Source organism: Thalassophryne amazonica, chromosome 18 (genome assembly GCF_902500255.1).
Source record: "Thalassophryne amazonica chromosome 18, fThaAma1.1, whole genome shotgun sequence".
Classification (NCBI taxonomy): domain Eukaryota; kingdom Metazoa; phylum Chordata; class Actinopteri; order Batrachoidiformes; family Batrachoididae; genus Thalassophryne; species Thalassophryne amazonica.
This window is the reverse complement of record NC_047120.1, coordinates 24569609-25146324: the sequence shown is the minus strand read 5'-3', so window position 1 is coordinate 25146324 and position 576716 is coordinate 24569609. Positions and strand designations below refer to the sequence as shown.

Here is a 576716-nt window from a genome sequence, read left to right as displayed (position 1 = left end):
GTGGCGTGCCGCCCGTTCTGCTTTGCTGAGGGCCCGGATGAGGACGAAGGCCCATGCAGACCGTCGGCGGACCCCGGCCCCTATGTATCGGCCAGGGCAGGAAGTGTGGTTGTCTACTAAGGACATTCCCCTCCAAGTGGACTCCCCTAAATTGCAGGAACGGTATATCGGTCCGTTTAAGATCCTCAAGGTCATCAGTCCATCCCGTTTTCCATGTGTCCCGGATTAAGCCACATCACACCTCACCCCTCTGTACTCCGGGTCCGGCACCACCTCCTGCCCGGATCATCGATGGCGAGCCGGCTTGGACTGTGCGCCGGCTTTTGGATGTCCGAAGGATGGGCCGGGGCTTCCAGTATTTGGTGGACTGGGAGGGGTACGGCCCCGAAGAACGCTCCTGGGTGAAGAGGAGCTTCATCCTGGACCCGGCCCTCCTGGCCGATTTCTGCCGCCGCCACCCGGACAAGCCTGGTCGGGCGCCAGGAGGCGCCCGTTGAGGGATTAAACCTAGTTACAGCGCTTTCTGAAAGACTTCTAGTGTAATGAAACTTATTCCCCACTGCTGGGTAGTCCATCAGAGTAAATGTAAATGTTATTAAGAAATGATCAGACAGAAGGGAGTTTTCAGGGAATACTGTTAAGTCTTCTATTTCCATACCATAAGTCAGAACAAGATCTAAGATATGATTAAAGTGGTGGGTGGACTCATTTACTTTTTGAGCAAAGCCAATAGAGTCTAATAATAGATTAAATGCAGTGTTGAGGCTGTCACTCTCAGCATCTGTGTGGATGTTAAAATCGCCCACTATAATTATCTTATCTGAGCTAAGCACTAAGTCAGACAAAAGGTCTGAAAATTCACAGAGAAACTCACAGTAACGACCAGGTGGACGATAGATAATAACAAATAAACACTGGTTTTGGGACTTCCAATTTGGATGGACAAGACTAAGAGTCAAGCTTTCAAATGAATTAAAGCTCTGTCTGGGTTTTTGATTAATTAATAAGCTGGAATGGAAGATTGCTGCTAATCCTCCGCCTCGGCCCGTGCTACGAGCATTCCGACAGTTAGTGTGACTCGGGGGTGTTGACTCATTTAAACTAACATATTCATCCTGCTGTAACCAGGTTTCTGTAAGGCAGAATAAATCAATATGTTGATCAATTATTATATCATTTACCAACAGGGACTTAGAAGAGAGAGACCTAATGTTTAATAGATCACATTTAACTGTTTTAGTCTGTGGTGCAGTTGAAGGTGCTATATTATTTTTTCTTTTTGAATTTTATGCTTAAATAGATTTTTGCTGGTTATTGGTAGTCTGGGAGCAGGCACCGTCTCTACGGGGATGGGGTAATGAGGGGATGGCAGGGGGAGAGAAGCTGCAGAGAGGTGTGTAAGACTACAACTCTGCTTCCTGGTCCCAACCCTGGATAGTCACGGTTTGGAGGATTTAAGAAAATTGGCCAGATTTCTAGAAATGAGAGCTGCTCCATCCAAAGTGGGATGGATGCCGTCTCTCCTAACAAGACCAGGTTTTCCCCAGAAGCTTTGCCAATTATCTATGAAGCCCACCTCATTTTTTGGACACCACTCAGACAGCCAGCAATTCAAGGACAACATGCGGCTAAACATGTCACTCCCGGTCCGATTGGGGAGGGGCCCAGAGAAAATATATACCTTACTGAATTTTCATGCACCTAAGATGAAAATTTCAGACCTCTCCATGATTTCTAAGTGGGAGAACTTGCAAAATCACAGGGTGTTCAAATACTTATTTTCCTCACTGTATGTGATTTTTGACACACATTTCTTGTAAGTTACTTATAAGTCGAAATATGTCCATTGAATGGCTCAAAAACTGAAAGCTGCGGACAGCTGCAAACAGTTCAGGCTGTTAGAAATATTAAAAGCATTCACACACAGAGTAAATATAAAGTCTTAATCTTACCTGTTTGTTTCAGTCAGATTCATCATCACAGCCTGATGAAATGTATTCACATAAAGCGTCCTGATTTTGGAAAACAACGTCTGAAAATACTTTAGTTCCTTGTCATGACTGAAGAAATGTTCCATTTTAAAAGACGTCCCTCTGTGTTTTGTCTCTCAGCCTGAACCATGTTTATTGCTGCTGCAAAGTTGAACATTTTAACATGGGCTTCTACAGGGTTGCTTTTGGACCCAGCCTCAAATGCCCATTCAAGGAACTGCAGGTTTTTTTCATTTTTGCATTGGTTTTTGTTCATCATCAAAGGTTGGCACATAACCGTTTGAATCCCATACAATAGGTGTTATGATCTGAACGCATCGAAATACAATATCCAAGAAATAAAACTTGACATTCTAAACGTCTTCTCATATTTCTGTGTTGATCTCAAATCTAAATACCACAGTATGTCAGTAATCATAACAAGATGCTGCTTTACACATCCAGAAAATCCTTTTTTTTTTTTAAAAAAACAACAACAAACAAAAACATTTTTACTCTCATCTCCAGCATTTGCTGCGTGTTAATATCACAAAACTGTGGTGAAAGCTGTGGTTAACACTGAGCAAATATTTAAAGTCATTGCTAAAGACATCACCACTGCAAATAAGGGAAGTGAATTATGCTTATAGCTCCCCCTGCTCTCTCTCACACACACACACACACACACACACACACACACACACACACACACACACACACACACACACACACACACACACACACACACACACACACACACACACACACACACACACACACACACACACACAGAGAGAGAGAGCTATACCTAAATGGATATGTGATCCGTGGGGAAGGCCTGGTGATGCTTCCCCATCTCTGTGAAACAAACGCAGACTTTGAAGTGTGCGACGCTGATGATAAATATGTTAATATGTCTGGGGGGGGGGACTTTGCACAGCAGATAGTGCTGATGGTAAAGTGATACCACAGTGTCACATACAGTGCCTATAAAAACAAATCTGATATTGGACATGTTTCTAGCTGAATCACAATGTTTGACTTTTTTGAAAAAAATGACGTTAATGTCAAAATAAAAACATATGTCTACAAAATTCTGTACACAAGTATTACTTGCTGATAAGCAGCTCATGTGCTACGACACATACAGACGTGACACTGGCAGTTGCCTTGAATATTTTGAAACACTTGGCACTAGTATCCATGGGCATGAAAACATTAACGGCTACAGGAATCTGACATTTGACCTCAATGACCTTGACCTTCAGCCAAATGACTGTTCTCTGGTTGGCCTTGCCAGGGCATTTCTAGTTAAGGTTGTCATGTTATGTTGTTAAGTCATGTCATGTTAAGTCATGTTAAGGTTGGTAGAAATCAGCAAAAGGCCCTGGGAGGAGTTGGCCAACAGTGACCTGGTAGGTACAGACAGCAACACAACGTTGGCCCCAATGATTGACCTAAGTCCCCACAATGATATTTTGTGAAGGAAGCTCCAGGTTTGTTGGGGTCCATAGTATTCAGTTGATATAGACATTTGCATTAATCCATGTGTGCCACCCCACGTCCACACATGTTGTGCTGTCTACAGATCAGGACTGCAGGATGGCCAGGCCAGCAGAATGTGGTTAAACATTGTCTTCTTGAAAAATGCATGGACACCCCTGAAAAGGACGCCATTTTGAAGGTAGTATATGTTGCTGTAAACCTCAGTGTACCTTTCTGCATTAATGCTGCCATCAGAGACGTATAAATTACCTGTTCCAAGGGCAGTGACACATCCCCATATGATGAGAGACCCTGGCTTTTGGACCTGTTGCTGATAACAGTCTGGATGCAGTCCGGCGGCTAAGGGACAAATTTTAGGGGAATCATGCACTTTTTTACAAAAGCGCCAAAACTCTATCAGAGGTACCTTATAGTGTCCTGAAGTATATAAGATCGGGAGACATTGAATTCATAAATATCTACTCTCTAAAAACTTGGGTTTAAGAGAATAACCATTTTCAGCCTTCTACAGCATATAATTCATGACAAAATCTTATCCAAATGTCTATTTAAATTTATAATATAAACTTGAAGGTTATGAAAAATGTGTTAAGGCTAAGTAGGGATGCTTCAAATGTACTTCAGTGTGCTTACACTCTTAGAAAAAGCATTAATCTAGGGAAAGTGACTAAATATTGTCTAACTCATTGTGAATATCAATATACCTATGCAGTATAGCTGTTTGCGAGCATAGGGCAAAGCAAAGATGCTACTCATGCACTCTAACATATTTACACTCTAATATAACAACAGTGTTTGAACGGAAAGAAATGCATTTTTATTAATTACAAGAAATCAATTTTATTTTTATGGCCATAACCATTTAGTTTACAATTTAAAACACTCAGCTTACCTTATGCTATATCTTCCATAACATAAAATCATGACTCTATATTTCATTTACTTAAAGTGACTGAAAGCTGTTTTCATGCATAGAAAAAGAAAGTATGCTACAAATGCACTTAAACATAGTTTACACTCTTAAAAAATAATGGTAAATTAATGTTACAATTTAAACCTCTTTCCATTGTGAAACATACCACCCCTGCTAATTGTATAAGGATGTACGACGACGTATGACGCCGCACGACGGACGATACATGATCACATAAGCTCAGTATAGCTTTGCACTAGTTGCAGTAGCCATTCTCTACAGCTTAACAATGTCCAATCTTGATCACTGGCCCCTACATAATAACCATATGATCGTATTGTCATATGAATAGCAAAATATACACTGTATTATAACCATGCAAACACCCTTTTAAAAAAAGCAGGATACAGGGCTAAAATCAAATGTCTCCCGCTTTGACATGACTTAATATAACCTAAAGAGTCCCTGGACAAAGTTTGGCACTTTTGTAAAAAAGTGCACGATTCTATCCCTTAACTGCTGGACTAATGGTCCTTTTTGTCTTTGGTTCAGAGCACACGGCATCAGTTTCTTCCCAGACAGACCTGGAATAGTGATTAATCTGACCACAATACACATTTTGACTATGTGATGGTCCAGCCTAGATGCCTTGGAGCCCAGAGAAGTCAATGCTGCTTCTGGACAACATTAACATAGAGCTTCTTTTTTACAAGTTTTTAGTGGGATTTGTTAATAATGTCAGGTTCTGCCTCAGTCCGGGCTCATGCCATGGTTTGTTCCCTGTCTGTGTCCGTGTCTCCTCTCTTTGTTCTGCTGTCTTGCCCTGACCTTGTTTTCTGTTTGTTATACATGTGGTGAGTTCTGTCCTAGTTTTTGTTTCATCCTTTAGTTTCTTGATTATCTCTTTTCAGTTTGTACCTTTTGTTTCCTGATTTAATTCTTTGTTCTTTTTGTGTAGGTGTTTTATTTGGCCTTTGGGTTTGCTTATCCATGTTTTGGGGATGTTATTTTGATCACTATTTGGTTCTGTCACTGTCACGGATTTTTCTTACCTCTGCTCCTAACTGTCACGCCCCCTTTGTCACTGAACTCTCGTCTCCTGCACCACTCTTTCCTCATCTTCATCTTGTCCGTCCACACCCCCTTCCTGACGTTCCCCACACCTGTGTGTCATTATGCCATGATTACCCCTGTGTATTTAAGCCTTATGTGTTTGTCTTTCACTGCCAGTTTGTTGTTCCTTGTGTCTTCGTTCCAGCCTTTGTCATAGCCCTGTTTTATTGCCTTACCGTGTTTTGACCTTGCTCTGTTTGTTGGATTCGACTTTTGTCTCTGCCCCATTGTACTTTGTCTCCTAGTGCCTTGCTTGTTTTTTGGACCACGCCTCTGCCTCACACCTGTCTGTAACCGCTGCATCGCTGACTGTCTTACTGTGTACCGAACTCCTGCCTGATTACAATATAAAGCCTTTTCTGATTACTCCAACTCCTCAGCCTAAGAGTCTGCATTTGTGCCCACCTGTTTGTGCCTCACTACCTGTAACTCCATATTGTAGTGATTGACACAGGTTTTCCAAGTTAATGCAATCCTGGTTATATCAGCTATTGATGAATGACAATTCTTGATGCAGTGGCATTTTGAGGAATCACTGATCACTCATGTTCAGCTTAGGCTTGTGCCCTTGCTTTTTAAACATTTCTCTCTTGCACACCCTCTGAAGATTGTAAGGTTCAAAAAGATATGATTGCAGCAAAAAACACGTAAAACAGAGGAAAACATGATGCAGTGTCAAAGTCAAAAACTAGAATTTGTGGCTGGGCTTAACAAAGGTTGTTCACATACAATCCTTACACTGTCTGACAAAAGGCATCACACCATGAAAAAGATTTTACCAGGACAAACAATGGGAGAAAGCAGCCCTGAAAATTATGGTTAGTCTGATTTGTGGCATGACTTTGTGGATATATAATTAGTTTGATGCCATAACATGGAATTTTAATTTGTGTTGTAATGTATGAGGACAATTTGCTTGTGCATAAGTCATAGTTCATGAATAGTTATAGTATCAGGATTCCAAATGGAGTTTGGTATTTTTAGACAACCTATCAGCCACTGTATGAAAAGTGACATCCAGTTTTAAACTTTCTTGAATTATTTAGGAGCACGACTGAGAGACCTGCTTATTTGGAAACAGTAAAGTTTCACATCAACCCGAGGCTCCTGCAATTCATACACTTTATGCCTCTGAGCATTTCCCTACCTTCATTCTAAGGGTTTTCTACCACTGTTTACTTCTCTGAGTGAGACCTTATTCTTGGCAAACATGCAAACTGTCTCCTTATGTCTGAAATGCAAAGCGCGCCAAGCTGCCGTCTCTCGGTCTGAACACAGATTTGATACCCTCAAGGTGACAGGAGGAGATCTGTTGCAGGTGTCGGAGGCATCATCAGGGTTGTCAGAAAGGATCTCACCGCGTTGCTCAGATCTGCGCACAGCTTAGACATATTTAGGATACAGACAAACAGAGAAACACTCAAACTTCTCGGCACATTCATGAATAAAATGTTTGGCGGAGATAAGTTGCTGAGGTTTTTAGATAGATCTTAGCCACCTGCATATTTAAAGGCGCATTAGATATTAATGCGCCAGGAGTGGCTTTAGCCAACAAAGAGCGCGGACAGGCTATAGGTGTCACTGCAGACGCGGCTATGAGCGCCACCCATCGTAGCTGTCGCGAGTTCTGAGCGCCACCCAGCCCCCTTTGTAGGACACATCGTAAGTCAGATGTTCAGAATGCACGGGGCATTGTCTGCCTGGATGTACGATGGGCTGGCAGCAAAAGGTGACATCTGGTGACTAATGTGCTCAGATGTGAATGTTGCTCCCTCAGTTCTCCAGGCAGCAGCTGCTCCGTAAAGGCACAAATGAGACAAGCAGAGCGACAGAGACACACAGCCAGGTTAGAGATAGCGGAGAGGGGGGTGGTCGCTGGCCTGTGATGGGGGGTAGGGCACCGGGTTTGATACGTCATGCATGGCAGTGTGTTTTCTTCCAAGCCAACCCCTCTGACTGTGAAGGGGTGTGTATTTTGGCGGGGTGGGGGTTGTCAGGGGAAATCAATGACTTTCTGTCTGATTTTGGAGGAGGTATACCAGAAATCCCCTTGCTCCTGACCGCCTCTCCGTGCACACACAGTTCCACAAAGAGACCACACAAAGCTGAACAAGCACTTGTTTTGATCTGCTTTGTCTTTTCTGCAACCAAATGCGTTTACATCTCAGACGACCGACTGCAGGATTGACTTTTAATTCCGCATGAACGGGCTCATGAGTGGCCTCAACCCCAAGTACAAAATGGTGTCCTCTGCTGAAGTGTAGTGGTAAGTTACACTGGTGTTGTGTGACAGTCTGAGGCTTTCTTTTGTAAGTATATGTGCGGTATTGTTTCCAGTCCTGTGTGTCCGTCTGGCCAAAATAAATCAGACTTTTGCTTCAATTTATACCAAATTTGTTATAAATTTTCAGGGTTAATCAAGGACAAAGTGATTTGACGTACAGAAAACGTGATTAAAAGTCAAAATATTCATCCCAGTATAGCATAGATACTGAGGATATTTACTATGAAACACTGCAACGAAGTCACACATCACCTTTGTATTATGACTGTATGACATTGAGTAAAGACAGGTCCAACTCATTTAGCAGGGCTAGTTTGAGAAACTGGTGTCTTCCCTCACTAGTATCCTTCTTGGCCAGCTAACAGCTATTTATCATAGCTTCTGTTTCTATAATAACCCTATTTATATCTTAGCCTACTAGCTATAATTTAGTTTTACAAGTCTACAGACTAGGTAGACGTATACTACAGTCTTCTCCAGTATGAATATTTAGGTTTTAGCAGCTTACTCCTATAATATTATATACTAACTACGAGGTCTGTCAATAAAGTAACGGACCTTTTTATTTTTTATTTTAACTATATGGATTTGATTCATATGTTTTTACGTCAGACAAGCTTGAACCCTTGTGCGCATGCATAGGTTTTTCCACGCCTGTCAGTGACGTCATTCGCCTGTGAGCACGCCTTGTGGAAGGAGTGGTCCTGCCCCCTCGTCGGATTTTCATTGTCTGGAAATGGCGGAATGATTTGGACTTTTTTCCATCAGAATTTTTTCAGAAGCTGTTAGAGACTGGCACCTGGAAACCATTTGAAAAATTTATCTGGCTTTCGGTGAAAATTTTATGGGCTTCACAGAGAATAAGGACTGTTACTACAGCTTTAAGGATGGCTTTAAGGACGCTCTGCGTGCCGCGCTCTGAGCTGCGACGACGAGGCAGAAAACGCCAGATCATTTCTAAGCTGATGGCTCTGTGGATACGAGACCGTCGTGTGCACTTTCTCTGGTTATCACAAGAGCTGGACATCAGCTATTTTCCGGCAGATTTCACTTTTAACAAGAGATTTTGTCATGGAAAGCCGCGCGGAAGCTTCGTGCGTAACGACCGATTCGCTGTTTGAGCGAGACAAAGGAACACATCCGTTTCGGCGTGTCAGAGGACAAGTTAGGACAAGCCCAACTCTCCACAATTTCTCTGATACTTACTGGACTGGTAAGCATTGAAAGCCGAGATAGGCATGTCCCAACTTGTCCCATGACACGCCTAAACGGAGGTGTTCTTTGTCTCGCTCAAACAGTGAATCGGTCATTACGCACGAAGCCTCCACGCGGTTTTCCATGACAAAATCTCTTGTTGTGTGAAATCTGCCGGAAAATGGCTGATGTCCAGCTCTTGTGATAACCAGAGAAAGTGCACACGACAGTCTCGTATCCACAGAGCCATCAGCTTAGAAATGATCTGGCGTTTTCTGCCTCATCGTCGCAGCTTGGAGCACGGCACGCTGAGCGTCCTTAAAGCCGTCCTTAAAGCTGTAGTAACAGTTCTTATTCTCTGTGAAGCCCGTAAAAATTTTCACCGAAAGCCAGATAAATTTTTCAAATGGTTTCCAGGTGCCAGTCTCTAACAGCTTCTGAAAAAATTCTGATGGAAAAAAGTCCAAATCATTGCGCTATTTCCAGACAATGAAAATCCGATGAGGGGGTGGGACCACTCCTTCCACAAGGCGTGCTCACAGGCGAATGACGTCACGGACAGGCATGGAAAAACTCACGCATGCGCACGAGGGTTCAAGCTTGTCTGATGTAAAAACATATGAATGAAATCCATATAGTTTTTGAAAAAAATAAAAAGGACCGTTGCTTTATTGACAGACCTCGTATATTTCTTGTATAGGTTGTTTACTACCCTGATTGTGTAAATATCACTTATATACATGCTGTCCATATTCTTGAGCCGCTTAGGTGGGTAGGGAGAGTTCCCATGGAATAAAAAGCTTTTAAACCTACCATCCCTGGTTCTCAAGACCAGGCACCAAAGTGGCTCGACTCTTCTTTTTTAGATATTTAGATATACTTTAGTATAAACTAGTAGAGTTCTACCTTACAACTGGTATGTATAATAGAAGATATACCTTACTGAATTTTCATGTAGGCTTTGAAAACAGCCTACTCCAGATAGTTTTACCATACAGTTTATACGAGGGGCGACTGAGGAGTTTTGTGTTGGGAAAGTGTAGTGACACGGACCCACAACAGGGGGCGCAAATGAACGGTCAATAGATGAGCCAAAATATAACAATTTAATGTTGTGAATGTGCACAACGAACATACAGACAATCTCAGAATATCATAACAGTCAATACACAAAGGTGACGTGTGGGCAGGCTCGAGGATAGAAGACGTCTGTCCTAAGAAGAGCCGGAACCACACGATTTCCGCCGCCCCAGAACCTGGTGAATACTGGAGCCGCCAAGTCCCGAATTCCCAGGTGATCACCGTCCCCGACTGTCGGATCTGGTACTGCTGGCGAAGAACAAAGACAGTCAAGTGTGGGTGTGTGTACACCCAGTAACAACAACGGTGGGAATGCCACCTCCACCTCTCACTCAGAATGCTGAGGTATTTACAGTGATCCCTCAGAGGAAAAGAGTGCCGTCCTGCACTCACTCAGCCTCCACAAGAAGAGGGACCAGTACTCCTGCAAACACTCACAATATACAGCTTATTAGAAACACAAATGGCTGAGGATATTACCTCCAATGAAGTATGATATCTCGGCAACGAGGTGGAGATGACGTCTGGTCTTTATGGAGTGAGATGATGTTGAGTAGATGGGTGACAGCTGTCACCCCCGGCTGTGTCCATGGCGGCAGCGCCCTCTCGTGCCTGAAGCCCGCACTTCAGGCAGGGCACCCTCTGGTGGTGGGCCAGCAGTACCTCCTCTTCTGGCGGCCCACACAACAGGACCCCCCCCTCAACGGGCGCCTCCTGGCGCCCGACCAGGTTTGTCGGGGTGTCGGCGGTAGAAGTCGGCCAGGAGGGCCGGATCCAGGATGAAGCTCCTCTTCACCCAGGAGCGTTCTTCGGGTCCATACCCCTCCCAGTCCACCAAGTACTGGAACCCCCGACCCATCCGACGGACGTCCAGGAGCCGGCGCACTGTCCAAGCCGGCCCCCCGTCGATGATCCGAGCAGGAGGGGGCGCCGGTCCGGGAGCACAGAGGGGTGAGGTGTGATGAGGTTTGAGACGTGACACGTGGAAAACCGGATGGATCCGCAGTGAAGCCGGGAGTTGGAGCTTCACTGCGGCAGGACTGAGGACTTTGAGGATCTTGAAGGGGCCAATGTACCTGTCCTGGAGTTTCGGGGAGTCCACCTGGAGGGGGATGTCCTTCATGGAAAGCCACACCTCCTGCCCGGGCTGGTAAGCAGGGGCCGGGGATCGCCGGCGGTCTGCATGGGTCTTCGCCTTCGTCCGGGCCTTCAACAAGGCAGAGCGGGCGGAGCGCCACACCCGACGGCACTTCCGCAGGTGGGCCTGGACCGAGGGCACACCGACCTCTCCCTCCACCACGGGAAACAACGGGGGCTGATACCCCAAACACACCTCAAATGGGGAGAGGCCGGTGGCCGAAGACACCTGGCTGTTATGCGCATACTCGATCCAGGCCAGATGGTTACTCCAGGCCGTCGGGTGCGCGGATGTGACGCAGCGGAGGGTCTGTTCCAGTTCCTGCTTGACCCGCTCTGCCTGTCCGTTCGCCTGTGGATGGTACCCGGACGAGAGGCTCACGGTGGCCCCCAGTTCCCTGCAGAAGCTCCTCCTGACGTGTGAGGAGAACTGGGGACCACGATCTGAGACGATGTCGGAGGGTATCCCATGCAGACGGACAACGTGGTGGACCAGGAGGTCTGCTGTCTCCTGGGCTGTTGGGAGCTTCGGGAGGGCCACGAAGTGGGCCGCCTTGGAGAAACGGTCCACTATCGTGAAGATGGTGGTGTTGCCCTGGGACGGCGGGAGGCCCGTGACGAAATCCAGGCCGATGTGGGACCAGGGGCGATGAGGCACCGGCAGCGGCTGGAGGAGTCCTTGGGCCTTTGTGTGTACTGCCTTGCCCCTGGCACAGGTGGTGCAGGCCTGGATATATTCCCGGACGTCTGCCTCCATAGACGCCCACCAGAAGCGCTGCCGGACAACTGCCACGGTCCTTCGCACCCCTGGATGACAGGAGAGCTTGGAACCGTGACAGAAGTCCAAGACTGCAGCTCTGGCCTCTGGTGGGACGTACAGACGGTTCTTCGGACCTGTTCCTGGGTCCGGGCTCCGTGCCAGGGCCTCCCGGACGGTCTTCTCCACGTCCCAGGTGAGGGTGGCCACGATAGTGGACTCAGGCAGGATGGGCTCTGGTGGATCCGACAGTGCAGTTTTGACCTCCTCTTCATGTACCCGGGACAAGGCATCTGACCTCTGGTTCTTGGTCCCGGGGCGATAGGTGATCCGGAAATCAAAACGCCCGAAGAACAGTGACCAGCGGGCTTGCCTGGGGTTCAGCCGCTTGGCGGTCCTGATATACTCCAGGTTCCGATGGTCAGTGAAAACCGTGAATGGCACAGACGCTCCCTCCAACAGGTGTCTCCACTCCTCAAGAGCCTCTTTCACTGCAAGGAGTTCTCGATTGCCGACGTCATAGTTCCGTTCAGCCGGGGTCAACCTGCGTGAAAAGTAGGCACACGGGTGAAGTACCTTATCGGTCTCTCCGCTCTGGGACAGCACGGCTCCTATCCCTGAGTCAGAGGCGTCCACTTCAACCATGAACTGGCGGCTAGGGTCGGGCTGCACCAAAACTGGCGCAGTAGAGAACCGTCGTTTCAACTCCTTGAATGCGGCTTCGCACCAATCCGACCAGGTGAAGGGGACTTTTGGAGAGGTCAGGGCTGTCAGGGGGCTAACTACCTGACTGTAGCCCTTAATGAACCTCCTATAGAAATTAGCGAAGCCGAGGAACTGTTGCAGCTTCCTACGGCTTGTTGGTTGGGGCCACCGCCGCAACCTTGGCCGGATCAGGGGCGACGGAGTTAGAGGAGATGATAAACCCCAGGAAGGACAAAGACGTGCGGTGAAACTCGCACTTCTCGCCCTTCACAAACAGTCGGTTCTCTAACAACCGCTGCAGGACCTGACGTACATGCTGGACATGGGTCTCAGGATCCGGAGAAAAGATGAGAATATCGTCCAGATATACGAAGACGAATCGGTGCAGGAAGTCCCGCAAGACGTCGTTAACCAAGGCTTGGAACGTCGCGGGGGCGTTGGTGAGGCCGAACGGCATGACCAGGTACTCAAAGTGACCTAATGGGTTGTTAAATGCCGTCTTCCATTCCTCTCCCTTCCGGATCCGAACCAGGTGATACGCATTTCTAAGATCCAGCTTAGTAAAGATTTTGGCTCCATGCAGGGGGGTGAACACGGAATCTAACAATGGCAACGGGTATCGGTTGCGAACCGTAATCTCATTCAGCCCCCTGTAATCAATACATGGACGAAGTCCGCCATCTTTCTTGCCCACAAAAAAGAAACCTGCCCCCATCGGGGAGGTGGAGTTCCGGATCAGCCCGGCAGCTAATGAGTCCCGGATGTAGGTCTCCATTGATTCGCGCTCAGGTCGTGAGAGGTTGTACAGCCTGCTGGACGGGAACTCAGCGCCTGGAACCAAATCAATGGCACAATCATACGGACGGTGCGGGGGAAGGGTGAGTGCCAGATCCTTACTGAAGACGTCAGCAAGATTGTGGTACTCAACCAACACTGCCGTCAGATTGGGAGGGACTTTGACCTCCTCCTTAGCCTGTGAACCGGGAGGAACCGAGGATCCTAAACACCCCCGATGGCAGGTTTCGCTCCACTGAACCACCACCCCAGACGGCCAATCAATCCGGGGATTGTGCTTCAACATCCATGGGATGCCCAAAATCACGCGGGAGGTAGAAGGAGTTACAAAAAACTCAATCTCCTCCCGATGGTTTCCAGACACCACCAGAGTTACTGGTTGTGTCTTGTGTGTGAGTAAAGGGAGGAGGGTGCCATCTAGTGCCCGCACCTGCAACGGCGAAGGAAGCGCCACCAGAGGGAGCCCTACCTCCCTTGCCCATCTGCTGTCTAGCAGATTCCCTTCTGACCCCGTGTCCACCAGTGCTCGGGCTTGAAGGGTTAAATCCCCGCTCAGGATTGTGACTGGGAGTCGTGTGGCAATTTGTGTGTGTCTCACTTGAATGTTTTGACCCCCCCTTAGCCCAGTCTCTAAGGGCGAGTGTTGTCGTTTTGGCCGTTTGGGGCAGTTTCTCTGTGTGTGCTCAGTTGAGCTGCAGAGAAAACACTCTCCACGGATCAGCCTCCCCATTTTGGCCCTGTGCGTTTCCCTAACAACGTCAGCAGGGGGAGCTGTTGCCCCACAAAGCGCTGCAGCTGTGGAGCGTGGGGAGGGCGGCCCCTTTTCGAACCCGGAAGGGAGAGGGGCGGCGCGTATCTGGTCACGTCCTTCGCCTCGCTCCCGACGGCGTTCCTCCAACCGATTGTCTAACCGTATAACGAGATCGATAAGCCCATCTAAATCCCGTGGTTCCTCCTTAGCTACCAGCTGCTCCTTCAGAACCAACGACAGTCCGTTTATGAAGGCGTCGCGGAGCACAACGTTATTCCAGCCGGACCTCGCAGCCGCGATGCGGAAGTTGACTGCATAAGCGGCTGTGCTCTCGCGTCCCTGTCTCATTGACAGCAGCACGGTTGAAGCGGTCTCTCCTCTGTTAGGGTGATCAAACACTGTTCTGAACTCCCCCACAAACCCAGTGTATGCTGATAACAACCGTGAGTTCTGTTCCCAGAGCGCTGTAGCCCAGGCGCGTGCTTTACCCCGAAGCAGAGCAATCACATAAGCTATTTTACTAGCATCTGACACGTACATGACGGGACGTTGTGCGAAGACGAGCGAACACTGCATAAGAAAATCCGCGCACGTCTCCACACAACCTCCGTACGGCTCAGGAGGGCTTATGTATGCTTCAGGGCATGGTGGGAGGGGTTGTTGAACCACCACTGGAACGTTTATATCCTGCACAGGGTCGGCAGGAGGAGGAGCTGCAGCAGCGCCCTGAGCGCTCGCCGCCATCTGTGCGGAGAGAGCCTCCACCCTGCGGTTCAGGAGGATGTTTTGCTCAGTCATTTGATCCAACCGAGCCGTAAAGGCGGTGAGAATGTGCTGCAGCTCACCAATCACGTCTCCTGCAGACGCCTGCGCTCCCTGCTCTCCCATTGGTCGTTCAACAGCCGGGTGACGCCCCTCGGAGTCCATGACGCTGGCCGAGATATCCTGTTGGGAAAGTGTAGTGACACGGACCCACAACAGAGGGTTCAAGCTTGTCTGATGTAAAAACATATGAATGAAATCCATATAGTTTTTGAAAAAAATAAAAAGGACCGTTGCTTTATTGACAGACCTCGTATATTTCTTGTATAGGTTGTTTACTACCCTGATTGTGTAAATATCACTTATATACATGCTGTCCATATTCTTGAGCCGCTTAGGTGGGTAGGGAGAGTTCCCATGGAATAAAAAGCTTTTAAACCTACCATCCCTGGTTCTCAAGACCAGGCACCAAAGTGGCTCGACTCTTCTTTTTTAGATATTTAGATATACTTTAGTATAAACTAGTAGAGTTCTACCTTACAACTGGTATGTATAATAGAAGATATACCTTACTGAATTTTCATGTAGGCTTTGAAAACAGCCTACTCCAGATAGTTTTACCATACAGTTTATACGAGGGGCGACTGAGGAGTTTTGTGTTGGGAAAGTGTAGTGACACGGACCCACAACAGGGGGCGCAAATGAACGGTCAATAGATGAGCCAAAATATAACAATTTAATGTTGTGAATGTGCACAACGAACATACAGACAATCTCAGAATATCATAACAGTCAATACACAAAGGTGACGTGTGGGCAAGCTCGAGGATAGAAGACGTCTGTCCTAAGAAGAGCCGGAACCACACGATTTCCGCCGCCCCAGAACCTGGTGAATACTGGAGCCGCCAAGTCCCGAATTCCCAGGTGATCACCGTCCCCGACTGTCGGATCTGGTACTGCTGGCGAAGAACAAAGACAGTCAAGTGTGGGTGTGTGTACACCCAGTAACAACAACGGTGGGAATGCCACCTCCACCTCTCACTCAGAATGCTGAGGTATTTACAGTGATCCCTCAGAGGAAAAGAGTGCCGTCCTGCACTCACTCAGCCTCCACAAGAAGAGGGACCAGTACTCCTGCAAACACTCACAATATACAGCTTATTAGAAACACAAATGGCTGAGGATATTACCTCCAATGAAGTATGATATCTCGGCAATGAGGTGGAGATGACGTCTGGTCTTTATGGAGTGAGATGATGTTGAGTAGATGGGTGACAGCTGTCAAGAGGTAATGAGCGACAGCTGTCACCCCAGGCTGTGTCCATGGCGGCAGCGCCCTCTCGTGCCTGAAGCCCGCACTTCAGGCAGGGCGCCCTCTGGTGGTGGGCCAGCAGTGCCTCCTCTTCTGGCGGCCCACACAACAGTTTTGAGCCTGAACCAGAAAAAGTAGGGTGTGGTTCTCCATCTCTTGCATTCTGAGAAACCAACATTCTAAACACTGCACCCAGGTGGTCAAAATTTAACACATTCTCGAGAAATGTTGGTTTCTCAGTATGCTAAACATGGACAACCATGCCCTATTTTTTTCCGGGTCATTTTATTTTTAGCCCATTTATTCCAGTTAAGGTTCATATATAGTTGGGGCGAGAGCCTATTGACGGTGAGCAGGTAAGAGACAGCATACACTCTGGACAGGCCACCCATCATAGGGTTGACACATGTATAAAGACAAACTCATTCACCCCTACGGTTTATTTAGAGTCACCAGTTCATCGAACCTGCATGTCTTTGGACGTGGGAGGAAGCCAGAACACCCGGAGAGAAACCACACAAATAAGGGGAGAACATACAAACTCCACACAGAAAGGACATGGTGGGAAGTGACCCTGGGACCTTCTCACTATGAGGCAACAGTGTTACCTACTAAGACATCGTGCATTTCTTTATGATTTCCAGCGAACCAGTGAAGCCCAGGATATTGTCAGTGACTTGAAAATGTTCATGTATCCATCCTATTGTTGTGTGTTGGGGGGTTTGGCAGGATGTTTTTGTGTTGTTTTCTTTTCTTTGCTCTCCAGGTGGTATGCAAACTGGTTTTTGTCTGTGGAGACGGTGCTGGCAGAAGAATCCTTCACCCTCATCAACATTATTGGCTGCACTTGTGGAGGATGTCCACGTGCAGGCCTAATGACTCGCAGCACCTGTGGATGATGCTCACGTGCAGACTTAAGGACTTTCAGCTGAAACAGATAATTAGATGGCGTTCTGCATTTAAGCCATGAGTGGTTCAAGCAGAACTGCCGGGAACTCGACCTTGTGACGTTCGTTTGTGAGACGCTGTGGACCGCGCCTGGGTTTGACACATCGTGCCTGTGAAGGAGGACGGGTGAGGGACACATGCTGTCAGCACACATCAGAGGTGATTGATTGTCTGAATAAGTGTTAATAGTAATTTGGTATTTTGTTACGCAGTATATTTGAACATTGATGAGAATTGTGCAGCTCGCTTCTCACGGCCGTGGTGTGCGGACTGATGATCCTCCACCTGTTGTGAGAAGCTGCTCATTTACATAAAGCTTAAAGTCAGACCTGAATGTGTTGCTGATAGCGTGTGCCTTTGAAGGATATTAGTTGTAGCTGTTGACTTACCTCACCTCTTCTATCCTTCACAGAGTCAGTTTGTCGTGTCCACCTGGGGAGTGTTTGGCGGTGAATTTGAGTCCAGAAGAGCCGGGCTTCGATCCCTTTGGGTGCTGGAGAGCGCGCCGTCCTTCACTCCGCCAGACAAGCCATTTATTATGTTGTACACAATTATTGCACAGAAAGGGAAATAAATGTTTTGTTTTTGGAACCGCTTTCTGGTTATTTAGCGCTGGGTTCAGTCAGGCCTTGAGTGAGATGTGGTCCCGCCCTCTCGGCTGAATTCCTTTGTTTCACACGCTGCTCGAGACAGCACGTGTTGCTTTATCAAACTTTTTTCTGGACCTGTGAGGAATATCCGAGTGGACACCATTCGAGAAATTAAGCTGGTTTTCGGTGAAAAGTTTGACGGCTGATGAGAGATTATGGGGTGTTTCTGTCGCTGTAAGGACTTCCCACGGAGCAGGACGTCCTGCAGCGCTTCCAGGTGCCATCGTCGGCCTGTTTCAAGCTGAAATCATCCTAATTTAAGGCTCTGTTGACCCAGGACATCGTGAGAGAACAGAGAAGATTCAGAAGAGGCCGGTATGAGGACTTTATGCGGACATTCCACTGTTTAAGGACATTTTGTAATGAAAGACGTGCGTGCAAATTCGCCGAGTCGTTTCCGTGACGACTCGGTGAATCTGTGTGCGCCGCGACAGGAAAAACACCTCCGTGTTGAAAACCATTTGTAAAATTCAGGCGGCTTTTGATGGCTTTCAACAAGTGAGTAACTGAGAAATTGTTTAACAGCTTGGGCATGTTCCAACTTGTCCGTTAAGGTTTCCAACGGAGGTGTTTTTCCTGTCGCGACCCCCCGCGGTCAGGTCCGGCCCGACATGCGACTCATCCCGCACGTTCTTTCATTACAAAATGTCCGTTAACAATGGAATGTCCGAATAAACTCCTCATGCCGACTTCTTGTGAAAGTTCTCTGTTCTCTGATGACTTACTGGGTCAACAGAGCCTGAAATGTGGAAGTTTTCAACTTGAAACGGTGAGACGGTGCCGCCTCGAAGCGCAGATCACCGTCAGGCGTCGTGGGCTGTCCTTAAAGCGACAGTTACAGACCAAAATCTCTCATCAGCCGTTAAAATTTTTACCGAAAACCAGCTGAATTTATCGAATGGTGTCCACTCAGTTGTGCCTCACAGTTTTGAAAAAATTTTGATCAAGCAAAGCAGCAGTCTCTGAGCCATTCCTAAACAATGAAAAAATCGACGAGAGGGTGGGCGACTCCTCACTCAAAGACTGCCCACAGGCGAATGACGTAACCGACAGGCGTGAAAAAATTTTCGCATGCCCACGAGGGTTCAAGCATGTCTGATGTAATCACACGTGATTTAAATCCATATGGTTTTTAAAAAAAATAATAAGGTCGGATACTTTTCTAATAGACCTCGTATGTGTTAGTCAAGAATTAAATGGTACAATTTGGACAGTTATTTAATGTCAAAGCCTCATGGAACCATAAGTTAGGATCTTGCTGAATTGTGTGGAATTAATTTTCATGATCCCAAGGTTCCATTGGACCTTTAGAACCAAAGTTAATTCATTCCTAGGTGTTTATGTAGGGCTCCTTTTTCAATAATGTAAGTCGTACTCCATCAAACTTGTTATATTTTGGTCCAATAGACTGTACAATTGCTCTTAGTACCATGAATCTGACTTGTGGAATCCAAAATTGTACTCCTCAAAAATACTATACATCTTTAAAAAGCTCTGAGACCCGCTGGTGCTTATCTTAGGATTCCATAATGGATCAAAATCTTTCACTCCTGCCTGAGCACAACATCACTCCGGCGTAGGTTACTCGCAGCCAACACCAGTACCCATTTACAGCTGAGTGGACTAAACTGTGCAGACCTAATGTCTTGTCCAAGGATACAGACCTGTAGTGTGACAAAGGCCAGCGCGAGTTGCTGGCATGTGCTAGCACGGTAAATTTTGCAGAGTATAATATACTCCGCCAGGATAACATTTGGGTCCCGGTCCAAATAAGTTAACCCCTTAAGCCCTAGAGCCTATTTCACCAAAATCACATACTCAATGACATTATGATTTATTTCTCAGCTTGTACAAGGTCAAAAATGCAAAAGTTTGGATCAGCTAAAAGACCGGTCCTAGGGGCTGTTGTGGATGGCAAAAAAAATGGAAAGCGAATAATACTTGGTAGGAATAAATGAGATTTTTTTCCCAAAAAATGAATTCTGATTTATTTCTTATTTGCTTGGCATTTCAGCTGTAGTTGAGTTGATATGTGATTGAAGTGGATACTTTGTAAAGGAGGACTTCACTTGACATTTTGATGTATAATAAGTGTATGTTGGTGTCAGCATTGGGTAGTTATGAGTGTTCAAATGTTCCAAAACAGGGCAAGTCCCCAAATTTGGGGACTCTAGGGTTTAAGAGGTTAAATACACTCTACTCTGTCATGCTGTGAATGACTCTTATTGGAGTTGAAAAACGTGGTTTGACAAGATAGTTGAGCTGATTTCATTCTATAATAGAGTGGATTTAACTCTATTTGGACTCCCCAAAATTTACTGTATAGGCCTCATTCTCCTGACAGCCAAAGGATACTCCACCCTATGGAACATGGCAACCACCAACACAGAAAACCAGTCCATTCACAAAATTGTGACTGAAAATCTGACACTGAAGAACAAGTGAAATAAAATATATTTTAACTACTATTTGCATCTCACATTTTATGTAAATAAATTGACTTAATATGTTTGATCAAATGGAATATGGGCAGTAGACGAAAACTAAAGTGTATGTAAACTTGTGTCCGTACCTGTATGTATTTTCTTCACATACAGTATGCTCGCTGGTTGCTGAGATGCCTTAACAACAATACACAAAACAATAACTACAGTCCAACCTGACCACAGTGGACAGGAAGCTGTACAAAGCCTAGTCAGAAGATGAAAACATTAGCTTTTTTAGAGGTTGATCTTGATAACTGAAAAAGTACTTCCCTAAAATGTTTCATGAAATGAATTTATTTATTTGGCACACAGATCAACAATAACAAAAACTCATTAAAAGAACAACTTAACAGCGTACCAGTGTGGCCTGAAGGGTGTAGGTAGAAGAAAAGCTTATAAATACCCACACCTTATACTGTAAAAAAATAAAGAATGAATACATATGTACACTCAACAAAAATATAAACGCAACACTTTTGGTTTTGCTCCCATTTTGTATAAGATGAACTCAAAGATCTCAAACTTTTCCACATACACAATATCACCATTTCCCTCAAATATTGTTCACAAACCAGTCTAAATCTGTGATAGTGAGCACTTCTCCTTTGCTGAGATAATCCATCCCACCTCACAGGTGTGCCATATCAAGATGTTGATTAGACACCATGATTAGTGCACAGGTGTGCCTTAGACTGCCCACAATAAAAGGCCACTCTGAAAGGTGCAGTTTTATCACACAACACAATGCCACAGATGTCGCAAGATTTGATGGAGCGTGCAATTGGCATGCTGACAGCAGGAATGTCAACCAGGGCAAATGCTCACATTCGCTGGCGTTTGGCACGTTGGAGAGGTGTTCTCTTCACGGATGAATCCCGGTTCACACTGTTCAGGGCAGATGGCAGACAGCGTGTGTGGCGTCGTGTGGGTGAGCGGTTTTCTGATGTCAATGTTGTGGATCGAGTGGCCCATGGTGGCGGTGGGGTTATGGTATGGGCAGGCGTCTGTTATGGACGAAGAACACAGGTGCATTTTATTGATGGCATTTTGAATGCACAGAGATACCGTGACGAGATCCTGAGGCCCATTGTTGTGCCATACAGCCAAGAACATCACCTCATGTTGCAGCAGGATAATGCACGGCCCCATGTTGCAAGGATCTGTACACAATTCTTGGAAGCTGAAAATGTCCCAGTTCTTGCATGGCCGGCATACTCACCGGACATGTCACCCATTGAGCATGTTTGGGATGCTCTGGACCGGCGTATACAACAGCGTGTACCAGTTCCTGCCAATATCCAGCAACTTTGCACAGCCATTGAAGAGGAGTGGACCAACATTCCACAGGCCACAATTGACAACCTGATCAACTCTAATCATATAATGTCTAATCAGCATCTTGGTATGGCACACCTGTGAGGTGGGATGGATTATCTCAGCAAAGGAGAAGTGCTCACTATCACAGATTTAGACTGGTTTGTGAACAATATTTGAGGGAAATGGTGATATTGTGTATGTGGAAAAAGTTTTACATCTTTGAGTTCATCTCATACAAAATGGGAGCAAAACCAAAAGTGTTGCGTTTATATTTTTGTTGAGTGTAAATATATATACTCAACATGTTTCATGGACATTTATTGTTTGATAGAGTGGGCCACAACATTGGTAGAGGACAAGTTCTCCTTTAGGCCACGTGTCTCAATTATAGGTCAAGAAACAGTCAGGAAAAAAAAAAACACATTTAGGTATTTTAAGCATCAAATTAAAGGCAAGATTACAGGTAAAATGTATATTTTCTTTCCCTGAACCCAACTTACTGTATGTTTTTAGTCTAGCGTCAATGTCTTTCACACTTTGAGATATCATGATTAGTCAATGCTTCCCTCAAACTGGACTTTAACCTAAGAGAAAGTTGCAGAGTTTTTTTGTTGGTGCTCAGACATAATTAGGCCCAGCTTTATGGACAAAGAAAACTGTGGTTCCTTAAGTCACAGGGAAGATCAAAGTCAGATCTCAAATATGTTTTTTCCTGCCATGGGCCCAAGTTACCATATGCTTTTGATTTAATGTTAATACTGCTCACGATTTTTGAGATATCTTTGCAGAACGATGGACAAAAAAGGGCAAGCACTCACACACAGTTGTAAACATTTTTGAAAGTCCCTTTATCAATGTCATCTGCACAAAAGACAAAGCATAATGGACAAGCTTTTTAGAGGACAGACAGGGTCAAGAGATTGGCAGATAGGCTTTTGGAGGGTTGGTCAAGCAAGGTCAAAATCAGATTTAGGTCAAATAATTACCAAGGTGGCTTGGTGGGGCAAACATCAAGACAGCTTTATTAAAGGAATCGTTAACATTAGTAGGTCAAGGCATGAAATAGGGCAAGACTTGAAGGGAAGGCCAGACTGGTAAGAGGGAGGGAGGAGGACTTTTAAGAATCCTAAGAGTATCTTAAACCAGAGAAGATGGCAGAAAAGACAGAGAGGAAGCAGGATATTCTCCATATGTAGGATGACAGTGCGTCAGTAACACGCGACCTGCTTGATCTATGTAATTATTTTATGTTAATTTACTGTCTTAATGTATTTATAAATTGTTTAGGTTCTTGTTATCATATACACACTGTTAATATTACCATTATTATTATTAATATTATTATTATCGATATTATTAATATTGTTATTTTCTTTATTATTACTTCTATTTTGTCATTTTATTTTAAATGTACCACAATGGAAATAAGAGTTTTCACTTTCTTGTGTCAATTCATATATTTGTAAGGTATTTACAATTATATCATGTGCTCACAATGAACATACTAACTAAATAAACTCACGCATGCACGCTTTTAATATATATAGATATTCGGCATGTGAATGATGTTCGTTCAAACATTTTCAAGTTGTGTAAAAATTCATTTAATTTTGCTGGGTTCATCATCATAAAGTTATCCTCATGATTACACATTTCTTAATGCAGTTCAGTGATCGGTTGATTTCACTCTCCATTCATGACTAGGAGGGTGGAGCACATTTGTTTTTTTTATTTCTCCTCTGCTTTCTGTGACAACCAATAACAGCTCTTAGAGGAGTGTGTCATACCTAGCAACAGAGTCAACCCCGCCTCCTCATAAAGATATGAGTTTCTGTCCACTCCTTGCTCAGACTTGCTCTCAGACACCTGCTGGGTCACTCTTAGGCTACGATTCTTTGGCAGGAAATTTTAGGCTAAGTTAGGAGCTCTTTGAGTTGCTTCATGGATACTGGCCCAGAAGTGTATCTGTATGTAGTGAGAGTGTTGAAGTTGGAGAGATGTCCACTTATCTCAGCAGTGACATACATGTCTCTGGGACCTTGGCCTTTGAGATCGAGAGGCACTTGGGAAGGCCTTTTGGAACATGTTAGGTTTCTAATGTTGCTGTCAGGACAATGATGAGTCAGAAAATATTAAAGAAGCTCGATGCATTTATTCACCACTATGTGTGCAAAGCATTACCTAGCTTGTTAACTGCAACAGTAACAATGGACTATCGAGTAAATTATGACAGAAATCTCTACATTTTATAACGTCCAAAAGATACATATTGTTCAAACTTGTTTGGGAACGATAATTCTAATCCAATTACATTTTTTTTCCACAAATATGATTGGTTAATTATGTGAGATTGCAGACCATAAAATACCATGTACACGGTGGCAAAATATTAAAACCGTTTTACATTTAATGTATTAGTCTGTACCCTGACCATGCATGCTGATACGCAGATGTAAATAATTGTGCTGTCACCTGAGGGCGACAGAAACTAGTGCAGCGAGGATGATGACAAACTGCGTGGATTTAATGGATTTAACTGGATTAACTGATGGATTTACCGTGGATTTAACGGAATTCAGCTGACGAGATGGAGAAATCTGAGGGTCTGCTCACAGAATTTCCAGTTTGGCATGAAGACGCTGCTGCAACACCGGTAATCTTTGACAAGCCGACCACACCCTTGCACAATGATTCGCCGACCGAATTATAATACAGAAAATAAATCGTGTAAACTGTTGTGTGGGCCGCTGAAGAGGAGGTACTGCTGGCCCACCACCACCAGAGGGCGCCCTGCTTGGAGTGCGGGCTCCAAGCACGAGAGGGCGCCAGACCTAGAAGAAGTGACAGCTGTCACTCGTTCATCATCATCACCACCATAAAAGCCGGACTGCAACTCCACCTCCTCGCCGAGAAATCGACTACCAGTACCAAGGTAATTTCTCTGCTGACTAACACTGTGTGTGTAATAACTTGAACTTCTATTGCAGCCGTTTTCCTGGAGTGTTGCCTTATCTGGAGGATTGGCGTTTGGTGTGACAGCGACGGCTTCGCCTCACACCCCATCTCAGATAAGTGGTTGACCAGGAGCTGCACGAGTGTGTGTGATTTGGAGGTGGAGGTGCTCCCTCCTAACTGTGTTTGGACTGTGAATTACTGAGTGTGCGGACTCACACTCACACATCATATCTCTGCTTTCTGCCAGCAGTACCAGGGTCGACAGCCGAAGACAGAGGCCACCTGGGGACTCGGGACTTGGCGGCTCCGGTGATCTTCAGACTGTTGGTGGTGGAAGCCGTGTGGGACGCGGCTTCTCTCTCGTCAGGGGTCTTCTATCTTCGAGCCTGCCCACACGTCACCTGGTGTTTATTGACTGTGAAGATTACTGCACGTTTCGTTGTGTATTATCACAACATTAAATTGTTACCTTTTGGCTTACTCATTGTCCGTTCATTTGCGCCCCCTGTTGTGGGTCCGTGCTACGACACCTTCCCAACAGGATTTCTCGGCCATCGTCATGGATCCCGAGGGGCGTCAACCCGAGCTTGAATGGCCAATGGAAGAGCCAGGCATCAGCGGGAGGCGTGTTGAGTGAGCTGCAGCAGATCTTAACCGCCTTCACGGCTCGGTTAGATTTAGCGACCGAGCAGAATGTCCTCCTTAATCGGAGGGTGGAGGCTCTCACCACCAGGGTGGAAGCGCGCGATCAGGGCGCTGCTGCAGCCACTCCTCTGGCTGGTCCTGGGCCTGTATCAGACGTTCCACTGGTCGTTCAACGAACCCCCCCACCGTCCCCTGAAGCATACATAAACCCTCCGGAACCGTACGGGGGCTGTGTTGAGACGTGCACAGACTTCCTCATGCAGTGTTCGCTCGTCTTTTCACAGCGCCCTGTCATGTACACATCAGACGCTAGCCGGGTAGCTTATGTTATTAATCTGCTTCGAGGAGAGGCACGCGCCTGGGCTACGGCGCTTTGGGAGCAGAATTTGTCTTATACTGGGTTTGTACGGGAGTTCAAACAAGTGTTTGATCATCCCAACAGAGGCGAGACCGCTTCGAACGTGCTGCTGTCTATGAGACAGGGGCGCCATAGCGCAGCCGAGTATGCAGTCGACTTCCGCATCGCGGCAGCGAGGTCCGGCTGGAATAATGTTGCGCTCCGCGCCGCCTTTGTAAATGGACTGTCCCCGGTCCTTAAGGAGCACCTACTGGCTAAGGAGGAACCGCGGGATTTTGACGGGCTTGTCGATTTAGTTATACGCTTAGACAACCGTTTAAACGAGCATCGTCGGGAGCAGGCCGGGGGGCGTGACCGGGCACGAGCCGTCCCTCCCCCTTCCGGTTCCGACAAGGTGACGTCGTCCCCACGCTTCACTGCCAGAGAGCCCCGTGTGGCTACAGCTCCCCCTGCTGAGGAGGCTATGGACACGAGCAGGGCCAAAGTGAAAGCAAATGTCAGACAAAGGAGGCTGGCCCGCGGGGAGTGTTTTGTCTGCGGCTCTTGTGAGCACATGCAGAAGGACTGCCCTAAACGGTCAAACTACAACGCCCGTCCTTAGAAACTGGGCTAAGGGTGGGCCATAACACACACGTGGGAAAACCCCGCAAATCTGCACGAATCCCAGTAACAATCCTTTGTGGGGATTTAACCCTTCACGCCCCAGCACTGGTAGACACGGGGTCGGAAGGGAATTTGCTGGACAGCAGATGGGCAAAGGAAGTAGGGCTCCCCCTGGTGGCTCTGCCGGCACCATTGCAGGTGCGAGCACTAGATGGCACCCTGCTTCCATTAATCACACATCAGACACAACCAGTGACCTTGGTTGTGTCTGGGAATCACAGGGAGGAGATAGTGTTCCATGTAACACCATCTACCTCCCGAGTGATTTTGGGCTTTCCATGGATGGTGAAGCACAATCCCCGGATAGACTGGCCGTCCGGGGTTGTCACGCAGTGGAGCGAAACCTGCCACCGGGAGTGTTTAGGATCCTCGGTTCCTCCCGGCACTACGGCTAAGGAGGAGGTCAAAGTTCCCCCCAATCTATCGGCGGTGCCAAAGGAGTACCTTGATCTTGCTGACGTTTTCAGCAAAGATCTGGCGCTCACTCTTCCCCCGCACCGACCGTATGATTGCGCCATCGATTTGGTCCCGGGCGCTGAGTACCCGTCCAGTAGGTTGTACAACCTCTCACGTCCGGAACGCGAATCAATGGAGACCTACATCCGGGACTCCTTAGCTGCCGGGCTGATCCAGAACTCCACCTCCCCGATGGGTGCTGGTTTCTTTTTTGTGGGTAAAAAAGACGGCGGACTCCGTCCATGCATTGATTACAGAGGGCTGAACTAGATCACGGTTCGCAACCGATACCCGTTACCTCTGTTGGATTCAGTGTTCACGCCCCTGCATGGAGCCCAAATCTTTACGAAATTGGATCTTAGAAACGCGTACCACCTGGTTCGGATCCGGAAGGGAGACGAATGGAAGACGGCATTCAACACACCGTTAGGTCATTTTGAGTACCTGGTCATGCCGTTCGGCCTCACTAACGCCCCCGCGATGTTCCAAGCTTTGGTAAATGACGTCTTGCGGGACTTCCTGCATCGGTTCGTCTTCGTATATCTGGACGATATTCTCATCTTTTCCCCGGACCCTGAGACCCATGTCCAGCATGTACGTCAGGTCCTACAGCAGTTGTTGGAGAACCGGCTGTTTGTGAAGGGCGAGAAGTGCGAGTTCCACCGCACTTCTTTGTCCTTCCTGGGGTTCATCATCTCCTCCAACTCCGTCGCCCCTGATCCGGCTAAGGTTGCGGCCGTGAGAGATTGGCCCCAACCAACAAGCCGCAGGAAACTACAGCAGTTCCTCGGCTTTGCAAATTTCTACAGGAGGTTCATTAAAGGTTATAGTCAGGTAGTTAGCCCCCTGACTGCCCTGACCTCCACCAAGGTCCCCTTCGCCTGGTCGGATCGGTGCGAAGCCGCATTCCAGGAGTTGAAACGCCGGTTCTCGACTGCACCAGTTCTGGTGCAGCCTGATCCTGATCGCCAGTACATAGTAGAAGTGGACGCCTCTGACTCAGGGATAGGAGCCGTGCTGTCCCAGAGCGTGGAGGCTGATAAAGTTCTCCATCCTTGTGCCTTTTATTCCCGCAGGTTGACCCCAGCTGAACGGAACTATGACGTCGGCAATCGGGAACTTCTTGCGGTGAAGGAGGCTCTTGAAGAGTGGAGACACCTGCTGGAGGGGGCATCGTTGCCCTTCACGGTTTTCACGGACCATCGGAACCTGGAGTACATCTGGACCGCCAAGGGGCTGAACCCCAGGCAAGCCCGCTGGTCTCTGTTCTTCGGAGCTTTGACTTCCAGATCACGTATCGCCCCGGGACCAAGAACCAAAAATCAGATGCATTGTCCCGGGTGCACGAAGAAGAAGCCAAAGCGGGGCTGTCGAACCCCACCGAGACCATCATACCCGAGTCCACTGTCGTGGCCACCCTCACCTGGGACGTGGAGAAGACCGTCTGGGAGGCCCTGACAAGGAGCCCGGACCCGGGGACTGGCCCCAAGAACAGACTGTACGTCCCACCAGAGGCAAGAGCTGCCGTATTGGACTTTTGTCACGGGTCCAAGCTCTCCTGTCATCCCGGAGTGCGTAGGACTGTGGCAGTAGTCCAGCAGCGCTTCTGGTGGGCGTCCCTGGAAACCAACGTCCGGGACTACGTCCAGGCCTGTACCATCTGCGCCAGGGGCAAGGCAGACCATCGGAGGACGACGGGACTCCTCCAACCCCTGCCAGTGCCTCATCGCCCCTGGTCTCACATCGGCCTGGATTTCATCACGGGCCTCCCGCCGTCCCAGGGCAACACCGTGATTCTCACGATAGTGGACCGGTTCTCCAAGGCGGCCCACTTCGTGGCCCTCCCGAAGCTCCCGACGGTCCAGGAGACGGCAGACCTCCTGGTCCACCACGTCATGCGGCTGCATGGGATACCATCGGACATTGTTTCAGATCTTGGTCCCCAGTTCTCTTCACAGGTGTGGAAGAGTTTCTGCAAGGAGCTGGGGGCCACCGTGAGTCTCTCGTCCGGGTACCACCCTCAGACAAACGGCCAGGCAGAGCGGGCCAACCAGGAGTTGGAGCAGGCCCTTCGATGTGTCACCTCCGCGCATCCGGCGGCCTGGAGTCACCATCTGGCCTGGATCGAGTATGCCCACAACAGCCAAGTTTCGTCTGCTACCGGCCTCTCCCCTTTTGAGGCATGTCTGGGGTACCAGCCCCCATTGTTCCCGCTGGTGGAGGGAGAGGTCGGTGTGCCCTCGGTCCAGGCCCACCTCAGGAGGTGCCGCCGGGTGTGGTGGGCCGCCCGCTCTGCCCTGTTAAAGGCCCGGATGAGGGCCAAGGCCCATGCAGACCGCCGGCGTTCCCCGGCCCCCACATACCAGCCCGGGCAGGAGGTGTGGCTCTCGACCAAGGACATCCCTTTGTGTGTCTATTCCCCAAAGTTGAAAGACAGATTCATTGGACCCTTTAAGATCCTCAAGATCATCAACCTGGCCGCAGTGAAGCTTCAACTCCCGGCTTCACTGCGGATTCACCCTGTCTTTCATGTTTCCCGTCTCAAGCCACACCACACCTTGCCCCTCTGTACTCTGGGACCTACGCTGCCTCCTGCCCGGCTCATTGACGGGGAGCCTGCCTGGACAGTCCGCAGGCTCCTGGACGTCCGTCATAAGGGCTGGGGTTTCCAATATCTGGTGGACTGGGAGGGGTATGGACCTGAAGAACGCTCCTGGGTGAAGAGGAGCTTCATCCTGGACCCGGCCCTCCTGGCCGATTTCTACGCAAGACATCCGGACAAGCCTGGTCGGACGCCAGGAGGCGCCCGTTGAGGGGGGGGTCCTGTTGTGTGGGCCGCTGAAGAGGAGGTACTGCTGGCCCACCACCACCAGAGGGCGCCCTGCTTGGAGTGCGGGCTTCAAGCACGAGAGGGCGCCAGACCTAGAAGAAGTGACAGCTGTCACTTGTTCATCATCATCACCACCATAAAAGCCGGACTGCAACTCCACCTCTTTGCCGAGAAATCGACTACCAGTACCAAGGTAATTTCTCTGCTGACTAACACTGTGTGTGTATTAACTTGAACTTCTATTGCAGCCGTTTTCCTGGAGTGTTGCCTTATCTGGAGGATTGGCGTTTGGTGTGACAGCGACGGCTTCGCCTCACACCCCATCTCAGATAAGTGGTTGACCAGGAGCTGCACGAGTGTGTGTGATTTGGAGGTGGAGGTGCTCCCTCCTAACTGTGTTTGGACTGTGAATTACTGAGTGTGCGGACTCACACTCACACATCATATCTCTGCTTTCTGCCAGCAGTACCAGGGTCGACAGCCGAAGACAGAGGCCACCTGGGGACTCGGGACTTGGCGGCTCCGGTGTTCTTCAGACCGTTGGTGGTGGAAGCCGTGTGGGACGCGGCTTCTCTCTCGTCACGGGTCTTCTATCTTCGAGCCTGCCCACACGTCACCTGGTGTTTATTGACTGTGAAGATTACTGCACGTTTCGTTGTGTATTATCACAACATTAAATTGTTACCTTTTGGCTTACTCATTGTCCGTTCATTTGCGCCCCCTGTTGTGGGTCCGTGCTACGACACCTTCCCAACATAAACATTGGAATTGAATTAGAAAGGAAATAACCCCCTTGTGTCTGATGATTTGCAAACGTTAATGCTGAATTACGTTCGCAAATAGCTGTTTTAACTCCTTTTTAATCACTTTTAAAGCTCAATTTGTAACTGTAAAATCCAGCATTAACATCTGCAAATCTGCAAAAAAGGTTATTCCCTAATTATAAGGTGGAACCATGAACTGGAAACTTTTAAATGCAGATGCTATTTAGAACAAAACAATTAGAAAAAAAAAAAAAAATTTCTGGTGGTCTGAAGAAATATAGACAGCTCATGTAGAATAAGGTGACTTGTGTTGTGATTTGTTGCCACACAATCAAAGTGAACTGAGTTGAGGATCGAATTTTAGCCATGAATCATTGATGGCTTCTGAAGCTTTGTTGAGGAGGCTGTGTTTCGGCTCCATAATATTGTCACTTTGATTTGTGTCCTTTTGTCTTGCCGATGGACTCTCGTCCATCACATTTTGGATTAACGTCCTCAAACGTGTGGACATTTGTGGCATTCAAAAGGACTCGCTGCTTCTTAGAGGACACTTGAGCCCAACTTAAAAAGGCGGGGGCTGTTTTCGATTAGGAGGCGGTAGACTGCTTTACATTTGATGAACAAAATGTGCGCATGCATTCCACAAAGAATGTTAATGAAACACATTCCTCCTTGTGTCTCATGGAAACCGGCTTGGATTTAGGCATAAGGAGGTGGAAAGGCACCGGGCTTCCCCTTATATGTCTTTTATGGATAAAGTGGCTCATACAAGATGCAGGACTGAAAGACTGATGATCAAGGAAAGAAACATTTTTGTGAAATGACGGTGTTGAGTAGAGGTGGGTGGATCGATCCTAATATCGATAATTTCGATACCAACGCTGGTATTAATATTGAACGATCCTCGTGTAAAAGATCAATACTCAAGCTTTTTTTCTCTCCCGCATGCACTGACTGCTACACACGCAGATTCATCAAAGTCTACTCTCTGTCTGTAAGAGCAGTGCTGCGCTGTGTCACACAACACGGAGCAGCGCACCCTTGTATTGTGGTTTGTCAGCCCTCTACCTCAGGAGATTTTAAGTTGTGTTGAGTGATTTTTTTTAAACAAAAATGTTGATTGTGATAATAAAGTATTTTGTTGTCACGTACAATGTTTGGTGAAATTCTATTAGATCCTTTGGATCGATGAAGCTTAAATACACTCATCAAAAATATAAACACAACACTTTTGGTTTTGCTCCCATTTTGTATGAGATGAACTCAAAGATCTAAAACTTTTTCCACATACACAATATCACCATTTCCCTCAAATATTGTTCACAAACCAGTCTAAATCTGTGATAGTGAGCACTTCTCCTTTGCTGAGATAATCCATCCCACCTCACAGGTGTGCCATAACAAGATGCTGATTAGACACCATGATTAGTGCACAGGTGTGCCTTAGACTGCCCACAATAAAAGGCCACTCTGAAAGGTGCAGTTTTGTTTTATTGGGGGGGGATACCAGTCAGTATCTGGTGTGACCACCATTTGCCTCATGCAGTGCAACACATCTTCTTCTCATAGAGTTGATCAGGTTGTCAATTGTGGCCTGTGGAATGTTGGTCCACTCCTCTTCAATGGCTGTGCGAAGTTGCTGGATATTGGCAGGAACTGGTACACGCTGTCGGATACGCCGGTCCAGAGCATCCCAAACATGCTCAGTGGGTGACATGTCCGGTGAGTTTGCCGGCCATGCAAGAACTGGGACATTTTCAGCTTCCAAGAATTGTGTACAGATCCTTGCAACATGGGGCCGTGCATTATCCTGCTGCAACATGAGGTGATGTTCTTGGATGTATGGCACAACAATGGGCCTCAGGATCTCGTCACGGTATCTCTGTGCATTCAAAATGCCATCAATAAAATGCACCTGTGTTCTTCGTCCATAACAGACGCCTGCCCATACCATAACCCCACCGCCACCATGGGCCACTCGATCCACAACATTGACATCAGAAAACCGCTCACCCACACGACGCCACACACGCTGTCTGCCATCTGCCCTGGACAGTGTGAACCGGGATTCATCCGTGAAGAGAACACCTCTCCAACGTGCCAAACGCCAGCGAATGTGAGCATTTGGCCACTAAAGTCGGTTACGACGACGAACTGGAGTCAGGTCGAGACCCCGATGAGGACGACGAGCATGCAGATGAGCTTCCCTGAGACGGTTTCTGACAGTTTGTGCAGAAATTCTTTGGTTATGCAAACCGATTGTTTCAGCAGCTGTCCGAGTGGCTGGTCTCAGACGATCTTGGTGGTGAACATGCTGGATGTGGAGGTCCTGGGCTGGTGTGGTTACACGTGGTCTGCGGTTGTGAGGCTGGTTGGATGTACTGTCAAATTCTCTGAAACGCCTTTGGAGACGGCTTATGGTAGAGAAATGAACGTTCAATACACGAGCAACAGCTCTGGTTGACATTCCTGCTGTCAGCATGCCAATTGCACGCTCCCTCAAATCTTGCAACATCTGTGGCATTGTGCTGTGTGATAAAACTGCACCTTTCAGAGTGGCCTTTTATTGTGGGCAGTCTAAGGCACACCTGTGCACTAATCATGGTGTCTAATCAGCATCTTGGTATGGCACACCTGTGAGGTGGGATGGATTATCTCAGCAAAGGAGAAGTGCTCACTATCACAGATTTAGACTGGTTTGTGAACAATATTTGAGGGAAATGGTGATATTGTGTATGTGGAAAAGGTTTTAGATCTTTGAGTTCATCTCATACAAAATGGGAGCAAAACCAAAAGTGTTACGTTTATATTTTTGTTGAGTGTATGAAAACGTATCGGTATCGATATTGGCGATACTGGGCCTGTATTTATTTGGTATCGGATCATTATTATCACTTTACCGAGGTGTTGCTAGGCCGGTTGCGTAGATTTACATCAACACTACCTGGCTATACCCGCCCGCTGTGCATAAACAAATGACGTCATAGCGCGCAGCCCAAGAACTGTCCACAGAGGGGAAAAAAAAAACTGTCCACAGAGGAAAAGATAAAACAGGCGAGAACTGTTGGTTCCAATATGGATATTCTGGATGATTTTCTCATGGATAGTACGACAATGAATTTGGAGAGCAACGTGCCAGCCGACACAGCAAAAGTTAAGGTGAGACAACTTTTTATGTACACGTTACATGTTATGTATCTCAGTAAGTGATAATAATGCAAATAACATTCTGTTGTCATGCGGTATGCATTTTCTGAGTCCGAGGGTGAATATCTGTCATTTTGGGCGACTGGGCATGGACGGAGGGCCACTGAAAATGCATACCGCCCCCCAAAAGCATGTTATTGTATTAATACCTAAATTCCCGGTATCGCCCACCTCTAGTGTTGAGCGTGTGACAAAGAAGGGCATCATTTGCCAAATAATAGATATTTTTGAAAAAAAAACAAAAAAAAAACACACAAGAGCCAGAAAACTGCTGATACAAAATTTACTGCAAAGGGATGGCAAATGTTTCATATCATTTTTTATACTGAGAGAATACTAATTAAATATTCATACTTGCTGAACATAAAGGATAGTTTGGATATGACATATTTGCTGCCTGTAAGTTCTACTCACCCCTCAGGCTCGAGGTGGTCATTCAGAGAAGCTCCTCAGCCTTTCAAATATTGCCATCGGGTATTGCGAAGGCTTTGCATCTGCCTCAGCAAAACTCCAGTTCTATTATGGCCAGTCTTCAAATTCACAGGGAACATTCTTGGGACACAGACCTTGGACAAGTTCAAAAATGGCTAACCATGATGTTTTATAAGAGGCATTTTAAGAAGTTAAAAAGTCACATTCTGTTCCTATTATTATGGTATGAGCTTGCGGACGTTAGCGTGGTGACGTCACTTCCTGGTAACGGTAGCTGCTGACTTTGCTTCGTTTTTGGCTAAATATAACACTTTTATCATATATTATGTAATGGTTACTGAGAAATAAACCCTTCTAAAACAGAAAACACTGTTTTTGGAACCTAATAACACCTTTGAAGTGTTTTAGAAGACACATCGCTGATGTTCGTATGCACGCTAACGTCTGCTAACTCAAAGCTAACTTCTGCTCTTGTCAAAAGCTCATGTAGACATACATGCACGCCCTCCTGCAGATGCCATTAAAATGTAAATATTGTGTACGATTGATTGATAGAGGGGCTTTATTGAACATGTACAAATTGTAAGTAAGACAATAGGATCTTAATATTTGAAAAACTGGAAATTATACAGAGGGCCGTGCTCATAAGGCCGAGGGTATTTTAGCATTGCATTATATTATTATTGTATATTTACAGTGCTTTTCCCATGCCCACACTCTGGGGTATTTCCACAGCCTCTTTTCACATAATAACAGCATATTATAGCAGTATATTAGCAGCACACAGCCATCCTGAACACTTTGTTCACAAATGTATCATTTCAGTGAGATACCAACTGACAGTTTGTCACTCATTCACCTGTTTTGTTGTAGATTCACATCTCCAGCTACTCTCCAACACTCACAGCCCAGTGAGATGGTACACTTAGACACATAGTCTAAGTCACTCTGTGAGCGAATGACTTTGACCTTCAACCAAGTGATGGGCCTCTGGCTGACCATACTAGGATCATTCTAGAATGCACCTACATGCCACATTTGTCCCACACTGGTTTGAAAATCTATTTATTTGATCTTGACTTTTGCCAAAATTAATTATTTAAGGGCAATTTTATGGTCAACCTTCACTGACATACCAGGTTTGGTAGAGAGCACCTGGAACAAGTAGGTCAACAGACACATAGACATGACCTTGATCACATTGTTTGTATTGTAGCAAATTTGATCTTTCTGAGCAATTCTGAAAGCAACCTACACATCTGTGCCAAGTTTGATGCAAATTTGTACTTTGATATCAATGACCTTGATCCCAATGACTGACCAGTCCAGAACCCACCTCCACATGTGTGCCAGGTTTGGTCGACAATAGAGTCAAATATATAATATTGACCTTGGCCTTTGCACAATTTGGTGAGAATCAGTCCAAAGGACCTGGGAGAAGTAGTGGCTGATAATGTTATTTAGGTACAAATTGCTAAAAAAAAAACCTCACTCATGTTTCAAAAAGGGTTAAATTAAACAGTGAGACAAAAAAAAATAGATCACACAAATGATCTGAATTCAGATCAATTGAGTTAGAGGCTGGTGATTGTTGCCTTGAGTAGGCAGAAAATGTGAGAAGGCAAATCCATATGCAGCTTTCAGGCTTTGTGCTTGCGTGTTAGACGGGCAGTGCCATATCCATCTGTATAGTGAGCGTGCAGTGTTTCATATCCACTTGACCCCAAAGATAAAACGCTGACTACATATTGATCAAAACATAGTCTGAGTGATCGCCTTCTTCCTGTGATGGAAACCATCTCCATTCACAGATCAACATGACATCAATTGCACAATCGAGCTTTCAAAGTCACTGAGGTGAATATGTTTTCTACTGTAAGTATGTGTAGTATTCATCATCGTTATGGTATAGTTCTTTCTATGTATTCAAATATTTTTGTGTATCTATATTTAGTCATTATTTTGTTTTAAGAGCCATCTTTTTGTATTATTATTATTTTTATTAGTGCTAGTGGTAGTAGTATTCATTTTTAGTTTCAGCAATCAGTATCAAAAGAGTTGCAATGGTCCTCACCCACCTCAGATTCAGGATCAGAAGAGGAATGCAGGTGGTCATAAGGTAGCTCAAGGTCGTACTTGGTCGCCTTAGGGTCAGAATTATCATTGCGGATCCTTTAGTGTCTCAGAGTCACAAGACCTGCGCTGGTCCTTGCCCACCTCAGGCTGAACTCATCATCAATCCTCAGGTACCTCTGGATCAAAATAGACACAGTTGTCTTTGGACACACTTATCAGAAGAAGCATGCTGTTCCTTGAGTGCCTCAGGGTCACATTTGGCGCACTGATTCTTGGCCACATCAGGGCTAGAAAAGATGCACCAATCCCTAAGCACCTTAGGGTTAGAAGGGGCATGCCACTTGCTGGCCACCTTGAGATCTGAAAAGGCGTGCCTGTCCTTAGCCACCTCAGGGTCAGAAGACCATAGTTGATCCTCAAATGCCTCAAGATCAGAAGAGGCACGCTGGTCCTCAACTACCTTAAGGGTAAGAAGATCATCGCCAGTCCTCAAGCATCTCTGGGTGGGAATAGATACACCAGTCCTCAGATGCCTCTGAGTCAGAAGAGGTGTGCCAGTCCTAAGGCGTCTCATGGTCAGATCAGGTGCACAGGTCTCTGGCCATGAAAGTTCAGTAGGTATATATTATATATTACATTCTAATTCTAAGGTGAAACTATGCTAGTATACAAAGGTATATCTAAATATCTAAAAAAGAAGGGTAAAATAGAAGAGTAGAAAAGAGTAGAGTAGAGCCACTTAGGTGCCTGGTCTTGAGAATCAGGGATGGTAGGTTGAAAAGCTTTTTTATCCCATGGGAACTCTCCCTACCCACCCAAGCAGCTCAAGAAAAAGGATATATAATAATAAATAATAAGACATAAGAAAGATAAGACATCATATATATAACTGATAACATATACAAAAAATATGGTATTATATAATATACAAGAGTAGGTTTTAAAACCTAAATATTAATACAGGAGAAGATTGTAGTACAGGTATTTTAGTATGTAGACTAGTAGTAAAATTAAATTATAGTTAGTAGGCTAAGATATAAATCTGGTATTTTATTATAGAAACAGAAGCTATGATGTAATGTGTATTGGTATCTATCTAAAATAACTCTGCTAGCATACTACAGGCAAATTAAAAAGCATAATCTATATGCTATCAAATGGAAACCTAAGAACGTAGGTACTATATGTTGATATCTTATAAAGAATTCATAAACTGATGAATAATAAAAAATCTACACCATGTAAAATAAAATTGTAAATAACAAAAATAAGCTAAACAATAAGATAAACAAAAATGGTAATAAGTATATAAAGTATAATAGCGTAGTTAAACCTATAATAACAGTATTAACAAATACATATAAAAATAAATGTGGACAAAAGTATGAATAAACGTGGGTTACCAAACAGAAAAGAACTAACTATATTGTAAACTACGCTAAACAGTGCTACAGCCAGCTAGATAAGCTAATGTTAGCCTGTTAGATATTACTATACTAATAGTACCCCACTCCAATTATTCCATAAATATAATAATGTTAAAAGTGGGGGGGAGACAAGAAAAAATAAAGCGTGTAGAAATGTATATGGAGACATGATATAAGTACCTAGTGAAAGGATGTAAAGGTGGAATATTCCCGGCTAAAGAGAGCTCAAGGCTCGTGGCTGCTGCAACATGTAGGCCAGGTTAGCCTATAACTAACATGACGGAGAGGGATAAATTGTCAGAGTCAGAAGAGATGCACCAATGCTCGGGCACCTCAGGGTCAGAATAGACCTGAAGCAGTTTATGAGAACACCCTACTCCACACAGGTTTACCATACAGCACCATAATGAATGATGTCCAAGATGTATTCAGTGACTTAGAAATGTTCATTTTATTAATGTCCCGACTTTGCCAAATAAAACTGGCTGTAAAAGTGATGATTTGGATTAAAAATAATCCTGATTTTTAGATTGTGCACTTACACTTCAACCACATCTTGATTGTTTTATTACAACTCCATTATGGCTGTGTTTGTACAGAGGTAAAATTAAAAAAAGTTGTGTTGTTGCCCAAACAGTTATGGACCTGACTGTATACAGGACAACAGATGAAAATCCTCAGTGGTATATTCATGTCAATTACAGTAGAATCTGTGCTATGAAACGTCTTTTTACTATCAGTTTTTGTTCTTGAAATTTTGCCTCTCTGCTGATTCAGTCTGCTAACTGAGCAGCGGCAGTGGATCTAGTTTGGATTTACTGTAAATGTTGCCAGTTGGAGATGTAGAGCTTGAGAGTAACAAGTCAAACATCTGGACAGCACAGGATATGAAGTGCAGAAAGCCTCTTCAGACTGCAGGCCAAATCAATGCATCACTTCACAACTCTGGAGTGTATGACATAATGGCATGCAAAACTAAACCCAGACCTCTGGAGAAGGTTCAGTCTCCTGGAATACTGGATTTTATAACATTATTCCAATGCTATAAAAAATGATGTCAATAAATCATAATTAATGATTATGGTACTATATAAAAATGTAACAAAAAATAGCTTTTAAAGAGTGATTCAAATAAGGCCCTTGGGTTAATGAGGGGTTCAGTGAATTCTTGTGGTAATCCATATCTCCGCCTTCAAAATTTTTCCTTTTATCTCTTTCTTTAAAATTTGGTGCTCATTGTTGGTAAATCTTTGTGGAGCAGATAACTGTAACAATTGTTCATTTCTGGAAACAAACACCAAAACTGGCACAAATACTCCTCAGATGTTAGTCTTTTGAAAAATCTGAGTATCAACTTGAATTTTCAATAGGCAGCCAGGTAGGGGTCAGTTGAAGAATCACACGGGGGTCAAAATTTAAAAATGTTCCAGTCATATTGAAAACTATACCACATTATGTGTCTGATCACAAAGATTCCAAAAAGATATAGTTTGGACTATCTATGACTGAATGTTATGGAGTTATAGGGTAAAAACATTAAGAATGGTGACAAAGGTTACTTTCAGTTTGTACAGGGGTCAGAAGTTAAAGTTGCTCCAATTTTGGTAAAACTTGGTGCAAATTATTGGTTGAACTAATAGGATTAATAAATGGAATAGTTTTGACTGTGTTAAATGTTTGGTCTGCAAGATAAATGTCAAACAATGTCAACATCCATTGGATTCTATGACATGTGACACATGTTACCCTGTAACGTGATAACTAAGCATGACACATGGTGCAAACTATTTATTTTTTTAAAGCCCTATTAACTCAACCAATAATTTGCATCACATTTTACAGTATTTGGAGCAACTTTAACTTCTGACCCCTGTACAAACTAAAGCTGACCTTTGTTACAATTCTTGCTGTTTTTAATTCCATAACTCTATAGCATTGGGTCATAGGTAGTCCAAAATATAGCTTTTTGGAATATTTACATTCAGACAAATAATGTGGTATAGTTTTCAATATGATTGGAACATTTTTAAATTTTGACCCCTGTGTAATTCTTCGATTGACCCTACCTAGCTGCCTATTGAAAATTCAAATGGATACTCAGTTTTTTTTTCAAAAGAGTAATGTTTAAGGAGTATTTATGCTGACTTTGGTGCTTGTATCACCATTTGAAGGATTCCTCTGTAAATATTCTGTTATCTGCTGCGCTTATCTGTACAACGTTTTTTCTTTCCTTGGGCAGCCACTGTACTCTGAGTTAGTCTGATCCTGTCAGATCTCAGAAGCTAAACAATGTGGGGCCTGGTTACTGTGTGGATGGGAGGCCTCTTTGGAGCACCCATCTAGGTGTGTTACCTCAGGCAGGTCATCTGGCGTAAATTTGTACCCAATACCAATGTGGACCTGGTTGTATCCACTGTGGCAACCCCGATGCTGCACCAGTCCGTCTGTCTATCTCATGCTACATCCATCCCTCACTCGTGAACAAGACCCCGAGATATTAAACTCCTCCTCTTGAGGCAAGGACACTCCACCGACCTGAAGAGGGCAAGGCATCTTTTTCTGGTCTAGAACCATGGCATCGGATTTGGAGGTGCTAATTTTCATTCCAGACGCTTCATACTCGGCTGCAAACCGCCCCAGTGCACGTTGAAGGTCCTGATTTGACAAAGCCAACAGAACCACATCGTCTGCAAACAGCAGAGATGAGATTGTGTGGTTCCCAAACCGGACCCCCTCTACACCCTGGCTGCGCCTAGAAATTCTGTCCATAAAGGTAATGAACAGAACCAGTGACAAAGGGCAGCCCTGGCGGAGGCCAATGTGCACTGGAAACAGGTATGACTTACTACCGGTAATGCGGACCAAGCTCCTGCTGCGGTCATACAGGGACTGGATAGCCCTTAGCAAAGGATCCCGGACCCCGTACTCCCAGAGCACCCCACACAGGGTGTCTCGAGGGACACGGTTGAACGCCTTCTCCAGATCCACAAAGCACATGTGGACTGGTTGGGCGAACTCCCATGAACCTTCAAGCACCCGATGGAGGGTGTAGATCTGGTCCAGTGTGCCGCGACCAGGACAAAAACCACACTGCTCCTCCTGAATCCGAGGATCGGCTATTGGTCAAATTCTCCTCTCCAATATTCTGGAATAGACCTTACTGGGGAGGCTGAGGAGTGTGATCCCCCTATAGTTGGAACACACCCTCCAGTCCCCCTTTTTAAACAGAGGGACCACCACCCCAGTCTGCCAATCCAGAGGCACTGTCCCTGACCGCCACGCGATGTTGCAGAGGTGTGTCAACCAAGACAGTCCCACAACATCCAGAGACTTAAGGTACTCAGGACGGATTTCATCCACCCCGGGAGCCTTGCCACGGAGGAGCTTTCTGACTTTGGCCTGAGTGATGGATGAGTCTGCCTCTGAGTCCCCAGTCTCTGCTTCCTCTTCGGAAGACTTGACGATGGGATTGAGGAGATCCTAGAAGTATTCCTTCCACCACCCGACAACATCCCTAGTCCGGGTTAACAGCTCCCCACCCACACCGTAGACAGGAGAGGTGGAGAGCTGCTTCTGCACCCTGAGGCGTCAGACGGTTTGTCAGAATTTCTTCGAGGCTGACCGATAGTTCTCCTCCATGGCCTCCCCGAACTCCTCCCAGACCCGAGTTTTTGCCTCTGCGACCACACCGGGCTGCTGCATGCTTGGTCTGCTGGCACTATCTAGTACCCCTCCCAGGGACTCCAAGAAGGTTGGGTACTCAGCACTGCCACTTGGCCTGTATGCAGAGACAACAGTGAGAGACCTGTCCCTGATCCGAAGGCATAGGGACGCGACCCTCTCATTCACAGGGGTGAACTCCAACACATGGTGACTGAGCTGGGGAGCAATAAGCAATGCTACCCCAGCTTTCTGCCTCTCCCCGTGGGCAATGCCAGAAAAGTGCAGGGTCCAGCCCCTCTCCAGGAGTTGGGTACCAGAGCCCAAGCTGTGCGTGGAGGTGAGCCCAACTATCTCTAATCGGTATCTCTCAACCTCTCGCACAAGCTCAGGCTCCTTCCCCCCAAGTGAGGTGGCGTTCCACGTCCCAACAGCCAGGGGCTGTGAGCGCGGACCAGGCTGCCGGGCCACCGGCCCTCGACTGCCACCCAATCCTCTCTGCACCCGACACCCATGGCCCCCTCTGCAGGTGGTGAACCCATAGGAGGGTGGGCCCACATCATTTTTTCGAGCTGAGCCTGGCCAAGCCCCGTGGGCTAAGGCCTGATCACCAGGCACTTGCACGCAAGCCCCAACCCCTGGCCTGGCTCCAGGGTGGGTCCCCAGCTCCACCATACCGGGCAATGTCTCGGTCCTTGATTTTGTACTGGTCATGGGAGCTTCTGAACTGCCCTTAGTCTGACCCATCACCTAGGACCTGTTTGCCTTAAGAGACCCTACCAGGGGCACAAAGCCCCCGAAAACATAGCTCCTAGGGTCATCCAGGTACGCAAACTCCCCCGCCACGATAAGGTGGCAGTTCGAGGGGGAGATCAAATATAGTATTTAGAGTAATTATACATACACATTATACATATATACGTACATGCTAAATAGAATTAATAAATGTCATTATAATTACACTAAATCAAATATAATATTTAGTGTAATTATAATGACATTTATTAATTCTATTTAGCATGTATATGTGTTTAAATGCAAAAATGGTATTTCATAAACAAGAATTTGGTCAACAGGAGGCCAGTTTGAAAGGCTATTAATTCAACAAGCTGATTGCTATCATGCTCAGATGAACTCTAATGATATACAACTTTCAGAAACAAACATAGTTAGCATTTGCTCCCACAAGTTTTTCTTTTGACCCCTGCTGACCTATTCACTATGCGGTGAACTCTGTGGTGGAATGGTACTGAGATACGATATTTTTGTGTTGAAACCTGTCAAAAACTGTTTTAAAACCCAGGTGGCCTTTTGAACTTGGAATTTTCCAAAACAGCTATTCCACCTGGATAAAGTACATATCACTATTAAAATGACACAAAAGGGAGATAAATATTTAAAAATGAAGAGAAGAGTGGCTTATGGTGGGTTTGCCTTAATTATAAAACAGTGAATTATTCCAAGTTTGCAGAGGCAATCTTTTTTCAGTCATTAAACATTATTAGTCATGTGATTCAAACTGTGCCTCAAGCCAAAGTGCGATTTTTATGAACTCTCTCTCTCTCTCTCTCTCTCTCTCTCTCTCTCTCTCTCTCTCTCTCTCTCTGTCTCTCTCTCTCTCTTTCTTTCTTGCTTACATCTGCTCTTTTTATCACTTTTCATTTAATCTGGGTATTAAATTACCTCCTTGTCTCGCTTACTTAATAGACATCAAGCCAATGTTTATTTATATCTCGTACACCCTCAAAACCATAGACTCTGCTCCCTTTTCTGCCCCAACCATGGCATCATCTCTACATCTGGAGTTGGTCCACAGGCACCGGACTGTGGCTGTCCACGGCTCCTTGCAGTTGGATTGTGTTGAACTGTAATTAGGATTGGTTAAATACAGAGTACAGTTTTATTGTATGTATTCATGGATGGACGATGACAATAAAGGCCCAAGCGCAAGTGTCGTCATTGTTATTGTTAATTTCCACCCAACACAGGTGCCACTTTCATGCCCAGCACCCTGTCCTGTAAATCACAATACCACTTGCACTCCTGTGAGCATGTTGGTCCAAAGTGACAAACTTCAACCGTCTGTGACTTTAGCTGCATCATAATAAAATGAGATAAATAACAGATCAGGAGACCAACAAGGTGGAGTTAATTAACCCTCTGGGGTCTGAGGGCATTTTTTGGACAGTTCACTCGTCTGGCATAAATGTTTTATTATTGCTGTTAACAGCTCTCCCTGCATCCCACAATCAAGTTTTATGTCTCTTTTTTTCAGGACAACCTGTTCTTTCATAATATATATGTTTTTGTTGTGTTTTATAAGTGTAATAAAGGTTTACAATCAAAAATAAAGTAAAAACTAAGCAAAAAATAATTTTCCACACACATTTATTCAAAACACACAGCAAACTATAATAAACAACTGTTTAGACACTTTATAAAAGTAGTTTGAGGTCTTGTGTGAAAGACTGTACAACAAAAAAGTTCAAACAATAAACACAAATGCAAATATACAAAATGGTCTATGCGTTTATGCTCCAGTCTGAGGAGCGGCCCCTCTCCCTCACCTCACTGATATGGTAAACAGTCCTTTACGCCAGAGGGAGAGAGCCACAGAGTAATCCAGTAACATTCAAATGCAAACTAGTGGAGCAATCCTGATACTTACACACTCTTTGTTTGAGCACGTGAGACTGTCATGCGAGGCTCTCCGTCTCTTTCACTTTCGCTGTGCGTAATGGCGCAGGGCGCATTGGAGGAGTTAGGGGCCGATTGAAATAGGCCAACTAGTAAGATATCACTCCTGAAAACGATCTTTGGTTTATCACGTGAGGTAAATCTGCCCTACGATTGGATTTTGGAAAACCATGTGACGGTGAACCAATTCTGATTGGACACTCACATTGCGCACGTCATTACACAGCTTCTATGAGGAGTACAAAGATGGCCAACGGTGGATCGAAAGTCTGCGGAGTTAACTTCTCAGCAAAAAAAGTAAGTTTCTATCTCATATCATTAAAAAGTTATTTATTATTTAGTAAAACTTGGTCCCAGCCGTCGTTTACGACGGCGTCGGCCCCAGAGGGTTAATCCTTTAACATGTCAGTAATCCTTCCACTTGGGCCAGCCGACTAAAACCCATATAAGACCTACAAGACCATGACATGTTGTCAACGCTGACTAAGTCTTGGCTGGTCTCCAGTTTGATCTGTTATTTGCGTTTACACCAAGTGTGCACTGCGATTGAATTGTACGAGTGAAATATATGTTAATATCCACGATCAGTGATGCAACCCCATACAGAGTCAACTGAGAGACTTACGACCTGTAGGATCAGGGTGGGAGTGGGTTGGGACCTGTGAGATTTAACAAGGCCGATTATGAGACCCGTTTATCTTTTAACCAGTCACACAACTGCTGCGAGTTTTTTAACTGAGTTCAGTACACTTGTGCACCTGTTGGAGACAAATGGAGAGTGATGGAGACCAAGAGGGATCTTTGTTCCCACCATGGAGACCCCACTGTGACCAGCCTGCAACCCCAGTGAGAGCGACAGCGATCAGAGGCCATTTTTCGTTGTGGACTGATGTGTAAACGAGGTGTTTCTTGAAACCACAGCCTCTGTGTGCAGTGCACTCTAAAGGAAGAATAGGTGCGCCAATATTTCCTATAACTTAGCCAGCAAAGTGCACTGGGACACACCCCAAATGGCCTTGTGCCCTCTGCACAAGCACATTTTACATCTGTGCTTAAAATAGAGGCCTGGATCTGATGTCTCCTTGTATTCTTTGTCTCTGTACTGACTCTGTTGAAAGCACTTTTAAATATCGACTTGAATGTGCTCCACACGGGAGTGGAAGTTTCTAAAAAAATGTGGAAGAACAACACAGAGGAGAAGTGGAGAAAGGGGAAGGAGAGAGAGCAAGATCCTCACCTTCACAACCTTCCTGCTGCAATTGGGCACAGCGTCTGTCAGAAACAGTGCACGTCAAGACTGGGCATGTTCACTCATCTCCACATCTGGGAATCAACCAAGAGACCAATCTTCCTCGCCACTGAGGGATTGCCATGATGAAAAAGCTGCAAATACTGTTATTATTGTTGTTGTTGTTGCTTTGATTTTGAATCCTTTGCTCATGCGCTTGCCTTTAATCTTGAACTTTTGATAACACATTCCTTTTATCCTGTTCCTTCCTTTGATGTTTGAACATTTATCCTGATTCATTTGAGGTTGATTGCTGACATGTGATTCTGATCACTTTGATCAGAACCACATGTCAGCAGAATCAGGTGTCCTCTTACTCTGTGATCCTGAGCATTCATCTCTGATCCTAAACATGATCTTGATAACTGGCCTTTGATCCATATTTCTGGACATAGATTCCATTTTGGCTTTATCTTTTGAGGTTTGATCTTTTATTCTGATGCCTTTCACTCTGATCTTGATAACTGATTTGGTTCCTTTTATATGAATTCTGCCTTTGAGGGCTGATTGCTGGCCTTTGATCCTGATCATTCATCTTTGATTTTGATCTACAGTCCTGATCACTCATCTTTGATTCTGAGTTTTAATCTTTATTACTAATCTTTGATCTTGAGGATTGATCAAAGATCAAATGTCAAAAAGCAGCAATCAAAGGAATGATTCACCACTTGATCAGTAAGTCCAGTACAGGGCCTGAGGCCCAAAGGTGCCAGTGCTTATCCCAGGATATGCCGCACGAACCAGATGAAAGTCAGTACTCCCCTTAGATGAAATACCAGTCCATCTGAGGTTACTTCCCAGCCAAGGCCAGTACCCACTTACAGCTGGGTGGACTGAAACAATACAAATTAAGTGTCTTGTCCAAGGATGCAGACAAGTAGCGTGAGCTGGAATCAAACTCAGGTTTACATATTTGAAGTCCAACTCCTTATCGCACTGAGCTGCCTGTTCTGATGCTTACTTACAATTGTGCTCAAAACTTTACATACCCTGGTACAAACAGATTTTTTTTTGGGGGGGGGGGGGGGGGGGGGGGCATTTTATGGCCAATTTTATGCCCAATGATAACACAAAACTTTTTTTTACTCATGGTCAGTGGTTGTGTGAAGCCATTTATTGTCAAACAACTGTGTTTGCACTTTAAATCATAATGACAACAGAAACTAACAAAATCACCCTGATCAAAAGTTTACATACCCTGGTGATTTTTGCCTGATAACATGCACACAAGTTGACACAAACAGGTTTAAATGGCTCCTAAAGGTAACCATCCTCACCTGTGAGCAGTTTGCTTGTAATCAGTGTGTGTGTGTGTGTGTGTGCGTGTGTGTGTGTGTGTGTGTGTGTGTGTGTGTGTGTGTGTGTGTGTGTGTGTGTGTGTGTGTGTGTGTGTGTGTGTGTGTGTGTGTGTGTGTGTGTGTGTGTATAAAAGGTCAGTCAGTGACTTTCTGGGCTCCTGACAGACCCTTGCATCTTTCATCCAGTGCTGCACTGACATTTCTGGTTTCTGAGTCATAGAGAAAGCCAAAGAATTGTCAAAGTAAAGGTAAGTAAACTGTATTAAACAGGAAAGGGAGATAAAAAGATATCCAAGTGACTGAGAATGCCAATCAGCAGTGTTCAAATTCTAATTAAGAAAAATGGAAAATGAAGGCTTCTGTTGGAACCAAACCATGGTCAGGTAGACCAACAGAAATTTCAGCAACAGCTGCCAGAAAAATTGTTCAGGGTTAAAAAAAAAAACCCACAAAGAATTTCAGTTGAAATATAGGACTCTCTGAAAAAAGTGGTGTGGCTGTTTCAAGATGCACAATAAGGAGGCACTAGAAGAAAAATGGGCTGCATGGTCGAGTCACTAGAACAAGCCATTACTACGCAAATACCACAAAGTATCCCACTTTACAATACGCCAAACAGCACAGAGAACAAAGTCATTTGGAGTGATGAGACCAAAATTTCACTTTTTGGCCACAATCATAAACCTTACATTTGGAGAGGAGTCAACAAGGCCTATGATGAAAGGTACACCCTTCCTACTGTGAAGCACAGAGGTGGATTGCTGATGTTTTGGGGATGTGTGAGCTACAAAGGCACAGGAAACTTGATGGCAGAATGAATGTAGCATGTTATCAGAAAATACTGCAGGAAAATTTGCACTCATCAGCTTGGAAGCTGCGCATGTGACGTACTTGGACATTCCAGCATGACAATGATTCAAAACACAAGGCCAAGTTGACCTGTCATTGGCTACAGCACAATAAAATTAATGTACTGGAGTGGCCGTCAGTCTCCTGGCCTCAAAATCATTGAGCCATTCTGGGGAGATCTCAAACGTGCAGTTCATGCAAGACACCTCAGGAATTTACAGGAACTAGAGGCTTTTTTTTTTGCCAAGAAGAATGAGCAGCTCTACCATCAAAAAGGAGAAAAGAGTTTCGTCCACAACTACCAGAGGTGGGACAAAGTCATTGTCAAGTCACTCTCAAGTCATCAATCTGCAAGTCCCAAGTCAAGTCTCAAGTAAGCTTGCAAACAGTTGGTGGTCATCATGACTTGAGAGTGACTTTATGGTGACTTTGTCCCACCTCTGACAACTACCACGAAAGATTCCAAGCTGTCATTGATGTTAAAGGGGGTAATATACGGTATTAAAAACTGGGGTATGTAAACTTTTGATCAGGGTAATTTGGAGTAGTTTCTATTATCATTATGATTTAAAAAGAGTAAACACAGTTGTTTGACAATAAATGGCTTCACACAACCACTAACCATGAGTGAAAAACAGGGTTTTTGTGTTCTCATTCATATTCTTTGAAAAATGGCCAAAAAAAATCAAAAATTCGGCCAGAGTTTGAAAACTTTTTTTTACCACAACTGTCCTTCTCCACCAAATTTTATTTAAATCCACTCACATTCTTTTGAGATCCTCTGCTGACAAACGTCCACCAAATATCCACCAAAAACACAACGCTTAATACAATTTGCATTGCTATTGCTAATCAGAGAAGCATTTTCATTATGATCACAGAGGTTTTTATGTCATGCAAATAAACTATTATGCTAAGTAATGATTTATATTCATGGTTAAAATAGGCTTGACATCAACACTGAAACATGTAATGTTCCAGCAAAATCACTGAGCGTGTCTGATTATTTTCATCCTGTTTCTCTGACTCCCTTCTTTGTGTTAAATTTACAGACAAAGCATTGTACGCTGCTTCAGTACTTGAACCCATCAATCATGTTTTCATTTACTGTGTCCAGATCATAATTCTATTTACCAGGAGCACAGTAATGCTTTATTGATTGCAAAACCATTAGCATTTATACAACCATCAATAGTGAAAAGTAGTTCTCCTCTGTGCTTTAGTCTGCTGTGTGCCAGCAGGCTATAAATGGCATGTTATTGAAAATTCCTTTTTCCTTCTCTTGCAGGGGGGGACGAGGGCGGCCAGATCTCTATTAGCAGACTGGGATTTTCTCCCATGTGTCACGCCGACTGTAATTGCAATGTCACACTTCAAGGACTTCATGTGGGTGGACGGGCGGTCTACCACAAGAGAGAAGACTGTAGTCAAAATACCAATTAATGAAGGCCATAGAAATATGACCCAAACTGCTTCAGGTCTGTACCTACCAATGGCTGAGCCTGTCGATTGAAAATGTATCCTATCAGCCCTTGGTCGTGGGTCAGTGCTCAGTGTCAGTCCTGGCAGATTACACTTTCCTCTCGCTGGATTCTTGCTCATGCCCTTGAGCGCACAAGCAGGAGTTCATCCCGTACTTACTTCATGATGACGAACTTTAAAAGGAAAATGAACTACAGCTCTTCAGAAATTCTTTGTAATAAGATCATGTAACCACTAAGTCAATCTGCACATCAATGTTTTTTACTTATACCAGCTTCTTCTTCTTTGTCTTTCGGCTGTTCCCGTTAGGGGTCGCCACAGCAGATCAATCGTTTCCATCTCACCCTGTCCTCTGTATCTTCCTCTGTCACACCAACCACCTGCATGTCCTCTCTCAGCACATCCATGAACCTCCTCTTTGGTCTCCCTCTTCTCCTCCTGCCTGGTGGCTCCATCCTCAGCATCCTTCTCCCTATATACCCTGGGTCCCTCCTCTGCACATGTCCAAACCATCTCAATCTCGCCTCTCTGACTTTGTCTCCAAACCGTCCCACCTGAGCTGTCCCTCTGATATGTTCATTCCTAATCTTGTCCATTCTTGTCACTCCCAAAGAGAATCTCAACATCTTCAGTTCTGCCACCTCCAGCTCTGCCTCCTGTCTTTTTGTTAGTGCCACTGTCTCTAAACCATACAACATAGCTGGTCTCACTACTGTTTTGTAAACTTTCCCCTTCACTCTTGCTGATATTCTTCAGTCACAAATCACTCCTGCCACCTTTCTCCACCCACTCCACCCTGCCTGCACTCTCTTCTTCACCTCTCTACCACACTCTCCATTACTTTGAACAGTTGACCCCAAATATTTAAACTCATCTACTTTCACCACTTCTACTCCTTGTAACTGCACTATTCCACTGGGCTTCCTCTCGTTCACACACATGTACTCAGTCTTGCTTCTACTGACTTTCATTCCCCTTCTCTCCAAAGCATATCTCCACTTCTCCAGACTAGACTCAACTTGCTCTCTACTCTCACTACAGATCACAATGTCATCTGCAAACATCATAGTCCATGGGGACTCCTGTCTGATCTCATCTGTCAACCTGTCCATCACCACTGCAAACAAGAAAGGACTCAGAGCTGATCCTTGGTGTAATCCCACCTCCACCTTGAATGAGTCTGTCATTCCGACTGCGCATCTCACCACTGTCACACTATTCTTGTACATGTCCTGCACTACCCTAACATACTTCCTCTGTAGATGACCCATGGTCACACACGTACAGTCATGAAATGACATGAATGAAGCAGTGCGCTCTTATCATGTCCAGATCTGCTGGCCCAGCGTGTCCAGTCAGCCCCGCACCCGTGTCCGTCCCAACACACGTGTCCTGTGGGCAGTGCGCCGTAGGACAGACATCGTGTCATGTGGAACAGAGCTCACGTTAAATAAAAAATAAATGCCACTCACGGGATTCGAACCTGCAATTTACAAAAGCTCTGACTAACAGACAGAAACTTTACCATCGCTGTTTTATAACAGGAGCATAAAATGCCTAAAATCAACAAGGGGATAAATGTACGGAAAGGAAATTTTTGTCGTCTTTAATTACAGCGAAAAAAGCGCCGTAATAACTGACAAAACAGCATTTGTTATGGTGTATTTTTGGTGATATGTGACTGAAAGTGCAGTATTTGTGGTACTGTTGGCTGGCATAGTAGTCCTGTAGTGCACTGCTCACAGATCACCCGCTGCGTATTCACATGATCTGACGGTCCTTTCCACCTGGGACAGCCTTTCAATGCGCGCTGTGCACTCACTCGCTGCAGCCTTTCGTAACAGTGATATATGTTTTTATATACAACCCCAATTCCAGTGAAGTTGGGACGTTGTGTAAAATGTAAATAAAAACAGAATACAATGATTTGCAAATCCACTTCAACCTATATTCAACTGAACACACCACAAAGACAAGATATTTAATGTTCAAACTGATAAACTTCATTGTTTTTGTGCAAATATTTGCTATTTTGAAATGGATGCTTGCAACACATTTCAAAAAAGCTGGGACAGTGGTATGTTTAGCACTCAATAAGTGTTTGGGAACTGAGGACACTAATTGTTGAAGCTTTGGAGATGGAATTCTTTCCCATTCTTGCTTGATGTATGACTTCAGTTGTTCAACAAGTTGTTCCAGGGTCTCCATTGTCATATTTTGTGCTTCATAATGTGCCACACATTTTCAATGGGCGACAGGTCTGGACTGCAGACAGTCTAGTACCTGCACTCTTTTACTACAAAGCCACGCTGTTGTAACACATGCAGAATGTGGCTTGGCATTGTCTTGCTGAGATAAGCAGGGACGTCCCTGAAAATGATGTTGCTTGGATGGCAGCACATGTTGCTCCAAATCCTGGATGTACCTTTCAGCATTGATGATGCCATCACAGATGTGTAAGTTGCCCATGCCATGGACACTAAGACACCCCCATACCATCACAGATGCTGGCTTTTGAACTTTGCACTGGTAACAATCTGGATGGTCTTTAACCTCTTTTGTCCAGAGGACACAACATCCATGATTTCCAAAAACAATTGGAAACATGGACTCATCAGACCACAGCACACTTTTCCACCTTGTGTCTGTCCATTTCAAATGACCTTGGGCCGAGAGAAGGTGGCAGCGTTTCTGGATGTTGTTGATGTATAGCTTTCGCTTTGCGTTGTTGAGTTTTCACTTTCCCTTGTAGATGTAGCGATGGGCTCTCTTAACTGACAATGGTTTGAGGGATCAAAAGTCATGGGCATTCAATGTTGGTTTTCGGCCTTCCAGCTTACATGTAGAAAGTTCTCCAGATTCTCTGAATCTTTTGATTATATTATGAACTGTAGATGATGGAATCCCTAAATTCCTTGCAACTGAAAGTTAAGAAACATTGTTCTTGAAGTGTTGGACTATTTTTTCATGCAGTTGTTCACGAAGTGGTGATCCTCACCCCATCTTTGCTTGTGAACGGCTGAGCCTTTAGGGGATGCTCCTTTTACAACCAATCATGACACTCACAATTAGTGTTCTCGGTTCCCAAGTGCTTACTGAGTGTTGTTAGAAGGAAAGGTGATGTAACACAGTGGTAAACATACCACTGTCCCAACGTTTTTGAAACGTGTTGCAGGGTTCCATTTCAAAATGAAAAATATTTGCACCAAGACAGTAAAGTTTATCAGTTGAACATTAAATATCTTGTCTTTGTGGTGTATTTAATTGAATATAGGTTGAAGAGGATTTACAAATCATTGTATTCTGTTTTTCTTTACTTACACAATGTCCCAACTTCAGTGGAATTGGGGTTGAATTTCCATGTGAGGACAGCAAGCAGACACACGCATGTCACAGTGGACAGCTGTAAGGCCATATCTGTCAAAACAGAGTACGTCTTCCCCAGTTGGGACGTCCAGAACCAGAGGTCTCAACAGCTGCTGCTGTCAGTGGCCACACCCCCTGTCAGTTCAGCTCACACACCAACGTGTCACTGTCTGTGTCTGTTATGTGATCATTTTTTTTAGTTATGTGTTATGCAACACATGCATGATACACACGCATGCACGGCACATGTGTTGAGGGGGGAGCCGACACTCTGGCATGCCATGTGTGCTGCTTTGCAACGCCACAGTGGTGGGGGCACTTAGACAAATTTCACATCCAGCTCGAAGGTGGTTATCTGCCCACTGTTTTTGTGCTGACATCGCGATATGGCCACACATTTCCTAAGTGCTCTGCGAGTGATGTTGGATGTTCATGTGTGGCACCTGGAATTTGGCCGACACCTGCCGCGACAGGGATCGAATTGGCTCTCACAGGGCACACTCTGTCTTTCGGCCGCTGACGTGGGCGAATAGTCATAACGGTATATGAGGCATTATTAAGTCTTGAGCCTGAAGTGCAAAAGTCCACTGGTTCAAACAGCAGGATCATAGTTTAACCATTTCTATGACACTTATTCATGTGAAAATTACTTTATAGCCAGTTACATCTCCATCAAACATATTCAACAGGTACAGTATTTTGCCTCACATTTTTTCATCACATCCTCAATACTGCAGCTTCTCCTATGCTGAGCCAAGCTGGGTTGAAATGATCATTGATTTCGCAATTAAGGGATATTTGGAATATTTTTTCTTTATTTTGTTGTTAGGTCTGGGCGGCTTTGCTTGAGCTGCTGCCCCCGCGACCCGACTCCGGATAAAGCGGAAGAAAACGGATGGATGGATGGATGGATATTTTGTTGTTAGTTTTTTGTTGGTATCATAAATTGTTGGAATGATTTTTTACAGTTTTGACAGTACTGCAAGTCCATATCATGTCGCACTGCCACACCAGTGATGATGACTATAGCTGGGTTTTCATTGCATATTTGCACAACAGTTTAGCAATATTTTCAGAACATCAATAAAGCAGAATAGTAAAATGACAGAATTTCCATTAACTGATGGAATGTGACTGCTGGGTTCTGTGTTAAATGGTGAATGGACTGCATTTATATAGTGCTTTTCCATCTGCATCAGACTCACAAAGCGCTTTACAATAATGCCTCACATTTACCTCGATGTTAGGCTGCTGCCATGCAAGGCGCCCACTACATACTGGAAGCAATTAGGGGATTAAGGACCTTGCCCAAGGGCCCTAATAGTGATTTTCCGGTCAGGCTGGGATTTGAACCGAGGATCCTCTGGTCTCAAGCCCAACGCTTAACCACGAGACCATCACCTCCCCACAAACGTGTCCCTCAGGCCATCAGACTGTACAACTCCTCAATTGGGGAGGAGTAACAGGAAGACAGAGGTCGGGATTGAGAGGAACAGCAGTAGCCAGTAAACCAGTATAAGTATGTCTGGTATTTATATTGTGTATTTGTATTTATACTAATATTTGCATGTGTTCTCACATGAACTGTCACTCTAGCATTCCAGACAGTGGCAGCAGACCAAGCAGGTCACCCCACACTTCCCTGTCCTCTGCCACATCCTGTAACACTTCCAGGGGTATCCAGAGGCATTCCCAAGAAAGCTGGGAAATATAATCCCTCCAACGTGTCCTGGGACTTCCCTCTCAGATGGATATGCTTGAAAGATCTCCCTTAAGGAGATGACCAGGGGGCATCCTCACTAGATGCCTGAGCTACCTCAGCTTCAATGGGAAAAAGCAGCAGCTCTACTTTGAGTCACCCATGGATAGTGGAGCTTCTGACCCTGTCTAGGAATGTAAGCTCCAATACCCGACGGAGGTGACCGCAATGGTATTCCTTTGGTCATTACCTAAAGGTCATGACCATAGCTGAGGATAAGAGCGTAAATCGACTGGTAAATTGAGAGACAGCTCCAATCCGTCTGTCAGTCTCATGCTCCAACATACCGCCACTTGTGAACAGGATCCCGAGATACTTAAACTCCTCAACCTGGGGCAATATCGCTCCCCTGACCCAGAAGGGACAATCTACCCTTTTCTGACAAAAGACCACCCAACAGAGGCTCTTGTGAGAACTGTAATTCCAATACCAATGTTGTTAAAATGGTACATTCTGCTCAATATTGCCCTTTTATTGTATTTTTTATCCAATATTGCCATATCTCTTATAACATTTAACAATCTCTGCCTCTTACATCCATTTCTGAATGTCATGTGATGCCTCCTGCACAGTACGAGACCCTGAAATAGTGAAAAAAGTGTTTTCATTCAACTTATTCAAAATAGGTCTTGCAAGTACAAAAACTAATGCGAGTATAAAAACTTTTTTTGTGATATTGGGGAGAAGTGAGGGTTAAATACACATTTAAATTCAGCATATTAATTCGTTACTTCAATTTGTGCAATTTGTAGGGTAATGGAAACTTGCCTTGTGACACCTGTGTATCGCCCACTCCTAATATGCAAATTAAACCTATACATGCATTTAATTAATGCAATGAGTCAGTGAGTGGGTCTGCACTATTTCTGGATCTCTGGAAGAACCTATTGCCTTCAGCTCTGAAATTTTTAAATTCTTATAGACAAGTGAGGGCCAGTTGAACCCCCTATTTTAGGCCATGTTGGGGATTGTTGACATTAAAAAAATGTTGCCTGACCGTACGTCACCTGCTGCCACTGTAACCTGGCAAATTATTGGCACTGAAAGATGGATGAGATAAATGGCGAAAGATGACTGAATGATTTAATATAGAAGATAGCACTGAAAATTAGCAAAATCATGACACGTGGTTCAGTAGATGTTGGACAGACGTGCAAATAAATAACATTATATTCAAACAGGATCTTGTATATCTCTCTGGATGCCTTGTGAAGGTTCCTGGGATTTCTCAGAACTGACTGAAGCACCCTGTCTCGTGCTGCCGCCCAGTCTTGTCTACTTTTCAGGCAAGACAGAATTAATCTCAAACAGGCCTACAGTGTTGACCACACATGTGAGCCCTGAGGGACGCCACATCCAAACCCTAGTAAGCCCACAGCCCACCGCTGCCAGAATTAATTACCACAGCAGGCTATGACCTTGCCTCACCAGCTCTGGCCCTTGTACCATTTGGAGATAAGTCGCCATTTGCATGTGGCGCCAAGTGAAGCTCAGATATGGAGTCTGATTTATGTAAATGGCCTGATGGGGCAGTGAGGGGGCAAGGAGGCCTGCTGTGGAGTTTTATTGCCATCCAGCAGATTCCTCTAAATAAAAGCACAGGTCCAAAAATGCATCCTGAAATAAGCCTTTCACATTGGTATTTGTGTTTAACACCAAAAGGAAATTAAGATTCTGTTTTTCTTTTCTTTTCTTTTCAGGGGATATTTTTTGCTTTCTTTAAACATAAAACTGCTGTTGCTTTTGTTGGGACAAATCCCAAATCACATCACTTTCTGTGCAGAAGAAGACTGTAAATATAAAAATTTGCATAACCTCCATATTAGTGTAGACTTCAGTTGTACCACTTGGAGTCAAGTCACAAATATCCTACCAACCAGCAAGAATTCTGGCTGTCACAGACCTGTTAGTTATTCTTTAAGAAGCTCTCCTATTCTACACTCTTTACCTGTATTAATTGCACCTGTTTGAACTTGTTACCTGTATAAAAGACACCTGTTCACACACTCAATCAATCACACTCCAACCTGTCCACCATGGCCAAGACCAAAGAGCTGTCTAAGGACACCGGGGACAAAACTGTAGACCTGCAAAAGGCTGGTATGAACTAGAGGAAAACAGGCAAGCAGCTTGGTGAGAAGACAACAACTGTTATGATTATTTATTAGAAAGTGGAAGAAACACAAGATGACTGTCAATCTCCCTCAGTCTGAGGCTCCATGCAAGATCTCACCTCATGGGCTGAGGAGGTATGGGTAGGGTATGACTTCATGGTTTAAAATCCTGCAGGGTAGCAAGGTCCCCCTGCTCACTCCAGCAGATGTCCAAGCCCATTTGAAGTTCACCAGTGACCATTTGGATGATCCGGAGGAGGCACGGGAGAAGGTCATGTGGTCAGATAGGACTAAAATAGAGCTTTTTGGCATCACCTCCACTCGCCGTGTTTGGAGGACGAGAACAACCCCAAGAACACCGTCCCAACTGTGAAGCATAGGGGTGGAACATCATACTTGGTGGTGCTTTTCTGCATCGTATTGTAGGGAGGATGGCTGGGGTCATGTATTGTGAAATTTTGGCAAACAACCTCCTTCCCTCAGTAAGAGCATTGAAAAAGGGTCATGGCTGGGTCTTCCAGCAGGACAGTCACCTGAAACACACAGCCAGGGCAACTAAGGAGTGGCTCCGTAAGAAGCATTTCAAGGTCCCGGAGGGAGCTGAAACTCCAAACCTGAAAGATCTGGAGGAGTGGACCAAAATCCCTGCTGCAGTGTGCAAACCCGTGTTGGGAAAGTGTAGTGACACGGACCCACAACAGGGGGAGCAAATGAACGGTCAATAGATGAGCCAAAATATAACAATTTAATGTTGTGAATCTGCACAACGAACATACAGACAATCTCAGAATATCACAACAGTCAATACACAAAGGTGACGTGTGGGCAGGCTCGAGGATAGAAGACGTCTGTCCTGAGGAGAGCCGGAACCACACGATTTCCGCCGCCCCAGAACCTGGTGAATACTGGAGCCGCCAAGTCCCGAATTCCCAGGTGATCACTGTCCCCGACTGTCGGATCTGGTACTGCTGGCGAAGAACAAAGACAGTCAAGTGTGGGTGTGTGTACACCCAGTAACAATAACGGTGGGAATGCCACCTCCACCTCACACTCAGCGCGTTGCAGCGGTCTCAGCTGAAAAGGAGCGCCGTCTTGCACAGCCTCCTCAAAAACGACCGGTTCTCCTGCAAACACTCACAATAAACAGATTTACAAAAGGCTGAGGATATTACCTCCAATGAAGTATGATATCTCGGCAACGAGGTGGAGATGACGTCTGGTCTTTATGGAGTGAGATGATGTTGAGTAGATGGGTGACAGCTGTCAAGAGGTAATGAGCGACAGCTGTCACCCCCGGCTGTGTCCATGGCGGCAGTGCCCTCTCGTGCCTGAAGCCCGCACTTCAGGCAGAGTGCCCACTGTTGGTGGGCCAGCAGTACCTCCTCTTCTGGCGGCCCACACACAACAGGACCCCCCCTCAACGGGCGCCTCCTGGCCGGCTTGTTGGGGTGTCGACGGTAGAAGTCGGCCAGGAGGGCCAGATCCAGGATGAAGCTCCTCTTCACCCAGGAGCGTTCTTCGGGTCCATACCCCTCCCAGTCCACTAAGTACTGGAACCCCCGACCCATCCGACGGACGTCCAGGAGCCGGCGCACCGTCCAAGCCGGCCCCCCGTCGATGATCCGAGCAGGAGGGGGCGCCGGTCCGGGAGCACAGAGGGGTGAGGGGTGATGAGGTTTGATACGTGACACGTGGAAAACCGGATGGATCCGCAGTGAAGCCGGTAGTTGGAGCTTCACTCCGGCAGGACTGAGGACTTTGAGGATCTTGAAGGGGCCAATGTACCTGTCCTGAAGTTTCGGGGAGTCCACCTGGAGGGGGATGTCCTTCGTGGAAAGCCACACCTCCTGCCCGGGCTGGTAAGCAGGGGCCGGGGATCGCCGGCGGTCTGCATGGGTCTTCGCCCTCGTCCGGGCCTTCAACAAGGCAGAGCGGGCGGAGCGCCACACCCGACGGCACTTCTGCAGGTGGGCCTGGACCGAGGGCACACCGACCTCTCCCTCCACCACGGGAAACAACGGGGGCTGATACCCCAAACACACCTCAAATGGGGAGAGGCCGGTGGCCGAAGACACCTGGCTGTTATGCGCATACTCGATCCAGGCCAGATGGTTACTCCAGGCCGTCGGGTGCACGGATGTGACGCAGCGGAGGGTCTGTTCCAGTTCCTGGTTGACCCGCTCTGCCTGTCTGTTCGTCTGTGGATGGTACCCGGACGAGAGGCTCACGGTGGCCCCCAGTTCCCTGCAGAAGCTCCTCCAGACGTGTGAGGAGAACTGGGGACCACGATCTGAGACAATGTCGGAGGGTATCCCATGCAGACGGACAACGTGGTGGACCAGGAGGTCTGCTGTCTCCTGGGCTGTTGGGAGCTTCGGGAGGGCCACGAAGTGGGCCGCCTTGGAGAAACGGTCCACTATCGTGAAGATGGTGGTGTTGCCCTGGGACGGCGGGAGGCCCGTGACGAAATCCAGGCCGATGTGGGACCAGGGGCGATGAGGCACCGGCAGCGGCTGGAGGAGTCCTTGGGCCTTCGTGTGTACTGCCTTGACCCTGGCACAGGTGATGCAGGCCTGGATATATTCCCGGACGTCTGCCTCCATAGACGCCCACCAGAAGCACTGCCGGACAACTGCCACGGTCCTTCGCACCCCTGGATGACAGGAGAGCTTGGAACCGTGACAGAAGTCCAAGACTGCAGCCCTGGCCTCTGGTGGGACGTACAGACGGTTCTTCGGACCTGTTCTTGGGTCCGGGCTCCATGCCAGGGCCTCCCGGACGGTCTTCTCCACGTCCCAGGTGAGGGTGGAGATGACGTCTGGTCTTTATGGAGTGAGATGATGTTGAGTAGATGGGTGACAGCTGTCAAGAGGTAATGAGCGACAGCTGTCACCCCCGGCTGTGTCCATGGCGGCAGTGCCCTCTCGTGCCTGAAGCCCGCACTTCAGGCAGAGCGCCCACTGGTGGTGGGCCAGCAGTACCTCCTCTTCTGGCAGCCCACACACAACAACCTGGTCAAGAACTACAGGAAACGTCTGACCACTGTAACTGCAAACAAAGGTTTGTGTACCAAATATTAAGGTTTGATTTTCTATCGTATCAAATACATAATTCATGCAAATTAATTATTTAAAAATCATAGTGTGATTTTCTGAATTGTTTTTTTTTTTTTTTTTTTTTTTTTTAGATTCTGTCTCTCACAGTTGAAGTGTACCTACAACAAAAATTACAGACCTCTCCATTCTCACATGTATATATATCACTCACTCACTCATCTTCAACCACTTTTTAGGGTTCGGGTCGTGGGGTCAACAGCTCCAGCAGAGGACCCCAGACTTCTCTTTCCCATGCCACATTGACCAATTCTGACTGTGGGATCCCGAGGCGTTCCCAGGCCATATATTTTCTCCACCTAGTCCTGGGTCTTCCCAGGGGTCTCCTCCCAGATGGACGCGCCTGGAACACCTCCCTAGGGAGGCGCCTAGGAGGCATCCTTACCAGATACCCGAACCACCTCAGCTTGCTCCTTTCAACGTGAAGGAGCAGTAACTCTACTCTGAGCTCCCCACAGATGACCGAACTTCTCACCCTATCTCTAAGGGAGACACCAGCCACCCTCCTTAGGAAGCCCACTTCGGCCACTTGTACCCACAGTCTAGTTCTTTCGGTCATGACCCAACCCTCATGACCATAGGTGAGAGTAAGAATGAAGATTGACCAGTAGATCGAGAGCTTCGCCTTTTGGGTCAGCTCCCTTTTCGTCACAACAGTACGGTAGAGCGAATGCAACACCGCCCCTGCTGCGCCAATTCTCCGGCCAATCTCATGTTCCATCGTCCCTTTACTCGTGAACAAGACACCAAGGTACTTGAAATCCTTCACTTGGGGCAAGGCCATATTCCCCGAGAGTAGGCAGTCCATCGGTTTCCTGCTGAGAACCATGGCCTCAGATTTAAAGGTGCTGATCCTCATCCCAGCCGCTTCACACTTGGCTATGTATCGATCCAGTGAGTGTTGGAGGTCACAGACCGAAGAAGCCAATAGGACCACATCATCTGCAAAAAGCAGTGATGAGACCCTGAGCCCACCAAACCAGAAACCCTCCTCCCCCTGACTACGCCTCAATATCCTGTCCATGAATATCACAAAAAGGATTGTTGACAAGGTGCAGCCTTGGCAGAGGCCAATCTCCACCGGAAAAGAGTCTGACTTACTGCCAAGCACCCGAACACAGCTATCGTTTGCGAGTACAGAGATTGCATGGCCCTGAGAAGGGACCTCCTCACTCCATACTCCTGTAGCACCTCCTACAGTATCTACCGGGATACCCGAACATACACCCCTCTCCAAGTCCACAAAATACATGTAGACTGGGTGGGCATACTCCCAAGCACCCTCCAGGATCCTTGTGAGAGTAAAGAGCTTCTCGGTTGTTCCACAACCAGGATGGAATCCGCATTGTTCCTCTTCAATCAGAGGTCCGACTATCGGCCGAACCCTCCTTTTCAGCACCCTGGAGTAGACTTTACCAGGGAGGCTGATTAGCATGATGCCCCTGTAGTTGACATACACTTGCTGGTCCCCCTTTTTAAATATGGGGACCACCACCCCAGTTTGCCACTTCTTAGGCACTGTCCCAGACCTCAACGCAATGTTGAAGAGACATCTCATCCAAGACAATCCCTCCACACCCAGAGCCTTCAGTATTTCTGGATGGATCTCATCAACCCCCAGATCCTTGCCACTGCGGAGTTGTTTGACTACCTCAGTGACTTTCACCAGGGATATTGATGAAAATCCTCCATCAGCTTCCAGCTCTGCCGCTACTATAGAGGGCGTTCTGGTCTTATGCAGGAGTTCCTCAAAGTGTTCCTTCCAGTGCCGGATTACATCCTCAGTTGAGGTCAACAGAGTCCCATCCTTACTGTAGACAGCTTGGATGGTTCCCCGTTTTCTCCTCCTGAGGTGCCTCACAGTCCGCCAGAAGCACCTTGATGCTGACCGAAAGTCCTTCTTTATGGTTGCTCCAAACTCCTCCCCCACAGCAGAGGCTGCTGCCCTTTGGGCCTGTCAGTACCTTGCAACTGCCTCTGGAGTCCTCCGACATAACATATCCGGGAAGGACTCCTTCTTCAGTCGGATGGCTTCCCTGACTATCGGTGTCCACCACGGTGTTCGAGGGTTGCCGCCCCTTGAGGCACCTAAGACAGACAGATAGATAGATAGATAGATAGATAGATAGATAGATAGATAGATAGATAGATAGATAGATAGATAGATAGATAGATAGATAGATAGATAGATAGATAGATAGATAGATAGATAGATAGATAGATAGATAGATAGAAAGAAAGAAAGAAAGAAAGAAAGAAAGAAAAAAAGAAAGAAAGAAAGAAAGAAAGAAAGAAAGAAAGAAAGAAAGAATGGTGTGTGAGTCCAGAATGGAGTTAGCAATGTCCATTGTTCAGTGCTGTTAGCCAATATCCATTTCTCCAAAAATATTAGACCTATCAACTTTCAGTTTTGGTGGTGTTCATTCGTGGCCCAAAATACATCAGCATACCAAAAGGCAAATGTTGCCTCTCTCCAGTTTGTCTGTGATCAAAGTTATATGCATGCATAGCTTTTTGTCTTTTCTGCATTCTGCTGCAAGCAGGTGCTTTTAATTTTACACACCCACGAATACAGACAGTGGCGGAAAACATCAAAAGCAATATTCTTTTCACTCAAGGTAACGACAACATGACACAACTAAACTGAGTAACGCAATCAGTAACACAAATAACACTGTTAAACTAACATGAAAATTTCCATTTTCACAGTATTAATCCTTAACCCCAAATATATAAGCATATCAAACAGCAAATGTCAGCTCTCCCCAGTTCCTCCGTGATCAAAACTATACATATATATATATACACACACACCTCCCAGAATGTTTGGCCTAACGTTCTCAAATGTTTGTACGAACGTTGCTATTGAACATTCTGGGAACCAAAATGTTTCTAAGAATGTAGGCCAATCCTCCCAGAATGTTTGGCCTAATGTTCTTAATATGTTTGTGCTAACGTTACTATCAAACATTGTGGGAACCAAAATGTGTCTAAGAATGTTAGGCCAACCCTCCCAGAATGTTTGGCCTAATGTTCTTAAAACGTTTGTGCTAAGGTTACTATCAAATATTGTGGGAACAAAAATGTGTCTAAGAATGTTAGGCCAAACCTCCCAGAATGTTTGGCTTAACGTTCTCAAAACATTTGTGCTAATGTTACTATCAAACATTGTGGGAACCAAAAAGAAACTTTCCTGAAAACGTTCAGAGAACTTTACAGTTAACATTCTCTTAACATTTGACAAATGCTCTTTTCACATTTTGGGAACTTTATATTGTTAGTTGGGATGCTGGACTTTAGCCCAGCTTCTTGCTGGATGCACAAATGGGCTGAACTCTACTTAGTACTTAGATGAAGTGAGCACCAGACATGAAAACAACAACAGTGGAAACTATCAATAACCTTTGCATTGCACACTACACCTTTGTGTCATGTGGGAACTAAAACATCTATTTTTTTTGTTTGTTTGTTTGTTTTCCACTATGTGTAATAGATTTAAAAAATAACTGTAAACAAAAATGCATTTTAATGAACTGCTGAAGTCTTCCCATCATTATAACTGTTAAATCATCAGGTCAGGTCAACAAGGTAGGGGAGCGTGTGCTGATGATGCGTGACCACGTTCCCCAGCCGACTCAACCAACTTGGGGCTTGGATGGAAACTACATGGGTAGACAAATAGTCCAGCCAACCTCTAGAAAGCAAGAATTTAAGCAGTATGCCTAATTTCAGTCTTGATAATGCATGGCTATAGAGGCTATATGATGTCATAGGTTTTAATACCCACATTCAAGCCACCATTTTTAAGAACCACCAAACAGTCCACAGTATACAATAATCAATCGCCCAGGTTACCTAGCCTCTTAACCTTAACAAGTTTGGTAACTTACGATAGGTGGGCGTGTTGAGCTTCATTCAGCCTACCCACATCACGCCAGTCTCGCTTACACTCCATCCATTTGCCCATTTATGGGGTGGCCAGGTGTTTTGTGGAGTCTCTACTGCCAAGACACCAACATTCAAAAGCCAACCAAGTTGAGCTTCAACCCCACTCTTCAGAATACCAATGGATGACATCACAGCAGGTTTGTCCATTGTGTACAATGTACAGATTATGTGTAATCTGTCCTGTCTACATAAATTTATAAAGGCTAGATCATTCATCGAATCTAGGTGTCAGCAACACTGGATTTTTTAAATTAGGATTACAATAGGTAATTAATCATCTTCATTACTCTCCACCAAGACTCAATGCCTACATTCTTACATTTTGGAACTACAGCTCACAGATCACTGTACTGACATCTTCACAGTGCTGTATTTGACTGCTGTGCAAAAATGTCACATTCCGCTCATAATATGATTAATCTGGAGCCTTAAACAGGACAATAAATTGTGAAAAAGCTGGTTGGACTTCTGTTTGAAGGCTGACAGGGATAATCCCTGAGATAGACTTCTCTTTATCCTTCTTCCACCTCATCATCTTGTCATCTTCTACTATGACCTATAGTCTACATTGCAGCTCACTGCTGGAATCTGGCAAATGTGGGACCTTCAATCTGTCCAACCTGCAACTCAGCAACCTCTTCTGTAGTCAGACAGCACAAAACTGTTGCTTCTTTCAGACCACATAGGAGGCAAATGACAACAAGTAATCAACCCGCAAGTACAACATGCATTCAGATGTCTCTTCAATATGTCGCACAACACCCTGCGTCTTTGTTTTCTTCCCCTGCCAGAAAGCCGTGCAACCCTGAGACAAATTGCTGCATGGCATTAGCACTACAGTGAAGGATGAAAGTGCACTGAGCAAGGCAAACAGGCATCCCATTACAACCGCCACTTAGCAACAAACACATCTATTACAGCTGCTGAGCAAGGCTGGAGGTGAGCCTGCACACACCTCCAACAAGCTGCTATCCAGGGCAATGAGATTCAGGATGCAATACGCCGGGAATTCCAATGAGGAACAATAAAATATAACAAACGGTCTCCCAATTTCTTCTCTTTCTGAGGAATCACAGGCCATAGAGTTGTTTACATTATTCAAGAAAGAGTCTTTTCATCAGTCGGTTGTTTCTGAACTTTTGTCGTGCTGCCCGAAACATAGAACAATCCCGCATCCACTATCATAACATCCATCAACAAAATTGATTATAATTATTATTATTATTATTATTATTATTATTATTATTACATTTGTTTGCAGAATTATACAACACATTTTACCCAAAACCGGATGAAAATAATGGGTACAGCCTGTCTGGAATTGAAAATATAAGTCCTGTCTACGCCCGGATGCCCATTCATGCCAATGCTTATCCATGGATTCCGTAGCAGAAAGTTGATGAGGGTCAAAGAATTCCCCTGGAGGTGATGCCAGTCCAGTGCAGGTTACTTCCCCAGTGAAGACTCTTACCCATTTATAGCTGGGTAGACTGGGGCAATAGAGATGAAGTGTTTTCTCCAAGGGCACAGAAAGGGACCCTGACAGGGAATCAATCCCAGGTGTGCATACTGCATCGGCAGTCCAACTCCTTATCCCACTGAGTTACCTACTCTACAGGTCATTTTAGAGTTTATTTGATTTTAAGGTAGATGTGGATCTGCCTTTAAATTTTTATCTTTGATCTAGGCCACCAAAGACAAATCTTTGGTGGCCTAGATCAGTGGTTCGCAACCTTGGTCCATAGGGACCCCCTATGGACCAAGGTTGGACCTATGGACTATGGTCACACTTCTGTTAACTAATGATTGGCTGAGCACAACTGAATGAACTAATCAGCTTTTAGCAGAACAGAAAGAGCTGAAAACTGTACAGGTTCAGAGGTTCTTGAGGACAAGGGTTGGGGACCACTATCTTAGATCAGATTTCATAAACACATTGAGATAGAGACCATTTGCTTTCTTAATCCAAGATTGACACTTGGAATATGGTTTGGTAATGAATTGCAGACTTTTGTCTTGCTTTTCAATGCACATTTTAGACTAATCATTTTTGTCCATTGCAGACAGCCTGTCAGATCATGGCGATGCAGCCCTTTCATAAAGATAGATGATGCCACATTTCTCTCTGATACATCTAACTCCATCGGTTCCTTAGCTGTAATCCTGGGGGTCTGTTGGACTCTTGGAACAGAAGTTTGGTTTGGGTCTTCACCCTCAATTACTTAAAATCTAAACTGTATGGCCCAACCTTTTATTTTTGTACCCATAGGCTGTTGCTTGTGGTACCATGAATGTTTTTAGAGATTGGTCCGAATGGTGAACCGGACTTGTGGAGTTCCAAAATTGTGGTCTAGAAATGATGCTTTAATTCGGTGGTTCTCTTGCTATTCACTGCAATAGTTCAATGGATCTTCACTTAGACCTTCTTCAGGTACTTTATTTTTGTATGATGCCCAAGTGTTGCACATCAAAAGGTTCAGAACAAACTCAGCTTTCTGAATGAGAAATATATTTGTCTAGAACACTGCGTAAAAGATATAATTTGACTCTAATACTGAAAATATGAATGTGAAAATGTGTTTTCAGAAGTTCTTGAGTGAATATACATTTTTATTCATTTGGATGAACTGGGCACCATTTCTTGGGGGATACAACAACAACCATGATAGTGCATTTTGAGCACACCTATACCAGGAAATATAGGGTTCCTCACCTGGGAAAATCTTCTTTAATGTGCATTGTAATTAGTTAAACATTAAGAATAATCGACTTTTCAAGAGAGAGACCAATTATTATTCCAAGTTGTGCTACCCAATTTGGTAACCATTGGAAAGGAAAGCCCCTAGGTGAGACTAAGCCTGTCATACCACCATTAGGCATGGACTATGACTGGGCTTGGTTAATTTTATTTTCATCAATCAGTCTGCCAGTTTCCATGTTTTAAAATTTACTTATTACCTGTATACCCAAAAGGAGAAGTTTGTGATCAAGGCCCCTGGCCCTAAATGTTTGTCCCGCCTGTTAAAGTGGAATTTGAAATGCTTCAGGGATTTGGATTATAGGTTGCCACTAGTTTTCTCTAAATTAGTAAATACACTGATCTGCTCATAAAAATTGTCTGATCAAGCTTACTACAATTAAAATTTACTTCCTGAACCAAAGCTTTGCTTGTAAAAGCTTTGCTTGGGTATGCCCCAAGTCACAAAGTTGTGAAGTTGCGCCTGTTCATGTTCATTTTGCTTCAAAGCAAGGCACTGAATCAGTTCAAGGAATGAAAATAAAACCAAAAACATTATATTTTATATTGTTCCAGAACAGAAACAAACATTTATTTAAAATAATTGTGTATTTATTAGTGGGTTTGTTTCATTGTTGTATTGCAATTTTAAATATTTTCTGCTTCCAATAATTTGGTGGTGAGTTCACTTCCTGTCTTTCTCCGAACATCATCCACGTCTTTGAATGCCAGAGAGAAACTTACCAGCAGCAGGTGATTAAAGTGCAGTTTGGTGCGGCCTCCCTGTTCCCAACCAGAGGAGGTCCATATTGTGCTGTGCACCTTATAAATGTTGATCTGAGACATCAACTCATCAAAGTTTGATGGACTAATATGTAAAAAAAAAAAAACATATTGGAAATAGTTAGGTAGCTCTAGTTAGGCGACTGCATCCTTTGAAGGCTGCATTCTTTGATCACTGATCTTTGATCAATGCAGCCTTCTTTCCCCAAAAATCACAGGATGCATCACATGTCCTTTAATCCCATGAGTCATTATGAGATTTCTTGGTTTTATATTTATATTTTTTAATTTTATTTGTTTGTTTGTTTTTTCCCAAGACAAAATAGTTGGTAAATAACACAACAAAAACAAAAGGTGAATTTTGGTCACCGTGACTCGGACCTAGATGAGCGGGAAAAATGAGTGAATGAATGAATGAATTTCTGGCACCATATGTAAATAATATTTAAAAGTAAGGTAGAAATAAGTATTGAAAAGTGACTGCTAAACTACAGGTTACACCCACTATGCTAGCTTGTTGTATGCAGCTTTTTATTTTTTTTGTTTTGTCATACCATCATGAAATACGCTACAATTTTGCGATGCAGTCAAGTTTAGTTCACTATTTATAACACTACTCCTACCCCTAACCCTAACCGTAACCCCCACAACCCTCCCGTGTCACTCCGTATTTTGTGATACCTTCACAAAAGTGTGGCACATTTCTTGACAGTATCACAAACTAATAGATGAATTCACTCTTTGTGATGCCTTCACAAACTAGTGTCAGATTGGGTTGACCAACTATCAAGGTTGCGAGGTGACAAGGGGTTGGGGTGGCATAAGCTAATGTTACGCTAATGTTAAGCTAATGCAATCTCAGAAGACCAGGTCTTGTAGAAAACAGCCTGAAATGGGACACAGCCTATCACAGCGGCTTTAGCAAAAGATTAACATAATGTCCATAAGATATGTTATTAGGTCTTTATTACTATGTTTTAAATTTATTAGTATTTCTTACTAAGTCAGTCCCTTTGGCTGCTCCCTTGTTTGCACTTGGGGTCGCCACAGCAAATCCAAGGTGGATCTGCATGTTGAATTGGCACAGGTTTTACGCCAGATGCCCTTCCTGACGCAACTCCACATTACATGGAGAAATGAGACAGGGGTGGGATTTGAACCTGGAACCTTCTGCACTGACCACCACCCCCATTAGTATTTCTTACTACCATTACTACCAAATATGGACTGTTGTTAACCAATATTTCCTTTGGTTCTAACTGTTCAGGTGCAACAATTTTAATGTGGAACCCAAAACTAGAAACAATAGATGCCGATTCTACAACCCCTGGCAAAAATTATGGAATCACCGGCCTCAGAGGATGTTCATTCAGTTGTTTAATTTTGTAGAAAAAAAGCAGATCACAGACATGACACAAAACTAAAGTCATTTCAAATGGCAACTTTCTGGCTTTAAGAAACACTATAAGAAATCAAGAAAAAAATATTGTGGCAGTCAGTAACGGTTACTTTTTTAGACCAAGCAGAGGAAAAAAAATATGGAATCACTCAATTCTGAGGAAAGAATTATGGAATCACCCTGTAAATTTTCATCCCCCAAATTAACACCTGCATCAAATCAGATCTGCTCATTGACATTGACCCTATGGGTCTTTTTGCAAGGAATGTTTTTGCAGTTTTTGCTCTATGGCAAGATGCATTATCATCTTGAAAAATGATTTCATCATCCCCAAACATCCTTTCAATTGTCCAAAATATCAACATAAACATGTGCATTTATTGATGATGCAATGACAGCCATCTCCCCAGTGCCTTTACCTGACATGCAGCCCCATATCATCAATGACTGTGGAAATTTACATGTTCTCTTCAGGCAGTCATCTTTATAAATCTCATTGGAAAGGCACCAAACAAAAGTTCCAGCATCATCACCTTGCCCAGTGCAGATTCGAGATTCATCACTGAATATGACTTTCATCCAGTCATCCACAGTCCACAATTGCTTTTCCTTAGCCCATTGTAACCTTGTTTTTTTCTGTTTAGGTGTTAATGATGCCTTTCGTTTAGCTTTTCTGTATGTAAATCCCATTTCCTTTAGGCGGTTTCTTACAGTTCGGTCACAGATGTTGACTCCAGTTTCCTCCCATTCGTTCCTCATTTGTTTTGTTGTACATTTTTCGATTTTTGAGACATATTGCTTTAAGTTTTCTGTCTTGACGCTTTGATGTCTTCCTTGGTCTACCAGTATGTTTGCCTTTAACAACCTTCCCATGTTGTTTGTATTTGGTCCAGAGTTTAGACACAGCTGACTGTGAACAACCAACATCTTTTGCAACACTGCGTGATGATTTACTCTCTTTTAAGAGTTTGATAATCCTCTCCTTTGTTTCAACTGACATCTCTCGTGTTGGAGCCATGATTCATGTCAGTCCACTTGGTGCAACAGCTCTCCAAGGTGTGATCACTCCTTTTTAGATGCAGACTAACGAGCAGATCTGATATGATGCAGGTGTTAGTTTTGGGGATGAAAATTTACAGGGTGATTCCATAATTTTTTCCCCAGAATTGAGTGATTCCATATTTTTTTCCTCTGCTTGGTCTAAAAAAGTAACCTTTACTGACTGCCACAATCTTTTTTTCTTGATTTCTTATAGTGTTTCTTAAAGCCAGAAAGTTGCCATTTGAAATGACTTTAGTTTTGTGTCATGTCTGTGATCTGCTTTTTTTCTACAAAATTAAACAACTGAATGAACATCCTCCGAGGCCGGTGATTCCATAATTTTTGCCAGGGGTTGTATTTGGAATAAACGAATTGAGAAACAAATTCTGGTTTGAAGTTTACAAACAAAATGACTCTTTTATCCTACGTGAAACAGTAATACGTGTCTTCATCTGTATGTTATTTAGGAGGAATTTAAAGGTTTAATGAAGATCCTAACAACCAAACACACCTAAAACTGCTTTTTTTTTTTTTTTTGGTCTCATTTTAATCCACAAATTCATCACAAAAATTTGCACCTCGCACTCTGACTCCACTGACACAAACGCATAAGAATTCCCTCTTTTTCAACCACACTAATTACTGTGGTGTAATTCCTGACTGCTGTTGTCATGGTAATTGCTTTTTGGGGTGATGGCGCCACTTTAGCTCTGAGTGACTGAGAGGAAGTTTGAAGGAGACTGAGGAGGAGACACACACACTCAGTGTGTGCCAACATATTTCATGTTTCATCTTGTTTCATGGCGTGTACTATTGGCAGTTTACCTTGACTGGAAATGATCTGACCACTGTACGGCTCCGCGTCACTGCCAGAAAATGAATTTGATGTGGGTGAATGGGGATAAGTGCTCTTTCAGCAGTGAACGGAGTGCCAAGAGGTCTCAGCGCCGAGGCCTGCTCGCAGCCGTTTATCCGCCGCATTAAACGAATGTGTTGGGTTCAAGGAGGGGTCAGAGAAATATACGGGACAACATATGTCAAACAATACATACAGCAAGAGAAAGGTGGGATCATAAAAACCTTTTATTATTTGGCAAACAGGGTTAGTGGCGGAGGAAAAAAAGACAGGAGCCTCGAGGAGGAAGGTGCTTGATCATCATTATGGAGCTACACGCGGCACCTCTGACAGTTGGTACAGAAATAATGCTGAAATGAGAACTGCTGAGCTTCTCCGAGGTCTCAAGGTTCACTGTGTTTTTGTGTATTGGTGTAGTTTGGCTGCCGCAGTGCCCTCAGCGCGTCCTTGTTTAGTGTCAAATGTCCTGCTGTACACATGGACCCGACTGAGTGTGTGTGGTTCAGTCGTGCACAGTGGTGGTGGTGGTGGTGGTACTAAATGGGAGGGGCTCCTTGGTAGATCATGTTTGTGCTAAATTCACTTTAATCTGGTTTCACCATCAATGAAGGCAGTGATTCCTAAAGTGTGTGTGTGTGTGTGTGGGGGGGGGGGGGGGTATTGCAGGTTGGTGCAGTAAGGCAAATGAAATTGGTTTATTGCAAACAAGCAGTTTGCTGCTGCAGGGTTTTTATGTATCCCTTGGTTGCATTACTTTTTATGATATGCTAATGTTGCATTCACATGTCGCCATCAGAAAAACCATCACAGCGGCCGTTATTCCTGTCATCTGCAGCAGCAGACAGTGTGTGATGATGTGAGGCGCCGTCATTTTTCAGTGATAATGACACGGATAATAATTTACTTAATTGAATGGTACAACAGAGTTTTAGTGTTTTGCACAGTATTACATTAAATCAGGGAACTCTGGATCTGGTAGCAACTTACCCCGCCTCACGCTCTATGACTGCTGGGATATATATATATATATATATATGTTGGGAAAGTGTAGTGACACGGACCCACAACAGGGGGTGTAAATGAACGGACAATAGAGGGAGTTAAATTAGAACACTTTACTGTTGTGAATGTCACAACCACACACAGCAGATTACAGAATAAATACAAGTCAATTAATGAAGGTGTCGTGTGGGCAGGCTCGACGATAGGAGACGCCCATCTGGAGATGAACCGGAACCACACGATTTCCACCGCCACCGAACCCGAAGGATACTGGAGCCGCCAAGTCCCGAAGTCCCCAGGTGGCCACCGTCTCAGCGTGTCGGATCTGGTACTGCTGGCGGAGAACAAAGACAGTCAAGTGTGGGTGTGTGTACACCCCGTAACAGTAACGGTGGGAATTCCACCTCCACCTTTAACACACACTCGTGCAGCGCCTGTTTAACCACTTATCTGACGGGAAGTAGGACGAAACAGTCGCGACCCTCTGGTTGACAGCTGCAACACAATAGCTCTTGGAATCACTTAATGCTGGCAGAGAAAGTTACCTCTCACAGAAGTCGATATCTCGGCGATGTGGTGGAGGTGTCATCATGCTTTTATCCAGGGTGAGATGCAGATGATCGGTGACAGCTCTCATAGTTGATGAGTGACAGCTGTCACCTCGGCTGTTCCTGTAGGCGGCAGCGCCCTCTCGTGCCTGAAGCCCGCACTTCAGGCAGGGCGCCCTCTGGTGGTGGGCCAGCAGTACCTCCTCTTCTGGCGGCCCACACAACAGGACCCCCCTCAACAGGCGCCTCCTGGCACCCGACCAGGCTTGTCCGGGTGGCGTCGGTAAAAATCAACCAGGAGGGCCGGGTCCAGGATGAAGCTCCTCTTCACCCAGGAGCGTTCTTCGGGTCCATACCCTTCCCAGTCCACCAAATATTGAAAGCCCCGGCCCATTCGACGGACATCCAAGAGCCGGCGTACTGTCCAAGCCGGCTCCCCGTCGATGATACGGGCAGGAGGCGGCGCCGGACCGGGTGCACAGAGGGGTGAGGTGTGATGTGGTTTCAACCTGGAGACATGAAAGACTGGATGGATCCGCAGTGAGGCCAGGAGTTGGAGCCTCACTGCGGTGGGACTGAGGACCTTGAGGATACGGAACGGCCCTATATAGCGGTCTTTCAATTTCGGGGAAGCCACCTGGAGAGGTATGTCCCTCGTAGATAGCCATACCTCCTGCCCGGGCTGGTATGCGGGGGCCGGGGACCGCCGACGGTCTGCATGGGCCTTTGCCCTCGTCCGGGCCCTCAACAAGGCCGAACGGGCGGTGCGCCACACCCGACGACATCTCCGCAGGTGGGCCTGGACTGAGGGCACACCGACCTCTCCCTCCACCACAGGAAACAAAGGGGGTTGGTACCCCAGACACACCTCAAACGGGGAGAGGCCGGTGGCAGAGGACACTTGGCTGTTATGCGCGTACTCGATCCAGGCCAGGTGTTCACTCCAAGCCATCGGGTGTGCGGATGTTGTACACCGCAGGGCCTGCTCCAACTCTTGATTGGCCCGTTCAGCCTGTCCGTTAGTCTGCGGGTGATACCCAGATGAGAGGCTCATGGTGGCCCCCAGTTCCTGGCAGAAACTTCTCCACACCTGCGAGGAGAACTGGGGACCGCAAGCCCAAACGTCTGTTGGTATCCCATGCAGACGGACGACATGGTGGACCAGGAGATCCGCTGTCTCCTGGGCCGATGGGAGCTTCGGGAGGGCCACGAAGTGGGCCGCCTTGGAGAACCGGTCCACTATCGTGAGGATGGTGGTGTGCCCCCCGGGACAGCGGGAGGCCCGTGACGAAATCCAGACCGATGTGGGACCAGGGGCGATGAGGCACAGGAAGTGGCTGAAGGAGTCCCTGTGCCTTCTGGTGGTCCGCCTTGCCCCTGGCGCAGGTGGTGCAGGCCTGGATATAAGCCCGGACGTCAGCCTCCAGAGACGCCCACCAGAAGCACTGCCGGACCACTGCCACGGTCCTACGCACCCCTGGGTGGCAGGAGAGCTTGGACCCGTGACAGAAGTCCAGGACGGCAGCCCTGGCTTCTGGTGGAACATATAGTCTATTTCTCGGCCCTGTTCCAGGATCCGGGCTCCGTGCCAGGGCCTCCCGGACGGTCTTCTCCACGTCCCAGGTAAGGGTAGCCACGATAGTGGACTCCGGTACGATGGGTTCCGGTGGATCCGACAGCTCGGTCTTGACTTCATGTTCGTGCACCCGGGACAGGGCATCCGACCTCTGGTTTTTGGTCCCGGGGCGGTAAGTGATCCGGAAGTCAAAACGGCCGAAAAACAGTGACCAGCGGGCTTGCCTGGGGTTCAGTCGCTTGGCGGTCCTGATATACTCCAGGTTCCGGTGGTCAGTAAAAACCGTGAAAGGCACTGACGCTCCCTCCAGCAGGTGTCTCCACTCCTCAAGAGCCTCTTTCACCGCAAGGAGCTCTCGATTGCCCACGTCATAGTTCCGCTCTGCTGGGGTCAACCTGCGGGAGAAATAGGCACACGGGTGAAGAACCTTATTGGTCTCTCCGCTCTGGGATAGCACGGCTCCTATCCCTGAGTCAGAGGCATCCACTTCAACCACAAACTGGCGACTAGGATCGGGCTGCACCAAGACGGGTGCAGTCGAGAAGCGCTGTTTCAACTCCCTGAACGCGGCTTCGCACCGATCCGACCAGGTGAAGGGAACTTTTGGTGAGGTCAGGGCTGTCAGGGGGCTAACTACCTGACTATACCCCTTGATGAACCTCCTGTAAAAATTTGCGAAGCCGAGGAACTGTTGCAGCTTCCTACGGCTCGTAGGTTGGGGCCAGTCTCTCACCGCTGCGACCTTGGCCGGATCCGGGGCGACGGAGTTGGAGGAGATGATAAAGAAAGGACAAAGAGGTGCTGTGAAACTCACACTTCTCACCCTTCACAAACAGCCGGTTCTCCAACAACCGCTGCAGGACCTGACGTACATGCCGTACATGGGTCTCAGGGTCCGGAGAAAAAATTAGTATATCGTCCAGATATACGAAGACGAATCGGTGCAGGAAGTCCCGCAAGACGTCATTAACCAAAGCTTGGAACGTCGCGGGGGCGTTAGTGAGGCCGAACGGCATGACCGGGTACTCAAAATGACCTAACGGGGTGTTGAATGCCGTCTTCCATTCGTCTCCCTTCCGGACCGAACTAGGTGATATGCGTTCCTAAGATCCAGCTTTGTGAATATTTTGGCTCCATGCAGGGGGGTGAACACCGAATCCAACAAAGGCAACGGGTATCGGTTGCGAACTGTGATCTCGTTCAGCCCCCAGTAATCAATGCATGGACGAAGACCGCCATCTTTCTTGCCCACAAAAAAGAAACTTGCTCCCATCGGGGAGGTGGAGTTACGGATCAGCCCGGCAGCTAAGGAGTCCCGGATGTAGGTCTCCATCGATTCGCGCTCAGGTCGGGAGAGGTTGTACAGCCTGCTGGACGGGAACTCCACGCCTGGCATCAAATCGATGGCACAATCGTACGGACGGTGCGGGGGAAGGGTGAGTGCCCGATCCTTGCTAAAAACGTCAGCAAGATCGTGGTACTCAACCGGCACCGCCGACAGATTGGGGGGAACTTTGACCTGCTCCTTATCCTGGGAACCGGGAGGAACCAAGGATCCCAAACACACCCGATGGCAGGTCTCGCTCCACTGTACCACCACCCCAGACGGCCAATCAATCCGGGGATTGTGTTTTAGCATCCAGGGGAACCCCAGAATCACACGGGAGGTAGAGGGAGTCACAAAAAACTCAATCTCCTCCCAATGATTCCCTGACACCACCAAAGTTACTGGTAGCGTCCTGTGTGTGATTAAAGGGAGTAGGGTGCCATCTAGTGCTCGCACCTGCAATGGTGAAGGAAGCGCCACCAGAGGGAGCCCTACCTCTCTGGCCCATCTGCTGTCTAGCAGATTCCCTTCTGACCCTGTGTCTACCAGTGCTGGGGCCTGAAGGGTTAAATCCCCGCTAAGGATTGTAACTGGGAGTCGTGTGGAAATGTGTGTGTGTCCCACGTGAATTTCTTGGCCCACCCTAAGCCCAGTTTCTAGGGGCGGGCGTTGGTGTTTAACCATTCGGGGCAATTACTCAATTGGTGCTCAATTGAGCCGCAAACAAAACACGCCCCGCGGGGAAGCCTCCTCTGTCTATTCGGTGGTCTGAATGTGGCCCTGCTCGTGTCCATAGCTTCGTCAGCAGGGGGAGCTGTCGCCACACGGGGCGTAGAGGCCAGGGAGCGTGGGAAGGGCAGACCTTTTTCGGACCCGGAAGGAAGAGGGACGGCGCGTGCCCGGCCACGCCCTTCATCTCGTTCCCGATGGCGTTCTTCCAACCGATTGTCTAACCGTATAACAAGATCGATAAGCCCATCTAATTCCCGTGGTTCATCCTTGGCCACCAGGTGCTCCTTCAGGACCGATGACAGTCCGTTTACGAAGGCGGCGCGGAGCGCAGCGTTATTCCAGCCGGACCACGCAGCCGCGATGCGGAAGTCGACTGCATAAGCGGCTGCGCTCCGGAATCCCTGTCTCATTGACAGCAGCACAGTCGAAGCGGTCTCTCCCGTGTTAGGGTGATCAAACACAGTCTTGAACTCCCTCACAAACCCAGTGTACGTGTGAAGGAGCCGTGAATTTTGCTCCCAAAGTGCCGTAGCCCAAGCGCGTGCCTCTCCCCAAAGCAGATTAATCACATAAGCTACTTTACTAGCATCTGACGCGTACATGACGGGACGTTGTGCAAAGACGAGCGAACACTGCATGAGAAAGTCCGCGCACATCTCCACACAACCTCCGTACGGCTCAGGAGGGCTTATGTATGCTTCAGGGGATGGTGGGAGGGGTTGTTGAACAACCACTGGAACATTCATATCCTGCACAGGGTCGGCAGGAGGAGGAGCTGCAGCAGCGCCCTGAGCGCTCGCCGCCACCTACGCGGAGAAAGCCTCCACCCTGCGGTTCAGGAGGATGTTTTGCTCGGTTATCTGATCCAATCGAGCCGTAAAGGCGGTGAGGATGTGCTGCAGCTCACCAATCATGCCTCCTGCAGACGCCTGCGCTCCCTGCTCTCCCATTGGTCGTTCAACAGCTGGGTGACGCCCCTCGGAGTCCATGACGCTGGCCGAGATATCCTGTTGGGAAAGTGTAGTGACACGGACCCACAACAGGGGGTGTAAATGAACGGACAATAGAGGGAGTTAAATTAGAACACTTTACTGTTGTGAATGTCACAACCACACACAGCAGATTACAGAATAAATACAAGTCAATTAATTAAGGTGTCGTGTGGGCAGGCTCGACGATAGGAGACGCCCATCTGGAGATGAACCGGAACCACACGATTTCCACCGCCACCGAACCCGAAGGATACTGGAGCCGCCAAGTCCCGAAGTCCCCAGGTGGCCACCGTCTCAGCGTGTCGGATCTGGTACTGCTGGCGGAGAACAAAGACAGTCAAGTGTGGGTGTGTGTAGGCGGCAGCGCCCTCCCGTGCCTGAAGCCCGCACTTCAGGCAGGGCGCCCTCTGGTGGTGGGCCAGCAGTACCTCCTCTTCTGGCGGCCCACACAACATATATATATATATATATATATATATATATATATATATATATATATATATATATAGTGCATGATGATCATGTCATTTCAAAAACTGCCAAAGTGTGCGTGTTATATACGAGGTCTCCATATATTATGCAAAAAATATATGGATTTGATTCATATGTTTTTACGTCAGCCAAGCTTGAACCTTCGTGCGCTTGCATGAGTTTTTCCATGCCTGTTGGTTGCGTCATTCGCCTGTGGGCAGGCTTTGAGTGAGCACTGGTCCACCCCTCTCTTTGTTGTTTCATTGTGAGGAAATGGCGGAATGATTTTTTGCTTTTTTTCCATCAGAATTTTTTCAGAAACTGTTAGAGACAGGCAGCTGGAAACCATTTTAAAAATTTATCTGGCTTTCAGTGAAAATTTTACGGGCTTCACAAAGAATAAGGAGTGTTACTACAGCTTTAAGGACGGCCCACAATGGCGTACGGCGTGCCACGCTCCGAGCCGCCATCGAGAGGCAGAAAACACCACATCATTTCTAAATGGATGGCTGTGTGGAGCCGGGACCTTCGTGCACATTTTCTGTGGTTATCACAACAGCTGGACATCAGCCATTTTCCGGCAGATTTCACTTTTAACAAAAGATTTTGTCATGGAAAGCCGCGCGGAGGCTTTGCGCATCACGACCGATTCGCTGATGAAGCGAGACAAAGGAACACCTCCATTTCGGAGTGTTAGAGGACAAGTTGGGACATGCCCAGCTCTCCACAATTTCTCTTATACTCACTCGACTGGTAAGCACTGAAAGCCGAGATAGGCATGTCCCAACTTGTCCTCTAACACTCCAAAACGGAGGTGTGGGCAGTCCTTAAAATTTTCACCGAAAGCCAGATAAATTTTTCGAATGGTTTCCAGCTGCCAGTCTCTAACAGTTTCTGAAAAAATTCTGATGGAAAAAAAGCCCAAATCATTCCGCCATTTCCTCGCAATGAAACAACGACGAGAGGGGTGGACCAGTGCTCACTCAAAGCCTGCCCACAGGCGAATGATGCAACCGACAGGCGTGGAAAAACTCACGCATGCGCACGAAGGTTCAAGCTTGGCTGACGTAAAAACATATGAATCAAATCCATATATTTTTTTGCATAAAATAAAAAGGTCGGATACTTTTCTCACAGACCTCGTATATATATATACGTGTGTGTATATATATATACGAGGTCTATCCAAAAAGTAACGGACCTTTTTATTTTTTTCAAAAACTATATGGATTTTGAATCACGTGCGCTTGTATCAGCCAAGCTTGAACTTTCGTGCGCATGCGTGAGTTTTTCCACGCCTGTTGGTTGCGTCATTCGCCTGAGTGAGCACTGGTCCACCCCTCCCGTCAGATTTCTTTTGTCTGAGAACTTACTGAGAGACTGCCGCTTTGCTCCATGAAATTTTTTTCAGAAACTGTTAGAGACAGCCAGTTGGTAACCATTCGATAGATTCAGTTGGATATCGGTGAAGATTCTGTCGGCGTCACGCGGATTATGGACTGTTAAAACCTTTTTAAAGACGGCTCACAGCGGCATTCGACAGGCTGGATCGACCAGATCATTTCTAAACTGAACGCTGTGTTGATCCAGGACATCATGTGACTACCACAGAAATGGCAACAGAGCTGGACATAGCACTTTTGCGGCACATTCCACTGTTACAGGAGATTTTGTAATGAAAGACGTGCGGAGGATTTTGTGCGTCGGCACGAAGCAGCTCAGGACGCGCAGCAAAAAAAAAAAACACCTCCGAAGATTCAGACGGCTTTCAATGGCTTTCAGTCGAGTGAGTATCCGAGAAATTGTGTAACAGCTGGACATGCCCCAACATGTCCTGTGAGACTTCCAACACAGAGGTGTTTTTTTTTTTTTTTTTTTTTGCTTTAGTACAGTTGAATGCTGTATCATCAGCACTTAAAATGTTGCCATAGAACCTTTCTGGCTAATTTCTGTACTTTTTTGCAGATTGCAATTATTGCTGATGAGGTGCGGGAGGGGGGGGGGGCGCATCTTGTGGCATAGCTTCTATATCTCTCTGTCAGGGTCTGGGTTTTTTTTTTTTTTTTTTTTTTTTACTGTGATGCATGCACCCATGCCCTATGGAGGTTGTTGTTGTTGTCACTGACTCTTGTTTTGAGTGTTTTTACATCCGCCAAGGATGTAATAAAATCATCTGCATTTATTTATTTGTCTGTCTGTCTGTTAGCAGGATTACGTCAAAACTACTCCACATATTTGACAAAATTTTCACAACAGATACATATTAGGCCATGAAAGAACCCATTAAATTTTGGAGGTGATCCGACTTCAGATCTGGATTCTGGATCAAGATTTCCCTTTATAAATATGCTTTGAAAAATTACTTCAAAACTACTTCACAGATTCTCACCAAATTTGCACTACAGGTATTAGACCATGGAAGACTGTTACATTTTGGAGGTGATCTGGATTGGTGGACATCAGAAATCTCTGATTGCTCTAATCGTCACAATGTTTCAGTCATCAGTTGCTGTTTTACTTGGTGTACCATTCAATGTCTTTTGCCCTATACAAGACTGGTTCCATTCTTTTTCAGGACATCCCATACTGTTGCACTGGCTGTTCCCACTGTTTCTCCAAGGAGCTATGTTTTGTTGTTGAACATATCCAAATGTCAATACCAAGAATTAAAGAGATGAAAGATTAATTTTCCTCTGAAATAAAAGTTTTGCCCTTAAAACCAAATGGCTTTGGTGGATTCAGACTCAGCGGTCATCCCGCTGAGTCTGGTCTGCTTGAGGTTTCTTCCTATAATTTCCTATAACTTCCTATAAATCCTATAATCCTTTTTTTTTTTTTTTGTCACTCCACCAAACAACACACACGTGGAGGTGGATTCTGGAATTGCTCAGGCATGGTCAAATTTGTCTGTCATTAAGGACAAGCTCACGTCTGCCTGTCTGTTTGTTGGCCACTTCTCCCAATCTTGATATGTCAAGGAAGGTTTGCCCTAACACTTCCCCAAAACAATTAATTTTAACAAAGGTCATGTATAAGGAAGTTAATTTTTCAACCCAATTTGGACTCCATCTGGGACACACTTTGTTTCCAGATTGCCCTGTCATGGCCAACCAGAGTTCAATCATTTGGGTGAAGGTCAAAGTCAGTGAGGTCAAATGTCAGTTTGCCGTAGTCCTTATTGTCTTGACACACACAGGTACTATTGTCCAGTTTAAACAAATCAAATAAAAAGAAGCAACAAGTTTGAAGGTAAAATGTTAAAGGAAGAGGTGAAACACAAATGATGACACCATTCCGCTGTTTTATGGCTTCCTTCATCCTCTAATCTGTTTGCTGGGCAACAGGATTCATAAACATTCCTCCGGACGTGGAAAGACAGAGAGCAGCCAGGATGTCGGGTTCCTCTCTTCTTACTTCTGTTGACTTCACTGACAAAAATGATCTTATCATTACAACAACACTCCCACTGTGTTTTTCACAGATTTTAATAGTTAGAATCATATTTCTGCATGTTTGTACTTGTGCACAATCATTTCTGGGTTCATTTTGTTGGACTATTTCTTAGAGTTTTGTGAGATGAAAGTACACTGTAAACACATAAATCAAGGTAGTCAAGACACTTCCAAAATCAGATCTTGATAAAGATCCAGTTTGTGGAAAGAACATGGCATTAGGTATGAAATGAAATATGCTAAGTGGTAGTGCTTACAGGTACAAGACATTTCCACACACGCGTGCCCCGCGGAAGTATAGAGTGCACGGTGGTCCGACAGTCTGAGCAGCTACAGTGCTATTAACAATGTATTGTTGTACTCAGTGGTGGACAGTGTTGCCACAGTTACTTTGAAAAAGTAATCCAATTACTGATTACTGATTACTCCTTGAAAAAGTAACTTAGTTACTTTACTGATTACTCAATTGTAAAAGTAACTAAGTTAGATTACTAGTTACTACTACTACATTAAACCCCTAACTGAAAAGTTAACTTTTATAACGTTAAAACAATAAACCGCTAAAAAGTTTTGAGAAAGTTACCGCTAACCGCTAACTTTTAGCACTGACTCAGTCGTGGACACATCGGATTACACTGCTACACTTACTATATTGTAACAACAGCAGCACTTGTGTGTTTTGACCTGTGAACCGGACGTGTTAACTAGCTCTCTGCGTTCATAAAATCATGTATGATTTTAGGGTTTACAAATGTTTTTGACCATGAAATTTACTCACCAGCAAAAAAAAAAAAAAATTGTTAGTGGACTGAAAGTTAGCGGAACCGGACGTGTTAGCTAGCTCTCTGCGTTCATAAAATCATGTATGATTTTAGGGTTTACAAATGTTTTTGACCATGAAATTTACTCACCAGCAAAAAAAAAAAAAAAAAAAAAAATTGTTAGTGGACTGAAAGTTAGCGGAACTAAATTTAGCAGAGGCTAATTGGTCCACTGATGGTTTTCCAAGTTATCTGAAAAGCTAATCTGTTAACAAAAATGTTAGCTTCGCTAATTAGCGGTTAGCAGATTAACAAAATTGTGCCCACCACTGTTTCTACTTAATTCAATGCCAGAGATGCATCAACAAGGGTGGGAATAAATATTGGTGGCCATGTTCAGACTATTGCTACATATGGTCTGCGTAGTAGAGAAGCTTGAATCTTCGACTGGACTGGGTTGCTTGACGCAAGGACGTTTCGCTTCAAATCGCAGAAGCTTCCTCAGCTAAAATTCTTGCTCTGGTGGTCTGACTTCTGTCTTGACTCTTGTAGAGAAGAATAAACAGAAATCACAAAAGCTGGAGTTTTAAACCTAACCAGACCCCTCCTACCGAGAGGCAGACTGCTATAGGCTAGTGACTAAACAATAGCTCTAATTAGCACCTATTGTGCTCTAGTTAGCACCCTCCTAATGACAGGGCAGCTGTCCCTCCTAACGATGGGACGGACCCTCTCCTGATGGCTCCCTTGACGACTCTGCTGATGACGTGAATGACTCATTACCATGAACAAAAGACTGAAACTGCTTTGACCTGAGTACCCCATTGTAAACAGGGGATAAAGCGTGTCTCAGACCCCCTCCCCGATTGAGGCTGAGACACGCTTTATCCCCTGTTTACACAGGAACTGTCTGCAGGAGACGGGTAAACTCAGTAGCTGTCTCGAGGAGACTGGTAAACACAGCAGTTGTCTGCAGGAGAGGGGTAAACACAGCAGTTGTCTGCAGGAGACGGGTAAATACAGCAGCTGTCTGCAGGAGATGGGTAAACACAGCAGCTGTCTGCAGGAGATGGGTAAACACAGCAGCTGTCTGCAGGAGATGGGTAACCACAGGAGCTGTCTGCAGGAGACAGGTAAACACAGCAGCTGTCTACAGGTGACGGGTAAACACAGCAGTTTGTGTGCAGGAGACAGGTAACCACAGGAGCTGTCTGCAGAAGATGGGTAAACTCAGCAGCTGTCTGCAGGAGATGGGTAAACACAGCAGTTTGTGTGCAGGAGACAGGTAACCAAAGGAGCTCTCTGCAGGAGATGGGAAAAACACAGGAGCTGTTTGCAGGAGATGGGTAAACACAGCAGCTGTCTACAGGAGATGGGTAAACACAGCAGTTTGTGTGCAGGAGACAGGTAACCACAGGAGCTGTCTGCAGGAGATGGAAAAAACACAGGAGCTGTCCGCAGGATATGGGTGAACTCAGCAGCTGTCTCCAGGAGACGGGTAAACACAGCAGTTTGTGTGCAGGAGACAGGTAAACACAGGAGCTGTCTGCAGGAGACGGGAAAACACAGGAGCTCTCTGCAGGAGACGGGTAAACACAGCAGTTTGTGTGCAGGAGACGGGTAAACACAGCAGCTGTCTGCAGGAGACGGGTAAACTAAGCAGCTGTCTGCAGGAGACGGGTAAACTCAGCAGCTGTCTCCAGGACATGGGTAAACTCATCAGCCTTCTCGAGGAGACTGGTAAACACAGCAGCTGTCTGCAGGAGATGGGTAAACACAGCAGCTGTCTGCAGGAGATGGGTAACCACAGGAGCTGTCTGCAGGAGACAGGTAAACACAGCAGCTGTCTACAGGTGACGGGTAAACACAGCAGTTTGTGTGCAGGAGACAGGTAACCACAGGAGCTGTCTGCAGAAGATGGGTAAACTCAGCAGCTGTCTGCAGGAGATGGGTAAACACAGCAGTTTGTGTGCAGGAGACAGGTAAACAAAGGAGCTCTCTGCAGGAGATGGGAAAAACACAGGAGCTGTTTGCAGGAGATGGGTAAACACAGCAGTTTGTGTGCAGGAGACAGGTAACCACAGGAGCTGTCTGCAGGAGATGGGAAAAACACAGGAGCTGTCCGCAGGAGACGGGTAAACACAGCAGTTGTCTGCAGGAGACGGGTAAACACAGCAGCTGTCTGCAGGAGATGGGTAAACACAGCAGTTGTCTGCAGGAGGCGGGTAAACACAGCAGCTGTCTGCAGGAGATGGGTAAACACAGCAGTTGTCTGCAGGAGGCGGGTAAACACAGCAGCTGTCTGCAGGAGATGGGTAAACACAGCAGCTGTCTGCAGGAGACGGGTAAACACAGCAGTTTGTTTCTGTGTAGGCTCTCAGTTGTCCAGGTGGTATCCATAGTAGAGAAGCTTGAATCTTCGACTGGACTGGGTTGCTTGACGCGAGGACGTTTCACTTCAAATCGCAGAAGCTTCCTCAGCTAAAATTCTTGCTCTGGAAGTCTGACTTCTGTCTGACTCTTGTAGAGAAGAATAAAACAGAAGCCAACAAAAGCTGGAGTTTAAAACCTAACCAGACCCCTCCTACTGAGAGGCAGACTGCTATAGGCTAGTGACTAAACAATACCTCTAATTAGCAACTATTGTGCTGTAGTTTGCACACCTAATGGCAGGACAGCTGTCCCTCTAATGATGGGATGGATGCCTTTCTGATGGCTCCCTTGATGACGTGAATGACTCATTACCATGAACAAAAGACTGAAACTCCTTTGACCTGAGTACCCCATTGTAAACAGGGGATAAAGTGTGTCTCAGACCCCCTCCCCAGTTAAGGCTGGGTTTCAAACGTTTCACAAAGAATGCCCCCTTGACCCCTCTCTCAAACCATTTCTTCTCTCTGACTAATATTTTAACTTCCTTGTCCTCAAACATGTGGTTAGTGTCTTTGAGGTGGAGGTGAACTGCAGACTGAGGTCCACTGCTGCCCTCTCTGCGGTGCTGGTATAGCCTTTTGTGTAAAGGTTGCTTCGTTTCACCTATGTAGTGTTCGTTACAGTTTTCCTGACATCTGATAGAATACACTACATTGCTCTGTTTGTAACTAGGGATCATGTCCTTAGGGTGAACTAATTTCTGTCTCAAGGTGTTAACCAGTTTAAAGTAAACTGGGATTTTGTGCTGTCTGAAGATCCTCTGTAGTTTTTCCCCTACTCCTGCTAAATAAGGGAGAGACACTCCTCTTCTTCTTGTCTCTGTCTCCTGTCTATCTGGTCTCTTTGTTCTCTGGGACTTCTGCACTTTGTCCAGGGACCATCGTGGGTACCCACATACTATGAGGGCTTTCCGGACACGTTGTTGTTCTTTAGCCCTTCCCTCTGCAGTTGTGGGCACCTGTAGGGCTCTGTGTTGAAGCGTCCTGATCACCCCGAGCTTGTGTTCAAGGGGGTGGTTTGAGCCGAAGAGCAGATATTGGTCAGTGTGAGTTGGTTTTCCATAAATCCCTGTCTGGAGCTGCCTGTTCTCTCCAATCGTAACATCACAGTCCAGGAAAGCTAAATGGTTGTTTCTGGCATCCTCACGTGTGAACTTGATATTGGTGTCCACTGAGTTGATGTGTTCTGTAAAGTCCTCAACTTGCTGTTGCTTGATTTTGACCCATGTGTCATCAACATATCTGAACCAGTGACTGGGAGAGATGCCAGTGAAAGACGTCAAGGCTGTCTTCTCCACTCGCTCCATGTACAGATTGGCCACAATGGGGGATACCGGTGGTCATGGTTGTGCGATGGGGTCTCCGGTTGAGATCAGTTGAGATCAACAGTCAAATTAGTCACAGCGATGTGTGGGCAGGCTCGAGGATAGAAGACGCCCGTCCAGAAAAGAGCCAGATCCCACACACCTTCCACTCCACTGGATCTGAAGCAACCCTGGAGCCACCAAGTGCTGGGTCCCCAGGTGGCCACTGCCTCCGGCTGTCAGATCGAGTACTGCTGGCAGGAAGAACAGACAGGTGATGCTGGGTGTGTGAACACCCAGCAAACAGTTCAGTATAAAGGTGGAAAGCACCTCCACCTCTCAATCACAATGTTTACGTGCAGATCCTGTTGGCAAAGTACGTAGCCTCCAACCAAGGAGCGGAGTACGCCAACTCCCCACACACGACTACTCAGTACAAAACAGGAACGTCTGCAAAAAATACTTGTACACACAGAAGTAAGGACGTCACTAATGTGATACTTTAGGCTGAGCGGTTTACCTGTTCGGTAGACGATTTGTCGGCAGTGAGGTGAAGATGCTGCCCGGCTCTTATGGAGGTGTGGATGATGATGATGATGAGTGACAGCTGGCGTTGTTGATGAGTGACAGCTGCCACTCCCAGTTGCTCCGGCGCCCTCTCGTGCCTGAAGCCCGCACTTCAGGCAGGACGCCCTCTGGTGGTGGGCCAGCAGTACCTCCTCTTCAGCGGCCAACACAACACAACCTGTAAATTTCACAGTATGATGTTGTTGTATAATGTTGTTGTAAATGACAAAAATTATGTTTTACATCAATAAATCTACTGGCTTTTCCCCCTTAATTGTCATGCTCTTGTAAATTGAATTATTTCCCTGTTCAATTTTGTTGTGCTGCTTCCATTTTGCTGAGGGCTACCACATGAGGTTGGACATGTATGTGGACATCTTCGCCGCACATCCATACGAAATACGACTGATATACAGATGACGTGTCATTTGTACCACTTCAGTGAGATTCCAACTGCAAATTTGTTGCTCATTCATGTGTTTGGTCACTAATTCGCGTTGGTATGTGGACGGTCAGACCCAGAATATCTCTTAAAGGGTTCATTTTGAGAACAATCTTGTTTATTGGGGACAAAGTCCAGGAATTTGTTTTTTCAGCCTGATTTGACCTAAACATGGCACACATATGGCTGGAATCTGGAACTGCACTGGCAAGGTCAGCCAAAGGTCAGTCATTTGGATGAAGATAAATGTACGAGTATGTGCGGTCAAGTTCACTGATGCCTAAGATCAGATTCCAAACAGGTAATGAATTGCATTGTTTACCAGGAAATTCTGTTCTGTACCATAGAACCACAGTCTTTTTGACACTATACTTTGGGGGAAGAAGGGCCTTAGTCAGGGAGGAGACCAATAGTCACTCTGACAGAGCTCCAGCATTCCTTTGTGGAGAGAGGACAACCTTCCAGAAGAACAACCATCTCTGCAGCAATCCACCAATCAGGCCTGTAAGGTAGAGTGGCCAGACGGAAGTCACTCCTTAGTAAAAGGCACATGGCAGCCCACCTGGAGTTTGCCAAAAGACACCTGAGTACTCTCAGACCATGAAAAACAACATTCTCTGGTCTGATAAGACAAAGATTGAACTCTTTGGTGTGAATGCCAGGTGTCATGTTTGGAGGCAACGAGGCACCATCCCTACAGTGAAGCATGGTGGTGGCAGCATCATGCTGTGGCGATGTTTTTCAGCAGCTGGAACTGAGAGACTAGTCAGGATTGAGGGAAAGATGAATGCAGCAATGTACAGAGACATCCTGGATGGAAACCTGCTCCAGAGTGCTCTTGACCAGGCAATGATTCATCTTTCAGCAGGACAATGACCCTAAGTACACAGCCAAAATATCAAAGGAGTGGCTTCAGGACAACTCTGTGAATGTCCTTGAGTGGCCCAGCCAGAGCCCAGACCTGAATCTGATTGAACATCTCTGGAGAGATCTGAAAATGTCTGTGCACCGACGCTCCCCATCCAACCTGATGGAGCTTGAGAGGTGCTGCAAAGAGGACTGGACAAAACTGCCCAAAGATAGGTGCACCACGCTTGTGGCATCATATTCAAGAAGACTTGAGGATGTAATTGCTGCCAAAGGTGCATCAACAAAGTATTGAGCAAAGGCTTGAATACTTATGGACATGTGATTTATTAGTTTTCTTATTTTTCATAAATTTGAAAAAATTTCAAACGTTTTTCATGTTGTCATTATGGGGTGTTGTGAGTAGAATTTTGAGGGACACATTGTTCCTCAAAATTCTACTCCGTGTGGAATAAGGCAGTAACATCACAAAATGTAGAAGAAGAGGAGCGCTGTGAATACTTTCCAGACGCACTTTATTGCTTGAAATTTCCTTTGTGGGCCTGCATGTTCACTGGGCTGAAGTTTCACGCTAAATGTTCTAAGTGACCCAACTCCATATTACATGTAGAGAGGCTGGAACATTCCACACAGAAAACAAGCACACTTAACTGCTTGACCACCTCCCCTACAACCAATCAACCAACCAATCAATCCATCAGTGTTTTTTTTTTTTGTTTTTTTTTGTGACCATGGTTAAACTGACCTTGAGCTCTGATCTTTGTCTACTACTCCAGAATCTAATCACCTCTAAATATCTATCCAAGTCATATTCCCAAGTCATTTTTTTGTTGTTGTTTGCTTGTTTTTTGGTTGGTTGTTTTGTTTTTTATGTTGTCCACAGAAACACCCATGCACTGTAAAAAAAAATAAAATAAAAAAAATACTAATTTAATGGACATTATCCAACTGTTCACCAAATTTCATTAACAAATATATAACGGACACGATGCCCCCGCGCCCCGACTCCGGATAAAGCGGAAGAAAATGGATGGATGGATGGATAACGCCTGCACAGATCCTTGTCATTTGATTGGTGGTTTGTATGTCATGTGATATTGATCATTTGTCCCCTCTGTCATCCCATAGTGTGCAATTTTGGCTCCATTTAGTGTGGTTCCATATGATTTGTACCATTGCACGCCCGACCACCATACACGCATACGAGCGGCAACTGCTCTTATGATGTAACCCATCTGGAGGCATTTACAAAATTTTCTGGGATGTATCTAGTTAAAGTAGAATCACTGTCAGAAGAAGAGCACAAATTTCTGTCGCAAATTTTCGCTGGACTGAGAAAAGCAAAAGAAGTACATGAAGAAGTCAGTGCACGGCATCAGCTATGGACTAAATTGTCAGGATTGTTTGAATTATGTATCTTATCTGTTTTTGCAAGTTGAGGACAAATTTGGACTGGATTGGGCTGCTATTTAAAATTCATGTTGGAGTGTTTGGAACCTCTTGAACTCAAAGGCCCAGTGATGCACACCAAAGTGTAAATCCCTTTTCGCTTGTTTATAAATGAATAAAATGTCAAATTTTTAGGTGTTATATACAACAAATAATGAATGTTTTTTCATTTGTTCATAAGGTGAAAGATGGAATGTTCCATTCAACTCGGTGAATTATCCTGCTAACAGACAAGCAAACACATTCAAATGCTGTTTGAAAACATTATCTTGTTGGCGGAGGTAACAAACATGATTTCACAGTCATTTTTATTTGACATTAACAGATAGATGGAGTTTTTCTAACCCATTCATCACGATAGCTGTCCATACGTGATGATCTTACATTGTTACTCAGGTGAGTGATTTTATATGATGATATTTTACTTGTGTCACAAGTAAAATATCATCATATAAAACCAATCAGTTGAGTTCCTTTGATGAAAAAATAATGGAAGAAGTTTAACCTGACCTTAAAAAATGTGACATTTCCCAGTTAAGGAGCTGGAACACATCCTCTAAGATAAGGAGCGCATCCTGCTTAAATGTCACGGCTCAGGACAGACCATGATATTGCTGAGAAACCGCTATCATGGCAGCATGAATTTTGTCTTTTTTAAATACAATACAATTTGTTGCGGTGCGTCATTAAGCCCTATAATGCGTTGCTAATAATTAAACACTCACATTTAGCTGAAAGTCATTCTGCAGAGTATATGGCAGGCTCGGGTTTGTGACAAACACAGTATGCTGTGACGATAATTGACTTTTCACTTTGCCCCGGAGTTACAGGAGAATAATGGGGCTGGAAATAGGTAGTTAACCTCCTGTCAGGTAATACATACAAGGAAAACAAAAAGGTTTTGCGGCACAGCAACACACCTAAACCTTTTTTTCTCTGAGAGGAACAGAGGGACGTCACGGTGGGGACTGATATATTAAGTGATTTCATTAAGTGGAACACCCACTGTGAGCCGTGTTTGCCACGCGGGGACTGTTTGACGCAAATTATACATAATTCTTGGTGCATGACAAAACATCTATAACCCACACATACAGCAGTGTGGCACTGTTCCAGAAGGAAAACATACAGAGAACCTGCAAATTAATAGTAAGACCCGTCGGCTGCTCCCGTGTTTTCACTTGGGGTCACTGCAGCAGGTCCAAGGCGGGTGGGTCTGACTCTACTGTTGATTTTGCACAGATGCCCTTCTTGACGCAACTCCACGTTACACGGAGAAATGTGGCTGGGCGTGGGGTTTGAACGGAGAACCTTCCGCACTGAAACCAAGCAGTAATTAGGCAGTCAGTTAGTTTGTGTGGTTCAAGCCAATTATCAAGAAAAATGTTGAAGTTTGATGAGACACCCTACAAAGTCTCTGCTTTTGCCACTTAGTGTTTGTTCACTGAATTAGAATGAGCCTAACCGATGTGGATTTTTTTTGGGGGGGGGGGGGGGGGGGGGAGCAGATACAATACTGATATTAGGGAATTAGGATATGTAGCATAGGGCAGGGGTGGTGGCCAAGTGGTTAATGCGCTTGGTTTCAGTGCAGAAAGTTCCGGGTTCAAATCCCACCCTTGCCACATTTCTCCATGTAATGTGGAGTTGCGTCAGGAAGGGCATCCGGCGTAAAACCTGTGCCAATTCAACATGCAGATCCACCTTGGATTTGCTGTGGCGACCCCAAGTGCAAACAAGGGAGCAGCCGAAGGGACTTACTATAGGTTGGCAAATATATATATATATATATATATATATATATATATATATATGTCTGTGTGTGTGTGTGTTGCCCGTGGGGATCCACGGGCTATGGATTGGGTATAAATAGGTAGCTGAAATTTTTCAAGAGCGGTAATAAATTATGCAAAGTTTCTATAAGTTGGAATGGTGTGTGACTCCAGAATGTTTTTAGAACCTTAGACCTCAACATTTTTTAGAAGAACTCAACTATTATTTCCTGTTACTTACTTAATTTTTTAATTTTTATTTACTGTCTTAATATATTTGTAAATTGTTTAGTTTGTGGTTATCATATATGCACTATTACTATTATTATTATTATTATTATTATTATTATTATTATTATTATTATTATTATTATTATTATTATTATTATCATCATCATCATTTTATTTTATTATTACTTCTCTTTTGTCATTTGATTGTTAAATGGAGCATAATGGAAATAAGTGTTTTTACTTTCATGTGTCATCCATGTATTTTTAACATATTTACAATTATATTATGTACTTATACTGAACAAAAATATAAATGCAACACTTTTGGTTTTGCTCCCATTTTGTATGAGATGAACTCAAAGATCTAAAACTTTTTCCACATATACAATATCACCATTTCTCTCAAATATTGTTCACAAACCAGTCTAAATCTGTGATAGTGAGCACTTCTCCTTTGCTGAGATAATCCATCCCACCTCACAGGGGTGCCATATCAAGATGCTGATTAGAAACCATGATTAGTGCACAGGTGTGCCTTAGACTGCCCACAATAAAAGGCCACTCTGAAAGGTGCAGTTTTATCACACAGCACAATGCCACAGACGTCGCAAGATTTGAGGGAGCGTGCAATTGGCATGCTGACAGCAGGAATGTTAACCAGAGCTGTTGCTCGTGTATTGAATGTTCATTTCTCTACCATAAGCCGTCTCCAAAGGCATTTCAGAGAATTTGGCAGTACATCCAACCAGCCTCACAACTGCAGACCACGTGTAACCACACCAGCCCAGGACCTCCACATCCAGCATGTTCACCTCCAAGATTGTCTGAGACCAGCCACTCGGACAGCTGCTGAAACAATCGGTTTGCATAACCAAAGAATTTCTGCACAAACTGTCAGAAACCGTCTCAGGGAAGCTCATCTGCATGCTCGTCGTCCTCATCGGGGTCTCGACCTGACTCCAGTTCGTCATCGTAACCGAGTTGAGTGGGCAAATGCTCACATTCGCTGGCGTTTGGCACGTTGGAGAGGTGTTCTCTTCACGGATGATGCGAAGGAGATGTGTTGCACCGCATGAGGCAAATGGTGGTCACACCAGATACTGACTGGTATCCCCCCCCAATAAAACAAAACTGCACCTTTCAGAGTGGCCTTTTATTGTGGGCAGTCTAAGGCACACCTGTGCACTAATCATGGTGTCTAATCAGCATCTTGGTATGGCACACCTGTGAGGTGGGATGGATTATCTCAGCAAAGGAGAAGTGCTCACTATCACAGATTTAGACTGGTTTGTGAACAATATTTGAGGGAAATGGTGATATTGTGTATGTGGAAAAAGTTTTAGATCTTTGAGTTCATCTCATACAAAATGGGAGCAAAACCAAAAGTGTTGCATTTATATTTTTGTTGAGTATACATTGAACTTACTAAATAAAATCACACACGTACACTTTTAATATATAGATGATTTACCGCACCCTCCTGGAATGGCATGTGAGTCCAGAATGTAATTATCACCGTCCAGTGTTCAGTGCTGTTTAGCTAATAGCAGCTTGAATCACCCCTCACTATTATATGTGAGGACTGCAGTGAATTGTCGGTGTATTTTCTGCATGATAGTGTGTCAGTGATCATATAAGTCCTCTCAGTGTGTCGCAGAAAAGGTACACGCTGTCATCCCCCTCGCTTCTGTGCTGCCTCCTTCTGTCTCTTCCACTTCTTCATTGCCCATGACCTGAGGGAACAGTTGGCTTTCTGAATGCTCTCCTTCCTTTGTGAGCACGCATTGATTGGCTCGGTGCTCCTCCAAAGAGTTGCGGCATGATGTGTCGGCAGTCACTTTTTCTGCTGGTGCTGCTCAGCCTCGCTGTAATGATTAAAAAAAAAAAAAACGAGGGAAAAACGAAGCTGGGAAACTGTCAGGAGGCTTCAGCACAACCTGTCGAGATACGGCTCTTCTCTTCCTGTCTGTTTCTGCTGTTCTAATGAGAATCAATGGGGCTTTAATACATTTCCCTCATGTCTATTTGTCAAATGGTTTGCAGTAGTGCTGTCCTCTATTTGCAGATCCCCATCCTCCTCCTCCTCCTCCTCATTGCCCTGCTGATTCCTCCATGCTCTGCAATGCTATTCGTTGACTGTATTTGATTGCTGGGTCTAAAATACACACAAACACATTAAGACATAGGAGGACCTGACTTCACCCGACTGTTTGCAGGTATCCGGGAAATGTGTTTTTTGGAGTATAGTGATGATTTTTACCTGAGGCCATCTAATGTGGCCATCGGGTATTGCAAAGGCTTTGCGTCCGTCCATCCATCCGTTTGTCTGTGCTCAGCGTAACTCCAGTCCCATTACTGCCAGAGTCGTCAAATTTTCAGGGAACATTCTTGGGACACAGACCTTGTACAAGTTTAAAGATGGCTAACCTTGGGCTATTTTAAGAGGTATTTTAAGGGGGTAAATTTCACATTCTGTTCATTTTTTAAATTTTTTTATTTTTTGAGTGGCAGGGGTGACAGCCAATCAAAGCTGAGCTGCACAACAGTGGCTGGTCTTTCCAAAACTGCTTCGTGTTGTGTGTTTATATGCATGTTTCTCACATATTATGTAAAATATAGCAAGAAATAAGCACTTCTAACACTGAAAACACTGTTTTTGGAACATAATAACACCTCTGAAGTGATTTAGAAGACATTTCCCTGACGGTAGCATGCACGCTAAAGCTTATGTAGAAATACATGCACACCTACATGTGATATCACAGGATTTGACCACTTACAGGGACCTCCGATCTGTTGCGCAATATATTCATAGGGTTCAAACGAGACTGCGGTGCCCTATACTATTATCATGAATGTAGAAACTGGTTGTAAAGACCAAAAATGTTTTTATTTATTTATTTTTGTTTCAGATATCGCAGGATTTGACCACTTACGGGGACTTCTGCTCTGTTGCGCAATATATACACAGGGTTCAAACGAGACTGCGGTGCCCTATACTATTATCATGAATGTAGAAACTGGTTGTAAAGACCAAAACTGTTTTTATTTATTTATTTATTTATTTATTTTTGTCTCAGATATCGCAGGATTTTAGTTCTCATGTTCATGCCTGCTTCCAGTTGTATTATGTTCTGCCATAGTTCCCTGGTTTCTCCTCACGCCCCTCTGAGTTCTGTTTCATTCCACACCCTGCACCTGCCTTCATGTCTTCATCCCTCACTTACATCTGATTATGTTCTCTCTGCACCTGTCATGTGTCCCTGTCTCTCACTTTAATTCTGTCTGCTTTGTATTTCCTTTCTCTCACACTCTGTGCACCTGTTCACACATCTTTGTCTTTTCTTCTCTCCACCATGTACTCTCTTCCCTCGCTGTCTTGCACACATAGTATCTTTGTTCATTAGCCACGCCCCCTTTCTGGATCCTTCCTCTCAGGTGCATCTTGTTAACACCACCTGTCCCTAATTTGTCCACATGCATATAAACCCTCACAGTCTCACAGTACCTCGCCAGATTGTTGTCGCTTCCAGCACACTCTCCAGCCTTCCTGTTCTTTGCCCTGTTTGGTCTCGCCGTGTACCAGTCTTTTGCTCTGAGTTTCTTGACCACGCCTTTTGCCTCAGCCTACATGCCTGTGTTTGCTCGTGCCTTAGACCCCTGCCTGGAAATGACTAAGTTTATGCCTCGCCCTGCTTGTACCTCTGCTCCGTTATCTGATCACCTGTGTGCCGAACCTCAGCCTGTAATAAACATGATGACCTCTTATACCACAAAGCCTGGTTTGGGAGTTTGTACCATGGGTCCACCTGCTCCTGGTGTCGAGCAGCCACCCGTCATGACAACGGGGACCTCCACTCTGTTGTGCAATATATACACAGGGTTCAAACGAGACTGCGGTGCCCTATACTATTATCATGAATGTAGAAACTGGTTGTAAAGACCAAAACTGTTTTTATTTATTTATTTATTTATTTTTGTCTCAGATATCGCAGGATTTGACCACTTACGGGGACCTCCGCTCCGTCGTGCTCTGCTCCATTGCACAATACTATATACACGGCATAAGTTTACACTGATAAATGGTGTACTGTTTTGTTTTTGGCTGCAATCACTGAAGCTGTTGCGAAAAGTAGTTTTTTTTTTGGTTCCCAGTGGAGAAGAAAAGACGAGACAGATGGAAGCGGTCATGTCAGTAAGTGCTAGGCTACACAGCTAACCAGAGTAACTCCTTTCTCTCTCCTGTAAAACCCCCTTGACACGTTTGTACTTTGGGTCATAAACAAACTGCAACACATGTCCACTTTCCCACTGCATCATCACTTTTTCTTTGCTTTTTAACTTTGATTGCATAAAATTTGCTCAAAAACCCATTGAAAATGCTGTGGGTTTCCACCCAGAAGTAGAAAAATTACATCATATACATCATATTTTACCCCTCAAATGAGACTATGGTGCCCAATTCAGTTTTGTCTTCCTGTCAACCTAAAGAAGAAATGGGTCCTGTATCGGCCTCCACCCAACAAGGTCAATCCAAAGCTTCCTGCTGTGAGACTGCACAGACATGACAAACTTTTCATACATGAGCAGCCATGTGTCATCAAAGGCTAACGTCAATGACAAAATCCAACACCGACTCAAGTGTGCAGGGAATGCCTTCGGCCAGCTTCGCACCTGTATTTTCAACAACAAAGACCTTCGACACGAGACGAAAATCCTTGTCTGCAATACTGTTGTAATGCCAACTCTATTGTTCAGATCTGGACCACCTGCCACTGGCACTTGAAGATCCTTGAGCAAGTATCCTCAGCATCAGGTGGGAAGACTACTGTACCAACATCGGTGTCCTGTGCGCTAAAGGCAAGCTCGAGAGCACAGAGTGTGTTATCATCAAGACCCAGCATCAGTGGGCGTGACACGTTATAAGAATAGATGACAGCCAATTTCCAAAACAGTTCCTCTACTCCCCACTGAGCAAAGGAAAACAGTCAAGAGGAGGGCAGAAGAAATGCTACAAGGATCTCCTGAAGCACAACCTCAAGAACTGCTCCTTCAACTGGAAGACCTGGGAAGAACAAGCGAGAGACTGAGCTAGATGGTGAGCAGTGATCCACACGGGAGTGGAAGCCTTAAAAAAAAATGCAGATGAACAACACAGATGAGAAGAGGAGAAACCAGAAGGAGAGAGATCCTGACCGGCAGAAGCTCCCTGCAGCAACCACGTGCAGCGTCAGAAACGGTGTGGATCTAGACTGGGCCTGTTCAGTCATCTCCGCGTACGTTATCTGTTCACCTTCTGTTCGCATCCACTGGTAACGTCACTAATATTAGGCGGTTGTCCACTCATTCCATCAGAGCCCCAGATCCACTGGAGACGTGATTTTTATCACATGGACAAATTATTTCAATCCGTTGACTCACTTCGTAACAGTGTGAGTACAGCATTCGGCAGTGAAACACAACACATTGATTAGGGTAAAGATATGAAAAAGGAAGCTCATATTGATGACAAAAAAACTAAACAAAACCAATGGTTACTGGTAGGTAATAAAATCCAATTATCAATGGGCGCCACTCCTTCCTGTTTAATCCTGAATTGCAAATTGAGGCGCATTTTGAAGCATCATAGTTGTTTTTTGATCCATCTTGAACAAACTCAGTATATGTAGTAGTAACATCCCTATTCCACAGAACACTGTTTAATTATGATCGCCCACGATTCAGAAAAAGTGCAAAAATGGACTGAATCGGTTCTGACACGCCTCCTATCAGGCTGGCTTATAAAACACCTAAATACCTGGCAACTCACTCGAAAAACAAAAGTAAAGCTGTGCCCTGTTGTGTTCTCAGCCAGAACTGCAACAAACGCTGCTTTTGCTTCAGATTTTCACTCCGATGGAGTACAATCAAACAAATGTCAATTTGTACTCACAAAGACTACCATGTTTAAAGATGTTTGAACAAGATTGAAGCTGTTAAGACTACAAACACCAGGAAGTGACCACGTAATCATGCTGAATTGGCGAATTGGGATGAAATTTTTTGACAACTCAAATATTTCAAAACTGGCACCCATTATGGCTGTAACTACTAGTCTATATATACCGTTCGTTCTAGATTGATAAATGATGGCCCAAGAAGTTACTGTGATACTTCAAAACGTACCCAGATATACTATTCAGAGCTCTGTGGAATAGGGGTATTACGACCATCATCTGCACCAGATTTGAAATTGGGGTCAAATTTTCAAACTGTTTAAAAATTTCATCTTGATTCGCAAAATTGTCGCTACTGCTTGGTAACTTCCAGGTGTTTGTAATCTTAACAGCTTCAGTCACGTTTGAACGTCTTTAAACAGGGTATTCCTTGGGGGTACAGCTTAAAACTTGTTTGATCGTGCTCCATCAGGGTAAAAATTTCAAGCCAAAGCAGCAACTGGTGCAGTCTTGGCCGAGGGTGCAGCTCCTTACATTCGTTTACAGATGGGTTGCCAGGTTTGCACTTTACGAGTCCAGAGTCTCTTTATTCAGAGAGCAGCATCGACTGAGAACATGGCGCCATTTTGGGGCCAATTGTGCTGAACTACTGAACAAACCTTTTATGTTTTCAAAATGTTTTTTATCAGTTAACCACATACAGCAACACATCCACTTACAAGTACTATCAAAATAAACATAAAAAATAGTTAAGCTATCAAGTCTACATATATTTACAATTTATGATGATTTATTTAATTAATTTAAAGCCTGATTTATGCTTCTGCAAGTCTGTAACTCCATGTCATGACGCTGATGTGCGTGACAGTTTTAAAGTTCTCCATCGCTGGATTATGCTTTATTATAGACTAATTTGACCCTCAACAAGCTTTTCTTTCAACAATCATCATCTCCAATTTAAAGGTAAAGTGTACAATTTCCTCTTTTTCCAACTCCATGTTGTAAATTTGCGGACTTCTCTGATCCATCAGCGTGCGCACTGCAAAAATGATGAGAGGAAAGAGTGAAAGCAGAAAAGTGTCAAATCACAGGCTTTTGCTCTGTCTGATTTAACAGGTGCACGTCAGGCTGTGGGTTCGAATCTGAGCACAGTTTGAAAAAATAAATGGGCGGGCTTTTAATCAGGGAAATGACTCCGGTCCCACTTTACTCGAATCTGCGAGTGTCAGAGTGCTGAACTTTAATTTTGTTCGTCTGTTACTGTGCACATCCAGACCGATCTGTCCGGTATGTGCGAAGGGTTTTTAATGGATCGGACAGGACATTTTATCTGATATGAATGAACATCCCTTATATATACAGTGTTGAATACATGGAAAACCATACAAAAACATCTGGTTTATACGATAACGGTTTAGGTGAGTTTTACTGTACATGGTAAATCTACCTCTCTAAATTTTGAAGATGAAGTCACTTTCATTCCACACGGCTGACTTTATTTTGCCAAATTTTTCTTCTGTTGGGATCTGAAGAGAATCTGTACATCTTGAAGCCCTTGTTGTGTCTATTTCTGCCACCAAATGCACAATCAGGCAATTTTCCGTGATTAAATAAATAAAATTGCTGGATTTACATGCAGATAGATCAACAGTGAACTATTTTGAACCCAAGATGGCACCAAAAGTCACATGACCGTATTTTTTCCACTCATCATGTCACTACTCTCTGAATAAAGGGACTCTATATGAGGCAAGCCAAATAAAGCTGTTTCATCCCGTTGTTGCACTTTTTTGGATCATGTGCGGCCGTAAGCAGCGCCCTGTGGAATACGAGTGTAAGATGCTAAAGCGGGTCTGTTGATGGTATTGGTGAAACCCAATTGTGTGTAAATTTGAAATTATTTGAAATTTAAATAGTTGGATTTACATGCAGATAGATTAACAGTGAATGCTATTTTGAACCCAAGATGGCACCACGAATCCTGTGAATTTATTTATTTATTTATTTATTTATGTATTTGTGGTTCATCATGTTGCTACTCTCTGATGAAAGGGACTCTATATGAGGCAAGCTGAATAAAGCGGTTTCATCCCGTTTTTGCAATTTTGGATCGTGTGTGGTCGTAACAGAGCAGCGCCCTGTGGAATACGGGTGTAAGATACTAAAGCAGGTCCTTCGGTGGTACTGGTGAAACCCAATCATGTGTAAATTTGAAATTATCTGAGATATACTCATTTAGAATGTTCAGTTCAAATTAGGTGAAAATCAGATAAGGTTTTGTTTAAGTTTGTGAAGTACTGCTGAGTGTAATTCTACATCCCCCTTTTTGGACCTTTGGGCCGGCAGGGGATAATAAGACAGTCACCTGGGGAACTTGCTAAAACAAAAGCAATGATACTCTCAGCAACAGCTTTAATTTAATTCAGATTTTCTTGTTTCAGCTAAACTGAGGCAAAATATGCCAACGCTGCTCTGGAACATTAGTTAGTGGACCCTCGGGATTTATGACTCCTGCACCAACTCTGTTTCTCGCTCCTGTTTGAGATCGGGTAGGCAGGTAGTGCGTGTTCTGTGTCCGCAGCACAGCAACGCGTGCACTGTGTGTACACATTTGGACTGGAAGACAGCCAGCTGTTGGTTGCGGAGGATATGGGCTGGTCTCTGGAGCCTGGCGGTTGTTCATTCATAAACCAGGTGGGAATGGTAAATGAAATCGCAGGCATCTCCCGGCCTGCATTTTCAAAGATCACATTGTGCTCGTTCTTACGTAAGGCGCAGCACGACTCATTTGGCTGAGTGTAGTAGACGGTCTGCAAAAAAACAAAAAAACCACAACCTTGACAGAAAAATGTTGAAATGCAAGCATATGTTATTGAAACTTGGGCTTTAAACATCTTTTTCTGATTCACTTCACAACATGTTTCCACTCAGCTGGACTACTGTTGCAGATTTCATTTTATTTTTTCATAAACCATTCAATGAAACATGGAGCCTACAGCTGGTGAAAACTAACATTTCCATGTTCAGTCCATTCATCTTCCTGGCAGCCATCTGGCCAAAGCTTTTGATAAAGCAGTTTCAGGAACGCTGCAATTAATTTGCTGTATAGGGACAGAAGGTGTGCACATTTTAGTCAGACCACGTGTATGATAAACACTAAATTCAAATGAGCTATGCCAGTTCGTTAAAGCCACAGCATGTAGGATTTGGTGTCATGTAGCAGTGCAGTAAAACATACAGGAAAATGATGCACAAAAATGCAGTGGCGCCAAGCTCAATCATGGTACAGTGTCTCAAACAGGAAGCGCCAAATTTTGAGTCCACAGTGAAACGGGAAATATCAAATGAAGAACACTTCCTGGACTGACAATAGATGAGATCTTGTGGGCTCTTGTGAGAATTCAGTGTCAAGTTGACACTGAAACAGGAAGTGACAAATTTTGAGTCAGTGAAACAGGAAATGTCAAATGTTGAACACTTCCTGGAGCTACAGCAGAGGATATGTACCTGTTTTTCATCATGCTGTTTTAGCGCTGCTATGTTTATCCTCTGGAAGGTTTTTGTGTAACTTTTTGTTGGCCTCAATTTAAAAAAAAAAGACAAGAAAAGAAAGTTTAAAAAGGGAAATAGGAGATCTTATGTGAAGAGAGAAAATCTTTCCTTTTTAGACATGCTAATGCTACCCAGAAGCATTTACTGAAAATAAAGTCTGAAGGATGTAAATGAGATGGTCTGGACTTTTTGTGTATGTGAGATGCAAATAAAGAAAAATGCTTAAAATGGCGATGGGTTGAGACAGCCATAGTTGGGGGGGCAAAGCTCTCCAGAAGCTGAATGTTTTAAGCCATGCTAATGCTCCCCAGAAACATTTACTGAAAATAAAGTCTGAAGGATGTAAATGAGATGGTCTGGACGTTTTATGTATGTGAGATGCAAATAAAGAAAAATGCTTAAAATGGCGATGGGTTGAGAGGACCATAGTTTAATCTGAGAGCCTCGCCTTCTGGTTCAGCTACTTCTTCACTACGACAGTCCAGTGCAGCATCCATAAAACATTAGACGCAGACCCCAATCCATCTATTGATCTCACACTCCGACTTACACCCACTCGTGAACAAAACCGTGAGATACTTAAACTCCTCTACTTGGGGCAGTAACTCTCCCCTGACCCTCAAGGGACAATCCACACTTTTCCGACCATCTTCTCAGATTTAGAGGTCCCGGTCCCTGGATGTACCTTGATATCCTGTCAGTAAACGCCACAAACAGGATTGGTGAGAAGGGGCAGCCCTAGTGGAGTCTAACAAGCACCGTGTTGGACTCCACCTGATAAGATGGGCTGACACACATTATTTTCGCCAACACTTACAGTAACTTCACAAATGAATAAACGGTGGAGACCTTGCTGCACATTTGAGCAGCTTTTGTCACCATCTAGCCAGAGTTTCTGGTACATTTCCCATTCAAAGCCCAACATTCAGTAAAAAGGTATTTATAAATCTCACAAATGAATGATTTTTTTGGCACGCAAAACTTTGACCTCCAAGTGCTTGATTTTGAGAGGAGGTAATAATACAGGTAAAGAGTGCAGAATAGGAGGGCTTCTTAAAGAAAAACTAACAGTTCTGGAAGAGTCAGAATTCGTGCTGGTTGGTAGGTGATCAAATACTTTTTTCATGCAACAAAATTCAAATTAATTATTTGAAAAATCATACCATGTGATATTCAGATTTTTTTTTTTTTTGATTTTGTCTCTCACAGTTGAAGTGTACCTATTATAAAAATTACAGACCTCTCCATTCTTTGTAGGTGGGAAAATGTGCAGGATCGACACTGGATCAAATACTTATTTGCCTCACTCTATATGTACATTTCTAAAGGGTTGCTAGATATAATTCATACTGAGTCCAACAACACCAAGAAATAGGTTTCAGACATTACTAGTGGCCAAAAGTATCGTATCAAACAACATCTCTTGTCAGGTACGATATCAAGGTTTCTTTGGCAATGCAGAGGAGGAGGCTTGGTCAGCAGGTCATCAAACATGGTAAATAACCCTAAATTAATGTTACATAATGTAATACACATTTTCCACTCACTTCAACATTTTATATTTTATGTTTTGCAGATACATGATGCAACACAACGTGTAAACTAGAGGTGGGCGGATCGATCCTAATATCGATAATATCGATACCAACGCTGGTATTGATATTGAACGATCCTCGTGTAAAAACATCCCCCACACGCACTGACTGCTGCACACGCAGATTCATCAAAGTCTACTCTCTGTAAGAGCAGCGCTGCTCTGTGTCACACAACATGGAGCAGCGCACCCTTGTATAGTGGTTTGTCAGCCCTCTACCTCAGGAGATTTTAAGTTGTGTTCAGTGATTTTTTTTTAAAGTAAAATGTTGATTGTGATAATAAAGTATTTTTATTGTCATGTACAATGTTTGGCGAAATTCTATCCTTGGTTTTTTTTAATCCTTTGGATCGATGAAGCTTAAATATGAAAAAGTATCAGTATCGGTATTGATATCGGCAATACTGGGCCTGTATTTACTTGGTATCGGATCAATACCAAAATTCCCGGTATTGCCCACATCTAGTGTAAACAGGAATATTTGTAAAAACTTAAACTTAACTATATATCTGTCCAGCAATTTTATGTTTTGTGGTAGTTAGAGTGACCCTCAAAAATCACCCCGTTTATGTTTTGCAAGATATTCTTTGACAACATTTTGCATTCTGGGGCAGCCCAGTCTCACGTTTTTTTTTTTCGTCGTCCCATCACAAAATGATTCAAATTTTTGCGGCGAGTTTTTTTTTAACTCACTATTACTAACCCTACTCTTACCCCCAACCCTAACCATAACCATAACCTAACCCTACTCCTTCCCCTAACCCTAACCACCCCCCCACCGCTAAACTTTTAATTATGTGCACCCGTCACGGACTGAATTAGAATGAATTTATGCTTCCATGACGAAAATTTTTCACTTTTGACAACATGACGAACCAATAGATTAATGTATATTTCGTGCTGCTGAATCACAACATGCCGCTAGACTGGGTTGGGCACTTTACATTTGGCAATCATGTGAATGCGTTGAGTGCTGAGATTGCAGATCGCATTTGCCGTCACCACTCATGATTTTGTTTCATATATTGTTTTGCTTCTTTGTGACTAGGATTCATGCTCCCTTGCCTTCTCTTGTGATAAACAGTATGTATGATCCTCCATTCAAAAAAATGAGTGTCTTCATATTGTCAGTCTGCACTAGCAAATCCATCTGCTGATTCCTCTTTATTCTTTAGTCTTCCAGCCACTTGACAAAATGCAAAAGCGACATAAGTGTGACCCTTTTGGGCTACCGTATCAACATGGCACTGCAACATGGGGGCTTCTATGAGGGGTCCCCTGTCAGGTAGATACAAAGGGCTCATTCTAAGATCATGTAGACAAACTGATTCATCATTACAGGTAATTATGCAGTAGTGAGTAGGTATTTTCAATGCTATATTCCATTTCTGCAAATAAGCAACCGTAAATCCTGCACACTGCACACGCTACAGTTGTGTTCAAAATAATAGCAGTGTGTTTAAAAAAGTGAGTACAGCTCAAAATCCTGATAATCGCTTTTATTTTCATACACGCAACGCAAATGCATTGGAAAGACTGCAGATTTTACTCCAGTTCAAAACATGAACAAAAATTGATCAAATTTGTTACAGAAAGTGAAGAAAAAGGAATATTAGACTGTTCAAAAAAATAGCCGTGTCTGTATTTTTCTTTACAAACTCAAAACTTTTACCATATAAACTGAAACATGCTTGACGATTTAACTTTCTTGGGAATCCCTGAACTAATATTTAGTTGTATATAACCACTATTTCTGAGAACTTCTTCACATCTGTGTTGCATGGATTCGACCACCTTCTGGCACCTGTGAACAGGTCTTCCAGTCCAGGACCATTGGTCTACATTCCACAATTCCTCTGCATTTCTTGGTTTTGCCTCAGAAACAAAAAGCTTTCTATTGGATTTGGTCTGGGGATTGGGTTGGCCAACCCATAAAGTTACTCTTGTTGGTCTGGTATGGTTGCTCAGCAGTTTGCACTAATGCCTCACAGCAACAAGGTCGTGGGATCACTTCCCGCCTCTCCATGTGGAGTTTGCATGTTCTCCCCATGTCTGTGTGGATTTCCTCTCACAAACAAAAACATGCTTATTTAGGGTCTGGTCTTGGCCATGAAGGGCCAAGATGGTGCAAGATTTCCTTGCAACTGATCACCTGAGCAGATGGTTTTACTGTTGAGTTCCTCCTCTAAATCTAAAGTCCTGGGGCCTCATTTATAAAGGAAACACACAAAAATAAGTAGTCATCAAGCAAGTTTGGATGAATTCTGCTCTTGAAATGAAGCCTGATGTAATTTTGGACACTTTACAGACAGTGGTCTGTGACACTCAAATTAAATCTACAGGGAAACTACAACAAATTACTGTGTTCAGTATTTGCCAATAAAAGCGTGTGTAATATTAATGTCACACACTGTCAACCGTCGTGCACCTAATATCTTTTTACTTCAGTGTGTGCGTGTTGCTCTGAGCTCAGCATTTACACACACAGATGCACTTATTTAATTTTCTGTTCTGTTCCATTGTTTTTGCATGTTGTCTCTAAAAGTTCTTCCATTTTTACACACAACAACACAGAGACGATGGCGGACGTCATCAAACACACAACATTTCGCACTTATGGTTCCGTTAGCACGACACAACCAAACTATTTGAATAAATTTGCATATTCAGATGGAGGCATGGCCAGTGAGGAGTTTGGTGCATGTGCACATGTGCTCGATTACACATTCAGTGGGATGTACGGATGAACGTGCATAGATCCATGACTATGTGCACTTTGATGCATCTGAATAGTTTTGTGCTTGCGCTAATTTCTGTGTTTTGGAGTACGCAAAGTTTCAGTAGGAAATCCACGAAAGTCTTTGTACATGAGGGATCCGTGACTAATGAGGCGGGCCTCCTGGACAACCTTGCCCATGAACGGTGGAGTGTCACTTCTGGGGCAGCCATCAATCACCAAGTGAAGCTACGAGGAAAAAGTCTTCTTCACAGGGACATTGCTCACCATGATCAGAGCGTCAACTGAGACATCAGACAAAACACCCAGAGATGCTTATGCCTGAGCCTCATAACATGCTCATTAGCAGGAGTGATAAATGACATCATGGGAAGGAACCGCTCCAAAACAGCAAGTGCCAGTCCCTCAGTATCTCGACATTTGAGGTGACAAGATGAGAAGTAGGAAAAACCACCTGCTGAGGTCTGACCTGAGATCTGACCACTTCCAGGTGCCCAAACCTCAGAGAGTCTAGCCTCTGCAGGGCAGAGCTTTCATCGATGCCCATGGGTATAACGACCTCAGAAGCGTCTGTGACAGAGGGATAATACTGTAGTTTACACTAAATAAACACCAAAGACAGAAGAATTTTAATAGCTTGTGCTTGATTAGAATAAATCATCTTTAGAAGTAAGTTTTTCAATTTCATTTTCATTTATATTGCGCCAAATCACAACAAGGTTGCCTCAAGGCGCTTCACACAAGTAAGGTCTAACCTTACCAACCCCCAGAGCAACAGTGGTAAGGAAAAACTCCCTCTGAGGAAGAAACCTCAAGCAGACCAGACTCAAAGGGGTGACCCTCTGCTTGGGCCATGCTACAGACATAAATTACAAAACAATTCACAAAACGAACATACAAGAAATGTTGCCGGTGCACAGGAAGGTTTCCCGAACAGACACCACACCCCTCTCTGGATGGAGTCGCACCTCAAACAGAGAGAAAAGAAAAAAGCAGAATCAGGCATCAGAAAGACAACAAATACAATGTCATTTGTCAGCATTAAGCAACAGGAAAAACAGAAGAGAATCTAGCCCCACGCTTCACTAAAAGACACAGAATTTAGATAAAGTTGAGGCTGCGGCCCCCTTCGTTCTCTAATTAAAATGAATTAAAAGAGTAAAAAGTATAGTAACACACTATGCCAGTATGCTAGCCATACGGAAGGGAAAATAAGTGCGTCTTACATGTAAGTCAGGACTTGAATGTATCCATAGAATCTGACTGTTTTATTGACGCAGGGATATCATTCCACAGAACAGGAGCATGATAAGAGAAAGCTCTATGACCCACAGTCCCCCCCCCCCCCCCCCCCCCCCCCCCCCCCCGGGGATACAAAGTAGTCCTGCACCTTGAGAACGCAAAGCCCGGGCCGGTACGTAGGGTTTAATTAGATCAGCTAGGTAGGGAGGTGCCAGTCTGTGAACAATTTTATAGACTAGCAGCAGAACCATGAGAGGACTACTTTGAGACATGCTGGTAGACGTTTGGCTCATATTAGATGGTACAATGCACAACTGTGGTCTTTATTATAATAAACTAGTGAGTGAGAGAGACTTCAACTGTAATATGGGCTACTTTGGGGGGAAAAAAACAGTTTTGTAAAACTCTACCAAAAACCTGTCAAGCAATTTGAACAACAGCCATGCTGCTCTGACCTTACGTGAGCCTGTCAGATCTCAGAAGTGAACCACAGTTGGCTTTGATCAGTATCTGGCTGGGGGACTGTGCTTGTTTCTCCAAGTAGAACTGGAGTTGCATCAGGATGGGCTTCTGGTGTAAAACTAGTGCCAATTCCTGGACTGTTGTGGAAACCTTGAGAAACTAGAGACAGCCAAAGGCAGTAATTGTCTCAAATCACAGCATCAGTGGAGTGGCAGAGATAATCTGATTCTTGATTTTCAAGGCAGAAAGCATTTTGTTACCCTCAGGTTCTGTTGGTTTGTGTGCGTGGTGGTTGAAGTGTGGAAGATCAATTAACAACACACTATGATTGAACCTTGCATTCACTATGATTGAACCTTCCGATGTGAGGCTGCTGCCATGCAAGGCGGCCACTACACACCGGGAGCAACTAGGGGATTAAGGACCTTAGTGATTTTCCAGTCAGGCTGGGATTTGAACCGAGGATCCTCTGGTCCAAAGCACAACACTTTAACCACTAGACCATCACCTCCCCCTTATTACAGACTTCAAGAAATACCCATGGCATTGTCTGGAAAAGCATTTTTCAAGCTACAAGAACTTCACTTACACGATGTGACTCCATGACTTGGGGGTACTGAACCTGTACAAAACTCTGCTGTGGAACTCTAATGTCCTGATATCAAGTAGACTTGTATTATAATGGCTGACATCACAACTAAATTTGGAAATATTAGCAACATAAAGGACACCAGTGAACATATTAGCCTTTTGTCCAATAGTTCGTTGCTTAAAATGGCGTTACAGCTGAATTTTTCACCCTTGTTAATTGATTTTTTGCTTTGCTACCTCCGCCAAGGCGGTTATGTTTTCGGCCGTGTCCGTTTGTTTGTTGGTTGGTTGGTTTGTTAGCAGGATTACTCAAAAAATCCTCAATGGATTTCAATGAAATTTTTACCAGGGGTGTATCTTGGCCTAACTTAGAAGTCATTAAATTTTGGTAATGATCCGGAACACGATCCAGATCCAGCAATTTTTAAGGATTCTTTACATTGCAGGATAGGGTCAATTTAAACATTTTTGCATCTAACTTCATGAAGACGGGTCACAAAGGCTCAAAAAAAAAAATTAAGTTACGACACAACAATAATTTAGCATTTGTTTCTCCTCTTTGAATAAACTTGTTATTAGAAAATAAAAAAAAACGTGTAGTTAATGCAGTTTCTCTTTATAAATACATTTGGTGAAGATCTAAGGGAACAGAATATAAAGTGTGGAATAAAACTCATTCACAAAACATTTTTTTTTAAATATTCTGCTCTATATTCACTCCTTCTCTGCTCTGCTCACATGGCCCATGGACACTGTCATTACTGTAGCAACTGATGTGGATAAGATAGAAAATGAAGATTGCCACACGGACAATCAGATCACATCTAGTCAATTGCTATATATACTTTAAATAAACTGGCAGCCTGAACAAAGCCTTAGCTGTCTTTCAGCCATGTGTCATGAAAGCTGGACTTCATGTATGTGGATGCTTAGCTGCAACACCTCTGTCACAGCATGTATGACAGTTCCATACAGTACTTTTGTTTTTTTCATTATTTTGTTTTTGTTAATATGGCCAAAGCAGCTCATCACTCCGCTAAGTCTGGTCTGCTTGAGTTTTTTTCCTATCATCAAAAAGGCAATTGGTAGGTTTTACATTAAATTTTAAATTTAAATTAAAATTTAAATTGGTAAGGTTTAAACTCGTGTGTAGCCACAGTCTGAGGTCAAGAGGGATGTCTCTGTACATTGCTGCATTCATCTTTCCCTCAATCCTGACTAGTCTCCCAGTTCCTGCCGCTGAAAAACATCCCCACAGCATGATGCTGCCACCACCATGCTTCACTGTAGGGATGGTGCCTGGTTTCCTCCAAACATGACACCTGGCATTCACACCAAAGAGTTCAATCTTTGTCTCATCAGACCAGAGAATTTAGTTTCTCAGATCTGAGAGTCCTGCAGGTGCATTTTGGCAAACTCCAGGTGGGCTGCCATGTGCCTTTTACTAACGAGTGGCTTCCGTCTGGCCACTCTACCATATGGGCTTGATTGGTGGATTGCTGCAGAGATGGTTGTCCTTCTGGAAGGTTCTCCTCTCTCCACAGAGGAATGCTGGAGGTCTGACAGCGTGACCATCGGGTTCTTGGTCACTTCCCTGACTAAGGCCCTTCTCACCCGACTGCTCAGTTGTGATGGGCGGCCAGCTCTAGCAAGAGTTCTGGTGGATCCAAACTTCTTCCATTTATGGATGATGGAGGCCACTGTGCTCACTGGGACCTTCAAAGCAGCAGAAATGTTTCAGCAGAAATGTTTCAGACAATTCCTTCAGACTTCATGCTTGGTTTGTGCTCTGACATATACTGTCAACTGCAGAACCTTACATGTAGACAGGTGTATGCCTTTCCAAATCCTGTCCAGTCAACTGAATTTACCCCAGGTGGACTCCAATTAAGCTGTAGAAATATCTTGAGGTTGATCAGTGGAAAGAGGATGCAACTTAGCTCAATTTTGATATGTCATTTCTTAGTTTTTTACCTCCGCCAAGGAGGTTATGTTTTCGGTCGTGTTTGTTTGTTTGTCTGTCTGTCAGCAGGATAACTCAAAAAGTTTTGAACGGATTTGATGAAATTTTGTAGAGTGGTTGGAAATGACAAGAGGAACAAGTGATGTGTGGTGTGGTGATCTGGTTCATGATCCAGATCAGGGAATTTTTTAAAGGATTCTTCACCATTGTGGGATAGGGGGAATTTTGACATTCTAGTTTCTAACTCCATAAAAACAACTCAGAAAGGCTTGAAAAAAAATTAAGGTGTAACATAGTCAAATGTTCAATCAAACAACAAAGTTTGGTGATGATCAGATCCGGATTCCGGATCTGGTGATCCAGAATATGGAAAAATATAGGGAAAATAGAAAATGTGTCAGTGTGAGGTGACAAATGAAGCTAGAGATGCACAACTAACAGCAAATTGTAGCTGAATCTGTACTGATTCAGTAAGGTGTCATCAGATTTGATGTAGCTTCAAATGTTATAGAGCTAGATCCAGAAGAAAACCGCCATTACCGAAAAATCATTTTTATACAATAACTTTTCAACTAATAAAGACATAAAAGTGATTCCAAGTTCTAGTGGTATGTTTTCATGGTCAAGGATGTCAAATATACAGGAAAGAAAAGTGTATGTGTCATAGTTTTGGTTGTAACACTGAATTGTTGAATAGATCACTGCGCCAAGGAGGGAATCTCTTTAGGGTCAGTGACCCTATGGCCTTGGCGGACGGTTGCACTCTCTGGGTGCTTCTAGTTTTTTCTAATAAATTTGCAAAAATCTCAAAAAAAATTCACGTCATTATGGGTTATTGTGTGTAGAATTTTGTGGGGAAAAAAAGAATTTCATACATTTTGGAATAAGGCTGTAACAGGGGTGGTGTCCAAGTGGTTAGTGCGCTTGGTTTCACTAATGATGGTTATCGTTTCAAGTCCCACCCCTGCCACATTTCTCCATGTAATGTGGAGTTGCATCAGGAAGGGCATCCAGTGTCAAAATTGTGCCAAATCAACATGCTGATACACCTTGGATCTTCTGTGGCGACCCCGAGTGAAAACAAGGGAGCAGCTGATGGGAATTTTTTGGAATAGCGCTGTAATGTAACAAAATATGGAAAAAGTGAAGCACTGTGAATACTTACCGGATGCACTGTATTTCAGTAGCTGTGGAGTTTAAAGTACACACAATGATTAGTTTTTTATTTTGAGAATTGGATTTGTGTCCTCTGATCAGACCATATATGAGCTATCAATGATAACTTGTTTTGTTGATTTCATTTACTGACATGATCAATTAAACATGAGGGGCTTTATTATAATTAGCAGCTCAATAGAACTGATGACGCTTTGGTACGTTTGCCTCCAAAGATCATCCTGATGCAATTACTATGAATGACAATTACTTCAAATTTTTCAAACCTTTGTTAGTGGGACGTGGTCAAATTAGCCAATTAAGGGCCGGCTGACAAGCCCAGGACAGGCTGAAATCAATGTTAGCTGTCACCTTTTAGCAGGACAAATGGCGTCTGTTGTCCGGGGCCCCGTCCCCCCACTTGGACAGCTGAAGACAGAAAGCAGGACTGCAGTCAGACCAGCAGTGGGTCCACTTCTTTGCAGAAGCTGATCCCGTGTGCACTGTGAAGACACAATCGAAGCAGCAGGCTGTTGTGGTTTTTTTGGGGAGGGGGGGACTGGTCCAGATAACTTCTGACAGGCGGAGTGCTTCCATCCAGCAGGTCCCCTAGCGGGTTTGTCGGTGGGCACCCTACAGAGCGTGGATGCTACTCGTTGGCATCATCATGGCTCTGTGACGTCATCGCTCAGCCCATGCTGCTGCTGCTGCTCTCAAACATGTCTTTGTTATTCAGAGCTTTCCATCACACACTGGTGGCCTACAAAACGCGGAGGGTGGCAAGTCAGCCATGGAGGAGCATGTGCCTATACTTTATAATAATCATCATGAATGCATTTTAATTGTATCAGTATTTTAAAATGAATTATTTGATAATGTTTTAAATATTAGTACAGATAAATACAATTTTACATGCCTTTACTTTTGTTCTTATTAAAAACCAAAATTAAATTATTATTATTATTGTTGTTATATGTATTACATATAATAATAACAATAATAATACTGGTGATGGTGACGATCATGATTATTATTCATTCATTTTTAGAACCTGCTTAGCAAGTCAGAGTCCTATCCCAGCGGTCACTGGGGAAAAGGTGAGGTATACCCTGAAGTGGTAAGAAATAAGTTCATATTACACTAGTATTTTAAAATGAATTACTTAATCAATATTTTGAATGCTTGTGATGTAAATAATGGCCAATAAATTATATAATATACATGCAATTACTGCCTTCATCACAAGTGTAACCACTGCTTAATGTACCAGAAGTAGCAGTGGGAATAATAATAAGAAGAATAAGAAGAAGAATAAGAATTCTATGTTGTAGTTGTTGTTTTAGTTATTTGTTATTGTTGTTATTACATACTAGCGTGTTGCCTGTGGAGATCCATGGGCTCTACATTAGATAGTGTTCATAAAATAGGTAGCTGACATTTTTTTCAAGGGTGGTAATAAATTACACAAAGTTTCTATAATGAGTCAGAATGATGTGTGAGTCCAGAATGTTTTTAGAACCTTAGACCTCAACAATTGTTAGAAGAGAAACTCACTGCTTTTATTTCCTGTTAATTATGTATTTTTTAGTGTTAATTTACATTCTTAATGTATTTATAAACTGTTTCAGTTCTTGTTATTACATACACACTATTATTATTATTATCAGTATCATTATTGTAAGTATTATTATTATGATTATTTTACTTCTATTTTATCATTTCAATTTCTTGTGTCATCAATGTATTTTTAGAGTATTTACAATTATGATATGTAATTACATTAAAATTATGAAATAAAATCATGTACGCATGCACTCATGCTTTAAATATAAAGATGATTTATGGCTCCCTGCTGGTGTGTTAATCCAGAATATAATTAGCAACATTGGCTAATATCTGTAGTTTCTCCAAAAGTATTAGCCCTATCAATGCTCCATTTAGGCGCAGTTCATCCTTGACCCAAAATACATAAGCATGCTAAACGACAAATGTCAGTTGTCCCTAGTCACACGCACGCACGCACGCACAGCTTTTTGTTTTTTCTGCATTCTACTATAAGCAGGTTCCTTTTATTGTTACACACCCACAAATAGAGATGGTGGCAGAAGACATCAAAACCAATATTGTTTTCAGTCATGGTAACGACAACATGACTTAACTAAACTGACTAAATAAAATGAACAACAAAAACACAATAAATCAATAACACGAACAATACTGTTAAACTTACATAAACCACAATAACAACATTTCAAACCCCCAAGCCACAAATTCCCATGGTGCAGTGCAACACAATGTCCATTGTTTACTGGTTAGCTGAAATGACTAATTTCTCCAAAAATATTTGTCCTATCAGTTTTCTGTTTTCACAGCATTCATACTTGACCCAAAATACATGAGTATACTAAATGGCAAATGTCAGCTCTCACTTGTTTTTGTGTGATCAAAGACATACACATGCATGCATGCACACATGCACACAGAGGCCACTTGGCTATTATAATATAGGCTAGCGTGTTGCCCATGGGGATCCATGGGCTCTAAATTGGGTGTGTTTATAACATAGGTAGCTGACATTTTTCAAGGGTGTTAATAAATTAAGCAATGAGTTTGCAATGGCGTCTGAATCCAGAATGTTTTTAAAACCTTAGACCTCAACAATTTTTAGAAGATGAACTCAACCCTTTAATTTCCTGTTGATTATGTAATTTTTCAAGTTAATTTGCTGTCTTAATGTATTTATAAATTGTTTAGGTTGATATCTTATACACGCTATTATTATTATCATCATTATTTTTATTTTTATTTCATTATTACTTCTGTTTTGTCATTTGATTTTTAAATAGACCACAATGGAAATAATTGTTTTCGCTTTCTTGTGTCATCCATGTATTTTAACATATTTACAATTTTATGATGAAACTTAAGTCACTCATGGTAAGAGCAACATGAGACTTTACTAAACTGACAAAACCAATTAAGCTACAAAAACACAATTAATCAATAACACTAACAACACTGTAAAACTAACATAAGCCACAATAACAACATTTAAAACCTCAAAACCCCAAACTCCCATGGTGCATTGCAGAACAGCAGCCATTGTTTATTGGTTAGTTAAAATTTTCTCCAAAAGTTAGTTAGTTAGGTTAGTTAAATTTTTTCTCTAAAAATATTTGTCATATCAGCTTTCTGTTTTCACAGCGTTCATCCTTGAACCAAAATACATAGGCATGCCCAACGGCAAATGTCAGCTCTCCCGGGTTTTTGCTTGATCAAAGCCATACACACGCACGCGTGTATGGCTTTGATCACAAACACACACACACACACACACACACACACACACACACACACACACACACACACACACACACACACACACACAGAGGCCACTTTGCTATGATAATATAGATGCTCTAACAAGGGGGCTAAAACTCAAGGGCTCTAGCATCTGATGCTTGAACACCTTATGGTGTTGGGGAGTGACACCCGCAAGTGATCGTTTCGCTCACCTGCCGAAAATTCACTCTCATCAGAGACACGGCAACAACAGAATTTACATTGCGTCTGTCTCACAATGGCTTCAAACTGACAACCCCCAGCATTGATGGGGTGGTTGAGAACAACAGGGCTAAGGACCTGTGGGACTTAAAATTCCAGGCAGACAAACAGCGGCTGGACAACCAACAGACATAGTGGTGGTTGACAAGGGAAAGAAAAATGAAGTTGTGATCGATGTGACAATCCCAGCTGACAGCAACATGAGAAAGAAGGAGCACGAGAAAATAGAGAAGTACCAAGGGCTGAAGGAGCAACTGGAGCAGATGTGGAAGGTAAAGTCCAAAGTGGTCCTAGTGGTAATAGGAGCACTAGGGGCTCTAACCCCCAAATTGGAGGAATGACTCCAGCAGATTGCAAGCACAGCATCAGAGGTCTCTGTCCAAAATCAGCAGTCATAGGAACAGTTAATCCTTCAGGTGCCTTTTGGCAAACTCCAGGTGGTGCTGCCACATGCCTTTTACTAAGGAGTGGCTAATGTCTGCCCACTCTACCATACAGGCCTGATTGATGGTTTGCTGCAGAAATGGTTGTCCTTCTGGAAGGTTCTCTCCACAGAAGAATGCTGGAGCTGTGACAGAGTGACCATTGGGTTCTTGATCACCTCCCTAACTAAGGCCCTTCTCCCCCAGTCGCTCAGTTTAGACGTGTGGCCAGCTCTAGGAAGAGTCCTGGTGGATCCCAACTTCTTCCACTTACAGATGATGGAGGCCACTGTGCTCATTGGGACCTTCAAAGCAACAGAAATGTTTCTGTACCCTTCCCCAGATTTGTGCCTCAGAACAATCTTGTCTTGGAGGGAAGGGCAAAGCTAGAAGGGAGGCCAAAGTGGCACTGGACTCCACCCTGAAATCTGATTGGACACCCCAGGTGCCCTCCCATATGATTGACGTGTCACAGCACCACACGTCTGGCCAAAAGGAGCCAGCTGCAGTTTGAAATTGGTGACACAATTGGCTGCTAGGTCCTTCCTGTACAGTAGTTGGCGCCGTGTACCACAGAGTTCTAATCCATCTTACTAGGAGAAGAAAAATATTTGCCTTGAGCCAGATTTGAATCTGAACACATCACTCAAACCACAGACTCCTAATGACACCAAAGTTGTTTCGGTGAGTAAACGACCGTTTTATGCCACAAATGAGGTCCAGGTTGTTAAAAGTGGCGTTTTTCCTTTATTTTGGGTTGCCTTATATATACGTGTTTCTCCTGTGTTTTTAGATGAATGAAACTAACAGACAACTAGCTGATTCATGCTCTGTTGGCCAATATGAAATGTAACATGAAGATGCATCTTGAAGATGTTCAGGCTGAAAGAAATTACATCTCCTTTTTTCACAGAAAGCTGGTGAATTACATCAGTAACACCTTATTTAATGATTATTTTGCAATGGTTACTTTCAACAGTACAAGACATCTAGAAATCTAGTCTTTTATTGATAAGTAAAGACAATTCATTTACTTATTTGAAGAAATAATATATGTTTAGTTTAATAAGTCCAATAAGGACTGGAAGGACTTTTTAATAACCTTTTAATTTTGCTCTCTGAGTGATACCAGAATGATGCATTTCACTTAAAAATACCCAATTGTGTTGGGTATTTCCCAATTGGCAATATGGTGCCTTCCAACAGTATTGGAACACTTGGTATATTTAATCTGTTTATACCATTTTAAATACAAAAAAAAAAAAAAAAAAAAAAAAAAATCTAAAATGATCTTCCTTAAACTCAAACTGAAAGCAAATTTCTACAACTTTATATAAATGAATTAAAGATCAACACCAAGATGATGGGTTGCACAAGTAATGGAATGCTTTGGTATAATGCCTGTAAATTATCAGTTTTATTGCCAGTTTTCTTCAGACACGTCAGGGGATGGATACATGAACATTTCCAAGTCTCTGAATATGTATTGGACTTTATTTACATTAATTATGAAGAAATAGTAAGGTAAGGTAAGGTTAGACCTTACTTGTGTGACACGCCTTGAGGCAGCTTTGTTGTGATTTGGCACTATATGAACTGAATAAATTGAATTGAATTGAAATAGAAAATTTTCTATCATCAAAACATCAAATCTAGGCTTGCATCTCAAATGTACTTTCTGGAAAATTGTACTGAACTTTCAGGTCTTCTTTTTAAGAAAACCCTACTCTATACCACTTCATCCTGAATCTGGGGATGCAAAATGCAAAACATGCACTGTGCACAATTTCTCCAATCATAGCCAGAGAAGCCTATAACTTCTTCTGGGTTGTCTGGGTGGCTTGGTGGCTTTCCTCACTTCTCCTTCTTCTGCAGTCACTCAGTTTTTGAGAACTGTCTACTCCACACAGATTTATCATCAAGTGCCATACTATTTGTATTTCCTCCAAGACATATTCAGTGACTTGGTTCATGTATCCATCCCATGGCTTGTCTGAAGAAAACTGGCAATAAAACTGATTATTTACAGGTATGATACCAAAGGGGCCCATTACTTATGCAACCCATCAACTTGGCTTTTACACTTTTAATTAATTTATATCAAGTTGTAGAGATTTGCTTTGAGTTTGAGTTTAAGGAAGATCATTATTAGATTAGAAAGTTTTATTTCGAGAAGCCTGATTTACTTTTTGCATTTGAAATGGCATGAATAAATTCAAATGTGTGAAATACCAAGGGGCCAAATACTTTTGCAAGGCACTGGGGTGTGTGCCCTTCCAAATCATGTCCATTCAACTGAATTTACCCAAGGTGGACTCCAATTAAGCTGTAGAAAAATCTCAAGGATGATCAATGGAATGTGCAAAAATCTAAAAAAAAACAAAAAACAAAACAAAACTTTTTTCACATTGTCATTATGGGGTATTGTGTGTAGAAGCTTGTGGGAAAAAATTTATTTCATCCATTTTGGAATAAGGCTGTAAACATAAAAATGTTGAGAAAGTGTAATGTTGTGAGTACTTTCTGGGTGCACTGTATATATAATGGCAGACTGTGTTTATAGTCCTCTGTCTGTAATGTGTTACTAATTTTGTTTATTGTGTCAAGATGACAGTAATTTGTTAACAGAGGAGCTAGTTAGCCTCAGTGAGGAGGTCACTCCTCCAGCAGAGGGACACTCCCGCTCCTCCTCCTCTGCCCCGCCTTCTCCTCGGCTCCTCCTCCGCTCCGCCTCCCTCTGCTCGGCTCCTCCTCCTCCGCCCCTCCTCCCCTTCACCTTCTCGGGGAAGAATCCGCCCCGTGTTTTGCGGCCAGCCGGCGCGCGAGGGTCCCTTCGGTCATAAAATAGCCGCTGTAATTTGACACTTCAACTTACTGCGCTCCCTCCGAGTGCGCTCACTTTACTCCTCACTGACGTCGAGCCCGTTCCACGAAAACAACCAGAGGCCAGCGCTTTAACGAGGACGTCCTCCGCTTTGTCAGCAGGTGAGTGTGGAAGGTTTTGTTTCCACTTTGGGCTTCGCTTGTTTCTCAACAATGGAGTAAAACCCGGTGGAAGTGCGGCGGGCTGCCCGCAGTCACAGCACGCGCGCGCGCGCCCCCCTCAGTGCGCCCACGCGCTCGCGCTGCCAGCCCGTGTGCGCGATTTATTTATTATTATTATTTTATTATTATTAATATTACCCCTTTTCCACGCGTGGTGGGTTTTCCGGTGTGCACCCTGCAGTGTGTGGTGACTGCAGTGCGCAGCACGTGTGTGTGTGTGCGCGCGCGCGCGTGTAACACTCATCATCTTGTAGGTCAGTGCTGCTGCTCAGGGCTTTAACAAGTTGACTGGTCTGAACGTGGAACCAGCGTGGATTCTCTCTCTCTCTCTCTGTGTGTGTGTGTGTGTGTGTGTGTGTGTGTGTGTGTGTGTGTGTGTGTGTGTGTGTGTGTGTGTGTGTGTGTGTGAGGCGGGTTTACATCTGTCCAGGAATGACCAAGTGGAGAAAGTCATCCACCATCAATTCCACAGAGGTCCATCAATATCCACTAACCTTTTTACCTCTAACTCTGCACATGTTTCTCATCACCCTTTTTTTTTGTGGCATGTCCAGGAGGAGTGTGCTTCCAGTTTTTTTTTCTCCTTCTTGGCTTTGTCTTGTACTGTTTTGGTCTGGCTTCTGTTTGGAATCTGCAGCAACAGTGTCCACTTGATGTCATCATCCTTTTTAAAAGATCTTATGAAACCTTTACATAAAAGTTGCACTGGCAATGAATGTCTGCTGGATAAAACTGAGCAACATTTCATCCTTTATAAATAATCCTTTATAAATGATAAATGATCATCCTTTATAAATAAAGTCTGCTAGAATTCAATAAAAATAATGGTACAGACAGGTGATGGTTGAAGACCCCTCCAGGCATAGGTTCCTGTGATTGCCTTGATTTCCATGTAACTGTCATACACTATATATAATTGGTGGAGTCTGCGTGACATCACTTATTGGTTTTCTACTGAGAAACTCATTAATGCATAAACTGGTGGAGCATGCGTGGCTCTGTGTGTGACGGAAGTTGCCGGGAATTTTGGTATTAATCCGATACCAAGTAAATACAGGCCCAGTATCGCCGATACCGATACTTTTTCATATTTAAGCTTCATAGATCCAAAGGATCCAAAAGACCTAGGATAGAATTTCACCAAACATTGTACATGACAACAAAATACTTTATCACAATCAACATTTTTGTTTAAAAAAAATATGACTCAACACAACTTAAAACAAAATCTCCTTACATCTTACACTAAGATGTTTGCAAAATTTCACTGCCAGTACAGTTGCACTGGAGGAGGAAACTGTTAAAATACAGCAAAACTGTTTTTGCACCAGGCTGCAAACTTGTTTATTTCTGCTCTAAAGTTGAACATTTTAACATGGAGTCCTATGGAAAAGTGCTCCGTTTTGAAGCCAGCCTCAAGTGGCCAGTGAAGGTACCGCACGTCCACATTGATCTTATTTATAGCAGGTCTTGCCTTTTTCCTTCATTCTTCTGTTTTTAAGACACAACTTTTATTTAAAACACCGGAAATGTTGTAATTCTGCATGCAGCAGCGTTCATCAGTCGGCTTTTGTTCATAAAAGACATTTGTCAAATCTTACCACAGCTTTGGTTAGCAGGTTTCAACCTGCCAACATGTATTTATGTTGCATAGATATCTTAAGAGCACGTGCATTGATTTCAGCAAACTTTAGTAGGTACATTGGACTTAAGGTTGGAACGAGGTAATTTGATTTTAGTTAAGACAGAAGAGGTCAAGATCAATTTTACAGCCCCCTGCTGTTATATTGGAAATATAGGATTTAAGTATTATAATGTTTTTTTCTCATTTGCATGCCTGATATTTTGAAAAGTGGTCGTGGTGTTGCCATACTCTCTGAGCACTTTTGTTCATTCTGTGTGAGTGTGTATGTGTGTATACTGAATGGAAATCAATCACACAGAACTGGGAAGTTGCAATTTTAAGGTCTTGTTAAACTTCTTTAGCCTGTAATTGAACTGTCAGAGCCAAAAAAAAACAACACTTTAGTGTCCAAAATGAAATAGCAGTGGTGCAATTTTTATTTTTTTATTTATATATTTTTTGGAAGTGTCACAGGATCTCATTCAGAGTATTGATTGGCCAGATGTGCAATGGGCATTGTTGTTTTTTGTTTTCTTTCTTTTTTTTTATTTTCTTGGTCTCCATTGAACATTGCTTACAGTGTGTCTTTAGTAGATTGGCATCCCAACACTGTTAAAAAAAACTGTCCACTGTCACTCTGACTGGTTTATGAGTAATTAGAATGGTGTTAATTTACATCCACAATGTGTAGGATTCAGAGGTGTTTATGAGCAGAAATGGAATGTAGCATTATAACCATTTGTTCATTAGTGTATAATTGCAACAAGGAATCAAAGTGTTCATTCAAATGGAATGAGCCCTTCATATACGGCCTACACGGGAGTGCGCCCCCTCATGGAGACTGCCATATTGCACCACCATGTTGACACACTTGTTCAAAATGGACAAAAAGAAAAGAGAAGAGGAATCAGCGGTTGCTCCCTTGTACACTGATTGCTGGTTGCTGGTTTAACAAACCTTGATTTTTCTGAAATGGAGAACCATACCTGTTGTTTATCACAAAAACAACTAAAGGAAAGCATGAATCACCACCACCAAAGAAGCAAAAACTACAAAACAAAACAAAATCACGACAGGTGTCTGAATAATGCAATCTGCAACCTCACCACTAGATGACCTTCTGTCTGACATAATGTAGCTTTAATTCTCTGTCCTTAAAGGTCGTATTGTGTTCGCACAAATTTGCTGTTAAAATATTTACCGGCTTGAAAGTCAAAAATGTTCTCCTGAAAAGGACTACTTTGACCCGCCTCAGTCGCTTGCTTGTTTTTCTCTCATGAATTCCAGCAGCCTTGTTGGGTTTTCGTCTTCGGTAATTTCCGAAGGCTTGAAAACTTTGCATTCTCGCTCTCTTTGCACTGCGGGACGGGAACTGATGTCAGAGTAGGAGGCTTCTATCTTGATGCACCTGGTCCTTTGATTGCTCTTTGCTCAAATCCCTGCATGGGTCGGCGTTCAATCTGCATGCTTCACAGACACTTGATGGCAAGTGTGATTAGACGCTGATTGAGCTTGGTGCGAACAAACTTCCAGACTTCCCCATTGCTGCCTTAGAGCACAAGCCTGTGTCAGGCGCACCAGGAGGTTTTGTTTCCCGTCCCTGCCCCAGTCACCCCGCCTCCGTGGGGCCCCAGGTTGAGCTCCTGAATAACCAGAGGGCAGACCCCACCAGGCCGACCTTCTGCTATTCAAGCTGAGGATGTTGAAACACCAGCCGTCAAACAAAAGGCGCACTGAAACAGAGCTCTGCAGGCCAGCACGTGCGTCTGGGCGTACAAGCAGACCGGTTATTAACCGGCGTTTTCCAGACTGACCAGTGAAAAGCGTGAGCACGCACGTCTCAAAGAGAGAGATGCAGGCTTTAAACTTTAACCACAGCAATGCGGCGAGCTACTAAAGCAAAGCTTTTTAAATTTTATTTTGGCTGATTCGAGGTCTGTGTGTGGTGCTGTGGATTGACAACGCATTTTTTTTTTTTCCCTGCGCACGCTGGGAGAGCCGTTCTCAGCACTCTCGCTGCTCCCGCGTCTCCACCCGCCCGATGAGGTGAGAGTAAAAGGCGGAAGCTGGAAATGGCTGTGCCACATGGGAAATTATTCATCTCTCAGATCAGAGAGGACACACAAGAGGCCTCATTACCTCCAGTAGCACCGCCTGCATGGAGACCGGGCGTCTCAACCGGCCACGCTTGCCTGCTAAGGTGTCACCTGCGCTCGCTCCTTTTGTCTGAAAATATTCACCGTCACACAACAAAGATGTGCTTTGCAGATAAATACAGTTTTTGCAGAAGGTGGCAGTTTGATCTGAAATACAACAGCGATATACGTCAATCCTCTCTGAGGTTTCCAGCTTGAATCCCCGTTTTCTAGCGATGAGCTCCTCCGTCGCTGGTAAACACAGCGGGCGTGTGATGTTATTGATTCGGTTTTGGAATTCAGCTCGCGGTGGGCAGATTTCACGCACAAAAGCCTTCTGAAGTCCTCTAACAGGAAAAAAGACAAATGGTAGAGCAGCCAGCTGCTCTTCGTCCCCGTTTGGAGCCGGTGGGACGTGTATGTATGTGTGTGTGTGTGTGTGTTTCGGTCAAGGTCCTTGGTTGTGTTGTCTTTGCTCGGTGGAATGACTTCACTGGTGTGATTATTTTCAGTAAGTGAGGACGCTGCAGAACAAGCCCGGTGATCCGTTCAGGCAGCTGGAATCTTGATCTTTGTTTTGGTTTTACACAACATTTCCTAATCAGCTATGCTCTCACTTTACACTCCAGCAAACACACCACTGCAAAAATAGTTTTTTTTTATTTTACAGTGTCTCCGTTAGTGAGGTGTTTCCAGATTAAACAGTGGTACTTTGAATCAGCTGCAAGATCTGCATCCTAAATTTTGTTTGGTCAAAATACCCACTTTCACTTGCATTTAGTGTCAATTAGGGGTGTCGGAAAAAATCGATTCACGTACGAATCGCGATTCTTATTCATTACAATTCTGAATCGATCCAAAATGTCCAAGAATCGATTTTTAAAAAGCATTTTTTTAAACATTTTCTTGCTTACTCGCTGCGTGTACTGTTTGTCAGGCAACGGCTTCCGTACTACAGCGTCCCCGCAAGGCGGGGGGGCGTGGTCCGGCGTGCTTCAAACATTCGTGAGCTGCAGAGTTCAGTGGCTGTAGCTTAGCATGGCAGACGAAGAGCTAATTCACCCAGCACCATCTTTGCTGAAGGCAAATGTTTGGGCGCATTTTGGATTTTATTATTTGCTGCATAAGAAGGAGCTTGACATGACTTATGCAGTGTGCAAAATCTACAGAATGAAAGTCAAGTACTTCGGAAACCCGTCAAATCTGCAAGTCCACATGCTACGCCATCACCCGGAGCTAAAAGAGGGGAGCAGCGGTCTCTGCCGACTACTGACCAGCGCTTCGCTAAACTGCCAGCCAACTCTGAACGAGCAAAGCAGATAAGTAAAGTTACATCTAGAATCACTTGATTAACCTTGTAAAGCTGCATTTTCTTAAACATAAACATTTTTTAAGTAATATAACTATTTCTCAGAACTCTTTGAATCGAAAATTGATTCTGAATCGAATCGTCACCCCAAGAATTGGAATCGAATTGAATCGTGAGTTGTTGTACGATTCACATCCCTAGTGTCAATCATCAAGCATTGTTTCCTAAGAATTTATGTATATGCTCATAAAATTTAATTGAGATCCATTCATAACTTTTGAGTTCCTTGTTCCCATATGTCTTGACATTCGGCTGGATCCTGGATCCAGAATATGTTCTGGATCAACTAAAAAAAAAGTTTGTTATCAATAGAGCCCAACTGATATGGATTTTCTTGGGGGGCTGATACGATACGATATTGATACAATATTAAGGAGTCAAAACATTTTACAATACCGATATATCTGCTGATATACACATAAAAAAAGCCGTGATTCCTAATATTTTATTATTAAACCCTTATGACAAAGAAATATGATTGAGGCTTGATGTTTAACAGTTTAAACATAAATGTTATTATAAATAACAATAATTGTAACCAACAACCGACTACTGTACATCACACTGCCTTAATTTGCTTTGGCAGTCGTAGCACGTCGTGCAGCATTTGCATAAAATAGACTTCTAATGTATTTTGTAACCCTAACCCTGCCTAGATGGCAGCATTGCCATCAATTGTCTCTTGTCATTGTAGAATGCCTAGTCTGATTGAAAAATGAATGGCAGCTGGTTGCCTTGCCTCTTTTCTCGTAGCTAAAATGACCAAGGGGTAGCAGGGTCCCAGCCATGCATGAGAGCATAGCTTTCAATGTCGTCAAAGTGCCCTCTTATGCACAAACTGCGTAAAAACACTATGTCCAACGGAAAAAGTATTGAACTGTGTATACTTACCTTTCTAAACATTTTCAAATTCAAATTTTCTCCACTTACTGGTCTAAAGTTTAAACATATTCACTTTAAACTTAAAATGCAGTTTAAATAAAGCTGTGTCCAAATTTTTGCTTTTTTTATTATTTAAATGACAACTTCATGATCAAAACTTTTCTGTTGGATAGTATTTGAAGTGTAATTTGATTAAAGGATGAATCTTCCAGAATGATTTTAGCAATGCGTAATTATGACGAGTAGTGCTGCAATGATTAATCAATTATTAACTGATTATTAAATTAATCCACAATTATTTTGATTATTGATTAAGTGTTTTATGTTTTTTTTTAATATCCAAATTCTCTGATTTCAGCTTGTTAAATGTGATTTGTTTTGGTTTATTTTACTTGATTTTTGTGTATTAATTTATTTACTCCTTGCTGGCAATATATTGAATATTTTTTGCCTGTGAACAAAACAAAAAATTTGAAGGCAGCATCTTGGGCTCTGGAAAATATTGACTGACATTTTTCTCTATTTTTGACATTTCCTGGACTTTAACAGGTAATTGATTATTTGCGAAAATAAATAATAGGTTTACCTATTATGAAAATAATCATTATTTCTGGCTGTAATACTGAAACAAAACATGCCTCTGTGTTGTGAATCACAACATTAAAATTACCTCTTTTTTTGTTTGTTTTAACACATTTTATGCACGGGGTTGGTGGTGGTGGTGGTGGGGGTGGGGGGGGGGGGGGGTGCAATATACTTTTTATGTTTATTTCCACACCCTAAACTCATATTGCTGAGGTTTGATTTTAAAATTGCATATCGGAAGACAAAGAACAGTCACTGTTTAATTTTTAGGTGAAATGAAATGAGACTGCAGACAGTGTGTGGTGTGTAAGTTTTAGAAAAGCCTCTTCATGTACCCCGTATAATGCAGCAAGTAAATACATAGATAAATGAGTGAGTTCCCCCTCCAGGATGTTTACATAGTAACTTAAAAAAACAATAAGTGATATAATTTTATATGTAAACCTCTTTACATTTGATGCACCAGATCAAATACAAAAGCAACTTTTCTTTTTCTTATCTTATATCCCATAGTCTTGTGGGCCACCTGCTGAACACTGCCACCTGCTGCATGGTTGGTTGATTCTGGCTAGATGATGGAAATTTAGAGCAAGTGGGGCTATCCAGCCCTGTCTCAAGCTTTTTTCCTGATGCCATCAAGAAATGCGTTACATTTTCATGATGCGGTCAAGTTTAGTTCACTTTTGTAATCCTATACCATAGTAATAGCCATTTAACAGTGGTTACATTCTACAACTCAAATAACATGGTCACAAATCCATACAACCGCACAGAAACGATTATGTGTGAATGTAGCTGAAGCTGACGTTCATTCCTTCTCTTTCTATCTATCTCTCACGAGTTTTTGAAGGTACCTGGTTGTCCGTTTCTTACATTTTTACCTGAGGCCAAAATATGGCCATCGGGTATAGCAAAGGCTTGCGTCCATCCGTCTGTGCTCAGCATATTCTAGTCTGATTACTACTATGGAATTCAAATTCACAGGGAACATTCTTGGGACCTTAGACAAGTTCAAAGGTGGCTAACCTTGACCTATTTTAAGAGGTCAAACGGTCACATTCTGCTATTATTATGCTCATACGGCTGAGGTTATTTTAGCATTGCGTTATATTTAAAACCTTTGTCTTTGAGCGGTATATTATGTAAAAATTACAAGACTTTTACCAGAATAAATGTAATTTCAGTGTGTTTGATGTGTGGTAGTGTTGTAGTATTGAAGCTGAGTTCTTTGCACACCACTCTGTATTACAGAATGTGCTCTTCTTCTGTCCTCTTGTGTGCTTGTGGTGATTTGTAATGCTCCACCTCAGCGGCGTGGAGCCACAGTGACATGTGCAGGGCCACGCCGTACCTGTCAGTCTGACTGTTGACTGTTAATATCAGGCGTCTGTTTTCAAAACATGGCTCAGAGAAACAGGAATCTGTGCAATTGCGTTTGCACAGAAGGGTGGTACGTGGAAAAGTGAGGGATGGGAGAGGTGCCGGGAGTGATGCCAGACCACACATCATTAATCATTTCGGAGTGTGCATATTTGTGAGTGCACAGGGCGATAGGGGTTGTTATTGCAAAAGCGGTGACAGCTCTATGTTTCAGAAGTGTCAAATTATATATGAATTGTCAGGTTTACAGATTGCGAAATCAGAGTCCTAAAACGTGCAGATCTCTGTGCCTGTTGCTGCAAAACAATAAGAATGAAAACAGTTGAGACAACCTAAAAGTTAAGCTTGTGAAAGATGAGAGTATCCTTTTGGCTTAATCCCGCTGTTGACTCGCCTGCTAAGTACTGAGTGTGTTATTTTTGCTCTTTTTAGGAAGCTCCTCTCTGCATAATCTTACTTAATCTAATCCATCCCCCTTTATAATAGACTGGGGTTGATGCGAGTCCATAGAAAAAGCTTTAGTGTAGATCCATACCAAACAAACTAGCGTGCCGCTTACTTCCCCAACCCCTTTGGCAAAGCTCGTGAAAATGCGAGTGACCTCTACGTCCCTTGTTAGTCTGAACAATAGGCCTGCCTCCACTTACAGCTGCAGCCTCGCTGGAGGGGAAGTTAACAGCAACAGAAAACACATCTGTGATTAATAGGTCCAAGCACTGTACTTGTGGCCTGATCCCAGTCTCACTTAGTGTATCAGGAACCATCTTTTTCTTTTTAGTCTCAATTACTGGACTCGAATGTTTGTTTTTCAGCAGGATAACTTGAAAACAGATATTTGCATGGAACATGATGTGAATACTGATTGTTGTAAGAGTGTAAAAGCATAGAATTGTGATGATCTGAATTCAGGCTTTAAGAGCAGTTATTGTTGACCTGGGTGGTTGCCATCCAGGACTCAAAGCCTTATGGGTTGCGTAGTACAACAGCGCCATAGTCATCATGAGTGTGACACTGTGCCACTATATGGATTGGACAGTTCCATCCACATCAGGAGAAATACTTTTTTCTCATGTACAGAACCCCCGCCAAGATATTATTTTCTTAATAATGGCAAGAAAAAAAAATGCACATGAAATAATGCAAAATATCCATTAATTTGGAAATTACACACCACACCAACACAGTCTCATGCTAGTTTGTGATGGCATCACGAAAAGTAATTTAATCTATTAGTTTGTGATACCGTCATGAAATGCAGTAGATTTTTGTGACGGTAACATGATATGAGTTTGTGACGGTAACACAAAATAACCGATCACAAATGGGACCTGGGGTGTTTGTGTTATAGTTAGGGTTAGACAACCCCATCACGAAATTCTACATTTTCTGATGGTATCATGATCTAATAATGCGAGACTGAGCTCAGTTCTGATCAGCACTGGGGCTTTGATGTTGGAGGTGGTCCATTAGTAATTTCTTTCCTGCTCTGATGAGGGCCACATGTGAGTCAAAACACCTGTTACACACTTTTCTTATGTCGCTGGCATTAACATCATTTTCACATTAAGACATAACTTAAAAGTCGTGGAAATGGTTAAACTGTGATTCTGTTGCGTGAACCAGTGGACTTTTGCACTGCATGCACGCTTGTTTAAATCTCAGCAAGCATTAATTAAGCACAACCACGAATTGTTAAATGTAAAGTTGCAAAAACAAAACAAAACACCCCCCCCCCCCCCCCCCCTTTGAGTCGTGAAGTTTTTCATCCAGATTTTAATTTGGAGGAGTAAATATAAAGATTAAAATACTCCATGTTAAACTCTTGCTCAAATAAGATAATTGCTCATGGGGTCAAACTAGTAACATGGAATACTGTGATAGAATACTGCCCTGTCAAAAATGCGAATAAAACATTGAGCTTGAGTTGAAGTGCTATTGCCCATCCCTATAAGTCTGGTTTTTGGTTTGGAGGATGTAGCGATGTGTGGCATCTGCGCATACTCCTGGATGACCTGACGGCCACCTTGTCAGTTCTCCGAACCAGAATTATTTTTCAGTTGTTTCCTTCCAAGCATAATCAGAATTTTAACCTTTCTGATTTTGGGTTTCACGTTAAAATTGTTGTTCCTGAATGGGTTAGAAACAAATGTAATACCTGTAAAAAAGATATTCTATGTAAGGCTGTTTGACATAATGACCTATATCTTTCAGACTTTATAAAAATATCTCTTGATATGGGCTATATTTTACTCTTAACCGGGGAGGGGATCTGAGACATGCTTTGTCCCCCTGTTTACAATGGGGTACTCAGTCTAAGTCTTTTGTTCATGGTAATGGGTCATTCACGTCATCAAGGAGAGTCGTCAGGAGAGGCGTCAGTCCCATCGTTAGGAGGGACAGCTACCCTGTCATTAGGAGGGTGCTAACTAGAGCGCAATAGGTGCTAATTAGAGCAATTGTTTAGTCACTAGCCAATAGCAGGCTGCCTCTCGGTAGGAGGGGTCTGGTTAGGTTTAATACTCCAGCTTTTGTGGCTTCTCTTATTCTTCTCTACAAGAGTCAGACTACCAGAGTAAGAATTTTAGCTGAGGAAGCTTCTGCGATTTGAAGCGAAATGTCCTCGCATCAAGCAACCCAGTCCAGTCGAAGATTCAAGCTTCTCTACTTTACTCTACAATCTGTCATTAATTGTCTGCTGCTAGTAATTTGTTCTGCTACATTTAAACATCAGGATGATATTCAGAAGAAGACAGTTGAGAACTCAGCACTAAGTTATTGCAAGCAAAAAATATTTTGCAAGGCAGTGGACTCTGTAAATTTATGCCATTCTTCATGTTCCAGGTGTTGCATTGCAGGCACATCAATTTCCAGTTTACACTGTTCTACCTCGAGAGAAGCTAAGATACACTAACAATGGGCTTCAAATAATTCCACCAGAAGAGCAAATATAATGTTAGCAGTTATTGTTTTGGTACCAGAGGAGGGAAAGTGGTGCCCATGACCATTATTTTGTATGGCTTTATTTGAACGGCTACAAGTCTGAATTCAGATTCCATCTCTTTCTGAAATAACTGTGCCATCATGATACAATAAGCGATTGTAACAATTTGATAGCAAATTGTGTCACCGTCACAGCTCATACAAAGAAGAAAAGCATATGTGGGAGGAGTTCGTTGTTCGTTTCAGTACAACAACTGGGGGGAAAAAACCCCAAAGGGTGACAGAAAATCTGCAGCAAAGAGATTTAACTTGTATTACCACTGTGTGTATATTCCCTTTGCTGGTACTAGCATCAGGTTTTGACTGTTGTGAAAGTGTAGTGACACGGACCCACAACAGGGGCGTAAATGAATGGACAATGAATGAGCCAAAATACAACACTTTACTGTTGTGAATCAATCAATCAATCAATCAATTTTTTTTTATATAGCGCCAAATCACAACAAACAGTTGCCCCAAGGCGCTTTATATTGTAAGGCAAGGCCATACAATAATTATGTAAAACCCCAACGGTCAAAACGACCCCCTGTGAGCAAGCACTTGGCTACAGCGGGAAGGAAAAAACTCCCTTTTAACAGGAAGAAACCTCCAGCAGAACCAGGCTCAGGGAGGGGCAGTCTTCTGCTGGGACTGGTTGGGGCTGAGGGAGAGAACCAGGAAAAAGACATGCTGTGGAGGGGAGCAGAGATCGATCACTAATGATTAAATGCAGAGTGGTGCATACAGAGCAAAAGAGAAAGAAACAGTGCATCATGGGAACCCTCCAGCAGTCTAAGTCTATAGCAGCATAACTAAGGGATGGTTCAGGGTCACCTGATCCAGCCCTAACTATAAGCTTTAGCAAAAAGGAAAGTTTTAAGCCTAATCTTAAAGTAGAGAGGGTGTCTGTCTCCCTGATCTGAATTGGGAGCTGGTTCCACAGGAGAGGAGCCTGAAAGCTGAAGGCTCTGCCTCCCATTGTACTCTTACAAACCCTAGGAACTACAAGTAAGCCTGCAGTCTGAGAGCGAAGCGTAGAGCGAATGTGCACAACGAAATACAGACGATTACAGAATTAATATGCAGTCAATCCACAGAGGTGACGTGTGGGCAGGCTCGAGGATAGAAGAAGTCTGTCCAGACAACAAGAACGGATCCCACACGATTCCACTGCCACCGAACCCGGAAGATACTGGAGCCGCCAAGTCCCGAGTCCCCAGGTGGCCACCGTCTCCGGCTGTCGGATCTGGTACTGCTGGCAGGAAGCAGAAACAGTTAGGTGTGGGTGTGTGCACACCCAGTAACCAGCTCAGCTTCCAGCTGACGCAAGTAACCAGGTACTCCTGTAAACAGACAGACAAAAACGTTGGAGTGCGATACGGCACAGATATGGCTGAGGATTATTACCTCCAATTCACATTCAGTCAAGCACAAAAAAGGATGAATTGAGCAGTTTGTGTTGAACTTTGGTGAACTAGGTCAATCCCTAAAGCAACTTTGTTTTGCCAACGTAATATCCCATAGATGTGTCTGTGCCGTCTCTCATTTCAGCGTTATGCTTGTTACGTTGGAAATATGAGATGATACACAGCAGAAGGGGAAAGTACAACTGGAATTAAAGAATAGGTGAAATATGTGGCTGGGGATGGAGCCAAAAATTTGTCAGCACTGCAGATTAGTGATGGTTAACTCAAAACACTGCTTTGAAACACTTCCAGTCCTTTGAAGCACTCTTGTTTTGAAAATTGTTCCGGAGTTCGTATCAAAAGGAATAAATCACGTGTTCTCCTGCCATCTGAGCATTTGCACCTGCTTCATAGTTCAGGAATGTGCATTATATTTCCTACTTAAAGGCTACAGTCAGTGCATGGTCTGTGCTTGCATATGTTGTATTGTTGCATACCAAGTAAGAGTAGGAAGTCATTTAGATAAAAAATACATTTCTTAATTTTTCTAGGGAGTCTGTAAAGATGTTATAGTTGACATTAAGTGGTTACCGAGCCTAATAGTTGATACATAAATTGTAAAACTTTTCCATCCTTTACTATTGTCAGCAGGAGATAATGATTCAACAATTTTATGGACATCATTGGTGTTTATATATGAAGAGTTCAGATGCAAAACCCAGTAAGTGTTTTTTTTTTAATGGAGAAAAATGAAGTTGAAAATGGAGATTTAAAGGAAACCATATTCGGAAATGCACAGACTTTCATCAATAAAATGAAAACAGTTTGTTCAAATTCTTTCATATTTTGCACACTGATGGTCCCCTTGACAGCCAAGTGCATGTTGGCCTCAATTAAAAATGTATGGTTTTGCGTCTGAACTCTTCATATGTATATTTCATTGTATGTTACATACATTATACAAGTCTAAAATGAGCCTTTTTGCAGTTTCTGCATGTATATTTGTAGAACTCTGTGTATTTTGAGACCCCACAGCTTTATAAAGTGAAAAATGTAATTACAACCTTAATATGACTCCTTTAAAACATCCAGTGATGGCCACTAATGCTAAGGTAATTGTGCATGTTAAAAGATGCCAACATGGTGCAGAAAAAGGAGGTCCGTTGGTCCTCACTGGTGTCTATCAGAATATAACATTTCAAGCTAAATATGCAGTAGTTTTTATGGAGTTACTTATGGAGATTTTGCATTCCCACTCAGTTATTAACTCACACTAATGAGTTAGTGTGCTCAGAGGAGGTGATGGTCTAGTGGTTTAGCAGTGGGCTTCAGACCAGAGGATCCAAGGTTCAAACCCCTGTCTGGCCAGAAAATCACTAAGGGCAAGATGCTTAATCCCCAAGCTGCTCCCGGTGTGTTGTGAGCGACTTGCATGCCAGCAGTCTGACATTGAGTGTGAATGTGAGACATTACTGTAAAGATCTTTGAGCTTCTCATATACAACCCCTGGAAAAGATTATGGAATCACCGGCCTCAGAGGATGTTCATTCAGTTGTTTAATTTTGTAGAAAAAAAGCAGATCACAGACATGACACAAACCTAAAGTCATTTCAAATGGCAACTTTCTGGCTTTAAGAAACACTATAAGAAATCAAGAAAAAAAGATTGTGGCAGTCAGTAACGGTTACTTTTTTAGACCAAGCAGAGGAAAAAAATATGGAATCACTCAATTCTGAGGAATAAATTATGGAATCACCCTGTAAATTTTCATCCCCAAAACACACCTGCATCAAATCAGATCTGCTCGTTAGTCTGCATCTAAAAAGGAGTGATCACACCTTGGAGAGCTGTTGCACCAAGTGGACTGACATGAATCATGGCTCCAACACGAGAGATGTCAATTGAAACAAAGGAGAGGATTATCAAACTCTTAAAAGAGGGTAAATCATCACGCAATGTTGCAAAAGATGTTGGTTGTTCAGTCAGCTGTGTCTAAACTCTGGACCAAATACAAACAACGTGGGAAGGTTGTTAAAGGCAAACATACTGGTAGACCAAGGAAGACATCAAAGCGTCAAGACAGAAAACTTAAAGCAATATATCTCAAATCGAAAAATGCACAACAAAACAAATGAGGAACGAATGGGAGGAAACTGGAGTCAACGTCTGTCACCGAACTGTAAGAAACCGCCTAAAGGAAATGGGATTTACATACAGAAAAGCTAAACGAAAGCCATCATTAACACCTAAACAGAAAAAAACAAGGTTACAATGGGCTAAGGAAAAGCAATCGTGGACTGTGGATGACTGGATGAAAGTCATATTCAGTGATGAATCTCGAATCTGCATTGGGGAAGGTGATGATGCTGGAACTTTTGTTTGGTGCCGTTCCAATGGGATTTATAAAGATGACTGCCTGAAGAGAACATGTAAATTTCCACAGTCATTGATGATATGGGGCTGCATGTCAGGTAAAGGCACTGGGGAGATGGCTGTCATTACATCATCAATAAATGCACAAGTTTACATTGATATTTTGGACATTTGAAAGGATGTTTGGGGATGATGAAATCATTTTTCAAGATGATAATGCATCTTGCCATAGAGCAAAAACTGTGAAAACATTCCTTGCAAAAAGACACATAGGGTCAATGTCATGGCATAGGGTCAATATCAACGAGCAGATGTGATTTGATGCAGGTGTTAGTTTTGGGGATGAAAATTTACAGGGTGATTCCATAATTTTTTCCTCAGAATTGAGTGATTCCATATTTTTTTCCTCTGCTTGGTCTAAAAAAGTAACAGTTACTGACTGCCACAATCTTTTTTCTTGATTTCTTATAGTGTTTCTTAAAGCCAGAAAGTTGCCATTTGAAATGACTTTAGTTTTGTGTCATGTCTGTGATCTGCTTTTTTTCTACAAAATTAAACAACTGAATGAACATCCTCTGAGGCCGGTGATTCCATAATTTTTGCCAGGGGTTGTAGATGGAAAGGTGCTGTATAAATGCAGTCCGTTTGCCTTTTACCACACATTCACACCACGAATCCTATCATTATTGTTATCAGAGGCAATAATTACAGGGAATAATCACAAGGAGCAATCATAGGGAATAATGACAAGAAGTAATCTGAGGGAATAATATTAAGAAATAATCAAATAGAACAATTGCAGGAAATAATCTTAGGGAGTAATCACAGGGAATATTAGTAGGTAAAAATCACAGGGCGTAATTGCAGGGTATAATCACAACAAATAATCTGAGAGAATAATCACAAGGAATAATCTGAGGGAATGGTAGTAGGGGAAAATTGCAGAGAATGGTAGTAGGAAATAATCACAGGGAATAATTTCAGGAAATAATCTCAGGTAATAATGACAGGGAGTAATCACTGGAAATAATTGTGTGGAGTAATTGCAGGAAATAATCACAGGGAATATTGACAGGAAATAATCTCAGAAAATGGCAGGTAGTAATGTCAGGTTATCATCACTGGGAATCATTGCAGGAAATAATAATAGTGAGTAATCACAGGGAATATCTTCAAGAAATAATCTTAGGGAATAACAGGAAGTAGTAATGGCAGAGAATAATCACAGGGAATAATCCTCGGGAATAATCACAGAGAATACCGTTATTACTGCACTGTTTAGATGTTTTTGGGAAAGAAGACACTGGTGGATTGTGTCTCTTGGTGGCCTAGTGAGTGCTGAGTTATTTCAGATGTAAACAAAACATTAAAAAAGCCCATGCGCTAGAATCTGTTAACATTTGTGTGATTTTGGCAGGTCTCGGAGTAAAAACAGCTCTGAAAGAGCTTCAATCTGCGACTCTTAAACAGTGATGGATGTAATTGGAGCTTTTGAGGCCTCCAGCATTCGAAGCCTCATGCATGTTGAATGTGACATACTGTGAAAAACACACGCAGATGATGTCACAGCGCAGCGCCGCAGCGTTAAGTGCAAATGAAAGACTTTGAATCATGAATAACATCCGGCTTCTCCAAAGTCTGGGCTTCTCTAAATGAAACACAGTCCAACACAGGATTGCTGAGGGGAAAGGATCATTGTTGACTTTTGCAGTATGTGATAGGGCATTAAAAACAAAAAAACCCAGTAAGAAACAGATGTTGTCAAAATTTGGTGCGACGGCTATTGAATCTGAGGTTTTTTTTTGTTAAGAGAGAGAGATCCACACCTCTGGTAAGTAATGATGGTAATTCTGAGCAAGTGGTGGAATTATATTTAACACCGCCTGCAGGGGTCCATATCTCATTGTTCTCTGACAGGGAAAATTAACTGGGATTTACTAACACAGAGGGAAGGTCCTTCCCCCCTTCCCGCGCACTCCATTCTCTCTCTCGCTCTCTCTCTTTGAAAGAAATAGTCTGAGGGTAATTTCCTCCCTCACCCACCGCCCCACTCACTCCACCCAAAAGCACACATGCCAAACACTTTTAAGTTGCTATCTTGATATAACACAAGTGGATAAAATTCCTGGCGCGTTGCATTGTTGCGACCTCGATTGTCACCGTGCGCAGACACACAAGAGCGCATGTTCCATTTCCATATTGTTTTACATTTCACCTGCTTTCCTTTGCATATTCACTGCATGACCCAAGTGGAAAAGTCTTCATAGCTTTCAGATGCGAAGTAACAGAGGCATAAAGAGTTCCACACAAACGTGCACATGGGATTATTGTTGTAGATGTTGGTTCTCAATTATGGTTCTCATTTGAATTTGATTTGGCGTGACGCACACAGATGGTATTCAGCAAGTTTGTAGAAAGTGTGTTAAAATTTGGTAACTTTGCTTCAGACTTTTCTGTCCTTGTACTGACCTTGAAGAATGTATCAAAGTATTGCTGGCATCCTCAAAGGGGTACTGTCCATTTTGCGCATTTCCCCACTGCAGGGATCAAGTTACTCCTCCAGGGTTTGTAATTCTCTGTCGCCCTGAAATCCCAATGGTGATTGGATGAACTCACACGAGAGAAGATGACAACAAACACCGAGTGCTATTGCTCAAAAGTGAGCAGAACAACATGAAACAGAACGGACAGCAGTGCTGACTGGTGAGGAGGTCCAGCGAGGATTTAAATTCTTGAGGAGGAATTTACGTCAGCGCACATGGATACCCACGGAATTAAACACACTGCACAACAGTACAAAGAAGAGTTGAAACAGGACTACATGCATCTGAAGGACCACAAAAACAGAACTGGCTTAGACCACAAGACCAACAGAGCACTGGACCACAGATGTTTCTGCACCGGCAGCACGGCGACAAAAGACTCTTTACTATTTTGTTTTTGATGATGGACATTGCATTGGAAAGGATATTGCACTTGAGAAGTCCAGAGTCATGTAATCAATGTAATTCAGATATTTTAAGAGGTTGCATTGCCTAGCATAATATTATCTTCGCAATCTTGCGGGAACCCAATTTAAACAAAGCATAAATTACTCCTTATTTTGCCTTCTGACTGACACGTTACATTGGATGCAAGTGACAGCTAGCAAACAAACCTTTTTTTATGTTGTCTTGCTTTGAACATGAAAAGTTTGATTGCTAGCTGCCGCTAGCAATAGGTGCTTGTTGTCACTGCGAGCCTGGTAGATTTTCACTGCAGTGGAGACCCAACGGCTGACAAGGCCAATTACAGGGCGACTCCTTGAGTTCCTGCCGTGGAAACGGGGCTGATGATTGTAAGTACGTTGCCCAATTGCAGCATGAAAGCATTTCAAATCTCTGCTCATGAAACTGGCAAATTGATCATGTGTAACTTTAGAATATAAATCTGTCTTTGTCATCATGGTAATCCCTCAGTGGTGAGGAAGATTGTCTCTTGATCGATTCCTGGATGGGATATCTACACCCAGAGTCGATCTAGAGATGCCTGTGCGTGGGTTTGTTTAATGTAGGAATGTCGTCGTACACGGACAAACAAACAATTGTTGACAGATGCTGACCTTCGTCCGATGGCTTGGAAATCTCAGAAGATCAGGGTCTGAGGACCTGCTGGAGCCTTCATACACCTTCACAGTCGTTGGGATACAAGCCGCTGCCTTCTCCACCTTCTCCGTCTTCTCCGCCTGTTCCGCCGTTGAGGAATTATGGTTTCACCAGAGTCCTGTTCGCCTTCTTGTGTTCAGGGTTGTTGTTGGGCCGTAACAGGCAATCCCCTACTTGAGCCGTTATCCAGGTGTTACGGCGTGGACGAGGGGTTGGATTTTGACACCCAAATCTGTCTTAATCCTGCCATTACAATAAAAAAAGCAAAGCAAAGCAAATGTCACCAGGTGCTGCTCTGACACGTAAACACTTCCTGTCTGTTTCCCAATCTTCTCTCCTTCCACTTTCTGGCAGCTTTCCTGTCCTTGTCTACAGGATACCCCCTTGCGGAATTACTTGCATACTAATTGCCACCAGATATGACTAATAAAAGCAGTTTTATTGGCATTGTCACCTGGAAACAGACATATTCAGGTGCACATTGTGTAAGCTTTTTATTAACAACTGTGTTCTTACTTTCTAAGTATCAAATAGAGAAAAGGTGCAACAGACTATCATTTGTGAAACATAACTCGCACTTATCATGTCTGCTCCCTGGCAACCAGCGTGTGGCCCAACGGGTCCCACTGCTTACAAAAAATGTTGATGGCGGACGCTATTTTTGACCTTCTGCTCTAAAAGGAGGGCACGTTTGAGTCACCACGCTCTGCTGTGCCGAGGCTGCGCCTTGATGTGCACAGCGTGTACTGTAGAGAGAGCGACTTGACACCCGAGGGCGCAGCATCCTCCACGGCAGTACGGCGCGCGCAGTCGGCTGCACTCCTCTACGTGTGTGTTACTTTTGCATGAAGATAGAGTGGAGCGGTGAGCCGCCCCACCTTGGACCAAGAACAAGGGAGGAGATACCATTCGGGATGACTCATGGCGTAAACACCGTTAGCGAGATGAAATAGTTTGAGGTCAGAAATGTCTCAACAAAAGTGTCTGTGTCTCATTTCACCTCCCCATCTCTGTGTGTTATTTTTGAGGTAGGAATGTGAAACCTAATCTGTGCTGGCCAGGGGGGTTGAGCACAGTGGATTTCTTTCGGAGAGTTACTCCTCACACTGTTTATGGCTCATTCTTGAGGGGCAGCATCGTCTGGCTGCGGCACAACGTTATAAATAGCCACGTCTGTATTTATATTAATGATTCAACCTGTGCAAGGCACGAGTGCTCTGTAATTAGATGAGGTATTGACCATGACATAAAGTTGACATATGACAGCCTACAAAGGCTTCAAGGCACAGTTATAATAATAATAGTAAAAAACACTTATCTACTGATTAAATACTATTATGACACTTGTGCACTGATTCGATACATATTGCGATTCTTAAGAATGGCGCTTCTAGAAGTATTGCACTTCAATATTATGGTTTATTGAAATTCTTATTTGCGTTTTCCAACACTAATCCATGGAGAAAAGGTGTATACCATATTTTCCAGAGAATAAGTCACAGTTTCTGTCACTAGTTTAGGAGGTCCTGCGACTTATATACCGAAAAATCACACATTCATTGTCGGTAATAATAATTATAGTGACTATATATGACTTTCCCAGGATTCAAAGCACTAAACCAAATAATAAAATAAAATAAAAGAATAAACGGTGTTACTTATACAGTTGTACTCTGGTGTTACTTATATATGGGTTTTCCTCTGCAAGAGTTATTTTTTACACGTGAAAAATACGGTAATACACCTCTAGGGACGATACACTGACCGGCCACTTTATTAGGTACACCAGCTCAATTGCTTGTTAACACAAATGGCTAATCCACCAGTCACATGGCAGCAACTCAATGCATGTAGGCATCTTGACGTAGTGAAGACGAATTGCTGAAGTTCAAACCGAGCATGTTGAAAAAGGGGATTTAAGTAACATTGAATGTGGCATGGTTGTTGGTGCCAGACGGGCGTCTCTGAGTATTTCAGAAACTGCTGATCTACTGGGATTGTCATGCACAATAATCTCTAGGGTTTACAGAGAATGATCCAAAAAAGAGAAGATATCCAGAGAGTGGTAGTTGTGTGGACTAAAATGCCTTGTTGATGTCAGAGGTTAGAGGAGAAATGGACAGACTGGTTGAATGGACCAACATCTCTGAGGAATGTTCCCAACACCTTGTTGAATCTATGCCATGAAGAATTAAGGCAGTTCTGAAGGCAAAATGGGGTCAAACCCGATACTAACAAGGTGTACCTAACAAAGTGTACATCAAAACAGTGTACATCACTGTATTTGAGTCTTATTTCAGGAGAATAATACTCAATATGTGGTGAGTAAATAAATAAAATGCTTTTTAAAGTAAAGTGTTTCAAAACTGTCCTTTCAAAGCCTGGACTTGACTGTATATAATTAAATCCCTTCAGCTTCTTTCACTCAGGGTCACCACAGCAGATCTGAGGTGCATCTGCATGCTGATTTGGCATAAGTTTTACACCGAAAGCCCTGCCTGATGCAACTCCACATTAAATGGAGAATGGGAAGGGGTGACTTTGAACCAGGAACCTTCCAAACAACAACAGACACACTTAACGGCTTGGCCACCACCCCGCCTTGGACATGACTGTATATAAAAGTGGGAAATACATAAATTTGAAACTAGAATGAATTTTAAAAACAACACATTTTTTATATTATAATAAAATGTGGCATTTATCCATTTCTGCTCATCAGCTAGTGCCATATAAAAATAAGAAGTAAAATTTTATTCCAAAATTCCCCTGAAAACATCACATCACAGATGTGAGCCGTGCTTTGTGGACATAGGTCTTTGCAGAAAAAAATGAGAAATGAACTTTTCAACATGTAAAAGTCTCCTGTAGGATCTCTTGCTCGTGCAAAGATATGGTTGCATAATTCCGCATTTAGTTCAAGATGGATATAAGGTGATATTACCACAATATGATACCTCTAAATGACAAAGGTTGTATATGGATTTAGTCATGACTAACTTTATTCCCCGCAAAATACATAATGTTTCCATTAAGTGTATTTTCCGTTTGCTTCTTCAATTTGTGCAGTTCAGAGGCTAATTTAAATCCACCTACTAAGTCACATTTATTTACTAGTTTGGTAAATCCGGTGACATATTTCAAAGTGACTTGTATGTTATAAAATAGGGGTGTAACATACAGAAAAATCAGAGTTTGATCATTCTTGGTACAGTGAAAGCAAAAAAACACAACATTAAGAACCTTTTTTTAATTATTATTATGAAATGAGAGAGAAGGGAACCTTGTAACAGGGTGCCCGTCCTCTCCAGGTTGTTAACATGATAACTCAAAAACACAGAGTGTTATTACCTTGTAAGTCTCCAAATTAAAACACCACATATAGAAGAAAAACAAATAAAACTTGGGTTAACTTTGATCTATTTACTAGCTGCTGGACATGCCTGGGCATGTTGCAGGGACTAATCCAATCATTACACGTGTCACATCATTAGGTGCAGTCTGGTATAAAGTACCTGAAAGTGATATTTGAGTGAAAGTACAAGTGTATTACTTGAGTAAAGGTCTTGTAGTGTCTTGTAGTAAAAGTAAAATCCAAAATGAGTGAAGAGTGAAACGGCGATAGAAAAGAAAACCAGTGTGGTGTCTGGAGAAACCAGGACGGTGCCTCAGCCCCTACAGAAGGCTGGATCCGCCTCTGGCAGAGCAGTGTTGGTGACGGGATGAGTGAAGCAATAGGTGGATGTACATCGCTGTAAAAAAAGCTGCCGTTCTTTTTCTGAAGACACAGTCGTTTTCATGGAGGACCCACAAACACTTTTCTGTTAAACACAACAGCCAGGATCTTGTGAAACAGAACAGTCATTTATAGCTAAACAGTCATGCTAAATTTAAGAAAAAGTAAAAAAAAAAAAAAAAAAAAAAAAAAAAACCTTTTCAAGCATCACCACCAACCAACCACTCCAAGGCAACTCAACGCCTTGCGCTGTCGAATCCAAAACACGGCGCTGCTTTTACGCAATGCTTCTTCACAAAAATTTCAAATAAAATAAAACGAAACAGACATGTCAGCCAGTTTTGTTGGTACTGAAGTTTTCCCTTTAAGTGTGTTAACTCCGATATGTGAGCTGGACCCCAGCGGGAGCCGATCCATGTGCATGTGTGTGCGCATTTGGAGTCCAAAGTGCAGATGGTTTTCACCCTCCACAGTCTTCTCTTCCTCAGCGGGGGAGCAGATTCAACCTGCCATCTTTTATTTTTTTGTGTTTTAAATGTGTTTTATGTCAAACATGACACCTGATGCTGCAGGGGTGGAAGGCCATGCGCTCCGGCTTACTTTCACCTCTACAAACAGGCATTGCCCAATCAAATTTCTTCTACTTCTATATTGTAATAACAAGTAACAAAGATGGTTAAGGGAAACGTATCTGAGTAAGAGGATACATTTTATGGAGGAAATGTAGTGGAGTAAAAGTGAAAGTCGCCAGAAATGTAAATAATGAAGTAAAGTACAGATACGTCAAAATTCTACTTAAGTACAGTAACGAAGTATTTCTACTTTGTTACATTACAACACTGATTAGGTGCAGGTCTGAATATACATGTCGCTTGAAATGAGTTTGTCAGGTTCTTCATTTCCAGTGCCAAGGTCTCCAGGCCACAAATGCCACAGCTGTTTTTGCTCAATATGATTCTTTTAAGAAGTTAATTATAGTTGCAACATCATGTTATTTTACACTTGGAGGAATAACTCACCCTAATCAGTTTCACACAGTGAAGCATATACGAGGTCTATTAGAAAAGTATCCGACCTTATTATTTTTTTCAAAACCATATGGATTTGAATCACGTGTGATTGCGTCAGACAAGCTTGAACCCTCGTGCGCATGCGTGAGTTTTTCCACGCCTGTCGGTTGCGTCATTCGCCTGTGAGCAGGCTTTGAGTGAGGAGTGGTCCAACCCCCTCGTCGTTGTTTCATTGCCAGGAAATGGCGGAATGATTTGGGCTTTTTTTCCATCAGAATTTTTTCAGAAACTGTTAGAGACTGGCAGCTGGAAACCATTAGAAAAATTTATCTGGCTTTTGGTGAAAATTTTACGGGCTTGGTAGAGAATAAGGAGTGTTACTGTCGCTTTAAGGACTGCCCCCAGCGGCTGTGGGGTGCGCCGCGCTCCGAAGCCGCCATCGACAGGCTGAACGACCATTTCATTTCTAAACAGATGGCTGTCTGGATCCGTGACCATCGTGTGCCATTTCTCTGGTTATCACAATAGCTGGACATCAACCATTTTCCGGCAGATTTCACTTTTAACAAGAGATTTTGTCATGGAAAGCCGAGCGGAGGCTTTGCGAGTCACAATGGATTCGCAACTGGAGTGAGACAAAACCACCTCCGTTTTGGTCTCACAGGACAGCTTTGAGATGGCGTTCAGACAGCTGTCGGTGGTTTTTCCATTGAGTGATTATCCGAGAAACTGTGGATGTGCCTGGACATGCCAGAACATGTCCTGTGAGGCTTCATCACGGTGTTGCTTTGTGCCATGTGGCACCGCCGCGACGTGCGAAGCCTCCTCTCCGCTTTCCATGACAGAAACTCCTGTAACAGTGGAATGTGCCATTAATTTCCAAACTGGACGCTGTGTTTTATCCGGGATGTCATCTGGCTAGCACAGGAATTGTGAAAAGACGTGGACATCAGCACTTTTTCGGCACATTGAGACAGGCGTGCGGAGGAATTCTCGGTGCTTCCATCCGAGTTGCAGACAGCAAGGTGAAGCAAAATATTCTTGCTGCCTGGATTTTTTCCATTCTTTTCTTAAAAAAAAAAAAAAGCATTTTTGTTGCTTTTAAGGAATGCACTTACAATACTAATCATAAAATGACATGTGTGACCAGAGATTAGGAACCATATCAGGTTGTAGGGGAGTCTCAGATCACAAAACCCACACTTTAGATCAGATACGGCTTTTAAAAGCCACAGATAGGAATATTTTTGGCTCAGCCAAAACAAACAGACACACACACACAAATAATACTACTTTGCTTTTCCATTTTAAAAAGGAAACTAATTAGCAATGAAAAGGTGAAAGTTTTGCCTGTGGTCCTCAAAGAAAGTTGCAAACATGGCCTAAATTCTTAAAGCTGTACGGCCTTTTTAAATTTCACAATCTGGACAAAAATTTAGTTTCTACTGAAATCCAAGCAGTATAATGTAGGTTTATTTTCTTAATGTGTTGTAAAATTATAGCTCATTTTAATGAAGAGAACATATTTACCTGGAGGGAATTCCATAATGAATATTTTATGTTCGTGTTCACGCTGTCTGCAGGAGGAAGCACGTGTGCGCATGCATGAGATTTTTAAATTATCGTAAGTTACTTTTGACCTCATGTAATGTGTGTTCATGGGGCGTGCATGCCAACATCTGTGAGATGTCTTATAAATGACTTCAGAGGTGTTACCTGGTTTCAAATACAGCATTTTTAGATTTAGAAGTGTTTATTTCTCACTGACCTTTGCAAAATATATGAGAAACTGTTTAACAGCGTTATCTGCCATCTTGGTTTATTGTGTTCGAGTGAGCAGCCAGCTGATGTCACCATGTACTTCCCAGCAACCCTTGCACAAGTTGGGAGAAGCCCCCACGTGGTCTGTGATGTCACTATGGTCGCCATCGTAGATTGTAAGGATTGTTACTTTAAGGAATTCAAGGCTGTCTGTTTGTTTGAATTTTTTCCCTTAAGGCAAAATGACTTAATTTTTTCCAGACAGATTGAAGTTTGATCATATTGGGACATTGTCATATTAACAATCCCCTATTTAAATGCTAAGGAATAAAATTATACTGGTGCCAAAGAAAATTGTTTTTATGACTTAAATGTTAAAAAGCCCAAATGCTGTACAGTTTTAATTGTTGTATTAAATTGTGATATGAACCATGTCAGTGAATAAAAAAATCAACCTTTGTCAAAATAATGAAAAGTAAAAAATAAGAAATGGTGCAAAGCTGATCCAATTTTATAACTTTAAATTCATTCTTGTCAGTTGTCCCACAGAGCAGACCCTCAGAAAAAGTACAGAATGCTCATTGTTTCCCAAAGCTCAGGACTTTCTGCCCAGTTCGAGCACGACACTCGGTAACGGACACGGTACAGTAGGTACATCACTGTACAGGGAAGAGATATTGCCAACAACTCAAACATCTCTTGTTTTTTCCAGATACATTCTTTGTCCTCAAGTCCTTTTAATTCTTGAGAGTTTCTTTTTTTTTTTTTGATCCAGAAGTACGCTGAGCCTGAGCTGTTTTTAACTGGTTGCATTCATGACTGCACAACGTGTGCGCACAGCTACTTTAACCTCCACTCGGACTGTGATTTTACCATGACTGAAGAAATTAAAGCAGGTCTCACGTTAACAACAAGTCACCAAGAGAGGAATCACACTCATGTAAACTATGCAATTAATTTGTGGTACACATGTATTCCGAACCAGTGGGTGGCGGTCCGTATGGGTCACGGATCTGTTGAAATACTAACTTCTATTCTGGTGGGTGGCGGTCCGTATGGGTCACGGATCAGTTGAAATACTAACTTCTATTCTGTGACAAAAGACTCTCTCCAGTATTTTGTGCCTAATTGCAGTACCCATTTTAAACACTTGGTGTCAATCCTACATATAGTTCCTTTAATAGAAATATTTGACTTGATTTTGCTTCCGTGTATAAATGCACCAACAGCTCACACTTAGCTTACCTGTTCTGAAAAATACATGTCCACTCGTCACACGTTGTTGCTGTGTGGTTTCAGTTGACCTGTGAGGTTAAATGGCACAATCAGGTTTTGGTACCATAGTCATCCACGAGGTCAAGAATGGCTCAGCCAACCTTCTCACTAATGAGTATTACCGTCTGATACTTTCATGTTGTTAACGGCGCTACTGTATCGCAATCAGCTAATCAATGGGAGCCAGAAAAAAGACCTGTGTATCGTCTTTGTGTGGCGTTCACACACACACACACACACACACACACACACACACACACACACACACACACACACACACACACACTTACTTTCTGATTGAGCTGTAATTATGTTCATGTTGGGCTCCATTCAATGTGTCACAGTAAATTCTGCCTGACTTGTATTGTAAATTATTACAGCAGATTAAATGGCGTCTATGAACTCAAAAAGGACAGAAGATGATTCCTTTTTGTCGGCGTGATCACTGTATTTGTTTGTTTTTGACAGACTCGTTGTGATGATATTAGCTACGCGGCGCGTTCGGGATGTTTTTTAATACATTTTAATTGGGGGAAGATTGGTGTAGTGTCGCCGGCGTTTACTTGAAGGACTGGCTTTCAGAAAGAGCGGGCAGGCTTCCAGGAGCGCCACAGAAAGCCTCACCATCCGTCCTCCCACTTTTTGTTTTCTTATTTGTCTGGGATCAAAGACAGCGATGGCAAGTTTGACTCCGGTTCTGGCGGCGGCTCTTTTCAAACGAGTTCAGGAGGATGAACAATTCTGTTGATTCCCACTCGTTTCAGTCAGCGGTTCCACGCCAAAGCAGGCCGAGACTTGTGGTGACTGATGAAAGGAACTCGCTCCTGCACGTTTCTCCTCGCTTGTGTCCAAACTCACACAATGATCAACTGTATGTACGCTCTTGCTTTTTTTTTTTTTTTTAACAGTTTAAAGTTATGAACAGGGTTTTCTTCGGCACCTCTATAATTGTGTTCCTAAGTATTCATATTTATTATTTTTATTCATATTCATTACACTTTGTCACTGGCTAAACAGGAATATAATGAAATATACACAATACAAATGATGATAATAAAAAGCAATAATTGAAATAACATATATTTGACACACTGCTTAAAAAAATCACAATTTAAATAGTGACATATATTTGCATTAAGATATTAAACATAAAAATATCTCACGGAGCCAGTGACAGGTAGGGCTAAAACAGGTGCCAAGCGCATCCAAAAAAATCTTCCCACTTATACCTGAGAAGACAGAACAAAAGGTTAATATAATAATTAATTCATGAATAGGAGAATTTACCAACAGAAGGAGACAGTTACAAGTACAATTGGAGTTAAAGTTAGCACTATAGGATTTTGTGCACTGTAAAAAAAAAACTGTTGTATTTACAGGAAAACGCCTGCAGCTGTGGTTACCAGGGAATTCCTGTAAAAAATACAGCAGCACGGTAGATAACTTTACATACATAATATGTAAATGGATTTACAGTGAATGAACCACGGCTGACTCACATTAAAAAAAACTGTTAAATCTACAAAAAAAGAGAGTCTAGTTTGAGTATCATATCGTATTAAAATTAAAAGAAACAAAGCATGCATGGATTATGACTGAACAGAAGTACTTAGACTAGTGATAATAATTTCTTATAGTCCTACTCCCTAGCCTACTCTACAAGCTGCAAATAGCCTACCTGTAGCCTATAGGCCTACCCGAATTTGCATCGTTTCATTAATCATGTTAAAGTTAGGCTACAGCATAAACTTGTAAATTGACTTACATATAATTCTTGTATTTTTAAAAACAACTGACGAAAACTATAGGTTTTACAATGTTTGCATGTCAGTTTACCACAAGTGTTTTGTAATGAGTATTACAGTATTTCTCAGTTTTTGTTACAAATAGTTGTAGTTTCAACAAATACATTTAATTAGAATCACATATTGTTGTTGTACATCTAAGAAAAACATTCTGTTTAATAGTTTAGAAAAGTCCACAGTGTTTTTGGGTTTACAATACTTTTCTGTAGTGATTTTACATTGTTTTTATGTAAATTTCACAGCATCTTTTTACAGTGTGACCTGAGCCTTGGAGAAATCGAAAGCCTCAGCGGATGGCTTAATTTAACAGTGGGTTAAATTGTTTTGAAAATAACATGATTTGTGTAATTCAGGATGGCAGAATTGATGGCCTAAATTTAGATCATAGTGTCTGGTTTTTCACTGGTTAAAAAATGTGAGATCATTAATCTCTCTCCTGACAGAGGCAGTAGACTAAGAGAAATGAATCTGGCATTGTAGTGCATGTCTACAAATCTAGCATGCATGCAGGGGTGTTGGGTTTGCTTGTACTGTACACCCCAGAGTGGGTGACCATATTCCATATAAAAGATTCGCAATTATATATCGCCAATATGATCAAAATTGGTGGTGTTTAGAAACATTTTAGGATTGTGACCCACATGGGTTAAAATCTCATTCAGAAGCTCAGTGTAATTTTTTTTTCGTGCTCAAACGAGTCACATTTTTGTGACGTTTTATTAAATTTTATTTGACTATTTCTAACTGTACCCTAACCATAACCCCCACAGCTCCTCCCTGCATTTACCCCATATTTCATGATACTGTTACAAAATGAATTTGAGCTCCCGTCATGAAAATGTGGCGCTTTTCATGACAGTATCACAAACCTATAGATTAATTTACTTTTTGTGATGTGATCACAAAATAGCATGAGATTGGATTGGCTGAAATTGGCTAAAACATGCTTCATGGTTGTCTACGGTTGGTCCGGGCTGTGTTGGTTTCACATTCCAATGTTGCTATCACTCTAAAGAAGTTTTCATGAAATGCTTACATCCTGACAGAATGGCGCACGAAGGAGGAGTCAAATGGCACTCGTGGGAAATCGGATCCGCACTCGAACACTTCGTACAGCAGTCGCTACATTCCTTCAGGCACAGCACATGCACTCTATATTCGCATGCCGCTCGTGCTGGAAACCGATTCGAACGGCTGGCATGATGAGGTCGCAGTGCCATCTGATCATGTTCAGAGCATTTGAACGGCATGTCGTACGCAGGTTGGACATATTGTGTCGTGGCCAAGCAGCTGCACGAAATCATCATCCATGTCGAACCGTGGCTGAATGACACAATCGAGCCAGCCTTCACACCAGCGGCTGAATGTCATCGAATACCAAACAAATGACCATTAAAGGATCATGGTAATGTGAGCATGTGACATGCACTTTCTCCCTCACTGTGTGTCACGCATCAATCACATTCTCAGTGAAAAAAAAGCAGGCCGCTTCCTCATAACTTGTCTAGTTTTCAGTGGCCAAAAATGATACTTTTAGAAAATGGGTTCCACAGTGGATAAATCTGAAAATGCTGGATTTGCATCTCTGCATGATTCTGAAATGATGATGTCATAGCCCTACCTCTGTAACCTCAGCCACTCATAATTAATGACAAGTTGTTGTTGTCATTAACAGTGTAGCTTAACATAATTTATTTTTGTCTTGGTGGATCATTAATGGGATTTATTTTCGTTGTGAGCAGAACGCTGAAGAGACAACAGGTGGCTGTTGTGAACTCTGATCTTAAATAAATAACAGACGCTAATAAAATAATTGCAAAAAGGACTTTCAGCTATTTAAAATAAGACTTTTTTTGTTGGTGGCTTCCCTCAGCTCAGATTGAGAAATACCGTATTATAACACGGACTTCTTTAAAAACACAACATTTATTCATAATCAATTTCCACGATAAAGAATTAAAGTTTTTCTAAACCGCATCTTTCACAAGAAGGGCGTCTTCTGTTGATAACCGTTTTCTGTGGGTTGTGATGATGATGAGATTAAAAAGACTTTATTTACTCAGTTTGCCGCTATGAAATGTTCTAACCTTCTGCTACAACATGGATTATCTCCTTATACCGGTTATGTGCATGCTCCCATCTTCGTCTCCATATTTTGTGAAAGTGTTACAGTGCCACATACAGGCTTGGCATATGTACTACATTGTTTTTGGATACAGAAAAGATTATCACAATATATATATATCATTACTGTGGGAAAAAAATCTTGTCAATTTCCAGTATCGTACAGCCCTAACCCAAACCATGGCTAAGTGTGATCCAGACCAAGACCACCTCTTATGTTTGGACCAAATTTTGATCTTTTAGTCCAAACCATGGTCATGGTCTTTAACGCTTGTTATTTTAGTTCAGGCCAAACTGAAAAGTCTGAAGGTTTTTGAGAACCGCCTACTCCAGACAGATTTACCATGCAGAATCATACAGTAGGTCCCTTCAAATCCGAGGTGGATCTGCATGTTGAATTGGCAGACGTTTTACGCCGGATGCCCTTCCTGATGAAACTCTACATCACACGGAGAAATGTGGCAGTATCTCTTAATGATTAATGTAAATTAAATCCAAGACATGTTCAGTGACTTGTAAATGTCCCCTAATGGATACATGATGTATTAGTCTAAAGAAAACTCTGTAAAAGTGATGGAGTTGTGTCAACAATATTCCTTATATTGAATTTCTGCAGTTATTAATGACCTTTGAAAAAGGAGGGATTATGGATAAAAATGGCTGTAATTCCTGAGTGGTTAAACAATTAAAGTTGAAAGTCGACACGACAAACGCATCTTGATTGCATCATTTGAACTCTGCTGTGGCGGTGCGCAAAGCCAAGATTACAAAATAAATTGTGTGACCGTCCGCGTGCTTATGTACGTACGTGACTGCACAGCAGCGAGTTGTCACATGTGCTTCCTGCCACCTTGAGCAGACAGACGGTTGAAAGCCTGGCCTGTCTGAGCAGTGGCTTGATTTGTCTACAGCATCTCTTGTTTTTAGAAGCCCTGAATGTTGCATCCCTTGATTTGTATGCGAATCAGATCTAACCAAATAAAGCCTGGAAAATTTCCCTAATGTGCATTGCAGCAAAATTACATTTCAGCCTTGTTTATGCTGCTTCTTTAAATACCTGAAGACATAATTTCATTTTTAATCTTTCACAGACACTCTAACTTGTGGATTTTAACGAGCAGACTTCCAAGAGGAAAAGCATGAATTATTTGTCATTACTTTTTGCAGCTGATAGGAAATATTTTGCATAATAAACAGTGAAGACAAGTGAAAAATTAATGAGCAGTATTTTTCAAAGATACTGCTCGTGATGCATTCAGTGCAGTGTTTGCTGATGGGGAAAAAAATGTCACGTTCCCCTTTAGAATGATTGTCAACCATCACTTTTCCTAATGTTATTGTTCAGCTGCTGAGTGTTTTTTTTCTACATTAATCTCCCCAGTGTGTATTGTCATGTTAATTTTTCAGGCATAAAGCTACACGACAAGACTCTGCATTCTGAAAATTTCATGAACAATGTGTATGAAAGGCTTGAAGGCCAGGCTCAGGATATTGGAGAGGGGTAGTCTACATTTAACGGAACTCCTGAAGCTTCAGCTTTTTTTTTCTTTTTTTTAATATTTAGCTCCTGACAGTTAAAATAAAAAAAGTTTCTCACTTTCTCTAAAGCTCAGAGCGAGGGAAAACTGCTTCACGGGTGAAAGCCCTTGCACATGAATATTTAATGGTTGCATTTTAACCAGAGTCATAAAATCCAAGAGGATGTGGCTGAAAGGAGAACACTGAGGAGTTTTGTTTCTTTATAGACTGAGCCGGATGCCTAAAAGTCAGTCATGTAATTCTTTTAGCGGCTGCACGGCGAATCAAAAATGTGGATTGTGTTGTGTTAATATAATGGCCTGGCCTGGTTGGCAGCATGTTGCAACCTTTGTTTAAAAAAAAAAATTGCGGTATAAGTGGCGCGTTCTGAAGTAGAGGGTAAAAATCACAGACTTTAAAGGTTTCATTAAACCTGCTTCCACTGGGCCATTTTAGGGGTCCGACACCTATGTGCGTCTCTCCGCTGCAGGAACCACCCCTGAAAAGTGATTTATTTTTTTTTTTTAACTATTTTTGGGGTGAGCCAAGTCCTTGCTGTGGGTATGTACTTCTGAGCAGCCCTGCAATACCTCTGGGCGGGTTTGATGCTGATTGGTTGAACTCACGCTCAAGAATATGACAAGACACAACAACTGGCATTTCTAAAATCAAGCAGAAGAAAATGAAACAGAATGAGTTGCAGAGCTGGGCTCGGTTTCATAAAGCAGTCTGATCTTTTAGTCGACTAAGCTTACTTAGTCAGCTAAGGTTAGTCGCCCAACATTATCTGTCTAATCTCTGTTTCATGCCGATGGCTAAACTTGTAGATTTGCCGTTTTAGTCGACGATTTTCTTGGTCATAGTGGCCTCGCGAGTGCTGTTGCCAAGAAATGCCCCATCACAGTTTTGTTTACTTCTGGGTTGGTCCATCTGCTACAAACATGGCCAAGCCCACCCCAGCAGAGGAGATGCGCCCCCGACCTCAGCTCTCGTAAACATCTCCGATGGATTATTCCGGTCCTGGAACACCTCCTTCCGCCGCAAGTCTCTCCTCCGTTCCTCCTCCGAAGAAAATGTTTGTCAGCGCACCTGGAAACCTGTAGAATTAAATACACCAAGAAACAGTGCAGATAGAAAAAAGAAAAGTTGAGGTAGGACTACAAGCATCTGAATGACAACAACAAAAGTGGCTCACACTACGAATCCAACGGAATACTCATAAAGCTGCAGACCAACATGTACTGGCACCATGGCAATAAAAGAGTCGTTGCTTTTTTGTCTGATGATGGACATTGCATTAGAAAAGACACTGCAATCAAGACATCCAGAATCAGGTCGACAGTGAATGAAATACTGATATTTTGTAATTTTGTATTACCTAGCCTAATACAAAATTAGTAGTTAGTAATTATTAGTAAGTAATAATTATAAGTATTACCTAGCCTCACCCCCTCTAGCTGCCACCTTATTGTGTTGGGGGAGTTTGTGTACCCGGATGATCCTAGGAGCTATGTTGTCAGGGGCTTTGTGCCCCTTGTAGGGTCTCCCAAGGCAAACAGGTCCGAGGTGACGGGTCAGACTAAGGGCAGTTCAGAACCTCCATGACCAGTAAAAAATCAAGGACCGAGACATCGCCCAGTATGGCGGAGCCGGGGCCCCACCCTGGAGCCAGGCTTGGGGTTGGGGCTTTCGCGCGAGTGCCTGGTGGTCGGGCCTTAGCCCATGGGGCCCGGCCGGGCTTAGTCCGAAAGAGCGACGTGGGCCCGCCCTCCTGTGGGTTCACCACCTGCAGAGGGGGCCATGGGGGTCGGGTGCAGAGAGGATTGGGTGGCAGTCGAGGGCGGGTGGCCCGGTGGCATGGTCCATGCTCACAGCCCCTGGTTGTTGGGACGTGGAATGTCTCCTCGCTGGGGGGGAAGGAGCCTGAGCTTGTGCGGGAGGTTGAGAGATACCGACTAGAGATAGTCGGGCTCACCTCCACTCACAGCTTGGGCTCTGGTACCCAACTCCTGGAGAGGGGCTGGACGCTTCATTTTTCTGGCGTTGCCCATGGGGAGAGGCGGAGAGCTGGGGTCACATTGCTTATTGCTCCCCAACTCAGTCGCCATGTGTTGGAGTTTACTCCAGTGAACGAGAGGGTTGCGTCCCTACGCCTTCGGGTCGGGGATAGGTCTCTCACCGTTGTCTCGGCCTACTGGCTGAGCGGCAGTGCAGAGTACCCGACCTTTTTGGAGTCCCTGGGAGGGGTACTAGATAGCGCTCCGACTGGGGACTCCATTGTTCTCCTGGGGGATTTCAATGCCCACGTGGGCGGCGACAGTGAGACCTGGAGGGGGGTGATCGGGAAGCACGGCCTCCCCGATCTGAACCCGAGTGGTGTTCAGTTGTTGGACTTCTGTGCTAGTCACAGTTTGTCCATCACGAACACCATGTTCAAGCAAAAGGGTGTCCATAAGTGCACGTGGCACCAGGACACCCTGAGCTGGAGGTCGATGACCGACTTTGTAGTCGTATCATCTGATCTTCGGCCACGTGTCTCGGACACTCGAGTGAAGAGAGGGGCAGAGCTGTCGACTGATCACCACCTGGTGGTGAGTTGGATCCGCTGGGAGGGGAGGAAGCCGGTCAGACCTGGCAGGCCCAAACGTATCGTGAGGGTCTGCTGGGAACGACTGGCGGAACCATCTGTCAGCGAGGTCTTCAACTCCCACCTCCAGGATAGCTTCTCCCAGATCCCGGGGGACGTTCGAGACATGGAGTCCGAGTGGACCATGTTCTCCACCTCCATTGTTGATGCGGCTGCTCGTAGCTGTGGTCACAAGGTCTCTGGTGCCTGTCGCGGCGGCAATCCCTGAACCCAGTGGTGGACGCCGGAAGTAAGGGATGCCGTCAAGCTGAAGAAGGAGTCCTACTTATCTTTGTTGGTAGGTGGGACCCTGGAGGCAGCTGACAGGTACCAGCAGGCCAAGCGTGCCGCAGCCCGTGCGGTCGCAGAGGCAAAAACTCAGGTCTGGCAGGAGTTTGGGGAGGCCATGGAGGAGGACTATCGGTCGGCCTCGAAGAGATTCTGGCAAACCGTCCGGTGCCTCAGGAGGTGGAAGCAGTTCTCCACCAGCACTGTTTACGGTGTGGGTGGGGAGCTGTTGACCCTGACTGGGGATGCTGTCGGGCAGTGGAAGGAATACTTCGAGGATCTCCTCAATCCCATCATCATGTCTGGGGACATGATGATGACATGATGATGATGGGAGACTGGGGACTCAGAGGCGGACTCATCCATTACCCAGGCCGAAGTCACTGAGGTGGTTAGAAAGCTCCTCGGTGGCAAGGCTCCTGGGGTGGATGAAATCCGTCCTGAGTACATTAAGTCTCTGGATGTTGTGGGACTGTCTTGGCTGACACACCTCTGCAACATCGCGTGGCGATCGGGGACAGTGCCTCTGGATTGGCAGACCGGGGTGGTGGTCCCTCTGTTTAAGAAGGGGGACCGGAGGGTGTGTTCCAACTATAAGGGGATCACACTCCTCAGCCTCCCCAGTAAGGTCTATTCCAAAGTACTGGAGAGGAGAATTCGACCGATGGTCAAACCTCGGATTCAGGAGGAGCAGTGTGGTTTTCGTCCTGGTTGCGGCACACTGGACCAGCTCTACACGCTCCATCGGGTGCTCGAGGGTTCATGGGAGTTCGCCCAACCAGTCCACATGTGTTTTGTGGATCTGGAGAAGGCGTTTGACCATGTCGCTCGGGGCACCCTGTGGGGGGTGCTCCGGGAGTACGGGGTCTGGGGTCCTTTGCTAAGGGCTATCCGGTCCCTGTACGACCGCAGCAGGAGCTTGGTCCGCATTGCCGGTAGTAAGTCAAACCTGTTTCCAGTGCACGTTGGCCTCCGCCAGGGCTGCCCTTTGTCACCGGTTCTGTTCATTATTTTTTATGGACAGAATTTCTAGGTGCAGCCAGGGTGTAGAGGGGATCTGGTTTGGGAACCACAGAATCTCGTCTCTGCTGTTTGCGGACGATGTGGTTCTGTTGGCTTCGTCAAATCAGGGCCTTCAGCGTGCACTGGGGCGTTTTGCAGCCGAGTGTGAAGCGTCTGGGATGAGAATCAGCACCTCCAAATCTGAGACCATGGTTCTCGACCGGAAAAAGGTGCATATTGGCGGTCACATGACTTTTTTTGTTATGAAGACTCTCCAGCCAAGTCGTGCATCTCCTCATAAGTACGTAGGTTCTTGGCAGCACGTGTGTGTAATTCTATATACCAGAATAATGGTGAACTCTTTGAAAGTCCAGAAAAATGTCAGGTTTCTTTCTAAAAGAGAGAGGGAAAGAATCAAGAAAGTTATCATTGCAAATATCAGTCAGGCCTTGAATAACTTTGCTGAGAACCAGGACGGTGTATTATCTCCCCTCAGGGGAGTGTTTACACAGTGTTGGCAGAGGTGGTGTTGCCAGATGGGCAGTGTTACCAGACTGGGTGGTTTTGAATTTTATTTTGCAGGTAGAAATGGCTTTGTGCTGGTTTGGGATCCATTTGGTGGGTTTGAAAAAATACACTAGCGTGTTGCCCGTGGAGATCTTGATTGGGTAAAAAATAGGTGGGGGAGGGGTGGTCTGTGGATATTAAGACACGCTCCTCCTTTACACAGCATTTGCAGCACATTTGTTTCATCCGCTCATGCATTTTTAAAATTCTGCTCAGCGGTCCTCTGTGCTGGACTTGAAGCAGACAGACACCAAGCTGATTGTTGCGTTTGATAAAGCTCAGTGTTTGTAGTTATTCTAGAGTATATAAGCTTTACCTCACAGAGATAACATTTGTCATCCAATATTGAATCGAGTTAAATGGACTCATAAATTACAATCACTTAGTTGAGCTTACTATTATGTTTAATATTGCTTGGAAGAAAAGGTCAATTGGCAGTGGATCATGTCCCAGCAGTGCAGATAAACCACACACTGATAATTCAGCAGCCTTTTTATGAGTGTTTTAAGCTCTGTGAACAGAAAAAAATCAACTGCACTTAAAGGCGTTGCAAGATATGCATCAGCTCCTGTTTATGTTTTCGCCCCTTTGATATCCTTAATGCAGTGTTTAAAGTGCATGGTAGCCAGGTTGCAGATAAACCACTAAATGCCCTAAAGGGAAACATAATAAAAGGCTTTTCCCACCAAAAAAGTCCAAAGTGCATTTGCCCACTCTGCACAGCAACAGTGGAGCACTTGTGCAAACTGAACCATCAGCGAGGGTGGCAAGCCTGGCAAAGTAGCTCATCAAAAGGTACGGAGCGGTGGGTGGGGAGGTGATGGTGAAATTGACGGTGTGGTAGAAAGCGGATAATGGATGTCTTGCATGATTTTTTCATGCAGTATACATATGCCGTTTGCAAGTTGGGCACTTGCTGAAATTGCAGAAAATGTCACCCGAGGATTCAGAAATGCAGCAGGGTCGTGTCCGCGGCCCCTTTATGTTCACATTGTGTAATGACTGGTCCGATTTGATATATGTGTTTTTGTACACACCTGTGTGCCAGAATCCAGTCCAACCCTTCAAAGGAATACTCTTGTGAAAATCTAAGCATTTTATCATCAACTTTACAACAGTTGGCTTTGCATTTGAGTAGAAATCCAGAATCGGGGAAACCCAAAACGCCATAGTTGTCCAGTGAGTGAGTGAATGCAACATGGCATCTTGACAGGTTATCCTCATGAATAATTTGTAAAAGTAATGCACAAAAATTTCTACATATCCAATATATTCGTCAGCTTGCAGGCGATGATGACACTGTCAAAAACAAGATGGTAGATTTTCCATCTTAAAAAAGGCAGAAATTGGTATTATTATTATTGTTATTCTAATCCAAATTCCAACCTGAACCCTAATGTGCTTTTCTGAACATGAAATGTGAAATGCATGTTGCATTGTCCAAATTCGCAAGGATGTGCACGAAGTATCATGCACACCTGTGGCCTTGAAAAGGCATGTTTTGATGTTGGAAAAAACCTGCAGCTGTATGGAGAATGGATCTCCGTACAGTCTGGTCCATAAGTATTTGGACATCGCGGTTCATTTTGTTTCTGTACACTGCCTCGATAGAGTTGAAATTCAACAATTGTGATGTGCTTGTAGAGTCTGTGCACAGTTCATTTTTTGCCTGTTGCATCACCAGTTATACAGCTTCATGGCAGGGTGGCACAGAGGATTATTTGATTAAAAATAAGGTATGAAATTTCATCTACAGTTTGCTGGAAGGCACATGGGAGAGCCAATCCTAGATTAGATCTGTTTTCTTGTATGAAAGTCCTTTTCTGTTAAAGTACTTATGGACGTGACTGTATCTGTCAGTCTACTTGTTCCTCCCGACACCTTTGGGAGGCACTCTGACTTTCAGCAGGGGTGCCTGGAGTTAAATTTTCAAGGAAAAAAGTAGGTGTGCACACCCCATGAGATATGCCTGTGGTGATGGCAGATGAACAACATGCAAAAAAGTGTTGGGCTACCAAAATGTAGATCTGGGTTTTATTACACAATACCTGCTTGTGTCCTTGGACAAGAAACTTTATCTGCATTGTCTCAGTCCATCCAGCTGTAAAAGGGTATCCACCTTGGTTTGGGGAAGTAATTTGCATTAGACTCTTGTTATGTCCATGAGGAGTCATAAACGCTAAGCCTCTTCGTGCTATGGAATCCAGGGATAAACACGGACACCGATGACTCTTCGTTGGACTTTCTTTTTTTTCATTCATCAAGGTGAAATTTTGTTATAATCATGACATTGATGTGGAGTCATATCCCCAGCCCAAATACGAGGTCTGTTAGAAAAGTATCTGACCTTTTTATTTTTTTCAAAAACTATATGGATTTGAATCATGTGCGCTTGCATCAGACAAGGTTGAACCTTCATGTGCATGCGTGAGTTTTTTCACGCCTGTTGGTTGCGTCATTCGCCTGTGGGCAGGCTTTGAGTGAGCACTGGTCCACCCCCCTCGTCGGATTTTTATTGTTTAGGAATGGCGGAGCAACTGCCGCTTTGTTCCATGAAAACTTTTTCAGAAACTCTGCCAAACAGCCAGATGGAAACCATTTGGAAGATTCAGATGGCTTTCGGTGAAGATTCTGTCGGTATCACACGGATTAAGGACCATTAAAACTGGATTAAAAACGGCCCACGGCGGCGGAGGGCGCACCGCGCCCCGAGCGGCCATCGACAGGCTGGAACGAGCAGATCACTTCCAAATTTAAGGCTCTGTTGATGCAGGATGTCGTGTGACTAGCAGAGAAGTTTCAGAAGAGGTTGGGATCAGCACTTTATCGGCACATTCCACTGTTAAAGGAGATTTTGTAATGAAAGACGTGCGGACGGATTCGCGCATCGCGACGCAGCCGCTCATGGTGCGGGACAAACAACACCTCCGTGTTGGAAGTCTCACAGGACAAGTTGGAACATGCCCAGCTGTTAAACAATTTCTCGGATACTCACTCGACTGAAAAGCCACCGAGGTGTTGTTTGTCCCGCGCCATGAGCGGCTGCATCGCGACGCGCAAATCCGTCTGCATGTCTTTCATTACAAAATCTCCTTTAACAGTGGAATGTGCCGATAAACTGCTGATCCCGACCTCTTCTGAAACTTCTCTGCTAGTCACACGACGTCCTGCATCAACAGAGCCTTAAATTTGGAAGTGATCTGCTCGTTCCAGCCTGTCGATGGCCGCTTGGGGCACGGTGCGCCCTCCGCCGCCGTGGGCCGTTTTTAATCCAGTTTTAATGGTCCTTAATCCGTGTGGATACCGATAGAATCTTCACCGAAAGCCATCTGAATCTTCCAAATGGCTTCCATCTGGCTGTTTGGCAGGGTTTCTGAAAAAATTTTCATGTAACAAAGCGGCAGTCGCTCCGCCATTCCTAAACAATAAAATCCGACGAGGGGGGTGGACCAGTGCTCACTCAAAGCCTGTCCACAGGCGAATGACGCAACCGACAGGCGTAAAAAAACTCACGCATGCGCACGAAGGTGCAAGCGCACGTGATTCAAATCCATATAGTTTTTGAAAAAAATTAAAAGATCAGATACTTTTCTCACAGACCTCGTAAGTGTACGTCAGCACCGTTTGCCCAATTTGGATGCAATTACTGTCAAATTATTTGACTGGGTGGTTGCTGTCCAGGTCCCAAGACAATCCTGCCGTGGGATGGATCCAGACCTGGCTTAAATGTTAACTGCAAGCCAGCATTGTGCATCAGCTCATATTTATTGTTTGCTTTTAACTCTAATAAGGTGTAACAGACACCTAAGAAAACAAAACCATTGTTGACATGTATCAAAAATAACTACTTATATAAAATGTTGTGTTTTTGTTGTCTTAATGCCTGCAAATGTTGTAAATAACAAGAAAATGGTTTGTAATGTTAAATGTGAACAACTCCCCCCACCCTCCGTTGTGATCGTGTGGAACCGCCAATGAATGAGCAGCCTTTTTTGATGGGTTACCAGCTGATAGGCCGCTAACCCTATGTCATGGTGTGGTGTCCGTCATAGGCGTTGGCATTGTCTGTTTATTGCGATATCTCAAAAACTTTCTGATAACTTTTTTCTAATTTCGCAAGGGCGTAATATGGGTCCCGTCTAAAAATCATATTTGTAGATTCGTTTGTTTGCAAATGGCGACCATTTTTATGCCAAAGATAGCAATTTTGAGCACTTAAAGCCAATTTTCTCAAAAACTGATCTTTTTTTCCTAATTTGTCAAGGGCGTAATATTGACATCATATTTCACATCAAAAAATTATAGTCATAGATTTGTGTGTTTGGAAATGGCAACCATTTTTATGCCGAAAATGGCCATTTTGTCTTGGGCTTTAATTGAACTGGTAACCCACAGGCCCCATGGCACTCAAGTTTAGGTTCTGGGTTTTATTTTTTATTTTCAGAACTGTTGTGCAGATGTTAAATACTTAGATGGACCTGAACTCAGACTGTGTATGAGGTCGCACATTTTTGCCTTTTGCACTGACTGTCGTTTTGTTTAGAAACTGATACTGTATGCAAAACCAAGTGTGAGTATTCATTTGTCTCAGGCGAGACAGGGATTTTAAACACCGTGGTTTGTTGGTGGCAGTTTTTTTTTTGTTGTTTTTTGTTCTCTGAGCTGTTTGAGGCGCCGGTGGAGTTTACTCACTCGCTTTTCCTGCATTTCCTTTGGGATACAACAGTTGGGGAAAAAAGTCTCAAGGTGCCTGTGTGAGGCTTTAGATGTGACTCTGGGATGGTAAATATTTAGAGAGCAAACATTTTGATACCAGCAGCAGGATTACAGTTGAGGGGAACGCATTTTTCTAAGAATGAAAATGTCAGTGTATCACACCACGTAATGCTCCACGTTTGATTTTTTTATTTTTACGCCAGTTCAGGAGCTGAAATCCCAAAGAGCAAATCAGTTTGTGTTCTCCATTCCGTCTCGTTTCCACGCGGTTGGCTCACGGAGGCTTGTCGCTTTTGTTTGGAAAGCATCCCATTTATCAGCGGCGTTTGGTTGCCGCTCACAAACAAGCAGAAGATTTGTTCTGCTTCTTCACCTTGTTGCCTTTGCAGAGGGAAGGTGCCAGAGGTGGATGTTACACGTGTCAGCTGCTATCTGCCTCATTTACTTAGTTGCTGAATATTCATGGCGCCGGGTCGCGGTGTCAGGTTTCAACCAACCATGCAGAGAGACCCTGGAGCACTAACGTTCATTGAGCTCAGTCCTCGCACACGCCGCCATTGTTTCAGCTCAGATATTCAACATAAAGTCCAGATATGTTTCATATTTTCTCACAGTTGTTTCACTGTCCTCAGGCGTCCTATAATGTCGTGCTGATGTGACAGATGATGGTGGAATGGACTTTGTTGCAAAACTAATCACAAATATTCACTCTCCTGCTTGATCGCCCACCTCCCACTCCCACTTCCCTTACCAAAAAATAGTACTGATAAGTATATAAAAAGTAAATTGGAAGTATACTTGAAACATACTTGCATGTACTACTTTTTGGTAAGGGTTATCCAAACAGCTTCCACACATAAGACAACTATTTTTTAGCTTATCTAAACCAAAGGTCTGATGAGCTGTTGTCATGGTGAAGCGTCTGTCAGTCCACAATTCATAGAAATTGTTTTTTTGTCTTTCAGTTCTTGATTGGTTTTGATTCCGATTGCTTTGTTTGCTTCTTCTAACCACTGATCACAGGCCTTCCTTGAAGAATTTTGAGACTTTTGGTAGTTCATTCATTCATTTTTTGCTGCTTATCTGGGTCCAAGTCGCGGTGGGAGTAGACCAAGCCAGGTCATCCCACACTTCCTTATCGTCGACCAGCTCCTTTAACTGTTAATCCAGGGAATCTCCAACATGTCCTGGGTCTTCTCTGCGGCCTCCTCCCAGTTGGATGTGCCTGAGGGCATCCTCACCAGATGCCCGAATCACTTCAGTGCGAAGAAGCGGCCACTCTACTCAGAGTTCCTCCCGGACAGTCAAACTTTTCAATCTGTCCTGGAGTGTAATGCCACGTTCACACCGGGCGCGGCGCGAGTGACTGCAGCCACAGGTTGCCATGTAATCCCTACGTAAAGACGCGTTTTGGTGCTAAACCGCGCAGCGCGACGCGATGGACGCGAGTGCAGCGATGCGAGTGAAGCGATTTTGAGCGTTTTGCGTGTTTGTGGCGCAGTATTGCGTCACGTCACGTTGCCCTCCTCCCCAAGTTCAAAAATCTGAACTTTTTCGTCTCGTCGTGCTGCGATGACCAATCAGGGACTGAATATGTAGTGACGTGGAGATGTCTGGAGTTTGACTGAAGATGTGAACATGTCCTGTCTCTGGTAGCAGCCTGTGAGCAGGTCTTATGTGTCTTTTGTCCTTTATTTCACAATCATGACAGAGTTTTTGGAGGGAACAGCAGCACCACAGCAGCGGGGAGCGGAGTTTCTTTTTCTTTTTCTTTTACGTGCACGCGCGTGCATGAATCGTCCTGGAGATTATTTTACTTATTAACTACAAAGCTGTATAATAACACAAATGGTGACTGGTTTCTAAACACAATTATGACAGTTTTTGGAGCGAGCAGCAGCCCTACGTGCAGCAGCGGGAGCGGAGCTTTTTCCTTTTCTTTTTCTTTTATGTGCGCGCACGCGCGAATTGTCCTGGAGATTATTTTACTTATTAACTACACAGCTGTATAATAAAGCAAATGGTGACTGGTTTCTAAACACAACTATGACAGAGTTTTTTGGGGGGAAGAGCCAGCTGCTGGAGCAAGCAGTGGAGTTTCTTTATTATTTTTTTTTTATTATTATTTACATGTGCACACGCGAACGGGACAGTTGATCCTCAAACTGGCTCCCGCAGAGGTGGAACGACCGCTGAAAGCGGCCGTCACCCAGACACAGCTCCTGGAGCAAATAATGATACTCTCTGTATTGGGAGCTTTCCACAGCAACTCGCTCCGTGTGATCAAGGTCCGTCATGTTAGCTTGACTGACAACCGGAGCCGGCGAGCGGAATGGAAGCTCCTCCTATTTGATGACGCACCGGGGTGAATTTTCGCAGCGAAAGTCCACCCAAGCAGAGCGACACACCGGGCGAAGGAGGCGTGTCCGTCGCCTGGCGACCCACGCTAATTTGTAGCGTCTGATCGCGCCCGGTGTGAACGCGGCATAAACCCAGATACCCGATGGAAGAATCTCATTTCAGTACCCAACATTTATGATCAAAGGTGAAGATCGACTGATAAATTAAGATTCTCATCTTCTGGCTTGTCTTTCTTCACCATGATGGCCCAGTGCAATGTCCGTAAAATATCAAATCACCAGCATAAGATACCATTCAAGAAAATGTACTCATTGTAAAGATTTTGGAAGAAAACTCCAATTACCAGCAAAAACATTTACAACAGTGTATAAGTTGTGATTCCCTCAAGACAGTTTGCACATTGCTGCAAATGTTCCTCCTGGTTCTTTTTCTATTCAGAAGTGTATTTACACAATAGTGTAAACATGCTCCGTGACCTGATCCCGGATAAGCGGTTGAAGATGAGTGAGTGAGTGTATACATGCTTAAATGACTCTAAATGCTAAAACTTTATTTACAGCGTGCTGTCATTTTCTTCAGCTGTGTAGTGTGGAGAATTAGTTCAGAGAATAAAAATGGATGAGCACCACATCATTGACGCTCTGCTTCCAAAATATTATGACATTATTACATCAGAGCCAAGGACATAATAAAATAACCAGCGTTTATTTATTTGTCTGTCTGTCTGTTAGCAGAATTACATCAAAATTTGTACCATGGATAGATATTAGGGCATGGAAGACCACTAAATTTTGGAGGTGATCAGAATTCTTGACTTATAAATGATGCCAGAGACCCCATTTACCCTTCCTTCCCCCCACTCCCACAAAGTACAGACTGATCATCCCTGTACTGTTCATCTGCATGCCTGCACAGCCCCATTCCACTATTACTACTGTTTGACAGTAAAATTTGTAAGCTTTGCCCATTTGTCTATTTGACCCCGTTACTTCTTACATAAGTATTTTTCCCTTTTCTTATTAGTGTTTTTTATGCTGCTATTACTTCTTACAGAATTTATTTATTTTATTGATGTTTATGCACCAATGACACCAGATCAAATTCCTTGTATGTGAGAACTTACTTTGCAATAAATTCGATTCTGATTCTGACTCTGGATTAAGATTTTTACTTTATGTAGACTTGAAGGATTACGTCAAAACTACCTCATGGATTCTCACCAAATTTGCGCCACAGATAGACATTAGGACATGGAATTTTTTGGAGGTGATCCAGATCTGGATTGGCAGATGACAGAAATCTCGGATTGCTCTTGTTTACCTGATATTTTGGGCTGTAACCTCGTGATCTGTCGTGCAGGGTTGAAAGGATACAGTGCAAGTCCATTTGGGGCATGTCCAAGTCCACTTGGCTACAGTATTATCAGATTGTCATCTTCCCTTTAAGATCTAGGTGAACCTGGTGCATTGTTATTTAGATGGTAAACGCAATTTAGTGTCTCGTTCTTGTTTCAAACTAAAGTTACTAAAATTTTTGTATTTTATCCTCAATAGGTTTGAGTTTTATTTCATGTTGAATTTTTGAAGTCCTGCTCATGTGGATGCACGTTGTTTTCAGCCGTTGCTGCAGGGCATCAGATTGAGCTGTGTTAACGTGGACATGGTCTGAGGCTATCTGGGACAAGAAGAAGAAGACACGAAGCAGCAGAGCGGCTATCACCTCATATTCTGCAGACATACCTACTTACTCCTTCTGACACCTCTGGGATGCGCTCCAACTCCCTCTGGGGATCTCACTGCCTCTTTACCGTTTCTCGTACATACCCTCTTCTTCGAGGAAACCACACCAAATTCCTTGTGCATTACAAGAGGTTTTGCGAAGCCCCTGCCATTGCATGGGCCTTGTCTAGTCTAGACTCGGGTGGCAGTTGTAGAGCTGTGGTGCAGGGTCAGACTCCCTGTGCATGGCAGTGAGTGTCTCATTAAATATGCGTTTCCTGTGTTAGCATAAAACCCAGCTGCTCTTTGTTCCCCGCGTATCTGAAACACAACCTCCGCAGGTTGGACCCGTTTACTTTGACACTGTCAATACGGGTAGTGCTGCAGATTAATAATTTGCAGGGTGTTACAATGAGATCCTTGGTGGAGGAGAGGGATGAGAGTGTGGCTGCAGCAGAGGAATTTAATCCTCTGTCATCTACCCTTTGATTAGTATTGATTGGTTTGGCTGAATTGGCCTTTTGAATGGAGGTTGCATCAAATAATCTCTCATTCTTGTCTCTTGATTCCATTGGCGCCGGAGAACGATTGCATCAGCGGCTTTGTGAGCACAATGCCGCATGCTGAAACGTTTCCTGTGAGGGCCAGAAACACAGAAAGGTTTTCTTGCCGCTTGAAGAAGCAGAGGGGAAAGTTGACCTCCCAGGTAATTGTGACAAACATAGCCGAGGGGGAGATCCGGGTGCCCTGCTCCCCTTCTCACTGTGATGGCAAAAACAAAAGGAAAACTCACTGCATTTGTAATTTATATGGACGTGACTCTTTTCCCAGACAAATCCAATAATTCACTGCAGCTCAGAAGCCCCCCATCACCCCGTGCACGGATGACACGGTCTGCTGTGTCGCTACTACTTTGCTTCAGAAGCAGGCAGCAGCTAGAGTGTAATGACGAAATGGAAAAGTTCCAGAGCACTGAACATTCACACGCACAAAGTATTTAGAGATCGCCACCAAAGAACTCCCCGCGATACGCTCTCAGCTCCTTCCAATGAGAGACTGAACACTTTGATTATGTTTGCCAATATCCAAACGTCTCCCAAATGGACTTCTGCTTCGGCACAGTGCAAAGCGTGCACGTTTGTCCTGCCAAAGCGGCAATGGTGGTATTATTTAAGACTATTTTTTTTGTGCCCATGCAGGATTTAGTGCAGACCTTTTGTGGCATCCTCGTTTCAGTTCACGGGGGCTGAGTCTTGTCTATGAAGTGATTAGGGGTCGTTTTGAGTATTTGCAAAGCATTGTCAATCATGTTAAGAGCAGGTGTTTTAGGCACGTTAGCTCGTTAAATTAAGAAAAACTTCAGCTGTTTTTGCTTCTTGAGCTTTGATTTGACGCTGGAGAATGGGAGTGTTTTCAGTGGAAAGCAGATTAATGATTGATTAGAGAAGCAAAGCTGCTTCAAGTCTTGCTCTGAGGACATTAATAATGAAGAGCACTTTCAGCACTTCGGTGGCATATGGAAGACAAGAGTCACTGTCACCTGAATTTACTCACATTTAGCAAACTGTATTGTCCCCTGCCCTGTGGAAGGGGGCATTACAATGTCTTGCATCTATTTATGTGTCCATTACACTCCCTTGTTGCCACAATGACGTATCAAAGCTCTAGGCATTGTTTTTAGAGCCCATCTGATACAGATGTTTTTGGAGTGGTTGCTACCGATACCGGTACGATGGCTTAATAAATTTATAACACCAATATATCTGCTGATATAAAAATTGGCAGTGATTCATCACATTTCAATGTGAAACCCTTATGACAAAGGAAAGCAATTGACACTTGATGTTATACAGTTTAAACATGAACTTTATCATAAATAACTAAAATAACCTACAACCAACCAGCATACACATTGCCTTCACAAAGATTGGTAGTCACCATCTCATCTATTTTTCGAATGCTTAGCTAGTGTCATTGCAACCACTTATTACTGCAAAATGCCCACTCTGAAACTGAATGGCAGCTGGTCGCTTTGCCTCTGTCTCTTGTTGCTAATGTGACTAAGGGGTGATAGGGTCCCAGCCATGCTTGACAACATTGTAAACAGTGCAGTTGCAAAATGACATTTATTTTGAAAAAATAATGCTGATACTGATATGTTTATGTAATGCTCATATCGGCCGATCCCGATATATCGGTTTGGCTCTGACGGGTTCTATATGGGATACACTTGTTTTCTGGCTCAAAATGTTGATCAAGTTTGCACATGAGCATGCTGACCCTTGCAATAGTTAAAAGTAGTTCATGGGTTCAGAGTGACAGTAACTGCAATAACACTTTCTTATTGGCTATAGATGCTATCCAGACCAAAGTCTTGGGTGAGTACTCTGTCATTCTTGTGACCAATCTAAAACAAGCCACAGTCAAAACCTTGTCGTAGTGATAATCCATCAATGCTTCCAGGCATTTCTTTCATATGGATATGCAGGCTGTCTAACACAAGTTCACATTTGAGCACACTGTGACCCTTGTGATCTACATAAAAGTTCATTAACATCAGTGCCATAAAGCCTGCACATAACATTGCAGTGCTTTGAGATTAAAATTATTTTATCGTGAAACATTCAGGGAAGTATTTTATAACTAGTAGCTTTACACATTTCACTTATTGCTGGCAGCAGCAAAGACAAAGCAGTTTGGAGTTTTTCTCATGTATACCAGTTACACAAAATGCATAGTGGTTGTCAGTGCTGCAAAAGAAAAATGTATAATATTGGACCAAGAAAGCCCCGTGCATGAGCATTTTAAACCGTAAATGTATTGCTTGCAGACAACTGGTAACTAGGTTGCTTGCTTACTTCTGTCTACAACTCGAGGTGCCTATTGTAATGTTTTGCTGATGCCAGTAGTATCCACGCAATAAGTTGTTTCCATGTGGAAGCACTAAATAAGATCAGAGTGAAGTTGTGACCTATGTGCCAGCCTCCGTTTGTGATAATTTAGCGATGTCCCAAGCCGATCCACAGGATCAGTGTGTGGGCTGGTCCTTGCATTTTGTGCAGTACGAGTCCCCGCTTCCTGAAGCTGGATATTTTCATGAATATGTTTGTTTATCCTGGATTTACCTGCAGTCATGCAAAGCGTGCCTGTGTTAAATGCTGCTCTCACACACAGATGCAGCCAGTAACCAGTGAGTCTCTGCAGCTGCTTCAGTTAACAGAGCAAAATCACAGCAACTGGAGCAGAGCCACTTTTAATATTTATTTCAGCTTCATTTTCAATTATACTGTGTCTGTAAGGTGCCACGCTGGTTTAAAATGACATTTAAACATCATTGTTTTGTTGTTGATGGTCTGGAAGCGGGTGTGAAGGGGTGAGGAGAGAGCATGGCGTGGAGTAAGTTGATGTTGGCAGTCAGAGCAGAGCCAGGTTAGTTTAAAAACCCAGAACGCTGACAGGAAACCAGAAAATACTGTGTGAGGTTCGGTTTTTCCCCTAATTTAAAGGCTGTGGCTGTAATGTCACAAAGGAGTTCTTTGAGGTGACAGTTGCTCTGATCAATGACATCCAGCTGTAAAATAATGGGCCCTATCTTTGATCTGGTGCAAAGCAGCACACAGTGCAGTGCAGGTGTAAGTTTTGCACACGTTTCCCTTTTCATGTAGGGAGCAAGTATATTAAATTAGTAAATTACAAAGTTTTCTGTGATATACACAGATTTAGATATTACCGATATATACCGGTATATCTAAATACTGTACGTCTGTATTTAGATATACCATACGCCAGCAGGGGTTCCCAGGGATGCACATAAGACATCAATACTACAACTAGGCGTGTCACTATAAATGTTTCTGCTGGATGATATATTGTCCCGGAAATACGTTTGGTGAATTATATTTATATTATCTTAACTTTAAACTGTTTTATGCAACTGAATGTGCAGCTTTGAAGAAATAAGAACTTTTAATTCTAAAGAGTATTCAGCCACTGGAACATGGAAAAAATATTGAAATGTCCACAGTAAATAACATTTATAAACAACAACAAATAAGAGACTTTCAGGTTGTGTTATCATAGCTCTTACTTATATAAACAAAGGGGGTTCTAAAAAGTAAGCATTGATTTGGCTCACCTCTCTCATTCTACTTAAATCCACCATGTTCCAACAGCCATGCAGTTATGTGTGGCTTTCATGTTCACTCTAACTTTCTGAACATTCTGATTGGAATTACATTTTCTAGAAAAATACCTGTTAGCATCAATTATCACGTCATCTTCACGTCACCTGCTTCATTGTTGCTTTGTGTGTGGCTGAGTAGCCTGAGCCATACCCTTAGTGAGTCTTTGACAGAGGCGGTAGCAGCAGCAGTCAGCAAGAGAGAGAAAAATGTGTCTCCATACATATTTTCTGTTTATTCTTCTTAACCCTCTGTCATGTTTCCACTACCAATTCCCACCACCCCCACCCAAAAATCTCCCCCACCTCCATGTACAAAAATTTGCCTATTCGAGGACATGCTCACGTATGCACAGCGTATATTTGAGTGTGTGTTGAAATAGAAATGGGCATGTGTGGCTTTGTTTCTGACTGTAGTGTATTGCGGAACCTACATGTATGTTCTTCCCCAGCTGTGGCCAGTACCCATTTGTCGCTGGGTGGACTGAGACAATGTAGATAGTGTCTTCTCCATGGACACAAACAGGTAGTGTGAGCGGGATTCAAACCCAGGTGTACATATTGGCAGGCCCGTTCCTTATCCACTCAGCCACCTACTATACAACCTACATGTAGACACAAGAAAACTTGCAGAATTAATGAAAAAGCACAGCATGTGGCACATTGTTTATACAGACAGGACAAATGCAGTGAGAATGTGGTAGTCAAAACCATACTGTTTATTCTGGCATCATGTTGTTGTTGTTCCGGATATGGCCAGATTCAGATTGTATTTTGGCACAAGTTTTATGCTAGATGCCCTTTTTGATGCAACACCTGTTTTACCTGGAGAAACACACACAGTCCCAGGGGTTTCGAAGACGTCGCTCATCCAAGTACTAACTATGCCCCGCAATGTTTAGCTTCTGAGATCTGACAGGATCAGGCTTACACAGAGCAGACTGGCTGCATTCTGGCATCATGTTGTAAGCAAACAAAATAAAAATCAGAAAAATGATTCAGCTCATGCTTGTATATGTTGTACGATAAATCAATCCGGGTACCGCTACCTGGACCTGGATAAGCAGTACAAAATGGGTGAATGAACTCTGGTTATCTTCCCTCCCTGGGTTGGCAGGCAGGGAGCACGAAGACAAGGCCTGATGCGAGATGGTGTTGATCAGGTGTTTGGGGAAGGTGGAGGTTTTGCAGGAATGAGGTGTTCAGTTGCTTCACCTCAGGGAATTAGGGTTGATGACTGCTGCTCCTGCTCATGCACTGACACTGACAGTGCACAGAATCGCTATGCACCGTGCACTTTAGATCTTGCAACATAGATCGCCAAAATAAGGAGAAAGCACTGCATGATCTAAAACAATGGAACCATTCTTCAAGAGACAAGAGATATTTGGTTTTAATCTGAGGAGGAACAGATTGGCTTTATTTCAAACATTTCACACTTACTGATTTGAGTCTATGCTCCAAGTATGAGCAGTTTAATCTACCCATTAAGAATTCACAGTTTTTGGTGCCATATTTTATTGCACATGGTTGTGCTTAGTGTTTGAGTGCTGACTTTGGAGTCAGAGGAGTCAGTGGTGCCAAAACACATCAAAGATGGAGGATGAGGAGAGGGGGAAAGGAAGAAGATGAGATGTTTTTGGCAGCGTTGCAGGCTGCATTCTGTGTGTCTGTCAGGCTCCATGTCATCCTGCCATTGTTCGGGCCAAGACTCAGCTCAGGCTTTCATTGTTCTGCACACAGATCTGCAGCTCCAGCTTGTTCCGCCCAGTATCTGCACACTTTGTCAGCTTTGTAAAATTGAGTGTCACGCTTGTGTCAGTGCTCAGTAGGTGCCAGCAGCGATAAGGTCTGCCACTTCTACTGTTGCATGTATGCATTCACACAAACTCTCCCCCTCATCATGGTGGCTTGGAGAAGTGATCTCCTGAACTGACCTGCAGTGTCAGTGTTGGCATTTTATGGTGGACAGCACACTGATGTCTCTTTCTTCAGTTTTTCCAGCTGTCATTAAGGGTTTGTTTCTCACTGATTAAGCTGTGCTACTCTGAAAGGAATCATGATGCTGTGAGTGAGTCACTCCAGTTTTAAGTAGCAAAGTGACACTTTTTGAAAACGCCCTCCAGAGCGCATGAATCCAATATCACTGGAGGCCATTCTGTGTGGAGTTTGCATGTTCCCCCTGTGTTTGTGTGGGCTTCCTCTGGGTGTTCCAGCTTCCCCCCACCTCTAAATACATGCAGATTAGGTGGATTGGAAACTTGCAGTGTGTTAGTATGTTTGTCTGTCTATATGTGGGCCTGTAATAGACTGGCAGATTGTCCAGGGTGTATCCTGCCCCTCGCCCAGGAGCCGCTGAAATAGTCTCCAGCCCCCAGTCACCCTTAAGTGGAATAAGCGGGAATAGAAAAGGAATGAATGAATGAACGAATTGGTGTGTAACTGGAGAAAAAACACACACGTTCATGAGAATGGAGCATATTAAAAGCAGACAGCCTCTGCTGTTCACACACTGTATACGTGGTCTGTCCATAAAGTAACGGTCCTTTTTATTTTTTTAAAAACTATATGGATTTCATTCATATGTTTTTACGTCAGACATGCTTGAACCCTCGTGCGCATGCGTGAGTTTTTCCACACCTGTTGGTGACGTCATTCGCCTGTGAGCACGCCTTGTGGAAGGAGTGGTCCCGCCCCCTCGTCGGATTTTCATTGTCTGGAAATGGCGGAATGAAAAGGACTTTTTTCCATCAGAATTTTTTCAGAAGCTGTTAGAGACTGGCACCTGGAAACCATTTGAAAAAGTTATCTGGCTTTTGGTGAAAATTTTACGGGCTTCACAGAGAATAAGGACTTTAACTACAGCTTTAAGGACCCCTTTAAGGACGGTTGGTGCGCCGTGCTCCGAGCTGCGACGTCGCCGCACAAACCACTGGATCATTTCTAAGCTGATGGCTCTGTGGATACGAGACCGTCGTGTGCTCTTTCTCTGGTTATCACAAGAGCTGGACATCAGCCATTTTCCGGCAGATTTCACTTTTAACAAGATTTTGTCATGGAAAGCCACGCAGAGGCTTCGCGCGTCACGACCGATTCGCTGATGAAGCAAGACAAAGGAACACCTCCGTTTCGGAGTGTTAGAGGACAAGTTGGGACATGTCCAGCTCTCCACAAGTTCTCTTATACTCACTCAACTGGTAAGCACTGAAAGCCGAGGTAGGCATGTCCAAACTTGTCCTCTAACACTCCGAAACGGAGGTGTTCCTTTGTCTCGCTTCATCAGCGAATCGGTCATGACGCGCGAAGCCTCCGCGCGGCTTTCCATGACAAAATCTCTTGTTAAAAGTGAAATCTGATGGAAAATGGCTGATGTCCAGCTCTTGTGATAACCAGAGAAAGTGCACACGACGGTCTCGTATCCACAGAGCCATCAGCTTAGAAATGATCCAGTGGTTTGTGCTGTGACGTCGCAGCTCGGAGCGCGGCGCACCAACCGTCCTTAAAGGGGCCCTTAAAGCTGTAGTTAACGTCCTTATTCTCTGTGAAGCCCGTAAAATTTTCACCAAAAGCCAGATAACTTTTTCGAATGGTTTCCCGGTGCCAGTCTCTTACAGCTTCTGAAAAAATTCTGATGGAAAAAAAGTCCTTTTCATTCCGCCATTTCCAGACAATGAAAATCCGACGAGGGGGCAGGACCACTCCTTCCACAAGGCGTGCTCACAGGCGAATGACGTCACCAACAGGTGTGGAAAAACTCACGCATGCGCACGAGGGTTCAAGCATGTCTGACGTAAAAACATATGAATGAAATCCATATAGTTTTTTAAAAAAATAAAAAGGACCGTTACTTTATGGACACACCACATATATGCAGAGTGCCAGTTTGTGCACTGCTCCCTGGTGCAGCTCGATGCACGTCTGGTTACAAGCACAGAAATAATTACTTCACAATATCAGACAGATGAGGACAGAATATACACACTGATCTGTCTCGCTGAGATAATTCAGTAGATGTGAGTGTGTGCCTGGTCTTCTCTGTACCCTGTAAGCCTCAGATCAGTGTCTGAGAGTCTGTTGATCTCAATGGGGGAAAAAACACTTTTCACTACTTTTTCCCAGTGGTCGTGGTGTTCAGGATGTCCTGTTCCTGAAAATGCAACATAAATAAAGTTATTATTATCCTCTCACCAGGGGATCCTGATAATTTTGGAGAAGAATTTGAAGATGAAAATTTAAGTCTGTTTTCTTTTATTTGTTTCTTTTTATGATTTTTTAATGATGTTGACAAGTGCTGTTTTGTATTTACCAAATGTAACAAAGGAGAGTGAAATTTGTGTGAATAAATTTGATGGTGTTAATGTACTTTTAAACATTCAGCAAAACTTTGTAGTGAATGTAGCAGCAGTGTTGCTCCACCAGCATATGAAAGAGAGCAATGTGCCAGTGCACTGAATCGGGTTTAATTTTTCCAATATCATCAACCAAAAAAACAAAACTCCCGCCTTGATCAGACCTAATTCCAGTCCTTTTGATCAGATCTTTTAAGATTCTTTGATAAAAAATATCAGCTCTTAGATGGTATTAGCAGATACTCAATATTATTATATGGCTGCAACCCTACGCGCGCTCTGATTGGCTGATATGGGAACATATCAGACCAGTTACCATGACAATCAGTCTGGAACACGTATCACATTCGTTACAAACCAGAAAGCTTAAAAACACGATTAGAAAACCCAAGTCGGATATGAACATACTCCATAAATACCTAAACATCATCAGAAAAATCACACAGATTGAAAGCTTATCAGCTAACAACCGGACCATCTGTTAGCAGTTCTTCATGGAGGTGAAGTGAGCAGGTCTGGTTATGAGCCATCAGGTGCTTTCATATTCAGGCAGTAACATACGTTTGTGTGTTTACATATACAGTGAGGAAAATAAGTATTTGAACACCCTGCAATTTTGCAAGTTCTCACTTAGAAATCATGGAGGGGTCTGAAATTTTCATCTTAGGTGCATGTCCACTGTGAGAGACATAATCCAAAAAAAAAAACAAAATCCGGAAATCACAATGTATGATTTTTTTAATAATTTATTTGCATGTTACTGCTGCAAATAAGTATTTCAACGACTACACTGTATTAAGGAGAGGATGACCGGGGCCATGTATTGCGAGATTTTGGGGAACAACCTCCTTCCCTCAGTTAGAGCATTGAAGATGGGTTGTGGATGGGTCTTCCAACAAGACAATGACCCGAAGCACACAGCCAGGATAACCAAGGAGTGGCTCTGTAAGAAGCATATCAAGGGTCTGGAGTGGCCTAGCCAGTCTCCAGACCTAAACCCAATAGAAAATCTTTGGAGGGAGCTTAAACTCCGTGTTTCTCAGTGACAGCCCAGTAACCTGGCTGATCTAGAGAAGATCTGTGTGGAGGAATGGGCCAGAATCCCTGCTGCAGTGTGTGCAAACCTGGTGAAAAACTACAGGAAACGTTTGAACTCTGTTGCCTTGGGGCAACTGTTTGTTGTGATTTGGCGCTATATAAAAAAAAAAAAAAAAAAAAAAAAAAAAAAAAAAAATTGATTGATTGATTGATTGATTTTCACAGGTGTTCAAATACTTATTTACAGCAGTAACATCCAAATAAATTATTAAAAATCATACATTGTGATTTCCGGATATTTTTTTTTTAGATGTCTCTCACAGTGGACATGCACCTAAGATGAAAATTTCAGACCTCTCCATGATTTCTAAGTGGGAGAAGTTGCAAAATCGCAGGGTGTTCAAATACTTATTTTCCTCACTGTATATTAGCCTCATAATAAACAAATTATTAACCTCGCTTGCTCAGTCTATACAAGAATATCAGACCCAGCTGTAAGTACAGACTGAGCGTTAGCAAGGTCCGTGCGAAAAAGATGGACCTCGCATACAGACCTCGTGTTCAGTTAATAATCCTTTATTAATGTACTGTAGTCTGATTAGGAAGGTGCTAGACTATTCCACAGGGCGCCATTCGATTATAATTGCCCACGAACCAAAAAACTGCAAAAACGGGAGAAAATGGCTTAATTCGGCTTTTCTCCACACAGGCTGGCTTATATAGTGCCTACTTATAAAGTGCAGACCTGGCAACCTGTCTGAAAACAAAAGAAAGGAGGCCGAGCTGTTCAACTTTGAGCAAATCTGCAACAAACACTGTGTTGGCTTCAAATTTTCACTCCAATGGGACACGATCAAACAGGTTTCAAGCCGTAGTCACTACAAATACCCCATTTAAAGAAGTTCAAACATGATTTAAGACTACAAATACCCAAAATTGCCATGTACTATCAATGATTTCAAGAATCGGAATGACATTTTGAAACCGTTCAAAAATCGTATCCTGATTTAAAATCTGGTGCTCATGAGTGCCATACCAACTTTGTTCAAGATTGGCAAAGATGGATCAAGAAGTTACTGTGATGCTTCAAAACGCCCTGATTTGGTATTCAGGATTAAACAGGAAGGAACGGCGCTCTGTGGAATAGCCCCAACTTCTGAAAACTGAGGGGGCGGAGCTTATGTGGTGACCCCTATTCTGCCTTTTCATCTCTTTGTCGGTGTGTTTGCAGATGCTAGGATTCAAAAACTGATTTGCGGGACTGTTGTCATGACTAACAAACCTCTGACTTGGCACGATAGTTTCTTCTGAATGTGGAATCGAGACACTATTGTGACAAAATAGCCTGAGCCTCGCCTGTCCTCTCCCTCGGCAGTAAAGGAAGACGTGCCTCAAAGTGGATCAAAGTAATTGCGCCCTCCCCCTGTCTGAACGGAGCAACATGTTGACATGGTCGCAGTCACAAGCGCAGACATTTGTGGAGAAGGAGAGCTGCAATGGATTCCTGTGGCTCGTGGGAAAGCACTCACTGAAAGGACGGCCTGACATTTGTTTTCCAAACATTGTTTGTCTTGTTTCATGTTAAGGGCCAGTCAGGACCATGGACTGAAGGGGGAGTTCGCTCAGTCGTCTGTTCAATGGCTTTTCTGTTGTGTGGGAGTGAAGCAGAGCTGTTGATGAAGGCTCTTATGTCAGCTTCTTTCATGTGGTTTCACTTCGTGGGAGCTAACTTAACACTTTCACTGTTCCGCTGCGTCTCCTCAGCCTCTGTAGGCTGCGTGTCGCTTTCAATGGCTATGCAACATGCAACAACAACAAGTAACCTTTAGCTCGGAACAAAACACACAGGCTTGCTTTTATGCCCCAAGCTCCATGGTCTTGAAAATACTGCAGTCATGAAATGGTAGCACTGAGCAATATCAGATTTTATATGGTACTTCAAAGTCATAGTTGATGTCACGAATAGAAATTAAAGAAATGTTCAAACAGGGCTCCATTAGCGTATTTTAGCGCAGTACCACAGCAATATCCTTTTGATCAGGATAATTAGGAAACTAAAGCTTCCTCATATGTCATGGTAAGTTACAAATTTTGTTTTCTGTTTTGCTGTTTACAGAGCTGACCTTGTTGAAGGTCACAGGAGCTGACGCCTTCTCTTTGAGCTCCGATCTCCTTGGATCCTCTGGTTGTCCATGATATAGAAAATCGACCAGTGCAGTGTGAGTTTCACATTGTGGATACGAGGTCTATTAGAAAAGTATCCGACCTTATATTTGTTTTCAAAAACCATATGGATTTTGGTCTGGTAGTGTCGCCGTAAGGACGGCCCACGGCATCTGACAGCGATCTGCGCTTCGAGGCGGCAGCGTCTCGCCGTTTCAAGTTGAAAACTTCCACATTTCAGGCTCTGTTGACCCAGTAAGTCGTCAGAGAACAGAGAACTTTCAGAAGAAGTCGGCATGAGGAGTTTATTCGGACATTCCATTGTTAACTGACATTTTGTAATGAAAGAACATGCGGGCAGAGTCGCATGTCGGGCTGGACCTGACCGCGGGGGGTCGCGACAGGAAAAACACCTCCGTTGGAAACCTTAACGGGCAGGTTGGAACATGCCCAAGCTGTTAAACAATTTCTCAGTTACTCACTTGTTGAAAGCCATCAAAAGCCGCCTGAATTTTACAAATGGTTTTCAACACGGAGGTGTTTTTCCTGTCGCGGCGCACACAGATTCGCCGAGTCGTCACGGAAACGACTCGGCGAATTTGCGCGCACGTCTTTCATTAAAAAATGTCCTTAAACAGTGGAATGTCCACATAAAGTCCTCATGCCGGCCTCTTCTGAATCTTCTCTGTTCTCTCACGACGTCCTGGGTGAATTAAGCCTTAAATTAGGATGTTTTCAGGTCAAAACAGGCCGACGACGGCGCCTGGAAGTGCTGCACGACGTCCCGCTCTGTGGGAAGTCCTTACACCGACAGAAACACCCCATAATCTCTCATCAGCCGTTAAACTTTTCACTGAAAACCAGCTTAATTTCTCGAATAGTGTCCACTCGGATATTCCTCACAGGTCCAGAAAAAATTTTGATAAAGCAACGTGCGCCGTCTCGAGCAGCGTGTGAAACAAAGGAATTCAGCCGAGAGGGCGGGACCACATCTCACTCAAGGCCTGCCCACAGGGAAATGACGTCACCGACACGCGTGAAAAAACTCACGCATGCTCACGAGGGTTCAAGCATGATTGGTGTAATCGCACGTCATTCAAATCCATATAGTTAAAAAAAATAATAAAAGGGTCGGTTTATTATCTAATAGACTTCGTATATCACAAGAAGTAGATAGGTCACAAGATTTCACCAAATAATTGCACCGGGGAAGCTTGAAGCCAGCGGATTTTGATGAAGTTAAGTAAAATCAATGGGAAAAACAGGAAAGAAACACCCTAATGTTGAAAATGATGGCACACTACCATTGTTGCATAGTTTGGGGCAACTGTATTGGGGACTGGTCTTGCATACCTTCTTTGGAACAGGTTTTTGTTTTTAAAATCACACTTGGTTGTTTTATTTTTAGGAGAAGAACCTGTAAAATATTCTAAATGTTGCAGATACATAGCATGTATTGTTAGATTGGGCTTTTCCCATTTTTATTTTTCTCATGAAATCCCCTCAAATGAGGACAAATCTTTGGAGGATTGCAAATAAAATTGCAGTACATATGTATCAGCTCTAGTTACCTTCAGCGATAAACAGAAGTAGAGGTTCTACAGTCAAGCCTACAGTCAGACCATAGGACATATGGGTAAGAACTTTATTATGACCTGACCTGTAGTTATTTTCATTTTAAAGTTGGCAAATATCAACCTTTTTTTAAAGCTTTGTCCTCACCATTTCTCTCATCACTGCATTTTGCTCATGTTCTCTTTTTACTCGTAACCTCATCATTTGCCTGAATGACTTACAGCTTTGAACCACATAGTTTGATGTCACATCACAGTTGCATTTATTGTAACAATGTTGTGTTATTGATGCATTGACAAAAAAAGACAAAAATGCATGCAACTTAAGCAGTATTGTGTTGAGGTAATGAAATTTAATCTTCCTTTGCGCGGTGGTGTGGTGGCAGGTAAGAGAGAGTTTGAATCTACCCATGCACCCTTTTCTTATTTCTGAAACATGTTTCCGGAACGCGCCTGTTGATTGTATTTGATTGTATGAATAAACAACGTATATGGTTATATGGATAGTAGTAACGTTTGTGCAAAGATGGTCCTGGTTCATGGAAAATTTTTTGTTTAATTAAGGAAAAAGCAACATCTCCATGTGGCTCCAGGAGCCTTTTATCTCTTTCTTGAACAGTATAAGTATTTCAAACAATACAGTACCCCTTGTCCTTCCCAGAAGGTGTGACACACTCTTCACCATTTTTTATTCATTAATTATTATTATTTTTTGTCTAGATTCAAGATATCTTTAATAAAATGGGTGGATGTCTAGACTTTGTGTTTTGTGTTGAGATGGTCCATAGGTCAGGAAACAACTGGTTAAATTTTGGTGGTGATATAGAATTTGGATTTAAATATGTCCTTTCATGTTTTGTTTTTTTTTTTTGTTAACATTATTACATACGGTTTTTCCTTTAAACCTTCTATTAGGCATCCTTTCCTTGTGATGTCACAAAGACCAAATGGGGAAAACATCAAAGCCTCACTAGTTGTCTTTGTTTGTCAGCAGACTAGTCATACGAGGTCTATTAGAAGTCAGACGACGTCCCGGATAAAACACAGCATCCAGTTTGGAAATGAACGGCACATTCCACTGTTACAGGAGTTTTTGTCATGGAAAGAGGAGCGGAGGCTTTGCGCGTTGCGGCGGTGCCGCATGGCACACAGCAACGCCGTGATGAAGCCTCACGGGACATGTTCTGGCATGTCCAGGCACATCCATAATTTCTCAGATAATCACTTGATGGAAAAACCACCGACAGCTGTCTGAACACCATCTCAAAGCCGTCCTGGGAGACCAAAACGGAGGTGTTCCTTTGTCTCGCTCCATCAGCAAATCGGTCGTGATGCGCGAAGCCTCCGCTCGGCTTTCCATGACAAAATCTCTTGTTAAAAGTGAAATCTGCCGGAAAATGGTTGATGTCCAGCTCTTGTGATAACCAGAGAAAGTGCACAGAGCCATCCGATTAGAAATGATCCGGTGGTTTGTGGCTCTCGATGGCGGCACGGAGCGTGGCGCGCCGAGCGTCCTTAAAGCCGTCCTTAAACCCGTCCTTAAACCCGTCCTTAAAGCTGTAGTAACAGTCCTTATTCTCTGTGAAGCCCGTAAAATTTTCACCGAAAGCCAGATACATTTTTCGAATGGTTTCCAGCTGCCTGTCTCTAACAGTTTCTGAAAAAATTCTGATGGATAAAAAGCCCAAATCATTCCGCCATTTCCTGACAATGAAAATCCTCCGAGGGGGCTGGACCACTCCTCACTCAAAGCCTGCTCACAGGCGAATGATGCAACAGACAGGCGTGGAAAAACTCAAGCATGCGCACGAGGGTTCAAGCTTGTCTGACGCAGTCACACGGGATTCAAATCCATATGGTTTTTGAAAAAAATAGTAAGGTCGGATACTTTTCTAATAGACCTCGTATTTCTGAACTGGTGATGTACACTTTTGAGTGTATGTTCCATTTCTATATGCATTTTGGTTATGTAGTGTGATCTTGTGGAGTTAGAAATTCTCAAATAACTGCAGTTTTGGTCAAAGTGACATCACAAAGCGCTGTAGATTGCAGTGATCAGACCTGCTTTAAACTGTGCAGCTTTCTGATTTGAATTGGGAAGTTACACCTTCATGCACAATAACAGCCAAATATCAGCGTGACTCTTAATTGTCTATATTTGATTGAGGTCCCACCTCGTCTCCGCCCCCATATTTGCAGAGTGTAGAACCACAGTCACAGAAATGAACCACTTAATCCAGGTTTTACTCCCATAAGCCATCAGACATTTCTCAGCCTTTCCTGTGAAACACAAGGCGACAACTGCTGGGAATCACCTGTCTGTGGTGAGTCCGGGGAAGCGGAGCCGTCTCAAGATGGGATGTCACCGCATCTATTAAGACTAATAGCATCAGCCTGTGATAAGCACAGTTAGCTGAATTCATGACCCGAGCAGCAAAGATCATTTCCACTTGTGTGTTTTTCTGCTGATGCGTTTAATTTTTATCCTGTCCGGTAGTGTGACAAAAGAGGGACAGCAGAGTGTGTCAGAAAGCGAGAAAAATACAGAGCAGGAGTGACGAAATATTGATCTCTACCCTCTGGAGTGAAAGAACGACAGTAACAAAGGTACATGACATTTTATCATACAACCCCTGGCAAAAATTATGGAATCACCAGCCTTGGAGGATGTTCATTCAGTTGTTTAATTTTGTAGAAAAAAAGTAGATCACAGACATGACACAAAACTAAAGTCATTTCAAATGGCAACTTTCTGGCTTTAAGAAACACTATAAGAAATCAAGAAAAAAAATTGTGGCAGTCAGTAACGGTTACTTTTTTAGACCAAGCAGAGGAAAAAAATATGGACTCACTCAATTCTGAGGAATAAATTATGGAATCACCCTGTAAATTTTCATCCCCAAAACTAACACCTGCATCAAATAAGATCTGCTCGTTAGTCTGCATCTAAAAAGGAGTGATCACACCTTGGAGAGCTGTTGCACCAAGTGGACTGACATGAAACATGGCTCCAACACAAGAGATGTCAATTGAAACAAAGGAGAGGATTATCAAACTCTTAAAAGAGGGTAAATCATCACACAATGTTGCAAAAGATGTTGGTTGTTCACAGTCAGGTGTGTCTAAACTCTGAACCAAATACAAACAACATGGGAAGGTTGTTAAAGGCAAACATACTGGTAGACCAAGGAAGACATCAAAGCGTCAAGACAGAAAACTTAAAGCATTATGTCTCAAAAATCGAAAATGCACAACAAAACAAATGAGGAACGAGTGGGAGGAAACTGGAGTCAACGTCTGTGACCGAACTGTAAGAAACCGCCTAAAGGAAATGGGATTTACATACAGAAAAGCTGAACGAAAGCCATCATTAACACCTAAACAGAAAAAAAACAAGGTTACAATGGGCTAAGGAAAAGCAATCGTGGACTGTGGATGACTGGATGAAAGTCATATTCAGTGATGAATCTCGAATCTGCATTGGGCAAGGTGATGATGCTGGAACTTTTGTTTGGTGCCATTCGAATGAGATTTATAAAGATGACTGCCTGAAGAGAACATGTAAATTTCCACAGTCATTGATGATATGGGGCTGCATGTCAGGTAAAGGCACTGGGGAGATGGCTGTCATTACATCATCAATAAATGCACAAGTTTACTTTGATATTTTGGACACTTTTCTTATCCCATCAATTGAAAGGATGTTTGGGGATGATGAAATCATTTTTCAAGACGATAATGCATCTTGCCATAGAGCAAAAACTGTGAAAACATTCCTTGCAAAAAGACACATAGGGTCAATGTCATGGCCTGCAAATAGTCCGGATCTTAATCCAATTGAAAATCTTTGGTGGAAGTTGAAGAAAATGGTCCATGACAAGGCTCCAACCTGCAAAGCTGATCTGGCAACAGCAATCAGAGAAAGTTGGAGCCAGATTGATGAAGAGTACTGTTTGTCACTCATTGCAGTCTCTGAGGCATGGACTTAAGCTGTTATAAAAGCCAGAGGTGGTGCAACAAAATACTAGTGATGTGTTGGAGCATTCTTTTGTTTTTAATGATTCCATAATTTATTCCTCAGAATTGAGTGATTCCATATTTTTTCCCTCTGCTTGGTCTAAAAAAGTAACCGTTACTGACTGCCACAACTTTTTCCTGATTTCTTATAGTGTTTCTTAAAGCCAGAAAGTTGCCATTTGAAATGACTTTAGTTTTGTGTCATGTCTGTGATCTGCTTTTTTTCTACAAAATTAAACAACTGAATGAACATCCTCCGAGGCCGGTGATTCCATCATTTTTGCCAGGGGTTGTATGACACAAATAATGTCTATCTGAGGACTTCATAACATGCAGGTCCATCACTAATCTTGTCTCTGTTCACAAAATATGTACACAAATAAACAAGAACAATTAGAGATTTCGGACATCCAAGGGTTGATGAGGACTCAAAATAAAAGATATGTGATTCACATCGTGCCCTGGACTTTACCTGGATCCAGATTCCACAACCCAGTGCAATAATTGCATACTGATCCAGAATGGTCCGACTGATTGAGATGTTGCAATCTGATATTTAATTCACAAGCTGAAACAAAATAGTGTCTTACTAATCGTGGTTTTACATTGTGATGTCATATCCGTGAAGTAGTTTTGATGTAATCCTTAAAAGTCTACAAAGTGAAATCCCGATCCAGAATCCCGTTCCAGATCACCTCCAAAATTTTATGGAGTCTTCCATGGCCTAATATCTATCTGTGGTGAAAATTCCATCAAAACCTGTACAGTAGTTTTGACATAATCCTGCTAACAGACAGACAATTAAATAGATGCCAATGACTTTATTACGTTCTTGGCAGGTGTAATGACTGTTCAAGCATTTCAGCTGACACTCTTTTGTACTTTTACCTTTGTCGCAATATATCATATTTGAAAGCAAACTAATGAAAGCCATGAGAGGGGTGATACGTACTGTACCCTCCGTACCGACATAATTTATCACTTCATAATATTTTGGGGCACATTATCATAATGTTGGCCACACCATCTGATTACACTTGATTGGCTGGTTGATTTTAACCTACACATTGTCTCTCTCGTCCTATTGGCTGTGGCGAGATAGTGTAAAATCTAAAAGCTGATCATTTTAAAGAATATTCCTTCCCAGTTTTATGAAATGAAAATCTGTGTACCCTTTTACGAGTTATTTTGTGCTCAGACAGACATGACTGATGATAATATCCTGCAATGTTGCCGGAACAGAGGACAGATATCAGCTCATAGTGCTGACTGCAGGCTTTTCCTGACCATTATGTCACTCTGGTGGTTCCCTGGACCACAGCTGGGGGCATCTTTTGGAGACTAAAATGAAAAATACTGATAAGTGGGTCTGTTATCTCTGTTGCTGCAGGTATTAAGTGAAATGCATAAAGCTATGGCTGATATGTTGAACGAATAGTAAGGCATTTTAATGTCAGACCAGTGGCAGTAAAAACATTTACTGTGTGATTATGGCATCTCAACATGGTACACTGTCTACCTATCAGATAGTCCCTATGTAAAAACCTCTGTGATGTTGTTGAAATAACTTACTAAGGACATGCTTTTGTTTTTAAGTGATGTTGATTTATTTTGTAACTGATTGTTTGAGGGAAAAAAAAACACAATGAATTGAATATTCATTAGTTTCTAAAATATATAAAACTCCAGCAAAAACACAGAACCCACTGGAAACAGGTTCATATCACTGACAGTCCAAAATCCCAAGATGTCTTAGCAAGGAGTCAAAAACCACTTTATTTCAAATTTAGCCATGTTAAACCAATTTGCAACTTTGTTTAGGCTTCTTGGAGGCGTTACACAGGGGTAGAGAAATCCATTGGTCCGAGGTCACGGACCATTTATTTTTGGTCTATGTCCAATAGATATTTTCCCCTGCTAGACCGATGTCTAGTTAAAAATCTTGTCGGTCTTGTGATTAAAAGTGTTCCCAAGTCCGACGATTTTTTTTCAAAATTGCACTTTAAATAGCTGAGCCATTCGGAGAGACAAAGTTTTGGATAGGGAGCCGTCCAGCGTTGATTTGGGCAGTCAGTTTTTGAAAAACATGGTCGAAAAAGCCATGGACCACTTGCTGAAAACTGTCTAAAATGCGAAGTTTTCGAACGAGCTGTCTGTGTGTGCAGACCTGCTCAGTCAGCTGGTGCTCACACAGGCACGGAGAGTGCGAGGTTTGGGGGGAGCTGAAGGGAGCAGTGTCTCACTGCGCAGGTTCTCACATTAAGCAGGTGAGAACTCTGAACTTTAATAAGCTTTTATTTTTTTAAAAGCATTTATTTTGGATGGTGAGTTAATGTTTAAGTTAAGGTTTATGTTCAAGCACAAAACGTGATAGAGGAGAAAAAAACAGGATGAATTCCATCATCACACTAAAATGTGCTCCAGTCAGAATAAAAATACAAGCTGCTAATTTAGAGTTATTGGGCTGCAGCTATTTGTTTTATTTATTTCAGAGTAAGTTACCTCTTACTTTATTCTTATTTTTAAAAAAAACAAACACAAAACAACAACAACAAAAAAACATGGGGAACAAATCAGCCTGCATTGTTCTGTTCAGTTTATATCAAAGTTTTCCTGCACATGTCCGTTTATTTTTTTCCTTCTTTATAAGAGTTTGGTGTTTACATTTGTTCTACAAAGTTTTAAAAAACAATAAAAATGTTAACACTTTTCTTTATAACAGTTCTGTAATTTCAGAAATGCAAGAAATATTCAGTGATTTGGAAATGTTGTTTTCATCCCCTGACATTTCTCAAGAAAACTGGTTGTAGAAATGATTAATTCTTACATTTAGAATAAACTGCCTGTCCCAACCTTTTTTTTTTCTTTTTTTTTTTGGAAAATGATGCAGGCCTTAAATGTAGGAATGGATTTATATTAACAAATAAAATAAAGCTGACCACACAAAACATGAGATATGTAGGTTTCGTACAGTCTGCAGTAAATAGACGTCAAAGAAAATGTCAGGATCATTATGCTACCACGACCACCACCACATATTTCATATCATCCAAACTTTTCTGATTTGGAGTTATAAAAAAACAAAACAAAAACATTTAAAAACATATAGTTGAACTGTATATAGAAAAACACTATAAGCCGTGTTATCTTTATTTATTCATTTTAAAGGTCAAATATGTTTTGTGGCTCTAGAAGAATTTTATTTGTGGAAGACGGACAAAAATGGCTCTTTTTGCAAAGGTTGCAGTCCCCTGACCCATTCATAAAATTTTCATCATACTTGTCTGAGAAGCAATAGGTATAATTGTTGACCAGAAAAATCACAGATATTATAGAGCTCACGTAGCAAGAATAGAAAAGTGGATTAAGTAACAAGAGTAAAGGCTGTTTGAGCTGCATAAGACAAGCACAAGGCCAGAATTACAGAAAGCGAAGTATAAGGTGAACAGTACATTCACATAAAAGCAGAGGATCATGTAAAAAAAAGTTTATTGCTTTACATGCATTCAACACAAAACGAAAACGTTCTATCATGCTATAGATTTACATATAGAATATTGATTGAATACATGCGCATGATGTGATGATTAATGCTACGCTGAGGCTTGCTGTCTCAGGCTCTGAGCTTCCAAATACCCGGGACCACTACCTTGGACCAGGAGGACCAGTAACAAAATTAATGCTACTGGTCCTGACCAGTAGACTCAAAACATATTTCTCTAACCCTGCTACATTGTGCAAAGTGAGTTTTCAATCTGCATTTTATAATTTATGGCTTTATTAATGTTAATTATCAACATTATGTTAAATAGGTAAGTCTGTTTTAATGAAAGAGTATTATTATAATTATATTATTATTACTAGTAGTATTATTATTTGTAGGATTTTGTGGATGCAAACTTTAATCTAATCCCAGATAAACCTTTAAACCCCCAACCTGCCAGCATGTTTTGATTGGGGGGAAAAACAAAAAAACGAAGTGCTTGCCAATGAGACCATTTATCATAGACAAAAACTGTTGAGTTTTCAAATTTCCAAACATCCAATGTGACCCCCCCCCCCCCCCCAAAAAAAGAAATTATATTAAATAAAAATGGTGTTTATTCCACATGTCTCATTTAAATATTTGCCCAAGATAAACAGTTTGTTTGATCCAGATCCTGAAACAATTATTCTGTGCTCCACAGCACAACTGGGAAGCTTTGAATGACTTGGCTCCAACCAACAGTTACGACACAACACTCAGCAAATCTGAGCAGAGAGGAGAGGACAGAGAGATATCAAGCACAATGATCACTCATGAAAAGAAACATAATACATATACTATCACTTGTGGCACTCCCCCAATTAGTAATATTCATGGACACTTGGAAAAATACGTGTGTTGAACTTGTATAGACGCCATCCTATTTTTCCAAATTTTTGTACTATAAATTTTCTTCTTGTATGATTTATGGCATTATGAGTCCATTATACTGCACGAAGGACATTTTTGAGTTTGTTCTACTTCTAGCCATGACTGTGCTGTTTTGATGGAGATGCCGGACTTGCATGTGCAGTGAAAAATGAGACTTCAGAGAATCAGTGGCTTAAAGTCAAATTAAACCTGATCTTTGTGCATAACGTTAAAATCGTTTAGTGTCGAATTTAACCAGGTTAATGCCAGTTTATGAAGTACTTAAATCATCTGAAGCCTTGTTAAGCCTCCTTGATGTAGAAGAGTTTGAAGACAGCCAAGAACAAATAGTTTGGATTCATGTTAACAAACTCCTCACATTGTGGAAGCTGGAATGAATCAGTTTTTTGAAAGATGACTAAACAGTGGATTAATTATCAAAATGGTAGATTATTTGGTGAGTGGGGTGACTAATCAATTAATCACTTGAGGAATGTTTGAGTGCTGGTTGAAGTAACCCTTTGAGGCTTCCTGAACATCGCAATGGCCTGTCGTCCTGATGAGATCTTCTACCCTCGTTGAAAAGCAGCCAGATGTTTGGGCCACTTCAGCTGCTCACCCAAGCTCCCCCACGTGCCCCTCTCACTGCCACCACATGGCCGGTATTAGGCGATTTCCTGGAGATCACTGGAGGATGCCGGCGGGGCACTTGTGGTCCTTTCTGGCTCTGGCTGGCTGTCCGTCGAGTGGCTCGTTTAATGCATTCTAATGGTTGACCATTATTTACGCAGGGGATAAACAAAGAGAAGCGAGGAATTGATGGAGTAATCCACTCTCGCGGTCATTAGGCATTGAGATGGAGGAGCTTGCGGGAGCAGCCTCCTCCTTATGCTTCTCGAGTTGAGCATCTAATGGAAATGAGACTCATTAAGACACCTTATACTCCGACACACCCAAGATCATGAGCAATTGCTAATTGATTGTCGTTAGCGCGCTTGTAATGAGATGCTCGGCCTGTTTTCTCATTTGTTATGAACGGCTTTGTTTTCTTCCCCCGATCTCCTTCACTTCATTATTGATGTCACTGGCTTTTCTTTCTCTTCTCCCTTTCCCCCGGAGAGTCGTCACGAGTCGTCTCGCGCCATTTTACCTGGTTAGCCATGGCAACAGTCGCTTCCTGGTGGATCCAAAACGGAGGATGTGTTAGTGATTCTGGAGTACCACAGTAATGACTGATGAGCGTATCCACGCGGCGCACATGCCACAGGCTGGTATAAAAGGGCAGATGTAGAAAATGAGGAAATGCACGTCGGCTTGCGGTTGCAGTTGAACAGCAGGGAGAGGCTTCACTTTCTGGCACTGGAAATTCCTTCTTCTTTCCTCTGGAAGCAGCAGATTGTGTTTATCTCAGCCTTTCATCATTTCCTCCTCTCCTAATAGTAATGCACGCGCTTGCTTTCCTCCCTTGATTCCTCTGTGTATTTATACACACACGCACACACGCGCACGCACACACATGCATGCTCCTTTTTCCTTATTATGAGGGGGAAGAAAAGATAAGAGCTTGGAAATGCAAATCCAGGTCCATAGTTCTTTCTGGTGACATATCAGGCCTCATTACGCCCACCTCTCCGTTTTAATTTGCTAAAGACGATCTCTTTGTCGCTCTCGCTTGTCTCCGTTATATTATGAGGCCTCTCACCTTTACTCAACCCCTCTCGGCTCCTGTGCTGGTGAAATGGTGAACAAACAGGTGACCAGGGAGGACTGTGTGGCCACAACGCGCACGATTTGCGTTGCCGATGGAGCAGAACAGAGAGATGGGACCGGCATTTTATTTATTTATTTTTATACGTGTGGCGCGGCGTGTCTTTGCTTTAGCGCTCTTACCAGCAGCCTACACCTCTATCTCCCGTTTCCCTCGGGGGAGTTGCTACCACCTTCTTGCACTGATAGGGAATGACTGGAAACAGAGGATGAAAAACAAGGGCGCCCTCTTGGGCTGCCCCTCGTGTTTGAAACAAGACGCACTGTAGAGGGAGGAGGAGGAGCAATAATACTGAAGCCATCAATTCATGTAAGACCCACATCAGCACCAGTTCACCCTGTTGAACGCGCTACTTTTACCAACAACAGTGGGCGCCTCAGACTTTATTTGAAGCAGTTGTATGCTGGAAATCTTTTGTATGTTTTATATTGAAACAGAAAACATCAGTGTTTTCTGATCTGCTCTTGTAGTATTGTGCTGTTAACACAAACTCAGCATTTTCTCCACGCCTTTATATTGTTTTCATTAATTCACGTAGTATGAGCACGCCAAGTTGAGACGAGCCAGAATGTGTTTCGATGCATTTCCATTGTTCCTTCACAGTAACATAAATAAATTGGCCCAGACTTGTTCCCCAGCCTCCACCACACTGAAATAAAAAAGCTCATGATAGAAGCAACAAGACATTGAGATTGTTCATATCAGTTCATTTCAGTTTATTTAACACCGTGCCAAATCACAAGTCGAGACTCCAAAGGGTCCTTGTCCACCCCTGAACAAACACATTGGCAAGACTGATAAGGGAAAAACTTGGTCAGTGTTTCTTGATTATAGGAGGAAACCTCAAGCAAACCAGACTCTGTGGGGTGACCATCTGTCTTGGCCTTTACAAAAAGACCATATATATATATATATATATATATATATATAAACCAGGTCTGTTAGAAAAGCTTTCTCAGAGATTTCAGCTGTCAGTTTCCACTGTGAGGAACATAGTGAGGAAATGGAAGACTGCAGGCACAGTACAAGTTAAGGCCGAAGTGGCAGGCCAACAAAAATCTCAGATAAGCTGAAGCAAAGGATGGTGATAACAGTCATGGTCAACCCACACACCTGCTCCAAAGACCTACAATACGATTTTGCTGCAGATAGTGTCTCTGTGCATCGTTCAACTATACAGCGCACTTTGCACAAAGAGATGCTGTATGATGCTGTAATGCAGAGGAAGCTTTTTCTGTGTACACATCACAAACAGAATTGCTTCAGGTATGCTAAAGCACATTTGGACAAGCCAGCTTCATTTTGGAATAAGGTGCTGTGGACTGATGAAACTAAAATTTAGTTATTTGGACATAACAAGGGGCGGGATGCATGGCTGAAAAAGAACACAGCATTCCAAGAAAAACACTTGCTACCTACAGTAAAATTTGGAGGTGATTCCATCATGCTGTGTGGCTGTGTAGCCAGTGCAGGTACTGGGAATCTTGTTAAAGTTGAGGGTCACATGGATTCCAGTCAATATCAGCAGATTCTTGAGAACAATGTCCATGAATCAGTGACAAAGTTGAAGTTGCACCGGGGCTGGATTTTTCAACAAGACAACAACCCTAAACACTGCTCAAAATCGACTAAGGCATTCATGCAGAGTAACAAGTACAATGTTCTGGAATGGTCATCTCAGTCCCCAGACCTGAATATTATTGAAAATCTGTGGTGTGATTTTAAGCAGGCTGTCCATGCTCGGAAACCAACAAACCTGAGATGTTTTGTAAAGAAGAATGGTCAAAAATACCTTCAACCAGAATCCAGACTCTCAGTGGAAGCTATAGGAAGCGTTTATAGGCCGTTATTTCTGCAAAGGGAGGATCTACTAAATACTGATGTATTTTTCTGTTGGGGTGCCCAGATTTATGCACCTGCCTAATTTTGTTTAAAGAATTATTGCACACTTTCTGTAAATCCTATAAACTTCATTTCACTTCTCAAATATCAGTGTGTTCGTCTGCTATATGATATCTTTAACTGAAATTTCTGATCCAGACAACCAATGATTTATAAAGGAAAATCAAGAAAATTATCAGGGGTGTCCAAACTTTTACAAACAACTGTATTTATTTAATTTAACCTTTATTTAACCAGGTTAGTCCCACTGAGATCACGACCTCTTTTGCACCCGGAGGAAATCCACGCAAACACGGGGAGAACATGCAAACTCTCACAAACACTATTACCACTCTCTGACTGTAATGCCCTGAAAACCAAGAGCTGGAACCGTTGCCACTTCTACCACATCACAGATCGGCTCTGGATCCTAGATAACAACTACCAAAGCATACAATCGGTCCATCCCCACCTCTAGAAAATAACTATCTCCTGTATCTGCTGCAGCCAAGTGAAATGTGCCTTTCCCAGCCACTGGGGTCATCAACACTGAGGTGACTGCTTGCCTCAATCATGCCCAGAGAACTCCACTACATTCACAAAGCAAATGATACTACTCATCTAGTGTCCCTGAGACATCTAGGCTCATTGGTGTCTGTCCTCATCTCCAGATTCTGTAGCATGAAGCGGACGAGAGTCTATAATTTGGCAAACACAGGCTACTTTGACAGTCAAGATGGACTGAGATAATGTTAAGTGTCTTGTCTGGCATGAGCAGGATTCAAACCCAGGTCTACATTTTGCCATGCCAGCTCCTTATCCACTGAGCTACCTGTTCTACAGCCGCACAGAGAGGCTTTGATTAATGAGTTTGCATTTTAGAAATTAAGACTCATCACCAGAGTGGCATGACATGATTACATGTTTATTATATCAATGAATTAATGCTTTGCAAATGGACATTATGCTGAATGTGACAACCGAGGTGTGCGAGTAAGTGAAATACAAACATGAAGTTCTACCTGCATTTGCATTAGTAAGACATGGTCGTAGGCTGCTGGGTTGTTGATGTTGCTGAGCAGTATTTTCACTATGCATGTTTATGAGGTGCAGCATAATTTGAACAGCGATGGGTAAATAGGCACTGACACTTATGGTGATCAGAAGAGAGCAAAGATTAGAAAGTTAACTGTGCTGCTGCCTCACATTCTGGAAATGTAAACCATCATTTCTAATCCTGTGATCATCACTGCAGCAATACGCATCATGTTTATGGATCTGCCCACCCAGCAGCATGATATTTAATATATTCATCAAACATGGATCTCCACAGAGAAAGTGCTTATTGCTTTTCTGTGCGCATTGACAGGAATTACAGCCTGACTGCTGTGAATCATTGGATTAGGATAATTATTTAATAAAAAGGGTTTTCAGGTTGCTTCACAGGAGACCACCTTTTCAAAAACCAAACTTTACAGTGCTTGAAAATCCTGTTAATGAAACTAAAAGACATTAAACGAAGCTTTATATTCATGTTATTGGTTCATATGCCACCAGTTACTGAGAACATGGCATTCTTACTTGAGAACCTGTCCTGTGCGCCAACAGCATTTCTTGTATATTCGTCCGTGAATTGTTCTGTCAGTTGTTCTGTAATTTATGTTTGTAGCATGGCCCAAGCAGAGTGTCACCCCTTTGATTCTGTTCTGCTTGAGGTTTCTTCCTCAGAGGGAGTTTTTCCTTACCACTGTTGCCTTGGGGGTTGGTAAGGTTAGACCTTACTTTGTGAAGCGCTTTGAGGCAACTCTGTTGTGATTTGGCGCTATATAAATGAAAATAAATTGAATTGAAATTGAGAACTGAAGCGCTGATTGCATCAGTTGACATTTGTGGTTCTTGTACCAAATCAAAACACTGAAAGAAACCTGACAAAGGATTCACTGACCAATGAGTCAAGTAATGAATTAGTTAGGACATACCTTTGCCACGGTGCAACAGGCTCTTCAGTCAGATTAAACAAAACCCATATAACAGCCCTTCGACAAAAACACTCTATCTTACAATGTTGACAATAGAAAATCAACCACCTGCATTTATTCCCCATTCTCGATTCTCAGCTAAATTGAATAGATTCATCTGGTTGACACCCCACCACTCCACCAAAAAGTGGGATGTAAACCCAACCCAACCAGCTAACAAACAGCTACTGGTTGTAGCTTCTAATTACTGCTTTCTCTTTGTCCCACAATTAATTGACAAAGTAATTTGTTGAGTAAAGAGCAATTAGGGGATGCTCTCAGCACTGCCTTCTTTTGTTTGGACCTTCAGACTTTTCACTTTGATCCAGACAGGTGTGAAAGCTGCCAAGTAAGTGGTCCAACCAAAAGAGGTGGACTTGGTTCAGATCCAACTGAATCATTGTTTGGTTTGTTTGCAGTGTGAAAACTCTTATTTGGTGGTTTAGTCTTTTGGACCAATTACAGAAAAAACTTTTCTGCCGCTTTGAAGGTCACACAATGGCTTCAATCATTCGTAAATGGAAGAGGTTTGGGTCCACCAGGACGCTTCCTAGAGCTGGCCGCCTGTCTAAACTGAGCAATCGGGAGAGAAGGGCCTTAGTCATGGAGGTGACCAAGAACCCGATGGTGACTTTATCTGACTGTCAGAGCTCCAACATTCCTCTGTGGAGAGAGGAGAACAATCCAGAAGGACAACCATCTCTGCAGCAATCCACCAATCAGGCCTGTATTGGTAGAGTGGTCAGACAGAAGTCATTCCGAATGAAGTAAAAGGCACATGGCAGCCCACCTGGAGTTTGCCAAAAGGCACCTGATGGACTCTCAGACCACGAGAAACAAAATTCTCTGGTCTGATGACACAAAGATTGAACTCTTTGGCGTGAATGACAGGCATCATGTTTGGAGGAAACCAGGCACCATCCCTACAATGAAACATGGTGGTCGCAGCATCATGCTGTGGGGATGTTTTTAAGCGGCAGGAACTGGAACACTATTCAGGATTGTGGGAAAGATGAATGCAGCAATGTACAGAGGCATCCTGGATGAAAACCTGCTCCAGAGCGCTCTTGACCTCAGACTGGGGTGATGGTTCATCTTTCAGCAGGATAATGACCCAAACACACAGCCAGGAGTGGCTTCAGGACAACTCTGTGAATGTCCTTGAGTGGCCCAGCCAGAGACCAGACCTGAATCTGATTGAACATCTCTGGAGAGATGTGAAAAAAAAAAATCAGATCTAGGAAGACTCCTGGTTGATCCGATCTTCCATTTACGGATGATGGTGGTAGACACTGTGCTCATTGGAACCTTCAAAGCAGCAGAAATGTTTCTGTACCCTTCTCCACATGTGTACCTCGAGAGAGTCCCATCTCTGAGGTCTACAGACAATTCCTTTGACTTCATTCTTGGTTTGTCTTCTGACATACACTGTCAACTGTACATACACTGTGTCAACTGTGTAAACAGGTGTGTGCCTTTCCAAATCATGTCCAATGAACTGAATTTAACCCAGGTGGACTCCAATTAAGCTGTAGAAACATCTTAAGGATGATTAGTGAAAAGAGCTCAGTTTTGAGCTTCATGGCAAAGGCTGAATACTTATGTACAGGGGTGGCAACTTGTTCCAGATAAGGCCAAGAGGGTGCAGGTTTTCTTTGCAGCCACTGATTCTATCAGGTGATTTCACCTATTAACTGATTCCATCTGCTCAAAGTGATATTAATCAGTGAAATCACCTGGTGGAGTCAGTGGCTGCAAAGAAAACCTGCACATTGTCATTATGGGGTATTGTGTAGAATTTTCAGGGGAAAAATGAATTTCATCAATTTTGGAATAAGGCTGTGACAACAAAATATGGAAAAAGTGAAGAACTTTGAATACTTTCTGGATGCACTGTAACTAACTCAATTGTGCCTAATGATGGTTCACACTAATCAGAGTATTGCCTAATTAATATGCCTATAATGAATTTATTTGCATGCTTGTAGACTTGCTGAGTGTGAGGCTATGCGCCTGTTTATAATCTCTCCAAAATGAAAACCTCCTGAAAACCATTCGATTGTCACTCCAACACTTACAGCTCCCAGCGTTCCTGTTTGGACTTGGAGTGCCTTTTATTGGGCGCGCTTTGAAATGCACACATGCGTGTCGCAGTTGATCTGGCATGTCTGGAGTGTGTCGACAACAGGAGGCGCTCCTAAAAGAGTGGTTGTGATTTCTGTGCTGAGTGGAAGTGGAGCGCTGCAGAGGGAGGTGAACGAGAGGTCAGAATTTCAGACTTGTTATTTGTTGAGAACATGAAGGTTTTCTGGTCTGCTTTTTAAACATTTAATCATTGCATCTTTCAGAAGATCTGTGCTTTCTCCAGATTTTGACAGGACTTGTATCTCCGTTCAATAAGAAGCGACATTTTAAAAGTGATCATGTTTTCACTCGGCAAACACGTCTATTACTTATGCAGAGTAGCTCTCCATGTTTTCTTTTTGGGTTTTCTTGTGTTATCTTCTCCATCTTTTTGAATTCAGACCACGATCCTGCTGGATTTAGAAGTTCAAATGCCAGTGTGCACCACTGTTATTAATAACCACTCAGACCTGGCTTCTGGGAACAGACAGGCTGTGCGTCGACACAGTTTTCTACACTGCTGATTGAGAAGCTAGGTGAACGTTTCTCCTCAGGTGAGCCTTGTTTGCCGATGCGGTACCCGGCTCACCAGCCAGCAAAACCCCAGTGCTGACCTCCAAGTAGCCAGCTGAGCCACCGGCAGCCGGAATTTTGACTCCATGAGGTCCCATTTAAATCTGAGAGGGCCTTCATGAAGCAGTAATATCATTGCTAACTGCATCATGGCAGACAGCTCAAAAGAGAGCACTTTTTTGTTCTGCACCTTTTTTTTTTTAATTTCACCTTGTCATTTTACCCTACGGTCAAATTAGCTACAAATGAGGGTGACAAGCAGTTGGCATTTGTCACTTGATGGGTGTTCCCAGGGTGTGGCCAGTTCGTGGTGACTTGGTGTTAATGTGCACAGTGTTTAATGATAGATTATAAAGGACTGAAAAAGCCGACACTGTCACTATGGAACCAAAGTTTGCTTGATTTGTTTCAGTCCAACATCTTTCACAGTGACACTCCTGTATCACCATTTAGCATGCTAACATCACCGTAACATGCCTTGTAAGTGTTTATTTATCGCTAACTTGTGCAAAATATATGAGAGAAAATGCCAGTCAGATTTAAACGGAAATAAGCAGTTTCAGGTTTTTTTTCTGCCATCTTGGTTTATTTTGTTTGAGCAGCTGACGTTGTGCGGCCTTTTTACTCAGATTGGCATTCGGCATGTCGCATCGCTCAACATTTGCGTAAAATAGATTTCTGGTCTATTTTGGCAGAGGTATAGCAATTGTTTCTTGTCACTGCAAAACACCCGCTCTGATAACGTGAGCTAATGTTCACTCTAATGTGAACGTAGAGTTACAGCATAAAGGGACTTTCAAACTGAGTGTGCAAAAGTGGAGCGCATGGATGATGATGGATTAGGAGCAGGTGTGATTGTCAGTGAAAGAGACAAACTAGTTCCACACAGAACTGTAAGAAGTAAATTGTCTCAGAATGGTTACATTCTAAAACAATTTAATTTCCTTTCTTCCTGTAAAATTGGTATATTAACAATGACATTACAAGCAGCATGGTGGATTAGTGGTTAGCACTGTTGTGGGATCGATTCCCACCTGTGGCCTTTCTGTGTGGAGTTTACATGTTCTCCCCATGTTTGCGTGGAAATTTTAAATTGGCCGTAGGTGTGCATGCGGGTGTGAATGTGTTGGTTTGTCTATATGTGGCCCTGTGACAGACTGGCATCCTGCCCAGGGTGTAGCACGCCTCACGCCCTATGACTGCTGAGACATGCTCCAGCCCTCTGTGACCCTTAATAGGAGTAGCCTAAGTGGTTGAAGATGAGTGAGTGAGTTATTTAATTTTAAAAAACAGCCATGTTTGTTTTGGTGTCACCATATGAAAAAAGAATAGAAAGCCGTTCACGTCAAGACAGCGAGTGCTCTGCAAGTGCCCATTCGACCCCCTCTTGGCAGGTGTCGGCCAAATTCCAGGGGCACACATGAACATCCAACACCTTTTGCTGGGCACTTAGAAAAGGCGGGGCTATTCACGCTCCTGGCAGAATTTCCCGACATTGTAATAATTAAAACACATATCACATTTGCAACGCGGTCACCAGCGGATCACTGCGCGGTGGATACGCCATGCCGCAGTTCCACATTTCGTGTTTTGTTCGCAGATTTTCGGCTGGTTTCTGCTTCTTTCGCCAAATTCATGTTGTGTGTGAAGGGGTCCTTAGTTTATTGACAGAAGTGTGAAAAAATGTGAAGTATTTCCCAGCTGATCAGCTTTTCTTTTTTATAATTGAACTTTTTGGTGGGTTTTGACTGTTGGTTGGAGAAACAAGTTAGTTTATCTTTTTTCTTTGTTTTTGGACAATTTGCATTTGATTGAAAACGTTGTTGGGAAATAATATTAATTGCCTCCTCCAACTGTTGAGGGAAGACAGAGGAAGATCCCTTTTTGTCTCTTTGTCAGTCTGTTTATACTATAAGGCTTTGATGACATGTTCTAGAGAGATGTGTCTAGAGCTCCGTCAGCAGAGATTGTTAGCAGTGGTTGCCCTTTCTGAGATAATATGCTTTGCTGTGTGGATAATTGTCTGAATGGACAATCTAAGAAATCTGTGGTCCAGTATTTCTGCCAAGTGAAATTTTTGTGTTACTAATTTGTATGGTAGTACGATTAACACGGTTTGTGGGTATCTCACTCCACGGTTACTGAGGTGATAATTTAATACTTACACCCAAGCCACCCATCATGAAAACCATCACCCACCCCACAAAAATGTTACTTGTCATTTAAATTAAATGTTAAATTTAATTAATTTAAATTAATAAAACGGCCAAACTAAGGGCAGTCTGTTAGCTTTAGCATGTTTTGCATCTGGGATGTAGAGTGTGTTCGGACTTGATTTGTCCACCCACCGTCATCAGCAACCAGAGGAGCTTCTTCAGCCACAGACTGCGCCTTCCCAAGTGCAGGTCCAACAGACTGAAAAACTCCTTTGTCCCTCAGGCCATCAGACTGTACAACTCTTCACTCAGCGGGAGGAGAAGTAATAGGAAGACGGGGGACGGGAATGAGAATGAGAGAAGCACTATATATATTTGTATTTATATTTATACCTGCTAACTGTTTTTCTTTTTTTTGTTTTGATGCTCTGTGTGCTTCTTACCCTGTGTGCTGCTATACAATGCTGCTGGAACCTCAGTTTCCCTGAGGGAGTCTTTCCAAGGGATGAATAAAGTTCTATCTAATCTAATCTAATGTATGGGATGGGAGTTTATCGTTGTTCAGCCCTGTCAAGATGGTGAAGTCCAGATGCTCCATTTCAGCTTCAAAACTGCTCTGTCAGAAAACCTATGGGTGATGTCATGGTGGGTTTGTCCAGTATATATATGCAGTCTATGGTCCGTATAGTCGAAATCTGTAGTGTGAAGCAGATGAGCCTCTACGGGACTCTTTGGGACACAAGTCCATCACAGTTCACTTCCAGCCAAGGTGATTTTACAGCTGGGTGGATAATAGAGATGAAGCATCCAGGGCACAGACGGGTAGCAGAACTGAGATTTGAACCCCGGTGTAGTCCAACAACTTATCCCGCTGAGTTACCTGTTCTACCATCAAGTCAGGGCTTAAGGTCAGATTTCTGGTCCCATGTTAATATGTCAAACAGTGACTACATTTCTGGGAATGAATTATGGTCTTTTATTGTTGGCGAACGTGGTTTACCTGAGCCATAATAATTTGTGACGTCTCAGGCTAGCTTGCGTCCTCCGACACCTGCAGCGTAAAAGCATTCCCAAAATCTTTTTTTGTGCTCCACTGATTTCTGAATCAGCGTCATGCGGTCATTTTGGTGTGAGAGCTTTTTTCTCTTCTAGTCAGGCAGTAATTGAGAGAAAATCTCCTTTAATTAGATACTAGTCCTCTGTATTTCAGATTTGCAGTTTGCCAGCAGTTTATCAATTACTGCTTGTGGTTTCATACTGCCAGTCAGTCTTTGTCTGGGCACCCAAGCCTCCTTCTCGCTGTGCTGCAGAGCCGTGTTATTGTACTTAAACAAATCAATTCTGTTGCAGTTGAGCTTCTTTTTTTCCCCCCTCCATCCCCCGTCATTATGAACTGTTTGCAGTGCAGAGCACATTGATTTTTCACAGCCCTGGCAAAGCTGTTGATGAATAGCACAGAGGTATCTGGGGAGAATCTGGCTTTAAAAAGGAGGCGCCCAGCGTCAACCCCTCCTCCTCATCCTCCTCTTTCTCGACTCATTGAGCCCCCAGCACTCCTCCACTTTCTCTTTTCATAGCGCAGCACTTCCAACAGGGGAGAAATGCTGCCTGGAAAATATTCTACCGATAAAAAAGACCTTTTAAAAAAGTGCAAAGCACAAGGGGCTACCTCTTTCTCACCCAGTGTGAAAATATACCTTCATATTTGGAGTGTTGTCCTTGTCCTGTCAACCAAAACATGATCCATGAAGAAGTCAGAGGTCTTCTGGTTGGGGATAGAAATGATTCACTGCATGTCTCTTAAGTGGACTCATGATGAAACTCATTCCTAACAAGATACGGTAATAGTTTCAGGTTCTGGGATATAGCAGTGGAGGTTTAGGGAAAGCAGTCTTTCTTAAAACTGATCAGACTTCACACCAAAAGAACTCATTCAGCTTCTGTAAGTTCCATGTTTAGAGAATCCAGTAGTGTTAAATTGTGAGGGCTGGAATTTTGATAATGTAATGAATGACTTGCTGTAATTAATGTTTTAACCCAAAGGTCCAAGGGTATTTTCTTGATTTTACCTTACTTTCGGTAATTCTAATTTTAAGGTACTTTCTTTTTGTGTAATGCCAGTGTGGTGCAAATAAAAATGTTCAGAAGAATCTCAGCTTTCAGAAATGTGATACATATTCATAAATTAGAACACTGTATAGAGGCTTTGCATGCAACATCACAGGTCACGTGCAGGGGGTGCCACGCACATCCGAAGGTCAAGTTTAGCTGGTCACAATGGCTGTGTAAGCAAACCCTCTCAACTCGTCTTTCCTTTGTTTTTTACCATTTTCTCTGCTATCAGACTGTGCCAGAGACCTGTTGTGCCCCACAAATGCACAGCAGCACACACAAAATTCAGTAAAGTTAATTACAAACATTATCAATAAGGGTAGGTTAGAAATAGTAAGGGAATCAGCACAGTGAGAATTCTCTTCCTGGACTTCTCGAGTGCCTTCAACACCATCCAGCCCCTTGTGCTTTAGGAAAAACTGAACAGGATGCGAGTGGACCCCTGCCTGGTCACTTGGATCTCCAGCTACCTCATCGACAGGCCGCAGTGTATCAGGCTGAGGAATGCCACATCTAATGCTGTGATCAGCAGCACAGGAGCACCCCAGGGCACGGTGCTGGCCCTTCTTCTCTTCACCCTATACACCTCTGACTTCTGCTACAACTCTGAGTTGTGTCACATCCAGAAGTTCACAGATAACACAGCCATCATTCGATGCATTGGGCATGACAGAGAGGAGGAGTACAGGAATGTAGTGAGGGGCTTTGCTGTCTGGTGCCACACAAACCATCTACAGCTCAACACCTCAAAGACAAAGGAGCTGGTCGTTGACTTTGGGAAGTCCAGATGAAGACCTCAACCATTTCTGATTGAGGGAGTCGAGGTGGAGGCTGTGGATTCCTACAGGTACCTCGGGCTGTGGCTGGACAGCAAACTGGACTGGAAAACCCACACCAATCACCTGCACAGGAAGGGACAGAGCAGGCTGTACTTCCTGAAGAGGCCGCAGTCGTTTAACATCTGCAGGAAACTCCTGTGGATGTTCTACCAGTATGTGGTAGCCAGCATCCTTTTCTACACTGTGGTGTGCTGGGGGAGCAGCACATTCAAGGAGGACACATCCAGGCTGGACAAACTGATCAGGCGGGCTGGCTCCGTGGTTGGCATGAAGCTGGACTCTCTGGTGACGGTGGCAGAGAAGAGAACACTGGACAAACTGCTGGACATTATGGACAATGCCAGTCATCCTCTGCACACCATCATCATAACCAGAGGAGCCTCTTCAGCCACAGACTGCTCCTTCCCAAGTGCAGGACCAACAGACTGAAAAACTCCTTTGTCCCTCAGGCCATCAGACTGTACAACTCCTCACTCAGCAGGAGGAGGAGGAACAGGAAGACAGAGGACGGGAATGAGAGGAACAGTAGTAGCCAATAGCCCTAGTTTTGGTATTTATATTTGTATTTACATTTTGCAAATTGTTTTTTACTTTTACTCTTGATACTTTATGTTCTTCTTACCCTGTGTGCTGCTATCCAATGCTGCTGGAACTTCAGTTTCTCTGACAGTCTTCCCAATGGATTAATAAAATTCTGTCTAATCTAATCTAATAACAATAAATGCACACTACAGGGAACTGAGCAGGAACTAGATGGATCCTTGTTTTAACTTATGTGCTACTGCATGCCGACTGTTCTGTGGCTGTTTGCCTTTCCAGTTCTACATCGCCACTGGGAGCTGGATTGAAATGAGTTTTTGCACATTCTGCCAAGCATAGCACAGCATGCTGTCTCTCATAAGAGGATGGCACAGTACATTGTAAATTAAAGCTAAATACCCGGGCTTCCTTTATGCTGAAATTTGTCCATGTTTTTCAGTATTTAATGCAAACATTGAGCTTTTCTACCTCTTCATTGTTTTTTTTGTTTTTTTTTGGCTTTTGTTTGTTTGTTTGTTTTGTGGTTCAGCCTCTTTCTACACTCAAAAAATGCCTCAGTGGATGAACTCAATTCAGTTATGTGCCGGATTTCTATTTAATAAATATATAATAAAATATATGTAGCCCCAACTCAAATAAAGCACATCCATGCAAGATCATTACAATGAATTTGAGTTGGGACTACATGTATTTATTACATGAAAATGCAATCCAATGAATAATTTTTTGAGTGTACATGCAGCTGAGACAACACCCAGTCAAAAGGAGACGAGATGAATATCAACAAATCAAAAAGCGTTGGCGTCATTTCATTACCTGTGATTTCTTCCTCTCATTGAAATGGAAAAGGACTTTAATAAAAGAAAACTGATCAAATCAAGGTTTAAGTCTTCCAGGTACTTTCTGGCAACTTGGAACTAAAACCTCACATATTTTAAGAAAGTTCTTCACTGTGCCCACTCCACCAGGATGCTTTGGTGAAACCCTGTAACTCCTCTTGGGTCTCTTGATGGCTTCTCTCACTCGTCTTCTAATGGTACGATTGCTCAGTTTATGAGAACCGCAGACAGTTTTAACATATAATAAAAATGCTGCTTCTGTTTCATAACAGTTGGTGTAAGGACAAGCACCCCATTGCTGATTTTTGGCTCCAATTTATGTCTAGATTTCAAAATTGAGATAATCTGGTCCAATTTTCTAAAGAAATATTTGTTTAAATTTTTTTCCTACTACTTTACAGTATGGCTGCTTACATGGGAATGTAACTGAATATTCTGTAAAATAACCAAACTGTGGCAATACAAAATAACTATGTTTCGTTGAGGTTGCCATTTTATTGGATATTATATGCTACGTATTAGCTATTCTTCTTGAAATGATATTATACAAAATGCATTCATGAGCATTTATTTCTGCACATATTTAAACTTTTATATCTAAAATTTATGGGTGCCAAACGTTCTGACCAGGACTGTGTCAATTTTCTCGAAGAATGAGGTTGCACAGTTAATACCAGCATGCGTATTAACATATCAAGTAATATATTCAAAGCTTTATTTATCAAGTCTTTTTTTTGTCAGTTTCAGTTGCCAGCAGAGGCTAGTGTGATTTATGGAAAGATAACACATGCTTATTAAAGCGTTTCCCGTTACGCTAGTAATTATAGCAACTTGCAATGATTAATTCATTAAGGAAAATTAAGTCTCTGTACTTATTTGCTTTGGTGAACAACGATAAGACAGGATTATTCACTGTGTGGTCTCTACAAGATAAACCTCATTTTAAGTTTATTTTAAATTAGGTCTGAAATGATTCCTTGAGCAACATCAGTCATAAAAATCACTGAGGCATTTTTTTTTTTTTTTGCCTGAAGGCATCATTTTATCCGAGGAATGGTCATAAATCAGAGCAGTGAATGCAGGGGTGGTGTTCAGCGACACACCAAGACATGTGCCGTGTTTATTATTGCCAGAAATGTGGTACTTATCTAATTTGAATGATAATAATTTAACCCTTTGTCTGATGAGTTATCAGTGATTTCGAAAGTCTTTAAAACTTAGATAAATTTTGCATGGCTGAATTTCTTTTTTCCAGAATAGTAAAAGCACAAAATGGATTTGGAACAACGAATGTGTCAGTAAGCCTGTAAGTTGCGCTTGTCAAGAGAAACTGCTGTCTTTCCAGCTGTCCATATTATCAAGCTCAAGAACTGTAAAAGTCTCAAAATCTGTATATTTATACATTAATTCTGGGAGGTCAAAGATCTTCCTGCCAAAAAAAAACATGCATTTCTGACATTTATAAATGCCTTTTTTAATGTATTTTGAGTTTCAAGTAGGAAATGTACAGAAGCCCTGAAATGCTCACATTGCCCGCTAGATGGAGACAAAAACTGCTGAAATGTCCAGTAAGGGCTCAACTGTGTATTCATTTGTGAAGTTAAATTTTGGCAAAAATAATCAGGGCAGACAGCCAAAAATCAACTTACAGTTGTGTCCTTTGCCCTTATGAGTGATTTAGTTGTTAAACTTTGTATTCAAATCAAATTGTTACACATGCATACCTGTACTGTTAGGGCGGGGCAATTAATGATTTCATTTGCAATTATGGCTTCCAACGATTACAAAAGTAAAGTAATTGAGATCAAACAATTATGTTATTGCTTTCTGTTTTGCTATGATGTTCTCCTTTGGCCATGGGTGATAAAAACAGCAAACTCTGCTAGGCTACCAAGTGGCTGCTAGCTACGCTGGACTGGCCTGTGTTTGTCCTTTGTGAGCATTTTAAAAGAAATATCTGGCTTGCTGTATGGTTAATTGTACTTGCACCCATCGAAGAATTCTGTCCTCCACTATTTCAGAGAGTGAAATTTTAGTGTTTTTTTTTTCATTTGTACGTTAGCACCATACAAATGTTATCTGTAATTAGCAAGCACCAATAGCTTGGTGGTGTTAGCTACACAAATGGCGCCACTAATGATGCAATATTAATTTTAATACTATTTCCCAATCCACCACCTGGTCCACAAAAATATGTGCTCTTCAAACACTCACACCAAAGTTAGCCTGTTAGCTTTAGCTTGCTTGGCAATTACGAGATGAGGGAGCATGTTTGGGATTAATTAATCCCGCCCATGTCATGCCAGTCTGTCCTGGGGTCCACTCTTTACCCATTTATGGTTTGTCTTGGAGTTATGTTTTTACTTTTAATGTAAATATCATTTCAATAATCTTTAAAATTGAAGTTATGTTTAAAGTAAATCCACTGTAATACTGCATGTTTGTTAACCAATCATGATTTTAATTTTGGCCAAAATAAAAATATAATGATATGACTTTTGCTCTAATCCAGGAGCCCTATATTTGTACTATATTTGGGTTTTCATCTAAAGCTGTATTCCTTATCAGCCAGTAACACGTGGTCGTTTATGTTCTGGTGTCTGAGTGCCACCGTGCACATGCACCAGCCCTGCCGGCCCAGCTAAGTGCTCATAAGGCTTCACTTAACAGGCTTATCTGTCAATCTGGAGTGAATTGTGAGCCTGGATGTCAGTGAACTTCACTTTATGGTGGATATTTATGATATACTGATCGTGTGGGGTCTCTCGCGATTTGTCCTTCATAAGCAAGCGAGCATGATGGAACCCGTGAGCAGTGAAGAAGTGTCACATCGTGGGTGAAGTATGATTGAATTGAAAAAAAAATGCAATTGATACATTTCAGCCATTGAAAACTGATGGATGACTCAGGAATGTTTTTTTTTAATTCTGATTCCTAGGCTCAGAAGAACTGAGGTGCTGGAGTGTTTCTCTCCCTGGTGTGTGACGGGGTGGGGGGGTCTGTTGTGGTGAAGAATCCAGACCTGAAGTCAACACAGGTGCGTATCCTCTATTTTCTTACGTATGCGAAGCTTTTCTGTTGCCGTCTGCGAAGACCATTTTGATCTGCCTCTCTTCAAGGGGTCAGGGGTCTCAAAAGCTGATATAGCCTGCACTCATAACAGCATCGGGCTTGTGGGGTGAAAATGCATGTGAGTGAATGAGTGAAGGCGTGGCTTGGTCCATCCCAGCCAGCTTCTGTGTGTACTTACTCAAAAAGTATAAATGCTATTATCTTGTGACTCACCAAAATAAAAGCGCACATGAAGAGGATGACGTGATTAAACGGCGGTTAACTTTGATGAACCACATCAGTCGAAAATGCATCTTTGGTGTTGCTTTGGTTTGTCTTCTGGTTCAAGTCATTTCACATTCAGAACAATACAGTACAATACAATACTGAATGAAGGTCAAAGAAACACAGGCCTATTTTGACGACCTGCAGTGTGCAAAGGGGTTGTGTTTAATCTTTCTATATGTCATAAGTGTGTTTTGTCATAGCATGAATTAATCCAATCAGATTGTCATCTGTGATTACCTCGTACAAGTGAGGGGTTATTTGGCAAGGAAACCTTGGTGTTCTGTTTTGTGTGCTGACCCTACAGAACAAAAATAAACTGCAGAGTATTATTAAAGTACGAGGTCTATTAGGAAAGTATCCGACCTTATTATTTTTTTCAAAAACCATATGGATTTGAATCACGTGTGATTACATCAGACATGCTTGAACCCTTGTGGGCATGCAAGAGTTTTTTCACGCCTGTCGTTTATGTCATTCGCCTGTGGGCAGTCTTTGAGTGAGGAGTCGCCCACCCTCTCGTCGATTTTTTCATTGTTTAGGAATGGCTCAGAGACTGCTGCTTTGTTTGATCAAAATTTTTTCAAAACTGTAAGGCACAACTGAGTGGACACCATTCGATAAATTCAGCTGGTTTTCGGTAAAAATTTTAACGGCTGATGAGAGATTTTGGTCTGTAAGTGTCGCTTTAAGGACGGCCCACGGGGCCTGACGGCGATCTGCGCTTCGAGGCGGCAGCGTCTCACCGTTTCAAGTTGAAAACTTCCACATTTCAGGCTCTGTTGATCCAGGAAGTCGTCAGAGAACAGAGAACTTTCAGAAGAAGTCGGCATGAGGAGTTTATTCAGACATTCCATTGTTAACGGACATTTTGTAATGAAAGAACGTGCGGGCAGAGTCGCATGTCGGGCTGGATCCAACCGCGGGGGGTCGCGACAGGAAAAACACCTCCGTTGGAAACCTTAACGGGCAAGTTGGAACATGCCCAAGCTGTTAAACAATTTCTCAGTTACTCACTTGTTGAAAGCCATCAAAAGTCGCCTGAATTTTACAAATGGTTTTCAACACGGAGGTGTTTCTCCTGTCGCGGCGCACACAGATTCAGTGAGTCGTCACGAAACGACTCTGCGAATTTGCGCGCACGTCTTTCATTAAAAAATGTCCTTAAACAGTGGAATGTCCGCATAAAGTCCTCATGCCGGCCTCTTCTGAATCTTCTCTGTTCTCTCACGACGTCCTGGATGAATTAAGCCTTAAATTAGGATGTTTTCAGGTCGAAACAGGCCGACGACGGCACCTGGAAGCGCTGCAGGACGTCCTGCTCTGTGGGAAGTCCTTACAGCGACAGAAACACCCCATAATCTCTCATCAGCCGTTAAACTTTTCACAGAAAACCAGCTTAATGTCTCGAATAGTGTCCACTCGGATATTCCTCACAGGTCCAGAAAAAATGTTGATAAAGTAACCCGCGCCGTCTCGAGCAGCGTGTGAAACAAAGGAATTCAGCCAAGAGGGCTGGACCACATCTCACTCAAGGTCTGCCCACAGGGAAATGACGTCACCGACACGCATGAAAAAACTCACGCATGCGCACGAGGGTTCAAGCATGACTGGTGTAATCGCACGTCATTCAAATCCATATAGTTAAAAAAAAATAAAAGGCTCGGTTTATTATCTAATAGACCTCGTATGCAGCAATAAACAGATGGATTTATGATGTCAGGTCTTTAAAGATGGAGAGAAAAACTGTGACGATTCAAGGCATCCACTGTTTAATGAGTTTTAGGTGCTTCCTCCTGGCAGAAGACAGAATTCCAAGATGTAGAACAAATAAATGTAGGAATTCCCTTATTCCAGCTCGAATGGGCTTTTTAAATAAGATTAGATAATAATGATGTGCTTTTAAATTGTATGCTCTTTATAATCAATAGGTTTATTATAAGTTTTATCTTGTTTTAAGTTGTTTTTAATAATAATATAACAATAATATAGTCCTTTTATCATTGTACATATACAGTGAGGAAAATAAGTATTTGAACACCCTGCGATTTTGCAAGTTCTCCCACTTAGAAATCATGGAGGGGTCTGAAATTTTCATCTTAGGCACACGTCCACTGTGAGAGAAATAATCTAAAAAAAAAATCCGGAAATCACAATGTATGATTTTTTAATAATTTATTTGTATGTTACTGCTGCAAATTAGTATTTGAACACCTGTGAAAATCAATGTTAATATTTGGTACAGTAGCCTTTGTTTGCAATTACAGAGTTCAAACGTTTCCTGTAGTTTTTCACCAGGTTTTCACACACTGCAACAGGGATTTTGGTCCACTCCTCCATACAGATCTTCTCTAGATCTTTCAGGTTTGGAGTTTCAGCTCCCTCCAAAGATTTTCTATTGAGTTCAGGTCTGGAGACTGGCCAGGCCACTGCAGGACCTTGAAATGCTTCTTACGGAGCCCCTCCTTAGTTGCCCTGGCTGTGTGTTTGGGGCCATTGTCATGCTGGAAGACCCAGCCATGACCCATCTTCAATATTCTTACTGAGGGAAGGAGGTTGTTTGACAAAATCTCGCAATACATGACCCCATCCATCCTCCTTTCAATACGGTGCAGTCGTCCTGTCCTCTTTGCAGAAGAGCACCCCCAGAGTATGATGTTTCCACCCCCATGCTTCACGGTTGGGATGGTTTTCTTGGGGTTGTTCTCATCATCTAAACATGGTAAGTGGAGTTGATTCCAAAAAGCTCTATTCTGGTCTCATCTGACCACATGACCTTCTCCCATGCTGCCTCTGGATGATCCAGATGGTTACTGGTGAACTTCAAACGGGCCTGGACATGTGCTGGCTTGAGCAGGGGGACCTTGCTGCCCTGCAGGATTTTAAACCATGACAGCATCATGTTTTACTAATGTAATCTTTGTGACTGTGGTCCCAGCTCTCTTCAGGTCATTGACCAGGTCCTCCTGTGTAGTTCTGAGCTTTCTCAGAATCATCCTTACCCCACAAAGTGAGATCTTGCATGGAATCCCAGACCGAGGGAGACTGACAGTCATCTTGTGTTTCTTCCACTTTCTAATAAATAATCATAACAGTTGTTGTCTTCTACCAAGCTGCTTGCCTGTTGTCCTGTAGTCCATCCCAGCCTTGTGCAGGTGTACAGTTTTGTCCCTGGTGTCCTTAGACAGCTCTTTGGTCTTGGCTATGGTGGACAGGTTGGAGTGTGATTGATTGAGTGTGTGAACAGGTGTCTTTTATACAGGTAACAAGTTCAAACAGGTGCAATTAATACAGGTAAAGAGTGCAGAATAAGAGGGCTTCTTAAAGAAAAATTAACAGTTCTGTGTGAGCCAGAATTCTTGCTGGTTGGTAGGGGTTCAAATACTTATTTGCAGCAGTAACATACAAATAAATTATTAAAAAATCATACATTGTGATTTACGGATTTTTTTTTTTTTAGATTATGTCTCTCACAGTGGACATGCACCTAAGATGAAAATTTCAGACCCCTCCATGATTTCTAAGTGGGAGAACTTGCAAAACTGCAGGGTGTTCAAAAACTTATTTTCCTCACTGTACATACATACAAACAATGAATTTTGTTCTCTACATTTAACCCGTCCTAATTACATTTAGACAGTATCCAGCCACTAGGAGCAGTGGGCAGCCACAGTCTGGCACCTGAGGGCCGCAACATGTGTAGAGAGACTCCCTTGGTCAGGGGCAGAAAAAGGAGCAGACCCTAAATAAGCATGGTTTTGATTGTGGGAGGAGACTGGAGGAGGTGATGGTCTAGTGGTTAAGGTTAAGGTTAAGCTTGAGACCAGAAGATCCTGGGTTCAAATCCCTGCCTAACTGGAAAATCACTAAGGGCCCTTGGGCAAGGTCTTTAATCCCCTATTGCTCCCGGTGTGTAGTGAGCGCCTTGTATGGCAGCACCCTGACATCGGGGTGAATGTGAGGCATAATTGTAAAGCCCTTTGAGCGTCTGATGCAGATGCTATATAAATGCACTCCATTTACTGGAGTGCCCAGAGGAAACCCACACAGACATGGGGAGAACATGCATATGCCACACAGAAAGGTTGGGAAGCAATCCCACAACCTTCTTGTGGTGAGGCATCAGTGTTAACCACTAAGGCACCGTTCCGTAGCTGGTTGGGTGTAACTGTGTCTGTATTTAAGCTGTTGGCTGCACAGTATTTGCCCTATAATAAAGCACTGAAGTTGAAGCCGAAACAGTAGCTTGTACAAAGTGTTAATTTACGGGAGGTGATCATTTACATGAGCAGCCACCAAAGCTCCCTGAGGTGAAGCAGTAGAGTTTCTCGTTCCTGCCACGCATTCTTCTCCTCCTCCACCTCCACCTGCTCATCCACCTCATCAACTTCATATCCCATCAGGGACAGACAGCCCCAAGAAAAACGGGCTGAAAATTTTGCCATCAGCCCTTCCAGACAGAATTTCCCAGATCTTGTCATCTATACAGTTAAAAGAATTTTGTTGGCCATTTGTATTTTCACAGCAATTCACACTCTTACTGTGAATCCACCTAATAACGACCTGCCCTATTCACATGGGAGGCTCAATCAGACATTCCATGTGTGTACCAGGGAGGTGGCAGGGTAAAGTCTGTTTAATGTCGGGTCCAGCTGATTCGGGCAATTGACAAATTGATCATTAGCCAATACACTACAGATACCTTACAAAGCAGTGTATGAGTAGTGACAAAAGATCACAATGGCCCTCCAAGCATTTATTCTCTGCATATATCCCACTAAAAGTGAAAATTAAGTTGGGAAATTGAATTGGTTATACCACTATATTATACACTTCAAAATGTGACATCACATATCCATAAAATCACTCGAACTGATTCTGCATTATCTTTTAAAAATGGCCATTTTATGTTTTGAAGACCAATCTGAGGGTCCTTGTGTACAGTGGTGATAGAATACACAAATAAGGTGAGTTATTTACATTGACACAATTTTGTATGTCACATGGCAAATTATTTGTCCCATTATATTTGTCCATTGTATGATTTACGCCATTTTCATGTTGAGACTGTTCGTTTTAGTTGCATATGTTTCACTCCATCGAACAATTCTATTGCCTTTTTGTGAAAATGCATCCATGATAACGAGGAAGCTATCTGTATCAAGATATCAAGATATGTACATATCATGATACTATTAATTATCTAATAGGCTGCCTCACCGTCATTCACTTTATATATATATATATATATATATATATATATATATATATATATATATATATATATATATATATATATATATATGTATGGTAGTTTAATGTTTAACGCTTTAAGGGGTTATTGGGATGATCAGCTGTAATTACATGTGTTCCCACACAAGGGCGAAGCTACTGAATACTGTGTTAAAAATATAGCAGAAGAAGAAGAAACAAGAAGATGTGTAGCGCTAGCAGTTGCAGGTTTGAATAAAACGCCCGCCGTTTTGCTCTTTTCTGCAAATATATGTAATTATGTCTCCATATACATTTCTACACGCTTTACTTTTTGTTGTTTCCCCCTTTTAATATTATATTTAAGTATATATTGGAGGAGTGGGGTACAATTAGTTATACCTAACAGCTAACGTTAGCTTATCTAGCCAGCCTTAGCAACGTTCATCGTAGCTTACAAAATAGTTGGTTCCTTTGTGTTTGATATAATCTTCTCCTGTGATGTCTTATCCTCTTTATGTCTTATTACTTATTATATTATATATACCTTTTTCTTGAGCTGCTTGGGTGGGTAGGGAGAGTTCCCATGGGATAAAAAAGCTTTTTAACCTACCATGCCTGGTTCTCAAGACCAGGCACCTAAGTGGCTCTACTCTACTCTTTTCTACTCTCCTATTTTACTCTTCCTTTTTAGATATACCTTTGTATCCTGGCATAGTTCCACCTTAGAATTGGAATATAATATATAAGATATACCTTACTGAATTTTCATGAAATGTAAGCACTAATACATCTGTCTCATTTAAGTAAAATATCAAATAACAAGGTTCTATTTAGGTGTTATAGAAAACAAATAATTATTTTTTTAAATTTGTGCAGTGGAAAGAATATTTCATGAGTTGAAAGATGAAATGTTCCATTCAGCGAAGCAAATAGTCTTACCATCGCAATCATAAGCATTCCTTATTTGTATAATATTTAATTTATCAATCATCACATTGGCGACAGACTGTTAACTTAGTTTGGGCACGGAGCACTTCCAGATGCCACCAAAATTCACAAAACGTCTGACAGAGGGGTTAGGTACTACAAGGACACCAGTTTGATACTATAACGGCCGCTTTTATCACCTGATTGGTCTACTCACCCATTACAGATGTATAGATAAGTGTGGAAAAATTATACGATGTGCCGTAGCTAGAAGCAGTCCAATAACATTAAGGCAATTCTAGTCGTGGCTGTCTCACCAGTTAGCTTTTAGCATTTAGCATGAAAATTAGAGCAGCACAGACGTAACCAAAGGACTCCAGAATGTTGAACAACAATAACAATTACCACTACTTTCATTCATAGACCACCTGGACAGTTGTACAACTTTCCACATGAGAAGACATGTAGTGATTTTGTCATGGTTGTGGCTCCTCAGAATATTAGACAACTGTCGCTTTTATTGTGAAGGCATTTATTTTTCCCCAAGCAACCAGTTGTGTAGAACTAGTCGAGTGGTTGTCAAGAGGCTGTGACTTCATAATTTTGGACCTCTGTGGCTTTATGGGGAGGAATCGGGGATTCCTCCATTGTACACACATGCACACACATGTGCCCCCCCCTCCACACACACACACACACACACTAGATAAGAATGGTTAATCTTGATTAAAGAAGTGTGAATGCTGAGAAAATCTATACCCTGATAAACATCTGCCCACTGCCTAAAAGTGATTATTGTAGAAATGTCAGGTGAGGGAGACGGCGAGAGCAGCCACAATGAGGGGATATGACACGAACAGGGATATGTCACAGCCTGTTCTTTCTCTATGCCTGGGTGTCTCTCTCTCTGGGTGACAGACTCTTTCCGGTTGTCAATGGTGCGTTCCCTTTGTGTGGAGGACGTTTTGCCTGGTTTGATGGAAAGACAGCACTGAAACCACAACAGTCTCGATACGGAAGTGCGATTTTTGAGGTTAAAATTCAAATGCACCTCTAAAAATGGAGCGTGTATGCAAGGATCACTGTGTCCATGGATGCAAAAAGTCTAAAAAAGTACTAAATGCGATGATTTAAATGGGATTAAAGTGTCATAACTCTCCCTTTTCAAGATTCTAAAACCATTGACGCCAAGAATGGATATATTTTATAATTATATAATTAGAATATGTAACATAGATTTTAAGGGTATAAACAATTAACCCTGTCCATCTCATCCTTCTTCTTCACCGGTTGGTGTAGAAAAGGATGTACATAATATGTAGAAAATAATAGCAGTCTGACAAATATATATATATATATATATATATATATATATATATTTGGTGAGTCATTCTCATATGTAAAATTTAAAATTTAAATTTAAAATTTAAAGTTTCAAGTTGAAAACTTCCACATTTCAGGCTCTGTTGACGCAGTAAGTCGTCAGAGAACAGAGAACTTTCAGAAGAAGTCGGCATGAGGAGTTTATTCGGACATTCCATTGTTAACGGTCATTTTGTAATGAAAGAACGTGCGGGCAGAGTCGCATGTCGGGCTGGACCCGACCGCGGGGGGTCGCGGCAGGAAAAACACCTCCGTTGGAAATCTTAACGGGCAAGTTGGAACATGCCCAAGCTGTTAAACAATTTCTCAGTTACTCACTTGTTGAAAGCCATTAAAAGCCGCCTGAATTCTACAAATGGTTTTCAACACGGAGGTGTTTTTCCTGTCGCGGCACACACAGATTTGCCGAGTCGTCACGGAAATGACATTAAAAAAATGTCCTTAAACAGTGGAATGTCCGCATAAATTCCTCATGCCGGCCTCTTCTGAATCTTCTCTGTTCTCTCACGATGTCCTGGGTGAATTAAGCCTTAAATTAGGATGTTTTCAGCTCGAAACAGGCCGACGACAGCGCCTGGAAGCGCTGCAGGACGTCCCGCTCCGTGGGAAGTCCTTACACCGACAGAAACACCCCATAATCTCTCATCAGCCGTTAAACTTTTCACAGAAAACCAGCTTAATTTCTCGAATAGTGGCCACTCGGATATTCCTCACAGGTCCAGAAAAAATTTTGATAAAGCAACGCGCGCCGTCTCGAGCAGCGTGTGAAACAAAGGAATTCAGCCGACAGGGCGGGACCACATCTCACTCAAGGCCTGCCCACAGGGAAATGACGTCACTGACACGCGTGAAAAAACTCACGCATGCGCACGAGGGTTCAAGCATGATTGGTGTAATCGCATGTCATTCAAATCCATATAGTTAAAAAAATAAAATAAAAGGGTCGGTTTATTATCTAAGAGACCTCGTAAATGGAGTTAGACAATTCTTTTACAAATGATTTTGAAATTTAAAACTCTACAGAAGACTTAAATTTTACTTGCCTTATGTTACAGATACTTTTTAAGCAGAAATATTTAGTCTCCAAAACGCCAGCCGTGCCATTCATGTCTCTGGGTCCTCAGACTTTGAGATCAAGAAACACCTGGCAAAGTTTGTTTGTGAGACTTGATAAGCACCCAGCTAAGGGCCCTGTCCCACTGGCGTTTAGGAGGATTTGTGCATGAAAAGAGGAGACAAAAGCTGAGCGTCCGCAACAAAGGTGGGCGGAAATGACAAATGTCCCGGGGTGGATCAGCGAATACATGAGGAAGAAAAGCGGATATAACAGGGAACAGAAGCGAATGCGACCGTGGAGGCGCCCCCATGATGGGCACAGCGGCCGTGATGCACTCGCTCCATCCGTGCCCACTCTGTCTGCATGCGTGACATACCATTTGCGACCGTGATGTGGCCATGCTGGGCACGCGTCATATCTGTTTTGCACGCTGTCCTGGTCTGCCACCAAGCCGCTCCAACCCGTCGGTTGCGGATATCAGCGGATGACACGGGATATGCGGCGCGTTGGTTGTGTATGTCCTGCGTATGTCTTCAGTATGTGTTCAGGTAGTGATGCGGATCTCATCCGCAGCAGGATTTTTGAGCCGCTCAAAAATCCTGGCTGCGCACATGCGTGCCTCTGCGGATGATCACAGACGTGTTCGGATGGCGACCGACTCATACAGGAATGTTACACGGTTATTGCGGTTGTTTGGCGGATGTGGGCCACTTTTGTGCGCATTCCATCCGCAAATCCTCCTAAACGCCAGTGGGACAGGGCCCTAAGGTAAGGACTAGGTGTCTTTGGTCCTACCTCGCTGGCCTCCCTTCGGAGGATCTGTGGGTACCGCCGGAATGTTTTTCTGTCAGATGAGGATGCCCTCAAATATCTTTGGCCCAGGAAAGGAAAACAGTACATCCGCTTGTTGCTCATTTTCTGAGGAAAGTACTTGACCAATTATGTGCTGATGAAGTAACTGGATAATTATTTCAGCATTATTTCAGCATTAAGTGTGTGCAGTTTGAGTGCACTCTGTTAGTAATGTGCCAGTTGTGTGAGCTGATTTCTGAAGGTATCCAGCTTGGTCTTTTTCTGAGTGAACTGTAATGAGAAATTGTTTTGCTGTGTGAATTGTGAGGGTTGCAGACGTTCTGTTAACCTTGCTCAAGGCAAACGGGGGGTGGATTGTGTATGTGTGGGGGGGACCCCTTCCTGTCAGTGTTCTCTTTTTCTCTCTGTTCTTGTGAGATCTGGAACTGATAATGTGAGGCCTCTAGTAACTGAACAGGAAGGATGGAGGGCCCGGTCTCTGCAGACCTGCCTCTGTCCACCTCCCCTCCACAGCCAAAACGTAGAGAGCACAACTTTCCACTGAACGACAAGGTTTCAGTACAGTACATTCAAAAACTTTACAGCGGTTGTTTCTATGTTTCCTTATGTGTCAAAAAAACAAAAAAGGATGCCTGACGATAAAATCCTTTTGCCTTAGTGATGTATGGTAACAGTAAACACAACCTGTTGTTGCATTGAGCCAAGTAAAAAAAAATGCTTTATTGTTCAAACACATGGCACAGCCTGATTGATGCACCTTAAGATTTTCTGGTGTTCCATTTTAAAACTAGAAGCACTCGGAGAGCGCAAACCTCCGCCAAGGCCATAGGGCCACTGACGTCACATGGAATACCCTTTGGCAAAGAGACTTATTCCACGTAGTTTCATGAATGCATCTACCGTCATGTTTCAGATTCAGTGGTTAACACTCTGGGGTCCGAGGGCATTTTGTGGACAGTTCACTCGCCTGGCATAAATGTTTTATTGTTGCTGTTAACAGCTTCCCCTGCATCCCAGTTTTATGTCTCTTTTTTTCAGGACAATCTGTACTTTCAAAATATATGCTATGGTTGTGTTTTATAAGTGTAATAAAGGTTTACAATCAGAAATAAGAAAGGAAAAAGTAAAGCGGAAATAAATTTCCACACACATTTATTCAAAACACACATCAAACTATAATAAACAACTGTTTTGACACTTTATAAAGGTAATTTGGGCTCTTGTGTGAAAGAATGTACAACAAAAAGGTTCAAACAATAAACACAAATGCACATTTTGAACAATATATACAAAATGGTCTATGCGTTTTGTCTTTATCTCAAAGCAATTTCTTTCTGCTATTACACAAAGGTCACATCACAAGCTTCTACTATGAAGTTGACTGTCTGTTCTCTCCTGCTCTGAAAGCAACATTCGCACTTAGAGGCTCATTCAGTTTGACGAGCGGCCCCTCCCCCCTCGCTCCATTGATATGGTAAACAGTGCTTTACGCCGGAGCAAGAGAGCTTGCCACAGGCTTTTCCAGTAACATTCACAGGAAAACTAGTCGAGCGATCCTGATACTCACACACTATGTTTGAGCAGGTGAGATTGTATGAGAGGCTCTCCATCTGCTCCGTCTGCTTACTTTCACTTTCGCTGTGCGTAATGGCGCAGGGCGCATTGGAGCAGCCAGGGTGCTATTCAAATGGGCCAACTAGTAACACATCACTCTTAAAAACAATCTTTGGTGTGTCACATGAGGTGAATCTGCCCTATGATAGGATTTTGGAAAACCATGTGACGCTGAACCAATTCCGATTGGACACTCACATTGCTCACGTCATCACACAGCTTCTATGAGGAGTACAAAGATGGTGGATGGTGGCTCGAAAGTCCACGGAGTTAAGTTTTCAGCAAAAAAAAAGTAAGTTTCTGTCTCATATCATTAAAAAGTTATTTCTAATTTAGTAACGCTTGGTCTCAGCCGCCTTATACGACGGCGTCGGCCCCAGAGGGTTAAACCCTTAGATCGTCAGCAAATGTATTTATAAAGAGAACCTGCATGAACTACACAAGTTTTTTTTAATTTTCTAATAAGTTTATTCAATGAGGAGAAACAAATGCTAAATTATTGTTGTGTCATAACTTAATTTTTGTTCAGTCTTTGTGACCCATCTTCATGACGTTAGATGCAAAAATGTTGAAATTGGCCCTATCTTGCAATGATAAAGAATCCTTAAAAAATTACTGGATCTGGATCATTACCAAAATTTAAATGACTTCTAAGTTAGGCCAAGATACACCCCTGGTAAAAATTTCATTGAAATCCGTTGAGGATTTTTTGAGTAATCCTGCTAACAAACCAACCAACCAGCCAACAAACAAATGGACGCGACTGAAAACATAACCTCCTTGGTGGAGATAGTAACTTTCATTCAGAGTGTTTTGAACTTGGCTGAGTAACAGTTTTCTCATAGCTTTGTCTTGATGGATGCCATAGAGCAGGCAGGTAGCTCGGTGGAAATGGTCTTGGCTGGAGAAGTAACCTGCATGGGATAAGCGCCCCAACCAGGGGGGAGTCGTAGACTCTCATCTACATCACACTACGGAATTCAGAGATAAGCACTGGCACCATCATATCAGCGTATTTGGATTGACACCATTACTACTCAACATTCTCTTGTTGTTTAGTCAATTTATAATCCAGTGTGACTCGAGGCGGAAGTTTGACTTTGGAAGCACGTGCTCCACATCTTCTCTGTTTTTGTGGGGGCGTTACGGCTCCACACACAGGCCTGGCATATACATTCAGCCGTTTTTAGTTGTTTTCAGTGGTTTCGTGTATACCCAGATATTTCTTGAAACTGTGCTGCGTTTACGGAGCACTTTGTGAAAATGACAAAGAAGACCGTACAAGGAAACGTCTGTTTCCATGTGGACACGACATTAAAATCAGATCAGCCATTGGCCAAGTTCTGTTGTTAATGTAAGGCAATTCCTTAGTAAAAGACACTACCAGCTTGACACACTTTCCCATTCAGCGTATTTTCTCACGACTAATGTAAAATTTTCAATTTTGCTCATGTGAGTAGAAGTGAATTCAAATTAATAATGCAGCAGATTAGCAGAAGCAGTAATTCCTTCCAGTGTTTATCCATGTTTAATGGATACCACCAGTGGCCACTAAAAGCTCTTTATCCATACTAGATCACATGCTGTCTCACTGATTTTGCATCACATAGCTGGGCCATGTACAGGGGTCAACATTAGTTTTTACCTGAGGCCAACATATGGCCATCAGGTATTACAAAGACCTGGCATCTGTCTGTCTGTCTGATTGTCTGTCTGTGTTCAGCATAAGTCCAGTTCTATTACTGCCACAGTCTTCAAATTCACAGGGAACATTCTTTGGACACAGACCTTGGACATGCTCAAATATGGCTAACCTTGACATATTTTATGAGGTAGTTTAAGAGTTTAAAAAGTCACATTCTGTTTGAATCTGTTCTGCTTTGTTTTTGAGTGGCGGGGGATGACAGCCAATCAGAGTAGCCATGATGTGAGTGGCTGGTCTCTTCAAAACCACTTTGCTTTGTGTTTATATGCATGTCTCTCATATATTATGTAAAAGCTAGCGAGAAATAAACACTTCTAAAACCGAAAACGCCATTTTTGGAACCTAATAACACCTCTGAACTTATTTTGTGGATGTTAGCATGATGACGTCACAGGCTGGTAGCTAGCTGCAAAACTCTGTTTTGTTTGTGTGTAAACATAACCTCTTTGTCATATATTATGCAAAAGATAGCGAGAAATAAACACTTCTAAAACTGAAAATGCTCTTTTTGTAACCTGATAACACATTTTGTGGTGTTAGTGTGCACGCTAACTCAAAGCTAATTTCCTATGCAGTTAAATTTGTCTCATTAATACCAGCAAATGCACAGAGGGTGATCTACAAATATTCCTTGATTTGCATAACTTTCGCTTTTGTCAAAAGTTCATGTACATACAAAAACGTAAATATTGTTTTTGACTGATTAATAGAGGGGCTTCATTGAATATGTACAAATTGTATGTAAGACAACAGGATCTTAATAATGAATGAAACAACTACAAATTATAAAGAACACAAGGCTCATACGGCCGAGGGTATTTTAGCATTGTGTTAAATTTTTTTTACTTTCCCCAGGAGGTACTTGCTCAAATTAATTTTACTACAAAGGCTAATGTTAAACTGTTCTTCTGCTTAATTGCACAGGAGTTTTTGTTAAACATGATCACTCTCAGGCTCCACCTCCCCCATGACCCTTAACTGGAATAAACGGGAGAAGGAAATGAATGAATGATACACTGTGGTAATCAGTTTTGTGAATACCTGCCTCAGCAATTCAGATGTCATAGAAGCACCACTGGCTTTTGTCTCGGTACTCCAAGGCTGTTTTTTGCTAACTTGACATGCCTTTGAAAAATGACCCTGTTTTATCAAGCCTGGTCATAACCAAACTGAGCAGAACATAATCTGCATTTTACTCACAGCCTCGACCCACTGAACTTGTTGTTCCAGGATCATTTAAATTCCAAATTGTGCTTCAGCTCTTGAACCAGTTTTGGGCATCATCATTTTCCCAGGACTGCCCAGCACTTATCCGTGACTTTGCCCCCCTCATCAAAGATCAGAAGGAAGTGCAATGTTTCATCCTTGTTTCTGTCATTAGCTGTGTCATGGTTGTAGCAGCTCCATAAACAGTAAAATTTCTCATTCTATCCACTTGCCCGTTTTGGCAATGGGGTTGTTCAGCTTTCTTGCCTGACATGGCACTTTATTTGCCCCGGGCAATCACACAAGCCTTAATGTTGAACATTGATCTACATCATGGTTATTCTACACGTCAACCATGAACTAAGTAACTCATCAGTAGGTGTGAGTTGATTATTTTGACTACTTCAGAAAAATTTAACAAGTTGTACAGTTTTATTATTATCAGTACCATCATCATTAGGTAACAAAACATTTACTTTTCAGATTACACTGAAAATAAATGACATTTGAAAACCTCTTAACTCTGTAAAACTTGCTGAGGTTCATTAAACCAACTAGTATGTGTCTGTTGTATGAATTTTTGGCCCTATACATAAATATATATAGGGTGTCTCAAAAAATGTACCCAAAAGTACTCTGAAATATGAATACCTGGAAATGGTTTTACTGGGAAATAATGACTCTAATTCAGAGAACAAAAATCATGGAGTTCTGTGCAACACGTCCTAAGGACTGACTTGCATCTCTGTCCATGCAAAATTCTGTGTCAGAGTGAACTAACTCCCCAGCATATGGCAAGGAGACTTGAATTTGCTAGGCGGTTTTCCATAAAACTGGAGATGGATGATTTATTTCTAAGGAAACATCAGATGACGAGGTTACATTGATCATGTGGTGTAAAAGATAAAGGGTTAAAACATCAAAAAGGAAAGACTGAACTAAAAACTGCATTGGGGAGAAAAATTACAGGCTTCAGCCACATGGTCATGCAGAAAATGCCTGATATTACTGATTGGTTTTTTCTGTGCTGTCAAAATACTTCTGGGTACATTATTTTTGAGACACCCTATATATATCCCTGTTTTGATATCTCAACACCCAAAATAAATTAAAACGTACACAGATTTGAAGATGTATTTTGTGCAATCATTCTGCCCCAAAATAAATCAATGATTGCCCAATATTGCTGTGTCATTCATGTCCATGATGAGTACTGTATATGTAAACCTCTAACCACAACTGTACAGAAAAGCACTTTGTCTGGACATGATATAAAAAGTCAATTAAAGCTTTTGAATCTGTGCCTGTTGTGGGCCTTGATGGTCGATCTCATTGCATAGCAGCGTGACGGAATTGCAACTTTCACATAGGCCAGTATGTGATTGATGTTTGCAATGATCATCACATTCTGCGGGGTAACGACGGATGCTGCAGTCTGTCATTAGAGGTTGGAGGTTTAAAAAATTCAGATTTCACAACATCAGCACTGGTTGTTTGATGAGACTGCTCTTATCTCCATGAACATGTGGTTGTAACCGTATTTGAATGTGTTCAATGACATTATAAGAAATTTAGGGTTTACTCACACTCGGCCCAGTTGCCTTGTATTGAGTACTCAAGCCCGACTGTCCCCGCTTCCCACTCCCAGGCTGGCCTGTGGTCATATTGCACTACAGGTTTCTTGCTCGAGCATGTTTACATCAACATAACATGACTTTTGTTTTGAAAACCGCACGCTCCCACATGGGGTTGTTAGGTCTCAGTAAAAAAAACAACCAAAATCCAAAAATTTGAAGGTCCATGGGGGTGGGAGAGGGGGGGTGGTCTGGAGACTGTCCCACCAGTCACTTGGTGACATGCAAGTGCTTATAGGCAGCGGTATAATTACACAATAAATTTTGCAGAGTAAAATTTACTTTGCTGGGATAACATTTGGTCCTAGTCCAAATAGAGTTAAATATACTCTATCACAGTGCTAAATCAACTCTATCACAATATAAAATAAACTTATATTGGAGTAGACCCACTTGATTTGATAAAACGATAGAGCTGATTTCACTCTATAATAGAGTGTATTTTACTCTGTTTAGACTGGGACCAAATACTATCCCAGCAGATTTTACTTAGCAAAATTTACTTTGTAACTGTACTTCAAAAGTAGCTAAATTTTGTGGAAAAACGTGGGCCCGGCAACATGGCTCCCACAAACATTTGAAACATTACTGACTCTGTGGCTTATATCAGGACATTTATCAGCCTTGATGGGCTCTTGCATAAAGAGCATGATAAATTATTAAATCTGCGATTTATCTATCACTTGTACTGCTTGTCAAGATTTTTACAAAGGCAGCAAATGGGGAAGAAATATTTTGCAGCTTTGGTCACAGACAATTGACGTTCATCAATAAGCTCTCAGATTAACTGAATACTGTACTATCCAAGTAGTAATAATAATATTAGTCATAATTGTTAAATGGAGCAGTTGCATCGCTGATGAAATGTCCGAGATCTGTCCAACTGAACTGTCCCCTCAACCACCTTTGCAAGTGGGCCCAAGCATGGTTTAGCGTACTATGCCCAGACATGGGACAGAGCACTCACACGTATCAAAAAAATTGTATTTTGGTGGTGAAATGTGCTCGAGTATGTTAAGGATCAACCAGTGAGAGTATCACCCTCAGACACAAGCAGTAATGCGGCTACAACAAATCCTAGACAGAGGGACTTGGACAGTCCATTCCTTCATCAAGGCAGAGTTAATCTGTTTAGCCAAATGTATATATTACTGTAACATATCTAGATTCTGACCTGGATCTACAAAGAGTTTCATTTGATCACTATTTCCTGACTGTATATAAAGATGGACAGCATGACAGCCAATCTTGAGTGAACCAAAAGTACCTACATTACCCATTATTTCTTGTTCATACAGTAGGATTGATGCATGCCAAATGAACATGAATTGGACAGTGGTGGGCACTGCTCAGATAGTCCGATAACCGATAATTATCAAAGCTAATGTTTTTGCTAGCGGATTCGCTTTTCAGATAACTTTTAAAACCATCATCAGACCAATTATCTTCCGATAAATTTAGTTCCGATAACTATAAGTCTGATAACATTTTTTTTTCTGGTAAAGTGAGCAAAGTTTAACAGTCAAAAATGTTTGTAAACCCTAAAATCAAAAATGTTAATTCCTGTTGTGTGTAGATCAGTGCTTTTTGGCAGACTGGCTGTTGCTTGCTGATGACATTATCATTAAGTGCAAAATGTGATTGACCGGTTGAAGAAGGGAGCATTGTGGGTAGTGTAGTTTAGGTTCACTTTGGACATTACAGTGTTATCGCCTGCTCAACACAAAAACAAAACAGACTAATTTTAACATTATTTTATTTTATTTATTTGCGGCACGGGATAATTTAATCGCCAAGACTCTTTGGGAGAGAGGATCCCTCACGGTGCAGCTGCAAGGACTTCTCTTCACTGTTTACACACTGTTTGGATAATCAGGGCGCTTTATATGGATTATTTCTTCAGATGAGTCCCACTGAAACTAACAGGTAAGAATTTATATTTACTACGTGTATTTTATTCTGCCAATCAATGCATTAATGGACGTATTTCGGTTGTTTAAGCCACAGGGTTCAAAGTGTGTGAAAAAAGCGTCAGCTTTTAGCTCGTAAATGACGGTGTATCTAATACAAGATAAAATGTGACTTCTAATACTGTGTTTTATTGCTTTTGAAAGATAATGAGAGTGTTTGGGGTTTTATTTTTTTTATTTATTAGTCTTTCATGCGTTCTTTGTGTTTGTGATCCTTGAATTTACCCAGAAGCCCCTGCGGCACTTAAAGTGAAACTGGTTTATCAGAAGCCGACAGTGTAATCTGATGTGGCCGCGTCTGAATTGATACTAATAGTTATCAGTTATCTGTAATAAAGATACTTTTTTTTTTTTAGCAGTTTATCAGTTTACTGCCATAAAAGATAACTTTTCAGTTATCTGATTAATGGTTATTGAAGCTAACTTTTTGGCTAGCTGTGCCCACCACTGGAATTGGACCAATCAGATTTGCTTGGTGAACACAGGTCCAACCCATATTGACATCACTGGCATAAGACCCATGTCTGGCTTTGATCCTCAGAATTCATTTCTCATCATCAGTGCTATTTTGGCAGAGTTTGTTTGTGTATTGATCCTGATAATTGCAAATACATGCAGTGTGCATAATGTAATAATGCAAGCATAAGCTTTAAAAGAATAAATCTAGGATTATTAACGAGAAACCGTAACTACGTGTAAATCCCTTGTAGAGTACTTAATATTCTCTGCAGGGCATTGCACTTTCAGCACTGTAGGATCACTAGTGCACAGTGCAACAGGCATTTTTTTGGCGACCAAGGATCGGAATCCACCATATGGCAAAGTGGCACAGAATGTGTGAACAAGTAATTTTTCTTTCTTGAATTATGACGCTGTAAAGGCTGAGAGAGTCTGTGCACAATGTGATATCAACAGTTCTGTGTTCACACATCCAAAATCTCCACTCCTCTGGAACAATTTGTGCAGCATGCGCACAATAATCCACAGCCTATTACCATTCAGTAACGATAATACAGCTTAATGGGTGTTTGTGGGGATGAGTTAAAAAATGGAGGTGGTCCTAACGATCGTTTTGTTTTACAAGGAGCAAATGTTTGTGTGCCCGTAACGTGTGCTGAGTGAAAGCCAGCTTTTACGTCTGCACTGCTGCACTTTTGCTGTGCCTCTGGCAGATGCAGAGAAAAGAATTATGGGTAATCAGATGAGGCAGAGGCCTTTTGATGCACTGATGTGCATCCCTCCAAACAGCGTGTTATCTCAGCTGCATGTTGCAAGAAGCTGATTGGTTGAATTTATCACAGTGGTCAGGTAATGGGATTGAACCACAACAATAGAAGCGATGGTTGAGTTTGATGTTTATATTAACCATTGGGTAACCCTGACAACACCCAGATAATTGCTTTCTTTGGCTTCCCGGGAGAGTTAACATGCCGTACTATGCTAAGTTAGCCAACAAGGTGAAAACCATTTCCATTCTGGCCTTCTTTTACAAGTTTTTCGGGCACTGGCTTGTACTGCAGCATCCAGAGGTGATATAGAACTGTAAAGGCAAACAGTCACACAACCATCTACCACCTTGGTCAAGATGAAGAAATGTGCACGGAATTAAAAACAGGCCTTGACTTTTACACACAGTCCCACAGTGCTCATAGTGACAAACACACCTCTTTGAGTAACCATTTGTGTTGGTCTGCTTTTTGATGTTCATACCACCCAGCCATTTCCCCGGACACGACAGAAATCACCTGAGACCGACAGAGCATCACACTCAGAACACCCAAGACCAGCCTGACGAGAATATTTAACACACTACAAACCAGCAAAAACAACCCTGTTGGTTGGATGTTGGTGCATTAACCAGCCTGTGGAGCTACCCTGTGTCCCCTTGGCACCAACCTAGGCAGCCCAGCAGTCCAAAAATTCAGAATTAAAAAAATAAAATACTAAACATTTGCTATTCTAAATGCAGAATTTTGAAAATACCCTTGCATTGTTTCCAGAGACATTAATTTGAGGCACATGCAGTTATTCCTCAGAATTTATTCAGCTCTTCCATGATCCCAGGTTACTTAGCGGGTAGCTCAGTGGATAAGGAGCTGGGCTGCCCATACGAGGTCTGTTAGAAAAGTATCTGAACTTTTAATTTTTTTCAAAAACCTGATGGATTTGAATCACGTGTGCTTGCATGAGCAAACCTTGAACCTTCGTGCGCATGCGTGAGTTTTTTCACGCCTGTCGATTGCGTCGTTTGCTTGTAAGCAGCCTTTGTGTGAGGATGGGTGCAGTCTCTCGTCGTTTTTTCTTTGCAAGGAAAATGGCAAAATGACTGGAGCAGCGCGACTGCATCAAATTTTGCCAGAAACTGGGCGACAGCCAGGTGGAAACCATTCGGATTATTCAGATGGCTTTCGGTGATGATCCTATGGGCATCACACAGATTAAGGAGCGGTACAACCGGTTTAAAGATGTCCGCACAACGGTGGAGAGCGAGCCACGCTCCGGTCGGCCATCAACATGCTGAAATGACCAGATCATTTCCAAAGTGAACGCTGTGGTGATGTGGGACCGTCATGTGACTATCCGAGAAATTGCGGAAGAGGTGAACATCAGCACTTTTTCGGCACATTCCACTGTGACAGAAGATTTGGCCATGAAAAGAGTGGCAGCGAAATTCATGCCGATGGCTTCGGCACAAAGCTGATCGTGGAGCAAAAGCGCTACCGTGTTGAAGCCTCACAGGACATGTTGTGACATGCCCACCTCTTCCACAATTTCTCAGATAGTCACATGACTGAAAAGCCACCGAAAGCTGTCTGAATCTTCCGAATGGTGGAAGAGGTGGGCATCATTTTTCGGAGTCCAGCATGTCCTGTGAGAATGTCCTGTGTGTAAACTAGGCTTAATCTGAATGGTTTACACCTGGCTGTCGCCCAGCTTCTGGCAAAATTTGATGCAGTCGTGCTGCTCCAGTTGTTCCGCCATTTTCCTTGCAAAGAAAAAACAACGAGAGACTACACCCATCCTCACACAAAGGCTGCTTACCAGCAAATGACGCAATCGACAGGCGTGAAAAAACTCACGCATGCGCACGAAGGTTCAAGGTTGGCTCATGCAAGCACACGTTATTCAAATCCATCAGGTTTTTGAAAAAAATAAAAAGGTCGGATACTTTTCTAACAGATCTCGTATGTAGACCTGGGTATGAATCTTACTCGTGCTACCTGTCTCTGTCCTCGGACAAGGAATTTAACATATATTGTCTTATAAGAACCTCCAAATCTGAGACCATGGTGCTCTGTTGGAAAAAGGGCGGATTGTTCAGGGGAGAGTTAGGGTTGGGTTTGGGTTGTTGTCTTGTTCACAAGTGGGGGAAATTGAAACGTGAGATTGATAGATGGATTGGGGCAGTGTCTGATGTTTTACAGATGCTGTACCGGACAGTCGTGGTGAAGAAGGTGCTGAGCCAGAAGGCAACACTCTCAATTTTCCAGGTGATTTACGGCCCTAAGCTCACCTATGGTCATGAACTTTGCATAATGACCAAAAGACTAAGGTCGCAAATTCAAGCGGTAGAAATGAGATTCCTCCATCGGGCACCTAGGCTTACTTGCCTGATCAGGGTGAGAAGCTTGGCCATCAGGTAAGGATGCCCTCTGGTTGTCTCCCTAGGGCGGTCTTCCAGGCACATCCAACTGGGAGGATGCCCTGGGGAAATCCTAGGACACGCTGGAAGGATTATATTTCTGAACTGGTTTGGGAACACCTCAGGATCCCATGGGTAGAGGACTTGGCCAAAGATAGGGAAATGTGGGTGAGGCTGCTGCCTCCACAACTCAGACCCGAATAAGCAGCAGAAAATGAATTAATGTCAGCCACACAGCTGTAAAGTAGGTACTGGCCTTGGCTGGAAAGTCACCTCCCGTCCAGGAGGTGTTGTAGATTCTTGTCTGCTTCACACCAAAAAAACAGAGAATAACACCCACCTGATGGGCCTCAGGGATTATAAGGACTTACTTTTTTTCCATGACCCAAGGACTGACAGGAGTAATCCACATAACCTTTGACTCCCTCCATTGGTGATGAACCCTCAAAGCTCATAAAGTTCATAAATTGAACCAGTATATCATCGCAATAAATACCCACAGGATGAGGTGAGTGATGGTGTCTAGCTTTGAACCGTATGGGACGTGATAGCAGTCAAACATTCTTTCAAAAAGAATTCCAGACTTGTTTTATTGGGTTTCCTCAGTATTTAATGCTGTAGTAAAGATACACTGGGAGTCTCAGGCATATCTGTTTCAATGGCGGAGATGTTCCAGGGTGGTATCCATCCTAAACGAAAGCATGAGATAACATGCCGGGGTGACAGCTGAGTTATTAGCCCATTAGTCACTCGAGAGAGAGAGTGAGGTGGATGAACATGGTATTTGTCAAGAAAGTGGGTCTGTTTTTCACACAATCTACCCTATCTGAAATCTTGTAAGTCTCCCCCACTGATGTAGGAGCTGGAGGGGTCAGAGAGCACAGCCCGAGTGTTCTCTAGCGCCTGTCCTAGGAACAACGCAGCAAAGCACAGAGGCAGAACTTGGTGTACCAGACTAAAAATAGCCGCGCCATCATCCCCACTTTCTTGGCCATTGCACGTGCAGTGGATACACACGCACTTCCCTGCACGCACGCCCCAGTCCAGCGCTGGCACATGTTGTCGGAGGAGAGTGCAACCCCCGGTGATAATCAGTGACATGCCAGCTCTCGTTTTATTGACAGGCTACACAGAGTGCAGTGTATTTAGGACAGATGTCCTCCAGAACACCAGTGTAACGGTCAGGCTGACTTACAGCGGGAGGAAGCTGTTAAACCACACTTGGCTCTAAGATGAACTTCACCGCTGCTTTGTGACCCCGTGGAATCTCCAAACCCTTTTCTATCTTATGTGTCTTTGTAGAAGCTAAGGTCACATTTCATAAACTGGTGTATCAAAAAGCAAAAAGGGTGGACTTGTAACGCTCTGGTTAATTTTTATGAACATCAGATGTAATTTCTTGGAGAAGAGAAGACCTATGAAGACACTCTTGGTGTCATTTTAAAACTTAGGGTGTTCTCTTTCTCGTGATATGTATTTCATAACATTTGGACATAAATCAAGGAACTTCTGGTCTGTTGAAATAGTTTTGTCAGGGACTCGGTGGTGGTGGCGGTGGTGATTCAACAAACGTACACTCATTTTTTTGCCCAGATGTCTTTAAATATGGTATATTATGAAAGAACAGGTTCTTCAGAACATTTTGATGCCAGTTCCATAGCTTTTGCATGAAAATTGACTGAATAATGCTTTTTGTTTTTTTGTTTTTTTTGCAAAAAAGGTCAATTCTGAGAAAATTGAGAAATATGTTTTGAATTCCAAAACATTTTCCATTTATGTGTGTCACACAAATTGGCTTTGTCTCTACAACTAAATGGAATAATTAAATCCAGAAGGTTGCATTTGAAAGTTATACATGTGTATACTTTACATAATGAATTTTGAACAAAATGACCATTTTGACCCTGTTACACTTTTTAGGCCCAGTTTGGTCTCAGTTCTAACAAGGACTTCACAACAAAGAAAACCAGAGTCGCGAACAAATGAAATGGTGCTCCCTTGTATTTGATGAAAAATTAAAGCTGATATCCCTTTGACATGCCATCCATGGATAACCTGTCAATTCCCTGCTCATGATAAATCGCTTGAATGTGCCGTGCCTCATAAGCCAATAAATGAATTAATAGTTTGTGCAATGTGTTTTAAGAACACTTGGCATTGAGTTGCTGTTGGCTTGTGAATGGTCTACCTTGATACTGATGTACGACCGCATTAACAAGCTTTTCTTCTGCTTCATGCTGCCACATTATTGCTCTTTTCTTTGTCAGTTACTGTGGTCTAATTAGGTCTGTACATTTTGCTTCACAGACTGTAGCCAAGACCAGAAACACTTCATCTTCACACAGCTTTTGCAAAATGGGGAAGGACCAGTGTGTTTGAAAAAGGGCAACAAAGGGATTGTAGCAGCGTCACTGGTTGGCCTTGATTTAGGTCATTATCTGCTCTGCATGCCAGTTAAAAGGACTAGTGTGGAAAAATATTGGCAAATATAATATGAAGGCAAATATAAATCTCAGCTCGCCTTAGATGCATAAAAGCCATCAATAGTTATTGTACTGTGCAAATGTTTTTGACAGGCTACAATTAACCAATTTAGTGTTTGTTTTTGCCTTGATTCCTACAAGACACCACAAAAGCAGTTGCAGATGCTTATTTAGTAATCAAATCCTATCTGTAATTTGTGTTTTGTTTTGTTTTTTCCTACGGCTGTTATTCCGCCAACAGCTCAGCTGACGGGTCAGATCTCTGCCAGACTCTGCCAAGGAATGGATTATGACCATTCCCTTCTGGATTGGGTATTTTCAAATTTAAATTTTGTGCCACTGGCAAGTACGGCACAATTTCATTCTATTATGTATCTCCCAGGCTTCATCTTTGCTGCCATGATTGTTTTGGTCTCTCTCACATCAGCGAGAGTTCAGTATGGTTGCCTGCCAGATGATCTTTTCCTGTTTTCCTGGGTTTCATGTGATGCATGTAACTGATACTGTCATATACTGTATATATTTTTTGGTTTAATTGACTATGCAGGTTTCTTGCTGACTTGTTTGAGCTTTCATTTGTCATAAAATACTCACACAGGAGCCATTCATTTGTGCTAACGTTAGCCGTTAGCATTGCACTGTGTAACAGATGACGTCACTTACCGCACACGTCATCGATGAAATCCATCATGGGTCACTGTTTTAAGGCCCTCACCTCAGTCACATCTTCAGCCACAGTCTGAAAATAAACTTAACACATCAATTAATAACAAAAATAAAATTACTACTTCTTCTTTGTGTATATCGGTGGATTGCAAGCCAGCATTAGAGGTGCATATCACCACCTACTGTATCATTAATTATTCTAAGTTAATACAATACAGCACGTGAAACAATAAAATATTCAAGACTGAGCAAGAGCAGTTTGTGAGTGCTGTAGTTTATTTATAGCCTAAAACCACTGTGTTGATGCGCTAATTCCAACTATGTGCTTAATTTTTTTAAATGAAAAACGTGCAGACAGATTGCCTGAAACAAATTATAGAGGTTTTAACAGAGATATGTACTTTTAATGATGAAAGATGAAAACACATTTGATGCATTTGTCTTTTTCAATGCAAATATTAGATATTTTGACCCCATGGTGCATTTCTGTGGGCATGATGCAACACACAGTTGCTTCAAAGTTGAGGATCCCAGTAACTGAAAAAGGGAACACCATGGTTTGTTTGATTTAGTTGTGGCAGATTGATGGTGATTTTTGAGAGGTGGGGATGAACTGGTTACCTTCATGGTTCCCATGCAGTGTTGTGAATGTGGTGTTGCGCAGCAAATGCCCATGCTGTCAGACCTGGCTTGGCTTAAGATGACGACTTACGATGGCTTTTTACCTGTATGTAGCACTGTCCACACTGATCAAGTAGAACTGCAACAGTGAAGATCCAGGTGACTGTGCATTGGTCAAGATAATGGTGATATACAACATTGCTGAAGTAAAACCAGCCTTTGAGCGCTACGTGTCTTAGCGTTAGCATCACAGAGTTGCCTGGTAGCGGTCTTAATAAAGGAAACATTACAGGATGTCTAGCTATGAGTGATTATGGAGAAAGTAGTAGGCGCACAACAACCCTGTGCGCCCGCATGCAAGCTTTTGACCAAATTCCCTCATAGTTCCATCTTCTCGAGATACACGTTCACTATGTTCTTTCTCCAAGACTGATTGCATATTAGTCTCTATAGTAAGAATGTGTGTCCTACAGTGAAGTGCCTTCAGTGTTTCTTCAAAGCTTAAGACTCTGTGACAGACCGGCTGATAGACTTGTTTGGCAATTTTTAGGATCAAAGACATTGATGAGGACGATGATACTGATTCTAATCCCACTGAAGGGGATGATTGAATCATCAAGGCAAAACAGCTGTCGCGTGTGCCGCCTCTCCTCTGCTAATGGTTGATGATGACAGTCGCGGAGTATAAGTGAGCGCAATTGACAGCAGAGTTTTAGTTTCCTCAGGGAGGAGAGAAAGACTGTATTTGAGCGGAAGCAGGCGGCAGGGTGGCCATAAAACATTCATGCACCTGGGGACTCTTTGCATAAGGAGAGCAAGCTGAGCCAGGAAAGAAGTAAGAAGGAGACACTTTTAATGGCTCTGTTTGTCCTTATATGAGATCAGCTGTCTTCTTATATGAATAAAGCAAAGTGTCAAATACATGACCACAATTTGCGGTGCCAAGAAGCAATAAAATGCCCTATAACTCAGTATGGAAAACTGACAAATGTTATGGGGCAGATTGAGCATTCACAAAACACTTTAAAAATGTTAAAATTTACAAAAATTTAAAGTCGGCATGAGGTAGTGTTAATTTTGTCAGATTCGTGGCTAAGACGAGACGATGACAAGACTTCGCCACACTGACGAAGACCATCTTAACATGCATTATTGTTGACAAAAAAGATGACTAAAATGTTTTTCATGAAATAAAAACTAAAATAAAATGTCTTCATTTTTGTTTACAAGCGCTTATGCCTTTACTGTGGCTGCAACACGAAACTACATTAAACTAACACAACAGTCCTATTTTAAATATGAGACTGACAAGAAAACCATATGCCTAATTTTATCTGAGGGAAGACTTGTGGATTTTAAATAATGGGGAAAAACACCACAAACCGTCAATCATTCAACAAGTGTATTTTGGTAGGTAATGATAACATTCAGTATTAACTGAAATGGTAATCAGAAATAATCTAAGTGTTTTTACAAATGGCTAATATGTCTCAACTGAAGTGAACTAAATATATTTAGTTCTCTTTTGACAAAAATGACTAAAATGAACAGATTTTTAGTCAAGTAAAACCTAAAAATATGTATGTGAGTGACTAAATATGGCTGAAACTAGTAAGGACATTTGACACAAGACTAAGGTTAAATTAAAAAACAGGTGACAAAATGAACACTAGCATGAGGGCAAAAGTTCATGGTGATTATAATTGTAGGATTATGGTTATCAGCCTTTGGTGTCTTCCAGTGAATATACAAGGTAATAAAGTGACATCATTTTGTGTGTGTGTCTGTGTGTTTGCATATATAAACCAAGTGGCCTGTGTGTACGCGTGTATCACTTTGGTCACGGAGAAACTGGGGAGAGCTGACGTTTGCTGTTTAGTATGCTTATGTATTTTGGATCAAGGATGAACGCTGTGAAAACGGAAAGTTGATAGGACTAATATTTTTGGAGAAATTCGGGTTATTCGGTAACAACAGTGGACGTTGATATCACCATTAATTTGTCCCTGGTAACCAAACAAGCTCTGAACAATGAACATATCTCAACCTTGTCAGTTGTAAAATGTGACATCACCTAAATGTGCCAAATAATACATTATACATAATACATAATAAATACATTTATTCACAAAACCTTCTCATTTTAATTGCCTGCACTTATAAAATCATTATAGAAATGTTGCGTAATTTATTACCACCCTTGAATGTCAGCTACCTATTTTGTAAACACTACCCAATCTAGAGCCTGTGGATCCCCACGGCCAACGTGCTAGTATATATATGTGTGTGTCTGTGTGTGTGTGTGTGTGTGTGTGTGTGTGTGTGTGTGTGTGTGTGTGTGTGTGTGTGTGCTGTATTAGATTCAGATTTTTTATTCATCATTAATTGCGTAATTAAATGGTTGTCCTAAGTTAATTCTTGATGGATTATGATAAAACACATTTATTTTATCTTCAATCTGAGCTGCTTCTTAGTGTTTCTTTTTTTTTTAAATTAAACAGATTTGTGTGTCTCATCAGTTCACTTAATGAAGAACTGTAGTGTTATAACTAGACACACAGAGTAAGAGAGTAATAGTAACTGATTGATGTTTTAGTTGTTAAAAATATATATTCACTCGGTGCAATTTGTTGTGGGCTGGGGTGTTTGGCTGGCTTGGTTTTTGTTTTCTGTTTCTCCCACCAGGTGGTATGCATTCAGGACTGAGTGGCCGAGCATTAGGACCTCACCCTGAACACCTGAGGCTTGTTTTCACATGCAGGTCATCAGGACTCACAGCTGTGGTGTATTTTGTCTTGATCAGAGATTGCTGCATTTAAACCTTGAATGCACAGTGTGTGATTGCCAGAGACTCGACCTTGTGAGCAGACGTGTGAGATCGACGTCAGGAGAACAATCTCACCATCACGGACTCAGAGACCGCTCCAGGTTTGACGCCACAGTCTGTGAAGGAGGATTGGGTGAGGTCTCACGCTCTTCAGCACACTTCCTGAGGTAATTTGGTTTTGGTGACTTTTATGAAGTAATGACAGTGGATTTGGTGTCCCTCACACCTTGTGTTATTGAGCTGTCACGTTATGCTAATTGTCTAATCAGCTTCTGCTGCAGTGGAGATTTGAACTGAGTTGTTCCGTGCCTGCAGGGTAAGAAGCTGATGTATAGATTTAAGCCAGGAAGTGTTTGCTGATTGCGTGCACCTTTGAGTTGTGTCTCTCTGTGTGGAGTTGGACTCACCTCCATGTTTTCTTTCTTCACAGACTTGGTTTGTCGCGGCCACCTGGGGGGTGTCGGCGGGGTCCCTGGGTCCGAACTGCTGTGGCTCCGGACCGTTTGCGCTGTTGAGAGGGCGCCGTGTTTCCACCTCACCAGACCGCGGACATTTTAGTTGTTTAGCACGTCACTCACTGTTATGTTTATTAAATTCTGTTGTCCTTTGAACCGTGCTCTGCTTATTTTATGCTGGGTCCTTTCAAACGCTGGGTCGGTGCTCCGACCACGTCCGAAACATAACACGATTATTAATATTCTACCTATTGTTGTTGTTTGTACAAGGATGTCTTTAAAATGTCTTTGAAAGTGGACCTTTAATGGGGGGGCTTTCGACACCTTTCTGTGGCTCCGCCCCTGTGTGTAAACAGGAGTTATACAGATGTCGGTGAGGAAAAACGCTTTTATTTTTTTGTGGAAATTGCTACCTGATTGGTCAGGAGTAAAGTTATACCACAAGAAACAGAATTGGTGTGTATTCAAAGCCATGTGTGTGTGTGTGGGGGGGGGGGGGGGGGGGGGGGGGTGTTTAAACCTTCAAAAACACGGCAGGTTTCAGTCTGTTGCAGCCTCCGTGCTTCTAAAGCAGAGCGAGATGCACGTATTTGGTGACTCAAGTTTAATTCATCTGATACAGATCAATCAAAAACATCTTGTTTGGCTGTTTTGGCTCAAGGACGTTTGTTCTTCCTGATGTTGCAAAGTGGAGTGAAGGCCGAGGATCAGACAGAAGGTGTGTTCATTAATTGCATGTAAAGGAGAATTAGTGGAGTATAATATATATGTGTATATATATATATATATATATATATATATATATATATTTATATATATATATATATATAAGGTCTATTAGAAAAGAAAAACTATATGGATTTGATTCATATGTTTTTACGTCAGCCAAGCTTGAACCTTCGTGCGCATGCGTGAGTTTTTCCACGCCTGTCGGTGACGTCATTCGCCTGTGAGCACGCCTTGTGGGAGGAGTGGTCCAGCGCCCTCGTCGGATTTTCATTGTCTGAGAAGTTGCTGAGAGACTGGCGCTGTGCTTCATCAAAATGTTTTCAAAAACTGTGAGGGACATCCGAGTGGACACCATTCGAGAAATTAAGCTGGTTTTCGGTGAAAATTTTAACGGCTGATGAGAGATTTTGGATTGTTTCTATTGCTGTAAGGACTTCCCACTGAGCGGGACATCGCGCAGCGCTCCGAGGCGACGTCGTCATCCTGTTTCAAGCTGAAAACCTCCAAATTTAAGCCTCTGTTGACCCAGGACGTCGTGAGAGAACAGAGAACTTTCAGAAGAGGTCGGAATCAGCAGTTTATCCGGACAGTCCACTGTTAAAGGAGATTTTTTTAATGAAAGACGTGCGGATGGATTGGCGCGTCGGCTCGCAGCCGGTGCGGCACGCTCACCACAGGAAAAACACCTCCGTTGGAAGCCTTAAGGACAAGTTGGAACATGCCCTGCTGTTAAACAATTTCTCAGATACTCACTCAACTGAAAGCCACCAAAAGCCGCCTGGATTTTACAAATGGTTATCAACACGGAGGTGTTTTTCCTGTGGCAGGCGCGCCGCGCCGGCTGCGAGCCGACGCACCAATCCGTCCGCACATCTTTCATTAAAAAAATCTCCTTTAACAGTGGAATGTCCAGATAAACTGCTGATTCCGACCTCTTCTGAAAGTTCTCTGTTCTCTCACAACGTCCTGGGTCAACAGAGGCTTAAATTTGGAGGTTTTCAGCTTGAAACAGGATGACGACGTCGCCTCAGAGCGCTGCGCGACGTCCCACTCCGTGGGAAGTCCTTACAGCGATAGAAACAATCCAAAATCTCTCATCAGTTGTTAAAATTTACACCGAAAACCAGCTTAATTTGTCGAATGGTGTCCACTCGGATGTGCCTCACAGTTTTTGAAAAAATTTTGATGAAGCACAGCGCCAGTCTCTCAGCAACTTCTCAGACAAAGGAATTTCGACGAGGGGGCTGGACCACTCCTCCCACAAGGCGTGCTCACAGGCGAATGATGTCACCGACAGGCATGAAAAAACTCTCGCATGCCCACGAGGGTTCAAGCTTGGCTGATGTAATCACACGTGATTCAAATCCATATGTTTTTTTTTTAAATAATAAGGTCGGATACTTTTCTAATAGACCTCGTATATATATATAAATTCATAAAAACAAATGACATGAAGTCAAACATCAGTGGTGATCAGCTGATTCAGAAGCTGCAGCTGCTGTTTACTTGTCTCCTGATTACACTGATCCAGTGTGAAAATGTGGGTTTCCCAGTTGTACTTCTGCAGAAAACTGGACAGTACCAACCTTTCATAACTTTCACATCATGTTTCTCCATCTAATCTGACAAATTTTGATCCATTTTCTACACGTTCTTGACAAGAAAAAGTTGCCGTCGTGAGTGAATTTAGTGCAGTTTAATGTTTAGTTACTGGTGAAGTTAGTTCAGGTGTGCAGCTTGTTGCACTTCCTGTCTGCAAGACAGAAGGTGAGTTATTCCCAGTTATTCCCAGCTGTGATGGTTGAACAGTTGTCACACGTAAACCCACTATGCAAGACAAAAAAGGTGCATGTGTTCACAGGCCGAGAGATGTGTTAGAGACGAAGAAGGGTGAAATGCTCTTTAGACAGCTGCTAGTGTAGTGTCACGTATCGCTGGCAGGGGAAGCGGGTGGCGGGACACTTTGGTTTCCTCAGACACCCCGCTGCGGGAGCGATGCCACTTTGCGAGGGAGCTTTAAATTACATCTCTGTCATCTGTGGTTGTACAAACACCTGCTTCTTTGCCGTCTGGATTCCGATATCATGTCTCCTCATCCTGAGTTGACTAAGCGATCCTTGTCCTCACCGCTGACCGTAGATCCAGAGACTCCAGGTCTGGCGGTTGTTGTGTGAGACAGGTCACATGTCGGTGGCCGGGTATGAGCCTGGCCTCGTGCCTTGAGGTGGTGGATGGCAGCTGACTGCTCTGATTCACTCGGTGCTCGGCTTGAGCGTTGTGCGCTGCACAATGGATTGACTCATCTGGAGTCAGCGCCTAGCTTGCTCAGTGTCTATCCGTCAGCCCTTTCAGTGGAAAATTCTGTTTGAGCTCTTTGTTGCCTCTGTGTTTTGCTGCAGACAGTGGTCTGTTTTGTTTAAGGATTTTTTTTCTTTTTGTCAATTGTTTTTTGCTTCCAATGTGGAGTACACATTTCTCTTCCCTCCTCACACTGCCGCCATTGTTGCTACTTTCTCAGAATAAGGAAGAGAAGGCACGCGGGTTTAGACAGGCAACAGTGTGCTTTTAAAAGCCATCTCTACTCACTTCACATGATGTCCATTAACACCACTTGAAACCCACCTGTTCACGTGGAATTGTGACCAGTCATAGCTGTTAGAGATTAAAACAAATCAATCAATCATCAAATCAGTCAGTGGAAATTCAGATCAGGAGGAAACTTTGCTCAGGTCTTTCTTAACTCAAACATGATCTGCACAAAATTTAATCATAATCCATAAACCACTTTTTGAGTTTTTTGAGTCCGCAGCAGGTCAGGCCAGATCTGAGAGCATGTGCTTGTAGTGCACCAACCACACCGTGGAACTGCCTTGGGAACTTGATGGCAACCATCAAGGCAGACAACTGGGCCAGTCCCAGCTCTTGAAAGTTGCCTCTGACTGTGGCAGCCAGGAGAGACGTGTCCGCTTTGGCTGTGAGACTGGTTGCAAACTGGAGAGAAGGTGACAAGTAGACTTTAGTACCAAGTCTCTTCAGAGGATCTTTGGGTACCACTGGAATTACTTTGTGCCAAACAATCTTTTGGAGCATCACTTGCATTGTGAAGCATCATCAGCTATGACATTTTAGCCATGCGGCACATTTCTGTGTGCATGATCCAGCACATAGGTACCTCACTGGTGAAGACCCCATGAGCTGGAGAAGCCCAAGGAGATGCCAACCATCTTCCTTCAGACAGATGGCTACTTTCAGGGGGTGGAGATGGACTGGTTGCCTGTCTTGGTGGTTGCCATCCAGGACCCAGCATGATTCTATCATATTGTGGATGTGGCGCCGCATGGCACTATGCGCATGCTCCCAGGCTTAGCTTGATTCTCCTTATCTTTAGGTGTAGCCACAGTGTGATCCTAGTATTTTAAAAAGGAATTTTAATGTTGTAAAAAAACAAATTCTGTAATACTTGAGAGAATTGAATTTATTTTCAACCACCACCATGATGCAAGCTGAATTAGCAGTGAAGACTTTGCAGTGTTGAGACCCCTTTTTTTGGGTTACCTGCTGATAGGCCGCTAACCCTATGGCACCCGTGGTGCGGTGTCTGTCGTAGTCGTTGGCGTCTGTTTATTGCGATATCTCAAAAACTATCTGATAACTTTTTTCTAATTTAGCAAGGGTGTAATATGGGTCATTGACATTGTTCCCATCTAAAAATCATATGTGTGGATTTGTTCGTTTGGAAATGGCAGCCATTTTTATGCTGAAAATAGCCATTTTGAGCACTTATAGGCAATTTTCTCAAAAACTGTCTAATAACATCGCTATTTCTAAATTAAGGGCGTATTATGGGTCATTGACATATTTCACTTCAAAAGGTTATAGTCATAGATTTGTTCATTTGGAAATGGCAGCCATTTTTATGCCAAAAACAGCCAATTTGGATATTTGGACCCAATTTTGTCAAAAACTGTCCAACTTTTTTTTATGTAATAAGGGCACAATATTTGGTCATTCACATTATTCTCATCCCAAAATTATTTGCGTACATTTGTTCCTTTGGAAATGGTGGCCATTTTTCTGCTGTAGCCGCCATTTTGTCTTGGACTTTAATTGAGCCGGTAACCCACAGGGCCCTTGGCACTCGAGTTATGTGAGGAGGTAGTGTTTTGTGGTGTAATGTTTGATTAACAAATAAGAATTTTGAATATTTATTCATGAGAAGCGTGTTTTCGACTCAGACGTGGTCATTGCTGGCAGACCAGTCGCCTGTTTTCACCGGCACACAGTGAGTAAGAAATGCGACGTTAAGCCCCTACCTGCAGTCACTCTCGCCCGGTGATCACATAAAAACGCTCTCGACACCTGCACAGCAGCCGCTAATTGCTGCCGGATATTAGAGGAAGGTCTCCAAAGACACTGACCTTGCTTGAGCCAATCATAACAGAGCATGTTACCAGGATGAGCGGCGATCAGAAGAAGAGTGCCTGCAGCAGCAGTGGGAGGAATTAATTATTCAGATTGGCTGCTCACGTTTTGCTGGACACCGCAGTTAATGACATCTGTAATGGCATCTTTTCAAAAATATTAACAGTGATGTTAGACAGTCAGAGAAGCCAACAGTTCTTCATTTGCAGTGTAGAAACACATTTTTTTTTCTTTTGAAATTATTCAGCTAAGACCTTTACATTTATTTTTTGCATTCTGGAAGATCTTTCAAGTATGTGTGAGCACATGGTTATAGGCATGTAGAGTCTGCTATTATGAAGACTTGGGTTTGATTCCCACTCATGCTATTTGTCTGTGCTCTTAATCTGCATTGTTTCAGTCCAGCCAAGTGCAGAAATGTATACTGGGTTAGGCTGAGGGAGATAATGTGAGGCATCATTGTAAATCGGCCTGTTGCAATTACTATAGTGACTTTTGATATATAAAGGTGAACACAGTCATTGTGTTTGCATTGAGATACTGTATTTGCCTGTCGGATGAGCTTCCAGCCACCCCCGTTTTTGAAGAAAGTTGGTTAAATGCCCACCCTAAACTAAAATTAATTTTGTGACCCCCAACACCTTGTAAAAAGCAAAAAATAATGAGTTTTCATGATGTTTTTCTAGTCTCCTTTTGTGTCTTACCTGTGATGTCATCATTAGTGTGTGCTGGTAGTGGAATTGAAGATTATGTGGAAATGTGCTCTTATTTTGAAAGAATCTTGTGCAAGAAAACAGGAAGTGTTCTGTCTTAACCTTGAATTAGACTGTGAGGGTTTTTATGCTGCTGACATGAGACGTCCACTGGCCAGCTGAACCATCTCGAAAGTCCTCTGATGTCCGTTCAAAATTTTGAGGATACTGGTACACAACTTTCCGATGGACTCATCAGGACAAAAAGTAACACAAATGAGCGTGTTATTTGTGATTTATTTTTTTATTTGTGATGAAATCAGACATTTTATGGAACTGGGTGTTCTGATGGGCAGCACGATGGATTAGTGGTTAGTACTGTTACCTCACAGCGAGAAGGTTATGGGATCTGTGTGGTGTTTGCATGTTCTCCCCGTGTTTGCGTGGATACTCTCTGGGTGCTCTGGCTAGGGAACTTTAACTTGTCCGTAGGTGTGCATGCGGTTGTGACTATGTTTGTCTGTATGTGACCCTGCGACAGACTGGCATCCTGTCCAGGGTGTACCCCGCCTCATGCCCTATGACTGCTGGGATAAGCTCCAACCACCCCGCAACCCAATCTTGGATAAGCTGCTGAAGATGAGTGAGTGTGAGCGGGTCTTCTCTCAAGCTCATGCATCGGCCCACCCCATCTTCAGGCAGAATTTTGCGAATTTCAGTCCTCCTCTCATTATGGGCGGCGCTCATGCAGCAGCGAGGCGGCCACTTGAAGAGAAGCGACTCCAATGTTCCATCCAGAAAGCTCAGAAAAATAAATGGAAATGGTTAACTTTCCTTTTTCTCCCGAAATATGAACCTAAAAGGAAAATGTACTGCTCCATCTTTCTGTTGACTCACTGTCCCCATCTGAGATCAGTCAGCTGCACGCGAGTTTAGGCAGATGCCACCAATTTATTACAAAAATTGACATCTATCTATCTATAAAGCAGCAGCCGATCTGCTCTGTGTAAGCCTGATCTTGTGACCCATCAGATCTCAGAAGCTAAGCAGTGCAGGACCTGGTTAGTACTTGGATGGGAGACCTCTTTGGAACACCAGCGGCTGTGTGTGTTTCTCCAGGTAACACTGGAGTTGCGTCAGGAAGGGCATCTGGCATAAAACCTGTGCCAAATATCAATGCGGAGCTGGTTGTATCCGCTGTGGCGACCCCGAACACAAAAACGGGAGCAGCCGAATGTTCAACCATCTATCTATAAAGCAAGAAGCGTCTGTATGACTGCAAGTATGTGGCTCGCACAGCTCTCTATTTGTCAGATTAGCCTCAGCTTTTGGATATGGCTTGTGTATGACACCATGATATGCATCCTTTATTATGACAATTTTGGGAATTAATTTTCAAAACCTTTATTTTGAAACCTGTTTGATTAACATTGTAACATTTGTACTTCCAAGATGGCGTGGCTCGCTGATGTTACTGGTAGCAAAATTAAACAGCATCAGATCGTTCATATTGCTTGCACCATTTCACAATAAAATGAAGAAAACTCCTTTAACTCAGTGAGAAGGAGCAATGTGAGGAAAAAAAAACGATCACAGTCTTTCTGATCAGGACTTTCCGAACCATATCTGAGCGCAGACACAGATAAGCAGCTAAATTCTCTCATACCTCCAGGAACAGGACGAATTCTAATAATGAGTTTTGCCCTGACATTTTACTCTAACCAAATGTTCTTATCATGGCCCCTGAGCAAACATGCAAACAATCTGTCCTGTGAGTTTCCAGTCACATGGGCCATGAGAGTCAGCATGTCTGACCTGGTATTTCCTGAGGCTTTGTAAACATGCAGACACCCTCATTGTGTCATACAGATACATGCAAACGCGCTCAAGATTCCATTTAACCACACTGCCAATACTGACGACATCATAATTGTAATACTTATTCATGAGCTCCGTTTCGAGGCCGGCCACAGACTGCCTCACATGTCAGAAATGAGGTCTAAAACAAGAGCAATTAACAGATTAAATGGCTCAAACACGGTGACAGATGTGGAACCGTCCACTGGGGAAAGATCACCATTTCACAACCGGAGTCATGGTACAGGATAAAAGCAGTCAAATATCTGAATGATCACCTTTAAAGCTAAATTGTGCATAATTTAGGGCATTTATTTTCAGAAATGGAATATAGCATTCAAAATCATGCATTTTTAGCATTATTACCTGCTGTGTTTTCTTAATCATAAAGCTATACGACCTTTGGGTTTTTTTAAGATTTAAGTCAGAAAAATAATTTTCTTTTGCATCGCTGTAATTTTAATCCTAAACATTTAAATAAGGGATTCATGATAGAATATTGCCAATATGATCAAAATTAACTCTGTGTGGAAACAATTTTGGATTTCAAACCCCTGAAGGGAAGAAATTCAAGCAATCAGATGTCATGACATTTGGTAGCAGCGTCATAGATCATGTGAAGGCTTCCCATGATCTGTGCAAAGGTTGCTGGGAAGGATATGGCATGATTGCCAATCGGACAAAAGAAAGTCAGTGACATCAGCTAGCTGGCTGCTTAGTTGAAAACATAAACCAAGATGGCAGAGAATGGACAGAAAACGGCTTATTTCTATTTAAATCTAATATGTTTCTCATATATTGTATAAAATTTAGCGAGAAATAAAAATGCTGTTTTTGTAATCAGATAACACCTCGGAAGGGATTTACAAGAAATCTTACAGATGTCTCAAAACCACACACGTGCACACACGCTTCCTCTTGTTTTGCTTTGTTTTTAAAACGAACAGCAAAAGGCAGATGTTGAATCTTCAGTGGAAGTTTGTAGTTTGGAGAACACCTGTTCATTTTCATCAATTTGTGGAAAAAGGGGTTTCAGTCATTCGATACAGTCATCAAAAGCGAGTAATGCGAACAATGAATGCTAGCAACATGACTCAGCTTGTAAAAAAGTGGTTTCCTTTTAGTTATCCCAAACTGCGCAAAATGCTATCTGTTCTTTGAAAACAATCATACACAATCTTTAGTTACACTTGCAAGTATTCTTAGTGTAACTTTTCAAAACTAGAACAGAACTTGGAGAGATCAGACATTCTCCAATGCTAAAGGCCGTTCTTCTGTCTTGTGGGTTTGTTTCTGTGATTGAATTAAAATCACTGCAGTTGGAAAATATATTTGGTTCTACTGGATAAAAACCTTTGCCAAATTGACTACACAGTGGATATGGATGTGGATATTACCATTATAATTTACTTAAGTTTAAAACCAAAAATCAGTGCAATAATTCCTGAGAAACTGTCAGTGTCAACTGCAATGCAAAATTTTGTCAAGATCCATCCATTATAGTAGCAAATGGGGAGGAAACCTTTGATGTATGTCCATCTATCCATCTAAAATAACTTTAGTGTTTAGAATGAATTTGTATTAATTTGGTATAATTTAACCGAGTGTTTCCCAGTCCTAGTTCCCGCGACCCAAAGTACATTTTGCACATTGCACATTTTCCAGTCCTCCATGCTTGACTTAGACATGTCAGGGACAAATGGAAAAGGGGGTGATTGCTTGTAACCCAGTGGCTGTGAATGCAGATTACGGTTGCAGCAAGTCCTTACGCTGATCGTCTTGGATTTTCCAGCCATCGGACCAGGTTAAGGATCTGTCAAGTACCATGTATTTGCTTGTATAGAACAGCATTCTCAGGTTAAACAAACCAAAGCAAAAGCGTGCCTAGATCGACCCTGGATGGAGATTTTCTCTACGTCCACCGTAATCGTAATCGGGAATTGATTAAGAGAGGATCTTCCTCACCACCAAGGGACTGCCATGGAAACTAAGGGTTAATAATATAACCCTTTTGCTGATTTTTAAAGTGTTACAACAACAGGTGTAATATTATAATATAAAGAATCAAAGTAACTCAAAAACACCTGGGTTTATTATTTATCGTGAAAACTTTACTATCAACGCAGTATAATTATGCAGGCATCAAATGTAAAAATTTAATTATTTTGGAAAAAGCAGCCAATCAGCCAATTTTATTGTCATATTTTAATACAGCATGCCACATTCCGTAATAAACAGCACATTAAAAATTTGTAGACCAGTGTATGCAGTGGTATTGCCACGACAATGGGTCTTGAGGACCAGGATTGAGAAACACTGATTTAGATCAAACTTGGGGGAATGACTGAGATCCAGCTACAGACAAAGTCATTTGATTTAGAGAAAAATCGGTTAAAAGTCAAGCTGCGAAGGTCAAGGTCAGTATTTGGGCCCAATACTAAAATACAGGGGATCTTTAGGTTGACTTTTTCCAGGAATTGGTTAAAGATTCACCTGTGTTCATTAGTAAACATAAATAGGACATCATACATAACTTTTCTGTTGAGCATATGACCTTTAACCTTGGCTGACCTTGAAATGCTGACCTCGGTGTCATAACATTTAACAATTTGGAGGCAACATGTATAAATCAGTGACAAAGTAGTTCAGTTTGGTACAGAATAGACATTTGTATTAATCTTTGTCAAACATTAAAGAGTGTCTATTTTTGTTTGTTGTCTTTTTTTGTACATTGTCAAAACAGACGGAGGTGGGCGATCACTTGACCTCCTCCTCGGTTTATCGTTGGAGGTAATTAGATGTGAATTTGAGTGAATGAGGATTTTGACCTAGATGCTCCTAACTGGGAAACAAACCTGAAGGAAGTGTGACATCCTTTATTTCTGTTCCAATAAATGAGTTTCCACATTGTGCAGCTGCTCCACATCTTCAGACCTCTTCTTACACTTTACAAATAGCTGATTTTATTAACTACGTCTCCCTCGTGAAAGACACCAGGGATGTTGTTTGTGTGCGACTTTGCCCGAGGATGTCCATTCATTTTCATAATAATTGCATTTATGCAGCTGTAGTGCAAGTGTGCACGTTTGTCTGACTGATTTGGAATGTTAAAGCGCAGAACTCAAGGTTTGTTTGTTTTTTTTTTTCTATTCAGAGCCTTTGAAAATGATTTAATGCTCCATCTCCTTTTCACACACAGATTTAAGTGGACTTTGTTTTGTTTTGTAGTTTAGACCCCGGTGTTAAAATACTACATGCAGCAAATATAAACGTTACCCATCAAAAGCTGTCAAATTTGAATGAAAATCTACTGGAATCATGAGCCTGCCAGCCCTCATTTTCAGTTCAGCCTCCTGATGCGTTAAGTGCTGTCAGCACATCTTGCCAGTAATCTCTCTCTCTCTCTTTATTCCGACCCATTTAGTTGCCATCTAACACAATTTCATGCTGTTGATACAGAATCTAAAATTCAATAGCTGAATATGTATATTGGGATTAGAATTTGGAGACACTGTGGGGGAAGTAGGTCAACTGAAAGAGTCTATTTCCTCAAATATTGTAATCCCCATTTGTTCTGCATTTACTTACACACACACACACACACACACACACACACACACACACACACACACACACACACACACACACACACACACACACACACACACACGGCTTTGAGGTCTTTGTCAGATGACAATGCTCTGGGCAGCTCACTGACTCCTAATGCTGTTGTTTCTGTTTGATTTCTTTTCTCACATGGCAGGTTCATTTTGTCTGATAAGTAATATTATTACAGTGCTTGAGTGACCAAAGGTTTCTTGATTGCTTCGATATGAAGCATTTTGCCATTTTTTTTTTACTTTCCCGATAGATAGAAGGGCATGTCCAACAACACCTGATAAAACAAAGATGCCAGGCCAAGGTAAACGAAGACCAATAAATTGATCAGGGGTGAAAAAATTTCCACGTTTTGGCAAATTTCCGCTATTTTGCAAGTTGCCTGGGTCATTGTCTTATGTGTTGAGAATCGGATGTACGACGTATACTCAGTTCTGTATTATAGACTGATGTCTGTGTTACTTTTGGGTCATTACTAGATTGATGTCGCAAAATCAGGGTCCATCACACGCTTGGTTTTTGTACTACGGATTAACGATGTTGTTGTAAGCGCCCTTGCGCCGCAGGCTGTTAACGACCAGCCATAAATAGGTTCACCCTGCTCAGCGTGTCACAATCGTTGGAGCAACATCTCTGCTATTTTGTCATTGTGGGATAGCTCGCGCCCACAGATTGAGCTCGCTGGACTACTTTCGCCGCACTGCTCAGCGTGTCGCTCTCGTTGGAGCGACAACACACAGAATGTGTCTCTTCCCAGATAGATCGCTTTCAGTGCAGCTTCTTGTTCTGACTTTAACACGCAGTTAACACCCAAGTCTTTCATGCCAACTGTATATTGTAATCAAACCATTAATACAAACACATGCTCATCTACACTCAAAAAAATGACTCACTGGATGAACTCCTCCGTTCCATTCTCACAGCTCCAAACACTGCGCCGCTCTCTGCCGAGTCGAGCTACAGCTGGGTCGGAATTAATAACTTCAAAGCAAATCACTGCTTTAAATAAAATGACACCTCTTTCCAAACGTTGTAATACAGACAATAAACTACAATCAACTAAAATGTTTTTTCCTCCCAACATGAGACATCCTGCATTCTTTATGAAGTACATCCTGACGTGCAGCACAGCCAGCTGCAAGAGCTCGGCTCAGATGTATGGAGAGACTTTCATGCCAATAATGTCTGAAAGGAAATGCTTTTGACAAAAACTACAGATTTTGTTTATTTCGATTTATGTCCAGAGATCAAGGATCCACCATGTAGAGTTTATTTATGTCCAGAGTTTAAGGATCCAGTGACCAGTTTCATATTTATTTACTTTAAGACTCAATAAAATGTTGTTGACATAGAAAACCTGTCAAGCCTACTTATAGTACATGGAAAATTCACAAGAGGTATCGATAAGGGAATTGATAAGGAATTGGATCGATAAGCAGAATCGATAATGATATCGATAAAATCTTATCAATACCCATCCCTAGAAAGGACCAAGAGGGAAGTGATCTCAGGATCTTTTTTGCTGTGAAGCAACAGTGCTAACCACTAAACCACCATACTGCCACTGTTTCACTAATTTAAAATAAAATACATAATTATGTTAAGTTGCAAAATGACCACTACTAACAAATAAAAATAGCCTTTGTCAGCATCATAAGAAAAGTAAATAATAAAAGAAAGAAACACCAACAAAGAAAACTTGAGTTTATAACTTTAAATTCTTTTCAAAAAGATCAGGATGTTTACATTGTCCAGTGAGAGGATAGTAATAATAATAACTTTGTTTATAGACCATTTTAAGGATAATTGCATTAGTCACCCCCCCCCCACTCATAACTGCTTTGAATTCACTGCAACTCGGAATCAAGATTTATGCAATTATGACTTTCTGTATTTCACACTATAATGCCAATTTAGCAACTAATCTGTGGTTTATATTTGTACTGAACTGTGGGAGGTCGACTATTGTCCATTACTATTTTATCTATCTCATCTCATCATGATCAACTAGAAGCACTCAGAGAATGCAAACCTCCGCCAAGGCCATAGGGTCACTGACCATAAAGAGATTCCCTCCTTGGCACAGTGATCTATTCAACAATTCAGTGTTACAACCAAAACTATGATACATACACTTTTCTTTCCTGTATATTTGATATCCTTGACCATGAAAACATACCACTAGAACTTGGAATCACTTTTATGTCTTTATTAGTTGAAAAGTTATTGTATAAAAACGATTTTTCAGTAATGACGGTTTTCTTCTGGATCTAGCTCCATAACTTTTGAAGCTACATCATATCTGATGACACCTTACTGAATCAGTACAGATTCAGCTACAGTTTGGTGTTAGTTGTGCATCTCTAGCTTCATTTGTCACCTCACACTGACACATTTTCTGTTTTCCCTATATTTTTGCATATTCTGGATCACCAGATCCGGAATCCGGATCCGATCATCACCAAACTTTGTTGTTTGATAGAACATTTGACTATGTTACACCTTAATTTATTTCAAGGCTTTCTGCCTTGTTTTTGTGGAGTTAGAAACTAGAATGTCAAAATTCCCCCTATCCCGCAATGGTGAAGAATCTTTAAAAAATTCCTGGATCCGGATCGTGATCCAGATCACCACTAAAATTGAATCACTTGTTCCTCTTGTCATTTCCAACCACTCCACAAAATTTCATCAAAATCTGTTCAAAACATTTTGAGTTATCCTGCTGACAGACAGACAAACAAACAAACGCGACTGAAAACATAACCTCCTTGGCGGAGGTAATAATGACAACAGTATGGCTTGCTGTTACACAGGAACTGTATTATGTGGCCCCCAGTGATGCTGATAACGCGTTACTCTAATCTGTCCACTTTTTTCAGTAATGAGTAATCTAACGTGTTAATCTTTTCAAATCAGTAATCAGATTAAAGTTACTTCTGAGTCACTGTGTGGGTGTTGTTAGCAGAGCTGAAAGTAACTAATAAAGTAACTAATAATCTAACTTAGTTACTTTTAAAACTGAGTAATCAGTAAAGTAATTAAGTTACTTTTTCAAGGAGTAATCAGTAATTGGATTACTTTTTCAAAGTAACTGGTAACACTGCTTGTAACATCATAGCAAGTGTGCTGTTCATTAATTGACTAGTAGAGGTCAGTATGTTGTGTGGGCCGCTGAAGAGGAGGTACTGCTGGCCCATAACCACAAGATGGCGCCCTGCTTGAAGTGCGGGCTTCAAGCACGAGAGGGCGTCGGAGCGACCGGGAGTGACAGCTGTCACTCATCATCCGTACCAGCTGTCACTCATCCACTACTCAAGACCATCACCATAAAGGCCGGACTGCAACTCCACCTCCCCGCCGAGAAATCAGCTACCAATCAGGTAATTTCTCTGCTGACTTACAACATTAAGTAATAATCTGAACTTCTTTGCAGCCGTTTTCCTGTGGTCTGTACTTATCTGCGGTATTGGCATTTGGTGTGGACTGCGACAGCTTCGCCTCACACCCCAAACCAGATAAGTGGTTAAACAGGAGCTGCACGAGTGTGTGATTGGAGGTGGAGGTGCTCCCTCCTTAAGGAACACAGACTGTGGGATTACTGAGTGTGCGAACTCACACTCATCAATACTGTTTCTGTTCTCTGCCAGCAGTACCGGGTCTGACTGCTGAAGACAGTGGCCACCTGGGGCGCAGGGCTTGGCGGCTCCGGTGTTCTTCAGATCCGTTGGCGGTGGAAGCTGTGTGGGATCCGGCTCTTCTCTCGCCAGACGTCTTCTATCTTCGAGCCTGCCCACACGTCACCTTGTGTATAATTGACATTCCACCATATTGTTATTGTCTGTACTTCGTTGTGCGATTCACAACATTAAATTGTTACTTTTTGGCTTATCCATTGTCCGTTAATTAACGCCCCCTGTTGTGGGTCCGTGTCACGACACTTTCCCAACAGGATTTCTCGGCCAGTGTCATGGATCCCGAGGGGCGTCAACCATCGCTTGAACAGCCAATGGAAGAGCGAGGTGCACAGGCGCCAGCAGGAGGCGTGTTAGGTGAGCTGCAACACATCTTAACTGCTTTTACTGCTCGGTTGGACTTAGTTACCGAGCAGAGCATTGTTCTCAATCGAAGGATGGAGGCTCTCACCGCCCAGGTGGAAGCGCATGCTCAGGGCGCTGCTGCAGCACCTCCTCCTGCTGACCGAATGCCAGAGACAGACATTCCACTGGTCGTTCAACGAACCCCCCCACCTTCCCCTGAAGCATACATAAGCCCTCCGGAGCCGTACGGAGGCTGTGTGGAGACGTGCGCGGACTTCTTGATGCAGTGCTTGCTCGTCTTTTCACAGCGTCCCGTCATGTACGCGTCAGACGCTAGCCGGGTGGCTTACATTATAAATTTGCTTCGAGGAGAGGCACGCGCCTGGGCTACGGCGCTCTGGGAGCAGAATTCACGGCTCCTAACAATTTACACTGAGTTTGTGAGGGAGTTCCGACAGGTGTTCGACCACCCTCATAGAGGCGAGACCGCTTCAAGCGTGCTGCTGTCGATACGACAGGGGTGTCGAAGCGCAGCGAAGTATGCAGTCGACTTCCGCATCGCGGCAGCGCGAGCTGGCTGGAATGCTGTTGTGCTCCGCGCCGCCTTTGTAAACGGACTGTCTCTGGTCCTTAAGGAGCACCTGGTGGCGAAGGACGAGCCGCGGGATTTAGACGGGCTTATCGACCTGGTTATACGGTTAGACAGCAGATTAACAGAACACCGACATGAGCGAGACGAAGGGCGTGGTCAGGCACAAGCCGTCCCTCTTCCTCCCGGGTCCGAAAGGGAGCCGACTTCCCCACGCTCCACAGCCAGGGCTCTCCACGTGACGACAGCTCCCCCTGCTGACGTTGCTATGGAGACGAGCAGGGCCAAAAAGCGATCAGATCAGAGACAAAGGAGGCTGATCCGTGGAGAGTGTTTTCTCTGCAGCTCAACCGAGCACACACAGAGAGAATGCCCCAAACGGTCAAAACAGCAGCACTCGTCCTTAGAGACTGGGCTAAGGGTGGGTCACAATACCCACGCGGGGAAACCCCGAAAATCCGCACGTATCCCAGTCACAATCCTGAGTGGGGATCTAACCCTTCACGCCCCAGCACTGGTGGACACGGGGTCGGAGGGGAATCTGCTGGATAGCAGATGGGCAAAGGAGGTTGGGCTCCCTCTAGTGGCCTTACCGTCACCATTGTCGGTGCGGGCACTAGATGGCACCCTTCTTCCACTAATCACACACCAGACACAGCCAGTGACATTGGTGGTGTCTGGGAATCACAGGGAGGAGATTGTGTTTTATGTAACACCTTCTACCTCCCGAGTGATTTTGGGTTTTCCATGGGTGTTAAAACACAATCCCCGGATTGATTGGCCGTCTGGGGTTGTAGTTCAGTGGAGCGAAACCTGCCACCGGGACTGTTTAGGATCCTCGGTTACACCCGGTGTGACAGCTAAGGAGGAGGTTTCAGTCCCCCCCAATCTGGCGGTGGTGCCTGCCGAGTACCATGACCTTGCTGACGTCTTCAGCAAGGATCTGGCACTCACGCTGCCCCCACACCGTCCGTACGATTGTGCCATTGATTTGATACCGGGCTCTGAGTACCCGTCCAGCAGGCTGTACAACCTCTCACGTCCGGAACGCGAAACAATGGAGACCTACATCCGGGACTCGTTAGCTGCCGGGTTGATCCGGAACTCCACCTCCCCGATGGGTGCTGGTTTCTTTTTTGTGGGCAAGAAGGACGGCGGACTCCGTCCATGCATTGATTACAGAGGGCTGAACGAGATCACGGTTCGCAACCGATACCCGCTACCTCTGTTGGATTCAGTGTTCACGCCCTTGCATGGAGCCCAAATTTTCACAAAATTGGATCTTAGGAATACTTATCACCTGGTTCGGATCTGTGAGGGAGACGAGTGGAAGACGGCATTTAACACCCCGTTAGGTCACTTTGAGTACCTGGTCATGCCGTTCGGCCTCACCAATGCGCTCGCGACGTTCCAAGCGTTGGTTAATGACGTCTTGCGGGACTTCCTGCATTGGTTTGTCTTCGTATATCTAGACGATATACTCATCTTTTCTCTGGATTCTGAGACCCATGTCAAGCATGTACGTCAGGTCCTACAGCGGTTGTTGGAGAACCGGCTGTTTGTGAAGGGCGAGAAGTGCGAGTTCCACCGCACTTCTTTGTCCATCCTGGGGTTCATAATCTCCTCCAACTCCGTCGCCCCTGATCCGGCCAAGGTTGCGGCGGTGAGAGATTGGCCCCAACCAACAAACCGTAGGAAACTGCAACAGTTCCTCGGTTTTGCAAATTTCTACTGGAGGTTCATCAAGGGCTACAGTCAGGTAGTTAGCCCCCTGACAGCCCTGACCTCCACAAAAGTCCCCTTCACCTGGTCGGATCGGTGCGAAGCCGCGTTTAGGGAGTTGAAACGCCGGTTCTCGACTGCACCGGTTCTGGTGCAGCCCGATCCCAATCGCCAGTTTGTAGTTGAAGTGGACGCCTCTGACTCAGGGATAGGAGCCGTGCTATCCCAGAGCGGGGAGTCCGACAAGGTTCTCCATCCATGTGCCTACTTTTCCCGCAGGTTGACCCCGGCTGAAAGGAACTGTGACGTCGGCAATAGGGAACTTCTTGCGGTGAAGGAGGCTCTTGAGGAGTGGAGACACCTGTTGGAGGGAGCATCGGTACCATTTACGGTTTTCACGGACCATCGGAACCTGGAGTACATTCGGGCCGCCAGGCGTCTGAACCCCAGGGAAGCCCGCTGGTCGCTGTTCTTCGGGCGTTTTGACTTTCGGATCACCTACCGCCCCGGGACGAAAAACCAACGATCTGACGCCCTGTCCCGGGTGCATGAAGAGGAGGTCAAGACCGAGCTGTCAGACCCCCCTGAAACCATCATCCCCGAGTCCACTGTCGTGGCCACCCTTACCTGGGATGTGGAGAAGACCGTCCGGGAGGCCCTGACATGGAGCCCGGACCCGGGGACAGGTCCGAAGGACAAATTATACGTCCCACCAGAGGCCAGGGCTGCGGTCCTTGACTTCTATCACGGTTCCAAGCTCTCCTGTCATCCAGGGGTGCGAAGGACCATGGCAGTGGTCCGGCAGCGCTTCTGGCAGGCATCTATGGAAGCCGACGTCTGGGAGTATGTCCAGGCCTGCACCACCTGTGCCAGGGGCAAAGCCAACCACCACAAGGCCCAAGGCCTCCTCCAGCCTCTGCTCGTGCCTCATCGCCCCTGGTCTCACATCGGCCTGGACTTTGTCACGGGCCTCCCGCCGTCCTAGGGCATGACTACCATCCTCACGATAGTGGACCGGTTCTCCAAGGCGGCCCACTTCGTGGCCCTCCCGAAGCTCCCGACGGCCCAGGAGACTGCAGACCTCCTGGTCCACCATGTCGTGCGTCTGCATGGGATTCCATCAGACAATGTCTCGGATCGTGGTCCTCAGTTCTCCTCCCAGGTCTGGAGGAGTTTCTGCGGGGAACTGGGGGCCACCGTCAGTCTCTCGTCTGGGTACCACCCCCAGACGAACGGGCAGGCAGAGCGGACGAACCAGGAACTGGAGCAGGCCCTCCGCTGCTTGACCTCCGCGCACCCGACGACCTGGAGTGACCATCTGGCCTGGATCGAGTACGCTCATAATAGCCAAGTTACATCTGCCACCGGCCTCTCCCCGTTTGAGGTGTGTTTGGGGTACCAGCCCCCATTGTTTCCGCTAGTGGAGGGAGAGGTCGGGGTGCCCTCGGTCCAGGCTCATCTGAGGAAGTGCCGTTGGGTGTGACGTACCGCCCGCTCTGCCCTGCTCAGATCCCGGACGAGGGCTAAGGCCCATGCAGACCGCCGGCGTTCCCCGGCCCCTGCATACCAGCCCGGGCAGGAGGTTTGGCTATCCACAAAGGACATCCCCCTGCAGGTGGAATCCCAGAAGCTAAAGGACAGGTTCATAGGACCTTTTACTTTACTCAAAGTCCTCAGTCCGGATACACCCCGTTTTTCATGTGTCAAGACTCAAGCCCTGCCATACCTCACCACTGTGTGCCCCTGGACCAGCGCCGCCTCCTGCCCGGATCATCGACAGGGAGCCCGCATGGACAGTACGCCGGCTCCTGGACGTTCGTCGAAAGGGCCGGGGGTTCCAGTATCTGGTGGACTGGGAGGGTTATGGCCCCGAAGAGCGCTCCTGGGTGAAGAGGAGCTTCATCCTGGACCCGGCCCTCCTGGCCGACTTCTACACCCATCACCCGGACAAGCCTGGTCGGGCGCCAGGAGGCACCCGTTGAGGGGGGGGTCCTGTTGTGTGGGCCGCTGAAGAGGAGGTACTGCTGGCCCACCACCACAAGATGGCGCCCTGCTTGAAGTGCGGGCTTCAAGCACGAGAGGGCGTCGGAGCGACCGGGAGTGACAGCTGTCACTCATCATCCGTACCAGCTGTCACTTATCCACTACTCAACACCATCACTATAAAGGCCGGACTGCAACTCCATCTCCCCGCCGAGAAATCAGCTACCATTCAGGTAATTTCTCTGCTGACTTACAACATTAAGTAATAATCTGAACTTCTTTGCAGCCGTTTTCCTGTGGTGTGTACTTATCTGCGGTATTGGCATTTGGTGTGGACTGCGACGGCTTCGCCTCACACCCCAAACCAGATAAGTGGTTAAACAGGAGCTGCACGAGTGTGTGATTGGAGGTGGAGGTGCTCCCTCCTTAAGGAACACAGACTGTGGGATTACTGAGTGTGCGAACTCACACTCATCAATACTGTTTCTGTTCTCTGCCAGCAGTACTGGGTCTGACTGCTGAAGACAGTGGCCACCTGGGGCGCAGGGCTTGGCGGCTCCGGTGTTCTTCAGATCCGTTGGCGGTGGAAGCTGTGTGGGAGCCGGCTCTTCTCTCGCCAGACTTCTTCTATCTTCGAGCCTGCCCACACGTCACCTTGTGTATAATTGACATTCCACCATATTGTTATTGTCTGTACTTCGTTGTGCGATTCACAACATTAAATTGTTACTTTTTGGCTTATCCATTGTCCGTTCATTAACACCCCCTGTTGTGGGTCCGTGTCACGACACGTTCCCAACACAGTAGGCTTTAATGAGCTGTTCAATGAGGATGGACGTAATAAAGGTTCTGGTAAAGTAGTTGGCTGCGAGGCTTGAAATGTCAAGACTTCGGCACTTCAACAAGCTGTCAGTCTTATTCTTTGTGGTTTGTTCCTTAATGTGAAATATTCACATCAGATTCCATCTTCCAAGAGATGCTATGAATGCATAGCCCCTCAGCCGTCTGATAAGTACTTGTGTCATGATGGATGGCTGCCCGACACCAGGAGTGGGTGGACCCATGGTACAAACTCCCAAACCAGGCTTTGTAGTATAAGAAGTCGTCATGTTTATTACAGGCTGAGGTTCGGCACACAGGTGATCAGATAGCGGAGCAGAGGTACAAGCAGGGTGAGGCATAAATGTAGTCATTTCCAGGCAGGGGTCTGAGGCACGAGCAAACACAGGCATGTAGGCTGAGGCAAAAGGCGCGGTCAAGAAACTCAGAGCAAAGAACTGGTACACGGCAAGACTAAACAAGGCAAAGAACAAGAAGGCTGGAGAGTGTGCTGGAAGCGACAACAATCTGGCGAGGGACTGTGAGACTGTGAGGGTTTATATGCATGTGGACTAATTAGGAACAGGTGGTGTTAACAAGGTGCATGTGAGAGGAAGGATCCAGAAAGGGGGCGTGGCTAATGAACAAAGATACTATGTTGTGCAAGACAGTGAGGGAAGAGAACACAAGGTGGAGAGAAGAAAAGACAAAGATGTGTGAACAGGTGTCAAGAATGTGACTAAATGAAAACACAAAGCAGACTGGGACAAAGTGTGAGAGGAAGGAACAGAACTAGTGGAGTGACATGACAACACAGATGGAGTTGGAAGAAGGGTGAAAACATAGAGCAAGTGCAGAGCGTGGAGTAAAACAGAACTCAGAGGGATGTGTGAAAAACCAGGGAACTATGGCAGAACATAATACAACTGGAAGCAGGCATGAACATGAGAACTAAACAAAACATGAACTGGCAACACGGACTAGAACGAGAGACATGGAGCAAAATACTAAAATGACATTAAACACAAACTGACTTAAGAAAACAAGGCAGTAAGACAAAACATAAGAAAAAGCAGTGACCAAACAACAACCAGAACAAATCCTGACACAACAATACAACAAATATAATAACCAAGAGGAACAAGTGATAACTTAATAAACAATGACTGAAAACAACTAGAATAGAATGGACGGCCAAAGTATAAAGTAACAAAGAAAACAAAGTGACAAATCAAAACAGAAAATAACCATATGAAGAAAACAAAATAACTAGTGAATCATAACCAGAACAAAGTGACAAGAAAAATATGACAGAATAACTCCTGATGAAAATTAGTAAATCAAACCTGAAAAGAACAACAGAAAGGGGAAAAACCAGAGTAAACCCCCAGACCTGGCCGAAACTGTGACAACTTGACTATGAACAGCTTTTCTACTTTGTCCCAGACAAGCACTAATATCAAACCCAGTCCTGGTGTAACAATGTCACTTCATTATCTGATGAGTTCTGCACTTCTGAAACTTTACTCCTTAACTCAAAGGTGCAGGACCAATATGGGCCATGTTTATGGCTGAACTGGGGAATGGGGTCAGCAGGATATACCCATTTAACCTCCACCACACAGAGAGAAAGGAAGTCATTCATTTGGTGTGCAGTGAGAAAAGCCGGGGTGAAACATCGCCTGGAATAAAAATTGTTTCACCATCACATTCAGCATATTAACAGTTACATTCAGCCAAACCAATTTTGTGTCTGTCTTTTCATGTGGGAGAAATAGTTTTGTGAAACCATGTGTGAACATGAAAAGGTATATTGTTTTTGTTGTTTATCTTTTCGTATAATGGATTTTCTTTGTAATTCCTGATGAAACGTGTTATGCACAGGAGGCCAAAGGAGAAGAATTCGTCAACAGGCATATTCAGATCATGTTGTGACTAAAATGGATGACAAATATGTGAAAAGACCTCTTTCTACCAGTGCTTATTATATTCTGTCCATGGGTTTGGAGTTTGACATCTTGGTCTGACAGTTCCAGTCTCAGCCTAGGCCTGTCAAGCCTAGGCTTCTTTTCACCTGTCATACAGATGGCTGGGCTGTTACCGTTGGTGTTGTGCCGGGACGTGCCGCCAGGCCTGACATGATGTTTAGGCTTGGAAGTAGGGGCATAACTCAGTGCTGCAGGTTTCATTTTAAAACCTTTGATGCACACTTTAAACCCCCCCCCCCCCCCCCCCCCCCAGTCTACTACAGAACATGCAATAATAATAAAATCACAACTACATTGCGACTGCAAACGTTGGCTCCCTCCTCACATCTTTGAATTTTCTCTATTTCAAATTCCTGGAAAATAAAATGAAAATAATAATAATAATAATAATAATAACCTCTGTCCACCAAATCTGGATCATTATTTGGCTTTGGGTCAAATGTTTGACGTTTGGGTTAACGTTTGATCTTGATCATGACTTTGATTCTGATTACTGTCTTTTATTTGTTCTTGTTCATGTGATTCTGATTCTCCTCTTTGTTCCTCATTACTTGATCTTTGATCGTGTGTGACCTTTGATTGTGATCGTTGAATGTAGATTCTAATTGCTGACCTTTGATCCTGTAATCAAAAGAATTTGGATCAAAGACAATCCGCTCTATCATTTAGATCCACATCAAACTTGAATGCATTCTTCTTTGACCACATGAGATTGCTGAACAGAAGTGTTTTGGGATGCCGATGTCTCTGCAGGAGACCAAACATCCACATCTTTGAGGTCCTGGTTCTTCTTGTCTTACTTTATGGTCGTGAAAGTTTGACAGTAACCAGCGATGCGATGTGAAGACTGGATGTCTTTGGTGCTCTGTCTCTTTGGAAGATGGCCCACGTTTCATTTGGCTGTGAGTGATAGATGGGTAGTCCTGTGGTGTGGTGATGACGCGCAGCACCAGCACATGGTCCCAGACTTTTCTTGACTCTTCTTTAGCCCCTCTGCCAAGTTCCCTGAAAATCGGTTCATTAGTTTTGTGTAATGCTGCTGACAAATAAACGTACACAGTTGGATCACATGACCTCACTGACCGTCATAATAATGGTGGAGATGCACGTACCATCTATTTTAGTGGGATAATGTGCACATGGGTGTGTGACAGCTTTAGCAAGTTCCTCCTCTTGCTCATCCCAGACGACCTTTATAGAACCTTAACCTGTACGAATTACAATACTTAATACTTAGTAGCTTCATTTTATACATCATGATGCTTTGTTATCTCAAGATTTATTGTGTTGCTTGATTCAGCATCAAAAATGATTTGCAGAACAGCCGATCATGAAAATCCTCTGTAGTTGCATGTGAACGTCTCACCCTGTCAGGACAGGCTGTGTGTCTGACTCTCATTTGGAAATTGCTGTCAGCAGTGCTGTAAATCATCTGGACCCATATTTACCGTTATTTATGTTTTAATGTGTCAACACTGTAAGTCCATTTACATTTCTGGGGTTTTTTTCTGTCAACATATGGCTCAACTTTAATGATCAGATGACCTCTCACCAGTCAGTGTGTGTGACAGCGGAAAATAATTTATGCTTTGAATAACGGTTGACTCTTTCTTTTTGTTTGACATAAGGACATGCAGTAAGTGAACTGTGCTTGGGGTCTGCATGAGATGACCCTTTGAAAGTGAGCAGCAGTGAGTTGGGAAGTGTAGCTGCATTGTGCATGTGTAATGTCTTCTGTTTGATTAAATGGTGCATGTGGTGGTTTGTCTTTGTCATCAGCCTGCACTTTTCACATAACAGCAGCATGTATAGACAAGTAGCAGTAACCTTGGTGGCCAGCAGGTCGGCTTTGGAAATGAAAGAAACTGACAAGCTCATTTCAGCGTGCATTCTGATAACATTTGGATCGTGCTTTCATACGCGCCGTCTCTTCTTCCTCCACTTACGTGTTTGTTCCCAAAGTACTTGTACAAAACCTCAAAGTCAAAATTGCATTGGGGTAACGTAGGTAGCAGAATAATCTTTACCGCACAAATGTGTGTGCTTGTGTTTGTTGGGAAGCATTTGGTGGTAACACAGTGTTTTGGGGGGGTTCTGTAAATAGAAGCTCCGATGCCTTTGACTTGTCTGTCTGCAGTCCTGACCTCATCAGCCTCGACACTTGCGCTCACATTTACTCACTGCTTGGACTGTTTTCCCACTTTATCCAGGTCACATCTGAGCTGCTCCCTCTAGTGAAGCACTGACACTCGTGACCTTGCGCTCGTCTCGCTGCCAGCCAGAGTCAAAATAGCACAGTTCTTCCATTATGTTCGACATTATGAAATCACACTGATGCCGCCTTTGTTTGGATTCCTAAATATCAACGCTGGGATAAGTTTCCAGATCTAAACGATGTCCGTCATCTTTCGCTGTAATGTGTTCAAAGAGAGTTGCCTTGGAGCCTATGCGCAGTGGGTACACGAGTGCGTGGAAGTAGGTCATTGCTTTGGAACTTGGACCCTGATTATGTGCTGGCCTAGAAATGGGCTATAATCGGTATCTCGCACCAAAACTGCTTTTTTTCTTCTATAAGTGCTCGTTGTTTCGCTCTCTCGCTGCTGTTATGCTGTTATATAAGATTCCTTACCTTAAAGGAACTTCTCTTTACCAGTACCTACCCATTCTGCAGACATGCCCTGGTCTGTTATCTGAGTAGATTCCATGATGGCCGTTTGATGTGCTCATTCAGATGCCATTTGAGTCAATAATGTAAATATTCATGGTCTCTGAACAAGCTGAGACGTGAGCTCATCTTTCTCTGACAGTCTTCAGCAAACTCCTGGAACATGGGTAGAAAGGAAGTTTTTTTTTTATGACCACATTGAGAGAATCTGCTGCTCCAAAGCTGGGAATTAGCTGTCAGTTAGAATCTTCACAACTCCCTCTCTAGTTTTTCATCGCTTGAAGCCAGGGCCATATTAGTGTCTGCAGTAGATTTTACTTAAAAGCCCGGAGGATGAAGCCTGATGTTGTTTTGTAAATGCAGCTTGGTATAGATTTATTCTGCCTACAACCAGCGCTGGTATTTAGCCTGAACCGGCAGTTGTACTTTGAGAGTAGTTGTTGTAGAGGGTCAAAAGGGCATGTTTGTGTACTTTCTGTTCCCTTCCTCAGGCTTGGCTAGTGTGTGTCAAGAATAAACATTGGGAGCGTGCTTGTATGAAAGGAGAGCTCTCATTTTGAAAGTGCCTCGTTTGTTTGCACAGAAATACAGGAACACATCTTGTGACATTGCGTGCAGTGGAAGTTCTTATGAATGAGTTTTTCTTATGCCACTTCATGCTTGTAGAGGCCACCAAATGGCAGTGAATCACATCATTTTAGGCCTGTTGGGCTCCTCCTACACCTGTCCGCGGTTGGTACAGAGTCATCCCGAACAGGTACAACACTCGGCAAAAGTCGGGAAAAGTCTTTTATTTTCCCCATACTTACCATGATACACAATTTTATTGCTGTTTACACTAATTATATAGAAAGTAATCTGTGGTGAATGTTTAAATTGAAGTAAACTAATTTTTCAGAGATATATATTGTAATCAGTGGTATCCTGTTTCTTATTTGTATATTTCAATTAAATTTCAATTTATTTAGTTTATATAGCACCAAATCACAACACAACTGCCTCAAGGCATTTCACAGAGGTAAGGTCTAACTTTACCAACCCCTAGAGCAAGCACACAGGAGACAGTGATAACAAAAAACTCCATCTGATGCTCCTGAGGAAGAAACCTCAAGCAGACCAAACTGAAAGGGGTGACCCACTGCGTAGGCCATTCTACCAAAAACGTTTACAATAGAGAACACAACACAACAACAGCTGAGAGTCCATGCATGCGTCCAGTCCACCGTCAGGAGGGGGTTGGAGAGACCCTTAGTCTGGTCCGATGGTTGGCAAATTCCAGACGATAGGAGTTCCAATCCGCTGTTGAGGACTTCTTTTTTTCACCAGAAACCCCTTTAACCATCTCATATTCAGGGTTCCTGTTGGACCTTTGTGGTTACCATCGTGGCCATGGGACACAAAAGGTCCCTACTGTATTTCACCGTATTCAAACTTCAAACTTCTTCCCTTGTAATGCGTTTATTCAGGTGATATTGTGACGAGTCGCTGACATCGATGGAACAGATACTGAAAACACAAAACTGAGCTTCTGCACATAGAACACAAACAAGTGTTATCTGTGAAGTTGGTTTTCTTTGGTTTTTACAGGAGCTTTCATATTGATCGTGGGATGAAGCAAAGAACTATCTGAATTTGTATTTCTAGCATTCGCACGATGCCAGCCTCTCAACATCTGCTTGTATCTTGATTGTCGCCATGTGCTCCATGTCAAAGATGCTCGTATTCCCAGCCTACGGTTATTTTAGTGAGCCTGCTCAACTCTGATTAAAAAAAGGTTGTTGGCATAATGGTTTGCATGTTGGACAGGGATGCCAGCGATCTGGGTTCACGTCCCGACTGCAACCAACCTTAGAACAGGTGTGCTGGGAAAGAGTGAGGGACATGTGCCGTGGACCCTTCTGGAAATAAGCTAAGGGCTTTTGTTGGCTACCCAGATTAAATAAGAACCTCTTCTTCTTCTTCTTCTTCAACTGCTGGAGGCTGTGGCATCAGGGCGGGAATAAGAGAGAGCAAGAGAGAACAATTGACCAGAAGCGACACACAGAAAAGAGAGGTGACCTGATTGCTCAGCTGGCCAAGAGCACGGGAAGGAAGCAGCAGGAAAGGCTGGTCCGCTCAGTCTGGCCTGACTCTCCTGCTTCTGGTGGGTCCCTCGGTGGCCTTCCTCTCCATTTCCCCTCCTCCCTCTTTGACGCCCCTCCTTCCCACACTGCTGGCTGTCACGGCTCACCGCATCGGAACAAAATGATCAGCTCCCACCTCCTCGTGAACACGGGTCATCGTAGTCGCCGCACAGGGGCTGGGCCCTTTGTATTAGATCGGGATCACTGATATCTGGAAGGAGGAGCAATTGCTGCAGAAGGCTGGAGAAGTCAATATTGTTTCAGTTTTTATGGCGCACATATGTAAGGGTGTTTAATTTTTATTATTTTATTTATTAGCAATGCCCTTGAGGTTACCAGTTTTGCAGCTCTATTAATTTCATCTCTGCGCTTTCGAGGAATTATTGGGCATGTGTGCATTTATGATTCTTCCTCTCCACGAGGAAGCACGTCAAGTACCTCTTTCGCTGCTTTTGTAGCTCATAATGTAATTAATTCTAATTGCAATCATCGTCATAGCATTTTAGATTAAATATCCAGGAGCGATCCACACAAAATAATCCATTCCTCCAAAAAATAAACACCCAAACTCTCTATCAGGCTCTCTCTCTTTCTTTCATGCCCCCCCCCCCCCCCCCCCAAAAAAAAAAAAAAATGCTGACTGGGGGGAAGGGGGGTCAGCTTTGGCTTCAGAGCAGTCAATTGGATGGGGAGGGGTTCAGAAAACACAGGGACCTGTGCATTTGCATACCTTTTTAGCATGTGGCTGAGAGAGTCTTTATTAAATTCAACCCCCCTCCCAATGTCATGGGCCCTAGCATGGGGGGAGGGGCACAAGGGCAGAGGGGAAAAGAGGGGTGGTCTCGTCTTGGAGACAAGAGGCACCATCTGAGCCAGCAGACACTGTTTCCAGACATGTGAACAAGGAGGCGGCAACGGTAAAGAGTTTTCCAGCAGACCACTGGGGTGTGGAGGGTGTCCTGGACAAAATGAATAGCCAATTAATCAATTTGCTGATTGACAGAAAATCCATCAAGTGCAGCTCATAACTGACAAATCATGTAAGTTATTTGTAAAGTTAAGAAGTTGATGTAATTCTTAACCCCCACTCAGCACTGCAAACAACCAGTAAGGGCCGCCACAGTTAGCTTATGACCATTAGGGGCATTAAGTGCCCACATCAATATTTACTGTATCACACTTGACCGCTTTGTGTCATTGAAATTTCGGTGCAGTCCCTTATAAAATATTATTACATCATGACAGGGACGTACTGTCTAATTTTGCATAGCAATAGGGGACTTGTTCTTCTACTATCAACAAGAACAAGCCCCTTATCGACAATCACTTCATGCAGACCAGTGTCGCCAAAACCCAAGAAGGCTAAGGTAAGGCACAAATGGTGCATTCCAGTTGCAGTCAGATGTCATAATTCCACAGTTATGGGTATTAATTTAAATTAGAATGCCCCTCGATACTGTAATTCCAAGTCACTAACTTGGTCAAACACGACATACCCCGATCTCTGACTTTTTGTGTCCAGGTTAATAAGTCATGCACACAATACTGCACTACTGCTGTCTGTGGTCTTTATGTGTGAACTACAGCGTAATGTTAATCAGTTGGTGCCGTTAATGTTGGCTAACCTGGTAGATGTTGATAACAACAACACCACAGTATAATCCGAGGACTAAATTGAAACACTAACATCTGCCCTCTTCCATGGGGTGTCTTTGATGGACAGCGTATTTGTTTTGCTGCTCTCTACACACCGAAAAGAGCAAACACAACAGAATTTCTCAGAGGTGCCTATCATGTTTTCTTGCAGTGTTGTGTTGAAACTGGAACACATTTAACTCTGTGTGACAACACTCCCAGTCACAACTTTGGCTGCCAAGACAACTGCAGTGCAGTATATCTGTACATTCAGTTGTTTGAAAAAGTTTCTTTAGATTTACTGAGTGAAACATGCACACGTGCACCTCTGTCCAGAGGCAGCTTATGGCAATTTGTGTTTGGGCCTTCAGCTTGTCCCACACTCTTAAATTGTACAGCTGTTTAGCCTGTGATGGTGTTTGTGTTCTAAGTCAATACTGGACCAGTTAAAACCATGTTTTCTCACTAGTGAACAGGTTAACCGCGAACCATGTAAATATTGGATCCAGGTTGAAAATCCCCAGGGTTCACCTTTAATGATGTACATGCATCAGTAATAATAACTGAATAACACAATCCTGCAAATTCTAGAGTGTCCATTATACACAACGTTTGTAACTAAAATTTGCAATTCATAAAATTGCAGTGAAGGATTTTCACATGGTGACATTGTTATTTAAAAGGCTCAAAGACCTTCAGATCTCTGTTTTGTTAATAGAAAATAATCACCCCAGGTATTCAGTTTCTACACAACAAATCATCTGCATTTGTTTTGATTTTAACCTTGATTAAATTTGAGGATTTTGTTTGTTAATTTTGGTTTTTAAAAGGAAATTAATTTTCTGAGTGTCTCTTGATGTAGACTCACTGCTTGCACCCTTTTAGTGGATTCTAAATATAATACCCCACTTGTTTGATATGATCTCTTTGTAAGTGAACAATTGGATTACACTAATGCTTTTTGGTTGTATTCACGCTGTACGTCCATGATGACGCAGGCTGAGTCAGTTTGCAGTTGCACATGGGATGAAAATATTAAGCTTTGCTGTTTTGTTTTGTTTTTTCCACAAGTGAAGGATCAAGTGTTAATGTGTTACACTAGTTTGCCTGTTAGTGAGTCATATACAAATTGACAGTGTGGCTGTAAAATTACAGGTTATTAACCAACACCTGACTGATGCTTTTGTTGTTCAATTCTTTTATTGGCCAAACATATCTGATTGAGGCAGTCAGCTATGGGTGGAGAAGAGAGTAATGGGAAAAATTAAAATATTCAATTCAAAGAAATTACAGTTTTGGTGACCATTTTCCACATGATATAACTATTATGGTCACATTTACAAAACATGTGCATTGCAGAGGTTTTCACATATACTTTGAATCAACAAGAGTTTCCAAGCAAAAGTAGGAAAAGTTGTTTTAACCATTTCATTTCAGCTATGTTTTGGCTGCAGTTACAGTAATATAACATTTATGTGAATTCCATATAATAGGAAAAATGTCAAAATGGCAACTATGTTCCATTAACATGCTTAAAATATACTATATCAGTAGCCTTCAAAGACAATGTTAAGACAAAGACTTTTCCCATTATTTATGTTTTAATATTTTTTCTTATCGTGTGAAAACATTAAAATTTACACTGTGCTTTCTAAAAAACATTTTGTTGTGATATGGATTTCCACATAACAAACCTACACACCCCCTAACACACCATTAACATTTTTAATCAACTGTTAAAAATATTTAAACATTTGCACCAGTTGTTGTTTGACATAGTATACAAAATACAAATAGTTTTACAAATTATACTTAATAGCAGTAGTGGTAGTAGTAGGAACAATAGCAATAATGTAATAACCATAATGGTTTCATAATAATAACTGGTGAACCAAGTACATGATCATGATTTGCCTTTTTCTGTGATTTTGACTTAGGTTTTTGTTTCAAGACATTGCCTGGTTATCTTCCATGATCCGTGTTGCCTTTTATCAGTCTTCATGAGAATTGGGCTGGGTGATATGACCTAAAATTCGTATTGCGGTATAAATTGAATCCCTTCATGGTAACGGTATATATTGCGATATAACCTTAAGTGTACAAATTATAATGGAAGTGTTTCTGAATGGGTTATATAGCCCCTTAGCAAAGCTAAATTGATTAAAATAAATAAATAAATAAATAAACAACAAAAAACAAAAACACAATATATTTTTGAGAACACTTATTGTGCAGATCTCAAAACTACAGCTACAATTTGCCAGAAGGTACATCTAAGATGCAAGCCTAGATTTGATGTTTTGATGAAGAATTAAATATATTTATTGTTGGGTCAGTGGCTGAAGTTTCATTTGTTGAACACTAGATGGCACAGAGCTGTTCTCATATACAGCTCAGTGGCACAGTCAAAGCATTTCCTCATTTACAAAACTCAATACGACCACCAAATAAATAAATAAATAAACTTACTAAATTTACTCATATTTGCAGTCAGTCTGGATAATTCTTTGTTCCCTAGTTTGTCTTTCTGCTCCGGTTAAAAAAAAATCCTTGCATTATTCACTGTGGCGCTTTCTCAGATATTTGATTTAGGTAGCAACAGAGCCGCCTGCCTCTGCCAGGAGTCTCCACTGAATAAACAACAGCTTTGCAAACACTGCACGTTGCTGTCTTGGCTTGCTGTCTTGTTCAACAACAGAAATTGCTGTTAGCTGGCTGCTCAATGCGAAAGACATTCACTGGCTGAAGGGAAGTGGCTCATTTTAATATATATATATATATATATATATATATTAAATTAGCCAAAAATATATGTCGTAAAAAACTTGGCATTATTTACGATTTTTGTAGGCTCCACCTTAGCCTTTGCGACTGAGTGTGAAGAAATATCACAGATGTTAGACTGCTGCCTTCCTGCTCAGTCTGGTGTCTTCAGCGTCTGTTTTTTTTTTTTTCCACTTGCTTTTGCCATATCTTTTCCCAAAAGAAAAATTACTTTTGTCTTAAACCAATTCACTTCCAGCATGTAAAGATCTGTCTCGACAACTATGGGTCCTCAGAGTTTCATGATATACACGGATGCAACATTCTGTCAACACCTTTACATGGGTGTACTTGAACTTTTTTGTGCCTCATCTGGTGATGACTCTTGTGATTATCAATACAGCCTTTGTCTGCGCCTTCAAATGAAATGGGTTGGAGATGGTTTGGTGAAAAAATTTCTCGTGGGAGCTTTTTGGCGTTTTGTTGTTCCCACTAATACAGTGTGACATGGCACTACATGCTAGGCATGTAAAATCTTTGGAAGAGTTCCAGTTTTTCTATTGAAGTGGATTCACATTTTCAATGCTAATATTATGAGATCTTTCATAAATGTGGCTATTATTAGCTCAGCAAATCTTATGGGACTGTCATTAAGGTAACTTTCACTGATCAGTAACCATTGATCAGTGAATAATACTCAAAAAGGAACACATAACCCAGAGTAAAAGCAGTGATGCCAAACCACAACTCTTCCAGCATTGTCAAGCACATGCGTCATTGCATTATGGATTGTAGCAAAACACCTAATTGTGTTTTTAGCTTCGACTAATTCACTTCAACATATATGTACTGTCATAACTACAAGGTTAAATTATCACTAATGCCACTAACTTTACTGATGAATACATGTTACAAGAATAGACAATTTTCTTGAAAATGAACACTCATTTTTGCGCAGTCTATATGAAAATAAGATAAGATAGCATGACAAGGCCTCATAGTAATTTGGCTGGGTTAGCTAGCTAGTTTATTTTATAGCTAGTTTATTTAATTTTATTTATTATATTTTTTTAATTAGTAGACTTTTTAATATGAATAATCTGAAAAGTGTTTTTATCATGGCTCCAACAGTATATATGTTATATATATTTGGATAATAACTGTGTCAAATATTTACTTAAATACAGGCAGGCTTAATGCTAACTAAGCGCTAATCATCTGATGAGTCATGCTACATATTTTGTTCCATAGCGATTACTAATAAGTGATTTTAACAGATTTTTTAATGACTATATCCAAACATTTGCATGGAGAGAAATTGTTGTGACTCTCGTAAGCTAGCTAGCTAGAATGGTGGCTACCCAGTAGTAAATGAGCCAGTCAAGGGATTTGTGCTTTATGCCATAGAATGTTTGGAATTATTCACATATGAAAGAAAATTTTATGACAATGTGAAACAGTATGGTGAAATTTAGCCCAACCTTGACAAAAATTTCAAGTATTTTAAATAGCACTAAACAAAAGTGATACATGTGCCTAAAAATGAAACCCTGTGACATACTTTTTAATTTGGTTGTCTTTCTGATCATGATACTTCACAATTTTTGCTACCAAGTGATAAATAGGTCATGAGATTTGCAATGTTGTTGATGTACAAAATGTGCTTATGTGAGATATTTTGGATACATTTGTTCAGGTGTGTGGTATATTCTTAATAATTTTCTACTTATCTGTGTAAATCATACTGACCTGTTCTGTAAAATATTCAACTATAACAGGTATGCAAATAATACCAGATTACATGTAATCCAGAAATACCCCAAAGTCAAAAGTGCTCAGTTTTATAATATATGGCATACATGATGAACATGTCATTTGTATTATCTGGTAGTCTTACAATTGAATGTACACTTGGTTGACGAGGTACGCTGGCGCAGGGCTGCTCTTTGGTTTGAAGAGTGCAGTGGAAACATCAGGGTTTGGGTTTCAGTCTGTGCTGTGACTTGTGTTTGGGTTGTGATTTCGACAAGAGGTCAGCGTCGTGTGACATTCCAAACCCGGTTTGAGGTGGCGATGGTGTTGTCATTCATTAGGTCAGTCAGTCAACCCGCGCTGTTATCTGCAGCTCGTATTTAACTTGGTTAAAGAGAGGACAGAAGTCTTAACCTTATCACATTCCGCATTCAGGCCGGTTCCTGATGTTCACGATCGATAACGGGCAGGACGTGGTAGAGTGTCTTTGATTATTTGGCCTTTCTCTGTTTCCCTGGGGTTGTGTAGCTGCTGTGAAGCTGGCAGAATCTTTGCCATAACCAGACAGGAACTGTGATTGGTTCCTGATGTGTGGACAGCAGTCTCTCCCCCTCCTCCCCCCAGAGGTCTACAGCAGTTTATCCAGAGGATATTAAATGACCTAATGGCTGGATTATTTACGCAGACCTAACCTGGTTGAATGTCCACGTGCCTGGATGGTGCTGACGTACCTGTAGGCGTTGACAGTCTGCCTCGTCTGAGATGAAATTTGCTGTGCTGTCATCGTGCACCTTTCATGTATCCAAGCAGACAGCTGGGTAATGTCTTTTTTAATTTAAATAAGCACTGCCAGAAGCTGGAAATTTCTCTTTTCACCCCAGATTTATGTTTAAAATGAAACTCTGTCTGTTTGTCAGGCGATCACTTAAGAATCTGTCTGACAGACGGGTTCCATGTGACTCCGGCTACAAAGCCTCCAAACCCTTCTGAATTGATGCAGGCCTCTCTGCGGCTCTTTTTCTCTTCCCCTGACAGGAATTGGCTAATTTCCTGAACTTGATGCACCATTTGGTTGACACAGAGGCAAACATCTGAGAGAAGGGGATCTCAGAGAATTCTGCACGTTTGAAACTTTAACGAGTGTTCAAATCTTTGGGTCAACGCTTTTTAACATGTTACAGGTGGCGCGGGGGTTTTCTCTCTGCCTTTGGAGGCTCCTTAAAAGGAAAAGAGAGTCCTCAGGAAATTAAACTTCTTTTTACTGGGAACTTTTTCTTCTGATTCCTCAGATTCCTCACATGCTCTGGCACTGCCTCATTAGCAAAGTCTTTAATAAATTTCCTCACTGTATAATGTTCACATAACAGGTTCGCCCTCAGGACTATCTCAGGAGGCTGAGGATCATCTTGAATCACTCTTGCTGCATGAGGGTCAAACCTTTGGCGCACTCCATATGACTGCCATCCTGAGCCATATCTTAACGCCTACAAATGTCACCATAACCAGTGATTAGAGCACAGCTCCAAAGCGCAGTGAGTGAGTGAGTCTCACCCTGATTAGTTATGTAGGGTCAAGCTGGCAGTCATGTTATATGTCGGACGCGGTCGGAGCACCGACCCAGCGTTTGACAGGACCCAGCATAAAATAAGCAGAGCACGGTTCAAAAGATAACAGAATTTAATAATCATAGTGAGTTTAGTGATAAACAACCAAAAATGTCCGCGGTCTGGTGAGGTGAAAACACGGCGCGCTCTCAGCAGCGCAAACGGTCCGGAGCTACAGCAGTTCGGACCCAGGGACCCCGCTGACACCCCCCAGGTGGCCGCGACAAACCGAGTCTGTGAAGAAAGAAAACATGAAGTGAGTCCAACACTCTCCACCCAGAGAGACACAGCTCAAAGGTGCACACAATCAGCAAACACTTCCTGGCTTAAATATATATCAGCTTCTCACCCTGCAGGCATGGAACAACTCAGTTCAAATCTCCACTGCAGCAGAAGCTGATTAGACAATTAGCATAACGTGACAGCTCAATACAGCAAGGTGTGAGGGACACCAAATCCACTGTCATTATTTCATAAAAGTCACCAAAACCAAATTACCTCAGGAAGTGTGCTGAAGAGCGTGAGACCTCACCCAATCCTCCTTCACAGACTGTGGCGTCAAACCTGGAGCGGTCTCTGCGTCCGTAATGGTGAGATTGTTCTCCCGACGCCAATCTCACACGTCTGCTCACAAGGTCGAGTCTCTGGCCATCACACACTGTGCATTCAAGGTTTAAATGCAGCAATCTCTGATCAAGACAGAATACACCACAGCTGTGAGTCCTGATGACCTGCACGTGAAAACAAGCCTCAGGTGTTCAGGGTGAGGTCCTAATGCTCAGCCACTCAGTCCTGAATGCATACCACCTGGTGGGAGAAACAGAAAACAAAAACAAAGCCAACCAAACACCCCAGCCCACAACAAGTCAGACTGACGCATTTTACTAACTACCCGGAGTAAAGTGTGTTATTTTAATGGAAATGTATCCAGGAAGATCTCAGTCTGTAACCGGTATCTGGGGTATGAACATCACAGATGCCTGTGAATGTGATGACATAATGTGCCATGGTAAAACACCTTTCTAATGTGTGGCTTAATGGCGTAACGCGGTGGCTCTCGCCAGAACTGGAATTCCAATAGACCAAGTGATGGAAAGACAAGACCTGAAAAATATTACCATTTTTTAAAAAACAACATTGCCGTAATTTCATCAACTCTCTTACTTGTCCACACGTACCGTGTTGTGCATTTTAGAATGTGATGTGATGTTTTCTGTATGACATGTGATGTGTCATGTCAATTGACAACATGTGTGATTCAAGTTTCATGTGTGTTTCCACTCCACTTTTTCAAATCCAGTGGAAAACCTCCTCATGTGAACAAAAAACCTTTTCCAATATTGCAGTTTTTTGAATTCTGCATGTTTCCGTTAAACATATTTTCAACTTGCACTTTGCACATTTTAAAAATAAGAATACTCGTAAGAAGAACTTTATTAACCCTGAAGGAAATTGTTTTGCCAGAGTGCCGAAACAGTTAAACTGTAAACATTGCTTTTGCTTTTTTTTTACAGTGAGATCAATGACTGAAGACACTTGCACAAGATGTTGACAGTGCTGCACATAGTTCTGAGTAACTGAAAAACTCTGATTGTTATGTATTCATCCTGCAGAAGTGGGAGGGGTTATACAGTTTGATTGCCATAGGTAGGAATGACCTCCTGTGGCGTTCTGTGGTGCACCTCAGTGGCCTTAGTTTTTTTGCTGAAGGTGCTCTGACAGGACATCAGTATGACATGCAGGGGGTAGTGAGGTGTTGTCACGGATGGTGAGCAATTTTCTCAACATCCTCCTCTCTGACACCTCCACCACAGACTCCAGCTCCACCCACAGGACAGAGCCAGCTCTCCTGATGAGCTTGTTGAGTTTGTTCATATTAGCTGCCTTCAGCCTTCTGCCCCAGCACACTACAGCGTAGAAGATGACGCTGGAGACCACTGAGTGATAAAACATAGGCAACATATTTCTGCAGACATTCAAAGATGTGAGCATCCTGAGGAAGTACAGTTGGGAAATAGAAATGTGCCTACTTACTAAAGGACAAGGAATTAATGGAGATGTGTTATTTTGCATATGACTAGAATTACTTGTTCAGTGACACTGGCACAAGTTCACTCTTTCATTTTCTGTACCCCACATACTCCAGTCAAGGGTCATGGGGGGATTGGAGCCTATCCCAGCAATCTTAGGGTGTAACGCAGGGTAGACCCCAGACAAAACATCAGTCTTTCACAGAGCCACATGTAGACAGACAAACATACTCACACCTACGGTCAACTCCAATTCACCTAACCTGCATGTTTTTGGATGTGGGGGAAGCCATAGTACCTGGAAGGAAACCATGTGAACACGGGGCGAACATGCAAACTCCACACAGAAAGACCCCAGTTGAGAATCCCACAACCTTCTTGCTATGAGGCAACAGTGCCAACCATAAATCCACCGTGCCGCCCCCAAAACAAGTTATATGATGTTATTCATGACACTTTTTTTTTAATCAGCATGCCGTTTTGTAAGATGTTCTAACAGGTCTATGACTTGTTTTGATTAACCTTCTGGGGCTAAGACCAAGCTTTACTAAATTATAAATAACTTTTTAATGATATGAGATAGAAACTTACTTTTTTTTGCTGAAAAGTTAACTCCGCAGACTTTCAAGCCAGCCATCGGCCATCTTTGTACTCCTCATAGAAGCTGTGCAATGACGTGCACAATGTGAGTGTCCAATCAGAATTGGTTCACCGTCACATGGTTTTCCAAAATCCAATCGTAGGGCAGATTCACCTCATGTGAAAAGCCAAATATCGTTTTCAGGAGTGATATTTTACTAGTTGGCCTGTTTGAATAGCCCCCTGGGTGCTCCAATGAGTATATACTATTGGGCTCCAAATGCGCCCTGCGCCATTACGCACAGCGATCACTGAAAGCAGACCGAGCAGAGAGAGAGAGTCTCTGATGACAATCTCATGTGCTCAAACAAAGAGTGTATAACTATCAGGATTGCTCCACTAGTTTGCATGTGAATGTTACTGGATAACTCTTTTGCTTTTACCACGAAGACAAAAAAAAAAAAAAAAACGCATAGACCATTTTGTATATATTGTTCAAAATGTGCATTTGTGTTTATTGTTTGAACCATTTTTCTTGTACAGTCTTTCACACAAGACCTCAAATTACCTTTATAAAGTGTCAAAACAGTTGTTTATTATAGTTTGTTGTGTGTTTTGAATAAATGTGTGTGGAAAATTATTTTCTGCTTTACTTTTTCCTTCCTTATCTTTGATTGTAAACCTTTATTACACTTATAAAACACAACAGAAGCATATATATTATGAAAGCACAGGTTGTCCTGAAAAAAGAGACATAAAACTTGATTGTGGGATGCAGGGAGAGCTGTTAACAGCAATAATAAACTACGGCAGGCGAGTGAACTGTCCAAAAAATGCCCTTGGACCCCAGAGGGTTAAAGTGCAAGTTATATGAAATATACACTAAAACACAAATGGCTATGAGACAAAAAAAAAACAAAAAAAACTGCTACCCAATTTGTCACACTTGGTATATATTTTAATTAGGAAAAATGAAATCTGCCTAATAATGTATAATATGTCAAAAATTTCCTGAAAAAATTATCCCTCTTAGAGAAGTACATACTTTACCTCCCCAGTGCTCTGTTATTTTACTGCCAAACTGTTGTGAGTGTGTCCTGTTGGTGATGTCTGTGCATGTATTTGTCGCTGTGTGTTTTATTTGTGTTGCATGTTCAAATTTCTTTCTGTTTCCCCATTTATCTGTCTTCTGCTGGTGGATTGCACGTTGCTTGTGTTTTTGCCATCAAAGAGCGGCCCTAATGTAATAAAAAGGACTAATTTTGAGACAAAGCACTTGTCTGCCTCTGTACAGCTTAAGCATTAAACTTGGGCAGAGTATTACTTCAGTCTATTGATCTGCATCCTCTGCCGTGGAGAGAAGCATTGTGCAAAATCAATGCTTTATTTTCTCCTGGACTATCGTCGTTCGTGCTTGTTTTTAGCCAGCAAGAGGAAAGAACAGGAGAAACCCTTTACTTCCACCGCATTTTATCTTCGGTATTGACTTTGGTGACTCATTTCGTCAAATTCGCCCTTGTTCCTTGTAATCTCTTGGCCTCACATATTATTTCATGTCTTATCTCCATCACACTGACGAGCATGAATCTACCTCTTTATGGCGCACAGAGGTGGGCGGGTGAAGTCATTGTTGTTGTTTTGCAGAGGTAGTCGTGTGACGTTATGTGTTGTCGGAGAAGGACGTGCTTTATGTCAACTTTGCTGCGCACACACGCTCCGCGCTGCCCGTCTGTGCACGCTTGTTTTTCTGGCTGTCAGCACACGTGTTCATCAGAAGTCGGACATGGAGTTGGAGAGACGACAGACAAAGACAAAAAGGGGTCAGCAAACAGGAACATGGCTGGTGACAGTCTGCCTGCATGTGGGCTGCTTTTGCTAACGAGAAGCCATTGTGGCCCCGGTGAAGGTTAACTCTCTGATTCAGGGCAGCAGGAAGCGTTCACCACCTCCCCTGCACTTTTCCCATCCGCGTCTTCTGCCAAGCTTCAATAGAACAATCCAGCCCCTGTGACTGAGGGGGAAGGATAGAGCGAGTTAAAGAAAGAAAGAGGTGGGATGAAAAAGTGAGAGAAGTCCATTTGTGCAGGGTAACATCAGGCTCTTAACGTTATGCAAGCGTTCCCTTTTTGTTTGCCTCACTGAGGTTTTGATAAAGTTTGCGTAAAGCACGATGGCAATGCAGAACATCCCGTCTGTCCCCTCTCTACCAAAAACAGGCTCCATTTAAGGCAAGTCAGACATATTTTCCTCTGGAATTGGAGCTGAAAAGCAGCCAGCTGCAGCCTCATTCTAGCAGGTTTAAGATCTGTGCGTGCACACCACCAAATGAGCATCACAGAATCCACTCACAAACACAAACTCCCTGCAAAAAAGCACAATAGATATTTCAAAATGTTCGCACACAAGTACACACTCATAAGTCACACCAGCTCATACCAAATCTGCGATCACATCTTTGTTAAATTATCCAGGAAATTGTTTGAGGTGCTTTGATAACACAGGTGTTTATATGGTAATAGCTTCTGGAGGCTGGATAAGAATGAAACAATAAAGTCATTAGGGTGTTACAAGAAGAAATGAAACTGGGCTCCTTCGCACGCTGCAACTCATCACCCTGCCCACCCTCCTCCACAACAAGAGGCTATGCGCTTTTTCGCAGTTTCATTAAAAAAAGGTTTTGTCTGCTACTTTAATGATTCTTAATGTGTGTGAACCTCTGCCAAGTCCTACTACGAAGGGTATTTTGTCCACAATAGGGTTGTGTATGAGATAATAGTAAGTATACAGTACACAATGTACACAAAATGGAATGCGTCAAGACAGTTAGTCATTTGGGTGAATAGTAATGAGCTACTGATGCATTATAGAAGCTTATTGAATAAAAATGTCAGTAAACATTTTGGTTTTCTGAGAAAATAAGCCTTTGGTACACATCAGAAATGTACAAATATAATAATGTGTGTTTGTGTGTGTGTATATATATATATATATATATATATATATATATATATATATATATATATATATATATATATATATATATATATATTAGAGCTGGGCAACGATTCAAAATTTTAATCGCAATTAATCGCATGATTATAATGATTAATGATTAATCGCATTGTTATACGCAAAATCCAAAAATTAATTCAAAAGTAGTGCATAGCACAATTTTATTTTAAATGTTCTGCCATATGAACGAAAGTGTCATAACTTTTGTTCTGCAAACACTTAACAACAGCATTTTGTTTATGCAGTTGCAGTTAAATAAAAATAATTATGGTTACCCATTGATGTCCAGTAGTCCCCAGTGAGAACAACAGCAGGTGCACGTAGTTAAGTTTTGGCTTTTGCAGTCCTCTCCTTTATGGTGCGTCATGAGGGAATCTCATACATGCCATCATTTGTTGCGATTCTCAGAATGTCTGTCAGACCGACGTCCTCCACAACAATAATCAGCCTGCAGTCTGTAGCAAGATGCAGATCCACCTTGGATTTGCTGTGGCGACCCCGAATGCAAACAAGGGAGCAGCCGAAGGGACTTACTAGTCTGTAGCAGTCCATTTCGCCGTTGCATTTGCGAGCTTCTCTTGCCTTTGTTTATCAATAGTTCTCCCACACGCTGCATCTAACATAGTCTGCTGAAGCCTCACGCGGCAGTTTGTTTTGTTCAATGATTTGCTCGCATCGGCTGTATGTGCTGCATTTAGGTGAAATTTAAGACTCAACCTGCTCCGCTGATAATAAAATGCAGCTTTGCAGTGGCTACAAATTGGTTCTTGGTACTTTGGTTCTGTTGGCTGCACTGTCTGGAAGCACTTTAAAATGAAAATAGTCATGTAAAGGTACCATGCCCTTCTCCATGTTGATTGGTTTATCTGCCAATTATCTCCTTTTCTGGTGTCAGGGACTCATCACACTTCCTGTGAGCGCGGCAGCAGTCAGCGACAGACTTGCAAAACAATAGCATGTGAGCAACAGCCTCTTAAAATAAAAAAAATAACTGCATTAATGTGCGATAAAAAATTGTTGGCATTAATTAATTAATGAGTTAACGCGATAATAACGCGTTAACTTGCCCAGCCCTATCTATATATATCTGTATCTATCTATCTATCTATCTAGCTATCTATCTATCTATCTATCTATCTATCTATCTATATATATATATATATATATGTGTGTGTGTGTGTGTGTGTACGAGGTCTGTTAGAAAACTATCCGACCTTTTTATTTTTTGCAAAACCTATATGGATTTGAATCATGTGCTCTTGCATCAGCCAAGCTTGAACCTTCGTGCGCATGTGTGAGTTTTTTCACGCCTGTCGGTCGCGTCATTCGCCTGTGAGCATGCTTTGAGTGAGCAGTGGTCCACCCCTCTTGTCGGATTTTCATTGTGAGGAAAATGTCTGAACGATTTGGAGCTTTGCTGCATCAAATTTTTCCAGAAACTGTGAGAGACAGCCAGGTGGAAACCATCCGGAAGATTCAGAGGGCTTTCAGGGACGATTCTATGGGGATCACACAGATTAAGGAGTGTTACAACTGGTTTAAAGAAGGCACACAATGGCGGAGGGCGCGCCGCGCTCCGAGCGGCGATCGACAGGCTGAAATGACCAGATCATTTCCAAAGTGAACACTGTGTTGATCCGGGACATCGTCGACTACCAGAGAAATGGCAGAAGATGTGGAAATAGTACTTTTTCGGCACATTCCACTGTTACAGGAGTTTTTGTCATGAAAAGACGTGCGGAGGAATTTGCGCGTCGGGACTGAGCTGCTAATGGCGGAGAACAAAAAGCAACGACATGATGAAGCCTCACAGGACATGTTGTGGCATGTCTAGCTTGTCCACAATTTCTTGGAGAGTCACACGACTGAAAAGCCACCGAGCATTCACTTTGGAAATGATCTGGTCATTTCAGCCTGTCGATCGCCGCTCAGAGCGCGGCGCACCCTCCGCCATTGTGCGCCGTGTTTAAACCGGTTGTAACACTCCTTAATCTGTGTGATCCCCATAGAATCGTCCCTGAAAGCTGTCTGAATCTTCCGAATGGTTTCCACCTGGCTGTCTCTCACAGTTTCTTGAAAAATTTAATGCAGTAAAGATCCAAATCGTTCAGACATTTTCCTCGCAATGAAAATCTGACGAGGGGGGTGGACCACTGCTCACTCAAAGCGTGCCCACAGGTGAATGACGCAACCAACAGGCATGAAAAAACTCACGCATGCAAACGAAGGTTCAAGCTTGGCTGATGCAAGCGCACATGATTCAAATCCATATAGTTTTTGCAAAAAATAAAAAGGTCGGATAGTTTTCTGACAGACCTTGTATACACACACAAACACACACTCCATATTTTGCAGATTATAAATTGCATATACCTCACACCTGTCAAAAAGTGCAAACAAACAAAAAAACAAACAAAACACATGTCACACCGGAGTCGCACCTTTTTCTGTGGCATAAGCTCTTTAATTTGGGATTTTTGTTCATTCTCGTGTATTTTTATTATTGCCATTTATTATTTTGTTATTGAAGTTTATTTTTGTTTAGTGCCTTGATTCCTGGGAAGTCCTATGTAAATAATTATTATAATTACTATTATTAACAACAAACACATGGTGTGTTTGTTTGTTTGTTTTGTATACAAATCATACTGGAGGGTAATTGCAGGAGCTCCAAAACTAGTAAACGTATACTCCAAAAAGTGCAATGTATATATAATTAAAAAAAAAAAAAAAAGAAATAGCTTAATAATTAAATTATTTATTTATTTATTTTATTTTAAGAATTAAAAAAATTCCCAAGCCCTCCTCCTAACAAGGTGTCTATGTTTTTGGTGGGCAATTTTTATTTTTATTTTTGTTACGCAACATGTTTTTACTGGTGGACGTTTTCTTGAAACTGATGCAGTCAGCAACTACTCTCGTCTCCTACATTTTGATTTTTAAGGTGTCAGCATACTTCATCTGACAGGGTAACATCGTGGCAGTTTGCAGGTTTTGTCTCCCAAACAGAAGGTCCGGCACCGAATGCCACCTGTGCCACATTCTCCATGTACATTCTGTCATGTACAGTTGTGTCAGTAAGGGCATCCAGCGTGAAACTTGTGCCAAATCAACATTCTGATCTACTGTGGGAACTGAGCAAAAGCAGGGGCAGCCAAGCGAAAGGTGAATGTATTTCATCCGACAACTGGATGTTTTTTGGATGATTGTTGGGTTGAGTTGGCTTGCACATTCAGGTACACATGACACATTTGTAATATCTGGAATGTCTACACCAGTCTGTTGTGTACTCAGTAAGCGTACCCATTCTTTCAAGCCAGCATTGAACTTTACTTATATTGGTACATATAGTTTCACCAACAGTGAGAAAATGACTGATCTATTCCACAGGTATCCTCATGATATGATTCTTTGTTTGGACAGTGCTCTAATGAATGAATTCAGCCTTCCATCATCGTACACATCTGGTGAACTTGTGTTGTCTAGGTTGCAAATATGTTGATGCATTTCAAGTGTTGGTGTGAACGAGGAGCAGTGAAAGGCAACAGATAAACTGTGAACAAAGACGTCTAGACACAAAGATGCTCTTTTGCTCATCAGTTCTCAACACGTCTCTCCTCCCCAGGATGAGCTGTGTGCAGCGTGCAGACATTGTGAGCCTGCTTCTTTTGGTAAATATTGTGTGGGTCACCCCCATGTGGTCTGTTGGATGCTTGCTGCTGCCTCTATCCCTGTCCGGCGGTGGTTTGAGAATGCATACTATCTGTGTTTAAGTTAGCGGTGGAGGTCCAGCATTAAACCAAATTCTCCTACAGTCTTCACTTTTGTTGTGTTTTCTTTAACTTTTAGCTACAGTGTCTTCCAAAAGTGCTTTGTGTTTGTGCTCGTAGTGTGTACATGTGTGTATATGTGCACTACGCTGACATTGGCAGCTACCAAGAGGCATTAGCGGAATCTCAGTATTGGATGTGACCCCATAAGTACATTTTCAGTGACACAATAAGGTGATGCATAACTAAATTAGAGTTTTGCAGGGAGTTAAGAAGCACTTAGAAGTATCCAACAACTTATTGCTGAAGAGAATTCTGTAATGCTCCCCCCACCCCCCACCCCAGTCACAAATGGCTAAAAGCTGATTTAATATCATTCACTGTGATTGCGACGAAAGAACAAATAATGTGCATTATAGGTTTCTCAAATATCCAGTTGAGCTTTAATGTATCATCAGGCATGCTGCTATTCCCCCCCCCCCCCCCCCCCCCCCCATCAAGAGGGTATGTCACATTAAAAATACGTGTGATGCATTGAGCCGAGGTGTACCAGTCATTCATACATACATACATACATACATACATACATACTGTGTTACTGCGTTATAGTCACCAAGTAATGAGCTAATAAAGACTGGAGATCATTTTGCATTTGTTTTTGTACTAATGAATCAGTAATTGATTGTATATTTGTGGGACATTCTTGTTTTGTTGTTATTTGTCTTTTAAATTATGTAAATGATTAGTTTCAATTCTGATTTGCAATCCTACTGCCTAGAAATCCTCCCACAAATGTTGTTTGCAATGTAAAATGGTCCTGCATGAACTAATCTTATTTATTGTTCTCAGTATTCTCAGTAACGAACCAGCATGTTCAATCAGTTGAATTGTCAACGCAGTTGAAATCAGCAGTTCCCACGGTCGCATGGATCTATCAGCATTACAAAAATTCACAAAAGGTTCCATGAGAATAACTTCAAGCATATGTGTTATTGCACTTTGAATTTCTTTGTGTTTTTGTAAGGCTCCTTCTTGCACAGTACCTGAAACAGTGCATGTAACTGATGAGGTAAATGAGGCATCACAATTCATCTCATTTATTGCTGATTGACAACTGATGATTGGAATTGTTCTTCACCACCAGTAGATCAGAAATATTTCATTAAATGTCATACAACCCCAATTCCAGTGAAGTTAAAATGTTGTGTAAAATGTAAATAAAAACAGAATACAATGATTTGCAAATCCTCTTCAGCCTATATTCAGTTGAATACACCACAAAGACAAGATATTTAATGTTCAAACTGATAAACTTCATTGTTTTTGTGCAAATATTTGCTCATTTTGAAATGGATGCCTGCAACACATTTCAAAAAAGCTGGGACAGTGATATGTGCCGCCTGAGCAATCGAAGGTCACGGGCATTCGATGTTGGTTTTCGGCCTTGCCGCTTACAGATAGAAAGTTCTCCAGATTCTCTGAATCTTCTGATTATATTATGGACTGTAGATGATGGAATCCCTAAATTCCTTGCAATTGAATGTTGAGAAACATTGTTCTTAAACTGTTACATTATTTTTTCACGCAGTTGTTCACAAAGTGGTGATCTTAGCCCCATCTTTGTGAACGGCTGAGACTTTTGGGGAATGCTGCTTTTATACCCAATCATGACACTCACCTGTTTCTAATTAACCTGTTTACCTGTGGAATGTTCCAAACAGGTGTTCTTTGAGCATTGTTGCCCCTGTTCCAGCTTTTTTGAAATGTGTTGCAGGCATCCATTTCAAAATGAGCCAATATTTGCACAAAAACAACAAAGTTTATCAGTTTGAACATTAAATATCTTGTCTTTGTTGTGTATTCAATTGAATATAGGTTGAAGAAACCGCCTAAAGGAAATGGGATTTACATACAGAAAAGCTCAACAAAAGCCATCATTAACACCTAAACAGAAAAAAACAAGGTTACAATGGGCTAAGGAAAAGCAATCGTGGACTGTGGATGACTGGATGAAAGTTATATTCAGTGATGAATCTCGAATCTGCATTGGGCAAGGTGATGATGCTGGAACTTTTGTTTGGTGCTGTTCCAATGAGATTTATAAAGATGACTGCCTGAAGAGAACATGTAAATTTCCACAGTCATTGATGATATGGGGCTGCATGTCAGGTAAAGGCACTGGGGAGATGGCTGTCATTGCATCATCAATAAATGCACAAGTTTACATTGATATTTTGGACACTTTTCTTATCCCATCAATTGAAAGGAAGTTTGGGGATGATGAAATAATTTTTCAAGATGATAATGCATCTTGCCATAGAGCAAAAACTGTGAAAACATTCCTTGCAAAAAGACACATAGGGTCAATGTCATGGCCTGCAAATAGTCCGGATCTTAATCCAATTGAAAATCTTTGGTGGAAGTTGAAGAAAATGGTCCATGACAAGGCTCCAACCTGCAAAGCTGATCTGGCAACAGCAGTCAGAGAAAGTTGGAGCCAGATTGATGAAGAGTACTGTTTGTCACTCATTAAGTCCATGCCTCAGAGACTGCAAGCTGTTATAAAAGCCAGAGGTGGTGCAACAAAATACTAGTGATGTGTTGGAGCGTTCTTTTGTTTTTCATGATTCCATAATTTATTCCTCAGAATTGAGTGATTCCATATTTTTTTCCCTCTGCTTGGTCTAAAAAAGTAACCGTTACTGACTGCCACAATTATTTTTCCTGATTTCTTATAGTGTTTCTTAAAGCCAGAAAGTTGCCATTTCAAATTACTTTAGTTTTGTGTCATGTCTGTGATCTGCTTTTTTCTACAAAATTAAACAACTGAATGAACATCCTCTGAGGCTGGTGATTCCATCATTTTTTGCCAGGGGTTGTATATGTAAGACCAGTATTGGTGCCTATAATGAAGTTGTTTTTCACATTAGTGCAGTAGTTACTCTTTCAGTAGTAAAACATGCATTGCAACTTAGATTTTGCCATAATCCTCACTGGTGTCTGTGTCAGTCGAAGAATTTTGAGAGTTAGAAATGCAGTTTGTTTATGCAAGATTAAGCTCTTCTAACAGTAGGACATATGACTGGTTAAGCCGACCTTATCAACACTGCAGCCTGTGTGTGACAGAGATAACGTGGTGAGTGCGTCACAGAGGAGTGTGATTTCAGGAGTCAAATAGAGTTTTATCTCATTATATCAATCACAGACTACTGTGGGCCCTGTTAATACAAGTTTCAGACTACGCCACATTTATTTGTTGTAGCAACAAACTCACTCAGTAGTAGCATTGTGGTGCGCTTTACACGTGTACAGTGGTCCCTTGTTAATTGCAGAGTTACGTTCTAAAAATAACCCGCGATAGGCGAAATCCGCGAAGTAGTCAGCGTTATTTTTTTTACAATTATTATAGATGCTTTAAGGCTGTAAAACCCCTCACTACACACTTTATACACTTTTCTCAAACAGGCATTAACATTTTCTCACTTTTCTCTCGTGTAAACACTCTCAAAGTTCAAACCTTAGTAGGAAAATAAGTCCAGTATTATAGAATGAAACCAAAGATCAAAACCTGTTTTCAGGCTCAAACATTTGTTTGAGAAATAAAAATAGAACATTTTCCTATAAATAATTATGATGGCTTTTAGAACTAATGAATTTAATTTTAACAATCAACCTATGAGGTTGGACACATAAGAAATTATTAATAGTGACTCACCAGTATTTCACAGTTCCTCTGATCGTGCCTCTGTGTCCTGGCGCTGCTCCGCTGTAGCGTCTTTTTCCACTGAGTGACACCTCGGTGCAGGTGTCTTTTTCCGAGTGAAGAACACAGTTATGGGTAGTTGTTGCCGCTCTTTTTTCTTCTGGGTGAGAAGATTGTAAACAGGCACACGCAGAACACAATGCGCGTGCTCTTTCTTCGCTCACTGCCTCCGGTGTTACCGTTGCGGGACGGATGCGGAACCCGCAAAGAATCCAAGTCATTAAAAAGATACAAACGTCTCTCAGTGGCCACGGAGCTCTGCGGCTGTGGTTACCGAGACCATGCAGCGCTGCAGATTTTTCTGCAAGAATTCTCTCCTTGCAGGCTGCTGGAGTGCTCTGCATCAAAACATTGAGAGTAGTCTCTGGACCTGTTGCCAGATTTTGGCCGCAACTCCACACAGCAGACACTGGGCCGTTGTGAGTGGCCCGCTGCAGCGTTTACCGAGCCCGCAGACTCTGTAAGCGCATCGGAGCCAGTAAGATGAATCGCGGTGATGCCGACCGGCCCGCCTGATGAGGACACAGAACACAATGCGCTGTAAAAAAAAAAAAAGAAGAAGAAGCATGCAAAATTACACTAAAAAAATCCACGAAACTGCGAGGCCACGAAAGGTGAACCGCGTTATATGTGTGTGTGTATGTCAGATCCATTCGTACTTGTGTGGAACTCTCATACTGCCGTGCTGGTTGATCAAATTCACATTGTTGTCATGTGACTACAACCAGTTAACCAAAAATATAAAAATGTGTAAAATAATGAATGAATTAAAAATGAACAATTCCCTAGGAAAAACAAAAGTTATACTGCTGGGATAGGCTGCAGCCCCTTTAGACCTTTAATTGGAGTAAGTGGGTCGAGAAAATGGATGGTTGGACAACAGAAGTTATCATGGGTTACCAGGTACATTAACAGAACTTGGAAAAGACCAGTGCACACTGATGACACCATTACAGGTAAGACGTGGAAGCAACGAGACAAACTGTCAAATCTCAAATTTTCATTATTATCAATATTTTTAAAAATGTATTTATTAATTTTTTTTATAAGTTGGGATTATGAAATTAATTTAAATTAGGACGGGTATTTAATCAATTTGTGATAGGCTTCGGCATTTAAATCACTATTATTAAAAGAGTGTGAGAAGATGCTCAGGTGCGGGGGGGCTGACTCGCGGATATTGTATACATAAATAACCCCATTCCATCACCGCTGGGCACAACAATAAAAAAAAAAAATCAGCTTATTTCACTCAGATTGGTCATCAAAACACAAAAGAACAATTTTACATAATGCAGACCTGAGTGTTGTCATGGATATCGCACTTCAGAGCTCTTGGAGGCTGTAAAAACATCATGATGATGTGACACTATATTATGGCAGACATTTAGAGTGTGATAGTAGTCAGGTTTGTTTTGGAATTTTGATGAATTTTGTGAAGATTAGTAAAACTACATTTTTGGAAAGGTCTTTCAGAAATCCATTTTCTGATCGAGAGATTGTTAAATCTCCACAAAATTTTAACGAAGCTTGTGCCTGAACATAGTGAACCTGATTTTGGTGCTGTACCTCAAGGAAGGGTTCTACCATATGGGGGAGCTTGGCCCCCCCTCCGGTAACACTGGGGCAGTGTGGCATCAAATTAAATCAATATTCCATTCAAGGGATCCTGTCATATGGACAAACCAATTCGGTTAATAACTATAGTCAGTAACTAGAGCACTGCACTTTTAGAGAGCAAACACGAGTTTCCAATTCCACAAATTTTTACCTTGAAAAAAATTTCAAGGTCAAAGTCCTGTTAGAAGTGGTTTTTCATCAGCCAAATTAGATGTGATCAAATGTTAGCAGTATGTATTTAGTTCGTGCACTTGAATCAAAGTTTATTTGTGGTGTTGTCAGGTTTTTTTTTTTTGCTGTTGTTGGTTTCTGAATTCTTTTTCAGATAATTTTCACAGAACGTTGGTTATCTCTGCTATGCACAATTTGTCATTGTGTTTTGGCACTTGGTTTCTGACTGATAACTGGAAGATAGACAAACAGGCATAAAATGTTAAACCTCCATCCAATTTTGGTGGTGTAGGTAAATCCATAATACAAAAATTGAGAGTGATTGAGGCACTTTTGATTGAGATATAATGAAAAATGTACACCAGATGTGCTTTTCAATATTAAATTCAAATGTCCACAAAATCCACAGTCCGTATCAGATCTGGATCAAAATTTGCCAGATGATAGTGAGTGCCAGTCTGCACCTCACTTTCAAATATGAGAGTGATCGGGGCATGTTTAATTAAGATATAGTGTAAAATATACTTTAAATGAGGTTTTCAAAGTTCAACTTCAACTTATTTGCATTTATATAGCGCGAAATCAGAACAGAGTTGCCTCAAAGCGCTTCACACAGGTAAGGTCTAACCTTACCAACCCCCAGAGCAACAGTGGTAAGGAAAAACTCCCTCTGAGGAAGAAACCTCAAGCAGACCAGACTCAAAGGGGTGACACTCTGCTTGGGCCATGCTACAAAACATAAATTACAGAACAATTCACAGAACAATTCACGGACGAATATACAAGAAATGCAATTGGCGCACAGGACAGGAGGATCACCAACACGAACACAACTCCCATCTCTGGATGAAGCTGCACCTTAAACAGAGAGAAAAAACAGAATCAGGCATCAGAAAGACAAGAAATACTGTATAATTTGTCAGCATTAAACAACAAGAAAAACAGAGAAATACTAAGGTGATCGCCGGCCACTAGTCCTTAACTTCACTAAAAGACCCAGAATTTAGGTAAAGTTGAGGCCGCGGCCCACTCCAATTACTAATAAAATGAATTAAAAGAGTAAAAAGCGTAAAATAAAACTGTACCAGTATGCTAGCCATATGAAAGGGAAAAATAAGTGTGTCTTAAGTCTGGACTTGAAAGTCTCCACAGAATCTGAACAGGAGCACGATAAGAGAAAGCTCTGTGACCCGCAGACTTCTTATTCACCTTAGGGACACAAAGTAGTCCTGCACCCTGAGAACGTAAAGCCCGGGCCGGTATGTAAGGTTTAATTAGGTCAGCTAGGTAGGAGGGTGCCAGTCCATGAATAATTTTATAGGTTAGTAGCAGAACCTTAAAATCTGATCTCACTGGGACAGGAAGTCAGTGAAGGGATGCCAAAATGGGTGTAATGTGGTCGAACTTCCTGCTTCGTGTCAAAGGTCTGCCTGCAGCATTTTGAACCAATTGGAGACCCCTAATGCTAGACTGCGGTAAACCAGAAAATAGAACATTGCAGTAGTCTAATCTAGAAGAGATGGATCAGGGTCTCAGCATCAGCCATAGACAGGATGGGACGAATCTTCGCTATATTTCGCAGGTGGAAGAAAGCAGTCCTAGTAATATTTCTGATGTGGAGGCCAAAGGACAACGAAGGATCAAAATTACCCCAAGGTTCCTCACTTTCTCAGTGTGATGTATGACACACAAGCCGAGGCTGAGCGTTAACTGGTCAACTTGATGCCCATGTCTCACTGGACCAAGAACCATCATTTTAGTCTTATCAGAGTTTAAAAGTAGGAAATTTCTAGACATCCAACTTCTCACTGCTGCAAAGCAATCTTCTAAGGATTTTATGTGAATGAAATTACCAGCAGTTATTGGCATGTATAAGTGAGTATCATCTGCATAGCAGTGAAAGGTAATCCCAAAACGCTGCAATATGCGCCCAAGGGGTGCTATATAAAGGGAGAAAAGCAGGGGGCCTAAGACAGACCCCCGTGGAACCCCAAATTTCATGTCACTAAGGTTAGAGGTAGTGTTACTGTACAAAACACAGTGAGAACGACTGGTCAAGTATGACGTCAGTCATGCAAGGGCACTCCCAGTAAACCCAAAATGATTTTCCAGCCTATCAAGTAGAATATGATGATCCACTGTATCAAATGCAGCACTGAGATCTAACAGCAGCAGAACCGTAGTGGTGTCCGAATCCATTGTAAGCAGAAGATCATTCACCACTTTAGTGAGAGCCGTCTCTGTGGAATGATATTTTCTAAAAGCAGACTGCAGTGGCTCAAAGAGATTATTCTCAGTAAGATAGTCTACGAGCTGCCGTGACACCACTTTTTCCAGAATTTTAGAGAAAAATTATAGATTTGATATTGGCCGATAGTTTGTCAATACACTAGGGTCAAGATTAGGTTTCTTAAGTAATGGTTTAATCACTGCAGATTTGAAACATTTAGGAACAGATCCAAAAGTTAAAGAAAGATTAATAATTTCCAGCACAGTCGCCCCAAGAGTGGGCCACAGGTCCTTAAACAGTTTTGTTGGTATAGGATCAAATAAACAGGTTGTGCTTTTTGTTGACATTACGAGTTTTGTCAGCATGCCTAGTGAGATACTGTCAAATTCTGTAAATCTAGGTAATACCTCAGTAGTGGCGCCCACATCAATAGCAGGGTGTAGTGGCTGTTTTAAGGCATGCCGGGATATGTTTAACCTGATGTCTTCTATTTTCTTCCCAAAGTAATCCAGGAAATCTTGTGCTGTAAAAGGAGAGCGAACTACAGGTGGTTGTCCATGCAAAAGTGTTGCCACCATGTCGAACAAGAACTTTGAGTTATGCTTGTTTTTGTTGATCAAATCAGAGTAGTAAGTCTGCTTTGTAGCCAATAATGCATACTTATAGCCTAAGATAGCATCACGCCACGCAAGGTGAAATACTTCTAATTTTGAACGACGCCATTTCCGTTCTAGACTTCTTGCTTTATGCTTGAGGTCACGCAGATAGTCATTGAACCAAGGTGACTGTGATTTGGTTGAGCATGGTTTTAACACAGGTGGTGCAATCATGTCGAGTGTCGTTTTGAGCACTGAGTTTAAACTATCCACAAGTCTGTCTACTGACTGGATGTTTGTCAAATGTGAAGCTAAGACATCAGGCAGTCTAGCTTCGAGTTCAGTCTTAGTTGAGGAGTTGATGCATCGCTGTAAAGATATATAAGGCTGTTGTTCCACTAAACACGGCAGCGAAACTGTAAACTTAATAAGTGAGTGATCAGACACCACTGATGTAAGAGGCATGATGTCAATATTTGTGACAGCAATACCACGTGCGAGAACCAGATCCAGGGTATTTCCACTAATGTGCGTCGAATCCCGAATGCATTGCCGAAATCCTAATGCATCCACAATTTCCATAAATGATTTGCAGAGGGGATCAGAAGGCTTATTTATATGAATGTTAAAGTCACCAATGATCAGAATGTTATCTACACTAGTTGGCAAGTTAGAGATGAACGCACCAAATTCATCTAAGAATTCAGAATATGGGCCAGGAGGCCTATATACAGTGACAAAGTAATACGACTGATTTTTATTCTTCTGACCTTGGCAATGTGTAATATCCTGAGCAGAGCGGAGAATCAGATGCTCAAATGAGTGATATTTGTAACCCCCAACAGCTAATAAGCTAAACCTAGATTTATAAATAAGAGCAACACCCCCGCCTTGCTTCGCATCATGAGGGGCGTGACTAAATGTATATGCTGGTGGGCAGGCCTCATTTAAGGGGAGGACAGCTGTAGGTTTAAGCCAGGTTTCACATAGCCCAATCATATCTAAGTGATGATCAATAATTAGATCATTGATCAACAATGATTTTGAGGACAGTGATCTTATGTTAATGAGGACCTCAGTGGGGTTGACAGTTGAACTGCTTGGGTTTAGGGGTGGTTCCAGAGTAGCATATATAAGATGCCTGGAAGTAGGTTTAGGTTTGAGACATTCCACGAGGGTTGTAGGTAGCAGACACGAAATCTTTGCTATTGCTGGAACAACCACTGGGCCATCCTCAATTTCAGCATCATCCAATATAATAATGGGTATTAAGTTTGGAAAGCATATGATTTTTATGGACACGACTACGGAAGCAGGCCAACTTGTTGAAATTCCCTCCCTGGCAAATAAACTGCACTATCACTATAGTGGATTTTCTGCACTAATTTTCCCGCTAAGCTAATGGATTCCACACTCACATTTGTCATAAGCCTTGCAAATTTAAAGTTAAATTTAAATGGCCACAAAATCTGTCATCTAGATCTGGATCAAACTTTGTCAGTCAGTAAAGGATGCCATCCTGTATAACACTCTCAAATATGAACTAAAGTCTATCTTTTTTGACAGAGTTGTGAATTTTTAGAAATTCGTTCAGTGTTACAGGATAGGGATTTTTCCAGTTTTCCAAGATTTTTCCTGACTTTGATGTTTGATGTATGACCTTGAAAATTGAATCAGTTCTTGCCAATCAGGATATGAATCCTCTGTAAAAATGTCATGACGATATATGAAAAATTGTAGGTTCCAGGCTGTTCCAGACAAACAAACAAACAAACAGGGGCGAAAATATACCCTCCTCCAACTTTGTTGGCAGAGGTTATAACAGACCATCCAGGATCTGTATCAGTGTGACTTGTGACGGATCCAGTCACAAGTCACCAGTCACCAGTTATAAACCAGTCACCATTTGTTTTATTATACATCTGTGTAGTTAATAAATAAAATAATCTTCATGGACGATTCATTCACGCGGGCGTGAAAACAAAAAAAACTACTTGCTACCGCTGCTACGGTGCTGCTGCTCGCTCTCCCCTCCAACTCTGTCATAATTGTGTTATAAACCAGTCACCATTAGTTTCATTATACATCTGTGTAGTTAATAAATAAAATAATATCTTTACGGACGATCCGTTCGCGCGAGCACGTAAAAAAAAAAAAACTGGCTGCTGCCGCTGCTGCGGTGCTGCTGCTCGCTCTCCCCTCAAACTCTGTCATAATTGTGTTATAAACCAGTCACCATTTGTTTTATTATACATCTGTGTAGTTAATAAATAAAATAATCTTCACGGATGATTTGTTCACGCACACACGTGAAAAAAAAACGGCTGCTGTTGCTGCTGCTCTCTCCCCCTCAAACGCTGTCATAATTGTGAAATAAAAGACAAAAGGGACATAGGTCCTGCTCACAGGCTGGCTGCCAGAGACAGAACATGTCCACATCAAGTATAAACTCCAGACATCGCCACGTCACTACATATCCAGTCCCTGATTGGTCATCGCGACGCGACAAGATGAAAAAGTTCAGATTTTTCAACTTGGGGAGGAGGGCAACGCGATGCGATATCATGCCACAAATGTGGCAATCGCTCAAAATCACTTAATTCGCGTTGTTTCATTTGCGTCCATCGCGTCGCATTGCGTCGCTTGAACTTTGGTGCCGACACCACGCGTCCTTCCGTAGGGATTACATGGCAACCTGTCGCCGCTGTAGCTCGTGTGTCGTCCAGTGTGAACACGGCATTAGTATGTGCATGTAGCCTGTAAATGCAGTGACTGAGTCCATTACCTCCAGTTTGTAACACAATAACTCAAAAGCAGGAAATTGTATCACTTTGTGAGTCTGCACATTAAAGGTGCATATCATGAGGATAAACAGATTAAAATTGGGTTGACGTTAATGCAGTTGAAAACGCAACAGGTATTGTTTTGTTTTGTTCTTCAGTTTTTTTTTTAATTTGTTTTTGTTTGTTTTTTTTTTTGTTTTTTTTAGAATAGCTGACATCCACCTGGTGGACATGTCTTGAATTGTCGTAGGGAATAATCTATCATCACATACACGATAGAAATTAGGAGCAGGTACGGATGAAGTTACCATATGCAAGGCCACATGTGCTTGTTTTATGGGACCAAAAGCAATTATAAATTGTCTTATAAATTGTTTCACTGCTACGTGTGTGCTAACTTGTCATTACTTAATTGACAAGTGAACCGTAAAAATAATAATAAAAAAACCCCATTAGATCCATGTTTAAGTGTACAAGAAGGCATCTAGGAGATCACAGTTTTGATTTTTGTTTTTAACAACGTCTTGCCACTTGCTGCTGTGAAGCTGTAACTGGTGAAGCGTGACATAAACATTATACGAGTACGTACTGTCTCTCCACTCACAGCCACTGAAGGCATGGTCAGAGTTGTCCTAGATGTTGAAAATGGCCTGTTCCAGACCAGTTTACCATCCAGGGTTTTCATGTATCTCATAATCCCTTGCGCGCCAGAGAGTCGCTGCAGTCAAAACAACATAGAGAATCCACATGATGACAACTGTAAATGAATATTATACTACAAAAATGTATTTTTTTTTATGCTTTTCATCACGTTAATAAGAGACTGCTGCATGATACCCTGAAAACTTGCTAAAATAATTATAATGAATAATCTGTGTCTGCTGCGTTTAATCTGCGTGGAATTTAATAAACGCAAACCGAATTTCAGACATATATATTTGTCTGGAACAAAGACGACAAACAGTGTTGTAAAGAACAACAGTCATGACGTTAAAGAGCAAACTTCACTTTCTCCCAGAACGACATGATCAGGAAGCGATTGTAGCTCACAGCAGCTCCCACTGAAAATAACAGAGAGACAGCCTGTGATTCTCCCATGTTTACATAAAACAAACGCAATAACATCTATAAACCCACAGAATATATTCATGAGAGTTTTAGGCACAATATAAAAATAGTTTTATGTTGCGATGTTAATGCTGTTGTCCGTGTGCAGCGGTTAAAGTGCAGCGTGATCAGAGCGTCTCAATGCAGTTCTCAATGTTACTGAGATCTCGCAGCGTGGTGACCTCTCAGAGGTTTTGTGGGATTTAAAACCTGAAAAGGGCGGATACTGAGGCACAGTCTTTACATTTCTAAATGACTGATTTAACTCTGAGAGATGGAACACATAAATTCATTAAGACCTTCCATTTGCTGACTTGCCAGGAATAAGTGGATCCTCCACACCCACCTGTCAAGCAGCTCAGCTGTCAATTGTCCAGTTATTTTTGCATCGTTATAAACGCAGTAAATTCTCACACAAAGTGCTGTCGTTTTGACACCATTCACCCAATTTAGATGTAATTACTCTCTAATTAAATCCTACAGTCTCAGCTTTCAACTCTGACATGTTGTTAAAGGAAGTGAAAACACCTAAAGCCCCTTTCACACCGGGCCCACTTCAAGTTGCGTCATGACGACGCCATGTGAAGCAACCCAGTGCTGAGACAATGTAGCTCAACGCCACAACAGCGCGAGGGATGCAAAGGACAAAGCAAATCGGACGCCAAAAATTAAGTGTTTAATTTTTTTTGTGTCCTGTGCTCGATGCAGAAATTAAGTGGTTTCAACACTAGGCAGAGCAACGCGACAGTACTCAACGTGACTGGAAGCCACACATCACAATACAACGTTGTGTGTGTGTGTGTGTGTGTGTGTGTGTGTGTGTGTGTGTGTGTGTGTGTGTGTGTGTGTGTGTGTGTGTGTGTGTGTGTGTGTGTGTGTGTGTGTGTGTGTGCATAAACTAAAGGAGCACTAGAGTGTGTGCACATAGACTGAAGGAGAGCTAGAATGGCAGTCTGCATCCCTTTGTCTGGAACATATAGAAAATTGGAATTTGTTTACTTACTTTTTTTTCCAAACTCGGAACATAAAAGCCAAAGTGCCCAGATATTTGTTTTAAATCACTGCGTCTGTGTCTGATCAGACCTCGCTGCACGCACATTTAGACTGACAACATGACCAACGGATTAAAAAAGTTGATGTTTTATATGAATTAGTGTAAGATGTCACAGATGGGATGTCCGCCGAATAGAAACGCTGCCTATGATGATTTGAATCTGTGCAAAAATATCATTTATAACATACTGCAATTTGTGCAAAAATTAAACTAACATAATATTGACAAAATATTGAAGGTGGGCTGGTGGGACTCGTTGCGCGACAAGTTAAAAAAAAAAAACAAAAACAAACAAGTGCCGCGGAGTAAAGTAAATAAATGCTAACGACAAGAGCTGCAATTCTGTTACAAAAATATTTAATGAAATAAGAAAGTTTGCATTTACTCTGTCAGTGTTAAAGTGTCTGTCACAGCTTTCTGCAGCTCACACATTAAAGCTACCGTCTGTAAGTTTTTGAACAGGGCAGCAAACTCTATATCCATCCAATTTGAATGTGTTCTTAACATTATTTATGACTTACATATCACATCAAATGACATGAAATATAACTAAATAATGAAAGTTGAAGTTTGCATCATATTAAACTTTAAATCAAATTGTGGCTGTTACATTATATAAAAACATTACAAATCACAAATCAAATCTCCAGCTAATTCTGAACATGCAAAAGAAGTAATCTGGTCCAACACCTGTTTCAATTCAAAAGAGTTGCACCAACACAACTTCGTGGAAAACATACTTTTTTCATAGATACACGTTGCTTTTTTCAAATATAAAACTACATGATCTTACTGTAGACACACTTTGCTTTCACATCATTTGTCACACCACCTTTCTTTGCACACTGAAGCACACTTGAGTCGCTCCTGAAATTAGCAGCTCTGTGTACTGAATTAATTTAATCGTTTTTGAATCGAATCGTGATCCCGTGAATGGAATCTTGAAATACTGAAAGATTCACGCCCCATGAATTATGATAATGTTGACCGTAACACATCTCTCTGCTTTGAACACATTACGCTCACTGTAAAAAAAATCTTGTCAAATTTACGGTGAAAAACTGGCAGCTGTGGTTGCCATTTTTTCACCGTAAAAAATACAGTGATATTGTATATGGCTTCACGGTAAGGTATATTAACACTTGTAAAAACAACAATTTAAAAATGTTCCAATAAAGATGAGTTACTGTTAAAATAACGGTGAAATTGTATAGGCTCATGGTATAGCTGTACAATTCACAATGTAACCCTGTTGCTTTTTAAGTGAAATACTATCCATTCCACAGCATTTATTGTCCTGTTGTATGGTCAATTTCTGTTAAAACAACAGCACAATTATTTATGCCTTGATGGTATGACTGTTCAATTCACAGTATAAACCCTTTGCTTTTAAGGTGAATTTCTATCCATTCCACATAATTTATTACCCTATTTTATGGTTTATTCCTGCTAAAAACAACAGCACAATTGTGTGGCTCATCACTATGACTGTTTAATTCACAGTTTATAACTGTTGTTTTTAAGGGGAATTTCCATCCATTTCACATCATTTATTACCTGATTTTAGGGTCCTGTTAAAATCTGAAATAAGATTTGCAATGAATTACCAGCACCTGTGGATGCCAGAATATCACTAGAATGCAGGCAAAAACATTACACTCATTACCAGTGGTGGGCACAGATAACCAAAAAATTAACTACGATAACAGATAATCAGATAACTGAAAGGTTGTCTTTGATAAAGATAAACCACCCAAAAATGTATCAGAAGTTACAGATAATCAATAACCGATAAATTCCAGTGTTTTTTCTGGTACATTTGCAATTACTAAGAAGCTGAAATTGACTTTTAACACAGTCTTTTTTGAAAGCATCAAAAGCGACAAAAGACCCAAAGAATGAGCCAGTATTTCCATGTTTGACCATGCTGCCCCCTGTAGGAAGCTACACAGACAAATCCTGAGAACACCAACAAAATCAGCTCTCTACTAATCCTAATGCTCCGGTCAGGCGGAGGTCTTGAAAAATAAAGTCATACTAACTTATGGTTTTGTGAAAATACTGATAGAATTTCTCCATTAATGTCAATTCTGTCATTTGTACAAAGTTAAAATATAACATATATCTTTTAATGTTGAATAATGCACTAATTCTGAGGTTTTGTAACAAACACAGACCGCAAAGCATTCTGGGTAAAAGTGCCTCTGCTAAACACTGATTGGTTCTTTAAAATTAGCACATTACTTTAAAACGAAAACATATATCTGATATTTTCACTTTATAAATCTCAGACATGACTAATTTTAAATAACTTGTCCGAAATGAGTAGGTTAAAATTTGAACCATAAGTTTAAAATGTATGCCTCTGGATGACTTGGGTAATATTGCGATTATATCAGTATGGTGTTAAAGGAAATTTTTTTTTTGGGGGGGTCACCAGTTCTCCTTTGCCTACAGAGAATAGAGTGGTTTCTTCTGAAAACAGCTCTCTTCTGTTTGCAAAGGGTAGAACAATATACCTATACCTTAACAGGTAGGTCTCAACTGCTTTTAAGTTTTAAAAAATATTTTTCACTGTTCAGCTTGGTTTACTACGTTATCGGTCTAAAAGTTATCGGACGGCAATTCATTGGAAGATAATTAGTCCGATGATGGTTTTTAAAGTTATCTAAGAAGATAATCCGATAATGAAAACATTATCTTCGATAATTATCTGTTATCGGATTATCGGAAGTGTGCCCACTACTGCTCATTACCAATATTAAACAGTAGCCAGTGATTCAATCAGGTTTTTTTATTGTCTCCAAAACTTGAGTAATCAAACAAACAAACAGTTTGCATGGGCATGCCCGGGCAAATGCTCGGGCTAATGCCCAGGCCTTACTCCAAAGTGTTTGGTCACCAACAAAATCGAAATCCCTATTAACATGAACAGACAAATAGACCAAGTGTTGTGAAAACGATACCTCATTCAAACAAATATTCACATGTATGCAATATGGCGATTGTTTGAAAACAATATCAAGAAGCAAGCAGCTCGATATTACCCAAATGATAAAGCTATCTCAACAGGAAGGATGGTGCAGAGAAATTCTACCTAACACTAGCAGTTTGATGAAAAAAACGAAGTCTGCACAATGTACACACCACCTTAGTTAACGGTATTGCATTTCATCATCAACAACAAGATTAAAATCTTTAGCAAAACAAAAGAAAGGCATACAGATGTACTAACAGTTTGTGGATTCCTCTCCTTTGAAAAACTTCTCCTTCAACACAAATATATTCTCCTTCAAAGCGAATATTCACCGCGCAGACGAGGGACTAGCTGCTTCTCTCTCTCATAAGTGATGTCCGATTTAGCTGGACCGCAGAAAAGTCCTTCTTCGTCATCGTCTTCTTTTTTGGGGGGGGGGGGGGGGGTTGCGGGTTGGTCGCCACCTGCTGGGCTGGAGTATGATTCAGGAGTATTAGGCCTAGACTTTATATGATTAAATACCATAGGCCTGACTATGGTAATAATACAGAAAATAGATAAAAGAATAAGGGAAATTATAAAAGATAGAATGAAAACAAATTCTATGAATTGGGCTAGTATTTCTCAGGAATCTAAAACAAAGCTAAATCTAAGGTCACTTGAATTTGTAATCACTGCACTATTGCACCAAGTCATAGCCAAATACGACCCCTTTTTCTCCATACTGGACTATTATAGGACTATTGGAATTGTGGGCTATTTATTTCTCTTAGCACTTGTTCACTGTAACACTGGACAATATTTTTGGTCAGTAGAATCCACACAGACTACCGCAAGGCACCTTATCAGAACACTTTGCACCTTGGGTGTTAAACGTACATTGTCTATTGCTGCTTTTTTTTTTTTTTTTTGATCTGTCGAATGTCTGAAGCCTAAAGTAATTATACAGTAATATGCTGTTTTTAATATTACAATCTATTACCATTGCCATTTCAGTTTTCACTCTATATTTCACATCTTAAAATAGTAAAAAAATATCGTTGACAGCATGTTTTTTATTTAAGGTATTTACACCGTGAATAATACAGTAATGTGCTATTTTTAATATGACTGTCCAATGCTGTCACCATTTCAGCTTTTCACCATATATTTCACATGTTAAAACAATTAAAAATAACATTTTTGACAGTTTTTAAATTTATGGTAATTCAATGTTTATTCTACAACAATAAGCTTCTTCTTGCTTTACGGTTTATTCCTGTTGCCATTTCACAGTTTTTCACTGTAATTTTCTCGGACATTTTTTACAGTGCTGCTCTCTTCTTTCAAGTTTAGTTCACTATTTCTGTCCTCACTACCTCACTATTTTTAACACTACCCCTAACCATAACCCACATTGTCGCCACCCCTACGTCACCCCAAATTTTGTGATACCATCATAAATTAATTTTGTGATACTATCACAAAATGTGTTACATTTTGTGACGGTATCACAAACTAATAGATTAAGTCATGTGAGATCAAGTTGGTATAGACACTATATGTAGCAGCTACAGCAGAGGATTTGGGAGATGGTGCCTCCTGAATATCCATAGCCCAGGGGCCTCAGGTGGCGTTAATGTACCCTTGCTTGTACTTAGAATGGACTGCATGTACTTGGAAAACCCTCCATGATGTCACCCATAGGTTTTCTGAAGACACGAGTCGAAGCTCAGTGTGGTGGCTAGCGATGTCACCATGATGGCATTAACTGACTGTCTAAATCCCAGCCAAGTCATAAATGGGTAAAGATGTGTACTGTATATAAAACTGCCATGTCTGGGTAGAAAATATGAAATCAAAACACACTAATTCTGTTTTTACCAGGTAGACGAGACTAGCAGGTTATGTATTTTTAGCCACTGGGTGGTGGTTTTTATAGTGGGTGGTTTGGGATTGGTATTATCAGCTACGATCAACATATTGCCTCTGTAACAATGGCAACACCTGTGTAGCTAATGTAGCAAAGCTACTGATACCTGCTGACTAACATACAACTTAAACAATACTATAATTTCACCCAACGGAAATACAGTAGCACAGCCTTGTTGGATGGTCTGCAGTAAATCATATTAACTCAGAGAGATTTGTAATAAAATGCCCAGAAAAGACAAACACAGCCGCATCTGCAGCAGGAAGTGGCCACTGCTAGTCATGAATGGGGAAAACTACCTGTAGAGACCAAAATGTAAAATGGACTGCATTTTATATAGCACTTTTCCATCTGCATCAGACACTAAAAATGCTTTACAGTTATGCCTCACATTCACCCCGATGTCAGGGTGCTGCCATACAAGGCGCTCACTACACACCAGGAGCAATAGAGGATTATAGGCCTTGCCCAAGGGCCCTTAGTGATTTTCCAGTCAGGCAGGGATGTACACGATGTACACACACGACAAATGTATGTTTGTCTTTTTGTTTACCAGGTTGCAAATGTGTTTATTTCTGTTGTAAAATTGGGTAATTTAACATTGGGGTCTGTGAGGCTCTGGCCAATTTTGGAGGCCTTCCAAAGTGGTCAGGCAAGGCAAGAATTGCAAATTTTTGCACTTTCACATTGGCTTCGTTTTTCAGTGCTGGAGGTTGAGGCTTGGTTTCAATATTCGCATGCAGATTCACCCACCTACACTCTGTTGACTTGTCAAGCTTTTTTTTTTCTTTTACACCTTGGAATTTAACGCCTATCATGGATTACAACAATCTATTCTCATTGAAGGATCTCACATCTTATCATCTGGGTGTAAAATAAAAATCTTTAAAAATCAGCATGACTAGTTTTTATTTGTCTGCCTTCTGTGCACTTTTGTTTTCTTTGTGTGATCCAGACACTGAATTCTTTGCCTCGGGCAGATCTCCTTGTTTTGATGTTTCTCCCGACAACACTCCAACTCCATGGAGTCTTACAAGAACAAACAACTTTTCCAAGTTTAGTTGCAGAACATAATACAAAGTCGTGAACATTGATATTGACTTGTATCCCGCCAGACCAATTTAATTTGTGATTTAGCGCGTACAGTGCATCCAGCAAAAGGAGTCACGTTATTAAAGCCCCTTAATGAAACAGTCAGGATGGACTATCCAGATATCCCCGCACAAAAAAAAAGCTCATCTAAATGGAAAACACATTGTCTTCATTATTTGCAAGTGTTGAGTGAAGGCAGTTACCATGGTTACAGGCGTCGGAGGCTGAAGCCTGGTTTGAGGCCAGAGGGGCTACGAGAACAAAGTGGCTCCTAATGGCGAGATTGTGCAAATGGCTCTCAGTGATGGTTACATATTGCTGGCATTTCCGTGTTTGCCAACACGGCCTCAAACCCGACAAATGATCAGTGTCACATCATATCACGGTGTCACTGCCGGCTCTGGCTAGCCAAATGCGATTAATAAGTGCAACTTGCCCGCTGATCATTCCGTGTCGTTTGCCACCACATCATCTTTGGAGAACCGGCGCGGAAGCTTCCAACACGCACCAATCAAAATGCAGATTGTTGACACAGCATGACGTCCACCCGGGAGAATTACAGATGAATTCTAAGCAGGAGGCGCCTCCACGTTTGTTTATTTACCCGTGTTTGTGCTTTTCAGGGGAAGAAAAAGGCAAAATGGCAGCACTTAATTCATTTTCATGTGTGAATGTCGGTTCAATTAGCTTTAATTCCCACACAGAACTGCAAGCTGCAGGTAAACGAGTCAGCTGGCAGCTGGATACGCAGCGACAAAAGCACGCTGGGAATCAGACGGAAGGCACCTTTTCACGGCTATAAGGAGACGCTTTCCTGCTCCGAGAGGAAGGTTCAGGTCAGGTTTGGCCTCCTGAGAAAGCAGCACTGAGGGGGTGGTTGTGAAGTGAATTGGCGAGGGGTTGATCAGTCAGTGAGTTTGCAGTCTTGGGAGGTGCAAAGAATGCTGGGAGTGGCACAGATTAATTCAAGGTAAAATTTCACACACTCAGTGCTTTTACGGAGGAGCAAGTACAGAGATCCACTTTGTGGGGGTTTGGTTCTTTCTTTTTTGGTGAAATTCTGGTATGTCAGAAGAAATGATGCTGAAGTGATGCTGGGTGATTTTAGAAGATGGACAGTGAGGAATATGAAGAATTTTATGAAGAAACGGGGACTGAAGGTCAGTGGCATAAAGGAGGATCTGCTCACCTGATCACCTGAGCTTTCATGGTGACAGGGAGGGAGACATACATATGTGTGTGTGTGTATATATATATATATATATATATATATATATATATATATATATATATATATATATATATATATATATATATATATATATATATATATATATATATATATAAGAGAGAGAGAGAGAGATGAAATCTGTACAAAAAAATGCAAACAATTTTTTTGTGTACCACTTATTCGTACATTTTTACAACTAATTTTTAATTAGATTATGCTGAACTAGTGACAGTGTGAGAAAGAGGGCACTTACCAAAAAAAGGCAAGTGAATTTTTGCTTTGATCACACTGACATTAGCTTCGTTAGAATGAAGCTAACAGTCATCAGAAAGTAAAACTGAACTTGTCAGTTATATGTGATTGGCACATTTTGTTTATGTTGATCTTGTCAAAACGTTTGTGTTGATTGGTCCGCCACAATTTTTATCGACAAACCCACAACCAGTGGTTAATGAAATATTTGCCACAGTAAATTCACAGTGTTTTAAGAAAAGCAGGCCGATGTCAAGAATAATAGTTCAAATGTACATTTGGATAAAGCATTTCAGGGCAGGAACTTTAGAGTTCCTACAGTGTGTTGGCTGAAATCACACTCCTTTGGAATTGTGTGAAGATTATGCTTATTTAGGGCAGGTGCTGTCTTCATGGGTTTGCTTTGATCATTGTTACCTGATTATAATTTTGAAGGCTGCACGCCGCCACCCCCACCCCACCACCACCACCAATATCCTTTACTCATTTCAACCACTGAGAGCTTTTTGATTTCAGCTCAGTGGCTCATCAGTATTAAGTTCATTTCTTTTTCTATGACAGTTTTTTTATTTTAAGCACGGAGACTTGTTTTGCTTCATAATGTTTTGTGGCTGGTGATTACGAATGACTGGATTGTGCATAACTTGTTTCCTCAGTCAGCAATTACTCACTTTTGTCAATCACATCAAGTCGCAGCAAGAACATGTAATAGTACTTCGTATCGTACGCCCCCACGTCAAGTAATTGATTTAGCAAATGGCTTTGCTGTTCGATTTGATGGTAATGATTCTGCTCTTTGAGGGATCTGTTCTTCTAAAGATTTCTCTCAGTAGCGGTGAGGATCCAGCTAAGAACCACCCCCCCCCCCCCCCCCCCCCCCCACCCAGCATTTAGTTTTGTGCCGCAGCAAGCTGCGTTCCAACTCAACAAGCAGCTCTCACTGTGTAGCTCCCAGTGCTGCCAAGCAGGTACTCGAAAAAAGTTGGGAAGAGTAGGTTTTTGGACTGATAGTCACCTCTGGCTCATTTGCACTTTGCTCTTTGAGACAAAGCTGCTGCATCTCAGTGTTACTCCAGGTGAACTTGGTGTATTGTCACCTCTTGATATACAGTATCTGGGTGTTTTTTTTTTTACATGCTCGGTGTAAAAATTGAACACCCAGTTGTGCTGCGCCTGTAACAGGCCATCCAGAGGCAAGCACGAGGTGGCCAACATGACTGAAAGTCCAGCCAAGCTCATAAAAATTGTGAAGATGTTCTAAACACAATCTTAAAGGACCTTTCTTGTGTTGGGAAAGTGTAAGTACACGGACCCACAACAGGGGGCGCAAATGAACGGACAATGGAATAGGTCAAATAACACACTTTATTGTTGTGAATATGCACAACAAGGACAACAGATTACAATAAAGGACAAAGTCAAATTCACACAGGTGTCGTGTGGGCAGGCTCGAAGATAGGAGACGCCTCTCCAAAGTAGAACCGGAACCACACGGTTTCCTCCGCCACCAGACCCCGGGAATACTGGAGCCGCCAAGTCCCGAACTCCCAGGTGGCCACTGCCTCCGCGTGTCGGACCTGGTACTGCTGGCGAGGAATAAAGAACAGTTAAAGGAGGGCGCGGTCGCACCCAGGAATCCGAACGGCAGGTAAGCTACCTCCACCTCTCGTTGGGAAGTTCTCTCAGAGCAATGCACAAAGTCACAAAGATCACTGTCAAACAGTTAGCTGAGTACGTTACCTTCTCGGTAGAAACGATATCTCGGCAAAGAGGTGGAGACGTCGTCCTGCTGATATACTCCTGCCGATCAGATGATTGGTAACAGCTGTTGCAGGTGATGCGTGACAGCTGTCACCCTGGCTGCTCGTGTGAGGCGGCTGCGCCCTCTGGTGCCTGGAGCCCGCACTCCAGACAGGGCGCCCTCTGGTGGTGGGCCAGCAGTACCTCCTCTTCTGGCGGCCCACACAACATTCTTGATTTAGATTAGATTGGATAGAAATGTATTAATCAAATTGTATAGCAGCACACAAGGTAAGAAGCACACAGAGCATCAAAAGTGGAAGTAAAAAAAACAATTTGTAAATATAAATATACAAATATAAATACCAGACATACTGATCAGTAATGGTTTACTGGCTATGACTGTTCCTCTCATTCCTGTCCTCTGTCTTCCTGTTGCTCCTCCTCCCGCTGAGTGAGGAGTTGTACAGTCTGATATCCTGAGGAACAAAGGAGTATTTCAGTCTGTTGGTCCTGCACTTGGGGAGCAGCAGTCTGTGGCTGAAGAGGCTCCTCTGGTTGCTGATGACTGTGTGCAGAGGGTGACTGGCATCATCCATAATGTCTGGCAGTTTGTTTTTTTGTTTTTTGTGCTGATCTATGCCAAGCAGCATGTCGACCATGTTTACACATATATTGCCATCTCTTGAATATCTGGTTTGAGGCCACTTTTTGTTTTGGGAAACGTTCTAATTCACCTAAAGAACCCAATAAAGCTGGTTTGGTTTTATTCTGGGGGTGCAAAGGGGGTGGTCCTACCTCCCCTATGTGCTTTGTAGGGTTTTTGATTGCAAACCTTGTAGGTGCGATTTCGAATCATTTTAGTTTGATGTACTGCCAGATTACTCTTAGTCACCACACGACAAGTAAAAAGTAGCACCAATATCAAAGCTACAGTGCGCAGAAGTTCTGAGTTCTGGCATTTCCCATTGGACTATAAATTGCATACTGTCTGCGCAGGCGTGATTTTACCCATTTGCAGATTGTTATACTGGAACTTTAAAACTTGCTTCATTTCTCTGTTTGTCTGAGAAGAGACAAGTTCTAAACTTTGAGGACTTGTTTGCAATCTGTGGTCTGGAAAGTGCCTCTTTTCTCTCAGTATTTTCTGCAAAGTGTTTATTCCTGTGAGACTGATGAAAGCGATGGCATGCTTTCGATAGCTCAGTGTGACATCTACAATATCTTTTTACTTTTTTCTTTCTTCCTTTTATTTTGTGGCTCAAGATGTGATACTCTTCCAATTTGAATTTAAATCCCAGAGAATCAGCAGCAGCTTGAAAGATGTGCCCAAATCCACAGCTCTACCTCAAAGAAGGTGTCGTTCAATAGTATAACACAGTCTGTATGTTAAAAGGCGGCAAAGACGGCGCCTGTTGTTTGGATGTGTTTGTAAGTGTGTGTGTGCACGCTCATCAACCCGTGCAGGATGTGTCGCTGACAGGACAGCCACTCTGGCCATTGTGCCGGGGAGGGGAGGCTGCTTGCTTTCAAACCATTATTGACTAATCTCATTAGCCGAGGATCCGAATGCTGAATGGGCATGAGAATACGACTTCTCCCCTCTCCCTTGTTGAGATACACCAATCACGTGCACATACATTCATGTGCATCCTTTGATACATGCACACTTAGAAAAGATGGGGTATTTACTCTGTAAAATGCAGTGAATGAATGAATAGATAGACTAGATAAATAAGCCCACCCCTCCCATTTGTTAACACAATCACTCTAAACACTAAACGCTATCATCTGTCACTCAAAAATTCAAAGTGTAAAAAAAGGGACTATTTTGCAATCAAATAATCCAGCCATTATTAGGCTACTTTACCAAATGGTAAGGTAACTTTTTTGGAAACAACCCAGTTGATCAATTCCCATTTTATCAACACCCAATTCATCTATTCTTATTTCATGTCATTTTAAAATGGACAACAGTGCCATTTCATCTACTTTGACATTTAACAAAGTTATTGAAAAAATGTACAAAAAAGGGCTAGGGTTTCGGGGTAGCCGTACTAGAATTTAATCATTTATTATTTGGCACTTAAAGTGTTATAATGTTTTTCCACTTTTGATTTCATGTTTATGAATGTGTATTTAGTTAAAAAAAAGACAGTGGACAAATTGGGAAGAAGAGTGAAATTTGAGAGTAGACAGATTGGGAGGACACCATATGGGGGTCGACCAACTGGGAATTTTCCTTTTGATGAAATTGTACAGAATTTAAGACGAGACAGGATGGAAGTAGACCAAGTGGACATCAGCCACTTTTTTGCCTGTCTTGTAGCCTCTCTGCAGGAGCACACATCAAAAGGACACTAGCCAACAGCAGAATCCAGAAGTGTTGTGAGAAGTCCAGAAAATTTAATACCCCTGACACTTGCATGACATTGATTCACGCACTTGCACACCCTGTGTTGTGCAGGAGAGCAAACTCATCTTTAACGGGTGAAGACTGAACGTGAGAGCAGCGCATGCAATTGCGCAAAGAGAATTTTGAAATGTTTAAAAAATCTTTCACGCATCATTGTCGTGCAACATTGCATGATCTACTCGCCAACACTACGTGCAGCTTGGCATGTCGAGTAAAGAAGAAGTGTACAGTGTGAGTGATTGCATCAGCAATCACTCAGACGATTATAACGAGATGTTAAATCTATCATAAACGTACTTTTATAGCTGCACACAAGAAGGAAAGAACATGCAACTGTTTTACCAAGCCATGACAGTGTAAACATGACAAATTATTACCTTTTTAGATGACTCCAAATGCTTTCTCCATCTTGTTCAGCACGCGCTCGGAAAGGCTGCTGCTGGAGCGGTCCTCTGTGATTCAGGAAGCGATTAGAGCTGTTTTGAACAACTAACTCGCAGAGAAAATTATTAATCCGCCACAAAATAATTACTTTATATACGCAGCATCCAGCGCACAATGCATGGTAGCCAGTGGAACAAAGCACGCCGTCCAGTTGAGAACACAGTGGGTGGGATTGTCACGACAATGTGCGTGCAAGTATGTGCATCAAAATCATGCCACTGCCATGATTTAAAAAAAAAACTAGAGCTGAGCCATGTATTGACTTGAACCAAAAAATGTAATGTAAACCATGCGGTCATGCAGCTGTCTTGAAGCGGCACTGAGCAATAGCATTTGTTATTTGAATTGAAGCACATTGGAAATCAAAAATGTAAATTCATAAATAAAAAACTGTGTTGAATTAAAAGGGCATATATTGAGGAAAACCTGATTTGATGTTGGTTAACTTTCCAGATCCAAAAACTACTTTGTTTGCTTGATGCAGGAAATATTGCCATCACAATCATAATTGAAATAAGGAGCAGGTCTGGTGGAAGTTAACTTGTAACTGTCACGGGGTCATGTTTCTGGTGTTTGATTATGGTTTGTGGTTGGTCACATTTTGCGATTTTCTTCCATGTATTATTGTTATCCTGGTGAATTTGTTGCTCTGTACTGATTTCTCTATGTGTTAGTTCGTTTCACAATCTGTAGTGATATTCGCCCATGTATCTCTCTGGGTATTCTCTCCTGTGTTTGATTGTCCTCCGTGCTTTTACTCTGTTATCCCTTCTGACTTCACTGACATAGGTTTCATGTGCACATCAATGGGTAATTGTTCCCTGAACATTATAACCTCTCACAACCTCTCACCTTACTTCCTTGCCAGATTGTTTCACTTTATGTCTGCTCTCTCACGTTATATCCTCGTATTTGTCTCTGTCTTTTTGACCCGTGGACAGACCACAACCAGAGTAACTGACCAACCCTTTCATCTGCTGACCTTGAGACTGTCAAAGGTTGTGGCCTGTTTTTGGGTGCTTTGATACATCCTGCTGGAGTGGTTCAATAATTATTATTATTAATTATTAATTATTACTATTATTGTTGTTGTTGTTGATCCTCAGGAGGCTCAGATCTTTCAAGGTCTGCAGAAATATGTTGCAGATGTTTTATCACTCGGTGGTCTTCAGCGTCATCTTCTACGCTGTAGTGTGCTGAGGCAGCAGGCTGAAGGCAGCTGACACGAACAGATTCAACAAGCTCATCAGGAGAGCTGGCTCTGTCCTAGGGGGTTTAACTGGAATCCGTGGTGGAGGTCTCAGAGAGGAGGATGCTGAGGAAACTGCTCAGCATCCGTCACAACACCTCCCACCCACTGCATGCCACATTGATGTCCTGTCAGAGCACCTTCAGCCATAGACTAAGACCACCGAGGTGCATCACAGAATGCCACAGGAGGTCTTTCCTACCTGTGGTAATCAGACTGTATAATTCCTCCCCTTCTGCAGGATGAAAACTTAATGAACAGTGCTATTCAGCGTTATCCAGTTATTCAGAGTAAAATTGTTCTACCGGTTCTATACTCCAGTAAAATAATTCCCTTTGAGATAAATAAAGTTGATTTTATCTTAATTTATCATCTGAATGAAGTGACTGTCTGTTTGCGTTTCTAGTGGATTTACTATACAATGAGCACATTGTGGTCCGAATCCCCTGGTCATTGTGTACACTATATCACCATGACAGCCACTCAGCTCTTCTCACGGATCACGCTCACCTGCACATCTGTCAAAAGAAGCACTTTGCATAACCAGTTCACTCCCCACAGCATAAACTTTGCAGTCATGGAAGAAGAGATGCAAAGTGTCACTTTGATTTGCACGGAAACTTAATAATAGTCTGTGATCACGTAGCAGCAGACGTTTTAAGGGTTTTTTTCCGCCTGTGTGTGTGTGTTGCTGGCCAGGTAATTGAGGCCGCACACCTCTGCAGTATCACACAGCAGAGAGAGCAGACCGCTGCAGAGAGAGATTCATGACCCAGCCAGCCTATAATTGCTGATGGTTCAGCACTTTTCCCGGGGTGATACAGGAGGATACGGAATTTCTCCCGCTTTTTCCGCCTCTTACTACATTCTCTCTCTCTCCATTCTGATTGAGCGCACGTCTCTTTCTCTCACACCTTCCCTCTCTGTATGTGCCTGCAGGTGTGTTGGTGTGTGCATCAGACTTCTAAAAATGCGACTGCGGGCAACATTGTTTATGTTCACCTGTCAGACTGCCTCAACTGTGCTGATGGATGATGTGGAGTTGTGTTGTTTGCCAACATTGAGAGATCCACTGGAACAACATGACACGTATGGATGCGAGGTAGCAATAATACGGTCAGCATAAAGCCACGGGCGGAGCAATACGATTGTTGGCACTGAACCCCCAGAGGTGCAGAGTTTCCCTTCAATTCACGGTGACCCTGCAGTCGTTAGTGACTTGATCATCCCACACTTGCCTTTTGTAAGTCTGGATTTCTATATCTGTTTTGGATATGTGATGTTGGAAAAGGCTGACAAATGTTTTGCAAATGTAGCACATATAGCTTAAATTTTGAAGCATAAATAATAATAATTTGAGGCAGTGAAGTGTGGAGAAACTCTCATAACCCACTTAGCACAAATCAAAAATGCCTATCTCGGCTTTCAGTGCTTACCAGTCGAGTGAGTATAAGAGAAATTGTGGAGAGCTGGGCATGTCCCAACTTGTTCTCTGGCATTACGAAACGGAGGTGTTCCTTTGTCTTGCTTCATCAGCGAATCGGTCGTGACGCGCAAAGCCTCCGCGCGGCTTTCCATGACAAAATCTCTTGTTAAAAGTGAAATCTGCCAGAAAATGGCTGATGTCCAGCTCTTGTGATAACCAGAGAAATTGCACACGACGGTCCCGGCTCCACACAGCCATCCGTTTAGAAATGATGTGGTGGTTTCTGCCTCTCGATGGCGGCTCGGAGCGCAGCGCGCCATGCACTCCAGTAACACTCCTTATTCTCTGTGAAGCCCGTAAAATTTTCACCGAATGCCAGATAAATTTTTCGAATGGTTTCCAGCTGCCTGTCTCTAACAGTTTCTGAAAAAATTCTGATGGAAAAAAAGCCCAAATCATTCCGCCATTTCCTCGCAATGAAAACAACGAGAGGGGTGGACCAGTGCTCACACAAAGCCTGCCCACAGGCGAATGACACAACTGACAGGCGTGGAAAAACTCATGCATGCGCACGAAGGTTCAAGCTTGGCTGACGTAAAAACATATGAATCAAATCCATATAGTATTTGAAAAAAATAAAAAGGTCGGATACTTTTCTCACAGACCTCGTATATATCATAATGGATTGGTAAAACAGTTGCATTTTCATTCCTTCTTATGAGTTAGATAATGTATCTGTGAAGTTATGTTTATCATAGATGTAATATGTTGTCATAATCTAATTTAAGGTTCAGATGCACTGCTCACACTGACACGCATTGATACACACTGACACACAGTGTTTTTGAATAGGTTGCGCAATGTTCATGACTAGTTCACCCAAGTAACACGAAATCAATGGTTGCCAGAAATTTTGAACATTTCAAAATTTTCTTTGCGCACTGGCAGACAGCTGTGCACAGCTCACGCATAGTTTACAACAGTTGATGACGAGTTTACTCATTACCACTCAAGATTGTGTGCCAGTGCAGGGATCAAATTAGTGCAAGTGTCAAGGTGCCTTAAGGAAATAAATATGTAGCAAATCCATATTTTGTTGAGCACTCAAAATGTTACTGTGTGTGCACACGACACAAATATTTCACCCTGTTTGAATACTTTGTGAACATATGGTAAGCATAACGGCGCTATGCCAAGTTGAAACAGAAAAACAACACACTTTGAGAGAAACATCATTACTGGATGTTTTGTAGATAGTTACAAACACAGAAATACATGTATCATGCACAGAATAGAGGAACATGCATGTGAGTCACCACCTTACTTTTTTCTAGTGTTGTGGCTACTACACAAAAATGTTTTTGGCCAAAACAATCAAACCATGAAAAATATTTGTATTTTGTGTGCACGCAATAGCATTTTTTTCTCTTTTGCTCTCTAAATTCTGGGGCTGCATGGTTGTGTCCTGGACACCATGTGAATTAGCATAGGAAGTACCCAATACTGGTTCATTCAAGGTGTAGAGTTCTTCTTTTGTTTTTTTTTCCGGCTGCTCCCGTGTGAGGTTTCAACACATATTTCTTATGGAACACTGGCGGAGGACTGACTGTGCTATTACGTGTGTGGCATCAAGTGCAAGTGTGGGAACAGGGGAAATACAGCACCAGGGCATGAAAGACTACTTGAACATGCTCAAACTACAACGATGAGGTCTGAACTCACTAACAACCATGTTCATATTGCAGATACTCTGTGCAGTCAGCAGTGCGGTGTGTTTCTCTTCTATCCTGGCATAACACACATTCCTGTCACATCATTGTGTAGGAAACTGCCAATTTTACACAAAGATTACACAATAATAAATACTGTCTGTAAGTTTTAATATTTATGAGTCTACTTTACAAAATGTGATGGTAATGTTTATTTGTGTAACAGATCATAGTTAATCCATTATCCTTACGACCCACCCCCAACTCCACATACGCGTGCACACCACCCCCAAACCCACGGATTAATTGTAAAGTTTCCATAATGAGGTGAAATGCTGATTTATTGTCACGTTGAATTGTTTTAAAGCAATCGCTGCGTAAATCTGGCTGCGGAGCTGGAGTTACAGTTACAACACAGTGTGAGCTGGGAGGTGCTGCTGTGTTTGTGTGCACATGAATGTAGTTTGTTAAAAACAGACAGCCTCAATGTGAATGGTCTGCCCTGCCTCCACCGAGGCCAAAAATTGTTAATTCTGCAACACCGGCTTGTGCTCCACTCAAGAGGCACGTCAAGTTTTAAAACACAAAAATAATAGTCACGCCAAGTGTGCCCTTTATTTCACCATTTCTCCACTTATCACTTGTTTCTCATTTCCTTGTTTTCTTCTTGCCATCAAAGATATGATCTTGCTCAGGAGGACCTTAAAGTGCTGAACAGAGATATTATTATCACCCTGTCACCAGCGAGTGTAGACCCATCCTCATCTGTTTGAAAAAGTATTTAAAGTATAAAATCAAGTTAGTTTTGTTGCATTTCTTTCTTTAACTTACATTTTGTATGACGTTGAAGACCGTCTTTATTCACGAGTACTGATCATAACTGGAATTGGACATCTTGTTTTTATTCATGACCCTTGGCAAATATTCCTAGTTTTCATTCTTCTTCATGTTCTCATTAAAAGTGGAAAGTTTAGGTCATAATTAATTATTTTGCTTTCAAGCCAGAAATATGTTAAAAACCATTTTGTTCATGCGCTTTGAGAAATAAAGCAATAAGATGAATGCGGGTCACAAAATTTTCTTGAAACACGTAAAAAACAAACAAACAAAAAACAATAAACAAAAAACAATACAAATAACAGCTCTAGATTCTCATCAGTAATAATACATATTATTGTAATTCACAAGTGAAACATACTGACACATTAATTTTTATTTTGGTTCTGAAACGACACCAGATACACGGATACTCGAAACACTGACCCTCTCGCGCACTTTCCCCTGTCAATGCGGATAAGTGTGCACCTGTTTCTTTCTTCATTTCAGCTTCTACTTCCTTCCTTAATGAAACCCCTGCTGTCACTCACTGCCAATAATATAGCTGCAGTTGCTTAAAGAACACTATCTCATTGCATGATGGGAACTGAGTCACCTTATTTCTTAAAATATATGACAGTAAAAACATGTCTGTTCCCTCTGGTTTGCTCCAGCAGATCCAGCAGAGATTTGCATGTTGCTAACGGTGACAAAACCAAAATATTTTGTTTTATACTTTCGCACGTTCAGATTTTTTGGCTTTCTCAGTTTATTTGTCATTGTGATTTTTAGGATTTGAATTAGAGCTTTAACAATTAATTGATTAGAACTGTACAGCCTTTCAACATTTTAAGCTTTAAGGCATAAAAAAATGTTCTTTTGCACCTCTATAATTTTTTATTAGCCTTTAAATAGGGGATTGATAATATAACATTGTCATTATGATCAAAATTTGTGTTTAGAAAAAAAAAAAAAATTTTGCCCTGAAGAGGCAAATTTCAAAAGATCAGACGGCCTTGAACTCCTTATGGTAGCGACACCATACAGTCTATGATAGGGACATCATGGATCACATGATTTATGTGAGAGATGCTGGGAAACATATGGCAACACCCAATCAGAGTAGACATGCACAGTGACATCTGCTGGCTGCTCTCTCTAAATGAAATAATCCAAGATAGCGGAAAACACTCCGAAACGGCTTCTTTCTGTATAAATCTCTTTCTCATATATTTTGTAAAAGTTAGTGAGAAATCAACACTTCTAAATCTAGAATCTCTGATTTTGAAATCAGATAACACCTCTGAAGTGATTTACAAGACATTTTACAGATGTTAGCGTGCACGCGCCGTGTGCGTACATCAGGTGAGGTCAACTTACAGTAATTTCAAAACCCCATGCATGCACATGCGCAGTGTTAAAAAAGGAATATAAAATATTTAAGAAATCCCCCCCCCAGTTAAATACGTTCTCTTCATCAAAATTAGCTGTAATTGTGCAACAGGATTAAAAAAATAAACCAACATTATAAAACTTGGATTTCATTACAAACTAAATCTAGTCAGTTTTGTGTCATTTGAAAAGTCGTATTGATTTAATTGATGAATCGACTGTTAAATTAATGAACAACTTTTGATAAATTGTTTTGAACGTTTTTTTTTTATAAGCATGTCCATTATTTTGCTAGTTTCTTTACTCCTATCTGGCAGTAAACTGAACATCTTTTGGGCTGTGGACAAAGCAAGACATTTGAATGCTTTGGCTCTGCAATACACTGACATTTTTCTTAATTTTCTGACATTTTGTGGACCTAAAAATTAATTGATTAATTTGGACAAAGATGAAACATATCGGGCTTCGGGCTCTCACAACATTTGTACTTTGTCACGTTCGTATGTTTGACCTTTGTTTTCTTGGTAACTTTTAAACTACAATATTAAAATTGTAACATAATCAATAGAGTCTGTGCAACTGTAATGTAAGCCAAACCATTCTTCTAGTAATAATTAGAGTAAAAGAATGATGCATAGCTCTGGTTTGTTATTAATTATTGAAGTGATACGGCAAACCTGGTTGGCAGAGATAAGCTTTAAACACCCTTTGATGACAAATACTTGAATAAGTAAATGACCCCTGTGCATTATGAGGCATTTTTCAGCATGAAGTACTTTGAAAGAGATCGTGTATGTTCAGTACACGATGCTTGTGTATAAGAAAAGCTGTTGTTTCTTCATTTAACGGTGTAAATCTTGGCTTGCATTACGCCTTCAAACAGTCTCCGCTATCCCACCGTACAATATTCATCTGGTGCTATTTTTAGCCGACTGTCAGATTGTGTAAAATGAGACATATATGACACAAATATGCGATGCGCATCACCGAGATTACTTTACGTGCACCCTCTGTTGAGTTGTTTTTCGAGTTTGTATGCAGTATAGTAACTTGATAAATAGGAGCATGGGTGAAATAAGTAATAAAGTAAAATAATTTAAGATGCTTCCAATAAGAAGCAAAGAAAAAAAAGGAGACTAAGATGTTGTTCCTCTCTGCAGACACTTTGGCATTCTTCACAGCCACACATGAGATGAGATGCTTCCAGATTCTTGTACACAGAGGCAATCACAACATGGCAGCCCACAATCTTCGGCAAATTAGAGCAGCCCTCAACACAAATGGGGGGGATTGCATTGTATGGGATTCATCACATGCTAATGTGCGACTCCTTGTGGCTCCATAAAGAAGATCTGTGACATAGATATACAGCAGGCCTGTGCTGCCTGACCTCCAAGTCTGTCCCCCCTGACCCCTTTTTTTTCCCAGACACACTTGGACTCAGGCACACTCTGCCTGGTCATGGAGTGGGTGAACGGAGCATCTGTTGGCAAAAGGGGAGGGCCGGACACAGTCAAAAGCCTCGCCTGTGTGGATCAAGCATCCTCCTGTCTGGTAATGTGTTGTCATTGACCAATTAGGAAATCCAGATCAAACAGGCGCAGGGAATGGCCCCTCGCTGCCCTTCTCTAAGCACTCTGCTCTTTTTAATTGAGCACATTTGTGGAATGAGAGGCTTCTCCCCGCAGGGACCGATGGCTGCAAATACTAGCAAGCTGTTAACACAGGATCAGCCCGCTCAGCACAGTTATCAAACAGCGTGCACCGATACAACATATATCTTTAGAAACGATGCCGGTTAGTGCATCTCTGCAGAGTGTCATGTTATAGCACAAAGAGCCCTGTCTTCCACCTGGTGATAAGGAGTCCACAACGCAGCTCATTTTGTCATTCTAAGTGTACAATCAGTTGCCATTTTGCACCTGGTCTATGTATGGTCAGCTAATGTGTGGCAGCAGATGCCAGTTGTGCTACAGACCAACAAAAACCTGGTCTAAAGTTGCAGACATGTTCCTGTATTTGTAAGGCGCAAGTTTCAGATGTGTTTGACATGGACGGGTTCTTGATGCATGTACACTCTGCTTGTAACCACATTGAAACCTGTTTGCAAGCAACCATTCAATGAAGTGACAGTAATGACTAAAATGGAAACTTCACCTTATTTCTTCAATGCTTCACCTCAGGGGACTTTGGCGCCTGCTTTGTCACAGATCTGTTACTTAATTAATAAATTAGTTCACCTTTTTTAAATGGCAGGGCAGTCTGGCTTTTAAAGGGTGTCACAGATGACAATCCGATTGGTTTATGTCATGTTATGCCCAAAACACACCCTTGAGTATGTAATTAAAACAATAAATACAGTCCTTTTGCGCCCAGCACCCAGATTCCACACTGTGTAAATAGCATTGTGTAGTAAGACACACCCGTCTTTCGACCATGCCCCACACATCATAAAGATAGGACCCGAAAAGCTTTAAAATACTGGATCAGTTATGTTTAAAATGGAAACTGGTTTTGAAGTAATGCTTGTCTAATTACTGTAATGGCCGCTCATTTGATGGCATGTCTTCACCGATGGCTCCATCTCAGAAGGTTGAGCTCACGCACTACTTAAAAGCTCTCACTCTCTCCTCCCATTCACTCAAACTGCATGGCAGCCGCAAGGGGTCAAAGATCGCCCACACAATGGAGACAAGGAGGTCCGAAGCGGTGCACTCCCCCGCCCTACACACTTACAAGAAGTAACCCCATAATGCAGCACACAGTCGCCAACAAACTGGCCTCAACGTATCACCACTGTCTGTACAAACTCACACGGCAACAGACAAACAGGCGCACGCTCGTGTTTGGCTCTCAGCCTTCTTTGAATTCCTTCCCATGTAGCTTGCACCCCCACCGCTCAACCACCCACCCCACCCGCTATCAGTGTCTCTCACAGACCTCCGAATGGCTCCTCCTGGGTAGCGGCTGCATCTATAGCTCTTGCTATTTCAAAGTTTTAGCTGGCCGGATTAAGCTTGGTATGTGGAAAATGACAAGCCACTCAGAGGAGGACACATGAGCTGAATGCATAATAAACCAGGAGACTGGCAACCAAAAAAAGAAAAGAAACAGAGAGCTGAGAAAAGAAAAAAGGGAAGAAAAAGAAAACAGCGCTGCAAGTTGTCTGAAGCAGTGGCACCTGCACAGCAACAGTATCGCTCGCTGTAAAGGGTGCGAAATGGAAATAAAATGCTTTCTTGACTTTTCCTCTGTGCTCACATACAAAGGCAATTTTTTAAGACAAAGTGTTTCAGTGAGGTTGGTTGGTGGGGGGGGGTGCATGACGGCTTTCTTTGTGAAAGATTGAGAGCGAATTTGCCTTGTGGGGAAAAATGGAATAGCAACAATAGCTGCAGGTTTACACTTCGGCTTGCTGGTTTCATCATCATCACACAACTCCCAAAAATTCCTTGAGAGTTGCAGAGGAGAGAGGAGTCCGGCAGCGGCAGAGCTGACAGAGTACCACAGGAAGGAGCTGGCAGGGATGGAAAGTGAGAAAGAGAAAGGAGAGTGATGCTTTCAAGTGGTTAGCGCCACGCTGTGCTGGGTTTGGGCTCTGGAAACGACACACACTCAACTGGCTCATCTGTGCTGACTGCAGCATCCAAAGGAAATTGACCCACCGCCACCCCCCACTTCCCCCTCCACCCCTCCCTTACTATTAGTGTAAGGGTGGAAGGAAATTAAAAGAGGCACTGTTCAGAGGAGGCATTAGAGGGCAAAGGGGAGAGGAGAGATGGCGGGAGAAACCACCACCATGCTCCACCATGCGCATCGTATTCCTTTCTGTTCTCCTCCTCTGCTTGCTGTGGGAGTCAGACATGGAAGAGGAGGTGAGAAGGGGTGGAGGGGTGAACAGCAATGGGCCCCCGTCTGGGTAACCAAATGTGTGTGTTTTTATTTTTTATCACAACCGATGATCAGCTGCAGAGAAGGTGAAACGTTACACTTGGTTAGAGAGGAGATATTGCTTAGGCCCCTCTGTGATCAAACCTAGTGTTTCATTCTTCTTCTTCTCCAGCTGGGTGGTGTTGGGGATGGTAGTCTGTTTTGTGGTGGTGGCACGCCCCCCCTTCATTCCCCATGCCGTGCTCCCTTTGCTTTTCTAATCACACTGCAGATGTGCCTGATGGCTGAACAATCTCTGTGTACGGAACATGGAGCTCCCACAGGAATCCAGGAGGGTTGCTTATGTGAGCTGTCATGATAAAAAAAAAAAAAAAGTGAGAGGGCAAGACAGGAGAGAGGAGGGGGAGGTGAATGGAGGTGCGTCTGCATGAGTGAGCAAGGGGGGCGAGAGTTTGAGGGAGAAAGACAGAGGGGAAGGAGGGGAAGAAGGGAGATCAGTGAACAGCGACCGACGCAGCGTGGCTTCTGAGATTGTGCGTGCATGTGGGTGAGTGAGCGGCACAACTGCGAGCCTGCCCGTGTTCACGGCTGCTGCAGACCAAACCACATTAAATAAAATAAATCCATTCCCAAGCCTGTTAAAGAGCCATGTGGGGAGATGCGGGAGCTGAAGTGACTGTCTGTATGTGTGTGCACCAGAGAAGTGTGTGTGTATGTGTGTGGGGGGGGTGACATTGTGGGGAGGTGGGACAGGCAGGACACACAGGTCATATTATCCTCTGTGCCAGCTCTGGATGGAGCCTGTCGGGGATTATGGCACATTCTGTAGAGCAACAATGGAAGCGGCGCAGAATTGTGCACATTTCCATCCTCTGTGTTTCTTTTCTCTCCCCCCCTCTGTCGAACAAACACAGCTTTGTCCTCTTTGCCTTTTCTGGCCACTTACCAGGCAGAGAAGCAGGCAGACACCTGGACTCTAAGAACTGCCCTCTCCAAACTCGACACCCCTCCTCTGCTCAGCGCAAGAATAAAGCGGGTCGACACGCAGCGTTGAGATAATTAAAGGGGAGTTTTCACAGCGGCCTCGGCCGACAGACAGAAGAAAACCAGACATATCTTTGAATCAGAGCTCATTAAAATCATGAGAGACGCTTCCTCCTCCGCCTCCTCCTTATCACCCTTAAACAAGTGCTGCAAACAGCCAAGGCAATGATGCCGCAGATTACTCTTTTATTGCTTAATTCACCTACAATCGGTTAGATGACCTTGGACTGGTGTCGTAATGTGTCCCCGCGAGGTGTGAGGGTGTTTTTTTTTTCCTGCTCAGACCACCTCGTGTCACGTCAGCCGTGTGGTGTGCTTTTGAGTAGTGCGGCTTATGTGTGCGTGGATGTTAGCTGAAGGTGTTTTGCACGTCTCTGCAGAGGTGTAGCAGTCTGCTTGTAGTGTTGTAGCGACGCACATTAGCGCCGACTGAGGGTGTTGTTATGATACCATGGTGCCGAGTTACCATCAGCTGAAGGTGCGATTTGTGTGTGTGCGGTCAGAATGATAGCCAGCCTCTCCACCAGTCGCCATCCAACTACCCACCTGTCTGCACTGTGTCAGCAAATACCTCAGTTGTGTCCCTTTTATGTAGCAGATTTACATGAATTGCTGATTACTTTTCGGTGTAAGGGCCTGCAAACTGTGGATGTGAATTAAACCCCCAAGTAGGCAAAGGTCAGACTGATACTTTGATTTGAATTAAACTTGGATGCATGACTACACAGAATCACATGTTGTTCTAATATTGCTGACTTTGAGGCAGTGGAAATAAATAGTGTCCAAAATGGATAAGGTGAGTGCATTAGTGAACTGTGTCACTTAATCTAACTAGATTAACTGACACATAATAATTGATTAAATCCTTAATCAATTATTGAACTAATTGCCAACTATTGTATTGATTGGTTTATCGCTTTACCAGCGACAACAAATGGATTTACTTCAGTGCACAGTGATGTACGTGAACTTGCAAATAAAAATTTGAGTCTTCCTTTTAATACCCAAATTTTCTGATTTCAGCTTTTAAAATGTAAATATTTTCTTGTTTCTTTACTCCTCTCTGGCAGCAAACTGAATATATTTTGGTTGTGGATAAAATACGTTTGACAGTGTCATCTTGGGCTTTGAGAAACACCAATTTGTGTATATATTTTTTTTTTCAATTTATTGACAATTTATGGCTGAAACGACTAATATATTTACAACCCCAATTCCAGTGAAGATGGGACATGGTGTAAAATATAAATACAAACAGAATACAATGATTTGCAAATCCTCTTCAGTTCTCTCCTGCAATCCTCTCCTGTATTCAGTTGATTACATCACAAAGACAAGATATTTAATGTTCAAAATGATAACCTTTATTGTTTCTGTGCAAATATTTGCTCATTTTGAAATGCCTGCAACACGTTTCAAAAAAGCTGGTACAGTGGTATGTTTACCACTGTGTTACATCACCTTTTCTTCTAACAACACTCAATAAGCATTTGGGAACTGAGGACACTAATTGTTGAAGCTTGTAGGTGGAATGTTGTGTGGGCCGCTGAAGAGGAGGTACTGCTGGCCCACCACCACAAGATGGCGCCCTGCTTGAAGTGCGGGCTTCAAGCACGAGAGGGCATCGGAGCGACCGGGAGTGACAGCTGTCACTCATCATCCATACCAGCTGTCACTCATCCACTACACATCACCACCACCATAAAGGCCGGACTGCAACTCCACCTCCCCGCCGAGAAATCAGCTACCAATCAGGTAACTTCTCTGCTGACTTACAAAGTAACAATCTGAACTTCTTTGCAGCCGTTTTCCTGTGGTGTGTCCTTATCTGTGGGATTGGCATTTGGTGTGATCAGCGACGGCTTCGCCTCACACCCCAAACCAGATAAGTGGTTAAACAGGAGCTGCACGAGTGTGTGATTGGAGGTGGAGGTGCTCCCTCCTAACTAAACACTGACTGTGGGATTACTGAGTGTGCGAACTCACACTCATCAGTACTGGCTCTGTTCTCTGCCAGCAGTACCGGGTCTGACTGCTGAAGACAGTGGCCACCTGGGGCACAGGGCTTGGCGGCTCTGGTGTTCTTCAGATCCGTTGGTGGTGGAAGCTGTGTGGGATCCGGCTCTTCTCTCGCCAGACGTCTTCTATTGTCGAGCCTGCCCACACGTCACCTTGTGTATAATTGACATTCCACCATATTGTTATTGTCTGTACTTCGTTGTGCGATTCACAACATTAAATTGTTACTTTTTGGCTTATCCATTGTCCGTTCATTAACGCCCCCTGTTGTGGGTCCGTGTCACGACACTTTCACAACAGGATTTCTCGGCCAGCGTCATGGATCCCGAGGGGCGTCAACCATCGCTTGAACAGCCAATGGAAGAGCGAGGTGCACAGGCGCCAGCAGGAGGCGTGTTAGGTGAGCTGCAGCACATCTTAACCGCTTTTACTGCTCGGTTGGACTTAGTTACCGATCAGAGCATTATTCTCAATCGTAGGATGGAGGCTCTCACCGCCCAGGTGGAAGCGCATGCTCAGGGCGCTGCTGCAGCACCTCCTCCTGCTGACCGAATGCCAGAGACAGACATTCCACTGGTCGTTCAACAAACCCCCCCACCTTCCCCTGAAGCATACATAAGCCCTCCGGAGCCATACGGAGGCTGTGTGGAGACGTGCGCGGACTTCTTGATGCAGTGCTCGCGCGTCTTTTCACAGCGTCCCGTCATGTATGCGTCAGACGCTAGCCGGATGGCTTACGTCATAAATTTGCTTCGAGGAAAGGCACGCGCCTGGGCTACGGCGCTCTGGGAGCAGAATTCACGGCTCCTAACAATTTACACTGAGTTTGTGAGGGAGTTCCGACAGGTGTTTGACCACCCTCATAGAGGCGAGACCGCTTCAAGCGTGCTGCTGTCGATACGACAGGGGTGTCGGAGCGCAGCGAAGTATGCAGTTGACTTCCGCATCGCGGCACCGCGAGCCGGCTGGAATGCTGTTGCGCTCCGCGCCGCCTTTGTAAACGGACTGTCTCTGGTCCTTAAGGAGGACCTGGTGACGAACGACGAGCCGCGGGATTTAGATGGGCTTATCGACCTGGTTATACGGTTAGACAACCGATTAACAGAACACCAACGGGAGCGAGACGAAGGGCGTGGTCAGGCACAAGCCGTCCCTCTTCCTCCCGGGTCCGAAAGGGAACCGTTTTCCCCACGCTCCACAGCCAGGGCTCTCCACGTGACAACAGCTCCCCCTGCTGACGTTGCTATGGAAACGAGCAGGGCCAAAGAGCGATCAGATCAGAGACAAAGGAGGCTGATCCGTGGGGAGTGTTTTCTCTGCAGCTCAACTGAGCACACACAGAGAGAATGCCCCAAACGGTCAAAACAGTAGCACTCGTCCTTAGAGACTGGGCTAAGGGTGGGTCACAACACCCACGTGGGGAGACCCCGACAATCTGCATGTATCCCAGTCACGATCCTGAGTGGGGATTTAACACTTCACGCCCCAGCACTGGTGGACACGGGGTCAGAGGGGAATCTGCTGGATAGCAGATGGGCAAAGGAGGTTGGGCTCCCTCTAGTGGCCTTACCGTCACCATTGTCGGTGCGGGCACTAGATGGCACCCTTCTTCCACTAATCACACACCAGACACAGCCAGTGACATTGGTTGTGTCTGGGAATCACAGGGAGGAGATTGTGTTTTATGTAACAGCTTCTACCTCCCGAGTGATTTTGGGTTTTCCATGGGTGTTAAAACACAATCCCCGGATTGATTGGCCGTCTGGGGTTGTGGTTCAGTGGAGCGAAACCTGCCACCGGGAGTGTTTAGGATCCTCGGTTCCACCCGGTGTGACAGCTAAGGAGGAGGTTTTATCCCCCCCAATCTGGCGGCGGTGCCAGCCGAGTACCATGACCTTGCTGACGTCTTCAGCAAGGATCTGGCACTCACGCTGCCCCCGCACCGTCCGTACGATTGTGCCATTGATTTGATACCGGGCGCTGAGTACCCGTCCAGCAGGCTGTACAACCTCTCACGTCCGGAACGCGAATCAATGGAGACCTACATCCGGGACTCGTTAGCTGACGGGTTAGGAATGCTTATCACCTGGTTCGGATCCGGGAGGGAGGTGAGTGGAAGACGGCATTTAACACCCCATTAGGTCACTTTGAGTACCTGGTCATGCCGTTCGGCCTCACCAATGCGCCTGCGACGTTCCAAGCGTTGGTTAATGGCGTCTTGTGGGACTTCCTGCATCGGTTTGTCTTCGTATATCTAGACGATATACCCATCTTTTCTCCGGAACCTGAGACCCATGTCAAGCATGTACGTCAGGTCCTACAGTGGTTGTTGGAGTGCGAGTTCCACCGCACTTCTTTGTCTTTCCTGGGGTTCATAATCTCCTCCAAGTCCGTCGCCCCTGATCCGGCCAAGGTTGCAGCGGTGAGAGATTGGCCCCAACCAACGAACCGTAGGAAACTACAACAGTTCCTCGGTTTTGCAAATTTCTACCGGAGGTTCATCAAGGGCTACAGTCAGGTAGTTAGCCCCCTGACAGCCCTGACCTCCACAAAAGTCCCCTTCACCTGGTCGGATCGGTGCGAAGCCGCGTTTAGGGAGTTGAAACGCCGGTTCTCGACTGCACCGGTTCTGGTGCAGCCCGATCCCAATCGCCAGTTTGTAGTTGAAGTGGACGCCTCTGACTCAGGGATAGGAGCCGTGCTATCCCAGAGCGGGGAGTCCGACAAGGTTCTCCATCCATGTGCCTACTTTTCCCGCAGGTTGACCCCAGCTGAACGGAACTATGACGTCGGCAATCGGGAACTTCTTGCGGTGAAGGAGGCTCTTGAGGAGTGGAGACACCTGTTGGAGGGAGCATCGGTACCATTTACGGTTTTCACGGACCATCGGAACCTGGAGTACATCCGGACCGCGAAGCGTCTGAACCCCAGGCAAGCCCGCTGGTCGCTGTTCTTCGGGCGTTTTGACTTCCGGATCACCTACCGCCCCGGGACAAAAAACCAACGATCTGACGCCCTGTCCCGGGTGCATGAAGAGGAGGTCAAGACCGAGCTGTCAGACCCCCCTGAAACCATCATCCCTGAGTCCACTGTCATGGCCACCCTTACCTGGGACGTGGAGAAGACCGTCCGCGAGGCCCTGACACAGAGCCCGGACCTGGGGACAGGTCCGAAGGACAAATTGTACGTCCCACCAGAGGCCAGGGCTGCGGTCCTTGACTTCTGTCACGGTTCCAAGCTCTCCTGTCATCCAGGGGTGCGAAGGACCGTGGCAGTGGTCCGGCAGCGCTTCTGGTGGGTGTCTATGGAAGCGGACGTCCGGGAGTATGTCCAGGCCTGCACCACCTGTGCCAGGGGCAAAGCCGACCACCACAAGGCCCAAGGCCTCCTCCAGCCTCTGCCCGTGCCTCATCGCCCCTGGTCTCATATTGGCCTGGACTTTGTCATGGGCCTCCCGCCGTCCCAGGGCATGACTTCCATCCTCACGATAGTGAACCGGTTCTCCAAGGCGGCCCACTTCGTGGCCCTCCCGAAGCTCCCGACGGCCCAGGAGACTGCAGACCTCCTGGTCCACCATGTCGTGCGTCTGCATGGGATTCCATCGGACATTGTCTCGGATCGTGGTCCTCAGTTCTCCTCGCAGGTCTGGAGGAGTTTCTGCAGGGAACTGGAGGCCACCATCAGTCTCTCGTCTGGGTACCACCCCCAGACGAACGGGCAGGCAGAGCGGACGAACCAGGAACTGGAGCAGGCCCTCCACTGCGTGACCTCCGCGCACCCGACGGCCTGGAGTGACCATCTGGCCTGGATCGAGTACGCTCATAATAGCCAAGTTTCATGTGCCACCGGCCTCTCCCCGTTTGAGGTGTGTTTGGGGTACTAGCCCCCATTGTTTCCGCTAGTGGAGGGAGAGGTCGGGGTGCCCTCGGTCCAGGCCCATCTGAGGAAGTGCCGTCGGGTGTGGCGTACCGCCCGCTCTGCTCTGCTCAGAGCCCGGACGAGGGCTAAGGCCCATGCAGACCGCCGGCGTTCCCCGGCCCCTGCATACCAGCCCGGGCAGGAGGTCTGGCTATCCACTAAGGACATCCCCCTGCAGGTGGAATCCCAAAAGCTAAAGGACAGGTACATCGGACCATTTCCCATACTCAAAGTCCTCAGTCCGGCCGCAGTGAAGCTGAAGCTGCCAGCTTCACTGCGGATACACCCCGTTTTTATGTGTCAAGACTCAAGCCCTGCCATACCTCACCACTGTGTGCCCCAGGACCAGCGCCGCCTCCTGCCCGGATCATCGACGGGGAGCCCGCGTGGACAATACGCTGGCTCCTGGACGTCCGTCGAAAGGGCCGGGGGTTCCAGTATCTGGTGGACTGGGAGGGTTATGGCCCCGAAGAGCGCTCCTGGGTGAAGAGGAGCTTCATCCTGGACCCGGCCCTCCTGGCCGACTTCTACACCCGTCACCCGGACAAGCCTGGTCGGGCGCCAGGAGGTGCCCGTTGAGGGGGGGGTCCTGTTGTGTGGGCCGCTGAAGAGGAGGTACTGCTGGCCCACCACCACAAGATGGCGCCCTGCTTGAAGTGCAGGGCTTCAAGCACCAGAGGGCGTCGGAGCGACCGGGAGTGACAGCTGTCGCTCATCATCTGTACCAGCTGTCACTCATCCACTACACATCACCACCACCATAAAGGCCAGACTGCAACTCCACCTCCCCGCCGAGAAATCAGCTACCAATCAGGTAACTTCTCTGCTGACTTACAAAGTAACAATCTGAACTTCTTCGCAGCCGTTTTCCTGTGGTGTGTCCTTATCTGTGGGATTGGCATTTGGTGTGATCAGCGACGGCTTCGCCTCACACCCCAAACCAGATAAGTGGTTAAACAGGAGCTGCACGAGTGTGTGATTGGAGGTGGAGGTGCTCCCTCCTAACTAAACACTGACTGTGGGATTACTGAGTGTGCGAACTCACACTCATCAGTACTGTCTCTGTTCTCTGCCAGCAGTACCGGGTCTGACTGCTGAAGACAGTGGCCACCTGGGGCGCAGGGCTTGGTGGTTCCGGTGTTCTTCAGATCCGTTGGTGGTGGAAGCTGTGTGGGATCCGGCTCTTCTCTCGCCAGACGTCTTCTATCGTCGAGCCTGCCCACACGTCACCTTGTGTATAATTGACATTCCACCATATTGTTATTGTCTGTACTTCGTTGTGCGATTCACAACATTAAATTGTTACTTTTTGGCTTATCCTCCTGTTGTGGGTCCGTGTCATGACACTTTCACAACATGGACTTCTTTTCCATTCTTGCTTGATGTACAACGTCAGTTGTTCAACAGTCCGGGGTCTCCGTTGTCGTATTTTGTGCCTCATAATCCGCCACACATTTTCAGTGGGCGACAGGTCTGGACTGCAGGCAGGCCAGTCTAGTACCTGCACTCTTTTACTATGAAGCCATACTGTTGTAACATGTGCAAAATGTGGCTTGGCATTGTCTTGCTGAAATAAGTAGAGACGTCCATGAAAAAGACGTTGCTTGGATGGCAGCATGTGTTACTCCAAAACCTGGATGTACCTTTCAGCATTGATGGTGCCATCACAGATGTGTAAGTTGCTCATGCCATGGGCACTAACACACCCCATACCATCACAGATGCTGACTTTTGAACTTTGCGCTGGTAACAATCTGGATGGTCTTTTTCCTCTTTTGTCCAGAGGACATGACGTCCATGATTTCCAAAAACAATTTGAAATGTGGACTCATCAGACCACAGCACACTTTTCACTTTTTGTCTGTCCATTTCAAATGAGCTCAGGCCCAGAGAAGTCAGCAGCATTTCTGGATGTTGTTGATATATGGCTTTCGCTTTGCATGGTTGAGTTTTAACTTGCACTTGTAGATGTAGTGACAAACTGTGTTAACTGACAATGGTTTTCTGAAATGTTCCTGAGCCCACGTGGTAAGTTCTTTTACGCAGTGATCTTGATTTTTAATGCAGTGCCGCCAGAGGGATATGAAGGTCACGGCATTCAATGTTGGTTTTCGGCCTTGCTGCTTACGTGTAGAAAGTTCTCCAGATTCTCTGAATCTTTTGATTATATTATGGACTGTAGATGATGGAATCCCTAAATTCCTTGCAATTGAATGTTGAGAAATATTGTTTCACGCAGTTGTTCACAAAGTGGTGATCCTCGCCCCATCTTTGCTTGTGAACGGCTGCTCTTTTTATACCCAATCATGACACTCACCTGTTTCCAATTAGGTTTTGTTTGAGCATTCATCAACTTTCCCGGTCTTTTGTTGCCCAATCCCAAATTTTTTGAAACATGTTGCAGGCATCCATTTCATAATGTGCAAATATTTACACAAAAGCAATAAAGCTTATCCGTTTGAACATTAAATATCTTGTCTTTGTGGTGTATTCAATTGAATATAGGTTGAAGAGGATTTTCAAATCATTGTATTCTGTTTTTATTTACATTTTACACAATGTCCCAACTTCATTGGAATTGGGGTTGTATCCAGAATATACTCAGCAGATCCCTGCGACCCGATCCTGGATAAGTGGTTGAAGATGTATGTATGTATATATAATCAGTGGATTTATTAAAAATGTAAAATAATCATTATTTTCTTTCTTTTTGTGCCTTGGAAAGAGACAGAGCTGTATGCAAGATTTTCTTCTCTATTTTGTCCCATTTTAAATTTTTGCACTTTATCTTCACTTCAATTTATTTCATTTATATAGCACCAAATCACAACAAATGTGCCTCAAGGCACTTTTTAAATAATCAACAGATTAAACAAAAATTATTAGATTAATCAATGCATATAAAAAAAATATGGATTCATCGATTAGAAAAATAATCATTGGCTGCAGCCTCAATCCAACATTGTAAAATGCTACATTGCTAGAGTATCTCTTAGTTTTCCTGTTCAACTTCAAATTTAAACTTATTTGAAGTGATATATTTAAGTTTGTAAAATAAAAAGAGAGAATGTGGAGGCACTGGACAGTTAAATTGTGCTATAAAACAAGTTTAAATACAATAAAAGGAAAAACTCTGAAAATGCCATACAAAGTGATAAAAGCCCAAATTTTACATGTTGTAAAATTAAATACTATGTAGACATACAATATACATTTATTTTAACAGCACACTTTAATGATTTTGCAATACGTCATCACTTTTTTTACTAAACAGAATTTTCCTGTCTCAGTACCTCTGTGCCCCATTGTCTTTGTATATTTAGAGTTGTGTCAGGAAGGTGATCTGGTGCAAATCTTGAGCCAAATCAACAGATGGATCCATTTCTAAAATCAACATACGGATCCACTATGGCAACCCCTTTTGAAACCAGTTTTATTTTGGCCTTGTGCAGACTGTCAGTAAAAATCCAATTTATATGCATATCCAATTTGGATCTGATTCCATCCTGTAAGTTTTTCCCATATCTGTTTCAACTGACTGTGACTTCACGTCACAGCCAGAGCTGGTGACTCTCTTCTCCTCCTGCTCCTCCCACTTACTATAGCATCCGTTGTGGATTAGGTGGCAGATTGGGCTGTAATACGGACACAGAAATTGGATATCGTCACTTGCTATACGAGGTCTATTAGAAAAGTATCCAGCTTAATTTCTCGAATAGCAGCACGCCCCACAGCCGCTGGGGGCTGTCCTTAAAGCGACAGTAACACTCCTTATTCTCTACCAAGCCCGTAACATTTTCACCAAAAGCCAGATAAATTTTTCTAATGGTTTCCAGCTGCCAGTGTCTAACAGTTTATGAAAAAATTCTGATGGAAAAAAAGCCCAAATCATTCCGCCATTTCCTGACAATGAAAATCCGCCAAGGGGGTGGACCACTCCTCACTCAAAGCCTGCTCACAGGCGAATGACGCAACCGACAGGCATGGAAAAACTCACACATGCGCACAAGGGTTCAAGCTTGTCTGACACAATCACACGTGATTCAAATCCATATGGTTTTTGAAAAAAATAATAAGGTCGGATACTTTTCTAATAGACCTTGTATAACTGCTTATGCAACAATCACACTTTGCACCACTGTATTAGGAATCTGTATGGTTCTTATCTGAACAATCAGATATCTGAAATTCACACCTACCTTGTTTGGTTCAGAGTTTCAGACATTTCGTTTTGGTGAGTGTTGTGCTGACATGACTGGCACAACCCGTCGGGTATCCACACTGTAGAGGGCATCAGGTCCCCCTTAGCCTGCACAGAGAGCCGCTTCTTGGACATGTTTTGGACAAATATGCATTTAATGCATTGCTCCTCACGCCAGCAACAGAGCTGGCAATTCACACTTAGCCCCGCGATATTTGCTCACAGCTGTGCATGTGCACTCAGAATGTAACAGTGGTCTATTACAATTTGGTGGAAAGTAAAATTCAACTTGAAATGACGCATAAAAAAAGTTTATCCATTCAAAAAGAACTACCCACCAAAATGAAAATAACCCAAAGTCAGACAAACGCACGTCTACAAACCAATCAGTGTTTAGTATCAGGAGACACAGCTGAGATAGATGATGACATCGTGTTAATGCATTACTGTTGAGCGCACACCTACCCAGGGAGCAACAGTCAGACATTAATTCTCCCCCAAAAGAGCAGGACAGTTCTCGTTTGAGTTATCTCAAATCAGACTGATGTGATTTCATAAAGCAAGAATGTTATCAGATCTGAACCATCACCCAAATTTTGGAGAACTCCACCTCGCCACAAAGTCTGCTCAAAGTCTAGTCTTCAAACAAACAGCTGTCAGTTGACAAGGGTAAAGGTTAATTTATGCTCCACTTATGTATCTAAATCTGTTTGTGTATTTCAAACATCTTAAACGTCACTGCTCACGTACTTCAACGCGTCCTTTACATTGGCAGGAGTGCTAAAAAAAAAAAACCCACCCGAGGGTGCTGCAGATGCCCTTGACTATTTCGGACATCATCAAACATGGCAAATGTTGAAGAATTTGTGATAACGTTTTACTGCAATAGAAACAAATGCATAGACAGCATTGCTCTGTGCAGCCTTTAAATAGTTCACACCAAGATTATACATAAAACTCAAAACACCTTCAGCAAAATATTCCACCGTTATTAATGTTGTTCTTCATGTCTTTTTGCTTTATGCTGCATTTACACATAACGACGACAAGTCACGAATACCATGAAGTATACATTCTTGGCCGCTGATCACGAATGTGATGATTTGAGGTAGAAGCATCAGGTGTCCTCAGGAACTGTTGCAACCTGTTAATGGTACGTGTTGCTGGCGAATTATCAGGAACCATTATGCACGGTCAAGAATAATGTTCCGCGCCATTGCGCGTAATAGCACATCGTTACATTCTGTCACATTGTGAATGATGCGAATTGTCTCCACACACACACCCATATTCATCCATCAGCTGCTGAACAATTCAGATCGCTCCAGTTTGCTCCTCAAAATCCACAGCAGAACTTTGTGACTGCATGCTTAGTTCGGCTCTGTGTCATGGAGTGGCGCAGAGAGAAGGAGGTGAGAGATCCAGATGTGTGGCTCCACACAGCTCTCGTCTCGCTCGTTTTCTCAAACATCAGGCACAGCAGCAGCAGGTGGAACACCTGCAGGAGCACGCTGAGGAGCACTGGAATGAAACTTTTAGCCGACTTGGAGTCACTGTCCTTCTTCAGCATACTGCAGCAATGAAACTGAATGTGGTGCAGCAGGGTTTAATTGTGCGCACATCAGTGAAGAATGCTGTTAGATAACCCAAGGATCACCACTAATCAAGACTGATCAACATGCTCAGCTGCGACCTCCACGACATGAGGTGAAATGAGGGTGTTGTGTGACATTCGTGGAAGATTTTTTGACAGCCAAAAACATGCTCCACAAAAATCACGAATATCATGCACCAACACGCTCTATTAAGAAACCTATTCAGATGTGTTAAGTCACGTTAAGAATGTCAGGAATGTGCCAAGAATGATGCAAATATGACATTCGTAACGCATCCTGCCGAACTGTAAACGCAGCATAAAGATTATGTCTCACTTGAACCTTGACTATACTGCCCCTATGATTATGGTGGCATTGCTCTGCTTTGTCCATATCCGGAAAGCTTCACAAAACTGCTGCAATTACAGACAAAATGTAGGCAAAGTCTGGACAGATCCATATTTAACATAGAGCATAAATGAGCCTTGACGCTACCTTTGTCAACGTGGTGACTTGTACTGCAGGGTGCAGTACAAGTCACCACGTCACCAAGCTTCCACTTACGCCCAGTCTTCTAGGCCACACTGATAAAATTTGCTTCGCCAATCCCAAGCGTGACGGCGGCTTTAAGCAGGAAACACGTCTTCATCCAAGCAGCCTGTGTGTCTCCCTTAATGACACGATGTCTGGCCCCGGAGCGACCTGATTGTTTTGGCTCACAAGCCATTTATATGAATAAATTAAATCTGTTTACCACTTCCCCGTGCCTTGACAGCTCAGCTGAGAGACTGCGTAAAGCGGCGAGGGTTCATGATCCATTTGTTCTGCTGTGATGGTGGGATAAAGCTAATCACTGTCTACTGTTTTCCCGCTTTGACTGTTTTTCTCCTGCCCAGCGAGGTGCACGACTCGTTATATTAACAGGATAGCGGTTCCCTTTGAAGCTGTCTGGACGGGATTGGGCGTCTGCGAGAATGTTTAGATTCGTGTGCGAAACTGTGACAGTTCAAGGAGCAATCCCTCTTACCGGCTGGAGATAATGTTCTGCTTTAGTTTCTTAATTCAATATTATTCAGCGTCTCCCGTCTTCCAGTCCCCACAGCGGCGCCACATTAAATCCGAGGCCTTTTTCAAGCTGCACTTATGTGACATGATCGCGTAATGAGACAAACATGGACCCTGCCTGACGAGAGACAATCCAGTCCTCTGCGGGGTGCCGAGTGGAAACAAAGCTTTTAAAGTGGTGATACGAGGGAAGAAAAACATTGTTTTACCCCAGAGGTGGGCTGATAGTGCCGTGAAAAGCCCATTTGAAGAGGTAGGCCTCATCTGTCACCGGGCAATGGAGAAGGCAGCCATGCAGAAGCCCCCTGATTATAAAGAGATAATTTCATCCAATCCTCTGGTGGTGCTCCATCGCCTCGCCGCCATCCTCCACTGCCTTTCAAATTTGTTCCCAGAATGGATCTCCTCAGCCGTTTCGTTTTATTACAGCTCCCACTCAGTACATATATTTTAGCTCCCCCCACCACCCCTCCCTGAATAGGGAAGGAAAGTGGGCGCTCTCCCACCCACTTTGCCACCTTACCACCCTCCCACCTGGAGCGCTTTTTGTTGTGCAGGAATCCACGGCACTTGCGACTTGTTGTGTAATGCGCGGCGTGCAGTTGCAGCAAATTAAGCTAGAGTTACGCGTGTCTCGATGCAGACCCCCCCCCCCCCCCCCCCCCCACACACACACACACACCCGTGCACATTTAGGCAGCCGGATTTCTGAGGCAAACAGGTGATCCGCAGCATCTACCAAATAAGTTCACGTAAGGTAAATGCGCAGAGAAAACAATATAAGATAACATCTGCGCGTTGGGAACGCACAAACAGAAAAGGAGGGGGGCTGGGGGATCATAATTGCATCTGTTGTCGTATCACAGCAGCATCCTGAATTTTAATCTTCACTCTTTAATTCCACTCTCGTTAGTCATTTAAATTGATAACAAAAGCACTACTGGTTAATTAGAAGAGTTAATATCCAAAAATTAAATTACTCCCTGACACTGTCGCGTCATGGTCTTTGATTGAGGGAGGCATGTGACTGGGTACGTGTAAATATGTGCAAGCATGTTTGTTTTCTCTACTCTCCAAGTCCCAGTTGATGCACAAAAACCTGATCTTTCTTTCTTTTGTTAGACCTCCGCTGGAGGTAAAAAAGATGACATGAAGAGAGAAAGAAGAAGCATTCAGATCGTGAGGGGAGCAGGTCAGCGCGCTCATCAATAACCACAAGGTCAGACAGGCAGCGCTGGGCTGAGTGGGCCCTGTTAGGAAGCAGCAGCTGAGGATTTGTTGAGCTTGTAAAAGGCTTAAAGCAACACCACGCCGCCTTCTCCGTGCCACTCGCCAGGCCTTTGAAGGGACAGGGAGACACCTGCTGGCAGCTAACGGGCATGGAGTCTGATGGTGTCGGAGTGCAGACTGCAGAGGTGCAGGAGATGGGGATTTAATTAAAATTATTGGACTTTATTTATTTATTGTCACAATACAGAGGTTTTTTTTAAGAAACTTGCTGTGGTCTCTTGAGAGGAGGATGTCTTTTTACCGAGAGCACGCTGAGCACAAATGACCAGAAGTAACTAGAAGCACAACCTTTGCCCACGTCCGAAAAGCTTCATTGTGAAGAGTATTTACTGGAGTTATCTCAGAGAATTAATAATACCTCCACCAAGGCCCAGCAGTCCTCAAGTCTTTCTGTCCTTGTCCTCTGTTTCACTCCAAATAACGTGTGTCACTGGATAAAAAGTAAGCAAATCCTATTCAGTGGGCCAGGACAGTCATTGATGCAGCATGAAGCAGATGACTACTCACGGATGGGACACCAGTCCATTGTAGGTCACATGTCCAGCCTAGGCCAGCACCCATTCCATTCAATTTCTGTTAAGTTTATTTGTAAAGCTCCAAATCCTAACACAAGGCATATCAAGGCACTTCACAAGAGTAGGGTCCAAAAGAGCAGACCCAACTCAGTTGGGTGACCATCCATTCTGGCAACCACAACAATAGAAAACATCAGCACAAAGCAATGCAATATAGAGATTTGAAGCTGGGTGGACTGAGACTGTGCAGATAAAGTGGCATCAACGTATTTGTAGTCCAGCAGGTGTCCCACTGATCTACCTGCTCTACCCCTGGGTGTCATGATCAAAAATATTAATGAAAACATTATGGCTCTGAACCTTAAAGGTTCTCGTCAACACTTTCACCAGGTTTTTCTTTATCATTTTGACATCTGTCTTAGAATTAAGCCTTTAAAATCAGATCCGTCTACAAAATGAGCAGAAGAACAGCGTTTCATGATGCAGTAATCCCAATTATACAAAAGAAAGCACAAGATAAACTACAGGCTCCAGCACAGTCGCCTTGAATGTCAGTGGCATCACTTCTGGGAGGGTTTAACATTTCTAAGTTGCTATCTGTAAATTAATGGGAGATTAGCAGAGGATTTGATTTGATTGATGACTTGTGGTCCAGTCAGCTTTTGAGGAGCCGTAGCAGCAGGCAGAGTTTAGCATGCATAAAATATATGTAAAATGATTTTTGCTGTAATGTAACATGTTGAGTATGGATGCATGTAATGAGGGGAGGGTTTGTGACAACCCTCCTCGCAATGTCTGTTTTGTGATGAAAACTGGAAATGAAGGGGGCAGTTTGAAAAATGAAGAAAAAACTAAGTGGGAGGTGGAGTAAAATGGGGCACCTTGCTGCAGGCTTCACCTCAGGGAGCTTTGGTGGCTGCTGTTTGCATTTTACTCTGACAGGTTGTAATCTATTATTGCACCGGAAATCAGTTCACTTGCATCCACTTTCGCAATACTACACCAATAACAGCCTGGCACAGTTCACTTTAAAGGAATGGATCGGTGTGATGGGTTTAAATCATATTTGGCTGACAATACGCCCATGCCTTATGAACATGGTAAGGACAACAAGGCCTTTGCACCCAGTCCCAAAATTAGTGCCTGTATTTCCACCCACTTGTGTGCCTGGCCCCATCCCAAATCGGAGTGCACTTTCGACACAACTCTTTGTGTGTGTGTGTGTGTGTGTGTGTGTGTGTGTGTGTGTGTGTGTGTGTGTGTGTGTGTGTGTGTGTGTGTGTGTGTGTGTGTGTGTCCTCCATCAAAATAGACTCCAGAGTCATCATGGCTGTTGAGGCCTGGATTATGCCTTCAAATGACCTGTCTTTATGAGAATTTATAATCCCATCTGGCAGTGTGAGACCACATTGATTGTAACAAGCCAAAACACTCCGTCAGCAAAGAAAAGCAGTGGAAGAAACTCATGTGATGGCTTTTTTTAATGAGGTTTCGAATTTATGGAGAGGAATGCACTGGTGCGGCCTTCTCTCCTCTCAAGTACAGGCATGATCAGCTCCAGTAGGTAGCATAAAAGCTCTTTAGCCGTCTAGTGGAGTAGATTACTGTCCCCGACGTTAAATCCAGCTGGAGACCCCTAAGTGAGCATTATCAGCGTGGTGCAGCATGCTGCCCATTCTGTCTCTCACTCTCTGTTCCCCCTTCCTCATATTGTGCACTGAAATTTCTCACCGTGTGATGGTAATGGAGAAAGATGGGGGTGGGGGGTCTCAGCAGGGGGAGTAACGGTGCAAGCGTTTGAGTGAGAGATGCTGCAGTAGCGGTTGTGGGAAGGGTTTTGACAGGATGAGATAAAGGGTAGGTGGGGTGGAGGAGGAGATGGACAAAGATGAAGTGTGCACCACCCCTACCCATTTTCTACACACAGCACCACCCACATGTGAATACACTTGGTCCTCCTCTTGGAACTGCAAGTTCCTGGGAGTTATAGCCAGAAATCGGCGTGTGGAATTGCTTTGATATTAAACACAGCATTCCCTGATCACCTTAAATGTTGGGTGGGCGCTTTTGGGTGTTTTTATTGTAATGGAATGACAGTGATGGCAAAATCCTCCATATAGCGCCTCAACATTATAAATTTGCCCTGTTTTTAATTCCATTACCATTGGACTACCCTATGTAGCATGTCCTATGTCCTCGTGTTTGCTTTTTGTGAAAACTTAAAAAAACAAGGAAGAAAAAAACAACAGGTGCCAGTAAACTGCAATTCCAAAATCAATAATGCATTGGAAAGTTGTTTTGTTAAAGGAACTCTTATTTAGCCGAAGTGCAGAAGGGGGAGAAATGAACTGTCGAGCATGCCTGGGCCTCGGCTGCAGATAATTGTTAACCAAAGATTACATAATGGTTAAGTAATGTAAACAGAGAACCACATGCCAAGTTAATGTTCTCACAGGCTACAATGAAAGGATTTTCTTCATTTTCTGAGGTACTAGTGACAGACTGGGGAGCTCTGTGCAGTTGTCAGAAAAAAAACTCCAACAAATTAAAAGTAACAAGAAAAAGTCACAGGTAAAAAGTAACAATCAAAAGTAACAGCATAAATGGAGGCCGAAGGTATAGAGGAACCACACCCAAACCTGAGCGTTACTTTAACCCTTTGATTGATGTGTTGGAAATTTTTACCCGAGGCCAAAATATGGCCATCGGGTATTGCGAAGGCCTTCTGTCTGTCCATCCGTCTGTCTGTCCATCTCTCTGTGCTCAGCATAACTCGAGTCCTATTACTCTCAGGGTCTTCAAATTCATAGGGAACACTCTTGGGACACAGACCTTGGATAAGTTCAAAGATGGCTAACCTTGACTATTTTAAGAGATCAAAAAGTCACATTCTGTTTTCTATTTTTATGTGCAAATGGCCGAGGGTATTTTACCATTGTGTTATTTTTTTATTGCATGGGATCAAAATGAATAACTGTACATATATGTATACCATATTTTCCGCACCATAAGGCACACCTAAAAGCCTTACATTTTCACAAAAATCGGCCGTGCGCCCTATAATCCGGTGCACCTTATGTGCACACCGAATTCCAAAATCTGTAAAAACGACCGATGATGTTGTCCTTGACCGTCGGAATATCGGACCATTTCCCGCTGACACAGAGACGTAATACGTAATGTACGTACGCTGGCAGCGTAGAGTACGGGGAGAAAATGAGTGAGTGGCTGAGAGAAGTGTATATAAAGAGACCAGATGTTTTTTTTTCCAACCATCACCGTCCCTGCTGATCTGCGACTCCATGCGTGCCCATCTCACTGCTACAGTGAGAAACCACATCAAGAAAACTAATTTGGAGCTTGCCGTCATTCCAGGAGGACTAACAAAAGAACTCCAACCGCTGGACATTGGTGTAAACGGGGCATTCAAAGTGAAGTTGCGAGCGGCTTGGGAGCGATGGATGACAGACGGCGAACACGTCTTCACTAAGACGGGGAGTTACGCCACCATATGTGAATGGATTGTGGATGCGTGGGCTCAGGTTTATGCTTTAACTGTTGTCTGAGCTTTCGCAAAAGCCAGCATCATTGCTGAACAGCCACCTGGCAATGAGACTGACTCCGACGATGATGAGAGGGAAGATGAGTGGGAACCTGGCGTGTTTGATGGCGAAATTGCCCAGCTGTTCAATTCAGACACAGAAGATGAGGACTTCGATGGATTTGTGACAGAACCATAATAAAAAATAATGTGAGTATTGTTAAATACCGGTAGTTCAAAGTTGTTAAAAAGTTAAAATAAACTCACTGTTTTGCTTGTGTGACCTTTTTTTTTTTGTAGACTATATATTTTAGCATGTGCCTTATAATGAGGTGTGCCTTATGTAAGGGTTAACTACCCACTAATTGAGGGCGCGCCTTATAAACCGGTGCGCCTTATGGTGCGGAAAATACAGTATATATATATATATATATATATATATATATATATATATATACACGAGGTCTGTTAGAAAAGTATCTGACCTTTTTATTTTTTTCAAAAACCTGATGGATTTGAATCGCATGTGCTTGCATGAGCCAACCTTGAACTTTCATGCGCATGCGTGATTTTTTTCATGCCTGTCGATTGCGTCATTTGCTTGTAAGCAGCCTTTGTGTGAGGATGAGTGGAGCCTCTCTTTTTTTCTTTGCAAGGAAATGGTGGAACAACTGGAGCAGCACAACTGCATCAAATTTTGCCAGAAACTGGGCGACAGTCAGGTGGAAACCATTCGGATTATTCAGACCGCTTTCGGTGACGATTCTAAGGGCATCACACAGATTAAGGAACGGTACAACCGGTTTAAAGACGTCCACACAACGGTGGAGAGCGAGCCGCGCTTCGGTCGGCATCAACATGCTGAAACGACCAGATCATTTCCAAAGTGAACGCTGTGGTGATGTGGGACCATCGTGTGATTATCTGAGAAATTGCGGAAGAGGTGAACATCAGCACTTTTTCGGCACATTGCACTGTGAAAGAACATTTTGCCATGAAAAGAGTGGCGGTGAAATTCATCGGCATGAAGCTGATGGCGCAGCAAAAGCGCCACCGTGTTGAAGCCTCACAGGACATGTTGTGGCATGTCCACGTCGTCCACAATCTCTCAGATAGTCATATGACTGAAAAGCCACCGAAAGCTGTCTGAATCTTCCAAATGGTGCAAGAGCTGGGCATGCCACAACATGTCCTGTGATCCAGTTGTTCCACCATTTCCTTGCAAAGAAAAAATGACGAGAGACTACACCCATCCTCACACAAAGGCTGCTTACAAGCAAACGACGCAACCGACAGGCGTGAAAAAAAATCACGCATGCGCACGAAGGTTCAAGGTTGGCTCATGCAAGCACACGTGATTCAAATCCATCAGGTTTTTGAAAAAAATAAAAAGGTCCGATACTTTTCTAACAGACCTCGTATATATATGTCTTTGATTTTTGTCTGGCTGGGGTTTGAACCAAGGATCCTCTGGTCTGAAGCCCAATGCTTCAGACCAGGCACCCAGCGCTAAGCTGCAGACATCTTTACCATCCTTAAAAGCTCTGTCAGATGAAGAACTGGACAAATTCCTGTCTCATTTTTTTTCTGGATTGAGGAAAACAGACGTGTTCAGAAGCACATGTATGCTTAGCAGTGTGTCAGCGGGTCTTGTGCAGGGTGGAGTCAAATCCTGTGCGGACACAGAACCATCTCTGCCCCACTGCTGTCAGCTTCCTGTTCCAAGAAGAAACACCTAATTTTCAATAAAATGTTAAATGTCGGGTGTCATGGTAAACAAATGAATGTTTCCATTCATGCAATGGAAAAAATATCTGCATGTGCTGAAAGATGGAACTTTCAACATGAGCAGATATTCTTACCATTGTACTTATAAACAGTCATTATTTGCATACTGATTGTTGACTCTTCTTGACCTTGTAAAATTTGACTTATATAACAACCGTATCATTAATTCGAGGTTGATACTCCTAATCTCCTTAAATTGAGGAATAAATCCAGAGTCTGTGTGCGTTTTAGACTTGATATTCCTCTGAGGTAATTTTCTCATTCTTTCAGTTTCTATCTTCCTTTGGAATTTTTCTTTGTTTAACTTTATGTATTTCTAATTTGTGTTTTCTGTTTTAAAACTTTCATCTGTAAATCATGAAAAAATCCTGTCTAATCCAACCTTGACAACTAGTTTCTAACCCGGTTTGATAGTGTCATGAAACATTGAAAATCCATTCATATATTTCGTTGGTATGGTAATATTTACATTTTACTTTTTGTGAAATACATTTCCTGTCACTTTGTATTTGATCACCACTCTACACAGCCTCAGGATTCATGCGTTGCTTGTCCCAGTACCACATTTTTTTTTTTTTTTTTTCACCCCCAAGGTGCCTTGAACATGGTCAGACAATCCTCAGTAAGACGCTCAGTGTTTACTTTGTAAAGGTGCACGGGGGCCATCGCCAGGGCTTGTTAAGGGTGTCACAGGAGCTGAGAGGAATGTCATCCTTTGGGCTCTGAGGTGCTTGTCACCTGCCAAATCAATATCTCCCTGCTCAGCTTGAGGCACGTGCACATACATAGAGACACACACTAACCTACAATAACCTGGTGCTGATGGGATTGGCAGCTTCCTGGGGAAGAGTCACGCTTTAACACTTGTCTTTGTCTTCCCTCCAGAACGCTCCAGTTTAATGGCTGGCAGGTAAAGGCCAAGGAGGGACAATCAACATGAACTCGATTCCGTCGATGGACAGACACATACAGCAGACCAATGACCGTCTGCAGTGTATCAAACAGGTGAGATGCCTCATTCTGTCTTATGATGATACTCTGTGGAAATACAGTTTGAGACCATTGTTCTTCTCAATCATTGAGGAGTCTCTTATTTTGTACACAATGACTGTTCACTTGTATTGCCCCACAGCAATCCAGATATGTTAGGGTCCATCTTAATATTTGTGCCATGTGTGACCATATTGAGAGCTGTTAGATTAGATTAGATACAATTTTATTGATCCCTTGGGAAGACTCTCTCAGGGAAGACTCCCTCACATTCCAGCAGCATTGTATAGCAGCACACAGGGTAAGAAGCACACAGAGTATCAAAACTGAGCGTAAAAAAGAAAAACAGTTTGCAAATATAAATACAAAAACACAATATAAATGCCCGACATACTGATCAATACTGGTTTATTGGCTACTACTGTTCCTCTCATTCCCGACCTTTGTCTTTCCCGTTACTCCACCTCCCCCTGAGTGCGGAGTTGCTGTTGCTGCAGTCTCAGCAGAAAGTCAAAGATGTTCTTGGTGGGTAGTAGGTGCAAACTTATGTGGAATCTCCAGATGCAGCTGAAAGTTAGAGAACTTCTGTGTTGACAGCCTCAGGTAGTTTCTTCAGAATGGAACCTCCTGTACACATTAGGCAACATTGAAGGGACACTTTTTAATTCTCCGCTCAACAAATTTGGGAGACATTATGTTTTCACCTCATCTATCAATCAGGGTGTTTGGGTGCCCGTCTGTAATGTTTCCACACAATAATTAAAGAACACATTGTGTGATTGAAACCATTTGTTGGTGGTGTATTGGGGGAGGCCTGAGGAAGGTTCCCTCTGAAAATGGCTGTCGTCAGTTGTCCAATATGACCACTGTGGACACCATCTTGATTTTTGGTTCCCTGCAATATGTAAAGAACACCTCGACTGATTGTAAGCATTTCTAGGTGGTGTTTTTTGGGTAGGCTATAGGTAGTATCTTTTTGAAAATAGGGGTCAATGCACAGCATGCCAGTTGCTAAATGGCAATCTTTTGCTATACAAATATGAGACCATATGCCATCTTTAAAACACCAGTCTTTCACTACAGAAATAATTTCCAGGCTTCATTTTCAACGCAACTTATAAAACCGTACATTTGCTTTGCTGTTGTTGTGCTGAGGCTTTTTAATGTGCTGATGAGAGCTTCCCAAAATCTCAACAGCATATTGTATCTTCATGCGCAATGAAATACAGTGGGGTAAAAAAGTATTTAGTCAGTCCCTGATTGTTGTTGTGAAAGTGTAGTGACACGGACCCACAACAGGGGGCGCAAATGAACGGTCAATAGATGAGCCAAAAAATAACAATTTAATGTTGTGAAGGTGCACAACGAACATACAGACAATCTCAGAATATGATTACAGTCAATCCACAAAGGTGACGTGTGGGCAGGCTCGAGGATAGAAGACGTCTGTCCTGAGAAGAGCTGGAACCACACGATTTCCGCCGCCACCGAACCTGGTGAATACTGGAGCCGCCAAGTCCCGAATTCCCAGGTGATCACCGTCCCCGACTGTCGGATCTGGTACTGCTGGCGAAGAACAAAGACAGTCAAGTGTGGGTGTGTGTACACCCCGTAACAACAACGGTGGGAATGCCACCTCCACCTCTCACTCAATATTCTGTAGAGTACCGCAGTGATTCCTCAGGGGAAAAGAGTGCCGTCCTGCACTCACTCAGCTTCCACAGAAAGAGGAACCGGTACTCCTGCAAACACTCACAATATACAGATATATTGCAAAACACAAACGGCTGAGTCTATTACCTCCAAAGAAGTACGATATCTCGGCAACGAGGTGGAGATGACGTCTGGTCTTTATGGAGTGAGATGATGTAGAGTAGATGGGTGACAGCTGTCAAGAGATAATGAGTGACAGCTGTCACCCCCGGCTGTGTCCGTGGCGGCAGCGCCCTCTCGTGCCTGAAGCCCGCACTTCAGGCAGGGCGCCCACTGGTGGTGGGCCAGCAGTACCTCATCTTCTGGCGGCCCACACAACAATTGTGCAAGTTCTCCTACTTAGAAAGATGAGAGAGGTCTGTAATTTTCAACATAGGTACACTTCAACTATCAGAGACAAAATGAGAAAAAAAAATCCAGGAAATCACATTGTAGCATTTTTTTTTACAAACTTAGTGGTAAATTATGGTGGAAAATAAGTATTTGGTCAGTAACAAAAGTTCAACTCAACAGTTTGTAACATAATCTTTGTTGACAATGACAGAGGTCAAATGTTTCCTGTTAGTCTTCACCAGGTTTGCACACACTGTAGCTGGTATTTTGGCCCATTCCTCCATGCAGATCTCCTCTAGAGCAGTGATATTTTGGGGCTGTCGCTGGGCAACATGGTCTTTCAACTCCCTCCACAATTTTTCTATGGGGTTGAGGTCTGGAGAATGGCTAGGCCTCTCCAGGACCTTGCAATGCTTTTTACGGAGCCACTCCTTTGTTGCCTGAGTGGTGTGTTTGGGATTATTGTCATGCTGGAAGACCCAGCCACGTTGCATCTTCAATGCTCTCACTGATGGAAGGAGGTTTTGGCTTAAAATCTCACGATACATTGCCCTGTTCATTCTTTACAGAAAAACAGCCCCAAATCATGATGTTTCCACCCCCATGCTTCACAGTAGGTATGGTGTTCTTGGAATGCAGCTCAGCATTCGTGTTCCTCCAAACATGACAAGTTGAGTTTTTACCAAAAGTTCTATTTTTGGTTTCATCTGACCACATGATATTCTCCCAATCCTCTTCTGGATCATCCATATGCTCTCTAGCAAACTTCAGACACGTACTGGCTTAACCAGGGGGACACACCTGGCACTGCAGGATTTGCGTCCCTCTCTGTATGGTGTGTAGCCTTTGTTACTTTGGTCCCAGCTCTCTGCAGGTCAGTCATCAGGTTCCTCCGTGTAGTTCTGGGATTTTTGTTCACTGTTCTCATGATCATTTTGACCCAACGGGATGCCATCTTGCGTGGAGCCCCAGATCGAGGGAGATTATCAATGGTCTTGTATGTCTTCTATTTTCTTACAATTGCTCCCACAGTTGATTTATTCACATCAACCTGCTTGACTATTGTAGATTCACTCTTCCCAGCCTGGTACACATCTACAATTTTCTTTCTGGTGTCCTTCAACAGCTCTTTGGGCTTGATCATGGTTGAGCTTGGAGTCTGACTGTTTGAGGCTGTGGACAGGTGTCTTTTATACAGATAATGAGTTCAAACAGGTGCCATTAATACAGGTAACAGGTGGAGGACAGAAGAGCTTCTTAAAGAAGACGTTACAGGTCTGTGAGAGCCAGAAATCTTGCTTGTTTGTGGGTGATCAAATACTTATTTTCCACCATAATTTACAAATAAATTCTTTAAAAATCCTACAATGTGATTTCCTGGATTCTTTTTTTCTCATTTTGTCTCTCATAGTTGAAGTGTACCTATGATGAAAATTACAGACCTCTCTCATCTTTCTAAGTACGAGACCTTGCACAATCAGGGACTGACTAAATACTTTTTTTACCCCACTGTAAATTGTTTGCAGTAAGTGCCCGATTTGAACCGGAAAACTCATGGAGGAGCTTAATATTTAAATTATCACATCACTCAAGACATGCAAAATCCAGCACACATAAATCCTAGGTGATTGCTGTCTTTTGCCATGTATTTTTCTTCCATGAGAGCTAACCCGCTATGCTAGGCTAACAGGCTAAAAACTGCTGTTATGCTAGGCTTCTTATGGGCCTGTACTACTGCCCCAGTGGGAGAATATTGAACTGTAAAGACAAACATCCGCATTTCTGTCTTGAAAGTTAGAAAACACCGACATGCAGCAGCACACTTGGAACAGCTTGGCTGAAGTACGTTATTCCGAACAATCCAGTCCATCCTAAGGTGCATCACTGACATCAAAATGATGAAAATCCCTTCGCCCATTCAGGAGATAATATGCTTAAGTCATCAAATGCGCAGACAGACATTAGGACAGACAAGATGATAACAGTAACAGTATCTCTTCTGCCGTTAACCAAGGGGTATAAACTGGCATTTAGGTGAAAAACGTCTCAATCTACCAGTCGATATAGAAGCTATTGCTGACCTATGGACATTTAAATTATCAGGGGACTTAAAGGATGATGACATGGGTACATGTGGCCACATTTTGTTCATTTTGTGAGGTGACTCACTCTTAAGGAAATTATATGGATCTCTGGACAGCATAGAGAACAGAGTTGTTGCTCCTTGACATTGGCAGGAGTCGGCTGAGGTAGTTCAAGCACCTGTTCAGCCCATGTTCAAATCCTTGCAGAGGTTCTGTTGGCATGTTCAAATGAGAGTAGACCACTGGTACCCCCAGCAGACATTCAAAGGGTATACGCATGGTACCTATCTGTCTTGGGAAAACCTTGGAGGTTCCCCAGTCGGAGCTACCTCCCATGCCATAGTGGCACAGCCATGAATAACTCATGGAAACGGACTGGAAGGATTGGTGGATGTTTGTTTGCTCCAGATACTAGTTCTAACACCTAGTTTCTCTAAGTTAAAACACTGCTTCAGCACATCATTGCAGGAGAGATCCATGATCAGTGCAGCGGTCTCAAATAACTGAGTGAAATCCGAGTCTGTAGGTGAGGAACCCAAGTAGACCTGCTTTTGGTGTCTTATTTCAGCTTTATTTCTCAGTTGTACCGCAGTTCTAAAATGCTTCTGCAGCTGAAATCCGCATTTAAACATCAGTGGAGCACTGACAGTAATAGTGAACAAATACACGATGTTCGGTTTGTCACTAAATAAAAACTATGGTTCCTGAAGAAACAAGCTGAGTGTGCAAGTTTTCTTTGCCAGCAGCTGAACATAATGACAGGGTGATCCCAGAAGAAAGAATATTACAGGCAACCATTGAAGAAAGATCCAGTGCTTGATGCAACTATATGTTTAACAAATGCTTATGAGTGTGTCATGCAACATTATTAAATAAGAAAAAAAAGTGGAATTCTATTCTTTAAAATAGATACAGCAGATACTGTACTCGGTAATAAAAGATAAAATAAAAGGCAAAAACACACTGCAGGGAAAAAGCATTTTGTCATAGTTTAAAGGACATGTGAAGGATGCCGTGGTGGTGAAGTGGTTAATGCACTTGCTTTCCAAACTGAAGGATCGTCGTTCAAGATCATCTGCGCCCATGTTCCATGTAATGTGGAGTTGTGTCAGGAAGAACATCTGGTGCAAAACGTCTGCCAAATCAAGATGCAGAGCCATAATGTGGTGACCCTGAGCAAAAAGGGAGAAGCCCAAAGAACTTACTGTAAGAAAGACAATGTTGTTTAACTCTCTGGAGTCCAGGGTATAATTGGCTGTTTTTGACTACTTTTGGTTTTACCTTCATAATTTACCTTAAAAAAACTGTTTACTTTGCCTTGTTTGGTATCATTTGTTTCAGTACAACCTCCCCTGTGTGACATTACAGTTTTTCTTTCTTTCTGACATACAGTATTAACATAGTGAACTTAAATTCACACAAAAATATCAAATCTGAATAGAAAAAAAAAGTGTTTTTTTTAAATGTTAAATAAACAATTTTTATAGCTTAGAATCCAAATACAAATTGTACATTTCAAAGACATATGTACAAATGTAGCAAACAACAAAGTTATATACAACTATTTAGATTAAAATGCAGGAAATACTTAAGGGTTTTTTGTACAACTATTTACAAAACAGTAAGATGTCACCCAAATTATTTTATTTCTATGCTATTCAAAAATCAATTCCTGTTCAAAACAAGACCAAATGAACACAGTCCTCACCCACGGGATTGTCCCTCCTCCTGTTGTCTACCTGGAGGTAGTGTTTGTATTTTAGTCTAACCCCTCAACAACCCCCACGTGGTGTGATCCTCACACCATGTGGTGGTTGGTGTTTTTGATTGATTTAGGATTATGTTGTGCGTTGTTCCACCAATGATAAAGGGGGTGCCTTTTTTTCACCACTCTTTATTGCAGCCTGATGGAGCTCTCTGAACAAGGAAGCCAGACTTGTGTTTGATGTGCGTTTCAACAAATGTGTGCACCAAAGATGACCATAATATTCAGGCAACAGCTGCGCATTTATTATTATTCATTATTCAAGTTCTACTAAGCCTATCAACAGAATTTAAAAACTTTTATGGAGTTTGAAGTCGGCACTTTCAACATACATTCAAACAGAGACTCAGTCTGGTGGTTTTGATGTGAAGACCGCTTAATTCAGTCATGTGACTTTTACGCGGATACACGTCAGATGACTCCAGAGACTTAACTTTGTTGCACCAGATCATTACAAAAAGCTAGTTTGTTTTGCTTGTGTAAAACACCATACACTGTAGTTTCTGTAGTATAATTCACAGGTTTTTTTTTTACTAGTTTATGAGATCCTACGACTTATATTCTATTGCATATTTTATTCCGAAAAATCACATGTTCGTTATTAACATTAATAATGATAATAAGTTTTTACATAGGGCTTTCCCAGGAATCAAAGCCTAAACAGAATAAGCTCCAATAATAAAATGTACACTGCGACTTTCACTCTGGTGCAACTCTTGTAGAGGTTTTTCCCTCCACAAGGTCCAGAAAATACGGTATCTGTCTGTCAGACACTGCACGTGTCTAAGATCACTGCAGGGAAGAGTTTTATATCATGTGCATGATGGAAATTAAGAGTAGGTGTTGAAGTTGCGCTTAACTTGAAATGAGCTTGTTTGTCACTTCCTTTCATTTCCTACCCTGAGATCTGGTGACCACCAAGGCCATCCCTGCTTGTTTGATAGCAATGATATTAAATAGTGAGAAACACCAAATTTTTGCATTTGGCAGATTTGTGATGGACAATTTTACAAATCTCTTCCTCATTGTAATTCTGCCCATTTATCTGTATCGGCACCAAAACTAATAGAGGTGAGCCTCATTAGCTCACGAGTTGGGGTCCACAAAATCCGATTGCTAGTAATCTGAAGCTGGAAGTTAATAAACTTGACCAAGAAACTTAAAATGAGCTTACCTTGCCATATTACAATAATTTTGATAATTTGAAGCATGATTCCTTCCTGGATGGTAATGATTTCTTCATCTGGAGTGGGTTCAGGATCTTTTTCTTCCTCCTCGGGCTGCTGCAAGTCAATGATGAGGGCTTCGTCAGTGCGAACGATTCTGGACATTTTGAATTTTTAGGATGTGACCCTCCTTTTTAGATCCTTCCCACCGGTTTAGATTGGCCCGGAATTTATACATGCACCCACCCCTCAAAATCAAAAATCAAATCAATTTTATTTATATAGCGCCAAATCACAACAAACAGTTGCCCCAAGGCGCTTTATATTGTAAGGCAAGGCCATACAATAATTACGGAAAAACCCCAACGGTCAAAACGACCCCCTGTGAGCAAGCACTTGGCAACAGTGGGAAGGAAAAACTCCCTTTTAACAGGGAGAAACCTCCAGCAGAACCAGGCTCAGGGAGGGGCAGTCTTCTGCTGGGACTGGTTGGGGCTGAGGGAGAGAACCAGGAAAAAGACATGCTGTGGAGGGGAGCAGAGATCAATCACTAATGATTAAATGCAGAGTGGTGCATACAGAGCAAAAAGAGAAAGAAACACTCAGTGCATCATGGGAATCCCCCAGCAGTCTAAGTCTATAGCAGCATAACTAAGGGATGGTTCAGGGTCATCTGATCCAGCCCTAACTATAAGCTTTAGCAAAAAGGAAAGTTTTAAGCCTAATCTTAAAAGTAGAGAGGGTGTCTGTCTCCCTGATCTGAATTGGGAGCTGGTTCCACAGGAGAAGAGCCTGAAAGCTGAAGGCTATGCCTCCCATTCTACTCTTACAAACCCTAGGAACTACAAGTAAGCCTGCAGTCTGAGAGCGAAGCGCTCTATTGGGGTGATATGGTGCTATGAGGTCCCTAAGATAAGATGGGACCTGATTATTCAAAATCTTATAAGTAAGAAGAAGAATTTTAAATTCTATTCTAGAATTAACAGGAAGTCAATGAAGAGAGGCCAATATGGGTGAGATATGCTCTCTCCTTCTAGTCCCCGTTAGTACTCTAGCTGCAGCATTTTGAATTAACTGAAGGCTTTTCAGGGAACTTTTAGGACAACCTGATAATAATGAATTACAATAGTCCAGCCTAGAGGAAATGAATGCATGAATTAGTTTTTCAGCATCACTCTGAGACAAGACCTTTCTAATTTTAGAGATATTGCGCAAATGCAAAACAGCAGTCCTACATATTTGTTTAATATGCGCATTGAATGACATATCCTGATCAAAAATGACGCCAAGATTTCTCACAGTATTACTAGAGGTCAGGGTAATGCCATCCAGAGTAAGGATCTGGTTAGACACCATGTTTCTAAGATTTGTGGGGCCAAGTACAATAACTTCAGTTTTATCTGAGTTTAAAAGCAGGAAATTAGAGGTCATCCATGTCTTTATGTCTGTAAGACAATCCTGCAGTTTAGCTAATTGGTGTGTGTCCTCTGGCTTCATGGATAGATAAAGCTGGGTATCATCTGCGTAACAATGAAAATTTAAGCAATGCCGTCTAATAATACTGCCTAAGGGAAACATGTATAAAGTGAATAAAATTGGTCCTAGCACAGAACCTTGTGGAACTCCATAATTAACCTTAGTCTGTGAAGAAGATTCCCCATTTACATGAACAAATTGTAATCTATTAGATAAATATGATTCAAACCACCACAGCGCAGTGCCTTTAATACCTATGGCATGCTCTAATCTCTGTAATAAAATTTTATGGTCAACAGTATCAAAAGCAGCACTGAGGTCTAACAGAACAAGCACAGAGATGAGTCCACTGTCTGAGGCCATAAGAAGATCATTTGTAACCTTCACTAATGCTGTTTCTGTACTATGATGAATTCTAAAACCTGACTGAAACTCTTCAAATGACCATTCCTCTGCAGATGATCAGTTAGTTGTTTTACAACTACCCTTTCAAGAATTTTTGAGAGAAAAGGAAGGTTGGAGATTGGCCTATAATTAGCTAAGATAGCTGGGTCAAGTGATGGCTTTTTAAGTAATGGTTTAATTACTGCCACCTTAAAAGCCTGTGGTACATAGCCAACTAATAAAGATAGATTGATCATATTTAAGATCGAAGCATTAATTAATGGTAGGGCTTCCTTGAGCAGCCTGGTAGGAATGGGGTCTAATAGACATGTTAATGGTTTGGAGGAAGTAACTAATGAAAATAACTCAGACAGAACAATCTGAGAGAAAGAGTCTAACCAAATACCGGCATCACTGAAAGCAGCCAAAGATAACAATACGTCTTTGGGATGGTTATGAGTCATTTTTTCTCTAATAGTTAAAATTTTATTAGCAAAGAAAGTCATGAAGTCATTACTAGTTAAAGTTAAAGGAATACTCAGCTCAATAGAGCGCTGACTCTTTGTCAGCCTGGCTACAGTGCTGAAAAGAAACCTGGGGTTGTTCTTATTTTCTTCAATTAGTGATGAGTAGTAAGATGTCCTACCTTTACGGAGGGCTTTTTTTATAGAGCAACAGACTCTTTTTCCAGGCTAAGTGAAGATCTTCTAAATTAGTGAGACGCCATTTCCTCTCCAACTTACGGGTTATCTGCTTTAAGCTGCGAGTTTGTGAGTTATACCACGGAGTCAGGCACTTCTGATTTAAAGCTCTCTTTTTCAGAGGAGCTACAGCATCCAGAGTTGTCTTCAATGAGGATGTAAAACTATTGACGAGATACTCTATCTCACTTACAGAGTTTAGGTAGCTACTCTGCACTGTGTTGGTATATGGCATTAGAGAATATAAAGAAGGAATCATATCCTTAAAGCTAGTTACAGCGCTTTCTGAAAGACTTCTAGTGTAATGAAACTTATTCCCCACTGCTGGGTAGTCCATCAGAGTAAATGTAAATGTTATTAAGAAATGATCAGACAGAAGGGAGTTTTCAGGGAATACTGTTAAGTCTTCAATTTCCATACCATAAGTCAGAACAAGATCTAAGATATGATTAAAGTGGTGGGTGGACTCATTTACATTTTGAGCAAAGCCAATTGAGTCTAATAATAGATTCAATGCAGTGTTGAGGCTGTCATTCTCAGCATCTGTGTGGATGTTAAAATCGCCCACTATAATTAGCTTATCTGAGCTAAGCACTAAGTCAGACAAAAGGTCTGAAAATTCACAGAGAAACTCACAGTAACGACCAGGTGGACGATAGATAATAACAAATTAAACTGGTTTTTGGGACTTCCAATTTGGATGGACAAGACTAAGAGTCAAGCTTTCAAATGAATTAAAGCTCTGTCTGGGTTTTTGATTAATTAATAAGCTGGAATGGAAGATTGCTACTAATCCTCCGCCTTGGCCCGTGCTACGAGCATTCTGGCAGTTAATGTGACTCGGAGGTGTTGACTCATTTAAACTAACATATTCATCCTGCTGTAACCAGGTTTCTGTAAGGCAGAATAAATCATTTACTAACAGGGACTTAGAAGACAGAGACCTAATGTTTAATAGACCACATTTAACTGTTTTAGTATGTGGTGCAGTTGAAGGTGCTATATTATTTTTTCTTTTTGAATTTTTATGCTTAAATAGATTTTTGCTGGTTGTTGGTGGTCTGGGAGCAGGCACCGTCTCTACGGGGATGGGGTAATGAGGGGATGGCAGGGGGAGAGAAGCTGCAGAGAGGTGTGTAAGACTACAACTCTGCTTCCTGGTCCCAACCCTGGATAGTCACGGTTTGGAGGATTTAAGAAAATTGGCCAGATTTCTAGAAATGAGAGCTGCTCCATCCAAAGTGGGTTGGATGCCGTCTCTCCTAACAAGACCAGGTTTTCCCCAGAAGCTTTGCCAATTATCTATGAAGCCCACCTCATTTTTTGGACACCACTCAGACAGCCAGCAATTCAAGGAGAACATGCGGCTAAACATGTCACTCCCGATCCGTTTGGGGAGGGGCCCAGAGAAAACTACAGAGTCCGACGTTGTTTTTGCAAAGTTACACACCGATTCAATGTTAATTTTAGTGACCTCCGATTGGCGTAACCGGGTGTCATTACTGCCGACGTGAATTACAATCTTACCAAATTTACGCTTAGCCTTAGCCAGCAGTTTCAAATTTCCTTCAGTGTCGCCTGCTCTGGCCCCCGGAAGACAATTGACTATGGTTGCTGGTGTCGCTAACTTCACATTTCTCAAAACAGAGTCGCCAATAACCAGAGTTTGATCCTCGGTGGGTGTGTCGCTGAGTGGGGAAAAACGGTTAGAAATGTGAACGGGTTGGCGGTGTACACGGGTCTTCTGTTTAGGGCTACGCTTCCTCCTCACAGTCACCCAGTCGGCCTGCTTTCCCGGCTGCTCAGGATCTGCTGGAAGGGAACTAACGGCGGCTAAGCTACCTTGGTCCGCACCGACTACAGGGGCCTGGCTAGCTGTAGAATTTTCCACGGTGCGGAGCCGACTCTCCAATTCGCCCAGCCTGGCCTCCAAAGCTACGAATAAGCTACACTTATTACAAGTACCATTACTGCTAAAGGAGGCCGAGGAATAACTAAACATTTCACACCCAGAGCATAAAAGTGCGGGAGAGACAGGAGAAGCCGCCATGCTAAATCGGCTAAGAGCTAGTAGCTGCGCTAAGCTAGCGGATTCCTAAAAACACACAAAGTGAATAATGTGTAAATAATTTAGAGGTGATTCAGCAGAGGGAGTGCTTTAGTTAAGGCACGTGAAGATTACACTGTGAAACAAATCATTATATAGTTAACTAGATCAGTCTAACTGCGCAGATTAAACAGCTAACAGATACAGCAAAACACAGCTGTGCTCCAGAACAGGAAGTGATACAATACCGCAGTGAGAGCCAACCACCAGTAGAGGCAGTCCATAATATAATCAGAAGATGCAGCCCTCACGCCCGAGGCACATGCCTGCCCCTCACGCATTTGGCGGGCGAGTATTTATACTCGCACCCACCCCTCCCAAAAACAAATCAAAACTGACTTTTATACGGTAGTGTAAATTTTCAGGGTCCACAAATAGTAAAGCTGAATTGCAACTTGTGCATGAGCGAGTTAATGAGGCTCACTTGTAGTTTGTAACTTTTAATGATGACTGTAATTGGGAATTGGGCAGTACAGTCTAGTTTGAACCCTGCGTGATATCGCGGGATTTGACCACTTACGGGGCCAGCTTCTCCCGTTGTGCAATATATACACAGCACAACGTCACACGGAAAAATGTGTACTGTTTTGTTTTCGGCTGCAATCACCAAAGCAGTTGTGAAAAGTGCAGTTTTTTCGGTTCCTAGTGGAGAAGGGAAGACGAGGGAAATGGGAGACGTTGTGTCGGTAAGTGTTAGCCTACACAGCTAACCAAAGTAGCTCTGTTCTTTCGCCTGCAAAACCACCTCAACATGTTAGAGCTCCGGGTCATAGACATACTGCAACACATGCCCACTTTCCACTGCATTGTCACTTTTTCTTTGTATGTTCACTTTGTTTGCGTGTAATTTCCCCAAAATCTCAGAGAAAGTGTCATGTTTCTGTCCCCGGAAGTAGAAAAATTACATCATATGCGTCTTATTTTGCCCCTTTAGTGCCCGCCCTCAAACGAGACTGCGCTGCCCAATTAATGATTAACAAACTCATGGTCCCACATTCCACAGTCTGTACAGATTTTTGATTTTTGTGAATACGTATAAGTAAAAATTTAGGTGAGGTACATCCACTTAGTGCTATTATCACAACACAAAGTGAAAATGTCTGCACTCATTTTAAAATTACTTAATACCAATATTTCTACAATTTTGTGAATATTGACTCAAAAATAAGCCATTTTTCCTTGGTTTCCTCTCTGCTTAGTTACTTTAATCACAGAATTTTGGCATTTCTCTTCTATGCAGTTGTGGCCAGAAATCCTGTAACCCCCCCTGGCCTCGGTAAGTGACTAATCGCTTTGCTGATTTTATCAGGACCGTGGTGTGACTCTGGTTACTGAGTGGGGTCAAAGAACAGGCCGCCTCTCCCACCCCCATCATCACCTTTCTTTCTCCGTGCACCACTCCTGACTCTCTTGGAGTCCTTTTGTTCTCGTTTGCTGACCGTTCCCTGCAGGGTGAACCTCTGCTAGAATTAAACAGACATACTTGTGTCACCTCAGGCGACGGGCTTTGCCTTTTTTTGACGTTTTTGTGTCCGTACTCTGTGCTGCATTTTACTGTGGACATCCGCCTCCTGAAAGGGCCTGTGGGACACTGTGTGGGGCCAGCGTTGTGACACATGTGGACGTGGCAAATTGTCTTCCATGTCATTTGTGTGTTGGAGGATGTTTAGGAATCAAACAGAGGGAAGCCGCTTGTTGACAAAACAGTATTTGCTTTTCAGAAACCCCTTTCCCACATGGAACTGGCTACATTTGCAGAAAACAGTCGACACAACAACAGCAGAGATTTGACATTTTCATACTTTCCCGCTATCACTGGTTGTAACAGCAGCACAGAAAATGTGTTGAAACTGAAACATTTTCAAAATTTGTCTGTTTATTGAAGCTGCAAAAAATGAAGTGGATGTTGATGTGTTGGGCAGCACGGTGGATTAGTGGTTAGCACTGTTGTCTCACAGCAAGAAGGTCGTGGGTTCGATTCCCACCTGGGGCCTTTCTGTGTGGAGTTTGCATGTTCTGCCGATGTTTTTGTGGGTTCTCTCTGGGTTCTCCAGGTTCCTTTCACGTCCAAACACATGCAAGTTTGGTGGATTGAACACTTGAAATTGTACGTAGGTGTGTGCGGGTGGAAATGTGTTTGTCTGTGTTTATGTGGCCCTGCGACAGACTGGCATCCTGTCCAGGTTGTACCCCACCTCACGTCCTATAACTGCTGGGATAGGCTCAGATAGGCTCTAGAGACAGCCAGTGTTGTATCAGATAAACATGCATTACAGAGTTATATTAAACGGTAACATCACAAAACTCCTTTGACGACATTCAGTCGGAAGATATCCTGAGTTATCCTAAGTTATCTTCATGAACAATTCATAGTAAACAGAAAATTTGAACATATCCTACATATTTGGCAATAGGCAGGCTGTGATGTCACAGAAAGCAAAATGGCAAATTTTCTATTCTCCACCTAAAAAAGAAAATTTATCATTATTGTTGTTGTTGTTAATCTGACCTAAAAAAACCTTAAATGTGCATTTCTTAACATTAAATGTGAGCTCATGGCCATATAAATTTGAAGGACCATGAGCAAAATACTGCTTTTTATATGACATCATACAACCCCAATTCCAATGAAGTTGGGACGTTGTGTAAAATGTAAATAAAAACAGAATACAATGATTTGCAAATCCTCTTCAACCTATATTCAATTGAATACACCACAAAGACAAGACATTTAATGTTCAAACTGATAAACTTTGTTGTTTTTGTGCAAATATTTGCTCATTTTGAAATGGATGCCTGCAACACGTTTCAAAAAAGCTGGGACAGTGGTATGTTTACCACTGTGTTACATCACCTTTCCTTCTAACAACACTCAATAAGCATTTGGGAACTGAGGACACTAATTGTTGAAGCTTTGTAGGTGGAATTCTTTCCCATTCTTGCTTGATGTACAACTTCAGTTGTTCAACAGTCCGGGGTCTCCGTTGTCATATTTTGCGCTTCATAATGTGCCACACATTTTCAGTGGGCGACAGGTCTAGACGACATTCAGGCCAGTCTAGTACCCGCACTCTTTTACTATGAAGCCACGCAGTTGTAACACGTGCAGAATGTGGCTTGGCATTGTCTTGCTGAAATAAGCAGGGACGTCTCTGAAAAAGACATTGCTTGGATGGCAGCATGTGTTGCTCCAAAACCTGGATGTACCTTTCAGCCTTGATGGTGCCATCACAGATGTGTAAGTTGCCCATGCCATGGGCACTAACACACCCCCATACCATCACAGATGCTGGCTTTTGAACTTTGCACTGTTAACAATCTGGATGGTCTTTTTCCTCTTTTGTCCAGAGGACACCGCGTCCATGATTTCCAAAAACAATTTGAAATGTGGACTCATCAGACCACAGCACATATTTCCGCTTTGCATCTGTCCATTTCAAATGAGCTCGGGCCCAGAGAAGGCGGCGGCGTTTCTGGATGTCGTTGATGTAAGGCTTTCACTTTGCATGGTAGAGTTTTAACTTGCAACTGTAGCTGTAGTAACGAACCGTGTTAACTGACAATGGTTTTCTGAAGTGTTCCTGACCCCACACGGTAAGATCCTTTACACAATGATGTCGGTTTTTAATGCAGTGCCGCCTGAGAGATCGAAGGTCATGGCCATTCAATGTTTGTTTTCAGCCTTGCCACTTACGTGTAGAAAGTTCTCCAGATTCTCTTTTATCTTCTGATTATATTATGGACTGTAGATGAATGACTGTAGATAAATTCCTTGCAAATGAACATTGAGAAACATTGCTCTTAAACTGTTGGACTATTTTATCACGCATTTGTTCACAAAGTGGTGATCCTCACCCCATCTTTGCTTGTGAACAGCTGAGCCTTTTTGGGATGCTCCTTTTATACCCATTCATAACACTTACCTGTTTCCAATTAGGTGTTCTTTAAGCATTCATCAACTTTCCCAGTCTTTTCTTGCCCCGTCCCAACTTTTTTGAAACATGTTGCAGGCATCCATTTCAAAATGAGCAAATATTTGCACACAAACAAAAAAAAGTTTATCACTTTGAACATTAAATATCTTGTCTGGTGTATTCAGTTGAATATAGGTTGAAGAGGATTTGCAAATCATTGCATTCTGTTTTTATTTACATTTCACATAATGTCCCAACTTCTTTGGAATTGGGGTTGTACATATTCATCATGATGATACATTGTATAGTGTTGTATTCAAACAGGAAGCTTTCACTCTAAGTGCAGTGATTTTCCATGTAATTAACACTGCAAAGTTACTTCATCTATCATCCTCATCTGCGCTCTGTTTCTGCAAATGACAGTACTTTGGCTACAACAACAGCTACAGTTGTTTTTCTATCGTCGACATGTAAATGCTTCGTAATAACATTCAGATCTGATCCAAAATACAGTCAAGCAGTGGTTCCCAATCCCAGTTTTCAGTTACCCCAAACCTACACATTTTCTCCCTCAACCTGGCCTGCCCACTGCCGATTGGCTCAGTCAGCTGTCTGTTAGCTCTTGATTGGCTTAGCACACCCAAATTAGCTCTTTGGCAAAACAGGAAAAGATGAAAATGTGCAATTTCGGGATTATTGAGGATCAGGATTGGGAACCACTGCAGGATAAAACAACAGGACAGATTAATACAGTCTGTGCTAAATGGCCAAACAACAAGACAGTTGTAATGACACAGATTTACATAGAACTTGAAAGACTCATTTAAAAGTTGGCATGTCAGAATTTGTTTTATGTTTAGTCAGTGAATAAGATACCACAGAATAATTCATTGCTGTAATGTGACTTTTTATGTAGTTTTTATGTACTTCGCTATTTCAAACACACAATCGAGCTCAAGCGTTTCTCCCAGGGATACAGACAGATATCGAATCAAACCCAAATATATGTATCGGTAGCCCAGCTCCTTATCCAACTGATCTACCTGGTGTGTTTTTGTATTGAATTCTATCTGTATGAGCTGCTGTGTCTTGAAAAGGGGGGTGTCCAAGTTCCCCTACTGTGTCCTTATAGAACTTATCAACACGCTCCAGTTCCTCAGACACACAGACACAAACTAGTTGCCCATTTTTGGTGTTTGTTTGTGTGGTTCGTATTTTTGTGGATCCTAACATCTCTTTTTCCAGCCTCACATGGTTTCACTGATTTTACCTGAAACATGTGGGAACTGGAGAATTCAGACATCAAATCGAGTCACATGTGGGAACTTGGGCCGATGGTGCAGTTTGCCACATTCACAACACATCAGGACCAAACATCAGGACCCAAGGTGGTCCCGTGGTGTTGTGAATGCATCTGCCTGGATGGTAACCATCCATTCATACAACCAGTCCATTCTCTAATCTCTAAAATAACTATCTGTCTGCCACAGCCAAGTGAACCATGAGTACTGCTTTTGTCATTCTCCAGCTACTGTGTTCCTCAACACTCAGCCATCTGTGTGCTGGATTATGCTCAAAGAAATGGGCCACATGACCAAATGCTGACACTCCCTCACAATGCAAGAGTTACTCCTCATTTAGGTCTCTCTCACTAACCACTCGATTGATACAAAGTTAATCCAAAAGTACCCAACAATCTTTCAAAGACACCTAGTAGCAATGGCATCCACTCTTCGGCTTAGGTCACTGGTTAGCATCCAAGTCTCACAACCAGACAAGCAACACCACAACCCTAAAGGCTTGGACCTTCATTCGCCTACAAAGATATCAGCATATACCTAATGACTCCATAAACTCTTCCCTGGAACCTCTCAGTGTCAAAGGCCAAGGACCCAGAGACACGTACAGTAAGTCAATGGCTCTAACATGTTCAGCTAACATACAGGTACCAGAGTCCAGGAAGTCATTAAAAGCCTGAATCTTAGTCTTGATCGAGGACAATCTCAAACCCATTTCTGTTAAAATCTCACACGGAAATGTCAAACTTTACTCTTGCCAGTTATATAATTTCCTGCAGATGTAACTGATTCCAAACAGGAGGTGGGGCTTTGTGTCCTGTTTTCACATAACACCAGGAGTAAACACAGGTTTTGACTCAAATGCGATGGAGCTTTAGCCAGGTTTTAAGATAGAGAGACGTAAAGCCGACACACTCTATATTCAGCAGTTGAAGTCTCATTTTATGATTCTTTTATTGTTTTTGTATTGTGCAAACACACAAAAAACTAAGAGTCGATGAATGATTCTGTAATCGCAAACGGGAAGAGGATTTATTTCTGTCCAGTAAAACAAAAAAACAGAATCAGAGGGTTAAATAGATTAACCCCTCAAGGAAAAAATTAAACAAACATATTAGCGACCAGGGCAGTGGCACATGGGTAAACATGCCAATTAGAGAGATCCATGACGTGCACTCAGGCCCCCAGTCCATGTAATAAATGGTTAAGTACCGGGTCATTTCAACCCTACCAGGAAGAGCCAGCACCCTGCTAATAGAGGCAGCTTTGTGCCACTGATAATCAGGGTTTGGAAGACCCGCATAATAAATACCATTTATGTCCTGCCAATTAGACTAGCAGTGAGCCTATTCAGCCGGCCGTTTATTCTCCTCCCCGCACAAAAAGATGATCATCAGGGGAGATCAGAACAATTAACTCACTATCTTCTCCCCCTGCTCCCTATTGTCCAATATCCAAGCCATTAAAATAATTAAGGAAATATTGTAAACCAATCCAGCTGTTTGCTTTAATTGAAAGTGTGCGCATGCTGAAATTTGGCATCTCGAAGGCAATGTAAAGGCGGGGCAGGAATATAAATGAAGACTTGGTTATTGTGTTGCCGCTTTCTGGGAGATGTGGCATGTGTGTCTGAATACTCTCAGCGGACAGCAGAACAAATTGATTTTGTTGCTCAAATGATAAATTACTGTCAAGCACCATGATAAAGTGCAGGAAATTGGAAGCCGCCGGACTGATTGAATCACGAGCAGAAAGTTAAATCAAAAAGTGTTAGTGACAATATAAAAATTTCCACTTTGTTGGAAAATTGTGATTTTTTTATTTTCTTTTTATGAACATATCCCATAACATTTAAAGCTCACTCCTACAAACTGAATGTCAAAAACCCATGTTGAAAAGTATATGAAAGTAGTGATAATATTGATAATAAAGTCCTACTAATAATAATAGTAATAATTACTCGCAAAGCATGCTAATCATAACTGCCGCTTTGTTTTAAGTATTGACTCAGCTGGACTCCTGGCCCAGCACAGAAATAAAGAATATCGGAGTGTACAACAAATTTGTCCAAAGTTACGTTGAGTTGAGGCGGTCCTGCCTCAAACCATCCTGAAATGACCAAGGACGGGCCGAGATGGCTGGGCGTCTACCGAGCTTCAGGACGGGGACTTTTCCCAACTTTTGTTGAGTGGTGTGCCTGAACTAAGCCAGGCAAAATCTGCTTGGGGAAATGAGCCGAGGTACGCCAAGTTGTAGGTCGGCCCTTTTATGGAACAAAACGGTACCAAACTCAGCCAGGTGAAAAAGCAGCTTTAAACACTTCAGCTGACTGTTTCTGTCATTTCAACAGGTAGACTTTCCCCATGACAGGTTCTACTACCTGACAACTTTATATTTTGCTATTTTACTTCAGGAACACTTAGTGTCTTGGTGGCTTCCCTCACTAGTCTTCTTCCAGCATGGTATCTAAATTTTGAGAGCTGACACATACAGTACCGTACTGTCTGTACTTCCTAATGATTGATGTAAATGAATTCCAACATGTATCCAGTGACCTGGAAGTGTTCATGTATTCATCCCCTGACTTGACTCAAGAAAACTGAATGTAAAAGTGATGATTTAGTCCTTTCATTTAGAATAAATTGCTCCCCTCCCAACTTTTTTTGGGATGTGTTTCAGGCCTTAGATGCAGGAATGAGTGGATATTAACAAGAGAAATGAAGTTGACACGAACATGAAATATTTTGAATTCATGGTGTCTGCAATGAAATAGAAATAAAAAAAAAATGTAAATGTTTTGTGGGTGTTTTGTTGTTGTTTATGTATTCTTTATTTTGGGGTTTTGCTTGTTTGTTTGCAGTTTTCGTGTTTGTTTTTTGGGGGTATTTTTCATTTGTTTTGGGATTTTGCTTGTTTGTTTTGGGGTTTTGTTTGTTTTTTGTTTGTATTGGGGTTTTGTTTGTTGGGGGGAGGTATTTTATGTTTGTTTTGTGGTTTTGTTTGTATTGGGGTTTTGTTTTTGGGGGGAGGTGTTTTATGTCTGTTTTGGGGTTTATTTGTTTGTTTTTTGGAGGGGGCGTTTATTGTTTTGGAGTTTGTTTGTTTTTCATTTGGTTTTGGGGGCTGTTTTTTGTTTGTTTTATGGGGTGGTGTTTTTGTTTGTATTTGTATTGTTTTTTGTTATGTTTTTTTTTTTTTTTTTTTTTTTTTTTTGCATTTTCCATATCATCCCACTTTTTCTGATTTACAGTTGTAGTAGCGACATGTAGTAGTATGGGCATGCGCAATTAATCATCATGGTTTTAAAAAAAAAACATTTCATAAATTGTGTTTTTATTTCCCATCAATATATGTGTGATGTAAGGGCAGGGGTCGTGACCAATCGGTTAATGCGCTTGGTTTAATGCGGAAGGTCCCTGGTTCAAACCCCTGCCGCATTTCTCCCTATAATATGGAGTTGCATCAAGAAGGTCATCAGGTGTAAAACTTGTGCCAAATCAACATGCACATTCACCTCGGATCTGCTGTGGTGACCTCGAGTGAAAACAAGGGAGCAGCCGAAGGGACTTACTTTTATATGTGTGATGTGGAAAAACTGACAAGATTTCTTAAAAGCTATTACAAAAAAAAAAAAAACATGATTTGATTTCACCAGCTCAGTCTGTCAGCAGCTCTTTTTTTGTTGTTGTTTCTGTTTTTTGTTTTTTTTTGTCGTCTTATTGAACACTTTGGGGGAGACGGGCTCCTTGATATTGCTGGTATCTGTTTCCCAGACAGTATTTTCTTTTCCTCTCGCGGAGGGGAAGCCAGTGTGCTGACAGACTCTCTGCTCACTGATACACACACAGAGGGTTTGGCAGAAACTGTGAGCTCTCCTCCACACCACAGGAGCACTTCCTCGCGCTGTGCACGTCAATATTTCAAGACGAACCGAGAAACCTCTCAGTGCTGCAGCATCTAATGTGCAGCCGTTTTTGTCCACCGCCGCATCCTCCTCCGCATTAGCTGTCTTCATTAACGCGCCCAGTGCTCTTGGCCTTTGTTGACTATCGAGCAGCAAAGAAAGCAGTGGTGTAACTAAAAAGCTGTGATTTGTCCTTGTCCACTGTCGCTTTGGATTTCACTGCAGATGCGTAGATCACATCTTCTCCAGGTGTGAGCGACACAACATATCTGTTGAAAGCGGCGCGTTCAAGACAGCGCCACTCCCATCTGTCTTTGTCGCGCTCCAACTGGAGTGGGACGAAGCATAAATGTTGGAGTGGCGCTGTCACCCAGGGGACGGGGATGGGGTGAGCGGGTGGCGGTCTTGGCCACTCGATTGGGTTTGATTGGTGGGTTTTGGCTGGAGATGGGGTAACATCTGTGGCGCATCCTGCCAAGCTCTCTGCATGTCAGCCACACCAATTGTTTTGAGTGCAAAGAACAGTAATCACTTCAGGCCCAAGTGGTGCTGGCCCCCCTCTCTCTCTCTCTCTCTCTCTCTCCCTCTCTCCTCTCTCTCTCCCTCCCCTCCATCCATCCATGGTGCTTTGATTGCATGTGTTGTCTCACTTCCAGACTCATCTAAATTTAGCATCTGTGGATGTGCATGCTCCTCCAGTTGAATTTATCCAATAGACGTTACATGCTCAACAGCCCCACCAAGCCCCCCCACCCCGCCCCCCCCCCCCAAAAAAAACCCAGACGTGTTGGGGAGCAGACAGTCGAGGACACCGCAGAATAAACAATGCTTGTATCATCCTGGCCCTTGTCAAATATTGGCTTTTTAAATTGATATGAAAGCTGCTTTATCAAATCCTGACCTCTGCTGCCCCCTAAAGAGCGCACAGGGAAAAGCACTCAGGCATGTTGAGGAGGCAGCCATTCACTTTAAGATGAGAAAACCTCTCTATTCAGCTCCCCACGCACTGAAGTGAGAGGCAGATTATTCCAGGTTTGCACAGACGCACCGTAAAGACAAGTGAGCTTAATGTCTGCACAAGCAGCACACGTACGTGCACAACCGCTTCTCATGGGGATTGCAAGCATGTGGAAAAATAAATGACCAATGCTGCGTCTGATCCGACACGATGGAGTGGCGCATTTATCGGCTTCTTTTGTTGGTGAGCTTGCATCAGGAGACGGCAGGGTTGGTGAGTGGGCTACTGGCTGTAGGTCAAGGAGCCTGCTGTCAGATAAAGTCGCAGCGCAGCCACGCACAGGGCCCACTGGTGAATTAAGGCCTTCCTCTGTATGGGGAGATTTATGGCACTCAGTGGAAAACCAGCGCTGCAGAAACATGGGAAGTGAAGTGGAAGCATGTCAGACATATGGGACACGCCCCTCAGAGTCATGCATGAGTAGTTTAAGCCCACAAATGTAAATAGCCGGACAAGTACTTTCTCTGCTACCTCTCACCAACAGATGTCTTCAAAACATGGTTATTAAAAACACTTGGAAAGATCTTTTAAATTATTCATCATGTTATTAGTGTGCACGTCTCACTCACAGATTTTCCAGTGATAATTATGCATGCCATTGAAGTGGCCATGCAGGGTGTCATTTTCACTGGTGTGTGGTGTGTGTGTGTGTGTGTGTGTGTGTGTGGTGTGTTTGTGTGTGTGTGTGTGTGTGTGTGTGTGTGTGTGTGTGTGTGTGTGTGTGTGGTGTGTGTGTGTGCGGGCGCGCATGGGGTCAAGATAACTCAAACACAACTGGATGGATTTCCATCAAACTTGTTGGGAATATTACTTGGACAGATATGTAGGGGCAGTTGGATTTTGGAGTAGTTTAGTTAAAGGTCAAACGTCATGGTCAAGGAAAACATGGTTTAAAAAAAAACACCTTTTTTGGATATCTCAACAACCAAGAAGCCTAGATGGGTCAAACCTGGTGGGAATATTACTTGCATACATATCTTGAGGTGATTAGATTTTTGAGTACTTTCAAAAGTCAAGGAAAGCATAATCCCAAAATATTTTTTTTCTTTTTCTTTTTTTTGGATATCTCAACAATCAAGAAGCCTATAAAGATGATCTAAAGCATATATTGATCAGCAAAATATGTGTGATTTGTATGAATGACTTCATATTGAAATAATCCAGAAGTCATATGATGAAGCCATACAAAGTCAAAGACACCATTGGAGACATTTGTTTATTTATTTGCACATTTATATTGTGGTGTGTGCAGCGCACAGGCTCTTAATCAGCCCTCTGACGCCTTTCATTTTATACTGTCTCATATCCAATCATCCATTTGTAAGCTCATCACCCCCTGGAGGTGTGACACAACACAACCCTTTCTTTTCAACATTTATTTGAGCTTTTGTTTGTCTCCACGCTTCAGTATTTAATTCTCCGTTTTGAACTCGGACTCCTGAGAAAAGTCTGCGACTCTTCGTCTGCCCCCATGTTTAACGTTCTGCAGATAATCACAGCATTTGCCTGCCGCTTGGTGCTGGTCACATTGTGTGTGTGGATTTATCAGGAACAGGAACAGTGGGAGCTGAACACCGGGTCATACAATCAAAACAATGAACTTAAAGAGACTGCAGAGCTGCAGAGATCGGACTCTGCAAGCGAATGCTTTCGCATTATAATGTCATTGATGTGCATTCAAAAATTAATCAATGCAAGTGTTTTTGTTAATGTATTTATTTATGAATGTCTGTATGTGAGCTTTGGATGTTATTGTTATTCTTTCTCCCCACAGCACTTACAAAATCCAGCAAATTTCCAAACCGCAGCGACAGAGCTACTGGATTGGTGTGGTGACCCCCGCGCCTTCCAGCGTCCCTTCGAGCAAAGCCTGATGGGATGTCTAACGGTAAGACTACACCCCCACCCCCCCCCCCCCACACACACACACACATCTCTCTGTAGTCTCTGTCATGATGGTTCAAGGACATGACGGGGGCTGGTAAACAGCTGCTTCAGTGGTTCTATCCATGACTCGTCCCTTAGGGATAACAGAGAACTCATACTGTGCTGGTGCCTGTTCTACACTGAGGTGGCTGCAAAATAAAACACATCAACTACTGAGATTTAGTCACTTTTCATTGAGTTCAGTTACAGTTGGTGGAATCAGCGCCCTGGATCGCTAAAATGTCCTTAAACCACTAAGCAATCAGTGCCTTTGAGGGAATAAGGCTCCAAAGCCCTTAATTCCCCTGTTTAAACACTATGGGGGTTTAAATTAATTGAATAACTGATGTCACAATCCATGAAAAATGGCCTGCCTGTGTTGTGATGTTTTAGCATTTATCAAATCAGGACTATTCTTGATATATTGAAACCTCTAACAAGCATATTCACTTCAGCTTATTTATGCAGCGCCAAATCATAACACAAGTTACCCTAAAGAGCAATACACCAGAAAGGTCTAGACCTTACCCACCCCGTGAGGAAGTGCTTTAGCGGTAAGGAAATCTGTTCTGAAATGACTTTGGGTCAAATGTGCAGGTTCGAAGGCGACTCTACATGTATCGTAATGAGCGCAGTCCGTAGGACGTGGTAGCTGCAATACTATAGTTTGTGGGCACATTTTCCCAAGCACAGTCTATGCTGACCGCTCCAGCGACTGGCCCAGACGGCGGGGGCAAAACATAACACCTGACTGTGGCAGATAAATGTTTACTCTTAGGTGACTACAATGGACCGCAGACTCAGAGAAGTGGTTGTTAGTCAATACCCAAACCAGTTATTTTAGCCATCACCACATGTGACCTCATAGTTCCTCCACAGCACTGCACAATGGCAAAAATAGTTCACGCAACCTGCTTTCTGCAGTTCAGTGACTTGGCCCTTTGTAAGCATTTTTGTATTATGTTTCCTCTGACAACTTAGTCAAGACATTTTTCCACTGCAACATCTTGAAGGAAGGAGACACCGTTTGCCTTACTTTTGGTTCCTTTTATCCTCATTCATTACAAGTCTCTGCTCCTCAGATCCTTTCATTGCTGTCTTAAGAAGTGCCACAGCACAGTACAGCTGTAAATGCACACAGAATCCAATAGTTTAACTCATTTAGTGCACAATTTGAAAACGCTGCTCACCTCAACTGAAGCAGTAGTGGCTACCATGGCACCTCCATTACCTTTGTCACATCATAAGGAGAGAATGTTAAGATTGAAAGAACAACAAAATTAGATCCTCAGTGTACTGTCTTTGGGAGCATCACCATCTCTGACCTGAGCACAGACCAAGGGGCAGGGCATAAGGGTAGCAGGTAGATCAGTGGGATCAGGATTTGGGCTGCTATATCTACATGTAGGTTTGATACTTGATCACACTTCCTGTCTGTGACCTTGGACAAGACACTTCATCGACATTGTCCCAGTCTAACTACTTGTAAATGGCTACCAGCACTGGCTGAAGACGTAACCTGTGATTAACTGGTGTCCCATCCAGTGAAGCTGTAAACTCTTATTCCGCTTCATGGTACAGAATCCAGAATAATAATAATGTGGCAGCACCTGTTCCTTTTCTTTTATCAGATGATGGTCTAAAGTAACAAGTTTTCTGAAGGGGATACAGGTCTGCGTGCAACACGTCAAAGCATGCTAGTGTAGAGGCGACACCAAAGCTCCCTGAGGTGGAGGAAGCAGTAAGATAAGTTTTTGTATTTTTCCATTTGTAACCCTTATAGTATTTCTTGACCTTTGGTCAGTATTTGGAAATGGAAGTATATTTATCTCCACTGTATGTATCAGCAGAGAAAAGAGGAAATGGCCTGATCAGAAGATGTATAGATTTGAAAGAGCCTAGGGGTGTATCAACATAAGACATAACAACACTTTGTTTAACTGGAAAACTATGTATACAAAATTTAATGTCAATGAACTCAATTGAACTAAAATGGCAGTACAAAATTAAATGAGAGTGCTCTTTGCCAAAAAAAATAAAAAATAAAATAAAATATATCCAAATGAAATAAAATATACTCCGGTATAGTCCTTTAGTCTTTTCTTGCTTCTTTAGGTTCGCTCAGTGTTCAGTGTATTTTATAACCAGTCGGGCTACAATCTACCATTTCATTTGACTCTTGAGCTGGGGCTCGCCATCCAGTACTGGGAATCTTGATCTGTTCGTCCTCTGCACGTCTGCGATTTGGACTTTGATCCCAACATAAACCTGACCTATGGATAAGGTCAGAATAAAGTAGTTTAAAATATGTACTATAGAATACAATACCACAACTACTGTACACATTCAATTTTCAAAATAAAATATGTTGTACAACATTATGAATTCCTAAGGTTCACAATTACATCATTACCACATCAATATACCAAATAACATAGTTGGAATGTGATAATACAGTAATTGTACTAACTCCATTGTTTGGAGTGCATAGTACACATCAAAAAAAAAATAACAACACACCTTTAAAGTACATTTGGAATACTTGTTGGCGTCTTGATCTAATCATTGTACCAAAAGATTAGAAAAGAGGCAGTGAATTGCAATTGTAGTTTTCCAATTACTATTCCCAGGGCTTAAGAACTACGTTAACAGCTTAGCTTAGCTGATAGACTGTCGCTTCAAAATTACAGAAATATACAACCGTTCACAACAAAACACAAGACCTTACATTGTACCTTTTAATTGCGGTGCTGATTTAATTAATCGACACACAGCTAATCATTTTGGCCTAATAAAATGGAAAAAGCTAGCGAAAATTAGCATGCTACGTTAGCACAATTCATTTTGTATGGGACTCACCGATACAGGGCACAATGTGCTAACAAGGCTACGGGGTTTCCTGAGGCTTCCACGGGCACTCGGCACTTCAGTATCTTAAGATTTAACAAAGGCTTTGTCACAAATATGCAACGTATGATACTTCAGGCAGTTATAGCAATTGTTTGCGCTAACCCAGCAACAATTGTATCCATAGAGGAAAACCAATTTCCACGCGTAAGCTCTTGTAACACACGAGCAGGGGGTTCTCTGGTCAGCGTCTGATGAAAGACTGAGCAAGGCGCAGCGTTGTGCAATGCCCCGCGGTTCAACCGTTGACCTTATTGGTTAATATCACACCAGGCTTACTGCTATTGGTTGCTCAGTGTGTCAATCAAAACAACATTTTAACTTAAGCTTACAACTTCTTAACTCTTCTTTTTTTTTTTTTCTTTTAGTATGTTTATGTCAACATACTTATGAACTTATATCTCTCTGTTATTTTATCACTATTTATGCTCCGGTAAAAAAAATTTTCATTTTATTTATCTCATTTTTAACACTGGGTTACACTTTCCCCCCTTAATTCCATGCAAGTCCCTTTGCATGGGATTGGTTGCATAGAAATAACAGGTGGGATGGGAGTCTTGAGGATCATTTCTTCAGTCTCTGACAGGGCACTGGTAAAAGCTAGGCTTAGTCCATGGAACAGGGACTGGGCAATGGTTATCAGAGGCTGACCCAATTGACTGTACTGAAATCTCTCTGGTTGAGTTGTAGTTCTCTCTGAGCATCTCAATATGGTCGATGTTCCAGTTTCGGGTTCAGTTCCAGTGCTTGTGTCACTTCCTCTGTCAGTTGAGTGAGTTTTGTCTTCCTCTATCCCACTTCCTTCCACATTCCTTCCCCTTCACAGGTTGGTATGTCAGGTACGTTGGTTCCGCTTTCAGTTTCTTGGTCATTGTTTGATTGTTCCCCATGTGTTGCATTTTCCTCCGGGATTCCACAATCAAGTAAGTTGTCACCATCAGGTAAGTTGTCACAATCGGTAAGTTCTCACAATCAGGTAAGTTGTCACAATCAGGTAAGTGGTCACAATCAGGTAAGTTGTCACAATCAGGTAAGTTGGCACAATCAGGGGATTTTGAACCTTTTAGGCATGCCATTGGTTTTGGAATTTCATAGACTCGAGTGAATGTCAGGGGAGTTTGCATTGGTGCTCTTTGTACCAATAGACATCCGCAGGTTCTGGCTCTGAAAGGTCATGTTCCTCATTTGTTTCAGGTCTTTGTCGGGTTTTTAGCTTGAGGGCATGGTTTGGCTTGGCCGGGGTCTCCTTAAACAGGTGCCAGAAAACTGCAGGGAAGCAAGAGATCGCGGTGGACTGTGCGGACTGGGCCTTGGTTTGTTTCAGGCCTGATAGTATAGACTGGTAAGTCGCCTGCTTGATCCACCACAGTGTGAATGTCGGCTTCCCACTTGTCGGCTAGTTTGTGTTTACCCCTGAGTCGAACTGCACGGACCAAAACTCGGTCACCAGGTTCCAACTTGGAGGGTTTGACACGCAAGTCAAATCTTGTAGTATTTCTTTCAGCCATTTTGTGCGCATTTTCAGCTGCTAGTTTGTAGCTCTCTTGGAGAGTTGTTTTAAGATTTTCTATGTACTGAGAGTGTGACTTGAAACTTTTGATGTTATAGGGCAATCCGAATGCTAGATCGACTGGCAATCTGGCTGACGTCCAAACATTAGCTCATACGGGGTAAAACCGGTTGTGTCATTTTTTGTACAATTGTACGCAAGTACAAGTGGTTTGACAAAGCTGTGCCACTGCGACTTATCTTTTTCTTCCAAGGTACCAAGCATGCTTAAGAGAGTTCGGTTTAAAACGTTCTACCGGGTTACCTCTGGGGGTGATACGGCGTTGTTCGGATTTTGCGAATGCCCATGATTTTACAAAGCTCCTGTATCAGGTGGGATTCAAAATCCGGCCCTTGATCGCTTAGCAACTGCTCAGGAATCCCATAATGGACAAGGAAGTGGTCCCAGAGGGCTTTTGCTACAGTTTGCGCTCTTTGATTTGCAAGTAGGAATAGCAAGTGAGTATTTCGTGAAGTGATCAGTCAGTACGAGCACATCTTTCGTGTTGCTGCGATCGGGTTCAATAGACAGAAAGTCCATACACACTAGCTGGAGAGGCCTGGTGGACTTTATATTCACGAGGGGGGGCAGCTTTTTCGGGAGGCGTTTTACGTCTTACACAGCGATTGCACATTTTTATCCTGTTTCAATGTCTGATGCCATGTGGGGCCAATAAAATCGGGTTCTCGCAAGATCTAGGGTGCGTTCAGTGCCTAGGTGGCTCATATCACAATGAAAGCTTTTGAAGACTGTGTAACGGAGCTGTTCAGGTAAGACAAGTTGGTAAGTAACATTTCCCCCATCCTGACGTGTTCGATACAAGATATCATTTTGAATTTCAAGTCTGTTCAACTCCCTCAGTAACAGATTGATGTCAGGGAGTTCGGTTCGTACTGTCGGAGGTACTTTTTCACCCGTTTCAATTTGTGTTATGACTTCTTGCAAGCAAGGGTCGGTTCTTTGCTCATTTCGGATTTGTTCAAGGGACAGGTGGGGCACAATTGGGAGACCACCACAAGCTATCTCATTGATAAAATCATCTGGGATGGCAGCTACATTAGCGGCTAGCAAGTGTACAGGTGGGCTGGTGTCGCTAGGAGAACTGACTAGGTGTTTCTCGCAAACTGCAGACACTACTTCTGGACTTAAACTGTTCTCTGTTTGGGACAGGTGATTCTGTGGAACTGCTGTATGCGGTCAAGCTCTTTTTGGGACACTGCATCATTTACCAGCTCACCATGTGGTCGCCTGGAGAGACCATCTGCGTCGGAGTTAAGCTTTCCTGCTCTGTACTGAAGCTTAAAGTTAAACGTGGACAGAGCAGCTAGCCACCGATAGCTCATTGCATCCATCTTAGCCGTAGTCAACACGTACGTCAAGGGGTTGCTGTCAGTCATGACAGTGAACTGGTTCCCATACAAGTAGTCAGCAAACTTCTCAGTGACCTGCCCACTTGAGGGCTAGAAATTCTAGCTTATGAGCGGGGTAACGGGACTCGCTCTTTGATAGCCCCCGGCTTGCATAGGCTATAACCCTAGTTTGACCATTTTGCTGCTGATAGAGGGCGGCGCCAAGCCCTGTAGTGCTAGCATCTGTGTGGAGCGTGTATGGCACCTGGGATCAGCAAAACCTAGGACAAGGCGCCCTAGTGAGCTTCTCAATGATTGTGCGGAAAGCAAGTTCACATGCAGGAGTCCACCTGTCACTGAATGCCAATTTGGGATCATGATACTGCACAGATTTTGCTTTGGGCTTTGAACTTTTGCGTAGCGGCGGGTAGCCGGCAGTGAGGTCAGTAAGCGGCTTTACAATGCTAGAGTAGCCCTGGATAAATCGCCTGTAGTACCCTGAAAAGCCTAGGAAGGAGCGAGCTGCTTGAGATCACGAGGGGGCAGGCCAGGTACTCAGGCTTTAACCTTCTCAGGATCTGTTTCTACCCCTTGGTGGGACACAATGTGGCCAAGATATTTGACAGATCTTTGAAAAACCTACACTTCTCAGGCGAGAGTTTGAGGCCGTACTCTTGAGCCGATTTAAGAACTTTCATCAAACGGACCTCATGTTCTTCAGGTGTCTTTGAGAAAACTATGATGTCATCGAGAAACACAATCACCTCCTTTAGGTTCATGTCACCCATACATTTTTCCATCAGGCGCTGGAGAGTGCTGGGTGCGTTTGTGATGCCTTGGGGCATTCTATTGAATTCCCAGAAACCAATGGGACACACAAATGCCGTTTTTGGTTTGTCCAACTCCTCTACCTCAATTTGGTAGTACCCTGACTTTAAGTCAAGGACGGAGAACCATTGCGAACCTGTCAGGGTTGGAGAACGTCTCTCCAAGTTCGGAAGGGCGTAAGCATCCTTCACAGTTTGCATATTAGCTTTTGGGAAATCTATACAGAGACGGACTTCGCCATTTTTCTTGCGCAATACTACGATGGGCGAAGAAAAAGGAGAGGTGGACTCCCTGCTTACGCCCAGCTTGTGGAGGTCTTGCAAATGCTTACGAAACCGCCTTCCAGGTCCGCTGGGATGTATGGGGCGCGCTCTGTGTTGAATGGTGTTTCGTCTGACAGTTTGATCGTGTGTTTCACTTGATCCGTTTACCAAAGTCGAGGCTATTTTGTGCAAAAACCTCGGGCATTTGACTTAGTTTCTGGGTTATGCGTTTCTTTCCATTCAGCGCTGATAGGTGAAGACTCAAAATTGAAGGTGATGTTTGTTTCCTGTTCGGTTTGGCCTTTTGGGGATTTCACTGTGTGCTCCTTTGACAGGACTCTTTGGTATGCACTGATTTCACCGATTACACATTTTTGCGGGATTGTCACATCGTGTTGGGATTCGTTGGTAAGTATAACCGGGACAAGGTAAGGTGCTCGTTCAGGCAGGTCAGAAGGCAAGACTTTACCAGGACACCACCAGGTAAAGCAGACAATTTCGGGTGCTCTAACAGGACTGACTTCTCATTGTTGCAGGCTGATGCAACAACACAGCCTTCCAGGACTACAGTTTGACCAGCTTGGACTAACTGGGGCTCCTTGTTGTTCATGGTCACTAAGCTGAGATTACCATCTTTGGACTGATTGTGCCCGTACTTCAAGTACTTTTAACACTGCCTTATAGCCATGAGACATTGTAGGCTGCAGTTCAGAACAAGCATTATAGTACATCTCATACAGTACATCCAATGTGTTCGTCCCAATTAACACCATGGACTGTGAAGCGGCACGCACATCAGGGACAACTAAGGCAAGTGTAGGCACTTCAGCTTCGACACCCATAAAATCTTTGGGAAAGGTAACCTGCATCTCAACGTAGCCTAAGTACGGTACAGATTGGCCATTTGCTCCCTCAACTTCCAACAGTTCAAAGAGTGGCTTTATCTCATAAGTCGACAAATGTTGCTTGTAGTATGACTCAGGAACAGTGGTGACTTGGGAGCCAGTGTCTAACAAACAGTTCACTGAGCGGCCATTCACTTTCACTTCTGCAGTACTTTTTGTACCAATTAAACCAGATGGGAGCTTGAAGGTGTATGTTTTGGTGAGTGACTTTAGGTTAGCACGTGTTTTGAAAAACACTTTTCGGCTGGTCTGAGGGGGACGGATACAATCTTGAGCAGCCTCTGTTTGTCCCTCAACAGAGGCAGCCTTTAGTTTAAAGGGGCAAGGCTATTTTGGCTGTCCCAGATTTGTCTTTTCACTCTTAGTTCTTTTCGTTTTGCAGCCATGAGGGCTGGGTTTGGTTCGGACCCACAGTTAGCAACTATGTGTCCATCCTCCCCACAGCGGAAACAATACCAGGGTTTGGGCCGTGTACTGGGGTGGCTGCTTGGTGGTTCAGGAGTGGTATGGTCAGGTTTTTTACTTTCAGGTATTGCTGTGTTGTCTTTCTTTAGAGCGTGACGTGTCTTTTGTTTCATGACGGCAGCTAATTGGCTTTTCAGATCAGCGACTTGTTTTTTCAACTCTTTTATACTGCTTGACTCTGTTTCGGTTGGGTTTTGGTTCATTTCTGTGACAGTTTGTTCGTGAGACACTGCTTTTTGTTTGGTGGTGCTAAAATGTTTTTTCATTCGTGTGTTTTTGACTTCTTGTCTGTTTTCGGCAGTGCGAAGGAAAAGTAATAACTCGGCAAAAGAAGGTGGATCTCTTTGTTTTAGCTCTGACTGCAGTTCTGTTAACAGGCCATTGTCCCAACAGCCTCTATTGAACTGTTTCACAAGTTGTCTGCTCATGTCATTTTGCTCAATACCTCCTCTACGCATTACAAGATTTAGTGCCACCTGCAGACGATGCAAGTAAGCCGAAGGTCTCTCACCCGGGTCTTGGAGAGTGTTCATAAATCGCACAAGCAGTTCTTCACCATCTTCAACTGTACCAAAGGCTGAGTCCAAAAGCTTAAGATAGTCTTTAGGGGTCGCTTCAGGCCCAAGGGGACGGATAACGTCAGAAGCAGGAGCAAGCAAACTTTCCAGAATTCTCCGAGTTTTTTCCAAGTCAGAAAGAGAAGAATCTTCAATCAGGTGGTCAACATGAAAACGCCACATTTCGTAGTCAGCTTCACTGTAAGGTCTGGGTACTTTACCAGAAAAAGCACGCAGTCTTAATGAGGGGTGAGAACTTGGCGTCTTTTCCGCATTTTTAACAATATGCTCAACTACGATTTTCTGAATTTCAGGTGGGCTAAGATCGTCTGGACTCAACATTTGAGATGTCACATTTTGTCTGAAGGGGCTTTGACATGGGTATTGGAAGGGTTTTTGGAGTGTGTGGGGCTTCAAACTTGATGTGGAGGTGAAACTGAACTCTGTGCAGGCTCAATGGAGTGTTTGGCTCAGCATCTGCAGTACCAATGGACTTTTCAATGGTAGACATAACCTCCCGCAAACACATCTTCGTAGTCTTTCCCACTTAACTTGGCTAAATCCTTTAGTTCACTAAGGTACGTGTCAGTAGCACGACTCCCTACTGTCCTGGTGTACACATCTTTCAAAACCTGAATGCAGTATTTAAGATCAGGATTGTCGGTGGGTACAAATGTATAAGGCAAAGATGGAGCTAAAGTTTGTAGAGCTCTACCAGATTCAAACTCAATAATCCTGCTGCCTTTAAATACGGATGCCTCAGGAACAGTTAACACCCCTAGTGACTGCACCATGCTGCTCTAGGTACTCCAAAAAGCTCTTCACCTTTTTCTGATCCAATAAACCACTAACAATAAGTGCATTCGGAACTTTGACACCAAGTTTTTCGACAAACTCCATTCTAACAGTGTTTAAACCATTTAGTTTGATTCCTGGGGGTTATTCTTATGTTGTTACACAACTCTCTAGGCTCCTGGCTGGCTCACCACTTTATGTAACCCTTCTAGTATTTCTTGACCTTTGTGTCAGTATTTGGAAATGGAAGTATATTTATCTCCACTGTATGTATCAGCAGAGAAAAGAGGAAATGGCCTGATCAGAAGATTACAGATTTGAAAGAGCCTAGGGGTGTATCAACATAAGACATAACAACACTTTGTTTAACTGGAAAACTATGTATACAAAATTTAATGTCAATGAACTCAATTGAACTAAAATGGCAGTACAAAATTAAATGAGAGCGCTCTTTGCCAAAAAAAAATAAAAATAAAATATATCCAAATGAAATAAAATATACTCCGGTATAGTCCTTTAGTCTTTTCTTGCTTCTTTAGGTTCGCTCAGTGTTCAGTGTATTTTATAACCAGTCAGGCTACAATCTACCATTTCATTTGACTCTTGAGCTGGGGCTCGCCATCCAGTACTGGGAATCTTGATCTGTTCGTCCTCTGCACGTCTGCGATTTGGACTTTGATCCCAACATAAAACCTGACCTATGGATAAGGTCAGAATAAAGTAGTTTAAAATATGTACTATAGAACTACAATACCCACAACTACTGTACACATTCAATTTTCAAAATAAAATATGTTGTACAACATTATGAATTCCTAAGGTTCACGATACATCATTACCACATCAATATACCAATAACATAGTGGAATGTGATAATACAGTAATTGTACTAACTCCATTGTTTGGAGTGCATAGTACACATCAAAAAAAAATAACAACACACCTTTAAAGTACATTTGGAATACTTGTTGGCGTCTTGATCTAATCATTTGTACCAAAAGATTAGAAAGATGGCAGTGAATTGCAATTGTAGTTTCCAATTACTATTCCCAGGGCTTAAGAACTACGTTAACAGCTTAGCTTAGCTGATAGACTGTCGCTTCAAAATTACAGAATATACAACCGTTCACAACAAAACACAAGACCTTACATTGTACCTTTTAATTGCGGTGCTGATTTAATTAATCGACACACAGCTAATCATTTGGCCTAATAAAATGGAAAAAGCTAGTGAAAATAGCATGCTACGTTAGCACAATTCATTTTGTATGGACCTCACCGTACAGGGCACAATGTGCTAACAAGGCTACGGGGTTTCCTGAGGCTCCACGGGCACTCGGCACTTCAGTATCTTAAGATTTAACAAAGGCTTTGTCACAATATGCAACGTATGATACTTCAGGGCAGTTATAGCAATTGTTTGCGCTAACCCAGCAACAATTGTATCCATAGAGGAAAACCAATTTCCACGCGTAAGCTCTTGTAACACACGAGCAGGGGGTTCTCTGGTCAGCGTCTGATGAAAGACTGAGCAAGGCGCAACGTTGTGCAATGCCCCGCGGTTCAACCGTTGACCTTATTGGTTAATATCACACCAGGCTTACTGCTATTGGTTGCTCAGTGTGTCAATCAAAACAACATTTTAACTTAAGCTTACAACTTCTTAACTCTTCTTTTTTTTTTTTTCTTTTAGTATGTTTATGTCAACATACTTATGAACTTATATCTCTCTGTTATTTTATCACTATTTATGCTCCGGTAAAAAAAAAAATTTCATTTTATTTATCTCATTTTTAACACTGGGTTACACATTCGTGTTTACTTTTAAGCCCTGTGATAGACTAGCAGCTTGTTCAGGGTATACTCTGCCTCTCACCCAATGGGATAGGCTCCAGCCCGCTCATAACCCTTAACTGGAATAAGCAGGAATAGAAAATGAATGAATGCTGACTTTATTTCATTTAATTGCATGATTTTTCAAATCAATATTTTCAGATGTTACAGTGCTGAAACTTTGGGTCTCGGCAGGAATTTGTTTTAAGTGTAAGCTTGAACATTCAATGATTACGAGAGATTTGCCATGACAGCCTGGTCTGAATTACACTGTGGCTGTTCAGACAGAAAAAAAATCACCTATTGGAAGAATTCCTCAACATACTCTGGAAATTTGGGGCACTGTTACAAAATGGACCGTGAATGTGTCACTCACCTGTCGCCTTAAGCCAGACGGCGGTCTGATTGCCTCATTTTCGTACTGCCTCCAGCACTGGGTCAGCGATACCTGCAGCTACTGTGGGATGCAATTTGTAATCTCACAGACCAAGTGCACTTATAGCAGGCAAAAGGAACCCGAGAGATTTGTACTCACGCACTGTAGCGATACCGCTGTGACACATCCCCTCTGTTCAAGCAGTTGTTTGTATTACAGGTTTAATGTGCAGCAGCAGGTGCTGTTTCCTCCATTTCGTCAATTCAATTTGTTTCCTGCAGTGAAAATCTCAAGGCTTTTCCTTTTAGTTTATGGGTTGTATAGACCTTAGCCAGAACCACACTGGGAGGGAGAATGTGATGTGATTGCACAATGACCCTGTCTGATACTTCACCATCTCTCCTGCATGGCTCTAATTTCAAATCAGATTAGTTTATCTTCACTTGATTATTCCTTAGCTTTGGGAAGGCCTTGGCATGTACAATGCAACCAGAAAGTATTCACAGAATTTTTTTTTTTTTTATATTACAGCCTTATTCAAAAATTGATTAAATTATATTTTCCTAAAAATTACACACAAAATACCCCATAATGACAATATGAAAAAAATTATATACTGTGTGTATATATATATATATACGAGGTCTATTAGAAAAGAAACCGACAGTTTTATTTTTTTTAAAACTATATGGATTTGAATCACGTGTGATTACATCAGCCAGGCTTGAACCCTCGTGCGCATGCTTGAGTTTTTTCACGCCTGTCGGTGACGTCATTCGCCTGTGAGCACGCCTTGTGGAAGGAGTGGTCCAGCCCCCTCGTCGGATTTTCATTGTCTGAGAAGTTGCTGAGAGACTGGCGCTGTGCTTGATCAAAATTTTTTAGAAACTGTGAGGCACATCCGAGTGGACGCCATTCGAGAAATTCAGCTGGTTTTCTGTGAAAATTTTAACAACTGATGAGAGATTTTGGATTGTTTCTATCACTGTAAGGACTTCCCACGGAGCGGGACGTCGCGCAGCGCTCCGAGGCGAAGTCGTCATCCTGTTTCAAGCTGAAAACCTCCAAATTTAAGCCTCTGTTGACCCAGGACATCGTGAGAGAACAGAGAACTTTCAGAAGAGGTCGGGATCAGCAGTTTATCCGGACATTCCACTGTTAAAGGAGATTTTATTAATGAAAGACATGCGGACAGGTCCGCGCGTCGGGACACAGCCGGTGTGGTGCGGCGGCACAGGAAAAGCACCTCCGTGTTGATAACCATTTGTAATAACCAGGCGGCTTTTGGTGGCTTTCAGTTGAGTGAGTATCTGAGAAATTGTTTAACAGCAGGGCATGTTCCAACTTGTCCTTAAGGCTTCCAACAGAGGTGTTTCTCCTGTGGCGGGCGCGCCGCGCCGGCTGCGAGCCGACACGCCAATCCGTCCGCACGTCTTTCATTAAAAAAAAATCTCCTTTAACAGTGGAATGTCCGGATAAACTGCATGATTCTGACCTCTTCTGAAAGTTCTCTGTTCTCTCACGACATCCTGGGTCTACAGAGGCTTAAATTTGGAGGTTTTCAGCTTGAAACAGGATGACGACGTCGCCTCGGAGCGCTGCGCGATGTCCTGCTCCATGGGAAGTCCTTACAGCGATAGAAACAATCCAAAATCTCTCATCAGCCATTAAAATTTTCACAGAAAACCAGCTGAATTTCTCGAATGGCGTCCACTCGGATGTGCCTCACAGTTTCTGAAAAAATTTTGATTCAAGCACCAGTCTCTCAGCAACTTCTCAGACAAAAGAATTCCGACGAGGGGGGTGGACCACTCCTTCCACAAGGCATGCTCACAGGCGAATGATGTCACCGACAGGCGTGAAAAAACTCTCGCATGCCCACGAGGGTTCAAGCTTGGCTGATGTAATTACACGTGATTCAAATCCATATGGTTTTTTAAAAAAATAATAAGGTCGGATACTTTTCTAACAGACCTTGTATATATATATATATATATATATATATATATATATATATATATATATATATATATATATATCAAAGGAGTGGCTTCAGGACAACTCTGTGAATATCCTTGAGTGACCCAGCCACAGCCCAGAACTGAATCCGATTGAACATCTCTGGAGAGATCGGAAAATGGCACCGACTCTCCTCATCCAACCTGATGGATCTTGAGAGGTCCTGCAAAAAGGAATGGGCAAAACTACCCACAGATAGATGCACCAAGCTTGTGGCATCATATTCAAGAAGTCTTGAGGCTGTAATTTCTACTAAAGGCACATCAACAAAGTATTTAGCAAAGGGTGTGAATACTTACAGTGGGGTAAAAAAGTATTTAGTCAGCCCCTGATTGTGCAAGTTCTCCTACTTAGAAAGATGAGAGAGGTCTGTAATTTTCAACATAGATGCACTTCAATTATGAGAGACAAACTGAGAAAAAAAAATCCAGGAAATCAAATTGTAAGATTTGTAAAGAATTTATTTGTAAATTATGGTGGAAAATAAGTATTTGGCCACCCACAAACAAGCAAGATTTCTGGCTCTCACAGACCTGTAACTTCTTCTTTAAGAAGCTCTTCTGTCCTCCACCTGTTACCTGTATTAATGGCATCCGTTGGAACTCATTATCTGTATAAAAGACACCTATCCACAGCCTCAAACAGTCAGACTCCACAACCATGGCCAAGACCAAAAAGCTGTCGAAGGACACCAGGAAGGAAATTGCAGATGTGCACCAGGCTGGGAAGAGTATTTCCCTTGATCTGGGGCTCCACGCAAGATGTCATCTCATGGGGTCAAAATGATCATGAAAACGGTGAGCAAAAATCTCAGAACTACACGGAGGGACCTGATGAATGACCTGCAGAGAGCTGAGACCAAAGTAACAAAGGCTACACACTACGCAGAGAAGGACTCAAATCCTGCAGTGCCAGGCGTCCCCCCTGCTTACGCCAGTACGTGCCCAGGCCCGTCTGAAGTTTGCCAGAGAGCATATGGATGATCCAGAATAGGATTGGCAGAATATCATGTGGTCAGATGAAACCAAAATCAAACTTTTTGGTAAAAACTCAACTCGTTGTGTTTGGAGGAAGAAGAATGCTGAGTTGCATCCCAAGTACACCATATCTACTGTGAAGCATGGGGGTGGAAACATCATGCTTTGGGGCTGTTTTTCTGTGACAGGGCGACTGATCTGTGTTAAGGCAAGAATGAACGTGGCCATGTATCGTGAGATTTTAAGCTAAAACCTCCTTCCATCAGTGAGTCAGTCAGTCTTCCAGCATAACAATGATCCCAAACACACCACTCGGGCAATGAATGAATGGCTCTGTAAAAAGCATTTCAAGGTCCTGGAGTGGCCTAGCCAGTCTAAAGACCTCAACCTCTAGGTCAGTATGTTGTCAAACTCAAATTTATTTGTCCATCTTGCTTATTTTTTGGAATTTAACAGTCCTTATGTTACGACCCCAATTCCAATGAAGTTGGGACGTTGTGTGAAATGTAAATTAAAAACAGAATACAATGATTTGCAAATCCTCTTTAACCTATATTCAATTGAATACACCACAAAGACAAGATATTTTAATGTTCAAACTGATAAACTTTATTGTTTTTGTGCAAATATTTGCTCATTTTGAAATGGATGCCTGCAACACATTTCAAAAAAGCTGGGACAGGGGCAACAAAAGACTTGGAAAGTTGATGAATACTCAGAGAACACCTGCTTGGAACATTCCACAGGTGAACAGGTTAATTGGAAACAGGTGATTGTCGTGATTGGGTATAAAAGGAGCATCCCCAAAGGGCTCACCCATTCACAAGCAAAGATGGGGCAAGGATCACCACTTTGTGAACAACTCTGTGAAAAAATAGTCCAACAGTTTAAGAACAATGTTTCTCAATGTTCAATTGCAAGGAATGTAGGGATTCCATCATCTACAGTACATAATATAATCAGAAGATTCAGAGAATCTGGAGAACTTTCTACATGTAAGCGGCAAGGCCAAAATCCAACATTGACCTTCGATCCCTCAGGCGACACTGCATTAAAAACCAACATCATTGTGTAAAGTATCTTGCCGCGTGGGCTCAGGAACACTTCAGAAAACCATTGTCAGTTAACACAGTTCATCGCTACATCTACAAGTGCAAGTTAAAACTCTACCATGCAAAGCGAAAGCCATACATCAACAACATCCAGAAACGCCGCCGCCTTCTCTGGCCTGAGCTCATTTGAAATGGACACACGCAAAGTGGAAAAGTGTGCTGTGGTCCACATTTCAGATTGTTTTTGGAAATCATGGACCTCGTGTCCTCCTTGACAAAAGAGGAAAAAGACCTTCCAGATTGTTACCAGCGCAAAGTTTAAAAGCCAGCATCTGTGATGGTATGGGGGTGTGTTAGTGCCCATGGCATGGGCAACTTACACATCTGTGATGGCACCATCAATGGTGAAAGGTACATCCAGGTTTTGGAGCAACACATGCTGCCATCCAAGCAACGTCTTTTTTGCAGGAACGTCCCTTCTTATTTCAGCAAGACAATGCAAAGCCCACATTCTGCATGTGTTACAACAGCGTGGCTTCGTAGTAAAAGACTGCGGGTACTAGATTGGCCTGCCTGCAGTCCAGACCTGTTGCCCATTGAAAATGTGTGGCGCATTATGAAGCGCAAAATACGACAACAGAGACCCCGGACTGTTGAACAACTGACATCATACATCAAGCAAGAATGGGAAAGAATTCCACCTGCAAAGCTTCAACAATTCATGTCCTCAGTTCCCAAATGATTATTGAGTGTTGTTAGAAGGAAAGGTGATGTAACACAGTGGTAAACATACCACTGTACCAGCTTTTTTGAAACGTGTTGCAGGCATCCATTTCAAAATGAGCAAATATTTGCACAAAAACAATAAAGTCTATTAGTCTGAACTTTAAGTGTCTTGTCTTTGTGGTGTATTCAATTGAATATAGGTTGAAGAGGATTTGCAAATCATTGTATTCTGTTTTTTTTTTTTTTGGGGGGGGGGTTGCATTTTACATAACGTCCCAACTTCATTGAAATTGGGGTTGTACATACCACAAGCTGAGGGCTTCCTACATGAATCCACTGTCCACTTCTTGATGTTTTCTGTGTTCATCTGAATTCTTGTCTGTCCAGCAGTTGCTTATTTGTCCATCTGACTCATTTCTCATGTGTGGAATTTAAAAGTCCTTATGTTAAGTAACAGCTCAGGCTGTGGTGTGCACATGTGCTACCCTAGTTGCTGGTGATGTTTGTCAGTTTCTTTCATTTCTAAGACATATGTCTCGTGGCTGTCAGTGCCACCGCAGCCTGTTGTCAATGTCTCTGCTAAATTAGATATTACAAAATCTCCCGTTAGTGGCATAAATTGTTGAGCACCAAATCTTTTACAGTTCACACTCTCGTGATTGGATTTATGTCTGTCCAGTAAATGAGATGATGAATGGGACTTAAAGGCCCTTGTTTGCCTTTCAGGCGAAAGTCCACCACATCTCCCAAGGCTGTATACAATTAAGGTACTGAAATTGGAACTACTTGTTGTTACTTCTTACACCAGAATTACCGTTTAGGAAAATATGCCTCACAAGTTTAGATTGTAATTAGACAGTCTATACTCGTATATCTTTATCTTAATGGGGGATTCCTATAAATAAAAGCCAGATATACATACTGTGTTTTTGTGTCACTTCAAGACTATACTTACAGAAGATAATTATATGGTGCATCGAGCAGTGTTCAGCTGTAGTACCTCAGGGCTAGTTTTGAACTTCAGAGTGTCACAGCAGGAGTGCAGCTACAAAAAACCGAGGAGGGAGAAGAATCCATCTCTACAGAGGACTGCTGGTATTTAAAGTGTCCTAAAGTAACCAGAGCAGGTCTCCTTCAGCAGATAATGTAACTGCTCACATCAAACTCCAAAGCAATGGGTGCCACATAACTGTTTATATCAGAGCCTTTTCCTCCTTGAAGTGATAGATGTGTATCTATTTGCAACATTCTCTTCTGGCGTTCTGTGTGAATAAAAGATTGAGTCGTAAACATGGAAAAGTCACACCGTGGCTTAAATAGAAGCTTGGTGATTTCTGTAGCGTTTTAACACCGCTCCGTGTCGGAGTCACAACGCAGAAGGTGGCATTTTCTCCAAAGCCACTGGACTTCTTGTTAAGGCTTCTTGATTTGTCACTCATCATTAGTTTGCAGGATGACAGTAGTCATTCTAAACTCATTAAATAAAGCACTTACAAATCAGTCAACACGCCGTGATGTCAGCACTCAGTCTGAACGGATGCTTTCCTTGATTTGGAGAGAGGCTGTGTAAGCCTGTGCTTTACGAAGAGATTTTTCTGTGACTCTTTGCTGGGTTATGTCCATCACATCATTTTACAGACCATTGTCAAAGCAAACATAACTTAGCTTAAGTGACTAAACCAATTGAAGTACAAAATCACGATAAATCAGTAACACTAAAAACACTGTAAAACTATCATGAACCACAATAACATTTAAAACCCCAAAACCCATACCTCCCATGCTGCAATGCAGCACAACATCTATTGTTTATTGGTTTAGTTAAAATTGCTAATGTCTCCAAAAATATTAGTCCTATCAACCTTCCGGTTTCACAGCGTTCATCTTTGACCTAAAATACATAAGCATACCAAACGGCAAATGTCAGCTCTCCCTGGTTTTTGCGTGATCGAAGCCATACACGCATGCACGGATGCACACACGCACGCACACAGATGCCACTTGGCTATTATATATAGATTATGCTTTCACTTTGACAGCCCTGTTATTTACATAATTTATTATTATATTGTATTACTATTATTATTTATACCTCTGCCAATGAAGTTGGAGGAGGTTATGTTTTCACCCGTTTCTTTGGTTGTCCTGTTTGATTGTGAACAGCCTAGAGCCCACAATTCTCATATATCATTATGACATTTTTACTGAAACTTCATATCCTGATAGGCAAGAACTGATTCATTTTTCAACTTCATAAGGCAAAGGGCAAAGTCAGGAAAAATCTTGGAAAATTGGAAAAATCCCTATCTTTAATATTGAACAAATTTCCAAATACCTAACTTGTCTAAAAAGATCAAATTTCTTTCATATTTCATTTATTTCTTTCACTTTATGTAGGATGGTATTCTTTGTCAACTGTTCTGTATTGTGGATTTAGTGGACATTTGAATTTAATATTGAAAAGCCCATTATTGTTGTTGTTATTGTAATTATTGTTGTTGATGTTATTTTTGGATGTAAAAAAAAGCCTTTAGCCTAATGGGTGAGGGGTGACCCTTCTGACCCCCTCCTCTCTGGCTGTGCGTATTTACTGTCTCTGTAATGCCTCAGACATAGTAGGGATAACAGTGGTTTGGGACTGTGGCACGACCCAAATTAGTGCAACTGTTTGCAATCACCTTCCGACCAGGTCTGTGACCACCAGCAATCAGTTGTTCATTCATATGGTGATAAAATGGCCATAACACAGAGGGTGATCGTGAGACATCTGCTAGTGGAAAACGAGTGAAGAGGGCCAAGTTGGCACCTATGTAGGCTTTGTGCATTAATACTGTGAATCACAGTGACACATTGGTGAAGAGCATAATTCTGTTGTAAATGTGCAGCGGTATTTATTTTGGCCAATGCTGTTATTATTATTTTCCAGCCACATGCAGAATCGCGCTGACCACATCCGATTTGTTTGTACACTCACATCACACCACGCTCTTAGCACAATCTCATTGCGTCCGTCCTGGCCTTATGATACTGTGCCACTTGCTGTGTTATTTCATTTGTTCTGCAAGTTGTCACGTCTCCAAATAGTGTATTCAAGTATAAAGTACACTCAGAAAACAGCTATCTGGTGCCCTTTTATTTAAACACTCTTAAATATGCTCCATCCTTGCAGGCAGGCAGATGCATGCTTTGACATGAACCTTGATTTGTACAGGAGGTGGGGGAGAATTTATTTTCTCTTTTTTCTTGGGTGGTTGTGTTTCAGCACCTTGGAAAGCGACCGGCAAATTTCATTCATACTGCAGCACACAGACACCTGCAGTAGTGTCACTGTGTGATGCCATCTATAATCACCCACTGAGAATGATTATAAAAGTAGTAATGATCGGTTGGGTGGCGAGTGGATGATTTTTGTGTACTGGCGGGTGATGATGATGAAAGAGCTGATCCGAGCATCACTCATATATCCTCATATATCCCAGGCTGACTCCAACTTGATGCAACATGCGAGCAATGTGTCTTTGTTTATAAATTAGATGGTGATTATTTGCAACCTTTAGCAGTCTGTCTGAGAGTGAGTTCGGGGACAGGGCACCTCCCGCCAGGTGACTTGTGCAGTTGCCCTGTGTTGGAATTTGGTTGCCTGGAGGTTGAGCGTGCAGCACCTCAACTGTTATCAAAATGACTCAGAGTAAATATAACAGTATTAATATGAATATTTGACACAGAAAGCAACAGCAAATAAGCTTCCATCATGGTCCATTGAACCATAATCACTTGATCAATGAGACCTTTTGATTTGATGACATGAATCAAAATAAATCACTTATCATCGTGGTGGTCTTGTGATTTCTAACATCAAGATCTTGATTTTAATATGGTTAATCGCGTTTCCCCGTTTTGTGATCAGATCTTTTTCTGTTGAAACACAGCTGGATCTAACAAATTAAAAGACTTAAATGAGCTCAGTACTGTATCTTTGTACTATTTTAATTTAGGCTTTTCCAAAAATCTTCTATCATTAAGTCTTTACTGCATTAAAGTTGTTACTCATATTTGTACAAATTAAGCTTGTTTTTGTTAATGCCATACATTATATTGTAATATACCTATGATGTTCATGTTTTTTAATAAATAACACAATTCCTGTCTTATGGCCCAGTCACATGGCACTTAACGAAGGGCAACGAAGCCCAAACGAAGAAATCTGAACTTTCGTTGACTTTCGTTGGCATCATTTAACCTTCGTGCATCTTCGTTCCTGCAGCTGGCGCTTCGTCAGCATTTTGAAACTGTTGAAAAATTTGAACGAATGCCAATCATCATATGCCGTGTGACCAGGCCATTATACACTGACCTTTAGACAGAGGTGAGAGTAAGTCACCATAAAGTCACTCTCAAGTCATCAATCAGCAAGTCCCAAGTCAAGTGTCAAGTCATAATGACCACAAAGTTTTCGCAAGCTGACTTGAGACTTGACTTGGGACTTGGAGACTGATGACTTGAGAATGACTTGACAGTGACTTTGCCCCACCTCTGCCTTTAGAACTGCCTTAATTCTTTGTGGTATAGATTCAACAAGGTGTTGGAAACATTCCTCATAGATGTTGGTCCATGTTGGTATGATGGCGTCACACAGTCGTCCATTCATCCAGTCTGTCCTTTCTCTCCTGACTTCTGACAACAAAGACATTTTCTTCCACTCAACTGCTGCCCCCTGGATATCTTCTCCTTTTTGGACCATTCTCTGTAAACCCTAGAGATGGTTGTGTGTGTAAATCCCAGTAGATCAGCAATTTCTGGAATACTCAGACCAGCCCATCTGACACCAACAACCATGTCATGTTTAAAGTTACTTAAATCCCCTTTCTTCAGCATTCTGATGCTCAGTTTGAACTTCAGCAAGTCATCTTCAACACGCCAAGATGCCTAAATGCATTGAGGTGCTGCCGTGTGATTGGCTGATTAGCTATTTGCGTTAACAATCAGACGTTACAGTCAAACGTTATCAACTGAACAGGTGTCCGTAATAAAGGGCCTTTGAGTGTAAAGTCAATTCTAGGCCAGAACCTGAGTCTTGTATCCTGTTTTATTCAGGTGGTGAGCCGAGTAGCCGCACAGCAGGGTTTCGACTTGGACCTGGGCTACCGGCTCCTGGCTGTGTGCGCCGCCAATCGGGACAAGTTCACTCCCAAATCAGCAGGTAAGACCAGAGTTTTCTGAGCTACTACCTCAGGTCATCTGCCCACACAGACCTGTCAAGACTCCAAGTTCCCACCTGCATTCCCACACTTTCCCACAAAACTGTAAAAAGATCCAAATACACCAGCAATATTCTCCATGAACTGTAACACATGGTGGATTTTTTGTGGTGTTTTTCTGCGCGTTTCAGAGTTTTAAGAGAACAACGTCATTCTTCTGTTTTATTCTTTAAAGTGCATGCAGCAGAGAGTTCTATTTGTCACCCGCAGGAAAAAACTCGTCTGTAATGACGCAACCTTGGTTTTGTACAGCGCCCTTAACAGAGTAAAGTGATGGATTATTGAGACAGATGCAGATAGTTAAATGCTGCTATCAATCTAGAGAAGCATCTCCAAGACTGATGGGAATAAAGATGTATATGCTGTCAGCAGCTCAGAAGATAACAGGAGTGTTTTGTGGTGTTTTTGCAGTTTGTGATTTGTGGTTTCCACCTGTCTTGCATTACAAGGAAAACGGGCTTGCGCAATTGCTTCTTTGTGCTTGTCTTAAGTCTCTCAGGACACAAGAGGCAGCCGAACATATTGTTTGAGTTTTCACTTTGTTTGCCTTTCTGATTTATTGCATTCATGGTTTTATATGTTGTTATATAAGGCTTCAGATGATACCATGTCGCTGTCAAGATGGAAATCTTTGTCTTTTTGCAATAAACTTGCAAATGTTTTTATACAGCTTCATGCTAAATCAAATGTCAGACCCTTTTTATGGGCTCAGAGAGATATATTATTATTTCATCTGCAATGGTAGTCATTTGGAAAGCAGTAAGTGCATGAGTCCAAGCCACATCACAAAGTGCATTTCATGGACAATTATGTACACGTATGAATATTCTGAGAGGAGAGTCAACAGAAACCGGTGAAGTCTTCTGCAAAGCTTCAACTCCCTGAAGGGGGTAGAATTCAGACCCAGTAAGAGGTTGTTTAGGCTCATTCTGACAGCCAGAGAGAGGACTCTTCATTGACACTCCCACAGGGCCCCAGGGGCACGATGCCACATCCAGCAGGGCCATTACCGAGCAACAGGAAAGGGAGTGAGTCAGATGTTTGGGCCACAATGGCAGGTCAGTCATCCAACACCACAGACAGACAAGTCAGTGTCTGTCCTCCACTGAGGAGGTTTTGAGAAGCAAGATGAAACTCGCTGAGAGTAAAACTACAGAGCCGGCAGTGGGGAATTTCACTTTGGATTTCATGCAGGGTCCTGTGGGAGTTGCTGTTTTGACGGTGATGCTTCAGATTTACTCACATGCATGTCTGTGTTGATCACGCAGCACTGACTCAGTTAACACCCAGGTGTCATTGATTCATTCATTTTCTGAACCCACTTACTCCTGTTAAGGGTCACAGTGCTGCTGGAGCCTATCCCAGCAGAGTGCATCCCAGACAGGCTGCCAGTCTGTCGCACATATGGACAGACAGACACATTCACAACAACGGCCAATTTAAAGTTTCCAGTTCACCTAACCTGCATGTCTTTGGTAGTGAGGAGGAAGGCGGAGCACCCAAAGGGAACCCCCACAAACACAGAGAGAACCGGTGTTCTGTCGAGGTGAGCTGCCCTATCGAATTGATATCCCCGTAGCGTAAATCGACAGTTACGTGTGCCGAGTTGAGCTCCCCCATCGTGCTGAGCTCCCCATCATCTAACAACAATATTTTGCTTTAAAGACAGCGTGTGCATGCAAGTCTTTACTTTTTAAATCAAAGACACACTTATGACTGTATTTTTATGTATTTTTTATGGGTTTTCTGTGGTAGTGAAGCTCATCTCAACAGGTAACCGTGTCCCGTGGAGATGAGCTTCACTGCGCAACTGCAGATGCACACCTTATCCGTCGAGTTGAACTCACCCACCGAAGAAAAGTAGAAAACTCACGTAAGTTTTGTCTTACATAAAAACACAATAATGTGTCTTTTCAATGTTAAAAAAGTAGAGACTTGCATGTACACACACTGTCTTTAAAGCAGAATATTGCCATTAGATGACGGGGAGCTCATCGCAACAGGGAAATGAGCATGCACAGTTGCGCGATAAAGAGAGGTAAATAAACTCGACGGGGGGAGGTGTTAAAGTCCAGTGGAGATCCTCTCGACGGGTAGATCATCTTGTCGGGATGCCGGCAAACTCCATACAGAAAGCACCAGGTGGGCAGCAATCCCAGGAACTTCTCAGTATCATGATGCCACCATGCTGCAAGGTTTCAAACATGCTAACTTACAGACAGGTGCAATCTCAACCCAGTTTTAGCTTTGATAAAATTTTGTGCACTCGGGTAGACACATCGCGAATTGCATTTTCATGAAGGCAAACATGTTAAATGGATAATATGCATTATATGCACATTTGAAAGACGCAGTCCTCATTACGCACATTAGCAGATCAGCATGCACTTTTTTTTTGTAGGAGCTATGGTGTTCCTGCACATTTTAACCCAAGTAAATCAGGCATTAAACGTCCAGTGAACATTTGAAACCACATCTTGTTTTCAGTCACTTCCTCCATCTTATCATCTACTCTGAACATCTGTTATAAGTGAAGAGTGAGATATCCATTTTGCCAGAAGGCACTGAGTCAGATGAATGTCCCATTTTAACCATGGGCGTGAGATGACATGCCGGCGGTCAGCGATTACATTTCTGTTCTGTCATCTGAATTCTTCTGCAGAACATGAAAGAAAATTGAGTGCTAAATTGTGCTGAGGAGAGTGCAAAACTAATTTCACTGGTAGGAAATCAATACACACAGTCACCTTACAGCTGAAACAGGTTGTATCTATGACAGGTCGATTCCTCAAAAAAACGCTTAACTGTTAAAAGCTCAGGTTTCAGAATTCATCATAGTACAGAAACAGCATTAGTGAAGGTTACAAATGATCTTCTTATGGTCTCAGACAGTGGACTCATCTCTGTGCTTGTCCTGTTAGACCTCAGTGCTGCTTTTGATACTGTTGACCATAAAATTTTATTACAGAGATTAGAGCATGCCATAGGTATTAAAGGTACTGCGCTGCGGTGGTTTGAATCATATTTATCTAATAGATACAATTTGTTCATGTAAATGGGGAGTCTTCTCACAGAGTAAGGTTAATTATGGAGTTCCACAAGGTTCTGTGTTAGGACCAATTTTATTCACTTTATGCTGCAGCTAGAGTACTGACGGGGACTAGAAGGAGAGAGCATATTTCACCCATATTGGCCTCTCTTCATTGGCTTCCTGTTAATTCTAGAATAGAATTTAAAATTCTTCTTCTTACCATATCACCCCAATAGAGTGCTTCCCTCTCAGACTGCAGGCTTACTTGTAGTTCCTAGGGTTTTTAAGAGTAGAATGGGAGGCAGAGCCATCAGCTTTCAGGCTCCTCTCCTGTGGAACCAGCTCCCAATTCGGTCAGGGAGACAGACACCCCTCTACTTTTAAGATTAGGCTTAAACTTTCCTTTTGCTAAAGCTTATAGTTAGGGCTGGATCAGGTTGACCCTGAACCATCCCTTAGTTATGTTGCTATAGACTTAGACTGCTGGGGGGTTCCCATGATGCACTGAGTGTTTCTTTCTCTTTTTGCTCTGTATGCACCACTCTGCATTTAATCATTAGTGAATGATCTCTGCTGTCTTCCACAGCATGTCTTTTTCCTGATTCTCTGCCCTCAGCCCCAACCAGTCCCAGCAGAAGACTGCCCCTCCCTGAGCCTGGTTCTGCTGGAGGTTTCTTCCTGTTAAAGGGAGTTTTCCTTCCCACTGTCGCCAAGTGTTGCTCACAGGGGGATCGTTTTGATTGTTGGGGTTTTTCTGTAATTATTGTATGGCTTTGCCTTACGTATAAAGCGCCTTGGGGCAACTGTTTGTTGTGATTTGGCGCTATATAATAAAATTGATTTGATTTGATAATATGTGTCGTGCTATAAACATAGTAAAAATGGGCACACTGCCCAGTTATATAATGTTGAGATTTTGTACAGTGAATTTTGATATTTAATGCAGCCCTAATCACTGAATGGCAACTGTGATGTTTTATGGCCCTGACTTGATGTTTTAAAGTCCTGACTCCCTATAAAACTGTTTTGTCTACCCAGCCTCACAATGCTCCACTGTGGAGAGAAGAAAAACTGTGTAAATAGACCGCAAACCCTGTGTCGTGGTGCAGCATCTGTCGGAGTCGTCGTCTTTGTCCCTTTATTGCAGTATCTCAAAAACTGTCTGATAACTTTTTCAAATTTGGCAAGGGCATAATATGGGTCATTGACATTGTTCCTGTCTAAAAATCATATTCGTAGATTCATTTGTTTGGAAATGGTGGCCATTTCTATGGCGAAAATAGCCATTTTAAGAACTTAAAGACAGTTTTCTCAAAAACTGTCTGATACCTTTTTTCTAATTTGTAAAGGGACTGATATGGGTCATTGACACATATTTCTTGTCAAAAAATTATTGTCATAAATTCGTCCATTTGGAAATGGCCATTTTTATGCCAAAAACAGCCAATTTGAGTATTTGAACCAAATTTTGTCAAAAGCTGTCTGAAAACGTTTCTTGTATTTTAACAGCTGACAATATTGGACACTGACATTGTTCCCATCCCAAAGTTATTTGCATGGATTTGTTTGTTTAAAATTGGTGGCCATTTTATGCCAAAATTGGCCATTTTGCTTTGGGCTTTAATTGAGCCGGTAACTGGAAGAAGACTTGTGGAGGAAGACTGTTGTGTGAAATTTAGCGAGCAGGTGAGAGACGCACTGGTTGGAGGGGAAGCAGTTTTGGACAATTGGAAAAGTACTGCAGATGTGGTGAGGGAGACAGCTAGGACAGTACTGGGTATGACATCTGGACAGTGGAAGGAAGACAAGGAGACTTGGTGGTGGAATGAAGAGGTCCAGAAACACATAAGGAGAAAGAGGTTGGCGAAAAAGTTGTGGGATAGTCAGAGAGATGAAGAAAGTAGACAGGGGTACAAGGAGATGCGGCGTAAGGCGAAAAGAGAAGTGGCAAAAGCGAAGGAAAAGGCATATTGCGAACTGTACAAGAAGTTTAATAGTAAGGAAGGAGAAAAGGACTTGTACCGATTGGCCAGAAAAAGGGACAGAGCTGGAAAGGATATGCAGCGGGTTAGGGTGGTAAAAGATGCACATGGTAATGTGCTGACAAGTGAGGAGTGTGTGCTGAGAAGGTGGAGGGAATATTTTGAAGAGCTGATGAATAAAGAAAATGAATGAGAGAAAAGGCTGGATGATGTGGTGAGAGTAAATCAGGAAGTACAAGAGATTAGTAAGGAAGAAGTGAGAGCTGCTATGAAGAGGATGAAGAGTGGAAAGGCAGTTGGTCCAGATGACATTCCAGTGGAGGCATGGCAATATCTAGGAGAGATGGCAGTAGAGTTTCTAACCAGATTGTTTAATAAAATCTTGGAAAGTGAGAGGATGCCTGAGGAGTGGAGACGAAGTGTGCTGGTTCCTATTTTCAAGAACAAGGGTGATGTGCAGAGCTGCAGTAACTACAGAGGCATAAAATTGATCAGCCACAGCATGAAGTTATGGGAAAGAGTAGTAGAAGCTAGGCTTAGAAAACAGGTGAAGATCTGTGAGCTGCAATATGGTTTCATGCCAAGAAAGGGCACTACAGATGCAATGTTTGCTCTGAGAATACTGTTGGAGAAGTACAGAGAAGGCCAGAAAGAGTTACATTGTGTGTTTGTGGACTTAGAAAAAGCTTATGATAGGGTGCCAAGAGAAGAGCTGTGGTATTGTATGAGGAAGTCTGGAGTGGCAGAGAAGTATGTTAGGGTAGTGCAGGACATGTACAAGAATAGTGTGACACCGGTGAGATGCGCAGTCGGAATGACAGACTCATTCAAGGTGGAGGTTGGATTACACCAAGGATCAGCTCCGAGTCCTTTCTTGTTTGCAGTGGCGATGGACAGGTTGATGGATGAGATCAGACAGGAGTCCTCATGGACTATGATGTTTGCAGATGACATTGTGATCTGTAGTGAGAGTAGAGAGCAAGTTGAGTCTAGTCTGGAGAAGTGGAGATATGCTTTGGAGAGAAGGGGAATGAAAGTCAGTAGAAGCAAGACTCATTACATGTGTGTGAATGGAAGGGAGCCCAGTGGAATAGTGCAGTTACAAGGAGTAGAAGTGGTGAAAGTAGATGAGTTTAAATATTTGGGGTCAACTGTTCAAAGTAATGGAGAGTGTGGTAAAGAGGTGAAGAAGAGAGTGCAGGCAGGGTGGAGTGGGTGGAGAAAGGTGGCAGGAGTGATTTGTGACCGAAGAATATGAGCAAGATGTTATGTTTCGGACGCGGGCGGAGAACCGACCCAGCGTTTGAAAGGAGCCAGCATAAAATAAGCAGAGCACGGTTCAAAGGATAACAGAATTTAATAAACATAACAGTGACGTGCTAAACAACTAAAACGTCCGCGGTCTGTTGAGGTGGAAACACGGCGCGCTCTTAACAGCGCAAACGGTCCGGAGCCACAGCAGTTCAGACCCAGGGACCCCGCCGACACCCCCCAGGTGGCCGCGACAAACCAAGTCTGTGAAGAAGAAAACATGAGGTGAGTCCAACTCCACACAGAGAGACACAACTCAAAGGTGCACGCAATCAGCAAACACTTCCTGGCTTAAAGCTATACATCAGCTTCTCACCCTGCAGGCACGGAACAACTCAGTTCAAATCTCCACTGCAGCAGAAGCTGATTAGACAATTAGCATAATGTGACAGCTCACTAACACAAGGTGTGAGGGACACCTAATCCACTGTCATTACTTCATAAAAGTCACCAAAACCAAATTACCTCAGGAAGTGTGCTGAAGAGCGTGAGACCTCACCCAATCCTCCTTCACAGACTGTGGCGTCAAACCTGGAGCAGTCTCTGCGTCCGTGATGGTGAGATTGTTCTCCTGACGTCGATCTCACACGTCTGCTCACAAGGTCGAGTCTCTGGCAATCACACACTGTGCATTCAAGGTTTAAATGCAGCAATCTCTGATTAAGACAAAATACACCACAGCTGTGAGTCCTGATGACCTGCATGTGATAACAAGCCTCAGGTGTTCAGGGTGAGGTCCTGATGCTCAGCCACTCAGTCCTGAATGCATACCACCTGGTGGGAGAAACAGAAAACAAAAACCAAGCCAGCCAAACACCCCAGCCCACAACACAAGAGTGAAGGGGAAAGTTTACAAGACAGTAGTGAAACCAGCTATGTTGTATGGTTTAGAGACGGTGACACTATCAAAAAGACAGGAGACAGAGCTGGAGGTGGGAGAGCTGAAGATGTTGAGATTCTCTTTGGGAGTGACGAGAATGGACAAGATTAGGAATGAACATATCAGAGGGACAGCTCAGGTGGGACGGTTTGGAGACAAAGCCAGAGAGGCGAGATTGAGATGGTTTGGACATGTGCAGAGGAGGGACCCAGAGTATATAGGGAGAAGGATGCTGATGATGGTGCCACCAGGCAGGAGGAGAAGAGGGAGGCCAAAGAGGAGGTTTATGGATGTGCTGAGGGAGGACATGCAGGTGGTTGGTGTGACAGAGGAAGATACAGAGGACAGGATGAGATGGAAACGATTGATCTGCTGTGGCGACCCCTAATGGGAACAGCCGAAAGACAAAGAAGAAGAACTCACAGGACCCTTGGCACTCCAGTTCCATTCTTTATGACTTTTTTCATAGTTAATCTTCATTTTCTATTCAGTTTTGTGGTTTTATCATGCACAAATGAGCATCCTTGAGCACAGAATATGTCCAGGCCAATAATCTATTGACCCCTAATATGCATATTACCGAGAACCGGTAATCAGTCAACCCCAGGCCGATAATCAGTTGACCCCTAATATACATATTACCAATAACCGGTAATCAGTCAACCCCAGGCCAATAATCTGTTGACCCCGAATATGCATATTACCGAGAACCGGTAATTGGTCAACCCCAGTCCGATAATCAGTTGACCCCTAATATACATACTGCCAATAACCGGTAATCATCAACCCCAGGCAGTTGACCCCTAATATACACATTACCGATAAAAGGTAATCGATCAACCCCTGGCCGATGATAGGTCAACCCCTAATATACATATTACCAATAACCGGTAATCGTCAACCCCAGGCCGATAATCGGTTGACCCCTAATATACATATTACCAATAACCGGTAATCGGTCAACCCCTGGCCGATAATAAGTTGACCCCTAATATACATATTACCAATAACCGGTAATCGTTCAACTCCTGGCCGATAATCAGTTGACCCCTAATATACATATTACCATTAACCGGTAATCGTCAACCCCAGGCCAATAATCGTTGACCCCTAATATACATATTACCAATAACCGGTAATCCTCAACCCCAGGCCGATAATCAGTTGACCCCTAATATACATATTACCAATAACCGGTAATCGGTCAACCCCAGGCTGATAATCAGTTGACCCCTAATATACATATTACCAATAACCGGTAATCATCAACCCCAGGCTGATAATCAGTTGACCCCTAATATACATATTACCAATAACCGGTAATCGGTCAACCCCTGGCCGATAATTATTTGACCCCTAATATACATATTACCGGTCTGACTGATTATCGGCACCAATAATCAGTCAACCCATAGTTCTCAACACTGGGGCACCAATGTGTAGCATCATGCCAACAGAAACACATTACATGGGCAAAAGGCCATAGCTGACAATAACATGAAATTAAGGCTCTTTTGAGGTATCTACAATCAAGGACATACCATAATCACAGCTTACGAGGTCTGTCCATAAAGTATCGTACCTTTTTATTTTTTTTAAACTATATGGATTTGATTCATGTGTTTTCATGTCAGACAAGCTTGAACCCTCGTGCGCATGCGTGAGTTTTTCCACGCCTGTCGGTGACGTCATTCGCCTGTGAGCACGCCTTGTAGAAGGAGTGCCCCCCCCACCCCTCATCGGATTTTCATTGTCTGGAAATGGCGGAATGATTTGGGGGTTTTTTTCCATCAGAATTTTTTCAGAAGCTGTTAGAGACTGGCACCTGCAAACCATTCGAAAAATTTATCTGGCTTTCGGTGAAAATTTTCACAGAGAATAAAGACTATTACTACAACTTTAAGGACGGCCCACAATGACGCTCAGCGCGCCGTGCTCCGAGCCGTGACGACAGGCACGAACCACCGGATTATTTCTAAACGGATGGCTGTGTGGAACTGGGACCATCGTGTGCACTTTCTCTGGTTATCACAAGAGCTGGACATCAACCATTTTCCGGCAGATTTCACTTTTAACAAGAGATTTTGTCGTGGAAAGCCGCGCGGAGGCTTTGTGCGTCACGACCGATTCGCTGTTCGAGCGAGACAAAGAATGCCTCCGTTTCGGTGTGTCAGAGGACAAGTTCGGATATGCCCAGCTCTCCACAATTTCTCTTATAACTCACTCGACTGGTAAGCATTGAAAGCCGAGATAGGCATGTCGCAACTTGTCCTCTAACACACCGAAATGGAGGCGTTCTTTGTCTCGCTCGAACAACGAATCGGTCATGATGCACAAAGCCTCGGCGCGGCTTTCCATGACAGAATCTCTTGTTAAAAGTGAAATCTGCCAGAAAATGGTTGATGTCCAGCTCTTGTGATAACCAGAGAAAGTACACACGACGGTCCCAGCTCCACACAGCGATCCATTTAGAAATAATCCGGTGGTTCGTGCTTGTCGTCGCGGCTCGGAGCGTGGCGCGCCGAGCACCATTGTGGACCGTCCTTAAAGCTGTAGTAATAGTCCTTATTCTCTGTGAAGCCCGTAAAATTTTCACCGAAAGCCAGATAAAATTTTTTAATGGTTTCCAGGTGCCAGTCTCTAACAGCTTCTGAAAAAATTCTGATGGAAAAAAACCCCAAATCATTCCGCCATTTCCAGACAATGAAAATCCAACAACGGGGCGGGACCACTCCTTCCACAAGGCGTGCTCACAGGCGAATGACGTCACCGACAGGCGTGGAAAAACTCACGCATGCGCACGAGGGTTCAAGCTTGTCTGACGTGAAAACACATGAATCAAATCCATATAGTTTAAAAAAAAATAAAAAGGTACGATACTTTATGGACAGACCTCGTATTTGCATTAATGCTGATTTATTTCAGGATAACTCTTCATATTTAAGTGAACTTTATGTGTATGAGAGCTTTTATGCATTGATTGCAGGAATTTGATTATTTAGTAAACTAGAATGCAGATTGCACATACACTTCCCATAGAATTGCAGTGCCGTAGTACTTTGGACCCAGAGGTCAGATTTTTTTATCACTCAGCCATGGAAAGGTCTCACATTCACACACAGTAGGTTAGACACACACACAGTGCTGCAGGGCTGTAATTTTTTCACCCCAGAGTTTTCCACACCAAAACCTTTTTTCTTCTCCATGTTTGTCTCTTTTTGCACTCTGTGTGTTCCAACATGTAGTTTGTGTGGCTTTTCCAAAATAGAAAATAACATGGAAGTCGAAAAACATTGTTGGTGGCCGAGACCGTTTGACTCTCAGCGGCAGCTGAAAACTGCATCCAAATAACGTAGAGGCAGATTTAAGCATTAGCCCTCTTTATTTATTAACATTTAGCTTACATTGACCCTGTTTCACCCAGGTTCAGTTCAAACACTCAACATTCCTGCAGTGAGACAGCAGCGCTAACCGCTGTACCAACGATGCAGCCGTCGTCTCATCAAAGCCTCCTTCAGCTACCATCTCAGGGACAGCTGTCGCCCAAAACAGCCAGTCCATGTTTGCCACATTTGAAGGTCTCTCACTTGGTTCCAGACCAGGTAATTTGTGAAGCAAGTCCAACTGTGGCCACAGAGATGCAAATACGCCTCGCCTGACAATTGGTCAGTCGGTGAGAAGTACGAGGCAGCGTGTAGGTGGATGTTATGATTTCCAAGGAGCACCAATTTCCTGTTTATGAAAGTTTAAGAAGGAGTTTTTGTGGGAAAGAGACAGAAATAAAAACAAAACTGGCACGCTACTTTGATGAGCAAATGGGAAGTAAGAAAGCTGAAAATACTTAGTCCAATAATGGCCTCAGTGTTGAGGTGCAGTTCTCTTCTGTGGTTGTCATAGAAGAATGTACCAATGTGAATGCACAGGCATGGGAGTTTGTACATTGGCGTCTTCTTGCTTTGGCGCTTGTAACACAACCAGATGTCACTTTTTGTCCTTTAATGACTTTCAGATCATTATGCCTGCTGTCCTGTGCTGGCGATGACTGGATGTCTTTGGTACTGCGTCTCCTTCATGCTTTTGGAATGACTTGGATAACTATAACATTATGGTTATATGGTGCATTTTTCCGAGCATGATCCAGTGTGCAGTTTCCTCATTGTTGAGAACTCCAGGAATTGGACAAGTCTATGATGACACCTACATATCACCTGGTTGTGACAGATGGATTTACAAGAGATGGGAATGAACTGGTTGCCTGCTTGGGTGATTGCCATCAAGTATTCAAGTGGCGTAGATGCAGAAACCCATGGCAGCAGTCCATGTTGTTCCTCCCATGATTTATCAGTGCTAAACCACTGGCAAATGCACAGCTAGTTTTTGTGGTGTAGAAGATAAGAGCTTGACTGAAAAGGGCCACAATGAAATCAAGGGCCACATTTACCAAATGTCTTACTTTAGCCAGGGGTCTTCCTGAATTACACTAAAAGTTCCAAGCTAAGAGTTTCACCTGAAAACCTCACAAAGCTGCTGAGAGCAACTTAAGGGAATGTGCGGAGTTGACTCTTTTGGTATGAATGATGATGGTCTTGCTGTGTCCAGTGTGACTGGATCACAGGTACTGATCATGTTGATATGATAGCTACAATGCCCTGAAAAGCCATTTCCTAATTAATAGAAATATTTAACACAAAGCAAAGGCAACCTGAGGAACACAAAATAGGTTTAAATATAATTTTATTCATGAATAAAGACTAGATAATTTTATTGCTTTACCTGTGTCGTTAGTAATTCCATAAATACACAAATAGGTTAAATAACTGAATTCAGGTGGACTAGATACATTCATGAGCAGCCTATTCTACAAAAAAAAAATTGGAGCAAAACATATGAAAAATGCTGCATATTTTTTGTGTTGATTTTGTACATATCCCGTGTATTTTCCGCCAGGAGGCAGTAATGTCATCACTGACACCTAGATGGTGGATGACCAGAGCTAGATTAAAATGATAAGCTATCTGTTCCTCATTAAGTTGGAGCATGATATCAAAAGGTGGATTGGGAAACGTCTGCTGCTGTACCGAACTATCATGGTGAAGAAAGACCTGAGCCATGGAAATGAGATTCCTCTGTGGTGGGTATCTGGGTTTGCACTCTGGGACAGGGTGAGAAGCTTGACTTTCCAGGAGAGACTAGGAGTAGAACTGCAGCTTCTTCCCATTCAAAGGAGTCAGCTGAGGTGGTAAAGGCATCTGGTGAGGATTCCCTCTGGTCATCTCCCAAAGGAGGTCTTCCAGCCATGTCCAACTGGGAGGAGGCTCCTGAGAAGACCCAGGACGCGCTGGAGGGATTACTGTAATTTCCGGACTTATAGAGCGCACCTGAATATTAGCCACACCCACCAGTTTTAAAAGGAAAAAGGAAATTGTACATAAATAAGCCGTACTTGTCTATAAGCTGTGGGCCTCACAGAAAGATGTTAGACAGAAAGATTTTTAAACTTTTAATTACTGTAAATACATACCATAAATGCTTTTTCCCCTTGAAGTGTTACACATAAATATTGACACACACATCACCCAGCTTGCACACGGTGTCTCTGCTCCACAAGGAGAATTGCATAATTTTAACTTTTTCTTGAGATTTCATTGCGTTCAGCCAAGATCGGATGGAGTCTGTGGTAAATGAGACATTAATGAGGCACTGTGACTTTTTTGACTTGTTGCGCCAAGACAGAAAACCGGTTTGGAAGGGTGGGGGGAGAAGGCTCCACTCCGCTGACTGATCTGACGGAGCAACTGTGCCGCAAAGTACCGGGACTTTTCTACACTAAAACGAATGGGTAAGACCTTATATTTACACCGAGCGCAGCTTTCAGGAAATCAGTTGACAGCATCAATTTGGACTTAGAAAAAAGCCTGTAAAAATCCATAAATTAGCTGCGTCATTGTAAAAGCCGCAGTGTTCAAAGCGTGTGTAAAAGTAGCTTCTAATAGTCTGGAAATTACGGTATATTTCCCAGATGGCTTGGGAACATCTTAGGATCTCCCAAGAAGAGTTAAAGTACTTGGCCTAGGATTGGGAAGTGTGAGATGAGATGATAAGTGTCAGAAAATGAATGAATGACTAAACCTAATCCTAAACGTAACCAAAATGCAGGCACCCGTTTCTGAAAGTTTTATGCACAGTGTGCATTGTGAATGCATTCAGGACTTTGTAGGAATATGCACAAAATGTAGCGCTTTACTTGTTGTATTGTTTAATACAAAATTCGTCATGGGAATGTGTTGTCACTGTTAAACACCATCAGCCCTGCTCAGTCAAATCAGCCCTTAAATAGAACTGGTTCAATAGCCAAATTACAGAGGGCAACCAATGAAGTTGAGAACAGCCCTGTCTGAAAAAGCTAACTGAAGCAGAGAAACAAAGCAAATCAACCAGCCCATATTACAGTGAGGGCAGAGAGTGACATGTTAGCATGAACAGGAAGGCATTAATGGACTAAAGGAGACAATTGGTTTATGGAAGGCATGCCATGATTCTGAAAAGTGTTGCATAAAATTACAATCCACTTAAAGAATATTTTACTTTCCTGAAAATAATCATGCATACAACATGCACTGTGCACCATCAAGAGAAATATTGTGGACTTCAGGACGTATTAGAGTTGTGGAATGAGTATTATATCCCCCTCACATTTAGCCACATTTCCACAGCTTCTGAAAAAAACTGGGAGGACATAGTAAGAAACACAGTAGTAACTGTTAAGGGCATAATGTATTCTCCATGGACGTGGAGGACATGGAGGATGTGTCAAACTTTGTACAGGTTCAGAAAATATGCAGTGAGGATGTGGTCAAATCAGGATGTAGCAAGAACTAAATAAGGATCTACTAATGACTGCATTGACATATTAATGACATAATTAAATCTATTAGGGACTTAATTGGTGTAGTACATGTGTGGAGCGAACAGGCTCACACACCAGCAGTCTTTGGGCTGCTTTGTGAATAAAATGAGCTGTTCGCAGTCCATGGTGCTGAATGAAGCAAACAAAAAATTTTTTTTTTAATTCTCCCCCACCTCCTCATACAAATGGAGGTTTACTTCAAAGCCCACCCATACACACAGAGCATATTTGTGTTTTTAATAAACAGGCAGGAAAACTGGATTGTTAGTACTTGTTTGTAGAAAGCTAGCTTGAACTGTAGTTCATTGTTTAACCTATATGTTGACACAAGAAAACTTGCAGAATGCAAAGCAAAGAGTGTGATGCAGTATTGATATAGACAGAATGGATATAATGAGAATGTGATGTACTCGTGTGATTGTTTGTAGTAAGGACGTCGTACGAATGAATTGCATACAGTAATCACATGATCATGTGCAGGCTGAAAAATTAGTGGGAAATTGTGAGAACTCATGCTGTGAGAACATGGTAGAGCCTTAATCAGGATAAAGCACAGACGTGAAAATGGCACATTTTTTTTCTATTTTTACCACATTCCTGGTTCATTCATCAAAATTTTCAGCACGTAGTCTGGTCTTCATCATCTTTGTTTGAGTGTGACAGGGCCTTTAGTCAGAACAGTTCCACTTATGATGGTGTGCTGTGCGCTACAGGTGTGACATCTCAATGTGTGGTACAGTTTCTCCTGGAGCTGCTGAAAAAGTAAACGATGACCACATGCATAACTAGTGCTAATTCTGGGAGGATGTGGTTATGAGTTCTAGTTTCAGTTGAACTTGCACTGGGAATGCACCCCTAGTGTCAGGACTGACACAACCACAATTCTGGGGATTTTCTTTGAATTTACATTGTTCCGACATGCCCCTTTCTCTCATGAAAGTGTTGCCAGGTCTGCACTTTATAAGCCAGTTAGTAGACAAGCCAGAGTAAACCATTTCATCCCGTTTTTGCACTTTTTTTGCATCTATTCTTAAATGCAGTTCGACATGGATGTTGAATAATTCTGAACTGATTCACAATTGTCAAAAATCAATTTTATAAATGTTAATTGTGTGGGTAGGAACACGGCTGCAGGCACCTTTCATGTTCCTAATTTAAACCTGTGTTTCTCTTTTTTAGTCAAGTAATTTTTTTAACCAAATTAATTTTATGACACACTTTGCAACAAAATGTGGAGTAGACGGATGTGTGTGGATACCGAAAAACCACCTGTATTTGGACTATATGTGACACACCACGAAACAAGACGCAACTAGCAACAAGTTCCAACTACATCTGAACACAGTTTTCACTTTGATATCGACAAAAACAAAGTAAAATTTTTTTTAGAATTAAATCATGCTGTGCTGATATTCCTGCTCACTATTCCAGCTCACAATGATTGACAGGAACTTGCAACTAGTGAAGGTGCAGGGCTGTAAATCACACACTTAGATGATCCCGAGCACCAGAGAGCAAATAGAGATTGGGGAGAGTGGAGATAAGAGCCCATCTGTCCTTCCTGTGTAGTGTTCACAATTCTGGGTCTGTGGCAGCAGGACGTTAACCTCTGTAATTTTCAGCACAATATTGCTGACATTATAAGACGATCACTGCATAATTATAAACAATGATTTCCCTTTTCTGTGTAATTAAATGCTTGTTATTGTGTTTCATCTGCAGATCATTTGCCCGTTTAGGTTTGAGATGACTGCAGAAGTTATCAGCCGCAGCTTCACATGGTCCTTCTGTCCACCGCTTACACGATGTTCTATATTTGTGTAATTATTTATCCAAAAAGCTTGCTCAGGGCTAATGTGTGCTCACAGAGGAACGTGGTTTAATTGGCCCCTCCCTCTTCGGCTGCCATGATTCCAACCCTGCGTGCATCAGGAAGCCACAATGCACAGCCTCCTCCGCCTCCCCCTCCTCCTCTCCGTGCCCCTTAATTACAATGGCTTGTTTGATGGGTTAAGTTGACACTATGCAAGACAAGGAAATCGCTGCTTCACGCGCCGAACCCGCACCGTTTTCGTCATCTCTCTCGTAACAAATGCTGCTGTAAAATCAAATTGATTTGGGGGCTTCTTTGACTCGTTGCTCTGGACCGGGGCCAAGATGCAGGCTGTCGAGCACTAGGCACCACCCCCTTGCAAGTTTGAAATGTGAGCTGCCTGCATTTTTTCCTTTTCCCTCCTCCCTCCTTCCCTCCCTTCTGGCGAAGTGGCTGTGGCTGCTTCTGTGTGATGTGTGTATTGGGAGAGCAAGCAATGGATCACTAGACAGAAAAAGAAGATACATCAATAACAGCTGCATATATCTGAGGTGAGGAGATAAGCATTTGGTTCTCTCCCCCTCTCTCTCTCTGTCTGTCCTCCCCCCTCCCCTATACCCCCCCTCTCGCTCTCTCTCTCTCTCTCTCTCTCTCTCTCTCTCTCTTTTTAACCCTTTCCTTCTTCCAGAAGCCGGCTCCAAATTTCATTGAATAATTTCGGGCGATGCGCGCTTTTCTTCCCGGCCACAGACGTGTGTCCTCCTCCTGGCTGTTTCTTTTTTTTTTTTCCTTTTTTTTTTTTTTGCAGCTTATCCCTATTTTCCCTCTCATCGTCTCTGGGGTATTTGTTGCTTGAGTGCAAAGAAGCCGGTGGCAAGTACAGCAGGAGCCCATTAGCAATGACTCCATCTGTGATTGGTTTTGCCTGCAAAAACGGAGAGCGCAGCCATGAATAATTGATGCGTATTGTGCAGTCAGTCAGTGGACACACAGGGAGAGAGGAGAGGAAAACAGAGAGGAGCTGCTGCCCCGAGACACCCAGGGAAACCGGGGGGGGGGGGGGGGGTTAGAGAGAGGAGGGTGGGAGCGAGGGATAGAGATACAGACAGACAGAAGGAGAGAAAGCTTTAAAATAGCTGCTGGCTTCAGTCGTGCAGAGATTAAGTCTGCCCTGCATCGCCTTTTGTATTGCTGTTGCAGAAAACTGTTTGCAGACACAAGTCCCCCTCGTTTGCAGTGTGAGGAGTCAGAAAAAAGCAGGGACATGAGTCTGGTTGAAATGCGGGTGGCATTTTAGACGTGTGGAGGGGAGAGGGGGGCTGTGAGCTGTCAGAAGGAGGAGACGACAGTTGAAGATGTTTTTTTTTGTGCAGAGACTTTTATTTAGTAGAGGGGAGGAAGGTGGATCTGCTGGCACCGTCGCCGCCGCCACCGCCGCCACTGCTGCTCCTGAGAGGAACTTAATGCTATTTTACCCCCGGGGGTTGATTCCTGTGTTTTCAGCCCTATCGGTGGTAGGTGTAGGCTGGCAGGCGGGCGCCCCGCCACGTCTAAGACTAACGGAATGGGGTTTGACAGTATGACGAGTGCCTCGCAGCACTCCGCCTTGATCGAGCTGCAACAGCTGACTGCTGCATTTGACCCACTTACAGCTCACACAGAAGGGGTCAAATGGCCTTGATTATCTGCCGGAGTCGCGCTGACCTACTTGAGGCGGCGTTTTACACCAGACTCTCTGCAGTTTATCTCACCAGCTCCCATTGGTGTCATGCAGTGCGACTATTCAGCCTCACTTACAGAGTGAAGAAAAACAGTGTTTTGGTTATTTGTTGTGGATCAGTTGACATGTTCAGTTGGAAGGCAGTGTTTTTCAGTCACACTTCAGGTTCCTGTTGTCCAGTTGTTAGCGCTGTTGTAAAATGAGTAGGCTTCTATGATCATGTTTGCCTCTATGTAACTTTGTAGGATTTTTAACAGGATATCTTAACAAAGCTCACCGTGATTTTGTTCAAATTTTGCAGATGCATTAGTGCTATGGATGGGAAGAAGTGATTTAATTTGAGTGAGGATCAGTCAAACACCATGCTATTAGGCTGGAAAAAAGTTAATTTTATGGAAAATAGGTCAGATATTTTATTGTTGGTGAAGTTGACTGTTTAAAAGCCTGTTTTCTTTGATATGTGGTTGTGCTCTCTGAGCACCTTTGTTCTACAGCAGTTAGTTTATTTGCCTCTCAGTTCTTATGTCAGCAGTGCTACTTGACTGAGGGACATATTTAACTAGAAGAGCACTTCATGAAGAGCATACCTTCATTTTCATTTTTTATCTTATGGGGGATTGTCATGGGTTTGCAACCCACTGCCATACCAATTGCAATACCAAGGTACACAACTCATGTCAGGACCTGTCAAATGTATTTATTGCATCAAACACTACATATGTACAAGTAAAAAAAAAAAAATCTGTTTTCCGCTCATTTTGTCGACCCCTGTATTGCTGTGACACTGGTGACCTTGGTCTTCAAGGATCTGGCCGGAGGAATTCCGACTTGAATGGCTATTACACTTTTGTGTTGCAGTTGCCTTTAACGTAACCGTGATTCAAATGTATCACCTGTAACTCTAACATGTCAGATCAAAGATTATTCTGATAATAAAGCTTTACTGGACAAGACCTCACCTTGCTGCTCCACTGTTTCACCTCAGGGAGCTCTGGTGGCAGCTGTCCACTTTGTGCTCTAACAGGTTGGCGTTAATCCATTAACTCACAGAAATATGTTCAGTTGCTGTGTGTGTGGTGCAGTCTAGTTTAAAGGGAAGAACAGGTCCCACTCTGATGTTCGGAGTACAACGTGCCCATGGTTAATGAAGGCGGGAAATGTAACCCCTTTGCACCAGTATTTCCCACCGCTGAAATAGTATTGTGCACTTGGAACTGCCTGAAATGGACTTGCACCCTTTGTGCAACTTGGTTTTGCATCTGGCATCAGGATAAAGCCCCGAGACTTACAATCATTCAGTAAGACTGGAAGCACCAGGGCCTTGACCACTTGGAGCTTTGTGCATCTGTAAAGATGTCAGCATCTTAAAGCACCTCTACCTAGCGCCCTAATGACTTTGCAAGTTCTTCCAACACGTCTGCAACCTCATAGACTGGGCTCCCCGAAGTGTCACTGCCAATGAATGCACAAGTCCAACACTTTAACCACATACACATTAACCACATTCAGATATTTGAGTGAAGGAAGTCATTGAAGGCTTGATCTTACCCTTGATCCAGCCCAATCAGAAGTCTAGGCACTGACGCCTCACTGTTGCATTTATTGCATCCATCCATTCATTACAGCATTGTCCATAATGTGAACATCGGTGAACATTTCCCCCCAATAAAGGCACTCAAGTTGCTGGACTCAACAATTTTAACCAACACTCCGGCCATTCCAGCACTGAACATAGATGGATGAGGTGGAGATGTGGTCAATAGGGGACTTATTGGGCATTAAACCAGATCACTGAGCAGCAAGCAGCTGGCACTGAATTCTGTTAAGAATGATTCTTGCAAGTACCTTTCCCAGGAGCAGAGAGCACTGTAAGACCTCTGTAGTTATTGTAATCGATATTATCACCTGTTCCTTTCTAGAGAGGTACAAGTCCTTTAGTCCAATTTTTGGGATGATACCTGTTTCCAAAATGGAAGCCAAAATTCTTGCAATGCCAGAAGGCCAGTATCACCTCGGGCCTGAAAACGCTCAGCAAAGATCCCACAGATCTCTGCAGTCCCCCACCCCCCAAGATGTTCATATCTTAATACCTCATGTGTTATTATATGTTAACATCTCAAGTGATTATGAATTGCACAACTTTCCCAGACTCCAAGATGACACATTGCATCAGTTTGTTTCAGCTGAACAATTCTCCCGACCTAAAAAAAAAGTTGTAATTTCAGAGAAAAGTAGCAAATCCTCAAATTTGAGAATCTGGAATCAGGAATTGTTTGTTTCAAAAATTGCTTTGAACATAAGATTGTTTTAAATAATATTGTATTATTTTATATTGGACTGTTGCTTAATTGAATCATCATTTCAGATAGGCTGTTACACCAACACGCCTCTCTTGTTGGCTTGGGAAATGCTTGGAAATTTATTCCAGCTTTCAGTCAACATGCAGATTAATTAAGACTCAGAGTTAAGCTTGACATTCTTTCTGCAAATAAAGGCTGTGTGTCCTGTTTTGTAACCTATTGTAACTTTTATTTGATTGTGAGTCACTCTATTCTTTTGTATAACAGCACCGCTGAAGCCGTTATACCCAGTCAGTGCGTAAAGCGCGGTACATTTGACCACAAACCACAAATTTCATTCCCCATCATCACAAATTCATCACTAAGAGCTTCCAAGTATTCAGCTTCCCTTTGATCACTTAAATCTTGTAGCAGCATCACATAATCCAGTAATTACTCATTGGAAGAGTACCTCACATGTTCACACTGATCTTGGTGGGACTTGTTTCAGGCACTTCATTAAAGAAATTCATGAATACTGCTCTCGGAATACATTCATTGATGTTTTTTATGCTTTCTTGGTTTTATGACACATGTATTTGTTTTTTTTTTCTTTCATTCTTAATGTTGCTAGTTAAATCCAGATTAGAGTATATTACAGCTGCCTTGAATTGGGTCTGGAAAAGAAACCATTATGTTCGGAGAGGTACCAAAAAAGAGGCGGAGCAAGTAGATAATACCGACTACCAGAGCAAGAATTTTAGCTGAGGAAGCTTCTGCGGTTTGAAGCGAAACGTCCTCGCGTCAAGCAACCCAGTCCAGTCGAAGATTCAAGCTTCTCTACTATGGAACCCACCTGGACAACTGAGAGCCTACACAGAAATAGTGATAAATAGGATTAAAAAAAAAACTATTGATAACTGTCTCTGTAACTGTGTATACACAACATAGAATACATAAATAAAGGGCACGGGATATTGCACATATGAAGATGCTACAAGGATAAAGTTGCTACCAGATGCTATAGTGTATTCATATCCTACATTCTATATTTCACAGTTGTTTCTTTCAATTTGTATTTAACTTGTCTTATGGTGGTTGGATAAAAACTGTCCCTGAATGTCTGAGTGTTTTGCACCTCAGGCTACGGTACCGTCTACCTGATGGCAGGAGGGAAAACACTTTGCTAAAGGGATGTGAAGTGTCCCTGATTATCCTTCTTGCCCTGGACAAGCAGTGCTGTTCTGCCAGTTCACCAGTGGTTAGCAGCCTTGCACTAATATTCCTCTGTGTAGGACTAAAAAAAAAAAAAAAAAAAAAAAAAGCCCTAAAATGCCCACGTGCATTTTAGAGTCAATCATCCTGCACTACAAGGTAGTAAAAGGTACCCTTCTGCTGTTGTTTCTGGTTTCCTCTTTAATTTCAAAGTACTTGGTTGTACATTTTCAAACATTCTATCTTGTTTTATATTTTCCAAGTCATGAATACATTAGTTTGTTGCATTTTTACCATCCACATCATTCTTTATACAAAGTAACAAAGCACAAATCAGTTGTGGGTTCAGTCACTGAACCTTCAGTGTTTTTGCTTGCAGATCGCAGAAAAATGCTAGTAAAAGGAAGCGCCTTTGGCGCCTCGCTTGTTTTTTCTTGAATCGCCATAGCATCTCCAAGATCCAAGCTGAAAGTGCTTGTTGATTTGGCACACGTTTTACACCACACTCTGTTCCTGACACATTACACATTACATGGAGAAACGGGCAGGGTTTGAACCAGGAGCCTTCCGCATTGAAACCGATTGCACTGACCACTTGGCCACACCCCTTAAACTCCAGCAGCTACAGGTTGTGGCTTTGTTGATGCTGTACAGAACAGACAGTGGCTGCAGCCAACTTAATCCGTGTTCATCATAGTCCTGAGTGGGCACACAGTACAATCTGTAGACATACTGTAATATGCATTATTGAATATTAGATATCCATGTTACATTGTGGCTAATTTTGAAGGCTTGTGTGGTTGCCGCAAAAGTCTGGACTAAAATCTGGTTCTGCCCAAATCCCACCCAAGAGATTTGGGTCTTGGATGTTGCCATGGATGTCTTACATGTCAATCACCTGAGTGGAAACATCAGACGTGCTGCCAAATGCTGGTCTATTGAGGCAAGATGGGGATGGAGAAACTGTTTATCGTTTAGGTGGTAGTGTTGGTACTTAGGTCGGTTTAGGTTGAGCACATTTGAAGTCACGTCTAATTGTTCATGGGTGGATTTTGAGTCAGGTTGTTTATAGCATTATATTTATAAATCTAAACACATTGCGTTTCAGTAGCCTTTTCATTTGACACATACGTTTTGGATAGGTTCCAAAACGTTAGCTGTCAGATAAACCTCAGGATGGTGGTGACCAGGAGGTTACAGTGGTGAGACCTTGACCACAGGATCTTTATTTCAGTTCTCCTTCAAACAGGAGGACCTTGCTCAAGAACAGCAAGGTCCTTAATCCCCAAGTTGCTCCCATTGTGCAGTTGAACAACTTGCATGGCAGAACACTGACATTGGCATGCGTGTGTGTGTGTGCGTGTGAACAGTATTTGAATGTGAGGCATACAGGATCTAAACTGAGGCCATTAACCTTCATCAGAACACATTGTGAAACTTACTTACCAGTTTCCTAATATACACTCAACAAAAATATAAACGCAACACTTTTGGTTTTGCTCCCATTTTGTATGAGATGAACTCAAAGATCTAAACCTTTTTCCACATACACAATATCACCATTTCCCTCAAATATTGTTCACAAACCAGTCTAAATCTGTGATAGTGAGCACTTCTCCTTTGCTGAGATAATCCATCCCACCTCACAGGTGTGCCATATCAAGATGCTGATTAGACACCATGATTAGTGCACAGGTGTGCCTTAGACTGCCCACAATAAAAGGCCACTCTGAAAGGTGCAGTTTTATCACACAGCACAATGCCACAGATGTTGCAAGATTTGAGGGAGCGTGGCAGTTGGCATGCTGACAGCAGGAATGTCAACCAGAGCTGTTGCTCGTGTATTGAATGTTCATTTCTCTGCCATAAGCCGTCTCCAAGGTGTTTCAGAGAATTTGGCAGTACATCCAACCAGCCTCACAATCGCAGACCACGTGTAACCACACCAGCCCAGGACCTCCACATCCAGCATGTTCACCTCCAAGATCGTCTGAGACCAGCCACTCGGACAGCTGCTGAAACAATCGGTTTGCATAACCAAAGAATTTCTGCACAAACTGTCAGAAACCATCCCAGGGAAGCTCATCTGCATGCTCGTCGTCCTCATCGGGGTCTTGACCTGACTCCAGTTCGTCGTCGTAACCGACTTGAGTGGGCAAATGCTCACATTCGCTGACGTTTGGCACGTTGGAGAGGTGTTCTCTTCACGGATGAATCCCGGTTCACACTGTTCAGGGCAGATGGCAGACAGCGTGTGTGGCGTCGTGTGGGTGAGTGGTTTTCTGATGTCAATGTTGTGGATCGAGTGGCCCATGGTGGCGGTGGATGGATGAAGAACACAGGTGCATTTTATTGATGGCATTTTGAATTCAAAATGCACGGCCCCATGTTGCAAGGATCTGTACACAATTCTTGGAAGCTGAAAATGTCCCAGTTCTTGCATGGCCGGCATACTCACCGGACATGTCACCCATTGAGCATGTTTGGGATGCTCTGGACCGGCGTATACGACAGCGTGTACCAGTTCCTGCCAATATCCAGCAACTTCGCACAGCCATTGAAGAGGAGTGGACCAACATTCCACAGGCCACAATTGACAACCTGATCAACTCTATGCGAAGGAGATGTGTTGCACTGCATGAGGCAAATGGTGGTCACACCAGATACTGACTGGTATCCCCCCCCCCAATAAAACAAAACTGCACCTTTCAGAGTGGCCTTTTATTGTGGGCAGTCTAAGGCACACCTGTGCACTAATCATGGTGTCACTATCACAGATTTAGACTGGTTTGTGAACAATATTTGAGGGAAATGGTGATATTGTGTATGTGGAAAAAGTTTTAGATCTTTGAGTTCATCTCATACAAAATGGGAGCAAAACCAAAAGTGTTGCGTTTATATTTTTGTTGAGTGTAACTAGATAAGGTCACTTTGCAACTATTTCGAAGGGAAAAAGTCTATTGAGTATTTGGTGAATAAACAACATGTCACCTTGAGAAAGCATTAATTTTTTTATCTTTTACAAACACAATTGTTCAGTAAATAATTCAGTACCTACCACTGCTCACTGCAGTTGCTCTGATGTAAACGTCCTGAATGAAAATGGCTCAGACAGACCAGTAGCTATGAAAATTTGACACAGAGCTCAGAATTTTGCAGTCGAGTTCAACCAAGTACCATTATCAAACTGGGGTCCAAACGGACCCCAAAAGAAAACGTATTATGGCGCCCAGTATTTAATCGAAATTGAAGACAAGTGTATAGGTGACAATTACATAAAATTCCAGCTGAATAAATGTATTGGTACAGAATATATATATATATATATATATATATATATATACATGTGTGTATGTATGTATACGAGGTCTGTTAGAAAAGTATCCTATCTTTTTATTTTTTCAAAAACCTGATAGATTTGAATCACGTGTGCTTTCATGAGCCAACCTTGAACCTTCGTGCGCATGCGTGATTTTTTTCACGCCTGTCGGTTGCGTCATTTGCTTGTAAGCAGCCTTTGTGTGAGGACATGTGCAGTGCGCTCGGCAGATTTTCATTTCAAGGAAAATGGCGGAACGGCTGGAGCAACACGACTGCATCAAATTTTGCCACAAACTGGGCAATAGCCAGGTGGAAACCATTCGGATTATTCAGACGGCTTTCGGTGACGATCCTATGGGCATCACACAGATTAAGGAGCGATACAACCGGTTTAAAGACGGCCGCACAACGGTGGAGGGCGTGCCGCGCTCTGATCAGCATCAACACGCTGAAATGACCGGATCATTTCCAAAGTGAACGCTGTGGTGATGTGGGACCGTCGTGTGATTATCTGAGAAATTGCAGAAGAGGTGGACATCAGCACTTTTTCGGCACATTCCACTGTGAAAGAAGATTTTGCCATGAAAAGAGTGGCGGTGAAATTCTTCGGCACGAAGATGATGGCGCAGAAACAGCGCCTCCGTGTTGAAGTCTCACAGGACATGTTGTGACATGCCCAGCTCATTTAACCATTCGGAAGATTCAGACGGCTTTCGTGGCTTTTCAGTCATGTGACTATCCGAGAAATTGTGGACAAGCTGGACATGTCACAGCACATGCCACTGAAAGCCGGCTGAATCTTCCGAATGGTTGACGAGGTGGGCATGTCACAACATGTCCTGTCAGGCTTCATCACGGAGGCGCTGTTGCTGTGCCATCAGCTTCGCCGCCACTCTTTTCATGGCAAAATCTTCTTTCACAGTGGAATGTGCCGAAAAAGTGCTGATGTCCACCTCTTCCGCAGTTTCTCGGATAATCACACGACGGTCCCACATCACCACAGCGTTCATTTTGGAAATGATCCAGTCGTTTCAGCATGTTGATGCTGATCGGAGCGCGGCGCGCCCTCCACCGTTGTGCGGACGTCTTTAAACCGGTTGTACCGTTCCTTAATCTGTGTGATGCCCTTAGGATCGTCACCGAAAGCCGTCTGAATAATCAGAATGGTTTCCACCTGGCTGTCGCCCAGTTTGTGGCAAAATTTGATGCAGTCGCGCTGCTCCAGTTGTTCTGCCATTTCCTTGCAAAGAAAAAATGAAGAGAGACTCCACCCATCCTCACACAAAGGCTGCTTACAAGCAAATGACGCAACTGACAGGCGTGAAAAAAAATCACGCATGCGCACGAAGGTTCAAGGTTGGCTCATGCAAGCACACGTGATTCAAATCCATCAGATTTTTGAAAAAAATAAAAAGGTTGGATAGTTTACTAACAGACCTTGTGTATCTATCAAAAAATACATGCCTGGGGTCCGTCGTTCCGCGCGACCGCCTACCCAGGCCAGTGGGTGCCCTTGTGACCACATGTTGGCATGTGCATGCAGGGGTAACCACTCATCACACAGTTAAAATTTTAAACAAATCACACAATGCATCAAGGAGTTATGACATGTTGATTGTTCATCCACTAGGGGGCGCTCAGTGTACGAACAGAGGGGCTGGGTGTGTTCAGGGGCCAACCGTCATCATACATGTGAAGTTTCAAGTCAGTCAGGCAAAGCATGAAGGAGTTATCATGACTTGATGTTCTATGGCAAAGGGTCAAAATGGCGGCACCATAGCGGCCACACCCTTCAACATAGAGAAAAGCTTTAGATAACTTTTGTTCAGTATCATCTTTGGATGCTGTCAAAGAAATTTGAAGTGCATTGGACAAAATCCCTGGGAGGAGTTCGTTCAAATACAACATGTGGAAATCACGCCAAAATGAGAAGAAAATTCAAAATGGCTGACTTCCTGTTTGGAGTAGACTCATGGTGCAAGAGACTTTTTTGTACGTCTATGAAAGTCACACGTGTACCAATTTTCATCTCCCTACTCCAAAAAAAAAACCCTATGTGGAGGGGTTTTTGAAAGTTTCAAGGGGGCGCTATTGAGGCATTTTGCCCCGCCCATGGGCGACGCCCTATGAATTGTAAGAGGTTGTCATGCTCGACCTGTGTATCAATTTTCATGATGATGTGACAAAATTAAAGCCGTCAAAATGAAGAACGTAATTTCATGGCGAATGGGCAGTATTGGGCACGCCGCCACACGGACGCCGTTACTCGTAACTTCACGGTGTTCATCGCCTATGTTCACCAATTTGTTCTGCATGTTTTAGAAGTGGAATGAAGTTGATTGGGTTAAGTATGTGACATCAGGACCTCTTAAAGTAAAAATAGGACATTTCCCACCACCACCGGGGGGCGCTATGGCGCAGGTGGGAACTTAAGATATGTAGACGTTCAGGGCGGAGCCCTCATCATGTCCAGCAAGTTTGAAGGATGTACGATGATGTATGTGGGCGTGACAGCCGTTCAAAGTGAAATGGCGTGCTCCGAAAAGCTTGCCAAAGTTTGACAACCCCTAGCAGCCACGCCTTTTGACTTAATTAGAATCTTTTGATAAGTTTTGATCACCATTGTGTTGTGATGATTTTGACCAAATTTGAAGACGATCGGATAAAATCCCTAGGACGAGTTCGTTCAAATGTAAGTAGTGGAAATGGCCAAAAATGGCAAAAATTTGCTCAAAATCGAAACTTAAAATCAAAATGGCCGACTTCCTGTCGATATTTCACCATGACAGTAAGAGACTTTTTCGTGCGTCCTGGCATGGTAAATATGTGTACCGAATTTCGTGAGGCTACGACGAAAAAAGCCCAATCTGGAGGGGTTTTTGTAAATTTCTAGGGGGCGCTATTTCGCAATTTTTCTGCGACTATGTGCGACGCCCCCAAAATATCGAATTTCGGATCCGGCCGGAAGACTTTGGAAAGTTTGGTGAGTTTTTGAGCATGGGAAGAGGCCGAAATTTCGATTTCAAGAGTGAGAATAATAATAATAATAATAAATAATAATAATAATAATAATAATAATAAACAGCGCAATTACAATAGGGTCCTCGTAGGACGTTGCCTACTCGGGCCCTAATAATAAACAGCGCAATTACAATAGGGTCCTCGTAGCACGTTGCCTACTCGGGCCCTAATAATAGGCCATATACCCCCCCCCCAACCCCCCCAAAAAAGAGAAACAAGGATGGAGTGCATATAATTTGGATTCATAGTCAATATACCAATAAAAATTTTTTATATAATTACATTATATAAATTAGAAATCAAAGGAAATTCGTATTCCAGGATGTAGCAGAAATAAATACACAAATATAATGAATCTACACATCAAATATGTATTACTTGTACTTTAAGCCTGCCTAAGGTCAAATATAACTCAGAATTCTCAGGAATAAAGTATTTGTTTTAAAGCGTGAAGGTTTCAGTTTCATTGTTTTGAGTGGATCTGCTGAAGATGGTTGCTATTCAAATCCCAGGAAGCTTCCACATATGGATATCTCTAATGAGCCTAGAGGGGTGCCAAGATCCGACCAGAGCTCCTCCAGTGTGTGTTTTCATCGCACCTTTAAAAGAGAGGCTTTGACCCCCGGCCCACTGTGAAAAGGTCACAGGTGACTCAACCACCAGAGCATGCCACTGTGACACTACCGGCTCTGGCCTGCACCCTGAGGTGGGCACTAGTCCGGGCACATCTGCTCTCTGCCTAATTAGTATCATTGCCGACAAGGGCTTAAGTCTGGGACTTCGTTAATAGCAACCTGTTGCTCTGGGAAACAGTCTGGCCCCTGTAAGCTGCTTCTTTGATGCCCTGCCCATCTGATAATACAGAAGCTCATTGTTAAAAACACCTCATCAAGCAGTTTGCAGACTTTGAGGAACCTCAGGTGAAGCAGGTATAAGCCAGCCAGTCTGAATGTCGCCGTTTTTATTTTTTTATTTGTGTTGATCTGCCTCGTCCAACCTATATGTCAGTGTTGCCTTCCTTGTCTTGTAAAACTCAGTGAAGATGTTTGTGTGTGTGAGATGCAGGACCGTACCATGTCTTCTGAAGTTTTACTGCTGGTTAAGGCATCCAGTGGCTTCCATTGGTCTTAGTGTGGTTAAAAATCAATAAGCAAACTTTTAGTACTTCTGCGAGTTGTATAATCCATCATCATAGAGAGCATGTAGACTCGATCTGTGTTTGCCAGAACTCCTTAATCACTGTGGAGTAACGCAGGGGACACTTTATAAATAAATCTGAACTTAAACCACATTAACATAGAACAATAATGTAACCTTAATAACAATTCATGCAGACTTAATGTTCATCATGATGGATTACACAACTCGGAAACAGTTTCAAGAGTCTCCTTATTGATTTTCACACCCAACAGAAATGATGGAAACAATATTTTAGATAAAAAGCAAACAGTGATGTGGGATTTGTAGTAAATGAGCCAAAGTGAGGAAGCTCTGAACGGTGACCTCAGACACTCGGACAAGCTTTTGCCAGATTGCATATCCGGAATTAAGACGTAAAGTTGTAAGTTTGGAAGGAGTTTTGCTGCCAATCAGCTTATTGTAGCAGAGAGAGGAACAGATTGAATCGTGATTTGGGGGAGATGTTTAGTTTTAATGCACAAGGAATTAATTCTCAGCAGGGCGGCAGAACGCTATAGATTTACACCTTTGTGCTTTAGAGGGACACAGAAAAGCATGGCCTGTTTTAATGAAGAGATTTTCTCCATGTGCTAAGGGGATTATATTTTAAAACACTACCCTGTATAAGCAAAGGTTGTTTGTTGTGTAGCCGTGACCAAAAATAAGAGCCTCAGTGATGCGATCTGCATAAATCATCTTGAGATTGTGGCACACAATGTGTCATCTTTCAGTTAGCATTCAGTCAGTGCCAACCAGATTGTTTTGAAGCCACACTGTTTCATCTTTATCTGAAATCGTGGAACACTTCTTTTTTTTTGTTGTGAAGATAAATGTCTTATCTAGGACATTATTGATTCTGGAATCCTGCTTTTGCATGAACATGAATCGAAATTTGCATCACAAACTCGCGGTTATGGGGAAAAATAACATTAAAATTAAGGCTGAACTCATTTGAGCTCTTACCGTCTAATTGTTTGCAGTTCCAGAGTTGGGAAGATAAGTGATATAAGAGACAGGCGTTGGAAAGATGTCTCAATGGTATTTGATGTTACAACAAAGAGGATGTCAAAACAGCAACCTAGATACACTAAATCCACTTGGTTTTCTTTTCTCTGTGTGCTGTTTGCCTCCACGTGATCACATATGCCTCTGGTCTCAGTAAAACCTTTTTGGTCGGAGTCCAAGCATCACCCCCCACCACTCACTGCCCCCGTGCTGGATGAACATGGCACGACACTGTGGCCGTGTAGCCAGCAGGAGACTGTTTTTAAGCCGGGGCAGCTCTGAAATTGGCCATAAAACCAAGCTAGCAAGTCTGGCTTCCCTTCAGGCAACGGGCATAAGTACTCATTGACAAGTCTCCAACATCACTGACTTCCCAGAGAGAACAGCGGAGGGAATAATGCAAGAAAAGAAGTAGCAGACAAGACTTGTCTGGCCTAGATAGACTGTGTTAGAGCTGTTGATGCTTCAGCAACACCACACAGCTAGTACTTTCCCACCGGGGCTTCTCCTGCTAAAATACATTTCATTGTCCTTTTATTGTTTCTGTTTCGCTAGAGGTCGGTAACTAGGAGTTTGTACAAGCACCATCTGTCAGGAGGAATAGGTCACATTTTGACCCCATATGACAGCCAGGATATTCACATTTTCACTTCACTTGTCTTGCTTGTTTTTTCAGGTCAGGTCAGGTCTCAGAGCAAGCTCAGGTGTTTCAAGTTTCTACATGCACCACTTCACAGAACAGTCCTGGGGTCCGATCTGCAGCCACCCATTCTTATCTCCTGAAAGTAGCCATTTATCTGTGACAGCCAAGTAATACTTGAATGGCACCCTTGGCCTCATCCAGTTGCTGGGGCCTTCAGCACTAAGGCACCTTTAACTGTGGTATCACACTCAGTGAACAAAAAAAATTATGTAAAGTATTTCCACCCAAGTACAATGCATTAACCTATCCAGAAACAATTTTGCTGAGTGACCTAAGTGTAAATTTGTTGGGTCAACATGATGAATTTGCATTACTGTTACCTATTACGATGGTTCCGGCCAACTCAACTTGAAAAAGTAAATGTAGACCTAAATGTAAATTTGTTGGGTCAACATGATGAATTTGCATTACTGTTACGCAGTTAACATGGTTTAGGCCAATAAGATTTGTAAGGGTAAATGTAACAAAAGTAAAAAGTAAGTCCCTTCAGCTTTTCCCTTATTTGCGCTCGGGGTCGCCACTGCAAATCTGAGGTGCATCTGCATGTTGAATTGGTACAGGATGCCCTTCCTGACGCAACTCCTCATTACATGGAGAAATGTGGCAGGGGTGGGGTTTGAACCGGGAACCTTTTGTACTGAAACCAAGGGCACTAACTACTTGTCCACCACCCCTGCCCTGTAAGTAGTTACAGCTACTTTTAAAATAGTACAGTTACATATCAGCTTAACTTTACTGTGTTGGATCAGCACAATTTATGCAGATCCACCTTGGATTTGCTGTGGTGACCCTGAGTGCAAACAAGGGAGCAGCCTAAGGGACATACTGTTTTTTTTTGTTGTTACATATACTCTTACAAATGTAGTTAGCCTGACCCATGGTAAATAAGTAACAGTAACGTAAATTCATCATGATGGCCCAACAAATTTACATTTATGTCACTCAGCAAAATTGTTTCTGGCTACGTTAACACATTTTACTTGGGTGGAAATACTTTCCCTATTTTTATTTTGTTCACTGAACAAGTTAAATTTGAAGTTGTTGCATGTTATGTTAAAACTACATGATTTGAATGTGTTCACTCATAAAACTTGATTTCATAACATAGAAGCTACATGTTAGACTTACATTCATGTTACATAAAAACCACCAACACCCATGTTGTTTTTCTGGAGTGCAGTGTTTACTTAAAGTATTAGTAGTATTCCTCATTTTGGGGCTCCTTAAATAATCACTTATTTGACAAATGATTGTTATTTCAGTGGTACCCAAGTACTCTCTGGAGAGACCTACGACCAAAAACGTCTAGTCTTCCTCTTAGGTCACTCTGATTAACATCCACATCTCACAATGTTGTGTGTAAAACCAGAAGCATCAGGAATGTGAAAACCTGAACCTGTTGTCCTGCTGCAAAGGTCCACCTCTGCGAGCTCATGACTACAAACTCTTGTCAAATGTTTTTCGTCCTCATAGACATGAATTCCACTGCTGTGGTGTGATGGTGCACCCATTTACAGGGTCAGTTTTAGTTTGCACTTGCTTCTGTTTTGAAAGGGGTAACAATGTTCAAGGCAATTCAAGTCTGAGAGCATGTGACAGGGCTGTGCAGTGTCACATCCATCACACCGTCCTGTGTCTCGCATGGCAACCACCCAGACAGACAACCGGTCCATCCCCACCTCTTAAAAATTAACCATCCATCTGCCACACCCAGGTGAAACGTGGGCACCCCCTTGGTATGCTCCAGTTGCTGTGTTCAACTGTGCAGGATCATGGCCAGAGAAAAGGCCAACATGGCCAAAATGTTGTAGCTGACACTCCTTTACAATGCAAGTGATATTCCTCATCTGAGTCTTAGTAAGCTCTTGTTTGACACAGTCATTCTAGTGGTACCCAAGAATCCTCTGAAGAGACCTGGCACCACAGACTTACAGTCATCACCTTAAGTCACCGATTTGCATCCAAGTCCTGTCTTCATATATGGTTGTGTTTAAAGTGATACACATAGGTTTAGATTACCCCACCGCACCTTGGCTTTGACCCAGCTGCCCCCCACGTTAGCGCCACTTTACATTCTTTGCTTTCATGGTGTTGACAGGTCTGTAACCTTTTACACCTACTTACCAATGAAAACAAGTACGAGGGATGCACATAACCAAGGCTGACACCTGAAGAGTTAGTTCCATTTCATGTTTAAAGAGTCACTGATGAATAATGTATGGCATCTGTGTCAAACAAAAAAAAAGTTTAATGACTGCCAGGTGGGCATGACTCCAAGGCTTCTTGATGACTGGGTTGGAGAGCCGAGAGGCAGAATGAGAGAGAGGATTTATGATTCTGGATGTGCCTCATGCCAGTAGCACATACACTAGATAGTTTGGCAGTGAGTGGATCTACGGACACCATCAGTTAGTCACATTGATTTCCTTATGCAACAAGGTGAAACACTGAAATTTTTGAATTTGGAAATGCCTTACTTAAAGCACATAAGTGATCAATTCTTTGGTTAAAGCAGACATGGTTGTTTTCACATGGCCTCTTCAGTGCATTCAGTAACCAGGGACACAGGGGCTCCCTAGCTGCTCTCTTATTTTAATTGAATGTGGCCTGCAGGAGGCTTGTGTCCATTCAGGGCTTTCTGGCCAGAGTGGGGGGAGGAGAGCCTCAACCCGAGACAGAATGTGAATAGCTCTCGCTCAAAAAACTAAAGAGTCCAGCCCACTAGAGCTGGTCTTGTTAGTTTGCTCATGGTCTTTGTTCTCCTTCCAGCCTTTCTGGCTGCATGTCTTCAAACAACCCATTTGGGGGTCGTGATTCTTTCTGTCAGGTTTATAGCAAAAATTGCATTTTATTGTTGGCTTTGTTATGGGAATAAGCGATGAAATAGTGGAGATTTATGAGAGTACAGGATGTGACTGTGAAGTGATGATTGGGTAAGTACTGTAGATGTGGATGGAGAGTTTTTGTGATCAAGCAGTGCGAGACGATGCCAGGTGGAAGTCCGGGTTCGACAAGGGAGCAGGTGTCTATTTGATAGAGAACAGAGAGGAGAAGGGGGAAGAAAGGAGGGAGGGAGGAATGACAGCCATAAGAGCTCTTGGCATCTGTGTTACTTGCTGCTTCCTCAGTAGTCTCCCTTCAGCACATGGAGGGCAGGACGAAGGGAAGGAAAACACAAAGAGAACAGGAAATGTGTGTTTCATAGGACAGTAGGGTCCGATGAGGTCTACTTAATTGGCACATCACAATGTCTACAGTAAAACATGATGATAGGCAACGAAATTGGGGGTGTGGTTTTACTTTGTATATATTTTATTTGAGCCTTGTTGCACATGGACCAGCCCGGACACATCTCCACATCCAGACTCCAGGCAGGTGAACTCTTCTTGATAGCTCAGATTACCTTTTTCTGAGTCGATTGGTAAAGTACCTCCTTCAGGTACACTCTCTCGGAGCTTGCACGGACTTAGTGTCTGTGTGGCAGGGTCAGGGGCAAGGCACCACAATCGTGGCTCCTCATCATGATGCCAGTGAACCATCAACAATCCCAGAGGAACAGTACAGATCAGGTGACGTATTTGACATACCTGCGTACCTCAGACTGAACAACAAACATAAGAAGACAATTTTTAATTTTTGTCAGGTAACAAATAACCGCTTCCTTTTTGATGCTTTTAAAAAAGCTGGAGTTCTGTTGCACTGAGAGGTTGCAGTTGCAGAAAGGTTTTGCAAAGCCTGGTTAACTGTCTCCAGTGCAGGCTGTCCTGCAGTTGGTCACTGATTTATACATTGTAAAATCATACTTTCTTTCCCTTGTTTTGGTTTAGTTGGATGAGCATACCATCTTGTCCATCTAGTGTTTTGTCCATTTATTGTATAAAATGCCAAAAACATTTGCAGTGTCCTTCCATTTATTATTGTGGCTCATCTTTTTGGACTATATCCTTGACAGGTTACCAGTCCATCACAGGGCTAACAGATACTGCAGGAAGAAGTCACAAATTTTGGAGGGGCATGATGACTGCATGAAAACATGTTTCTCCACTTTTTTGTGTGGGAGGAAAGCAGCAGAATGTTTTTCAAAACTCCACTGCTGTACAGTGACGATCACCTATATCCTCTCCAACAGTTTTGTTTTTGAAGCTTTGATAAGCTTTTTTGATAAGCTGATGAATGTCAGCTGGAGTTGACAGCAGTTACAATACTCTTCTAAAGAGTCACAACAACAATGCATCAAATTGCCTGTCAAACTTCTGAAAATGGTCAACCCGCATATTCTTGAATACACCTTGCAATACTGAGAAAAACTGAGCAAACAGCACTTTGGACATGACATTATCTATTTATCAGGGTGGTGCGAGTTACTGCAAATGCAAATTTTCATCAAAGAATCATTGTTGCAGTGTCACGTTTGGTGTGCACAAACTTGAAGTGTTCTGGAATAACAGAATCATGCCTTGTAGTTGCCATGCAGGACCCAAGACTGTACCATAGTGTGGTGGACAAGACAACATGAGGGGCATTGTAACATAATTCATTAATTCATTTTCCAACCATTACTCCAGTCAAAGGTCACAGCGGGGTGGAGCCTATCCCAGCATTCACAGGGTATGAGGCAGGGTACAAACACCCTGGACAGGACGCCAGTCTGTCTCAGAGCCACATACAGTGCGTATTCACAGCACTTCACTTTGTCCACATTTTGTTATGTTACAGCCTTGCACTCAAAACACCCCATAATGACATGATTTTTTTTTTCGCAATTTTTTTTAATAAAATGCTGTTGTGTGGGCCGCTGAAGAGGAGGTACTGCTGGCCCACCACCACCAGAGGGCGCCCTGCTTGGAGTGCGGGCTCCAAGCACGAGAGGGCGCCAGACCCAGAGGAAGTGACAGCTGTCACTCATCACACCAGCTGTCACTCATCTACACCAGTACTTAAGCCGGACTGCAACTCCACCTCCCCGCCGAGAAATCGACTACCGAGAGGTAACTTCTCTGCTGACTCATATTGTTGAGTGAATTCTGAACTTCTGTTGCAGCCGGTATCCTGTGGTGTTCGCCCTTATCTGGGGAATTGGCGTGTGACGACGACGACTGCGCTACAGATAAGTGGTTACACAAGGAGCTGCACGAGTGTGTGATTCGGAGGTGGAGGTCCTCCTCCTGACTGTGTACAGACTGTAGACCACTGAGTGTAAGGACTTACACTCATTCATCTTGTCTCTGCTTTTTGCCAGCAGTACCAGGTTCGACAGCCGAAGACAGAGGTCACCTGGGGACTCGGGACTTGGCGGCTCCGGTGTTCTTCAGACCGTTGGTGGTGGAGGCCGTGTGGGACGCGGCCTCTCTCTCGTCGGGGTCTTCTATCTTCGAGCCTGCCCACACGTCACCTGGTGTTAATTGACTTTGCAATTTCTGTATATTTAGTTGTGTATTGTCACAACATTAAATTGTTACCTTTTGGCTTACTCATTGTCCGTTCATTTGCGCCCCCTGTTGTGGGTCCGTGCTACGACACCTTCCCAACAAAATGCAAAGAAATCACATGTACGTTGTACATAACTATTCACAACCTTTGCTCAATACTTTGTTGATGCACCTTTGGCAGTAATTACAGCGTCAAGTCTTCTTGAATATGATGCCACAAGCTTGGTACACCTATCTTTGGGCAGTTTGGCCATTCCTCTTTGCTGCACCTCTCAAGCCCCATCAGGTTGGATAGAGAGCATCGGTACACAGACATTTTCAGATCTCTCCAGAGATGTTCAATCAGATTCAGGTCTGGGCTCTGGCTGGGCCACTCAAGAACATTCACAGAGTTGTCCTGAAGCCACTCCTTTGATATCTTGGCTATGTCCTTAGGATCATTGTCCTACTGAAAGATGAACTATCGGCCCAGTCAAGAGCGCTCTGGAGTAGGTTTTCATCCAGGATGTCTCTGTACATTGTTGCATTCATCTTTTCCTCAATCCTGACTAGTCTTCCAGTTCCTGCTGCAGAAAAACATCCCCACATCATGATGCTGCCACCACCATACTTCACTGTAGGGATGGTGCCTGGTTTCCTCCAAACATGATGCCTGGCATTCACGCCAAAGAGTTCAATCTTTGTCTCATCACACCAGAGAATTTTGTCCGATACTCCTTCAGGTGCCTTTTGGCAAACTCCAGGTGGGCTGGCATGTGCCTTCTACTAAGGAGTGGCTTCCGTCTGGCCACTCTACCGCACAGGCCTGATTGGTCGATTGCTGCAGAGATGATTGTCCTTCTGGAAGGTTCTCATCTCTCCACAGAGGAATGCTGGAGCTCTGACAGAGTGGTTCTTGGTCACTTCCCAGACTGAGGCCCTTCACCCCGATCACTCAGTTTAGACTGGTGGTCAGCTTTAGGAAGAGTCCTAGTGGATCTGAATGTCTTCCTTTTATGGGTGATTGAGGCCACTGTGCTCATTGGGACCTTTAAAGCAGCAGAAATGTTTCTGTACCCTTCCCCAGATTTGTGCCTTGAGACATTCCTGTCTCAGAGGTCTACAGACAATTCCTTTGACTGCATGCCTGGTTTGGGCTCTGACATGCACTGTCAACTGTGGGACCTTATATGTAGACAGGTGTGTCTTTCCAAATCATGTCCAATCAACTGAATTTATACCAGGTGGACTCCAATTCAGCTGTAGAAACATCTCAAGGGTGATCAGCAGAAACAGGATGCACCTGAGCTCAGTTTTGAGCTTCATGGTAAAGGCTGTGAATACTTATGTACACATGATTTCTCAAGTTTTCTTATTTTATTAAATTTGCAAAAATCTCAAACATTTTTCACATTGTCATTATGGGGTATTGTGTTTAGAATTTTGAGGGGAAAAACATAAATTTCATCCATTTTGGAATAAGGCTGTAACACAACAAAATGTGAAAAAGTGAAGTGGTGTCAATACTTTCCGGATGCACTGTATAGACAGGCAAAGACATTCACATCCACAGGGGCACCTATGTTCAGTTGAGAGTCACCAATTCACCTAACCTGCATGTATTTGGATGTGGGAGGAAGCTGGAGCATCCAGAGGGAACCCCTGCAAACACTGGGAAAACATGTAAACTCCACACATTAAGGACGAGGAGGAAAGCAATCCCACAACCTTCTTGCTGTAAGGCAACAATGCAAACCACTAAGCCACCTTGCTGCCCATTGTAGCATACTGTACTTTTTTTTTAAAGTTTGGCTCAGCTATTCATCATTCAAGCACAAAACAACGCCCCCAAGGTATAGTTTGTGGCCTTTGGTCTTGCACTCTTTCGAAACATAAAGCGTGTCACTGAACCCGTGTTGTATTTAGGAGGTCACTGGTTTGCACTTCACATGTGTCTCTTTAAGCCGGAATCCATTTTCTTTTTGTCTACGGAGAAAAAAGACGGAATCAAGGTATTTGATCAGCACAGTTTATCTCTGCCTCCTGTCTGCATGTGTGGTGGAAGGTGGTCAGGAGAGCAGAGGGGCAGCAGTATCATTGGAACGAGCATTGAACAACTGTCAGGGATGCAGTCCATACCATTTGTCACGTCTCCCCGGGGCATTATGACAGAGAGTGAAGCTGGAAGCTGCAGGCCCGGCTTATGAAACACCCATCAAGTCCCAGTAGATGTGTTTATCGCCCTTCACTGAGGATGACCATCAGGCTGCACAGCTGAGCACCAGAATGTCAATAGGGGTCAGTCGCAGATGGGCCCCTGGGACTGTCTATAGGCCAAACAGGAAGGGCTCCTCTTTATGGAAGAAAAAAAGCCATGGCTGCCACGGAGAGTGTGCAACGGACTGATGGGAACAAGCCAGAATAATGTTCCTGAAAGACAAATGGCATTTTGGTGCCTCTTGGAACATTTGGAAGAGATGCACCTGAGGTGTATTTGATTATTCTTGGTTGGTATCATAAGGAGAGCTGCTGGTGTGGGAGGACAGGATGCTTATTCTTTTCATCACCAGAATTAAGCAAAAATCACAGAGTTTAAATTGAAATGTCCAAATTAGAATTAGAATTTCTTGTTTATTTTCTTCCTTTTACCTCAATCCATGGATGATCTAATTGCAGCGCTTGAGAAGCTGCACAAGGAATTGTAGTTTATAGGTTTGCAGTCGTTCTTGATCATGACTAAGATCCAGGCTTTCAGCCACTTTGTGGAGTCAGCCAGCAGACATGTATCCATTTAGTGTTTAAGTGTTGAATAGATTGAAAGATGTCTCATGTCTCTGGGTACATCTTTGACATAGAAGGACACCCGGTAAGAGGCCTTTGGCAGTGCCAGTAGTCCAAGTCTTTAGGGTCCTGAGTCCTGTTTGGTTCCTAGACTTCAACAGTAAACAGTGACCTAAGGTGACAAGTGGATGTCTTTGGTGCGGATCTTGTTGGAATGACTTCTATACCAAATGAATAGTGACTTAGGAAGACTCAGATACTGTACGTTGTACCACTTGCATTCTGAGGAAATGTCAGTTACATGTGACCATGTGGCACCTCTCCGGTCAATGCACCTCAGTGTTGAGTACCACAGCAACTGGAAAAATGCAAAGTGGATCTCCGCATATCACCTTTTTGTGACAGATAGATGTCTGCTTTCAGTAGGTGGGGATGGAATCATTGTCTGGATCCAAGGTATTTCTGTGGATGTACCTGACCTTTCACATCCTTCAGTTTAGTGAGTCATGTTCAAATCACCACAGTGACAAATGGTGCTTTCAGCCAGTACATTTGTCAATATGCGATGAGTTGGGTCACCCTGTCACTTCACTGAGTGACGCATGGGGAAACTCTAACCTTAATCCTAACCTTTATCAACGACACGTGATGCTGCTGTAAAAAACATGTTTCCCCTTCGCATCACAAAATGATATGAAGGGGGTTACCTCACTCAAACAGGCACAGACCAAGCATCAACATGTGAAGAGTTAAGAGCGAGAATGTGTAGTTTCATTTGGCAACAATCCCCAATTGATCCACCAGATTGTTGGAACCTGCCGTCTACCTGTCATATAAACCAGAGGTTTATCCTTTGAGTCACTGGCAGAACACCTCTCAGTGGAGGTGGTCATTTTGTAGGGAGGTAAGTCCTTTATTTAATAGTGGAGTGGAATAATTCCTACGCAAGTTGCAGCACTGGTGCTTCCCTCCCTCCTTTTCTCTTTCTCTGTCTCTCTCTCTCTGTTTCTCCTAGATGTATTTCCGTTTTGCTGTTGGACGCTGCCCCTCGTACCGCGCCGTTGTTGTTTTCGTGTGCGGTTTTCACCCTCGCTACGGGCTGTTGATGCCGTCCTCGGTGTGTGAAAGAAGGACAACCTTGCCTTAGCCAGGCGGTCTCACTGTGGCACAGTTAGCGGATAAATTGTGGCGACATGTTTATCAACACAGGCGAAGTGCAAGTTAGTCCTTGTTGGAGGAGAATAATGGGGCCTAATTGAGCTGTAACACGCTGGCTGGTCGCCAGGCCCTTGAATCGAAAACTCTCTCAATCATAAAGGGGTCTGGAGAGACGGCAGGGCAGGACGTTTTGAAAGAGATGTGACACCATACGCTCGTAAACCTATTAGCTTAGACCTGTTTGTATTTAATTAAAAGTAACCTGCCCATTCTCTCGGTGTAGTTATGAATTTTTTTGTTATTGTTTTGTTTTTAGGAGAACAGCATCTGAGATGCAGGAGGCCGGCTCACAGCCGCCAAAAAGTCAGATCAGTCCTCTTGAGGAACAGCACAGTCTGTCTCCTGGCACCTGCCCTGCAAAGAACGCCAATGGAAGAAAGGGAAGGCGGGGGTAGAAAAGAGAGAAAAAGACAGAGAGAGAGAGAGAGAGAGAGAGAGAGAGAGCGGGCAGGCGGGTGGGAAGAAGGAAAAACCCAGCTGCCTGTGTGCCTGAGCCCTGTGCTGCTTTTAAAGGAGTGGGAGGGAGAAGAGAGAGGCTGCTGGTACCATCTGTACACGTCTTTTGTATTCCAGCCCTCGTCTTCGCGCACGGCGAGGATGGTGTGCTCAGTGTTCAAATGAAATGAGTGGAGCTTGTCGCGAGGCGACGCTCTGCTCACAGCTGCCTCCGAGGTGTGTGCCATTTGTGCCGTCGAGAATCTGTTTTGTCCTCCGAGCTGAGAAATTTGGCGCACCTCGTGTCCTGTTTATTTGGACTCAGTGCAGATGAAGCCGCGTCTGTCTTTGTGCGAGGACACACTCCAGTCTTCGAGTTGCCATGTTTGCGATGGGAAGCTTTTGTTTGTTCCTGCCACACAGCCGCCCCATTAGCCTGATGTCTCCTGTCTCACTCGCTAACTCCACCTCTATTTTTTTTCCCGCCGCTCACTCAGTGGCTTCATTTCTGTCTGTGTAATCACGTGCGCGGTGTCAGCCCGCCCTTACTTGTGGATCTACCTGCACTGCTGTCACACTGATGTGTCTTTAACAAGAACCGCAGTTGTAGGTGAAATCCCCGCTTCAGCACCGCCACACCTCTCAAGCTCAAAACGAAAATCAGGAGCCACGTCTGCAGAGAGGTGCAGAAGGAGATGACCAAAAGTCAGGAGGTGCAGAACGAGATGAGGAAAAGTCAAGAAAGGAGATGAGGAAAAGTCAGGCTTCTGTAGTTGGCACAATCTAATAACATACACTGCTGATGAAATGTGTGTGATTTGATCAAACACACTCTGGCTGTGTAACCATGCGGTTGGTGGGGAAGAGAGGAGGAAGAAGGTGAAGGCTTGTGATCATCTGTAAGCCCACAGCGAACCCTAGTGGCCACAATGTGCAGTGACAGAATGAGGTCGAGCAAAGTAGTGTATAGTGTTTTTGGCTCTTTTGTCTGTTAATCTCAAAAACACATTAAAAAAAAACTTGAAATTTTGGAGAAGGGGTCGACCTGGGCTCGACGAAATGTTAGATTCTGGTGCAGATGTGAATAAGGACAATTTCTTGCGAATATTTTTTATCTCTTCCACTGATTTACATGTTATTTGTACAGTTGTATTTGTAAGAACAGCAGATTGTGAGGAATCACATTTTATAATGATTTTATTATTGAGCAAACAGCAGTCGTCTCTGTGTTTGACTGTACACCTACAATGTAATCAAGATTTTTTTATTATTATTATTTTATACATGAATTTTGAAATTTGCAAATTGATTGATTTTTTTTATTGCTTACAGAAATATATCACTTGATTACTGTCATGTTTAAACATTAAAAATTTCTTCTTTTTTTTTCATAGACTTTGGAAAAATCAAGGTATGTATGTACCTTGTAAAATGCAGTGAGAGAACAGACAGATCAGTGATTCCCAAAAGACTTCCCGCAGCCCCCTCTGGGGGGGATGAAAGTGAGGAAGTATTTGAGCAAGGCACAGATTGAGTGGGGTCAAAAATGTGCTAAATGAAATAAATAAATGCTTATTTTCTGATTGTTTAACAGCAGTTTAGCTCTGAAAGTCAGATTTCACACAGCTCTGCAGAAAGGATTTTGCTGTGCAGCAGCTGTGATTTGGGACAAGTGTTTTTTGCATCTTTAAATTTTGTGGTGTTGTTGTTGTTCTGACAGCGACTTTTGACTTTCTACATCTACTCAGAAGCTTCTGGTCCAAAGTTGTTTTGTCTGCTCTCTGTCGTTGAGTGTGTTGGCCGATAGCTTTCTTTCTTTCTTTGTCCATGTGTATCTCATGCTTCTTTCCTCTTCTCCTGCAGCTCTGCTGTCCTCCTGGTGCGAGGAGCTCGGACGCCTCCTCCTCCTCCGCCACCAGAAGAACAGGCAGAACGAACCTCCGGGAAAAGTGCCCATGCAACCCCCTATGAGCTCTATGAAGCCCGGCCTCTCACATGGGTCAGTGTTCACACCGCTGTTCTTTTTGGCTTGCCTCACACGTGTTTGTGTGTGTGTGTGTGTGTGTGTGTGTGTGTGTGTGTGTGTGTGTGTGTGTGTGTGTGTGTGTGTGTGTGTGTGTGTGTGTGTGTGTGTGTGTGTGTGTGTGTGTGTGTGTGTAGACACGCTGGACCCTCAGGGAAAGCCCACTGCTCCTTACGGATCAGTAACCAGAAAAACTGCCAGACCAGCTGCCTGTAGCTCAGTCTGAGGTGGCAAGTGCAACCTCACGACACCTTTTCATGTGTAGTTAATGATTACAACATGATGGCGGTGAAAACCAGGAGGGAAGTGCTGTCATAATCCCTCCAGTAAAAGCTTTGTCCTTCCTTATCCTCCAGCAAGTCAAACACACTTACTAAAAAAAAAAAAGTGTGCGATGTTTGCTGAGCGGTGTGCAAGTACATTTGCTTGTCGTGCATTATGTGTTTTTGTCCATCACTTACAGGGACGGGTCTTTTCCATATGACTCAGTTCCTTGGCAACAGAACACCAATCAGCCTCCAGGATCCTTGTCTGTCGTAACTACCGTCTGGGGCGTGACCAACACATCGCAAAGCCAGGTGAGATGCCGCACATGGCTGAGGGTTCAAAGAGGAAACATGCAGCAGGAGGAGTCGTACAGCTTCATCTGAGCCCAGCAGTCGTATTTCCTTTTAAATTTATTTTGAGTCTGCTTCTTCCAGTAAATATATCACTACAAATCAAATTTTGGCCAGAAATGGCTCATGTTTGCTTTGGTTACATATGTTACATAAAAATGTGTTTGAACTCCCCACGTCCAGTCTGTGCCTCTTGGAGGAGCCGTAGATAGATGTCTCCCTTTAGACAAGGCATGCCATGCTATAGTCTCTTCTTGTTTAAAGTAAAGGTGCCTTGACACTTGCACAAACTTGATCCCCACACTGCCGCACAATTCATCATGCCAGTGCATCTCACGTTGTCCTGCTGAATGCCACGCTCTGTCTCACTTCACGCTACGCTAGAGAAAGTAATCATTTCATATCATTTGCTCTCAGAATTTGGCTGATGAAACCATTCTCTCATCGCTCCCAGATTCAGAGAAATTATCTACAGCTACAGGTGGTCTCGTGCGCATCGTGCAGTGGAGAACGCATTTGGAATCTTGTCTCAAAGGTCATGATTTTTAATATATTGTAATGGATCGGCAAAACCGTTGCATTTTCATTCCTTCTTATGAGGTAGATAATGTGTCTGTAAAGTTGTTTTATTCTAGATGTAACATCTCATTTTTTTTGTTAATTGTCCAGATGTGTTGTGGCGCAATGAAACACAGTGACACGCAGCGTTTTTGAATAGGTTGTGCAACATTCACGATTAGTTGATGAAATTAATGCGTGCCTGAAGTTTTGAACATTTCAAAATTTTCTTTTTGCTTTGGCACACAGCCTTGCACAGTTCACACACAGCTTACAACAGTTTACGACGAGTTTACTCATTGGCACACAAGATTGCGTGCCAGTGTGAGAATCAAGTGCGTACAAGTTTCAGGGCACCTAAACATGCATACCACCTGATTTAAAATTATTTACTGATGGACATAAGCCTCAAATCATCCTTGTAACCCATCCTTGTTGCAGAGAAATCCGGGAAAATATGTTTTCCAGACGACCTTTTTGACTGCTTTGATCTTGACCTTTGACCAATCTGCTCCAAAGCTTTATCACCTGTTGACACTAATAAGAAATGTTCCTACCACATTTGGTGAAATTCTGCTCACCTGTTTCCGAGTTATTTTGTACACAAACATGCACATAACCAACTGCAGTACCTTGCATCACGGTGGGTGAAAAGGGTAATTGTTAAATTTAAAATGACGTGTCATTAATTATTTACAGGATGTTCAGAGACCCGTAAATAGCACCTGGTGACCCAAAACACGCCAGGTTGGATTCCACCAAAAGATGGTTCATTTGTTACTTTGAGACACATTCATATTGTGTGCAGTCCTACAGCGTTTACTTGCTGTGAATGTTGGGTCATGAGTCGATTATTAAAAAAAAAGAAATAACACCTGCTGTACAAGTTTTCTGTCACTGCTTCTTCTTTCTTTATTATATGAAACTATTCAAGCAAAACAGTCTTAGAAGTTTAAATAACTTTGAAGTGTCACGTACGGCGTGATGAGACGAGAGGTCAGAAGGATGCTGCACTTTGGAATCAGCGTCTACTTTTTATAGAAGTTCTGAGAGATTTGTCTCATCTGTTCTTCCTCTTAATTCCGGTGGTACGAACCTTTGAAAATCACAGTTATCTGTACTGCAGCGCTGGAACATTTCTCACAATAATACAACATTTATTTGTTTCTCCATACTTGATTCTAGCAGGTGCTGGGGAACCCCATGGCCAACAGCAACAACCCCATGAACCCTGGGGGTAACCCCATGAGCTCGGGAATATCTGGTAGCAGTCCGGGAATGAACTCCCCTCAGTTTCCTGGTCCTCAACAGCAGTTCCCCAGTAAAGGGAACTCCAACCAAGGCTACATGCAGCAGGGCATGTACGGACGACCCAACTACCCTGGTGGAGGAGGCTTTGGTGGCAAGTACGTGAGGAATGAATTACTGTATGAGACCACTGGGTCAGGGTACAGGGTCAGTCCAGCACAGAATTTCCATCTCACTTTTAGAAAGCGCAGCCAGTGTGGTTTTCCAAAACCGATCTACTTTTGAAGTGTGGGATTATTTCTTAAATTATTGGTTCTGCCAAGAGCCATCTGTGTTTGGTGATCTTCACAAAACTTGAAGAAGGCTTGATCTCAAATAAAGGAGAAACCTGGAGAATTTGTGATCAATTATTAGCAAAAACAGGCCAGGAAATGTTAAACTATTTTGTTGTTGTTGTTGCTGTAAATTAGTTCAGTAATTAGTTCGGAACAGATTCCAGGATTGGATCTTACAAGTGCAGAGTTTGGACATTTTCAACATGTAGAAATTGCCACCACTCTTGCCTCAGAGCCATAAAGTTTTAGATTTGAGTCCAAGCCAAGTCCATTTCCTTTCTGTGTGAAGTTTCCATGTTCTCTCCGCCCGTCTCTGCATTGTGTTTTTTTTTCCCAAGCAGTCCAGTTTCCTCCCACCATGTAAAAGCATGCATATTGGACTTGTGGTCCAGCAGCTGCCCTTGAGTAAGGCACTGTGTGTAGTCCTGGAGATAGTCCATTGATGAGATTACCTCTAATTTGTAATTTGGATGTATTAAATCCACCCTGCGATAGACCGGCATCCTGTCCAGAGTGTACCCCAGCTCACGTGGACTCATTCTAGAATAGTTACAGTACTATTTTGTCGGGGAAGATACACATACAAACTTGGGAAAGGCACATGTTAACACTGAAATTTTGTTTTATGAAAGAATGTATTTTGAGAAAACATGATGAAAAGGGTTTGGTCCATTGGTCCACGGCATCTGCATAAAGCACCAGAGACAGGACATTTTAAAACCTTACTTTGTTTCCATGAAAGACTGTCCAGCAGATAACAGAATATTTATAGAGGAATCCTGCAAAGGGTGATACAAGCACCAAATGCGGTACACATGTTTGAAAAAACTTTTGAAAAAACTGATTAGACAGTTGAATTTTCAATTAGGTGACCAGGTAAGAGTCAGTTGAAGAATTACCCAGTGGTCCAAATATTAAAATGCTCCAATCATATTGAAAATTACACCACATTATTTGTCTGATCATAAAGATTTCATAAAGGTATAGTTTGGTCTATCTATGACTGAATGTCCGCTGTCAAGCATGTGCATTTGTTTGTCCCAGTGCCTTCCCATCAGCCCGAGATGCTGAAAAGGCTTATACATCTGAGCCCGTGTAGATCTGCATGCGGTATTGGCAGATGTTTTATGCCCAATGCAGTCTCACACCAAACTTACCGACTATCTGACGCTTAGAGAAATGCGAACTCTAACATGACAAAAACGGAGATAATAGTTCCATGATGACACGGAAGTGAAGCAGACAGTTCTGTGTGCTGTCAACTCATCACATAGCGATGCACAGGGACACGGACCAAGGGTAAAAATTTGACAAGTTGGGAGTGAGAATGTGTTGCTATGTCTAATGCCATTCCGATTTGAATCTGACTTGTTCCTTTGTGTGTGGAGTTTGCAACTTCCTTCCACCTACAAAGACGGAAAAAAACTTGAAGTTGACAATGCGTGTGATTGAGATTGTCTGTCTGTCTGGCCTTGCAATAGATTGGCAGCCACACAATACATAAAAAATTCATGAAACATAAAATGCTGATACATTATTGCAGTACTAAGTAAGAGAGGAAAAAGTGCCCTAAATTTAGATTTAGAAGACTCAACAGAACTCGATTGCCTAATTTCAGCTGGTTCATGTGATTGATTAAAAAAAAAGATCCCTGTAGCCTGCAAATGTCTTTATCACTTTTGGAACAAAAAGTTGGTGTGCACCTTCTGAACACAACACACAGGATGGTACATAAGGCTTCACAACATCTACTCTGTGAGATTTTTAAGGTACATGCTGAGTGTTTTATGCTGAAGGTCTTGGCAAAATTCTGTTTTACCTGCATTAATTGCAAATGCCACTAAGTGGAGATAATGCTCCATTTTAAGAACCTTGAGTACAGGCTGCTGTAGGACACAATGACAAACCATTTGCTTATAGTAGCAGAGGTCAACATCAAAATTTTCATATCTGTTTTTCGAGAGCAAGTGAATTGAAGCGACTTCAGGTGACATTAGACTGGTCAAGTCTGAAGGAAGTAGAAGCAAGAACCAGGGTTTCAACACAGTGGACACGATATGGCAAATTTTATTGGTATTTGTCAATGAAAAATGGCATTTTTAACAACCCATAGTAAGTAATGTGTAGGTCAAATGTCAATGAGGACCCTTCTAAATGTTGCTCTCATTCATTTATTGCTCTGCTGTCTTTCTCATAGTTACCCTGGAGGCCCCAATGCTGGACCTGGTGGAATGGGCATCCCTCCACACTCCCGTCCTACATCAGACTTCACCCAACCTGCTGCTGCCGCCGCCGCTGCTGCAGTTGCTGCTGCCGCTGCCACAGCAACCGCCACTGCCACAGCAACTGTAGCTGCCCTACAGGAGACTCAGAACAAGGACATGAATCAATACGGACCGGTAGGAACTCAGAACTGGATCCTGGTGACAATAATAGCTTTGTTTCAGTTTCCAGCCAACAATGAGATTGTTGATTTAACTTGTTTTGTCTTCCAGATGAGTTCCTCTTTCCAGATGGGACCAAACCAAGCATACAACAGCCAGTTCATGAACCAGCCAGGAGCCCGTGGTCCTCCTTCACTCCCTGGGAACATGGGCACAGGCATGAATGCATCCAATATGAGTGGGCCCCCCATGGGAATGAACCAAGGTAGGGGACAAGGCATGGGTCCTTTCGGGGCCCACGGCCAAAGGATGCCACAGCAAGGCTATGCGGGACCCCGGCCACAGGCCATGGGTATGCAGGGCATGAAAAGACCCTACCCAGGGGAGGTGAGTACACGTGATTTCAGCATTATGAAGTTCACTTTCCCATTCATGGGAAAGTGCTGTGCATGATTACCTTCACTTTGTCCACAGCCAAATTACGGTGGGCAGCAGTACGGACCAAACAGCCAGTTTCCTAACCAGCAGGGACAGTACCCCACACCAAACGCCTCCAGACCGCTGCCGTCCCCCAGCTACCCCGGCCAGAGAATGCCAGGACAACAGCTCCAGGGCCAGTACCCCCCACCCAGTGGTGCCATGGGCCAGTACTACAAGGTATTCTCCAGGCTATTATTGCCGATTATCCAGATTTTAATGATCATATCAAAACTGTCATACCTCAAACTGCAATTCCATTTATTAAAATTCCGCTGAATTGTTCAGACTGATCCATGTGCATGATCTTATCATAAAAATGTTTGACTGTTCAGAGAAAGTTATATTATGGATTTGTTTTATCAAATTACAGCAAGAGCCACCTTTCAATGGCCAAACAAATACTTTTTCGGGGAGTGGATATCAGTACAACCAGGGTAACATGAATGGGGTACGTTCATTCTCCTATCACACATGCCGTTTGGGTAATCACATGATCATACTCTGTACTGATTTGTTGAGATAATTTCAGTGAATGATCAGTTAACATTTGTCTCTCTAGCCACCCAGACCGGTGGGTAACTACCCTCACTCCCCAGTGCCGGGAAACCCCACCCCTCCAATGACCCCAGGAAGTAATATCCCATCCTACCTGTCGCCAAGCCAGGATGTGAAGCCGCCCTTTCCTCCTGACATGAAGCCAAATATCACTGCTCTCCCTCCCCCTCCAGGTCAATAACTATTATTATTGTAGTAAATATTGAAAACAATCATCCTGCAGGTACAATGACAAAAACTTCTGACTCTTTACACATACAGCCAGCCATAACGAGGAGCTACGCCTCACGTTCCCAGTGAGGGATGGAGTGGTACTTGAGCCATTCAGGCTAGAGCATAACCTGGCTGTCAGCAACCACGTCTTCCATTTGCGGCCCTCTGTACACCAAACACTCATGTGGAGGTAAGAGACAGAAAAAGGAACCATCAGTATAATGTGGATGAACTTTTACCAGATATTTTACCCCATTTGAGAAATGTATAATAGTCCTTCCCTTAATTGATAGCCAAGATATATGTCAAAGCAGAGTCTGTGATTTGGTAGAATTGGAGATTCTACTAGTAGAATCTCCGATCGGAAACTGTACTAGTAGAGTCTCTGATCGGAGAATCTACTGGCAAAATCGGACACTCTACCAGCAGAGACTCCAATTCTACCAAGCCATTCATTATCATGACAAGATGATATCTAGACATAGAATGACAGCAATACCTTATTGTGGAAATTAGAAAAATATCTGTCATATCAGCTTCACATTGGAACCACACCATGCTGACGTGATCACAGTAAGAAAGTAAGAACTTGAAATCAACGGAAACTCTACTAGTAGTAGTAGTAAACTTTTCTATCAGAGTCTCTACTGGGATTCTGCCAGTAGAGTCTCCAATTCTACCAATTCCACTTTGACATATACATACATAGGCAACCTTATACTAAAGTCTAATAATTGCTCTTGATGAGTTTAATACAGTGTACAGGTAGATACATAGATAGGCAGGCAGGCAGGCTTAATGCAATAAGTCAAAAGGGGTGATGGCCAAGTGGTTAGTGTGCTTGGTTTCAGTGTAGAAGGTTCCTGGTTCAAACCCCACTCCTGGAGGAGTAACAGGAAGACAGAGACTGGGAAGGAGAGGAGCAGTTGTAACCAGTGAGATAGATTTGTATTTGTATTTGCATTTTCCAAATTGTCTCTCACTTCTACTTCTGATACTCTGTGTGCTTCTTACCCTGTGTGCTGCTATCCAGTGCTGCTGGAACCTCAATTTCCCTGAGGGAATCTTCTCAAGGGATTAATAAAGTTCTGTCGAATTTAATCTGCCACATTTCTCCATGTAATGTGGAGTTGTGTCAGGAAGGGCATCCAGCGTAAAACTTGTGCCAAATCAACATGCAGATCCGCTTTGGATCTGCTGTGGCGACCCTGAGTGAAAACAAGGGAGTAGCCGAAGGGACATACTAATGCGATACCTCAAAAATACATGCATAATACATGCATTCATCTTCGAACTCACTAAATTCAAAATCATATAATGAGGATAAAGTCATTCAAATTCAGATTTGTTGAACTGTGTAATATCTCATGTACATGTCTGCCACCTGCTGGATTGTTAGTGGATTAGTATTAGGTGTTGTTACGTGTGAGAGAAACAGACCATTTCAGCACAGAAATGTATTCAATCAGAGATGTAAAGTGTTATTTTCTGACTGTTTCACAGCAGTTATGCTTTGAAATTTGAATGACACGGCCATACCTCCACATAACCCAGCAAAAAGTGTTTTTTTAATGAATATAGCCACAAAAGAAAAAGAGCGAGGGAGATAATCGAATGGTGTAGAGTGCACGCAATGAATGGGGTCTGTGAAAGTGAGAACATTCCCATCCAAAAATGTGCGAAATCGAACTGCAAACCCAGTTCCCTGCACGCTGAAGTTCAGATGTCTTTCGTAGCATATAGTGATGGTCTGACAAAGCTGTGAAGCATTGGGACTTTCAGTGGTCTATAGTTTCCTTTATTCCCAGCTTGATTAAAAAATGCTGTTTTACAGCGCATTGATGAAAATGTTGTCCATTTTTTGTGCCACAACACACCTGTTTGATATCTTCACTTTGCTTGTCTTTTGCAGATCAGATCTGGAGCTGCAGTTCAAGTGTTATCACCACGAAGACCGTCAGATGAACACAAACTGGCCAGCATCGGTCCAAGTCAGCGTCAACGCCACCCCACTCACTATTGAGCGGGGTGACAATAAGACATCGCATAAACCTCTGCACTTGAAACACGTGTGCCAGCCAGGAAGAAACACGATCCAGATCACCGTGACGGCATGCTGCTGTGTGAGTACCTGCCTCTGCAGAAGTAACTGAAGAAGTCCTGAACACAGAAGACCATGAAGCCAAGATTCATAGTGATTGTGTGTGATGTTTGTGTCCACAGTCGCACTTGTTTGTACTGCAGCTGGTCCACAGACCATCGGTTCGTTCTGTCCTACAGGGCTTACTGAAGAAAAGGCTTCTGCCTGCAGAGCACTGCATCACCAAAGGTACATACACAACTCCATGAGAAATCTCCACAGGACAACAACACTGCTGTGACTGTATTCATTGCACAGCCCAACATCTGTAAAGTTGCACCCGTGCACCAGTGTATTGCGCACGTGGGTATATAAGTCAAAGAGGTTTGATGCAACTTGGACCAAATGTGGTGAGCTAAGTTCAAAATTCGGGCTCGATGCTGTTATCTATGGGAGAGGTGTCACACATTTATAATGAGTTGACAGAAGACCCCAGCACAGAGAACAACAACAGAGGAGGGTAAGAAGCTGGTTTTTTGTACAATGGGGCAGTTGCCTTTGTGAAAATACACGACATTAACAGTCTGTACCCCAATGTTCTCCTGGTAGAAATTGGTGAGGTGATGGTCGGTTGAACCAAAGCTTTGAACCAGTTCGTAGAATGAAAATGAAAACCAGAAACTTTTGGTATTTTGCTAGGAACGAAAATTAAACCAGAAACTTTATATTTTTTTCTATTCCGGAAAAGAATTGTTATTTTAAATGAATGGTAACTTGAAAAGGTTTCCATTTACAATGGCCCAGTGAGGTTCACTTCCTGTCGTTCACTTATTTGGTTGTTGTTGGCGGGACAAAGCGCTATGTTCCATGCTGAGAAATGCACCAGGAGCAGACAAACATGGAGGTACTTCTTACAAACACTGAGTTTATTGGCATTATTATGTTTTTTTTTTTTTATTTTGAAATTTGAATTTTTATGGGATTTATTTCAAGATGTTTTCCTCAATGGAGCACTGTAACGATGGATGTCTTTAAAAACACTGAATTTCTTCAGTAATTTCCATGATAAGGAATTAAAGTATTTCCCAGACATCATTTTCCAAAACAAGGATGTCTTTTCGTCAGGCTGTGATGATGAATCTGACTGAAATGACGTAACATGTCAGATTAAGACTTTATATTTACTCAGTGTGTGAATGGTTTTAATATTTAAACAGTCACAACTTTCTGAATGTGCATGGTTAGCGCTCGGTCCATTATTTTGGCCTGCGAGGCTGAGAACAGCACAGCGCCGTGTCTTTTAAAAATACATGAACACACTTTAATACATAATTTCTACTTCAGATGATCAACGCAGACCTGCTTTCTCTTAAAGGCTTTATCTTACTCAGTGTCCCGTTTCTGCTGTCTGCTACAGAATGCTGTATTGTCATCTTCGCTGTTTTTCCTGGGAGCGTTACAGCACCACATACAGGTCTGACATATACAGTGTTTTCAGTGTCCCACACCTGACATGGAATGTTATTAACTGGTTCAGGAACACTAATTTTTGTTGTTGTTCTAACCGGTTCAGGAACATCAATTTTGGGATGGAACACAAAACCAGAAACGTTAAAATACCATTTCTGTTCGGAAGGAACATATTGGGGAAAAACCTCTGGTTCAAAGCCCTGGGTTGAGCAGGTGAAGATATGGTACATGTGAAAACAGTCTGATATGCAACTGTATCCTTAAGGAGAGCAGCAAAAGACTTATCCACTGTAACAGTCAGAGGGTTGATACACAATAACAAACATACCAGTTGACCAAAGCTGGAATTGGCAGGCTGCAGCGAGAATCGTAACACTGAGGCAAACATGAGAGAAAAATGCAAGCGAGCTGGCAGGAAGCTAGACAATCTGGTAAGGAGGAGGTGAATTGTGAATGGTTAAAAAGCCAAAAAAATTAACACAGAAGTGAGGAGACATGTGAACCCAGAAACTACTGAACAGGAAGTAAAGCTACAGGGGAACAAAAGACATCAGAATAAAAATGTGCGAGAAAGTAAGTACAGCACTTGAAAAAATAGAAAAAAAAACTAATTCTACAAACCCAGAGGACTGACATCAGAACACCAGAAACATGAACTGACAGCTTTTCCACTTAATGGTACTCCACTTGGTTTAAGTACCAGATGGCTCCTTTTCCACTGTTGATTGTAGTACCCTGATCTCCTCAGGGTGACCACACACAAAAGAACATGACAAGCATTAATTAGTGACTTGTTTAGCTGTTGCTTTCATAGTACAGCACAGACAGTGTGAGTTGCCAAATAATATTTTTAAAAATGCGGATTTGTCCAGGAAGTCTTTTGTCTCTTGTTTTGCACAGTGATGGTGCAGTGATTGTGACGTTTCTGTCTAACAAATCAGTAATCTGCAGTGTTTTCACATCACATGCTGATATTGCCTCATGTTGCTTGGAAGTGTCTCAGCAGTGACACCAAAAACAGAACCAGGTGCAAAGTACCAGGTTTGGCCAATGGAAAACCTAAAAAGATGGGTAGAGTCAAGTTGAGCAGGTGTCATGCAGTGGAAAAGTGTCATTAGGATGGTTCCTCCTTGGAATTTGCTAAAGATACAAGGGTTGGCTAATAAGTTCTGCCTCATTCATGATTATTTCAATAAGAAACAAGATACTCACATGAATCTCATATCTGCTTAAAGCTGCCATTGTTCTCTATCAGGCAGTGTCATGACTTTTCCATAAACTCACCTTCCCTATACACACACTTTCACCAATGGCAGACAAAGATTTTGCATCCTGTCAGTGAAGAAATCTCTTGCATGCATCTCTTCGTCATTAGTGTAATGGTGTCTTTTTAGCTAGGGAAAATGGAAAAAGTCAGAGGGTGCATGACACTGTGGCGGAGGAAAACATCACCTTCCTGTGCATGTCAAGTTGGAAGTTCCTGACAAACGCACTTTTGGTTCTATTTCATTTCAAGACTCTGCATCTGTGGAACCCAGAATGTACACATTTTTCTATAGTTGAGTAAATCATGGACAATGCAGTGGACCCAAATTTCAACCAAATTCCAACCATCTTAGTGATGGCATTCTGCTTGACACAGCGATTAGCACAAATGACCTTCGTACTTGATGCTGTGCATCTATGGCTGTTGTGCTGTGGCTCCTACAGGCACACATGTCCTGGCTGAATTTTCACCCTTCCAACTACTTGCCCACCTCCTGACTGTACTGACGTCCACACAGGCGTCACTAGAGACAATACTCAATCATCGATGAATGTACGTGGGTGCACAACCCTCCTCTGCAAGGACTCAATAAGAGCATGATGTTTCAAATGTACATCAAGTTTTTTGACTGTGCACTTGTGTTACATTGAAGACAATTCTGTGCGTGTATGAAATTGTAGGCAACAACCATTTGGTGTAGCGATGGTCAATAAGTAAAGGATTATTCTCATACTAGTTTCACTTTTGTATCATGCTTGTTCTTAAAATAATCACATTGAAGGCAGAACTTCTCAGCCGACCCTGGTACACCTCTGGTTAAACACCGGTATCATGTTACAGTATATATCACGTTTCTATTGGTCGGATGACCTTTAATGTTGAGTGACTTTGTAAGGTCAAAGTATATACCATATATTGATTGAATAACACGGGTTGTGTGTTAGTTATAAACAGTTTGGGACAGAATCGATCATATAGAATGAGATATTAAGGCATCACTCTATCAAAGCCAGTTCATTTCTAAGAATTGATGTCAACCACATCAGCTGGAGGTGTTGCGCTCTATGACCACCCCTTCTTTTTACCATATCTCTCCTTCTGTCTCAAAAAAGTCAAGAGAAACTTCAGCAGCGTAGCAGCATCATCGGGCAACACCGCACTCAATGGCGAGGACGGCGTGGAGCAGACAGCAATCAAGGTTTCCCTCAAATGTCCGATCACCTTCCGACGAATACAGCTTCCAGCCAGAGGTCACGACTGCAAACACGTTCAGGCAAGCACAAAGAAACCCATGCTTTCAAGGACACAAGATCTTCAAACATCTATTGGACAACATACGTATTTGACGATTTTGTCTCATTTTTGCAGTGTTTTGATTTGGAATCGTATTTACAACTGAACTGTGAGCGTGGGACATGGCGGTGTCCCGTATGCAAGTGAGTTTGGCCCCCTCAGAGACACACCGCCACAAACTGATCAGTGTTACACTTTCTGTCTGTAATGCATTTTGTTGACTCTAAGCATTTTAAGCCCTGTCTCATGTCTGTCCTCAGCAAAACAGCTTTGCTGGAAGGGCTCGAAGTGGACCAGTACATGTGGGGAATCTTGAATGCCATCCAGAAGTGAGTTGGAAGCAAACTCAGATTTGTAGCAGGAGTGTTTTCTCAGAATGTCTTTGTGTTGTCATGATTTGGTTCTGTCTGTGCTTCTTCAGCTCTGAGTTTGAGGAGGTAACCATCGATCCGACGTGTAGTTGGCGGCCAGTGGCTATCAAGTCTGACATCCACATCAAGGAGGATCCAGATGGGCCACTGGCCAAGAGATTTAAAACAATGAGTCCCAGCCAGATGATTATGCCCAACGTGATGGAAATGATAGCTCAGCTTGGCCCCGGGCCATCGCCGTATCCATCACTACCTGCTCAGCAAGGCGGTAACAGTAGCGAATACGGCGGCCAAGGTAACGTAACGCCACTAACACGGCATCTGTAATGGGACAAATGTGCAGTCTTTTTATGACACAAAAAGACCAATGAATTTTAAGAGATTTGATCATGGATTTGCTGTTTTTACTGTGTGCAACAGGCAACGCTTACCAGGGCCACGGGAATTTTGACTTTCCTCATGGGAACCCTGGTGGTACATCAATGAATGACTTCATGCACGGCCCCCAGCTGTCTCACCCACCGGACATGCCCAGCAGCCTGATGGCACAGGACAAACCGCTCTCACACAGCATGCCCGACTCAGTGAGTCAGCAAAATGTTACCTTAATATGCTAACATATTTGATCACACTCTGGAGGAGTTACTAGTCCAAGTGATCAGGGACATGAGAACAGACCTCAAACAACTGTATTTACTCTTTAAATCAAAATGACAACAGAAACTAACCAAATGACCCTGTTCAAACGTTTACATACCCTGGTGATTTTGACCTGATAACATGCACACAAGTTGACACAAACAGGTTTAAGAGGTTACAAAAGGTAATCATCCTCACCTGTGATCTGTTTGCTTGTAATCTGTGTTTGTGTATAAAAGGTCAGTGAGTTTCTGGGCTCCTGAAAGACCCTTGCATCTTTCATCCAGTGCTGCACTGATGTTTCTGGTTTCTGAGTCATAGAGGGAGCAAAAGAATTGTCAAAGAAAAAGTAATTGGACTGTATATAACAGGAAAGGGACATAAAAAGATATCCAAGGGACTGAGAGTGGCAGTCATCAGTGTTCAAACTCTAATTAAGAAGTGGAAAATGAGGGATTCTGTTGGAATCAAACCACATTCAGGTAGACCAACAAAAATTTCAGCAACACCTGCCAGGAAAACTGTTCGGGATGCAAAGAAAAACCCACAAATAACTTCAGCTGAAATGCAGGATTCTCTGAAAAAAAAGTGGTGTGGCTGTTTCAAGATACACAATATGGAGGCACGTGAAGAAAAATGGGCTGCATGGTCGAGTCACCAGAAGAAAGTCATTACTACGCAAAACTGCCACAAATTATCCCGCTTACATTGCGCCAAACAGCTAAGAGAACAAAGTCATGTGGAGTGATGAGGCCAAAATTGAAGTTTTTGGCCAAAGCCATAAACCTTACATTTGGAGAGGAGTCAACAAGGTCTATGATGAAAGTAACGCCATTCCTATAGTGAAGCACAGAGGTGGATTGCTGATGTTTTGGGGATGTGTGAGCTACAAAGGGACAGGAACCTTGGTCAAAAGCAATGGCAGGATGAATGCAGCATGTTGTCAGAAAATACTGTAGGAAAATTTACATTCATCAGCCCAGATGCTGCGCAATGGACATACGTGGACATTCCAACATGACAATAACCCAAAACACAAGGCCGTCAACCTCTCATTGGGTACAGCAGAATAAAGTGAAGATTCTGGAGTGACCGTCTCAGTCTCCTGACCTCAATATCATTGAGCCACTCTGGGGAGATCTCAAACATTTAGTTCATGCAGTACAGCCCAGGAATTTACAGGAACTGGAGGCTTCTTCCCAAGAATGAGCAGTTCTACCATCAGAGAAAATAAAGAGCCTCATCCACAACTACCACAAAAGACTCCAAGCTGTCATTGATGTTAAAGGGGGCAATATACAGTATTAAGAAGTGGGGTATGTAGACAATAAATGGCTTCACACAACCACTAACCATGAGTGAAAAAAATGTTTTTGTGTTATCATTAATATTCAGTGAAAAATGTCCAAAAATTCTAAAATTCTTCCAGGGTATGTAAATTTTTGAGCACAACTGTATATGAGGTTTAATGTAAAATGAGCTCTTAAGTTTATTATCATCACGTCTCCTCCCTCTCCAGATACCTCATTCTGGCGGAAGTGATCCGTCGCACAGCTCGTTGCAGCAGAGCTTACACGTGTCTCCCCACCCGGGGAACCAATCGGGGCAGCAGCTACACCACAGCGGGCCTCCTCAACCCTCACGACAGGCTCCGCCTCCTCCGCAACAGCAGCAGCCCGGCCCCAACAACCATCCCCACAGCGACCTGGCCTTCAACCCATCCAACACTTTGGACAACCAAGCCGGCTCGGACATGCCTGAGCCCTCTTTAGACGTAAGTCGCCTCATCCGTGTTCTGAATAAGGAGCACGCGCCCATTTCATTGCCTGATCCATGTTCTGTCTGTGTCCTCTGCAGCTGCTTCCAGAGCTGGCAAACCCAGACGAGTTGTTGTCGTACTTGGATCCCCCGGACCTTCCCAGCAATAGCAACGACGACCTCCTCTCGCTTTTTGAGAACAACTGAGGCAATTCAGACACAAACTTTTCTAGCTGCTTGCAGTTTTCCTGAGAGCCCAGGGCAGTCGCTCAGTACTTGATGAACACAAACATGCACTCCCTTTCTCTTCTTCCTCTTGTACAGTTTTCATCAGACAGTGCAGACTTCAAAGTCAAAGAAGCGACAGAATGCGCTCCCGCCTCGTGGCGATACCTTCGAACTGTGCGGCTATACTAAGTTGATTTTTTTGTTTTAGTTTTTTGTTTGTTTTTTTACGCCACACATTAGGAATGTGTTGTAGCATTTTTTTAACTCACATTTTATTTCCTTTTGAGAAGAAAAGAAATTTATGGAAAAAAAAAAAGAAAAATTACAAAAAGGTGGCACTGTTTGGCCAGCATGCATTCTGTCCTCATCGTTATTCCACTCGGAGAGGCTCGCCGTTCCATTCCCTGACTGATCCGGTTCCTCGCACCGTTTTGTACACCATGCATTCATTTAAAAGCACAAGAGTTTTGGGCAACGCAAAAAAAAAAAAACACAAGAAGAAGGATTATCTTCAAAGCAAAAACAGATTAGCTTGTCTGTCCTTGGCAGAATATTTTATATATAATTTTTTCTCGCCTTCTTCCACCCCACCCACCCACCCCATCCCCAATATTTTTGGGACAAATCCACTTCCACTTTGTCTACACGTCACTGGTGTCATGCTTTAGTCTGTCGTTTTGCAGTCCTCTGGTACCGAGAATCTTTTAGCCTTTTAAGCGAGAGGCTTTGAAATGAGATCAACCTCCTGGTTTTGGAATCCACGGGTACACGACGAGGTGTTAGGTTTCTTGCTCCCGTCGGATGCATTTTTGCAAAGTTTCCCATCTCCCCTTTCAGCGATACGCTGTTTGAGTTGTGCCAAGCCCGTGTCCAACACTGTTCCAGTGGGGTTTTGTTGTGTTTGTAAAGTGGTTTTCTGAGCGTCTGCTTTATGTTTTTAGTCTGATTTATTTAACACTAACGTTTAAGGGAGCATCATCCATCGTGCATTTGCAGGATATGAATTGTGTTTGTTCCTTGTTTCCTTTGCTGCAGAATGAAATTGTGTGTAAAATAAGTGGGAAACTGCTCAACATCACCAAAGTGGGAGTGACGAGAATGTTTGTGTTTGTGTGGATGTGATCACCGGTCGTATTAGTTTTCGGGGAGGGCGGATCCACTTTATCCATCACTACTGTTTGAGAAGTGTTTTCATTTTATTTTATTATTTGTTTAGAGCAGTATTGGTGCAGAACTTTTTGCCACATTTGTTTTCACTTTTCGAAAAGAGTGCTGCTCAGTATGCAAATGTATTATTTTTGAAGAAATGCTATTGTACTGTAAATATCATTGTGAATATTTTTGTATCATCTTGATAATGTTTGTCCTTTGAGCATTAGTTGTCTGACTGAACCACAGTCAGTTGTGGTCACAACTACAGCCACTGCTGTTGTGTTTCCATTACAGCATTTAAAATAAGTTCAGAAATAAGTGCACAGGAACCATTTTTTTATAACCAGAATATTTTTTAAAAATTCCATTTCCTGAACACAAACAACACAACACCATTTTCATGAAGTGGCATGAAGAAAAACACAGACATACAATGTATAGGTGATATAACGATTGACACCGTTTGATGATTTTAGAGTAAATCATCATATTTACAAACAACTTTTTATGCATAAGTCAGGAGATGGACAAGTGAATGTTTCTAAACCATTGACAATGTTGGGAGCATGCATCGATCATAAGAACATAAGAACCATCCCGCATCCTGGACAGTAACCACACAGGCAGAAAGCTGGTCCATCCCAACTTCTCAAATCTGCCTGTCACAGTCAGGTGACACGGGGGCACCCCATTGGCCTTTTCCATTTGTTGGAGTCCTCAGACTGGATCATATCTGTTAAGAAATACAAACACTAACGTGTTGTGTTGTAAATCTGGCTGAAGTAGGCAGTTCCCAATAACTGAGTGGCTATTGAAGACGTAGGCTGGTGAGGGAAGCCACCAAGACACCCACTGTGACAGCTCTGATGGAATTATGGGCTGTTGTAGCTTTGTTTGGAGAAACTGTGCATCGTATAGAGTTTTAGAGTTGCATAACCAGTCACAGCTTTAGGGTGGAGAGGAACAGAGGATTTTAATACAAGAAAAAAAAGATCAAATCTGGGTTTGAGTCTACCATGTGCCTTCTGGCAAGCTGTAGCTGAAATTTCAGATCTTTTTAAGAGCCTCTTTTTCTCTTCCACTCCAGCTTGAAGTTGTGTAGCTCCTATAAAATTTCACTATCAGGAACTATTTTGTGAAGATCCATTTGCATAAAATAAAAATAAAATCCATATAATATATATAAAGAAAAAGAAAAGAAAGTGCCCAGGAGTCCATCCTCTGACTTGTAAAATCAAAATAGTCTGTAAAAGTGATGATTTACTGTAACTTAATCAATTTGTGACAATAACTGTGCCAAGCATACACGCTATGTATGTATTTTTTATTTCATGACATGAAATCACTTTATAGTTGTTCCATAACTTGGGACATTTTTACCCCACATGCCAGTGAAGCAGCGAAGCAGCATATTGTTTTTACTGTCATCTGTGTCTATGGACAAGATAACTTTAATAATGACTGGACATAGTTCCTTCAAACGTGTTGGGAATTTTACCTGGATATACGAGGGCTGTCCGTAAAGTATAGGTCCTTTTTATTTTTTTCAAAAACTATATGGATTTCATTCATATGTTTTTACGTCAGACATGCTTGCACCCTCGTGCGCATGCGTGAGTTTTTCCATGCCTGTCGGTGACGTCATTCGCCTGTGAGCACTCCTTGTGGGAGGAGTCGTCCAGCCCCTCGTCGGAATTCCTTTGTCTGAGAAGTTGCTGAGAGACTGGCGCTTTGTTTGATCAAAATTTTTTCTAAACCTGTGAGACACATCGAAGTGGACATGGTTCGAAAAATTAAGCTGGTTTTCAGTGAAAATTTTAACAGCTGATGAGAGATTTTGAGGTGATTCTGTCGCTTTAAGGACTTTTCACGGTGCGAGATGTCGTGCAGCGCTCTCAGGCGCCGTCATCAGCCTGTTTCAAGCTTAAAACCTCCACATTTCAGGCTCTATTGATCCAGGACGTCGTGAGAGAACAGAGAAGTTTCAGAAGAAGTCGGTTTCAGCATTTTATCCGGATATTCCACTGTTAAAGGAGATTTTTTTAATGAAAGACGTGCGGACGAGTCCGCGCGTCAGGACGCAGCCGACGCGGCGCAGCGGCACAGGAAAAACACCTCTGTGTTGATAACCATTTGTTAAAATCCAGTTGGCTTTTGATGGCTTTCAGTGGAGTGAGTATATGAGAAATTGTTTATCAGCTGGAGATGTTCCAACTTGTCCTCAAGGCTTCCAACAGAGGTGTTTTTCCTGTGGCGGAGCGTCGCGGCGGCTGCGAGCCGACGCTGCAATCCGCCCGCACGTCTTTCATTAAAAAAATCTCCTTTAACAGTGGAATATCCGGATAAAATGCTGAAACCGACTTCTTCTGAAACTTCTCTGTTCTCTCACGACGTCCTGGATCAACAGAGCCTGAAATGTGGAGGTTTTAAGCTTGAAACAGGCTGATGACGCCGCCTGAGAGCGCTGCGCGACGTCTCGCACCGTGAAAAGTCCTTAAAGCGACAGAATCACCTCAAAATCTCTCAGCTGTTAAAATTTTCACTGAAGACCAGCTTAATTTTTCGAACCATGTCCACTTCGATGTGTCTCACAGGTTTAGAAAAACATTTTGATCAAACAAAGCGCCAGTCTCTCAGCAACTTCTCAGACAAAGGAATTCCGACGAGGGGCTGGACGACTCCTCCCACAAGGAGTGCTCACAGGCGAATGACGTCACCGACAGGCGTGGAAAAACTCACGCATGCGCACGAGGGTTCAAGCATGTCTGACGTAAAAACATATGAATGAAATCCATATAGTTTTTGAAAAAAATAAAAAGGACCTATACTTTACGGACAGACCTCGTATAACAAGAGGTGATTTGATTTTGGAGTAGTGTGGTCAAACAGTCACAGAAATCGTGGCCCGGAAACACTTTTTTATTTTGTATATCTCAACAATCAGGAAAACGCGACTGCTGATCGAAAGCATATACTCATCAGCAAAATATTTGTGATTGATTGTGATTTAATGAAATGACACAGAAGTCAGATATAGTCAAAACACCTTTACAGGCATAATGTATATTTACTTGTACATTTATATTATGTTGGGTAGCGCATCAGCCCTCTGATGTCTTTCATTCAAAATATTCTGATTCCACAAAATTGCTTCATTTGCCTTTATTTCTGAACATATTGTAAATTTTGCCCTTAAAACTGTGGGGTTCTCGTAATTATGACCTCGACTGTGCGCTCCCACCTGACCACTGTCTTACTAACCAGCACACGACATCTCCTCCAAAACGTCTCATAAGCTTTTTCACTCCGCTAACCCAGCGCAGTTTGCGTTTCAAATCCTCATTTTGAAGCAATACTTTTATTTCATGCCCAGATGTTTTTGACTAAAAACGGAAAACACGTGTTATCGGCTGGCTTTTTGTGTAATTAGTGGGCTTTGTGAATATCATGATTATTGCTACTTGTCGATTAAAAAATATATCACAACCATATTTTAAAGAAATTCATGATAGTGTTTATATTTTTGTTATAGAAAATGTGGCTTTTTTAAAAAGCACACGACCATATGCATTTTTATCCCCTTTGTTTTTTAGTAAATTATTTTCTACTGGTTTTTTTGTATGAAACTGTAAGGCTGTAAATCCGATTTATCTCAAGTGTAGCAAACCACCGCATTATTTCAAAGAAATATATGTTCCAGTCCAACACACAGACACCCTGTTTCATACGGTGCGTCTGGAAAGTATTCACAGCACTTCACTTTTTCCACATTTTTTTACGTTATAGCCTTATTCCAAAACAGATTAAATTAATTTTTCCCCCAAAATTCTACACACAATACCCCATAATGACAATGAATTTTTTTTTTTTTTTTTTTTTTTTTTTTTTAGATTTTTGCAAATATTAAAAAAACAAACTAGGGTATCATCACAACCTTTGCCATGAAGATCAAACTTGAGCTCAGGAGCATCCTGTTTCCACTAATCATCCTTGAAATGTTTATACAGCTTAATTGGAGTCCACCTGGATTACATTCAGTTGATTGGACATGATTTGGAAAAGCACACACCTGTCTACATATAAGGTGCCAAAGCTGACAGTACATGTCAGAGCACAGATCAAGCATGAAGTCAAAGGAATTGTCTGTAAACTTCTGACAGGATTGTCTGAAGGCACAAATCTGGGGAAGGGTACAGAAATGTTTCTGCTGCTATGAAGGTCCCAGTGAGCACAGCAATTTCGCCGTCAGCGGTAGGAACTGGGAGACTAGTCAATAATGAGGGAAAGATGCAGTAATGTACAGAGACATCCTGGATGAAAACCTGCTCCAGAGCACTCTTGACCTCAGACTGGAGCGACGGTTCCATCTTTCAGCAGGACAATGACACTAAGCACACACCAAGATATCGGCTTCAGGACAACCCCATGAATGTCCTTGAGTGGCCCAGCCAGAGTCCAGACCTGAATCTGATTGCACATCTCTGGAGAGATCTGAAAATGGCTGTGCACCGACGCTCCCCATCCAACCTGATGAAGCTTGAGAGGTGCTGCAAAGAGGAATGGACCAAACTGCACAAAGATAGGGGCACCAAGCTTGCGCCATCATATTCAAGAAGACTTGAGGCTGTAATTGCTGCCAAAGGTGCATCAACAAAGTATTGAGCAAAGGCTGTGAATACCTATGTACATGTGATTTCTTAGTATTTTATTTTTAATAAATTTGCAAAGTTTTCCAAAAAAAAAAAATTCATGTCTTCATAATGAGGTGCTGTGAGTAGACTTTGATGGGGAAAAAAGGAATTTACTCCATTTTGGAATAAGGCTGTAACAACAAAATGTGGAAAAAGTAAAGCACTGTGAATACTTTCCGGATGCACCGTATTTAAGCCACAACAAGATACCGATTCCATTCCAGTGAAATCACAGAATTCATTTTTTAAACACCTCCAGGGGTGTTATTTGGTGTATTCGGCAGCACCCAAAATCTGTTGTTGCACAATCAGAACTGTTTTGTTTGTTTATTTGTTTTTGCTTTTAAAATGGCCATTTCTCCAGGGGAAGAATTTTTTTTTAACGGAAAAAATATTATCGAGAAGAAGGGCATGTTCATCAGTTCTGGCCTGAGAAGGATTTTTAGGGCAAAGCTGTATCCAACGTGCCAAGGATGCCTGTATATATGTATATGAATATAGAGACATGAACAGAAATGTATTCATTTTCCCTGGGAATGTGCATTGTTTCTTCAGAAAAATAAAAAGCTTGCAACCCCTCTCAGTGGAAGTGGCTGAATATGGAAAATAAAACTCGTGAGTTGGTGTCTGTGGGTGAATCTCAGCATTTTGTTCCCCCGCTGTAATATACTTTCACCTCCTCTGTTTGGGGGAACTGGGACGACTCGGTTTTACGTGTAATCTTTATCTTAAGTGTTCTAGTCTGTCACCTGCATAATCTGAGGTGCTGCAGTTTTAAAAAGAAAGAAATAAACTATTACAAAGAAAATCCAGGAGAAAGGTCAGAGTGTGGGGGGTCCAGAAGATTGTAACCAAATCCATAGTTTGTACAATTTTTGATATCATGAGCAGTTGGAAAAATGACACAAACTGAGGTGATTCATGCGATGTGGCCATTGTCTCTGTTTGTACATTGTATGTACAATCATTTCATACTCGAAACTGGTCAGAAATTAAAAGGAACTAATTGTGATTTTTAGTCTTGCAGAACTGTATGTAGTTAGATGATGTGACATCCTAATATTTATCTAATAAATATGTATTCAGATGATACCTGTACATCACTGTGGTCTTGTCATTTGTATTCCAGCATTGTTAGTCTAAGATGCTTAAATCACAGTCTTAAAGTGCCGATTAAAAACAAACAAAATAAAAATCAAATAGACTCACATTTTTATTGATATGTTGTCCATCACACAGTTATTTGTCCATCTTGCTTATTTTTGGAATTAAAAGTCCTTATGTTAAGTAGCGGCACACACTGTTGTGTGCAAATGTGCTATGCTGAGGCTGTGTCCGTTGTTCAACTCGCCTCCAGCAAAACATCATGTTAAAAAGTAAGTAACACAGATAGAAAAAAACTGCCTTACACTCCAGTGCGACTTATATATGGTTTTTACCCAGTGCCATCAAAATATGGCCATCAGGTATTGGGGAGGCTTTGTGTCTGTCCATTTGTCTGTGCTCAGCATAAGTCCAGTCCTATTACTTCCAGTGTCTTCAAATTCACAGGGAACATTCTTGGGACATACCTTGGACAGGTTCAAACATGGCTAACTTTGACCTATTTTAAGAGGTTAAAAAGTCACATTCTGTTTCATATTTTTATGCTATGAATCATGCAGGTTTTTTTTTTTTTAAAAGGCAGAAGTGACAGCCAATCAGAGTAGAGCAGCACCATGACGTCACTGGCTGGTCTCTCTGGTGCTCCAAAACCACTTTGTTTATGTATAAATATAATAGGTTTCTCATATATTATGTAAACGTTAATGTGAAATAAACTCTTCAAAAACTGAAAACACTGTTTTTGGAACCTGATAACACCTGTCGAGTGATTTCCAAGACATTTCGCGGACGTTAGCATGGTGACGTCACTGGCTGGTCTAGCTAGCTACTAACTCAGTTTTGTTTGTGTGTAAATATAACATCTTTCTCATGTATTTTGTAAAATCAACGACAAATAAACACTTCTAAAACTGAAAACGTTATTTTTGTAACCTGATAACACCTCTTGAGTGATTTACAAGACATCTCGCAGATGTGAGAATGCACACTAACTTCCACTAACTCAAAGCTAACATCCGCTGTTGTTGAAAGGTCATGTATGCGCACATGCACACCCTCCTGCAGATGGCGTTAAAATGTAAATAAAATATCCTTTATGATTGATTGAGTTTATTCTGCAACATCAATATAAATATAGAGATGTGAATGTGTCAATGATACACAGATAACACAATAAAGCATAAACACTTATTTCCATTGTGCTCCTTGTGAAATTATGTGATGCGGCTTGATTGAACATGTACAAATTGTACATAAGACAATAGCCTCTTAATAATTAATGTAAATAACAATAAATGCATATACACACACACACACACACACACACACACATATATATAGTAAAAAAAAAAATCTATTCCCACTTCCATTTTCAACCACTTCAATCTCTTCAGCATAAAGGACACAATCCAAATGCTACCGAACAAATTGACATTTACAATTTGGCAACACACAAAACTCAACCTTCTGTTGTGTGGGCCGCCAGAAGAGGAAGTACTGCTGGCCCACCACCAGAGGGCGCCCTGCCTGAAGTGCGGGAGGGCGCTGCCGCCACGGACACAGCCGGGGGTGACAGCTGTCACTCATTATCTCTTGACAGCTGTCACCCATCCATGCTTCATCATCTCACTCCATAAAACCCGGACGTCATTTCCACCTCATTGCCGAGATATCGTCGAACCGTTCAGGTATCGTTCTCAACCTTGATCTGTGTCATATTAACTGTGTTTAGTGAACTCGTTTTTGCAGCTGTTTTCCTGCGGAGTATTATCTGGGGATTGGCGTGACCGGCGACAGCTTCGCTTTACTTCCCCACCAGATAAGTGTTGAGACAGGAGCTGCACGAGTGTGTGTTGAGGTGGAGGTGGACTCTCCATCGTTGTTGTTACTGGGTGTGCACACACCCATATCTTATTGTCTCTGCTCCCTGCCAGCAGTACCAGATCCGACATTCGGAGGCGGTGGCCACCTGGGGACTCGGGACTTGGCAGCTCCAGTATTCTCCAGGTTCGGTGGCGGAGGAAATCGTGTGGTTCCGGTTCATCTCAGGACGGACGTCTTCTATCCTCGAGCCTGCCCACACGTCACCCTTGTGATTGACTGTCTGCAAAATTTCACATTCCTCTGTGTTGTGGTTGTGCTCATTCACAACAGTAAAGTGTTCATATTCGACTCATTCATTGTCCGTTCATTTACACCCCCTGTTGTGGGTCCGTGTCACTACACTCTCACAACAGGATATCTCGGCCACCGTCATGGATCCCGAGGGGCGTCACCCATCTGTTGGACAGCCAATGGAAGAGCAGGGTGCACAGGCGTCGGCTGGAGGCGTGATTGGTGAGTTGCAGCACGTCCTCACCGCCTTTACCGCTCGGTTGGATCTGATGACCGAGCAAAATGTCATCCTTAATCGCAGGATGGAGGCTTTCACCGCACAGGTGGAAGCGCGCGATCAGAGCGCTGCTGCGGCTCCTCCTCCTGCCGACGCGGTGCCGGATATAAACGTTCCACTTGTCGTTCAACGAACCCCCCCACCATCCCCTGAAGCATACATAAGTCCCCCAGAGCCGTACGGGGGTTGTGTGGAGACGTGCGCGGACTTTCTTATGCAGTGTTCGCTCGTCTTTGCACAACGACCCGTGATGTATGCGTCTGACGCCAGTAAGGTGGCTTATGTTATTAACTTGCTTCGTGGTGAGGCACGCGCTTGGGCTACAGCGCTTTGGGAGCAAAATTCACGGCTCCTTACCACTTATACTGGGTTTGTGAGGGAGTTCAGAACAGTGTTTGATCACCCTAACAGAGGAGAGACTGCTTCAACAGTGCTGCTGTCAATGCGACAGGGGCGCCGGAGCGCAGCCGAATATGCAGTCGACTTCCGCATCGCGGCTGCGAGGTCCGGCTGGAATGACGTTGCGCTCCGCGCCGCCTTCATAAACGGACTGTCGTCGGTCCTGAAGGAACACCTGGTAGCGAAGGAAGAACCGCGGGATTTAGATGGGCTTATCGATCTAGTTATACGGTTAGACAATCGGTTGGAGGAATGCCGTCGGGAACGAGACGAAGGACGTGGCCGGGCACGCGCCATCCCTCTCCCTTCCGGGTTCGAAAAGGTTCCGCCCTCCCCACGCTCCACAGCCGCAGCGCTCCGTGGGGCAACAGCTCCCCCTGCTGACGTTGCTAGGGAAACGCACAGGGCCAAAATGAGAACAGATGACAGAATGAGGAGGCTGGTCCGCGGGGAGTGTTTTCTCTGCAGGTCAAAGGAGCATATACAGAAAAACTGCCCCAAACGGCCAAAACGACAACACCCGCCCTTAGAGACTGGGCTGGGCTAAGGGGGGGTCATAACATTCACGTGGGACACACACATATTGCCACACGACTCCCAGTTACAGTCCTGAGCGGGGATTTAACCCTTCAAGCCCCAGCACTGGTGGACACGGGGTCAGAAGGGAATCTGCTAGACAGCAGATGGGCAAGGGAGGTAGGGCTCCCTCTGGTGGCACTTCCTTTGCCATTGCAGGTGCGGACACTAGATGGCACCCTTCTCCCTTTAATCACGCACAAGACACAACCTGTAACTCTGGTGGTGTCTGGAAATCATCGGGAGGAGATCGAGTTTTTTGTGACTCCTTCTACCTCCCGCGTGATTTTGGGTTTCCCGTGGATGTTGAAACACAATCCCCGGATTGATGGGCCGTCTGGGGTGGTGGTTCAGTGGAGCGAAACCTGCCATCGGGTGTGTTTAGGATCCTCGGTTCCTCCCAGTTTACATGCTAAGGAGGAGGTCAAAGTCCCTCCCAATCTGACGGCGGTGCCGGTTGAGTACCACGATCTTGCTGACGTCTTCAGCAAGGATCTGGCACTCACCCTTCCCCCGCACCGTCCGTACGATTGTGCCATTGATTTGGTTCCAGGCGTTGAGTTCCCGTCCAGCAGGCTGTACAACCTCTCACGACCTGAGCACAAATCAATGGAGACCTACATCCGGGACTCATTAGCTGCCGGGCTGATCTGGAACTCCACCTCCCCGATGGGTGCAGGTTTCTTTTTTGTGGGCAAGAAAGATGGCGGACTCCGTCCATGCATTGATTACAGGGGGCTGAACGAGATTACGGTTCGCAACCGATACCCGTTGCCGTTGTTAGATTCCGTGTTCACCCCCCTGCATGGAGCCAGTATCTTTACTAAGCTGGATCTTAGGAATGCGTATCACCTGGTTCGGATCCGGAAGGGAGACGAGTGGAAGACGGCATTTAACACCTCGTTAGGTCACTTTGAGTACCTGGTCATGCCGTTCGGCCTCACTAACGCCCCCGCAACGTTCCAAGCTTTGGTTAATGACATCTTGCGGGACTTCCTGCACCGATTCGTCTTCGTATACCTGGACGATATACTCATCTTTTCTCCGGATCCTGAGACTCATGTTCAGCATGTACGTCAGGTCTTGCAGCGGTTGTTGGAGAACCGGTTGTTTGTGAAGGGCAAGAAGTGCGAGTTTCACCGCACTACTTTGTCCTTCCTGGGGTTTATCATCTCCTCTAACTCCGTCGCCCCTGATCCGGCCAAGGTTGCGGCGGTGAGAGATTGGCCCCAACCAACAAGCCGTAGGAAGCTGCAACAGTTCCTTGGCTTCGCTAATTTCTATAGGAGGTTCATTAAGGGCTACATTCAGGTAGTTAGCCCCCTGACCTCTCCAAAAGTCCCCTTCACCTGGTCGGATCGGTGCGAAGCCGCGTTCAAGGAGTTGAAACGTCGGTTCTCTACTGCGCCAGTTTTGGTGCAGCCCGACCCTAGCTGCCAGTTTGTGGTTGAAGTGGACGCCTCTGACTCAGGGATAGGAGCTGTGCTATCCCAGAGCGGAGAGACCGATAAGGTTCTTCACCCGTGTGCCTACTTTTCTCGCAGGTTGACCCCAGCTGAACGGAACTATGGCGTCAGCAACCGAGAACTCCTTGCGGTGAAAGAGGCTCTTGAGGAGTGGAGACATCTGTTGGAGGGAGTGTCTGTGCCGTTCACGGTTTTCACTGACCATCGGAACCTGGAGTATATCAGGACCGCCAAGCGGCTGAACCCCAGGCAAGCCCGCTGGTCACTGTTCGTCGGCCGTTTTGACTTTTGACCTGGATTTTGTCACGGGCCTCCCACCGTCCCAGGGCAACACCACCATCCTCACGATAGTGGACCGATTCTCCAAGGCGGCCCACTTTGTGGCCCTCCCTACGGCCCAGTAGACAGCAGACCTCCTGGTCCACCATGTCGTCCGTCTGCATGGGATACCTACTGACGTTGTCTCGGATCGTGGTCCCCAGTTTTCCTCTCAAGTCTGGAGGAGTTTCTGCAGGGAACTGGGGGCCACCGTGAGCCTCTCATCCGGGTACCACCCACAGACGAACGGACAGGCAGAACGGGCCAACCAGGAGTTGGAACAGACCCTCCGCTGTGTGACATCCGTGCACCCAACGGCCTGGAGCAACCACCTGGCCTGGATCGAGTATGCACACAACAGCCAGGTGTCTTCTGCCACTGGCCTCTCCCCATTTGAGGTGTGTTTGGGGTACCAGCCCCCATTATTTCCCGTGGTTGAGGGAGAGGTCGGTGTGCCCTCGGTCCGGGCCCACCTTCGGAGGTGCCGTCGGGTGTGGCGCACCGCCCGGACGAGGGCCAAGACCCATGTAGACCGCCGGCGGTCCCCGGCCCCTGCATACCAGCCCGGGCAGGAGGTGTGGCTATCGACGAAGGACATCCCGCTTCAGGTGGAATCACCGAAACTGATGGACAGGTTCATCGGACCCTTCAAAATCCTCAAGGTCCTCAGCCCTGCCGCAGTGAAGCTCCAACTCCCAGCTTCACTGCGGATCCACCCGGTATTCCACATCTCCAGGATCAAACCACACCTCACACCTCTGTGCTCCCGGTCCGGCGCCGCCTCCTGCCTGGATCATTGACGGGGAGCCGGCCTGGACAGTGCGCCGGCTCCTGGATGTCCATTGAATGGGCCGGGGGTTCCAATATCTGGTGGACTGGGAGGGGTATGGACCCGAAGAACGCTCCTGGGTGAAGAGGAGCTTCATCCTGGATCCGGCCCTCCTGGCCGATTTCTACCGTCGTCACCCCGATAAACCTGGTCGGGCGCCAGGAGGCGCCCGTTGAGGTGGGGTTCCTCTGTGTTGTGGTTGTGCTCTTTCACAACAGTAAAGTGTTCATATTCAACTCTTTCATTGTCCGTTCATTTACGCCCCCTGTTGTGGGTCCGTGTCACTACACTTTCACAACACCTTCGTCAGCAGATACATATCTTGAAACCATCGTGTCTTCATATTGATTTTTAAACTGATTGATATTTGGACATCGTTTGAGTTTTTCCATCAGGTTATTCCATATTCTAGGACCACACATGGAGACAGAATCCTTTCCTGGTTGTCCAAGCGCCAGCAATTTTAAAATTATACAAGCCCCATAAACTATATTTTCCATGTCTCTCAGTAAAAATATTCTTGAATTCTAAATGGCTCTTGTTTATTTTTCACATTACATTTACATTAATTGAACAGTCTTGAAAAAAATCATATCATGAAGTTTTAATATTTGAGATTTAATGAACAATGAGTTGGTGTGATCTCGATAACCTGCATTATGAATTGTTTTTAACGCTTTTTTTTTTTTTTTGAAGAAAGAATAATGGTTGCAATGTAATTTTCTAATTGTTGCCCCAAACTTCAGCACAGTAAATCAGGTAGGGTGCAACCAATGATCAATACAAAGTATGCAGTGTTCTGCAATCAAGAACATGCTTTGCTTTATTTAATACTGCAATACTCCTTGATACCTTCTTTTGAACATGTTGAATATGAGCTTTCCAATTAATTCTTTCATCAATAATGACTAAAAACTTATTCTCTTTGACACGTTCTATATTTACCCCTTGTATATTTAACTGAATTTGTACGTCTTTTTTATAATTTCCAAATAACAATTTAGTTTTACACAAATTTAATGATAATTTGTTAATATCAAACCATCTCTTTAACTTTATCATTTCAGTTCCTAAATCAGATAATGATTGTTGTAGATTTTCTCCTGAGCATAATAGGTTTGTGTCATCTGCAAAGAGAACAGTTTTAACCAGATTTGAAACTTTACATAAATCATTAATGTATAAAATAATTTTGGGCCCAACACAGAACCCTGTGGTAGCCCACAAATGATGTCCAGACATGAAGAACAGTAGTCCCCACGTTGAACAAACTGCTTCCGGTTTTGCAAATAACTTTTAATCCAGTTCAGAGCCACCCCTCTGATCCCATACAGTTCCATCTTTTGAAATAATATATTGTGATCAATTGTGTAAAAAGCTGTTCTTAGGTCAATAAATAACCCTATTACTATTTCCCTTTGGTCCACATATTTATTGATCTCTTCTATTGAATCGAGCAATGCCAGTGTGTATGTAGAAAATGTTTTCAATCTTTGAGTTCAGCTCATGAAAAATGGGATCAAAGACAAAAGTGTTGCATTTATGTTTTTGTTCACTGTAGTCAACCCTTCAAGAGGCATTTTTTTGACAGGTGCAACTTATACTCCGGAAAAATATGGTAGGTCAGTGTTACCCATCCTTAGTAGGGTTTTGGTACATTCTAAATATATCAGTGATGTTAAAATGATAAACATTTCTTGGCCTGTTCAGGAAATATCACGTTTACCTCATTACATTACATTTTCAAAGTGATCGATAGCTCTTTGACTTATTCATGTGAAACCTGTACACGGAAGGTTCCCAACTGAATTAAATGACCTGGAAGTACCTTAATTGGGAACCATGATTAAAACTGAATTCTCTAAATGCTTTAGGAAAGGTGCTTCAGTGATTACTCTTGGATATCCTTTAGCGTAGGGTACAACTGAAAATCCTGTACGACATGAAAGGAAATAATGAAACACCAGTTTTTGCTTGCAGCAGTATATACACACCATGTGTAAGCATTTTTTTTAAATAAGAATTTTATTCAAACAATGCTAAACAGTCACCACAATATATGAACCAACACCATTAATCAAGAGAAATTACATCTAACATTTATAATAAGAAAAATCCCAAATAAATATTTCTGATTGTTCTGCAAAAACATATCAACCAATCACCACAATAGAAAAACTACAGAAAAAAGTCTTAATTAAATAATAATAACAGCAACAACAACAATAATAATACTAATAGTACACAGAAAAGTAAACAAATATTTAAATGGCTGGTCGAAAGAGAAAAGTAAATTATTAATTTTAGGGATTATTTATTTGTTGGTGTTGTTTACAGAAGTGTAAATGGGCAAATCCTTTAACAAACTCAAATGATTAAATTGAGCGACGTGTTAGAAACAATGACTGTACATTATTTTAGTAAATTTGAACTCGAGTGCGATTTGAAGGAAGCAACGTCGTCCGAGACACACTCCGGGCCAGAAGGTGGCGGTAGGGCTCTATTAAGCTAAATGCCAATATAATTCTGATACCGACGAAGTAAACGAGTAGGAAGAATTACTTCCGGGTGTATTCACGTGTTGTATTATTTTCGAGTGTTTTTGCTCCTTTTGGGTTTTAAACATCATGTTACTTTTATCAAACAGAATCAGGTTTTGTTCTCAGTTATTTACCGCTGTTCGTGTTTATAGCAGCACAGCCGCTATGAAAAATCCCAGAGTTTACTTTGACATTGCTGCAGATAACGAGCTTCTCGGCAGAGTGACCTTCGAGGTGAGACAACACGAGTTTATTATCAAATAAAATAAAACGGTGTTTTCACTGAGAGAACGCGTGTTCATTAAAATAAAAGAAAACGTTTTCACTGAGCTAACGTGTTAATAAAAGAGAAAAACTGTTTTTCACTTAGATAACACGTTTATTAAAAATAAAGTTTTCACAGAGAACACGAGTTTATTAAAAATAAAATAGTTTTTTTCATTGAGATAACACGTTTATTAAAAATAAAGTTTTCACAGAGAACACGAGTTTATTAAAAATAGTTTTTTTCATTGAGATAACACGAGTTTATTAAAAAATAAAATAAAGCGTTTTCACTGAGAGAACACGAGTTTATAAAAATGTTTTCACTAAGAGAACACATGTTTATTAAAATAAAAGAAAAAGTTTTAACTGAGATAGCGTTGATTAAAAAAGAGAAACTGTTTTTCACTTAGATAACACGTTTATTAAAAATAAAGTTTTCACAGAGAACACGAGTTTATTAAAAATAAAATAGTTTTTTTCATTGAGATAACACGAGTTTATTAAAAAATAAAATAAAGCGTTTTCACTGAGAACACGAGTTTATAAAAATGTTTTCACTAAGAGAACACATGTTTATTAAAATAAAAGAAAAAGTTTTAACTGAGATAGCGTTGATTAAAAAAGAGAAACTGTTTTTCACTTAGATAACACGTTTATTAATAAAATAAAAACAAAGTTTTCACAGAGAACACGAGTTTATTAAAAATAAAATAGTTTTTTTCACTGAGAGAACACGAGTTTATTAAAATAAAAGAAAGTTTTAATTGAGATAACGTTAATAAAAAAGAGAAACTGTTTTTCACTTAGATAACACGTTTATTAAAAATAAAATAAAAACAAAGTTTTCACTGAGAACACGGGTTTATTAAAAATTAAAAGTTTTTTTCACTGAGACCATGAGATTATAAAAAACTTGTTTTCAGTAAGAGAACACGTGTTTTTTAAAATAAAAGAAAAGGTTTTAATTGAGATAACGTTAATAAAAAAGAGAAACTGTTTTTCACTTAGATAACACGTTTATTAATAAAATAAAAACAAAGTTTTCACAGAGAACACAAGTTTATTAAAAATAAAAGTTTTTTTCACTGAGAGAACATGAGTTTATTAAAATAAAAGAAAAAGTTTTCACTGAGATAGCGTTGATTAAAAAAGAGAAACTGTTTTTCAGTTAACACGTTTATTAAAAATAAAATAAAAACAAAGTTTTCACTGAGAACACAGGTTTATTAAAAATAAAAGTTTTTTTCACTGAGAGACCATGAGATTATAAAAAACTTCTTTTCAGTAAGAGAACACGTGTTTTTTAAAATAAAAGAAAAAATTTTAATTGAGATAACGTTAATAAAAAAGAGAAACTGTTTTTCACTTAGATAACACGTTTATTAATAAAATAAAAACAGTTTTCACAGAGAACACGAGTTTATTAAAAATAAAATAGTTTTTTTTCACTGAGAGAACACGAGTTTATTAAAATAAAAGAAAAAGTTTTCACTGAGATAGCGTTGATTAAAAAAGAGAAACTGTTTTTCAGTTAGATAACACGTTTATTGAAAAATAAAAACAAAGTTTTCACTGAGAACACGGGTTTATTAAAAATAAAAGTTTTTTTCACTGAGAGACCATGAGATTATAAAAAACTTGTTTTCAGTAAGAGAACACGTGTTTTTTAAAATAAAAGAAAAAGTTTTAATTGAGATAACGTTAATAAAAAAGAGAAACTGTTTTTCACTTAGATAACACGTTTATTAATAAAATAAAAACAAAGTTTTCACAGAGAACACGAGTTTATTAAAAATAAAATAGTTTTTTTCACTGAGAGAACACGAGTTTATTAAAATAAAAGAAAAAGTTTTCACTGAGATAACATGTTAATAAAAAAGAGAAACTGTTTTTTACTTAGATAACACATTTATTGAAAAATAAAATAAAAAAATTCCCTGAGAACACGAGTTTATTAAAAATAAAATAGTATTTTCACTAAAAGAACACGTGTTTATTAAAATAAAAATGTTTTCATTGAGATACCATGTTTATAAAAAAGAACCTGTTTTCCACTTAGAGAACACATTTATTAAAAAATAAAATAAAAAACAGTGTTTTCACTAAGAGAACAAGTGCTTATTAAAATAAAAGGTTTTCACTGAGATTATGTGTTTTTATATATATACGAGTGTGTATATATATATATATATATATATATATATATATATATATATATATATATAAAATAAAGTTTTTTTTCACTGGGATAGCACGAGTTGATTAAAAATAAAATAAAGTGTTTTTACTGTGGCAGAGTAAAGTTTATCCTGATGTGAGACTTGACATTTGTCCTTTTCTCTCGCAGCTCAATGCAGCTGTTGTGCCAAAAACTGCAGGTAAATATACACCTAAGACCAGGGGAGACGTACAGGAACTATAGTCTAAAACCAGGGGAGACTGGTACAGGAACTATAGTCTAGAACCAGGGGAGACTGGTACAGGAACAATAGTCTAGAACCAGGGGAGACTGGTACAGGAGCAATTGTCTAAAACCAGGGGAGACTAGTACAGGAACTATGTCTGAAAATCATTGGAGCCTGCCTGGTACAGGAATTGTATCCTACAAACCAGGGGAGACTGGTACAGGAACAATAGTCTAAAACCAGGGAGAACTGCTACAGGAGCAATAGTCTAAAACCAGGGGAGACTGGTACAGGAACAATAGTCTAAAACCAGGGGAGACTGGTACAGGAACAGTAGTCTAAAACCGGGGAGACTGGTACAGGAACAGTAGTCTAAAACCAGGGGAGACTGGTACAGGAACAGTAGTCTGAAACCAGGGGAGACTGGTACAGGAGCAATAGTCTGAAACCAGGGGAGACTGGTACAGGAGCAATAGTCTGAAAACTGTGTTCTGAAAATGCACATAAATGAAGAGCATCACGTCTGTGCTGGAGACCCTGAACACTGAGGTATCGATTTATATGATGAATTATGAAAACTTACTGTCTGCAGTCAGTTTTAAGCAGAAACGAGGCGAAAATCAGTGACGCTTTGAAATGATGTAGGTGCAGTGAATGGAGCATCAGCAGCTTGTCTGGCTGCGGCTCTCTGTTCGCTTCCTCCGTCTTTTATGATGAAATAATGCTGAATTTATGTGGAAATGATTGTTGTACAAAAGCTTCAGATATCTGTTACTGAGACAGATGATGACTGGAGGCAGTTTGAAGCAGAAACGAGGCGATAATCAGTGAATCGATGCTGATGCTCCGAAATGACGCATGCGCAGTGAAGGCAGGGTAGACCGATTTTTAGGGTGGACCGTTCAGTTAACGACACCAGCCTTGGCTGGAAAAGTAAATGTGAGGTATCATTGTAAAGCGCTTTGACCACCTGTTTGATGGGAAGGCGCCATCGAAATGCAGTCGTTCTAATGATCAGTGTGAGCTTTTGTTCAGATCTCTGGTCACATTATTAATGGACATGTTACGGTAAACGAGACGTCGTGTTTGGTGCCAAGTTTTCTTCACCAAAAGACACAAACCCAAGTAATATTTGCACCAGTTTCTGGTGACAATCTTTCCAGCCTTTTTTGTTGTTATTTTATTCACACACACACACACACACACACACACACACACACACACACACACACACACACACACACACACACACACACACACACACACACACACACACACACACACACACACACACACACACACACACAGGAGCGAATTCAGTTCCCTGCTCTGATCTGATGGTGGTAGAACATGTGTTTATTTTTAACAACACCTCCATGTTTGACTTTTTTTTTTAAACTCCCGCCTTCGAGGACACTTTCCTTAAATTGTCAACACTAATTTTGTGCCTCGCATAATGGAAGTAAAACGGGCAAAAAGATTAAATTAATCAAACTGTGATAATTAACTGCTCTATTTCACACAGTACGACACAGCTGACATACGATAGAATAAAACCCGTTTCGGAGTCCCGCTCAGACTGAAGGTTAGGTTTGACACGTTTGCACGTCTCTCTTCTGTTGTATGTTTTGTAGCACAGTTGTGTTTTCAGCATGATGTGAAATGTGTGTCGTAGAAAACTTCCGAGCGCTGTGCACCGGGGAGCACGGCTTTGGTTACAAGGGGTCGACTTTCCACAGGGTCATTCCTCAGTTCATGTGCCAGGTAGGCTGTGGACCTGCTTTACCTTCTGTCTCTCAGCAGCACGTAGGACAGACTGAACACAGAGGTGCCTTCTGTGCGTGCAGGGCGGAGATTTCACAAACCACGACGGAACTGGAGGGAAATCAATCTACGGATGGCGCTTTCCTGATGAGAACTTCAAGCTGAAGCACACGGGAGCCGGTATAAGTCACACCCTGTACACTGATGACGACAGCGGAGAATCAAACGCTGCTGTCCATCATATTATCTGATTACAACGTTTGAGGAATGTTGGCGTTATCGGAATCATACTAGGAACTCAGTGAAGTCCCTTAAAAGTAGAACAGGGCTTATACTGGGAGCATGCAGTACACCGGTCAAAAGTTAAAGTTGCCCCAATTTTGATAAAAAAGTGATGCAAATTATTGTTTGAGCGAATAGGATGAGTTTTTACAATGTTGAATGCTTGGTCTCCAAAGTAAAGGTCAAACAAGCTCAATGTCCATTGGATTCTATGACATGTGACGTATGTCAACGAGTAACATGATAACATGACACATGGTGCAAACTATTCCTTTTTAAAACGCTATTAACTCAACTAATGAACACATGAAGATATAACGGTTGTGGAAATGTTTAATATGCGATTGTGTTGTGTGAACCAGCGGACCTTTGCGCGGCACACTTGTTCAAAACAGAACAAGCGTTAAACACAGCCACGGATTTGTTAAATGCAAAATGTGGAAATCTTTCATTCATGTAGTTTTTGCATCCAGATTTTTAAAGGAAATTTGAAAAATGAAGATCTTTGAGACTAAACTTTTGTTCAGATAAGTGCAAAACCAGTTTTTTAATCTACCTTTTACAATTTTATATGTTTGAGGGTTAATGTTGAACATCTTCAAAGTCCCGCAGTTCTGAGTGTTTTCTCAGACATTTTCCTTCTGTAAATATGATGTTGGCCAGATACTGCAGATTTGAGACCTCTGTGACATATGTAACACATACAGTACTGTTCAGAATAATAGTAGTGCTATGTGACTAAAAAGATTAATCCATGTTTTGAGTATATTTCTTATTGTTACATGGGAAACAAGGTACCAGTAGATTCAGTAGATTATCACAAATCCAACAAGACCAAGCATTCATGATATGCACACTCTTAAGGCTATGAAATTGGGCTATTAGTAAAAAGAAGTAGAAAAGGGGGTGTTCACAATAATAGTAGTGTGGCATTCGGTCAGTGAGTTCGTCAGTTTTGTGGAACAAACAGGTGTGAATCAGGTGTCCCCTATTTAAGGATGAAGCCAGCACCTGTTGAAGATGCTTTTCTCTTTGAAAGCCTGAGGAAAATGGGACGTTCAAGACATTGTCCAGAACATCACCGTAGTTTGATTAAAAAGTTGATTGGAGAGGGGAAAACATATACGCAGGTGCAAAAAATTATAGGCTATTCATCTACAGTGATCTCCAGTGCTTTAAAATGGACAAAAAAAACCAGAGACGCGTGGAAGAAAATGGAAAACAACCATTCAAATGGATAGAAGAATAACCAGAATGGCAAAGGTTCACCCATTGATCAGCTCCAGGATGATCAAAGACAGTCTGGAGTTACCTGTAAGTGCTGTGACAGTTAGGAGACGCCTGTGTGAAGCTAATTTATTTGCAAGAATCCCCCGCAAAGTCCCTCTGTTAAATAAAAGGCATGTGCAGAAGAGGCTACAATTTGCCAAAGAACACATCAACTGGCCTAAAGAGAAATGGAGGAATATTTTGTGGACTGATATTATAATATTTTGTGGGCCACAGACAGTTTGTGAGACGACCCCCAAACTCTGAATTCAAGCCACAGTTCACAACCCCTGGCAATAATTATGGACTCACCGGCCTCGGAGGATGTTCATTCAGTTGTTTAATTTTGTAGAAAAAAAGCAGATCACAGACATGAGACAAAACTAAAGTAATTTCAAATGGCAACTTTCTGGCTTTAAAAAACACTATAAGAAATCAAGAACAAAAAAATTGTGGCAGTCAGTAACGGTTACTTTTTTAGACCAAGCAGAGGGAAAAAAATATGGACTCACTCAATTCTGAGGAATAAATTATGGAATCACCCTGTAAATTTTCATCCCCAAAACTAACACCTGCATCAAATCAGATCTGCTCGTTAGTCTGCATCTAAAAAGGAGTGATCACACCTTGGAGAGCTGTTGCACCAAGTGGACTGGCATGAATCATGGCTCCAACACGAGAGATGTCAATTGAAACAAAGGAGAAGATTATCAAACTCTTAAAAGAGGGTAAATCATCACGCAATGTTGCAAAAGATGTTGGTTGTTCACAGTCAGCTGTGGCTAAACTCTGGACCAAATACAAACAACAAGGGAAGGTTGTTAAAGGCAAACATAGTGGTAGACCAAGGAAGACATCAAAGCGTCAAGACAGAAAACTGAAAATGCACAACAAAACAAATGAGGAACGAATGGGAGGAAACTGGAGTCAACGTCTGTGACCGAACTGAAAGAAACCGCCTAAAGGAAATGGGATTTACATACAGAAAAGCTAAACGAAAGCCATCATTAACACCTAAACAGAAAAAACAAGGTTACAATGGGCTAAGGAAAACCAATCATGGACTGTGGATGACTGGATGAAAGTCATATTCAGTGATGAATCTCCAATCTGCATTGGACAAGGTGATGATGCTGGAACTTTTGTTTGGTGCTATTCCAATGAGAATTATAAAGATGACTGCCTGAAGAGAACATGTAAATTTCCACAGTCATTGATGATATGGGGCTGCATGTCATGTAAAGGCACTGGGGAGATGGCTGTCATTACATCATCAATAAATGCACAAGTTTACGTTGATATTTTGGACACTTTTCTTATCCCATCAATTGAAAGGATGTTTGGGGATGATGACATCATTTTTCCAGATGATAATGCATCTTGCCATAGAGCAAAAACTGTGAAAACATTCCTTGCAAAAAGACACATAGGGTCAATGTCATGGCCTGCAAATAGTCCGGATCTTAATCCAATTGAATATCTTTGGTGGAAGTTGAAGAAAATGGTCCATGACAAGGCTCCAACCTGCAAAGCTGATCTGGCAACAGCAATCAGAGAAAGTTGGAGCCAGATTGATGAAGAGTACTGTTTGTCACTCATTAAGTCCATGCCTCAGAGACTGCAAGCTGTTATAAAAGCCAGAGGTGGTGCAACAAAATACTAGTGATGTGTTGGAGCGTTCTTTTGTTTTTCATGATTCCATAATTTTTTCCTCAAAATTGAGTGATTCCATATTTTTTTCACTCTGCTTGGTCTAAAAAAGTAACCGTTACTGATTGCCACAATTTTTTTTTTCTTGATTTCTTGTAGTGTTTTTTAAAGCCAGAAAGTTGACATTTGAAATGACTTTAGTTTTGTGTCATGTCTGTGATCTGCTTTTTTTCTAAAAAATTAAACAACTGAATGAACATCCTCCGAGGCTGGTGATTCCATAATTTTTGCCAGGGGTTGTGTGTGTATATATATATATATATATATATATATATATATATATATATATATATATATATATATATATATATATATATATATATATATATACTACACTTCTGTACTCCAATCACCTGGTTTTGCACAGCCCTATTCCATTATGTTATATTTATTTAACAGTGAATATAATTTTGTCTAACTGTTTGCATCTTTTTGAACTGTTTTTTCTTTTCTTATTGTTTATGCACCAATAACACCAGATCAAATTCCTTGTATGTGCGAACATACTTGGCAATAAATTCGGTTCTGATTTAAATAAGCTTGAAATGTCAAGGTCGCGGTTCAGAAATGCCTCGAATATAAGGATCACTATGGAAACGCGGGAGAGGTCACTTAAAGTGATATTTTTTTCTTTTTTCCTTTAATTGAGCCCTCAAATTAATAAAACAAGCACACATTTTCCTTTCGTTCAAAATGAACTCCATAATATGACCTAAACTGTCATACTCATGAGGGGGAGACGCTTCGCCCTCAGCATCCATTTTAATGTGCTTAAACTTCAGATGATGTCATGCTGGGTAGCTAGAGTTCTCTGTATATCCTTGTGCGCCCAAACCATGATGATACACTCTGACCAGATCCATTTCTAATGTGGAAATGTATTACACTGTCTCCTGGTTTGTTGGCTAATAGCCAACATTTATGTGTCAAGACAATATTGAGTGCACGTTTTACAAATTGTGGCCACGTTTAAGTAGATCATGCCCTTGTTTTACTCAAACGATGCTTAAAACGTGCGCACAATATAATAAAATGAGCGCACAATATAATAAAACATATGCACAGTATAATAAAACGTGCGCACATTCTCTCCTCATGCAAATCATTTTGCGATGACACTTCCAGGGCTCCGTAGATAACTGGTTCATTGAAATATTTCAATTTCAAAAGTTAATTTTGTTACAAAGTCCAATTGTGGCCCTCAAAAAAAACCCTTCTAGGTCTATAACCCAAACCAGGTTAGGGACCTCCACCATTAAAAACACACAAACAACAAAAAAAAAAAGCCTCTTCTAAAGAATTGAAGTTGAGACTTGAGTCACCCACATGGATGAGTGCGCTTTCACCGGCCGTCCCATTACTGTGCCTTATTGTGGAGCCCTGCTATTACACAGTACCCACCATGGGCATTTATAAGCTTTTGCTTCTGCCTACACCCTATCGGGGGCACATGGGTACATTGTTAAGTTGTTTTCTTTACACTTTTGTCTGTGTGTGGTGAATAAATTCATTCATTCATACACCACAGTTGCAAAATATACTCAACAAAAATATAAACGCAACACTTTTGATTTTGCTCCCATTTTGTATGAGATGAACTCAAAGATCTAAAACTTTTTCCACATACACAATATCACCATTTCCCTCAAATATTGTTCACAAACCAGTCGAAATCTGTGATAGTGAGCACTTCTCCTTTGCTGAGATAATCCATCCCACCTCACAGGTGTGCCATATCAAGATGCTGATTAGACACCATGATTAGTGCACAGGTGTGCCTTAGACTGCCCACAATAAAAGGCCACTCTGAAAGGTGCAGTTTTGTTTCATGGGGGGGGATACCAGTCAGTATCTGGTGTGACCACCATTTGCCTCATGCAGTGCAACACATCTCCTTTGCATCATCCATGAAGAGAACACCTCTCCAACGCGCCAAACTCCAGCGAATGTGAGCATTTGCCCACTCAAGTCGGTTACGACAACGAACTGGAGTCAGGTCGAGACCCCGATGAGGACGACGAGCATGCAGATGAGCTTCCCTGAGACGGTTTCTGACAGTTTGTGCAGAAATTCTTTGGTTATGCAAACCGATTGTTTCAGCAGCTGTCCGAGTGGCTGGTCTCAGACGATCTTGGAGGTGGACATGCTGGATGTGGAGGTCCTGGGCTGGTGTGGTTACACGTGGTCTGCAGTTGTGAGGCTGGTTGGATGTACTGCCAAATTCTCTGAAACGCCTTTGGAGACGACTTATGGTAGAGAAATGAACATTCAGTACACGAGCAACAGCTCTGGTTGACATTCCTGCTGTCAGCATGCCAATTGCACGCTCCCTCAAATCTTGTGACATCTGTGGCATTGTGCTGTGTGATAAAACTGCACCTTTCAGAGTGGCCTTTTATTGTGGACAGTCTAAGGCACACCTGTGCACTAATCATGGTGTCTAATCAGCATCTTGATATGGCACACCTGTGAGGTGGGATGGATTATCTCAGCAAAGGAGAAGTGCTCACTATCACAGATTTCGACTGGTTTGTGAACAATATTTGAGGGAAATGGTGATATTGTGTATGTGGAAAAAGTTTTAGATCTTTGAGTTCATCTCATACAAAATGGGAGCAAAACCAAAAGTGTTGCGTTTATATTTTTGTTGAGTGTAGTTTAACTCACGAAGCAAAGGGTTTATTTTCTTTCATTTTCTAACATCCTATTTTCTCCACCAGTGGGCAACATTATGCTGACTACTGAAGGACATGAAAATGATTATAACTTCCATGTTTCTTGTCATTGTGATTGAAATATTCCTGGTATTTTTTCTTTTTAATTGCTTTATTCCAGGTATCTTGTCCATGGCCAATGCTGGGCCACACACCAACGGCTCTCAGTTCTTCATCTGCACTGGGAAAACAGAATGGTACGTACCAGCAAACTCAGCGTACCAGGTGACATTTAGCAGTGACTGAGTGCATGTACCCAGCAGCAGGTGGTCCATAGAAACATAGAGATTCATCCAGTTCATGTCTGGGAATTTGAAATTTTGTGCTCAATATCAAAATTCAAGTGTACAAATACTACACGAAATTCTACTCAAACGCATAAAACGAGGCCCAGATTAGGAACATTGTTAATGCAGATTTTTATGCAAATTATTGGTTGAGCTAATAGGGTTTTAAAAAAGGTACAGTTTACACCATTTGACGTGCTTAGTTATCACGGGTGACATGTTCATAGACTCCAGGGGGTGTTGACCTTGTCTCCTTTGGAGACTTGAGCATAGCGGATGGCTCTGTGGATAAGGAGGCGGCTTGTCAGTATGTAGACTTGGGTTCAAATCCTGCTTGTACTATCTGTCTGTGTCCTTGGACAAAACACTTAATCTGCGTTGTCTCGGTCCAACCAGCTATAAAATGGCTGGGATGTAATCTGTGATGGACAAGAAACCGGAGATATGCAATGAAAAAGTGGACCTCTGGGACTATAAGGATTTACTTTTGGAAACTAGATCCCAACTGAGAACCCAATACTGACCCAATACATTCGGCCAATATGAACTACTTCCAGATGAACCATATTGGCGCATGTAACAGCCAAAAAATGACAGTTAAAAAGAAGCAGAGACACAGAACATCAGTTGTGGGATGCCATAATTTCTATTTCAACATGGTCCACGTTATTGACATGTTAATTTTTAATAGTGCATCAAAAAGTTCCCAAGCATTCATTATTGACTATGGAATGTCTGGTGACTATAAATTTTGATACAGTTTATTATGAATTTTCATTCATGGCCAAGATTTTAAACAAGTAAAGGTATAAATGAGCATTTTTTTTATCCACATAAAAACATCTTTTCATTTGTTAAAGTTCACCAGAATAGCTCCTTTAAAGTGTCAAAAATTCCTAATTTTCCCCTCGCCCTAACCCCAGTCACCCACCAGTCTTTTTCCTTCCAGAATGATCTCATTCCTGTTATTCCAAAATATTAACCTAAAAGTGTGCAGATCCACAGTTGTATTTGGAGCGCTGTTGCTGTATTTAGTCTGCCTCAGTGCAACCAAGGTAATTATAGAAGTTGATGTTTTATACAAATTTGTAAGATTTCACAGATGGGATCTACTGCCTACAATGATTTTAAATCTCTACAGGGTGATGTTTCATGAGATGACATCAGTTCTGTGAAATCAAACAAAATTAATATTAAAATATTGAAGGCGGTCTGTTACGATGGTCAGAGGATTAAAAAAACATAAGCTGTAAGCACACGAACCTCAACCAATGTGGATTTTTTTACTACTATTGACATTATGTAGAACATTGAATCACATGAAATATAAAATTTGCCCCGTATTTAACTTATGGGAAATTGTGCTCAAGTTGTGACTCTTTGAACAGATTTTTTTGAAATCTTACATTATTTTATTCCACATTTTATTGCATTGGCCAATTTATGTCTCAGAAAATGGCCCATTACTTCAGGCACTGAGGGGCCATTAGCCCATATCACTCTTGAAGTATGAGTAATTATGTCAGCAAAACAAGTTTAAGTTCATATCACAATATGTTACCTTGGTGAGGACTCATTGCAAGAACTACAAAAATATCTTAATGCATGTTAGCAGAAACCTTAGTTTATGCCATGTGTTGTTGTGGGGAAAAAATATATTGGTTGATATATTGGCATCAGTTAAGTACATTTTATTTCCAGGGTAGCAGGTTCCCGATTCAAGGCCACTCTCCATGTAATGTGGAGTTGTTTCAGGAAGGGCATCGGGTGTAAATCTTGTGCCCAATCACCATGCAGATCCACCTCTGATCTGCTGTGACATCCCTGAGTGAAATAAGGGAGAAGCCAAAGGAACTTACTATATATTGGTATATCTAGTCCAGTCGAAGATTCAAGCTTCTCTACTATGGAAACCACCTGGACAACTGAGAGCCTTCACAGAAACATCCGGTTTTAGAATCATCATCAAATATGGAAATCGATACCACTTTTAAAAATCCTGTATCATTTAGGCTCTATTGGAGACCAGCAGCACAGTCAGAACTACTCCATTTATTAAACCTTTTGGCTCAAACAATAATTTGCCTTCTTCAAGCTGAGCACTAATGGGGACTGAAGGATTCAGCCGTGGTTCTGGTACTGCTGGCCCAGCATAGTTCTTGTTTGATTAATGGTTTAGAAACGTGATCACAGTGCAGCTCTCCGTGCTGCAGAGGGACGTTGACTCGGATAACAAACCTCTGCTTTCTCCATTCAGGCTGGATGGGAAGCATGTCGTATTTGGCAGTGTCGTGGACGGAATGGAAGTCATCACAAAAGTGGAGACTCTGGGTTCCCGGTCTGGACGCACCTCCAAGAAGATCACCATCATGGACTGTGGAGAGCTGGATTAGACTTCATTGTCCGGCTCTCCTGCTAACATTCTACCGCTCACAGTCGGCACAGAATAAACTGTGTCGGGCTTCTAAATGTGAACCTGTTATAAAATAACTGTGGTTGTGTTAAAATGAGAAACATCAATAAATGTGTGTTGAAAAGTTGCACAAAATGGCAATAAATGTATTTTTCATAATATCTGATCTGGTTTTGCCATCTGTTTTACACTAAGTCTAATGTGACACACATTTCCCACAATCCCCAGAGTGAGTGAGTGGTTGAAATGAAGCCACAGTCAGAGGTGTGTCCGTTCATCGGGTGGGGGGGAGTGAATTTGATGTTTCTAACCAAAACAAATGTGTTTGTTTGAGAGGAGTTGAATGTTTCACTTTGTACTTTCTGGTCTGATGTCAAAAAAATGTCTCTTGTTTTAACTCCTGAACTCTTGCAGATGGTCCAAAGTACTGATGGATCATTATATTTACACACACACACACACACCACTGCAAATAAAAGTTTAGGGTTTATATGTATAAGAATCACTAAATGGAAAACCTAAATATTTTGCATATGCTAGACCATGGGCTGTGTACTGTTTAAAAAAAAAGAAAGAAAAAAAACATTAACTGAATGTCATCTTCAGATGTTTATTTTTAGTTTTCAGCAAAATACCAGCTGTTTAAAATGTCAGCTGATAATATTTCAGAATTGTAATTTTCTGCAGGTCTTTTGTTCTATATATTTATGAGGAAACTGTGATTTGCATCGAGACGTGATCGAGGTGTCCCGTTAGCCTTCAGGGGAACCAGAGAATGAAGTTGTGGTTGAAGGAATGTGGTTCCAGTCCAATGTTTTCAGGAGATAACCAGCCTATTGAAGACAATATATACTGGGGAATTATACCTGTTGGCACCTCAGTGCAGAGGTTGACCAGTTCATTTTGGGTATTTAGTTCTGTCGTCTAACAGGCCTCACTCACGGTATGTCGCAGTGAGTGGCAGGTTGCAGTCGTGCCGCAGGTATCTGGTAGGTTTGTGGAAGTACGGACGTGGTACTTGTCACGTGCAGGCTGCATGACTATCATACAAGAGGTGCTGGGAATATTGCGCCATCAGCCCCGTGCCAAATGTATGTCAGAAGCACGTCATCAGCGCCTGCAGACTGCATGACTTGCAAATCACCACCCCCATAAGCCAGGAGTCCATCTAAAAGGAGGCCCTGTGCCGCCTCGTGTTCGGACGTCTGTGTTCCAGTGTTTTGCACAGCCGCTATCACTTCATACCTTTCTTCAGCTTCTGTCATCTACCTGTTGAGGTCCAACACCCTCAGACGTTGCAGCGGTATGGCGACAGCCATTGGCGCTGTCAGCCGTAATGCCGGATGCACTGCGTACATTTATTTCACTGCTTTTTTTTTGTGAAAGTCATTCAGTATTACAACAATAAAAACAGCTTGTGTGGTTGTCACATGACAGATCCTTTTGATTCAAGCCTTGAGGCTGCGCCGCTGTCCAAGTTGAGTGAAAATGCCTGTTGTGAGTCTGTACTGCATTCGCAGCACTCATCACCACAAAGGTCACGTGATCACATCTCCTTTCTCTCCTTTTTAAATTAAAACCCCTTGCTTCACTTTTTTGGGAGGGTGGAGCAGGGGTGGGGGGTTCCTATTCTGTACTATGTACTATATAATCCTGACAGCGCCCTCTTCCCTTTTTCATTGTTACACGAGTTTCCCAATATGTATGTATACCTGGAGTCTTGCCACACATAAAGATGGAAGGTGAGATGCACTTCTGTCTTGTGGGCTGCACACATAGCAAGTGTGGAGTACTTGTATTTGTACTCCTGAAGTACAATGTACAATGACTGCATCACTCGTGTGTCTTAACTGCCATCGCAGATCCTCTACTAGCTGTGATCCTGACGCGTCAGGTGTACGGTGGCCGTACAGGCCGCATATGTGCTGTATGCATTTGTTGATTTTTCACTGAATCCCTAGAATTAACAAATGCAAATTCTACAGATTCAGGACCCATAAACACCTGACAAAGTAAAACCCCGCTTTCAGTCAATGGCAGTCTGTTTCAGAGAGGTCTTGGTGGAGTCCCACTCAGACCTTCTGCGTTACCTCCCCACATACAATGAAAGATTCAATTATCTCAGCAGTAACTTCCATGTCTGTAGTAGTTTGACTTATGAGGTCAAAAAGCCTCTACGTGCAATCTGCGATCTACAGCACTGAAGACGCGCATGTGATGTCCCTGTTTCAACCACGTTTTGGCCATTTTTCACCCTGTAGACTGCCCGTATCAGCACATATGACGGGTTGTGAGTGAGGCTTAAAATGTGTAACATACAATGTCTTTATTTTGAGATTATCAATGGTCCTCTATCAGAATTACAGAAACGAGAGAAAACAGCAACTTGAGTGTCTAAAATCGGTTTTAATATAAGGCACTTCAGGACATCTTGTTTATGGCATCGGCACAACTAGAAGTACCCTGCCCCAACTTCCAATTTATATTAATAAAAACAATTCTATGTCTCAATAACAGGTCCTACAATGTGTAATAGTTCATGTTCATTACTTTGTGAATGTGATCGTAACATCTGTACTTAGAAAATAAGGCACATAAAAAGGTGTTTGTCACATCCTACTTGTTTTCACTTTCCATCACAATTCCAGTTTCACAAACTTTCAACGTGCTCAACCGTTTGGTCTTTGGTACATTTTTAGTCTAACCCCCACTAGAATCAGAAATTATGCAAACAACAATTTATAAGTAACGAAGCACTTTGTATACAAAGAAAAATAGTTTGTCGAATATTTTCCTTTAGGTAGTATAACTCCTTAAAACATTAAAAAATATGTACCATCTGGTATTGATAAATGATAATTCAACTTATAATGCAGATACAGGTGACTAATATATGTCCTAGGTAAAGACTTTCATATTTTATACAGAAACAAAAATCATGAAACGCAACTTAACTTATTTCTGGAATATACAAATGTGTAAAAACAATACATTTTAAACTTCTCTTATCACAGGATAGACTTTGTTCCAATATGTTGGACACGGGAAAAAGGCAAACTTACGTTTTCACAGTCGGTAATGTTGAAGATTCATAACAAAGACTTCAAATGAATATTCACATAATAAAATCAGCCCAAGTTACAATAACTGCAAATACAAAGCATTCGTTTCCACTGAGACACTTTACAAATTTTCTGCCGCAATGAGCCTCTAATACTGAATATCACAGAGAATACTTTATAAACTATTAGCATTACAGTACAAGTTGTATGTTTTTAGTCATTAAAACAGAACTTTCCTTTGGCTTATGGAAGGCGGGGCGGGGCCGTTATTGCACGCGGCGACAGTAGTAGCCGAGAACTTTGCATTTTTCACACAGGTGCTGTGGATGCTCTTTGCTCTGGTCCGACACGTCCAAACCATCTGGTTTCTCCAGAGGTCGCTGAAAACAAAGGTGCAGTTAGCCGACACCCACTCACACTGTACAACAAACAGAAGAACAGTCTGCTAAACCGATGTGTCTAAACTAGGACTCTAACCAGGTTTAAGATAAGACTTTATTGATCTCACAGTGGAGAAATTCACATGTTAAGTCAGCTCTTAAAAAACACACAAGATGGGTGCGAGTAGAGGAAAATGTGCATCAAACAGCGTGTGCAAAGCAATAATAATACTTGTAACAATACAATAAAATAAGAAAATGAAGTAGAAATAGAATATATATACGAGGGCTGTCAATAAAGTTACGGTCCTTTTTATTTTTTTCAAAAACTATATGGATTTCATTCATATGTTTTTACGTCAGACATGCATGAACCCTCGTGCGCATGCGTGAGTTTTTCCACGCCTGTCGGTGACGTCATTCGCCTGTGAGCACTCCTTGTGGGAGGAGTCGTCCAGCCCCTCGTCGGAATTCCTTTGTCTGAGAAGTTGCTGAGAGACTGGCGCGTTGTTTGATCAAAATTTTTTCTAAACCTGTGAGACACATCGAAGTGGACACGGTTCGAAAAATTAAGCTGGTTTTCAGTGAAAATTTTAACGGCTGATGAGAGATTTTGAGGTGATTCTGTCGCTTTAAGGACTTTTCACGGTGCGAGACGTTGCGCAGCGCTCTCAGGCGGCGTCATCAGCCTGTTCAAGCTGAAAACCTCCACATTTCAGGCTCTATTGATCCAGGACGTCGTGAGAGAACAGAGAAGTTTCAGAAGAAGTCGGTTTCAGCATTTTAGTCGGTTATTCCACTGTTAAAGGAGATTTTTTTAATGAAAGACGTGCGGACGGGTCCGCGCGTCGGGACACAGCCGACGCGACGCTCCGCCACAGGAAAAACACCTCTGTTGAAAGCCTTAAGGACAAGTTGGAACATGTCCAGCCTGTTAAACAATTTCTCATATACTCACTCCACTGAAAGCCATCAAAAGCCGCCTGGATTTTACAAATGGTTATCAACATTATCAAGACATTATCTTAGGAATGTACAACAAAATCAACAGAAATAAGCATTCATTTGTCTGTGGAGATTTCAATATAGATTTTTTAAACCCTCACAATCATCCACAAATTACCTCATTTATAAACACCTTGTACTGTTTAGGACTGTTTCCAACCATCATTCATCCTAGCAGAATAACTATGGACTCAACAACTCTCATTGACAATATTTTAACTAACGTTATATCCGGTAATCTTAGTGGGGGACTACTGGTCAGTGATATCAGTAATCACTTGCCAGTTTTCTCAGTCTTTGCATTGGAGGGTTGTTGTAAGTATCGAAGCAATATCAAATTCATGAGTAGAAAAGTAACACCTGAAACAATTGATAATTTAAGGGAGGATTTATCAAGTCAGAATTGGTCAGATGTTTTTGTTGATGATGTTGACAGGTCATATGATGCTTTCATTTCCATTTTTTCCAGTTTGTATAATAAACACTGTCCATTTGTTGACAAAATATATAGAAATCAATATAGCAACAAACCATGGATAACTAAGGGACTTCAGAGGGCATGTAAAAAGAAAAACGTACTATATAAACAATTCATAAAACTACGAACTAAGGAAGCTGAAAGTAAGTATAAAACATATAAGAATAAGTTAATCAATATCATGAGACTCAGTAAAAAAACATATTATAATGAGTTACTTGTCAAAAATAGAAATAACATCAAAAACACATGGAACATATTAAATGAAATAGTAAAAAAGAATAGAGTAACTAGAGATTATCCTTCATTTTTTCAGAGTAACAACTACATCACGATTGATAACGACGAGTCTATTGCTGAACACTTTAATGAATACTTCGTTAATGTGGGTAAAAATCTTGCCAGTAAGATTGACTCATCAACTAATAACTTCTGGGTAAATAATTCAACGTTTAACAAATCTGTTTCAATGTTCATTGGTGGTACTCATGAAAGGGAAATACTTGATCTGGTTCATGGTTCAAAAAGTAAGAAATCGACTGATTTTAATAATTTGGATATGGCTTTATTAAAAAAAGTTATTGATTGTATAGTAAAACCGTTCAATTATATTTGCAATATGTCACTAAGTACTGGTAAATTTCCTTCTCAAATGAAAATAGCCAAAGTAATTCCTCTGTTTAAAACTGGTGACAAACACACATTTTCTAATTATAGACCTATATCACTCCTGCCACAATTTTCCAAAATTTTGGAAAAAATATTTGCTAAAAGATTAAATGATTATTTACTGAAGCATAACATCATTTGTGAAGAACAATATGGATTCAGAAGGTCTCGAACTACATCACATGCTTTGATGGACTTTGTGGAAAGTATAGCAACTGCAATTGACAATAAACAATACACAATAGGTGTTTTTTTTTTTTTTGATTTACAGAAAGCGTTTGACACAATTAACCATGGAATACTATTAAGTAAACTGCAGAAATATGGAATCAGAGGTCTGGCATATGAATGGATAGCTAGTTATTTACAAGGCAGATTTCAGTATGTTCAATTCAATAACACAAATTCTGAACTCAGGGATGTCACATGTGCGGTGCCGCAGGGCTCAGTGCTGGGTCCTTTGTTGTTTTATAATCTATATAAATGATATAAGTTGGGTGTCGAGTTCACTGAGATGTGTCCTTTTTGCGGATGATACAACTGTGTTCTGTAGCGGTGAAAATCTTGAACAGCTTCTGGACATAGTGGAGAAAGAACTGGAAAAATTTAAGGTTTGGTTTGACGCTAATAAGTTGTCACTCAACCTTGGGAAAACTAAATGTATTATATTTGGAAATAAACAGGCACCCAAATGTAAAAATTTAACTATAAACAATAAGGAAATTGAGTTAGTAACAGAGAATAAATTTTTAGGTGTTATAATTGATAATAAACTTAGCTGGAAACCACATATAAATTATGTGAAATCAAAATGGTCAAAAACTATAGCCATTTTGTATAAAGCCAAAGACCTACTGCCGCAAGAAGGGTTACTTACTTTATATCATTCTCTGATGGTACCATATATGACATATTGTGTTGAGTCATGGGGAAACACTTACAAATCAAATACCAATCCAATATTCCTTTTGCAAAAACGAGCCATACGAATCATCTGCAATAAACAATATCGTGAACCAACTCATTCTCTATTTGTGTCTTTAAATTTATTAAAATTCATTGATTTGGTCGATTACATTACAATTCAAACTTTATTTCGAGCGAAAAACCAAGCCTTACCGAGACATGTCCAGAGTCTGTTCCGATTGAGGGAATCCAGATATAGTTTAAGAGGTTGTGCAATTTTTATGAAACCACCAGTAAGAACAAATGTAAAGGGTTTTTGTGTGTCTGTGGTTGGGGTGAGGAAATGGAACAAATGTTCAACAGAGGTTAGAATGAGTAGTACCTTAGTGAGATTTAAGAAACTACTCAAAAAGAACATTATGTCTAAGTATCATAAAGAAGCAAATATAATTTGATTTATATGGAATGTTCAATTTATAAGTGGGACTTATTGTATATTTGAATGTGTGGGTATGTATATGCGTATGTAGATATATAGATATGGGTAGGTGTATATGTATATAAGTGACTGTGTATATGTATGTATATATTTATGTTTGTAAAGTATATACGTATGTATATAGGTATATGTGGCACAGCCCAAGCAGAGGGTCACCCCCAAGAGCCTGGTCTGCTTGAGGTTTCTTCCTTATAGGGAGTTTTTCCTCACCACAGTTGTCTAGTGCTTGCTCTGGGGGTTGGTAAGGTTAGTCCTTACTGGTGTAAAGTGCCTTGATTCGACTTTCTTATGATCTGGTACTATATAAATATAATTATAAGTGAATAGTATATTGATGTGTATGTCTGTGTGTCGACATGTAGTAGTGAATTTATATTTATGTAAATATGACTGATTAGAATTGTTGGACTTGTACTAGCAGGGGTGGGCGCTAATAAGCTTTGCTTCAGCCCACACCCTTTCGGACTCACTAGTTTTGTCTGTGTTTGTTTGTGGAATTGTTCATTTTTTTTCTATTTGAATATTTTGTGTGCCGAATTAAAAAAACTTTGTCAAACACGGAGGTGTTTTTCCTGTGCCGCCGCACCGCGTCGGCTGCGTCCCGACGCGCGGATCCGTCCGCACGTCTTTCATTAAAAAAATCTCCTTTAACAGTGGAATATCCGGATAAAATGCTGAAACCGACTTCTTCTGAAACTTCTCTGTTCTCTCACGACGTCCTGGATCAATAGAGCCTGAAATGTGGAGGTTTTCAGCTTGAACAGGCTGATGACGCCGCCTGAGAGCGCTGAGCGACGTCTCACACCGTGAAAAGTCCTTAAAGCGACAGAATCACCTCAAAATCTCTCATCAGCTGTTAAAATTTTCACTGAAAACCAGCTTAATTTTTCGAACCGTGTCCACTTCGATGTGTCTCACAGGTTTAGAAAAAATTTTGATCAAACAAAGCGCCAGTCTCTCAACAACTTCTCAGACAAAGGAATTCCGACGAGGGGCTGGATGACTCCTCCCACAAGGAGTGCTCACAGGCGAATGACGTCACCGACAGGCGTGGAAAAAACTCACGCATGCGCACGAGGGTTCAAGCATGTCTGACGTAAAAACATATGAATGAAATCCATATAGTTTTTGAAAAAAATAAGGACAGTTACTTTATTGACAGCCCTCGTATATATATGTATGTATATATATATATATATATATATATATATATATATATATATATATATATATATATATATATATATATATATACACACACACACACACACACACACGATGGTTTAGGTGGTGGCCAAGCGGTTAGTGTGCTTGTTTTCAGAGCAGGAGCTTCCTGGTTCAAGACCACCAATGTTGATGTCTATTCTCCATGAAATGCAGAGTTGTGTCAGTAAAGGTTTTGTGCCAAATTAACATGCAGATCCACATCGTATCTGCAGTGGTGACCCCGAGTGGAAAAAAGGGGAAGCCAAATGAACTTACTGCATCAGAGGCACAATGAGAATAAATAACAAGTGTGCACTTCAAGGTTTTGTCCTTGGGCAAGGCACACTGGGTAAATGGGTACCAACTTCCCTCCCTGTCACGCTATGGGATCCGGGGATAAACACTGTGAGTTTCAGGGTCCGTATAGGACTGAATCCAGAACAGATCTGAATTGTTATACTGTCACCCCAACCTTGGACCATGATCCACGACCACCTGACAAAGTAAAATCATGCTTTCGGTAAATGACAGTCTGTTTCCAAGAGGTCTTGGTGTAGTCCCACTCAGACCTTCTGCATCATTTCACCACTTACAATGAATGTCCAGCTGGGAAAACGAGCCGGATTCATGCCTGTAGTCACCTTGGAGACCCGGTGGGTTTACCTCAACACAGGTAAATTAAAGAAGACCAGGAAACCGGAACGGACCGCTCACTCCACCCGATCCAATGGACCCAGGCGGTTTTTGCTGTCAGTGATGCAAAGTGGCTTTCTTTGTTTAATTTTCTTAATAATAATAATTTGTGAACCCAAAATTCACCGCTAAATTCCAACCAGGTTTATTCTTATTAAATTTCTATACTTCGTTCTTTTATTTCTCTTACTTTCCATGTCTCATCTTCAACATATCATCTCAGGAATAAAACTATGAATCATTATTCATATTTTCAAAATCTCAGTCATGTGTGTTTGTACCCGTACATGTGTAAATAAAGGTGTAAATATTATGCCAGTTGTTTTTCTTGTGTCCAGTTGAAGACAGATGTTTACGTAACCAGAACTTATGACTTTCAGATCAAAGGTGGACTAATATCGATTATAACATGATCAAGTTCCATGCTCACATGGTTGTGCTGAAGGTTTTAACCACATCAAAGGTGGTAAATTCATTTTTGGCCAGTGGTCTAATCTGTTTTCACTGAGTCACTGGACGAGGGGTGAGTGGTAGGTTTTGAGCCTGACCCAGAAAATGTAGGGTCATGGTTCTCCATCTTTTGCATTCTCAGAAACCAGTATTTCTCAACACTGCAACCAGTGTAGCGGATATAAGTTAAAACAAAATTTGGATTAAATTTTAAATTTAATTAAATACCTCAAATGGGGCACCACCTGCTTAGAAGCAGGAAACGTACGGTGCATCCAGAAAGTATTCACAGCTCTTCACTTTTTCCAGATTTTGTCCAAAATGGAGTAAATTAATTTTCTTCCCTCAAATTTCTACCCCCAACACCCCATAATGACAATATGAAAGATATTTTTTTGAAATTTTGCAAATTTATTAAAAATAAAACACTAAGAAATCACGTGTACATAAGTATTCACACCCTTTGCTCAATACTTTGTTGATGCACCTTTGGCAGCAATTACAGCCTCAAGTCTTCTTGAATATGATGCCACAAGCTTGGTGCACCTATCTTTGGGCAGTTTTGTCCATTCCTCTTTGCAGCACTTTTCAAGCTCCATCAGGTTGGATGGGGAGCGTCGGTGCACAGCCATTTTCAGATCTTTCCAGAGATGTTCAATCAGATTCAGGTCTGGGCTCTGGCTGGGCCACTCAAGGACATTCACAGAGTTGTCCTGAAGCCACTCCTTTGATATCTTGGCTGTGTGTTTAGGGTCATTGTCCTGCTGAAAGATAAACCGTCGCCCCAGTCTGAGATCAAGAGCACTCTGGAGCAGGTCTTCATCCAGGATGTCTCTGTACATTGCTGCATTCATCTTTCCCTCAATCCTGACTAGTCTCTCAGTTCCTGCTGCTGAAAAACATCCCCACAGCATGATGCTGCCACCACCATGCTTCACTGTAGGGATGGTGTCTGTTTTCTCCAAACATGACGCCTGGCATTCACACCAAAAAGTTCAATCTTTGTCTCATCAGGCCAAAGAATTTTGTTTCTCATAGTCTGAGAGTCCTTCAGGTGCCTTTTGGCAAACCATGTGCCTTTTACTAAGGAGTGGCTTCCGTCTGGCCACTCTACCATACAGGCCTGATTGGTGGATTGCTGCAGAGATGGTTGTCCTTCTGGAAGGTTCTCCTCTCTCCACAGAGGAATGCTTGGAGCTCTGACAGAGTGGCCATTGGGTTCTTGGTCACCTCCCTGACTAAGGCCCTTCTCCCCCAATCACTCAGTTTAGACGGGTGGCCAACTCGAGGAAGAGTCCTGGTGGATCCAAACTTCTTCCATTTATGGATAATGAAGGCCACTGTGCTCATTGGGACCTTCAAAGTAGCAGAAATGTTTCTGTACCCTTCCCCAGATTTGTGCTTCGAGACAATCCTGTCTCAGAGGTCTACAGACAACTGTGGGACCTTATATGTAGACAGGTATGTGCCTTTCCAAACATGTCCAATCAACCAAATTTACCACAGGTGGACTCCAATTGAGCTGGAGAAACGTCTCAAGGATGATCACTGGAAACAGGATGCACCTGAGCTCAATTTTGAGCTTCATGACGAAGGCTGTGAATACTTACAGTATGTAGATGTGATTTCTTAGGATTTTTTTGTTTGTTTGTTTGTTTGCTTGTTTTAATAAATTTCCAAAAATCTTAAAAAATGTTTTTCACATGAATGAATTTCATCCTTTTGGAATAAGGCTGTAACATAAAAAAATGTGGGGAAAGTACTGTGAATACTTTCCAAATGCACTGTAATGTTAAGTTCAATACTAATCAGTCTTTGATCTGAAAGTTATAAGTTCTGGATATGATTGATTAAACACTTTTCTTCAACTGGACACAAGCAAACACAGCCCATCGTACCTCTAAATCAGAACATTTCCACCAGAACCAAACTGGTTTTGGAACACAGTTGGTCACTGTTCTAATTTAGGTTGGTGAACCAGAATGAAACATCAGGGATTAGAAAAGTTACCTGTTTGTGAGGGTAAACGTTGATATGGCACTTAATACATTCTTGTCCCATGTTGGCCCAAGAGTTGCCGCTCATCCATTTTCTCTTGCATTTTGGACATTTGTATTCACCAAAACATCTTTTCTTTCCCTGATATGGGGTCAGGCCTTCACCTTTGGGTCGAGCCTGAAAAAGAAATTTCACTCAGTCATTAACATCAACATCCTCAAGATTATTGCATGTACTTGACAGCTTGGGTTTAGAAGTTGTTTGGATAATTTACTGACATCAACTTTTGACCGTAGGCACTTAATGGACTGTTTTTGTCTGTAATTCAATTCCATTTATTTTTAGCCCCAAAATCATCAGTAACCTCAAAGTGCTTCAGACAAGTAAGATCAGAGGTCATCAACTCTGCTCTTGGAGATCATCTAACCTGCATGTTTTCCAATTCCCACTGCTCCACTCATGTCTAATTAACGAAGTCAGGTGGCCCAGCCAATGAAAACCTTGGAAATACCAGCGTTGACAAATCAGCTATGGCTGCAACATGGAAAACATGCAGAGGAGGTGATCTCCAGGAACAGCATTGAAGACCTCTGATCTAGACCAAGCACACTGGTGACATTAATAGACAAGCAGTAATTTATAAACAGCAACGTTTCAGCTGAGACAACCCACTATAACTCAAAGTGCACAACAACAAGATGAAGAACAGATCAGAGTGTGTGGAGAGTCTGACGGGCCATTGATGCAGGATCTCACATAGTGGTTCGTTCTCAAACCTTTACACCAACTGAACTTCTTCCTGGTCTTCAAAACATTTTGCCAATCTTCCAAATACCTGCCAATTTTAAATAAAATTCTTGTAAAGACTACATATTGATACAAGATCTCAGTCACAAAGCAGATTTACGCCCCCAAATCAGAAAAAGTTGGGACGGTACAGAAAATACAAACTGGAAAACCCCCACGTGATTCTTATATTTACCTTGACTTCTGTTGCAAACAGCAGGTGATGTCAACAGGTGATTGTAATCACAATTTGGTACAAAAGCAGCATAAACAAAAGGCTGAGTCTTTTAGGAGCAAAGAGGATCTTCAGTTTGTCAACGGATGCGTGGAAAAATTATTAAAATGCTTAAAAACAAAGAAAGAAAGATTGGAAGGGATTTGCATATTTCTCCCTCTACAGTGCATCATATCTCTAAATGATGCATCACACAGTGGAAGCATGTATTGCGGTCTGATGAAACAGCACAATAAAATCTTTTTTTGAAAGATACGGATTCAGTATGCTCTGGACCAAAGACGTTGAAAGGGATTAGAGTGCTGATCGCGCCCTGCACCCCACAATGTAAATGTACAAGTAAATCTACACGTCAAGATGGTGTTTTTAACTATAAGACTTCATCTTATGTCTTCTGAGGGACTTCACTAATATAATTTAGGAAAAGCCTTGGACCCAACATTGATGTAGGTTGATGTAAATTTTGAAGACTGCTCAGGATGTGAATTTCAACAAAATATTTATTGAAATGGGCGGGGGCACCGGCAATCGCAATAAAACTCAAATCAATTTGATTCAGAGAAACAAAATGATCGAGTGAGGCTGAAGGCCAAACGAGATATTCTTGTGATGATCAAAAAAAAAAGTCTCCCTAGGCCATCCACCTCATCATGAGGACCCCTAAGAACCAAACGGTGCTGCCATTTTGAATAAGGGCGCTACCATTTTGAATGGTCACATGTGCCATCTGCCTCATCCGTTATGAGGACCCAGCCGCGGCAATGACACTTCTGGTTTGCTTCCCCGACAGATTGGTATTCGCCTCATCTGCCATGAGGACCCCTAGAACTAAAGGTCCCATCATGTGATCTAAAATAGCGTGGAGGAAGAATTGATTCAGTCACGGAAACAACAACAACAAAGATTTGCACGTAGCCTTCGGCCTCACTCCATGTTTGGTATAAAGTGATTCTCATTAATCAATCACTAATATTTTGCCGATCAATATATGCTTTGGATTGTCCATCTAGGCTTCTTGGTTGTTAAGATGTACAATAAAAAGTGTTTTTCAGACCATGTTTTCCTTGATCTTGGCCTTTGAACTTTGACCAAAATATTTCAAAATCAAGTAATATTTTCACCAAATTTGAAGGAAAAACGTCCACCTGTTTTTGATTGTGTCCAGTGACATTTGGACAAACACACACACACACACACACACACCAACAGCTTGCTTGCCACTTTGCTGAGGTGCAGTGTAAAAAGGACCATCCAGACTGGTATCAGCAATAAGTCAAAAGTCAGAGTCTGTCATAGTATGATGGGGTTTTGTCAGTTCCTTTGGCAAATGATTGTTTTAGGGTTCTTCATATTTACTACATTCTCTAATATAGTTGTCCATCATCTAAAGTAGTAAGGTATGGAATTTGATATTTATTTCACCAAAAAGTAGGCAAAACGCTCACACTGACTACCTTGCCTGTTCGTCATGTACAATTCACGTTACCTTTATTTCTTTGTATTTTATTTCCTTGTGTTATGACGTGGAGGGTATTTATAGCATCACAATATTCCATAATGATTCTATCTCAGGCTGGTCTGACACCTCAGAGGTACGATCTTCACTGTCTGTTACTGACTCATCTCCATCAATGGAGCTATTTTCATCCTCACTCTCGGCATCAAGAATCAGTCTCAGTGCTTGTGCAGCTGTAAATCTTGCTATTCTAGGTCTGTTCTCCAGGCTTCCACACTAAACAGTAAAATATAATGATTAGAGTTGGCAAATTACAATACCATCTGAAGCTATAATGTCGAAAATAAGTGGCCCCGCACAAGTTTGGATTATAGCTGACACACGGATCAGCCGATCCTTGCAAAATTTTATGAGCACATGCAGGGGGAATGGTGCACAAACACACACGCCTGGGTCATAAATGATCCCACTCGGTGGCTTGAGGATTAAATGCAGGAATGGATGTACAGTATATTATTAACAAATGAACTTGTACCATATAAAATATGAAATATCTTGGGTTCATAACATCTGTATGAACCAAAAGTCAATGTAAATGTAAGAATCACTGTTTTTCTTCTTTTTTAATTTATTTGCTTTTTCCATCCATCCCAACTTTTTCTGTTTGTATTTTTATGTATACATAATTACATGAGAATGTAACTGCTGATTTGACGAGGTAATCAGTTGTGGTAATACGACGTTACATGAATGCTTGAAACTGAGACTTCACTTTGGATTTTGCCTCTCATCACCTCTTACTGGAGGAGACTGATGTATTTGGTTTCTTTGGATGGCAGCCAGATCATACATGTCCAGGACAGAACAAGAAGTGATCGCCGCCTCGCTGATAGTCAAGACCGTCGAGTGGAAGTAGTCCAGACTCCAAACTCTGAGCTTTTATGGGGGAGTTGTGTCTTTTTCTTAGAATACAACTTAAATTATTTACAAGTCAGAAAGGGAGTCTAAGTTTTCCCATTAGGAGAGAATTCCCTCCCTCCAGCTGTGTTCCCGAGGGACCACAAAGGGGGCCCCGGCCTGTGGGGGGAACCAATGGGAGAGCCTTTTGTGCTACAGGACAAATACCTCTGGCTCTCAGTCATCTCTCCCAGCTGGTCTCGACGCACCAATCAGGACACAAAGATCTTAGTGGGGAGGAAATAAAACCCAGATGAACTCAGCACTTGTAGAATATGACAGAATCCAAAAGCCATCACACAGAAACCATCCTGACAAGCCTGGTTTAAAAAAGTGCACCTCAGCCGAAAAGTCGGGCAAATCACAAACCAAAATCTGCACCACATAAGACTTCCCATTAAAGTGTGTTTGATTTACAACAAGAACATGGTAGCATGTTGAGTTCAAGATGCCTGATGATGAAAGCATAATTATAGACCAGTTATATCCCAGCAGGAACATATTTTGAAGCCTGCGCTTGCATCATAAAGCACCGCAGGAGGTCAAAGGCCTTGTTCCAAAGAGCATTCACAGGGAGAACACACGGTGTCGTCTTCCTGAGGGAGGAAATGGCAAAGCAAAGTCAACTTCTGGAGCTTTACAGGGCAGCAAAGGGCACGGTACACTCCGGAGTTTCCACTGGTCCACGTCAAAGCTGGACCTCTGACAGCTGAGAGTGGACAAACATGCTGTGGAAAGTTTGTGCTAAACTATAAAAGTTCCCATCCCATGATGCACTGTTTCTTTCTCTTTTTGCTCTGTATGCACCACTCTGCATTTAATCATTAGTGATCGATCTCTGCTCCCCTCCACAGCATGTCTTTTTCCTGGTTCTCTCTCTCAGCCCCAACCAGTCCCAGCAGAAGACTGCCCCTCCCTGAGCCTGGTTCTGCTGGAGGTTTCTTCCTGTTAAAAGGGAGTTTTTCCTTCCCACTGTAGCCAAGTGCTTGCTCACAGGGGGTCGTTTTGACCGTTGGGGTTTTACATAATTATTGTATGGCCTTGCCTTACAATATAAAGCGCCTTGGGGCAACTGTTTGTTGTGATTTGGCGCTATATAAAAAAATTGATTGATTGATTGATAAAAGGGATAAAAAGGGCATTTACCTGCCTTAAGAGCATCAGTACCAGAGTCCAAGATGTCAAACAGATAGTCCTCTGAAAGTTCTACTTTTAAATTCAAACGTTTGTCTTTATACCTTGTAGGTAAAAACTTCAAATCAGTCAGCAAGGTTTCATGGATTAGAGACCAACATGGTGAAAACAGCTGTTTGTGTCACTATTAGTGGGAGAAATTCTACATCTTCCACTTGACTGCTGATGTTAGTTGGTTGATGGTACGATAGCTCTGCGATAGGCTGGCTGCCTGTTCAGTGTGTCCCCTCCCTTTCGCCCAGTTCGGTACTTCAGCATTTCCCATAATCCCCCTGGCGGGCCCCTGCGCTTCCCAGAATGCACCGTGGTGCCAGCAGAGTTCTGCCGTCTCACTGCGAATGTAAACAATGGCAAAGCGAGGATGTGGATTCCTTTAATTTAGCAAGTTCACAGGCAATTATGATGATGATACATTCTCCCAAGTTGAGAGCATTTTCTAGAGGAGGTGTAGCACCTGTGATGGACTTCTGCTGTGCCCCGATGTTGTCTTATTGTCTGTACTTCACAAGATGTGTTTACACTGTGAGTGCTGAGCTCCTGACACCAGAACTCTGCTGAAACTGACCTCTTGCGGCAAGACGGCATGACATTCACAGCTGTCAGACACCAAATGACCGCTGAGATAGGCTCCAGCCCCACATGACCCTGAAGTTAGAATTGTGTTGATTGTATTTCTATTTGTTGTCATAAGGCATACAATTTAAGAAAGACTCAAAGTAACCCTAGCTCAATAAAAAAGTAACTTTTGTAATGATGTCATAAGACAAGAATATCAGAGAATAGATCAGAGCAAACTATCACTGGAAAAATAAAAAAGAAAAGGAAACTCTTTGATGATGAAATGAGATCCTACCACACGCTGAGAAGACTAAAAGCAACCTTTTTATTTCCAGATCACAAAAAATTATGAACATAATCCAATGGGACCATTTTTCGTCTATACATTCTGTCATACTTTTTGAATGATCATATACACAGACAGATGGGGTAAAGGCATAACCTGTTGTGTGTTGGGGGTGTGGCTGGATATTTTGGTGTTCTTTTCTTTTCTTTGCTCTCCAGGTGGCATGAGAACTGATTTGTCTGTGGAGAAGGTGCTGGCTGAAGAATCCTTCACCCTCATCAACATCATGTGCAGCACCTGTGACTGGTGCTCACATGCAACCTTAAAGACCTTCAGCTGAAGCAGATAATTGGATGGCGTTCTGCATTTAAGTCATGTGTGATTCAAGCAGAACTGCCGGGAACTCGACCTTGTGATGTTCGTTTGTGAGACGCTGAGGACCGCGCCTGGGTTTGACACATCGAGCCCGTGAAGCAAGGAAGGGTGAGGGACACATGCTGTCAGCACACATCAAAGGTGATTAAGTGTTTGACTAATTGTTGATAGTAACTTGGTATTTTGTTACGCAGTATACTTGAATTGTGATGAGGATTGTGCAGCTTGCTTATCACTGCTGTGGCATGCGGACAAGTGGTCCTCCACCTGTTGTGAGAAGCTGCTCATTTGCATAAAGCTTAAAATTCAGACCTGCATGTGTTGCTGATAGTGTGTGTCTTTTGAAGGATATTAGTTGTAACTGCTGACTTACCTCACCTCTTCTATGCTTCGCAGAGAGTCGGTTTGTCGTGTCCACCTGGGGGGTGTTTGGCGGTGGTAGTGGGTCCAGGAGCGCCGGGCTTCGATCCTTTTGGGCGCTGGAGAGCGTGCCAGCCTTCACTCCACCAGAAGGACGCTATTTCTGTTTTTACACTTTTTATGCACCAGCGGGTGAAATAAATATATTGTTTTTGGAACCGCTTTTCTGGTTATTTGTAGCGCTGGGTTCCGTCTGACGCAGGTCCGCTCCTCAACCCGCGTCGACACATAACATAACCGCCTTCCCCTTCTATTTTACGGCAGGTAATAAAAGCCAGCAAGCATTCAAATGCTCCCAGCAACGGGGTGGCGCTTCTCAGCTCATAAACTGATAGTCAAAACATAGACCATAAACTAGAATGTGTCTGCATCCATTGGAACTATTTTCTGTGCCAAGTGCCAGTCCCAATTCTGACTTTCATCCCTATCAAATCTTTGTGATATCATAAAGTGGGCTGAGAATAAATTAGAATTTTCAGTCCAAAGAGACTATGTACAGCTATTTCTGTGATACTTTAAACCTGGTTCTTGAACAACCTAGAAAGTGATGACAGCAAAATCTATCTTGCAGAGTTAACGAAAAGGTAAAAGACTTGAGTATGCATTTAAATTCAGTCATCACTTCACTGACCTCAGGATCACTTCACCACAAAATCTCAAAATTAGATTGGAGACCATCCAAGATCAATTCAAACTTATACACCTAATCCTTGTTTTTTAGTCATTAACAGTGTACGCTGTACAATTATTCCACCCTGGCAAAAGAACAGTTCAAAGACATCATTAAAAGCCCAAAGTTACCATGACATTCATGTCTATGATGAGTGTATGTAAACGTCTGACCATCTCCAAGATCAGGTTGTGGAGGCAACAGCTCCAGTAGAGGACCCCAATCTTCCCTTTCCTGGGACACATTCAACACCTCTGACTGGTGGATCCCGAGGCGTTCCCAGGCCAGTGTGGAGATATAATCTCTCCACCTAGTCCTGGGTCTTCCCTGGGGTCTCCTCACAGCTGGACGTGCCTGGAACATCTCCCTAGGGAGGTGTCCAGGGGACATCCTTAACAGATGCCTGAACCACTTCAGCTGACTCCACTCAATGCGAAGGAGCGGCGGCTCTAGATCCTCACGGAGCTCCGAGCTCCTCACGGATGACCGAGCTTCTCACCTTATCTCTGAGGGAGACCCAGCCACCTTCTTGAGGAAGCCCAATTCAACCGCTTGTACTCATGACCTACTTCTTTCGCTCATGACCATAGGTGAGAGTAGGAATGAAGATTAACCAGTAGATCAAGAGCTTTGCTGCACTGATTCTCTGGCCAATCTCACACTCCACTGTCCACTCACTCGTGAACAAGACCCCGAGGTACTTAAACTCCTTCACTTGGGGCAGGACCTCATTCCCTACCCGGAGTAGGCAATCCCTCGGTTTCCTGCTGAGAACCATGGCCTCAGATTTAAATGTGTTGATCCTCATCCCAGCCGCTCCACACTTGGCTACAAACTGACCCAGTGAGTGTTCTAGGTCACAGGTTAATGAAGCCAACAGGACCACAGCATCTGCAAAAAGCAGCGATGAGACTCTGAGCCCACCAAACTGAAGACCCTCCTCCCATTTACTACCCCTGCATATCCTGTCCATGAAAATCACAAACAGGACTGGTGGCAAGGTGCAGCCCTGGCAGAGGCCAACCTCCACCGGAAACGAGGCTGACTTATGACCAAGGACCAAAACACAGCTCTCACTTTGTGAGTACAGAGGTTGGATGCCTCTAAGAAGGGATCCCAGAACTCCATACTCCCATAGCACCTCTCACAGTATTTCCAGGGGAATCCGATCATACGCCTTCTCCAAATCCACAACACACATGTAGACTGGATGGGCAGGATCCTTGTAAGAGTGAAGAGCTGGTCGGTTATTCCACAGCCAGATCAGGTGATACAACCACAAAATCGATCATCAACCTTCGGCCTAGGGTGCTCTGGTACCATGTACATTTATGAGCACCCTTATGTTTAGATCACGGAGGCTGTTCCTCCCAGTCATGCCTCTCCAGGTGTCTCTGTCATTACCCTCATATGTGTTGAAGTCTCCCAGCAGAACATTGGATTCCCCTACTGAAGCCCCATGCAGTAAACAAAAGTCAGAGCCCACCCCCACACACACACACACAACCTGAAGGCACAGGGAGGCGACCCTCTCATCTACTAGGGTAAACTCCCAACACAGCGGCACTCAGCCGGGGCTCATGAGCACCACCACACTCACCCAGTGCCTCACACCCGGGGCAACTCCAGCGAAGAATAGTGTCCAACCCCTATCAAGGAAAGTGGTTCCAGAGCCAAGGCTGTGGGTGGAGGTGAGGCCCACCAGATCTAACGGATAGTGTTCCACCTCCCATATAAGCTCTGGCTCCTTCCCCCACAGCAAGGTGAAATTCCACACCCCCAGAGCTAGCTTCTGCTGCCCGGGTCTGGTCCGGTGAGGCCCTCAACTTTCACTGCCACTCATGGGACAGTGCACCTGACCCCAGTGGGTTCCCCTGCGGGTGGTGAGCCCACAGGGTGGAGATGGAAAGTCCACATTGCCTCTTAGGGCTGAGCCCGGCCTGGCTCCTTGGCAAACCTGAACACCAAGTGTTCGTTGACGGGTCCTTCAACCAGGCCTTGCTGCAGCTGGGGACCCCGGACTTCCTCTAGGCCCGGCCACATTTCCTTTGCCTTGTTGGTCCATGAGTGAGTGAGGTTCATGCAGTCTTTGTGAACCATTTGTAGTCTGGCCCCTCACCTGAGACCAATTTGCCATGATAGACCCTACTAGGAGCATGAAGGCTCCAGACAACACACCTCTCAGGTTCATGGGGACACACAAACCTCTCCACCATGATAAGGTGATGGTTCTCGGGAGGCATGTAAAGCAAATTTGCATTTTATGATAAAAGCACCAAATTTTGCACAGACATTGTATAATATATAATAAGTAAGTAAGTAAAGTAAAGTTAGACCTTATTCATGAGAAGCGCCTTGAGGCAGCTTTGTTGTGTTTTGGGACTACATAAATAAAATACACTGAATTGAACAGAAATTGAATAAAAATTACTGGATATCATGCTAAGCCTTTTTTTTTTTTTTGGCTTTTTTTGTGCTTTTTTAATCAGTGTCGATGGAATAGATTCAGAGTGTAAGAAAACACAGAAACCAACACTTCATTTGTCTTAATGCCATATAATAATAAAGACAGAACATTGTGAATATTAGAGCCCGACCGATATATCGGTATTATCGGCCGATATAAGCCATTTTCAAAGTACTCACTATCGGCCAAAATTTTGCAGATAGAACGCTGATAATTTCTCATAAACAGAACAGTTACTGAAATAATGTTTGTGTTGGCAATGTAAAATGTCCTTGCACCATTTGTCCAGTAGATGGAGCTCTGACGCCATTCAACTGAGAGCTGCTTACACCCCTGCTTAAATGTGTTCATCACCGGCCCCCGTAGTTCGCCGTCACACTGCACTGATCAGCTGACAAAAGCAAGTAAGTAAGTAAGTTTATAAGGATGTTGTTTGTAATAACTTTGCGATTACATTCACCCCACATTTCTCCCGTTTCAGTTCAACTCAGTTTGATTAACTCAGTTTATGTAGTAAGATAAGATGTATTTCACAACTCTTTTTAAGGATATGTATTTGCTAATTTCACAAAGGTTTAATTCTTGATTGCATTTTTTGAACCTGAAAATTCTTCTCTGTGATAAAGTAAATCAATATGAGGACAAAGCTTCAGCTTTTAGCTCATACCTTTTTTGTTAAGGGTTCAAAAAAGAACATTTTATTCATTTAAAAAAATAATATAAATCAGCCGATTTATCAATTATCGGCATTTTTTTCATCCAAATATCATTATCGGCATCGGCCTAAAAAAATCCATATCGGTCGGGCTGTAGTGAATATATTAGATTTAGCTATTTATTATCCTCAGGGGGACAATTAAGTTGTTTTTTAACAATATATCAAACAAAATATGTGCAAAACTTGGTGCTTTTATTATAAAACCACAATTACACTAATACAAAAACTGAGCTTGCCACGACATCTAATGTTTTTAATCTATATATCAAACAATGTGTGTGCAAAATTTGGTGCTTTGGCCATAAAACGCACAGACAGAGTGATATTTTAATCAGATCTGCCTGTGAAAGAAAATGTTGAAGAGGTTTTACAGGCACTCAAAGTCCTTACACTCAGACACAATAACAGATGGGAAGGCAGCGCTCTTTTTGTAAAGCAGACTCCAACAGGTCTCCACGGCCTGAAACCAGATGTGTGGAAATGTTTGAGTGTAAAATAAACAGACACAAAAATCATTTATTATGTGCATTACCATTCGCCCCGTTCCAAACCCATGAGGCCTCCATTTGAAATCAGACCCAGAGTGCACGGGCTGGTTTTGTAGCTGCAGCTGATAAGCTGCAGCAGATCTGTGGGCCTGCTGAGAGGAACAGGAGACTGGCTGCCTCCCTCTGCCATCATCTGGAAACCATCAGGGTAAACAATGGACAACTGCAAAATCCTTCCCACCCCCATCTGTCTCCCTCACTCTCTCTCTCTTCACTTCTGGATCCCCGTGGGACAACAATCTTAGAGAACACAATAACACTAAACCCGTGTGATACCATGCGGTCAGTTAGTCCACACCAGCAACCCCCCCGTGGACTCCCACAGTGAAATTAATTGTGCTGGACCCCCATCAGCATCCTAGAGAAGACCAGCTGTTTGCAAAGGAAAACAAGACATGCACGTTTGGACACACATCCACTGAGTGCATTTGGGGTGCGCCGAACCATGCTGCTACTACCAACCCATTGTGCGATGTAGTCACAACGTAAGGTACAGGGTGAGAAGGGGTTGTACATAATCACCTAATTTAGACCCACATAAGCTGGAACCTGACACACTGGTAGTTATAGGGCTAATCCACAGGACGCCGTTCTACTACGATTGCCCACGATCCAAAAAAGTGCCAAAACGAAATGAAAAGGCTTAATCTGGCTTGCCTCCTAACAGGCTGGCTTTCAAGTGCAAACCTGGCAACTGGCTGGCTTATAAAGTGCAGACCTGGCAACTCGCCCGAAAATAAAAGAAAAGAGTTGCCCCCCCGGCCAAAACCACAACACTGACCCTGCTTCGAATTTTTACCCCGATGGCGCACGATCAAACAAGTATCAAGCTGTAGTTATTATGAATACCCCATTTAAAGATGTTTGAACGTGACTGAACCATTGAGACTACAAAGACTACAAATACCTAGAAGTTACCATGTACTATCAATGATTTCTTAATCGGGATGAAATTTTTGAATACAATTACAGTAGTTCAAAAATTGGATTCCGATTTCAAATCTGGTGCTGATGATGACCATAACTACTACGTATGCCAAGTTTGTTCAATACTGACAAAGATGGATCAAGAAGTTACTATGATGCTTCAAAACATGCTGTTATTCAGGATTAAACGGGAAGGAACAGCGCTCTGTGGCATAGCCCTGTTAGGAGGAGAGGTGAAAGGTTTTCTGGCAAGGAAATGGATCTGGTTATAGAGCGTCAAATTGTGCGAGTAAATCATTTACTGGAGGTGAAGCAGTTGAACATCTCATTCCTCCAACATCTCCTTTTCCTCCATCTCCTGACACCTGATCTCCTCCATATCCTATCAGATGCAAACATACACTGCCAAAAAGGATTTGTTGACATCACTTCATTGTCATCTTATTGCTTTGACTGAGTTTTGCGTTAGGGTACAAGATATCAATATGGTACTTGTATTGGCACCATTAAGTATTAATTTGTTTGTCAACAGAATTATTCAAAAACCTATGGACCCAATTTTCATGAAATTTGGTGGACAAGTGAGGCATGGCCCAAAAAAATAAACCATAAAATTTTGATGTGGGTTCAGGCATAACTATTTTTTTGTTCATTTTTATTTCTGTCAATATTGTGAGACAGCAAATCAAGGGTGGGAGCATGTGCTGATGCGGTGCTTCACCACATCCACGAGACCACAGAACTGCCTTGAGTCTTGGGTAGATGGCAACTGTCAGTTGTCAGCCAGTCCATCCCCACAACTGTAAAATAGCCATGTACTTGCCACAGCCAGGTGACCCATGGGTGACCTCTTGGCCTCTACCAGCCACTGGGGTCCACAACATTCAGGTACCTGCATACTAGATGATGCATAGAGAAATGAATCACATGGCCATAAAGTCATTCCAGGGGTACCCAAGGATCCTCCAAAGAGACCTAGTATCAAAGACATCCAGTCATTGTCTCAGACCACTGATTAGCATTCAAGTCTTTCAACCATACAGTAAGACATGAAGCACCAGCACCCTGAAAATTTGATCCTTTGCTGCTCTCCTGCAAAGATTTCAGTATCACCAAACATCTTTCTATCTCAAAGGTCAAGTATCACTAGATGAGCAGATGAGCGTCACTGCCAAGATAAGTAAAAGTTCAACACTTTCACCACATACAAATACACTAACGGCTGAGTCTAGGAAGTCATTAAAAGCCTATATCTTAGTCTGGATCCAAGACAATAGCAAACCCAAACACTCTGATCGTCACTCCACTTCTCAAGTGCTGCAATCAAGGTATCCACTGATTTTGCAAAGATCATAGCATCGTCTGCAAAGTTAAGGTCAGTAAACCTTTCCTTGCCAACAAAACCCCCTAAGTCACTGGTTTCCACAGCCCGAGCCCAATCCATGCAAGCACTGAAGCCAAGGCTGGTACGCATTTACACTTGAGCAGACTGGGACAATACAGTTGATGTGTCTTGTCCAAGGACAAACATGCACACACACAAAGGTACCTTCAGCAAGACTCAAACCCAGGTCTGCATACTGGGAGCCCAACTCCAATTCCACTGAATTACCTGCTCATGAACCGGATTTAACTGTAATGTATAAAATCATAGGTTGGTACAATTTGTCATAATAACTGACTGGGACTAACTAGTACCCAACTAATTTAATTTTCTTCTCGTCGACCACTCAGGGTAAGCACATGGAAACAACACAACCCAACATGCATTAATTATTCACCCCAACTCTATAGGGCTGTCTGTACATCTATAATCCGTGAATTTTAATAGTTCCCACTTCAGCTGTCTGGGGCTGACAGCCATTGAAATATTAAAAAAAAAAATACAGTACAATGCACAACAGCGAACTGAGGATGTCCTACCAGAAATTCCCACCTCAGGACAGGCCAAGAAACCTATATTTTGTAAACTAGACAAATGAATGTGCCAGTCATCAACCTGTACCACCACTTGGTCATTCCTATTTAATTCACATTGTAGTTCAATGGTTGTTAATGTACCTCCAAATGGCAAAGCTCTGCGTTAACACCCACTAGTCTATGATTAACGCCATAGGTTACCGCATGGGACATGGACATCAGTGTAGACACCCTTATTAAAAACTAAATCTTTCAAACGTGCTATACCCATTTTCTACTATTGTACATTTCTGTCAGAGGCTGAAACTGTGTTGAACTTAAAATATTTCACGAGTCAGAGCATAATGTGCCATTAAATGATGCTGTGATTAAAGTGTGAACAGTACCACGCGTTCCTACACAGACACATTCAGTGGGAACAAGCTAGCCTTTCATCAGCTATGTTGTTTTAATCTGGTCGATTAGTGTTAACCGCTTCCTGTTCACACTGTGTATATCTTTCTGTGTAATTTACCAAATATGTGACTGCAACTAAAGCTGCTTTCACTGTGCCAGATGCTAAACTGTGTCCGTTACACAGATGGAGCGTCTCTACCAACTTCCTGACACGATAAGACCAAACAACAGAGAATAAGATGCTTCCCGGCCAGCGGAATAAATGTCCTGTTTTACACAATGACACTTCCTTTTTTCCAAAACATTTCAGGGTCGAATGACCTAGTAATAGAAACAGTTGTCAAATGATCATGTAATCACAGCCTTTATGCACACATGCTACTTGCACACATGCTAAGCTAATGCCCCTGTGTTACACACATAAATAATTATGATTAGGCACAAACAGCTGGAGGTCAAACAGCTTATGCTTGTGAATATCTTCTATTTGTCACGGTCTTGAGTTTTTAAAAAAAATCCCACTAGACCTCCATACACATTTATCTTATTCAACATAGGCTACCTCCTTTTCCACGCATATGCAGTCAGGGCTTAGCTGAAACTGCTCTCTGGTAGGAGGCTTCCGCCATGTGGCAGCATGTGTTCCATTGACTGAGTTTTGTATTAACAAAACATTAAACCATTTATCCATGTATTAAAGATAGCTATGAGAAATATTATTGGCCTCTAGTGGCTAAAGGAGAAGGAACTGAATAGTGTCATTCCTGCACCCAGCAGTAGAGGTGGGCGATACGGGAATTTTGGTATTGATCCGATACCAAGTAAATATAGGCCCAGTATCGCCAATATTGATACCGATACTTTTTCATATTTAAGCTTCATAGATCCAAAGGATCCAAAAGACCTAGGATAGAATTTCGCCAAAGATTGTACGTGACAACAAAAATCAACATTTTTGTTAAAAAAAAACACTCAACACAACTTAAAACAAAATCTCCTGAGGTAGAGGGCTGACAAACCATAATACAAGGGTGCGCTGCTCCGTGTTGTGTGACACAGAGAGTAGACTTTGATGAATCTGCGTGTGCAGCAGTCAGTGCATGCGGGAGAGAAAAAAGCTTGAGTATCAATCTGTTTACACGAGGATCATTCAATATCAATACCAGCGTTGGTATCAATATTATCGATATTAGGATCGATCCACCCACCTCTACTCAGCAGTGTTTCAGCTCTGACTGGGCATTAAATCTGGTAGATCACCCTTTAGAATAGATGTGACTGATTACATTTTCCATGCACATGCTTTGGTGTTCCCACGACCGATCCCAGATAAGCAGTTGAAGGTGTATATATGCTTTGGTGTTTTAGAATAAACTATTTTTACCAAAGACTATATATATATACTGGACAGAGCCTGCACGACATCAACCATGGGTGTCCTATAGAGACCTGGAAAAGCCAACATGAAGCCCATGTCTGGGCTTCGACATGCTGGCAGTGGCAGGGGCGATGAACTCATTATTGCATAAAGGGGTGAAGCATGGGCAGCCCTGTGTGTGATGAAAGAAACCTGAACACATCCCTCTTCTTAAGTCTGAACTACCTACAATCTGGAAAGTATTCACAGCGCTTCACTTTTTCCACATTTTGTTATAGCCTTATTCCAAAATGGAGTAAATTCATTTTTCCCTCAAAATTATAATCACAACACCCCATAATGACAACATATAAAAAAATACAAAAAAATAGTGTCTTTTTTTTCTTTTTTTAATTTTTGCTAATTTATTGAAAATTTAAAAAAGACATGGAATCACATGAGTATTTACACCCTTTGCTCAACACTTTGCTGATGCACCTTTGGCAGCAATTAGGGTCATTGTCCTGCTGAAAGATGAACCGTCACCCCTGTCTGAGATCAAGAGCACTCTGGAGCTGAATATCTTTTCTGTAATTATTGTATTAGTCACAACAATACCCGCATTCACCACGGTTATCCATCGCATGTTCAGTATTTTGCTCATGAGGACAATAAACCCCAATAATGATCCAAAGACAAAAAAGTATTACAAACAAGACAACTGAAGATTTCTGAACGCCCACCAAGGGTTGACGAGCACTCAAAATAAAAGATATGTGATTCACATCGTGACCTGGATCCGGATTCCACAACACAATGTATCATTGTATACTGATCCAGAATGGTCCGACTGATCAAGATGTAGGAATCTGATATTTAATTCACAAGCTGAAACAAAATAGTGTCTTCCTGACCTTGGTTTTACAACATGATGTTTCTTTCTGCTGCAGAACCTGCATATTGATCCGGATCACTCCCAACAAATCCTGAGCCAGAATCCAGATCCGGATCACCTCCACAATTCAGCAGAGTCTTCCATGCCCTAATATCTGTCTGTGGTGCACATTTGGTAAGTATCCATGAAGTAGTTTTTTTTTTTCCTACGTAATCATTAAAAGCCTATATAAAGTGAAATCTTGATCCAGAATCCAGATCCTGATCACCTCCAAAATTGAATGAAGTCTTCCATGGCCTAATATCTATCTGTGGTGAAAATTGAGTCAAAATCCTTGCAGTAGTTTTGACGTAATCCTGCTAAAAGACAGACAGACAAATAAATAAACACTGATTATTTTATTATGTCCTTGGTGAACATAATTACACTGTCGTGAATACTGATAAGTACTCTATTCGCTTTGGTATCAGATGACTTTTATTCCACACAAACTGCTCAATTTTGAATGTTGTTGCTTGGGGACAGAAAAGAGGGGGACAGTGGGGGGCATAGGGGAGGAGCAGACACTCTCTGCAGGTGACCATGCGATTTTAATTCAAGTTATATTGAATAAAAAAAATGTTTTTTTTTTAAAATGTTTGACAGCAATCATTGTGAGGTCTAAATTCATATTTTTAAGCATTTTCAACTTTATTGTCCAGTTCAAGTCATAAAGTATACAAAAGTAATAATAAGTAATAAGTTGCAATACTCTGATGAAGTAATGAAAAATAGTCACACTGTTTATTACAATTTTAAGTCTAAATCACATTAACAGATTGAGAAAACATATGAGTAACTGATACAAAATTTTGATGTCCATTCTTGTTCATTTTTGTCCTGTAGAAATAATTTTCTCAATTGTTAAAGGCGTTCCTTGTCAGCGTATATTAGCTGATGTCTGTTAAATCTGTCGGAAACTTTTGTGCATGCTCAAAACTTTGAGTGGACATGGGACGCAGAGCTTCCTCAGTGGTTGCACAATTATTTACCGTTTTGTCCTGCGTTTATTCGTTATCTTTCCAGTGGACATCCGATAAACGTCAGTTGTATCCGTGTGTTATGTGTTTGTCTTCTGTTCACATCCAGAAGTGCTGTGCATCTGCATACAGTGGTTGTCCACTCACTTCATTAGAGCCCCAAATCCAACACAGTCTGACAGATTAGGCACTTTTTGCCACCAGGCAAATTATTTTAATCCATTACTAATCGGATTGCTCAATCCATCACAGCGTCACTACACCTTTACCAGCAATCTGGAACTTTTTACATTTCAAAAGTATCCTTCCCAGTGAAATTTGGTGGACAGGTAGACAAGCGTTGATGAACTTTTGTTGCCAATCTGGATCAAGTGGAGATATTGACTTTGAGTGCTGTACCTTGTATGATTCCTTTTATACAGATTTTTCTTTTGATCCTTAACAAAGGACCAATCCTGCTTTTTATAGACTATACGAGGGCTGTCCGTAAAGTATAGGTCCTTTTTATTTTTTTCTAAAACTATATGGATTTCATTCATATGTTTTTACGTCAGACATGCTTGAACCCTCGTGCGCATGCGTGAGTTTTTCCACGCCTGTCGGTGACGTCATTCGCCTGTGAGCACTCCTTGTGGGAGGAGTCGTCCAGCCCCTCGTCGGAATTCCTTTGTCTGAGAAGTTGCTGAGAGACTGGCGTTTTGTTTGATCAAAATTTTTTCTAAACCTGTGAGACACATCGAAGTGGACATGGTTCGAAAAATTAAGCTGGTCTTCAGTGAAAATTTTAACAGCTGATGAGAGATTTTGAGGTGATTCTGTCGCTTTAAGGACTTTTCACGGTGCGAGACGTCGTGCAGTGCTCTCAGGCGGCGTCATCAGCCTGTTTCAAGCTTAAAACCTCCACATTTCAGGCTTTATTGATCCAGGACGTCGTGAGAGAACAGAGAAGTTTCAGAAGAAGTCGGTTTCAGCATTTTATCCGGATATTCCACTGTTAAAGGAGATTTTTTTAATGAAAGACGTGCAGGCGGATTGCAGCGTCGGCTCGCAGCCGCCGCGACGCTCCGCCACAGGAAAAACACCTCTGCTGGAAGCCTTGAGGACAAGTTGGAACATGTCCAGCTGATAAACAATTTCTCATATACTCACTCCACTGAAAGCCATCAAAAGCCGCCTGGATTTTACAAATGGTTATCAACACGGAGGTGTTTTTCAAGTGCCGCCGCGCCGCGTCGGCTGCGTCCCGACGCGCGGACCCGTCCGCACGTCTTTCATTAAAAAAATCTCCTTTAACAGTGGAATATCCGGATAAAATGCTGAAACCGACTTCTTCTGAAACGTCTCTGTTCTCTCACGACGTCCTGGATCAATAAAGCCTGAAATGTGGAGGTTTTAAGCTTGAAACAGGCTGATGACGCTGCCTGAGAGCGCTGCACGACGTCTCGCACCGTGAAAAGTCCTTAAAGCGACAGAATCACCTCAAAATCTCTCATCAGCTGTTAAAATTTTCACTGAAAACCAGCTTAATTTTTCGAACCGTGTCCACTTCGATGTGTCTCACAGGTTTAGAAAAAATTTGATCAAACAAAGCGCCAGTCTCTCAGCAACTTCTCAGACAAAGGAATTCCGACGAGGGGCTGGACGACTCCTCCCACAAGGAGTGCTCACAGGCGAATGACGTCACCGACAGGCATGGAAAAACTCACGCATGCGCACGAGGGTTCAAGCATGTCTGACGTAAAAACATATGAATGAAATCCATATAGTTTTTGAAAAAAATAAAAAGGACCTATACTTTACGGACAGCCCTCGTATATATTTAAGATTATAAATGCATATATAAGTGCAAACAGTGTTAACTTGTCCTTTTGCTGTAGTTTCTTCCTTCCTCCATTTTGCTTGAAACTGAAAAGTCCCCACTGAAAGCATTTCCCCACTCTGTATTTGTGCTCCACCGCAGTTGTTTGATGTGTTCATTAGCTCTGAGCAGATGACAGTTTGCTGGAGGAGGACTATCTCACTAACATTCCCAGGTTTCCTCTATCTTGTTCATCCTCCCCAGCAGCCAAAACAACACACAGTGTAGATAAGCGGTTTATCAGCAGCAAAAACAAAAGGACCAATGCGAGGGGAATCAGAGATTCCACTCTCAGTAACACTGTGTACTGTATTTCCATTATTCATGTGTTTCACAGTGCCATCACAGTGATAACAGATTATTTTTCTCAGGTGACAAACACTTCTTCATTTCGACTGTGGTTTCTGGTACAAACCCTCTATGCCCCAGACGGTGATGTGGAACAGTAAACCCATGTCAGGGAAATAAAACTGTTTTAGCGTCTTAATTATTACTTTAAATTTGATTTTTAGGCATCTTTAATGGGGCAGCATGGTGGCTTAGTGGTTAGCACTGTTGCTTCACAGCAAGAAGGCCATGGGTTTGATTCCCACCTGTGGCCTTTCTGTGTGGAGTTTGTATGTTCTCCCTGTGTTTTTGTGGGTTTCCTCCGGGTGCTCCGGCTTTGTCCTACATCTAAAGACATGCAGGTTAGGTGGATTGGAAACTTTAAATTGTCCGTAGGTGTGTGTGCGGACAATTTAAAATGTCTATATGTGGCCCTGCAACAGATTGTCATCCTGTCCAGGGTGTACCCTGCCTCACACCCTGTGACTGATGGGATAGGCTCCAGCTCTCCGTGACCCTTAATTGGAATAAGCACATATAGAAGATGGATGGATGGATGGATGGATGGATGGATGGATGGATGGATGGATGGATGGATGGATGGATGGATGGATGGATGGATGGATGGATGGATGGACATCTTTAAAGGCTTTGACATATGGATTTACTCCAAATTATTTCATTGTCTGAACATGGACTGTGTGAGATGTTGTGGATGTGGAGAAGAACACAGAATATTAATTTAACGTAGATTATGTTAACATGCTGGGAGATTTAAATTCTCAGTCAATTTGTAGTAAATCTGTGCCTTGTGCAAAAATGTGCATAGCGTCTCTCTCCCGCAAATAATCTGAATATTACGTTTGGTGTCTCGGCAATCTATGGATAAACTACAGTTTTAGTTTAATTTTATTTCTTTATTTATTTGAAAACCTAAATCCAGTTGCCCCAGGCTTCATCCTCCAAGAGATCAGAGTTAATGAATCCTTTAATAAGCCAGTAATCCTTTAATTTGCCCTGGCTTCCTTGATACTACAGTGCAGTGTGCCTGTGCTCTCCAGTTTAAAGGGAAGGACAGATGCCACTGTGATTGATTGATGTCACATATTCAACCTACGAAAATGCTCAAAACCTGTGAACACAGTAATCCCAAACCTTTTTCACATCAGCCTTTGCAACAGTATTCAAGATAGGTCCAATCTGAAAGCATGTACTGGCGCCATGTGTCGCTGCATCCATCACACCATGGAACCACCTGGATGGCAATCACCCAGGCACACAACTGGCCCTACCTCTCAAAAGTATTGATCTCTCGAAACCATCTATTTGCCATAGCCAGGTGATATATGGGCGTTCCCTTGGCATTGTCCAGTTGTTGGAGTTCTCATTACTGAGGCGCCTATGTGGTGGATCACACAAACACACCACATGTCTAAATTGTCATAGCTGATGCTCCCTCATCATACAAGTGATTATTTTCTAAAGTGATTCTTCTCTCTCCGAGGTAACCATTTGTTTGACCCATAATCTGCCGAAACCTGGTACCAAAGACATCCAGTTGTCACCTTTGGTTGCTAGTTAGCATCCAAGTCTCACAACCATGCAGTAATGCTGCATTTACACATAACGACAACAAGTCACAAATGCCACGATCACGAATGTGATGATTTGAGGCAGAGGCATCAGGTGTCATCAGGAATGATTAATGGCATGTGTTGCTGGTGAATTATCAGGAACCTTATGCATGGTCAAGAATAATGTTCCACGCTGTTATTGCGCATAACAGCGCATTGTTACGTTCTGTCGCACTGTGAATGAAGCGAATTGTCCACACACACCCCCATATTCATCCATCAGCTGCTGAACAATTCAGATAGCTCCAGTTTGCTCCTCAAAATCCACATCAGAACTTTGTGATTGCATGCTTAGTTGGGCTCTGTGTCATGGAGTGGCATAGAGAGGAGGAGGAGACTGTGAGAGCCAGATGTGTGGCTCCACGCGGCTCTTGTCTCGCGCGTTTTCCCAAACATCAGGTACAGCAGCAGCAGGTGGAACACCTGCCCTACCGCGCTGAGGAGCATTGGAATGAAACGTTTAGCCGACTTGGCATCACTGTCCTTCTTCACCATACTGCGGACATGAAACTGAATGCGGTGCAGCAGGGTTTAATTGTGCGCACGTCAGAGAAGAACGCTGTAACGCTCTATTAAGGATCACCACTAATCAAGATGGATGAACACGCTCTGTTACGACATGAGGTGAAATAAGGGTAGTGCGTGACATTCGTGAAAGATTTTTTGACAGTCAAAAACATGCTCCACGAAAATCACAAATATCACGCACCAACACGCACTATTAAGAAACCTATTGAGGTGCCTTGTCACATTAAGAATGTCAGGAATGTGCCAAGAATGACACAAATATTACATTCGTAACGCGTCCTGCCTATGTGTAAACGTACCATAAGACAGGAAGCACCAGGACCCTAAAGACATGGACCTGCAAAGATATTGGCATCGCCAAACACCCCTATCCTCGAGACTCTGTAAGCTCTTCTGAGGCGTCTCTCAATCTGAAAGGCCAAGGATTACAGAAACATGAATATTACTGTACTTTCATTGCATACAGATACCAATATTCCCTTTGTCCTAACTAGCAAACACACTCAGACACACCCCAAATGATCTTGCACCTTCAGCGCAAGTCCGATGAGCATCTACTGTTAAACCAAGAGCCAAAAAGTGTTCCCCTAATGACATACATCTTCATGTTGTCTGTATCTTTCAAGCCGTTTTGAATGCAGATGTCGCTGCACGCCTGCTGACAGTCCCTTTAAATATGACTGCATGGAGAGATACAAGGATGACCACAGTCAAGCGGAGCCAAACGAACAATGTGGCCCGACTTCCTGACCTTCAGCTCTCGGGCCCCTGTGGAGAAACAATGCACTCCTTATTTAGCCCAAGCCCTTCCCATCATGCCCTGTGTACTGTCAGCACACTCTCACTTGGCTCTTCTCTTTCCAGTGTCGAATTGGCAAAAGGTCACTCAAATGTTGAGTTCTCAGGTTCAGATGCATCTAAGCAGCAACGCATTTTGATGAAACAGAGAATTTCGGAGCAAAATAGGCCACACGACTTCTGAATCCCACTGCAGACTGAACACAGGAATTTAATGTTCAGCTGGATTTTTTTGTGTTCCCCAAACACAGAGTCAAAAATCTGCAGTGTGCACATCTCACCGAAAAATACTACAGATTCCAGCCAACAAGAACAAAAAGTAATTTGTTCTTTTGAACATTCTGCCTTCAGCTGAACAGGCCTTTGTCATGACATAGTTTTGGCAGTCGCTGCTTTGGGTCAGAACTATTAACAACACATGACAAAATCTGACATCATCACTGAGCAACGGCGGAGTGGAACACTTTCCAGATTGTCTACAAGCAAAAAGGGAATGGCTGAAAAGGCAGTTGTAGATATGTGAAAGTAGTCCTCAGACATCATCTCTGAGTGAAGCGAGGAACTGTGCCACGCTGTTAATCACGGCTAAGCAGACCACTGTAACAGTTGATTAGTTCATCCAGTTCGCCTTGTTCTTTTGGTCATTACCCAAAGTTCATAACCATGGGTAAGTGTAAATCGACTGGTAAATTGAGAGCCTTCCCTTTTAGCTCAGGTATTTCTTCATTGCGATGGTCTGATACAGTATCCACAGGACTTTAGATGCAGCCCAGATCCATCTCTTGTATCAATCTCAGGCACTATTTTACCCCAACTCCTGAATAAAACTTGGAACTCCTCCACTTTCGGGTAATAGCGCTCCCCTGACCCAGAGGGGACAATCCACCCTTTTCCGACAGGGGACCACGGTCTCATATGTGGAGGTGCTGATCCTCATCCCAGTCACTTCACACGTGATGTCAAACCTGTCAAGTGCACACTGTAGGTCAGTGACTGATGAAGCCAACAGAATCACATCATTCGCAAAAGCAGAGTTGCAATTCTGACTGATGACAAGGGGCAGCCCAGGTGGAATCCAACACTCACTGGAAACAGGTCTGCTGCAATGCTGAAAATATGCACATATCTCCTACAGACTGGATCACATGCCGCAGTAGTCCCGGTACGTCTTACTCCCACAGTCACCCCCACAGGGAACTTGGTTGTATGACTTTTCCAAGTAACACATACTGTATAAACTGGTTGGGCACACACACAGACTCCTAACATCTGTGCAATATTTCTGTGTAGGCTCTCAGTTGTCCAGGTGGGTTCCATAGTAGAGAAGCTTGAATCTTCGACTGGACTGGGTTGCTTGACGCGAGGACGTTTCACTTCAAATCGCAGAAGCTTCCTCAGCTAAAATTCTTGCTCTGGTAGTCTGACTTCTGTCTTGACTCTTGTAGAGAAGAAAATCAAAAGAAAAAGAAAAAGAAAATCTTTTCTTCTCTACAAGAGTCAAGACAGAAGTCAGACTACCAGAGCAAGAATTTTAGCTGAGGAAGCTTCTGCGATTTGAAGTGAAACGTCCTCGCGTCAAGCAACCCAGTCCAGTCGAAGATTCAAGCTTCTCTACTATCTGTGCAATGCAAATTTGCCCATCTGATTTTACAAAAACATTTCAAGCGATTCATTATGAATAAGGTTCATATAATCTCTACCACTAGGAGAGGAGCAGTACAAAGTTTTAATTAATATCATTAATTTTTTTTATTTGATTGCCCATTCTCAGCACGGTGGCTTAGTGGTTAACACTGTTGCCTCACTGCAAAAAGGTCATAGGAATGATTCCCACCTGTGGCATTTCTGTGTTGAGTTTGCATGTTCTCCCTGTATTTGCGTGGGTTCAGGCCCCCTGAATTTGATCAAATTACACTAAAACAGAGTGAAACAGTTTGAATTAGCGAACCATGAAAACATCGTGCCGACGGGCAGGCGTGTACGATCCTGCTGCAAAAGTTTCCTGCACACTCATGCATGAACACAGTGCGAGCAACTGGAGCATGTGTAACCACATCACGCCGCTGCTGTGCAATAAATAAAAAAATAAAAACCAGCTGGTACCTGTGAAACCACATTGCGCCGCTGCAACGAAAACAACAACAAACAAAAGAAAAAAATACATACCATCCACGGGATTCAAACCTGCACTTTACTGATTGCAAGCGCCAAACCTTACCACTGCACTACCATCACTAGCCTGTAAACAGTGCACGAAAATGACTGAAATCAATAATGGATGTATTTTAAAAAAATAAAATAAAACCACACACCATAAAAAACCCTCTTACCAAGTATGAACCATCTGTTCCTCTGTAGATGTCCCATGGTCACAGATGTACAGTCATAAAATGACATTAATGAAACAGTGCGCTGTTATCATGTCTACATCTACTGATCCCGTGTGTCCAGCTGGACCTGCGCACATGTCCATATGGAACAGAGCTCACATGGGTGACGTGACAGTCAGATCACCCGCTGTGTGTTATGATCTGACAATCCATTGTCACCTGGGGCAGCCTGTCAATGTGCGCACCATGCGCACGCTTGCCGCAGCCCATTGCAATAGCAATATACATTTTTATGTATGTCCACGTAAAGACAGCAAGCAAACACACGCACATCACAGTGGACAGTTGAAAGTTCATGTCCATCCAAACACGCTACGTGTTTCCCAGCCGTGATGGCCAGAACCAGAGATCCTATAGCAGATGCTGTGGGCGAACACACCCCCTGTCAGTTCATATCAGCAGCTCATGTAAATGCCCCCCCCCCATGGCACCACATATTTACGGATGGGGGGACTGCAACACACGCGCAATTCACATGCACCGCACGTGTGTGTGGGGGGAGCCGACACTCTGGCACCTCACATGTGTGTTGCTGTTTTGCAAAGCCACACTCGTGGGGCACTTAGACAAATTTCACATCCAGCTCGACAGTGATTGTTTTCGTGATGATAGTGTGAATGGTCACACATTTTCTAAGTGCCACACGAGTGGTGTTAGATGTTCGTGCGTGTCACCTGGAATTTGGCTGACACCTGCCGCGAGAGCATTCGATGGACTTGCACAGTGCACACTCTGTCTTTCAGCTGCTGGTGTGCGCAAATAGTTGTAGCAACAGGTGTACAAGGCATTCAAGGCAGCTACGAATTTACATGTTTTGCATATGATTCCTGCTTCATGCGCACTTTGTGTGCACTTTGACCAAATTTGCACTATGTGTGAAGGGGCCCTTCCCTCCGGGTGCTCCAGCTTCCTCCCACATCCAAAGACATGCAGGTGAAGTGGACTGGAAACTTTAAATTGTCCGTAAGTGTGTGTGAGTGTGAATGTGTTTGTCTGTCTATATGTGTCCCTGGGACAGACTGGCGTCCTGTCCAGGGTGTACAACACATCATGCCCTATGACTGCTTGGATAGGCTCCAGCTCCCCATGACCCATAACTGTAGCAAGCAGGAAGAGAAGATGGATGGATGGATGGATGGATGGATGGATGGATGGATGGATGGATGGATGGATGGATGGATGGATGGATGGATGGATGGATGGATCATTCTATTTCAAGTCAGGTTGCTTAAGCTTACTGGCAGAAAATAGCCAAAAATGGTGTTAAAGAGTAAATTAAATTTACTGATTGATTAAATCCCATCTTCATTTGCAGAATTATCAAACAATCTCCGGGTTTAATTGTATTAAGTTGCACAATATCTATCAGTATGCTTCATAAAATAAAGTGGTTAGGTTTTGTATTTTTTTTGCTACCTTGTTTTCTCGAACTGCACCGCTAGAACATCCTGTGCATCAGTCATTTGATTTTTTTTTCCCGTGACACCTCACAAATGTCAGACGTTTCCCTCTGAACGTGATCAATGGGAGCCCACAGCTGCACATAAGGCAGCTGCAATATTTCTTTGGTGTTTGACGTCCCACAGAAAACCTATCATGTTTCATTAAGGCTGGCTCAGTCATCCAATCTGGCATCTGCTGCTCGTTACCAGCCTGCGGTGGTACGACTAACCCAAATAGCTGAAATGTCTAAAAAAAAAAAACACATTCTAACATGGATTTTATAGTTTTTAAAACAAAATCAACATTCCACTTTGGGCACATGAATTTGCTGCGACAGCCGCTTGTGCGTTCTTCAAACACTTTGGCACAAGTGTTCCAGATCAAATGGCAGCATAGTGCACAGCTTTTTCAGATTAGACCTCCGCTAGCACACGCTTGTGTGTGACTGACAGAAAGCACTGATTCATACCTGAGGGCAGTCTTTGATGTAATGACCTTTGTTGAAGCAGAGATGGCACAGGTAGTTGGGCGGCGGCTTCTTGCTGGCTTTGCGAGCGTCGGATGATAGGGACAGGTCCGAGAAGTGGTCCGTCAGAGAGTTGAGGCCGTCCACAATATTGCAGAGGGACCCATATGGTGAGGAACTCTTGCAGAAAGCACCGGTCAAGGCCTGTTGGAGACACACGCAACAGAAACACAAAAGAAAGAGTGTTTGAACTCGTGTCAGTCCATCACACTGACTGATTCTCCTGTTTGGTTTTCTGTGCAAGGAAAGACAGAAGCCGACTTTATTTCATTTCTGCAGATGTGCTGCATTAGTGGGTGAGCTAATAGTGTCCATTTCCCCAAAAGAACAAAATGCCTTTGTGGTGCATTCCTTCAATGGTCCTATGGGTGCAGGACAATCAGCGTCTGTGTGCTTGTGGAGGAGACGGGTGCTACGGCACCGCAGGACATGAAGAATGAAGAACAGCCAGCAGACACGAGCTGTTTACTCTCCAACCATCACAGAAAGAAAACTGTGGTCAGACACATACAGCAGTGAACAACATCAGCATGAGGCACTCAATACTGATACTTGATACTCTATACCATGTTTTGATACCACAGGGATCATCTATCTATCTATCTATCTATCTATCTATCTATCTATCTATCTATCTATCTATCTATCTATCTATCTATCTATCTATCTATCTATCTATCTATCTATCTAGCTATCTAGCTAGCTAGCTAGCTATCATAGTCATTCAATCAATATTACTCAGTGTTCTAGTTTTACTACTGCAGTGCAGCACATAGTGTAATTGATAAAGATGCCTATAAATACAACCCCAATTCCAATGAAGTTGGGACGTTGTGTAAAATGTAAATAAAAACAGAATACAATGATTTGAAAATCCTCTTCAACTTCAACAAAAAAAAAATGAGGTGGGCTTCATAGATAATTGGCAAAGCTTCTGGGAAAACCTGGTCTTGTTAGGAGAGATGGCATCCATCCCACTTTGGATGGAGCAGCTCTCATTTCTAGAAATCTGGCCAATTTTCTTAAATCCTCCAAACCATGACTATCCAGGGTTGGGACCAGGAAGCAGAGTTGTAGTCTTACACACCTCTCTGCAGCTTCTCTCCCCCTGCCATCCCCTCGTTACCCCAGCCCCGTAGAGACGGTGCCTGCTCCCAGACCACCAATAACCAGTAAAAATCTATTTAAGCATAAAAATTCAAAAAGAAAAAATAATATAGCACCTTCAACTGCACCACAGACTAAAACAGTTAAATGTGGCCTATTAAACATTAGGTCTCTCTCTTCTAAGTCCCTGTTGGTAAATGATATAATAATTGATCAACATATTGATTTATTCTGCCTTACAGAAACCTGGTTACAGCAGGATGAATATGTTAGTTTAAATGAGTCAACACCCCCGAGTCACACTAACTGTCAGAATGCTCGTAGCACGGGCCGAGGCGGAGGATTAGCAGCAATCTTCCATTCCAGCTTATTAATTAATCAAAACCCAGACAGAGCTTTAATTCATTTGAAAGCTTGACTCTTAGTCTTGTCCATCCAAATTGGAAGTCCCAAAAACCAGTTTTATTTGTTATTATCTATCATCCACCTGGTCGTTACTGTGAGTTTCTCTGTGAATTTTCAGACCTTTTGTCTGACTTAGTGCTTAGCTCAGATAAGATAATTATAGTGGGCGATTTTAATATCCACACAGATGCTGAGAATGACAGCCTCAACACTGCATTTAATCTATTATTAGACTCTATTGGCTTTGCTCAAAATGTAAATGAGTCCACCCACCACTTTAATCATATCTTAGATCTTGTTCTGACTTATGGTATGGAAATAGAAGACTTAACAGTATTCCCTGAAAACTCCCTTCTGTCTGATCATTTCTTAATAACATTTACATTTACTCTGATGGACTACCCAGCAGTGGGGAATAAGTTTCATTACACTAGAAGTCTTTCAGAAAGCGCTGTAACTAGGTTTAAGGATATGATTCCTTCTTTATGTTCTCTAATGCCATATACCAACACAGTGCAGAGTAGCTACCTAAACTCTGTAAGTGAGATAGAGTATCTCGTCAATAGTTTTACATCCTCATTGAAGACAACTTTGGATGCTGTAGCTCCTCTGAAAAAGAGAGCTTTAAATCAGAAGTGCCTGACTCCGTGGTATAACTCACAAACTCGCAGCTTAAAGCAGATAACCCGTAAGTTGGAGAGGAAATGGCGTCTCACTAATTTAGAAGATCTTCATTTAGCCTGGAAAAAGAGTCTGTTGCTCTATAAAAAAGCCCTCCGTAAGCTAGGACATCTTTCTACTCATCACTAATTGAAGAAAATAAGAACAACCCCAGGTTTCTTTTCAGCACTGTAGCCAGGCTGACAAAGAGTCAGAGCTCTATTGAGCTGAGTATTCCATTAACTTTAACTAGTAATGACTTCATGACTTTCTTTGCTAACAAAATTTTAATTATTAGAGAAAAAATTACTCATAACCATCCCAAAGACGTATCGTTATCTTTGGCTGCTTTCAGTGATGCCGGTATTTGGTTAGACTCTTTCTCTCAGATTGTTCTGTCTGAGTTATTTTCATTAGTTACTTCATCCAAACCATCAACATGTCCATTAGACCCCATTCCTACCAGGCTGCTCAAGGAAGCCCTACCATTATTTAATGCTTCGATCTTAAATATGATCAATCTATCTTTGTTAGTTGGCTATGTACCACAGGCTTTTAAGGTGGCAGTAATTAAACCATTACTTAAAAGCCATCACTTGACCCAGCTATCTTAGCTAATTATAGGCCAATCTCCAACCTTCCTTTTCTCTCAAAAATTCTTGAAAGGGTAGTTGTAAAACAGCTAACTGATCATCTGCAGAGGAATGGTCTATTTGAAGAGTTTCAGTCAGGTTTTAGAATTCATCATAGTACAGAAACAGCATTAGTGAAGGTTACAAATGATGGCCTCAGACAGTGGACTCATCTCTGTGCTTGTTCTGTTAGACCTCAGTGCTGCTTTTGATACTGTTGACCATAAAATTTTATTACAGAGATTAGAGCATGCCATAGGTATTAAAGGCACTGCGCTGTGGTGGTTTGAATCATATTTGTCTAATAGATTACAATTTGTTCATGTAAATGGGGAATCTTCTTCACAGACTAAGGTTAATTATGGAGTTCCACAAGGTTCTGTGCTAGGACCAATTTTATTCACTTTATACATGCTTCCCTTAGGCAGTATTATTAGACGGTATTGCTTAAATTTTCATTGTTACGCAGATGATACCCAGCTTTATCTATCCATGAAGCCAGAGGACACACACCAATTAGCTAAACTGCAGGATTGTCTTACAGACATAAAGACATGGATGACCTCTAATTTCCTGCTTTTAAAGTTATTGTACTTGGCCCCACAAATCTTAGAAACATGGTGTCTAACCAGATCCTTACTCTGGATGGCATTACCCTGACCTCTAGTAATACTGTGAGAAATCTTGGAGTCATTTTTGATCAGGATATGTCATTCAAAGCGCATATTAAACAAATATGTAGGACTGCTTTTTTGCATTTACGCAATATCTCTAAAATTAGAAAGGTCTTGTCTCAGAGTGATGCTGAAAAACTAATTCATGCATTTATTTCATCTAGGCTGGACTATTGTAATTCATTATTATCAGGTTGTCCTAAAAGTTCCCTGAAAAGCCTTCAGTTAATTCAAAATGCTGCAGCTAGAGTACTAACGGGGACTAGAAGGAGAGAGCATATCTCACCCATATTGGCCTCTCTTCATTGGCTTCCTGTTAATTCTAGAATAGAATTTAAAATTCTTCTTCTTACTTATAAGGTTTTGAATAATCAGGTCCCATCTTATCTTAGGGACCTCGTAGTACCATATCACCCCAATAGAGCGCTTCGCTCTCAGACTGCAGGCTTACTTGTAGTTCCTAGGGTTTGTAAGAGTAGAATGGGAGGCAGAGCCTTCAGCTTTCAGGCTCCTCTCCTGTGGAACCAGCTCCCAATTCAGATCAGGGAGACAGACACCCTCTCTACTTTTAAGATTAGGCTTAAAACTTTCCTTTTTGCTAAAGCTTATAGTTAGGGCTGGATCAGGTGACCCTGAACCATCCCTTAGTTATGCTGCTATAGACTTAGACTGCTGGGGGGTTCCCATGATGCACTGTTTCTTTCTCTTTTTGCTCTGTATGCACCACTCTGCATTTAATCATTAGTGATCAATCTCTGCTCCCCTCCACAGCATGTCTTTTTCCTGGTTCTCTCCCTCAGCCCCAACCAGTCCCAGCAGAAGACTGCCCCTCCCTGAGCCTGGTTCTGCTGGAGGTTTCTTCCTGTTAAAAGGGAGTTTTTCCTTCCCACTGTAGCCAAGTGCTTGCTCACAGGGGGTCGTTTTGACCGTTGGGGTTTTACATAATTATTGTATGGTCTTGCCTTACAATATAAAGCACCTTGGGGCAACTGTTTGTTGTGATTTGGCGCTATATAAAAAAAAAATTGAAATTGAATTGAACTTATATTCAGTTGAATACACCACAAAGACAAGATATTTAATGTTCAAACTGATAAACTTTATTGTTTCTGTGCAAATATTTGCTCATTTTGAAATGGATGCCTGCAACATGTTTCAAAAAAGCTGGGACAGTGGTATGTTTACCACTGTGTTACATCACCTTTCCTTCTAAAAACACTCAATAAGCATTTGGGAACTGAGGACACTAACTGTTGAAGCTTTGTAGGTGGAATTCTTTCTCAATCTTGCTTGATGTACGACTTCAGTTGTTCAACAGTCCGGGGTCTCCGTCGTTGTATTTTGTGATTCATAATGCCCCACACATTTTCAATGGGTGACAGGTCTGGACTGCAGGCAGGCTAGTCTAGTACCCGCACTCTTTTACAACAAAGCCACGCTGTTGTAACACGTGCAGAATGTGGCTTGGCATTGTCTTGCTGAAATAAGCAGGGACGTCCCTGAAAAAGACGTTGCTTGGATGGCAGCATGTTTTGCTCCCAAACCTGGATGTACCTTTCAGCATTGATGGTGCCATCACAGATGTGTAAGTTGCCCATGCCATGGGCACTAACACACCCCCATACCATCACAGATGCTGGCTTTTGAACTTTGTGCTGGTAACAATCTCTTTTGTCCGGAGGACACGCTGTCCATGATTTCCAAAAACAATTTGAAATGTGGACTCATCAGACCACAGCACACTTTTCCACTTTGCATCTGTCCATTTCAAATGAGCTCAGGCCCAGAGAAGGTGGTGGTGTTTCTGGATGTTGTTGATATATGGCTTTCACTTTGCATGGTAGAGTTTTAACTTGCATTTGTAGATGTAGCAAAGAACTGTGTTAACTGATAATGGTTTTCTGAAGTGTTCCTGAACCCACACGGTAAGATCCTTTACACAATGATGTCAGTTTTTAATGTCGTGCCGCTTGAGGGATCGAAGGTCACGGGCATTCAGTGTTGGTTTTCAGCCTTGCTGCTTACGTGTAGGAAGTATTCCAAATTCTCTGAATCTTCTGATTGTATTATGGACTGTAGATGATGGAATCCCTAAATTCCTTGCAATTGAATGTTGAGAAATATTGTTCTTAAACTGTTGGACTATTTTTTTCACACAGTTGGTCACAAAGTGGTGATCCTCGCCCCATCTTTGCTTATGAATGGCTGAGCCTTTTGGAGATGCTCATTTTATACCCAATCAAGGTTATGGTTGGGTTAAGGTTGTGGTTTGGGTTAGATTAAACTCTGTGGTGTCTTCCGTGAGATATAAGCATTTTTATGTCTATAGTGTGGTACTCACACAAACAGGTTGGCTGACTTCAACAGTCAGGAAAGTGTGTATAGTATGTACACTTGAACTGTGATGACAGTATTTTGAGCACATGTGACTGATTAAATGTATTTCTGTCTGTCAACACTTGCAGGCACCATTGGATGTGCACCATTTTCTCAGATGGCAACGGTCAACATTTTGGAAAGATTCTATGAACTCTTTCTCCCTGTGCCATACCTCCTGCAGCTGCACATGTACAGAGCACCTTCAACACACGGGGACTGCACCAGCGTATAAAACACATATTCATATGGAATTATACAGCTTTACTAAACAAACTGCAGTGGCTTTGCTGGCCATCAGACCTCATCATGAGAAATTAAATAAACTGACAAACAAGCTCATTTGAAGCCATATGTATTGTATCTTTAAATCCATGTGTTGAGAGAGAGAGAGAGAGAGAGAGAAGGAAGAAGTGTCAGCTTTAGCTCCATTCATGTCAAATCCTTTCCACAGGGTTGGGAGAACTTGTGACTGTGTTATTTGAGTTTTAGAACATAACAGCTGCAAAACAATCAAAAAAGTGTGTTTTGTCTGTTTTATTTGTTAAATGGTTTCTAACATTTCTGTGTGTAAATGGTCTCTCTCTCTCTCTCTCTCTCTCTCTCTCTCTCTCTCTCTCTTTCTCTCTCTCTCTCTCTCTCTCTGTCTCTCTCTCTCTCTCTCTCTCTCTCTCACAGACCCCATTCAGTGTATATCTCACTCTGATACTTCCATCACTTTTTTGTGGCTACATTTGTACCAAATCCTTCCCACGGTGTTGTGTGAATGTGTGATTGTGCTATTTAAGTCTTAGCTGATAAGATTGGATTTGATATATTTCTGTGTGGAAACAGTCTCTCTCTCTCTCTCTCTCTCTCTCTCTCTCTCTCTCTCTCTCTCTCTCTCTCTCTCTCTCTCTCTCTCTCTCTCTCTCTCTCTCTCTCTCTCTCTCTCTCACCTGCTTCTGCCTCACTCAACTATCTCCATTCTCTATTTCTTTTGGCCTGAAAATTCATACAGAATCCTTTCTGCAGGGTTGTGTGGAGGTACAATGTAACCATGTTATTTATCTCTCTGATTTAGTACACTTTTGTATGGAAACAATCTCTCTTCTCACTGACAACCACACCTGCTCCTAATCCATCATCAATCCAGCATCCACTAACCATCAAACAGGTGTCAGATATGTCTATGGAGTAATAAAGCAAAGGTTCTTATTTGATTGATCTGGTGGATCAAAGTTCACCAGATATTAAAAGGGTTTGTCCTTATTATGTCCATGTTTAAGCTGGTGAGTTACAAAATGATAGTATTTATTACACTGTATGCTGATGGTAGCACAAGGTATTATTATCGCTCATGTGTTGCTGTCTACAAAGTAACTGCAAAAAGGGTGAGCAGACATTCACTAAAATTGGCAAAATTCCTTGGGTCTGTTTCTGTAATCCGCATTGTGTCTGTCCCTCACTGCACTTGAACCCAAGACCTCTGGGAAGTGGATACACTAACAATGAGGATGAAACACAAGTACACCAACATTTGTGTTGGTTGGGGAGTGAAGTTTGTTGACTGGACAGCACTGTACCCCAAGGCTGCCTATAAGTTCATTAACTTTTAGAGCACATCAGTCAAAGGTTAAGGTCATCCAACACTGACTCCAAAAAAACACACATTTTCCAGGACCTTTCTGCAGTCAACAGGGTTAGAAAGATGATGTCAAGTTCATATCACTCAGAAATTAATTTGTAATTAAATGGTATGAGTGATACTATACCAGTCTTTTGAAAAAAATATTATGCGGAGCAGTACTGTCTGTGCACGCAGGGATAGTAGTGTTGCCTTACAGCAAGAAGGTTGTGGGATCACTTCCAGAGGTGTAAAACTCCAGCTTCAGAAAGTAAAAGTCCAACCACATATGTGTTCCATCTTCTTAATAAACCAGCAGATTGTAATTAGTTCAGCTCTTCAGGCAGGTGGATGAGCTGTTTTAGGTGAACAGGTAGAAGCAACACATGGGAGGGTTTTTACTTTTGAAGCCGGAGTTTTACACTTCTGATCGCTTCCCACCTGGTTCTTTCTGTATGGAGTTTGCATGTTCTCCCCGTGTCTGTGTGCTCAACAAAAATATAAACGCAACACTTTTGGTTTTGCTCCCATTTTGTATGAGATGAACTCAAAGATCTAAAACTTTTTCCACATACACAATATCACCATTTCCCTCAAATATTGTTCATAAACCAGTCTAAATCTGTGATAGTGAGCACTGCTCCTTTGCTGAGATAATCCATCCCACCTCACAGGTGTGCCATATCAAGATGCTGATTAGACACCATGATTAGTGCACAGGTGTGCCTTAGACTGCCCACAATAAAAGGCCACTCTGAAAGGTGCAGTTTTGTTTTATTGGGGGGGGGGATACCAGTCAGTATCTGGTGTGACCACCATTTGCCTCATGCAGTGCAACACATCTCCTTCGCATAGAGTTGATCAGGTTGTCAATTGTGGACTGTGGAATGTTGGTCCACTCCTCTTCAATGGCTGTGCAAAGTTGCGACGACGAACTGGAGTCAGGCCGAGACCCCGATGAGGACGACGAGCATGCAGATGAGCTTCCCTGAGACGATTTCTGACAGTTTGTGCAGAAATTCTTTGGTTATGCAAACCGATTGTTTCAGCAGCTGTCCGAGTGGCTGGTCTCAGACGATCTTGGAGGTGAACATGCTGGATGTGGAGGTCCTGGGCTGGTGTGGTTACACGTGGTCTGCGGTTGTGAGGCTGGTTGGATGTACTGCCAAATTCTCTGAAACGCCTTTGGAGACGGCTTATGGTAGAGAAATGAACATTCAATACACAAGCAACAGCTCTGGTTGACATTCCTGCTGTCAGCATGCCAATTGCACGCTCCCTCAAATCTTGCGACATCTGTGGCATTGTCCTGTGTGATAAAACTGCACCTTTCAGAGTGGCCTTTTATTGTGGGCAGTCTAAGGCACACCTGTGCACTAATCATGGTGTCTAATCAGCACCTTGGTATGGCACACCTGTGAGGTGGGATGGATTATCTCAGCAAAGGAGAAGTGCTCACTATCACAGATTTAGACTGGTTTGTGAACAATATTTGAGGGAAATGGTGATATTGTGTATGTGGAAAAAGTTTTAGATCTTTGAGTTCATCTCATACAAAATGGGAGCAAAACCAAAAGTGTTGCATTTATATTTTTGTTGAGTGTATATATATATATATATATATATATATATATATATATATATATATATATATATATATATATATAGTATAATTGCATTTTATTTATTTATTTTTGCATGTTCTGTTATATGAATGAACATCTACCATTTATATATTTTCCAGAGTATAAAAATGCTTCTTGATGAGAAAAAATCCAAAATATAAGTCTGATAAATTGTCCATTTTTTCTGTAATTTCACCTTTTTAATTTTGGATTTTTGTGCATTGTTACAGTGTGCCTTTTTTATGATTGTCATTTATCCTTTCATTATTACAGTTTATTTTGTTTAGTGATTTGATTCTTTGTAAATTTCAATTTCAATTTATTTTCATTTATATAGCGCCTAATCACAACAGAGTTGCCTCAAGCAGCGGTCAGGAAAAACTCCCTCTGAGGAAGAAACCCTAAGCAGACCAGACTCAAAGGGGTGACCCTCTGCTTGGGCCAGTTGGAAAGTCCGATATAAGTACTCATAATTTTATTATTAATAACCAGAGGTGAGATGGAGTCACTCTCAAGTCATCAATCAGCAAGTCCCAAGTCAAGTCTCAAGTCAGCTTGCAAACAATTGGCGGTCATTATGACTTGAGACTTGACTTGGGACTTGCTGATTCATGACTTGATGGTGACTTTGTCCCACCTCTGTTAATAACAAAGGCATGATTTTTCAGTATATAAGTCGCAGTGACATATAAGTCACAGGACTTTCCAAACCAGCAAAAAAACAAACTGTGATTTATACTCCAGAAAACCTTCTTTTAAATGTTTGCTTTTAACAACTGATTTCATCCTGTTCCATCCTCACACAATTGACCCCCCAGTCCATGGAACAACGGGCGCACTGGGGTAAAAAGCGCAATGTCGGATATGCGCCGGGCACAAAGTGCGCATCACTGACCTCAGTCCTCAGGTGGAAGAAGTTACTGACACACTTGGAGCTCAGATCAGCCGCGCTGCGCTTGGTGCAGTTCAAGTCCTGAGTGTCCAGTTCGGCTGTGAACGCATCCGAGGCGTTGGGAGAGTCCCTCAGAGACATGTAGACCCAGTTGAGCAGCTGGGCGGGTTGGTACACAGCGGTACCGGCGTCTATGGCAGACATCACCCTGTCTGTGGTGAGCTGCGCCTCCAGGACCATCAGCGTCAGAACCGCCAGCGTTTCTCCGTTGGACAAGTCCTTTCAGTCATGTCCCTGCTGCTCCGAAGGTGTCTGTCTGTGTGTGAGAGAGAGAGGGAGAGAAAGAGAGAGAGAGAGTCCCACAGACCCACAGCCACAGCTCCTCAGTGAACGCGTCACCGTGCCAGAAGCTTTACGCAGGCAGAGCGCACAGATCAGTGAGCGCGCAGGGCTCCAGGGTCTGCTGCGTCACAGCGCAGAGGAGGTCCAACGTCAGCCTCAAACACAACGCATACTGGAAATGATAATAATGGGTTGAAACAAAAGCCAAATAACCAGAAAAAGTCCTCTCAGGACTTTATGGTTCCATTGTTCATTGGTTTCCTCAAAAAGTAGAGTCATTCTTTCTAGATGAATACAACAACTCAACATTATAAATGCTGTCTCTCAACTAAATAAAATAATTTTTAAAATGTATAAAATGAGGTAAACTAATACTGATGCACAGGATTAAAAAAAGTTTGTTTTCTCATGTAAAATTCTTCCATCAAATACATGTCTGCCACCTGCTGGCCATGTCAGGTCTTGCAGCAGAGAATAATTTTATTGTTGCATGATGGAACTTAAGAGCAGTTGTGGCTGAGATTAATGTATCTGTATCTTTAAATGAGCTTGTTTGTCCATTTGCTTAATTTTTTACCAATATCCTTCCAGTGTTTGCAGCATTTCATTAATGCTGTAGTCAGCTGAATATGCTTTTTAAAGAAATGTAATAAATCAATAAATAAATAAGTTAAGGATGGCTTTATTTCCATTTTTCTTCAAATTCTCCTGAATGATTAATCGTCAGAATTAAGATTATTTTCATATATTGTTATCAAATTTTTTACTGATGATTCATATTCTGATAGGCAAGAACTGATTACATTTCCAAGGTCATAGGTCAAAGGTAGGAAACATCTGGGAAAATACCTATTTTTAACATTAAAAATTTATAACTGTCAAAAAAGATCAAATTTCATTCATATTTGAGACTGTTATGTAGGATGGTATCCTTTATCGACTGACAAAGTTTGATCTGGATCTGATCCAGATTACAGATTTTGTGGCCAATTAAATTTAATATTGAAAAGTCCATTTGATGTACATTTTGCACTATAACTCAAACAAAAGTACCTCAATCGCTCTCATTTCTGACAATGAGGTGCAAACTGATATTTGATTTTAACAATGAAAAGCCCTTTTGATATATATGTTGTGAAAGTGTCGTGACACGGACCCACAACAGGGGGCGTTAATGAACGGACAATGGATAAGCCAAAAGTAAAAATTTAATGTTGTGAATCGCACAACGACGTACAGACAATAACAATATGGTGGACTGTCAATTATACACAAAGTGACGTGTGGGCAGGCTCGACGATAGAAGACGCCTGGCGAGAGAAGAGCCAGATCCCACACAGCTTCCACCACCAACGGAGCTGAAGAACACCGGAGCCGCCAAGCCCTGCGCCCCAGGTGGCCACTGTCTTCAGCAGTCAGACCCGGTACTGCTGGCAGAGAACAGAGACAGTCCTGATGAGTGTGAGTTCGCACACTCAGTAATCCCACAGTCTGTATACAGTTATGAGGGAAAACCTCCACCTCCAATCACACACTCGTGCAGCTCCTGTCTAACCACTTGTATGGTTGGGGTGTGAAGCGAAGCCGTCGCTGATCACACCAAACGCCAATCGCACAGATAAGGCAACACCCACAGGAAAACGGCTGCAAAGAAGTTCAGACTATTAGTCAGTGTTAGGTGTAGCAGAGGAATTACCTGAATGGTAGCTGATTTCTCAGCGAGGAGGTGGAGTTGCAGTCCGGCCTTTATGGTGATGGTGATGAGATGAATGACTGACAGCTGGTGCTGATGATGAGTGACAGCTGTCACTTCCAGTGGCTCCGGCGCCCTCTCGTGCTTGAAGCCCGCACTCCAAGCAGGGCGCCATCTGGTGGTGGTGGGCCAGCAGTACCTCCTCTTCAGCGGCCCACACAACAGGACCCCCCCCTCAATGGGCGCCTCCTGGCGCCCGACCAGGGTTGTCCGGGTGCAGAAATCGGCCAGGAGGGCCGGGTCCAGGATGAAGCTCCTCTTCACCCAGGAGCGTTCTTCGGGTCCATATCCTTCCCAGTCCACCAAATACTGGAACCCCCGGCCCTTTCGACGAACGTCCAGGAGTCGGCGCACAGTCCAAGCCGGCTCCCCGTCGATGATCCGGGCAGGCGGCGGCGCCGGTCCAGGGGCACAGAGGGGAGAGGTGTGGCAGGGTTTGAGTCTGGAGACGTGGAATACTGGATCATCCGCAGTGAAGCTGAAGCTGCCAGCTTCACTGCGGCTGGACTGAGGACCTTCACGATGGTGAAGGGTCCTATAAATCTGTCCTTAAGCTTCTGGGATTCCATTTGTAGAGGTATGTCCTTTGTGGATAACCAGACCGCCTGCCCGGGCTGGTATGCAGGGGCCGGGGAACGCCGGCGGTCTGCATGGGCCTTAGCCCTCGTCCGGGCTCTGAGCAGGGCAGAGCGGGCGGTACGCCACACCCGATGGCACTTCCTCAGATGGGCCTGGACCGAGGGCACCCCGACCTCTCCCTCCACTAGCGGAAACAATGGGGGCTGGTACCCCAAACACACCTCAAACGGGGAGAGGCCGGTGGCAGATGAAACTTGGCTATTATGAGCGTACTCGATCCAGGCCAGATGGTTACTCCAGGCCGTTGGGTGCGCGGAGGTCACGCAGCGGAGGGCCTGCTCCAGTTCCTGGTTCGTCCGCTCTGCCTGCCCATTCGTCTGGGGGTGGTACCCAGACGAGAGACTGACGGTGGCCCCCAGTTCCCTGCAGAAACTCCTCCAGACCTGGGAGGAGAACTGAGGACCACGATCCGAGACAATGTCCGATGGAATCCCATGCAGACGCACGACATGGTGGACCAGGAGGTCTGCAGTCTCCTGGGCCGTCGGGAGCTTCGGGAGGGCCATGAAGTGGGCCGCCTTGGAGAACCGGTCCACTATCGTGAGGATGGCAGTCATGCTCTGGGACGGCGGGAGGCCCGTGACAAAGTCCAGGCCGATGTAAGACCAGGGGCGATGAGGCACGGGCAGAGGCTGGAGCAGGCCTTGGGCCTTGTAGTGGTCGGCTTTGCCCCTGGCACAGGTGGTGCAGGCCTGGACATACTCCCGGACGTCGGCTTCCATAGACGCCCACCAGAAGCGCTGCCAGACCACTGCCACGGTCCTTCGCACCCCTGGATGACAGGAGAGCTTGGAACCGTGACAGAAGTCAAGGACCGCAGCCCTGGCCTCTGGTGGGACGTACGATTTGTTCTTCGGACCTGTCCCCGGGTCCAGGCTCCGTGTCAGGGCCTCCCGGACGGTCTTCTCCACGTCCCAGGTAAGGGTGGCCACGACAGTGGACTCGGGGATGATGGTTTCAGGGGGGTCTGACAGCTTGGTCTTGACCTCCTCTTCATGCACCCGGGACAGGGCGTCAGATCGTTGGTTTTTTGTCCCGGGGCGGTAGGTTATCCGGAAGTCAAAACACCCGAAGAACAGCGACCAGCGGGCTTGCCTGGGGTTCAGACGCCTGGCGGTCCGAATGTACTCCAGGTTCCGATGGTCCGTGAAAACCGTAAATGGTACCGATGAACTGTAAATCCCACTGAGGCATTTTGTGATTTTGGGCTACATTAATAAGATTTCTTCTGAGCCAAATGCTTGAGAAAGACTTTTCCCACTTTTCTTTGTCAATAGCCATCTAAAGTAGAGAGGAAATAAATAAAAAAATCCAATTCATTGTCAAGATGCACAACAATAATCTTAGTAGAGGCTCTAAGCCACAAAATATGGCCGAATCGTTCACTTTGTGATAGAAGCACCAACGTTGGCTTAAATGTAGTTTATTATATGCCCTTTCAAAAAAAAAGTAACAGTTCCATGAAATATCTCAAGGAGAACTGGGGGAAATCTAACCCTCAACTGATATACCCAAAGATATAAAAAGTGACAGATTTTTCCTGAATTTGTTGGAATGCATCCAACTAAACTTAACTTTAGGAATCCTTACAAATAGATTTGGACATTTTTTTTGTGACATGTGTATGGAAATCATAAGTAATTGCATCTCACCAACAAAAAAGGAGAACTGGGGTCAAATATAATGAAGGTAATATGCTTATTTTTCACACACACATATGCCAAAATAGATTATTCACTTGCATCAAGTAAGTTCAGACATAATTTTATAATAGTTGTTTTAAAATAGATGTTTGATCATAAAGCATTTATTTTTTAATCCCCCAATTTTATATCATTATTAGTTACAGAACCACAGAAATGTGATGACAAACTAATAGGTAATAACATTGTTGTTTTATTCATAAAAAGACACCCTTGTATGTTTTTACAGAATGTATGACTTGTGTTTTACATATAGTATTATCTTTTTTTTTAACTAATGGTTTATGGTGTAAATCTTGACTTTAAAGTAACATTTATATAACTGTTACAGTATAACATAAAATAGACATACTTTATTTCTGAAATATTAGGTTGTTTTTTTTCTTTTGTTTGCAATAGTCATCAATAGTTTTTCTGTCTAAACAAGTAAATGCTACAAACATAAAGACGTTTTTTATCAGTTTTACTCTTGGTGTACAGAAGTTTCAAGTCACTTTGAAATTACTTACTGGGCATATGAGTTTATGTGATGTTTCTATTTTTTGGCAAAGAAAACACAGTGTCCAGTCTGTTACATCTGCAATTGTTTCTGATTCGCTCACTTGAGATGCCATATTGATAAGTACACAAATATAAGCACAACTTTGACAATGTCATATAAAAGCAACCTAATGACTATATACACAAGCAATGTATGCAAGCTATATTCAATTATGTGCCCCTACCCATTTTTTTCAAATTATACAAAGACAATATATGCAAGCTATATACAACAAAATGCCACTACACTACACTACACTACACTACACTACACAATGTCAATTGTTATAACATTATAACGTAACGGAATCTTCCTTGTCCCTCTTCTTATGTAATACCTGCAAATATCAAAATCAACCATGACTATTTAATATTTTTCCATGCCAATGAAAGACAAATATATTTCCAGGAAGTAATCAGATGAAGGAAATATGTACCATACATGTATCATGCATCAGGTCAGCAGTATCAAGAAGCAAAGCAAGCAGAATGTGTACAGCTTGAAGTTTTTCCTAGAAATCAAAGAGTTAATAAGTGCCCAACACCATAGCTACAACATATGAATATGACTGTGCATTCTTCTAGTCTACAGTTTTGTTAGCTGGATGCATAGAGATTAAGCAGTGAGCACTTCTGTTGCTGTTCTGATCCTCCTAAGGGTTGTTTTTCTGGTCAAGACTACCTCAGTTGAAGCTGCAATGAAGCATGCAAATTAACATTTAGAATACAATAGACAATGACGTTCACAATGTATTTACTTTTGATCTAAAAGTAGATAGATAAACACTCTGATGGTAAAACCCTTTTGCAATCAAAATGTTAATAAATTAAATTTTCCACAGGGCCGTCTAGTTAGTATTGAGTTAGCGGATGCATAAAAAGAAATAGAACTTTATTTACTTGTCAAGTGTTTTTGATACATGTTTGTTTTGAAGGCATTATGGTCTTTTTTCTGTTGTTTTACAGCCATCTTAAATTTCAGGATTGAAGCCACATGTAGACACCTTTTGAGCTTACCATAATGATCGGCATTCTTGAAAACATGGGCAACGATACCAATATCATTTCCCTAGAATGACCAGAACTCTTGAAATTAGCTTTCAAGGTCCATTGGCAGCCATATTGAATGTAGCTGTTATTTCTTACAATACATTTGATGTACCCTTAATTGTCATCAGTTAGTGTAAGGATACATTGCTGTGCTAAACATCAAAAGTGTCGGTAGCAATTGTGTTTGTATTACTTACAAAGTAACACATTTTGATTCTGCAATTGTTTTGGCAGCCATATTTGATTTCCAAGATGGCATTGATCACTAATTCTTGCTTATTTTAGGTCATTACATATTATATCAAGCTGAAGAAGGAGTCCTACTTATCTTTGTTGGTAGGTGGGACCCCAGAGGCAGCTGACAGGTACCGGCAGGCCAAGCATGCCGCAGCCCGTGCGGTTGCAGAGGCAAAAACTCGGGTCTGGGAGGAGTTTGGGGAGGCTATGGAGGAGGACTATCGGTCGGCCTCGAAGAGATTCTGGCAAATCATCCGACGCCTCAGGAGGCGGGAGCAGCTCTCCACCAGCACTGTTTACGGTGCGGGTGGGGAGCTGTTGACCCTGACTGGGGATGTTGTCGGGCGGTGGAAGGAGTACTTCGAGGATCTCCTCAATCCCATCATCACGTCTTCCGAAGAGGAAGCAGAGACTGGGGACTCAGAGGCAGACTCATCCATTACCCAGGCCGAAGTCACCGAGGTGGTTAGAAAGCTCCTCGGTGGCAGGGCCCCTGGGGTGGATGAAATCCGTCCCGAGTACCTTAAGTCTCTGGATGTTGTGGGGCTGTCTTGGCTGACACACCTCTGCAACATCGTGTGGCGTTCAGGGACAGTGCCTCTGGATTGGCAGACCAGGGTGGTGGTCCCTCTGTTTAAGAAGGGGGACCGGAGGGTGTGTTCCAACTATAGGGGGATCACACTCCTCAGCCTCCCCGGTAAGGTCTATTCCGGAGTACTGGAGAGGAGAATTTGACCGATGGTCGAACCTCGGATTCAGGAGGAGCAGTGTGGTTTTCGTCCTGGTCACGGCACACTGGACCAGCTCTACACGCTCCATCGGGTGCTCGAGGGTTCGCCCAACCAGTCCACATGTGTTTTGTGGATCTGGAGAAGGCGTTCGACCGTGTCCCTCGGGGCGCCCTGTGGGGAGTGCTCCGGGAGTACGGGGTGCGGGGTCCTTTGCTAAGGGCTATCCGGTCCCGGTACGACCGCAGCAGGAGCTTGGTTCGCATTGCCGGTAGTAAGTCAAACCTGTTTCCAGTGCACGTTGGCCTCCGCCAGGGCTGCCCTTTGTCATCGGTTCTGTTCATTGTTTTTATGGACAGAATTTCTAGGCACAGCCAGGGTGTAGAGGGGGTCTGGTTTGGGAACCACAGAATCTCGTCTCTGCTGTTTGCGGACGACGTGGTTCTGTTGGCTTCGTCAAATCAGGACCTTCAGCGTGCACTGGGGCGGTTTGCAGCCGAGTGTGAAGCATCCGGGATGAAAATCAGCACCTCCAAATCCGAGGCAGATGGTTCTCGACCGGAAAAAGGTGCTTTGTCCTCTTCAGGTCAGTGGAGTGTCCTTGCCTCAAGTGGAGGAGTTTAAGTATCTCGGGGTCTTGTTCACGAGTGAGGGACGGATGGAGCGTGAGATCGATAGACGGATCGGTGCAGCATCTGCAGTGATGCGGTCGCTGTTTTGGACCGTCGTGGTGAAGAGAGAGCTGAGTAGGGAGGCAGAGCTCTCGATTTACCGCTCGATCTACGTTCCGATCCTCACCTATGGTCATGAGATTTGGCTCATGACCGAAAGAATGAGATCGCGAGTACAAGCGGCCGAGATGAGTTTCCTCCGCAGGGTGGCTGGGCGCTTAGAGATAGGGTGAGGAGCTCGGTCACTCGGGAGTAGCTCGGAGTCGGAGTCGAGCCGCTGCTCCTCCACGTCGAAAGGAGTCAGTTGAGGTGGCTCGGGCATCTTTTCCGGATGCCCCCTGGACGCCTCGCTGGAGAGGTGTTCCGGGCACATCCCACTGGGAGGAGGCCCCGGGGAAGACCCAAGACACGCTGGAGGGACTACATCTCTCGGCTGGCTTGGGAACGCCTTGGGGTTCCCCCAGAGGAGCTGGGGGAGGTGTGTGTGGATCGGGAGGTCTGGGCGGCTTTGCTTGAGCTGCTGCCCCCGCGACCCGACTCCGGATAAAGCGGAATAAAATGGATGGATTAACCAACTTACTAAGCTTGGACACCAAGATTGTCATTACATTTATTATTGAATTTTTTTGCTTGATGGCAGCCATCTTGGATTTTCAAGATGGCCGTCATATGTAGACCATTTTTGATTGCACAAATATGACACAGAGCCCAAAAACCTAGAAAAAGACACCAAGACCATCTTCCAACCTCCTTTATAACTCCTAAAATGAGCTAGTATAACTTTATAGGTGGCCATTTTGAAAAAAATGGCTGAAATATACTGTTCCAGTCATACGTGACAATGGAACTGTTCCTAAATCTGTTTCTTATATCAAAACAGATCTGTGTGCAAAATTTGGCACTTCTATCAGAAAGTGAACGATGTTGAGGCTTACAGCCCCTACTATCTGATTATGATGTTCTGCTGCCATCTAGAGTCTTTAATTAATGCAGTTTGAATTTCTTGAACAACCTGCCAAATTTCTGCTGAATTTAAGGTCAAAATTATGGAATGAAATCGGGAATTTCAGACATGCCCATGTTATAATTGAAATAAATGGCAGCAAATACCAAAAGCCTAATTCTTGGGTCCAAGTTCACCCAAAAATGGAATCTGTACCTGCTTGATATAAAGAGCCACACTTCCTTCAATTGACCTTGACTTGTTCCATAAAAACCCGGATGCAATGAAACTCATCAGATGAAGTGGAGAAAAACATGAGTAGATCAGTGAAACCAGGATGTCATCAATTTAACAAGATTAGGGCATTGATTGCTTGTGATGGCCATGCTTTGTTTCCAAAGCTGAAAATTCCTGGTTCAAGGCCATCCCTGTCCATTGTCTATGTAATGTGGAGATGTATCAGGAAGGGCATCAGGCAGAGAACTTAGGCCAAATGTGCAATCCACCGCGGTGACCCCAAATGATACAAGGGAGAAGCCAAAGGGACTTAGTAAGTTAACATTTACTGTTCATTTCGAACCGTTTAAACAATCAGAAAACAAGTGATGTAAGATATATTTTGTGATTGAAGAGCTGTTTTATCAACATTTGTTCTAAATCGGTCAAAAACTCAAATTAAAAGGAAAACAAATCTTGAAGAAACTGGAATAAATAAAACATATTACTTTTTTGATTATTTTTTATTTGAATTTAACCATTGACCAGTATTTTTTAATGACAAATAATTTCTTATTATTATGTTTACCCAATTCCAAATCTTTATTCAAATTGTGTATTAACAAACTGGTGACAGTTTTTACAACAATATACATATTCACCCCAAACCCCCCAAATATTTTTGTTTCTGTGTAAAGCATTGAGGGTAATTCCTGTCATCTTAGAAACAGTGCAAAGACAAAGGTGATTATACTGTATATGATAATGATGATAATGATGTCACTGATACCTCATATCAACAAATCATTAGCTGATTAATGTAAAGTTTTCATCACCTTGTTAGCCAAACTTGCTGTGTCGATATCCTGAAAAATGTTTGTTTTTGATGACATCACTTCATGATGTCTTTATGACATTACAACATACCATTTAATAAACCACTTTCCTACAACATCCCACTCTGTTCTCACTTTGTCGCTCACTTAACTAATAACCGTGAAGGCTTGCCCATCAAAATGGCCGATCGCAGGGGTTTGTGGGTAATTCAGGACCCAATGGAAAACGGTCTATTACAAACTGACATATACTGTACACCACCTCTCAAGCCCTGTTGGTTTTGGAGATATACTTCAATATGCGTATTTCAGAAATATTTTTGACAACGTTGACCTTGACTTTTAACTTAACTGCTCCAAAAGTTCTTTATCTGGAGACTCTGACCAAGTTTGGAGAAAATATACTCACCTGTTTCAGAGTTATTTTGAACACAGACACACATGAGGGCAAAAAAAAAAAAAAAAAAAAAAAAAGGTGCAAAGAGCACTACTAGGAGACTTCAGTCCTAATAACCTTCCAACAGGTGCTCTTCTGTTGTGGGTATGAATAGAAAAATAAAAATAACAAAAGCACATTGTTAAGGAAAATTGTTTTAAAAAGCCTTAAATCAAATATGACAAATCAATTAAAAACACCTAGGCCTACGCCTAGGTTAAATTAATTAAAAACACTTAATTAACACTAAAACACTTAATTAAAAACACAATTAAAAACACCTAGGCGTAGTTGGTTTGCCATGATGGTGGAATGTTCTACAAAACCAAATCAGAATAAGTTGGGGTGGTATGTCTGGTCAACTTCATTTCCTTTGTTAATATACATCCATTCCTACATTTTAGGTCTGCAACAGATTCCAAAAAAAGTTGTGACATTAAAGTATGTAATGTGGTCATACCTGATCACAACACTCCAAAGACTTTTTGACGTTGAGGACACCAAGCGATGAAGCTTGTCAGGTGTTATTTTGTCCCATTCTTTCTGCAAACACAACTTGATGTGTGCACTCATTGCATTTTGTTTCCAAATTCTCCACTGCGGATAGGTCAGGACCGCAAGCAGGCCAGTCCAGTATCTGTACCCTCTTCTTCTGCAGCCATACCTTTGTAATGTTTGCAGAATGTGATTTTACATTACTTTTTTCCCTGGAAAAGATGTCATCTTGAAAGCAGTATTTGTTGCTCCAAAACCTCAGTGTACTTTTTTGCTTTAATGGTGCCGCACAGAAGTGTAAATGACCTTTGCCAAGGGCACTGACACAACCTCATACCATGACAAACCCTGACTTTTGGACTTGTTGCTGATAAGTCTGGGTGGTCCTTTTCGTCTTTGGTTCTGGAGCACATGGCGTCCATTAAAAAGAAAAAAAACATCTGCAATATTGATTCATCTGACCATAATCCATAGTACATGTTTCCACTGAGTGATGGTCCAACCCAGGTGTCTCTGAGCCCAGAGAAATCAACACCACTTCTGAACAATTTGAACATCAATCAGGCTTCTTTCTTGCACAGTAAAGTTTTCAGCAGCATTTGTGAAACAGCTTGGGTTCATACTCTCTGCAAAGAAATACAATTCCAATTTTTATTCTTATATTTCTTTATTTTTTATTTATTTATCATTATTAACATTAGTAGTAGTAGTAGTAATATTTATATTATTTATTTCATAAGATCCCAGCCTTTTCTGATTTGGGGTTGCAACTTGCAACAGAGGGACTGTGTGCAGGCAAAAAGTCTGCAACTGACAGAGAGCAGAAAATTAGAACAACACTCAGCAGTTAATAATGCAACAGACAAGAGAATATTTACAGAGCAATCCTTTAAATGGTGATACAAGCACCAAATTTAGCACAAATACTCCTTAGATATTACTGTTTTGAAAAAGCAGAGTGTCCACTTGAATTTTCAATAGGCGGCCAGGTAGGGGTCATCTGAAGAATTACACAGAGGTCATAATTAAAAAAAAAAAAAAATGCTCCAATCATATTAAAAGTATTCCATTCATAACAATTTCAAAAAGGTATAGTTTGAACTATCTATGACTGAATGCTATGGAGTAATGGGGTAAAAAAAAAAAGTTAAAGCTGTGCCAATTTTGATAAAATGTGGCGCAAATTATTGGTTGAGCTAATAGGATTAATAAATGGAATAGTTTTGACTGTGTTGAATGTTTGGTCTCCAAAGAAAAGGACAAACAGTGTTGACATCCATTGGATTCTATGACATGTGACATATCTTAACCCATAACATGATAACTAAGCATGACACGATGCAAACTATTCCTTTTTAAAACCCTATTAACTCAACCAATAATTTGCATTAATTTTTCCAGAATTAAAGCAACTTTAACTTTTGACCCCTGTACAAACTGAAACTGACCTTTGTCACCATTCTTGCTGTTTTTACCCCATAACTCAATAACATTCAGCCACAGATAGTCCAAACTATACCTTTTTGTAATCTCTGTGATCAGACAGATAATGTTGTGTAGTTTTCAATATAATTGGTGCATCTTCTAATTTTGACCCCTGTGTAATTGTTCATTTGAACCCTACCTGGCTGCCTATTGAAAATTCAAGTGAACACTCTGCCTTTTCAAAAGGGTGTTTATTTGTGCCAAATTTGGTGTTTGCATCATCATTTGAAAGATTTTTTTTTCAGTTATCCACAGCATTATTAGGAAAAAGGACATAGCAGACAGGACCCAGCTTTTCCAGTGTGGAAAAATGAAGTGGAAACAGCAGAAAGTGGTTGTTGTAAGTCCTTGATGCGGTGGCGGGCAAGATGGCGGACAGGGCACAAGCAAACTTTTGAGCTCCGTACATCTGGGTTCAAACGTTAGACTAGAACTGTCCGCTTTTGACAAAAAATTGCTGTGAACTCTGCGGAATCACTGTCTAGCCTACCAGTGAAGAAAGGTACATGAATAAAAATTATGTGTGCAAATAAAGACCAAACAAATGGAAAGGCGGGAGATTCGCTAGTCTTTCATAGCTACGCCACTGCCACCGCATCTCCGGAGAAGGCCACCCCGATGGACGCCATCAACCAGGGCAAAACCAGACGACAATTAAGCACTCCCACCAAACAATCACCTGCTAAGAGGTTGGCACAAAACACAGAGAAGACGACATTAAACACAGAGTTGGAAATAAACAGTATGGAATTCACGTTTGCTGACATGGTGAAAATCCTGAGGAAAGTTGCAAGCAAAGTAGATGACTTGACGGAGCAAGTGAAAGAACAGTCAAACATGTTTGCCGAGCTACTCCAGCATGTCGAGGTAAATGGGAAAGCAATCGCTGAATGCTGCTCGAGAGTCGAAACTCTGGAATGCGAATGCAAAGAGCTGAAAAAAGAAAACACTGCTCTTAAAGAAAAGGTTCTAGAAGTTGAACGTTACAAACGACGCTGGAATCTTCGACTATCCGGTCTCAAAGAACAAGATGGCGAAAACATCAGGGAGAAAATCGAGGAGCTTCTGTTGAAAATCTTCCCACAGTGGGCTGACAACATCGGAGACGTGATCAACTGTGCACCGCGTCGGAAGAAGGGAGAATGGACACAGCCGCCAGGTCATCATCCAGTTTGTAAGAAGAATTCAGAGATGCAGTTTGGAAATCAACCAAGGATTCACCAGTCTGCAAGGATCAAGGAGTCCGCTTTATCCAGGATTTCATCAAGGAAGATCTGCTATCGAGAGAAACTTTGGCCAATAATAAAACTGGCCAGATCACAGAATAAGGTGGCTTTTTACAAAGGCCACACTGCAGTCATTGACGGCCGCATAGTTACAGCCTAAAAACGAAAATATAAGCACCTTAGACTTGAAAACATTCAAATTATTCTAATCATTTCAATCCAGTTTGTTCTAATGAAATTTCTAACACGTTCAATTGATATTCACAATGTTACTTTTAGATGGACAAATTTCCACGTTTGTTAGGGACCTGCCTAAAGTTTCTCCTTACTTAAAGTAAGAAACTTTACCGACATCTACAACTTTTTGCTTTTTTATATATATATATGTGTATGAATGTATGTATGTGTGTGAGCAACAATGCTTCTAAAATGCAACTTAAAATTATTGACAATTAATACTCGAGGTCTAAGGGATAGTGTCAAAAGAAAGGCTCTGTTTTTATACTGCAAAAGTAGACAAGCACAATGCATTCTACTACAGGAAACTCATTCAAATGAAATGGATGAAAAATTTTGGATGTCTCAATGGGGGGACAAAATGTTTTTTTCAAATGGGACTTTAAGATCAGCTGGTGTAGCAATTTTATTCAACAACTGCCAAGGGAAAATAGTTAGTACAAAATTTGATGATAATGGCCACTGGATTATAACAGTAATTCAACTTGAAGCTATTTTAATACTAGGGAATGTTTATGGTCACTGCAGCATTATGCTAAATAGAAAACTGCTCTCTGAAATACAGGAAGTGCTATTTCAACTCAGAATTAAATATGCATCAGAAGACATTGTTTTAGGAGGAGATTGGAATATGGTTAAAGATGACTGGCTTGACAGACATCCCAGTAAATATAACACTCCTCACCTTAATCTCATGTTAACGGATTACTGCGTTTCCTTAAATCTTACAGACCCATGGAGACAAAGTCATCCTGATAAAAGACAATACCCTTGGTTTAAACCAAACGGTTCAGCAAAATCCAGGCTTGATTACTGGCTAGTAAGTGATGACATAGCCAATCAAACCTCAAAATGTGAAATACTACCAGCACCTCTCACTGATCACTGCTGTGTGGAGTTATTTGTAACACGTCTCCCACAGTCCGTCAGGAAAAATGGGTACTGGAAATTTAACTCCAGGTTACTATTTCACGATGACTTCTGTCAAGGCATAGAAGATCTTATACAAATCATTTTAAAAGATGAATCCCTAGTATCATTTACTCAAAAATGGGAATTCTTAAAATATAAAATCTGTCAATACTCAATCTCTTATAGTAAGCAACTCAAAAAGAGGAATAACATGGAAGAAGATCGCACTGTAAAAGACATACTTGCCATTACCCTGGGTTCCATAATATCAGAGAATGATAAGATAAGACTTCTACAACTACAAGAAAAATTAGATAAAATATATGAAAGGAAAGCTCAAGGAGCCTACATAAGATCACGGGCCAAGTGGATGGAGGAGGGTGAAAAGAACACTGCCTATTTTTGCAGATTAGAAAAAAGAGACAAGAACGTAAAACAATAAAATCTTTAGTGATTAATGGTGAGGAATGCTTTAATGAAACATCTATTGCAAATGAAATTACTAAGTTCTATCAAAATCTGTACACCTCCTCCTATTCGGCTCCAAAGGCCGAAAGCTTTCTGAAACAAATTAAACAACATATCCCACAAATTGATGATGAGTTTAAAGAAAACTGTGAGCAAGACATAAACTTTACTGAGCTTGACAAGGCAATTATGTGTCTAAAACTTGATCATTCTCCAGGTCCTGATGGGCTAACTGGTAACTTCTATAGACATTTTTGGAAATCACTCAGAAACCTACTCTTTCAAATGTTTAATGAGGCCATAGATAATTTAGCTCTACCAACAAGCATGAAACAAGGTATCATCACTTTAATTCCCAAACCAGATAAAGATACAAAAATACTAGAAAACTATCGTCCAATCTCACTTCTTAATAATGATTATAAACTACTTACATATATATATACTAATAGACTTAAAAAGAAAATAGACACTATTATTAATGAAACACAATCAGGCTTTGTGAATAAAAGATCTATACATAATAATATTAGATTGGTAAAAGACCTATTAGATTATAGTGACTTAATTGAAGACAAAGGATTCATTCTATTCCTTGACTTTTATAAGGCCTTTGATCAACTAGAGCATCAGTTTCTTTTTCAAGTACTGCGGGCATATGGCTTTGGACCTAAATTTTGTAATGTAATTGAAACATTCTATAGAGATACTACTAGTACAGTGACACTTCCAACTGGTACCACACCACACTTCTCTTTAAATAGAGGAGTAAAACAAGGATGCAATAGTTCACCATTCCTATTCATAATGGCAGCTGAAATGCTGGCCATTATGCTTAAAAATTCAAGTATAGAAAAATTGAACATTTTTAGTAAACAGCTTATAATTAGCAAACTTGCTGACGACACAACTATCTTCCTCAAAAATTTAGAACAAATTCCTGTAGTATTAAACTTAATTGACCTCTTCTCTGAAGCATCTGGTTTGACACTTAATCGTAATAAATGTGAACTTATGGCCATACACGATTGTAACCTTATAGAAGCAATAATAATATATAATAATATTCCAATAAAATCTTGTGTAAAATATCTGGGCATTAGTCTAACTAAAGATACTGATGCAAGTGACTCATTAAATATACACCCCAAAAATTAATCAGTGTAAATCTAAGTTGAATTCTTGGCTACAACAAGACCTAACAGTTTTTGGAAGAACATACCTAACTAAAATGGAATCTCTAGCAAGATGTATTTATCCAGCCTACTCCATGGCGATCCCAGACAAATCAATAAAAGCCATAAACAAGCTCAACTTTAACTTTGTCTGGAAAAACAAAGTTCACTATATTAAAAAATCTGAAACCATAAAAGAATACGAGGAAGGTGGACTTCAAGTAATTGACTTTGAATGTTTAAATACTGTACTAAAAATAAAATGGTAAAAATCTTTCCTAACTGAAAAAATAGCACCTGGTTCTGCCTCTCCAAAGGCCTATTTGATAAAATGGGAGGTATTGAATTCATCCTTAGATGTGATTTTAATGTTGATAAATTACCAGTTAAACTATCATCCTTTCATAAACAAGTCCTGTTAAGCTGGAAACTTATGTACAACCACAATTTTACTCCACATCAAACCCCAATATGGAACAACAGATATGTACTTTGCAATAGAAAATCTATTTTCTTGCAGAACTGGATGGATAAAGGAGTGTGGTCAATACGCCATCTAATGGATGACCAACGGAACTTGTTATCATTTGAAAACCTCTGCACCCTACACAGTATTACATGTCGAAGGGCAGAATTAAAAAAAAAATCTCCAAAGCAATCCCTCAAGCTTTCAAACGCCTAATAGAGAGCATGGAAATGAACAATCTGCCTGCTCCTAACCTCCCAAACCTGCAAATCTATGAACAAAATTTCTTAGAAAAAAATATACCCAACAAAACTCTCAGAAAATGTCTAAATAATCAATTATTCCCCATAAAGCCAAATAGAAACTCAATCATCCAAAAATTTTCTAACGTTGAAATAAAAAAAATTAGAACTGAATACCTAAAATTTCCCATTAGTCCCAAAACAAAAGAAACACACTTTAAAATTTTAAATAAAATTTATCCATCCAGGGAACTACTTAGAAAAAGATTTAATATTGAACAAAACAACTGTATATTCTGTGATAACGACATTGAAACAACCGAGCATTTATTTTACCAGTGCATATATTCATTCGACTTGTGGAACTGGCTATCTTCAAGAATCCAGCTACAAAGTGATTTGAAATGGGATGATATTGTTTTTGGTATTTTTTCAAGAGACACTGAAACAAGAAATGTGCTGAACAATACCTTATTGTTAGCAAAATATTTTATACATACATGTAAATGTAAGAAAGTAAAGCCCATTTTCACTGTCTTTAAAAAATAATGCAAGATAACTATGTAAAATCCCTTAAACAGATGACATGTAAAAATGCACTATCTCTGATGGAAGCCATAGAAGATCTACAACTTTTTGCTGACCTCTAATGTTGTGTGTGTGTGTGTGTGTGTGTGTGTGTGTGTGTGTGTGTGTGTGTGTGTGTGTGTGTGTGTGTGTGTGTGTGTGTGTGTGTGTGTGTGTGCGTGTGTGTGTGTATCTATCTTCTTTTCTTCTTTTGTTAACTTACCAGTGCCTTGTAAACCGCACCAGAATGTTTCAAATTGTTAATTGCCAAGATGGTTTGTACATTTAATCCTGTTGGAAGGGGAAGGAGAAGGAGAGAGAGGAGAAGGAAGAAGAAGAAGAAGAAGAAGAAGAAAAAAAAAAAACAACTATTTCTCATAATACTGAGAACGTTATTGTGGCCTTCCCTTTTTTTTTTTTTTTCGTTACTGTATGTTGTTGCATTTGTTGAAATAAAGTTTTGGGAAAAAAAAAAGTCGTTGACGCCGCTTTACCGACACGTGACAGAGCAGTGAGTCACCGTCACAGGATCAAAGGTTAACTCCAAAACAAAACGCTTCTGAGGACACGCCCACTTCGAGACTAACCGGAAAAACGACAAAATCAAGGCGTGATCCAATATGAACCGATCGCTTCGGAAAATGATTCACTGTGTCGAAATGCTCAAAACGTTGGCGACATCCACTGGACAAAGTGTGGAACTACTACAGCAGAATTTGTCAGAAACACAGTTTTGGCAATAAATAAATAAACAAAATAAGTAATAAGTAAAAAGCTGTCAATCATACCTTTAAAAAATAGATCATGATATTATAGGAACTTTCTGAAAAGACCGTTATCTTATTTAAAAACTTTTTACAGCAGCATTGCTTTGGTATTGGCCAGTGTTTATGTTAATCAGGACCATAAATATTTGGACATAAGTGCAGTTATTGAAATTCAATTCAATTTATTTTCATTTATATAGCGCAAAACACAGCAAAGTTGCCTCAAGGCGCTTCACACAAGTAAGGTCTCACCTCACCAACCCCTAGAACAAGCACACAGGCGACAGTGGTAAGGAAAAACTCCCTCTGATGATATTGAGGAAGAAACCTCAAGCAGACCAGACACACTGCTTAGGCCATTCTAACAGTTACAAGGTTTTTACAAATTATAAAAAAGTTTTATAAAATTTGGAAAAACAAAACATCTGCTGCAACAATTTCAGGCATTGTTGCAGCAGATGTTATTTTTGTTGTTGTTCGTTTGTTTTTGTCATTGTACATTTGTTTCTGGACATTGCTGCAATGGAGTTGAAATTAAACAGTCAATATGTGACTGAAGTGTAGACTTTCAGCTTTACATCAATGAGGTTTAATTCTTCCATTTTCAGAGTTCATATGAAACTGAAGAAACTATGTACAAAGATTACATTTAGTTTGTCAACTATTTAATGACATTGGATGCACTATGTATACAAAAGGCTGTAATCGCTAAAAGGTTGAAGTCATTTTTATTTATATATTTATTTTGTAACTGGTAAACCAGTTGAAGTCTACACTTTTTGTTTCATTTAAATTCCATTGCAATGGTGTACAGAAGCAAAAAATGGGGAAAAAGAGGTCCACAAGGCCTTATTTTTCTTCTTTTTTCTTTTGTAACTGACTGTTTTGCAACCTGATGAACATTTAATAATGTTGATGACTTGATAATAAAAGCTGAAAAAATGTGTTCACTGATTAACTTTCTTCTTCTTCTTCTTCTTCTTTGTCTTTCGGCTGTTCCCGTTAGGGGTCGCCACAGCAGATCAATCGTTTCCATCTCACCCTGTCCTCTGTATCTTCCTCTGTCACACCAACCACCTGCATGTCCTCTCTCAGCACATCCATGAACCTCCTCTCTGGTCTCCCTCTTCTCCTCCTGCCTGGTGGCTCCATCCTCAGCATCCTTCTCCCTATATACCCTGGGTTCCTCCTCTGCACATGTCCAAACCATCTCAATCTCGCCTCTCTGACTTTGTCTCCAAACTGTCCCACCTGAGCTGTCCCTCTGATATGTTCATTCCTAATCTTGTCCATTCTTGTCACTCCCAAAGAGAATCTCAACATCTTCAGCTCTGCCACCTCCAGCTCTGCCTCCTGTCTTTTTGTTAGTGCCACTGTCTCTAAACCATACAAAATAGCTGGTCTCACTACTGTTTTGTAAACTTTCCCCTTCACTCTTGCTGATATTCTTCGGTCACAAATCACTCCTGCCACCTTTCTCCACCCACTCCACCCTGCCTGCACTCTCTTCTTCACCTCTCTACCACACTCTCCATTACTTTGAACAGTTGACCCCAAATATTTAAACTCATCTACTTTCACCACTTCTACTCCTTGTAACTGCACTATTCCACTGGGCTCCCTCTCAGTCACACACATGTACTCAGTCTTGCTTCTACTGACTTTCATTGCCCTTCTCTCCAAAGCATATCTCCACTTCTCCAGACTAGACTCAACTTGCTCTCTACTCTCACTACAGATCACAATGTCATCTGCAAACATCATAGTCCATGGGGACTCCTGTCTGATCTCATCCCGTCAACCTGTCCATCACCACTGCAAACAAGAAAGGACTCAGAGCTGATCCTTGGTGTAATCCCACCTCCACCTTGAATGAGTCTGTCATTCCGACTGCGCATCTCACCGCTGTCACACTATTCTTGTACATGTCCTGCACTACCCTAACATACTTCTCTGCCACTCCAGACTTCCTCATACAATGCCACAACTCTTCTCTTGGCACCCTATCATAAGCTTTTTCTAAGTCCACAAACACACAATGTAACTCTTTCTGTCCTTCTCTGTACTTTTCCAACAGTATTCTCAGAGCAAACATTGCATCTGTAGTGCTCTTTCTCGGCATGAAACCATATTGCTGCTCACAGATCTTCACCTGTTTTCTAAGCCTAGCTTCTACTACTCTTTCCCATAACTTCATGCTGTGGCTGATCAGCTTTATGCCTCTGTAGTTACTGCAGCTCTGCACATCACCCTTGTTCTTGAAAATAGGAACCAGCACACTTCGTCTCCACTCCTCAGGCATCCTCTCACTTTCCAAGATTTTATTAAACAATCTGGTTAGAAACTCTACTGCCATCTCTCCTAGACATTTCCATGCCTCCATTGGAATGTCATCTGGACCAACTGCCTTTCCACTCTTCATCCTCTTCATAGCAGCCCTCACTTCTTCCTTGCTAATCTCTTTTACTTCATGATTTACTCTCACCACATCATCCAGCCTTTTCTCTCACTCATTTTCTTTATTCATCAACTCTTCAAAATATTCCCTCCACCTTCTCAGCACACACTCCTCACTTGTCAGCACATTACCATGTGCATCTTTTACCACCCTAACCTGCTGCACATCCTTTCCAGCTCTGTCCCTTTGTCTGGCCAATCGGTACAAGTCCTTTTCTCCTTCCTTACTATTCAACTTCTTGTACAGTTCGCAATATGCCTTTTCCTTTGCTTTTGCCACTTCTCTTCTCGCCTTACGCCATATCTCCTTATACTCGTGTCTACTTTCTTCATCTCTCCGACTATCCCAAAACTTTTTCGCCAACCTCTTTCTCCTTATGCTTTCCTGGACCTCTTCATTCCACCACCAAGTCTCCTTGTCTTCCTTCCACTGTCCAGATGTCATACCCAGTACTGCCCTAGCTGTCTCCCTCACCACATCCGCAGTACTTTTCCAGTTGTCCAAAATCGCTTCCCCTCCAACTAGTGCTTCTCTCACCTGCTCGCTAAATTTCACACAACAGTCTTCCTCCTTCAGCTTCCACCATCTGATCCTTTGTTGAGCTCTCACTCTCTTCTTCTTCTTTACCTCTAAAGTCATCCTACAAACAACCATCCTATGCTGTCTAGTGACACTCTCCCCTGCTACCACCTTACAGTCTGATTTCTTTTAGCTTGCATCTCCTATAAAGAATGTAGTCCACCTGTGTGCACCTTCCTCCACTCTTATATGTTACCCTGTGCTCCTCCCTTTTCTTAAAGTAGGTATTCACCACAGCCATTTCCATCCTTTTTGCAACTACCATCTGTCCTTCCCCATTCCTATCCTTGATACCATATCTACCCATTACTTCCTCATCACCTCTGTTCCCTTCACCAACATGCCCATTGAAGTCTGCTCCTATCACCACTCTTTCATGCTTGGGCACACTCTCCACCACCTCATCTAACACACTCCAGAAATCTTCTTTCTCCTTCATCTCACAACCTACCTGTGGGGCATATGCACTGATGATATTCATCATCACCCCTTTAATTTCCAACTTCACACTCATCACCCTGTCAGACACTCGCTTAACCTCCAACACACTTTTAACATACTCTTCCTTTAAAATGACCCCAACACCATTTCTCTTCCTGTCCTCACCATGGTACAACAACTTGTACCCACCGTCGATGCTCCTGCTCTTACTTCCCTCCCACTTGGTCTCTTGCACACACAATATGTCTACCTTTCTCCTCTCCATCATATCAGCCAGCTCTCTCCCTTTACCAGTCAGTAAGTAAGTAAGTCAGTAAGAGTGAGTGCCACTGGCCTATAGTCATTCAGGCAAGATGGGGGGTTCTTCTTGGGGAGGGGGATGATGGTGGTGGTCTTGTAGCAGGTGGGAACAGTGCATTGACTGAGGGAAAGGTTGAAGATGGAGGTAAGAACGTCAGTCAGCTCGTTGGCACACGCTCTGAGGGCACGACCAGGTATGTTATCCGGGCCAACAGCTTTCCGGAGCCGAATACTCCTCAGTGCTCTGTGTACCTGGGCTAGTGTGATAACGAGAGGGGAGGAGGGAGGTTGGGCAGCCGAAGTGTGTGTATGATCTATGGATGTGGTACAGGTGGAGGTGGAGCTCTCAAAGCGTGAGTAGAACACATTGAGGTCTTCCAGGAGGCTGTCTGTAGAGCTGATGGTGGTGGTCCTGGAGCCGGTTCTGAAGTCTGAGATGTGGTTCAGACCTTGCCACATCCTCCTGGGGTCAGCATTGGAGTAGAAGTTCTCTGTCTTCTCTCTATGCTGCCTCTTGGCCGCTCTTATGGCCTTCTTCAGTCTATATTGTGCGGCTTTGTGCTCAGCCTCGTTGCCAAATTTAAATGCAGCAGTGCGAGCACGCAGTAAGCGCAGTACCTCGGTATTAATCCAGGGCTTCTGGTTGGGGAACTTCTTGACTTGTATGGTGGGTATGATGTTCTCAACACAGGTGCTGATATACCCAGATACATACTCAGCATATTCTACTACGCTAACAGAAGAATCCTCCTGGATGGCCGCGGTTCTAAACACATCCCAGTCTGTTTTAGCAAAACAGTCCTGCAGAGTGCTCTCAACCTCTGGTGACCATAGCTGCACCTGTCTGGTGACAGGATTCGATTGTTTAAGTCTCTGTCTGTAAGCTGGGTACAGGAACAAAGAGATGTGGTCAGAGCTGCCAAATGAGGGGCGTGGTGCTGCCCTCAGAGCGCCACGGATATTACTGATTTTACCACAAAATCGTGGTAAAAAACAGGCCTGGATTCAGAAGAACTTCTCTATCGCAGGAGATCCATTCGTTCAAAACCCCGAACAAATGATTTTTATAAAACACAACATGGGCATGACAAAAGGTGGACCTTATTTCACAAAATCCTTCCCTTATTGGTCCCCCCTTGACATAGAGGCAGGTCCAGCCCTTGCCCAAAGCCTGCGTAATTATGGTAGTTGTAACTTGAATCTCTTTGCTCTAAGTGGTAAAACCGGTTCAAACCAGTTCCACATGCACATTTAAACAGATAAGACTAAAAGTATACCAACCTGTATAACCATTTAAGTAAAGCAATTACATAGGAAAGAAAACAAAATAATATATCAACACACAAATATATCTAACAGAAGCAGAAATAAAATCCAAATCAAAGGGAACCCACAGGCTCCAAATAGGGTGGCCCTGGAATAAACCTAAAACTTCAAGTCGTTCTCATTTTAATAAAACAAATTTTTACAGCATAGGTAATAATTCGGAAAATAGGTAGAATAAACTTCTGAAACTACATTAAAGTATTTTAGTGAAAAAAATAAAACTCTAACAAATTTTGTGGTCATTCAAATCGCTAGTTGGTGCTGTTGATAAACAAAACAAAACATAGGTCCTGAAAATGTAGCTTCCTTTACTGCTGGACATATTACCGAAAAATAAGTCTGAGCTTCAGAATCAGTAGATTTATTGTAAACGTGGATCGCCCCCCATGCACTAAAATCACAAAACTATGAACCAACTTGTCGAAACAGGCCGAGCGATGCTTTATTTTCAGAATGATCGAGGCTTCGAAACATAGATTCGACACTGCAGCTTCAGTGACGCTTCAAAGCTTTGATTTTGAGCACCGCCCGTCAGTTCACTGAACCTCTACTCTTGACTCGTCTCATTTCTGGATTACAAGTCCCGATCTGATAAGTAAGTTAGCTTTTTATTCTTCTTTGACCTGCAAAAGTCTGACATGTGTGTAAAGTCTTCAGTGCTTTACAGATAGCTGGGCGAGCGATTCGAGCTAATTTTCTGGTTTAACTTTTCGCGAGTGTAATGGAGGAACTAAGCCTCGCCCTTTTAAACAAACTCAGCCCATGTGTCACAGCATTAAAATAAATTGTGAAAATAATACATTTTTTTTAGAGTAGCTATACTCTACAGTAGCTGTACATGTGGACGCTGATACAAGATTAATCCGAATGTATAATTAACGTTATGAACAACCGAGAAAATAAATTATCTTGAAGTGAAGTGGACAGGTTTTTTTTATACATTTTGAACAGATTGTGGTATTTGTGCACAGATTATGTCCACAGTTAATACTCATAAAAAACACAAATCTGTTATAGGTTTCAAAGCAGGCCTCGTGTTGCGTTAAAGGTCCGTCGTAAACTTCACGATCATCGCAGGGGTCACCAACCCTGCTCCTGCAGATCACCTGCTTTGCATGTTTTTTCATGTGTACCTGCTGCAGTCACAGCTGATTCGTCAAATCTGGTGTTTCCGACCTCATGATTGATTAAGCACCCCTGATTTGCATGGAGCAGGGAGATGGTGAGGTGATTTCTGGAGACGTGGTTGGTGACTTCTGCTGGAACACAGATATGGGGATTAAAGTGAGGTTTTGTCGAAAAGTGGTACAAAGTTGGTCACTGCAACAAAGGGTTATTGCAGTGTAGTTAAAAGCGAGGTAATGCATTTCCAGTTTGACTTCCCAGAAGTCTGCCGTCAACCACACCTAACTCTCTGCAAGTGCAAATGTGAAAATCTTCAGGGCTTCTTTGTGTCAATTTTTACCAAGCTTGAGTCAGTCGTTTCTGTTTCTTTGTGCAACATCCTGAGAGCAGTGCTGCCACAGGTAACTAAATGCAACTACGAGGTCTGTCCAAAAAGTAACGGACCTTTTTATTTTTTTCAAAAACTATATGGATTTGAATCACGTGTGATTGCATCAGCCAAGCTTGAACCTTCATGCGCATGCTTGAGTTTTTTCACACCTGTCGGTTGCGTCATTCGCCTGTGGGCAGGCTTTGAGTGAGCACTGGTCCACCCCCCTCGTCGGATTTTTATTGTCAGGGAAATGGCTGAGCGACTGCCGCTTTGCTCCATGAAATTTTTTTCAGAAACTGTTAGAGAGAGCCAGTTGGAAACCATTCAGAAGATTCAGACGGCTTTCGATGGCTTTTTAGTCGAGTGAGTATCCGAGAAATTGTGTAACAGCTGGACATGCCACAACAAGTCCTGTGACACTTCCAACACGGAGGTGTTTTTTTGTTGTGCACCATGAGCGGCTCCGCCACAACGCTCAAAATCCTCCGCATGTCTTTCATTACAAAATCTCCTGTAACGGTGGAATGTGCCGCAAAAGTGCTATGTCCAGCTCTCTTGCCATTTCTGTGGTAGTTACACGATGTCCCGGATCAACACAGCGTTCAGTTTGGAAATGATCTGGTCGTTCCAGCCTGTCGATGGCCGCTCGGTGCGCCGCGCGCCCTCCGCCGCTGTGGGCCGTCTTTAAAAAGGTTTTAACAGTCCTTAATCCGTGTGACGCCGACAGAATCTTCACCGAAAGCCATCTGAATGTTTCGAATCGTTTCCAACTGGCTGTCTCTAACAGTTTCTGAAAAAAATTTCATGGAGCAAAGCGGCAGTCTCTCAGCAAGTTCTCAGACAAAAGAAATCTGACGGGAGGGGTGGACCAGTGCTCACTCAAAGCCTGCCCACAGGCGAATGACGCAACCGACAGGCGTGGAAAAACTCACGCATGCGCACGAAGGTTCAAGCTTGGCTGATGCAATCACACGTGATTCAAATCCATATAGTTTTTGAAAAAAATAAAAAGGTCCGTTACTTTTTGGACAGACCTCGTATTTAGTTACATTCTGAATGTAACTAATAAAGTAACTAGTAATCTAACAGGTAGTTTTAAAATTGAGTAATCAGTAAAGTAATAAGTTACTTTTTCAAGGAGTAATCAGTAATCAGATTACTTTTTCAAAGTAACTGTGACAACACTGCTTGAGAGTTTGCAAGATCCCCACTAAGGCGATGTGCAACTACAAATCAGAAAAAGTTGGGACCATATGGAAAATGCAGAGAAAAAAAAAAAACCTCAGTGATCCTTAAATTTATATTTCATTTGTTAATACTGGAGCTCTTGGTGAAATTCTGTTGTACCTGCATTAGTGGGAAATGTCCACCAGTTAGGGGTATTGCTCCATTTTGAGAACCTTGAGTCCAGGCTGCTGTGCACATTTCAGAAAAAGTGTGGACACTATAGCATTTCGAGCTTTGTAATGTTGGCATTCCTTCTCTCAACACTTAAAAGGTGCTTTAACATTGAGGATGCCAAGCAATGAAGCATTTAAAAAATTCTTCCTGCAAGCACGTCTTAAGGTTTGCAGTAGTACGGTGTCACTGTTGTTGCTTTTTGTTTCAACATTCTCCACACGTTTTCCATTGGAGATTGAACAATGTTAACATAAGGCTTCTTTTTTGCAAGGTGAAGTTTTAAAGTAGCATTTTTGAATATAACTCCATATTGTAGTGATTGACAAAGGATTCCCAAAGTAATCCCTTGCCCATGAGGTTATATCAGCTATTGATGAATAGCTCTATCTTTATGCAGTGCTGTCTGAGGAATTTGAGTTCATGGGAGTTCAGTTAAGGCTAGAACCCTTGCCTTTTACACATTGAAATTTCTCCAAATTCCTTGAATCATTTAATGATATTATGCAGTATGCACTATGATGGGAAAATTCTGCAAATCCCTTCCCATCTTTCTTTCGGGAACATTGTAAACATTACAATAATTTTTGCACATATGTTGACAAACTGGAGATCCTCTGCCCATCTGTGCTCCTCAGTCATGTGTGGACACTGCTTTTGTGTCAAATCAGGATTACAGTCACCGTTTGACATCACAACTCTTTGATTTTTTTAACCTTCTTACCAGCTCTCAATTGCTCTATTACAATTGTTTTTTTTGGGGGGGGGGGGGGGGGGGGGGGGGGGGATTGTAGGCATCAAATGTGTGAATGGATGTATGTTAGCAAATGCAATGAAGGTGACCAGACAAAACATGAAATATCTTGGTTTCATGCGGTCTGCAATGAAACAGAAGTCAAAGTTAACATAAGGATTTTTTATTTTAATTTTCTTTTTTTATATTTCCCCAACTTTTTTCGAATTGGGTTTGTACATTGTCATCTGACAATACACAGGCGGTGTAAAATCTGAGTGAAGACAGAGACTGACTTGTTAGTGAATTCTTGCGTACCTCAGGGATGTGTTCTGGATCCCACTCCATTAAATGCTTATGTGGACTGGGTGTTGGATAAGGTCATGGAGTCCAGCAAGTTGTATGCAATTGCACTCATATGGCAATTTGTTTTCAGCATCTCTGTCAGCTGACAGAGGCGGGGTGGAGGCTATCTGATCACCCCGTAGACTGGAGTATCTTAAAATGGGTGGGACAGATTTTTTTTGACAAAACATTACAGTGAAATGGGTTTTTGGTTTAGAGAAGACATGACTAAATTTTAGTTGTGATCCAGGGCTGCTTTAAAAAATGACTCATTTTTTAAAATCTCTTTCCATAGCATTTTTATGACATCACAACAGTCTTTGTGGTGTATTCAATTGAATATAGGTTGAAAATGATTGTATTCTGTTTTATTTACATTTTACACAATGTCCCAACTTCATTGGAATTGGGGGTGTAAATTAAATGCAAGAACATCACTGGGAATTTTTGCACATAATGACACAACAATGTAGTTGTTTTGATGTTGCTTGTTTGCATTGTGAGTGAAGTGAATGAATGCTGCAGACAATTTGGAACAGTCATGAGGGTTGTGTTTGGGAAAGCAGTGACACTCAATTCACCAATTTTGGCACATATTTCTGAGCTGGTTATGTTGCATAGTCAACTGCTGAGGCTTAATGTGACAAACTGTCAAATAATACCCTGTGTCCAAAGCCCACAGAGATGTTAGAAACCTGATAATTTGCATGTAAGTATAGAACCAGCCCAATCTCACCCGCTACTGGACTCCATCACATCACTGGGTGGTTCTATCAGGCATAAACTAATTCATACTGCTCCCAGTAAGTGTATATATTAATTCTAATCCAATCACATTTTTTCCGCAAATCTGATTGGTTAATTGTGTGAGATTTCAGACCGTGTAATATCAGGTGTAGGATGGCAAAATATTAGACCGTTTTACATTTGGATGTATTACTCCGCACTCTGACGGCACACACTGATACGCAGATGTCAGTATGGCAGCGTCAGCTGAGAGCGAGAGAAAATCGCGACGACAGTGCCGAAATGGGTAATATTGATGTGGATTCTGATACAGAATTACCGTTTCACATTTGATGGATTTTCACATTTGATGGATGACACCTCGGCCTGACTGCTGTTGGAGCGACGCTGCCTCGACAGTAAGCCTCGCCGACCGAATTACCTACAGAAAACTAAGTCGTGCAAAAGATGGAATTGGATCAGAATGGGAATAACCCCCTTGTATGTGATTTGCGGATGTTCATCCTGGATTACGGTCACAAATATCCATTTTACCAGCGACGGCGCGTTAGCTCAATTTGCGACCGTATAACCAGCATGAGTGTCCGCAAATCATCAGACACAACAGGGTCTACAACTTTATCCAAGATTTATCAACTATCAGCACCAGTAGAATTAATCAATAAAGGAATAAATGAGGAAAAAAAAATTTCCAGTTTGTTGTTTTCGTCTTCCCTGCGTTTTATGACTCTCACACACGGAGCGAGTTGCTGTGCTCTATTTGTTGTGGAAAGCTGACAAACATCGCCAGCGGCGCTGTCCCTGGGTTCACAACATCCTCATGAGACGTTCCCAATTCGGGGAGTTTCATTATTTGCTGCAGCAAATAACTGGAGCTGCAGGAGCTCCAGTTTGAGGACCTCCTGTCCCGTTCGTGTGCGCACATGTAAACAAAGAAAAGAAAAGAAAAAAAAAAAACCTGGCTGCCACTGCGGTTCCTCGCTCTCTCTCCCCTCAAACTCTGTCATAATTGTGCTATAAACCAGTCACCATTTGTTTTCTTATACATCTGTGTAGTTAATAAATAAAATAATTTTCACAGACGATTCGTTCACGCACGCACGTGAAAAAAACTGTCTGCCGCTGCTTTGAAAGTTGGAGCACTAGGAGGGAATCCATGTGAACACGGGAGAACATGCAAACTCCACACAGAAAGATTAGGTTGGACGCGAACCCATGACCTTCTTGTTGTGAGGTAACACAGCTATGCACTAAGCCACCGTGCCACCCAACAGTGGCACAGTGTATGTTTTAAACTTATGTATATCTCCGATCAATAAACTGCACGGTGTTGTTGTTGTCCTTTCGGCGCATTGGTATTTGGCACAAGTTTTATGTCGGAAGCCCTTCCTGATGCAACTCCAGTTTTAGCCGGAGAAACGCACACGGCTCCTGGTGTTCTGAAGAGGTCTCCCTTCCAAGTGCTAACCAGGGCCCACTCTGCTTAGCTTTCTGAGATCTGACGGTATCGGGCTGACACAGAGCAGACTGGCTGGCACACTTACAGTGTACGTAGTATTTCTTTATTTTTCATTCTCTCGATTTTGCCAAACCAGTGTATTTATATTTTTCTTCTATTTGCACACTTTATTTGCCCTACTGTTGCACGATTTCTCCATGTTGGACTACTAAAGTAATATTATTTTTACACTTCAGCTGGTCACTGCTTGGGTAAGAGATTCAATGAGAGATATTAATCACAGTGTAATGTCACCTTCAGGTTTCAAATATGAGCTACCCTGGGTATCCTCCTCAGTCTGGTGGCTACCCCCCGGCGGCAGGCGGCTACCCCCCGGCAGCAGGAGGCTACCCTCAGGCACCTGGCGGCTACCCTCAGGCACCTGGCGGCTACCCTCAGGCACCTGGCGGCTACCCTCAGGCACCTGGCGGCTACCCTCAGGCACCTGGCGGCTACCCTCAAGCACCTGGCGGCTACCCTCAAGCTCCAGGTGGTTTCTCTTCCCAGGGTGGGGGCTATCCTCAACCAGGGGGTTATCCGCAACAGCCTGGAGCGAGAGGCTATCCTTGTATGCCTCCAGCAGGTGAGACTGCAAGACATCTTTGTCAGAAAGTATTTAGTCACCTTGACACTTGCACAAATTCTTAATGTGTGGAAAAAGTGCTGATGTCCACGTCTTTTCACAATTCCTGTGCTAGTCAGATGACATACCGTATCAAGACAGCATCCAGTTTAAAAATGAACGGCACATTTCACTGTTACAGGAGTTTTTGTCATGGAAAGAAAAGCGGCTCCACCGCGCGTTGCGGTGCAGCCGCTCGGCGCAAAGAAACGCCGTGATGAAGCCTTCCAGGAGATGTTTGGGCATGTCCAGCTCATGCACAATCACAATCGGATATTCACATGACTGGAAAGCAACCGGAATCCGTCTGAAATCCACCTGAAAGCTGTCCTGAGAGACCAACACTGAGGTGGTTTTGTGCCGCGCCATGAGCGGCATGGTGGCGCGTGCCTCCGCTTCTTTTTCCATGAAAAAAAACTCCTGTAACGGTGGAATGTGCCGATAAAGTGCTGATGTCCACATCTTCTGCCTTTTTGTGAAAGTTAGACGAGGTCTCGGATCAACAAAGCTTTCATGTTGGAAATGATCTGGTTGTTCCAGCGGGGTGTCAGCCTGTCGATGGGGGCTGGGAGCGCGCCGCGCTCTCAGGAGTTGTGGGCAGTCCTTAAAGCGGTAGTAACACTCTGTAATCTGTTTAATCCCCATAAAATCATCCCTGAAAGCCATATTAATTTTTCGAATTGTGTCCACCTGGAGGTCTCTCACAGTTTCTGGAAAAAAATTGATGCAGCAAAGCTCCAAATCGTTCAGACATTTATTCGCAATAAAAAATAGATGAGAGGGGTGGACCACACCTCACTCAAAGCCTGCTCACAGGCGAATGACACAACCGACAGGCATGAAAAAACTCACGCATGCGCACAAGGGTTCAAGCTTGTCTGACGCAATCACACGTGATTCAAATCCATGTGGTTTTTTAAAAAATAATAAGGTCGGATACTTTTCTAATAGACCTCGTAGTTTTGGGATTCTGCGAGTTATACTCTGGTGGGACTTATATACCGAAAAATCACAAAAATAGAATCCATTTGTCATATCAATGATCATCAAAGTTGAAATTCATCTCACATTTTATTTATTTATGAATATTTATCAGGTTTTCATATTTTTTATGTTTTTATGATGTATTAAAGGTGCCTAAAAGTTTTGCACAGTACTGCACAATGATCACAATATAGTGTGCCAGGTGTGTCATGCTTCAAGATTTTTACAAAGAGCTTTATCATGAACAAGATGTACAAATTCACAATCTATAGGGACATTTGTGGAAAAAATGCTTTCAAAAAGTGAGTGTAACATATTCTGATGTGTTGTTAACAACTTGAAAAAGTTCCCTAGTAGCACAGACATACATGTCTAACAGGAAAAACAACAATATAATATTTGCATAATGTTTTCCTTGCAAAACCTTATCATGTATTTTTTGACTATGGACAAAAGGAAAAGATTTGATCAAGAACAGAGCTGCTTAGTTTTACATTTTTTTTTCTGCAGAATAGTATAGTGTAAAAATACGGAAATGTTTCTGCTATATGGTCATCCTGCAGTATATAGATTTATAGCAGTGGAGCAGGTTGTCATGTTTGTACGTCACAAAACTGCACCCCAGAGATGATACACCAGACCTGTACATCATGTTTTGTGTACGTCATGCTCTAGTGTTCCAGATGTTGACAAACCTGCTGGAAACTATATCATGCTGTGCAAGGCACTACTATTTGCTACTCACATAACATCTTACAACCCCTGGCAATAATTATGGAATCACCGGCCTCGGAGGATGTTCATTCAGTTGTTTAATTTTGTAGAAAAAAAGCAGATCACAGACATGACACAAAACTAAAGTCATTTCAAATGGCAACTTTCTGGCTTTAAGAAACACTATACGAAATCAGGAAAAATAATTGTGGCAGTCAGTAACAGTTACTTTTTTAGACCAAGCAGAGGGAAAAAAAATATGGAATCACTCAATTCTGAGGAAAAAATTATGGAATCACCCTGTAAATTTTCATCCCCAAAACTAACACCTGCATCAAATCAGATCTGCTCATTAGTCTGCATCTAAAAAGGAGTGATCACACCTTGGAGAGCTGTTGCACCAAGTGGACTGAGATGAATCATGGCTCCAACACGAGAGATGTCAATTGAAACAAAGGAGAGGATTATCAAACTCTTAAAAGAGGGTAAATCATCACGCAATGTTGCAAAAGATGTTGGTTGTTCACAGTCAGCTGTGTCTAAACTCTGGACCAAATACAAACAACATGGGAAGGTTGTTAAAGGCAAACATACTGGTAGACCAAGGAAGACATCAAAGCGTCAAGACAGAAAACTTAAAGCAATATGTCTCAAAAATCGAAAATGCACAACAAAACAAATGAGGAACGAATGGGAGGAAATGGGAGGAAACTGGAGTCAACGTCTGACCGAACTGTAAGAAGCTGCCTAAAGGAAATGGGATTTACATATAGAAAAGCTAAACGAAAGCCATCATTAACATCTAAACAGAAAAAAACAAGGTTACAATGGGCTAAGGAAAAGCAATCGTGGACTGTGGATGACTGGATGAAAGTCATATTCAGCGATGAATCTCGAATCTGCATTGGGCAAGGTGATGATGCTGGAAGTTTAGTTTGGTGCCGTTCCAACGAGATTTATAAAAATGACTGCCTGAAGAGAACATGTAAATTTCCACAGTCATTGATGATATGGGGCTACATGTCAGGTAAAGGCACTGGGGAGATGGCTGTCATTACATCATCAATAAATGCACAAGTTTACGTTGATATTTTGGACACTTTTCTTATCCCATCAATTGAAAGGATGTTTGGGGATGATGAAATCATTTTCAGGATGATAATGCATCTTGCCATAGAGCAAAAACTGTGAAAACATTCCTTTCAAAAAGACACATAGGGTCAATGTCATGGCCTGCAAATAGTCCGGATCCTAATCCAATTTAAAATCTTTGGTGGAAGTTGAAGAAAATGGTCCATGACAAGGCCCCAACCTGCATAGCTGATCTGGCAACAGCAATCAGAGAAAGTTGGAGCCAGATTGATGAAGAGTACTGTTTGTCACTCATTAAGTCCATGCCTCAGAGACTGCAAGCTGTTATGAAAGCCAGAGGTGGTGCAACAAAATACTAGTGATGTGTTGGAGTGTTGTTTTTCATGATTCCATAATTTTTTTCCTCAGAATTGAGTGATTCCATATTTTTTTTCCCTCTGCTTGGTCTAAAAAAGTAACTGTTACTGACTGCCACAATTTTTTTTCCTGATTTCTTCTAGTGTTTCTTAAAGCCAGAAAGTTGCCATTTGAAATGACTTTAGTTTTGTGTCATGTCTGTGATCTGCTTTTTTTCTACAAAATTAAACAACTGAATGAATATCCTCCGAGGCCGGTGATTCCATAATTTTTGCCAGGGGTTGTAGTTCTGATTCATTAACTAACAATTCCATCCTTTCTCTCTTATGTCTATGTTGTTGTACATCACATTTTTGTCTCCCACTGGCTGAAGTCTCGAAGGGGCATTATGTTGTGGCAATTTCTGTCTGCCTGTCTCTGTCTTTCCGTCTGTCCCAAAAGAGTATAAGCAATCTGAAATAAACTCCTCTCACATTTTTAGTAGGAGTTTCATGTAATTTCGTCTTTGTTATAGGTTAGTAATATGCATTTTTTTTCATATCATTCCAGGTGGGCTCATTGTACCAGGGTTATGACCCTTGATTATCAAAGCTAGACTCTGTCAGTTTAATGAGTGGGTGTATTCTGAAATCAACTCCTGTCACATTTTTAGAGGGAATTTCATGTAACGTGGTTCAAATCCCTGTTATAGGTTGATAATACACATATTGTGATATTGTACAAGATTGATACATTTTGGCAGAGTTATGGTCCTTGATTAACAAACGTGGACACTGCCAGTTTCATGAGTTGATGCCTGCATTCTGAAATCAACTCCCCTCACATTTTTAAGAGGAATTTCAGGAAACGTGGTACAATTCCTTGAAATGTTACTCTTGTACACTCCTGTTGTCTATGTCAAGCAGAACCAGTGATCGGATGGAAAGTTGTTAGTATTTAAGGAAATGTACTTGGTCTTTAGAGCTTTCATTTACACAGATCCTAATGCAGTAAAAGTGGTTTTCTTGTGTGTTGCAGGTCTGAAGTGGTGTATTAATACACATTGTTAACTGGATTTATAATGTCAAACTACCTGCACATGAAAAAGCACTGTGTTAGGAATTACAATCAGTTGTACATAAGTAATTGTCCAACTAAATGGAAAAGACTGTTTTAGTGACCGGTATTTTAAACACCCTAGCTTGATTATTTTGATACTGCAAATGTGTTCTGTTGAAATAAATGTGGTTCTTCAATGTTCTTGTTATTGCTTTGAATTTACATTTCAGGCAGTTTACATTGTAATCACAAGAAATATTAAAATTCCTTAATTTAGTTGTACCTTGAAAAAAACAGGTTCTAGATTTACAGTAGTCTTGTCGAGGTGATTTAAGTGTATTGTTTAAATCTGCTGTATCTCCATAATGAACAGGCATTAAGCTCTGAAATGTTCAGGGCTATTACTCCAGACATTACCCTTTAAAATGATATATTACACTAAACATTTCAGCACACTTAGCATTTGACCATGTAGTGTCCAGGCTCTGTATGTGTTCCCCTGCTACAACCTCAAATGAAAAATAACATGCCAGGGGGAAAAAGTACAAGAACACAAATGTTTTTTTTTTTGGTTTTTTCTTCAGTGTACTTGCTATATTTTGTCTATATGAACTCACTGTCAATACTTTGTTTTCAGACGGAGGCTGGGGTGCAGCACCAGGCAGTTATGGAACGGTACATTAAGTCTTACCAGTCATTACCTCCATAGTGCTACATCAGCAATAATATATTTATACATTTCAGATAAATATCAAATTTTTTTTACAACTCACTTCATTTACACAGTGTAAAGTTTGAGTTGGGGTTTTTATTGACAATAAAATCCATGCATATAATAACATTAAAAATTGTGGATGATAAAACAAACAAGCATATACAGTGGCTTGTAAAGGTATTCACCAGTTTGGGCTTTAATTTACATTTAATTTGTTTATGTTCCCTCACTGTTCTCCATATTGCACGGTCACTCAGATTTTGAGAACTGCCTAATCCACACAGATTTACCATGCAGGACTATACTGTTTGTATTTCTTAATGACATGTAAATGAAGTCTAAGGCATATTCAGTGATTTGGAAATGTACATGTATCCATCCTCTGACTTGCCAAAAGTAAACTGGCAATAAAACCAATGATTTACATGTGTTATCCCAAAGGGTGCCATTATGCATCACTTTGGTATTGGTATTTTTATCTAATTTGGATCACTTTTAGAGATTTCCTTTCAGTTTGACTTTAAGGAGGATAATTTTAGAAATCTTAATATAGAGAAGCCTAAATTATTTTTTGTGCTTGAAATGGTATGAAACATTAAAATCTGTAAAACCTCAAAGGGTTTAAGTATTTTTGCAAGGCACTGTACAAGCTTATTTCTGTTGAGGTTGCATATTTTCTGTGCATAACCAAAAAAAAAAAAAAAGATATTTTGACAAAGTTGTTACATAAATGACAGTTTACACAAAGTATTTTCAGAAAATATACAATGCACCATAATATCATGAATTGAATAAAATGTTAACTATAACAGTTATTAACAGATGGTAACCTTTCACCCATTGTAGATACTATATTTGTAAAAAATAAACCTCACTGAAGAGCTCACATGTGTTTTTGTTGGGGAGGAAAGGTTTCCTGACCATGACTTCATAGGTGATGCTATGATCTTTGCAGAATCAGTGAAGACTTGGACTACAGCGCTTGACAGGTTGAGTGAGGAATTGGAGTATGTGCATTTGCAGTTAATCTGGATCACGACTAAGATCCAGGCTTTCAATGATTTCTTGGACTCAGCCATCAAAAAGTGTATTTTTGTGCTGAAAGTATTCAACTTGGAGAGACATTCACTTGTCTCGACAGAGACGTTCATGGCTGTGGGTCCTCTGCATTTAAGGTCGAGTGACGTTTGGGAAGAGTTCATGGAGTCATGAGGTTGATGGACAAAGGTGTTTGGTGATGCTGATACTTTTGCAGGAGAATGAAGGTCCAAGTATTTATGGTCGTTGTGCTTCCTGTGTATGGTTGAAAGACTTGGATGTTGACACTGACTTTGGTGATGACTAGATGTCTTTGGTACCAGGTCTCTTTGGAGAATCCTTGGTGATCAATGGTGTGACTGTGTGAAATGAGCAGTTACTAAGGAGACTATGATGAGGAGGATTGCTTGCATTGTGAAGGAGTGCCAGCTAAGACAATTTGGCCATGTGGTGTGTTTGTCTGTGCATGATTCAACACATAGGTGTCTCAGTATTGAGGATCCCAGCTGCTGGATCAGCCCCAGGGGATGCCCATGCTTTTTCTGGCTGCGGTAGTTGGATGGTTACTTTTGAGAGGTGAGGATGAACCAGTTGTCAGCTTGAGTGGTTGTCTTCTAGACCCAAGGCGTAGTCAATGCAGGTACCTACAACACTTGTGCATGCACCTAGACTTAAAGTCCTCACAGAGTGCATGCTTATCAAAAATTTTAAAAAGTATTAATTTGTAGCTCATGGTAGTTGCTTACATTACATCACAGTCAACCTAAATACAGAGTGGAGGCAAAGTCTTTGGTTTCTTTCTGGTGAAATCTGGTGCTTCTTGGGCCAGTGTTGGGGTTTGCACTCTATTCAGTACTTCCATGGACCGAGTATTGCGTAAAGATGTGCGGTCCAGTGACTTGGGTGACCGTGAGCAAAAATTTCTGAATCTCGACTTTACATTACAGATGATGCTGTGATGTTTATGAAATCAATGGATGTTCTGATTGCAGCACTTCAGGAACTGAGTAAGGAGTCTGAATGTCTTGGTTTGCGTTCGAGTCGAGCTTTCAGTGATTCCTGGATTAAGCCATCAGCAGTGTATATGTAAGCTGTGAAAGTTGGAAACTTGTTGAGCTTGGCTGCTAAGGTCACTCAACGTCTGGAACAAGCCTATAGATGCATGAGAGAACTGGGCTGACTTGTTTGGTGATGTTGATGACTTTGCAGGAGAATGAAGGTTCAAGTCTTCAGGGTCCTGGTGCCTCTTCGCTTACTGGGTGGTTGTGAGATTGTTCTGTTGAGATGAGCTCCCCCGTCGAGTTGTGCTCCGTGTAGCGCAAATCGACAGTTACGTGTATCGAGATGAGCTCCCCGTCGATGTGATTGCCCTGTCATCTAACAACAATATTTTTGCTTTAATGACAGCGTGTACATGCAAGTCTTTACTTTTTTAAATTGAAAAGAGACATTACTGTATTTTTATGTAAAGACAAAAGTTACGTGGGTTTTCTTCAGTGGGTGAGCTCATCTCGATGGGGAGATGCGCATGCGCAGTTGTGCGGTGGAGCTCCTCTCTATAGGTAGCTTCTTACATACAAATGCCTAAGTGTTGATGATCCCAGCAACTGGATGAATCCAAGGGTCTGCCCATGTATCACCTGGCTGTGGCATGGATGGTGACATTGGTGTGGTGAGGACAGGCCGGTTGTCTATCTTGGTGATTGTAACTTATAACCTAGGGAGGTTCTGTAGTGTGGTGGGCACAGCAGTGCCCAGCTCCAGCACATGCTCCCACACTTGACCTGATGTGAGTTTTGGCTTTGTTGATGACCTAAAGCATTTTAAAAACGTTTCCGCAAGTTTTGTTCTTATTTTGGTTAAATTTTTACAAAATATTGGAACAGTTTTAAAATTAACTGCTGTATTTGACTGTTTGACCAAGGTTTAGTTCTTTGTTGAATTCTCATTTACCTAAACCTCTCCTTGTGTAATTATCACGTGTTTGCAGCCAGGAAGTGGTCCACAGGGATACCCAGGGGGCCCAGCACCAGGTCAGCCCTTGCCAAATTATCCTGGAGGCCCTGCATCTAACCCTTCACAACCTGGATATGGCGGTGGACCTGCAGCTACCCCACATGCACCTGCCATCCCAGTAAGATGTTTTCATTGTAGGACAGTCCAAAAAGATTTTACAAAGCACATGTAGATAAAACACATCAGCAAGACCTGTTGTAACTTCTATCATATTATTGCGTGTGTTTTTTATCAACAGAAAGGGTACAGGGGTACTATGAAAGACTATCCAGGAGCTGATCCACTGAGAGATGTTGAAGTTCTTCGAAAGGCAATGAAGGGTTTTGGTTAGTGTTTTTTCTTTTACTTGGCCATCAAGAACTCGTATAGCAGCTTGACTTGTTGGTGTTCATGCTGTTTCTCTTCAAAGTGACTTCTTCAGTTTAAAAATACAACCCCAAATCAGAAAAAGTTGTGATGGTACGGAAAATGTAAAAAAAACTAACTAACAAACAAACAAACAGCGATTCTTAAGTTGACCAAAGATATTTCATGTTTTATGTTTTTAGCTTCATTTCATTTGTTAATGTGCATCTATTTCTGCATTTAAAGTCTATAGAGCAGGGGTTACCAACCCTGCTCCTGGAGAGCTCCTGCCCTGCATGTTTTATAACTCTCCCTGTTTCACTCCCAGGTACTTAACTCTTATCAGGTGTTCTCAACCAATCAAGACCAGAAAAAAAACAATTAAAAAAAATCAGGTCTGATATAAGTAGGTAGACATGAAAAACATACAGGGTGTGTGCTGTCCAGGAACACGGTTGGTGACCCCTGCTATAGTGCATTCTAAACAAGTGGGGATGCCAACAGACATGTTTGGATTATTTGTGTATTTTTATTTATTTATTTATTTATTTTCATTCAGAGGAACAATACAGGTGAGCCAAAGACGCAAATTTTGTTTATCAAATTCATCTTTTTATGCGTCTCCATGCCAGACATAAACAATGGAAAACTTGTTTTACATGGACACTTGTGGTCACTCAGTATTAATATGGCCTGAGGTATGCCTGATCAATTTAAAGAAGGTAAACATAAATAAGACTGATAAATGGAATAGTTTTGACTGTGTTGAGTACTTTGTCTGCAAAGTAATGATCAAACAAGGTCAATGTCCATTGGATTCTATGACAGGACATATGTATGGTACTTTGTAACATGATAACGAAGCATGACAGATGGTGCCAACTTTTAGTTTTTAGAACCCGATTAACTCAACTAATAATTTATATCATTTTTACCAGAACTGAAGCAACTAACTTTTGACCCCTTTAGAAACTGAGTTTGAACTTTTTGCCCCACAGCTCCATGACATTCTGTTGTAGATAGCCAAACTTCACCTTCTTGTAATCTTTATGCTAAAACAAACACAATGGTGTACTTTTCAACATAGTTGGCGTATTTTTCAACGTTGACTCCTGTGTAATCCTTCATAGACACCTACCTGGCTATAGCTACCACTGTGTGATGGGGTGGGTGGTACGTTTTGGCACCCTAGGTGGGGGTGACATGCCCAGTTTCAGAGATGTAGCCAAAAGCCTAAAAGTGAAAATGACAGCAGCATTTGGATCAAGACTGGACATCAAATTATGAAATACATGAACAAAACATACCAGTGACTTTAACGTAACAAAAACAGCACCTTGTTAGCAACTGTATTAGATTTGTTGACGACTTTGGGTCTTTGCTTGATATATAATAATGAAGAAGAATTCCAGTTTTTAATTTTTTAATTAATAGATTTTTATGTCTTTATGTGTTAAATAATGTAGAACATAGCACCTTTTGTATCGGTCAGCTCAATTTGTTTTTAGTTGGGGCAAAATATTGCATACACACTTATCTCTTATCTCTTGTTTGCAAGAACTGCATCAAGTGTGTGACTCACTGATATCACACAGTTGGTTTCTTTTTTTCTTGTGCTTTTCTGAGGTTTTCCACTTGCCTCTTTCAGTTATTTGTTTCAGGGGGTTCACCTTTCAGTCTAGGTCTGTACATCTACTTGGTCAGTCCAGAACCTTCCATTTTGTCCCCCATTGAAGACCTTTGTTGAGTTGGCAGCATGTGTTGGGTGTTTGCCTTACTGTTTGATAAAGGTCCTGCTGATTATTTTGGATGCATTTGTCTCAAAATATTTGTACAGACTTATGAATTCCATCTGCTGTGACCACTAAAAGTTTCTTAATCAGTAAACATTAGTGAGCCTTTTCCAAATGTAACCATGCAAGCCAAATTACAACACTACCTCCAACATGTTTCACAGATGATTTTCTATGTTTGGATATGGGGCAGCACCTTTTTACCTTGACATTTTAGCTTTTCCATTACACTGGTAGAGCTTAATGTTGGTCGTACATAGAAGTGGCTTATCTCTGATGTTGAGAGGTGTATATCTTGTGCCATGACCTTTATGTTTTTATTGTCTGTCTTATTCAAAATCGGTGACGTGGTGATGTCATTGGTGATGCCACTGGCTGTTTGTTCATGCTTTTCACAATTCTTCTGTCATCAACTCATGTTTTCCTTGGTTGGCCTTTTCAGTGTCTGTTGCAGGAGACCTGTGGCTGCTTTATTTTTCAGGACATTCCAAATTGTTGTTGGCTATCCCCAATATTTGTGCAATGCCTTAGATCAATTTTCTTTATTTTCTCAACTTCAAAATGTCTTGCTTTTATCCCGTAGATGGCTTTCTGGTCTACATTTTGCCTTTTCCTTTTAGAACAATACTTGGATTCGACGAGGGTGAAACCCAAATACACCTGGGGCCTGTACTACGAAGCGGGGTTACTGGCTTATCAGGGTAACTTCGGGAGTAAGTTGATGACGTGTGGAGTAACTTCCCGGTTAACCCGTACTACAAAAGGTGGATAAGTTTTGATCGAGGTATGCTGCCATGGCAATTTATGCTGTGCGCCAAACCTGCTCCGAGAAGGTTATGTTCTTGGTTAGCTTGAGGTTTTCGCTTAACCACTCCCTTTATAAGTACCGTCCATCCACCTTCAATCACTCCGAAGACAATGCCGGCCTACCTGGATGATCCGTTTGATATTGGGGCACAAATTGTGAGGAGCTCTCTTCGCACGGCGAGGGTTTTTAAAGACCGCCAGAATCCGCTGACATACCCGGACGATATTCTCTATGAAAGATATAGATTCTCAGCCGAGGGAATTCGTTATCTTTGTCAGCTGATCGGGCCAGAAGTCTGTAACATCACCCATCGTACACTGTAAAAAAAGACTGTTTTTACAGGAAAACACTGGCAGCTGTGGTTACCAGGGGAATTCCTGTAAAAAATACGGCAGTTAAATGTACAAAAAAGCGAGCTCTTGTTTGTAGATTCAACAGTTCCTTTAATGTGAGTCAGTCGTGGTTCATTCACTGTAAATCCATATACATATTATGTCTGTAATGTTCTACTGTGCTGCTGTATGTTTTACAGGAATTCCCTGGTAACCACAGCTGCCAGTGTTTTCCTGTAAAAACAAGTAATTTTTTGCAGTGTAGCAATGCCCCGACGATCGAGCAGATAATGTGCCTTGTGCCTATATTGCCAGTGGACAATTTATGTATTCCATTGGTGATGCTGAACATCTGAGATTCGCAAGGTAGTACTTGCTCTATCTAAACTGTTGGATGCATTTGTCGTTTTCTCTGGCCATTTATCCGCAATGCAAATCAAAGAAGGGTTTTATGCAGTCGTGCGTAATTACTAATATCAAAATAGGTCTAATGCATGTCCATTAATTAGGCGAAGTGGGGCTTATCAAGCTATGAATATAAACCTACCGTTCTGAAGGATGTTTTTATATTTCATCTTCACCTGCTGCCAGGTGCGTTTGGCACTGCTGTTGCATCTGAAATATTGACAGGATTAGGAAAAGCAATCATACAGTCAAGGTAGTCTATTTAGGAAACATTAAATTAACCTAATATTTATTAGGAGGCCTATGCCCACTTCTGAATTGTGTTGCATCTGGGCGTAATTAATGAAAGAGGGTCATTTTTTTTTTTACACATATTAGACATTCCACAGATTAATCATCTGTAACAGATTTGGGGAACAATTGAATTGTACTTACGCATTTACCCGATCAGCAATACGTTGCCAACAAGCCTGTCTTGCTTTATTGGCAGACGATGTGTTCGATTTCCCCCTTAACATTAATTTAAATTCCTCGTAGCTCCGCATAATAATCGTGCATTCTTCTTCGGTAAAGTAAGGTGGCCGCACCATCATTGAAAAATGGTGACGTGTGCTGCAACCTGCCCCTTTTATGTGAATGCGCACAAACTCCAGTTAGGTTAACACAGGTTCAACAAATCAACATCTTATTCAGCGTCGTAGTACCGATTAACACCACTTGAGAAAACCAGGTTTTGTCAACCCCGGTTTAAGAGGTTGACCCTGGGTTACATCTGAGTAAGTTAACCCCGCTTCGTAGTACAGGCCCCTGTTGTGATAAATACTATGTTGATTTATTGCTTGATATATAAAAAGATGAACAAGATAATTTTCTGGCCTCAATATATTGCTCTTTACATGTTTGTTTCCAAAAGTCACCAACATTTCAGGGAGTTGCGTTGCTTCCCATCTGTAGAAGGTCGAGCTGCTCTACGTGAGGCGTTCATGCAGCAGTAAGGCAGCTAGTCAAAGCGAAGCGATGGCGCTATTCCACCCAGAAATCCCTGAAGCATAAATGTAATCGGTTCATTTACCTTTTTCTTCTGAAATATGAAGCCAAAAGCCAAAATGTCCTGATCCACATTTGCGTTAAATCACTGTAGATCAGACCGCTGCATGTGAGTTTAGGAAGACGACACCAACAACTTATTATGGTAAAGTTGACATTTCATATGAATTAATGTAAGATTTCATGGAAAAACAGTGCGGTTTTATGAGATGCCCTCACTTGCAAAAAATCAAACAAACTTAAACATGGCAAAATATGTTCAACACATCACAAAACAACAACAAAAAAACACTGACTGCACTGCACAGTAAATTCATACAACACGAATGATGAGATGTAATCCAATTAAAAATGTTTAATTAAAAAATAAAGTTTACATTGAGACTCTCATACGGTGCTCCAGTGCGTGGCGGCAGCTCTGTGCGTCTCTAGAAACTACTGTATGGAAATTTTGAATATGGCATCTGTATCCATCAGGAGTAGAGAAATCCACTGGTCCGAGGACACGGACTAGTTATTTTTGGTCTATGTCAAGTAGATATTTTCCCCTGCTAGACTGATGTCTAGTTAAAAATCTTGTCGGTCTTGTGATTAAAAGTGTTTTCAAACTTGCGCCTTAAATAACCGAGCCATTTGGAGATTACAAGAGCTTTGGACAGCAAGCCATTCAGCCTTCATTTGGACGATCAGTTTTTGAAAAAGACGGCCGAAAAAGCAGTGGACGGCTTGCTGAAAGCTGTGTAAAATGTGGAGTCTTTCGAATGAGCTCTGTGTGTGTGTGCGTGCGTGCGCGCAGAGCTGCTGCAGCTGGTTCACACACAGAGTGCGAGAGAGGAGGGGACTGAACGGATAGTGTCTCGATGCGCAGTGATCATCAGAAGCATTAATCACATAAAGCAGATGAGAACTCTGAGCTTTAATAGGCTTTTATTTTCTTATCTAAGTTTTTCTTTCTTTTCTAAGTACTTATTTTAGATCATGAGTTAATGTAGTTGGTTTATGTTTAAGTACAAAACTTGACTGAGGAGGAGAGAAAACATGATGAATTCATCATCACACTAAAATGGACTGCAGTCAGAATAAAAATACAAGCTGCTAATTTATGTTGTTTTTCAGAGTTATTAGGCTGCAGCAATACATTTTATTTTTTCAAAGTAAGTTACCTCTTATTTTCAAAAAAATCATGGGGAGCCAAATCAGCCTGCATTGTTCTGTTCAACAAACACCTCCATGTTGGAAGTCTCACAGGAGAAGTTGGAACATGCCCAGCTGTTAAACAATTTCTCGGATACTCACTCGACTGAAAAGCCACAGAAAGCCATCTGAATCTTACGAATGGTTTCCAACACGGAGGTGTTGTTTGTCCCGCACCATGAGCAGCTGCGTCGCGACGCGCGAATCCGTCCGCACGTCTTTCATTACAAAATCTCCTTTAACAGTGGAATGTGCCGATAAAGTGCTGATCCCGACCTCTTCCGAAACTTCTCTGCTAATCACACGACGTCCTGCATCAATAGAGCCTTAAATTTGGAAGTGATCTGCTCGTTCCAGCCTGTCTGGCCGCTCGGGGCGCAGTGCGCCCTCCCCCGCCGTGGGCCATTTTTAATCCAGTTTTAATGGTCCTTAATCCGTGTGATACCGATAGAATCTTCACCGAAAGCCATCTGAATCTTCCAAATGGTTTCCATCTGGCTGTCTGGCAGAGTTTCTGAAAAAAATTTCATGGAACAAAGCGGCAGTCGCTCCGCCATTCCTAAACAATAAAAATCCGACGAGGGGGGTGGACCAGTGCTCACTCAGAGCCTGCCCACAGGCGAATGACGCAACCGACAGGCATGAAAAAACTCACGCATGCGCACGAAGGTTCAAGCTTGTCTGATGCAAGCGCACATGATTCAAATTCATATAGTTTTTGAAAAAAATAAAAAGGTCAGATAGTTTTCTCACAGACCTCGTATATCAGTTTTCCAACACATGTCCAGCTATTTTTTTTCCTTCTTTATAAGAGTTTGGTGTTTACATTTGTTCTACAAAGTTAAAAAAAATAAATAAAAATGTTAACACTTTTCTTTATAGCAGTTCTGTAATTTCAGAAATGCAACAAGAAACAACCACAAATCAGAAAAAGTTGGGACTATATGTAAAACGAAGATAAAAATAACGTTTTCATATCATCCAAACTTTATTGATTTAGAGTTATAAAAAACAAAACAAAAAGAACAGTTAAAAACATATTGTTGAACTGTATATAGAAAAACATTATAAGCTGTGTTATCTTTATTCATTAATTTTAAAGGTCAAATATGTTTTGTGGCTCTAGAAGAATGTTATTAGTGGAAGACGGGACAAAAATGGCTCTTTTGACAGTAAAGGTTGCAGACCCCTGACCCATTCATAAAATTTTCATCATACTAGTCTGAGAAGCAATAGGTATAATTGTTGCCCAAAAAAATCAGAGATATTATAGAGCTCACGTAGCAAGAACAGACAAGTGGATTAAATAACAAGAGTAAAGGCAGTTTGAGCTCCATAAGACAAGCACAAGGCCAGAATTACAGAAAAGTATAAGGTGAACAATACATTCACATAAAAGCAGAGGATCATGTAAAAAAATGTTGTCATGCTATAGATTTACAAATGCAATATTGATTGAATACATGCGCATGATGTGATGATTAATGCTGTGCTCAGGCTTGCCATCGGAGACTCTGAGCTTCCAAATACCTGGGGCCACTACCTTGGACCAGGAGGACCAGTAGCAAAGTTAGTGCTACTGGTCCTGACCGGTAGGCTCAAAAAAATATTTTTCTAACCCTGATCATCCAGTATTAATGTTTTTAACTTTTTAAACATTATTTTTGACCTTGGCATAGCATCAAATGATATGAAATACAGGTGAATCCTGTTAACTTGCGCAAGTTGGGGTTCACAAAATCGGGCAGCAACTTCATGAGGTTGACCAAAAAAAAAAAGAAGAAGAAAAAAAAAAAAACCTGAAAATCAGCTTGCCTTGCCATATTACAGAAGTTTCAACCATTTGAAGCATGATTCCTTCCTGGATGATGATGATGACGATGATGATGATGATTTCTTCGTCTGGAGTGGGTTTAGGATCTTCTTCTTCCTCCTCAGGCTGCTGCACTTCAGCAATGAGAGCTTTGTTGGTGTGGACGATTCTGGATGATTCAAAGTTTTGAATTTGACCCTCCGCTTTAGATCCTTTGCGCCGGTTCAGATTGAGCCGAAATTTATACATGCACCCGCACTTCCCAAAAACGGTCAAATCGAAATTGACTTTTATACAGTCGTCTAAATTTTTGAAGTCCACAGATCGACCGTGATTAAAGCCAAAATCCGAGTTACGTGAACGGGAGTTAACAGGGTTTACCTATATAATGAAATCTAAAATGTATATCATAATTAACTTTAACTTAAATTGTCTTCAGTTATGGCTCTGACAATAGATTAACAAAGTATGACAAATCTTGAATTATATTATTTTATTTGACTTTGCATAGGCTCAAAGAAGGACCTTCAAATGGGGAAATGGCCTATTACTTCAGGCAATGAGAGGCCGTTTGCCCACATCACCCTTTTGAAATGTGAATCACTGATTCAGAATTATTTTCACATTTCAATTCCAGCATTGAATATTCTTGAGAATTAAAAAAGTTCTCTGTTCTTTGAAAGGATGTACTTGCATTTTCTGTGATATTATCATTATATCATTGGCATAAAATGATCTTAAAATGATGTTGATAATATTGTGATATTATCATCTATTGTGATATTTTCTGAAGCAGCATATCATCCAGCAAAATTTGACAATCCAAAGGCTACAACCAAGAAAAAAAACATTCAGGGCTATTTAACGTTAACAATCAATCAGTTGTCAACTGTATGTTTTTGTATTTTTGCTTGTCCATATTTTGGGTGGTCTTATACAAAATATCTATAAGACCACCTTGATTACCATATGTAGATGTAACTTCCAAGAAATAAAAACTGACAAGTCTAAACTGTCTTCTCATATTCATGTTTAGTCTAAAACCTAAATGTTTTCCATGTCTTTTGGAGGCGTCTCTAAATGCGTAGGTCTGTTGTAGGATGAAGGTTCCGAAAGCTTCACTTTGTAAGTAAGTTCGTCGGCTGCTCCCTTGTTTTCACTCGAGGTTGCCACAGCAGGTTCGAGGAGGACCTACATGTTGAATTGGCACAAATTCAACATGTACGTAGTAAGAACTTACCACTGGTGTGGTAAGTAAGTTCTTTGGCTGCTCCCTTGTTTTCACTCGAGGTTGCCACAGCAGGTTCAAGGAGGACCTACATGTTGAATTGGCACAAGTTTTATGCCGGATGCCCTTCCTGACACAACTCCACATTACATGACTTCACTTTGTAATGAAATGAAACCAAACACCAAAACCTAAATGCACTTCTCTTTCAAAGGCATTGTTTTCCATGCAACTGGGAAAACCAAGATTAGAGAAGTAATCTAAAATTTTTTTACAGCAACAGAACATCAGTAGTAATACACTGTAAGTGAAAAGCCAAACGGAGGTCTGTGTCATTTTTTTTATACTTTGCATTTAACAGTGTTAATGCAGTTAGCAAAATTAACAAATGATTATAACCAAAGGGGATGATTCTGATTCATGGTCTGGTTAGTCTCCATATAGATAAGTTGATCTAGCTCAAGACGTAATTGGTAAATCATCTTTTAGCATGAATTCATACGTTCATGCTCTTTGAAATGACTACCACCTAACAGTCTACATAGTCTTTCTTTCCTTTTCATCCCGTTAACTGGTTTCTAATGAATATCTTTAACAGGCACAGATGAGAACGCCATTATTGAACTTCTTGGAAATCGCACCAACAAACAGAGGGTTCCTATGGTAGCAGCTTACAAAACTACTTATGGAAAGGTAAGAGTTTCTCAAAAGCTGAAAGTTCTCCTGTAGGGTTTTCATGAACTTTATACAGCAATTAATGTTTGCACTGATTTTATTCAGAGGTTTGTTTGTTTTATTTATTTCTTTTTTTTATTGCTGTGTATTTATTAGGATTTAATCCACGATCTGAAGTCCGAGCTCAGTGGAAACTTTGAGAAGCTGGTGCTTGCCATGTTGATGAGTCCTTCATACTTTGATGCTTTTCAACTCAGAGAGGCCATAAAGGTTAAAGACTGAAGTTATTTTGATTTTGAAATCCCAACTGTGCTCTATGACTCATCGGGCCGTAGCAGACTAAACTAAAAAAACACTGATTCAATGCACAACCGTTTGAGACTTGACTCATAACCAGCAATATAAGCCTTTCTATTCAGTGATAATTGTTTTTTATTGATTTTATAATTTATAGTCTTATTTATTTTTGCCTTACAGGGTGCAGGGACGGATGAAGCGTGTCTGATTGAGATTCTTTCCTCACGTAGCAATGCAGAAATTCACGAAATCAATCAGGTCTACAAGTCTCGTGAGTTCTGGTTCTTCTACTCATCCTGTTGATTTCACCCCCCCCCCAAAAAAAACACTTTTGATATAAAACATGACAGGTCTGAAACTGTTTGTCCTTTGTCCTCATAGTGGATTGTGTAATTCTGGCACGGTTAAAGAACAGCGGGAAAAGCTTTAAGATTCAGCAAAGTAGGGACGGAGCACAAGCAAATGGGCAAGACTCCAAACTGCAAATTAGTGCATCCTGTTTATGACACTGTTCTGGAGACAGGATTTGCACTGCACATTTGCAAAAACTAACACCTCCAAACCACATGTGGATGGAGACTGGTGTGGTGTGCTTACAACTTACAATCTATTTACTTTGACTGACACATGCAACCTCCAAATCAGAAAAAGTTGGAACGGTTTGAAAAATGCACATTTTGAAAAAACACAGTGATTCTTCTTTTTTTTTTTTTTTACTTATATTTTGTTAAACTTTATAACACATTTATACAACACAACATCAACATAAAATATATCTGGGTTGCACATTATTAATTATTTTTCTTAAACAATGTCCATTTTTTTCCTCTTTTTTTTTTGTCCATTTGGGATTCCTGTAACCTCAGTCTGAGTTAGTTTCTCCATTAGGAATATGTCCTCTGTCATTGTTATCCATTGATCCTTTGATGGCACATCTGTCTTTCCCCACTTCCTCGTTATGCTTTTTTTTGTTTGTTACTGCTATTAACATTATCTTTACCAAATATTCATCACATTTATGAATAGTGCCATCTCAAAAAAATTTCAAATACAGGATTTTGTTTTTTCAGTGGAATTACATGTCCCAAAAAATTATACAGGTCATTATGAATAGTTTTCCAAAATTCGAAAGCATTTCAGGTGTTATTTTGTCTGACATTTGCAGAAGATATGGGAATGGTCAAGATCCATCATCCCACATTCTCTCCAGCATTTCTGATGCTTCCGTAACTGTTTACCTTTAACTTGGGTGTAATAAAGAATCTTAGATTTTTCCAGGCAAACTCCCTCCATGTCCAAGAACTAGTAGCTGTATACTGTAATTTCCATGTCAAGCCAATCCTTATCATCAATTTCTATAAAAAAGTTGGAACGGTTTGGAAAATACAGATTTAAAAAAATATACCCTTCACTTAGTTTGGGAAGGGTGATCAGTCATCAAATACCGTGTTGGTTTGGAATAAAAGATTACCTTGATTGTAAGACGGCCCCTTTTTTTAAAGACATATTTCTTGAAAAATGCTTTCTGAAGACCAAATTTTGTTTAATAAAAAATATTGGTAATAATGGCCCAATGAGAGAGAACAGTGGTGGTGCAGTGGTGCAATAAACAGTGCAACTGGCCTACCTTGGCTTCTCATTTCGTCATGCCATATTGCCAATTTTTTATACCTGCAATTTTTTGTCCACGCTCAGCACTGGTGTACTGATGTAAGATCTGTGATGTACTCCAGGGGATTTTCAGACAGGCCACAAAAGGTCTTCATGGAAGGGAAGGGAAGCATAGCTGTCAACCTGACACCAAAAAGGGCAAAGAGGGTGCAGGTTTCTTTGTAACAACTCCACCAGGTTATTTTGTTGATTAACAGCAGACTGGATGAGTTCATCAATGACTACAGGATACACAGTGAAAACAGTCTGCATGGCAATAGCGTCAGTGTGAGAATGACCTAAAGGCAATCGGGAGACGATGCAGAGAGTCATAACACTTAGCAAATATACCATGAAGCAGTGTTCAGACATGGAAGGAAAAGTTCGGAAACATGAGGAGGTGACATGGTCAGTAATAGGTCCTCAAACACAAGAAATAAATGTGAGAAGAGGAGCACAAAGGCTAAATGTTCTGGCACTGGAGTGAGGGGCTCTGGGTGGCTAAATTGTGCGTAATTCTAAACACAAATGTGCGGGCAGATGAACTGGATGTCCAAATGCCCGTGAACACAAAGTAAAGCCACAGAAACACACTAGGAACAGGAATATCAGAATAAAAGCATGACAGGAAGTGATTAAAATGTGAACTATGACGTGGAGTTGTTCTGAAACTTTGATAACACACCATTCTCTGTTTCAGTCTGAGGGAGGTAAAAAGTGCATGACATGGTGTGATTCTGCAGCTCTCTTTGAGATAAAATGTTGCTGCTATGTGATTGCAGCGGAACAACTAGAGCTGATTAGTGCTCATGTCAAATAGTGGTCCTGATGGGCACACTCGCTTCATGGGTATGTGACACCATCTGCTGTTGCCAGTGTACATGCCATGTAAAACCTGGACCCTGAATATAAGCATACCCCCTTTTTTCAATGTTTTTTTTTTTTTCCCAAAAATAAAAATAAATGTCTTATATTCAGACCAGTATGGTACATGTTTATGTACATGGTGGATATGAGTATAAACAAAGTACCATAATTTGTACTCATCCAAATACTGTTTATCTACTGTACTCTCCAAGGGTATGAAAGTGGTTTACTTGCTTGGTTTGTAGGTTTTGTTAAAATGTGTCATGTCTGTAAGTGTTTTGCCTGCACTAATTAAAAAAAAAAAAAAAAAAAGTTCATCAGATGAATATATACTCCCTAAAAGCCACATCTTCCATCCAGAGTACGGGAAAAAACTGGAGGACGCCATCAGCAGTGACACTTCCGGTCACTTCCGCAGACTCCTGGTTTCTCTTTCCCAGGTAATGTCTACCTTATACAACGTGATTCCTCGTGATTTTTTTTGACAAAGTTGACAAAGCCTCCATCCACATCATGTTTAATGTCTGTTTCCAGGGAAATCGTGATGAAAGAGAAACCGTTGATATCTCCATGGCCAAGCAGGATGCTCAGGTACCAACTAATGTTGGCATTATGAAATAATTAGAATGTATGCTGTATTGCGTTCCTTTTTTTATTTGTGTTTGCTTGTGCAACAGAAACTGTATGCTGCTGGGGAAAACAAGGTAGGAACTGATGAGTCTCAGTTTAATGCCATCCTGTGTGCTCGCAGCAAGCCTCACCTTCTAGCAGGTATATATGCAGACGGGTTTTCTTCTTGAACTTCTTCAGACGACGTCTCCTTCACCTTTTCACCTTTTGGTGCTGTGTCTCTTGTCTTAGTCTTTCACGAGTACCAGCAGATGTGTGGGAGGGACATCGAGAAGAGCATCTGCAGAGAAATGTCAGGCAACGTGGAATCCGGCATGGTGGCAGTGGGTACGTTCTGAAACCAACTCTCGTTCTAGCTCAGTCAAAGTCACGTGGTTTTCTGGCTTTCCTCCAAAAAGGATCAAAGCTTAAAACACATATTGAAGACATTCTTCAATATGTTTGTTTCACTATGTTCTCCTGGACAAATGTTTGCAGATGGATCAAGCCTGAAGTGGAGTTTTCAAGCTGACGGGCTGCTGTTTAATGATTATTTGAAGAGTTGGAATCTCAATCATACTAACTAGGGATGCACCGATCCACAGTTTTTCACTTCCGATCCGATCCTGATACCTGAATTTGGATATCTGCCGATACCGATACTTTTCCGATCCGATACCAGAGCACTGTTTGCTTTAATGCTGTTATTTTTATTGGTGATTTTATTTGAGGATTTTCTTAAAAAGGAGACCTGAAAGTTGAGCTACAATTTGCCAGAAGGTGTATCTAAGATGAAAGCCTAGATTTGATGTTTTGGTGAAAACATTATTTTTTTTATAGACTTAAGGAGAAAAGACAGCACACTCTCACTCTCTCTCTCTCTCTCTCTCTCTCTCTCTCTCTCTCTCTCTCTTACTCTCACTCTCTTTTTCTCCCTCTCACACTGTTTAAGTGCTGTGCAAACTTCAAACTTTTGGTAAACACAAAGCCTTTCAATTGTAAAATAAATATCATCGACGCTCACGATTTTAATGGATTAAAGGATTCTAATGGAGACTTTTTCCTTTTCAGCGAACAGAATCTCTTTTCACTGTCCTCCTTGGCTGCATGCCAAGCTGGCATTTCATAGCGTTTGACAGCCTCGGGACAGTGAAGCGGCTATCTTTTTACAATAATTCAGTTAATTTTTCGGAAAATCTGTGCTCGACCAACAGGCAGTTTGAACCCGAGAGCCAGGCAGAAATTTGCTGCTAACTGCAGCTAGAACACTGGAAGAGAGCTCTCTCAAACAGCCCGGCTTCAGAAAACCTCTCCTTCTCCCGCTCGGCAGTAAACAAGCAGAAAACAAACAACAGCAGTTGAGAGGATTCATAGCGGCTCTTCTAACATATCGGAAAATGTCGCGGGTTGGATCTGTATTTTCCGATACGTGAATTACATCGGTATCAGAACCCGATACGGATTGGTCCCATCCCTAATACTAACAACATAACAAGAGCAGTCTGAGATTTCTGACGTCCGCCAAGGGTTGAGAAGGACTCAAAATAAAAGATATGTGATTCACATCGTGACCTGGACTTTACCTGGATCCAGATTCCACAACACAATGCAACAATTGCAAACTTCTCCAGAATGGACCGACTGATCAAGATGTTTATGATATTTAATTCACAAGGTGAAACAAAATAGTGTCTTCCTGATCTTGGTTTTACATCGTGATGCCGTATCTGTGAAGTAGTTTTGACATAATCCTTTAAAAGTCTACAAAGTGAAATCCTAATCCAGAATCTGGATCCAGATCACCTCCAAAATTTAATGGAGTCTTCCAAGGCCTAACACCAATGTGTGATGAAAATTTGGTGAAAATCTGTTAAGTGGTTTTGACGTAATCCTCAAAATCCAACAAAGTGAAGCGTACAAACTGAAATCTGGATCCATATCACCTCCAAGACTGAGTGAAGTCTTTCATGCCGTAATATCTATCTGTGGTCCAAATTTGGTGAGAATGCGTGAAGTGGCCTATATAAAGAGAAATCTGGATCCAGAATCCGGATCTGGATCACCTCTGAAATTTAATCGAGTCTTCCATGGCCTAATATCTATCTGTGGTGAAAATTTCACCAAAATCCATGCTGTAATTTTGACATAATCCTGCTAACAGACAGAGAGACAAATAAATAAATGCTGATGATTTTATTACGTCCTTGGTGGACGTAATAACGGATAATAACATAATTTTGTGGAGGTGAATATTATGTATGGAGGGTGGTGGAGCCAGAGGCGGGATACACTCTAGACAGGAAGCCAGTCTCATCACTTCCCAAGTGACTGAATATGTCTTGGACTTTATTTACATCCGTCATTAAGAAACACAGTCAGTGTGGTGCTCTGTGGTTAACGGTCAGACATCTTCAAAGGGAGGTAATTGGACTCTCTTTTGCACGTTGTATTTGTCAGTTATATGTATAAACCAACCTGATGAGTTCTTCAACACAGATGTTGACCAGTTTGTGCCCACCGATGTATTACACATGCACGCACCTCATGTGGCATAGCAGGAGGCATCATTTTGTGAGCTTTCTTCTGGAGTTCATATGTTTGAACACGGTTTTCCCACCTCCAAAGAATGCAGAGGTCTGTGATTTTTACTGTAGGTACACTTCAACTGTGAGAGACAGAATCTCAACCAAAAAAAAAAAAACAGGAAATCACATTGTATGATTTTAAAATAATTAATTTGCATTTTATTGCATAAAATAAGTATTTGATCACCTACCAACATGCAAGAATTCTGGCTCTCACAGACCTGTTAATTTTTCTTTAAGAAGCCCTCTTATTCTGCACTCTTTACCTGTATTAATTGCACCTGTTTGAACTTGTTACCTGTATAAAAGACACCTGTCCACAAACTCAATCAGTCATACTCCAATCTGTCCACCATGGCCAAGACCAGAGAGCTGTCTAAGGACACCAGGGACAAAACTGTAGACCTGCACAAGGCTGGGATGGACTACAGGACAACAGGCAAGCAGCTTGGTGGAAGACAACAGCTGTTATGATTATTAGAAAGTGGAAGAAACACAAGATGACTGTCAATCTCCCTCGGTCTGGGATTCCATGAAAGATCTCATCTTGTGGGGTAAGGATGATTCTGAGAAAGCCCAGAACTACACGGGAGGACCTGGTCAATGACCTGAAGAGAGCTGGGACCACAGTCACAAAGATTACAATGGTAACACACGACACCGTCATGGTTTAAAATCTTGCAGGGCAGCAAGGTCCCCCTGCTCAAGCCAGCACATGTCCAGACCTGATTGAAGTTCACCACTGACCATCTGGATGATCCAGAGGAGGCACGGGAGAAGATTATGTAGTCAGATGAGACCAAAATAGAGCTTTTTGGTATCAGCTCCACTTGCCATGTTTGAAGGATGAGAACAACCCCAAGAAAACCATCCCAGCTGTGAAGCATGGGGGTGGAAACATCATTTTTTGGGTGCTTTTCTGCAAAAGGGGACACGACGACTGCACCATATTGAAGGGAGGATGGATGGGGTCATGTTTCGCAAACAACCTCCTTCCCTCAGTAAGAGCATTGAAGATGGGTCGTAGCTGAGTCTTCCAGCATGACAATGACCCCAAACACACAGCCAGGGCAACTAAGGAGCTCCATAAGAAGCATTTCAAGATCCTGGAGTGGCTGAGCCAGTCTGCAGACCTGAGCTCAATAGAAAATCTTTGGAGGGAGTTGAAACTCCAAACCTGAAAGATCGGGAGAAGATCTGTATGGAGGAGTGGACTAAACTCCCTGCTGCAGTGTGTGAAAGCTTGGTCAAGAACCACAGGAAACATTTGACCTCTGGAACTGCAAACAAAGGTTTCTGTACCAATTATTAAGGTCTGTTTTTCTATTGGATCAAATACTGCAATAAAATGCAAATTAATTTTTAAAAAATCATACAATTTGATTGATCTTCTGATTTTTTTTTTTTTTTTTTCTGTGTCTCACAGTTGAAGTGTACCTATGATAAAAATTACAGACCTCTTCATTCTTTGGAAGTGGGAAAACCTGCAAAACTGACAGTAGATCAAATACTTATTTTCCTGACTGTAGTATGCTAAGAAATACTTCATGCATCAAGATGTAATGTAGTGCCCAAGATCAAGTCACTAAGATCTTTGACAAGTTTGAGGTTTGCCACATTTCAATTCAAATTATGGTCACCAGAGGGTTGGGGTCTCTGAAACCTTGTGTATGTCATATCTTCAGAAAGACTTTTAAGTAACACCTTGAAATTTTGTATACAATGCCAGCTCACTATAGCCTCTGACATGTTCAGCTTTGGGGGTGTTTTGATTCTAATTCTAGGAGACTGAGTCCCCAAAGCATTGCGTGTGTGATGTCTTAAGAAAGATGTCATGCATCAAGGTGAAACTTTGTCTACAAGTTCACCACACTAAGAACTTGGACAGATCATTCAGTCATTCATTTTCTGTATGCACTTACTCCAATCAAGGGTCACAGGGGGCTGGAGTCTATCCTGGCAGTCATAGGGCGTGAGGTGGGGTACACCATGAACAGGACACCAGTCTATTGCAGGGTGGTTTCTGTTACAAATTTGTGCAAATGCTAAGTGATATTTTCCAAAGGTTGACAAAACACAGTTGCAAAATGATAGTATTTCCACTGAGTGATGGAATACAACTGCTAGGTTTTGTACTTTTACGATAACTATCACTACAGTGAGGCTCTCGCGAGAAATGTAATTCCAGTGGTCATTTCGATAGATGAGTAAGGCCTGTTAAATATTGCCATTTTGTTGTTTTCTTTTCCAAATTCAGTATTGCCGTAATGTCATTTCTTGAGGTTTAACGAGCTCTCCATGTCTTCCTTCAAACACATGTACCACACCATGTACTTTAAAATGTCATGTGAGTCTTCCTATATGTCATGTGATGTGCAATCGAGGAAAAAGTTTTTGTTGCAGTTTAGTGAAGTATGGCTTTTTTGAATCACTTGAAAAACCATCTCATGCAAGTGTAACACCATTATTCCAGTGTGACAAATTCTTTTTCGTAATACACGTGTTTCCATTTAGTGTATTTTAATTCACTAATTAAAATTGCATAATTTGGAGGGTAATGGAAGCCCACCTTTTGAAACCTTGGGTACGAGAAAAAACTGCATGGGCTTCATGGCCTATGGTAAAACTTGTTACTGTAGATTTTACCCCTCTACATCTCCACAAGTTTGTGGTTGGACTTGGCTATGCAGTATAGGGTCAATGCTGGTCTGGTTACGTCCTCCAAGGACATAAAAAATAATCAGCGTTTATTTATTTGTCTGTCTGTCTATTAGCAGGATTACATCAAAATTACTGCATGGATTTTGATAAAACATTTTCACCACAGATGGAGATATTAGGTCATGGAAGACTCCAATAAATACTGGAGGTGATCTGGATCTGGATCAAGATTTTACTTTGTATAGCCTTTGAAGGATGAAGTAAACAAAACAAAACAAAAAACTACTTCACGGATTCTCACCAAATTTGGACTACAGATAGATATTAGGTCTTGGAACACTCCACTGAATTTTGGAGGTGATCCAGATCCGGATTCAAGATTTCACTTTATATAGTCTTTGAAGGATTATGTCAAAACTACTCCACGGATTCTCACCAGATTTGCAACACAGATTGCTATTAGCTATTAACTAGGGAAGGTGATGTCTAGTGGTTAAGCTGTTGGGCTTGAGACCAGAGGATCCTCGGTTCAAATCCCAGCCTGACCGGGAAATCACTAAGGGCCCTTGGGCAAGGTCCTTAATCCCCCAGTTGCTCCCGGTGTGTAGTGAGTGCCTTGTGTGGCAGCACCCTGACATTAGGGTGAATGTGAGGCATTATTGTAAAGCACTTTGAGTGTCTTATGCAGATGGAAATTGCTATATAAATGCAGTCCATTTATCATTTATTACTGCATGGAAGACACAGCTGGAGGAAATCCAGATCCAGATTCTGTCTCAGGATTTGTTGGGAGTGATCTAGATCAATATGCAGGTTCTGCAGTAGAAGGATACATCACAATGTAAAACCAAGATCGGGAAAACACTACTTTGTTTCACCGTGTGAATTAAATATCAGATTGCGACATCTTGGATCACTCGGTTCATTCTGGATCAGTATACAGTTATTTCATTGTGTTGTGGAATTCGGATCCAGGTGAAGTCCAGGTCATGATGTGAATCACATATCCTTTATTTTGTGTACACGTCAGCCATTGGCAGACGTCAGAAATCTCTGATTGCTCTTGTTTCATATTGAGTTTATGTATTTGCATGGGAGGTGATGGTCTAGTGGTTAAAGAGTTGGGTTTGAGACCAGAGGATCCTTGGGCAAGGTCCTTAATCCCCTAGTTGCTCCCGCTGTGTAGTGAGTACCTTGTATGGCAGCAACTTAACATTGGGGTGAATCTGAGGCATTAATGTGTAAGGGCCCTGTCCCACTGGAGAGAGGATTAATTGCACATGAATTGAGTACACAAATTGCGGGCGTTCATTGTCATCCGCAACAAAATGGCCAAAAATGACAAATGTCCCAGTATGAATTACGGATATATTAATAATATATAGCGAATATATGATGAACAATCACGGTTATAAAACGCATGTAGTGAGGAAACTGATCCGACGCATTGAGATTATCACGGCAGTATTACGGGTGTATTATGAATGCATCACGCACATGTTGCGTGTGCACGGCATCTGCATTGCAGTCATAAAAGAAGCGCACTCGGGCCATCGGCATCACTATTCACACCAACAATACAGCCTCTGGAGCATTTGCTGGACTTGGACAAGTTGATCACAGAGTTAATGTTCTTGTTGTCATTCGAGGGTTAACTGTTCATGAGTTTGGGGAGCGGGAGGGGGGAAGCCGCTCAGGGTGTGAGACGGTGTTTTGTTTTGTTTTTTTGAGAGTGTCACAGAAAACAGACGTCAGCGTGAGTTGTGGGTAAACAGCAACTCTTCCTTTTGTTGGTGTTAAATAAAAGTCCTGGATTGCAGCAGCTATTACGTCTTTGTGGATTTACACAGCCGGACCGGCACTGACTGGCAGGTATGCCGTTTTATGCCACACTTTGGGTTTACGTGACGTTTTTGTTAGGCATTCACAGAATGTCCGCAAAGCAGATGTAATAAAAATGCTTTATTCATGGCCAATCTGTATGCATTCGCTACAACATATTTTAGTTTGTGATGTGGACATGATGGGCACGATATATATCTGTTTTACACACTGTCCTGGTCCGCTGCCAAGCCGCAAATCCCCATCAGTTGCGGATATCAGCGGTTAACGGCAGATATACAGCGCATAGAGTGAGTATGTATTGTGTATGAATTGAGTATATATGGAGTATGTAAGGTGGATATTATCCGCATTCAGATTTTTGAACAGCTCAAAAATCCTGGCTGCGGACATGCGTGCCTCTGCGGATGATCACGGGCGTGTTTGGATGACGGCCGACTCATACAGGCATGTTACACAGATATTGCGGATGTTTGGCGAATATGGGCCAATTTTGTGCGCAATCCATATGCAAATCCTCCTAAATGCCAGTGGGACAGGGCCCTAAAGCGCTTTGAGCATCTGATGCAGAAAAAGTGCATGGAAAAGTGCTATATAAATGCAGTCCGTTTAGTTTCTGTATTTGCATGCAGTGGCTAACAGTATTTGCTCCTGTTCTCTAGTGAAGTGCATCAAGAACACCCCTGCCTACTTTGCAGAAAGGCTCCACAATGCCATGCAGGTACATGTGCTCATCATCTCACATTATTCACATTTATAATAGACGTGACTAAATGCCACACAGTTTGTGGTAGTTCAGTATTGTAGTTCAGTGTCCGTGACAGTTCAGTCTGCTGTAGTGTTTACAGAAGATACAACATCACTGCAGTATTGAGCCAAATATCAATGTGTTTGCTGGCAGGGAGTAGGAACTAAGGACAGAACCCTCATCCGTATCATGGTGTCCCGCTCTGAGGTGGACATGCTGGACATCAGAAAGGAGTACGTGAAGAATTACGGAAAATCACTGTACAACCACATCTCGGTAGGTCCACTCGGTCATGTTGTAGGAGCAGCCATCACTTCAGCTGCTTTTCCTTCTTCGTTTGCCTGAACGGCGGTGGACTGGTCTGAATTTGTTGTTTGTGTCAGGGTGATGCATCTGGAGACTACAAGAAGCTGCTGTTGAAGCTGTGTGGAGGGAGCGACTAGAGAAATGGGAAAAATCACTTCTTATAAGACAGTCTCCATGTCTGCAGTAAGCAATGTTATAGAACCGTGTGTCACGTGTGACGCATGTAACCATTTGTCCTGACAACAATCCAGTGATATGAAGTTTGTACTTAATGACAAATATAAACATTAAATATTCATGCTACTTGTGTTGGTACTCACCGGCCACTTTGTTAGGTACACCTTGCCAGTACCAGATTGGTCCGCCTTTTGCCTTCAGAACTGCCTTAAAGAACATGTCGCATGTTTTTTAACGACCAGGTTAGCAACACAACATCAAACTGCTCATGATTATACATCTCTCTGTGCACATGCGCTCATAATTAGTGGTTTCTGATGCTTTTTATTCCTCTCCCGAAGCGAGGTAACAGGTGCATGTCCAGAAAACCTGTCACTTGGCAATTGTGACGTAGTTAAGAGCAAAACAGAAACATCCCAGACAGAGACAGACAGAGCAAAATGAATGCGGTTCTGTCCAGTAATGAAGCTTCTGAGCTTCTTCTTTTTTTTTTTTTAAAGCAGTGGCTCAGATTTAGGAGACGACACACTTCACCCCGAAACTCTTAACTTTTTCAGTCTGTTGGATTTTGGAACTTGTAACACTGCTGATTGTGTAGCAGGATGCTGGTTTAGTGGAGCTGTGATCACGGATGTGCCTGGACATGTAGCTGTATATCTCGAAAAACTCAGACGCTATTTTCAGGATATAACGGACTCTCTAATGTGCCACAATCCTGACAGAATTTGAGTTGAAGGCAGAGCTGCGATCAGACATTATGTGTGCGCACCCGATCCGAACCTGAGAGCAAGTGGACCTGGACAATATTCTCTGGCCGAGTGGAAATTGAAAATGATCTCTGGCTGTGGACGAGTGGACTGTTCCATGGTTGGCAATCGCAATTGCGATTACGCGCGTGCGTGATGCGTGCGTGGGGGCTTGTTTTTGTTGTGGACTTATTTGGAAATCTTTACACTGGGAGAGGTGGAATGTTCATTTTTAACCCCCAATTTAGATGGACTTCTGGTTGAATTTGAACTATATATAATCAATATTAAGCTTGTAGACTCTCAAATGTCATAAAACTGTCCATCTCTATAAGGAACTTTTTAAAAGGGAATTAATGTTGAATTAATTCCTTAATAAACAGCTGGCATATGGGTTAAAACGGCTGTTACGCTGTTTTAACCCATATGCCAGCTGTTTATTGCCTCTTAATGGACGTGGAATGTTATCAAGTAGGTGTACCTAATAAAGTGGCTGATGAGCGTATTTGTGTGTGTGTGTGTGTGCACTTTGTAAAAGTCTTTCGTTTTCATTTGATGTTTCAATTTGATGTTGAAAGTAAATCAAATTTTGTGGATATTAAAGCTGCAGTGTTTTGGCTTTCGGGATGTTTATTACACATATTAAAGATATCTTCACGCCTAAACCACTTTTTATGAACACTGGCAGGTGCATTGGGCCTATAAATGGGAGGAAGTGATTTGATTTACAATGATTGGCCAGTAATTTGATGGAAATGAGTAAGACTTTTGCAGAGTGTGTATGTGTGTGTACTTATACATTTTTAAAGTTGCAGGCATGCTTTTATTATTGGCCAGGAAATTTCACTATATATATATATATATGTATATATATATATATATATATATATATATATGTGTGAAGTTTAGTAAAAACACAGTGTCTTTTGTCAGTAGATGTCACACATACTATATCATATACATGGCATTTTGGTGCTTCTTTAAGTAGTTGCAGTTAAATTGTATGTTAATTATTAACAAAAGGGGACAACTGTTTACAAAAAGTTGTCTCCTCAGTCTTTAAAGGATCATTTTGTTCTAACTCCCTTTTGATTCCTTGCTTCAATATCTATGCAAATGAGAGCTTTGCTTTCCAGATTTAGAAAATTCTTCTCTACGTAGTTTGTGTTTAAAAAAAAAAAAAAAAAAAAACATTTACAGAGAATATTAATATTTACCTGAAGCCTAAAAAGCCAAAGTCTGAAGACGGAACACGTGCCTTTTGTTTGCGCTGCTCTATCAGCTGCTCACAGCTCGTTGCCAGTGTGTGACTTCACTTCTATTTTTATGACAGAATATTACGGTCATTGTTGAGGAAACAGATTTCAGAATGTCATAATTCTAAATGGATGTTATTCATACCAGAACAAAGTGGTATTTATGTAAGAAGTTATTGTTCATTGTAATATTGTTAATATTTCCAGAAGAAGAGCTGATACTTTGAAAGTAAAATGAAAAATATTTAAAGTCAGACAATTAGAAGAAAACGTTGGGTAATTTTAACTAAAAGGTTTCTCATTATAACAATGGAGAATTAAGTGTTTAGTGACGACAATCCTGTTCTCTGGTGGTTAAAGTGACTACAAATGCTTTGTGAATCCCGAACACAGGGTGGGCGTGGCTCAAAGGATAAAAGGATACATTTCTGTAACATACAAAATTTGTCCTTTCAGCAGATCTTTCTTCAGTTGAACATCAGCAACAGTACATCCACTTTTTATTGTTGTTGAATTACCAGCCAATAGTTGTTGGCGTCCGTGTCGTCTGTTTATTACGATATCTCAAAAACTGTCTAACTTTTTTAATTTGGCAAAGGCGTAATATGGGTCACCGACATTGTTCCCATCTAAAAATCATATTTGTTTGGAAATGGCAACCGTTTTTATGCAGAAAATAGCCATTTTGACCACTTAAAGGAAACGTCCTCAAAAACTGTCTGATAATATGGGTCATTGACATATGTCATTGCAAAAAAAAATGATAGTCATAGATTCGCTTGTTTGGAAATAGTGGCCATTTTTATGCCTATTTGGGCTTTTAATTGAGCCGGTGTCGCCGACTGAACGGTCCCCCTAAAAATCAGTACGCCTTTTGCATCTGCTCATGCATCATTAGCCACGGTTCATGGATTAACACCTCGTTTGTGCTTCAAACTGCACTCCAGTCATCATCTGTGTCAGCGACAGATATCTGAAGCTTTTTGTACAACAATCATTTCTACATAAATTCACCATTATTTCATCATAAAAGGCGGTGGAAGCACTGGAGCCAAATGAGCTGCTAGCTGATGCGTTCACTGAGCATCAGACATTTCAAAGCGTCATGGAATTTTGCAGAGTTTCTGCTTAAAATGGCCTTGTTTCTGCTTAAAACTACCTTTATCATCTGATGGTTAATAATCACATTAATCCATTTGATCACTTTGGGTGAAGAGACTCTCTGACATGCTGCTATGGTCCGAAATGACGCATGTGCAGATGCAAAAGGCGGACCGATTTTTAGGGGCGGACCGTTCAGTCTACAACACTGGTAACCCACAGGGCTCTTGGCACTTGAGGTTTTTTTTTTTTTTTTTTTTTTTTTTTTTTTTACAAGAATGTTTTGCAAATACGTTCTTGTCATATGATGTACTTTTCTTCACCGTAAACATTTTTTGATATAAACATTTTCCCCCCTCAAAACATAGAGGAAAAATACCAGTATTATAAGGTCCCCCTAAAACAAACAAAAAAAAATCAAACAAACAACCTTAACGCTGTTAAAACATTATTTCCAGTCGAGCCTCAAACTGCTCTACACACCTTGAACAATTGTTAGATGAGAGAAATGTTCCATAGTGCAGTTATTAAAAACATTCTTGCGTTTTATGATAAATTACAACGTAATACATGTGTAGATATAAATTTTCACACACTTTGGCTAAAAACATTCAAACTCTTTTTATACCGAAGTCACATTTTATGTGTGTGTGGTAAGTCACTGAGAATGTTAAAAAGTCATTTTATAAAAGTATGTGGAAGATTTATTTCAACTTTTTCTTCACATTGTCACATTTTCAGTGGGCCACGAGTTTACATACAAGATGCCTGCTTCTTCAAACTGCATGAACAATTCTGTAAAAGATCAGAATTTGATGGAATTATCTTTAAAAGCTTCTGAATCACTATTTCACACAATTTGAGATTAATTGGGGAAAGCTTTGGTTGTAAGCGGGGAGGGGTGGCTGATTTCCGTAAATCAGATTCTTCCTAAGGAACCATGTCTGATAGATTCCTGCTGCCACAAGAAACCATTATACAAAAAAGGACCCAGTAATTAACAAACCTTTGTTATAAAGGTCCAGCAGGAACCATGTCTGATAGATTCCTGCTGCCACAAGAAACCATTATACAAAAAATACAAAAAAGGGCCCAGTAATTACCAAACCTTTGTTGTAAAGGTCCAGCAGAACTTGAGAATCCTAACTAAAGAAGTGATGAGTTGGAGGTATCAGACGGACATGTGACATGATCCCCCTTCATGAGAGCTCTTCATCACCATGATCTGAAGACTGCCTGATGGACCTTTAGAACAAAATTCCTAGGTGTTAATTTGCGGCTCACAGCATAGGGGGGAACTTAGCGGGGCATAGCCACGTGATGAGCGTTGCAGGTGTGAGTATTGCAGGAGGGTCCAGGGACATCCTCCCATGGAGAAAATTTTGAAATTTATAACCTTTTGAAACACTATTTCCTGCATTTTGAGGCCCACTTTGTGTTGCTAACTGGGATGTTAAATAATGTGACATGTCCTTTTAGAAAAAGGAAAACAAAAAACAAACAAACACTCCCCTATGCTGATTAAATCACAGCATAGGGGCCCCCTATGCTCAATTGCGCTGGTAAGAACCCTGGTCATATAAGGTTGGAGTGGTGAGCAGAACCGTTGTTAGGATATTTGGGGACTTCAGTGGTCTGCAAGATACTATTTTTTATTCTTGGTGACGTGTCCTTGAAAAAAATTTGATACCACTCTTGTATCGGGAGTTTGTACTGTGTGCGACGTCAGCACCAACCTGAGCCATACTGTGTTCTAAGCCTGGTAGCAGGATGGAAGAAGTTAAGTCCTATATAGGCCCCGAGGCCCAATGGTGCATTATTATTATTATTATGATGTCAAACCTGATTTATTGCAAACAGAGCAGTTGTCAAAGCTGAGCTCATCACTCAGAGGGTTGATTTCAATGTTTCATGACTTTTTTCTTCTTTTTTTTTTGTATTATTATTTCGTAGTGCACCTCAGTGGTTGTTTAACTCTACAGCCAGTAGGGGGCTCTTGGTTTGCATGACTGCTCGCTACTAATCTCACTGTTGGGTGGTTTGGCCTGATTATGTTTTGCTCTAACGTCTTTGTTGTTACTCTGATTTCAGTGATTTTGAACACTTTGCTCTGTGGAATGTACTTTGATGTTCTTAAAAAAAACACACACATACCTATCACTTTAAATAAAATATTTTTTGCCAAATCTGGAATGTTGGTGAGATGGGGTAATTTGTTTGTGCACAATGATTAGATACTCAGACTGATGTTACCTGTACGTGGTCTAAGATGTGCAGACGTGGCGCCGCAGAGCAGCGACATCTTCAGTGGCATCATAGAGCTTTTCTCAGTAGTCGGTAGAGGTGGGCGATACCGAGAATTTTGGTATTGATCCGATACCAAGTAAATACAGGCCCACTATCGCCGATACTGATACCAATACTTATTCATATTTAAGTTTCATAGATGCAAAGGCTCCAAAAGACCTAGGATAGAATTTCGCCAAACATTGTACGTGACAACAAAATACTTTATTATCACAATCAACATTTTTGTTTAAAAAAAAATCACTCAACACAACTTAAAACAAAATCTTCTGAGGTAGAGGGCTGACAGACCACAGTACAAGGGTGCGTTGCTCCATGTTGTGTGACACAGCGCAGTGCTGCTCTTACAGACAAGCTTGAGTATCGGTCTTTTTACACGAGGATCATTCAATATCAATACCAGCGTTAGTATCGATATTAGGATCGATCCGCCCACCTCTAGTAGTCGGGCAGCAGAGTCGGCATTTTTAGCCTAACCTAGAAGTAGGGTAGAACAAAGGTTTTTTTTAATGGATTTTGATTCTATAGATGGTCCATAATGAGAATCCAACTGATGACACACTGTCAGCATTGAGCATTTTACTATATCAGCATTTGAAAAAGCAGGATTTAGAGCAGCTTTTT

General features: G+C 42.5%; 4 protein-coding genes across 8 annotated transcripts; 3 read left to right on the top strand and 1 right to left on the bottom strand.

Annotated features, from left to right (window-relative positions):
* The first annotated feature begins 115838 nt into the window (after positions 1-115838).
* Positions 115839-435147, top strand: LOC117531055 (zinc finger MIZ domain-containing protein 1-like). Of its 4 annotated transcripts, none has more exons than XM_034194068.1 (23): positions 115839-116011; positions 200461-200559; positions 331198-331317; positions 354940-355053; positions 376787-376892; positions 419023-419158; positions 419646-419760; positions 421543-421763; positions 424138-424339; positions 424436-424711; positions 424799-424981; positions 425175-425252; positions 425364-425532; positions 425621-425762; positions 427485-427695; positions 427796-427901; positions 431502-431662; positions 431758-431825; positions 431943-432011; positions 432104-432348; positions 432474-432637; positions 434212-434466; positions 434550-435147. In XM_034194068.1, the coding sequence occupies exons 3-23, from the start codon at positions 331249-331251 to the stop codon at positions 434655-434657; spliced, it is 3198 nt and encodes a 1065-aa protein (XP_034049959.1). In that variant the 5' UTR covers positions 115839-116011; positions 200461-200559; positions 331198-331248; the 3' UTR covers positions 434658-435147. The 4 variants fall into 4 exon arrangements, with proteins under 4 accessions (XP_034049959.1, XP_034049960.1, XP_034049961.1 ...); XM_034194069.1 differs by having other exon boundaries at positions 421546-421763; positions 434550-434657; XM_034194070.1 differs by lacking the exons at positions 115839-116011; positions 200461-200559; positions 331198-331317; positions 354940-355053; positions 376787-376892 and adding an exon at positions 393323-393425 and having other exon boundaries at positions 434550-434657.
* A 15001-nt stretch (positions 435148-450148) lies between these two features.
* On the top strand, positions 450149-463359 carry ppifb (peptidylprolyl isomerase Fb). Its single transcript, XM_034194073.1, has 6 exons — positions 450149-450379; positions 452760-452790; positions 454493-454581; positions 454665-454761; positions 460678-460753; positions 463101-463359. Exons 1-6 carry the CDS (start codon positions 450233-450235, stop codon positions 463234-463236), a joined length of 576 nt encoding a protein of 191 aa, XP_034049964.1. The 5' UTR covers positions 450149-450232; the 3' UTR covers positions 463237-463359.
* A 2286-nt stretch (positions 463360-465645) lies between these two features.
* LOC117531056 (zinc finger CCHC domain-containing protein 24-like) lies at positions 465646-511627 on the bottom strand. The gene is made up of 4 exons (XM_034194072.1): positions 511271-511627; positions 501234-501434; positions 474615-474779; positions 465646-466698 (listed from the first exon to the last, which is right to left on the bottom strand). Exons 1-4 carry the CDS (start codon positions 511505-511507, stop codon positions 466585-466587), a joined length of 717 nt encoding a protein of 238 aa, XP_034049963.1. The 5' UTR covers positions 511508-511627; the 3' UTR covers positions 465646-466584.
* A 23353-nt stretch (positions 511628-534980) lies between these two features.
* LOC117530845 (annexin A11-like) lies at positions 534981-570813 on the top strand. Of its 2 annotated transcripts, XM_034193787.1 has the most exons (15): positions 534981-535100; positions 540986-541307; positions 546169-546206; positions 549275-549418; positions 549539-549626; positions 558864-558958; positions 559097-559210; positions 559418-559508; positions 562115-562194; positions 562289-562345; positions 562432-562525; positions 562616-562711; positions 570114-570172; positions 570353-570475; positions 570583-570642. In XM_034193787.1, exons 2-15 carry the CDS (start codon positions 540995-540997, stop codon positions 570640-570642), a joined length of 1452 nt encoding a protein of 483 aa, XP_034049678.1. In that variant the 5' UTR covers positions 534981-535100; positions 540986-540994. The 2 variants fall into 2 exon arrangements, with proteins under 2 accessions (XP_034049678.1, XP_034049676.1); XM_034193785.1 differs by lacking the exon at positions 534981-535100 and having other exon boundaries at positions 540995-541307; positions 570583-570813.
* Positions 570814-576716: the final 5903 nt, after the last annotated feature.

Coding starts and splice junctions, on each gene's coding strand:
- LOC117531055 (XM_034194068.1), top strand. CDS start 331,249: ATGAACTCGATTCCGTCGATGGACAGACACATACAGCAGACCAATGAC. Junction 419,159..419,645: donor AAGCCCGGCCTCTCACATGG/GTCAGTGTTCAC, acceptor CATCACTTACAG/GGACGGGTCTTTTCCATATG. Junction 419,761..421,542: donor CCAACACATCGCAAAGCCAG/GTGAGATGCCGC, acceptor ACTTGATTCTAG/CAGGTGCTGGGGAACCCCAT.
- ppifb (XM_034194073.1), top strand. CDS start 450,233: ATGTTACTTTTATCAAACAGAATCAGGTTTTGTTCTCAGTTATTTACC. Junction 452,791..454,492: donor TGTTGTGCCAAAAACTGCAG/GTAAATATACAC, acceptor TGTGTGTCGTAG/AAAACTTCCGAGCGCTGTGC. Junction 460,754..463,100: donor TGCACTGGGAAAACAGAATG/GTACGTACCAGC, acceptor TTCTCCATTCAG/GCTGGATGGGAAGCATGTCG.
- LOC117531056 (XM_034194072.1), bottom strand. CDS start 511,507: ATGGTCCTGGAGGCGCAGCTCACCACAGACAGGGTGATGTCTGCCATA. Junction 501,435..511,270: donor TCTTCCACCTGAGGACTGAG/GTCAGTGATGCG, acceptor TGTCTCCAACAG/GCCTTGACCGGTGCTTTCTG. Junction 466,699..474,614: donor ACGTTTACCCTCACAAACAG/GTAACTTTTCTA, acceptor CTTTGTTTTCAG/CGACCTCTGGAGAAACCAGA.
- LOC117530845 (XM_034193785.1), top strand. CDS start 540,995: ATGAGCTACCCTGGGTATCCTCCTCAGTCTGGTGGCTACCCCCCGGCG. Junction 549,419..549,538: donor CACATGCACCTGCCATCCCA/GTAAGATGTTTT, acceptor TTTTATCAACAG/AAAGGGTACAGGGGTACTAT. Junction 562,712..570,113: donor ATCCGGCATGGTGGCAGTGG/GTACGTTCTGAA, acceptor CCTGTTCTCTAG/TGAAGTGCATCAAGAACACC.